Below are 530,510 nucleotides of genomic sequence, written 5' to 3'. Positions count from 1 at the left end.
CCACAGAGGGCAACGCGCAGCTAGTGCAGCAGATGATCCAACAGCGGCCTCGGGTTTCCGTTCGCCATGTTGCAGCTGCGGTCCAAATGACACCAACGTCCACGTATCGCCTCATGCACCAGAGTTTACACCTCTATGCATACAAAATTCAAACGCGGTAACCCCTCAGCGCCGCTACCATTGCTGCACGAGAGACATTCGCTAACGATATAGTGCACAGGATTGATGACGGCGATATGCATGTGGGCAGCATTTGGTTTACTGACGAAGCTTATTTTTACCTGGACGGCTTCGTCAATAAACAGAACTGGCGCATATGGGGAACCGAAAAGCCCCATGTTGCAGTCCCATCGTTCCTGCATCCTCAAAAAGTACTGGTCTGGGCCGCCATTTCTTCCAAAGGAATCATTGGCCCATTTTTCAGATCCGAAACGATTACTGCATCACGCTATCTGGACATTCTTCGTAAATTTGTGGCAGTACAAACTGCCTTAGACGACACTGCGAACACCTTGTGGTTTATGCAAGATGGTGCCCGGCCACATCGCACGGGCGACGTCTTTAATTTCCTGAATGAATATTTCGATGATCGCGTGATTGCTTTGGGCTATCTGAAACATACAGGAGGCGGCGTGGATTGGCCTCCCTATTCGCCAGACATGAACCCCTGTGACTTCTTTCTGTGGGGACACTTGAAAGACCAGGTGTACCGCCAGAATCCAGAAACAATTGAACAGCTGAAGCAGTACATCTCATCTGCATGTGAAGCCATTCCGCCAGACACGTTGTCAAAGGTTTCGGGTAATTTCATTCAGAGACTACGCCATATTATTGCTACGCATGGTGGATATGTGGAAAATATCGTACTATAGAGTTTCCCAGACCGCAGCACCATCTGTTGTTGAAAATTGTAACTACTGTAATTTCGAAAGTTAGTCTGCCTGAAAATGTACTGTTGTCCCAAGCATATTGCAACAAACGGTGTATTTCTATCGCTGCTCGTTTAGTTTTTATTGCCGTTTCAAATATACCGGTCATTTTTGAAACACCCTGTATAAAACTACTGGCAGCAACAAATCAACAACTCAACCAACTACTAAAGATAACAGAAGTATTCAGCAATGATATAAATATGGCTTTTGGAACAGACAAATGTAAGAAAAATAGCATAGTCAAGGGAAAACACACTAAACAAGAAGATTACATATTGGATAACCACAGTGGCTCCATAGAAGCGATGGAAAAAACAGATGCCTATAAATATCTAGGATACAGACAAAAAATAGGAATAGATAATACAAATGTTAAAGAAGAACTAAAAGAAAAATATAGACAAAGACTAACAAAAATACTGAAAACAGAGTTGACAGCAAGAAACAAGACAAAAGCTATAAATACTTATGCTATACCAATATTGACCTACTCATTTGGAGTAGTGAAATAGAGTAACACAGACCTAGAAGCACTCAATATACTTACATGATCACAATGCCACAAATATAGAATACATCACATACATTCAGCAACCCAAAGATTCACATTAAGCAGAAAGGAAGGAGGAAGGGGATTTATCCACATAAAAAACCTATATTATGGACACGTAGACAGTTTAAGAAAATTCTTTATAGAACGAGCAGAAACTAGCAAAATACACAAAGCAATCACTCATATAAATACATTGGCTACACCATTGCAATTTCATAACCACTTCTACAACCCTTTAGATCACATAACATCAACAGATACGAAGAAAGTAAATTGGAAAAAGAAAACACTACATGGCAAGCACCTGTCTCATCTAACACAGCCACACATCGATCAAGACACATCCAACACATGGCTAAGAAAAGGCAATATATACAGTGAGATGGAAGGATTCATGATTGCAATACAGGATCAAACAATAAACACCAGATATTACAGCAAGCATATTATTAAAGATCCCAGTACCACAACAGATAAATGCAGACTTTGCAAACAACAAATAGAAACAGTAGATCACATCACAAGTGGATGTACAATACTAGCAAACACAGAATACCCCAGAAGTTATGACAATGTAGCAAAAATAATACATCAACAACTTGCCATACAAAATAAACTAATAAAACAACACGTTCCCACATACACGTATGCACCACAAAATGTACTGGAGAATGATGAATACAAATTATACTGGAACAGAACCATTATAACAGATAAAACAACGCCACATAACAAACCTGACATCATACTCACCAATAAAAAGAAGAAATTAACGCAACTAATGGAAATATCCATACCCAATACAACAAATATACAGAAGAAAACAGGAGACAAAATTGAAAAACACATCCAACTGGTTGAGGAAGTCAAGGACATGTGGCATCAGGATAAAGTTGACATTATACAAATTATATTATCAACTACAGGAGTCATACCACACAATATCCACCAGTACATCAATGCAATACAGCTACATCCAAACGTATATATACAACTACAGAAATCTGTAATTATTGATACATGTTCAATTACCCGAAAGTTCCTAAATGCAATGTAACATATACCGTACAGTTAAAAGGAAGTCACGCTTGATCAAGGTCCGCGTCACTATCCATTTTTAACCAGACATAACGTCTGAGACAGGAAAGAGAATAATAATAATTATTATTATTGTTATTATTATTATTTGTGTCTCTCATTTTCATTCAATGTTGTCATTTTACATTTTAAATTCATGGTTTTTTCATATACTTGTATTTTGTAAATTGGAAATAATAAGTAACTCGTACAAAATCATTACAATAATGATAATCTGCAAAGATATGCTTAAAACACGACTTTTTTTACATCACACACATGAAGATGAATGAAACTACTTGATATAACACACACAATAGACAACACAATACAAAACAAAATTCAGCAGCATTCTCAAATTTTGGTGAATGATCCCCTAACTATCCTGATTTGTACAAGTCAATTTCAGCACGTTGGTAAACACAGACAAAGAGAATTGGTTATGTACTGGTGATTGCAGCATTATTATATTGTTTCTCAAGTGGAGAGTGCCATCATAGTCATTCAACAGAACTTGATCTAAAAATGTTCTCATAAAGTTCCTGTAACAATAAAAGCTAACAGCTGTACCCGTTCCATTGACTGTTTTGGGATCAGCAGATGGAAAAGTTCCTTGTCCTCAAGTGCAACACTCAGAAAAGTTCTTCCATTCTGAACATCCTAACAATCTTAACAGTAAGGCAGATTTTTCTCCCACACTGGAAATGAAAATTTCTGTCAAATATTTTTTGACATGGTCAGATGATATTTTATAAGATTTAATGTCATCACAAGAAAATTTGTGGCTTTAAAAAAGTTATCTGTCTAAACTTTCCATTTGTTTCTTTCAAAACAATAGAAATGGGGATTAAGCAATTTGCCAGCTGCAGATTCTGTAGGATGAATTGTGTCTGTGAGTAACTGATGACAATGACTGCACAATGGATACAATTTTCTTTGCCCCCTTTTGGAACAAAGTACGTCCAGAGCGCAATTTCCAGTTGAATCCTCTTAGATCAGAGTTGAACATATTTTCAGCTCCCAAAACTATGATATGCTCCTTAGTTTGCACTACAAATTGAAAAATAACCTTGTTGAGATCATTTTTATCGTTATAAATTTCATTATTTTCCAAGATACAATTCCATGTGTCTTTTTAAAAGTCAACAGTCACCTTAGGCTTGCTTAAATTACTTAACATTACTGCTCCTTTGTAATGCCCACTTTTGAAGGTCAGTATCAGGGATAATCAGTTGATGGGTCATACCCTCTAATACTTCTTGTAAACTCCAGCAGTGTATTACCTTCGTGTTCTCACATTTTGAGCCGTTGTGAAGAACATACTTTTCCCAGCGATACAGCTTTGACACTGAAGTAACTTTGTGATGTTTATGGTTCATGAATGAAAGCGACTGTTTTCCCTTCTTTCCACTTTTCCAAAATGCAACTGCAGATTTCTCATATTCAAAATTTGATGAGGTTTCTGAAGAAAATAACTTTGCTTGGGGTAAAGGACTCCTCATGAGTTTCTGATACTCAATCATCTTCAGTCATTGCTGCATCATGGAGCTCTGATCTGTCAAACCGCAGCCCATTACCATGTACCATAATAGTTACTGTCAAACCCACACTGTCATAAATTGATGCTCCAGTGGTGTCCTTCAGTTCCTCTTCCTGCAAATTAACATAACTCTTAAGGAATTCCGTAGTCCTGAAATCAACAATTAGCATTCAGTGAATATCAATTGTGTTAACACTTAGCATCTTTGCTGTTTGTAAACTGATGTATTTTATACACAGACTCAAGTCAGTAACAAGTTTATTCACCAACACAAGCACAGTGAATACTGGCAAGTACAGACAGTCTGAAGAATAATCCATAAAGAAGTCCACATTGAAGGCCAATTCCAGAAATCTGTGTGATGCATAGTAATCCAAACAGCATTCCATGTGTGTGAGAGAGAGAGAGATCCTGAAGAGCATAGCAAGGTGGAGATGTCAAGCGATGATGTACTGTTCCACAGTAGTGGCAAGCAGTGGATGAGACTTGTGCAGAGTTGGCAGCACTGGCTTGTATATTGGGAAGTCCCAATCAACAGATGCCAGCACATGCATCTCTTGCCAGCCTCACAGTGTAGACTATGGAGTTGCCACCTAGTGGTACAGTGCTGTACCCCAAGAACTGCTGTTGACAAACCTCAATGAACTGCTGGTCACAGTGTGCAACATTTCTTGGCTGCAGCTAGCAAGATGTGGTGTTGGACAGGGCTGGCTGTCAGAGGTAGTAACAAGACTTGTTACCACATGGTGCAATCCTTCTATGATCTTCAAATAACAGCCCTCATAAATAGCTATTACTATATGAAACAAGTCCTGAATTTGCCATTATCCCTTTGTGAAGAACTTGTTGTAAGTGACTGTTCTCGGCAGGTAGTGCACTGAACAGTCTGCAAGCATACGTATCGGCTCACTGCACTGATTTTAGCTGATGGTACATACACTGTCAATGTGCGAGATCCTCTTTGCAAGAGCCTACAGAGAGACATCACAAAGAGAACCTCAGTTACATGATTTAACCTATAGTCTCTGCAGTTGGGAAATTGCTCTTCTCCTTTTTGTAGTTTTGAAAGACACTAATAGCAAGCTTGGATCAATAATTCAAGAATCTCTTTTTGAAGCACTAAATGTTCTTATGATAGCACTGAAATCTGGTAAACTAAAATCTGACCACATCAAAAGATATTTGACAAAAGTTTCCTTTCCCAGTGTGACATTATATTCGTGGGATGGTCAGTGTGAAAGAACTGTTTTGAGTGTTGTACCTGAAGACAAGGAACTGATACATCAAGACACAAAGGAATTAATGACATCAGTTGATAGTGGGCATTGATTTAAATTGATGGGGGAAGTTAAAAATTTGTGCTGGACCAGGATTCAAAACCAGGCTTTCTGCTTACAAGGCAGATACGCTGACCACCATGGCATCTGGACACAGTGGTCCTCAGAACGGCACAGAATACCCTAGCACGTCTGCAATCATCCTGAAATTCTCAACTTATTCACACAACTGATGTAGTGCCCCTTATCCATTACTCTCGACATTTTGCCGGTTCCTGTAAGAGTTTGATCATCGTGTGCATTTGCACTGAAGTGATCAACTGGTCATCCTTGTCTTAATTATTTATGTCACACCTGTTCTTTTGGGCATGCCCAAAAGATCAGACCTTTTGATCCTGCAGCCACCATGAATCAAGACATGTCCGCAAGAACTAACACCACACATATAATTAGGGCAAGGACGACTAGTTGATCACTTCAGATCAGGTGCTAACCATGCTCAAGCTCTTATGGGAATTGGCAAACCGCTGCGAGTAATGAGGATAATGGGCAAGGGGCACTACATCAGTAGTGTGAGGACGAGTTGAGAATTTGAGTCTGATGGGAGGCATGCTAGTCAGTCTGTGCAGTTGCGATGACCAATGCATCTAAATGTTGCAGTGGTCAGTAAACAGGTGGCCCAGTTTCAAATACCAGTCCAGCACAAATTTTCAAACTTTCCCCATAGGTTTAATCAGTGCCCACTGGCAGCTGATGTCATTAATTCATTGGTGTCTTCTTCTTGAATTCCTTGACAGCCTGCTCAATGTACATATTGAATAACATTGAGGATAAGCTACAAATCTGTCTCAGTCTCTTCTCAGCTACAGCTTCCCTTTGATGTCCTTCGACACTTACAATTGCAATCTGGTTTCTGTGCAAGTGATAAAAATCCTTTCACTGCTTGTATTTTATCCTTGCTGTGTTAAAAATCCTCCAATGAATTATGGATGTTGCCTACATAGAGTGGTTTCTTTGCACCAGTGATAAAGGTAACCATACTACAATGGTGAGGTATCTACGGAAAGCCCAGATTAATCTAGTTCCTGAAGAGGGGCAGGAATGTTTCCAGTAGTTGCTGGGGCAACAGTCTGGATGATTGATTGAGCTGGTTTCCTTGTAACATCAATCAACATGGTTTCGCTGTGCTTGTGCTGTGAATAGCTGAACTGCATCCTTGATTTTTTTTTTCCTCGGGGCACACAGTTCTTCAATGTGGTTAAATGGCAATCGCATACTCCTGGCTAAAATCTAAAATACTCCAGAGGTAAAACAGTCTACTATTTGGATATGTGGACAATGTCTACTCAGCAGAATATCATTGTCAGGAAAAACAAAAGTGGCTTCCTATGAGCCAGAGTGTGGAATGCTGAATTTCTTAATCAGGTAAGTACAAAAGAGAATTTTAAAAGAGAAATTTCCAAGTTGAAGTTAGGTATAGTGGGAAATAGGGAAGTACAGCAGCAGGAACAAGGAAGAACATACATCTGGTCGAGTGCATACCGGATTATCATCACCCACTCAGATAGGAGTTATACAGGAGTAGTCAACTAATGAATAAGAAAATAGCAATGTGAATAAGTTACTGTGAACAGCATAGTATATGTATTGTTGCAGCCAAGATATACATGAAGCCAACATCCACCACACTAATAATCCATACTAATATCATAAATGTGAAAGTATGTTTGTTACTTTTTTACAACGAAAGTGTTGAACTGATTTTCGTGTAATTTGAAATGGAAATAATTTGAATGCTAATGAACAACATAGGCTATTTAAAATCTATGTAGTAGATGATATTTGTTGATTTAAAGAAAAATGTTTACTCTTTGAAGCAGCTATTTACTCTTTGACTTTTGAACTTTATTGTATTTGTGAAAACGCTTTTATCGGATGAAATGTGCTACATGATATGATTCAACATAGTTAATATAGTGCTTACACAATCCTCAATGTGTTTGTATTATAAGTATGAAAGTAACAGCATGAGTTATGCTTTCTCAACTAAATCGCTCAACCTATTTCAATGAAATTTGGTGCCATATTAAGATAGTTTGAAACATGAGGAAGCAGATTGGCTAATCTGAATGGGAAGAAAAAAAGTAATAAAGAAATTGGCTCCTAAGAAGATGAATTAGGGAATGGAAATCTCTTTTATATCAATGAACAGGAATTATGATAAAAAAGTCCGCCCCCAGTAGCTGAATGGTCAGTGCGACAGAATGTCAATCCTAAGGGCCCAGGTTCGATTCCCGGCTGGGTCTGAGATTTTCTCCACTCAGGGACTGGGTGTTGTGTTGTCCTAATCATCATCACTTCATCCCCATCGATGCGCAAGTCTTGAAATTGGCGTGAAATTGAAAGACTTGCGCGCAATGAGCAGTCTGCCTGATTGGAGGCCCTAGTCACATGACATTTATTTATGATAAAAAAATTATTAAATTTGCTGCATAATGTCCATGTTGTATAATGTATAGCTACTTCAACAGCACGATGTAAGATGGGCGCTCCTGCCAATGCCCTTCTGCATGCTCCACTTGGAAGCGATGCTGCACAAGCTGTGTCATCATGCACTGTGGCATATATTGATAGCTGACATATTTGCTTGTACAGTAGATTACTTACCATCATGCATCATAAAAAACTACCAATATGTTAATGCAGTTGCAGGTAATTGCTAGTATTTTATAAGCCAACAACTGCCGCAGTTGATGAATAAAACTGAAAGAATGTGTAATGAGATAAAAGAAATTATTCAGGTGGTTGAGGGTGCCAAAAACTTAATTGTGACAGGTGACTAGAATTTGGTAGCAGGAAAAAAAAAGAAGTAGGAGAACTTGGACTGGGAAAAAAAATCAAAGAGAAAGCTCTCTGGTAGAATTTTGTAAACAGCATAATTTAATCATCACTAAACTTCATTTGAGAGTTGTGAAAGAAGATTCTATACTTGGAAGATACCTAGGACACTGGAAGGTTTCAAATTGATTATATGGTGGTAAGACAGAGATTTCTGAGACCAGATTTTAAACTGTAAAACATTTCTGGGGGCAAATGTGGATTCTGATGACAATTTATTGGTTATGAACTGCAGATTAAAACTGAAGAAACAGCAAAAAGGTAGGAAATTAAGGAGATGGGATGTGGATAAATTGAAGGAACCAAACGTTATTGAGAGTTTCAGAGGGAGGACAGGGCAATATTGGACTGAAACAGGAGAAAGGAATATATTAGAAGATGAATGAGTAGTTTTGAGAGATGAAATAGGAAAGGCAGCAGAGGAACACATAGGTTAAAAGTCAAAGCCTAGTAGAAATCCGTGGATAACTGTAACTGTAACTGAAGGATGCAGTAAATGAAGCAGATGAAAGGTAATACAGGCATCTAAAATGCAAAATACAAATGGACAAAGTTTTTGAATGGCTACAGAACAAATGGAAGGCTGCAAAAAATGCACAATGTGGGGAAAGATAGATTCCGCCTACAGAAAACTTAAAAAGACCTTTGGAGAAAAGAGGAGCAGGTGTATGAATATGAAGAGCTCAGATGGCAAGCCACTACTAAGCAAAGAAGGGAAAGCTGAAAAGTGGAAGGAATGTTCAGAAGATGCATATAAGAGAAACAAATATGATGACAATGTTATTGAAAGAAAAGAGGAAGTAGGTGAAAACGAGATGGGAGATGCAATTCTGTGAAAAGAACTTGACAGAACACTGAAAGATACAAGTGGAAACAAGGATCCTGGAATAGAAGGCCTTTCCTCAGAATTATTGAGATCCTAACTGTGAAAACACTGTTCCACCTAGGGTGCAAGAGATATGAGACAAGTGAAATTCTCTCAGACTTCAGGAAGAATGAGATAATATCCATTCCAAAGAATGCAGGTGTTGACAGGTGTGAATACTACTCAACCATCAGTCATGGTTGCAAAATATTGACAACAATTGTGTACAGAAGAATGGGAAAACTAGTGTAAGTCAACGTTGGGGTAGTGTCATGAAAAAAGATTATAAGATGAACATCAAGAAAAGTCAAACATGGGTGGGAGTGTAATGGAATTAAACCAGTAATGCTGAGGGAATTAAATGAGGACAAGAGAAACTGAACGTAGAAGATCAATTTTTTTTTTTTATTTGGGCAGTAAAATAACTGACAATGTCTGAAGTAGAGAGCATATAAAATGCAGACTGGCAAAAGCAAGAAGAGCTCTTCTGACAGAGGAAATGGTTAATATCCAATATCAATTAAAGTATTATGAAGTAATTTCTGGAGGTATTTGTATGGAGTGTAGCCACAATCAGAAGTGAGATGTGGATGGAAAGCAATTCAGACTAGAATATAATTTAAGTTTTGATATGTGGTGCTACAGAAGAATGCTGATGATTAGGTGGGTAGACTGCATAACTACTGAGGAGGTACTTGATTCAACTGGGGAGAAAATAAATTTCTGGCATAACTTGACTAAAAGAAGGGATAGGTTGATATGGTACATTCTGAAGCATCAAGAAAGTGTCGGTTTGGTATTGGAGGGAAGAGTGGGGGTAAAAACTGTAGCAGACCAAGGTTTGAATACAGTAAGCAGGTTCAAATGGATGTAGGTTGTGGTAGGTATGCAGAGATGAAGAACTTGCAAAAGATGACTAGCATGGTGAGCTGTATCAAACCAGCCTTTGGAATGAAGACAACAACATTCAAAATCACACAGAGCATAGTCCAACCAATATTGTGAAAAGCTTTATCCAAACGTGTAAGTGCTATAAATGTATGTTTACCTTTCTTTGAACCATCTTCTAGAATAAGTCTTAAGGTCATTACTGCCTTGTGTGTTCTTATATTTTTCCAGAACACAAACTGATATTCCCTGAGGTTGACTTTTACCAATTTTTCCATTCTTCTGTAAATATTTTGTGTCAAAGTTTTGCAATGTTGAATTATTAAACTGATAGTTCAGTAGTATTCATACCTGTCAGCAGACCTCAATAATTTTGAGGAAATGTTGTCTGCTCCATGTCATAGGATGGGTATTACCTCTCATGTTCCTGAATTGTTCTAGGTCCAAACTGATCTTCCATGAGGCCAGCTTCTACCAGCTTTTCCATTCTTCTGTAAATAATTCATATCAAAATTTTGCAACATTGACTTATTAAAATGATGGTTCAGTAGTATTTGCACCTGTCAGCACCTGGCTTCTTTGGAGCTGGAATTATTATATTCTCCCTGGAGTCTGAAGGTATGTGCCCATCTCTTATACTTTGCACACCACACAGAATAATTTTGTTATGGCTGGCCATCCCAAGGATTTTAAGAATTCTGAGGGAATATCGTGTAATCCAGGGATGTACACTCCATATGGATCTTTCAGGGTTCTGTCAAATTCTTCTCACATTATTATGCCCACCATCTCATTTTCACCTACTTCCTCTTCTTTTTTTATATAATATTGTCCTCTACCTACTTCATCTTTTCTTTCTCCAACTTCAAGCTTTCCCTTCTTTGCTTAGCACTGGCTTGCACCTACACTCTTGATACTCATACAATTGTTTCTCTTTTCTACAAAGACCTTAAATTTTCCTGCAGGTGGAATTAGTCTTTCCCCTAGTTATTCATGCTTCTACAGCTTTGCATCTGTCCACTACAGATTCCTATTTACCAATTTTGTACTTTCTGTCAGTCATTTTTTTAGACATATATTCCATTTCACCTGCTTCAGTTGCTACATTTTTTCACCTTTCTCCTTTTGACTGTCATATTCAGCAACCTCTGTGTTATCCATGGATTTCTACTAGGCCTTGTATTTTTACCTACATGATGTTCTGCTGCCTTCCTTGTCTTATCTGTCATTGCATTCCTCTCACCCATTTCAGCAAACTTTCCCTGATACTCCCTCTGAAATCTCTGGTTCCTTCAATTTATCCAGATCAAATCTTCTTGATCTTCTACCTTTTTGCAACTTCTTCAATTTTAATTTGCTGTTCATAACCAATAAATTATGGTCAGAGTCCTGCTTCTGACCGAGCGAGGTGGCGCAGTGGTTAGACACTGGACTCGCATTCAGGAGGATGATGGTTCAATCCTGCATCCGGCCATCCTGATTTAGGTTTTCTGTGATTTACCTAAATCACTCCAGGCAAATGCTGGGATGGTTCCTCTGAAAGGGCACGGCCGACTTCCTTCCCTATCCTTCCCTAATCCGATGAGACCGATGACCTCGCTGTCTGGTCTCCTCTTACCATTGCACAATCAGTCTTAAACCTTCCATTATCCCCAAAAGCCTTTCACACATACAGCCTTCTTTCATGATTTTTGAACCAAGTAGTAGTGGTGATTAAATCACACTCTTTGCAAAATTTTTGACAAAAATCAGGTGACTGGATAGGTAAAAAAATATACTTACCAAGCAGTGGCAGAACACACACATAAAACAAGATTATAATTAGGCAAGCTTTTGGAGCCAGAGGCTCCTTCTTTAGGCAGAAGAGTTGAAGGGGAAGGAAGAGGGGTGAAGGAAAAGGACTGGAGAGGTCTACGAAAATGAGTAGATTTCGGGAAAGTCGCCCAGAACTGTGGGTCAAGGGGGACTTACGAGACGGCATGAGAGAGAAAAACTGATTGTTGGGGCTGCATCAGGTGAGATTTGAAAACAAGAGAGCTTAGAGGTGGAAGACATGGTAATATGCAAGACAGAGATTACTACTTAAGACTGAAAAGCTAAGTGTATTCAATGTAAGAGAAGTGGGAGGGGGCAGCAATAAATAGACAGGAAAGAAAATGAAAGACATATAAAACTAAAATGGAGTGAAGAAATGATTAGTTACTGTGAAGAAATGTTGAGGTGCAAGAAAAGTAATGTAAATTAAGGCCAGTTGGGTGGCAAGAACCAACGACATGTTGTAGGCTTGTTCCCACCTGCGGAGTTCTGAGAAACTGGTGTCTGGGGGAAGACTTCAGATGGTGTATGTGGTGAAACAGGCACTAAATTCATGACTGTCATGTTGTAGAGCATGCTCTGCAACAGGAAATTGCATGTTGCTAGTACACACCCTCTGCTATGCCCATTCATCCTAACTGATAATTTGCTGGCAGTGGGAATTAGTGCTACAACATGTCCTTGGTTCTTGCTACCCACCTGGCCTTAATTTACATTAATTTTCTTCTGCATCAGCAGTTCTTCACAGTAACTACTCCTTTCTTCAATCCATTTTAGTTTTTTACATCTTTCATTTTCTTACCTGTGTATTTTTTGCCACCTTCTTCCACCTCTGTTATATACAATGCACTTAGCTCTTCACTCTTATTGGCTCATACATGATGTTTAAGCAGTAATATTTGTCTTGCATATTACCATGTCTTCCACCTCTAAGCTCTCAGGTTTTCAAATCTCATCCGGTGCAGCAGTCCACAACAATCATTCTCTCCTTCTCATTATAATGATTCAGTCTTCCCCAAAATTCATATGAAATGTCTGATATCACCTTTTTTATATGCATCTGGATAGTTATCGGACAATTCAGTTCTTCCTAAGGCCTAGTATGTGTGTCTCTATATATCATTCTGTCCTATTTGAGAAAAAACTTGATATTCATTGCGAAGGCATGTGGAATGTTCTGGAAGGACGTGCGTTGTCATAATTATCGGTGGATTGTTCTCACTGATAAAATTATGTACATATACTAAATTAAGTAGCTAATCAAGAAATTGAAGTAATAAGTCCTTAGAAATAAATAATTAGAGACTGCAGAGATGTTAGCATGAAAAATAAATGCTTCTAATTAACAAAATGGTAATCTAAAATTCCAGTAACAGAAGACCTCACTATCTTGAGAAACAGTTTAAAAGTTATTACCAAGCGACATATTTTCATTTGTTATTTATTTTTATGTCTTCCTCTGTAATTAATATTCTTTGTAATTACATTTTTAATTAACTCTCCAATTGTTTACATGTCACAGTTTATCAGTTTCCAGAATTTGAGGCCTTATTTGTGCATATTATGTATGTAATCGGATAAAGCACGAGCTCTGTACCACCATTAAATGTTAGTAACCAAATCAAAACTGTAATTAATTATGTAACTAAAATTATACAGGACACATTATTGTAATTAAAGTCCAGAATGATTTTCTTATGGAAAACTAAAGATATTACTATACAAGATTGTCATTCAATGTTGTATTTTAAATCTTATTTGGCTGTAACATCAGTTTCTTTACGTTTTGTAAATTTTAATTATAACATCAAAACTGTACAAAATTAATAATGCTTTATTTTGGAAGCTATTGTTAAAATACTATATAAAGTGATGTTCCTTTTTCTTCTTCTTTACTTGGCAACTCCTGCATTACTATTATTTGATTTCCTGTTGATGATCCTGTGCTTACCTGACCAGAAGCATTGTTTTTTCTGCACAGTAGTTCACTAATTCCCACTATATCTAACTTTAATCTATCCATTTCCCTTTTATAATTCTCTAACCTACCTACTTGATTGAGGGATCTAAGCTTCTACATTCCAAACTGAAGAATGCCAGTTTTGTTTATCTCAGTGGTAGTATCCTCCTGAGTAGTCCTAGATGGAGTCTGAATGGGATTCTATTTTAACTCTGGAATAGTTTATGAAAGACAATGCCTTTGTCATTAAGCCATACAATAGAGCTGCATGCCCTGAAGAAAAAAATTACTGCTGTAGGTTTTCTTGCTTTCAGCTGTTCGCAGTACCAGCATAGCAGGGCCACGTTGTCTAGGGTTACAAGGCCAGATCAGTCAATTATCTAGACTTCTGTCCCTGCAACTACTGAAAAGGTTGCTGCCCTTCTTCAGGAACCAGGAGTTAGCTGTGTCTCACCACAGAAACTCCCTCATTGCAGTTCCACCTAAAGTATGCCTGTCTGTGTCATCAAGGAACACAAGCCATCCCACCTTGGCATAGTCCACAGTTCATAGTGGGGCTATACTATGTTTGTGCACAATGAGTAAAATTCCTTCATTTACTAGCCTTTCTGCTGTTGGAATTTTAATGGCTAGCTGTGTGCATTTTGCTTGCCTTCCTAGGGTGCAAGGTGGATCTCTTTAACTAGGTCCAAAAAATCTGGACAAGCTGTCCACTGACATAAAACTGGAAATTACATTCCTTCAATAAAGAGCACTCATTAATTACACATCTCCAGTAAATACTACTCTAATATCTTCCATCCTGTTAATTTATTATTTATTAAATTTGGTTACTGATGCTTGCTCATTTACATGGGTTGGCAGGTAAGAGGATACAAGATTTTCCACTATTTTATTGGCAATAATTTCAATTAAAAGAACCATTTGATTAAAAGGGGACTCCTATACTAGCTTCATGTATAATGAACAAGTGTACATAGTTGTGCTTTTAGGTAAAGTTGAATATCATACGTAACAGACCAATTTAGGAGGTTTACTGCACTGATCAATACCACAATTCTTACTTCTTATATCACATATAACCACCCAGATTCTAATAAACAGTACAATTATAATGTAGATATAGTGTTCATACAAGTAATCCCTACCTGTGAGATGTACATCACCTTGAAATAGCAATGTAATAGACCTAAAGAACTCGTTTAATTGGTAGGAACATCAGAAATCAGTGTATTCTGTTCTAAGTATTGAAATAATGAAATTGTACAATGCCGTGCTACTTGATTTTCATCTGTTGGTCAAAATACCTGATATTACATCTGAAATGCTACCATCAATCTGTAAAACAAATATGCATAACATAAGTCCATAATCCTTAAAGTAATTAGAATAATTTGTGAAACAATGCACCCTGAAATGTGTAAACAAATTACCAAACAGAACTTCAATATAAAAGAGCAGAGCTGTTGTGCATATTCAAGGCAGAAACATAGTAGGAACTTTGAATGTATTTTTGTCTCCATGTACTCATAATGAAGAAAACTAATAAGTTGATTGTTTGCTTTACATATTTGAGTATAATGCAAATTCCTGTGATAGCATTGTAATCTATCCGAACTGTATGTCTAAAACTGGTGAGAGTGTTTGAAATGATTATGTACCTGAATCACTTCAATTGTATGAAATTACTTTCAATTTTAATGCTGAAAATCTAAAATAGTAACAGCAAAATATTGTTTGGAATGATACATGAGTGAGAAGGCCAGTTTGGTGGTTGTCATTCTTGATCGGAGGTCTTGTGATGCATCATGTACATCTGTGTCTATACTCCACAAGCCACTGTGAAATGCATGGGAGAGGTTATATCTCATTGTACCAGTTATTAGGGCTCTTTTTCATTCATGTATGTTGTTTGGTAAAAACGATTGTTTAAATGACTCTGTGCATACTGTAATTAATCTAATCATATCCTCATGATTTCTATGAGATTGATACGTGGGTGGTTTGTGGTATATTCCTGGAGTTATCATTTCAGACTGATTCTTGAAACTTTGTTAGTAGACTTTCTTGGGATAGTTAATGTTTATCTTCAAGAGACTGCCAGTTCAGTTCCTTCCACATCTCGGTGACACTCTCCCTTGGGTCAAACTACCCCTCGCTAGTCCTATTTGGTACAGATCTCACACACTTGAGCAGTGTTATAGAATGGTAGACTGATTGCATTTCTAAAATATTCTACCACTAGGCCAAAGTCTGCTACCTGCTTTATCCATGACTGACCTATGTGATCATTCCACTTTTTCCATATTAAGTGTTACATCCAAGTATTTGTATGAGGATAAGTTTACAGATTCCAAATGTGACTCAGTAACATTGTATTCATAGGATACTATGTTTTGTTTTGTCCAGTGCACTATTCCTGAATATTTAAAGAAAGCTGCCAATAATAGCACCACTCTGAAATCTTATAAATATTTATACAGGTTGTAATTTGTTGTAGATTACTGAACCACCTGCAAAAAGTCTGATGCTGCTATTAATGTTTTCCACAAGATCATTAACATACAAAATGAACAGCTAGGGACCCAATATACTTCCCAGAGATACACCCAATGTTACTTTTACTCCTGTCAATGATCCTTCATCCAAAATAACATGCTACATCCTCCCTACCAAGGAATCCTCAATCCAGCCACACATCTTGTCTGATACCCCATATGATACTAATTTTGTTAATAAGCTACTGAATCAATGCTTTTTAGATATCAAGAAATACTGCATCTACCTGACTGCCTGGATCCATGGCTTCCAGGACATTGTGTGAGAAAAGTGAGAGTTGGATTTCATGTGATCTGTGTTTTCAAAATCCATGCTGGTTGGTATGGAGAAGATCATTCTGTTCAAGACACCTCATTAAATTTGAGCCCAGAATATATCTTAAAAAATCCTACAATAAATGAATGTCAACGAAATTGGACAGTAGTTTTGTGGATCACTTCTGCCACTCTTCTTGTAGACATATGTGACCTGTGTTTTCTTCCAACTACTGGACACAGTTTTTTGTTTGCAGTATCTATGATAGATTATAGTTAACAGATGGGTTAACACAGCCATGAAGTGGACATATAATCTGATAGACTTCCATTGGGCCCTGGGGCTTTGTTCAGTTTTAAATTTTTTAGCTGTTGCTCAATGCCACTGACACTAATGTCTATTTTGCTCATCTTTTCAGTGGTATGAGACTTAAGTTGGGTCAGTACTCCTCAGTTTTTCTTTGTAAAGGAACATTTGAAAATAGAGTTAAGCATTTCTGCTTTTGCTTTGCTATGCTCAATTTCAGTTACAGTCTCATCCAAGAGTGACTGGTAACTAACTTTGGTGCTACTAACAGCCCTCACATATGACCAGAATTTCTTTGTATTTCGTGAAATATCATTTGTCAATATTCTGGTAGTCACTGAAGGCTTCAAGCAGGCTCTCTTAGCTGCCAAACATGTACAGCCAGTCGGTTTTCTTTATAGCTATTATGCAATAGTTCCTGTTTGCTTAGAAGTATCTTTACAGTGACTGTAGACTGTATATCATTACGAACTGCCCTACAGGGTACATATCTGTCCAGTGCATGGTCAGCTATTCTTTTAATCTTGAGCCATATTGCTCTATGTATTCCTTCCTTCAGCTAAAAGTTACAAGTTCCTCATTGAGGCATGACACTGTTTTTTCTCTGTCTAGTTTGGTGAACATATAAATCTTTCTGCTTGTTTTAGTTACCCTTTGTGTTTTGGTATTCATAGTTGCTATAACTGCCTCATGGTCAATGATACTGGTTACAATGTGGACTTTCTCAAGGAGGTCATGTCTGTTTGTTGTCATTAGACGTTATATATTTCCATCATGAGTGGGATTCAGAGCTATGTGTTCTAGGTAGTTTTCAGAGAATGTTTCACAGGATATCTTGTCACACTGACCACTAACAGAACTATAATTACAACACTGCAGTGCCTGTGTTATTCTGCTTATAATGCAACATTCCTTTGGATATGCTGTCCAAAAGAACTTTGCATCATAATGAGAATAACACAGGCACTGCAATATTGTATTTATCTTCCGATACTGGGCAAGTGACTGTCAAGTACAACATCTAACCTGTATGGGAAGATACTTAATGGATGTTGATACATGGCTGATGACATATGTAAGTTTGGGTCTGGCCATGGGTCATGCATGGATAGCCAAATGGTAAGGTGACCACTTGCGATAAGTGGGAAATCCAGGTTTGAGTCTCAGTCTGGCACAAATTTTCATTATTGCAATTCCATTCTATAGCTGACAGTTGTCCTCATTCACAATTGCGAATTCATTTAATGTATTTCATAATGGCTGTAGTTGCTGCAGTTCCTGTTCCTTTGGATGTGCATGCATGTCCAAAGGAACTTTTTATTGTAATAAGAATAACACAGGCACTGCAATATCATATTTATCTGTTAATTTTGGGCAAGCAACTTTCAAGTACAACATCTGACCTGTAAGGGAATATGCATTGTGGATGTACACTCCTGGAAATGGAAAAAAGAACACATTGACACCGGTGTGTCAGACCCACCATACTTGCTCCGGACACTGCGAGAGGGCTGTACAAGCAATGATCACACGCACGGCACAGCGGACACACCAGGAACCGCGGTGTTGGCCGTCGAATGGCGCTAGCTGCGCAGCATTTGTGCACTGCCGCCGTCAGTGTCACCCAGTTTGCCGTGGCATACGGAGCTCCATCGCAGTCTTTAACACTGGTAGCATGCCGCGACAGCGTGGACGTGAACCGTATGTGCAGTTGACGGACTTTGAGCGAGGGCGTATAGTGGGCATGCGGGAGGCCGGGTGGACGTACCGCCGAATTGCTCAACACGTGGGGTGTGAGGTCTCCACAGTACATCGATGTTGTCGCCAGTGGTCGGCGGAAGGTGCACGTGCCCGTCGACCTGGGACCGGACCGCAGCGACGCACGGATGCACGCCAAGACCGTAGGATCCTACGCAGTGCCGTAGGGGACCGCACCGCCACTTCCCAGCAAATTAGGGACACTGTTGCTCCTGGGGTATCGGCGAGGACCATTCGCAACCGTCTCCATGAAGCTGGGCTACGGTCCCGCACACCGTTAGGCCGTCTTCCGCTCACGCCCCAACATCGTGCAGCCCGCCTCCAGTGGTGTCGCGACAGGCATGAATGGAGGGACGAATGGAGACGTGTCATCTTCAGCGATGAGAGTCGCTTCTGCCTTGGTGCCAATGATGGTCGTATGCGTGTTTGGCGCCGTGCAGGTGAGCGCCACAATCAGGACTGCATACGACCGAGGCACACAGGGCCAACACCCGGCATCATGGTGTGGGGAGCGATCTCCTACACTGGCCGTACACCACTGGTGATCGTCGAGGGGACACTGAATAGTGCACGGTACATCCAAACCGTCATCGAACCCATCGTTCTACCATTCCTAGACCGGCAAGGGAACTTGCTGTTCCAACAGGACAATGCACGTCCGCATGTATCCCGTACCACCCAACGTACTCTAGAAGGTGTAAGTCAACTACCCTGGCCAGCAAGATCTCCGGATCTGTCCCCCATTGAGCATGTTTGGGACTGGATGAAGCGTCGTCTCACGCGGTCTGCACGTCCAGCACGAACGCTGGTCCAACTGAGGCGCCAGATGGAAATGGCATGGCAAGCCGTTCCACAGGACTACATCCAGCATCTCTACAATCGTCTCCATGGGAGAATAGCAGCCTGCATTGCTGCGAAAGGTGGATATACACTGTACTAGTGCCGACATTGTGCATGCTCTGTTGCCTGTGTCTATGTGCCTGTGGTTCTGTCAGTGTGATCATGTGATGTATCTGACCCCAGGAATGTGTCAATAAAGTTTCCCCTTCCTGGGACAATGAATTCACGGTGTTCTTATTTCAGTTTCCAGGAGTGTATGAGAACAGGTCATAGATGCATAGTTGATGACACATGGAAGTTTGGGTATGGTTGTGGGTTGTGTACGCGTAGCCAAATGGTAAGATGACCACTTGCGATAAGTCCTGGTCTGGCACAAATTTTCATTGTTGTCATTCCATCCTACAGCTGATCATTATCCTCATTCACAATTAGCTGATCATTGTCCTCATTCACAATTGTGAATTCATTTAATGTAAAACTATAATTAGCCCAACTGATTGTTGGATGATTAAAATCTCCTCCAATGATTACAGTATCATTAGGAAACTTATGTACAATTGAACTGAGGTTTTCTCTAAATTTTTCAGTTACATTGGGAGGAGAATCTGGTGCTTGATAAAAGGACCCTACTATAATATTTTGCCCACCCTTGATACTGAGTCTTGCCTAAACAATTTGACATTCAGCTTCAATTTCTATCTTGCATTTGAGTTTCTTGTCTACTGTGAAAAATACACCACTTCCACTTCCCATTTCTGTATCCCTTAGGTATATACTTAAATTTTCCCCAAAGATCTCACTACTGTCAACTACAGATTTTAATGAGCCTTCTGTGCCTAATATTACATGAGCTTCAGTCCTTTTTAGGAATGCTTCAAACTCTGGCACTTTGTTGCAAATGCTTTGGCAGTTAAACACTAGGATTTTCATACTCTCATCTGTGGGATGCATTTCTTTGTGTCTTACACTGATACTTCTGGATTTCTTACAGCTATCGTTACCTGGATTTGTTGGAGAGTCACCTAATCTAAAAAATCTGTGTGCACACCATACACAGTCAGTTACTTGGGTAGCTGCCTCTGATGTGCAGTGCACACCTGACCTATGTAGGGGGGGCTCTACAATTCTCAACCCTATGGCTCAAGTCTAGGAAGTCACAGCCTAGCTAGTTGCAGAACTCACAAAGTCCCTGATTTGGAACTTCCACTTGACTCTGAACCAGGGGGCCACAATCTGTTCACAGGACAATATTGCAGGTTGTGAGCATTGTGGAAACTCCACAAGCAAGGATGGTATTCTCAATCATTTCTACTACACTCCTGGAAATGGAAAAAAGAACACATTGACACCGGTGTGTCAGACCCACCATACTTGCTCCGGACACTGCGAGAGGGCTGTACAAGCAATGATCACACGCACGGCACAGCGGACACACCAGGAACCGCGGTGTTGGCCATCGAATGGCGCTAGCTGCGCAGCATTTGTGCACCGCCGCCGTCAGTGTCAGCCAGTTTGCCGTGGCATACGGAGCTCCATCACAGTCTTTAACACTGGTAGCATGCCGCGACAGCGTGGACGTGAACCGTATGTGCAGTTGACGGACTTTGAGCGAGGGCATATAGTGGGCATGCGGGAGGCCGGGTGGACGTACCGCCGAATTGCTCAACACGTGGGGCGTGAGGTCTCCATAGTACATCGATGTTGTCACCAGTGGTCGGCGGAAGGTGCACGTGCCCGTCGACCTGGGACCGGACCGCAGCGACGCACGGATGCACGCCAAGACCGTAGGATCCTACGCAGTGCCGTAGGGGACCGCACCGCCACTTCCCAGCAAATTAGGGACACTGTTGCTCCTGGGGTATCGGCGAGGACCATTCGCAACCATCTCCATGAAGCTGGGCTACGGTCCCGCACACCGTTAGGCCATCTTCCGCTCACGCCCCAACATCGTGCAGCCCGCCTCCAGTGGTGTCGCGACAGGCGTGAATGGAGGGACGAATGGAGACGTGTCGTCTTCAGCGATGAGAGTTGCTTCTGCCTTGGTGCCAATGATGGTCGTATGCGTGTTTGGCGCCGTGCAGGTGAGCGCCACAATCAGGACTGCATACGACCGAGGTACACAGGGCCAACACCCGGCATCATGGTGTGGGGAGCGGTCTCCTACACTGGCCGTACACCACTGGTGATCGTCGAGGGGACACTGAATAGTGCACGGTACATCCAAACCGTCATCGAACCCATCGTTCTACCATTCCTAGACCGGCAAGGGAACTTGCTGTTCCAACAGGGCAATGCATGTCCGCATGTATCCCGTGCCACCCAACGTGCTCTAGAAGGTGTAAGTCAACTACCCTGGCCAGCAAGATCTCCGGATCTGTCCCCCATTGAGCATGTTTGGGACTGGATGAAGCGTCGTCTCACGTGGTCTGCACGTCCAGCACAAACGCTGGTCCAACAGAGGCGCCAGGTGGAAATGGCATGGCAAGCCGTTCCACAGGACTACATCCAGCATCTCTACGATCGTCTCCATGGGAGAATAGCAGCCTGCATTGCTGCAAAAGGTGGATATACACTGTACTAGTGCCGACATTGTGCATGCTCTGTTGCCTGTGTCTATGTGCCTGTGGTTCTGTCAGTGTGATCATGTGATGTATCTGACCCCAGGAATGTGTCAATAAAGTTTCCCCTTCCTGGGACAATGAATTCACGGTGTTCTTATTTCAATTTCCAGGAGTGTAGTCACTGGAATGATCCAAGTATGAACTTGATGCCTAGACAACAGGCATCATTTGTTTCAACATGTGCCACAGTTGGTTGCACCATGTTCCCTCAGTGGTTGCTGGAGCAGCCTCTACAACAGACCAAATCAGACCTACAGGTGTACACACTGAGTGTACCTGGTTTTCCTTCCAATTCCTTGTTACCATTTCCCGAAGGGGTACCATTATTCACCATATGTTCGAACTGTCAACTTCCACTTCTGTACTTGCCTCTTGACATGGGACGAAGCAGGTTTCCCCAAAAAAAAGATGAAGTGAGTCCCACTGGCTCAGTTTCAGATTCAGTGAAAGACAGCACCTCAAGCTTATTTGTCAGAGTTGTTCCTGTTCCATACCTACCCAGTACAAGATGCCTAGACCCAACATTGACATGTCACTCACAATCAAGTGGACAAATAATGATGGGGCTTTTACTTCTTGCAGGAGTGACAGTACCCACAGAAGAGGATAGTACCCAGTTCTCGGCAGGAATACCAGGGCAATGAGCAGATCTCAGATTAAGTATTTATGATACTGAGTTACACCACCCATACATACTGTTTATATGTCTCTAAGATAACTTTACATACATTTGTTTCATTTGAAGAAGAAGATATGTTGCAAAGTGATTTTGAATATTTAAGTGTTACCCAGAACCCTTGACTAAACAGAAACGTAACAATGTGGTGAAATGAGCTGGAATCTGAAGTAATATAGGAGAAAGTGCTAATGTTATTTGAAGTTTCCTATATGCTGAATATACAAAAACAAGAAAATAAACTAAAAAATGGGACTCACCAAACATAAATTGAGACTGAGGAACAAAATGTAGAAGCCAAATGAAACGGACAGAAATTGAATTTTTGGAACCAAAAATCAGATGTGTGAAGATCAACAACATTGACTTCAGAACAAACTCAAGACTATTTACGTTGCTGGTGTGGTGTGTTAAGGTCATGTGAAAAACTTTTTGTTTAGGTTTGTTCATTAGTAACTTACTGAAAATGAATAATCTTAATGAAGTTGTTGATCAGAAGCAGGAGGTAGATGAGAATGTACATTCAAAACAGGTCAATGGTAACATACAGGTTTTAGTGAACAATGACAATTTACGTGATGAAAGTCATGAAGAGGGAGAATTAGGCAGAGACTTAAGTAGTGAATGCTCTCCTTTTCATGGATTTCACCACCAGGAACAGTTTGGTAATAACAACAACCCACCTGTACAGCTCAAAAAATTCATAGAGGAATATTTTCTGCACATAGAAGAAAATTTTGAAAAACAGGTGTTCTTGGAGGGATAAGAAAGGATAAAAAGGAGTAAAAATCCAGTTAATCAGCACAAATATGAAAGTTGAAAATTTGGAGGAGTAACAGTGCAATTGTAAGTTTTCTGTAGAAACCAAGAATCAGGTGATTGACACACATATTGATTTAGTACAAAATAAGAAAAAGTGAAGTAGAGAATGAATGAATTAATGAAACTGAAAGAAATGACAAAAGTATGAAGATACTGCATACCATGATTTTAAATGAGAGGGAAATGTTAGTACAAAAGTTATTTAAAAGAGTCTGTTTTGCTAGGAAGCTGGCAGATGTAGTCAAAAGTCACAGGTTTAAGCAGAATGTTGATGCATGTCTGAGTGGTTCATCAGATGTTAGTGATATATTGTATCCATTATACGTAGATTTAATTACCAAGAGTTTTGGGAATAGTTGTGGCAATGTATGGGGAAATATAAATAGTATGAAAATTTTTCTAGGAGAAAACAAATAACACCATCTGGATCCTCCCCACTACCACCATCTTTTCTGAGCTGTGCAGATGGAAATAATCCTTACAGCAAATCCTTCATTCCTGTAACCTCCCTGGCCTAAACCTAAGGTAACTCACTGTCCCCCCAGACCCCACCCAGCAGTGTGTGTGTGTGTGTGTGTGTGTGTGTGTGTGTGTGTGTGTGTGTGTGTGTGTGTGTGTGTGTATGTGTGTATGTGTGTGTGTGTGTGTGTGTTCACACCATCCCCTGTCCCAGTACCCTGCCCCCATTTGTGTCTGTGCTGCTACCCCTTGCCCTAGTCTGTGAAACTGCCTACCCAGTCACCTGCCGCATGCCACCTGCTCTCTCTAGTTCACCCAGAGACGGCACCCATCTCTCCCATGAGAGTTTCCTCCCAACCCCTCCCTGCCTCCAACATCTCTCCATCCCTCACCTCATCCCACCCAGCACTCCCACCTCACCCCAGTACACTCACCGTGTGCCAGAAAAGAGGTGGCAGTCGACTGAGCACACTGTAGAGAGACAGGCGTGTGCATGTGTGTGTGTGTGTGTGTGTGTGTGTGTGTGTGTGTGTGTGTGTGTGTGTGTGTGTTTATGTTTTTTCTACGAGCTTGAAAATGGAAGTTCATTACAAAAGTTACAAAAATGACATACCTTTTGTTTGTGTACCTATTTATAATACAAGGCTTCCGCCTTTCAGTGAATCATCTTTTTTATTCCTAAATCATTCATAACTCTCAGCCAGAACTTTCAGTACATTATTGTGACTAGAACTAATAGGTTCAAAATCTTACAGCAGTAGTTCATGGAGTGACTATAGAGATTTTGTAGACTGCCACATTAATAAGGCAAATTATTTAGACAATTTAGTAAAAGAAGAACATCATTTACTGGAGGTAGTAATTAACAAATTACTATGAAGAGCAAGAGGAAAGCTAGTACAAAAGGATTGGGCAAAAGTTAACAATTTATAAGAATACTTTGAACAAATAGACATAGTGGAAAGACAATCAAATAGGTAACATTATCAACATAACATTAAGCACAGAGAATCTCGTGTACATGGTGAACACACTACAAATTTAGGAAACAGAGGACACAATTATCAGGGTCATATTTGATCTGGAAATAGATACATAAATCGAAATAATAACAGAAACTATCGTAACCCATAACAATCCATATCAAACCTACTAACCACCAGCAATACCTCCACTTTGACAGCTGCTACCCATTCCATACCGAGAAGTCCCTTCCAAACAGCCTAGCCACTCATGGTCATCACATCTGCAGTGATGAGCAGTCCCTCTCGAAATATACCGACGGTCTCACTAAAGTCTTCACAAACTATTATTCTCCCAACCTTGTACAAAAACAAATCTCCTATGTCTTATTTTCCAGTCTCCTACCACCTCACAAAGTCCCACCATCCAGCCACAGAGGAGCATCCCCCTTGTAAGTCAGTATCACCCAGGACTGGAGCAACTGAATTATATTCTCTGCCAGAATTTTGACTACCTTCCATCATGCCCTGAAATGAGAAATGGCCTGCCCACTGTCCTTCCACCCCTCCCACAGTCATATTCTGCTGTCCACTGAACCTACACAATATCACCCATCCCAACACAACCCCTGTTCCCAGCCCCTTACCTCATGGCTCATACCCTGTGATAGACCTAGATGCAAGACCTGTCCTATACAACCTCCCACCACCACCTACTCCAGTCTGGTCACAAATATCACCTATTCCATCAAAGGCAGGGCTACCTGTGAGACCAGTCATGTGATCTACAAGCTAAGCTGCAACCACTGTACTGCATTCTATGTGGGCATGACAACCAAACAGCTGTCTGTCCGCATGAATGGCCACTGACAATCTGTGGCCAAGCAACATGTGGGCCAAACTGTTGCTCAGCATGCTGCCAAACACAACATCCTTCATTTCAATGACTGCTTTACAGCCTGTGCCATATGGATCCTTCCAACCAGCACCAGGTTTTCTGAATTTCACAGGTGCTAATTTTCCCTGCTATATACTCTACGTTCTTGTAACCCTCCTTGCTTCAACGTTTGTTAGTCAGTGTCCTCTTCCATCCCCCCCCCCCCCCCCCCCCCTTCTCTGTTCCCATTATAGCACTACACAGCCATTATTCCTCCATCACACCCAGTCTTTTCTACTTCTCTCCTTTCCTTCTGTGCCTCCCCTCCCCGCCTCTCCACTCCCTTCATCTAATGTCCCGAATGAACATAGCTGCCGGACCCTCTGTCTACCTCATCCCTTTGGGCTCCCCAACAGCATGTCGCTGTCTGCCACCTCTACCCCACTATCCCTCCACCTTCCTGCCCCAGCCTCCTCCTCAGCCCCACCCAGTTGCCACTCCCATCATGCACTGATGCTGCTGCCCACAGTTTGGCCTTAGTTGTCTGAGACTGCAGTCATGTGTGTGAGAGTTGCATTTGCATGAATGTGTGTGTTAGTGTGTGCGTGTGTGTTCATATATATATGACAAGATTCTTATTTTCACAAAGAGACTAGACATAGGGCAAGTTGCATGTCACCTTCCCAAAGACTAAAACTGTATGAAAGAACTCCACACTATATAGGCATGAAATTTGTAAATAAAATCTGGAATGGGAAATGTGAACTAAATCTAAAAAATACTGAAGAAGACCTGGAAAAATATTTGAAAAGTAAATGCTATTATTGTGCAGAAAATTTCTTGAATGATGACCATATAATACAATGACAGAAAAAATCGCAACACCAAGAATGAGATCTGTAACATAAACTAAAGTTGGTAGGTGAGTTTCTACAGTTGAAAGATGGTGTTTATTTATATTTCATGGCAGACGCATAGGAGTAGAGCTAGTAGAGCCAGTATGAGGGTGCAAATCAGAGTTGCTTTAAATATATCCTGTAATGATCATGATGGGGAAAAAAAAAGTGGCTCTGAGCACTATGGGACTCAACTGCTGAGGTCATCAGTCCCCTAGAACTTAGAACTACTTAAACCTAACTAACCTAAGGACATCACACAAATCCATGGCCAAGGCAGGATTCGAACCTGCGACCGTAGCGGTCGCGCGGTTCCAGACTGTAGCGCCTATAACCGCTCGGCCACTCCGGCCGGCAGATCATGAGCATTAGTTAGCTTTGAGATTGGATATGGTCAGCCTAACATTAGTCAAGAATGCCTTTAAGGAATACCTTTAAGGCAGCAAATGCCTTTAACGCAGCAGAGACACCACGATCAACAACTCACTGAGTTTGTACTAGGTCGTGTAAAAGGGCTTTGAGAAGCTGGATTTTCCTTATGCAATACTGCAGGATGACTTGACAGGAATGTAGCCACTGCACATGATTGTTGGCAGTGATGGTCATGAGAATCTGCATCGCAAGAAGGCCAGGCTGTAGATGGCTACATGGCACTACTGAGAAGGAAGACCGTCACCTTCAGCATCGCACTGCAGCTACAGCTTTTCAGCAGCAAGTGGTATCACAGTGACACAACAAACTGTTACAAATTGTTTACTTCAAGGACAGCTTTGAGCCAGACACCCTGTAGCATGCATTCCACTGACCTCAAAACACCACAATTTGTGACTTTAATGCTGTCAAGTGAGAGTTCATTGGAGGGCAGGGTGGAGGTCCATTATGTTTTCTGATGAAAGCCAGTTCTGCCTCAGCGCCAGTGTTGGCCGTGTGTTGGTTAGAAGGAGGCCAGTTGAGGGCCTGCAACCAACCTGTCTGTGTGCTAGACATACTGGACCTACACCTGGAGCTATGGTCTGGATTGTGATTTCATATGACAGCAGGAGCACTCTCGTGGTTATCTTACACACCCTAACTGCAAATTTGTATGTCAGCCTGGTGATTCAGCCTGTTGTGTTGCCATTCATGAACAGCACACCAGCGGGTGTTTTGCAAGAAAATAGCACCTGCCCACATACTGCTGTTGTAATCCAACATGCTCTACAGTGTGTTGACATGTTGTCTTGGCCTGCTCAATCACCACATCTCTCTCCAATCGAGCACTTAGGGGATGTTATTGAACAACTCCAGTGTCATCCACAAACAACAATAACCATCCCTGTATTGGCTGATTAAGTGCAACAGACATGGAACTCCATCCCACAAAATGACATCTGGTACCTGCACAACACAACGCATTCACATTTGCATGCCTGCATTCAAGATTCTGGCAGTTACACTGGTTACTTATTTACAGCATTTCAAAACTGCAATGGCTTACTTCACGCTTACGTTAATCTGTGATCTTACAATGTTAATCAATTAAATATATTACCTAGACAAATGTATATCCAAAATTCCATTACTCTATAAATTAGTTTTTGGTGTTGTGATTTTTTTCTGTCTCTATATAGTGTCTATCTAAAAGAGTAAAACCATATAAATTTTAACAACAGATTATTATTTTTTAATGATAACCATGTAAAGAAATACCTGTCTGAAGAAGCAAGAACATGTATATTGTAAGCTTAGATTAAGTTTATTAGTCTGTTTGTAGTTTTAGAACTGATGAGTCACCCGTGTTACAATCTTTGATCAAAAATTATGAGTTAGTACAGCAACATCCTATTGCTGCTATTTAAAAAACAACCATAGATTGTACAATGTTGTTCATTAAGAATGACATGTTTCACCTGGATAGGACATCATCACGTTATCTGAAAATATAAGGGGAAGACAGCATTGCCATGTGGGATTAGCCAAGCGGTGTAGGGCGCTGCAGTCGTGGACTGTGCGGCTGGTTCCGGAGGAGGTTCGAGCCCTCCCTCGGGCATGGATGTGTGTGTTTGTCCTTAGGATAATTTAGGTTAAGTAGTGTGTAAGCTTAGGGACTGATGACCTTAGCAGTTAAGTCCCATAGGATTTCACACACATTTGAACATTTTGAAGACAACATTGCAATAAATCCAGCATGGTCCTACCTTGGAATATTATAAAAGCAAAATAAGTTTCAAACACTGACTTTATAAAACAACACAGAGAAATGTAATGTAACTCATGTTAAAAAATCAGAAATTTTCTACCAATAAGCATGCGTCACAGAATGTATGATACAAAATAAAATGTACCAAAAGGCAACCTATATGGAAAAAATATTAAAAACTTATAAATAATGGCACCTGTATCATGTATGAGTTGTGAACAAAGAAAAAAACTGAAAAATGCATATTACCTCTCAGAGGCAACAACAGACATAGCAGCGTACAACAGGACTTCATGTGCAAACTGTAAACACAGCCGTACCCTAGAACAGCACTAGAGGCTCATCCACATTCACTTAGTGCATACATATGAATGATAGGAGTCCATGCAAAATATTGGCCTAGTAGTAATGAAAGGTGCTATGTGGTGCTGCTGTTGGATGTACGGTGTTCTAATTATTCTTTTACACTGCTTTTGAATGTAAGGATTTTCTATGCCTCTGTACATAGCTTTCAATCTAGCATGTCTTGCACATTGTGTATATTCCCATATGCTCTATTATTATTTTATTTATTTCTCAAGTTATCCACTACCATTTAAATTTTATGCTTTTATCACATTGTACGTTCAATGGTAGTGCCACATGGTGCCTGTCATTACTACAAGGCCAATATTTTGCATGAGCTCTATCATTCATACACATGTATTATGTGAATATGAATAGATATCTGGCAATGATTTAGTGTATGGCTGTGCTTTGGCATCATTCTAGTGTATGGCTGGGCTTACAGTTTGTGCGCAAAGTCTTGTTCTGTGCTGCTGTGCCTGTTGTTGCATCCATGAGGTGATACGCATTTTTGAGTTTCTCATTCGTTCTGTACTTCTGCATGATCCTGATGCTTTTATCTATTAAATCTTAATATTTTTTTCTGTATATGATGCCTTTCATTAAATTTTATTTGGTATTATACCTTCTTGTGCAAATGCGTTTTGGTAGAAAATTTCTGATTTTTTAACATGAGTTACATTATGTTTCTCTACGTAGTTTTATTTGGTCAGTGTTCGAGGCTTATTTTGCTTTTATAGTAGTCCAGGATAGAACCATGCCAAATTTATTTTCATGTCATTCTCCCCATATATTTTTAGATAACCGATGATGCCCTATCTGGGTGAAATGCGTCGTTCTTAAGTTAATAGAGAACATTGTGCAACTTATGACTGTTTTCTAAATAGTAGCAATCTTTAATTCTATGAGGCATGTTATGTTGTTGTAAAAGATAGATTTGATTTGACTGATAATGAGGAATTCTATAGATCCTCATAAACTGTGGCACTCACTCAACAATGTGATAGGATGTTTATTTAGTCAAGGATTTATAGTCAGGCATGTTTCAAGCAATAAGGGTGTTAACAATGTTGGCATGTGGAGAATTCTTGAAATCCGTTATATTTATTTAAGTGAATTACAAAATTAATCACCCTGTTTGCCTAGTGGGAACTAAAATGTGGCTGTAGATAGACCCCTTATCTTAAAGGATATAATAAGTTATTTGCTGTCACAAATTGTAATGGGCTCTGAGTACACAGTGAAAGAAAGTGCTTTGAGTTGTAACAAAGTTTCGTTAATGTACATTGAATGTTTAGCAAGACTTTCTAGGGGAGGTTGGACTGGTGCTCAATCCCAATTTGTTAGAATAATAAGTTAACCCTGATGTACCTTCATTCATGACATGTGCGAATTCAGAAATCAGGCATCCATACTGTTCACAGACCCACTTGTAGAGGCCACCTGGGTTGGCCCTTTGGCACACTCTGGTGAGATGCCAAAGAAACATTATTATTTAAGTGATCACAAATGAGTGCTTGGCCTGTTCCATAACCTGTATTACTGTTGTCCATTCAATGAGTTCATTGGTCTGCACAACCTGTACTACTATGTATTTCATGCTGGCTCCATAGAGTCCTGTTGTTGTTGTTGTGGTCTTCAGTCTAGAGACTGGTTTGATGCAGCTCTCCATGCTACTCTATGCTGTGCAAGTCTCTTCATCTCCGAATAACTACTGCAACCTACAGCCTTCTGAATCTGCTTACTGTATTCATCTCTTGGTCTCCCTCTATGATTTTAACCCTCCACATTTCCCTCCAGTACTAAATTGGAGATCCCTTGATGCCTCAGAACGTGTCCTACTGTCTGATCCCTTCTTCTTGTGAAATTGTGCCACAAATTCTTCTTCTCTCCAATTCTATTCAGTACCTCCTAATTAGTTACATGATCTACCCATCTAATCTTCAGCATTTTTCTGTAGTGCCACATTTCGAAAGCTTCTGTTCTCTTCTTGTCTAAACTGTTTATTGTTCGTGTTTCACTTCCATACACGGCTACACTCCATACAAAACTTTCACAAAAGGCTTCCTGACACTTAAATCTACACTCTTCTTCAGAAATGTTTCCTTGCCATTGCCAGTCTATATTTTATATCCTTTCTACTTCGACTATCATCAGTTATTTTTCTCCCCAGAGAACAAAACTCATTTACTACTTCAAGTGTCCCATTCCCTAATCTAATTGCCTCAGAATCACCTGACTTCATTTGACTACATTCCATTATCCTCATTTTTTATATGTTCATCTTATATCATCCTTTCAAGACAGTGTCCATTCCATTCAGCTGCTCTTCCAGGTCCTTTGTTGTGTCTGACAGAATTACAATGTCGTCGGCAAACCTCAAAGTTTTAATTTCTTCTCTATGGATTTTAATTCCTACTCCAAATTTTTCATTTGTTTCCTTTAATGCTTGCTTGATATACAGATTGAATGACATTGCGGTAGACTACACCCCTGTCTCACTCCCTTCTCAACCACTGCTTCCCTTTCATGCCCCCTCAACTCTAATAATTGCCATCCGGTTTCTGTACAAATTGTAAGTAGCCTTTCACTCCCTGCATTAGCCGGCCGCTGGTGGCCAAGCGGTTCTGGCGCTACAGTCTGGAACCGCGCAACCGCTACGGTCGCAGGTTTGAATCCTGCCTCGGGCATGGATGTGTGTGTTGTCCTTAGGTTAGTTAGGTTTAAGTAGTTCTAAGTTCTAGGGGACTTATGACCTCAGCAGTTGAGTCTCATAGTGCTCAGAACCATTTGAACCATTTTGAACTCCCCGCATTTCCCACCTGCCACCTTCAGAATTTGAAAGAGAGTATTCCAGTCAACACTGTCAAAAGCTTTTTCTAAGTCTACAAATGCCAAAAACATTGGTTTGCCTTTCTTGAACTCATTGTCTAAGATAAGTCAAAGGGTCAGTATTGCCTCGCATGTTCCAACATTTCTACAGAATCCAAATTGATGTTCCCCGAGGTCAGCTTCTACCAGTTTTTCCATTCATTTGCAAAGAATTTGTGTTAGTATTTTGCAACCGTGACTTATCAAACAAATAGCTTGGCAATTTTCACACCTATCAACACCTGCTATCTAGGGGATTAGAATTATTATATTCTTCTTGAAGTCTGGAGGTATTCTTGTCATGGCTTGCCCTCCCAAGGTTATCAGTAGCTTTAATGGAATGTTGTCTACTCCCGGGACCTTGTTTTGACTTAGGTCTTTCAGTGTTCTGTCAAATTCTTCGCATAGTATCTCCCATTTAAACTTCATCTATGTCCTCTTCCATTTGCATAAGATCACCCTGAAGTTCATTGCCCTTGTATAGAACCTCTATGTACTCTTTCCACCTTTCTGCTTTTCCTTCTTTTCTTAGTATTGGTTTTCCATCTGAGCTCTTGATATTCATACAGGTGGTTCTCTTTTCTCCAAAGGTCTCATTAATTTTCCTGTAGGCAGTATCTATCTTAACACTAGTGATATATGCTTCTACATCCTTACTTCTGTCCTCTAGCCATCACTGCTTAGCCATTTTGCACTTCCTGTTGATCAAATTTTTGAGACATTTGTATTCACCTGCTTCATTTACTGTGTTTTGTATTTTCTCCTTTCATCAATTAAATTCAATATCTCTTCAGTTACTCAAGTATTTCTACCAGCCCTCACCTTTTTACCTACTTAATCCTCTGCTGCCTTCACTATTTCATCTCTCAAAGCTACCCATTCTTCTTCTACTGTATTTCTCGCCCCTGTTCTTGTCAACCATTCCCTAATGCTCTTTCTGAAACTCTTTCAGTTTATCCAGGTCCCATCTCCTTAAATTCCTACTTTTTTGCAATTTCTTCGGTTTATTCTACAGTTCACAACTGATAAATTGTGCTCAGAGACCACATCTGCCCATGGAAACGTCTTACAATTTAAAACCTAGTTCCTAAATCTCTGTCTTATCATTATATAATCTGTCTGAAAAGTTCCAGTGTCTCCAAGCCTCTTCCATGTATACAACCTTCTTTCATTATTCTTAAACCAAGTGATAGCTACGATTAAGTTATGCTCTGTGCAAAATTCTACCAGGCGGCTTCCTCTTTCATTCCTTACTCTCAGTCCATATTCACCTATACTTTTCCTCTCTTCCTTTTCCTACCATCAAATTCCAGTCCCCCTTGACTACTAAATTTTCATCTCCTTTAAATATTTGAACAATTGCTTTTATCGCATCATACATTTCTTCAATCTCTTCATCATCTGCAGAGCTAGTTGGTGTATAAACTTGTACTACTGTGGTAAGTGTGGGCTTCGTTTCTATCTTGGCTACAATAATGCATTCACTGTGCTGTTCATAGTAGCTTATCTGTGTTCCTATTTCTTTTATTCGTTATTAAACCACTCCCACATTACTGTTATTTTACTTTGTATTTATAACCCTGCATTCATCTCACCGGAAGTATTTTTCCTCCTGCCACTGAACTTCACTAATTCCCACTAAATCTAACATTAATCTATCCATATCCATTTCTAAATTTTCTAACCTACCTGCCCAATTAAGGGATCTGACATTCCATGCTCCGATCCATGGAAAAGCAGTTTTGTTTCTCCTGATGACTTCTTCCTGAGTAGTCCCCACTCGGAGATCTGAGTGGGGGACTATTTTACCTCCAGAGTATTTTACCCAAGAGGATGTCATTTAACCATACAGTAAGGCTGCATGCCCTTGGGAAAAATTACAGCTGTAGCTTCCCCTTGCTTTCAGCCATTTGCAGTCCCAGCACAGTGAGGCCATTTTGGTTGATGTTACAAGGCCAGATCAGTCAATTATCCAGACTGTTGCCCCTGCAACTATTGGAAAGGCTACTGCTTCTCTAGAGTACTACGTTCCATAAATCATATTTGTTCTTGCTATAATAAACTTGGCAATGAGTGAGGGTTACATTTTCTCTACATGTTAAGGTGCGCGTCATATATCTTGGCGGCCGAGTTTAGGTTCGTTCTGCGCATTTGACGTCACAAATCACAGTCAGCCAATGAACAGAGAACGACGTTGCCAGATCTCGACTGCAGTGCAGAGCACGGACGAGTGTCTTCAATTTTAGAAACGTTCAGTCATAAATGAAGTAATTGAACAAAAGCAATGTCTTGATAGCAGACTTTCTTTTATAGAAAGTTTGGAAAAAGCATTCTTTACACCAATTGCTTCATATTCTATTAATTAATTAAACCAAACAAACAATAAGCCTCCTAATTCAGGCGATAGCAAGGAATGGTGTTTGTATCAGTCCCACAAACCGCTTTTTCGCAATAAAGAACAGTGGTAATTGTTTATTTCCTATTGTACTTCGACGCAACGTAATTCATAGTCATCCCAACAGTGTTTGTCGGTATTTTGCAGACGTTTAGAGTGCGCCAGGAGTTGCGAGAAATGAGTAGCTGCCTTGGCGTAATGGCTAAGGTGTTGCGCTGCTAATCGGAAGATTCTGAGTTCAAGGCTTGTTGCAAACTAAATATTTTATTTATTTAAAAACAATAGCGAAGTGTCTTACTTAATGAATTTTATTCGTTTGAATGTAATGTTTTGAAATTTCCTGTGCTTCATTATAATCATAATAAGTTTTCAGTTTTTGTAATTTTCTCCTCCAATATTTCTTTTCACAGCAATTAAAAACAACGAAAAGGCACACATACAATATTCATGTTATCCGTTTTGTTTGTATATCGCCTCTTCCGCAGTCGCTGTTTTACTATGCATATTGAGATATATTCTATTGCGGCAGTATTAAAAGTATTATTTAGAGCAGAATTTCGGCTCGTACGTTGCCGAGCTATTTGATTGTCTGACGGAATTCTTTGCTTCGCTGCTTTGGCAACATCATATTCAATGGTTTCGTCGACTGATCTATGTTTTGGCAAGTATTTGCTGTCCGTTGTGACAAAAACAAAATGTTTGCGCACTGTGCCTCACTGGCAATATATTTTAGTTTTATGTTTTATTACGTCGAAAATTCAGTTTTGTGTACTTCGCCAACTTCGTTTTAATCAGAACGTTTTAGAAAAAAGCGAAATGACTCTGGTATAAAGAAAGTTTTGTTACATTTGCTAAAGATAGAATATTTCCCAATTTATAAACACTGTTTATGCTATAAAGGGTGTTCATTTTATGGGGACATTGAAATCTCTTGAAAACGACACACAGAGCCAAAAGAAATCCTAATGAAAATTAGTTCCTCCCGGAAGGGGACATCCAATTATAACAAATTTGACTACAAATTCGTCGAATTTGGTATCATTGGATGTCCCCCTCTGAGACAAAAAAAATTTAGTTATAAATTTGTTTGATCCGATGTGTAGATTTGCGGATATTTCAATGTCTCCAATTAAAATGAACACTCTGTATAGTTGGAACCATGAACGACTGCGGTCGATTTAAGGCTCGTTCTACGCACCTGACGTCACGCATCCGCTGACAGCCAATGAGTGTTCAGTAGTTTTCTGAACGGTCTGCTGGGAATGTCTTGGGGAGTGCGAGTGTTAAATGTGATTGTAGTTATTCTTTGGTGAATTTTTATCGCATTTGTTGCAAGTTGTCATGGCTGATAATGGTGGTAAGCGACAAACTCTCCATAAACAGGCGAGGGACATAATTTACCGGATTCACGCTTTTTTCAAGCGCGAAGCAGAAAACAGTGGACCTATCACGGATGTCGCCAGATCTCAGGAACGCACTGCAGAAGCGACAGGCGTTAGCTTGAGAACCGTTCAGCGGATTGCCAATGAAGGAAAGTTATCGGCACTTATGCAGTTTAGCAGGTACGGAAAAAATTTTTCATTCCAAATGTATCTGGCTTGGAGAGCTTTGTGGGTGAATATGTAAAGTTTGTTGGTGATTGTACTTTGTATTTTCATAAATAAAGTGATCTGTAGCGTAGCCCACTTGAGGTTAGGTTGGGAGTTTTCTTTTTTGGAATGCGGCCGCGGCAGCGGCCGCCTATGATTTGAAAATACTGATTAGTTAGTGTATTACGCAATGTTGCGTCATCGGCAGCGCCGCGCTTATCGGGCAGAGGGAAAATGAAAATGGATGTTATATTCGAAATCAGCGCATCAGAATTCACTATATCGACAAAATATTGAAAAATAAAAAAATTTAAAAAAAATTTAAAACAATTTTTTTGATGTAAATAATTGACTGGGGCGAAAATAAATATCGTATTCGTAATCAGCGTATCAAATTTGACTATAATCGATCAAATTTTGAAGAAAATTGATAAATTTTTTTCGTACCTGCTAAACTGCATAAGTGCCAAGTTATCTACGGAGACCTGTGGAAGCCCACTTTTCAGATCGCCAGGGAAATATCGCACTCGTGAGAGGACTGTAACTAATTTAGATAATTTCGACAAAGATGTTCTAAGACGAGAAGTGCTCAACATGTACAACACAGGCGAATTTCCTACTGTAAAAAAAATCACTGTGAAAATGCGTGAAACCATAAATTTTAAAGGTAGCATGACTTCAATGAATAGAATACTTAAAAACATTGGATTCAAATATGTACATACAAATGACGGAAGAAAGTTTTTAATGGAACGTAGTGATATCGCTGCTTCAAGGGCACAGTTTTTAAGACGTATTATTGAAGTAAGAAAATCCGGGAATAATAACATTTTTTTCTTGGACGAAACATGAGTGAACCAAAATCACACAAGGAAAGCGTGTTGGAAAATGAGTGATGGTTCGGGTGGGTTAAAAGTACCAGTTGGTAAAGGTGGACGAATAATTGTGCTTCATGCTGGTTCTGCTTCTGGATTCATTCCAGAAAGCAAATTAGTGTTCTGGGCAAAAAAGAGAAATTCAGGGGATTATCATTCCGAAATGAACTCTGAGACATTTAAATTGTGGTTTAGGAATCAGTTTCTCCCTTACTTGCCTGCAAACTCGGTGATTGTAATGGACAATGCGAGTTATCACTCTGTTGTTGTTGACAAGACACCCACAACAAGTACAAAAAAAGCCGATATCATGTTATGGCTTGCAAGTAAAAGTATTCCACATACTGCCAACCAAACTCGTGCTGAAATGTTGAATCTTGTAGTGCTTCATAAGCCTCGCACAAAAGTTTATGAAATCGATTGTATTGCACAGGAACATGGACACACAGTTTTGCGTTTGCCACCGTACCATTGCCAATACAATCCGATAGAGTTAATTTGGGCACAAGTGAAAGGGTATGTCGCAGAACGAAACGTGAGATTTAAAAACTTTACCTCTGCAAACTCTTCAAAATTTCGTGCAATGGTTTACTACATTTAATGCTGCAATATAACTGCGTTGAAAATCGAAACAAAATTAAGTCATTTATGGGGGGAAGGTATCAGTCAAGAAGATGTGTCAAAATCAAATTTTTGGGCCAAATAGTTTTTGTGAAATCGAATGATAAGTGTGTCAAAGCAGTCGGAACACTATGTGTCTGCACAGGCGAGCAGTGCAGTGGTTACAAAATCGCGCACGGCGTGGAATGCGGGGAGCATGTCTCTGTAGCAGCGAAAGGTTTAATGCGGCCGTGGTGGCTTTACTTCATAAACTGCGCACTCCACCCTAAACGTAAGTTTGAGAACTACACTGCTACGGCGCTGCTTCTCTTGGCGCGTACAACTGGCAATGCTGCAATCTCCAGCGTCTGGGCGGGCATGCGCGAGCCGCCAAGATAAATGAATTGAACTATAGCATCAGTTTTAAGTTACCTGATGAACATCTCAATGACAGAAATATTCCTATGTATCACTGCCCAGTAGAAAACTTCCACAGAATAACAGCAGACTCTCATCACTGCTCTCAACCAAGTGGTACCTTTATGTTCATGACTGGTTACTGTTTCGTCAATGCAACAGTCATCCTTTCTGTCATATGATGAACTGGCTGATGATTGGGACTCCTACGAGACACAGTTATGCCAACATTTCCAGGTTTTCTTTGCATGGGCAATGCAAAACTGTGTAGGGCTATCTTTCTTCCCTGGCTTTAGCCGTGCATATATCAGTTGTTGCGCCAACTTACACCTTCGCAAGAACTGGCCAGCTTATCATTTGATGAAATGTGCAAGCTTCTCTCAACCTGTTACTGTGACAACACATCGTTGTGATGTGTGGAGAATTTTGCTATTGTCAGAAACATCCAAAACAATCTTACAAAGCTTGGGCAACAGAATTACATGAGATGAGCCATCATTGTAAATTTGTCACTAGTACCCGTCATGAATTCTACACTGATCAGATGGTATGTGATGTTATTATTCGTATGGCCCTGAATTGGGAAGTCTGTGAAAAAGCACTTCAGTGTGAGAATCCATTGCTTAGCGATATGCTCAATATAGCATCATCCTTTGAAGTGTCACAGGCCACATATGATCAGATTGCTGCATAGGGGGAGGTACTGGAAGTTGGTCAGTCCTGTTGGACATGCTGCAAGTGTTAAGGATGATGGGGAACCCGTTGTCAGTGTCACATGGGGTAGTGCCAGTTATGACCACACCAGCGACAGGCTGCACCACAGCAGTGGCCATGTGCCATCCTTCCATCTACTTCAAACTGCTACATCTACATCTACATCTATACTCCGCGAGCCACCTTACGGTGTGTGGCGGAGGGTACTTATTGTACCACTATCTGATCCCCCCTTCCCTGTTCCATTCACGAATTGTGCGTGGGAAGAACGACTGCTTGTAAGTCTCCGTATTTGCTCTAATTTCTCGGATCTTTTCGTTGTGATCATTACGCGAGATATATGTGGGCGGTAGTAATATGTTGCCCATCTCTTCCCGGAATGTGCTCTCTCGTAATTTCGATAATAAACCTCTCCGTATTGCGTAACGCCTTTCTTGAAGTGTCCGCCACTGGAGCTTGTTCAGCATCTCCGTAACGCTCTCGCGCTGACTAAATGTCCCCATGACGAATCGCGCTGCTTTTCGCTGGATCATGTCTATCTCTTCTATTAATCCAACCTGGTAAGGGTCCCATACTGATGAGCAATACTCAAGAATCGGACGAACAAGCATTTTGTAAGCTACTTCTTTCGTCGATGAGTCACATTTTCTTAGAATTCTTCCTATGAATCTCAACCTGGCGCCTGATTTTCCCACTATTTGTTTTATGTGATCATTCCACTTCAGATCGCTCCGGATAGTAACTCCTAAGTATTTTACGGTCGTTACCGCTTCCAATGATTTACCACCTATGGCATAATCGTACTGGAATGGATTTCTGCCCCTATGTATGCGCATTATATTACATTTATCTACGTTTAGGGAAAGCTGCCAGCTGTCGCACCATGCATTAATCCTCTGCAGGTCCTCCTGGAGTACGTACCAGTCTTCTGATGTTGCTACTTTCTTGTAGACAACCGTGTCATCTGCAAATAGCCTCACGGAGCTACCGATGTTGTCAACTAAGTCATTTATGTATATTGTAAACAATAAAGGTCCTATCACGCTTCCCTGCGGTACTCCCGAAATTACCTCTACATCTGCAGATTTTGAACCGTTAAGAATGACATGTTGTGTTCTTTCTTCTAGGAAATCCTGAATCCAATCACAAACCTGGTCCGATATTCCGTAAGCTCGTATTTTTTTCGCTAAACGTAAGTGCGAAACCGTATCAAATGCCTTCCTGAAGTCCAGGAATACGGCATCAATCTGCTCGCCAGTGTCTACGGCACTGTGAATTTCTTGGGCAAATAGGGCGAGCTGAGTTTCACATGATCTCTGTTTGCGGAATCCATGTTGGTTATGATGAAGGAGATTTGTATTATCTAAGAACGTCATAATACGAGAACACAAAACATGTTCCATTATTCTACAACAGATTGACGTAAGCGAAATAGGCCTATAATTATTCGCATCTGATTTATGACCCTTCTTGCAAATGGGAACGACCTGCGCTTTCTTCCAGTCGCTAGGTACTTTACGTTCTTCCAGCGATCTATGATAAATTGCTGATAGAAAGGGGGCAAGTTCTTTAGCATAATCACTGTAGAATCTTAAGGGTATCTCGTCTGGTCCGGATGCTTTTCCGCTACTAAGTGATAGCAGTTGTTTTTCAATTCCGATATCGTTTATTTCAATATTTTCCATTTTGGCGTCCGTGCGACGGCTGAAGTCAGGGACCGTGTTACGATTTTCCGCAGTGATACAGTTTCAGAACACTGAATTCAGTATTTCTGCCTTTCTTCGGTCGTCCTCTGTTTCGGTGCCATCGTGGTCAACGAGTGACTGAATAGGGGATTTAGATCCGCTTACCGATTTTACATATGACCAAAACTTTTTAGGGTTCTTGTTTAGATTGTTTGCCAATGTTTTATGTTCGAATTCGTTGAATGCTTCTCTCATTGCTCTCTTTACGCTCTTTTTCGCTTCGTTCAGCTTTTCCTTATCAGCTATGATTTGACTACTCTTAAACCTATGATGAAGCTTTCTTTGTTTCCGTAGTACCTTTCGTACATGATTGTTATACCACGGTGGATCTTTCCCCTCGCTTTGGACCTTAGTCGGTACGAACTTATCTAAGGCGTACTGGACGATGTTCCTGAATTTTTTCCATTTTTGTTCCACATCCTCTTCCTCAGAAATGAACGTTTGATGGTGGTCACTCAGATATTCTGCGATTTGTGCCCTATCACTCTTGTTAAGCAAATATATTTTCCTTCCTTTCTTGGCATTTCTTATTACACTTGTAGTCATTGATGCAACCACTGACTTATGATCACTGATACCCTCTTCTACATTCACGGAGTCGAAAAGTTCCGGTCTATTTGTTGCTATGAGGTCTAAAACGTTAGCTTCACGAGTTGGTTCTCTAACTATCTGCTCGAAGTAATTCTCGGACAAGGCAGTCAGGATAATGTCACAAGAGTCTCTGTCCCTGGCTCCAGTTCTGATTGTGTGACTATCCCATTCTATACCTGGTAGATTGAAGTCTCCCCCTATTACAATAGTATGATCACGAAACTTCTTCACGACGTTCTGCAGGTTCTCTCTGAGGCGCTCAACTACTACGGTTGCTGATGCAGGTGGTCTATAGAAGCATCCGACTATCATATCTGACCCACCTTTGATACTTAACTTAACCCAGATTATTTCACATTCGCATTCGCTAATAACTTCACTGGATATTATTGAATTCTTTACTGCTATAAGTACTCCTCCACCATTGGCGTTTATCCTATCCTTGCGGTATATATTCCATTCTGTGTCTAGGATTTCGTTACTGTTCACTTCCGGTTTTAACCAACTTTCCGTTCCTAATACTATATGCGCACTATTTCCTTCAATAAGAGATACTAATTCAGGAACCTTGCCCTGGATACTCCTGCAGTTTACCAATATTACGTTAACTTTTCCTGTTTTTGGTCTCTGAGGACGGACGTTCTTTATCAACGATGATAATGTCCTCTCTGGTAAGCCGTCAGGTATTTTATCGTTTCGCCCAAGGGGGAGTCCCTCTAACCTAAAAAACCCCCGTGTGCACGCCACACGTACTCTGCTACCCTAGTAGCTGCTTCTGGTGTGTAGTGCACGCCTGACCTGTCTAGGGGGGCCCTACAGTTCTCCACCCAATAACGGAGGTCGATGAATTTGCAACCATTATAGACGCAGAGTCGTCTGAGCCTCTGGTTTAGACCCTCCACACGGCTCCAAACCAGAGGACCGCGATCGACTCTGGGCACTATGCTGCAGATATTAAGCTCAGCTTGCAGTCCGCGTGCGATGCTGGTTGTCTTCACCAAATCAGCCAGCCGCCGGAAGGAACCAAGGATAGCCTCAGAACCCAAGCGGCAGGCGTCATTCGTTCCGACATGTGCTACTATCTGCAGCCGGTCACACCCAGTGCGTTCAATAGCTGCCGGAAGGGCCTCCTCCACATTATGGACGAGACCCCCCGGCAAGCACACCGAGTGCACACTGGCATTCTTCCCCGACCTACCCGCTATTTTCCTAAGGGGCTCCATAACCCGCCTAACGTTGGAGCTCCCTATAACTAATAGGCCCGCCCTCTGTGACTGTCGGGACCTTGCCGGAGAATCGACCACTGGCCCAACAGGCGAGACATCCTGTGGTGGCTCGGAAACGATGTCATCACCACTAGGAAGCACCCTGTACCTGTTGGAAAGGGGTAAGGCAGCTGCCACGCGGCCAGATCCCACCTTCGCCTTTCGGCCAGGCACGCGCGAGCCCACCACTGTCCGCCATTCACCCTGGAGTGATGGCTGACCGGTAAGATGCTCACTGCCGGAAGACGCAGCGACATCAGGGGTTCCATGTGATTCCAAGGCCACCGAAGTAGGCATAGGTCTCACCGCAGTTGCCCCAACGCTACTACGAGCCGTCCAACACGAGTGTGCTATGCGTCCTAAGCATTGGGCAGTTTGCAACAAGTGTCAAAAGAAAGGCCACATTGCATTGGTGTGTAACTCCTCTTCAAATGTGGTGAATATGGTAGTAATGATGGATGTAAACTGTATCTCTATAATGACTATCTCCCAGAACAAATTGTTCATTGACTTACATGTGTTTAACAAACTGCTAAAAATTCATGTGGACACAGGAGCTGCAGTAACTTTAGTAAATGCACAAATGTACATGGGATTTGGGCTCCACTCCCCTCACACAGGTTTCACAGAAGTTGGCTAGCTACAATAAACAACAGATTCCAATCCTAGGTCAGTTATCTGCTCCAGTCTCTTTACAAATCCGTTGTTCACTTTCTCACCTTCCTAGTTGTGGATCATTCCCATACCACAGACCTATTCAGGTTAAACACATTTAATGTTTTTGGTTTCTCCATTGCCAATGTGGTAAATTTATTGTTTAATCAAGTTCTGTACCAGCTACTGGAGTCCCTCTGCTCTGAGTTTTCATCACTGTTTTCCCCTGGTCTCAGTTGTGCTGCCAGTTTTCAGGCCCACACTACCACGAAGGCGTCCACCCTCCCACATTTTTTGGGGGCACAGCAGGTGCCTGTTGAATTGCGCAACTCTGTCAAGGCCAAATAAGACCATATGACATCACTCAATATCATTTAGTCTATTTCTTCTACTGTTAAGAAGCTGACAGGTAACCTTCACCTCCGCGGGGACTTCATTGTCATGATCAAGGCACAGTCTATGATAGATACATACTCTTTACCCTGTCCAGATAAGTTGCTCGCAAAATTATCATGTGGCCACTACTTTTCCAAGATTGATTTGTCAGAAGCATACCTCCAGCTCCCCCTTGTTGTCACTACACCTTTTGGGTTATTCCAGTATCAACGCTTGCCTTTTGGCATTGCTAGCACACCCACAATTTTTCAACATTTCTTAGAACAGCTGTCAGCCTCTGTGACCGGCTGCATCAATTACCTAAACTATATCATTATTTGGGGTTCTTCCACTGAACACAAACTTAGAAATCTCTGATCATTGTTTTCAGACAGTTTGGTCCAGTTTTCAATTTTTCAGCCATCAACTGCTTACCAAGGTTTTGAGGTTTTTGCATGGGGTCAAGCCATAGCATCACTATGTTGATTCAATTACATCTAGGCTGCAGGAGACCTCCATTAAGGAACTGCAGGCGTTTCCAGGTAAAGTTGCATATTTTTATAAGTTTTGCCAGATGCATCCTCTGTTGCTCAGCCCCTGTACCCACTTTTGCGTAAAAATGTGTCTTTTTTTCTGGTCCCCAGCTTGTGACAGGAGTGTTCACTTTGCTTAAATCTAAGTGTCCATCTGTTTTGTGTCCAGCCACTTTTCAGTCAGGTCAGCATCTCCTGTTGACTACAGATGCCTCTTGGCATGGCACAGTGTTGCAGCAGAAATATGCAGTCGGGTCCAAACGACCCACTGTTTATGCTTCAAGGACTTTAACTCCCATTCAGCAGCGGTATTGTCAGACTGAAAAAGGAGGCTTTGGTGACTGATTTGCCCTCAAGAAATTTCACATGTTCTTGTATGGTTCTAAGTTCCATTTAGTCATGGATCACAAGCAGTTGGTTGCTCTTTTCAACCCTTTGGCTTCTGTGCCGAGCAAGGCAGTCCATCATTTTAGTGGTGGGCTCTCTTTCTCTTCCATTATCATTATCAGATGCATTACTGGCCAACAGTACAACATGCCAACACCAATGCCTTATCTTGACTTCTGATAGGGCCTGGCCTGGCTTTTGTTCTGGACAAGTTGCTTTGTTTCTATTTTAATACTGAGAACCAGAATGTGATCGATGGTTTTTCCATCACTAGTGCCATAGTAGCACTGACTGTCACCACAGGTCCTGTACTTAGTTATGTCCTCTCTTTCATGCAGCACAGGTGGCCGGAAACACCGCTGGGCCATGCTTCAGAGCCTTGCATAATTACTTTTCCCTCAAGCACCGTCTTTCTGTGTTTGATGGGGTTCTTTTTCTAGCTAAGGAGGATGCTGCTCTGCAGGCTGTGATTACCACTTCTTTATGCTATAGTGTATTTTGGCTTCTGCATGTCAGTCATTGGGGACCTCTCGCACTGAAGCTTTGGCCAGCAGGCGTGTGTATTGGCTGTGGATAGATGAGATATTATTCAGCTTGCACTCACTGTGTTCAGCAACAGGTGGCCCCATGGCCATTTTTTCCCCTTGGCCAATGCAGCAGCACCCATGGGAGCATCTACAGATTGATTTTGCTGTGCTCTTCCTAAACCAGTATTTGCTCACTGTAGCGGACATCCAGTCCAAGTTTCTGTATGTGATGCATTGTCAGTCGATGTCTGCAACATCCACTATTTCTGCCCTGTCTAAGATTTTTGAAATTGAGGGACTTCTGTATGTCATGGTTACTGACAATGCCCCCAAGTTTATTTCTCATGAGTCTGCATCTTTTTGTTGGACTAGTGTTGTTTGCCATCTCACAGCTCCCTCATTTCATCCTCAATCTAATGGTGAGGCCGAATGGAGGTTTGGATGTTTAAAACTCAGGTGCAGAAGTATGTATCCAGTAGGTCCCCTGAAGCTGCTTTAGACCATTTTATTAAGTTAGTACTATTTCACTTTGATGCATGACAAAAGCCCGGTAGAGCTGCCACATGGATTCCAACTACGGACCTTCCTTCTCCTGTTGCATCCGATACTGCGTCTTCCAGCGTCGCAGGCTCCATGATGGTTCTGACTCGGTGCACCTGCCTGGGCTCGTGGTTTTGACTGCCAGCTGAACTGGGGTCCTGCCATCATCAAGAATGGGTCTGGTACCTGCGTGCCATCTACACTCCTTATGAGCAGATGTCCCATGACTTTGACCAGCTGCAGCTGTGTGTGGTGGGATCTGTTCTGTAAAGTCCACCTCCACCCCTGCCTATGCCTGTTCCTGTGTCACAAACAGTTTGGTTTACACTGCAGTAGGGGTCACTGCCTGCTGGAACACTGTGTGAGGTCCCTGCTCGCAAAATTATCAGGTGGCCATTAATTTTCCAAGATTGATTTGTCAGAAGCATACCTCCAGTTCCCCTTGGATGAGGCCACTAGGTGCCTTCTTGTTGTCAATACACCTTTTGGGTTATTCCAGTATCAACGCTTGCCTTTTGGCACTGCTAGCACACCCCAATCCCTGAGTGCCATCGCTGCACCTGATGCCGCAGCTGCCCCACCTCCATTGCTGGGCTCTGTGCAGCCAGTCTCCAAAACCCCCGCTGATGCCTGTGGCGCCAACCACTGACCTTGTCACTATGGAGACTCCACCCACAGTCCTGCCCTAAGATGTTTTACAAGAGGGGGGACAGTACGCCACACTGCCACCTCACCACTTCCAACCCTACTCGACCGTGCCTGCCCACCACATGCTGCAGCAGCCGCCATCTTCGAGTGATGAAATGGGCATCAGTGCCGTCATTGGTGTTTTTTGTGACAAGTAATCTCGGTGCCTTGCAAGATCAGTGCTTTTTTTTGGTACCCATCATTTTTTGGGTACCTTGCATTTTTTTCATACGCTGAATTTTTTCTGTACCCTTCAATTTTTATTTACCATGTATTTTTCCCTCCCTAGTGTTTTTATGTATGTATGAGGTTTTCCCATCCCCTAGAAGGGAGGAGTGATGTCACTCATGAAGCATCCAAATTCAGGCAGAGATCAGTTGTCCATACACTCCACAGGGCTGCTTATAAAGACGACTTGCATTGGCCCCCTGATGTGCTACCAAAGAAACAGCATTATTTAAGTGATTGTGAATGAGTGCTCAGCCTGTTCTGTAACCTGTAATACTTTTGTCCATTCACTGTGTTCAGTGCTACACGCAATGTGTACTTCACTGTATCTTATGTTGGCTCCATAGGCCACTACGCTCCGTAAGTTTCCAGTTGCTAGACACTTGTTGTCATACTGTGGCTATCTTTACAGTTTACATAATTAGTGGGTCTTATTTCAAAAGAGGCTTTGCTGTCCTGATCATGTGATTGTGGAATTACTTCAAAGACTTTTTCCTCTAAAGCTGCACATTTTTGCTAAGTGTTATATTTGTTTCATTAATGAATCAATAATCTATGGCTGTAGAAGTTCATATATGTCTGCAAGTGCTGGTTCTCATAAATAAGTAATGTACTTTGATCAAAGAAATTGTTGCTACTGGAGGAATTTGTTACACTGTTACTATAGGGATGCTGCCTTGTATGTCTGTAGAACATATTATCATATCTGTATAGTGAAGATGTACAGTTTTCAAGAAAAAGTACGCAGTGGAATAAAAATTTTTACTGGTATTTGGAATTTTAGTGTGAACCTTTTTGCATCCTGCTATGATTTGAAATGAAATAGTTGATACCAAAATGAGGACTGAATGGAATGCAGTGGTTGTTGAGAACAGTAAATTGTTGCCAGATTTGTTCTTATTACAATATGTTTAATTTGTGTCTAAATTTATATAGTCAGTTCTACTGTGCAAGGAAAAAAACAGAAAGATCTTTGACCATTGTATCCACAATTTTTATTCAGTCTTTCTTCTGCTAAAAGTATGGTAAACATTAGGATGTGTGTTGGGCTTTACATTTGTAGGTTATCTTTCCAGTCATTCAGCCACAGTAACATGAATTTGAAAAATCAGTGTTGGTGAATGTGGGTCTAGGAAGCTATAGTGGATGTTTTCTTTAAATGTTTCTGTATGAGAAAAAAAGGATCACTTTTCAGATGTTGTAAGGCAGCTGAAATTATTACTTTTTGTATGATACAGATCCCACATTATTGTGAAATTAGTTTTATCATCAGTAATTCCTCCTTAAGGTTAAAAACAATCAATTTAAAAGTTTTTTTCATCTTCTTTCTTCCTGTCCTAGAGTCATGGCAAATAAAAACAATAATAGATCTGGAAATAGATAAACCCAAGAAACTTGAAGCGCTTTTGCAAAATTCTCACAATGTGACTGTCTATTCATCTATCGATTTATGATCCACTTTTTGGCAGAGAGCATACAGTATTCATAGCATCTGGTAGGTGTTAGCAATTTAGGCATCTACCTTGTGGATTCAATATATCCTCATCTGGATTTATATGCAGATTATAAAGCATTCTGTCTTATTCTCTCAAACAGCATGTGACAAGCTACATCAATGACTTGCCCATAGTGGAGAAATCTTGGAAGGGTCACAATAAATTTCTGAGTGCTACACTTCAAACTTTCAAAGAGCACAGAGTCCCAGTTAACATTGAAAACTCATGCTTTGGGACATCTAAAGTAAAATTTCTAGGGCATATCATCACAGCAGATAGAATATCCCCTAATCCAGACATGAATGAGGCCATTGCAGAATTTCTGATGCCCATTATGAAGAAACACTTGAGACAGTTTCTTGGGATGATTTATTTTTTAAAGATATTTATAAATCTAAGTGCTCTGTGAACACCCCAACTTTTCAAACTTACAACAAGACGACTTCATGGTCTAGGGATGTTGTGGCAGGACATGAGTTCCAATCTCTAAAGTTAGCATTAATAACAGTGCTGATTCTGTCACACATCACACGAGCTCTGTATGGCCAAAGAAAGTGCCTGTACTGGATTAGTTGTCGTGATTGTGCTATCATGTTTCGATTCCACCTCAGCACACATCAAAGTTGGCAATGGAATTGCAAGTTTCTGTCAGACACCGATAGCAATCATGCGGGATCTGGTGGACCCAATGGAGCACACCTGCTGAGCCATGCCTCCAGTGGCTCCATACCACGAGCTCCCTCTGCCACCACAATATAGGACAGCTGGTGACAGTCTCACAGCCAATTCATGCTCCCAGCCTGTTTGCTGTGTAACGCTACATGGATGTCGCGTAGTCACAGGTCTGACACCATCATTCGTCTCAATCTCATCTTTGTTGCTGTTGTATGAGCTGGTCTCTGTTTCTTGCTGCATTATTTATAATGACTCTTCATACACTTGGAGAAAGACAAGTTAAGTAAATCTTCTGTTTACTGTGTAAACCTGTTTGCTAATCATTTCCACTTCTGTCCAGCTTTCCTACGATGATAGTTGCTGCACCACTCTGTAGCTCACATCTCCTTACCATTGTGTATGAAGTAATAAAACAACAATAATATTTCAAGGATATGAAGAGGATGGGAATGTGGCATGTAAGAAACTGCCTTTGGTAGTAGAGTTTTAACAAAGTGTAAGAAGAACTATTCAGTCATCAAGTTGGAGGCTCTGGATGTAGTCTGTGGATTTCAGAAGTTTAGGTTTTCTTGTCTAATGTTTTTATGACAAGAATGTATGTAGTTGGATTGCAAACTTCTTACTTCTCTTACATGCGTGACTTACATGGTATGCACAGCCAATCTTCTTCTCTGGATAGCTGGCTATGTCAATATCCAAAAACGTCTTCTCTGAAGAATGATGCTAGTTAAAAGAATATATATGGCTCAGTCGTTCTCTACTCGTGAAATAAGTAGGTACCCAAAGAATACTTTTAGTTAACTGTCCGTGTATTTCAACTTCCATAAAGAACAAAATTATCATTTCTCACATAAATATGAGACTTCTTATAAGTCACACGTGTCATCTCACATGAGACACAAACTGAAATACATTTACCACATAGCTGATTGTACAACCACGGAAATCGTGAACAAATCTTGCCTCTAGCACATCTGTGTTAAAAGTTACAATTTTTTTTTTATACTCAACTGTTTTTTTTTGTCACTACAATAGTCAAAGTTATAAAACAGCACCGAATAACACAGAAGTTCCTTGGGGCTGCCATGTTCTTTCATTACATCTTCCTTGGCGTGACCGACAAGTACTTGTTGGCGCCTTTCGACCGCCTTGTCTACAGTCTTCTCACTACACACTTCGGACCTGCGCACACAGACAGGTGATGCACAGTAGATAGGCTCTCTCACATTTATATTTAAAATATCATGTGTTCAAGACAGCAGAAGGTCGAGTGGTTCTAGAGTTTATGTGGAAATTCTCAAAACACTACACTTGTTTGATAGAATGACTAGGATCTTCACGGACCATAAAGCACTGGAATCCTCTTAACAGAAAAGGTGATGCATAAGAAATTAGCTAAATGGGTATTTTACCTCTAACAATTCGACTTTACTATCATGTATGTACCAGACAAGACTACCACCATAGCAGATACACTATGTGATCAAAAATATCAGGACACACCCAAAAACATACGTTTTTCATATTAGGTTCATTGTTCTGCCACCTACTGCCAGGTACTCCATATCAGCGACCTCAGTAGTCATTAGACATCATGAGAGAGCAGAATGGGGCACTCCGTAGAACTCACAGACTTCGAACGTGGTCAGGTGATTGGGTGTCACATGTGTCATACATCTGTACGCAAGATTTCCACAATCCTAAACATCCCTAGGCACACTGTTTCCGATGTTATAGTGAAGTGGAAACGTGAAGGGACACATACAGCAGAAAAGATTACAGGCCGACCTCGTCTGTTGACTGACAGAGACGACCGACAGTTGATGAGGGTCATAATGTGTAATAGGCAGACATCTATCCAGACCATGACGCAGGAATTCCAAACTGCATCAGGATCCACTGCAAGTACCATGACAGTTAGGCAGGAGGTGAGAAAACTTGGATTTCATAGTCGAATGGCTGTTCATAAGCCACATATCACACCGGTAAATGCCAAACGATGCCTCGCTTGGTGTAGAGAGCGTAAACATTGGATGACTGAACAGTGGAAATACATTGTGTGGAGTGACAAATCATGGTACACAATGTGCTGATCTGATGGCAGGGTGTGGGTATGGCGAATGACCAGTGAATGTCATCTGCCAGCGTGTATAATGCCAACAGTAAAATCCAGAAGCGGTGTCATTAATGTTAGTGTCATGTTTTTCATGGAGGGGTCTTACATCCCTTGTTTTGCATTGCACTATCAATGCTTGCTTCCCACTGATGAAGAGCAGTTCAGGGATGGTGAATTCATCTTTCAACATAATCGAGTACCTGTTCATAATGCATGGCCTGTGGTGGAGTGGTTACACAACAATAACATCCCTGCATCAGATTGGCTTCCACAGAGTCCTGACTTGGATCCTGTAGAACACCTTTGGGATGTTTTGGAATGCTGACTTCATGCCAGGCCTTACCTACCGACATTGATACCTCTCCTCAGTCCAGCACTCCGTGAAGAATGGGCTGCCATTCACCAAGAAACCTTCCACCACCTGATCGAACATATGCCTGTGAGAGTGGAAGCTGTCATCAAGGCTAAGGGTGGGCCAAGGCGATATTGAATTCAAGCATTACTGATGGAGCGCTCCATGAACTTATAAGTCATTTTAAGCCAAGTGCCCAGATAGTTTGTTAAGCTCGTCTGTTGTATTGGTAGATGATGTAAATAAAGAACTCAAGGGAATTATTTCAGCCTATTTTACCTGCATAAAGTCACATTTGAAAATTATGTAACCTCAAATACGATAGGTATCAGGAGAGTGCAGGACAGGGATGCTCTGCTCTTAACCTTAAAACGAAAATGAAAAGACCAAAGGCAAACAGTCGTTATGATATTTTACCTATTGCACAAAGGAATTTTATTTCAATCATTTAACCTAATTTCAGTAGTTAACACTCCCACTAGAGAAACTAGTACTTGCGAAAGCCTAATTGATAATATATTCCTGGACAGATACAGAAGCATCAGTATTATTATAAGTCAAATTCTCAATTGTCTGTCAGATTATGATGGTCAACCACTTACAATAAATGATATCAACCTGTGTGATAAACCAAAACACTCCTTTATAGCTGTCAGGCCAGCCATAAATGATAACTTAGAAATCTTCAACTTTCTCTTGCAGCAGATCGACTGGACCCCTATATTTATGGAAAGGTATATTAACGAAAAATTTAATCTGTTCTCTAATGAGTTTGTGTCATTATTTGAAATGGTATTTCCAAAAATAATCTTGAGAAACAATCCTCAGGCCACCAAACCGAAACCCTGGATTACTAAAGGGATCAGAATTTCCTGTAGAACAAACAGAAATTTATATGAATCTCTAAGGTTATCTAATGATCCCATCAAAAAGAACTGTAAATTGTACTGTAATATTTTAAAAAGAATAACAAAAAATCCAAAAGTATGTACATAACATCTGAAATTGATAACTCAAACAACAAATCAAAAACCACGTGGCAAGGTATAAAAAGGGAGAATGGTAAAAAAGTAGAGTACATGACCGATATAGGATTAATTCAGGATGGAAATATTGTCATGTAGAAGAATATGTAATTAAATGAATGATGAACACTAACTTCACTTAACACAGGTTTATTCAGGACTTGCACATACAACAGCGCTGAGCCAATTGCCTCCGGCCAGAACACATACAGTACATATACAGTTACAGAACATTCCAGTACAATCTAGTGTATCACCAATTTGTGGAAGAGGGTAAACATCCTTTTTAGTTATCTTATTAAGCTTCCTGTAATCAACACAAAAGCACCAACTGCCATCCTTCTTCCTGACGAGGACCACTGGTGATGACCATGGGCTCTGCGAAGGCTGAATGATGTCATTCTTCATCATTTTCTCTACCTCATTGTGAATTATTTGATGTTCTGTTGCTGACACATGGTATGCTCTCTGGCTTATTTGTTGATGGTCTCCAGTGCTAATCCGGTGCTTCACCATCGATTTGTCTACTTTGCTCTTCACCTGTGGTTTGAAGCATTCAGAGAACTCTCGAAGAATGTCAAGTAGCTTCTTCTGTTGTTCCTTAGTGAGATCTGGTGATAGTCGAGCTAGAAGATCTTCTCATAGTGGTAGTGTTAATTTCGCCCACAGACTCAGCATGGGAGGTTTCTATGACGCTCAGCTGTCCTTCAATTAATGGCTCAGCATTTGCTCCGCTCATCCATCATGGGAGGATCTGCAGTTTTTGGCAACAGATAACTATCCACAGTTCACCGAATCCATTCTCAAACAAGATGGCAGAGGCTGGGATGACCAAGTTATTCTTCAGTGGTATGCTTTTCTTACATTCCCCTTCACGAGCCATGGGTTGAGGCATGGCATGACACATGAAGTTACGTTTCTAGCGCTGACTGCATGAGTGATCATTTCATCCAGCACACATAGTCTCCACACACTCTGATGCGCCTCTTCCTGTCCACAGTATCTCATCTCGTCTAGCATAATCTTCGAGTGAGCACAATCTATAATAAAGCTAACAAAAAGTCCCATGCGAGAATGATGTCATGACTACACTCTTGTAAGGGCTATGTGTGGCCACTTATACCCACAGGAATTGTACATCTTCCTGTAGGTTTTACATATTTCCCATTAGCCACCTTCAGCGGAGATGTTTTGTTGTCGTCGAATATAGTTTTCTGCAACTGGAGACAATACTTCTCCGAAATGACTGAATATGATGCTCCAGACTCCACAAGAGTTAGGACTGGTTGGCCATCCATGAGGATATCGATGTAGTTCCCTATCATTTTGTAGTGATTGACGGTGGAGGATTTTTCTCTTTGTCGGCCTTACCTCCAAGGAAGGTTGCACCCTTAAGTTTTCCAGGTTACGATGGCTAGGTGATGAGCTGGAGCTTCTGAACGATGATGGAGACCTCGATCGGCGTGTCATGGAGCATCCTCTCCAGTGGCTAGCTTGCGGCGATGGTGACCTACGTCGTCCTGCACCCACATCTTCTTGTTCATCTTCATTGTCCCGGAGTTGGCATAGGCTAAGATTGGTCTGTGGGCGTCATCAAATATCCGCCGCCTTTCTCAACAATAGCGCACCACATGTCCCAGTCATCCATAGTAGAAACATACTGGTTGGTCATCCTGGGTCCTCTAGACATCAGTCTTCCTTGGTGCCTCCTCATGTGGCATTGTAGGATCACAACTCCTCCTGGGTCCCGGCTTTTTCACCGTTTTAAAGGGAAATGATGGATGAGAGTTGGATTCAATGTCTGTTGCACTTCCTCCCTTATGACCTCTTGAAGCATCTCAGTTTTTTGCTCACCGTGCAATCCAGGTGCCTTCTGAACTTCCTCTCTCACTATCTGATGAAGAAAACTTGTGAAATCAGTTGCTTCTTGCATCACAGACACCGATACAACGTTTGGAAGCCATTCAAACTTATCACGTGTAATTCTTTTTTGATGCATTTTCTCAATATACTGTCACCATTTTATGAAGTCGTCTGCTTTGATAGCAGGAGTAGAGCTTTATACATGTCCTCAGCAACATCCTTCATGATATGGACAACCTTATCTTCCTCCTTCATTCTACGATCCACTATTTTACACAGCTCCAAGACAGCTTGAATGTAGGATGCTATAGTTTCTCCTGGACCCTGTGCCCTGCACTTTAATTTATCTTCAGCCTTGCACATCTGTCATTGTGTGTCGTCGAAATACTTGCGCAGTTCCGCATGGAATACTTCCCAGCTTGTAAACTTCTCCGCATTGCTCCAATTCCATTGCTCGGCAGTGCCCTCCAAGTAGAAAGATACATTAGCCAAACAGACAGTGTCATCCCATTTGTAAATATGGCTATACATTCATATACCTTCAGCCCCTTATTTGGATCTTGGCCAGCAAATGGGGTGAACTATCTCATTGATGTGATACAGTGTGGGAGGACATTTATAAATATAAGAAACAGTAAGGTTCCCAGCACCAAGCATTGAGGCACTCCAGTGTTGACTGTGTCCCAGTTGGATAAAGCTGGGATTCCACTACTGTCAGTAATTATTACCCTTTCTTTCCTATCTGTAAGGTAGGATTTACTCCATGTTCCCATTATTCCATTTAACCCATAGTAGTCTGCTTTATGTAACAGAATTTCATGGTTGACACAGTCAAAAGCTTTGGCTAGGTCACATAGGATTCCAATTGGTTCCAATTTTCTGTTAAGAGGCTTGAGAATTTTATCAATGAAAGAGAAAACAGCATCATCAATTGATAGGCCTTACTGGAAACCAAACTGACATTGAATGATAATGTTATGGCTGTTCAGGTGATCAACAATTCTCCTGTATACCAGTTTCTTGAGGACCTTTGAAAAACTTGTTAGCAGGGATATTGGGCGGTAGTTTGTTACACCAGTTTTTTCTCCTTTCTTCAAAAGAGGTTTCCCACATTTGTATTTTAATCTAGTTGGAACAATACCTCATTTTAGGGATTCATTAATCACATAACACAAGACTGCATTTATATAGCCATGACAGTGCCTGAGTATCTGAACTGAAATATTATCAACCTGACAAAAGTTTTTTGACTTCATCGCTCTGATTGTCTTATTGGTCTCACTAACTGTTATGGGGGTTATCTGCATATGGCAACATTGTCACTGTTAGCTGTATATAGAAGGGCTATTGCATCATCTACTACGAATTCACAGCTAATTTTTTCTGCAGCTGTTAAAAAACGTTTATTGGAGATATTAGCAACTTCCTCAGTATTTGTTACAATATTTCTATCCTGAATTAATTCTTTGTCAGACATGTACTCTACTTTTTTACCACTCTTCCATTTTATAGCTTGCCAAATGGTTTTTGATTTGTTGTTTGAGTTATCAATTTCAGATGTTATGTACACAATTTTCTATTTTTTTATTACTCTTTTTAAAATATTGCAGTACAATCACAGTCCTCCTTTTTGATTGAATGATTAGATACCCTTAGGGATTCATATAAATTTCTATTTGTTCTACAGGAAATTCTGATTCCTTTAGTAATCTGGGGTTTCAGTTTGGTGACCTGAGGATTGTTTCTTAAGATTATTTTTGGAAGTACCATTCCAAATAATGAGACAAACTCATTAGAGAATAGATTAAATTTTTCATGAATATTCCTCTCCATAAATACAGAGGTCCAGTCAATCTATTGTAAGAGAAGGTTGAATATTTCTAAGCTACCATTTGTGACTGGCCTGACAGTTTTAAAGGAGTGTTTAGGTTTATCACACAGCTTGATATCTTTTACTGTAAGCAGCTGACCATCATGATCTGACCGACAATTGAGAATTTGTCTTATAATAATACTGCTGCTTGTGTATCTGTCCAGGAATATATTATCAATTAGGCTCTTACAAGTACTAGTTACTCTACTGGGAAAGTTAATTACTGAAAGTAGGTTAAATGGTGGAAATAAAATTCGTTTGTGCAATAGGTAAAATATTGTAATGACTGTTTGCGTTTGGTCTTTTCATTTTCGTTTTTAGGTTAAGAGCAGAGCATCCCTGTCCTGCACTCTCCTGTTATCTATAGTATTTGAGGTTACATAATTTTCAAATGTGCCTTTATGCAGGTACAATAAGCAGAAATGATTCCCTGGAGTTCTTTATTTACATCATCTTCCAATATGACAGGCAAACACAAAAACATACACTATGTGATCATAAGTATCTGGGCACTTGGCTAAAAATGACTTATAAGTTCATGGCGCCTTCCATCGGTAATGCTTGAATTGAACATCGCCTTGGCCCACCCTTAGCCTTGATGATAGCTTCCGCTCTCACAGGCATATGTTCAGTCAGGTACTAGAAGATTTCTTGGTGAATGGCAACCCATTCTTCACGGAGTGCTGGACTGAAGAGAGTATCAATGTTGGTCAGTAATTCCTGGCACAAAGTCAGCGTTCAAAAACATCCCAAAGGTGTTCTATAGGATCCAAGTCAGGGCTCTGTGCAGGCCAGTCTGTTACAGTGATGTTATTGTTGTGTAACCACTCCACCACAAGCCATGCATTATGAACAGGTGCTCGATCATGTTGAAAAATGAAATCACCATCCCCAAATTGCTCTTCATCAGTAGGAACCAAGAAGGTGCTTCAAACATCAATGTAGGCCTGTGCTGCGATATTGTCATGCAAAACAACAAGGGGTGTAAGCCCCCTCCAAGAAAAACACGACCATACCATAACAACACCGCTCCTGGATTTTACTGCTGGCATTATACACGCTGGCAGATGACATTCACTGGTCATTCGCCATACCCACACCCTGCCATCGGATCAGCACATTTACATAGCCAGCTGCCCAGAGAAGAAGATTGGCTGTGCATATCATGTAAGTCCACACATGTAAGAGAAGTAAGAAGTTTGCAGTCGAACTACACACATTCCTGTCATCAAAACATTAGACAAGAAAACTTTAACTTTTGAAATCCACAGACTACATCCAGAGCCTCCAACTTGGTGACAGAGTAGTTCTTCTTGCACTTGCTAAAACTCTATTACCAAAGGCAGTTTCTTACAAACCACATTCCCATCCTCTTCATATCCTTGAAATATCATTGTTGTTTTATTACTTCATACACAATGGTAAGGAGATGTGAGCTACAGAGTGGTGCAGCAACTGTCATCGTAGCAAAGCTGGACAGGAGTGTAAATGATTAGCAAACAGGTTTACACAGTAAACAGAAGATTTACTTAACTTGTCTTTCTCCAAGTGTATGAAGAGTCATTATAAATAATGCAGCAAGAAACAGAGACCAGCTCATACAACAGCAACAAAGATGAGTTTGAGACGAATGATGGTGTCAGACCTGTGACTATGCGACATCCATGTAGCGTTACACAGCAAACAGGCTGGGAGCATGAATTGGCTGTGAGACTGTTGCCAGCTGTCCTATATTGTGGTGGCAGAGGGAGCTCGTGGTATGGAGCCACTGGAGGCATGGCTCAGCAGGTGTGCTCCATTGGGTCCACCAGATCCCGCATGATTGCTATCGGTGTCTGGCAGAAACTTGCAATTCCATTGCCAACTTTGATGTGTGCTGAGGTGGTATCGAAACATGATAGCACAATCACGACAACTAATCCAGTACAGGCACTTTCTTTGGCCATACAGAGCTCATGTGACATGTGACAGTATCAGCACTGTTATTAATTCTAAGTTTAGAGATTAGAACTCATGTCCTGCCACAACATCCCTAGACTATGAAGTCGTCTTGTTGTAAGTTTGCAAAGTTGGGGTGTTCACAGAGCATTTAGATTTATAAATATCTTTAAAAAATAAATCATCCCAAGGAACTGTCTCAAGTGTTTCTTCATAATGGGCATCAGAAATTCTGCAATGGCTTCATTCATGTCTGGATTAGGGGATATTCTATCTGCTGTGATGATATGCCCTAGAAATTTTACTTTAGATGTGCCAAAGCATGAGTTTTCAATGTTAACTGGGACTCTGTGCTCTTTGAAAGTTCAAAGTATAGCACTCAGAACTTTATTGTGACCCTTCCAAGATTTCTCCACTATGAGCATGTCATTGATGTTGTTGTGACTTGGCAAGACAGCTAAGTCACTATGAGAGGAAGCCGAAAGGCACGCGTTTAAGCTCACGCAGGCTGGCGTGAGGTCTGGAACAGTTAAAGGAGTTGAGTCTAGTAACAAAGTACGGAGCTTCTGGAATACTTAACTTTAATCCATAATTGGTGAACATCGGTCTGACGGTACATGCATCACAAGATAAATAGCAAATGATAATGGCGCCTTGCTAGGTCGTAGCAAATGACGTAGCTGAAGGCTATGCTAACTATCGTCTCGGCAAATGAGAACGTAATTTGTCAGTGAACCATCGCTAGCAAAGTCGGCTGTACAACTGGGGCGAGTGCTAGGAAGTCTCTCTAGACCTGCCATGTGGCGGCGCTCGGTCTGCAATCACTGACAGTGGCGGCACGCGGGTCCGACGTATACTAACGGACCGCGGCCGATTTAAAGGCTACCACCTAGCAAGTGTGGTGTCTGGCGGTGACACCACAGATGTAGCTCGTCACATGCTGTTTGAGAGAATAAGACAGAATGTTGTATAATCTGGATATAAATGCAGATGACGGTATATTTAAACAGAAGGTAGATGCCTAAATTGTTAACACCTACCGTACCAGATGCTAGGAATATTGTACGCTTTCTGCCAAAAAGTGAACCGTAAATCGATAGATGATTACACAATCACACTGTGATTATTTTGCAAAGCTCTTCAAGTTTCTTGGGTTTATCTATTTCTTGACCTATTATTGTTTTTATTTGCCATGACTTTAGGACGAGACAAATGGAACCATCCTTCTTCTCAACCAACCTGAGTTAGTACCGGATTATGCAGTGCGGGGCCCACAGAAAATTCTGGGAAGTGGCCCTTGGATTGTTTAGGTCGTATGGTTTATGATATAAAATAAAACAAGATTGTTACAAATAAACTTTTCTCTATTTAGTTTCGGCAAATTTAGAAATAATACATGTTAGATCAATGTCTCTGAGTAAATCGTATTCAATGCTCATTATACTGAGGTCATTTAGACGTTCCTGTCCCAGCGTATCCCTTAATTCATTTTTAATGTACTTTAACGTTGAAAAAGTACGTTCTCCACTGCAGCTGATGATCAGTAAAGAAAATTAAATGCGTAAGGCTATCTCTACATTTGGAAAACACGATCATAACGAATTTTCCATTAAAAATTTGTGGTTCCAAAGCTTCATTCTTTTCTCTGTCAGTGGCAGCAGTGATATCCATTTTCAGCAGCTCAGCGAACTGGACCGGTGCGTCACCTAGCGACTCTTCTAAATCATCTTGGTAAGCATTCACGATATTAGGTAGTTCTTTTCAAGATCTCTTCTGCTGTAAGAGATTTAAGGTCCCACGACATTCCAAAAACATTAGTCAGGCGATGGTATTTTTCCATGCTATTAGCTAATGCAGCCAGTTACATTGTCAATTATCACAGTAAACACCTGAAATTCAAAATGCTCTCCAGGATTTTCTACTTCATCGAGTGTAGCTGACCCACCACAATTGTCATATTTTTTTGTTATTTCTCTTGTGTTGTCTTGAAGTTTGTTGCTTATATTCTTCACAGCTAGTCAGGCATTTGGCTTTTGTCTCAGTTTCTGAAAATGTGAACCACATTGCCTGGATATATTCGTGTAAGGATTTATAAAGTGCATATCCGCTGCGCAGATCTTGATCAGACGACTGCAGCGAAACGCTAGTCGCTTGTAAGCGTTCTAGGATTCTGTTCCAATGCGACACACATTATTCCCGTTTCCAGCTTACTCATTTTCAAATCCAGTCCGTCAGTCTGATTGCGGCACTCTACCTTTTGATACGTGTTAATAGATACGTCATTCAAAACTGGTTTGATCGTATGAAAGCCAAATAAAAGCGCCTTTGTAGCATCAGCTCTGGTCGACCACCTACTGTCCTATAACCTTTTCAGGATCGGAATTTTAGTTCTATCATTTTTCAGTATTTTCAAGAGAAGGCCCTATCGATAGGTAGAATCGGAAAAAAAAATGTGTAGAGGCTCTCAAGGAAATCAAAGAAAATGGATGCTTCTGTACAACATTTAGCAGCACACTTGGCGACCAAATTTTGCGAATGTGAAAAACAGGGAATATATTCAGCGCACTTATTTATATCTTTAATTCGTGCTTCTAAGCCGATGTATCTGCCACTCATGTTGCTGGCATTGTCATAGCTTTGCCCACGACCATCTTTGATGTTAATACCATTCTCTGTTAAAAAAAAATAGAAAGCTTTGGGAGAGTTGTTCAGCATTATGACCTTCCATATCCAAAAACTTCACAAATCTTTCCGCTGATCTGGATGATAGTACACAGCGCACAATCAGAATCAGTTGATCTACGTGAGATATATCAGGAGTAGAATCCAATGAGACTGAATAGTATTTGAATCTCTTAATTTCGCAAATAATATGATCCAGTATGGCTGATGCAATCAGATGGGTATATTCCTTGCACGTTGTTTTTGACAAATATGGCGTATGTCCGTTTCCTTTATTTGCATGAATATGTATATCTTGGGCCAGAAACACATCAAATTTGGCTAGTAGTTCTAATAACCCTAAATAATTTCCATTGTGAGGTGAACCAACAATTTCATCACTATCTCAAAATGCTAGCCCTCACTCAGCTAAGAAACTTATAACTGCAATAATTCGTTCTAAGAGTGTCCTCCAATGCTTTTGTTTGCTCTCAATTTGGCTTACAAGTTGAGAATCGACACGTGCATCCTTGTTTTTTAGAACTAACAGGGAAATCATCGCTTTTCTATGCGAATTGCTTCCTTCATATCTCTTCAGCAAAATATTTTCATTCTTCCAGTCATCTAATCCGTCTTTCGTAAGCCATGGCGAGCCGTCAAAATCTGCCGCTCGGCAAACAAAATAGAACAGTCACCCTTTGCTTTCTGAATAGCACAACCAGTCTCTCATGTAAGTTTTATTCGTTAGTTTATGTTTATATGTGAAAAGCGGCTTTCTACAGAATCTTATTTTCTTTCTCAATGTTCAGGTGCTGAACTTCGCTACTTTCCTTCATGATCCAATAATTTCTGTCAAAGTTGTTTGGCCACTCACCAATATTAAAATACATTTTACTTTCACTTCGTGTTCCACTTGTACAAGATGCAGTAACATCAGAAGCCTTTAACATTTTTTCGACTTCTCTTTGTTTTGAAGACGAGGCCTCTGGGCTGGCAGGGCTTCCTATGCTTTTCAATTCAGTTTGGCTTGGAGACGATATGGCTGAACTGGGAGGACTTCTACATCTACATCTACAGCCATACTCCGCAAGCCACCTGACGGTGTGGCGGAGGGTACCTTGAGTACCTCTATCCATTCTCCCTTCTATTCCAGTCTCGTATTATTCGTGGAAAGGATTGTCGGTATGCTTCTGTGTGAGCTCTAATCTCTCTGATTTTATCCTCATGGTCTCTTCGCGAGATATACGTAGGAGGGAGCAATATACTGCTTGACTCTTCGGTGAAGGTATGTTCTCGAAACTTGAACAAAAGCCCGTACCGAGCTACTGAGCGTCTCTCCTGCAGAGTGTTCCACTAGAGTTTATCTATCATCTCCGTAACGCTTTCGCGATTACTAAATGATCCTGTAACGAAGCGCACTTCTCTCTGTTGGATCTTCTCTATCTCTTCTATCAAACCTATCTGGTATGGGTCCCACACTGCAGAGCAGTGGGCGAACAAGCGTACTGTAACCTACTTCCTTTGTTTTCGGATTGCATTTCCTTAGGATTCTTCCAATGAATCTCAGTCTGGCATCTGCTTCGCCGACGAACAACTTTATATGATCATTCCATTTTAAATCACTCCTAATGCGTACTCCCAGATAATTTATGGAATTAACTGCTTTCGCCGGCCAGGGTGGCCGAGCGGTTCTAGGCGCTACAGTCTGGAACCGCGCGACCGCTACGGTCGCATGTTCGAATACTGCCTCGGGCATGGATGTGTGTGATGTCCTTAGGTTAGTTAGGTTTAAGTCGTTCTAAGTTCTAGGGGACTGATGACCTTAGAAGTTAAGTCCCACAGTGCTCAGAGCCAATTAACTGCTTTCAGTTGCTGACTTGCTATTTTGTAGCTAAATGATAAGGGATCTATCTTTCTATGTATTCGCAGCACATTACACTTGTCTTCATTGAGATTCAATTGCCATTCCCTGCGCCATGCGTCAGTTCGCTGCAGATCCTCCTGCATTTCAGTACAACTTTCCATTGTTACAAGCTCTCGATACACCACAGCATCATCTGCAAAAAGCCTCAGTGAACTTCCGATGTCATCCACAAGGTCATTTATGTATATTGTGAATAGCAACGGTCCTATGACACTCCCCTGCGGCACACCTTAAATCACTCTTACTTCGGAAGACTTCTCTCCATTGAGAATGACATGCTGTCGGTTCAATCGCTGTATCACTTGTGGAAAACATGTAACTACATTGGAAAAAGTTGCATATTCTGATGAATCTTCTGTAGTGTAACTCTCATCCTTACAATCAACTACAGCTTTTATTGTGCTTCATTTTCTGTATATTCGGCAAAATCATTCTGAACATTAAAAAGCCAGACAGTTTACATAACAGCACATGTCTTTCTCTCATTTTCATCTCTTGCTTTACGCTTTGCACTTTCAGAGGCGTAGTGGCGTCCAGTATCTCTCTGACTGCTACTCATGGTGGTTAGCTCGATATGTGTGGAAAGGAAAATTAATTACAAAATAGAATGGAACACTACCATTTAATCGGACTGCGTAACGTGTAAGTATCATAAATAATATATGTCCATTTTCTATTGAAGCTCGTGCCAGTTGACTGCGCAAATACTAATATATATACAGGGTTATTACAAATGATTGAAGCGATTTCACAGCTCTACAATAACTTTATTATTTGAGATATTTTGACAATGCTTTGCACACACATACAAAAACTCAAAAAGTTTTTTTAGGCATTCACAAATGTTTGATATGTGCCCCTTTAGTGATTCGGCAGACATCAAGCCGATAATCAAGTTCCTCCCACACTCGGCGCAGCATATATACAGGGCTATTATAAATGATTGAAGCGATTTCATAAATTCACTGTAGCTCCATTCATTGACGTACGGTCACGACACACTACAGATACGTAGAAAAACACATAAAGTTTTGTTCGGTTGAAGCCGCACTTCAGGTTTCTGCCGCCAGAGCTCTCGAGAGCGCAGTGAGACAAAATGGCGACAGGAGCCGAGACAGCGTATGTCGTGCTTGAAATGCTCTCACATCAGTCAGTCGTAACAGTGCAACGACATTTCAGGACGAAGTTCAACAAAGATCCACCAACTGCTAACTCCATTCGGCGATTGTATGCGCAGTTTAAAGCTTCTGGATGCCTCTGTAAGCGGAAATCAACGGGTCGGCCTGCAGTGAGCGAAGAAACGGTTGAACAGGTGTATCTGGACATGCTGGAAAATTGGCTCGTGCCACAACTGGGGACCGACAGCACCGACTTCATCTTTCAACAGGATGGTGCTCCACCGCACTTCCATCATGATGTTCCGCATTTCTTAAACAGGAGATTGGAAAACCGATGGATCGGTCGTGGTGGAGATCATGATCAGCAATTCGTGTCATGGCCTCCACGCTCTCCCGACTTAACCCCATGCGATTTCTTTCTGTGGGGTTATGTGAAAGATTCAGTGTTTAAGCCTCCTCTACCAAGAAACGTGCCAGAACTGCGAGCTCGCATCAACGATGGTTTCGAAGTCATTGATGGGGACATGCTGCGCCGAGTGTGGGAGGAACTTGATTATCGGCTTGATGTCTGCCGAATCACTAAAGGGGCACATATCGAACATTTGTGAATGCCTAAAAAAACTTTTTGAGTTTTTGTATGTGAGTGCAAAGCATTGTCAAAATATCTCAAATAATAAAGTTATTGTAGAGCTGTGAAATCGCTTCAATCATTTGTAATAACTTTTTATATATAATATATATATATATATATATATATATATATATATATATATATACACACACATATATGAGCAGAATCCCCCTTCTTTTTACACGGCACGTATCATATATATATATATATATATATATATATATATATAGCTTTTGCTGTGTAAGCAGAAGCGAGAGTCTGCTCACTAGCAATATGCGACCCCGACAGTCGCCTTCCAAGAGTTCAGACCACTACAGCTTTCCGTCTATCGACATCTATTGAATCTCTGCCCATAAATATTATGCTGGAAGAAGAAGAAAACGAGTTGAGAGTGATCTCTCAGCTGTTATCTACCCATAAGGCACATCTTTAAATTATTCGTAATTAGCACTCTCAACAGAACATCATCCACTTGGCATCATGTTTTATATTTAATAAGGAAAGCACTTTGGTAAAATGTCGGCTCCCACAAACGACCTTGCTTGAGAATGTGGGCCATATAGCGAAAGAATGCAGTTAAGACCTCATTATACGCGTGAGCACTGGTTGTTCGTCACTCGCTCTTCCACACTACAGCCATTTTAAGCCTAAGCACGAAGTACGTACGTAACCTCGTCTAACCAGCTACCCACGAGCTACAGTGCGGCAGTTCCTAGATTTATTTATTTATTATGATACCAATGATCACATTTGTGATATAGGATTTGTCAGGATACATTTCAACAACTATATTATCCTTACACAATTTTTTTCTATACTGAATTCATATGAATCAATCTTATGTTTGAACGGAAAGACGGTCAAATTGAAACAGTTGAATGTAAAACAGCGAGATCTAGTAAAGACAGGACGGACTAAAATCATTATTCTCCAGCTATTTCACATGCAAATGGAAGTGAATGGGCTTTTCTTTGCGCTCTTATTTATACGTTTCAGTTTCGTTGCAAATATCATAGACAAGTTTCCGTATTAAGATGCAAATAATGGACTGACGTTCGATGGTTCTTTACAACCTCCAATGGTGGTAAGGACAATGGACACTAAAATGAGGAATTAAGTGATAATGAAGACTGTTCTGAAGATTTAAGGTCGTCAGAAATACCTGGAGATGACAGCAAAGGATTATACGAAATGGTATGTCAGTTTCTGAAAGACTAAAATGAAGAGAACTTTCAGGGCCGTTAATAAGTTTTTTAATTATTATAATAAAAACGATCTGTAAATTAACAGTAACAGTGCAAGCGTGTGCAAATGTTTTCAAAGGTCGAAATAATCGATCTACATAAATTTAATATCGTATGCTATAAAATCGTGACAGTACACGACGATGATGACTCTTTTACTTCTGACTTGCACTCTCGTGACAGAGCGTTCGTTCTTATGAACAAGCTCGCTCACGGGGGGTCCTACCTTGGCCGAGAAGACGATGAAGCGGTCATACTCGCCTTCTGTAATATTCGGAAGGCTGCTGCACTACCGCACACGAGGCAGTGAGAGTCTGGTGTGCCACCGAGAGCCTCGCCGGTCGCACTGCAAGAGTTTGCGGCGGCGGCCTCGGCGGATGTTGCGCCGCTGGACTCGACCGTTCAGAAGGTCGATGTGCCCCCAGTTGCCCCTCTGGCCCGAGAGACACAGGAAGAGCCCGTGGCTGCGGTAGTTGGTGCCCCGTCCTGCGCTAGCGGAAACCCCGCGGTCTGGACGGGGGCACAGTCAGCTGCAGATGCCACCGAGATGGAAGCCATCGATCTGCTGGACACAAATCTTGTTGAGGCGATTGCCGAGGCAGAGCGTCGCGACATCGACCCTGACGATGCCCGTGCGCCCAAAAAGCGCCGGGCTGTGACGCACGACGATTCCGACAACTCCTCCCTGACCTCTGACACCGCGAGGCCGCGGAAGAAGGCATCTAGGGCCTCCCGCGCCTTCACCACAGAGGCTGTGAAGATGGTCGTGGGCTCCTCCTGGAGCACCGCCAAGCCGAGACTGACAACGAAGACGCAGCGACCCCCTCGTTCGCCTGCTGCCTCCCAGCAGCCTGATGCGGACGGCTTTGTTGCCCCGCCCAGGCGGGAGCAAACGCAATCGCTGCCGACCGCCAACACGTCTGCGGGCGCCAGCGTAGACGCGCTGGAGGACGGCGACACGCCTCTGACGCCGCCCCAGGAGAAGCCGCCTCCGATCGTCGCCCAATGGGATGGCGTCTTCAAGGATTTCCAGCAGAAACTTGACCTCTACAAGGTCACAGTGACGTCCAATGAAGAGTACCACGCGGTGATGGACACTGTCTGCACGAATGGTCTCCCGTGCTACACGCACCCTTCCGAGCCGCTCAAACTTCTGAAGATGGTTTTCCGCCACGTTCCCCTCAAGTTGGCGCGGACTACCTCTGAGAGGAGCTCGAGGACATGGGATTTGGAATCCGGTCTACCAGCCTGATGAAGTCCCCTTGAGCTCACCGAGACATACCGCTGTACCAGCTTGTCCTCGTTGACAACCTGGAAAACCGGAACATTTTCCAGGTGCAGCAGGTCAGCCGTGTCAAGGTCGAGGTGGAACCGCTTTGGGGCAAAGGCAAGGGGGCCCAGTGCTTCCCATGCCAGAGGGGGGCCACGCCTCCCACTACTGCTCCATGCTGCCCCGCTGCGTAAAGTGCGCGGGACAGCACGAGAGCAAACCCTGCGGGCTCACCCGAGAAGAAAAATAGACGTGCTGCAACTGCGGCGGGCCGCACGTTGCCAGTTACAGAGGCTGTTCGGCCTTCAAACGGGGCCGAAACCAGCAACGGGGCAGGGCTGCTCCTTCTCGTAAAGTCCACCCGTCCACCAGCTTTGCTGCCGCCACCGAGGGCGGACCGTCTGCCTCCTCCACCCAGCGATCGGAGCAAGCGGCTGGCGAGAGGCAGCAGCCGACTGCGCCGTCCGCGGCTTCGCCTGGGCGCCAGCGCGCGGGCCGGGCCGCCCCTGCCGCTGCACAACCGACTGCCCCCGACCCTCCGCGGTCGGCAACTCCTGCTGCGCCGCCACTGTAACTAGCTGCCGATGTTCCACGGCAGTCGTCTTCTACGGAGCGGTTACAACAAGCCGCCGCCGCGGCCCCCACCGCCCCCTCGGATCCCGACGGAGCTGAACTCCGATCGCTTTTGCCGTCGTTGAGCCAGCTGCTCGAGCAACTCCCGGTGCTCGTCACCGCGGTCACGACGGCCCTCCAAGCCGGCTTTGCTACTTCTCCCCGCCATAGATAATCGCCACATCCACGGCCTCACCGTTTGCGCCTTCAACGCGAACAGGTTGGTCCCCCAGCAATGGGAATTCAGGGTGTTCTTGCGCGACGAGGCAATTGATATTTGCCTCATGTGTGAGACATTCCTGAAGCCAGGAATTCATGTCAAGGCAGCCACCGCACTGACAGGCTGACCCACGGTGGCGGGACAGCCATCTATGTCAAGGCGTCCCTCAAACATCACGGTCCAGCTACCGCCCCTCACCGCGGTGGAGGCCACTGGAGTGACTGTCACCACTACGGCGGGGGTTATCTCCTTCATTGCGGCATACAGGCCGCCGAGGGGACTGCTCCAGGAGGCTGATTTCGACGCCCCACTGGAGTTGCGCGGGAGGGTCTTCATTGCGGGCGACTTGAACGCCAAGCACAGGCAATGGAACTCCCACATCACCAACGCCAGCAACCGCCGCCTCCTTCGCACCACACAACGGCATGGCGCGATAGTACTGCGGCCCTACGATCACACCATCTTCCTCATCGCGGCCAGCCTAACGTGCTCGACGTCGCCATAATGAAAGCTGTCGGCCACTTCACATCTGCCGCCGTGTCGTCCGACCACCTTCTAGTGATATTCGACATGGACGTCACTGGTGCCCCTATGCCGACCGCCCGCCGCAACTTCCGCGGCTTAGATGAGGCCAGATTTCGTGCCGAGATCTTAGATCACCTCGAAGGCGCGCCCGACCCGCATGTACAAGGAGCCGACGCAGCATTGGCCTCCTTCACCCGGCAAACTCTCGGCGCAGTAGAGGCGGCCACTCCCAAGCGGCCGGGACGGCCGCGCGAAATGTCGCGCCAACTCCCACCGCACACCTTGGAAGCGATCACACACAAAAATCGACTCTTTCGAGAGTGGCAGCTCACGCGGCTGCCCGAGACGAAGCGCGGCCTCAACAGGGCGCGCCGCGAGATTCGGGCCCCCATAGATAATCACCGGAATCGTGACTGGGCACGCCTTGTGGCCACCCTAACGACGACAGATGGCAGTGCTTGGTGGACGGCCAGGCGCTTCCTCTGCCGTCACCAGCGAGTCCCGCCCCTCCACGTGGGTGCAACCATTGTCTGCGGTCCGTATGCGAAAGCCAGCATCCTCGCGGACACGTTCGCGAAAAATTTCCAGCCCGCCGATGGCGTGTTCGATGCCAGCCACGTCTGCCTAGTGGAGGACCGCCTCCCGGTTTTCCTCACTGCGCGTTAGGAGGGCGATAGACGAATTCACGGTGGCAGAAGTCAATCTGCAGCTCTGTCGCCTCAACCCCAAGAAGGCGGGTGGCACGGATGGTGTCACCAACTGCCTGTTGAGACTGCTACTGCCAGATGTACACCAGTCTCTGGCGGACATCTTCAACAGCATCCTCCGCTCTGGAACTTTCCCTTCCGTGTGGAAACACACAGAAGTGGTAGCCATCCCCAAGACCGGCAAGGACCCCCGCCAGGAAGCGAACTACCGGTCGATCAGCTTGCTCCCTTCCCTCTCAAAAGTCTTTGAGAGGTTGTACGTGGAGCGGCTGCTACGCCACGTGACGGAGCTGCAGCTCATCCCCGAGGAACAGTTCGGGTTCCAGAACGGCCACTCAACCACCCAGCAGCTGTTGCGCCTCGTGGAGTAGGCGATGCGAGCGCTGGAGACGCGGGAGTACCTAGGGGCGGTGCTTCTCGACATCTCCAAGGCCTTCGACTGCGTGTGGCATGACGGTCGCATGTAGAAACTTTTTGTACACGGGGTACCGACGTCGTACTTGGTCCACTGCGCTCGTATCTCTCGGGCCGCACATTCCACATCAGAACAGATGCTGGCACCTCCACCGACTGGGAGATTCGAGCGGGAGTGCCACAGGGGTCGGTTATCGCCCCCCGTACACCAAGGACGCACCGCGGGTGGCACGTGTGGAGTTACCGCTTTATGCTGACGACACTGCGTTGTTCACCCGCAGCATGAATGCGGCCGAGATGCGCCGCCGCCTCCAGCTCGGATGTGACGTCCTGGGCGCCTGGTCCACGAAATGGCGCCTTAAGTACAACGCTGCGAAGAGCCAGGCTGTCGTCTTCAGTAGGAAGAGGCTACATCCGGACCTGCCGTCGGTCACGATCATGGAGAGCCCCATGGACCGGCAAATACCTTGGGGTCACACTGGACAGGCGCCTGAAGTGGCTGCCCCACGTCCGTGACGTTAGAGGGCGAGCAGTGGGGAGACTACGTGCGCTGTACCCGCTGCTCAACCCTTTGTCTACACTACATCCAGGCCACGGCCTCTCCATGTACCTGGCCTCGGTACGGCCAGTTCTGGAATATGCGGCCATGGTATGGGGTGACGCAGCAGCGACGCACATTGCGACGCTGTAACGCGTCCAAAATAGGGCGCAGCGACTTGCGCCCCACAAGCCGCCTCGCTACCCCACGAGGCTGCACCCATGAGGAAGCAGGCATCCCTTTACTGCGGGATCGCTTCCGGCACATCGCCAGTGTGTTCTACAACAACGCAGAACACTCTGGCAGCCGTCTAATTAGTGGGCTGGGCCAACAGGTCCACCACAGGCCGACAACACGTTGGCCCGACCTACTGCGGGAGTAGTTCTCTTCCGCAGTCCCGATGAAGATACCAAGAGCGTCTCTATAGCCAGGGACGCTCGCTGAGGACAGCTCGTCAAGATAGGTCCCATCGCCAACACCATAGGTCAGCGCAGGAACAGCAGCTTCGCTGCTTACACTGCCTCTACACCTGGCATATGTCGCCAGTGTTTTACAGCGAGCGAGCGAACGGTACGCCACGTTAACATATTGAGCAATGGGACGTTACAGCCACAATACAAGTGGTCTCAATTTTGTAAAGTAATGTATTACGTGAGTGTATGTATTCAACTGATTTCTATTGTGGTGCGAAAGGTAACCCATCTTACTACAACAAAAGAACTAGATATCGTTACGAAACAGTTATATTTACTGTGTGTGAAGATCAACGACACTGTAGCTACTGCGCCTACGTGAGTTTTCGATAGACAGAATATGCATATGCGTATTTTGATTTTAGAAATCACATATGGTCCTCCTATCAAAAAGGGACGAAAGACGACACACTCGTGCAGTCTGTGCGTCAGTAATGCTATATACAGCTACACGACATGCCAACGGTATCTGCAGATCGACACATGCTGTCGCCTCGTTTCTAACTTTTAAAAGAAGCGACGTGCATTCTAGGGCCACGAGATGGGCAAAATTTGTTTTATGGGCATCATATTTTAGCAGACAAGTCATTCTATAGACAAGGAATACTGAAGGATGTCGCGGGAAGACGTGTTTTATAAAATCATACAAGATTACAGTACATTCATTCCGTAATGGTTCTCAGCTCACAAAACCTTGTCGATGAATGAAGAACGTAGAAGAGTCTACCGTTTCCGGAATGATGATAAAACCAGATGGAAGAAGATTGCCTACTGGTTTAAAGTTGTCACAAGTCTGTCTATCTCCGGATTAGTCTTCGCATTGACCGCAAACAAGGCTGTCCATCGCGGGGATGGACTGCCTGAGATAAGCCCGGTCTTGCTACTATTGTCGGAGAAATTAGAATGATTAAAAACAACAAGTTAATAAACATTCTTTGCTAAAAATTTACTAAATGGTGACGGTTGTGTGCGTAGTTTCGTTCTACGGACATTAAAAAACGCCAGTGCCAGGAACACTTAACGGCTCTCCTGTACACGTACTATTTTCGCCACTTCCCGCAAAATATAGTTTTGAGACTGTTCACGTGCTTTATTAGTCTGTTACTGGTGCCAGAGACATCTTTGCTTCGTGCGTTTTTATACTGCGACTGGCTTTTACTCGTCACTTCGTCCGCGCATAAGAGACGCTGGCGCAGGCGGCGGCTCACAAAACTTTGCTGTCCTGCCCGCACATTTGATTGTTTGCAGCAAGCGACAGTGTCCTACAGTGTGTAACAGCACGTTTTTATGGCAAAACTGCGGCAACTTTGATTCCACCCGGCGTGTCAAAATAAAGCTGTACACATTTTAAGTTAGATCGGCAAAAATGCAACTGAAAATCGGATCCATTTCCGTGCATTAGTTCTTGCGTGATGCGCATACAGACAAATACACAAAAATTCTAAAAATAATTTTTTTCGCTTCAATAGCTGTTATAAAAAAAAACACCCTCATTTTCAGTTTTCTTGAATATCTCCTACATACAGACATCCTCAAGCAACAATTTTATTATATGTGTAAATTCACAATGCAGTGGAAACCACTGAGCGTACCATTCAAAGAGTAACGGCTTAATGCAGCAAGGCTACGTCAAATACTGAATGATACTCGCTGGGTGAACGTCACTCCAGATCACCATCCTATGAAAAATTGTACCGTTAGGGGAACACTTCCTTTGAATTGTAAAGCTGACAATATTAATGTGAAGTACAGATTCAAGAGCCACACCATTCTTCAACGCTACGGATTTGAAAATTGAAAATTATTAGCCTGTTATTAAAATAATTGTTTAACCAATTAACTGTGTTCGTGCTTCACGCTTTACCATTAAGAGTATACAGTAGGGTGGGGTACTGAAACGCGCTAATGCTTAAAATGTACATCACAGATGGTCAAAGTTGCGCAATATCAAAATTATTACTCAAATTTTGTCACAAAATCGATTGCAAGGTTGTTATTTCACCAATGTTCTGTTTTCATCTTTAAAATATGACTTCAAGTCCGTGACGTTCCATTGTGATATTAAAAATTCTCAAGTATGCGCCAGTACTAAGGGTGAACCAATTCTGGGCGCTAAATAAATGTCTGCTGTATATCCGAAATCATCAAAATAAAAAGTACAGTGTTTTATGATGATATCAAACACAAATAGCTAATTGCTACATAGTTACATACCGAGAACCAAGATATATTTTTCTTGTTTAAACTTTGGGATTTAAAAGAACAAACAAGGACCTTACCTTATGCTTCAGTGGTTCCCTCTCTTCAGTCAGCAAATTTGGAATCACTGTATAAAATAGGTGTCACCCACTTAACAATCGTCTACTCTGTAAAAAAAAGTTGACGATTGGCCTCCAACCACCGATTGTTAGATCTCTGTACCTCTCGGGACTTGTTTCGACTGCGCTTTTTGAACCGCTGTTGCCAACGTCAACACTCGTGCACTTATATATTTGTACTTGTTGTGCTGTGTGGCGTTGGTTGCATGCAAGGGGTTTGTTGCATGAACTAAATGGAACTAACAAGCTATTGCTGGCCATCGAGGTTAGCTCCGACACACCGATTACCCTGTTCTTCATCGTGACGCCAGAAACATTATTAATCAGTTGGCAGAATGTTGCAAACTCAAGCAAAGGGTGAGATAATTCACATTTTTCACTAGTCTACTTGCAACAAATAAATGCTACACTTAAAATGACAGTCAAAGAAAAAAGAAAACAAACCTGTAACTCGACAAGTTTTCGCTCTGTTTAAAAAGAATAGCCCCATGTAGTCGTAGGGTCGAGCTGCATATGTCTGCTTTCAAGCCCTGTGTCTAATTCACTGCAAATAATAACCTATAACTGTGATTCTGCAATCAAGTATTCTATGTACCATTTTGACTAGGATTGCAAGTTAATAAAATACACACAAATACAAAATAAAAGTTAAATAAATAATTTAATAACAAGGGTTATATTATAAAGTCTGTAATTGATGCAGAAGAAGGAGAATTATGATGAATATTGTTTATTCAAGGAAGGACATTTCAAATAAATGAGAAATCGTCTTATGATATTCAGTTAAAGTACGGACAGAAGATACCCTTATCAAATGCAGCAAAGTTATGTTGAGAGCGTTATGAGAATGGTAGCAAACTCTCCAAACTAAATAGCCATCATAAATACGCCAAAACTAAGTCTGTTTCGAAATCACAACATACGAAATATTCACCAGCTCAAAACAATTCAGAGTCCAACGTTACGATTTGCAAATTAACACACACGAGGTGAGAGTAGAAACTCATACTCTGCCTATCCTCAATTCTGTAACACAAACGCAAAAAGTTAAAGAGTTCCACTCTGGAGCACATTCAGACCTCTTGAAGGATACTCACCACCCAGGGTTTATCACCCTGAATGTCATATGTTACCTTAGGCGGAACTGTCTTCCACCAGATCTCCAAGTAAAGTGTCCTCAAAAGTTAAAAGTCTCATAGTGGCCATTCGCCACCCAGAATCTATCACCTACTCGATAAATATCATCCAGTACTACATGCACTCAGGCAGGTTTGCCTTCTTCCAGCACGAACATTTAGTAATCCAGAATCGCTTCCTTGAGCTCACGACTCGAAAAGTCCCAGTCTCCACTTGACTCCCGTAGTGTTCCATTGCTGTCTGGTTTTCCATTGGCTGGCGTCAGTCCCCACCAAAAATACGTCGTTGTTAAGTTCTGTAGACACGATTTGACTCATCTTGACCACTTCCTGGACTAAACTACCATATTACAACAATATTTAAATAAATAAATGTTATAAATATTTAGTCACACTCAGACCACTCGCTATAATTACAAATAATTGTCTGTTCATAAATAAATATCCTAGTATTCTTGCACAAGTGTGCTCACGTTACATGACAACGAATTGTCATTAAATATTGTGTAAACAATTATTTATATTTTCTTGACAGAAGTGTCTTTTCGTTCTCTTTTCAGTTGGTTTATCCTCTGACACATGCAGCTGACCACTTGTAAATTAACGCATTTTTAATAACACTTGCAATCAATTTCTAAATAAACTTGCTGAGAAACCAGTGAACTGATCATTAAATAACTACCCAAGTATGTCAAGATATGAGGTACTCATGCTGCATTCATATTCTATGAAATGTGAAGAATAAAATGTTATGACAATTATTTGTACGATAAAAAAGATATAAAAGACGTCATTAAGTCAATAAATAAAATAGATACAGTTGAGTGACTTTCTGGGATGACAGCTATCGTGCAATGCTATCACGTAAGATATCGTTTGTTGCACTTGCATGAAGCCTTTTGAAAGTTGTAAATTCAGAGGATCATTGTTAAAAAATTTAGTCACTGTGAAATATTAACATCTGCAGTTTTAAGGATATGAAAATTATTATTGTATCATTGGATGTGCCTCGTTTTTCTGAGATTGCAAATGTATTCAGGTTTGCTTTCAGATGTTCAAATGTGTGTAAATTACTAAGGCACCAAACTGCTGAGGTCATCGGTCCCTAGACTTACACATTACTTAAACTAACTTCTGCTATGAACAATGCACACACGCATGCCCGAGGGAGGACTCGAACCTCCGGCAGGAGGGTCCGCGCAATCTGTGACATGGCGCCTCAAACCGCGTGGCGTTTGCTGTAATTGTGAATATTATAGATTCTCAAAGAACCGTAAGAAGTCATCTTTCAGCTTATCTTACACTCCGCCATTTTTATTGTATCTCCTCCACAAAGGTCATGTGAGCAACAGTCGTCCAGTTTTCCAGCTTTGGGATATACCCATTTCCAGTGACGCTGCTCGACTTTTGTCGTGGACTTGCCCATACTGGTCACTTAGGTGGACCTGTGCAGCGCGCTCTGAGCCCTGGATCCTCTAGCGTTCAGCTGTAAATAAATTCATCTTGTCTCATACCAATACTGGGTCGTCGATTACACCCCTCCACTTAATATGGAACATTAGCTTTCTAACTTCGCATGTTAAGTCGCACCAAATGGACATACTTACATAAACAATAAAAAAAATTCATTCCGTAATAAGTAGAATATCCTATATTTATATCAGAGAAATACAAGTAGTGCAAGTATCTTTGTGGTGTGTATGAAACAGCATGTTCCTCCTAGAATGTTCAAATGGTTCTAACCTTCGCTTGTTGTCATTTGTGCGTTCTCTTCAGGACCGAGAGTGCAAGAGCCTCTGCTTCCTCAGAATCTTCCGAATTTCATTATTAAACTTTGGTGAGTCTTTTCCGTCCTTTAGCCACTTACTAGGCAACTGTGGCAAAACGAATAGGACTCTTTAGGCATCGGAAGGAGGACATAACAAATTCTCTCTAACATTAGGGAGATACTACAAATTGAGATTCCTTCAGCCCTCGAGTGGACTGATACATTACCTTACTGCTCTTGGCCCGTATGCTACGTATGTGTAGAAAATCAAAAGGCAGATTAGTGGTAGCTGCACCAGCGACAATGTAGACACTGCATTGCGGAACTGTGCGCTCTATGAAGATGTAGCGGGTAATGGTCGTCAGGCATTATGGGAACTGGATCCCAGGGCAGCACTGAGGATCGAGACAGCTTGGGACATCTTGGACGATACTTCAGCCGCAGTGTCCAGGAGGGCGAAGGATGACTTCACAATGCACTCAACTGCTCGTCAATGCGCTGCCCTCCGGGCTAGACGAGATACGCTAATGACGGACTAAAGACTTGCTGAAGTACACCACTGGCCATTAACATTGATACACCAAGAAGAAATGCAGGTGATAAACGGGTATTCATTCGACAAATATATTATACTAGAACTGACATGTGGTTACATTTTCACGCAATTTTGGTGCATAGATCCTAAGAAATCAGTACCCAGAACAACCACCTCTGGCCGTAAAAACGGCCTTGATACGCCTGGGCATTGAGTCAAACAGAGCTTGGGTGGCGTGTGCAGATACAGCTGCCCATGCAGCTTCAACACGATACCACAGTTCATCAAGAGTAGTGACTGGCGTATTGTGACGAGCCAGTTGCTCGGCCACCATTGACCACAGATTGGTGAGAGATCTGGAGAATGTGCTGGCCAGGGCAGCAGTCGAATATTTTCTGTATCCAGGAAGGCCCATACAGGACCTGCAACATGCGGTCATGCATTATTCTGCTGAAATGTAGTTTTTCGCAGGGATCGAATGAAGGGTAGAGCCACGGGTCGTAACACATCTGAAATGTAACGTCCACTGTTCAAAGTGCCGTCAATGCGAACAAGAGGTGACCGAGACGTGTAACCGATGGCACCCCATACCATCACGCTGGGTGATACGCCAGTATGGCGATGACGAATACACGCTTCCAATGTGCGTTCACCGTGATGTAGGCAAACACGGATGAGACCATCGTGATGCTGTAAACAGAACCTGGATTCATCCGAAAAAATGACGTTTTGCCATTCGTGCACCCAGGTTCGCCGTTGAGTACACCATCACAGGCTCTACTCTCTGTGATGCAGTGTCAAGGGTAACCGCAGCCATGGTCTCCGAGCTGATAGTCCATGCTGCTGCAAACGTCGTCGAACTGTTCACGCAGATGGTTGTTGTCTTGCAAACCTCCCTATCTGTTGACTCAGGGATCAGGACGTTGCTGCACGATGCATTACAGCCATGAAGATAAGATGCCTGTCATCTTGACTGCTAGTCATACGAGGCCGTTGGTTCAAATAATTCAAATGACTCTGAGCACTATGGGACTTAACATCTGAGGTCATCATTCCCCTAGACTTAGAACTTCTTAAACCTAACTAACCTAAGGACACCACACACATCCATGCCCGAGGCAGGATTCGAACCTGCGACCACATCAGCAGCGCAGTTCCGGACTGAAGGGCCTAGAACCGCTCCGCTACAACGGCCGGCTCCTAGAATGTATCACAACATCTTTTGTAACCATAACATTAGTAAATCTAAGACAAATAATAACAATTAGGGCACATTAATGAAATTCCCAAACAGCCGCACAAATTTAAAGTAAGTTTCGAGTTAGACCTATCTTTTCAAAAGTCTTTAGCGCTCATTTGAGAGCACTTTCTTGCTTTGACCACAGTGTAGCACTTCAAATAACACAAACACAGCACCCGATTGGTATTCTGATGTCGAAGTGTGGTTTGTTCACAGTCTAGCCGCCTCTGCAGAAATTCATGATCCCCTTGCCCACATATTGCACTGAAAAATACGTAATCTCAGTCACAGTCAATGCTGAAGGACGATAGCGTCGAAATAGCACTGTGGCATAGTTAGCAGTAATCATACGACTTCCTGAATCCCCACAGGTCAGGTACTGAACGCCCTCTCCAGTGGAATCGATACATTCTCAAACACGATAGCAAGCAAAAACTGATTTATAGCAAAGGCAAAACATTTGATTCAGATCTACATTTCAGGCATTCTCTCCATGTTCCTACTAGAAAACACGTATTTTGCGCTATGAAATTTGTTCGCCATAAACCAACTAACATTTTTTCAGTCCTCTGCAGTTTACTGCACCTAATTGGAAAATTCGAAATTAATACTGCGTTCATCTTTAGTTCAGCAGATAGCTGGATGATAAATTCAGCTTATGTTCACTTTTATTTGCACTCAAATACGATTTATACCCAGACTTTATTCTCATAAACGCATTACGAACTTATCCCCAAATTTTACATGCATAAATCTATTTAAAAGCACTTCCAAAATAACATATTGTTCATTACACGATTAACCTACGTAATATACCCTCAAAAACTTAACTTGTACTTCACACATAACCTCATAGTCTAATCCCACAAACAATCAGAATTTTAATGAGGTCTAATGACCTCAAAGCATGATATTTTTGTGCGAACAATAATTACGATTACACTAAACATAGTACATGAGAAGCTCATTCAGATTACTACAAGTAGCACACTTATATAACCCTTTGAAATTTCCCCCACATCTTATGTACAGTACGATTTATATTTCTCACATAAATAGCGAGATTAATTACATTCTGCTGACTTCCATGCACCAAGAGTCATGCAGCTAATATTTACTCCTTACTTACACTAACTACCATACTTTATTACATAAATATTAAATTCACCAACTTTATCCTTTACACAAACAATATAGCTTCCCCAAATCCTTGAAAACTACACCTGAAAATACAGTCATTTACGCACCCATATTCTTTCACAAGGTGCATCTCTGCCACTGTTGCCTCATACATTTATCTCACCAGTGGAGTATCTTTTGAACCTCACTTTGTTGCATTTCTTCCTCTTCTCAGTTTCGAGCCCTCTTTCCACGTTCTCCAAAGGACTCTTTCGTTTACAGACAAAATTTGTGACAACCTCTGAAACCTCATTTTTAGTTTCGAGAAATGCACACTCTCTCTCTTCATCAACATCGTTCATTTCACTTACAGGCTGCACAACTTTAATTTCACCCCTCCCTAAACATTGCGTCCTCAAATGATCAGTTTCAACATCCCTTCATTTTTCCTCGATATCTATTGTGCACTTTAAAACATCAGACCAACCTCCAGTTTCGTTATCACCACCAAACAATTCATTAAAAGCTTCCTTCGCCGCAGTTTCATCTTTCCTCTCGTTACTTTACATTTCAAAAAATGATTCAAATGGCTCTAAGCACTATGGGACTTAACATCTGAGGTTATCAGTCCCCTAGACTTAGAACTACTTAAACCTAACTAACCCAACGACATCACACACAACCATACCAAAGGCAGGATTCAAACCTGCGACTGTAGCAGCAGCGTGGTTCCGGACTGAAGCGCCTAGAACGACTCGGCCGCAGCGGCCGGGCTTTACACCTTTGCTAGGAGATGACATCTCGCATATAAAAAATGTCTAACGCTACACTTTAGCAGCTACATTGATCTTTTTTATGCTGTAGGCATCGTTTTACTGTGGGAGAATGTAAAAGATGGGCAATGACCTTGTTTTGTAGTGTTTACAGACAACACATTGACTTGACTGTTGTTTACCCCATACACTCCAGCTGGTCCTCCAGTTCTGTTTTTTTTTTTTCATTCGCATAGCACATTAATCAGGCTTAGGGGGTTATTACTCCAATACACAAACTGCGGAAGATGACGCACAGATGGTTTTTTGTGTATGCAAAGAGTCTCCCCACTGTAATACTATGGCAGGCTGCTACACAGTACTTCCAAATTACTGTTACAAGTTATTATACCATCAGTTTTAAACTCTGCAAACAGTTGTTATGATGTTATTGTCAGAACTTTACTTGCAGCTCTTATGTATTGGGATGAAGCACCACAGCATTTGCAGTCCAAAAAACGGACACAATAGAATCTTATGGTTAGGAACAGGGTGGATCACGTGTTTTGATACTATGCGCAAGACTCTTTAAGTGTATTAAACATTATTTATGATGTGCTCCACTCTACTCCATTCCAGTTGTTTCTGTATGGTGTCAATTAACGAATAACTTATGGAACACTCACTATGTGGTCTTTAAAAATGTTTCTGCTGTTTGTTTACTGGTGTACAGATGGAACAATAACTGTATTTGTGAGCATATGACTCCAATAAATATGAGACAGAAGTGCTGCATAAAATATGGGGTAAACATTGTTTATTATGATACCATCAGCATCGTAGTTTGTCCCTCGTGATTTGGCACTTTGTCACACACAAATGCCAGAACTTGCCATTAAATTATTCTGTTACATTATTATACAGCGCCATTTTTTGCAGAATATGTTATGATGTCAATAATTTATACTCAGCACATGTGGTATTCATGTACTATCCTGCCTCACGAAACAACACTACAAAGCTGCATTCCCAGAATTTGCCTGCATTGATAGTTCTATGAAGTTTCCTGTGTGGACTGTAATGTTTGCATAGAGGTGACATGTCATATATACATCAATACCCCATGTTACACTATATAATAAGGCAGTTGGAGTTGACTATTTAACATGGATCACCTTCAGCTGTTTATGTCAAATCACAAGCCCAAGAGTGAACACAATTACTGACAACTGGCTTATACATTATATAAAGTGTCCATACATGTGACTATGGGATACTTTTATGTCTTCCTTGGCTAAAGAATATGCTATTACCAGGTTGGAAACCACTACAGAATGTACCATATGTTTAAGCCATATGCCAAATCGGGATTCGAACTTAGGATCACATGCTTACTAGGCAGCTCTGTTAACAACTGCACCACCTGGACATAGTGTTTATCACAAGTGTGTTGACTATCTTGGCATACCTCTTGGCTGACCCACACTCCCATCTATCACAACCTATCTGCAGATCCTGTACCATGTCCTCCATGCTCACTACCCAGATTTCTGCAGGAGGTGAGAAGTATATGAGCATGTGCACTGAAGAAAGTGGATTTGTTGCCCATTGAGGTGAATCAGTTATAGAATATGTGGTGTCTTTTCTTTCGAACATCTAAGTTTTAAAAATTAACAGCATAAAATGAAAGTTCTATTTATTATTTATGAAGGTTTTGAAAAATTACTTTTAAAAATCTGTAACTGTCGGCCTGATCGAGAAAAGTTATAAAAAATGAGATATTGAAATATGAACAAAGTCGTTTTTTTATTACATTAAATATATCTAGTTGTATATAGAGGACCAAACTGCCATAAAAATTTATTCAATATATGAAAAAGGAAGTTGAAGAAATTGGTAATTCTACTGTCAAATTGAAGAAATGAAACCATTAACATCTGAAGAACAGTCAAGACATAATCAGTTACAACCTGTTCATAATTTACATGTCATTATTCACAAAAACAAAAAAGTTCATCATCATTATCATTTATCTGGAAAATATACAAATCCATTATGTAGTAACTGTAATTTACAAGTAAAGGATTCACGTTTTGCACCTATTTTATACATAGCCTCTAAGGATATGATTCTCATTTTTATAAAAAAATTTGGATATTGTGAGAAAGAAACAGATTTAATAGCAAATAATGATGATAGATATAACAGTTTTGATAAAAAAACAGAAAATTTGATAATGAAATTCATTGATGCACTAGTTTTGATAAAAAAACAGAAAATTTAATAATGAAATTCATTGATGCATTATATGTATGGTTCCTTCATTTTATAAATTATCACCACAGATAAGACAGAATCAAACATCTGAGAATTTTTCCAGAAGGTTTAGTAAATTTTGCAATTAATCATCTAAACAAAAATTCTGTAATAAACTGCATGAATGTTATATTAATGTTGATGAGTATAAACATATGAAATTGGTTTGGAAAACATTTAAGATAAAAACTCTCGGTGTATATCATGCTTTACACCGCAAAATAGTTTTGTTGACAGCTGACGTTATTCAAAAATTTTAGAAAACTTTACACAAAAGTAGATGATTTAAATTCATCTTAGTATTTTACAACAGCTCATTTAGCATTTTATTCGATGTTAAAAATCTTTAAATTAAAATTAAAATTATTAGAACGTTATGACATGGTTATAATGATTGGAAACGGAATTAAAGGAGATATTGCTCAATATTGCAAGAGATATATCAAAGCAAATAACAAATATTTGAAAGATTATCTTTCAAATAAGAAATCAAATTATATTTAATAAATATAAACGCAAATAATTCATATGACTGGACTATGAGTCAATGTTTCCCATACAAGGCTTTGAATTGGATAATACAAATAATTTTGAGTCTAAAAAATTAGTTAAATTTTGGATACTTCTCAGTTTGGATATACATACAATTTAAGAAGAATTAGAATAGCGAGACAGTTTACATGATGACCATAAAGATTTACCATTATCTTCTGAAAATTATGTTGTGTCTGGGGTTAGAGGGAAAAAGGTGTTAATGACTTTATGATGTATATAATTATGTAATTCCTTACAGAAACCTTAAACAACATTTATCTCTTGGAATAAAGATAACAAACATATGTAAATTTTTTAAATGTAAACAGACTAACTGGTTTAAAGAGTATATAGATTTAGACACAGAAACGATAACTAAAGCAAAAAATTATGTTGAAAAATTTTTTCACGTTAATAAATATTTCAGTAGTTGGAAAAATGATGGGAAAATGCTAGAAACGGTGTGCATACAAAACTAGTTCCAGATGCAAAAAAGTGTGAAAACTTAAACCAAAACCAAATTTCAAGGGAAGAACAGAATTTAATGAAAATTTTGCTCTGACTCACATGAATAAAATTAAACTTACATTTAATAAACGAATTTATATTGAAATGAGCATGCTGAATTTGTCTACAAAATTAATCTATAATTTTCATTGTAGAGTTATGAAACTAAAGAACTTTGAAAAAAAAAACTTTGTTGTCAAGATTCTGGCAGTGACATTTATAATATAGAAACAGAATATTTTTATGAAGATATGAAGAGAATTACTGATAAAATAGATACAAATACACATGCCAAACATAATATATTCAACACTCCTCAATTAAATAGAAAAGTATTAGGTAAAATGAAAGACAAATGTAAAAGTAATGGAAGAATTTTGTGATTTGAGATCAATAGTGTATGTTTATAAAAGACCAAAAAGAGTTAAGAATATGTTGCAGAAAATAAAATAAGATTATAAGATTATGAAGATTGTTTGTTTAATAATTTTGAACAATACAGAACTCCAAATTTAATTCGAAGAAATAAACATATAATTTATTCTGTTGAGGTGATGATAAAAGAAATGCTATAGAAAACAAAGTACATACCTTAGCATATGAACATTATAAAATAATTATTTGATAAAATTTATATTCAATATATTTTTAATTGTATAACATACACATTTGATATATATTTTCCATTAAAGAAAGATCGTTATATATTCTTCGATTCCCAAACTATATTCCAACCATCATAAGCATGTTTTAAACTCATCATGTCAATAAAATTTGAAAAATTCTTGTATCATAATACTAAATATAGAATATGCATGATAATTAACTTTTCATATATTTATAAAATAACACCTTTGACGTTTCTTTTGAAATATAGTTAATGTTAAATATTTTAACTCTTACAAAAATTTTAAAAGGCCCAAGTGTGAAATAACAGTGAAGTCAGTTTGACATTTTTATTATTAAAATCTGAATTTTTAGAAAAGTCATGTTTTTTGATACATTTTCCTTGAAATTACAAGACTTTTTTGTGGTTTTCCAGTGATTTTAAAAAATTCCCAAATTATGGTAGAAACAGTAATATATATCTACTGACAAGCATGCTTATCTCTTACAAGCTTTTCAAAATATTGATGTAACTAAATTATGAAATCACTGACTGGTGTAACAGTTTCGACCTTACACAGTTGCCAATTTCGGAAAAAATTATATCATCTAATTTCAAATTTGTAAACGTTTTAGTAAACCCTTTACAACTAATCTTGGATGCTTCTGTTCAGGTATTATTCTGGGTGTTAATGTGATGATGACAATATACTCTTTCATAAGTACAGGGTGACACAAAAAAGGGAACATTTACACAGTCCAGTAAAACTAAGAGTGACGAAGGGAAGAAATTGCATTCATAGTAATTGAAACCTTACAGCTTTGCCATTTGCGAAACATTGATGGCATTTATCATTTTTTAAAAATTACATCCTTTAGATGGCGTTCTCCTGTACGAATACACTCGTGAAATCTGCTGTTGAGAGTCCTCATTAACTACTGCAACATCTTGGCTGGGATACTGTGAATTGCATCCCGAATTCTCTCTTTCAACTCATCCAGGCTTATTGGTCAAGTCATGTAGACTTTGCTCTTGAGGTAGCCCCACAAGAAAAAATCATAAAAGGATAAATCTGGTGATCTGGGGGACAAGGAATGTTACCGAATCATGAGATCACAAAGTTGCCAAACAGTTCTCGCACATATGCCATTGATTTCCATGCAGTGTGTGATGTTGCACTGCCCTGTTGAAACCAGACTTCTTGAAATCATAAAGTTGTTCAATGCAGGTGTCACGAAAGTTTGTAACATCTCCACATAACGATTGGCATCGACAGTTATTGTGTTTCCCTGTTCACTTGCGAAAAAATATGGCCGATAATCCCATATGAAGAAACACCACTCCATCCTGTCGCTTTACTGGCAAGTAAAGGGCGCTTATGAACCTGATTAGGATTTGTGTCTGCCCAGTATCGGTAGTTCAGTTTATTCACCTAACCTGTGAGATCAAAATGTACCTCATCTGACATCCACAACTTGTTTAGGAATTCATCATTATTGTTTACTTTTGTTATAATTTGTTGACATTATCCTAATTGCAACTGATAATCGTTGTCCTTTAATTGTTGCACCATCTACAGTTTGAACAGATGAAAGTTTAAATCAATGTGAAGAATTCTGGGAACACTCTCCAGGGACATTCCAACCACTGCTGTTTGCTTATGAATTCAACACCGTGGGCTCCGTAAGACAGACTCAGTGTTCGCTGGAGAATGCACAATTTTTTTGTCGTCTTGTTGGTTTCTTCTTGAGAGCAGACCCAGTCTCTTCAAAGATATTAATCCATCATTTTATCGTGTGTTTCGGCGGAACGGCATCAAGACATCCTAAATTATAAAAACGTCAAAACTCCCTTTGCGCCACTTCCAAACTGTCATTGTTTTTATAAAACATTTTTATGGCTAACACACACTGCTGTCCATTCCACTGATCCATGATTACTGAAATGGCGGACTGTTTACTCGCTAACTGTCACGGACCTGCAGTGCTGCCAGCTGCCCATGGCTGCCACTACACATTTCAAACATTCCCGTTATTCTCTCAGCCAGTAGTTGTGCAGCATTGTCTGCCTCTTGAAAAGTCTTGAAGCCAAGTTTTTTAAACCTGGCATCTAACGATGTTACAAGTGTGTTAACAGTTCATGTATTAAATGTTTTCAGTCCTTCATTGACTGATTTAATCGAAGAGTCTAGAACACTTGATGCTTCATTAGTTGTTAAGGTGTTTTCCAAGCCTGACAACCCTACAGAAATACCTCTTGAAGCAAGTCGTGGTGCTCCACATTTTAATGAGCAACATTGTACTTAGTTTCCACTTGAGTGACATCAGGTAGGCAAGAAAAGTGTATTAATTAATTATATATTTTGTGCATGACCTTTGTAGTAAAATGTTGTTTTTCTGTTTGTTTTATGTCTCATGGGGAAGGTGCTGGCAAAGTGACCAAAGAGTATTCTACTGACAGAGCAATTGGCATTGTGGGTCACGAAACAAAAGGGCGCTGATGGATAGCGAAAGTGAGAACATCATTCCATCATTGTCATATTGTCTGTGTGCATGCTTATTATTATATGGATTTTTCGAATCTACTTATACGTGATGACTTATTTCACGAGAGGTCTTGAACATGTAATGATCACAGTGTATTATAACATGTTATTATCAAAAACTATATTAATTTAAATGTGTGTTGACTACATATGTTGGGTAGTGCAGTGGTTGTACCAACAAGCAAGGAATAGATTTTTCAGTTTTACTGATTTTTGAGTAAGTGTGAAAAGGAAAATCTATAGCACGCAGTATGTAGGGTGTTCCAAATAAGTATGGACACTGACTACAGCTCCATCACAAAAGTAAAGAATGGCTTACCACAAGTATCAGTGCTTACACCACTGCTGTTTAGCCTCTATATTGCAGACCTGCCGGAAACACAATCAAGAAAGTTCTGGTATGCTGAAGATTGGGCCCTCGCTACAAGATGCAGCACAATTGAAGCATCTGAGGATATCCTAACGAAAGACCTGAAGATAATGGGTGAATATTTCCGTAAGTGGAGACTTCAACCAAATGCTTCCAAAACAGAGGTTAGTTGCTTCCATCTCAACAACAAACTCGCTGGAAAGGAACTCAACATTCGATCTGAAAACACTGTTCTCAGACATAATAAAACTCCGAAGTACTTGGGCATGACACTGGACAGAACACTATCTTTTAAAGAGCACCTAACAAAGACTGCCGAAAAATTAAAGACAAGAAACAATATTATTCAAAAGCTCTGTGGTACTACCTGGGGAGCAGCGGCCTCCACTTTCCGCACCTCTGCTTTAGCAGTTGTATTCTCGGCTGCCGAATACCGTGCTCCAATTTGGCTAAACAGTCCACATGTAAAAAAGGTGGATGTCCAGTTGCATAACACTCTGAGGATGCTTTCTAGAGTAATTAAACCCACTCCAACGCAATGGCTCCCAATATTACGCCACAGCCCGCCGCCACACCTGCGACGTATTGACGCCCTTGAACGTGAATACAAGAACATCATGGGAAATCGAAGCCTGCCAATCCACCCAGACATTGAGGCTGGAAACACTAATAGGCTTCGATCTAGGAACCCGCCAACAAGAACAGCAAGGAACTGTGTACAAGAAGGTTTCAGTATCACAAACACATGGTCTGAAAAATGGAACACATGGCAAAATCATAACATGCCTTGCATCACACAAAAGCCACCTGGTTTTGACCTAACACGAAAACCGTGGTCCACTCTAAACAGGATTAGAACTCGTCATGGCAGATGTGCTTACTCCCTGTATAAATGGGGTAAAATACCATCCCCTCAGTGTGACTGTGGAGGAAGTCAGACCATCAGCCACATTGTTGAGTAGTGCTCCAGAAGAGCCTATAATGGCAGCCCTGACGGCTTCCTGCTCGCAACTCCAGAGTCGATATATTATATTAATAGACTTGATGTTTGTTTGTAATCCGTAAACTTTGTTATATTAGTAATGTTGGTTTGCAGTTATTAACGTTTGTTATATTAGTGATTTGTCTGTTTGTTTCTTATGTGTCTGTTTTGCCATACGATAAATAAATAAATAATCAGAATAATGGATCAGAACATTATGATTATATGAACTTTGCTTCTCAATAACAATTTAAGATCCAACATGGGTTCGACATTTAACTGAACTAAATAACTTTGAAGAGTAACAGATTCTATATTTGTACCGAAAATATTAATTGACATTTTGTTAGAAAAGCAGTTTGAAGTGATATACATAAATATTATGTAACAGTACATGCAAATAGTATCTGTGGCCATTGTCGATTGAATGGTGTTTCGTTGCTTCGTGAACAGCTACAGCAGGTCTTGGATTATGGTGAAGATTCACACAAAGTTTGGCTTGGCAGACTTAATTACCTTGCTGGATATAAGAAGAGATACAATCCCTTCTCCATTAACAAGGACATAAAATAAATGTGATAAACTACTCATATGGGTTGTAGTTCACCAGTTAACATGGTCACTTATATCTATGAAAGAAGTTAGCTGACAGACATTAACTATTTTTTAATATGTATGATGAAAGAATAGCTAGCCAGTTTGGGCGAGCGGTTCTAGGTGCTTCAGTTTGGAACCGCGCGATCGCTATGGTCGCAGGTTTGAATTCTGCCTCAGGCATGGATGTGCGTGATGTCCTTAGGTTAGTTAGGTTTAAGTAGTTCTAAGTTCTAGGGGGCTGATGACCTCAGATGTGAGTCCCATAGTGCTCAGAGCCATTTGAACCATTTTTTTGATGAAAGAATACAGCAGCTGCTTATATCCAAGGGAAACCAGCTCACTTCATCGTTGTTTTCACAGTGGCGGGTACTCACTAATGTAAGATACATAAGATTATAAAGCATATAATTGGCCATGCTGTGCCAAGTAAGAAAATTCACAGTTGGTGTAGTATGTCATTGTGGCTTGTATCAGGCTGGGACATCTCATCATGGTGACCAACATGTACTGGACGTTGCCAGAAGAAAAGGGAATGGAAAGTATTAAGTGGTTGATCATTGGGGCAAGAGTGAGTTCGCTGGCAAGTCTGCGAAGGCGAGAAGTTTATCACTTCCTTAGCAATCTTAAACTTCTCCAGGTGCAGTTTAGCTGTCAATGTCTGCTGTCAACACGGAAGTACCCACGAGTTTGTCGATGAGGGCAGTAGGTGATTTGGAGTTGTCACTGACGGTCTGCAGCATCAGTCATGGGCAGCAGGTGAATATGAGACAATGTCTTTGGTCTTCGGCAGTTGACAAACTGCTGAGAGTCCTTCTAGTGGGTAGCAGCTGCACCAAGTCAGAGAAAGCAGTTATAGCAGTCATTGGCATTGCAGCATCAGCTCACTAGCAGTAGTAATATACAGTGGTGAGTCGTTTCCAAAATGGCTGTGACTTTTGCATAGATACTTTTCCTAGTGAAGTGCAAAGTGAGTTGGCTGAGCAAATGTCTAATGATAATCAGTCTCTTACTGTTCGAAGTTCCAATAATAATCAGGCCCTTACTGAGCAGATTGATAGTAAAAATCAGACTCTGAAAGTAGAGTCAACTGAGCAAATAACTACTCAGATCTTTGAGGAAATAACTAATGATAATTTATCTTTAATGTTAGAGACCTCTGAGCAGATATCTGAAGTTAGCACTTAACGCTAGATCTATACTGGAAATGAGCGTTTGGCGTCATTGGCCGGGAGGCCCCTCGCGGGGCAGGTCCGGCCGCCATATCGCAGGTCTTATTACATTCGGCGCCACATTGGGCGACCTGCACGCCGGATGGGGATGAAATGATGATGAACACAACACAACACCCAGTCCCTGAGCGGAGAAAATCTCCGACCCAGCCGGGAATCGAACCCGGGCCCAGAGGACGGCAATCCGTCACGCTGACCACTCAGCTACTGGGGCGGACAGATCTATACTGATTAATCTTGAGTGGAGGAGGGGCAAGTATACAATGAAATAACGAAATCCACAGAGAATTTTTTCAGTTTACGAAGTAAATATGGTAAGATCGTCACCATACTTAATTATCTCGAATAACTGGATATCTTAAACCAAACTTGAAACGACTAAAAATCTAGATTTTATTAAGATAATTTTTCGAAAGTTAATGAAGACTTTAGAAAAGAAGGGAAAATAAGAACTAAAGTAATGTCAACTTAAGCGATGTACAAAGAGTAATAAAAAAAAATAATGGGACGTTCTATAAACTATGGAGTAATACCTTTTCAGGGAATAATGAATGTCCTATTATTGAGCACATGGAAAACAACAGAGGTCTTTCGGTTGGAGTCACGCCAGGAGACGAATAAGAAGTAATCACAGGCTGAAATAGTTAGGGGTAATCAACTTAGAGGAAGAATGCTCATTACACTATGCTCGCTGGAAGAAAGATGATTCTAGTCTAATAGTTTCAAACGCATTGCTCTAGGAAAAGTACATGGAGAAATGGTTCACTTTATTGTCGATTCATGTGGCACTATAAGTGTTACAGATCAAGCCTTCCTGAAATGGCCCAAAGTTACATGTCAATCTAAATAGAAATCGAACTATTGTTGAACTTATTTGAAAAATAGTGCCAAGTAGAGACTTAAGAAATATAATGAAGGTCCTGTATTTCACAGAGAGGATAATGTTATATTTCAGAGTCATGTGACAAGTTCCAAACTTCATAAATAAATGGGAAAGGTTTTCTTCATTTCAGGTCCCTTGGGAAGTGATAAATATTCCATGCCCAAGAGCCTTATTTTTGTATGATCATGTGAGTCAGTCTATTGAAGAGCTATTTGGTGCACTACTTGCGTGGAAATATTGTGAGGCACTGTTTATAAGATTCATAGTTACAAAATGCTGCACAGAAAATAAAGAACAAAACATCACAGTAAAGTCATTTATTTTGTTATTTTTGTAGTGTCTTTACTGACCAGTACTACTAAGACAAAATATTTCTTTTCAAATGTTATTGTTGGTTTGACAAGGGAAACAATTGACCAATATCATTAGGGGATGTAGAAAAAACAGTGGAGAGTATGTAAGACCAGTCGAAGGTGAACAGGTTATTACAAAAAATCTAGAAATGTCTGAGATAATGTGGCAGAGAATGAGCACACAAGCTGACAACTCCAAACCACTATGAGAAATAGTATAGAAGAGATCCATAGTTTTCTATCACAGATTCAGAGGAACCTGAAGTAAGAATGATTATATTCTATGAGTTTTTGCCAGTGCTCAAGAGCTAATTATAATTAAATACCCATAGAAGGAAAATGGAAACAAATGATTAAACTGAAGTTCATAGTAATGAAGGTGAAAGTTCTATAACAGTAAAATAAAAATGGTTACAGGATATTAAAGTGAGTGCAGAGAAGTGAGGAGGTTAGCACCACCAGTTTCTGATGGTTAGGGAACTAATTGTGAGAGTATCAGTGTTACATGTAATAGAGTACGTGGTTCACTGAAAGAGAGTCTTTGTGTTCAATATCCCACTTAGGTAAATGGATTACCACTAACCTCTACTATGTTGTTCCTATTTCTCTTAGATGCAATATGCTGAGTATTGCACAGAAGCAATCTACACAATGACCATTACCTGGAGAGTACTGTTGGCGTGTTGACTGGAGCTGACCATTCGGGAAAGTGGCAGTGCTAATCAAGACAAGGGTCTGGGCTGTACATCAGGTTTAGTACAGCAACAATAATTCTCTAAGTGAATAATATTTTATCTCACTGATAAAATGAGGGTTCATATTGTAAATTATTTTCTCAGATGCATGCATGACAAGCACCTTTAAAGGTTTCTGAAACCAATCTTCATTATCAAGCCAATCATATAACATAAGTATAACAAAGGAACTACGAATCTAAACAGTAAGGTGAAGTTCTGGCACATACTACAGTAAGGTATACTTACTTGATATATATAATGTCAGGGAGATAAAGAAGTATTCTGAAAGTGAACTGACTAGAGTGTCCAGCACGAAATTAGAGTCCTCAAGGTCACGGCCGCTACATGCCGCCAGCAGTGACTGCAGGCTGTGATTCGCCCTCCTCTCGGCTTTGTTGCCATGTATGTACTGTTAGCGGTGCTGTAGGTCAGAGCAGCTGAAAGCTCAGTGTTACCACAGTCTAACATAACAGTCGCGACACTCACTACTGTAAAAGTTGTTGCCGTTTGACAGATGGAACGACACTAGCGCTCCAAGCGGCAGGTAAGGTGAACGTCAGACACGTCGTAAGCATAATGTTTGTTAGCATCCATTTCCTACGTAATTTCCGAATAATTCGAGTTAGTTTCTTGCCTCCAAGAGTTTATGTACTATCATAAGGCATATATGTTTCTAAAAATGATTCTAAAATAAGCGCAAGTGTGGACAAAAACCATGAATAGTGTGGCAAGCTACAACACATTCGTGAAGAAACACTTGTGACATTGGGCAGAATTGCAGCTTACCACGTTGATATCAAAAGAATATAAACACACAGATTCACATGTAAGAAGCACAGACATGCAAAAGCGATGGACAGCTCGTTTATCGTCCTGTAGGCCTACTGTGTTTGTCATTGTCGCCTGTTGCCACAAGTACGACCTTCATCTTTATATTATTCTAAGCAACTGACAAATAGTGGGAGAAATATGCTGAAAACATTATAATGAGCTGATTACATTACATTTCACGAAAAATCAAATATTTGAATAATTTTCAAACAATCTGTCTGTAGGCACTTTCCTTGTCCCATGACAGTTTCGCTCGAAGTCTAGCGATCTGCACATTCTGACACTTCACACGCTTTTGTAAGACACGAACAGCTGCACTTAATCTAACCACTTCATCGTCAAAGCAGGTCTGTGTTGACGATTCTCACGAATCTGGCACTAATACATGGAGAGTTGAACTGGCTGCTTCTGTGTCATAGGACTGTTTTACACCTTTAGATTGACTGTCGAATCTTTGTGGCAGTTTCCTCTTCATTGTCAGTTGAGGTGGCTTATTTGGAATGTCAAACAGTGTGGGTACTGCATTTCACGCGAGTTTGTTATTGTCTGCGACCATGAACTGGTTTTGTTCGAAATGTAGCGAACAAAACCTAATATTATTATACAGGTAAACCGGGTCTTTCTTCATAAGGTCTTCTCGTCTAGGTCTAGCCATATTTTTGCTCCTAAAACGAAACATTCATCATTTATACACATACATTTGCAAGTGAATCATGACGATACAGTTTAGTAACATGATGGTATATACCTCTCAGGATCCTTAGGAAACCTAAAAAAGACGGCTGTGGTGTCTTCTGCCTATTGCTGCTGCAATTTATTGCGCTACAAACGCTCCCGATCGTAAAAACCATTGTATAAATCAAAATAAACAATCACTATTCGCTTTCACGATCGCACCGAACTCACAGTTCAACCTACCAGCCGCTTGGAGCGCTGCTGGCGCTGAAGGCAACAAAATCGAGGCGAAGTGTCGCGACTGTTATGTTAGACTGTGGTGTTACCGTGCCATATCGAATGTTGATCTCAGTGTCTTATTGTCTTTAGAAAAGAGCTTTGACGTGTGTTCAGTGGTGAACAACAACACAAGAACAACGGCCTACTGTAGTACTCCTCCGATCGGTGTGCGTAAAGAGCGGGAAGACATTCGTAAACAATCGACAATTATCAATACGAATGTATTCAAGTTTTTTACCGATCTGGCCGACAATGAATAAGCGCGAAAAAACTTAAATTTTGCTCAAATTCATAGACATACTGCTAAAGTGTGAGGTGTCTCCAAGTCAACTGCAGGCCGTATTAGCAAATCTGTGTCATTGGCAGAATCTCCAGACATGAATGAGTGTTTCGATTCTCCAAGAAAGGGATACGAACGTGAACGGAAATCAACCGACTTTGACGACTTTAACCAAGAGCTCGTGCATAGGACTGTACTTGGATATTACGACAGAGGAGAGTATCTAACAGATAAAAAAATACAGGCTGATCGAAGTGTAATGACGGACGGAAATTCTTAAAGGAACGCAGAGATATTGCAGCAGCAAGAGCGAAGTTTTTGCGTAAATGCACTTCTTGTGTGTGGAAGACACCAGGCCTCAGTGTACTTGGATGAAACTTGGGTTTCACAGAACCACACCAGTAAGTACATATGGCACGACTCCAAAGGAAATGGCGGTTTGAAAGTGCCTACCGGTAGAGGCGGCCGATTAATCATCTCTCACGCTGGTTCATTAACCACAGGCTTCATACCAGAGGCCATACTTGTTTTTTGTGGTGGGAAAAGTTCTTGCCAATCCGATTACCATTCAGAAATGAATAGAGAAGTTATTAAGAATTGGTTATTCGACTGTTGTCTGCGCTGGAAGAAGGGTCAATTATTGTGATGGATAACGCCAGCTACGACTCCATTAAGATAGAAAAGCTGCCACGTTCAAATTGGCGCAAGGCTGATATTACGGAGTGGTTAAAGAGAAAGAATGTTTAATTTTAAGTCGATGAAACGAAGGCTGAACTCCTTTTAAGGAAGAAATCATAGGTGCCAAAAGACTTACGAATTAGATCAACTGGCAAACGAAATGGGACATCAAGTGGTGCCTCTACCACCGTATCGCTGCCATTATAATCCCACTGAATTTATATGGCCGGCCGGTATGGCCGAGCGGTTCTAGGCGCTTCAGTCTGGAACTGCGCGACCGCTATGGTCGCATGTTCGAATCCTGCCTCGGGCATGGATGTGTGTGATGTCATTAGGTTAGGTTTAAGTAGTTCTATGGACACCAAGAGATGAATACACTAAGCAGATTCGGAAGGATGTAGGCTGCAGTAGGTACTGGGAGATGAAGAAGCTTGCACAGGATAGAGTAGCATGGAGAGCTGCACCAAACCAGTCTCAGGACTGAAGACCACAACAACAACAAGTTCTAGGGGACTGATGACCTCAGCAGTTAAGTCCCATAGTGCTGAGAGCCATTTGAACCATTTTTTTTTAAAATTTGTATGGGCCCAAATAAAGCGAGAAGTAGTGAACGGAAATACTACTTTCAAACTCGCTAATGACGAGAAGCTAACACATGAAGCTCTTGACAATTTTACTCAGCGGGATTGGGAGAGGTGCGTAAAACATGCAGAAGCATTTCAAGAAACTGATTTCTTGAACCAGAGTTTAATAGACACCATCGTGGAATCTGTGATGATACACCTGGCTGAAACAAGAGACAGCGAATCTGAAGACACGGAACCAGAAGATCCTTCAGTTTACGTAAGTGCCGCCTATGTAAAAAGCTGCCTTGATTTAAATGTTTGTCTGTTCATTTCAGTTACAGATGGCATACTGTGAATGTTTTTCCCTTACAGTAGACGTCTGATAAATTTATCACAAGTGGTGGCAATTAGTTTACTCGACAGTAACTGTCAAGTAAAATAAGATTGTCAATTCTGCATTAATTAACAACAGTTTTTCCCTAAAACCTGTATCGAATGTCTTTACATTCGGATGTAATCTTAGTGCATTCAGTTTACTTGTACTTTCGAAATTTAACTCTTTTTTTTTTCAAAGAAGGATTTACTGGGTGTTCGTAGTAAGGGTAATGCAGTTCATAAAATGATAAAACGTTATGGTGCTGCTGTATCGACTGTATAAATAAACAGTGCAGTAACATCTGAACAGTCCCAGCACCCTTTCTGATTCTCCGAGAAGGGCATAGAAATCTATGATATTTAACGACTTTTACGAAAAGTTAGAAAATGGAATTGTGTTACTTTAGTATGACAGAGGATGGTATCCGATGGCTAGAGGAATACAGGTAGAAGTCTGCGCGGATGCGGGTATCCGCGGATATATCCGCGGATATCCGCAGTATTTGTTACTTGGCGGATAAGATCGCGACCGGCGCGGATATCCGCGGGTCATCTGCGGATAATGAGCAAGGCATGTGCCCAGTACGTATGTTGCAATGTTAGTTGAAAAGTTCAAGTCTGCTGACATTCTTGGAACCTTGCAGGGCCCTGGTAGAGCGGATATCTGTCGTCCTCAGCCCCTGGCTACGACCGACGTATTTGTACCCAAGAGACCTGCGCGTAATCCGTTTCCGCGACCGTGTCTTTTGTGTGGACCGTGAAGTGCTCTCTGGGTGGCAAACCTGTCCACTGTCTACCAGACAGGTGCCTGTTGCAATTTTCCGCTGCCTTCAGATAGCGCTTTGTAGTGACCGAGTGACAACGTGCATCGTAGCAAATATCAGTGAGAGTTCTTTCTTCAAATGAACACCATATCGATGGATACAATTTCGTGTAGGGTGAAAAAAATGATTTTACATTAGTGAAGGAAAACAAATTGAAATCGCCAATTCGGAAAAAAATTCGGTTACGTATTTAATGGCAACGAAAAGATAAAAGATATAGTGGCTTGTTTTGCATGTAAAGAAGTTTATTCCTATACTGGACACAAAAGTGGAACTTCAAATTTGCTAAAACATTCATGTGAGGCTGGAAAAAGTAGCATAATTACTTATTTAAATACCAAGAGAGACGTGAAAGTTCCTGAAGTTCCGCCAAATTTGAAGACAGCCGCGACAGAAAACTTATCAATCTTGCCAGCAAAGACATTTTACCATTCGAAGTTGCGTGTGGATCTGGGTTTCTCGAGACGGCACAGTTTCTTATTGATGTGGGGGCCAAGCACGGTGCAGTGAGTGCAAAGGAACTGCTACCTCATCCAACCATCATATCCAGAAATTTGAAGGAAATGGACGATCGTCTGCGTGAAACTGTCTCCGCAGAAGTGAAGAATACACTCCTGGAAATTGAAATAAGAACACCGTGAATTCATTGTCCCAGGAAGTGGAAACTTTATTGACACAATCCTGGGGTCAGATACATCACACGATCACACTGACAGAACCACAGGCACATAGACACAGGCAACAGAGCATGCACAATGTCAGCACTAGTACAGTGTATATCCACCTTTCGCAGCAATGCAGGCTGCTATTCTCCCATGGAGACGATCGTAGAGATGCTGGATGTAGTCCTGTGGAACGGCTTGCCATGCCATTTCCACCTGGCGCCTCAGTTGGACCAGCGTTCGTGCTGGACGTGCAGACCGCGTGAGACGACGCTTCATCCAGTCCCAAACATGCTCAATGGGGGACAGATCCGGAGATCTTGCTGGCCAGGGTAGTTGATTTACACCTTCTAGAGCACGTTGGGTGGCACGGGATACATGCGGACGTGCATTGTCCTGTTGGAACAGCAAGTTCCCTTGCCGGTCTAGGAATGGTAGAACGATGGGTTCGATGACGGTTTGGATGTACCGTGCACTATTCAGTGTCCCCTCGACGATCACCAGTGGTGTACGGCCAGTGTAGGAGATCGCTCCCCACACCATGATGCCGGGTGTTGGCCCTGTGTGCCTCGGTCGTATGCAGTCCTGATTGTGGCGCTCACCTGCACGGCGCCAAACACGCATACGACCATCATTGGCACCAAGGCAGAAGCGACTCTCATCGCTGAAGACGACACGTCTCCATTCGTCCCTCCATTCACGCCTGTCGCGACACCACTGGAGGCGGGCTGCATGATGTTGGGGCGTGAGCGGAAGACGGCCTAACGGTGTGCGGGACCGTAGCCCAGCTTCATGGAGACGGTTGCGTATGGTCCTCGCCGATACCCCAGGAGCAACAGTGTCCCTAATTTGCTGGGAAGTGGCGGTGCGGTCCCCTACGGCACTGCGTAGGATCCTACGGTCTTGGCGTGCATCTGTGCGTCGCTGCGGTCCGGTCCCAGGTCGACGGGCACGTGCACCTTCCGCCGACCACTGGCAACAACATCGATGTACTGTGGAGACCTCACGCCCCACGTGTTGAGCAATTCGGCGGTACGTCCACCCGGCCTCCCGCATGCCCACTATACGCCCTCGCTCAAAGTCCGTCAACTGCACATACGGTTCACGTCCACGCTGTCGCGGCATGCTACCAGTGTTAAAGACTGCGATGGAGCTCCGTATGCCACGGCAAACTGGCTGACACTGACGGCGGCGGTGCACAAATGCTGCGCAGCTAGCGCCATTCGACGGCCAACACCGCGGTTCCTGGTGTGTCCGCTGTGCCGTGCGTGTGATCATTGCTTGTACAGCCCTCTCGCAGTGTCCGGAGCAAGTATGGTGGGTCTGACACACCGGTGTCAATGTGTTCTTTTTTCCATTTCCAGGAGTGTATATTAAGAGATGCAGGTGGAGCACTAACTGTCGATTTATGGACTGATTCGTACCGTAAAATAAACTATATGGGAGTGACTGCACATTATGTTAATTATGAAGAGGTGAAACTTGAGGATCGAGTGTTGTGCACCAGAAATTTTGAGAGTGAGATTTAAAAAAAAACAGGAGAAAACATTAAACTTGAATTAATTAAAATACTACGGTCGTTCTATTTACTCAGTGCTGTGAATAACATCGTGTTCGTTACGGATAGAGGTCCAAATATTGTGGCAGCACTTCTCTAATAGCCGGCCGCGGTGGCTGAGCGGTTCTAGGCTCTTCAGTCCGGAACCCCGCGACTGCTACGGTCGCAGGTTCGAATCCTGCCTCGGGCATGGATGTGTGTGATGTCCTTAGGTTAGTTAGGTTTAAGTAGTTCTAAGTTCTAGGGGACTGATGACCTCAGATGTTAAGTCCCATAGTGCTAAAAGCCATTTGGACCATTTGGACTTCGCCAGTACAAGAGGCTCTCGTACTCAGCACGCATTCTTAATACTGTGCTGGAGCACACGACTCAAGGAGACGTGAATGATGAGAAGAGTGACGCGCAGCGACCAATAAATTTCTGTCGATTTATCACAACTTTCTTTAAAAGATCTGGTCTTCAGAATCGCATTCAGAAGTCACTGAAAGGAGATATAGACACACGATGGACAGTGAATTGGATATGTTTGAGTCTATTAATTCACAATGGTTGTTTGAAGTTCTGCCAATTTTGTCAGAGAAAAATCAAGATAATTTGATTGATTCTATAGACAAGAGGATGTTGGAAGATATAATAACCTTTCTGACACCATTTAAAATAGCTTCTTGTGATCTCTAAGCCTCCAAAACCCCTATGCTTTATTTATGTGTGTTGTGGAAGTTAAAACTTCTCTCCTTCCTTGAAATAAATGATGGCGACAGTCCAATTCTGATAGATTTAAAGAGTACAGCCAAATCTATTTTAATCAGCAAATGGGACATAACAGCAACCCATAAACTTGCAACGTTTTTTAATTCAAAATATAAAAACTTAAAATTTCTTAGCAGTGCCGAAAAAGATGAAGTTGTAAAGGAAGTGAAAAATTATGTTGCGAGAAATTGTCCACAGTTAAAAGATAAGGAGGAAACAACATCTGGAATTCCTGCAAAAAAATAGAAGTCTCACGTACTTTTTAATGAATTTGATGATTCCTCAGAAGATGAATCGACGAGAGATCTTGACTTTGCGTCAGACGAAATTCTCAGATATACGAACGATAAAGTCCAATTTTCGGAAGGCATCGACCTGTTAGCTTGGTGGCACGGAAGTGAAAACGTCTATCCGCCTATTTCCAAACTCGCATACTTCGTGCACTGCATTCCAGCGTCCAGCGCGCCATCTGAGAGAAGCTTCTCTACTGCGGGACAAATAATGCAGGACCGACGCACGTCTCGAGACATTTTGAACAGCTTCTCTTACTTCACTGTATTTTTTGGGCTTATTTGAATTAGTTACAATTTTTTTCATCTGATTCTTTCTTTTACAGAATTTGAATCAGAAGCAAGCAGAAGATGAAAATATTTAATCCGAAGCCTGTGAGTTTTTATTGTAATATTTATAGTAAAGAATTTCCTCGACATATTGTTAGTATTTTTACGATTACCAACAAGAACATGTAAGTAGCATTAGGTAAAAGAAGGAAATATTTAACAAGAAATTTGTTTTGTTGTAATTTTCATATTAAAGAGCTCAATTTTAAGTTTTTACTCTGCGCAACAAGAACATTCAACAGCTAACACTTCGATATTATTAAACTAGGTAATGATGATTTCATAAGCGCCTACCTAAATTTTAGCGCGCACTACAGTAACATTTGCAGCCACCGACCACTGTCGCTCTTTGTGAACAGTGAAACAGCCCGGCCGCAGCGGTGGTACGGCGGGCCTTGTAATTAATTACAAGTGGGACTTCAAACTACGACTCACGAACACCAACAAGCTGTGACTGCGATAGCCCATGAAAGATTATTCTGATCACATTGAAAACTTACAAAATATTTTTTTTCAGATCATCCAAAATAATAATGTGTCTTTTAATTTACCAGCCAATTAGTAAAGATAAGGGCTGAAATTCGTAACAAAATTGAACATTTTAACTGTAACTCGGTATTGCGTAACAGGGAACAGCACGTAACATTTGAAGTTATGGGACATTGGTTTTTATATAGACATCTTGAAATCATTTGCAGTTCCATGAAACTCTGAAAACAAATTATTTTTTAACATTGAAAGTATTAACTGCAGAATCCACTGCAAATTTTGTCTTAGTAATTTAGACCAGTGTTGAGGATGTTTTAAAGTGTGAAAAACGTTGTTTAGTTGAGAATGAAACAGGCATTTCATTTATCGCTAGGTCTTAATTCGATAAATCAGCCAAAAGGTAAGGTTCGAGATTTCAATCGTATTTTTAGCTAATGCTAAATGGACTCCTAATATCTATAACCACTGATTTTGTTGTCACTCTTCGGAAGACGAGTTATTTCTTCCAGACAACGTCAATTATTGCTGGCAGTTTAACTTTTTGACAGGTACGCCAGCGTTTTGCAGTGTAGGTCTAATACTGTAAATATTTTCACCTGTAAATGACAACGACTGAACGCGTAAGCTATAATATAATCATCAGCTGACATGAATGGCTTCAAAATTTGACACATCCAAGCAGTGAGTACAAAAACACTGTTGGTAAATGATGCAATGTGCTAGTAACAGTTTAAAACCATCGTCATTTTCAGCTGCCTTGGCACAAGAGCAGCGAAATATAATTGTTTCTATACACGTATTTTCATCATTTAATACTACTACATTGAATTTTATTTTTTTAAATAGCGTTTCCAATCTCACAAGATCCGAGCCGCTACTGTGTGTGCTCCGGAGCGCCAATGCTTTCCTGTTTGGAATGGTCTACTTTAGAGTAGGTATAGAGCATTTCCTATGATTTAAGAAGTGAAAAGTAGTTAAGCAGTCGCAGAAATGGCACCCTACCAATAACTATGGCATTACATACCATAATTCTTAATACTACTGTCTATTACTATTAATTACTCATTCAAAACTTAAATATATGTGGATGCGGATAAGGAACTTGCGGATGCGGATTAATTGCTGCGGATGCAGGTGCGGTTGTGGATTAGGACCTTGCGGATGCGGTGTGGATGCGGATTGCACTTTTCTTATCCGCGCAGACCTCTAAATACAGGGTAATGTCAGTGATAAAACTGATTATTCTGGCCAGTCACTTCAGTGCACTTTCTTCTCCACCCACTTGATTTTTGATTCAGAAACTGTAATGATGGTCGAAATTTATAGCACAAATTGCATTGCAGTGGTAAGAATGAGGTTTTTGTGTACCAAGCACGTATTGCGTCCTGAGAATAACAGACTGACAGAAATTTGGATAAAACCTTTCAAACAAATATTTTGCTCGACTTCAGTGAAAATATTGGCTTCAATATAACTACAATTACTTTTGCATAGCGTATATTGGCGTTTTGAGTGATGGATGCAATGACAAAGGATATGTATTAGCAGCCACTAAAATATATTTCAGGAAGTAGGGTGATACGATACAATAATGATGTCCGAGATGATACCAAAAATAATTTTGTAGTTTTCTTAACAACTTTCTAGTGGAAGTTTCTTCGCAGTCATAGAAAACGAAAATTCGTCAGCGACTACATTTTTCGCTAGGCAGTCGTCACTGTTTCGCACCTCTTATACGATTTTGTTTTTTATCTCAGAATAGTTTTATGTTTCCGAAATAAAAGATGCAGCATATGCATCTGTGAACTTTGAGGATGTTCATATTTTTTTAGTCCAGTTCCATTAGTGAATCTGTTACTACCACAGGTTGAGGTAAAAAACTATTTCCCTCCAAAATTTCATCTAACGTTGGTACTCATTTTCTTTCCTAGCAGCTAGTGAGAATTTTCTTTTGGAAAGTACTCTAGACTAAAAATAGAGTTGCCCAATTTTTTAAAATTTTTACGGACATTTCAAATTATCACTAAAAAACTGGCAATGCTATAAGACTGCGAGATGACATTGAAGTCCCATTTTCTTGCCAGCCACTATAGTGGGTATCCTTTGGAATACATATATAAGGTTTACCGTTCTCTTTAACTTGGAAATGTTGTAAAATCAAACCTGTGGTCACTCAGCTCAGAGTGAGGATATGTGGTGTTCCAGATGGGGCGTTTTAGTGATTTAGGAATTACTTTTTAGATAGGCTGACTGAAAGATTGTTCACACTGGCTGTCACATCACATCACGTCAAAACATTCGACAATAGGCGACATCTCAAATGACAGCAATCACACAATGTATCATTGTGTCATGTCAAGGTTTCTAGGGAAGAAAGTTTTGAAAGCGGCATCGTTTGCTAACATCAGAAGTACATATTTTCGTCTCTCTCACTGACACTACAGTAGTGTGTCTTCTTAATCTTTATTTTATTAATGCGCTTTGTTTTCCTGCAAATTTCAAATGTTTCATGGCAACTAAAATATTTCTTCCAATGAACGTTCTTCCACAAGCACAGTCAGATATCCGAAAACGAAAAATTATTTAGGTTGTACAGTAATAGAACAGAGCTGACGCCCATACTGTATATAAATAGGAACAATATTTGATGAAGCACTTTTTATTAAATAACATTTTAAGTGAAAATCACTTCTAGTTATTTATGTCGTTTTTATTTATGTAAAGAAGAAAATGTATGAACTAATTAGGCTCTACTTCTTTCTTTACAAATATTCAGTGATGGATTTGTACGTACATATTTTCGCAAGAAAACTAACGTCGATGTTTCGAAATGTTACCTCATTTTTCAGAACTTTACCACACAAACATTGATAAGCAACATGTGTTGGAAGTTTGCTTTGGCCATTAGTATACTTGATCGTTGTTAGTACCTCAATTTTCCTCATAAATAGGCAAAAGTTAAATTGCACTGTTTGCAGGATGAAGACACAAAGCTAGCTTCCACAATGAGTTCAAAGGAAGAAATTATTAAAGTGCTTTGTAGCGACAATGACACTTTAAAAGCAGAATTATCAGTGCTAAACAACGTTACTGTGCCCTGAATCAGGGAAAAAATGATTGTGAAAAAAAGCTGAGGCGGTAGACGAAAATAACATTAAAAATGGTCCAAATGATACAGCTCAAACATTGAGGCTGCTGCATCTCAGAAAGAAACTCGTGTGGAATCTCAAGAACTGGGAATAAATACAAGTGGACAAGTGTAACATACAGTAAAAAGATTTCGAAACGTCTCAGTGATAATAAACAGAGAGAATAAAAATGAATTCCTTAGGAGATTCTCTGCTGAAAAATGTGATAGTGCCAATTGCACAATAGACGTTTGTCCAGGAATCGAGAAGACTTACAAAGGAGCCTTCATCCACATAGGTAAAAATTCTCTTAGATGCAGCACTAAAGAGGAAATTGTAAGTGAAACAAGAAATTTAATTCGAACTGCCAGTAACCTCTACAAAACTTTCAGAATCATGGTGAGGGCTATTATCTACAGAAGCTCAGCCAGTGGTCTACACTTAGAGAGAATAAACCGTTATTTAAATGAAAACTGGAGCTGCAGCTGCATTCATAAATCCGAATAAGTTCTTAAGCAATAAATGTTTGAATAAATATGGTCTTTATTTAAAAAAGTAAGGATCCAAAATTCTTAGTAAAACATTCACTGATACATGTAAAATTCTGAAAAATAGGGGAAACTTTTAAGAAATGAAGGGGATGAGAAACACTGTTTGGTAACGAAAATGACAAGTCCGAAACGGTACCCAAGAAAGAGTACACTTGAGATCATAAATACGAAAGAATGCCCCTACTTGATGCTCTTGAATATAAGTGGTCCAAGTGCTTACTTTTCAAACAAAGGTCATTAAGTGGACAAACTCCAAATTGGTCTATCTGAATGTAGAAATATCAAAGTTATTTCCCTTGATGAACATTGGCTTACATCTGACAGTACTAAAATTCTTAATACAATTGAAATTTTCGAATTAGCCAAGAGCTTTCATAGACAAGAGAAATAACATGGAGGCCTCACATAGTTACTTATTCTCGCATAAAATATGAAAGAAGAATGGATTTTAATCATTTGGATAAAGACTGTATATTTGAAAGCTGCTGTATCGAGCAAAGGGACCTAAATGTCATATAGCACAAGAGAAAGAAACAACTAAACCTTTCTGGCGAGATTTCGTTGCCTACTTGAAAACCTCAGTAAAGAAAAATGGAAAAAGATAGAAAAAACAATTTAACCTTTCTGGTAAATTTCATTGCCTGCTTGAAAACCTCAGTAAAGAAAAATGGAAAAAGATAGCAATAGTTGCTGACTTCAGTATTAACATTATAGTTGAAAGCAATGATGTGCCCAAATTCACTGACTTAATAAAAAACTTTTGTTCCAAAATAAACTTCATGTGACCCACTAGAGTAAATACACAGTCAACTATCTATGCTGATAATATTCTAACAAATTATGTATTTCGAGGTGATTATAAATTTTGTATAGATTTAGAAATCTCAGACCATTCTGCATTATTCATTGAACTACCAAAAATTAACAAAAAAATTTCATGTAACAAAAGCCACATGAATAGGAACTTCAATGAACAAAATTCAGTTCCTTTTAGAAATAAGTTAAGAAAGGTTGAATGGCCTATAATTTTAACAATTTTTAAGCAGCTTTCTTGAAATATGTAATGAAACTTTAACACCTAGAACCACATGCAACAAAACAATTAATAAATTTAAATGGATTACTCACAGTACAAAATTTCTCTTGCCAGGAAGAGGAAACTTCACAATGGACTGAAATACAATAAAAACAGGCGTCTCACTGAGTATGTTCATTATTATAATCTATATTTTAAAAATCTGAAAAGGCGGACAAAGAAATTACAAACAATAAGTTGCTTGTGTGACATAAAAGTAAAACAAAAGCAGTGTGGTCCATTGTCAAATCAGAGTTAGGCATTTGAGTTAGTAGTAATGAAATATCTAGGATTACAGTAGGTGATAGCCATATTGTAAACCCAGCTCAAATATCAGAGTGTTTAAATGAACTGTTCATAAAGGTTGCAAAGTCAGATGTTGATGTAGCAGAGTATCAGAATAAAGAAATCCCTTTGGATCCCACCAAGAACATGTGTGTCTCACGGATTTTAAAAAGTCACAATAAAGGATGTGGAAAATGTTATATTATCATTAAAAAATAAAATAACTACTGGGTGGGATGCAATACCCACTAAGGTGAAACATGACTTGCTGTCAACAAATCAGACAAATACAAGATTAAGGACAATGCTCTAAATTGGCTCACATCATACTTACACAACAGATGCAGTGAATTATTATCCTAAATGGAGTACAGTATCACAAAGTATGCCTCAAGGCTTGAAACTGTACATTGCAAAAATCCATATGGTTCATTTCAAAAAGAAACATTCAATGTTTGTGGAACTTAAAATACAACATAACAATCAACTTATGAAAGAAGTTAATATGGTCAAAATCTGGGGCTAAATTTGTACAAGAACAAAGCTGGAATACACATATTGACTTCCTATCAAACAAACTATGCAGTTTCGCATTTGCGTTTCATGTACTAGCAAATTCTACTGATTTTTGTATGCAAAAAATTGCTTATGATAGTTATTTTGAATCAGTTATTAGATATGGTATAATTTTCTGGGAAGTTCAAGTTGTGTATCTGGAATACCAGAACTGGAAAAGAAAATTGTCAGATAGATGTTTACTACACAGTAAACAGAGTCTTGTCGACTATTATTTTGGAAACTACAAATCCTAACTGTTCCCTCCATATACACTTATGAAATTATAAATTTCCTACACAAGAGGCAAAAATTATTTGAGTAGAATCATTTTAACTACATATATAAAATGATACATAAAAATATTTTATGCAACCCACAAACCAGTTGGAATTATATGCACGGAATTCACTGTGTATTGGGATGACAATATATAACAAGTTAATAGGCAAAACATATTTAATGTGATGTCTGAAATTTTAAAAACGAGACTACAGCAGATTCTGTGTTGGACGTGTTATCATTCAATTGAAGAATTCATACAGAATGAAATGATCATTTGAGCAAGGGTTAACTAAGTGTTGAATTTTACTGTCTATGTATGTAACAAAATTGTATTATTATTATTATGAAATTTATTAACATTTGGTGTTCTTTATTTATGGTGGAGTTTTACTGCATTTTTGACGTGTTTCCTGTACCTGAATAAAATGGTTTAGATTATGTACATTATGAGACAAACAAACCACAATTCACAGTACTGAACACCAACATCTGGTATCATGGATGGTAGCTCACAACCTTATATTGAGTTCAGTACTGGGCTAAGTAAACTGATGTGAAGTAACAACCGAAATGAATGCACTCTGATGTGACAGTGCCGTTATGGCCAGTCTGAATTGGACTTAGACAAACCTGCTGTTTATAGGAAAAGATAGGAATCCGTTTTCGTTAAGAAGAACATAAAATAAATACAAAGAAATAGTCGTATGAGATTTAATCCAACCAAATAACATGGTCACTTACATCTATGAAAGAAGCTACTTGAAGGATATTAATTATTTACTAATAGATCCGATGGAAGAATACAGTGGCTACCTATATCCAGAAGAAACCAACGCACTTCTTCACCATCATGCAGTGACGGGAGCTCAGGTCTTTTGGAGACTAAAGATAGGAGAGAATATAATAATGCCAAGGAAGAGAGCACATAGCTGATGAAGTTCGCTTGTACAACTAAGTAATTTTCTCTTGTGAGGGATAGTGGTGCTTCTAAAATTCTTTTGACCATGTAGTATGAGATATTACATTCCAACAAATCAGTATGGGACACCTCAAGGTATACTTAAGAAATGTAGACTTTCACGGGCGAAAACATCATGTCCATTATAATTATCCGGGCTGTTATGCCGTGGTCGGTTGATGAATTTTGTGTCAAATCCCAACTTTCGTCCCCATCTGCGGGAGACATCTTCAAGGCGGTCTGCAGCTCGATGGATGGACGTCACGCGTTTCGAAAACGTCAGTGCAATTGGCCGCTGTCCGTTGCCGTCGATCGCCATTGCCATCACCCAGTAGTGGACAGGTAGTACAAATCTTCTTTAACACTGGCTTCCATATACCGTTTAATTTCACGCCCTCCTCCTTTCGATTGACATTATTAGGGTGTTTATTGATTTCGATTGCCTCCCTGTAGAGCCTTTCGTAATATCCGCTTGTGGCCATTAGTACTTGCGTCTCCTCAGAACGAATATGGTGGTTCCCTGACTGGAAAGCATCCTCCGCAACAGATGATCGTTCCGTTTCTCCTCTTCTACAATAGCCTTGTGCTCTTCCAAACGTTTTTAAACAGTTCTTTTAGTGGTACCCACATAAACATGTCCACAGCTGCATGGGATCCTATACACTCCAGCTTTCTCCAACGGTTTGCGCGCGTCCTTGGCAGGCTTAAGGTATTCCTGTATCTTCCTGGTGGGCTTGTAAATTACGGTAATATTCTGCTTCGTCAAGATCCTCCCTATTCTTTCGGTTACATTTTTAACAATCGGCAGGAAAACCTTAGATTTTGCAGTAGCCTGTACGTCACTATGATTTTTGCGTGCCTGTCTCAACGCACGTTTTATTTCGGCGGGCGTATATCCGTTCTTCGTTAGTGCATTGTGGAGATGTTCCATGGCAACGTCGAGCAACTCAGGTTCACAAATATTTCTAGCTCTGTCCGCTAACGTCTTCATAACGCCCTGCTTCTGTTGTGGGTGGTGTTTTGAATTCCAGTGCAAATAACGGTCCGTGTGCGTGGGTTTGCGGTATACTGAGTGACCCAAAGCACCATTTTCGTTTCTAAAAACAAGCACATCGAGGAAATGTAATTTGCCGTCTACCTCCTTCTCCATTGTAAACTGAATTCTCGAGTTTATACTATTCAGATGTTCGTGGAACTGGCTTAGTTCCTCTAATGAAGAACGAATATTCGTCCGCCGAAATAAAACGTGTTGAGACAGCCACGCAGAAATCATAGTGACGTACAGGCTACTGCAAAGTCTTAGGTTTTCCTGCCGTTTGTTAAAAATGTAACGGAAAGGATAGGGAGGATCTTGACGAAGCAGAATATTACCGTAATTTACAAGCCCACCAGGAAGATACATCGAGCTGCAGACCCCCCGCCCTCCCGCAGACGTGAACGGATCGTTGGGAATTGACACAAAATTCACAACCGACCACAGCATAACAGCCCGGATAATTATAATGGACATGATACTTAAGAAAGCAATGACGTATGACTCTTGAGATCATTGTTGATCCTACTTCAAATGGTTCAAGAAGACCTATTGTCACTTGTATAACTAGGTAATTATCTGTTGTTAGGGATGTTGGTGCTTTTGAAGTTTCATTGATCGCAATTGTAAGCTCAGTTCGCAGTTTCAAAATCCTTTTGTCCTTGTAGTATGTGCCAAAGTCTGACATTAACAGTCAACACTCACTGCTGTAAAAGTTGTTACCATTTGACAGCTGGAGCGACACTGGCGCTCCAAGCGGCGTGAAAGGGCAACATCAGATGCATAGTAAGCATAATGTTTGTTTTACATCCCTTTCTTATGTGATTTACGAAACATTTGAATTATTTTTTGCTTCCAAGAGTTTGTTTAATATCAGAAGACATAGATGTTTCTGAAAATGATTCTGAAATAAGTAGGCATAAAAACTATGAATCCAGTGGCAAGTTACAACTCATTCTTGAAGTAGCACTTGTGATGTTGGGTAGAACTGCAGCTTACCACGTTGATATCAGAAGAATATAAACACATAGATTCACACGTAAGAAACACAGACATGTATCTCTGTGTGCAAAAGCGATTGACATCCCATTTGTCGTTCCTAAGTTGTACTGTGTTTCAGTCAGTGTTGCATGTTGCCACAAGTAATGACCTTCATCTTTATATTATTCGAAGTGAGGCAAGCTGCTGCCAGATAGTGGGAGAAATATGCTATGCCTGTAAACCCCAAGTCCTCAAAGCCAGTAACGCTGGCAGAAGCGTTGTCATATGTTACATTTGCAATTAGAGACATTCCATCCAATGACATACTGACTAGTTTATCAGTATTGGAGACATGCTCAACCATTTGCTTTAAAAGGTGGAATATATTATCACTTGCAATTCTGTCATATGATGACATGGTTGGAGACTGTGGCTGTTATTTGAAGACAAATGTTGATATTGTTATCTAACATTTTATTTGTATGCTTCCACATACCTCTGTAATGTATGCACTGATGGAAGCACAAACCATTCTAACAGAACCTGTGTATGCCTGAGTGTTGTAACATAATAAATTTAGAGCAAACAGCTTATTTTCATCTTTCAGTCTTGCAGCATGTTTGTCCTGCAATGGCATGCTAATCTGGCTTAACAACCAGTCTAGAGCATCCTATTTTAAATATCAAGATCCTATAGCCTTAAAAATTTGTTTGTCCTTCACTTGTGCCTTCTGATAAAGTCTCTGTTGCTGTCTGTCTGTCTTTCCTTGTACCATAATACTTTTGTATGAAGTCTAGCGATCAGCACATTCTGACACTTCACACACTTTTGTAAGGCACGAATAACTGCAGCTCATCGTCAAAACATGTCTGTGTTGACGATTCAGATAAATCTGGCAATGACATATAGAGAATTGAACTGTCTGCTTCTGTGTCATAGAACTGTTATACAGCTTTAAACGAATTGTCGAACCTTTGTAGCAGTTTCCTCTTCATCGTCAGTTGAGGTGGCTTATTTGAGATCTCAAACAGTGTGAGTACTACATTCCACATGAGTTCATCCATGAACAGGTTCTGTTCGAAATATAGCTAACAAAACTTAACATTATTATGAAGGTAAACAGGATCTTTTTTTTATAAGACCTTCTCATCTGGTATTCACTGGCCAATTTCTGCTCATTGAACGAAACATTAATCATTAATACACATGTAGTTTGCAAGCGAATCCTGACAATACAGTTTAGTAAGAATGGTCTATACCTCTCAGGATCCATAGGAAACCTAAAATAAGACAGGTGTGGTGTCTTCTTCTTCTTCTTGTTGCTGCAATTTATTGCGCTACAGACACTCCAGTTTGTAAAAACCCATGCACAAACCAAAATAAAGAACTACTATTTGCTTTCGCTTTCACGATCGCACCAAACTCAACAGTTTTACTTACTGGCCGCTTGGCGCGCTGCTGGCGCAGTAGGCTATAAAATCGAGGCGAAGTGTCGTGACTGCTATGTAAGATTGTGATGTAAACTATGAAAAAACACACTACATGCAGTTCAGAACTTGTAAGGGGGGCACCGCCAGTATATGCATAACGTGTAGTGACTAGCAGATGGAAGAAGTGGACAGTGTTAACTTCTTAGCATTACAGCTTGATAATAAATTCAACTGGGCGGAGCACACCACAGAACAGCTGAAGTGTCTAAAGAAATCTCTATTTGCAATGACTATTCTGTCAGACATAGGGGATATAAAATGAATAATCTGGCATACTATTCTTACTTTCACTCCATGATGTCATATGGGATTATTTTTGGGGTAATTCATCAAGCCTACAATACATAATGTTAGCGACAGCCCTGGACATGGAACAAGTCCTGCCCATTCAACCCCCTCCACACCTATCTATATGCTATGCTCTGCCCATGGTTTACCACAGGTTCCTACATCAAATTTCTTAGTATCACAGATATGCCAGTCATGAAAACATGGGGGAAAAATCAGTAATTAGTACGAATTTGTTTTTCTGGTACTACTGTGAAAAGAGCATATTATTAAACAAATAAAAATACCAGTACTGAATATGTGAGTCGAAAACACCAATAAAAAACAAAAATAAAATTGTGATCCATAATGTATTTCTTTTTTCATGAGCTTTCTTCAGCATGTATCTTAACAATCTGATATTTGCTAATTCCAGTGAGCACCAGTCTCTATCAACTCACTACAAGTATAAGGAATTCTATTGGGGACTATCTATTGGTAGTGTTGTCAAGGACACAGCTCGATTGCATAAAGTCAGTGTTGTGCATAAACAAGCCCAATCTTTTCTTGATTTGTCTCTGATTATCTCATCAAAATTAAAGAATACGGGTGTGAGGTAATCTAAAAATGTTTAATGAAAACTGTCAGTCGTACTTTACTAGTATTTCCACCCGTAATGGGCAAATTTTTGCTTGTGAACTCTTGTGATTGCTTGCGTGGTGCAGACACGGGATTATTTTACTTTGAGTTCACCTTTAGTGTTTGAAAGATTTGTAGCTTCTGCCATGTGATAAATTGGTGTCATAGAAGCTGTTATAAGGTTCTTGCAAACGCCTTTGTAAACTGATCTGTTGATTTTCTTAGTCTTTTGTTAAACATTTGTACATAATTCCGTCAGTGTAACTCCAACCCATCTTACCATATGCTAATGTCTGTTAGAGTTCAGTTTTGTCATCATTTGATCACAACAATCAATATTAGGTATTTTATGTAAGGTAAGTTTATTAAAAGTACATACCTATGTTTCATTCTGACAATATAGCAATTCTGCAAATACTAGCAGCTCCTGTTTACTGTAGCACATTCACGTATTTGACAACATTCTGACATATGGCCAGGATAGTAAGTATCATATTCAGATGATTTGTTTTTATGTTATACTTTCTGACTTGTTCTACCCCCCTGAGAATCATCTCATTTTTGGCTCTATGGAATGAAAACTGAATCTAATCTAATCTTGGGATGTAGCTATAAGAAACATACTAGCAGAATGGGATGGTATGAAAGAAATAATACATGGCGTTTCTTTTTATGCCTACAGCCAATGTCCTTGATGCATTGCTAAATTCTTTTTCCATTCTTAAAATTTTGCAGCAAAACTTAATATTATTTGAATAATATGCACAGGAAGTTTTGGTCACACCAGTACAGTGATTTGGTTTCTCTGCAGAACTACAACCAAAATTTGTATTTTGTCACACATATTTTCTGAATTTTGAAACTTACCTCTCAGCTATTGTGTTACTCTGTTTCCTCTAAGTTCTTCCTGTTATTCTTTTTCTGATTGTGCTACAGAAATATGCCCCAACATTGAGGTTGCAATTTTCAGCTTTTGCTTTTCCTCACAAAGAAGTCTACTTCTTCCTAATGTATTCATCTAAATACTGAGTACTTGTGTTTAAAGAATCTGGTGTAAGTTCAGCTGCTGTCATCTTCACCTACATTTTCTGTAGAAGTGGGTGTCACAGCTGAGACCAAGTCAGCAACTGTTGGGTTTTGTAATATTTGTCTTCCAACTTGGTTGAAAAGCAAAGAATACTTACATAATACTCACACCTGTAAGTCATTAAATTATTCTGTACTCTTGCATGGCCTTTATACCTATCATCTCTATAATACAAGTGTAAATTTTGTAACCTACCCTCGTCTGATGTATGTGGTATATTTGAGCCACTTAGTTTCATTGTATTACAATGACAAATCCTATATCATTATAAGATGATCCCTGGAGGAATAAATAAACATTTCAACCATATGGATGGTTTCATGCATTTCAAAAAAATAATTTCATGTGGACATATGTACCGTGCAGCTGCAACTGGAAGCAGCAGATATACATATTTTCATACTATTCTATGAAAGTTACCAGAGGACAGCACAATGATATTAACAAAGATTTCTCTGTGTCCCAGGCCACCTTGACTGCTGTCCGGTAACAGCTGAAGTGGGGAGGGAAAGGGAGTAGCTGTAGGAAATGTCACGTTCCTAATAATGCAAAGGTCTTGTAATTTATTTTCCAATGACAGAATTTATATTGCTGCACATGGACTAGAACCACAATTTAGTACTTTGTCTTGAGAGATATGCCCTCATAGAAGCTACCACCCTCTTACCACCGATCCAAATAAAAATGTTCCCCTCTCTTACAGATTTTTTTGCAAAACAAAACCAGAAGGCCATTACATTACTCACTAGTAACCATTTGCATCCATGAGAGCTCTTTCTCACAAAAATGTCAAACACATGTCCACATTTGTGTAACTTTATAATGTACACTAAGTTTCGTTTGTGCTGTCAGAAGATTCATAATATAATTCCTCATTTCAATATAAATATGTTACCACAAGGACAGCAAGTTGAAGTTTCAGTTTTGACAGATTCTCTATGTAAAGTAAAAAGGTAGATTGCTCTTTCTTCAGACATCTGCACATAGCTAAATTGGATTATACAAAAATTGTACAAATGTGTTTCTTTCATGTGTATACTCTCTCACAAGAGTACTTTTCTGTTGATTCTTTTGTTTCCACTCAGCTCACACTTTCATTTCCCTCTTGTACTTGTATCCTTGCAATTTTTTTGTCCAATTGTCTTGTCTCCAGACGAAATCATCTGCCCTGCAGCCGTTTTTCGAACATTAATGGAAGACTGAAGTATCCCGACTGGCATGTGTACTGCTCTAGATAATCAGGTAGCTGCATTGAACTCCTGGCCAGCTCACAATTTTGATCTTTGTTAATTTTTCAAATAAAAATCTAAGAACGGAAAGTCAACAATATTATAAAGGGGAAGATTGCTACTCTCTGTAAAGATACTTTTAGTTGCAGGCAAACATGATGAAGAGACTGTTGCATATAAGCTTTCAGCCAATTCCGCTTCAGGAAAGAGAAACGCACACACATTCACACAAGCTAGAACACACACACACACACACACACACACACACACACACACACACACACACACACACACACACACACCTGCTACTTCCAGCCAGATTGCAACAGAAACATGTTGAACATGAGCAACAGTCCAGAGCAGGGCAGGGAAGGGAGAAGGATAGTGAGATATGGGTGAGGGAATAGGAATTGGCCCTACATGGCAGAGCACACTGTGACTAAAGGTGGCAGGATAGGGCTGACAAATGCAGCATCGGGAGGATGTGGAAGAGGGAGAAGATGGGGAAAAACAGGGAGCAGAAAGGAGAGAAGTAGAGAAGGAAGAAAGACAAGTGGATGGAATGGCAGAGAACAGCACATAATGAGGGTGAGGGGAAGCGAATTGTGAGGTGACAGGACAGAGGGAGCTGGAAGCAGTTGGATGGATGATGTGGGGTCAGTAGGTTAGCGTAGGTTGAGGATGGGATGATTTTGGAGTGGATAATACATTATAAGGATGTCTCCCATTGGTGCAGTTTAAAAAAAGCTGGTGGTGAAGGGGATGATCCAGGTGGCTTAGGTTGTGAATCAGCTATTGAAATCAAGTATTTTGCGTAAGCTGTAAGTTATGCCACAAGATGGTCTACTTCGTTCTTGGCCAAAGTTTGGTGGTAGCCATTTATCTATGCAGACAGCTGGCAGGTAGTCATACCAATATACATAGCTGAACAATGACTGCCGCATAGCTGTTATATATAACTGCTGCTTTCAAAGGTGGCCTGATCTATTTGATGGGGTAGGACAAGCCTGTGACAGGACTGGAATAGAAAGTGCTGAGTGAGTGGATTAGGCAAGACTTGCACATGGATCTTCCACAAGGGTGGTGTCTGTCTGTGAAGGCCTTTGTGAAGCCTTTTGCATAGAGTGATTTGTTTTTGTGTGTGGACAGTCTTTTCACCATACCTGACTGCAGCGCAGTGTGTCTTGCAATCTATCCTTTTATTGTGAAATAAAACTCTTGTTTATAGATCTTAGAGTTCCCTAAAAACTGAAGAAATGAGACAAAACAGAAGCTGCATACGCAGTTCATTATGTTTTGTCCTTCAACAAAACCTGGAATATATTTATCATGCCCACAATAAAAGTAGTAAGTCACCCAGAGAAAACATCACAATCATAAAAATACATAACGCAATGTACCTTGAGAAAACAGTTTACTTCACTGTGTTAATGATTCAGTGGCTCTGCAGATTGTGAATGGAATTTTAAGCAGAATCAGTATTCACGGGAAAGCACTTTACCTACTTCATAATGCAAGGCGCACCCTCTCATGCAAAGAATCTTTTAGTTTTGTTTCATGACTGTTTAATAATCATTGAAAATCAGGTTCACTGTAACGGCTTATTGTTCCCAAGTCTTGTGTGAAAACACCAGCTGATGACAAATGGAGATGGAAACTATTCTACGAGTTTTCACATGTCTCCATGAGACTTTCCATTTTACAAATTGATTGATGCATGGGGTCTAGGGATCTGAAACTTTAATTTTGAATTACAGCTCACTACATGTAGGAGATATTGAGTGACAGACAGACACAACAAAAAGACTGCTACACATGTGAACTTTTAGCCAAAAAGCCTTGTTTATGGTCAGACATAGTCCTCATTTGCGAGAGAGTTGTGATTGCATGAATGTTTGTGTGTATTTTCTATGTTAGAAGAAGGCCTTTCAGCCGCAAACTCACAAGTACAGCAGTATTTTTGTTGTACCTTTCAGTAACTCAACAGTTCATCTGTATGTTACCAATCTATCCTTTTCTTAACACCATTGTTACTCATTCTTGTATTTTCCATTGTTTGATTTCAATTTCGAAAGTATTTTCACAGAATGGTGCATGTTTGACTAACAGAAAGAATCCTTGTGAGGAAATCATCTTAGCTGTTCAGTGTAGAACTACACATTAAAACTATGTACAGTAGAGATATAATGAGATATCACTGAAAGTTGTCAACAGTAGTTCACAACTAAGGCAACCACAGGAACTGTGAAGCATATGGGCAGCACATTATAACACAGTCAGATTTTCATGATGCGTGGCAGCTGGGACCGTGCATTGTACTTATACTGAGAAGCAATGCAGCATCGTTTGTAAGGTGTACATCACTATATAAAATTGCTAGGATGACAGTTACACTAACAAATACTTGTCAACTTTCAAAAGTGATGAGCTTTCAATAGTACCCCTTCATATTTCCAATTGGTAGTTATTTATTATATAAAGTGGGCAAAGTTTCAACAAGATACAAATTCTGTAAGAGTATGCCTTTATTGACTCAGTAATATTCTCATAACTACTACAGACATCTGAATAAAACAAATATGGGAATATGTTGTACGTGTATACTATTGGATATCTGTAGTTCAAAATAGTCAATCAACTGGCTTTGGTACTGTGATACACTCAACAATTTATTAAAGACAAACTTTAATGGTTATGAATGATTTCAATCCTGACTATCGTAGAGGATTAAAAGTGCTTACTAAAAAGAAATATTAAATTCTGAACACTTCAAGAAAACAAAAACATTTTTCCCACTGCATCTAAAATTCAGATCTTCTCATAAGCTTTAGAACAAATAAGACAATTCGGTGCGATTACTCTTTAAGGAAGCCAAGTATTTTAATTGGTGAAACACTGATAATAGTGTGGTTGAAACAAATTATAATACCCATGACTACAATTATCTAAAAATCAGTATTTGCTTAGTAAAGGTCGCCCAAAACAACAAAATATCAAGCAAAGGCAAAAAATAAAAAAAGAATGTACTGTGTACATTAAATTACACTCTGTGTTAAGTGTCAAAGTGTAATAAATTAGGATAGAGATATGACATCACATGGACATTATGTAAATCAAGTCAAAAAATTGGGCATCGAAAATATAGTAAATTGGGAACACTCATAGTATCTGCAAATACCATCGATCAAAATAAGAAATGAGTTATCACATTAACATTCATTCGGTTACACTGGAACACATACGTTACAAGCTCTAAGCTCTCACTGCGATTGGAGTAGATATATCATTTTAGTTCCATATATATACATATACAGTGAGGTGTACCTCATAGATGTAGACTACTGCAGAGAACAAACACATAATACATAGATGATTTCTTTTGGATTCTTACAACAGCCTCAATAAATCTGAAGGAGAACATTATTCCTCCAGGTTGTATTTCAAATTGCATTGAGGAATAGCGCAACTACCATAAATTTACTTCAATTTAACAGTATCTGCTCTTCAGTCCACAGAAAATAATGCACAACAGCAACGCTAATATTTTAATAGTCCTAAGCTACTTCCAGTGTGGCTACTCAAACTTGGAAAAAATCCCTGAGAATTACAGTAGTGAGATTGATAATTGTGTCAGTATGCTGCAGATAAAGTAATGGTAAGAGGGGAAGGAGGGACGGAATATCACAATAATGGCTTTTCATCTACCTCAGTTGAACTATATACCAACCATAAGCAGTAGTTTAACCAGTTTTTAATCAACGGTAATTTGTATGGAATAATATTCATAATATAATTAACACACTTTGAAATGTTAAGTATTTTAAAATTTTCAGTTTATAAAATTCAATTTTAATGCTAAACTAAAATGCAGAGTTCTGTTGCAGTTTATAAAATTCCTGAAATTCCTTAAGATTTTCCAGGTGAAATGTAATTCCCTGAGAATCACCACCCCGTATTTCTTCGCAGTTGTTTGTAAAGGTATTTAAAATGAGTGCTTCTAAATGTGGAATTTGTGGAAACTAGTACAATTACCGCAAGACTCTAGAGCATAATATTTCCAAAGTGCACCCACAGCATAACTCATGTTAAAAATAATGAATCTCCATGTTCCTACCAGTGATACATATTTGACAAGAATTTTACTTGTGAATGAAATTAAAACGCCATCAACAAAAGACTCATGACATAATGCAACAAAAAATATTGAACTGTATGATATGTACATTTGAAGCTGATTCTGAATTTTTTTTGAATTGATCATGAGTTGAAAGAGGAAATGGAATATGCTATATAACCCAAATTCGTCAAACACCATGCCACTTAATTTGTTGACGATTGCTCAACTTGTAAGTATGTTTGCCTTTGTTCAGGTCAATTTATCTCCAAAGGAGAAGGGAAAGACAACTAAAAATGGTAGGAAGCAACAAAATCAATGGAAAGTATCCTGCAGAGATGACAGTCCTCTATAAGGAAGGAAAGTGCCTTGTAAATTTTTGGTCGACTCATGATCTTGACTTACATATCTAAATCTGACACACAAGAACTGGAGAGCTTTGCTGCACATGTTGCTCTAGGACTCGAGTTTCACAAAAATGTTTGACAAAATTTGATCTACAATGCAGGATTCAAATTCGGAGAGATCACATCTCACAATGATGCAGGGCTTGCATAATGTTGCAGCTTCTTATAATTTGGCTTCATAGTCAGTCACACATGAATGATGCAATCACCATTGAAGCTTAGGTACACAAAGTTAAGCAAAGCGACAATCCATGTGTAGCACTTTTATATGCCATAGTAACCTGTACCTGGAATTAAGAAGCAACGGTTTCGTGTTACCTTCATCTGGAATTAAGAAGCGAAGAGTTCATGTTAGTAATAATTAATAATGCACATGGTGAATTATTAGCAAAATACGGAAATGATTATATTTGTGTTGATGGGACACTCAGTCTAAATGGCTATGATTTTGAATTTACCTTGATACTAGTATTGAATGACACGAGGCAAGAATTTTCATGCACTTTCCTCATTCCTGACAGAAATAACAGTGATGTGTTGACTGTATATTTCAACTACATAAAGTCACAGGTTGGACAGTTTTGCCCCAGGATATTCATGTCAGATCTGTTGGAGTCCTACGGTATTGCTTGGAACAGAATAACAGGGGCTCCTGAAATGAGACTTTTCTGCTCCTGGCATGTGGATAGAGCATGGAGGAACAACATCAAGAGTAAAATTCCGCCCAAGGACAGCAGAAATTAGATGTACAAGCTTGTTAAGATATTAATGCCGGTGAGGGGGGTTTACTATGTTTGAAGAATCACTGCAAAAAGCACTCCAGAAGCTCTGTAGTGATCCAGATATATCCGAATTTGGTCATTATTCCAAGACTTACTTTGAAAAAAATGTGAAGTGTTGGACATATTGTCACAGGATCCAAGCTGCACTCAACACAAACATGCACCTGGAGAGTATGCACAAGACTTTGAAATAAGTATATGGTAATACACAGCAAGCGAAATGACTGGTCAAAGGTATATCTGCATTGATGTTTGTAACAGTGATGCCATTTGGTATGCTTATTGTGATCTTGATAGGAATGCTAAGTGGTAAAATAAAAGACGTTCGCACTAGGCTCAAGTCTGTGTTAATGGACGACAGTGGTTGGGAAGTACCTGCTTCAAAATCATCTGCAGTTTATCTTGTGAAAGACAATAATGTCTACTGTAAGTGTAAATTAGTGTGCAGTAAATACGAAGTATGCATCCAGTGGTATTCTTGCACATGCATTGATTACAGTTTTAAATATGTGTGGCCACATTCATCTTGTTTGCCAAATGGAAAAGAAGAGCAGATGTGATAGTCCCTTATAAAATTATGAATTATGAGATGCAGTTGTTACTGATGCTGGAGATGTGTCTCTGATTAGTGGGAGGGATGCAATTATAGACCACGTAACTGTAAATGATAATTCCAGTACACAAGAAGCACTATCTGTTCGGTTGTTACATTTGACTGAGTCTCTGGACAGTGCTGTCCTCTCTGGAGGTATCTGTACATGAGGGACGGTGGTAGTGGGCCACGCCTGCAAGAGCACCTAAAGGTACATTCGCCACGGCAAGGGAGAGATTTGGCAGTGGTGAGTGGGCTGTCGGTCGATCCGCTGTCCTTAGTTCGTGGCTACGTGCCATTTAAACGGCAAAGATGTCTATTTTGGTTGTTAACTTACCTATGAATAATAAGTCATTATCTCAACTCTCGTTTTTCATTACAATCTGAATGGATTCGAACCATTATACAGTCCTCTTCATTTCATGGTCCTCCAGTACGTTTACGTTTTCGTCTGCGGACGCCAACATTTTGGTCCTCCAGGCTGGATTGTGATGGATTCGACGAAGTAACATGCAGTATCAGCCATCCATCGGTGGAACGGCAGCCACGAGTGTCGACGGAGCAACACGGAGATGCAGCTTGCAGCGTCGAGACGACGCATCTGAAAGTTAAGTACCTGGTCTGGCTATCCTGCTTCCTGTAATTCCGACTCTTTGTAACTGCTGATTCTGCTGTTGCCTGCCACCTCTAATTTTTCGTGATGGACGAAGTGTTAAGAAAGAAACTTGTAACCAATGCTCAGTGACGAAAGCAAGCCTCACTTGGTTGTTAAATTTTGCAAACGAATTCGATGTAACAGGCACCACAAAGTCATGGCACAGCAGTTAATAAACATCAGAATGTGCCCAACACCAAGCAATTTGGGCATTTGAAACAGACATACGTTGCTACAGGTACTGCATGTGTCACGTGCTACCTACCAGCCTCATGTGCTGCGCAGATGCTGCAAATTCAAACAAGCCACGTGTAGTGATTGCAAGACTGTTGTGATGCACAACAACTTCTGCTACAACTGTCTGAAGAATGATCACAGGGCTTCTTAATGCAACTCTATTACCTGTCATCCCTGTAGTAAACGACACCACGCGTTATTACGTGTCACAAAGGACAGAAATGCACAAAGGAAGGAGTGTACAGGGGACATGCAACACGAACACAAAGACAGACATCAGTCAACTACATCTAGCTACTGTTCACTGAAGATCAGTCCACGCAAACGAGTACTCCTTGCTACAGCGAGAATAAGGCTGCAGAGATATCAATGGAAAATGAGAGACTTGTTGTGGTCTATTAGATTCTGGGTCGCAGTCACGCTTCATATCGGAAACATATGCCCAACGCCTCAGACTTCAAAGGTGGCACAGCAGAGTACCGATTCAAGGAATAGGTGCAACGCGCTCAGAAACAAAACACCGCGTCTCTTTACTAGTGGGCTCCTGTGTAAGCAACTATATGTCATCTGTCGAATGCTTAGTTTTGCCAAAGATAACTGACACCTTGCCCGAACAAATAATCGATCCCAGTACGTGGCCAAATGTAAAACTCGCTGATCCAGAGTTTTGGTCACCTGGAAAGATCGACGTGTTGCTAGGAACAGAATTTTGTCCATACATTCATAAATCAAGAAATATCTCCATAGGAACTGATCATCCTGTGCTTCAAGAGACGGAACTAGGTAGCGCACAACATTTCGTCACGGCGGCCAGTCGTATCGTGCTTTGTAGAAACGAACACTGGTGCTCAAACACTCTTGAAGAAATTCTGGGAGAAAGAAGAGTTAAACCGTGATGTAATGACGAAAGAAGAGGAACAATGTGAAGCACACTTTGTGCAACACACAAAGAAAGATTCCATAGGCATATTCGTTATCCATCCTCCGTTTCGCGAAGAGCCAAGTAAATTAGACGAATCTTTCTACGCTGCAGCAAGACGCTTCTCTCTGGTTGAACAGAAACTGGCGAGACACCCGAAGCTTAAAGAGAGCTGCACACAATTTATGAGGGAATATGAAGACTTCGGACATATGGAACCAGTAGCGGCACCTGCTGCCATTTCATACTATATGCCACACCATGCTGTTCTTAAGGAAGCCAGCTTGACTACTAAAACACGAGTAGTTTGTGATTGCTTTGCCAAAACGAGCTCTAATTTGTCGCTGAACAGTTTGTTGGTAGTCTGACCAACGATTCAACAAGATTGTGCCCCATAATATTACGCTTCTGCATGCATCGCATTGCCTTCACAGCTGACATAGAGAAGATGTATCGTCAAGTTCTGATAGCGAATGAAGATCGCGCCTACCAACGAATACTGTGGAGGAGTGACAGATCTGCACCACTCCTGGAATATCAATTAAAGACAGTCACATACGTAATGGCCTGTGCACCTTTTCCTGTGGTCCAATATCTGTTACAATTAGCTCTTGAAGAATGCAGATGTAACAAGGCAACAATCATTCTTGCCAACGACTTCTATGTGGACGATTTATCTCAGATTGCGATACAGCAGAGGCTGCAATCAAAGTCCAGCAAGATCTCACGAAGCTTTTGAAGAAAGGTCGTTTCTCATTACAGAAGTGGTCCAGTAAAAGTGTGGAATTTCTGAAAAATATCCCCTCAGATTTAAGAGAGACACAAGTACCCTTATGGCTTGATAACGAGGAGGATATTAAAACTTTATGTTTACTCTGGTACCCAGCTGCTGATCAGTTCCAAATTGTGAATAATGTCAAACCAGCACATAAGATCTACAGCTTCACAAAACGCCTTAGACCGGCTGTCACGTCATCCATTATTGATCCTCTGGAATTAATCAGTCCCAGTGTTATCACATTCAAAATCTTTTTACAACGTCTGTGGCAGCTTCAGTTAACATGGGACGAGCTCTTGCCTCAAGAGTTGATTTGAATGTGGCAGACATTATACAGACAGGTTCGTATGATAGATAATATTGGTGTTGATCATAGAGTCGTTACAGAAGGAAAATTTGTCAGCATTCAACTGCACGGATTCTGCTATGCTTCAGAGGAAACTTGTAGCTGTTGTATACACGTCGATCAACTAATCATCATGGAGTCACATATGTTAAATTATTAAGATCCAAAGCACGAGTATCTCCATTGAAAAAGTTGTTCTTACCTCACCTGGAACTCTTTGGTGCTCTCTTGCTGTCGCGACAACTACATCACATTGTTTGCTCACTGGGTATAGACATGGAACGAACTTACTTGTGGGCTGACTCATCCATCGCACTAGCATGGCTCACATCTCCATCCACGTGGCGGAAGACATTTGAGGGAAACTGTGAGTAGTGGGGCAAGGTTCGTGCCAGTGCACGTTGCATTGTTGCCAAATTTATTCAAGATGGCGGCGATGACGTCATCCAAGATGGTGGCATGTAGACTTGGTAACATCGCATGATGTCATCCAAGATGGCCGATTTTGGCGGGAGAATAGTTCAATTGTGCTACGTCCACTAACCTAAACTTCAGAAAAATGGTGGGAAGTTTGAATTTTGGCGGGAAAATAGTCCAATTGTGCTATGTCCACTAACCTAAGCCTCCAGAATTCAAACAGGATAATGCATGCAAAGACCATACTTGTCTTTTTATTACTATTGATTATCATTCATTAACATTCATTATTATCTATTATTATTTATTATTATTTATTATCATTTATTATTCTTTATTGTTATTGACCTGCCACCACTAGAAAATTTCCTCCAAATTCAAATTCCAACACGATAATGGCTGCAAAACATTACTTTTGTTTATTATTATTCATTATTATTTATTAACATTCATTATCATTGATTGTCATTTATTATCATTCATTATCATTTATTATTATAGGCCTACCTCCGGTAGAAACTTACGCCAAATTCAAATTCCAACACGATATTCTCTCGAAAACTGTACTTCTATATATTATTATCATTTATTATTTATTCAAGATGTCCGATTTTCTCGGTGAGAAAGCCATTCTCCTTACATCCATAACAAAAATCTATCACAAGTTCAGATCCCCAACACCATAATTGATCACATGTACGAGCTTTCTCCATCACTTATCTTTTTCCACTGGTAGCCTATCATAATCGCGTCAAATAATAAACTGCACTTATAGTAACGTAATTCACGTCCTTTGATTTTGCAGGGGGGAAGGGATTGAAGACTTTATTTCAAGCTGTACAGTCATCACTTGTTCTCCAACACAGTCAGCACACACATCTTTGATATCGCAGTGCAGTCACCACGACGTCTGCGCTCCAACTGAATTAGTTAAAATCCTTGCCACCCTCTGGCCAGCACGCGGAGACACTGCCTACGCCTGTCACATGAGGTGGCCGGCCACAGGCGCGGGGGGCAAGCCCAGCGATCGCTCCCACGTCGTAAACATGTTTTCACTGGATACGGTGGAACTTCTCGAGTTTGACGTCACAGCGGCCCCTTGTCCGCTCACCACGTGCATTCGTCGCCTCCACACGTTTCCCGCCAAAATTGTCTGCCTCGGAGCTGAATCACACAACGGTCGGCCGTTTCCCTGCAACACTTTCGGCGCCACGTTCAAACCTGTCGATGCAGACCGCTCACCGTCCACCACGTGTCCCTGTGCGAGCGAGAACGCAGTGTTACACTTTTGGCGGCAAAGTTTGCTCGACAGTGGAATCCGCCATGACTATATAACAGCACGTTTGGACCGCACTAGAATGCCCGCTAGTTGACTCGCTCTCGCGCGTGCGTAATAACTGTATAATCGCTGCGCCGCCGCCCCACTTACGTCACACACCCTCCATACACGCGACGGACATACCCTTCTGTAAATACCTGGAAAATGACTCTTTATTTCAGACATTACGGTCATGCAGGTGTGTCCCAACTGACTTCTCCATGCTCACACAGCCAAACTCCAGAGTGCAACTGACGTACGCGCGGCCGGCTGAGCCCGCTCCATCGGCAGCTCCCTGGACGGCTGACGCCAAGGGACCAGCGGTGCCCGCACACCCCCACGGCCAGCGCACCAGGTAGGCGGTGAGCGGCGCCTCAGAGTCCGACTACGTAAACATCTATCGGCGCCTGCGAGCACTTAACGCTGGACATGATGGAACCTGTCGACCGCATGCCGGACAAAGGGTACATTTGGCGCTAGAGTTTGACCGACAGAGAATCCACCATGACCGTATAACAGCGCGTTTGCTCGTCGCGAGAACGCTCGCTAATTCACTCTCACCACCCCACTATATTAAATAACTGAATTTACAATTTCATATACGTATGCAAACGTGTTCAACTCCCTAATTTCAACTACTTTTCGAGGACCAGACCGCCACCTCCTCCTCCTAGGAACCAGTGCCAAGTTTGAAATCTGCTAGTAAACAAAGCTAACTTGCGCTTCAGCCACCAACCTAAGAAAATTGTTTCAAACTAAGCCACCAGCACTCAACGTCTTCCTACACGTTTCTGGTAAACGGACTCACCCTGCACTAGGTCCATGGACCGAGGAACGAATTTACTTTATTTAGGAATGGAATATATGTATCACACTGACATGTCCCACATCATACAGACCTGCAAAACACTCCTACATAACTCATTTACAATGTTCTAGACACACGCTTGCTAATTGTAAACAGTTAAAAATAACTCATAGCACAGCCTACAGATATGCGAACCGCTCGTAAATAATGCAAAACATTTACCTCCAAATAGCCAAACAACTGCTAATTTTCGGGAATAATTTCAGTGCATAGGCTGATGGAAGGAAGAACGAGTGTACTTTATTTATTTGCTACACATCTTTTTGAAACTTTTACTTCTCATAGGTTTCGATGTGTAAGGCTGACATAAGGCAGTCTCTGAACTCCAGTAGTGCACTACACTTGGCAACACAACCACACCCATCAAGATATTCATTCCAATCCAGACCTGTAACTCCTCTACAGATAAATTTGGCCAGTTATTTGTCTACTCACTCACATTCTGACCAGATTGCCGTTATTGCGCAAAAACAGCTCAGGCTGCGCTGTCCTACTCGGGGAAGTAAGGAAGGGCTGCACTATATTTATTTGGAGCTCTTTTATTTAGTTATGGAGTATATTTGTCACAAAACACCCGCACTGATCCGACTGTGGTCATCTGACACAGGCCACAAACACGTAAACAACTCCTAATTTCACCACACAATAGCAAACAGCTCTTAAATAATGCAGTACACAATATCAGCAGACGAGCTCTGCACTCTTTAACTCTCGAAATAAACCACCGCACAGTGCACAGACATGCTCGCAAAATAGTGCAACAGACGCGCACAAACACCACCAGCTGCCAAACCGACCAAAAGTCTCTGCTCGGCCTCCCCCAAACATGATCTCAACACAGTCGCATTCGCACCTATCACCGGAGAAATTGATATCGCCTATGCGCCTTAGATTACGCTCCAAGGTAAGCCGCGCGCGCGTGCGGTCGGCGGGGAAGGGGATTCCGAAGTCTCCAGCCAAGTTCAGCTTCCGAGCGCTCGTGACAGCCGACACATGTGAAAGCTGCATTGTTCTTCTCATGTATACCGCCGGCGTCTCAGGTCTGGACCTACCTTCACGTCTATTCTCAGAATAGCTCATAGCTCGTTGACACACTCGATTAACGCGGCCGGGAAAACATTTACTACTCGCATGCAACCGAGATGGTGACGGAAAATCAAATCACTCTGATCTGCGCTGCAGGCGCGTGTAATCATTGAGAACACCCTATTTATTTTTTTCGAACAACTTATTTAACCAAACAGTGCATCTATCACGCTATCACAAAACACCAATCCCAGATGTGCCCTGGGCCATGTTGCACAGCCCACAGACACGCACCCAATCATAATTTCAGCACACACTATAGCAAACTGCTACTAAATAATACATCACACATATGTGTAGATACGCTCAGTACTCGCAAACTATCCTAATAACGCATAGCAGAGCCTGCAGATCCGCTCGCAAAATAACTCAGCAAACTTGCGCAGGTACCCCCACTCTGCACCCTGCACACAGGATCGTAAAGTCACCAATCCGTCTGATTTCAGACCTCGCACAGCCCCTGCTCGGCTTCCGCATGCGTGAGTTGGTGCGGTCAACGCGCTCGTCAGTGGTCAAAGCACACACATACGTCCGTCCAGGACCGCGATCCCGAGCCGCGACCACTGAACGCGAGTGAAAGTCAACTTTATATCAACGTAGCATAATTCCAAAGCACAGCCTCCATACGCTAGACACATCATATCAGCACATGTCTTTACCTCCTATGACACTGTAGCACACTGCACATTGCTCTTCAAAACACATTACACAGTCCTTTAACTAAACATAACTACACATCCCTGCTCTCGCCTCGTCGTGTGACCAGCCATCTAAAAACCTTCTCAATATTATTCTTACTTTACAACATTTAAAAAAAAAAAAAGATCTAATTTACACCTCCCACTGCACCTAACCTCACACACGTCCCACCATCAACATACGCAAACGTCCTCAACCCTATCTTAACACTCATATATCACCCCACAAACCATGCTCATCAATCAATTTACCATTCTCATCCCCTCTTTTCGAATTACAAACGTAGCCTCTATCTAAACACCAATCAACTCATCTTTCTCGCACTTTCGACAGTAAAATTAATTTTACACACACCCAGAAATACCAAACGCAATTAAAGAGTCAAACTCTTATACAGAGCATCAAGCACATACGACAATATTCAAAGCCAGGTCCATATTCACCACCTCCACCTTCAATTAAATATTATTACCATTGCCGCAACATTCTGCCAGCTCTCGATTTGTAACTGTTGTCACTAGCGGTCGAATATCACTATCTATAGATTGCATAAATTTCCACTTAAAAAAAAAATCTCGCCCCGCCGTTTAGAGGCTCCTATATCCGAACACATAGCATCATTCAACTATCACTTGCTCTTATCTAATAACTCATCCATCAGGTCTGGGGGCAAGGTCATCCCTTTCTTTCTTTCTTTCTTTCTTTCAGCAGCAGACAGCTATTTTTTTTTTACAGTGGTAGCTAAACTGCGCCATCAACTTAACATCACCATTCGCGAAACATATCTTCAAATACGTAAACACACTTACTCAATTACACAGCGGTCCCGCTGAGGACATGACCTTCAATATTACAGTTCTTAATCCCAATAACCACCGAAACAAGTACTAAATGCTCAAACTAATCCCATAGCGCCTTACAAAGCGAGTGTCCGAGTGCCGCCGGCGGCATGTCAAAGCCACATAGCTGTCCATCTAAACAGCCGTCCACTCAGCCCCAGCACCAGAATGCTGAAGTGGGCTCTCCCTATACCTGCTCTCCAGCTATTGTCTAACGACATACAGTGCACAAAACCCATCTGATCTCTGCAATTTAAGTCGGAGAAAGACATATCTATCACCTTCTGCAACCTGTCTATAAACAGAACGATCTCAGTTACTACAACAGGACCTTGTTTTGACCATTCGCCGGAAATGTGCGCAATGTTGTGCACCTCAAACTAGGTACAAGTACAACAGATCCTCAACACCCTATCATCTTTATCCTCTACCATCAAACAGTGAAAAAGTCACGAAGGCACCAATGCGATCCACCTCCAGTGCGGACAAACGGAGTTCACAATACTCCCCCCAAATAACTCAGAGTCCAACCATCCAAGAATTTCTAGCAGCTCACCAAATCTAACACCTCAAACTACAAATGCCTATATGAACGAGATCATATTAAATATACACACAGGCTGCAGAGACTCCTTTAAAGTTTGATCACCTATACTCTAAGCGAATGAGAAGCTGCCTCTGGCCCTTGTTCAACAGTGTTTTCTAACACGCTTTTGCACACTGCAGAGCATTTCGTCTTTCTGCCCTGACTTCGAAGCCATTGTCTGATTCTAAACAGACATTAACACGGACTGATGCACGGTCTCTCACAGGAAACTATACCTTGCACCTTATAAATCATATTCTTACAGTCGATAGCATAACATTTAATGATTTTAAATAAAGGACACCCACAACACAAGGAAAATAGAAGAGCCTGCTGGCGTTGTAGCTACTTCCCTCGAAAGTGATTGACCACCTCTGCATTTAAACGCATATGTCGCAGTGACTGAATAGTTTATAACTCTGCATTCAATTTCTAGTGATTAGTCATTTTTGCACACAAGTACAGGATCACCATTTTCGGTGCTAGCAAGCCTGGAAGTTGCTCCATCAACCAAAATTTCTCCCCCAACTCAAGCAAGTATTGTCAGTCAATCATTATGTCGTACCCAATGCATAGATGCGATGGATAAGACACCACCGATCTACTGTAATATTATCCATCACAGCTGATATCGGGAAACATTTTACAGTAAGTCCAACACTGGCCAATCATGTGACAGCTTGGTTTCTTAATTTCAGTATCATAGCTAAACCATACATCCTCTACTTTGCAAGTATCATTGCGGCCATTCATAGATGACTGCTCAGCACATCCATTCACACTTAATTCTCGAACACATAAAGACGATCAAATTATACCAGACAACGCTATACATATTTCTAAGACCTCGTGCATAGTACTCAATCAATCTCTCTGCATATGGCAGTCACAGAGCTATCTAGTCCTCTTACGTTAAAAGACCATCCTCACCTCGGCATTGACCTACCTACCCCGCAACATCGTTACCCAATTATTCTTCAACCGAGCAGACGAATACAGCTACACTCCACCTCTCTTGACTAAATAGAGCTTTCCTAGTCCTAATCCATCCAAGTGTACCACATTTCTCGAAATGTAACCAAGTCTTGGAGCTTAGCACACCATATCGATCTGTAGTAACAGATCTCAAAGTGCCTTAATTTAATAGCATACAGTTAAGAAGAACAAGAACTGAGCGTTAATTATATACAACGTAGTTCGATAGATTTTTAAGCAAATCATCCCATCTATCATGTGTAAAGTACTGTTCTCGAGTCCATGATCGGTGCATCGAAGGTTCCGGTAGGAGAGAGAGAGAGAGAGAGAGAGAGAACATAAACACACACACACTCCTAAGACTAGAACGTTCAGCACTTAAAAACGGGCAATAACCTTAGATCGCTTACTTTTCCGTCCTGTCAGACATACATCTTTCTCCCCGGTCATCTTATGCTGAGCTATCTCTATCCCAATCGTAAAACTTTTCCTTTCTATGATACGAGCCCAATATAGCCCTGCGAACATGTCTAGTGCCCAATGATCACACCAGATCACGAGTCAGAAATAATACTATTACTCCATCAGGTCCATATAAAAAAAGATAGTTATTAGCAGCCGATACATCCTACAAGCAAACACATACGTATAACAGCAGCGTCCAACATGTGAAAATTAAAAGTCATCCCGTCACCGACTCTGTAAACACCCGTCTGTCGGGTAAGTGTGTACACAATGATTATAACCCCTCACAAATACCCGCAGCTAACTTAGTTATGACGCTGAAGTCTCGATTTTACACCAAGCGTGCAACAGGATGGGGATCGCGTAAATCGAAGTGCATTTAGAGGAGGGGTCAACCTTCATCACACATGAGATGGCTCTGATGACCGACGGGTTCACCGTTAACGATCGCAAGTTGTTGTTGTTGTTGTGGTCTTCAGTCCTGAGACTGGTTTGATGCAGCTCTCCATGCTACTCTATCCTGTGCAAGCTTCTTCATCTCCCAGTACCTACTGCAACCTACATCCTTCTGAATCTGTTTAGTGTATTCATCTCTCGGTCTCCCTCTACGATTTTTACCCTCCACGCTGCCCTCCAATACTAAATTGGTGATCCCTTGAGGCCTCAGAACATGTCCTACCAACCGATCCCTTCTTCTAGTCAAGTTGTGCCACAAACTTCTCTTCTCCCCAATCCTATTCAATACCTCCTCATTAGTTACGTGATCTACCCACCTTATCTTCAGCATTCTTCTGTAGCACCACATTTCGAAAGCTTCTATTCTCTTCTTGTCCAAACTAGTTATCGTCCATGTTTCACTTCCATACATGGCTACACTCCATACAAATGCTTTCAGAAACGACTTCCTGACACTTAAATCTATACTCGATGTTAACAAATTTCTCTTCTTCAGAAACGATTTCCTTGCCATTGCCAGTCTACATTTTATATCCTCTCTACTTCGACCATCATCAGTTATTTTACTCCCTAAATAGCAAAACTCCTTTACTACTTTAAGTGTCTCATTTCCTAATCTAATTCCCTCAGCATCACCCGATTTAATTTGACTACATTCCATTATCCTCGTTTTACTTTTGTTGATGTTCATCTTATATCCTCCTTTCAAGACACTGTCCATTCCGCTCAACTGCTCTTCCGAGTCCTTTGCTGTCTCTGACAGAATTACAATGTCATCGGCGAACCTCAAAGTTTTTACTTCTTCTCCATGAATTTTAATACCTATTCCAAATTTTTCTTTTGTTTCCTTTACTGCTTGCTCAATATACAGATTGAATAACATCGGGGAGAGGCTACAACCCTGTCTCACTCCTTTCCCAACCACTGCTTCCCTTTCATGTCCCTCGACTCTTATAACTGCCATCTGATTTCTGTACAAATTGTAAATAGCCTTTCGCTCCCTGTATTTTATACCTGTCACCTTCAGAATTTGAAAGAGAGTATTCCAGTTAACATTGTCAAAAGCTTTCTCTAAGTCTACAAATGCTAGAAACGTAGGTTTGCCTTTTCTTAATCTTTCTTCTAAGATAAGTCGTAAGGTTAGTATTGCCTCACGTGTTCCAACATTTCTACGGAATCCAAACTGATCTTCCCCGAGGTCCGCTTCTACCAGTTTTTCCATTCGTCTGTAAAGAATTCGCGTTAGTATGTTGCAGCTGTGACTTATTAAACTGATAGTTCGGTAGACAGCGCTTTAAACCACATACCGAACACGTAGCCGCATACGACTAGAACACTGGCTATATCACGTGACTAAAGCATCCAAATAGAATACCGGCGAAAAAAATCTACCTTGAGCAACTTGTCCTTCTCTAGAATAAATGAGTCAACGTTTGAATGGTACCTAGTTGCAGCTCTGTCTCAATCGATCATCCCGTACACCCTCTGTTATGATTTAACACAGATGTGAGTAAGTTAAGACGTGAATGATTCTCTGTCCTCCTGAAAAGCATCAAATACAGTATTCAACTGGCGTGTATCACTGCTACCTCAGTAGACATACACTACAATACGAACTCAACGAGACAAAATTGACTGCCTTCCTTATTTGGCTTGCTTCGAAGTCATCGTTGTCCTGCATTCCTCTTGTTACCGCATACCTGACTCCATGTACAAATTCCCCCCTGCGAACCAGAAGATAAGCAAGTATCGTTCTCATTTTCACCGCACTTCGGTGTATATTAGGTTAGTTTATATCTATGCGCTAATCAGTTTTCGTATTTCTTTCGATTTTATGTCAGATCCATCCATGCGACCGTGACATAAGTTATCGTTCTGTGTTCTAAAAAGTGGGGGAGGGATGCGCGGGACTTTTTCAATGTCCGGGGCTGTCGCTAACCTTTTCTCTTCATCTTCAACGTGATGTGGTAACTTCTGTGAACTACGATACGTCCCGTGTTTCCCCGTCCCTAAGGTCCCGTAGACTTGTAGTATAAGCTGTTCCGTTCCAACGAGTCGATTACTCTCGTTTCAGTTTCAGCACTAATGAAAGATGATTATATTATAAACGACATGACTATCGTAAACAAAGGCGGACTACCGTTAGTGTCGATAGTGCAGACATTGTCGATTAATCGATAGGTTATCGATCTTTCAATAACACTTGATTTTCTTTTGTTCGCGGAACGCGACATTCGAATTATGGAGGGATGAGGGATGGATAGAATGGACATGACATGTGGGAATTGCGTGGTGGTTTGTGAATGCTCCGATGCAGCTGTATATTAGTTTCTCTGGTAAGTCCCTTATTTTGTAGTCGTTATTTGTCCATGCATTGACTCGAAAGTTAACCTGCTGTATTCAGCCCCTCGCATATTACACAAAACTTATACTGCGTAAGTAAGTTCAGCAACGTATCCAGACGATACACAGAAGGCACAGTTCAAAACGGCTAAAATTCGTTTTCGAGTTTCTACGGAATTATCAGAGGATGCGCAAACCATTTCAGAGCTAATAACAAGTATTGTCTGTTAAAAATCGTTTAATTTTTAGACAAAAACGTCGTTTTATACTAATATTTTGCCATAAATCGTGTTGGCGGAAATACCGTTACCAAAATGCTAAGGTTCTATTAATTTAAGACGCACACATGTCGGCCAGAAGCGTAAGAACTGTGCTTGGATGATTTCCAAGTAGGCTACATTCCAAATCATACCAATGTGTTCGCTTGCTCGAAATTTTGAAGTGTAAGTGCCTTAAGTTTCGTGTAACAGCTGGCACGTCTGTAGCAGCAAACAAGCTGTAGCAAGCAGTGGGGTCAGTGAAACGATGTTGAGGCAAGTGCAGACTTCAATAGCTCAGGGATTCCTTAGTGTATGTATACATCAAGCTCCTGGCTAATTGGTTGCTGATGTTGGTCATCAAATACAAATATAAGTCCATTAGTTGTTTTGCAGACAGCAATAGGGCCTCTTAAACAACTACTTTTCTGTATTTGTGGATTGTAAGTGGAATGAGATGCTATGACCACAGTGTCTGTAAACATTTCATTGTGATTCTCACCACCCCACACTCACCTCTATACTTTCTGAAATGTTTCATTATTTTATATTCTTATGTAATCCTATTAATTCATAGTGTGGGTGCTACTAAAGGTGGTATAACCTAATTCTTTGTTAGGCATATCTCCTCTGGTTCTTCTACTCTGTTCCTGATCAAAGTGATATTATGACATAGATAAGTATAATAGTAAAGGATTGTGGAGTGAGAGACTATGTGGAGCAAACTGTATGGTAAGCACTGTTGTTTCCCTGTGATGATACTGTTCTCCATTAATGCATATTGCACAAAATAGTATGGTCTTAGAAGACTTAGTTTTACTGCATTTAGATTGTAAGAGTGCTATAGGGCATCTTTTTTACAGATGGTTCCAATGCTATAACTGCTCATCTGGATAATGAAACATCACGCCGACACAGTCATCACCCCCTCTACAACAGCTACTACTATGAAGTGCTCATCTGTGCAGTAAGTGCTTGCTCAGGTATACCTGACACAAATTTTGGCTTCAGGACATCTGCTGCATGTGGTACGAATTTCAAGAGATTACCAATATGGGTGATTACAAGTTAAGTAGTTTAGTTTTAGAGATGGTCCCCACTCAGCCATCTCAGAGTTTCTTCAGATTTGGTTCACAGGTTTGCTAAATGACCAAAGGATAACTTACAGGTTTCTCATTCCCAGATATTAATACAGTACTTTGTGAGCAGGGGCATGTTAAATGAAGGAGCACAATTGCCGTGACAACATTTCAAAATTTTTATCTATGTTTAAGTATTGTAACTCAGTGGATGACTGTGGTAAAGTTGCAGAACTTGGCAGGATATCGGAACTATTTACACTGTGCACATTCTAAATTTTATGTCATCTGGCTCTCTCAAGGTGGCACATCTTTGTCAGTAAATTTTATTGCTACAGTTTCTCCCAAGTTGAAGTAGCTTCTTATCTTCATGTAGGCTAGTTGGTTTAGAAACCTCTCCTTTCGTGACCGTATTCCCTTAATGGCTTGATCATAAAATATCTAACAAAGTTTTATCACTTTTGGCTTGTAGGTTTTTAAACAGATGTGGATGAAACTGCCTCAAAACAAATTCACTGCGAAATTAGAAAAGTAATTTGTGAACTCTTGTATTTTGAAGTTGTGCCTGATCTGTATTTGTATTAACTACCGTTAGAAAGAGTATATTTTGTTCTACAAACAATCAATTTTCCATTGATGGTTTTTTTCCTTGAAGTTTATAGTTGTCAAGTAAAGTTTTTTGTGAAAATCAGTATTTTGGGGTACGGACCAGAAAATGCAGGATTGTTTAAAGGTAGTTGTTAGTACAGTACAGTCAAAGATTTGTATTGCTCCATGATTGCTTTCGGGGAAATCAGCAGTGTTTATGATGCCTTATTTATTTATTTATTCTTTTATTTATTTTCCATGGACAAATACAAGGATTTGTTTCAGATAGTTTGCATATTGAGCATTTGCCCTTATAACATTGTGGGAAACAATTATGTACAATAGTCCTACAGATAAAAAATTATGGAAATACAGAAGCGCCCGATTCCACCCATCTTCTTTGACCCACGGCGTCCCAAATATGGTGGAAATGAGCATACACTAAGACTCCCATATGGCACCTATGATGTCATTATGTAAACGTGATAACAAACACGAAAATACATAAAAAAAACCACACACACATGTCCCACACACACAAAAAAACCCTAATGAGACTAATGGGACGAGTGTGGGAAATTGGGGTTTTTTGGGTGGGGACAAATTAAATATAAACAAATTTAGACACACACACCCATACCAAACCACAAAAAAAAAAAAAAAAAAAAAAACCTACAACACAAAACTCGCCAAATTCCACTAAACACAATGGCCACTTCCCTTGGCCTACATAGCTCAACAGCAGCTCCTGATCCCACAAATTGGAATCTAACACTTCCCTTGACCTGTATAGCTCAACAGCAACTCCCGATACCGGAACACCAGCAGCCACAACCACACAAGGCCCCGTCTCATAATTTTTAAACTCTAAACTATGTTTAACAACTAAATGATTGTACCCCCTCTCACCCAACCCCCTATAAGAAGAAGCATCTGAAACTACAGTGGAACCCAGTTCTATAAACTCCTCAATTAACCCCACTAATTCCACTGTAGATCGCCCTTCCACAATCCTGAAAACACATTCCTAACACCCCCCCCCCCACCCCACCCCCTGTACAACAGACCCCCCCACCTAGGGATTAACCACAGACACACCCCTGCCATACTGCCTTTTTCCCAAACTGTGACTCATCCACCACAACCTCAGGCCCATCCAACTTACCCCTGTACTTAATAAACTCAGAACATACTCCATGACAAAATGAAAACCAGTCAAGCACACTCCTCTCACTCAAGCCAGTCTCGTGCACGCAAAAACTATGTGAGGATCTATAACAAAAGTAATATATCATCAATACAATCTGGGGCCTGCCCAACCTAGACTTCTCGAACCAGGCATCGCGACGTATCGAGCCATCCTTACAGCAATGCCACATGTAACCGTCCCTGGTCCGAGACGCCGGAACTTTGCCCAATCTCATTTCATGCCCACAAATAGAGCACTTGACCACCTCCACTGCAAAAATTTAATGAACTCCAATGGAGACGCACCCATCATTGCATTCTAGTGAATACAATTGATTTTTATCCTTCATATCCATGCCTAACAAAAACAACAACAAATTAATTTACTCAACACATGACCTACAGTGAACAGCACTACAATAACTTTCACAGAAAACCACTAAATCGTTAACTCACTGAAACCGTTTCCGCTCGAAACACAGCCAAAATGTGAACAAACCACTAGAATCAGTAAGACCAAACTGAACCCATTACACCACATAACACGAAACCCCTAAACGCACCACTAAAGGGCACCACGATCTGCAACACGACGATACCTACAAACATGCCACACTCACAAACCAAACTCCGCGCCGTCATGATGTCACACAGCACAACAGCCTTACGTCATGGGTCAAAGCCGACAGGTGGGATTGGACTCTTCGGCCGACCCAAAATTATGTTACTTTTTTTTTTTTTTTGTTTTTTAAGCCTATAAATACTATGTATACAAATGAAAGAATTCTACTCCTGATAGGAATTTCTTAATACTATAAAAACACTTGTTGCTGAGGAACTCCTTCAAGGCAGTTTCAAAGCAGCTTCCACTTAAGCTTTTTAATTATTTTGGAAGTTTGTTATAAAATTTGATCCCCATGTAATAGGGGCTCTTGTCTGCACTTTTTGTATTATTTCTTTCAAGGTGATAATAATTGTCCCTCCTATTACTGTACATGTGCACTTCTCTATTTAGATGATTTTACTGCTTGTATTTTAGCATCAGCTGAACAGTTTTATAAATATATTGTGATGGGAGTGTTAGTAGTTTCTTAATTTTGAAAGTTGCTTTGCAAGACTCATATCTAAGCTTACACATGATCCTAAGTGCATTTTTTTGAAGGATGAATACCTTATTTACATGCTTGGCAGCAGCACATCCCCATACTTCAATTCCATATGTGAGGTATGGATACACTAAAGCATAGTAGATTATACTCATTTGTCCATATTTAAGAAATTGTGACATTGTCCTTATTGCATAAATAGATTTGCTTAGTTTGGCATAAGAAAGAGAGATGATGCTCCCAAGAGAAATGGTGGTCTAACATTACACCAAGAAAGGAAGTTTTATCTTTCAATTTTATTTCTCAACCATCATCAGACACAACACTCCTTTGCATTTCATCTGGTTTGTGGTGTACCGTCATTTGAGGTCACTTTGCTCCACTTTTTACTGTTTTTTTAAGAAAATAGTTTAAAAACAGGGGTTCCTTAATGTTTTTGTTTCTCAAAATGATTTGATTAGTTACAAAAGTCTTTTGCAAAGTAATCTGTGTTTATATCTCTTAAAATAAACTTTTATTTCTATTTTTTTATTGTTTTTTTTAAAAAAAGGTGGTGCGAAGTTTCCTTGCCCTGGGGATACCTTGCATCGGATGCCTAAATTTAATTAAAAATGAGGATTACAGAAGTCAGGAGTAATGTTTGACCATAAGAATGAAAGGGAATAAAGCAGTTACTTAAGAAATAAGGACTACATTGTACTGGAGCAATGATTGACCATCAGAATTAAGAAAAAATAACAATCTCGTTAGCAGAAACAAATTTTATGACCAAAATAGTTTAACAAATTAAAGATTTAACACAAAATGTAGCCTATATTGTGAGTTAATTGGTCCAATATCCTTCAAGCTGTGGTATGGAGAATAAGCCACATTTGCTTACCTGTTTTGGAGGCTGAATCGTGCAACTTATTTCATTGAAGTCATATTTCATTTCATCTTTCGGCATTGGCCACTTCCATGATTTCTTAGACTTTTGCATTGAACTTATTGTAGCTCCATTATTGTTTACATCAGTAATTAATCCAGGAAAATATTCCCCCTCATATTTGAAGATCACATACTGGTCCACAGTGTGCACAACTTCACCAAATTCTGGACTTTCCTTCTTCGGCCTGGTTAGTAACTGGGTTTCATCCACTTCAAACTCTACAGGTGATGGTGACCTGACTTGAGATCTCAGAGAATCCTCATCTTCAGAAGAATCTCTGAGAGAGATGGCATCAGAATCTTCTCCTGAACTACTATCTTGATTTTTGTGACTTCTTCTGTATTTCTTCAAAACCTTTTTCTGCATTACTGTCACACTTTTACTAGGTGTGACTGAAAGCTTCTTTCTTCCTCTGTTGCTGGCAACACCAGTAGTCCATTCAGTTCTCTTATTCTCAAGGGCTTCAAAGAAAGAGTCTTGTACCTCATCTTTGTCACAAGTTTGTGATGGAAGATGGCAAAGAATTTCATCAACATTGATTGGATAAATGCTGCACTTTTGGAAACTTGCCATTAGGTTCTTTGCTGAGTTCTTGCCAACTATATCCATTAATCTCTTTAACAGAAATGGGAAATGCTGTTTCTGCAAGACAGTATCTTTGAAATCTTGCTTGCTACTTTTCCACTCTGTAAGGACCTGTCTCCATGCCACTTTCATGGGTCCGAAGAAAGAAGCGTCCAAAGGCTGTGTAATGTGAGTACTTTTTGCTGGTAGACAGATGAACGAAGTGTTATTCTCACCACAGAGCTCTAGAACATAAGTGTCAAATGCGAAGACAAATTGTCACAGATTACTAATTTCTTTCCTTCGAGATTTTTCAGTCTTGGTAGCATCAACTTGGTGAACCACTCGCTAAATGTATTACTGTCAAACCATCCACTAGGACTATGTGTGTAAAGGCAACCAGTGGGCCCATTTTCTGTCCATGTAGACCATAGATGTGCTGATTTGTAAACAACAAATGAAGGAAAAACTTCTCCCTCAACACTGCCAGCAAACATTACAGATATGCTGCTCTTGGAGGAATTAGATGTTTTCTGAATATTTTGAACCTCTTTTTGTGAGTACTTTCTTTTCCCCTGGATAGTTTGTTAGGTTGGTTTCATCAAAATTCCATATATTACTAGCTGACACATCTTTCAGTTCAAGTACCACCGGCGGACAAGGGTTTCACGACCGTGGTACTTGATTGTCGGGAGTATGTGGCTGAGGGACTGCGTCAGCTTTCAGACAACACTACATACAAAGTTTGCCAAGGTAATCCCATTTCTGATGTCCAGGCGGAGCTTCAAGGAATCCTCAGAACCTTAGGCCCCCTACAAAACCTTTCACCTGACTCTGTCAACCTCCTGACCCCACCGACATCCCGCACCCCTACCTTCTATCTACTTTCTAAATTCACAAACCCAATCATCCCGGCCGCCCCATTGTAGCTGGTTACCAAGCCCCCACAGAACGTATCTCTGTCTAAGTAGATCAACACCTTCAACCCATTACATGCAGTCTCCCATCCTTCATCAAAGATACCAACCACTTTCTCGAACACCTGGAATCCTTACCCAGTCTGTTACCCCCAGAAACCATCCTTGTAACCATTGTTGTACACAAATATCCCGCAAGTCCAGGGCCTCGCTGCGATGGAGCACTTCCTTTCACACCGATCACCTGCCACCCTACCTAAAACCTCTTTCCTCATTACCTTAGCCAGCTTCATCCTAACTCATAACTTCTTCACTTTCGAAGGCCAGACATACCAACAATTAAAGGGAACAGTCATGGGTACCAGGATGGCCCCCTCGTATGCCAACCTATTTATGGGTTACCCAGGCCTGCCAACCCAAAGTTTGGTACAGATTTATTGATGACATCTTCATGATCTGGACTCACAGTGAAGAATAACTCCAGAATTTCCTCTCCAACCTCAACTCCTTTGGTTCCATCAGATTCACCTGGCCCTACTCCAAATCCCATGCCACTTTCCTCGACGTTGACCTCCATCTGTCCAATGGCCAGTTTCACCCATCCGTCCACATCAAACCCACCAACAAGCAACAGTACCTCCATTATGACAGCTGCCACCGATTCCATATCAAACGGTCCCTTCCCTACAGCCTAGGTCTTCGTGGCAAACGAATCTGCTCCAGTCCTGAATCCCTGAACCATTACACCAACGACCTGAAAACAGCTTTCGCATCCCGCAGCTACCCTCCCGACCTGGTACAGAAGCAAATTACCAGAGCCACTTCCTCATCCCCCCAAACCCAGAACCTCCCACAGAAGAACCCCAAAAGTGCCCCACTTGTGACAGGATACTTTCCGGGACTGGATCAGACTCTGAATGTGGCTCTCCAGCAGGGATACGACTTCCTCAAATCCTGCCCTGAAATGAGATCCATCCTTCATGAAATCCTCCCCACTCCACCAAGAGTGTCTTTCCGCCGTCCACCTAACCTTCGTAACCTCTTGGTTCATCCCTATAAAATCCCCAAACCACCTTCCCTACCCTCTGGCTCCTACCCTTGCAACTGCCCCTGGTGTAAAACCTGTCCCATGCACCCTCCCACCCCCACCTACTCCAGTCCTGTAACCCGGAAGGTGTACACGATCAAAGGCAGAGTCATGTGTGAAAGCACCCACGTGATTTACCAACTGACCTGCCTACACTGTGAAGCTTTCTATGTGGGAATGACCAGCAACAAACTGTCCATTCGCATGAACGGACACAGGCAGACAGTGTTTGTTGGTAATGAGGATCACCCTGTGGCTAAACATGCCTTGGTGCATGGCCAGCATATCTTGGCACAGTGTTACTGTCTGGGTTATCTAGATACTTTCCACTGACACCAACCTATCAGAACTCCGGAGATGGGAACTTGCCCTTCAATATATCCTCTCTTCCCATTACCCACCAGACCACAACCCCCGCTAATTTCAAGTTGCCGCCACTCATACCTCACCTGCTATTCAATAACATCTTTGCCTCTGTACTTCTGCCTCGACTGACATCTCTGCCCAAACTCTTTGCCTTTACATATGTTTGCTTGTGTCTGTATATGTGCGGATGGATGTGTGTCTGTGTGTGTGCGTGAGTGTATACCTGTCCCTTCCCCAACCCCCCCCCCCCCCCCCCCCCCCCCCCCACACCAAAGGTAAGTCTTTCTGCTCCCGGTATTGGAATGACTTCTTACCCTATCCCTTAAAACCCACATCCTTTCGTCTTTCCCTCTCCTTCCCTCTTTCCTGATGAAGCAACCGTGGGTTGCGAAAGCTTGAAATTTGTGTTTGTTATTGCCTCTATCAACGTACCAACGCTTTCGTTTGGTAAGTTACAGAATCTTTGTTTTTAGGTATGTTAAATAATTTAGTTAGATGTGAATGTGTTGAGGTGAACTTCTTTAGCCAGAAATTTGCTATTTTATCTTTTCCAGGTGCTTTCCAGTTGTGCGTAGAATTAATTGCTCGGGTGACTTCATGTTGCAAAATTATCACTTCAGGCATTTGTGGTATCATCTTGTATGTGTTTGTTTCTGCTTGTATCCACTGTGCATGTCTGTTATGTTGTACTGGGTTTGACCATATGTTGCTCCAGAAGTGTTCCATGTCCATTATGTTTGGTGGATTGTCTATTTTAATGTGTGTGCTATGTATTGTCTGGTAAAATTTCTTTTGGTTCGTGTTGAATGTTTGGTTTTGTTTCCTTCTATTTTCACTTTTTTTTTGTATATTCTAAGTCGTTTGGCCAATGCTTGTAATTTCTGCTTCTTTTCATTTAACTACTCTATCGCTTCTTGTTGTGAGATTTTACCTAACCTTTTTCGTTTTTTGTCTGATATTTCATTTCTTATAAATTGTGTTAGCTGTTTGATGTCTTTTCTCAGTTTTTCTATTCTGATCTGTAGCCTGTGTTGCCATGCTGGTTTTGTGGGTTTCTTCTGTGTGTTGGTTGGTTCTGATCTCTGCCTAGTGTGTATATTTAGTGTAGTGAGTGCTCCTATATAAACCAGTTGTTGTAACTCTTCCATAGTTGTTTTCATTTATTTTGTTGTGTATGATTGTGTTGATAGTTGTTATTGTTGTTTCGACTTGTGGGTTATTTGGTGGTCTATGCAAGAATGGTCTAATGTCTGTATTTGTGCCTTTGTATGCTATGTATGTCAGCTGAAATTTTTCTTCTGTATCTAACATGTGTGTCACTTTGTGTTCTATTTGTGCTTGTTCTGGTGGCTGTCTTAAGATTTCGTTTTCCTCTGATTCTTTAATTGATGCGTGTTTTTCTTTTTTTGTTTGCTCTGGGATGTTTGAGTCCATTACTGTATTTTCTTCTTCTTCTGATTGCACATTATTTTGTTCCAGTATTTGTTGTACTTGTTGTTTGATGTTTTCTAATTCTGACTGGGGTATCCTGTTATTTTTGATTATTAGACTGATGTGATCAGCTAGTCGTTGTTCTGTTAAAAATTTTAATTCTGGGTATCTGATAATAAATGTTGTGTATACTTGTGATGTGTATCCAGTTGTGTTGGTTACTAAGTTTGTTGCTTGGTAATAACAGAACATGAGGTGTAGGTTAACTTCATGTGACCATCTCATCCTCTGTCTTTGTTTTCCTTCTAGAGTGGTTGCAGGAAGCATATCCTGCAAAACACCTCTATTTGGATTCAAATAATTTTCCGTGGGGCTAGCAATGTCGTTACAATTGTGGACGGGCCTAGGGTTCAAGCGTCGTCCCCGACCATGACAGCACTTGTCCGAGGCTTCAGTAGTTCTGTCCTGAACCAACTAATCACACTAAAAGGGGGTTGGCCCTATTAGTGGTTTGTTCTTTTCGTCGCCTTTTACGACTGGCAGAACATACAGGAGGCCTTTTCTTTTCCCGGGCCTTCGCGGGGTTTATTACTATTATTATTTAGTGTTAGTGACTACACCGGAGACGTCGCATTGTTCTGCTCAGTCTGAGATCCGGCACATATGTCACGATATACCTGTCAGGTAAATCTTCACAGCTAAACCGGAAATGTATCCTTGTGCAGGCTAGAGCACACTTGTGCTACGGTATACATCTCGATTTTGACTCGGTCCAGAAATGGCGAGCAAACAAGTAGGTGACGTGTTTGCTTTAGTCGGTTTACTGTCCATGAAGTGTAAAAAGAAGCGAAAACGCCAAACCTGGTGTAAAGATTGGCTTACGAACAGAAATGAATACACTCATATAATATTATTAAAAGAGTTAAGTTCAAATTACCGTAATTATTTGTGGATGAATTAAGCCATCTGCCAAAAGCTGTTGCACTTGTATCTTGTGCAATACAAAAGAAACACACAATTATGAGAACTTCCACTTCTCCTCATGACAGACTGACAGTTACTTTGAAGTTTCTTGCAACAGGCCGGTCTTATGAATGCCTCAAGTATTCTTCTATAATATTATTCAAGCTCTTTGCAAAATAATTCTGGATACATGTGACGCCATCTACAATGTGTTAAAAGACATGTATCTTCAGATAAGTACCAGGTGATCAAAAAATCAGTATAAATTTGAAAAAAAATAAATCACAGAATAATGTAGATTGAGAGGTACAAATTGACACACATGCTTGGTATGACTGGGGTTTTATTAGAACCAAAAAAATATAAACATTCAAAAAATGTCCGACAGATGGCGCTTCATCTGATCAGAATAGCAATAATTAGCAAAACAAAGTAAGACAAAAAAAAAGATGATGATCTTTACAGGAAATGCTCAATATGTCCACCGTCATTCCTCAACAATAGCTGTAGTCGAGGAATAATGTTGTGAACAGCCCTGTAAAGCATGTCCAGAGTTACGGTAAGGCATTGGCGTCGGATGTTGTCTTTCAGCATCCCTAGAGATGTCGGTCAATAACGATACGCTTGCAATTTCAGGTAACTCCAAAGCCAGTAACCGCACGGACTGAGGTCTAGGGACCTGGGAGGCCAAGCATGACAAAAGTGGCGGCTTAGCACACGATCATCACCAAATGATTCGCGCAAGAGATCTTTCACACGTCAAGCAATACTTTTTTTTTTCCCCCTACTAAAACTCCATGTCATTCCAAGCATGTGTGTCAATTTTTACCTCTCTCTCTATTATTCCGTGGTTTATTAAGTTTTCAAATTTATACTGACTTTTTGATCAGTCGGTATAATAAATACACATAGTTTAAGAAAAACTTTGTATTCGTAATAATTATTTTTACCATTAAAGGAGAAAATATTAACTGAGGCATCATAGCGTAAAATAATTGAAATTAGAAAAATAATTGGAAATTTGGTAGTATTGGTCAATTAAAAGCACAGAAAAATTAAAAATGCCCCCAAAATCAAATATTATTGAAGTTAGCTAAGTAAGTAGCCATTAAGTGTGGAAGTGGAAGTTCTTCATTGGTTACAAATCCTACAATTACTGTTTGTTGTGTAAATTGATCATGTGAAGCAGCTACAGGAGGACTAGGTGAGCTCCCACTTGAGCTGGGACTGCTCAGACATTCGGAACTGTATGAACTTGTTGGCATTTTAAGCATTCCCATTGCAGCTTCATTGATTCTTTTCTCAACAATCAAACGCTGACATTTTTCCTAATGTCCTAATTCTCATTGCAATAGATTTTCCCATGAAATCATGCTAGCTATCTTCGGTGTCTTCAAACTGCTGCCTCCACATCAGGCGGCAGTCCAACATCACGCCCAGTTACTTTTCTGTGTTTCCCCATGGCACTGCCTCGCCTATGATGTGAATTTCGGGCAGTGCTTGCGGGGAACGGCCTCCTCTAGATTTCCAGTACCTGGGTTTTGCTGACATTTAAGGTGAGGTGCCACTTGGCTGCCCAGTCGGTGAGATCATCACAGGCTATTTGTAGGTGGTGGTGCAGTTGGATGACACTTCTTCTGTGGCTGTAAAGCGTCGTGTCTGCCTACAGCACCAGATGGACTCAAGCTGTTCTTGGAATGTCAGATGCAAACAGTTTGTACAGTATGGGTCCGAGGACTAACCCCTGTGGTATGCCTGCAGCTATGCTTCTCTTGGTGGAGATACCCTTGTACAGGGTTATTACAAATGATTGAAGTGATTTCACAGCTGTACAATAACTTCATTATTTGAGATATTTTCACAATGCTTTGCACACACATACAAAAACTAAAAAAGTTTTTTTAGGCATTCACAAATGTTCGATATGTGCCTCTTTAGTGATTCGGCAGACATCAAGCCGATAATAAAGTTCCTCCCACACTCGGCGCAGCATGTCCCCATCAGAGTTCGAAAGCATCGTTGATGTGAGCTCACAGTTCTGGCACGTTTCTTGGTAGAGGAGGTTTAAACACTGAATCTTTCACATAACCCCACAGATAGAAATCGCATGGGGTTAAGTCGGGAGAGCGTGGAGGCCATGACATGAATTGCTGATCATGATCTCCACCACGACCGATCCATCGGTTTTCCAATCTCCTGTTTAAGAAATGCCGAACATCGTGATGGAAGTGCGGTGGAGCACCATCCTGTTGAAAGATGAAGTAGGCGCTGTCAGTCTCCAGTTGTGGCATGAGCCAATTTTCCAGCATGTCCAGATACACGTGTCCTGTAACGTTTTGTTTGCAGAAGAAAAAGGGACCGTAAACTTTAAACCGTGAGATTGCACAAAACACGTTAACTTTTGGTGAATTGCGAATTTGCTGCACGAATGCGTGAGGATTCTCTACCGCCCAGATTCGCACATTGTGTCTGTTCACTTCACCATTAAGAAAGAATGTTGCTTCATCACTGAAAACAAGTTTCGCACTGAACGCATTCTCTTCCATGAGCTGTTGCAACCGCGCCGAAAATTCAAAGCGTTTGACTTTGTCATTGGGTGTCAGGGCTTGTAGCAATTGTAAACAGTAAGGCTTCTGCTTTAGCCTTTTCCGTAAGATTTTCCAAACCGTCAGCTGTGATACGCTTAGCTCCCTGCTTGCTTTATTCGTCGACTTCCGTGGGCTACGCGTGAAACTTGCCCGCACGCGTTCAACCGTTTCTTCACTCACTGCAGACCAACCCGTTGATTTCCCCTTACAGAGGCATCCAGAAGCTTTAAACTGCGCATACCATCGCCAAATGGAGTTAGCAGTTGGTGGATCTTTGTTGAACTTCGTCCTGAAGTGTCATTGCACTGTTATGACTGACTGACTGATGTGAGTGCATTTCAAGCACGACATACGCTTTCTCGGCTCCTGTCGCCATTTTGTCTCATTGCGCACTCATGCGCTCTGGCGGCAGAAACCTGAAGTGCGGCTTCAGCCGAACAAAACTTTGAGTTTTTCTATGTATCTGTAGTGTGTCGTTACCGTACGTCAATGAATGGAGCTACAGTGAATTTATGAAATCGCTTCAATCATTTGTAATAGCCCTGTATATTTGAGCATGGAATGTTTGTTCTTCGAGGTATGATTTCAGCAGGTGGACCTGTGACATGGGGATCCCAAGGTCTAGGTGTTTGTAGAGGAGCCCCTCGTGCCACAAGGAATCGAATGTTAAGGAGACATCCATGAAAACAGTTCCAAATTATTCTGTATGTTCAACCACACACATGGCTTCTTCCACAAGTCGGAGCAGCTGGTGGGTCTTTGCGTGTCCTCTCCTGAATCCAAATTGTTTGTTGAGTAGAAGACCTTCCCTTTCGACAAGCGTCATAAGGTGGTGAAGGTACAGCCTCTCAAATACCTTCAATAATTGGTATCAGACTTATTGGTCTGTAGTTTGAGGGTACCCATGTGTTTTTGCCTGCCTTTGGTATTGCTACGACCTCCGCATGTTTCCATGCCATGGGATGTTTTCTAGTGCGCAGCACCTTGTTGAATATTCCTGTTATATGGTTTGAGGCCACAGGTGGGACTTGTTTCATAATCTGGTTTGTTAAGAGATCGGGTCCGCCGACTTCCCTGCTGTTGAGATTACTTAGCTGTTCTGCTACCACCTCTTTGGTTATAGGAGTGATATCTCCCTGCTCTTGTAGGAATGTTGGGAGACGGTCTTCTACTTCTTGGATCTCGGCAGGGTCTATAGGGTTCATTTGCTCTAAAATTTTCGGCAAACACGATGGCAAGTGCGTTAGCATTTGCATCTGGTTCTGCTATTACTGCTCCACCAACTTGCAATGGAGATATGCTCTGTGGCTTCCTTAGCGTTCAGCTCTCGGTGTGGGCATTCTGTCTGTGTCTGCGGCGGAGGATGTTGGCGGGCACGCTCCTGATGGATTGCCGGTATCACAGGGTTCCACACTGCGCGTAGTTGCTATCCTTCATCCCTGTTGACCAGGTTGTCGTGAATCCTTATTTCTAGGAATTCTTTGATAATACTTTCCCAGAAGACAGATACTCGGCACAGCACCTTCGTGGTTTAGAAGTTGAAGGTGTGTTCTTCCTTTATGCTGTGTTCTGCTATGACTGATTTTTCTGTGTGTCTTAGTCGCATACATCTCATGTGTTCTTCACGGCGTTTAGTTATACAGCACTGTGTTTTATCCAATGTACTGTTTCCCACGTTCACATCGGATGCTGTATATTCCTGGCCTGTTAAGCTTCAGCGGGTCTTTGGCAGAACCTAGGAGCTCCCTCATCTTCGGTGGTGGGTGGAGAATGGTTTTGATATTGTGTTTGCCCAGAAGTCGTGCAATTTTAGCCGAGAGTGGACCGATGTATGGAAGGAACGTTGATCATTCTTCTTCTTCCTGTGGAGTTGTCACTGTTTCTTTCCTCCTTTTTAGCACCCTCTTGATCTGTGTTTCGCTGTAGCGATATTGGCGGAAGACCTCCCAGGTGTTGCAGCTTGGATGGTAGAATAGAATAGAATCTTTATTTGCCTTTCAGTATGTTTTCCATACAATTGGCAACGTCGGTGTGTTCAATACATTTTTTAAAATTACAATAATTATTATTGTACATAATTGTGCTTGTGCAGGGCAAGCCGATATGCATGCTATAGTAATATTGATAATACAACAATTATTCATTCACAACAGTAATAATAATAATAATAATAATTAAATAAACAATAGTGTAAAGATATATTTATGGTACATCTTATGTATCCATGTAAAAAGTCTTTGTTGGTACATTACTGTCACAAACATATAGGTATAATTCATATGGCAGTTTTTTGTTTCATGTAGCATATCTCTTTTGTGTCTCTGTTTAGAAGCTCATCAAGTGAGTAATATGGTATACATTTGAGCCACACTTCTATTGTTTGCTTAAAGTTATTCATCGGTAGTAGGCTGTCTGTCGCAGAAGGCGTGCCTCCTATGTACCAGGGTGGTCAGCACTGTCTGTCTTTGTGCTGAATGGTGGCAGCTTGTTGCATGAAGGTATAGGTCCGTGTGTGTCTTCTTCCTATGTACTGTATGGCCTACTGAACTATCTTCCTTCCTCTTGATTAATATGATGTGGAGGGGAGACATCGATTTTCCTCCATTTCCATTGTAAATTTTATATTTGTATGGATGCTGTTGAGGTGCTCCAAAAAGTCATCTAGAGCCTGTCTGCCATGCCACCACATGACAAAAGTGTCCTTGACATAGCGGAAGAAGTGCTTTGGTTTCTGTCTAGTGGTTTGAAGGGCCGCCTCCTTGAAATGTGCCATAAAGAGGTTTGCAATTGCCGGAGCCAGTGGGGAACCCACAGCCACACCATCGATCTGCTCAAAGAATTCCCCGTAGCACTGAAAGTAGGTGATTGTCAGTGCATGTTCGAAAAGACTGACTGTTAGTGGTTCAAAGTACTGAGCTAAAAGTACGAAGTAGTCTTGAAGGGATACTTTCATGAAGAGTGACATCACGTTGAAGCTCACAAGTAGGTCTTCCCTTTTAGTCGCATGTCCCTAGTACTTTTACAAATGTGGTTGAGTTTCTCACATGGTGGCTGCAGTGTCCCACAGGGGCTTTGAGCAGTGTCGTTTGGTGTTTTTCTAGTCCATACCTGTGAGAGTTGATGGTGTGTCAAATCGGTCTGAGGCACCCCTTCCTTATGGATTTTGGAGAGTCCATAAAGGCATGGTATCGCTGGCACTCTGAGGTGCAGCTACTTCTTCATTGGCTCAGGTAAGTTAGATTTCTTCAGCAGCGCTATCGCCCTTCTGGTCATTGTCGGGATTGGGTCCCCCTTTCAGCCTCGTGTAGGCTTCGTCTTGTAGCAGCAGGTTTATTTTGTACCGGTACTCGTCGGTGCTTAGTAGCACTGTTGCGTTCCATTTATCCGCTAGTAGGATCATTATATCAGGGTCATCTCTAAGGGAACAGAGAGCTGCTTGTTCTTCTGCAGTTATGTTATTTTTAGGTAATCGAGATCCATTGATTATTCTGCAGGTTTCCCATGTGACCTCCTCTACTTCCTCCTCTGGAAGCTATCGTACTGCTTCTTCCACGCCGCTGATAATGTTCCATTTCGGGGTCACTCTAGGGGTGAGGGTGAACTTCAAGTATTATCAAAGAATCCCTAGAAATAAGGATTCTCAACAACCTGGCAACAGGGATGAGACACCAAATAAGTGCAGCGTGGAATCCTGTGATAGTGGCGACTCGTCAGGAGTGCACCCGCCATTGTCCTGCGCCACAGACACAGACTGAATGCCGGGATGGTTCCTCTGAAAGGGCACGGCCGACTTCCTTCCCCATCCTTCCCTAATCCGATGAGACCGATGACCACGCTGTCTGGTCTCCTTCCCCAAACAAACAACCAACCAACCAACCAACCAACAGACTGAATGCCCACACCGAGAGCTGAATGTGGCTGCCGACGGTGGCTGTTATTCCCACCACTACGTCCCCGCGCCCGAACCACCGCAGTCTCCCAAGGATTAGTGGAGGGGGGAGACTGTGCATATAAATAGCCCACTCTCCGCAGATCTCGACACTTCGCAAGAAGGTGGTTAGTATGACTCTTCCCGAAACGTTCCGATATATCAACGCTGCAACCTAGCTGGAGGCCCGAGAAACCTTCATCAGCAGTATACACTGGGAAAGCATAGAATCTCAAAAATCACTCATTGTTTGTCCTTTCCTGTCTTTGTTTCAAGAGCAGAAAGCACATCGTCGATGCCTTCCTTTTGCACTTGATTTTTCATGGATGGACTCGTCACAGCCAAGTCTTCAGAGTACCTTTGGCATTCTTTTACACAACCACATTTTCATTAAATCTTCAAACAAACAGGATGCACGACTTTTCAGAAATCCACTTCTCTTTCTGGTACCCAAAAATACGTTTGATCTTTGCCCAGACTTGGGAAGGTGATGTATGGCACCCAATGGTTGAGACGCATCTCTCCCAACACTCCTGCTTCCGTTGTTTGATAAGTTGGCGAATGCGAGCATGGAGCCATTTAAGGGCTATGAGGTGCTCCAGGGAAGGATTCCACTTATGCCACTGTAGAACTCGCTGATGCTCCTTAAATGCTTCAGCGACTTCCGGCGACCACCAAGGGACTGCCTTTCGAGAGGCACCCTAAAGAGGGAGGGATCGCACTGTCTGCCGCAGAAATGATTGTTGTAGACACCTGCTCAACCGACACCCCCGGAATGACAAGGCCGTCCAGCAGTGTTACTGACGTCACACTAAGCGGCCCATAGCCAACGCAGCAGTCCACGGACACCTCCGTATAGACGCGCCTGATGCTAACGATCTTCTGTCCGTCATACAGAAAGGAGCAAACTAATCGGTAATTCGAATGAAAGACCAATTTATATATATTCTTGTAAACAGCATAAAGATTCATAACAAAATATCGATTACATATACGGGCAGGAATAACTTTAATCAGCTGAGGAACTTTGCCACTATTTTATAATTGTCAGAACCCTATTTAGCTTTAAAATTCGCGTACAGGTGGTGACAAATGCTAACTGACAGCAGACTTAACATTTTCAAGCCAGTACACTGCAAGGAAATTATTTTAAACACTGTCATACGTAGCAAAACCCTCACAACTTTCGTTTACAATAAGGTAACAAGAGTTTGCTGTATCTCATAAAACACCTGACTATAGTGAATTTACTCATATGTTCATGGTGACAGCTCTTTTCAAGAATTTTTACAAGTGTATCCCCAGTATTAAAGAATGGAAACAAAGGATAGACATCAAATATTCTCCTTTTAACATAGACATCACTGAACACAAGATTCTGTCTTGCACTATGATACTGAGGGACTGATCTTTCCTTTAAGAAAAGCTTGACAATTTGAAGTTCACTCTGCTATTGAAGATACACTTCTAGAACCAATATCAAAAAAGTTATGAAAGGTAAGATTTGTAGGAAATGAAAATCAACAAAGTGCATTATGAGGTGCGGCTAGAAAAAAACAGGACTGATCCTGGAAAAAACATTTATTTACAATTATTTACAATTTCATGTTATCTCCTTCAATGTACTCTCATCCTCGGTCTCTACACCGCTCCATACGAATTTTCCACTGTTCATAGCAATGCTGCAGATCATTTTCGGTAAGTCCATTCATTACTTCCGTCGCTTTTTCTTTTACTGCTTCAACAGTCTCAAATCTAGTTCCTTTCAAAGCTGACTTGACTTTAGGGAAAAGAAAAAAGTCACAGGGGGCCAAATCAGGTGAGTAGGGTGGATGATCTAAGATGGTAATGTTGTGTTTTGCCAAAAATGTCTTCACGGACAATGCACTGTGAGCTGGGGCATTGTCTTGGTGAAGGATCCATGACTTTTTTCTCCACAAATCGTTCCGTTTTCTCTGTACTCGCTCACGTAGGGTAGCCAGGACGCTAATGTAGTAATGCTGATTCACTGTTTGCCCCTCTGGTACCCAATCAATGTGCACAATCCCTTTGATGTCAAAAAAAACAATCATCATTGCCTTGAATTTCGATTTTGACATTCGTGCTTTTTTTTGTCGTGGAGAACCAGGAGTTTTCCAATGCATCGATTGGCGTTTAGTTTCAGGATCGTAAGTAAAAAACCACGATTCATCGCAAGTAATAACATTTTGTAAGAAGGTGGGATCACTTTCAATGATTTCCAGGATGTCAGAACAAATCATTCTTCGGCGTTCCTTCTGTTCAATTGTGAGACACTTTGGAACCATTTTTGAACACACTTTGTTCATGTTGAAACTTTCATGAAGAATCTGCCTAACACTTTCCTTGTCAACTCCTGTTAACTCAGACACTGCTCTGATTGTTAAACGGCGATCTTGTCGAACAAGTTTACAGATTTTTTCAATGTTTGCATCAGTTTTTGCTGACAATGGTCTGCCAGTGCGAGTGTCATCACTGGTGTCTTCGCGGCCATCTTTAAATCGTTTAAACCACTCACACTTGTGTTCGTGATAAACAATCATCGCCGTACACTTGTTGTAACATTACAAACGTTTCACTTGCAGATTTTCCTAGTTTGAAACAAAATTTGATGTTAACACGCTGTTATTTCTGTACACTCAATATTTTCCGACGCACAGACAAAACGTCAACTACTTAAAACAGACGCCACGGGCAGACTGAGTGCAGGAGGCAGATGAAACTCGAGCAGTAGGCGGAGCGAGAGTCACGTGACAGGCCACGCGACTTTCAGCCTTATTGCATTCGTTTTATTGTTTCACCAGTACTAGTCCGGTTTTTTTCTAGCCACACCTTGTACGTGTAAGAATGTGAGCAAAAGGCTGAGGCTCTCTTTTCTTACCATTTTCAATCTCTCTACTGGTTACTTCCTTTGTCACATAGAAATCGCCAACTACAAGTCTCATTATTGCTGTCTGGTACTAACAAAGTGATTTTCTATTTAGAAAACATGACAATTTGATGTTTATTCTGGTACTGAAGATAAACACTTTTCAAAGGATTTCTAGAAGTAGGCACCACATATAGTAAGAAATGTTGAACAACCAAGGCCACCTGATGTGTTACTAAACTATTAAGCCTTTCTTTGCCTTACATAGCAATGTACTGAAGTAGCAAAACATTGGATGTCAGAATATGACATCTGAGCACTCTAAACAATGGAGTTTTCTTAGCAATCAGTGACAACAGAAACCAGCAATGTATGTTAAAACTGGGAGTTCAGATTCAACATTTTTTAAATCATCTTCACTGACATTGACATTAAAGGTATATTCACTATCATTCACACTGTTCTCAGTACTTTCATCACAACTACGCATCTCTACAATTCTCAGCTTCTCTTGTGGGTAAACATTGAGTTTTAAAACAGTCATGAGTCTTAACTTCTTTTCAGTTTCTAACAACTGCCTAAGTGAGATATGATACTGACATCCTGATAACTGTCTATATATACCAAACCTTGCTTCCAGAGAATCAGTCTGGAACTTACCTGGCAGAATATATGACCTGTTTAGTTCCTTGCAACAGTATTCAGTTACTTGCATTAAGCCATATGTTGTGAGTCAAAGTGCTGTGTGTGTTTCCACAGACAATTTACCATTCCCTGACTCTAAACTTCTCCATTCATCTAACTAAGTAAGAAATTTATCAAGAAAACTGTAACATATGTCTCATGCTTCATTGGTCAGAGGCTTCTGCATTTCTTCCTTATGGTGAAGTCCCTTTAGGGGTGCTTTAACATTGACAATCCCCCACCAAGTCCTAATAAGATTTATAAATGTAGCAGTACCTTCCCAGTTTTCTACATCATGAACTGGCCCCAACTCAACCATGCTACTTTCTACATAATCACTGAATATTTGAGTCACCAGCTTAACATTTTGCCTTTCTAAAGATGAAGCCCACAGGGCTTTCACAGACAACCCGTAACCGTATTTTAACAGTTTTTGGCTTTCTAAGTCATGTACTTCTCTAACTGCAGCAAAAGATGCATACCTAACAATATCAGAATTATCAAAATATGGATAACTAAATGTTTGCCTGTGGTTCTTCAGATTTATCCAGTTGTTCCTTATGCACATAAAAATATGGACAGTGTCATGCAGAAAAAACATTGGTCTTTCACCATCTGTGGGAGATGGGTATACAAAACTGGCATGTGGTGGATTTGCAAAGTATGTAACACATTTTCTGTTAATGGCATTATTATCTGTAACAAGTGAAACAACCTGAAAGCCAGCTGCTTCTATACCTACTACTAAAGTTCTTACTACATTAAACAAGCTATCTGCATTCAGTTTTTTCACAGGCAATACATGTACAACAGTTTTGAAAGGAGAAAGAATTCTCTGAATCATGAATACACGTGCACTGGTTGCTATTTCAGCAGTATCCAAAGTCATTCCAGTAATATTCCCCCCTTTATAATCTACATATGGTTTGATGTGGATCTCATCTAGCATAAAGGTAACAAACTGTTCATGTGGTTCCAAACATGATGCTTCATCTTTCAAATGACTTAAAAAATTTGGATTACTTGGGTTCATGTTTATATTACAACTAAGCTTTCTTAATGTGTTTGGCTGTGGTAGAATGACAAAACCAGATGATTGCAAAAACTTGTAAGCATGTGGAGAAATTGTAAACAACCAGAACAAAGAATCAAAAGCTCTGGATCAAATTTATGGTGTGCCTTGGATTGAAGACATAATGCACATTGTGACCTCAAGAATGAAACAACCTTCCTCTTACCTTCTTTCACTGCTAATGCTTCAAGAAGGGAGTGAATAACTGACATGTGTAAATCACTTTCCGTGCCACTAATATAGTCTGTACACAGCTTAATCACATTTTCTACTTCAGTTACACTGCAAACTTTCTCTGGAAGTGTGCTGGCAATAGTCTCAACACCATTTACATACAATTTAACACCGAGGTTTCTGCCAACTGTTAAATACACACTATCATGTGGAGTTTTCCCAAAGTTAAGGTAGAGGAACAATATACAATCTTCTTTCACAACTTTACTCCACTGTTGATTTAATGTAACATTCTCACTTTTTTTCAAAAATTCACTATAATCTTGAAACAGTCATTTTCCCTTTGTGCAGAAACTGCTTCTATACTTTCAGATATGGCTTTACTTAAGGCATCTGCTGCGAGCCGTTGTCTTCTTTGACAGCCATTGTCTTCTTTGACTTCGGGGGCTCTTGTTGAACATCTTGTCTTGGCTTAAATAACTGGGACAGTTTGGCAGGAAACATGGCACTGCATTTTCTTTCAGTCTTGGTTTTTCTAGAGACAATGTCAAAGTTCTCCCTGTTTTCCAGTCAACTGCTGTGCTTTGAAGAATCAGGTCACTCTGACTGAAGTGTTCTTGACAAACCTGGAAAGGAAATGAAAAGATAATTGTTCCAAAATAATTTCAAAATTAATTAATTGTACTTAAAATATAAAGATTTCACATTAGTAAAAGTATGCCGCACATCTTTGATACAATGTGAGATAAGTACTTAACACTACCTTAAAATGTTTTGTTGTTTGTAATGCAAAAATGCTACTTATCAAACGAAAAAACTGTAGAGCCAGGGCATTTGGTAGCCTGACTTGCATTTGTATATACAGCCTAAATCAAATATACTGCTTACATTGTTATCTATAATTTTACGTTAACTTACACACTTTACAGTTAATACATACTGAAACATTCTAAATCTGAACAATAAAAATCGTTTAAACAATACTTTCAATGAAAGTAAACAGTGGAGTCTTTGTAGTTTTAATTTATTCTTACAAAATTAGCTACTTTTTTTTTTGTTAATAGTGTAACTTGTTACTACTTACCACTGAATGAATGTTCAGAGGGAGTGAAGTTCTGCCGTGGAATAGCATGTGTCCACTTCTTACTCAGTTCAGTGTCCTTTGGAAATCTGAACACAGATATCTTTTTCACGGTCCGGTAGTTGCCAGTACAGCCCGGTACACAGCACGTATTCACCATAGTGTAACAGACAAGTACTGTGCGGTGGTGAAAGAGATGTATCAAAATAACAACAGTTTCAGCAACTCACAGCTCGACACTCTAAAGCAATCCACTCACAGCAATATACTATCGCCATATTGGGCCGCTTGTCGTGACGTCACGGTGACTTAGCAGCCCCTGTTGGTTGGCCTTGTTTCCTCGGAGGTGTTGGCTCAACCATCACATCGATGTTACCATGTGGGGGAGATTCAACGGTGACAGCAGAGATGAAAGTTTCCCAGTCTGTCTTGTCTAACACCCATCTGGGCAGGCGTCCATGGGCCTGATGCCGGGGCCGTGACAGGAAGATAGGGAGGTATCACTACCACACAGGTCGTCGTGTGCACTCCAGCGGACAGATGGGAGAAGTTCTGGGCTGCAGAGTGATAAATCAGTGGCTGAGTAACTGCCGTGAGCCACACTGAAGTGTGTGGCGGCCCCAGTGTTTAAAGAGGCAGTGATCGAACTGAGACAGTAAAGTTTAGACATCTCTGCCTCGGGTAGTAAGCATGGTGCCACCCCTCAAGGGGTTATGAGAGTTAAAATCTCCCAAAAGTAGGAAGGGTTTAGGGAGTTGAGCAATCAGTACAGCCAATGCGTTCAGGGTTACTGCACCATCTGGAGGAAGATATATGTTGCAGTCAGTCATCCCTATCCTGACAGCCACAGCTTCAAGAGGTGTTTGAAGGGGCACCGTTTCACTACAGACTGAGTTTAGGACATAAACACAAACTCCACCTGACACTCGATTATAGCTGCTACATTTCCTGTAATATCCCTTATAGCTGCAGTGGGCAGGGGTCCGATTTGCTGGGAACTAGGTTTCCTGGAGGGCAATGCAGAAAGTGGGTGTAAAGCTTAACAGTTGCTGTAGCTCAGCCAGGCGGTCGATAAAACCACCGCATATCCACTGGAGGATAAAACGTTACTATGAATAAATTTGATTTAAGGTCGTGTACTCATCGTTGCAGAAAATCTGTTGCAGCTGATGTCCTGGATAACAGCCACTGTAAAATTTAATTAGCAAGTTAAATGAATATTTAATCATGTATTATGTTTCAGCAGAGTATTTATTGCGTTCTCAAAAGAAAATAAGCCTCTTTATAAAACTCAAATAAGTAGTAACATACTTACAATAATGAAATGAATCTTACTCAACAAGCTACATGCTCTGTCCAAATACTCACAAAGTACTGACTCACTATAAAAAACAAAGATGCTGTTAACTTACCAAACAAGAAAGCGATGGTATGTTGATACACAATGAAAAACACACAAATTTCAAGCTTTCACAACCCAAGGTTGCTTCATCAGGAAAGAGGGAAGGAGAGGGAAAGATGAAAGGATGTGGGTTTTAAGGGAGAGGGTAAGGAGTCATTCCAATCCCGGGAGCAGAAAGACTTACCTTAGGGGGGGAAAAGTACAGGTATACACTTGCGTGCACACACACACACACACACACACACACACACACACACACACACACACACACACATCCATCCGCACATATACAGACACAGGCCTGTTTTTATTATTCGATTAACTTTCAATTTGTTCGTGGGAGGTAGCAATATTGAATTAACACTTTGTTCTCCTGGGATTGATGTTCTGCTAATCCTAGAACAATTTTTACTCAGATTGATTGGACTATTTATGAAGTAGTCATTAATGTAACTTGCTAAAGTAAGATTTCTGAGTAGCACACCTTGATCATCTTTTAAAACAGTCTTCTAGATTTCTAACATTTTTGCTTGGGCCTATTTCTTTTTTTACTACATTTCATATAGCTTTCGATTTGTTTGCTGACCCAGGAATTACACTGTCATTGTGCATTGTCTTGGCTTTTTTTATCACCTTCCTGTAAATTTTCTTATGAGCCAGATGCTTTTTCATTTCTGAGCAGACTGTAGAGGTTTCATTTTTATATACATCGTTAGAGCCACCAAACAAAGCTACAAAGTCTTTTGAAGTCAACTTGATAATTTCATCAGTGTAAACATTCTTAATTACCTCCAAAAGGGAAGCCCCAGGCTTGACATAACTCGTGGATTTCACAACTGATGCCTCATTAACAAGAGACTATTCCGCGTCTGTGGCTATCAGCTAACATGTGCAGTTTTCCCATGTGATTGTGTATTTTTTGCTGTGACCTAGGCATATGTTGACATGGATTGTGCGTAGGCCAATTCAGGGGTGCAGCAACATCTGAAACATGTACCTGCGTATTTTCAAAAATATTTTCTGAAGCACTATCATCACTTATTTTGCTTAGCACTTCGTACCTGTTTTGTAGTTGGATAGGTGGGTTTAGTCTGACCCTGTAGACATTGGTATCATATTTCCATTCTGACGATTTTTCGTGTGTTTTCGGCGACGGATCAACTTTTGCACACCAAGAACGGAACTTTGTTTTGCATACGCCATTACTGCCTACTCTCCCGTACTTTTTACACATGTTATGTCTTGTATTTTTGCTACTATAGTGTATGATTCCTGAGTGAAGTTCATATATTGTTTGTGTAATCCATCTTATTACGTTTTTGCACAGGTTCATCGTCTCTGCTACATTTTGCGCGGGACCATATCTTACGTTTAGGATCTACGTTAACACGTGAATAGTGAAACACAGTTTTACATATCGTGCACATTACACCTTTAACCGCACGTTTTTTGCAGTGGCAGGGATCCGAACCTAATGTTACACTTCTTTCCCCGAAAGATGATGTAGATGCTCAACATGTGTAATTCTCCTTATTACTATTTGTGGTTCCAGTTTTTTTCTGTGACTCTTTTATTATGTAGCATGGCATGCACAAGTTTTCACATTACACATTGACTATATTGCACGATAAACACTTTTTTTCGGACTTTACACACTCGAGATCCTCACTCGGCGCCATTTTATTTTCAATAAGATTTGCTGCCATCCTTAGTCTGGAATTCCTCATATGGTGTGGCAAGGGAGGGGCACGATTTGGGGTTGTACTTCTGTGCGTTGAATTGAGCCCATGAACGCTTAGAGATCGCTGGTGTTTGACCACCAGCAAGAGATGATGTACTACGCTTCATCCACCCTGATGCACCCACTCTGACAAGGGGCCCTACCCATAGGTGCCACCCATCCGCAGCAAAGGCCACCTGGTAGGATGGCCTTTGCCAGGAGTCCTGATGCCCAAGGGAGATGGGCATCTACCCCTTAGCATACATGGGGAGTTAAGGGCCCAGGTGTCAGCAGAGTGATCCCTGTGTGGTCAGGGGGATACAACCAGCAGGGTACATGACGGCCCCACCACAACAGACTGGCTATAGTGCTGGATATGAGATGCAAAGAAATCCATGGTCATTGTCAGCACAGAAAGCGACACTGCATAGTGCATGGTGGAAAACGCACCAAGGAAGGTGTCCTTGCCCAAGAGATGGAGAATGAACGGGACTGCAATGCGACGACAAGAAAATGGGCTAAAGATCTCAATGCACAATGGACACAATGCACCATGTAATGCGCCCTTGTCCAGTTGGCTCAGTCTTTGGGAAAATTTTGAAGAATGGAGGTCAAACCCTGCAGGGGACCATCACGTAAAAGCCGAAACGTGTGTGACTCCTTTTAGTCGCCTCTTACGACAGGCAGGAGTACCTCGGGCCTAGTCTTACCCCCAGACCCGCAGGGGGGCCACCATGTTGTATACCTTCACATATGTAAATTTTGGAGTCTCACATGTTTCCTACTTTGATGCCATATGTAACTGACTGACTTGGCATGAACATTTTATGTAGAATAATTTATATTGCTGCAGTCACTTTTTACTAATATTTTACTAGCACAATGCATTTCGGAGCATCCTGCCATTATCAGGTGCATAATACCGTTACTTATACATCAGCTGATATGTTATGTACGTTAGCTGCGTGTGCCAGTGGAGCTAAGAATCGAAAAATAAACCTGTGTGGAAGGATAAAACTGTTAATGTGTGTACATTATGTGAGTAGTGTGATTAGGTAATATATTAATACGTTTACTTACATTTCTGTTGGCGATTTCATTTTCTGGTACACAGAGCACAGTAACTTGTAAATCACAATGTTTTCACAAATATCTGTTTACATCTTTCCAGAGAGTTACAAAGATCTAAGCTAAACTACATGCAGTTTCAAACACAGTAATACATACCTTTAGTGAAGATGAGGACTTTTATCTAGATGTATTGGCAGTATGGAGAATGTTACATGGATACTTAATGAAAACTATTCTGTCAATGAAATAAACATCTCCATGTGGTGTGCCATGAATGAAGATTTCAATTTCTTCATATAAGTCCATTTGGTGTCCCTTATTCTTTTTATGTAATATATGATCATTCGCAGTGTCATGGAATGGGTGGCCTGTGTCTTTTATGTGGGTGGCTATTGCTGATCTATTGTAATTGTTAGTGTGGTGAGCATATGTGTGTTCATTATATCTTGTTTGGAAGTCTCTCCCAGTTTAGCCTATATAGAAGGATCTGTAGGTATTACATAATATTTTGTAGATGCCTGATTGTGAGTATATATCCGTCTGTGTGTATATATTGTCTCAGTGTGTGTTGCAGGATGTTGTGTATTGTAAAGGCAATGTTAATGTCATGTGGCCTGAATGTTTGCTATTTTGTAGGAGAGTTTGTCTGTGAAAGGTATGCAAGTGATGGGTTTCTTTTTCATTTCATGTATGGGAGGTGGTTTATTATTGTTTTTCCTTATTTGTGTAAGGTTATCAGTCAATACTTCATCATAGCCATTTGCTGAAGCTATTTGTTTTATTATCAAGATGTGCATATTTATCCATTGGTATATTGTTGGCTCTTTTAACTAGTGCTCTGTATGCAACAAGTTTGTGTGTTGTGGGGTGGCAGGATGAGCTGTGTATGGTGGTATCTGTTGCTGTTGCCTTCCTGTAAATTTTGATTATGTGCGAGTTGTTTTCTTTACTGATGTTTAGATCAAGGAAATTGATGCTACAATTGCTCTTATATTCCAGTGTGTATTCAGTATTTCTATCTTGTTTATTGAGTGTATCGGGTATGTTGTTAATATCATTTGCATCACCATCTACCAGAAGTAATGTATCACCAACATAATGTTTATAGTAAATGAATTTGTCCCTAGAGCTTGATTTTTTAGCAAGAGTTTTTTTGCTCAAGGCGGTTAATATATATGTTGGCAGTTGTACCAGCTATGCTTGAGCCCATTGCAAGACCTCTTATGTTGCTTGTAGATTTTATTATTAAATGTAAAATAGGTGTTGTTTAGTACTAGTTCAAGCAGGTCCATGAATTCAGTTATTTTGGGCAATGATAGTTTTTCATGCAATTTTGTTATATGATGACATAGTTGGAGACTGTTCCTGTTATTTGAAGACAAATGTTGATGGTGTCGAGACAGCAACCAGCCACAAATTTATTTTCAGTTCCTTTATTCAAAAGGTACCGTTACCGGTTTCGAATCATTAAGATTCATCATCAGATGGTTTTCATGCTTTCATTACAATATGCGGTGCGGTTTTTACAGATTAATTGTCCTAAAATGTAAATAATACAAAATTATAAGCACACCACACAGATCATTGCATTACAGTTTTGTATTGGATGCGACTTACGTGAAATGTCGGTTTGCAGTGTTTGTTTTAATAGTTTTCGTCCAAAAGATGTGAATACATTCCCACTGCATTCTTATCGTTGCACACGTAAATTCTTCTCACTGAACACTTTACATTTGTCGCAGAATAGATTTCTAACATGCACCGCATGTTTTGAGGCACACAAAGTGCTCACAAACATATGATTGTCAAAGATGCTGTGATATATCGTATCATTATAAAGCTGTCCCATGTTTGGAAAAAGATCATATATTCACTTATGCAACTGAAACACTTGTACAGAGAGACATTGATTTTGTGAGTTTTAGAGTGAATACTATTACATTAATTGTAAAGTTGTTCCATTGTTTTAAAAGTACTGTGTAGGTAAGACAGTACATTATTTGTAAAACAATAAACTGGTAGCCAAGATCATAGGAATTCTTTTTATTCCGTGGTTATTGGTTTCAGCGAAACTAAAGCCGCCATCATCAGATCTAGGGAAGACAGAAAACACTATAAAAGTGGGCTTGGATTCCACTTATATAACATGTATACATATAAATTTAGTTACGTACCTTAGGACACATACAGGTTACAACATCAAGGCAAACAATGGTGATATTAGTAGTTGCCTATAACATGCAGGACTTACAAAATTGTCGTAAGTAGCACATAGATGTCCAAGAGTGATGACATTATAAATGTTAAGTGTCTCCATCACATACAAGTGCAAGCTAGGTACTACCCAACTCTGGCTCTGTTCTTACACTATCGGCCGCATCGCGAGATGGTGCTAGCAGAAGAGGTGCCAATGAATGTCACAGCTCGCATCATAACAGGCTCTGCATGTGTGGTAACACTACGTCATTAGGGCTTGTACATAATTCTAGAGATTACTCTATCACGTAAACATATACAAAACCTACCGTATTTACTCGAATCTAAGCCGCACTCGAATCTAAGCCGCACCTGAAAAATGATACTCTAAATAAAGGAAAAAAAAAAATTCCCGAATCTAAGCCGCACCTGAAATTTGAGACTCGAAATTCAAGGGGAGTGAAAAGTTTTAGGCCGCACGTCCAAATCGAATCAAAGTTGGTCCATTGTAATATGAGACACAATTTAGGTCGAATGAATGACGATACAGCTACAGTAGTTTGGTTCGAGTCGTAAGCTTAGCATGCGGGGAAGACGCATGCTTAGCATGCGTCAGGCGCTCCGTCCGTATTTATACGGGTACCCTTCCTTTTTCACGTGCTTCGTCTGGTTTGAATCTATTGGTTATTTTGCTTCGATCTGATAAGTGCCGTTTTCTTTGTTATAGGTGTTTACGTCACTCTAAGCTGAAAATGCATTACTGTACTGTGTCATGCATTGTTTGTCGCATTCTGATAGTGCGTGTTTACGGACTGTCGCCGCTCGCGGCGTGGCTTGCTTTTGTGCGCGCTAGTGCCGCTAACAATAAAAAAAGAGAGGAATCTTCTCATTAGCGAAACAATGGCAAGAGACTGCTATTTGTTGTTACTTACACTGCTGCTTTCTTTGACAATGATCAACAAGAACCAAATAATAGACTGCGTATGATAGAACATGTTCTGAACGAGAGTTAGGCGAAAATTTTTCTCCGTTTGAAAATCTTTGCGTTCGCTTCTTTAGTACATCAAATTCTGCACAGAAATTAGTCATCATAGATTTGAAAATCTAGTCAGTTGCCGTGCTTCATTTCTGACTGTGTCACTTAATACGAATATAAACATGATACGTATATTCTTCCGCGTTTGCTGTTGTCTCACTCTAGTTTCGTAGTTTATTAGGCAGGCAGGATTTAAATAAGATAGCAGCAAACACGAAAGAAAACATGGCAAAATGTTTATATTCATATTATTCTTATGGTGAAGAGAATACTGCATGTGATTCACAATTGATAAAAGTTCCTATTAGCAACCATCTCTTGTCACAGGTAGGAAAAATTTCAGAACGTAGAGTTGGCCATTTTGACAAACATCCCAAACAGTCTTGCCAGTCGGATTTTCGTAGTACATTGAAATTCTGCTATATTCGAAGATGAACAATACGGAGTTTGTATTTACTTTGTTGGATAATGTGTGAAAATGCAGTGGTCGAAAGTCGGGCCGGAGAAAAAAAAGCTCATCTTCCCCCCTTTAAAAAAAAAAAAAAAATTTACTGACGCAGAGGTTTTGGCGCCAGTATTTATCTTTGTGCCTACAAACCATGCCTGTGTAGCGCTGCATATATTCGACGGCAGAAGTTAGTTGTGGCAGGCGGCGGCACCTACCGACATTTTTCAGAACTTCACTTGCTTTGCACTCGATTCTAAGCCGCAGACTGTTTTTTGGATTACAAAAACCGGAAAAAAAGTGCGGCTTAGATTCGAGTAAATACGGTATGAAAGCTGCAGACCTACACAACTGCACATCTGCCGGGTCACATATATGGCATATCGAAAAGCAAATGCAAATTTCATGAGAACTGTGGAGTTACAAAAATGTTCATCTGTCTGGTCCTGTGCATAATAAGATATGATCATACATAGATATTTTATGGGATCTGCAGGGCTATACACAACACATCAGTCTGGTGATATATGAAATCTACCGAGAGTATATACAAATTTTAAGAACATTACAGGGTTACACAGTGCATACCCATCTGGTCACATATCAAAATACCAATAAAACACACCTTGCGTATGAGTGCAGATTTTTCCGGTCATATCAAATGCACATCTGCCTGGTCACGTATAAAATATACTGAAAAGAGATGCAAATTTTCTGGGACTGCCGAGTTACACAAGTGCACATCTGTCTGGTCATATATAAAACCTACCAAAAGTCGTATACAAATGCATATCCATCTGGTCTTATATTAAAAACCATACCGATAAAATACACATTGTGTATGAGCCTATGGGTTTTGGTCTTAACAGAACCACTTAATATAAGAATTAAAACTATGTGGCAGCCTCATGTAAATGAACCACAGTCATCAAACAAAACCAATATCAAAATGTTATGCCATCTGATGTCAACTATATACTTATGTAGTTGTAAAAGACCCTGTTCTGTGGTGTACACAGCAATCACCAGACCAAAACCAAGAAAACGTAAAACTGGGGGGGGGTTATTGTTTTACAAGCATCTAGATTGCTCCCACAAGAGCACAATGTGCTTCCTACAAAGTACATTATTTATTTACCTTTAGCATTGTGAGAATTGTAGTAATATATAAATTTGCTACTTGATCTGCAGATAGGCATAGGAATATTGTTTGCTTTGGGGAAAATAATTTTTGGAAATTTTTCAGGAAAGGGGTGTTAGCTAACTTGGTTTGTTCATTAAGGATATAGTCTGTGGGGTGCTGTTTTTGTGTGTATTTCTATTTTTTCTGATATACCATAATTTCCTACAACTACATACCACTTTTGACATATTTTAATGTGTAACTTTATTGTATAATCCCTGAAATCCCTGAAATTCACAAAACTTTTTATACAGATACTAGGTTATGTAAGGCATTAGGTTACTATGAGAGTTGGACTCAACACTGTCAATGTGTTGGTGAAACATTATACCAAAATGTGGTACATTGTTGTACATAAAGTGCACAACTATAGACCACTATGTATTTTATACACTGGATCAGTGATGCCGTTACTTTAAACCATTTATTTTACTCCTTTTTACATGTGTGAGGATGTAGAAGTATTTTAATACAGATATAAATCACAATACAAAGGAAAGACCTTCTCAAATGTTTCTAAGCACAGCTGTAAGAAATCAACAATCTACTCCTTTATACCCCACTTGTCTTTTAGGTATGGGATACTGTACAAATCCCTTTTTAAAGAGACGTTCACTGGCACACAAATTTTACTTACAATATCTGACATTTTGTATTTTAAAATGTCTTTTACAGTTGACCATTTCCAAAAATTCCCTCTTCTTTCCATACAGCTGGCTGTGATGTCTGATTTATGCACATTCAGTACAACACCAGGTCAGTGTTCCCCCTCATACTGAAATTTCACATTATCACCCACTTGAGGCACATATGCTACCGTCACATCAGCAGACTTCATTAGACCATCATCACTTTCTTCTGATGTCCTCAAGTCAAAGGTGTCATCATCATCTGATACAAATGATGTTGTATCCTCATCACTACTAGCGCTCACAGTCTTCTCAGGAATCTGAAAATTAAAACGTACTGTAATATGAACCTCATTGCCTTAATGCAAATAATAAAAATAAAGGAGAATAACGTAGGTACCGGTACATGACATACACTTACTGTAAATTTTTTTTTGCTTCTTTGAAATTACTGAAGGTTCAGGTATATCTTCTTGGCCACAGTTGGCTGAATGATCAGCAAGATCTGTAGCACATACACTCTTCCCTGGCTCAACATTGACGTTTCTTCTCCTTCTCCGAGTACCAGAGTTTGTACATGTTTCTTGTGCCCTCACTGATTCAAGATGATCTATGAATGAAGCACTCACTAATGGTAGTGAGGAATCGAGTTCATTATTCGGTAACCTATTTGAAACTTCATTTCTGTTGATAGGGTACAGGCCTGATTTTCTGAATCCAGCTTTCAGATTACAAGGTCCATTGGCCTCCAACCTATCCACCAACATCTTTAACAGCAAAGGGAAAATGTCTTTTGGGATTGTTGGGTATTTTCTGACGCCAATAGATTTTCGTATGGCGAAAATACGACAAGTCCAGTAGTTGGGTCAGATTTGGTGTGTTTGGTGGTAAGGCAATGAATGAAATATCATTGTCTTCACACATATTAATAACCTTCGCGCTGATGTGGCTGCTTAGGTTGTCCCCTATAATGACCTTCTTTCCTTCTTTCTTCTTCAGCTCAGGTAAGAGTAAACGTGTATCCACAGGACATGTGGCCTGTAATTGAAGAAGTGTCATGATGATCTCTCCATTGGCAAAAGATTCCGGAATAGTCCCCCATTCGGATCTCCGGGAGGGGACTGCCAAGGGGGAGGTTACCATGAGAAAAAGATTGAATAATCAACGAAAGGATAACGTTCTAAGAGTCGGGGTGTGGAATGTCAGAAGCTTGAACGTGGTAGGGAAACTAGAAAATCTGAAAAGGGAAATGCAAAGGCTCTATCTAGATATAGTAGGGGTCAGTGAAGTGAAGTCGAAGGAAGACATGGATTTCTGGTCAGATGAGTATCGGGTAATATCAACAGCAGCAGAAAATGGTATAACAGGTGTAGGATTCATTATGAATAGGAAGGTAGGGCAGGGGGTGTGTTACTGTGAACAGTTCAGTGACCGGGTTGTTCTAATCAGAATCGACAGCAGACCAACACCGACACTGATAGTTCAGGTATACATGCCGACGTCGCAAGCTGAAGATGAACAGATAGAGAAAGTGTATGAGGATATTGAAAGGGTAATGCAGTATGTAAAGGGGGACGAAAATCTAATAGTCATGGGCGACTGGAATGCAGTTGTAGGGGAAGGAGTAGAAGAAAAGGTTACAGGGGAATATGGGCTTGGGACAAGGAATGAAAGAGGAGAAAGACTAATTGAGTTCTGTAACAAGTTTCAGCTAGTAATAGCGAATACCCTGTTCTAGAATCACAAGAGGAGGAGGTATACTTGGAAAAGGCCGGGAGATATGGGAAGATTTCAATTAGATTACATCATGGTCAGAGAGAGATTCCGAAATCAGATACTGGATTGTAAGGCGTACGCAGGAGCGGATATAGACTCAGATCACAATATAGTAGTGATGAAGAGTAGGCTGAAGTTAGACATTAGTCAGGAAGAATCAATACGCAAAGAAGTGGGATACGGAAGTACTAAGGAATGACGAGATATGTTTGAAGTTCTCTAACACTATAGATACAGCAATAAGGAATAGCGCAGTAGGCAGTACAGTTAAAGAGGAATGGACATCTGTAAAAAGGGCCATCACAGAAGTTGGGAAGGAAAACGTAGGTACAAAGAAGGTAGCTGCGAAGACACCATGGGTAACGGAAGAAATACTTCAGTTGATTGATGAAAGGAGGAAACACAAACATGTTCCGGGAAAATCAGGAATACAGAAATACAAGTCGCTGAGGATTGAAATAAATAGGAAGTGCAGGGAAGCTGAGACGAAATGGCTGCAGGAAAAATGTGAAGACATCGAAAAAGATATGATTGTCGGAAGGACAGACTCAGCTTACAGGAAAGTCAAAACAACCTTTGGTGACATTAAAAGCAATGGTGGTAACATTAAGAGTGCAACGGGAATTCCACTGTTAAATGCAGAGGAGAGAGCAGATAGGTGGAAAGAATACATTGAAAGCCTCTATGAGGGTGAAGATTTGTCTGATGTGAAAGAAGAAGAAACAGGAGTCGATTTAGAAGAGATAGGGGATCCAGTATTAGAATCGGAATTTAAAAGAGCTTTGGAGGACTTACGGTCAAATAAGGCAGAAGGGATAGATAACATTCCATCAGAATTTCTAAAATCATTGGGGGAAGTGGCAACAAAACGACTATTCACGTTGGTGTGTAGAATATATGAGTCTGGCGATATACCATCTGAGTTTCGGAAAAGCATCATCCACACAATTCCGAAGACGGCAAGAGCTGACAAGTGCGAGAATTATCGCACAATCAGCTTAACAGCTCATGCATCGAAGCTGCTTACAAGAATAATATACAGAAGAATGGAAAAGAAAATTGAGAATGCGCTAGGTGACGATCGGTTTGGCTTTAGGAAAAGTAAAGGGATGAGAGAGGCAATTCTGACGTTACGGCTAATAATGGAATCAAGGCTAAAGAAAAATCAAGACACTTTCATAGGATTTGTCGACCTGGAAAAAGCGTTCGACAATATAAAATGGTGCAAGCTGTTTGAGATTCTGAAAAAAGTAGAGGTAAGCTATAGGGAGAGACGGGTCATATACAATATGTACAACAACCAAGAGGGAATAATAAGAGTGGACGATCAAGAACGAAGTGCTCGTATTAAGAAGGGTGTAAGACAAGGCTGTAGCCTTTCGCCCTTACTCTTCAATCTGTACATTGAGGAAATAACAGAAAGGTTCAGGAGTGAAATTAAAATACAAGGTGAAAGGATATCAATGATAAGATTCGCTTATGACATTGCTATCCTGAGTGAAAGTGAAGAAGAATTAAATGATCTGCTGAACGGAATGAACAGTCTAATGAGTACACAGTATGGTTTGAGAGTAAATCGGAGAAAGACGAAGGTAATGAGAAGTAGTAGAAATGAGAACAGCGAGAAACTTAACATCAGGATTGGTGGTCACGAAGTCAATGAAGTTAAGGAATTCTGCTACCTAGTCAGTAAAGTAACCAATGACGGATGGAGCAAGAAGGACATCAAAAGCAGACTTGCTATGGCAAAAAAGGCATTTCTGGCCAAGAGAAGTCTACTAATATCAAATACCGACCTTAATTTGAGAAAGAAATTTCTGAGGATGTACGTCTGGAGTACAGCATTGTATGGTAGTGAAACATGGACTGTGGGAAAACCAGAACAGAAGAGAATCGAAGCATTTGAGATGTGGTGCTTTAGACGAATGTTGAAAATTAGGTGGACTGATAAGGTAAGGAATGAGGAGGTTCTATGCAGAATCGGAGAGGAAAGGAATATGTGGAAAACGCTGATAAGGAGAAGGGACAGGATTATAGGACATCTGCTAAGACATGAGGGAATGACTTCCATGGTACTAGAGGGAGCCGTAGAGGCCAAAACTGTAGAGGAAGACAGAGATTGGAATACGTCAAGCAAATAATTGAGGACGTAGGTTGCAAGTGCTACTCTGAGATGAAGAGGTTAGCACAGGAAAGGAATTCGTGGCGGGCCGCATCAAACCAGTCAGTAGACTGATGACAAAAAAAAAAAAAAGTAAAGTCATGAACCAGTCCCCAAAACTGGTTCTGTCAAACCAACCACTTTTTGTGAGGTTATATCTGGCTCCTAGAGGTCCACCCTCTGTCCAAGTATCCCACATTTTCTCAGCCTTATAATTGATATATGGTGGTAAGATCTCACCAGCCACATTGCCACACATCGTGATTGAGACCGACGCTTTGCTTGAATTAATTATGACTTCGGGATATTTACAACCCTGTTTAGATAAGACCCTTTTCTTCCCTGGGTCATCAACCAGGTTTGTCTCATCGTAATTGTAAATATTTTCAGGGGCAATACCTTGCAGTTTCTTATCAGTGTTATTGAAGTATACATTTGTGATGTCTCTGGTCACAGCAGCTCTACTCCTCTTAATATTGCTTCCAAATCTCTGTGATCATCGGTCATAGTGTCTCTGTACAAATGATTCAGCCCAACGTTTTCCAGGAAAATTGTTGGTGAACCTTATTTCTTTACAGCCACATGAATCTAGATACACTTTTACAATGCAGCAAAGGTCAATTGTGGAAATAGAAAATCCGAACTCACTCAATTTGATAGTGTGCTGTACAAATGATTCCTCCTCTTGTGAAGTAAACACACAGCTTCGTCCAGGTGGTGCCACATTGTTTTCCCGTATAGCTTTCATTTTAAGAATTATAGAACTGCGTGGAATTCCATAGACAACTGCAGCCTTGCGAGAGGATAGTCTTTTTGTCTTGATATCTTCCAAACACTGTTGCATCACAGCTTCAGAATGTTTGTATGAGCGACCCCCAATCTTCCTCCTTGAACTCGTACGATCATTCATTGCTGTCTGTAAGTTCCCTTAAAAAAAAAAAAACAATAATGCCTTATTGCTCATAATTAGTATTAATGCTATTAATTATATGCCAAGAAATCTATTTTTAACAGTCAGGAACATGGAACCCAACTACGGTCCCTCCTAAAAAGTGGACTATAGATGAGCTCAAAGTTACTCATTTTACTGTTACTGCACATTTCTCACATATAACGTCAGCAGATAAGCACCAAACTAAAAATAATGTATGACAAACATATTAAAAGGTAAACAAAAAAAATTCAAATGAGATAATTGTTGCCTTGCTCTCTGTATAGAGGAAATTCGAACGACCAAGTTGGAAGTGCGACTCTTCATGTTTATGCAATGGCGACGCTATTCTTCACTGCGCGCGACATTGCAGTTTCTTAGCCTGCCAATAGAGGGCAGACCACTTCAGCATTTCCAGAGCGATGGCAGCACTCCGCTGTTACTGAATGGTAGTAGGTGAAGTCTTCATAACCAATTGGGCCATAGTTAAGCTTAAGGACCATAGTTAGGGGAATTTATGGTATTCATAGTGGCTCCTTTTATGCTAGATGTAAAATTTTTAAGTTGTTCTCAATGTTTCTCGCTGAATGGTTTTCTTCAGCAATATGGGCTGAAAATGCAGATAAGTTGCCAAGCCTTAAGGCATCAATGTGTTCTTTGTATCTAACTTCAAAACTTCTGCCTGTCTGTCCAATGTAGGGACTCATGGAGGTACTTACATCATGGATTACTTTATGTTGTAATTTATTATTTGTGGAAAAGCTGATAGTGATATTTTTCTTTTTAAATAAATTTGCTATTTGGTATGATAGTGGGCCTATGTATGGGAGAGTAGCATATTTAGGTTTGGCTTCTGTGGCACACTGATTTGACCGGAGTGCATGTTGTGTGGATTGCTGTGAAGTGGATCTGTGGTTTTTGTTTGCATTTTGTTGTGGAGTTTTTCTGTTATTATGGGTTTATATCCATTTTTATGAACAACTGTTTTAGTTCAATCACAACATGTAAGCTTTCATGGCCGGCATCTTCATTAATTAAAACTTCCGGGCTGAATTGCCGTGGTCCATATATAAAACCAACTGCTTCTCCTTCCTGATGTTTCGTTGCCTACTGCGGGCAACATCTTCTGAGGTGATTCGGCGACTGGCTGTTAGGCAAAAATAAAACAGAGGATGGGGCCCCTCCATGCCCACACCAACGTGGTGACCAAACCAATAGTTCTACTGTCACCTCCGTATAGCATGTTAGTTTTTGAATCAGGAGTCACAGGATGCGGGCTGTGGTGTTATCCATGCATCTGGGTAAGATTACTCGCTAACATGGTCCATATGGAGATAGAAAGTGGACGAAAGCGATCCAAGGGTAGCAGTTGTAAGGGCAGGGGAAAGAAAGTGCCAAGGCAAGCGCCAAGGGAAAAAAACCTCTGCGACAGTAGAACGGGTAGTAAGGGCTGTAGCGGCTTGCTATCTGCGACAGTGCATGCAAGGTGTGGTTATGTTAGAGCGAGGTATCGTGCATAATTACCTTTGTCGTTGCTGGAGCTCGTTGCAGGGCTTGCTGCAGTTGCTGTGTCCCTGCAACAATTCAAGGTCATTGTACATTAGTGGGCAATTGGTCATAGATCGGCTCACAGACAGTGGGGGGGGGGGGGGGGTTGGTTTGCGTGCTGTGTGCAGTACTGTTTCCCTGTTTTTTGGCTGGTCGAACATCTGGGGTTACCAGTAGTAGCTGTGTTGCAGGGGCTCGCCAGTACTGTCACGTCAGCGTGCTATGGGCCAGATGTTTAGTTCCTAGCCAATAGTGTCTTTGGTCTGTTATGCTTCCATCTATGGTTGTGGTTGTAGTTACCCAGAGAAAGGATAAACGGGTTGCGCGAGTGTCTCGTGTTATTGTACAGTCGTGTGGAGAGTTTTTGGAATACCTGCAAGATGGTATCTAGCCGGTATTCCTGGTGAAGGTCCGCGATGCGTGTGTAGCGTGGAGCGTTGCTTATGATTTTGAGTACTTTGTTCTGTATGAGCTGCAGACGGTGCAGGCGAGTGGGTGCAGCACATCCCCAGACAGGGACTGCGTACGTCATCAGGGGTCGAATAAGTGTCATGTAGGTGGACCTAGACACCCACCTATTCAGTGTGCTACGCCTGTTAAGCATAGGGTAGAGTTGTTTGAGCCTCGCGTTTGCTTTGTTGGTCATGTGTTGAATGTGGTCCCCCCAGAGTAGTTTCCTGTCCATCCAGACACCAATGCATTTGGCCTTCTCACGGAAATGTATTGGGCGTGTGTGTAGTGTTGTTGGGTTGCAGTGCTGATGTTTGCGCAGTTGCTTCGGTCTTCTAGTGAACAGAATGGCTTCGCACTTGTCGACGTTTACTCTAACATGCCATTTCACCAGCCAAGGCTTCGCCTTTCTGAGTGCAGTCTGTAGTCGTGAGTTAATGTTAGACGGCTTCCAATCTTGCGCAAGGATGGCAGTGTCATCCGCGTAGATTGCCACCGTGGTGTTGTGTGTAGCTGGGAGGTCGTTAATGTATAGGTTAAACAGTAAGGGCCCTAGGATGCTTCCTTGGAGTACTCCTGCCTGGATACCATGTCGTGTCGATTGTTTGCCCTGCACGTTGATGTTGAAACTCCTGTCCGTGAGATATGAGTGTATCAGACGTACGAGCCCATCAGGGAAACCTGCGTCGCTGAGTTTGCATATTAGGCCATTGTGCCTTAGACGATCGAAAGCTTTTTCGATGTCCAGGAACACTGCCCCAGTTGCTTTGTGTTGTATCCATGTGTTATGTATTCAACGACGTGAAGGAGTTGTTGTGTTGTTGAGTGGTGATTCCTGAAACCGAATTGGTCTGGTCTCTGGGTGTCGTTTGTGATACAGTGCCTGGTGAGTCGTTTTAATATTACCTTCTGAACGATCATGCTGAGCGCACTCAGCAGACTGATGGGTCGGTAATTTTGTGGGAGGGAGTGGTCTTTCCCCGGCTTCTTGAACATCAGGACCTGGGCCGTCTTCAAAAAGGCGGGGAGGTGTTGGTGCTTGAGTATGGCATTCGTGATGTGTGTTAGGTAGTCTACAGCTTTGTCCGTAAACTCCTGGAGGACATGGTTTTGAATGCAATTGTGACCAGGGGCCTTCCTAGCGGTGGTATGCATGATGGCCCATTTGACTTCAGCTGTACTAGCTGCGAGCTGGTTGGGCCTGGATGCGTGTTACCTCCTGGTCCGTAGCAAGTGTGAACGCTGGGTCTGAGGGATCCAGGTTCGGTGTGAATGACGCAGCGAGTGTGAGTGCCATCAGTTCCGCTTTTTCTTCCGCAGAATATGCTGGTCCGTGGGCCCTTGTAGCGTGGGGGTGTACAGTTTCTCCCTGGTGAAGTGTCGGGCCAGCTGCCACACGTCAGGTCGCGTGGTGTCCAGCCCTTAGAGTTTCTGGTCCCGTGTTGTGTCTTAAATGTTTGTAATTTGTCCCGGATTATACCCTGGAGCCTGTTCATGTGCTGTTTGAAGTGCTGGCGCCTGGTACGCTGCCAATGTCTCCTGAGGAGGTTCCTCATTGAGATACGGCCCAGGATCTCCTGGGGCAGGGCAGCACTGTGTTGTTGTTGTGTGCGGATCGGTATGGTGTCGGTTATTGCGTCTTGGACGGCGCTGGTGAGGGTTTAAACTGCCTCATCAATTTGAGCTGTCTCGTTAATCGTGTGGGTGGGTGGGATGCGACTGTCAAGCAGTTTCCTTGAACTGCGTCCAATTTGCGCGCCTGTAGTTTAACATCCTGCGTTGTTCCATGTGCTGCAGTGTTTCTTCAATGTACAGTATAACGGGTTGGTGATTTGAAGGCAGATCGTTTTCAACGGCAACGTTGAGTGTCGTTGTTATGCCCTTGATGAGGGCCATGTCTAACACGTCTGGCCTGTGTCCCCTCCGGTAGGGAATGTGCGTCAGTTCGGTCGGCGCTAGTGTGATGTAGTTTCGTCCTAGTGCGTGTTCGTATAGTTTCTTGCCGTTGGAGTTTCGTATTCGTGAGTTCCAGTCCGGGTGTTTTGCGTTAAGATCTCCAGTGGCGATTACGTGCGGTGATATGTTGAGCTGGTGCTGATGTTGCGTGTTCTGATTTTATTTAGGGCTGTTGTATACTGACACCAGTGTAGTGTAGGCTTCGTTGAACATGACCCTGACGGCGGTTGCCTCCAGTTTTTCAAGTTCAGGGAGCACTATGTTTGTGTGTTCTATGTCTTTGTGTATGATGATGGCTGTTTCTCCATGAGTGGAGCCGTCCGGTCGGTTGGTACGATAGACGCAGTAGCCGGTGAAGTTTAGTTGGTTGCGTGGTTTGAGCTTAGTTTCGCTCAGTAGTGCAATAAGGATATCCTTACGCTCCATGAGCACGGCAAATTCCGCCCTTTTGTTGTTGATCCCGTCTGCATTCCAGAACAGGATCTGTGTCAGTGTCTGGTTGTTTGCGATGGGGGCCGGGTGTAGCGTGTTATCCTATGTATGGGTGTGAACAGTGTGGTGAGCGCTGTTTGTATGGCGGCCCAGTACTGCCCAGGTTGAGCAGTCATGAGCCGTGTGATGACTGTGTTGATGGCCGCCGCGAACTTGTTAAAGATCTGAGTGGTTGTGTGATGGGGGAATATTGTTGCCAATAAACCCTCAAGTGTTATGTTGGTGCTGTGTGTGTCGGCCTGTGGCTCGGTTGTAGTGTTGGCGGTCGCTGGTGCATGTGTTGGCGTTACGTGTGTGCTGGCGCTTGTGTTGTTGTGTGGTGCATTTTGAAGTGCCTGTGTTTCAGTTGTGGTGAGGGGTGGAGTTGTGTGTGTGTGTGTGTGTGTGTGTGTGTGTGTGTGTGTGTGTGTGTGTGTGTGTGTGTGCGTGTGCGTGCGTGCTGGCTTGCTGACTGTGTGCCTGCATTTCAGTGTTCTGTTGTTGTTGGGTACTTTGTTGTGGTGTACGTGTGTTCCCACTCCTGTTACCTCGTGGTCGCCTACGCCTTCTCTGGGTTCTTGGTTCTGGGGGTCCTTGTGTAGGTGTGTCTTCCTGTGTGTCATGTGTGGATTCGCAGGCTGTGGCTTCAGGGGGTGGGGTTGTGTTGTTTTTGGGGACTGGTGTTGGCACCGGTGTGGTTGTAGTGTTGCATGTTGGCCGAGACTTTTGTGTTGTTGTCGCAGCGGTTGTGTTAGGTGCGTGTGCTGGGCGCAGAGGTTCCGCGGCCTGCTCCGCTCCTCCAGGGCCGTGTAGCCATGGCGAACGATACTCCTTTCCTAATAGGGTTTGGTGCGGGCCTTGGACATGTTATGGCGTTGGGTGGGTTCGATTTTTGAGTTTTGCGCCTCTGCGTACACGTCGCAACCCTTGCAGTTGGCCGCATGGTCTTGGCCACAATTGGCGCAACGGCGTATGTTTTGGTGGATTAGTGTGCAGGCGTTGGATGCGTGTTTACCAGCGCATCCGCGGCAACAGGGTGCCAGGCCGCAGCGGAGGGCCGAATGACCGAACCGCTGGCAGTTGTTACATTGTTGGGGAACCTGTGGCGGTTCTTATATCTCTACCCTTACATCCATCCGCAGAAGGCTCTTTATCTGTAGAAGGCCGCGGGAGGCGGCCGTGTCGGCCATCTCGACCAGGTAGTGTGGTAGACGATGGTGGGAGCGGAAGCCCGTCATCCTGGAAGCACTTTTACAGTCGAATCCTAGGAAGTTGAGCGCCGCTTGTACTGTAGTGTTTGGGGTATTGGGGTCCACTCCCTTTACCATGTACTGCTGTGTTCGCTCTTCAGCAGTTCTGTACGTATAATGTTCGATCCCCTTTTCTTTGAGGAAGATAAGGAGATCTTTGTATTGGTTGTTAGTTGACACGTACACTGAGGCCCTATCCCCAGAGTACTTCGCGTGGAGCATGCAAGGTGTGTGTCTTTCCGCTAATGTTGTGTTGAGGACACTAACGTCCCCGTAGTTTTTTATTACGACTGGGGGAAAAATCAGTCTTCTGTTGTGCGGGTGTAGCTGCGGTTGGTGTTCCTGTGGTGTTGCTGACCGCAGGTCGGGTCGTGTTTGTTACTGTGGTAGTGTTCCTAACCGGAAGTGTGGGTTTCGGTGTAGGCAGCAGCGCCTTTCGGCTACCTAGCGAGTGTGGTTGCTCGCTTGTTTGCGAACTGTTTTTGGGTTCGCGTCGTGGGCCCTCCACCTGCCAGGGCCAAGAGTAGTGGTGTTCTGGGTCCGCATCTGCAGCCACTGGTTCCACCGTTGGAGTCAGCTGCCGCAGTGGGACAGTTGTGCATGAGTCACCAGTTGCAGGTGAATGTAGTGTAATGTGGAGGGTACTTGACCGCGTGGGGGAATCACTTGCGCCGCAGATGTCGGTTATTAATCGACGCTGGTTGAGCAGTTGCTGTGCTTGCGCAGCGATCTGCCGATCCTTGTCGGCTAACACCTCCTCAACGGCGGCAAGCGGGAAGTTGAGGTCGACGGGAACAGCCGACTCACACGCCTCTTTCGCTGCAGCCTTGCTGCGGGTTAGGGCGGGGGAAACACCGGCGGAATCTGCCATCTTTGTGTTGCCAGGAGCTTTATTAGGTGTGGGTGGCCACGACAATTTTGCTTTTTCTGAAAAGAAAGAGCTAACAAATAGGTCCTACGGAAGAGGGGGAATGCCCTACGGCCTAGCGTGCGCCGTTGGTGCAGTGGCGCGGCACCTAAAGGACGTGCAGTGGAAGAAAAGTGGCCTACAGTACGCGGGGTGGTCCGACGTGAACGGGCCCCTGGCACTGGTCAACCCTAACACAGAACGAGAGAGTCTCGCTGGGGGAGTTTGTAACTGAAGTTACGGCTGCTGCGAGTCAGTGACTCTTGCGACAGTTAAGCTTGTCCGCGAGCTACGCGGCTTTTCGACGAAAGGGAGCAAAGCTCAACCTTCCGCCGATCCACCGAGCGCTACTGACACTTCGAAAGGAGACACTCTGTAGAGCAGAGCGGTCAGCGAGGCCTAAACCCCAATAGCTACCGTTGCACCGGCCATCACCGGCTGAGAGCTCCTTCCGCTACGACGGCAGGAGCGCGTCTGCGAGCTGCTACGCTGACGCTGGAATGACGAGCCTTGGCTCGTGATGGTGCAGTTTAGACAAAAGTTTGTCATTCCTGCGGTTCCTGTAAGAGAGAGATACCACTCTTGTTGATTGGTCCTAGCTGGTGTAACCTGAAAAAGAGACACACTCTGTTGAGGGATTAGTAAAACTTAATCCCTCAGCAGGTCAGGCCAATGCGTGGTTGGCCTGTGATGAGGTTGTTGGCCCAGTCCACGGATGAGCCGGTTGCGGGAGCGTCCCATCTTCTCGTAGAACTTCCTGGCGATGGCGCAAAACCTGTCTCGGAGAGGCAGGATCCCGTTGTCCTCATGGAGTTGGCGCATCGAGAAGTGCCTCGGAAGATGCATAGCAGTCTTCAGGGTGCGGTTCTGTATCCGCTGCAGAGTCACAATGTGAGCATCTGCGGCTTTCCCCCAGACGACGGCCGCATACTCTAACAGTGGGCGAACCAATGTTAGGTAAAGCGTGATGCCGTGTTGCGGTGGCAATGACGACTGCGGGTTTAGCAGCGGATACAGGGCACGAAGGCGTCCTATTGCTCTCCCTTTCACATCACGGATGTGATGATTCCAGGTGAGCCTGCGGTCTAGGGTAACCCCTAGGTATTTCGCCGTCCCACTTCATGGGGTAGGTTCTCCCAGGATTTCGACCGGCGTAAGCCCTGGCGGCAGAAGTTTTCGCCTGGCTCTTTGTGCCGTTGAATTTCAGCCGCCACTTTGTTGCCCATGAGCCCAAGGCGTCGCACCCGCGTTGGAGGCAGTTTCTCAGCACTTGGGCGTTCATGCTGCGAATGAACAGGGCTGTATCATGAGCGTACAGCGCCAGTTCGACTCCTACCACTTTCGGCGCGTCGGCAGTGTACAGGGATTACTGCGAGGGGCCGAGGACTGACCCCTGCGGCACCCCTGCACGTATCTGCCGGTCTGTGGACGTACCGTCGTCAGCCCTCACGTGGAAGGTTCGTTCAGACAGGTATGACCGCAGCAGCGTCATGTGGGGCGTCGGTATCCCTTGTTCAAAAAGTTTGAACTCGAGACCGTCGTGCCACACAGAGTCAAACGCTCGGGAGACGTCGAGGAACACTGCCCCAAAGAATTCCCTTGTTTCCAGTGCATTTGCTACGATGTTTTTGGTTCTTGCTGCTGGCTTCACCACGCTGCTTACTTGGATTTTATTGTTTACACTTTGCAGGGTTTCCGCTAACTTTCTTCCGTGGCTATCAGCAAGCAAGAGAATATTGCACTTAAATTTGGATTTCGGAGTGAATTTACAGTTGTCATCGCGCAGTTTATTGGGCTTGTTTATCTTGTTAACTGTCTTCTTTCCCCATGTCTGAACCGTTTCACTACTGTTAGTTACAGGGCTTCGATTTATGTACTGTCTGCCATAATTTCTACGACGTTTACATTTTTCCAATTGCTGATATTTCTCCTATTTTTTCTGCCTTCAGGTTCTTTAGCAGGCTATGCTTCAGGAGACCTTTCACATTCATCAGCATCCTAAGCCAAATAAAGTATTCAGAATGAGAAAGACCAAAGCCACTTCAACACAAATACCAGACGTTAATATATTATACAAATAGGCTTATAATACGTAAATTATTACCAGTAATGCAGTAATTAATAGAAGTAAAATTTGTTCACGATTCACATGTACATATTTTAATTAGCGAGTATATAACAGTTATAATAACGCAATAGTATTTCACTGTGATACAGACCTAAGCCTCAATGTTTTAAATGTTTTAAAAAAGTAAGTATTTTAGACTTACCATGTCATTTTCAGATGAAAATTCATCAGAGGAACAATAACTGCTGCCACTGGACGAAAAATAGTCTTCAGAACTAGCCATTTCTGTATCTGAATCTTCATTTTCATTTATGCAAGGAAGTAGCTTCTTCTTTGGAAGCGCCATTGTACTGTGGCTTTGGGTTGTTCCTACCTCTTTGATTGTTTCAGACGCGAAAAAGACTGCTTCCTCACAGTATGAGAACAAGAAGTGTGAACTGCTCTGCCATCTAGTGAGGGAAAGTTAAAATATTTACGCATTAGATTCCTCTGTTGAGTAGAAGTTGAACTAACACAAAAAACGTAATTTGAGAAAAGTGTGGCTTTGGACTATATCATTCTCGCCCCTTCATATACCTTCTATTATTAAACATTTTTTATGAGATAAGTTATAACTTGGCATTCTTCAGTCGTTATTAAGTATTACAAATTTTTAACAGTACAGAAAACGCAACAATCATAAGAGCTTTCAGTTTCTAAAAGCAATTTTTTCGTCACAATCGGTAATAGTGTATAACCGTTTTTTCGTGCAGATATTAAGTAGAAAGGAAACACTATAATTCCATTTACTTGTCATTTCTACGTTTGATGATTTTGAAGCTTCAGTATTAATCACCTTACTTCAACAATTTAACAACAAATTAAATACCTTAATCTGATCTGGAATGAACTGCAGAAGCTCTCCATGTGTGTCATCCTTTCTGCAGCTGTTTAGCCTTCATTGTCTTTGCCGATGTGTTGAGGTGCCTTATCCGGATGAAGGAACAGTAATGTTCTTAGTGTATATTGGGAAGACCTCTTGAAAAAGTTTGAAGCTTCCGAGTAAGGGTATACAGAACGCCCTATGCTTACAATGTTAAATTGAGCTAAAAGTTAGGAACATTTTCTCATTTCTTATTTGGACGATACTCTTGATTTTTTCACAGAACGCAGAGATATGTTCTGCTTTTATGCTGAATTATTAATTTTGAAAAAATAATATATAGTTTTTCAGATATTTTATTTTTTGTAAATGTTAAAAAAAGTTATACATTTTAACAAGTATTTTAAAATTACATCCATTAATACAAAATAATTCCACATATCTTTTAATTCAGATATATTAGGAGGTCTTAAGGAACATCTACAGAAAATTTCATCTTTCTACTATAAATAGGCCCTGAGAAAATGTACTTATACACAAAAAACTAAAGTTACGGGAAATTAGCTTCAAAGTTTTTACTTCAGTACAAGCCTGCTCCATAGCTTGTATCATCAGAATCGTCCAACAGCTTCCTCTTGATGGCTCTGCTATGCTGTGTAGCCATCTTTGAATATACTTTTCTGGCATTATCTGAAGACCTGAGCCGTTCCTTGTCCAAACAAAGCATAGCTGCGGCAATTCGTAGTCCTACACAGAGCCCCAACTTCTACAGAACTTTGCGCTTTGTTATATTGGCCTGATTGAATGATGAAACAACATCATAAACATCAAAGTGAAGTGTGTGTTTACCCACAAACACAGTTTTAGGTAGTCTATTCCATATCACATGGTTCACACACTCATTTGGATTTTGAGTCCGGCCATGAAGACATTTCTTTAGTAGACTAATATCTGCAAGGTCTCGGAATATTGGTTTTATTTCATCCATTATGGCAGGTGGCAAGTGATGATGGTGATTGTATTGTTTCTTAGTTACCTTGCCTCTGTTCTACTTGCACCAACTATCGTCTCCTTTTGGACATAGCCCATGTCGGAGATTCTCATTGTTTGAAGCTGTATGAAAAAACAGAGCCCAGACTGCTCTTCTCATTAATTCTGCATCTGCTGTATTCTGTCTTATTGCTAGACCATAGCACTTCTGAATATGATCTATTGTAGCATCTGTCAGTCTATTTTTCCCATCTAAAGTTTTTCCATCACTCAATTTCTTGCCTTTCATGCTAGCCTTGAGCCGTCGAAGTCTTGATCCCATCCTTTTCTGAACATGGCCAACACACTCCAGTTTGGAAATTTTCACATCGTTACCATAGGGTCTCAGTTCCTCAATTTCTTTGAAAGCCTTTGAGTCACCATCTCCAAGATAATTTATGTATCTAACGTTGTACCATTTTACTGAGCATTGATAAATACTTCTTACACCAGCAACTTCCATACCACCACTTGACCCATAGTAATTTGCCATGCACTCCTCTTATTTTTCATTTTCTCCTTGCATCTGCAATGCTTAGAAAGTATTGCCACATCAACTACCTTACCAGTGTCCACACTTGTAGCTGTTACTACACCATTCAGAGATGTGTGGCCTCTCTTCTGCCAGCTTCCATCAAAAGCTATGGACAAGTCTCTCCTATTATTATTTTCAACAACTGCTTCCTCAACAGCATCTTTCATGTTTTCCTGTGCCACATCTTCTACAGCAGAGCCTATTGCAATTATGTGTTTGTTAAATTTTGAAGGTGGAGGAGGGAGGTTCATCACACCACACACCATGGCACCTGCAGCCCTGCCCTTTCCTATACACCGTAATCCATAAACCAGTCTAATGTTTATATCGTATAGTTTACCTGTATCTGCAGTAACATGTGAGGAATTGAAGAAAGTAACACTGTGTTTGCAATAACTGCACATCAACTCTAATTCACAAGCAAGTCCTACATGTAAGTTTGTTTTCAATGAAACACCACATTTTCCACATTGTTTGCAGCACCCATTGTTCTCCAAAACGTCTGATAATAAAGAGACGTTAATTCCCTCATATTTTGTAGTCCCAGCATTTAGTTTCTCGTATTCTTCTTCAATTCCAGCTAGTTTTCTTCTTGAAGCACTTTCCGGTGTAGTGGCAGCAGCATCACTCAATGTATCACTACCAGTGTTGAGGTTAGTCGCTACTGGGACATCAGATACTGATGAAGGTGAATCAGACGAATTTTTAGTACACTTTACTTTCTTGCACCAATGTACACGCTTTCTAAATACCTTCAGACTAAGTCTTGGCATGTTGAAGGAAAGAAAACTCAATGACTTCTCCACATACGACTTTCACAACAATGACATGGATATACTCACAAAGGAAACAATACAAATGGTACAGAATCTATTGTCAACTGTCTAGCAGTGTAGCCAACAGAAAAGCTAACTCTCTTGTGCTCAATTATATCTCTGGCAAGGCTGTCTATATCAGGTATATTTCGCGTCTCATATACAAGGTGCGGAACATCGTGTGTCAAAATTATTTAAAATAGTTCTATTCACGTCATCCAAATATTGTATACATGGTATTAAATGGGAGAGTCTAAATTTTTCGAAAATGCATTTACCCAAAAATCGATTTTTTCATCGAAAAACTCATTCCGTATACCCTTAAGTTTTGTCAGGTTTTTATTCACATTTACTTCTTTAGACAGAGAGCTGCGTGCTTTTTTGGAAAACTTTTGTGTACTTTAGTTGTCAGCACTGTGTCGATCCTCAATGCTTTGCATTACTTCCTCTATTTGCTTAATGCGTGAAACAGTAATAGCTGTTAACAGTATCCTGAGAACTAAAAGCAAATTAAACGTTGAATGTTTTTTCTCCCACTGGTTGGAAGGGGTTTATTTCAATAAATGATGTGGGATCCTAGGCGGGTCCGCCAAATGTCGGGTTTTTTTGACAAGAATGCTTTTACTTGTTCACTTTCCGTACTGGATCGGGTCGTTGGCTCTGGCCGAAGGCCTGTTATGAGACCCAACCTGTTAATTAAAACTGCCTCTTTACTAATTTTGATTAATATTTAATAACTAAATAGTGTTCAGGGAACTGATCACTACTAAACAAACAAGGATAACATTGAACACATTTATTGAACAGTAATCTTCGTAACACCAAACTGAACAATAACATACATTTATAAGTGATAAAATCATGCTAGTAATGGCAGTGGCCCTTAAATTCCAAAACTGACTCTTAATGTCGGATAATGCATCTGTACTTATCATTTTCTACTCTCTCCTCTTGTCAGACGGCATAAAATACGTCAGACACACCTACTTCAATTTCCAAATTCTCAATAAGAGCGTGGCTGGAAAACTGAGCTCTGGTAATCACAGGCGTGCGTAATACCGGATTAAGTGCCGAAGCTGAGCATCACGTTACCAAATGTAGCGTCGTGGACAGGTCAGCAAGCTGCCGATGGCGTCTGCGTCGTCGAGGAGCCTCAATTGTAACAAAAATGAATTTATTTTCGCGAACAGGCTTCCTGTTCGTAAACTCCTATTCAAAAGCTAATTGTGCTTTCTTTCCAATCGCCTCGCACTCGTTAAGATGGGACTCACCAGCCCAAAGGCGGAATCCAGTAACGTCTTTAATAAAGTTTGGCTCAAGGAATTCCTCTGCTTCTGTCTGCTTTCTGTGGGACAGTATTCCCAACCGTAATTGGCGGAATCAGCCTGTCTCTAACAGTAAAACACGACAGTTCCCCTAACTGAATACTAGTTTCAGTTGCAGCTGGGAGACTTATTCAAAGTCCTGCACAGCACACTGGAAAGAATTTACTTTCCTACAGCAGAGCCGAAAGCACGACGTCCGCTCGCTACAGGAGCTAAGACGCTTCTCCCAGATAACAGCTCCAAAAGCTTCCCTTTGCAAAAATCAGCACTCCTACGCTATTTTTCGAACTGGCCAATCCCGTGGCTCTAGACCAGCAGTTCGCTCCCACTATTATTTGCTGGCTTCTTCCAGCCAATCAAAACATTCCGCTCTTTACTGCGCCTAGAATGTTCTGGAAGAAACTGAAACTCCGTTCAAAATTGAACCCACCAATCGTCTCTCTCTGTTCGCCCTCACGCGGGAAAAGGTCATTGCACTAGCTTAACCGCGTTTCTTAGAAAGCCCCAGAAAACGTTAAGACTCGTGGGAAGGCTCCCTTAAGGTCGGAACATACGCGTCTGGGCCGTGTCAGGGCCGAGCGTCGGGCGAATGACGGCCGTGCTGCGGTCCGTTCCTGCAGGGGCCACACATGATGGGAGCACGTCCGTGTCTTTGTTGTTCCTTGTAGTGACTCGGACTCGGTGATATGTGTTTCTGTTTGTGAAAGCTATAAAACATGTTCACTAATTTTCGTAATAGTGAATTAAGACTTACAGCACTTGCTTTAGACGAAGAGGAAAAAAGAACGAAGGCAAACAAGAAGAAAAAAATTATGGATTCACAGTGCCTGGGAAACAAGACCAGTACAGGGAGAGTTTCGAACATTATTTTCTCATCTCATAGATGATGAGACTAAGTTTTATGAATAATTTAGGATGACTCAGTACACCTTCTGTGAGCTTTTAAAGAAACTACAACCAAGAGTGAGAAAAAACGATACTTTCTGGAGAGTATCAGTTTCACCCAAAAAACGATTGGCTGTTTTTTTTAAGGTAGGTTAAAGAAAAAGTACACAGAACACAAATAAATAAGAAGTTTTAAGGACAGCATTTTTTATTACTTTAGTAATTGAAAGATAAATACTTAAGTTAGTAAATAATACAGTTAAATTTCTACTACCCGAAGAAAAACAAATGAGGACTATTCAGGGAATTCGTTTCTGAAGCTGATGAGGATGCAGGGAAACTTGGAGGATGATGGCTTTGGTTATTTACATACGAATTGTGGGAATCCCTTTGCAGATCCAAAAGCTGCTGTGCAGGTTCTGTTGACTCGATTTCCACAGGTGTAGGATATGGTGTTGAAACAGATTTTGCTGAGGAATTGGGGGATGATGGAGTGAATTGTGATGGACTGATACGTCATTCATGAGTTGCTTGAGTTCAAAGTCTTGTACAATTGAAAAAATCCTGCTTTTAGCTTGATGAAAAAGTAGTGGATGCAACGATTTTAGGGCTGGTGCTATACCAGCCAAAAAAGCATCAACTGGGTTTTGTATTTTTGTTTTTCAGCTTTTTTTCTGCCAAAATGTAATTTGATTCTTGTTTATGCTCATTATTGTCTTGCGTGTAAGCAACATTGGAAACCGTTTCTCGTTCTACCGTGTAAGGTAGCAGGAACTTAAAGAGATTTTCATACTTATATTTATGTTGCTGAACAGCAGCTTGTCCTGAAACATTTCCCTTTGCTGCAGGGTTTTCCTTAGTTGGTCACGAACCTTTTTTTTTTTTTTTCGGTCCTCTGTTCCACCTGTAGCAAAAATATTTTATATCGCATGTTTTTTCCATTGTGCTTCTTGCTCTGATTGACCCATGTTATAATTTTATTGTAATAGACGTGGGACCGTACGGAAAAAACTATGATGGAAGCATTCTAGTAAATTCAAACCTTGGAAAGTCATTGGAAAGCAAGACGCTTAGCGTCCCAAAGAGTAAAACTATACCCGGAACTGATGTTGAGCTTACAGTGGTAATTGTAGGCGATGAAGCTTTTCCTCTCAAAACATACTTGATGCGACCATATCCTGGCAGGTACTTAAGAAATGGCAAGGCTATATTTAATTATCGTTTGAGTCAGGCAAGAATAATATCCGAAAATGCATTCGGTATATTGGAACAGAAATTTCGAATATTTAGAAGAATCGTTCAGGGAGATCCTAATAACCTTACGATTGTGACGGCTGCGTGTGTTCTGTACAACTTTATTCGAAAAATGGAAGGTTATAGGGTGCCCAAACAGAGGGTGGATCGAAAGGAAACTGCTGAGGGATCCGGAAGATCATCAAATCTTCGAATTCGTGGGAGATCAACAGATGCTGCATTTGCTGTACGAGAACAACTCAAATTCCTGAATTCTTCACAAGCGACTGTGGAATGGCCAGAACATGTCGCCTTGGCGATATAACGATGACATAAACCAAACATCTGTTTGTAAAATAAAAAGTAAATAAATATCTTTCAGGTATTAAAACTTACCATGCTAAGCCCTTAACTGCATACCACTCCCTATGTGCTGGCTGATTTTTTTTTCTATTTTCAACAGACTTTAAATAGCTGTAAAGGACGTTTAGTTAAAGATACATAAAAACTACAGATATGGTTTAAAACTTTAAGGTTTCAACTTTACATGGGTTAACAGTCATGTGTATGGGGCATATACTTTTTCCAAGAAGTGGTGCGGATTTCTCCTCGATTTTGCGAAAATAAATTTTTGTCAAAAATTTATTTTACTACTTTATTCAATTTAAAGAAGAATAAATTTTGGAAAGTGATCATTTGACGCTGAAAAGACATTTGTTATACCATTTGCACATAAAGCATAGCTACATACACACAAGCTATTTTGCATAGTGAACCACTATGTGATAAAGCTTGAAGCACGGGGTGACACACAAACCTACATTACTCACTGCACTCATAAGAAGTATCTTTCTTCCCAGTAATGTTCTTTCGTTTTCCACTACACACTACACAACGTCTTTGTGCTTCTTCCCTTTTGCCATTTCCACACGGTTCGTAAAATGTTTCTGCGACAATTGAGCAACCGTTGCAGATCCATGAGAATCCTCAATTCTCTCTCATCTCTGTTACACCAACGCAGTGAAGACCTTCTGTATAAACTTAGGAGTGCTCAGTTTCTTCTCATTGATGCAAAATACAACCATTGGAAACTGCCATAATTATACAGTGGAAGGCAAGCTTTCTCCACCACTTCACTGTTTTGTGATCAAGTGCTCCTGAGGTCATTAGCGCCCAGTCACAATTGTTAGAAGACATAGAATCTAGTAAAACTCAAGGGGGGGGGGGGGGGGGAGGACACCAGAAAGTTCTTACAAAGATGCAGATAAAGTAAGTGAAGGAGTTAGATGTCTTTGGACAAGCCAGTCAAAGTAATGAAACGAAGGACACGAGCAGCTGCTCGAGCATCATCAGCTAAGATATCCTGTAAAGTAGATGGCAGAGACAGGACAACACGAGATTGACTAAAACGGGGACACTACAATAAAACATGGCGCACTGTTAATGCATGACCACAAGGGCACTGCGGGCTGGGTCACCGGAGAGCAGGTAGCGGTGGCTAAACCGGCAATGCCCAATCTGCAACCTGGTCAGAAGGACCTCTTCTCGCCGAGATGGTCGGGAGGAGGATGTCCAAGTAGTTGGGAACGGTTTTACTGCCCGGAGCTTGTTTCCTTGAAGTGATGACCAAGTATCTCACCACAAAGACACAAGCCTCTTACAAGCAACCCCACTAATGTCAGAGGACGGGACACAATGGGAGGCCGGCCGAGGCAGGAGGACTGCAGCCTTGGCTGCATCAGCAGCAGCCTCATTCCGAGGCACTCCTACATGGCCGGAAACCCACAGAAAGCTGACAGGAGAGCCATCAGCAGCAGAAGAATGGAGGGACTGCTGGATCCGTTGCACCAAGGGATGGACCGGATATGGAGCTCCAAGGCTCTGAAGAGCACTGAGTGAATCAGAGCAGAGTACATACGATGAATGGCAGTGGCGGCGGGCATACTGAATGGCCTGATGGAGAGCAAAAAGCTCGGTCGTAAAGCTGGAACACTGGTCGAGGAGCCGGTATTTAAAGGTGCCGGCCCTGACGACAAAGGCACAGCTGACACCATCGTCAGTTTTGGAGCCATCAGTGTAAATAAAGGTGTGACTGGAAAGTCTCGCACGAAGTTCGACAAACCGTGAGCAATACACTGCAGCCGGAGTACCCTCCTTCGGGAGCGAGCTGAGGTCGAGATAGATACGAACCGGAGCCTGGAGCCACGGTGGTGTTGGGCTCTCATCCTCTCTGAAGGTGGTAGGGAGGGCAAAATCCAATTGTCGAAGCAGGCGACGAAAGCGGACTCCAGGGGGCAGCAGGGCAGACACATACAACCCATACTGACGGTCGAGAGAATCGGCGAAGGAGGACTGATAAGAGGGATGGTCGGGCACTGACAACAGCTGGCAGGCATACCGACAAAGCAGCACGTTGCGCTGGTAGGTCAATGGTAATTTGGCAGCTTCAGCATAAAGACTCTCGACAGGACTAGTGTAGAATGCTCCGGTCGCAAGACGTAACCCCCAATGGTGTATGGAGTTGAGACGGCGTAAGAGGGATGGCCAAGCAGACGAGTAGACGAGGCTCCCATAATCCAGCTTTGATCGGACTATGGACCGATACAAGCAAAGCAGGACAGTGCGATCCGCTCCCCAAGATGAACCACTAAGAACTCTGAGGACATTAAGGGAACGTGTACAACGGGCAGCCAAATAAGAGACGTGCGGAGACCAACAAAGTTTCCTGTCCAGCGTGAGACCTAGGAACTTAGTTGTTTCCATGAATGGGAGGACAACGGGACCGAGATGTAAGGATGGTGGAAGGAACGCTTTATATCGCCAAAAGTTGATGCAAACCGTCTTCTCTTCAGAGAACCGGAAGCCATTTGCCACACTCCATGAGTATATGCTGTCTAGACAAGCTGAAGGCAGCGCTCCAGGAGGCATGTTCTCTGGGCACTGCAGTAGATCGCGAAGTCATCGACAAAAAGAGAGCCTGAGACATTAGGTGGAATGCAATCCATAATTGGATTGATCGCTATGGCAAAAAGGGCTACGCTCAAGACGGAGCCCTGAGGCACTCCGTTCTCCTGGAGGAAGACGTCGGACAATACGGAACCCGCACGTACCCTAAACTTTCGATCTGTTAAAAAGAAATCAATGAAAAGGGGCAGGTGACCACGTAGACCCCACCTGTGCATAGTGTGGAGGATACCTCCTCTCCAACAGGTATCATAAGCCTTCTCCAAATTGAAGAACACGGCTACCGTTTGACGCTTTCGCAAAAAGTTGTTCATGATGAATGTCGACAAGGTCACAAGGTGGTCAACAGCGGAGTGGCGATGACGAAAGCTGCATTGAACATTGGTAAGTAGCCGTCGAGATTCAAGAATCCAAACTAACCGAGTGTTAACCATGCGCTTGTAAGAGAAATGGGGCAGTAACTAGAAGGAAGGTGTCTATCCTTCCCAGGTTTGGGTATAGGAACAATGACAGCGTCACGCCAACGCATGGGGACTTGACCTTCGGTCCAGACGCGATTGTAGGTGCGAAGAAGGAAGCTTTTGCCTGCCGGAGAAAGGTGGGCCGGCATCTGAACGTGAATGGCATCTGGCCCAAGAGCAGAGGACCGGGACAGTGCAACTGCACGTTCGAGTTCCCGTATAGTAAAGGGGGCATTATAATTTTCCAGATTCAGCGAGTGGAAGGAAGGTCGCTGAGCCTCTTCTGCCTCTTTCCTGGGAAGGAAGGCAGGGTGGTAATGGGCGGAGCTTGAAACCTCTGCGAAAAAGCGGCCGAAGGCATTGGAGACATCCACAGGATCAACAAGGACCTCAGTACCTGAAGTCAGGCCAGGTACCGAGGAGTGGGCCTTAATGCCCGACAGCCGGCACAGGCCACCCCAGACGACAGAAGAGGGAGTAAAACTGTTGAAGGAGCTGGTGAAAGAGGCCCAATAACCTTTTTCCTGTCTTTGATGACTCTACGGCATTGCGCTCGGAGTCGTTTGTATCCAATACAATTCGCCAATGTAGGATGGCGGCGAAAGGTGCGTAAAGCACGTCGTCGAGCACGGATAGCGTCTCTACAAGCCTTGTTCCACCAGGGGACGGAAACGCGACGTGAAGAAGACGTAGTACAAGGAATGGAACGTCGGCAGCATTGATGATAACAGCCGTGAGGTATTCGACCTGACTGTCACAACTGAGAAAATCGTAGTCCGGAAAGGTTGCCAGGGAGGAGTAAAGTCCCCAGTCAGCTTTCGGTATGTTCCAGCTCGAAGGACGTGGGGATGGCGTGTGGTGCAGGAGACGAATGACACAGGGGAAGTGGTCGCTCGAATAGGTGTCAGAAAGGACATACCACTCAAACTGACGGGCAAGAGTGGTAGAACAGGTCGAGAGGTCCAAGTGGGAGTAGGTATGAGTAGAGTCTGAGAGGAAAGTCGGGGCGCCAGTATTGAGGCAGACAAGACTGAGATGGTTGAAGACATCCGCCAAGAAGGAGCCTCCCTGACAGGATGCAGGAGAGCACCAAAGGGGATGATGGGCATTGAAGTCGCCAAACAATAAAAAGGCGGAGGAAACTGAACAAGCAGGTGCATCATGTCAGCCGGACTAACTGCGGATGACGATGGAGCGTAGACGGTACAAACGGAAAAAGTAAAGGCAGAAAGAGTAATACGGACAGCTATTGCTTGGAGTGGGGTGGTCAATGGGATGGGATGGTAATAGACATCGTCCCGAACGAGCAACATGACCCCGCCATGAGCTGGAATACCGTCCACAGGGGTAAGGTCGGACCGCTCCGAGGTATAGTGGGGAAAAGCAATACGGTCAGTTGGGCGCAACTTGGTTTCCTGGAGACCAAGGACGAGCGGACAGTGCAGGCAGAGGAGCAGTTGTAATTCCTCCCGATTAGATCGAATACCTCTTATGTTCCAATGTAACAAAGCCATCACTAGTCAGAAAAAAGGGGGAACAAAACGGGTGAAGAGCTGGTCACCTCGACGGCCGCGGAGGGCCAGGTTTTGAGGGAACAATGCTACAACCGGCGGGAGGTGGATCCTGTTCCATCGAGTTGTCGCCAGCTGCGGCCGTTTTCCCGGGTTGCGTAGGAGGGGCAGCATCATTCGCTGACGAGAGGCCAGCTGAGCGCCTGGCAGCAGCGCGTCCCGGCGAAACGGAGGACGGCCGGGAGCAGCGACTCATCGATGGAGCGTCAGACGAAACGCGCCAGGGTGGAGAGGGGGATAAAGACTTCTTCTTGGAGGCCTTCTGGGAAGTCCGATGAGGCACGGGGATGGTGGGCTGGACCCGAAGAAGGTCCTCACGCGCGGAGTCCGTTTTGGAACGCCGGACCTCGGAAGCCAGGGTCCGGAACGTTTCCCCGAGAAGAGGATCGCTTCTCAGGCGGTGGAGGGGGAGGAGGAGCAAGGGTGGCCCCTGGGGCAGGGGCCGCGAGGGAGGAGGATTTGGAAGGGAGGGATTTGGGAGGCGGAGGCATAGGGCCCGGATGGGGTGAGGAGGTGGAGGGGGGACAGGATAGGGGTGAGGATACTGTGGAAGGAGTGGACACGTCAACGTCACGGGATGGAGGCGGTCATACTTCTTCCTGGCCTCAGAATAAGGGAGGCGATCCAAAGTTTTTAATTCTTGAATTTTCTTCTCCATCTGATACGCAGGGCAGTCTAAAGATCTAGGTGAGTGGATGCCATGACAATTGACGCACCGAGGTGGTGGGGTGCATGTATGTTCCTCACGAAGAGGACGTCCACAATCGCCACAAAGGGGCTCAGCCTCACACCGTGACGACATGTGCCCAAAGCGCAAACACCGAAAGCAGGGCATAGGAACCGGGACGTAAGGTCGCACCAGTAGCACATCACCTTTACCTTCTCCGGGAGAACACAGGCGGTGGCTCACCTTCATCTGACGACAAATCTGTCTCTGAAATAATACAGAACGTAACAGAACAAATCGCAACATGAACCGTCTTGCTCTGCATCGATTTAGTAAGATGTTAGACTTACCTGGACTATCGTTATTTTCCGGCATTTCGTACTCACTGTCACTATCGAAATCCGAAAAATCATCATCAGTAGGTTCAGCAAGTACTTCAATCATTTTTCGAAGTTGTGCATCCTCATCACTCGCCATTGTGAGTAAAAAGAAGATAAACAAGCTAAAACCAAAATACTAGCGCCAAAATCAACGGTAAACAAACGACAGGACACCACAGAACACGTAACATACGCGTGAAAAACACACGTGAATTCGTTCGGAAATATAATATACGGATATATAGCATTACCTCACTAGGTGCTGCGATCTAGCGTTAATATGATGAACTGCAAGCATTACAGGACCTACAGGTTGCAGCGGGAACGCTAACAATGCGTTTGAAACACTAAAACAATGTGGAATGCCACGGGACGTAATATTACGGCGGTCGCATTTTCTTCGTTTCTGCCCGCGACGTAATATTACAGCAGCCACACGGTAAGTGTTAAAACTTGTATAGTTTTTATCTTACCTTTGGCTTGTAGATCTGTTGCAATTGTCTTCGAAACTCTGTCTTTGTACTCCATATTCCTATAGTTTTCACTTCCCTGATCGTAAAGAACAGGAAACTTACTAACTTCTGATTGTAGAATGAAGACTTTCACGACCGGGTGACGTGGCTATTGATATAGTTTCCGGGATGTGAGGTCGTGGTCCAAGAACTTTTCTGCTCCTTACGTTTCGTCCAGGACTGCGCTGGACTTCCTCAGAGGCACTGCTCCGCTGAGTCTTGCCGACTGACTGGTCGGGTGTGTGAGAGCGACTTATATATTGTGAGAAAGGGGGGCGTGGTTCAGGTGACACGTGATGAGCAGTGATAATCCATAGCAAAGATAAGGTTGACTATCGATTACCACCTTGTCAAAGATAAAAATTGTTAGCAATTTTGTAGGGCCACTGTCCATAAATCGCTAAGTTTCATAGCGTCCTCTTTCCTATTAAAATTATCGTGATGTTTATAAATTTCAATAGCTTCTCTATATAGCCGTGGATAGTAATATAACGTTGTAGATAAAACTTCGGTATTCGAAAACTTCACTTGGTGGTTGCTGGTTGAAAAGCATGTTCCGCTACAGCTGATTTTTCTATTTTTCCAAGTCGACAAAGACTTTTATGCTCTTTCAGTCGCGTGTTTACGCTTCTTTTGGTAGTACCAATATAAACTTTACCACAGGTACATGGAATTTTATACACACCACATGTCGACAGGGGAGGGCGTTTATCCTTCACAGATCGTAGTACTTGACTTATTTTCTTTGTTGGTTTAAAGACAGGTTTCATGTCATGTTTTCGTAAAATCGTACCGATCCGATCTGTTACTTTTTTAATAAAAGGGAGAACTACTGTGTTTTTCTGTCGTTGTGGTTCATTCTTATCTTTTGGTCTTCTATCCCTTGGACTCAAAATTCTATTTATCTCTTTTCTTGAGTAGCCGTTTTTTTCAAAAGCCTGCTGCAGATGTTTCACTTTTGCATCCAAATGTTCAGGTGTACATATTCGTTCCGCTCGATCGATAAGACTTTTTATGACACCCCTTTTTTGTTGTGGATGATGATGATTAGAATTTTTATGTAAATATCTGTCCGTATGTGTTGCCTTCCGAAAAACTTTATATTCCAAGCTTCTATCGGACCGTCTCATAACTAAGACATCCAAGAAAGATATTCTGTTATCCTTTTCTATTTCCATGGTAAACTGTATTTTTGGGTGAATTTTATTTAGATGATCAAAGAAATCGTCCAAGGCCTTTCTGCCATGGGACCAAACCACAAATGTGTCATCTACATATCGATACCAACGAGATGGTTTGTTATTAGCTTTGTCTAGGGCTGATTGATCAAAATTCTCCATGTAAAGATTGGCAATCGCAGGGCCTAATGGATTACCCATTGCTACTCCATCAAGTTGTTCATAAAATTCATTATCCCACTGGAACTGACTTGATGTAAGACAATGTCTGGAAAGAATAATCAAATCTTCTGGAAAAATATCCGCTATGAAAATCATAACTTAGTTAACAGGAATCATTGTGCATAAGGACACAATGTCCAAACTTACAAGAATATCTTCAGGGGCCAGAGTTAGTCCCTCTAGTTTTTCAATAAAATGGCGCGAGTCTTTTATATATGAGTCCGTTTTTCCAATAAATGGTTCTAAACAAGTTGTTAAATATCTTGCTATTTCATAAGTGGGAGAATTGATGGCACTGACTATGGGTCTTAAAGGAAAATCTATTTTATGAATTTTAGGTACACCATACAATCGAGGACACATAGCTTCACTTTTCAACAAAGTTCTTTTATCTTCTTTTCGGATAGAGGTAGATGACTTAATCAAATTATTTGTTTTCCTAAGTACACTGGCTGTAGGATCCCTCGCAAGTTTTTTATACTGTCCTGACGTTAAAAGGTTCAAAATTTTCCTTCGGTAATCTTCTGTATTCGTAACAACAGTAGCGTTCCCTTTATCTGCAGGAAGAACCACTATTTCTTCATCTGCATTCAAATCCGTAAGAGCCTTCCTCTCACCTTTTGTTAAATTACTTTCTAGAGGTCTGCTGTGGCTTAAAACTCTAGTGGTTTCAATTCGAATTGCATTCGCGGTTGCCTTAGGGATATTTCGTATACCTGCTTCTATATTCGCGATAATATCTTGAAGTGGTACTTTCACAGGTGTTATAGCGTAATTTCCTCCTTTTGCAAGGACGGAAATCTCGTCTTGAGAACACTTTCTTTGACTTGTTTATAACAGTATCACTCATCATCGTATTACTTGTAGTTGTTACATTAGCTTGTGACTTTCCGAACTTTTTCTTATGTCTACTAGTAGTCATGTCTATCGTAGCTACCATAGTTGTAAACGTAAGATAATCAGTTTTATTCCACAGGTCCATCTGTATCTGACAAGCTAAGAATAAATGAAGCTTCAGTAGCTCACAGTCAACAGAATCCATTTGTCGTCTTACTAACTTCTTTTATTGGTCGTTCCACATCCATGTTTTGTTCACAGTCTTGCGCAATTGCACAGCTCACAAGACAATTCTACCGTCAGGCAGTGTGTGTCACGTGAAAAATTAAACACGGCGAATCCAGTCCGGCCCGGCCCCGGCCCGTTGACTTTCCTCGTGCACGGCCCGGTCAAGTGGGGCCCGCAACATTTGTTTTAATGATGTATTTTGTTGTCTGGGTGACGGCTGATAATCGGACGTGTCTCGGCACGGACACGGTCCGGACATGCGTGTCCCGACCTTTAGGCGCCAGCTCGTCTCGACATAGTGGCGTCGGCGTAACGCCCAGCGCCAGCGAGGCGGCGTCCCTCGAAGGCCTGCCTCTGTTGTCCATGCAATGGGTGCCTACATGCACCGGCGGCGCGTCTCCCCCAGTGGGACGCTTTGGCTTGCCGACTCGTAATGGTCGGTTGTTAACTTCCGCACCCCTCTGCCTTGCCTTTGAGCAGTGCGGCTCGTCCGCTCCAGCCAAACACCTTGAAAATATCACCTGAACCCCGACTTAATGCAATATGCGAATTTCCTAAAGTTAATACGCGTCTTATGCCGTCTGATACTCCCTATATTAATTTTAATAGGCTGACTTCCTGATAAATAACATAATAACCAATATCTAACTCGTTTTTGCAGCAATTATTATATTACAGTAAGGTGCAAAATACTGCTACTTTACATGGTGATAATTATTCATGAAGTTTTTTTTCATTTCGTCCTCGATAAGACGTTTCTCTGATTCTATGCTTTGATCTACGTTTTCTAGCATGTAAAGTGCACGTTTAAGCGTCCGATCCCACCCGTCTGCTTTGACCCATGACGTCACAAAATGGCGGAAACGACCATAAACCACGATTCCAATATGGCGCTTATAAAGTCGTTATGTACACATTATAAAGACGAAAATACATTGAAAAGCAAACACACACACGTTCCACAAAAAGGCTAATGACACTAACGGGACAAGCGCGGGAAACTGGGTGTTTTTGGGTGGAGACAAACTAAATATCAACAAATTTAGACACCCACCTCCATACAAAACCACGCAAAAGGTCGAAAAAAACCGACAACACAAAATTCCCCAAATTCCACTAAACACTATATCATCTGGAATCGGACACTTCCATTGACCTATATAGCTCAACAGCAGCTCCCGATCCCATAAATTAGGACCAAACATATATAGCTCAAAAAACATCTCCCGATACCAATACTTCCACAGCCACACATTGCAATAAAACACTTCCCTCGACCCCAACATACAACACATACACTAAAAACAAAAAAATAAAAAATAAAAACTTACCACAAAAAAGTTCCGGCGCCACAAACTAGGTTGGCCACCACAATCACATACAGGCACACCCCCCCCCCCCCCCCCACACACACACAAACCAACAAAAATATACTCAACCAAAAGAAAGACCCGAACCCAACCCCCCCCCCCCCCAAAAATAAAAAAAAACCGAAAAACAAAAGCCAATTGCAACATAACAAATTCTCAATCACCCACTACAAATCAACAAACTCCCCCCCCCCCCCCCCCCCCCCCCCCACAAACACTCTTAACACGAAATAAACCACCCACCCCACCCTGATCCGCAGCCACCCACCCAGCCACCCAAACTAACCACTTTTGGCCTATACATTTCACTAACAGACCTTAAAAAAAAAAAACGAAAAACACAATAGCCCTCAGGGACACTCTTCCGCCAACAGTACTCACCTAAATGGGACTGAAGGTTGGAAGAGCGTCTAATCCCCCTACCAAGAACTGACTTAACAGACCCCCACATCCCCTCTATTGTATTTGTGCAAGCCCCTGTCTCAAAATTTTTCAACTCTAGCGACTAAATGATTGAATCCCCTCTCACCCAACCCCTTATATGAAGAAAATGCATCTGAAACTACTGTTGACCCCAGTTCTATGTACTCCGCAATTAACCCCACTAATTCCGCCTTAGACTTCCCTTCCACAACCCGAAAAACACATTCAAAACAGCCCCCCCACACCCAGTCACCAACCACAGACTTACCCCTCCCATACTTCCTAGAGAATACTCAGAATTGTAGAACACTCAGTATAATGTCGTTTATTGAAACTGAACTACACTTCTCGAACAATCACTATATACACACAAAAACAAATAACTTGTAGACGACCATTCATCAAGAGGGTCGGTGAAGTCGGTCGGAGCTGGTCCTAACTCAAAGAGGAACTGGCTGTAATGCTGCTGTGCTGGCCTTATAAAGCCGGCGGAGTACTCCAACTTTCCCTGTATCTGTGGAGAACTCTGCAGAAAAAGGTTCGCATTAGTCCCCAGCAAGTTCTGTTTGTTTTGAAGAATTGTTTCCTCTTGGTTGTTGCACCTGCAAGTGCTTGTGTATGTTATATGGTACACAGGGGTGTCTTGAGTGTAGTCTGCCTGGCAGGGGCCGTCTGTGGCAGACTTCCTTTTCCCAAACTGTGACTCGTCCACCTCCACAACAACCCCATGCCCCCCCCCCCCCCCCACTTACCTCTGTACCTAATAAAATCAGAACACACTTCACAGCAAAAAGAAAACCAATCAAGCACACTCCTCACATCAGTCTCATGCGCGCAAAAAGTGTGTGGGGATCTATAACAAAAATAATAAGTCACCAGTACAATCTCGCGCATGCTCAACCTTGACTTCTCGAACCAGGAACCACGCCGTACAGAATGCCAAATGTCATCCTTTAGACAGCGCCACATGTAACCGTCTCTGGTCCTAGACGCCGGAACTTTAGCCAACTTCATTTCTTGCCCACAAATGGAGCACTTCACGATCTTGGCAATTAACCCAAACAGCTGTAATAACTTTATCAGCTCCAAAGCGGTGTTTCCCATCATTTCACACCGACGCGCGCTATTAATTTTATCCTTCATATCCATTCCTGAACAAAAACAACAACCGATTAATTTACTAAAATTACCACACGACCTACAGCGAACAGCATTAAATTAACCTTCACACAAAACCACTAAATTGTTAGCTCACTGAAACGATTTCCACTACAAACACAGCCATAATTGAACAATTTTGTATATTGAGCAAGACCAAACTGAGCCCATTATACCACACAAACGAAAGCCCTAAACATGCCACCAGAGGGCACAACAAACAACAACACAACTACTACAAACACGCCACACTCACAAACAAAACTCCGCGCCGTTGTGACGTCACACACAACACCCTTAAGTCACCGGTCAAAGCTGACGGGTGGGATTGGACTCTTGTGTCGACCTGCTTATAGAATTTGCAGTCGGCTTTAAGACCATTTTTGGTTGAAGTGTCATTAATTCAGCTTGTAGATACCGTAAATAATCGTCCTCTCTAAAGTGTACACTACAGGCAGTAGTGTTTTTAATGTTAATGCAGTCACTACTGCTACAGAGCTGAGCCCACCGAGCAAATGTTTCAGAAATTTTAAAGAACTCATGACAGGTAATACTACTGTCTTTTAGAAAAACGCTAGAAACTGAAATCCATTTATAACATGTTATCCATAGATATAAAATTTTTTTGCGCCCGATACATCATGGGAGGAAAAATCGAAGCTTCCACGAAAAACCCATCAGATCCAAACAAAATCATGTGATGGATACAGTACTAGATATAACTGTTCTCGTGAAAAGTATAGGAAATTAATAGTTAACAGACGTGTTACACAAACACAGCGGTTCATAAAAGGCAAACAGCAGATAGAAAATAAACACAGTAAAATATAGTACATAGTAAGGTAAAATTAAACTTTAGCTTTGCAATAACAAGGTTATGGTCTGAATTTATTTATTTACTCTGCGAAGTTTGGGTGCTTTTGAGTCTTTTGCTGGATACATGTCCTTTTGAAATCCAAAGTATCTCCTTCCGCAGCCGTACTTTACAAAGCATTTCTAAGATATGTTTTCGATGCATTGAGCATGGATCAAGCTGAAGCCATTGAGGATACAAACGTTGTGTCCTTCATCATTGAATTCACAAGGCTTTAGTTTACGCCAAACTGGTAATGGTCATTTTTGGACACGTCGTTGAACACTTTTAAATTGGATCTAACTACGGCAGTCAGATTTTCTGAAAGGGCTCTTAATTAGCCTAAGTCCTCAGCGGACGTTTCACCCGCACTTTCCAGAGTCTTGTTGCCTTTAAGCAGTTCCGACACACAAACGTCACAATTGAATTTTTCGACGCATATATGTGCCAGGTAGCGCACTGCAGTCATCAACAGACGCTGGCTGACTCCGCGACTCTAATTCAGCCAACGCCACCTAGGAAAACATAGACTGTGCCCTTAGTTTTTTTACAGTTTCAAAAACTTGTCTTAGAGACGTGGTAATTTCCCCCACATAGCTGGCGGTATTTTTCGGACCTGTCTTCTAAACTGCTGTCTGTACTCTTCCTAACAGCAAATATGATCTGTTTTTCTCAGAAAGCCAGTAGTCACTCAAGTCGATCAAAGCAGCAGCTTGTGTTTCAAAGCGCTATGTGTGTCTCGAGTAAGTTTTCTTTCATCACTACAATCTTCCCAAGAACATAACCATGAGATGAAGCACTGTAGGAATTCTTGTATGTGATGGGAATTACTAGTCACAGGTACTTGGAAAATATATCTTAACCTCTGCCCCTTGAGTAATGTTTTTACAATATCTCACCAACGTGTTATTGTTTTTATGAATGTTGCAGTACTTTCCCAGTTGCTAATTGCTTTCTTTGAACCAAATGTGTCCAAAGCAACAACTGTCGTATCATTGAAAATACGCAACACTAACGTGACATTTTGGCGCGCAATTGAGTTAGGAAATAGAGACTTCAAAGTCGAGGAACTGCCATATTGCAGTAGTTCATCTTTTTCTATCAAGTGCAATTCTTTCAGTGCTCCAACAGATGACAAACCTTCCTTCAAACTGTCACTGAAGTCAGGAAAACACAAGATCTGCTCCTGTTGGTTAAACCAGTTATTGCGGATACACTTCAAAATATGGACAGTGTCCACAAAATAATACAATGGGCGATTTGGAGAAGACTATACAGGGTGATCATACTTTATTTTCACATCTGGATGAGTAGAAAACTTACACTGATTTCTTATTAATTGCATTATTGTATGCTACTATACCAACCACCTCAAATCCAACTGCTTCTAATTTAAGAACGACTGCTTTAATGTAAGAGAACTGAACATCATCCTGAATAGTATGAACTGGCAGAACAGATACCACATCCTTGTAAGGTGATTCCATGCTTTGAACCATAAAAACATGGGTACTGGTTGCACACAAAAATTTGTCAGTGTTAAAGGGACATAATACAACATTTCCAGCTTTGTAATCAAGCTGAGACTTCAGATGAATTTCATCCATCAACAGGAGCACAGTTTTATCATCTGAGGATAAAGTACCTACTTTATTTGTGATGTAGATCATAAACTGATCACCTTGTTGCTCAATGACAGGATTTGTTGAGAGTTTACTACAAAGCCTTGAAAGGGTGTTAGGACTAGGCATAGAAAAACTATCAGTGTTTCTCAAAAATTTGTAAGCATGTGGGCTAATAGAATGTACTAGTGACCACATTATCATAGAGTTACTATCATACCTAAATTGAGTTGAACTTCTGCACTTCAAAAATGAAATCTGTTCCTTCAAAAATGTAATTTTAGTTTCGTTTCCTGGCAACTTTTGTAATAAATTTTGCAATAACTGGTTAATTAAAGACAAAATGTTATCTACAGGAGCCTCAGAACTATTATACAGAAGATAAATGTTCTTAAGAACATCACTTACCACCTGTATGTTGTTTACTTTCATGGGAAATTTCATGTTTCCAATACATTTCACTTCAGTATCATTATTGAAGATACTGAGTAATAAATCAATGCTTATAACTACGTGGCAAAAGATTGTTGGGTAAGGATTATGCTTTAGTAACACTAGGCTCACACTGTCAGATTTGCTTATCACTACCCAGTCACTGTGCTTTTCACATTCACTCAACTTTGTTTTCAGTTGTTCTAAACTATCGAACGATATCGCATCAATCATTTTCGCATGTGTGTCCACACTTTCTTGGATAGCAATTTGAAGAGCACGATTTTCTAAACGCCCCCTACAATTTCTGGGTCCTCTTGTACTGCAGTTTGATGACTCGACAAGTAAGATGGGCATCCAGGCAACTTCGATGGGATAGCATCTGAAAAATTAATAACGAAGTCTGAAACCGAACTCACAGCAAATAAGTGAAATAAAGGTAGTTCTTATGCCGCTGTACTTTACTAAGAGCGTGTTTCGTAACTCACCTTTTCTCAAGCGTCGACGATCGAACGGTGCTGACAAGAGTGTACCAGTTTTCGGGTCATACATGCTGGTACTGCTTAAAATATCGTCCTTGTTAAAATGCAGTTCACATATCTAAAAACAAGCATACAGTTCTCTTGAAAACATATAACGAAAATTAATGAGGTATGAGATTATAAATACATTCTTCTGTTTACTGTATTTTGTTCAGCTGGACTACATTTCAAGTAACTATGACACACCAGATAGCACAGTAAGCCAGTTTCAAACTTGTTTCCAGATGTAAAGTTCAAGTATATAAGCTTGATCAAAGCTGGAATATTCAGGCCTGTTAGCTGGATTCAAGCTTGAAACAAACATCAAAGTTGGCAGAGTTCAAGCTATATTTCAAGCTTGACTTATCAAGTTTGGCTCCAGCTGTATTTACACACGTGGAATACAGCCTGATATTTACAGCTTGTTTTAAGCTATATAATTATTAATCTGAATTTATTGAACCTAATTAATTAAATAAATATCAGAATGGAAATGGTGTGAAAAAAATTATCAAGACACGTATGTTTAAAATTTTTTATTTTCAAAGTTTTTAAAATTGTTTTATTTTAAAATTTAATTATTCTGAAGCCCCTCCGGCCCCAGCACACAGACCAGAGCAGGATCAAATATCACTGACTTCTGCCGGTATAATGATCCTGTAACAGGTAAAAGAAAATTTTAGCCATACCTAAAGATAAAAAATGTAAAAAGTTGAAACTGATCAACCTAAATATAATTTATGCCCCAGATTAGCAAAATAACTTCAAACTCACTGATGTAGTAAGAATCATTAACTAGTTTAAACGTCACTGAGTAAGCAGCTGCTTCTGGTGACTTCATTCCAAAGATTTTTAAAGTAATTTGAAATAACTTTTTGTTTGAAATTTTTAAAGTAAAGATGACATATGGGTAATTTTGCGATGACTTCATGAAGAAGCCACACATCACTATTTCTAACAGTTTCAGGGCCATTCAATCTGAATTTGAATTATAAAGAAACAATTACTTGAAGTCATATACACCTCATACTGTAAGCTTATAAGGAAACTACCCACAATTATTTTTTGGCGAGTGAAACGGAATCAAAATGAAATAAAAGATGAAATCGAAATGAATTTCAGAAATTACCAGTTCAGTGGAACTGAAATGTAAAAGAACAAAAAAAAGGCGACATTTTAAAAAGGTAAAATAACATTAAGTTTTAATTTATTGGTGCCACGTACTAGAGAGCTAGTTTAAAATGATCTCTTTTTGCTGAATATCTTGTAATATGTATTCTTAGCTGGTAATCCATTTCACTTTCATCCAGGCTCAATTTTTCTACGTAAAAGAATATGATATTTCTTTACATTACGTAATAATATTTAACATTTCTAATATTAACGTACCACCAGAGAAAAATGCACCAACGTACCTGTAATACACTATATATCCTCTTCAGACCCGGTGTAGCTGTAAGGCAGGAGACGCCACACACTTACCGAACTATTTTCCAGTATAAAACAAACTTCACAACAGTCAACAACCATTAACGCCCGTCACAAAGGTAAAATGGCCGTAAACCTAGCACAGTCAGTGCAAGGCTTATAAACGCGTGTGGCGCTTCCTGTGGACATCTATGGAAGCTATGCTGTGCCCGCATCTGTAGTACAGCCTTCCAGGGAAATTACAGTTTATTTCAAGCTTGGGAAAATTATTTTAATTCAAGCTAAATTTTTACAGATTGATGTAAACTGTGTAACAGGCTGATTTTTCAATCTTGAATTTTCAACTGAACCTAAACTCAATATCCACCTTGAAATAAGCTTGAGTGCTAACTGGGCACTAACCAAACAAACACACTGATACTTACAATAGAGTGCTTACTCGGTGTCCAGTCTTGTCTGTGAACAGCCGATAACCATTTTCGTTTTAAATTCTCGTCAAATGGAAAACAAAATATACTGGCTTCAGGTTCATTATCGTAATCGCCCCTGCAATTCGGCATACAACAGCTTCGGGGCATTGTAACTGAGTATAGATCAAATAACCACTCACGATCAGCACAAAGTACAATATGGAATAGCTTCGAATCACGTGTCGGTACCTAGCTTCTCAGACCCCTACCCGTGACGTCACAGGCTCCTTAGTCACTATGTGGGGCCTTGTTCCTGGGTGGCGTTGATTCGGCACCGTGCACAAGCTCGGGTGCTTCATGTGCAGCTTCTTTCGAAACATGTTTTTCGCAGTCTCAATTTGTGCTAACGTTAATTGCCGAAGAGGTAACACAATCGTTGCCTTCCAGCGCAGAATAGTACTCATCGGGCTCACAGTTTGCCGAATCAACAGGTTTCATTAGTGATGCTACCACGATGTGCTGCTAGTTTCTGCGGAATTCCTGGCCGCTGAGATTCCTGTTGAAACCTGATCGTTGGCGGATTACTGAAAATACATTTTCTATGGGATCTTGGTTCACCCGCAATGTAAAGAACAACTCGTAGCCACCGCTCTTCATGTCATTCCACAGCGTTAAGAAAGCACGAATTGTACAGTACTAGATAAAACATGGAGGAATCTCACAATTTTTTGGGGGAGGGTTAACGGCCCTTCATGTTTTTAACCAATCCAGGGAGTCTTCTAGACAATCCTCTAACCACCGTTTTTTGAGTGCTTAGAACACAGGCGAATGGTTTCGAATCATAGAGGGTCTTGCTATTTATTGCGTCTTACAAATTGTTCAGGCTTCCCAGAAAGGAAGCCGCATTCAGTGCAGTTTTTCTCTGAAGTTCCGATGTAGAATACGCTGATAGAATAGTGGCCGAGACGAAATGACTGAACACTTATGTTGCAAGTCGAACACTCATTTTTTCAAAATTATTCGGACTGATGTGTTTGTGACTGAGAGAGCAGCGCATTCTTGCCTTGCCGCCCTCCCTATGTAGTTGATACATTTTGACAATGCCTTGCGAAGACAATATCATTCGAATCAGTTTGGATATCTCTCTCCAGCAAACGGTGTCAAACGCTTGTCAGGAGATGACACGCATCGTACATAACGTATAAAACATTGTTGCGATAGTGAAAGAAAGGTTTTTCAGTTGTAACACCGAGATCATGCACTAATGGACGGTTATTGGACCTTGGTCACAAACAGTGGAACGAACCTTTGAACCAACATTAAAAAGTTTCTCTAATACAACGAAGAGCAACTGTTTCATTATACCAGATTTGGTCTGTTTACAAGACGTAAAATAGGCCACAGGTAATTTCAATTTTTGTCGCAGCTTACGAACAGCGTATTGCCACCTTAGACGTACGTCCGATGCTACCAAAATCTTCATAGCCCTCAATGAAATCATACTTAGCGCAGTAGCTGAGACACTTCCTCACACTCATTTCGTCGAAGACCAATACACAATCTCCATTGTCTTCACTTTTTCTACAAGTTGTTCGAATAGTTTAGTTTCTCTGCCCGCTATAATATCCATTTCACTGACCCACCTCAATAATTTTTTTTAAGGTAGTTTCATTGCAACTTCTCTTCATAAGTGGTCATATGCGGCAGGACTTTTAAAAAATAAACTCGACAGCCGTCTTTCCGCCTCTGTCCAAGGAGTGAAAGGCCTGGAAACAATAAATGCGACCGTTTAATTCAGTTATTAAGAAAGTTGACGCTACTTAATGTATTTGACGTCATCGGAGGGCGTTACTTGTGTAGATGCTGCATATCAAATAATGTTCCACATTTTGGAGACATATGCTTAACAGCCTCTGTTGCTACAGCTTTTAGATCAGGCTTCTTCGTGGCAAGATATCGCATTCTCCACAGTTTTTTTCCTCTGCTTTGCCAATGTTAACTTTTGCTCATTAATTCTCCGTGTCAGCTTTCGTTTTCTTGGTGTTACATCTGTTGGCACCGACGTATCCGGCGAACTATGGACCGGCTTACGGGCAGGTGGCGAACAGCTTCCTTCTTGGTGCATTTCGTAATCGCTGTGTTGTCTACTGTTGTCTTCGTTTTCTACTTCTGCAGGCTCTTACAGAGATTCTGGATTTGCCACAGCGTTAAATACTAGTTTTGTTTTCAACTCATTCATAAAAGAATTGTCAGTGAACTGCAGATCACATAGGAATTTATCACGCAGCTGATGCCGCTGCAAGTCAAGCAATGAATAGTTTCCACTGTGCAAAATCCACTCTTGCTATCTGTAATGTAAGAGTGAATTAGTAAGGCGAAATCTCATCTGGGTAACTAAATGGAACTGAGACATTAATAGATGAAAGTGCTTGGAAATTATGGTGTCTAGATATGTGGTTATTCATCAGCACCTTAGTAACAACACTTCGCTTTTTAATGCTTTGTAAGAGAAAGAGCAGGTGCATCGATGTTTTAAAGAACATCGCTTTGCTGTAAGCAAGGAAAATATTTTTCGAAATAGGGGACTGAAATAGAGTTCCCTTCGGATAGTAAGCACAGAAACTGTTAAACGCCGGGACAGTATGTTAGTGAATGGACGTGAAAACAATTAAATGAAGTTGAACGATAATTGAAAGATATATGGCTCTCGAATGACACATTATCATACAGCACCCACGAGGAATGTGCATAAAAGGAAGAAGCATGAAATGCTAAACGTTTCGCTAAATTTATAAATGCTGTTTACTGTGTCTAACTGGGCCGGGAATTAGACGTACAATACAAAATAATACTTAGTAACGACAATTACAGGACGAGTAAACGGAATTATGCAAGTTTTGTTGGGGTTATTGATAATGGGAGGCATTGGTTAGTTGATAGCATTCAAAACACTGCAGCTTCTCTGCAAAACAAAGAATTTTCAGAACTTTTATGAAACATTACTCTATCGACAAAATTGCTTAAATACTCTACAAATCACTTAATTGATGTGCACACGAAACTCTTGCTACTACCATTATGGTTACCTTCCATTCGATTAAGAAGTAGTGCGGGGGAAGCGCGACTGTTTACATGGCATTCTATGTATTGGGAGTAACGTAATTATATCCTCACGATCCCTACGCGAAAGATATGGAGACAGCAAAAGATATTGATTACTGAAAATTGAGAGAGATCTAACCGAGATTATAGTGAGTATCCGAACCATTTTCTTCTGGTTACATGACTGACGAGGGTGGTTTGGTAACTCGGAACAGATAGGCTTATAATATGTAAATTATTACCAATAATCCAGTAATTAATAGAAGTAAAATTTGTTCATGATTGACATGTACTTATTTTAATTAGCGAGTATATAACACTTACAATTACGTAATAATATTTCACTTTGATACGGACCTAAGCCATAATGTTTTAAATGTTTAAAAAAAAGTAAGTATTTTAGACTTACCGTGTCATTTTCAGATGAAAATTCATAAGAGGGACAATAACTGCTGCCACTGGACGAAAAATAGTCTTCAGAACTAGCCATTTCTGTATCTGAATCTTCTTTTTCACTTATGCATGGAAGTATCTTCTTCTTTGGAAGCGCCATTGTACTGTGGCTTTGGGTTGTTTCTACCTCTTTGATTGTTTCAGACGCGAAAAAGACTGCTTCCTCACAGTATGAGAACAACAAGTGTGAACTGCTCTGCCATCTAGTGAGGGAAAGTTAAAATATTTACGCATTAGCTTCCTCTGTTGAGTAGAAGTTGAACTTACACAAAAAACGTAATTTGAGAAAAGTGTGGCTATATCATTCTCGCCCCTTCATATACCTTCTATTATTCAACATTTTTTATGAGATAAGTTATAACTTGGCATTCTTCAGTCGTTATTAAGTATTGCAAATTTTCAATAATGCAGAAAACGCTACAATCATAAGAGCTTTCAGTTTCTAAACGCAATTTTTTCGTCACAATCGGTAATAGTGTATAACATTTTTTTCGTGCAGATAGTAAGTAGAAAGGAAACACTATAATTCCATTTACTTGTCATTTCTACAGTTGATGATTTTGAAGCTTCAGTATTAATCGCCTTACTTCAACAATTTAACAACAAATTAAATACCTTAATCTGATCTGGAATGAACTGCAGAAGCTCTCCATGTGTGTTATCCTTTCTGCAGCTGTTTAGCCTTCATTGTCTTTGCCGATGTGTTGAGGTGCCTTATCCGGATGAAGGTACAGTAATGATCTTATTGTAAATTGCGAAGACCTCTTGAAAAATAGTTTGAAGCTTCCGATTAAAAGTTTTGTCAGGTTTTTATTCACATTTACTTCTTTAAACAGAGAGCTGCGTGCTTTTTTGCAAAACTTTCGTGCACTTTAGTCGTCAGTACTGTGTCGATACTCAATGCTTTGCATTACTTCCTCTGTTTGCTTAACGCGTGAAACAGTAATAGCTGTTAACAGTATCCTGAGAACTAAAAGCAAATTAAACGTTGAATGTTTTTTCTCCCACTGGTTGGAAGGCGTTTATTTCAATAAATGATGAGGGATCCTAGCCAGGTCCGCCAAATGTCGTGGGGTTTTAACAAGAATGCTTTTACTTGTTCACTTTCCCTACTGGATCGGGTCGTTGGCTCTGGCTGATGGCCTGTTATGAGACCCAACCTGTTAACTAAAACTGCCCCTTTACTAATTTTGATTAATATTTAATAACTAAATAGTGTCAAGGGAACTGATCACAACTAAACAAACAAAGATATTATTGAACACATTTATTGAACAATAATCTTCCTAACATCAAACTGAACAATGACATACATTTATAAATGATAAAATCAGGCTAGTAATGACAATGGCCCTTAAATTCCAAAACTAACTCTTAAGGTCGGATAACGCATCTGTACTTATTGTTTTCTACTCTCTCCCGTTGTCAGACGGCATAAAATACGTCAGACACACCTACTTCAATTACCAAATTCTCAATAAGAGCGTGGCTGGAAAACTGAGCTCTGGTAATCACAGGCGTGCGTAATATCGGATTAAGTGCCGAAGCTGAGCATCACGTTACCAAATGCAGCGTCGTGGACAGGTCAGCAAGCTGCCGATGGCGTCTGCGTCGTCGAGGAGCCTCAATTGTAACCAAAATGAATTTATTTTCGCGAACGGGCTTCCTGTTCGTAAACTCCTATTCAGAAGCTAATTGTGCTTTCATTCAAATCGCCTCGCACTCGTTAAGATGGGACTCACCAGCCCAAAGGCGGAATCCAGTAACGTCTGTAATAAAGTTTGGCTCAAGGACATTGCTCGCTCCTGTCTGCTTTCTGTGGGACAGTATTCCAAACCGTAATTGGCGGAATCAGCCTGTCTCTAACAGTAAAATACGACAGTTCCCCTAACTGAATACTAGTTTCAGTTGCAGCTGGGAGACTTATTCAAAGTCCTGCACAGCACACTGAAAAGAATTTACTCTCCTACAGCAGAGCCGAAAGCACGACGTCCGCTCGCTACAGGAGCTAAGACGCGTCTCCCAGATAACAGCTCCAAAAAGTTTCCCCTCTGCAAAAATTAGCACCCCCACGCTATTTTTCGAGCTGGCCAATCCCGTGGCTCTAGACCAGCACAGTTCGCTCCCACAATTATTTCCTGGGTTCTTCCAGCCAATCAAAACATTCCGCGCCTTACTGAGGCTAGAATGTTCTGGAACAAACTGAAACTCCGTTCAAAATTGAACCCACCAATCGTGTCTCTCTGCTAGTCCTCGCGTGGGAAAAATCATTGCACTAGCTTAACCGCGTTTCTTAGAAAGTCCCAAAAAACGTTAAGACTCGTGGGAAGGCTCCCTTAGGCGCCAGCTCGTCTCGACATAGTGGCGTCGGCGTAACGGCCAGCGCCAACGAGGCGTCGTCCCTCGAAGGCCTGCCTCTGTTGTCCACGCAATGGGTGGCTTTCGCATGCAGACTCGTAATGGTCGGTTGTAAACTTCCGCACCCCTCTGCCCAGCCTTTGAGCAGTGCGGCTCGTCCGCTCCAGCCAAACTCCGTGAAAATATCACCTTAACCCCGACTTCATGCAACATGCGAATTTCCTAAAGTTAATACGCGTCTTATGCCGTCTGATACTCCCTATTATTATTTTTTTTTTTTCCTTCGAATAACCCATTTGGAGGGTACGATGAATCAACTTTGGCTACTCTTCATTGTATTAGATTTCTTCAGTTTCCAAATTTCCTTCATCCTTTTAGAGTGTTGTTCCCTTTCTTCTTGAGTCCACTTTCGTCTAGTTATTTTCTTTCTCTCCTGAAATTCTGCCTTTTGAACTGCCTTTCTGAAATGTATTCTGTTTTCTATTGTGTCTGTTGTAACTCCAGCATTTTCAATGTCCTTTTCAGTCTCTATGAACCATGCTGGCTTGGATTTGTAGCTATTGAGTAATGTGAATATCCGCTTGGTTAGTCTGTTGTTATCCATTCTGAATATATGTCCAAAAAACTGTAGTCTCCTCTTCCTCATTACATCAGTTAGTTTCTCAGTTTTCAGATATAGCTCTCTGTTTGGTCTTAACCTGTATTCAGCATTATCGTTTCTTTTAGCTCCCAGTATTTTCCTTAAAATTCTTCTTTCGATCTTCTCTAGTTTCTCAAGATCTCCATTTCTTGTTAGTTTAATTGAACTTGGATCTTTTTAAGGCCTTTGAAGCTTGCTTCCGGGCTTCTTTTAGGGAGTTCCTATTTTTATAATTTTTGTTGGCATTCCAAATGTTCCAAGCTCGTTGTCTTGTTAGGATTAGTTCGTCACACTCATCATTCCACCAGGCATGTTTCCATTCTTTGGTAAGGAGAATGGTTTCTTCTGCTGTCTGTACTATATCTTTTTGAAGTTGTTCCCATGTTTTAGGTGTTTTCTTTTCCAAAAGTGTCCTGAAATTGTGTTCCTTGGTTAATTTCTGAGTGTCAAACTTTTTAGGTTGATATTCGCTCTTTCTTTTATATATTGGTCTAATTTTGAATTTAACGACAGATAGATAGTGATCTGAATCTAAACTTGCACTCTTAGCAACTTTTACATTGAGTATCTCTGATGCAGACAGTCTGCTTATAGCAACATGGTCAAGTTGTTTCTCCCCACAGACTGGATTCGGGGATACCCATGTAGTTTGTTTTCTAGGGAGTTTTTTGAAATATGTAGACTTTGGAACTATGTCATGTTCTCTGCATAAACTAATAAGTCTTTCTCCATTTGCATTGGTTCTTTTATGTGCCTACTATGCCTTGGTGATGGATTGGTGATGACGTTATTTGCCGATTTGAGCATTAAAGTCTCCCAACAATATTATTGTGTTTTTGGATGAAATCTGGTCTAAGGTGTTTGACAGTTCCTGCCAAAAAATTTCTGTTTGTTCTTTTTGTGTTCTGTTTTTCTCATTTGTTGGTGCATGTGAGTTTACAATGGTATACAGTTTGTTTACTGATTTGAAGGTTAATGTTGAAAGCCTTTCATTGACAGATTTAAATTCTACTATCGAGTTTAATATATTTTGGTTTACAATGAATCCTGTTCCAAATTGGGATACATTCTTCATAACTCTTTTTCCTGGCTTCCCTTGAAGGTTCTGAATCCCTCTGAATCAAATGAATGTTCATCAGTATATCTTGTTTCTTGGAGTGCAGTTATCATTATATTTTCCTGTTATATAAAATTTATTAACGTTTTAAGTTTTCCTGTTTTTAGAAGTGAGCTTACGTTGAACGTTGCCAAGTAGTTTATATTTTTGTGTTTAATTTTATTTGTTGCTTGCTTAAGTCAGGTTTCAGGATGCTCCGACTCATCCTTCGCACATTGCTGTAGGCCCCCAGAATCCGAATGCCTACTTTTAATTACTCCCTGGGGTAAAATCTCTTACAAGGTGCGTATCCATTGTTGATTGTTGGGTTAGGGGAACAAGTCCCCTAAGGATTCTACTCGAGGTTATTAGCTCCGAGGAATGGTATTCAGCCGCACCACTGGTGGACAGACGCTGACCATTCAGCCGCTTGTTTCAAGACAGACGCCAAGTGGATATTAATTTCAGTAAGCAATATCTAAATCGTCTTGGCAACAATTATTAGATTACAGTAAGGTGCAAAATACTGCTACCTTACAAACAAGTTGGTCTTGGTGAACTGTACCGCTGTTGTGTTGATAAATGCAGAAAATCTTATTAAAAGGTTCATTATGCAAAAACGGGTAGAGACGATGGGAAATAAGTCGTACATTTATCGATCGTTAGTTTGTTTTGTGCGAAAAACGTATCACAGGGTTGCATGAAAAACGAAATGCAGATTCCGATTAAAAAGAAAACGGGTTCGTGTTGGTACAAAGACATTTCAAAAACGATAATGGAATTAGTCACAAAACGGATTAATGAGTGGATAACTCAAGTAAAATTTGAGGTAGGTCACATTGAAGATGATTTTGTTTTTGCATAAAAAAAATTTTAACGTCAGAAATGAACAGTTGAACAAACTGGAAGACAGGAAGATCACCAAATGTGAAGAAAGAAGTTCTGAGTACAAATAACGGAAGGATATCAGAGTGTGCAACGTATATAGCTTCAGCGGATAATTATAATAACTACTATGGCATAAAAGCGGTCTTTTTTTATGGGGTACTATAGTATCAGTGTCTCACTTACCATGTCGTACCTTGCGGGGCACAATTATACAAATGTAAATGTAGAAAGAAAACATTTAAAAAACAGATTGTGGTATTTGCACACGCTAGTCTTTTCTCTTCTACATAACTTTGCTTAAAATAAACATTTTAAAAAATTCTCACCACGTCAGTAACAATTTCTGCAGTTTCCGGGAAGCGGGATGCTGATGGTAGTAGTAAGCTGCTGCCGTGTGAATGAATGTCTTCTCACTGTGCTCAGCTTCGGAATTAGGGTGGCCCTGATGCAGGGACTGTGCTACCTGGAATTTCCAGGACTCCAGACAAACCATTCCTTTGAGGTTGAATCCACCCATTGGTGGCAATATTGTCCCCATGCTGGCTCTTCTCTGCTGTATTCCCCTCGCGCACTACGCCTCGCTGGCATAGCCGCAGTTTGAAGATGTGGTAGCTTTGAAATAAAGATTACATTACAATCGATTTTAAAGTCAATTCTCACGTTTTTTTTAAACTTAGTCAAGCTTTCGATGGGTGGGGTGGGGGTGGTGGTGGGGGGGTTGAGCCCCATACCCCCCCCCCCCCCCCCCCCCCCACACACACACACACTGGCTATGCCTATGATTGTGGCACACTGTGTCAAACGCCTCTGATAAATCAAGAATCTTCACACTCTTAGTGCTTCAAAATAATTTGTTATGTAACTCTTGATAGCACCACATGCTGATAATTTTTTCGTATACTGTAAGTGGCTATTTGAAGAGAAGAAGCTCGTTGGCGAGCCTCTCTGATTCCTTTCTTTTAATATGTCCATAGAAGGACAGTCTTCTTTTTCTTCATTGTGGTGGTTAAAAAACACAGGCCACTACTTTCACCACATCAAGTGGATTTAGTGCTCACGTACTCACACTGAGACGTGAACACTTCCCAGTTTATCAATGGGGGATAATTGAAAATTATTATTACTGTTATCGGTACCATGCGTGCAATGGTCGTGCGAGGCGTGCAATATTGAATCTTTATCCTATCATTAAAGGCGCGAGACCTGCACGACCTTATAGCAACTGTGGTTCTTGAGTTTCTCCCGGCGTATTTGATAATCAAAATATCCACGGGTATGCTGCCGGTCTATAGTGTCCAACGGGCTCAATATTTCGGCGATCATACATGTCGCCATCATCAGGTGAACTGACGGACTGAGCTGTGAACGTGCCTGCACGGAGATCCGTACGCTATGGCAGCTCAGAGGGAACTGTGTTCGGTCTTTTTTTGGCACATTTCGTTCCCTCCCTTATGGGGAGGGCGGGCCTTTTTAGAGTTTGCTATTTGCTCTTTTTCGGCCGTTGGTGTTCAATACAATTTCTGCTTTTTAGAGTTACATTTGCTTGCAATTGTGCCAAGCATTATTATTCTGGTATAATATGGAGTTTACATTGTTGTTTATGAGCAGTACAGGGTTTATACTATTTTGATCTTCAGGAGACATTTATGAAGTTCTTTTAGGAGACATATAGTTAAGTGTATTAAAAAGAGATAAATGAATAAATTAGGGTATGAGAAACAAATATATATATATATAAGTATAAGTTTAACAAAAAGAAAGAAAGCGTAATGAGGGAGATATAGGTTTAACAAAAACATAATAAGTTTAACAAAAACATATAAGTTGAAGAAAAATAATATATCATATAGGTTGAGGAAAAACAATAAAACATATAAGTTGAAGAAAAACATATAAATTATAAGTAGCATAGATTTATAAAAATAACATGTAAATTTGAGAAGTTTATATGACTATGAGAGTCATGTAATTAAGGAGATGACATATATTTAAGAGGGAAGTGTATCTATTCAGATTTTCGTTTTATTGCTGTTGCTTGTTTGTGTATGTGATTGTTTTGTTGCGGTGTGTGTGCGCGCATGTGTGACTGTGTGTGTGTGTGTGTGTGTGTGTGTGTGTGTGTGTGTGTGTAGGGCCGTTGCCTACATCCTGGCGTCGAGATGGGGGGGGACAGTGAGTGCCGCTTACGAGTGGGATCAAGGTGGGAGCAAGGTCGGGAAAATGGGAGGTCGTATTTTGTGCCACTGTACGCGCTGGTTGGGTGTATTTGAACTTAGGGCGCCTCCTTTCCCAGATTTCAGAGGTCAGTAGGTCTTCCATGTCTGGTCGTTTCGTCAGCATGTGCTTGCCGTAGTTGGCGCGTAGTTTCGTAAGTCGAGTTTGTAAAGGTTCTATGTTTGTGATGTCGTACACGTCGTTGCTCGGCGTCTGGGGGGGGGGGGGGGGGGGTTTGGTGATGCTGCGAAGTAGTCTTCTTTCGGTTCTGTAGAGCCTGTCCGTTTGGCTCTTCGCCAGACCAGCCAGGGGTGCGGCTGCATACTCCATGACCGGCCTGACGAAGGTCTTGTGTGTGTGCAGGGCCGTCTCCAGGCGGCAGCCGTGGAGGCGTCCCTGCACCTGTCGTATGAGTCCTTGTCTTTTTCTTGTTCTGTTGAGGAGGTAGTTGATGTGCGTCTGCCAGTTTAGATGCTTGTCTAGGAACACACCTAAGTATTTCGCGGTGTTAGTGAGCGTCAGTGGCGTGTTCCATAGGGTCAGTTGTAAGTCGCCAGTGTCTTGGTTTCTGTTCTTGGTTCGGTGTCTGTGTTGGAAGAATATGGTCTGTGTCTTGGTCGGGTTGGGTCGAATTCGCCACTGCGTCATCCAGGTCTGAAGTTTTTGTAGGTAGTCTGTCGTTTTCCGTTGTATGGTCCTGGTGTTTGGTGCAGTGCACCAGTATGCAGTGTCGTCTGCATATAGTGCGACTGTCTCGTTTGGTGTCGCCGTGGTGGGGATGTCTGCTGTATACAGCGCGTACAGGGTCGGTGATAGGATGCCTCCTTGCGGGACGGCTGCCTGTGGCGTGAACGGGTCGGATTGTTGGTCCCCTACATGTATCCTGCATATCCTGTTACTAAGGTAGGCTTGTATGATCTTAATGAATTTGGTGGGGATTCCTAGTCGGCTTAGTTTAAGGAGGAGCCCTTGATGCCACAACTTGTCGAATGCACGCTCGATGTCAAGGAATACTGCGAGCGTGCATCGTCCCTCGTTGAATCCCTTAGTGATGCTGTTGGTGAGTTTAAAGAGAGGGTCGTTCGTCGAGTGATTGGGTCTGAAGCCTGCCTGGATTGTCGGGGGTAGTCCTTTGTCTTCTGTGAATTTTCTAAGTCTGTTCGCAAATATGCGTTCGTAGGTCTTTCCTATAACGTCCAGCAGAGAGATTGGTCTGTGTGAGCGGGGGTCAGTCTTCGGTTTGTCAGGCTTGAGGATCATTATCGTCTTACTCGTCTTCCAGCTGGTCGGTAGCGTTTCGTAGGTGAGGCAGTAATTGAAGATAATGGGGATGAGGATGGGGGGGGGGGGGGGGGGCTTTCTGTAGGTGCAGTCGTCGGATTTCGTTTTGTCCAGGAGCAGAGTTACGTCCTGTGTGGATGGCTTCGGCTATTTCCGTGTTGGTTATTTCCTTGGTCAAGTTGTGGTCGTTCTCTGTGTCCACTGTAGCTGTTGTGAGTAGTCGATTCAGTTGTAGTTCAACTGTACGTCTGTGTACTTCGTCAAAGAGATTGTCGTTGGGAAAGGAGTAGACCTCCTGCAGTACCTGTTTGAAGATGGAGGCCTGTTCACGTTTGTCTGTTGTCGGTTCGTTGTTTGTTATTAAGGCGAATTCAGTAGTTCGTCGTTGTCCCGTTAGTGTTCTGAATTTTTTCCAGAATTTGCCTCCACTCCTGTAGTCTAGTTGTTGGCAGGTGTCGTCCCACTGTGTTTGTCTATGTGTGGATATTATGTTTCTGACTCTGTTGTTTAGTCTGTTCCAAAGTCGTCTTAGATCTGGGTTATTTGTACGTCTTATCTCTCTGCGTAGTCGCTTCTTTTGTTGTATTAGCTGTAGTGCCTCACGGGGGATAGTTGGTCTCCAGTTATTTATGATTTTCGTCGGGATTGCTTCGTCGGTGGCTTGTTTGATTGCGTTTTCCAGGCGTCTGGTCACTAGCAGTAAGTCATTGTCGTCAGTGATGCTAACTGGGAAGTTTAGTTGGTCTGTAATGACTTCGCCATATCGTTCCCAATTAGCATTTGCGTAGTTGCGGATGGTACGTCTAGTGGGAGGAGGGTCTGGAGGGTTGAGTGCCTCTGTGGAGAAGGTGAGTGGTAGGTGGTCGCTCGTTATGGGATTGCCAATCTTTGGGGAGGTGATGGTGTCTGTCAGTGTGGGGCTAAACAGGATGTGGTCAGGGGCAGACTGTCCGTTGTGCCCTATGAAGGTGTATTCGTAGATGGGAAGGCGGTCTATTGGTTGCGTTGCTAGTACGTCAAAGAGTGTGCGTCCGTTTTGGTTATCTGTCCAGTCTCCGAGTTGGGGGTGTCTGGCGTTGAGGTCGGACAAGAGAATGAATTTGTCCAGGGTTTGTAGGTGTTGTAGGAACTGGAGTGGGAGGGGACTGTCGGGGGGTTGTATAGGCATGCCACTGTGATTGTACGTCTGTTGGTTCCCCTGATTTTCACCATTATCGCCTCTAGGTTTTGTAGTGCTGGGGGGAGGGGGATTTCGGTGGCGGGTATCGAGTTTAGGACGTACACAGCTACGCCTCCCCTACCGTCAGCCCTATCTTTACGGAAGCAATTGAATTTAGGGATATGGAAGTCCCTTCCCTCTTTCAGCCAGGTTTCGGCCACGCCCGCTACATGTATGTGGTCATTTATGAGAGTGTGCATTAGCAGTGTTCGTCTGTTTACTATCCCCCTCGCATTTACGAAGAGGAAGTTTGTGTGGGTGTGAGCAGTGTTATCCATGTCCATGTATTAGTCTTGGAAGAAGTGTTGTCCTGTTTTAACTTAACTTCTGGTAGGTGGGCGGGGTGTGTGGTGAGTGTTGGCGGGGGACCCGTTTTGAGTGTTTTCTGTTGGTTCGTTTAGAGTGTCATCATGTGCGGTGAGGAGTCTAGTTTGTGGGTGCCACTGATCTTTTATGGTGATATGCAGTCTGCATCCTGTTTGGGTGGCTTTTATTGATTTTTCCAGGGTTTGGAAAGCGACCTGGTTGATAGTTTTAATGATGTCCTCCTTCCTGTCCTGAAACAGGTTAATCAGGGTGCCGGCTAGGACCCTCAGGAAGTCCGCCTTCAGCACCACCTCCTGCTGGATGTCCTCCACTGCGATCTGTGCTGGCTCGTCTATTAGCTTGATTGGGGCTTGAAGCTCTGGTTTCGGAGCCTCCTTGGGGCGCAGTGGGCAGCGGTAGGAGAGTGCTGAATGGGGGCCTTCGCAGTTGGCGCATTTTTCAGCGCCAAGGCTGTTGCATTGGGAGAGGGAGTGGTCTCCACTGCACTGAGGGCACTTTGGCTTACTTACGCATTTTGTAGTTTGGTGTTCAAACGATAGACATAGTCCACACTGGGCAGGTTGTGGTGGGGGGAAATTGGAGGGCTCTGTCTCTTTCCGTGAGTAGTCTATGACGACTCCTTGCGTTAGTATTCTGTCGAGGGTCTCCTGATCCCTCGTTATTACACGGATCATCTTTGTGGGGGCGTTCCTGGCGCGAGATTTGATTCGCCACGCCCGCTCAATGGTGAGGCCTTGATTTTGAAGTTGTTTCCTCACTTCTTGGTCTTCGACATCGTGGGGGACCTTCTTGATCACTGCCGATAGGGGGGGCCTGCCTTGATCACGCCTGTGCTGTCTTTCTTTAGGTTCGCGAGGACAGAGTTGTCTCACTACAATTTTGTGGTGTAAATGGAGTCTAAATAGTTTTTGTAGGTGGGTTTCTTCTCCCGGCTTGGCAATTTTGATGAAGGCGATGCCATCTCGTCTGACCTTTAGGTCCTTGATGGCATCCCTCATTTCCTGTTTGAAAAATTGGTTAATGAAGATAGATAGTTTCCTCTCTGTAGCTGAGTCGTCCGGAAGGAATTGTATCTCGTACGTGACCTTTCTTAGGTCTTCGAGTTGCAGTCGCTTGCCCCTGTCCTCGGACGGTGGCCCTGGTTGCGAAGACCTGGTAGTAGAGGAGGGTATAGGTGGTTGCTGTAGGTTGGGTGAAGTGGGCATTCTCGCCTTGTCTGAGTACATGGTGGTCGCTTGTGGGGGTCCGACTCAGGAGCGCTTAGTTGGCAGCCTATTCTGTCATACGCGGGTTACTGGGCAATGCCACAGGCCCTGGTATGTGTATACCCTATACTTAGGGGGGAGACAGTCTGACTGCCAGCGACACTGTATTGTGGGCACAACACTTTTGCTTTTCTTCACCACTTCTGGAGTGGCAGGTGAGGCAACACGACAAAATTGCGTGGGTGGCACGGCGTGATTGCGTAACCTCCCGTTGGGTCTGCACGTCCGCTCGCTGCGCCGTCCGCGCGGCGACTGAGGTCTCTCTGCGGCGCCCGCTGCAGCTCAGGCCCACCGGCAGGCGGGATGGACGGTGGAGGGGGACTGGTGCGAGGGTGGGGAGCGCTCCGCTCTCTTGGCGGCTGCTCGCTCGCTGTCAGCTGCACGCTGTACCTCCCACGTCCGCTCCTGACGGCACCCGATTCTCGTGTGTGGTGTTCGGTTGCCGTTGCCGTTAACATGGTGGGCAGTTGCCCATGTAATTTTTGAAGGGTCAGTGGACTTTCCCATTATGCCTTCTGTCTGAGCTAGGGTGTTTTGAAATGTTGTTGTTAGTCCTTGTGTTATGTTGTGTGTGCTGTGTATCTGTTATTGTGTGCATGTTCTTATACTCGAAAATGGCGAGTTAGTGTGTTCTTGGGATGTTTGTAATTTTCATGTAGCGGGTCAGAGCCCAGGGTAGAAATGAGTAGGTTGGGCGAGGTTTCAGAAGAAGCGTAGAATGTTTGTGTTTTTTGTTGTATGCATTGTGTTATGGTGGGCATGTTGGTATTGCGGTGGATGACTCTGTTGGAGGCGAACCATGGAGCGGCGGTGATAATCCTGAGAGCCTTGTTCTGCAGGATCTGGATCTTTTTTAAGTGGGTGTCTGCTGCCATACCCCAGACCTCACAACCATACAGTAGTGATGGAAGAACCACCATCTTCCGTATAAGTAGTTTAGTTTTGGTGGTTAATCCATTACCCTTTAGTAATGGGTATAAGTTATAGATACTACCCGAACCTCGATTACACACATCTGTGGTGTGAGCGTTCCACAGCAGTTTTGGATCATATTTTAGGCCGAGGTACTTTACATCGTTACACCAGGGAAGATTTCTCCCATCTATGGAGACTTGGCGATTTGGTGGTCTCCTTCTGGTTGTAAACATGATTGCATTACATTTATCCGCATTTACTTTAATTTTCCAAATGTTGCACCATTGAGTAATCACCTCTAGGTGCCTATTTAGATTTATTGTTATGTAATTGAGGTTCGGGTGAGTAGAGTAGACGGCAGTGTCGTCTGCAAATAGAGCTATTTGAGTGTTGGGACGTTTAGGGATGTCATTTGTATATATACTATAGAGGATTGGTCCCAACACTGAGCCTTGGGGGACACCTGCTTCTATAGTCTTAAGCCTACTTTTACATTTTGCTAAACTTACGTAGAATTTTCTATTTGCTAGGAAAGAGGCTATGATTTTAGTAATGTGAAGTGGGCATTCATATTGGTGGAGCTTATAGATGAGCCCATTATGCCAGACTCGGTCAAAGGCTTTTTCAATATCCAGGAACACTGCTCCCATGCTGTTTCCATCTGCCCTTGCCTTACAGACCTGCTCAATTACTCGGGTGGCTTGGGATATTGTGCCATGCCCAGCACGAAACCGAATTGCTCTGGAACGGTAATGTTTTTGTCAGTGAGGAAGGATTGGAGTGATTTTAGGATTAGGCGTTCAAGAATTTTAGCTTGGAAACTTAGGAGTGAGATAGGACGATAGTTTTGAGGAAAGAGGGGATTTTTGTTTGGTTTAGGGATGGTGATTACTTTAGCTGTTTTCCAGCAGGATGGGAAGTACATCAGTTTCAGGCAGGAGTTGAATATCGTTGTGAGGTAGAGGAGAGCTGGGGGAGGTAAGTTTTTGAGCTGCAGGGGCTTTACGCCGTCGGGGCCGGGTGATTTAGCATTGCCGAGCCCTTTTATGACTGAGCAGACTGTTTGGCAAGTGACAGGTGCGAAAGACGTCGTCGGCACTCTCCGCAGTATCCTTGGGACCTCCCTCTCATCTATATCTTCCTAGTTGTCAGCCTCTTCGTCGTCGACGATGTGTTCCTGGAATTGAAGTTCCAGTGAGTTGGCCATGGCCTCCGTCTTATCTTGCGTGTCGTATACGAGGCCATTTTCTCCGTGGAGTGGTTGCAAACTCCTCGGTTTCTCTCTTCTTGATTTGACAATCCGCCAGAATTTCTGGGGATTGCCTTTTGTGTCTCTTAGCGTGCTTTCCCAGCGGGTACTTCTGTACTCCGCTAGTTTCACTCTTAGCTCTTCAGCTAGGCTGTGCATTATTCGTCGATCGATCGGATCGCGATAGTCCTGCCAGCGCTTCCTGTATCTCCTTTTTGTACTTATAAGTACACGGAGTTCCTCTGGCAGGTCCTGTCGCCTCCTCTCGTGACGAGTTTTTGTTGTGGTCTGCTTACAACATTCGTTGATTATGTTGGAAAAGTGAGTTACCGCCTCATCAACTTGGCGTTTTGTGTGTAGCTGCGGAACTACTTCTGTGTGCAGACCAACAAGTTCTGTATACCTCTCCCAGTCGGTATCATAGGTGTAGTAGGATCCACTGTCTCCATCATACCCAGCCCCAGCTAGTTCAGCTGTTACTGGATTGTGGTCGGAGTCGAGCTGGTTTATAACTGTGGGATTGTATAGCCAGGGGAAGTTCTTGACTAGGAAGATGTCCAAGATGTCTGGCCTATGTTGTGCTACCCTGGGAAAGTGGGTTGGCTCTTCTGGTGCTACTACTGTGACATCTTCTCTTCTCAGGAGGTAGTTCCTCAGGAATCTCCCACTGGCATTTATAGTTCTGCAACCCCATGATCTGTCTTTCGAATTTAAGTCTCCACCAATGACGAACCTTTCACCTAATCCTAGTATTATGTCTTAAGTCCCCTTCTGGGATGTTCCTGCCAGGAGGATTATAGGTAGCGACTAGAACTAGTGGGTGTTGTCCTACTTTCAGCTCTATGGCTGTTGCTTCTACTCTTTCTAGTGGAGGGATTACTATTTGCCTATGTACTATCCTATTTTTGACTAAAACTAGTGTTCCGCCCCCTTGGCGATTTAACCTATCGTTCCTATATACTACATAGTTTCTAATGTTAAGGTTGTCCCGTGGGGATAGATGTGTCTCGTTAATGAGGGCAACATCTATGCCACAGTCATCTAGGAATAGTTCTACAGTTTGTTTTTGGTTCAGAATACCATCGGCATTCCAGATTGATATAGTTAAACTTCTTTGGGCACTACGGTCCATTGAAGTATGACATGACACCCTGAGCTATTACCATGATTTTACTGAAATTGTCGGGGGCATTTGCCAGTTGCTCTAGGGTAGATTTTACCGTTTGGAATAGTCTGGACACGTCACAGTTTCCTAGGAGACTCATGATTTGTGCGAGCATGTCCATTTGATTGGTTTGTGGAGGTGTAGGGATGTTCCAAGCTGACCTGCGTGGCGGTGCAGGTGCAGCGCGCCCGACAGTCTTGGGAGTGGTGGTAGAAGTGGTGGTAGGGGCAGCAGCTGGCTGTTGTGCAGCCTGGGCCTGCTGACGATGGTTCTGACGTAGAATTGGGAATTGGTTTGGTGTGAGATCTGGGGTTGGTTTAGGTGCTACTGTGTTTGCTTTTCGAGTGGTGTTAGCACTCATTTGCTGCATCATGGATAGCCAAGCTGTGCATTTTCTGTAGTTGGCTGGGTGCGCCCCCTGGCAGTGGACGCACTTTGCCGGTGTCGTTCGCGGTTTAGTGCACAGATTGCTGAAGTGGTCACCGCCACACTTGACGGAGCGGGGGTTTGCGCGACAATTCCTTGACCCATGGTTGAATCTCTGGCACCTAAAACACTGGGTAGGGCCATCTGATTTTTTGAATGATTCAATCCTACACTTAAAGTCGAGGAGGCGTTTGATCTTATAAATGGAGTCCCAGTTTGGACTCCTGGAGATGGTGACGCAGAAGATTGGCATTCTGCCGATCTGCCGCGTTCCATCGACTTCCTCTATCTTCTTGTATGCCACAATGTTGTGGACTTCATAGTCTAGCTCCTGTATCGCGTCCTTGACCTGGACTTCTTCAGCTTCGATCGGGAGGTCTCTTACGATAACTTTCACGAACTGTTTAGGGTCCAGGTCGTACTTGTGGTATTGGATGTTTCTAATCTTTAGGCATTTTTCTACGTATTGGTAGTCATCATTATTGTCTAGTTGAATTTTTATGCTATCCTTCCTGTATGCACACAGGATTTTGCTTTTTAGTCCAGGTTTGAGTTCAGTTACTAGGTCTAAGTACCCCCTCGTCATGTAGCAGATGAGTGGGGGTACTTTGTATTTCCTTTCCACTGTTTTTGAGGTGCTGGGGCGGGGAGCATCTTCCGCATCGCGGGTAAGTGTTTCGTATCGATTAGCGGTAGGAACAGTGACCTCCATGTTTAGATCCTCACAGTCTTGAGGTAGGGGTGTTTCAGCAGCTGCTGTTAGGTCCTCTGTGGCCTGACGTTTAGCCTGGCTGTCAGGACCATCACCTGGCTCATTTAGTGGTCGCGCCTGTTTACGCGGGTTTTTCTGTGTAGTCGACATGTCCTGGCTGTGGTAGCCCAGTGGGCTGCCACAGCGGAGTGTGTTTGTGTCCTGCCCAGGGGTGGTTTGCTCAGACGTTTGGCCTTGGGAGAGTCCACCAGCCTCCACGCGGGGTATGTCAGTTACACCTTGGTTAACACCGCAAGGTTGCCGGTGCAGTGCTGACCCTAGCATACACAAGCGCGGGACACCGGGCAACGCCACGGGCCCTGACTTGGAGTAGTCCCTATACTCGGTGGATGCAGAGTGGGAGCTCTGCTGCGTGTTATACTGGTGGCAGGAGTAACACGACAACTTTGCGAGCTAGCCAGGGGCCAGCATCATGAACAGCCTCGCGAACACTGATAATTTTGCTTTCTGCTTCACGCACGTATACGAGCGCGCAGCAGAACACCTAGCTAAAGTCGCAGTGTCCGTCCGTCCTTGTTCGAGACCGCAGTCCGAACAAAGGCAGCGAGCGGACAAAGGCGGCGGCAAGCACACGCGCGCCAGGCAGCAGGAAGCTCCGTTCAGCGCGGAGTGGGGCTGGCGGCACTGGCCTGGTGTTCGGTCGCTTTTTTTTTTGCACTTTTCATTCCCACCCCTGATGGGGATGGGCGGGCTGTTTGAGGGCTTGCATTGCCCTTTTCAGCCATTTGCTGTACATAACTCGTACATTCATTCATTTATTTATTAGTTCAATATTTCTTGCAAAGTGCATTTGATCATATTGAGTATACAAAGATATAGCATATATAAAAATGCAGAAATATAAAATAATACAATAATACAAAATAAAACAAAATATAAAGTAGGTACAAGGATATTAGATAGGTACAAAAATATTACATAAAATGAGGTTAGTGGTTGAGGTTTAAGTATTAAAGATTTTAAGTCATGTTGTGATATAGTGTTTCTTTATAAATTATACCGTATTTTCCGTTATGATTGTTTTCTTTGTTTTCTTGGAGTACTTTGGTGTGTATTGAGGTTGTAGCATATGATAGTAGTACCGTAGTTTGGTGTGTATGCTACTTTTAATGTTTAATTTGTTATTTCTATGCTACTTTTTAGATGTAGCTTAGGTCTACAGTTCTTGTGTATGTTTTGTGTGTGTGCGTGTGCGCGCAGGCGCGTTTGTGTGTATATTCTGGGGTCAGTTTCTGTGTCTTTGGGTGAGGTGTGGGGGAAGTTGGATGCCTTGTGTTAGTGGTTCCATGGTGGGGGCGAGGTCTGGGTATTCTTGGCTGGTGTTTTGTGCTACTGTACACGCTGGTTTTCTTTTTTTTTTTTTTTTTTTTTTTTTTTTTTTTTTTTATTAAGCATTACAATCCATGAAGGCTTTTTGCTGCAGAATGGACAATGTTGAACCACTTTGCTCTGTCTTTACAAGTAATTTGCCACTGTCTGTCATGTCCTAGTTTTCTGAGATCGTCTTGAATATTGTCCAAGTATCTCATGCGTGGGTGTCCAAGAGGTCGTCTTCCGGTGGGAATCTCTTCAGTCACTTTCTTGATGGTCCTGTTTGGTGGTGCTCTGATGACATGCCCTATCCATTTCAGTCTTTTGGCTTTAATTTTGGCCACTATATCGGAGTCTTTATATAATTTGTAAATTTCATTGTTATTTAGCAATCTCCATTCATCACTGATCCTATCTCTTATGGGTCCAAATATTTTTCTCAAAATTTTTCGTTCAAATACTCTTAATCTGTTTTCCTCTTTTTTTGTGAGAGTCCAGGTTTCAGATCCATAGGTGAGTACTGGTATAATCAATGATTTGTATACTTGTAGTTTGGTGTTCCTAGAAATTAACTTGCTTTTGAAAACTGTCAAGAGACTATAGTAGCATTTGTTAGCCTTCTGAATTCGTGATTCTATTTCAATTTTTATGGAGTTGTCAGAGGTTACTATTGTACCAAGGTAATTAAATTCATTTGTCTTTGTGAAAGCTGTGTTATTAATTTGCAGTACATTATTATTTGATGGATAGCGGGATAAGATAAAGTACATTGTTTTGTCTGTATTCAGCTGGAGGCCTGTGCCATTTGTGGCTTTAATTAATTGTGCTGTAAGAAGCTTCAAATCATTCTCACTGTCAGATAATAATGCAATGTCATCAGCGTATGCTACAATGTTAATTTTGCTTTCCAGTTGTGCTCCAATTTGTAGTAGCTTTACTTTTTGGATTATTCTATTGATTACTATGTTAAAAAGAACTGGTGAGAGTGAATCCCCTTGTTTGACTCCAGTTTTAACCTCAAAGTCTTCAGAAAGTTTGCTAGCTACTTTTATTTTGTATTTTGAGTTTAAAGTGCAAGATTTTATTAAATTTATCAATTTGTTAGGGATGCCAATCTGCCTCATGCACTTCCATAAATATTCCCTGTTGATACTGTCAAAAGCTTTTTTAAAATCAATGAAAAGCATATGTACATTTTGATTGAATTCATATTTCTTTTCACCCAACATCCTTAGGACATATATATTGTCAATAGTCGATCTGTTAGGTCTAAATCCACATTGGGCATCATCTAGGGAGTCTTCAACGTAAGGGCTTATCCTTGCTAACAGTATATTTGTCAGAATTTTATATGTTGTGTTTAGTAACGCAATTCCTCTGTAGTTTGAACAATTTGTTGGGTCCCCCTTCTTGTATATAGGGCACACAACTACTTCTTTCCAATCATGTGGGACCTGTTCCTGCTTCCAGATGTTGGTGATGATTTTGTGTAAGCAGTTTACAAAAGGAAATTTACTGAGCTTCCATATATCTGTGTCTATACCATCACTTCCAGGAGCTTTATGTCTCTTCAGCTTCTTGATGCTTTCTTTAATTTCTGCTAAGCTGGGCTCTTCGTCCGATGGGTCAGCAGTAAGATATTCATTGTCATCTTCCTGAGAGACGCTTATAGTTGGAGCATTTAGTAACTCATTAAAATATTCCTTCCATCTGTTAGCAATATCACTTCTTTCTGTTAGCAAGGAGCCATCTGGGTCTGTTATGAACTGTCCATAATTTTTTATATTCCCACTTTTAAACATATTTATGCTCTTGAAAAATCCTCTGGAGTCTGTGGTACGGTCATTCTCAGCTCTTTTTAATTTGTAATTCATAAAATCCCTTTTCTTTTTCCTAATGAGTTTCCTGGCAAGTTTCTGTTTCTCTTCAAAAATAAGTTTGTTTTGTGTTATTGGTTTTTGTAGGAATTTTTCCCTTGCTAATTTTCTATCTTCGATAGCGTTCGAGCACTCGGCATCAAACCAGGGGTTCTTAGTTGTAGTAAAATGTCCCAAAACTGAGGTAGTTGCTCGTGTGATATTTTCTTTCAGAGCGTTCCAGGCTTGATTAGTATCATCATTGTTAATTTTACTTTCCACTTCAGGTTTGTGTGTTTCTAATTCTCTAATGTACTGGTTGAGAATGTTTGGGTTTTTCAGTTTCATTGTATTAAACCTAGGAACACCATTTAATTTAGACCATTTATGTCTTGAGAGTGAGATCTTGAACTTGGCTTTTACAAGAAAGTGATCCGAATCACAGTCTGCTCCCCTTTGACTTCTGATATCATGTATGCATTTATGATGTTGTTTTTCGATTAATACATGATCAATTTGATTTTTTGTGATGCCATCTCTTGAAGCCCATGTTTGTTTATGTATATCTTTATGTGCAAAATATGTACTTTTGATCAACATGTTTTTGGAAGTGGCAAAGCTAATAAGTTTTGTTCTGTTTTCATTACTCTGCTGATGTAGACTATGAGGTCCAATTGTAGGTTTATAATGATTTTCATGTCCTAACTTGGCATTGAAATCTCCTAGAATTATTTTAATTGAATTTTTCGAGAATGTATCATATACCTGTTCCAATTTGTTGTAAAATTCTTCTTTAATATTGTCCTCTTTATCCTCTGTTGGAGCATGGCAATTTATAACATTTAAAGTCTTATATTTGCATTGAATCGTAATGTGAGATATCCTTTCATTCACTGCCTCAAATTTCCTAATAAAAGGTAACAATTTGTTGTTTATTATAAATCCTGTCCCTAGTGCGTGTATTTGTGTATCATTTCCCCCATACATTATTGTATACTTATTTTTGTTTATACTTCCATTACCCGTCCATCTGGTTTCTTGTACTGCAACTAAATCCATTTTATACCTTTCAAGTTCCTGTATGACATTTATCAGTGATCCTGATCTATAGAGACTTAATACATTCCATGTTCCCATATTCATAACCTTTAAATTTTGCAAGTTCGTCATCAAGTTTGGTGGCCCAGCATTCTTGTCATTCTGATTCGTAGCAATCCATTTTCTCCTACAGGATCCTGTGATAGGGTCGCTGGCCCTAAGCACAACCCCCAACCTGGAGGACCAGGGTCTTGATTTCGGGGATGCCTACCCCTAGAGCAGTTGCTTTCACTTCAGCTAACGAACTTGCTCTGCCCGGCCTGTTGGTCCGCGGGAGGTATTTGATTTCCCTCCTACCACCCATATCTGGGAGGCGTTCCCCGATCCGCCACCTGGGGACGCGCCCTCTAGGAGTTACAGGCTCTCCCGAGGGGTACACGCTGGTTGGGTATACTTAAATTTTGGTCGTCTGTTCATTCGCGGTCTTGTTGTCAAAATGTCTTCCATGTCTGGGCGTTTCGTTAATATGTGTCTACCGTAGTTCGCTCTGAGTTTGGTCAGTCTGTTTTGTAGCGGCTCCACGCCTGTGATGTCATATACGTCGTCTCTGGGCGTGAGCCTTGGCAGTCTACAGATGCTGCGTAAAAGTCGTCTTTCGGTCGAGTAGAGTTGTTCGGCTACCGGATTGTGCAAGCCTCCTAGGGGGGCTGCTGCATATTCTATCACTGGTCTGATGTACGTCTTGTAGGTGTGTATCGCCGTGTGGTCGTCACATCCATGGAAACGTCCTTGTACTTGTCTGATTAGGCGTTGTCTTTTCCTCGTCTTGTTTAGCAGATAAGTGAGATGTGTCTTCCAGTTTAAGTACTTGTCTAGGTACACTCCTAGGTACCTGGCAGTGTCATTAAGTCTTAGTGGTGTGTCCCACAGCGTCAGTTGTATGTCATTTGTGTTTTGTTGTCGTTTTTTCGTCAGGTGTCTGTGTCTAAATAAAACCATTTGGGTTTTGGTTGGGTTTGGTCGGATTCTCCATGTCGTCATCCAGTTTTCTAATCTTTGTAGGTAGGTCTGTGTTTTTTGTTGTATGGTTGCCGTCCTCAAGTCTGTGCACCAGTAGGCGGTGTCGTCAGCATACAGTCCTACCGTTTCTTTGGGGGTTGTTGTCGTTGGTACGTCAGCCGTGTAAAGCGCGGGGATAGGATACCTCCTTGTGGCACTCCTGCTTGGGGTGTGAATTGTTGGGAGTAGGCTCCGCCGACATGTACCTTGCACTTCCTGTTTGTGATGTACGTCCGTATTAGTCGCATAACCTTGGTCGGGAGGCCCAATTTGCTCAGTTTGTAGAGCAGTCCTGTATGCCAGAGCTTGTCGAAGGCACGCTCTATGTCTAAGAAGACTGCAAGCGTGCAGTGTCCTATGTTGAAGCCTTGTGTTATTCCGTTGGTCAGTCTGATTAACGGGTCGTTAGTGGAGTGATTTTGTCGGAAGCCTGATTGTGTCAGAGGGAGGATGTCGTTGCGTTCTACATACGTTTTTATGCGGTCAGTTAGTATCCTTTCGTAAGTTTTCCCTATGACGTCGAGTAGAGATATCGGTCTGTAAGATCTTGGGTCAGTCCTTGGTTTGTCAGGTTTTGGTATCATTATTGTTTTGCTAGTCTTCCAAGTGGCGGGTAGCGTTTCATTTGTGAGACAATAGTTGTAGATGAGGTAGAGGATGGGTGTCAGGAGGTGGGCTGGGGCTTTCTGAAGGTGTATACGTCTTATGTCATTTTGTCCTGGAGCTGTGTTACGTCCTGAGTATATGGCATTGATTATTTCTGCGTTAGTGATTTCTGCTGTCAGCGTGTTTTCGTCTTCTGTTGCTGTCGTTGGGGTGTTTAGGATTATAGTCAGCTGTTGCTCGGCGTGTTGTCTGAAGTTGTCGTCAAATTTTGCGTCTTGTGGGAAGGAGTAAACTTGCTGCAGTACTTGTCGAAATGCATCTGCTTGTTCTGCTTTGTCTGTTGTCGGTTCATTATCCACTAGTAATGTAGTGTTTGTTGTCTGTCGTTGTCCCGTGAGCGTTTTAAAGCGTTGCCAGAATTTCCCCCCTTCCCTGTAGTTAAGTCTTCTGCATGTGTCGTCCCATTGTCTTTGTCGGTGTTCGCATATGATTCTTTTAACTCTGGCATTCAATCTATTCCATTGTCTTTTTAGGTCTGGGTTGTTGTCGCGTCTGATTTGTCTATAAAGTTGTTTTTTGTGTTGTATTAGGTTGAGGGCTTCCTGGGGTATGGCTTGTTTCCAATTTTCGACTACTATAGTGGGTATGGCTTCATGTATTGCTTGATGTATGGCAGTCTCTATTCTATTTGTGGTGTGTTGGAGGTCGTCGTCGTCTGTTATCGTCAGTGGTATTGCTAGTTGTTCCGTGAGTACTTCTTTATATTTGCCCCAATCCGCATTTGCGTATTTGCGGATTGTTCGTCTTGTGGGTATATGGTCTGGGGGCAGGGTGGCGCTGATCGAAAAAAGGATAGGCAGGTGGTCGCTAGTTATCGAGGTGCCCACGACAGCATCTGACATTGTGTCGCTAATGTTGTGTCCATATAGTACGTGATCTGGTGTCGAGTGGCCTCGGTGTCCTATGAAAGTCGGTTGGTTAACTGGTAACCGTTCCATTGGTTCTGTTGTCAGGAAGTCGAATAGACTTCGTCCGTTTCCATTATCGGCTGTGTCCCCTAGCATATGGTGTCGTGCATTAAAGTCTCCTAGTATTATGTATCTATTGTAAGTCGTCATATGTCGTAGGAAGTGCAGTGGCAGGGGCGTTCCAGATGGGTTGTACAGGCATGCTATCGTAAGAGTGCGTCTGTTTTTGTCTCTTATCTGTACTATGACTGCTTCTAGGTTATTGAGTGGTGCCGGAAGAGGGATCTCCTTTGCTGCAATCGTGTTCTGCACGAGTATAGCTACTCCTCCTCTTCCGTCCTGCCTGTCTTTTCTGAATGTATTGAACCTGGGGATGTTAAAGGCGTGTGTGTTCCTTAGCCATGTTTCGGTGATGCCTGCAACATGGACACCTTCCTGTTGTATGGTGTGCGTTAGTATTGGGCGTTTCGGTTTGACGCCTTGGGCGTTTACCGATAGGAGACGTAGAGTGTTGTCCATCGCGGAGGTGCCTGGGAGGGAGGGGGTTGGAGTTAGGGTGTGGGTGTCTGTTTAATTCGTGTCCTGTTGTGTGTGTTGCGGTGTGTGCTGCGGTGTGTGTTGTGGTGTGTGTCTGAAGCGTGTTTCTGGGTGCCAGTGGTCACTTATTGTGATATGTATTTTGCTTCCTGTTTGTGTAACCTCAAAGTCTTTTTCTAGAATCTGTTTAGTAGCTTGTTTCAGTGATTTTTTGATGGCTTCCGTGCGATCCTGGAACAAGTCCAGCAGAGTTGCAGCAAGGACTCGCAGCAGGTCTTCCTTCAGCACGAGCTCTTGTTTGAGGTCGTCGTTGTTGTTTGGAAGTGGCGCTGGTTCGTCGATGATTTTTATTGGCGCGCGCGTTTCCTCACTTGTTGCCTCCTTGGGACGCATGGGACACCTGTACGAGAGCGCGGAGTGGTCACCCTTGCAGTTTGCGCACATCTCTTTCTCTTTTATGTTACAGCGTGAGAGATCGTGCGGTCCACTGCATCTTGGGCACTTTGTTTCTCTAGTGCAGTTCGCTGTGGCATGCTCAAAGGTTAAGCACCTGCCACATTGTGCCGGTTGTGGGGGAGGGTCACGTGGGGGCTCTGCGTGTCTTATGGTGAAATCTATTTTTGCTCCCTCAGTCAGGAGTGTGTCAACAGTTTGTTGGCAGTACGTAATTACTCTGAATTTTTGGGTAAACGCGTTGCGCTTCCTGTCCTTTATTCGCCATGCTTTTACCACATCGAAACCCTGTTGGCGAAGTTGTTCTGTCACAGTTTCGTCCATTGTTCCGTGTGGGATTTGTTTCAATATGACACTCATTGAGGGGTTCTTCCTGTGTCTCCCTATGGATCCTCGCGGTTCCCTTGTTTGTCTGGAGTTGACGGTGACCTCAGGGTACCCACATCTCCTAAGTTTGTACATGATTTCCCCCTCGGCGCCACCCATCTGACTCCAGATGTATGCCGCCGTCCCTTCGCGGTTCGTTTTAAAGTCTGTTATGCTCCTCAGAAAGTCTTGTTTTAAAAATTTCCTCATGTCTGAGGCTAACGCAGGTTGCTTGGTGCCTCTGGGGAGGTTTTTAAGCTCGTACTTTGTAGGCCAAGGGTCGCTGACTTCTTGCCTGTCTCCCTGGGAGGATGTTTCGCTCGGTGTCCTGCTCCTGTTTTGGTGATGGGGAGGGGCTTGGGCTGGCTGGGGGGCTCGCTGCCTTGTTGGCGTAGGTCGGTGGTGGGGGACGTCCTTGGTCACTGTCGCTGCTCATGTTGCTGGGTCAGTGAGTGCCTTGCTGTGAGTGTGGTCGTGGTTTGGGGTGCCGATTACACGCTTAGTTGGCACCTTGCGTTGGCTACTGCCTCTGCCTGAAGGCACTAGAACTGACCAATGCCCCTTTCTCCACTATCCACCCGCGTAGGGCGGTTGGCGCCTACGAGCGAAAAACGGGTGCGCTGCTAAACTGAGCAATCAGAGGGCCGGAATCTCACAGGGAGGCGATCTCGCGACGTTAAAATCGAGCAGAAATATCAGTTACAAGGTTGGTAAGGCAGGTTGGGGAACTGAGAACAGGAGAAACTTTGGTCACTACTGGACATCCAAACGACACCACATGCTACCCTCGTGGTCGGAGAAAGGGTGGGAAACAGGAAGCCATCATGGTTGCCAGGAAGACTGCTGCCATCGCCCATAAATGACGAAAATTCCTAACGCCAAGCTCCTCTCACAGATTAGTGAGAGACAAACTGTAACCATCGACAAAAAATTAGGCAACCCATAGAAATTATTAACAGGGCCTGAATTATTACATTACCGAATACTAGAATGCTGGGATTAGAAATACGAAATACGAGCACTGGCTGGTGAATGAAATGCACGTCTTTCATGGTGATATTTTCAAATCGTTGATAAAGTTCTTGATTTGATCTTAGGTGGAACGTAAATTCTTTAGATATTTTTCTGGGCCCAAGAATCTTCCTGAAAGTCCCTTCCTGGCTATTGTCTCAGATGCATATAAACATGCAGGTTTGACGACTGTGCTGCAGTGTTGTAATTTGGTCTGGTATGAGAGCGGTTTAGATTTGTATGTGTTCTGACACAATCTGAATGCTATTTCCATTTTTCTTGGCCGTTCTTCAATTGCTGCCTTTTCATTGTTTTTTGTAGTCAAAATCTCTCCTAGGTACTTGAAATTCTGAACTCTTTTGATGTCGCCATACTTGGTTCTCATTGTCCAGACTGGATCAGTGGCATTTATGTTCATATATTGTCTCTTCTCAAAAGGTATTTGCAATCCTGCCTTCACTGCTGTTTCCTTGAGCGCTTCAATCTGTGTAGTTGCAATTTGCAGATTCTCTTCAAAAAACAGTATATCATCTGCAAATGGGAGGCATTCAAATGTAAGCCCAGACTGTTTGCGGCCTAGCATGATTCCATTTGGAAAGTTGAACTGACTCATTTCTTTTCGCCGTTCCCTGATAACTTTTTCTAAAACACAGTTGAACAAGATCAGAGAGAGACTGTCTACTTGTCTCAAACCTGTTTTGATTTCAAAGGGCTCTGACAGTTCTCCTAAACATTTAATTTGTGATTTGTTAGTGTTTGCTGAATAAGCTTTGTTGTCTCATCATCTGTTCCAAATTATTTCAGAATTTCTATTAACGTGTCTCTACCTACAGAGTCGTACGCCTTTTTAAAGTCCACAGATGTCATGGTTGCTTTCTTATCAGCTGCTAGTGTCTTTGTTTTGATTAAGGTTTTGATGGTAAAGATCTGCTCTGCACACGATCTTCTTGTCCGAAAGCCTGCTTGATATTCATTCTTCAGTAACCTTTTTCAATAACCTTAGACAAAATTGGTAAAAGAGAAACTAGCCTGTGGCTGCTAGCCACATCATTGTCACTTTTTTTGAGAGTTAGGATTATTTTATTTACTTTCTGTTCCTCATGAAAACAGCATTCATCAAAGCACAGCACTAGACAGTGAACCTCTACCACATTATAACTACGAAGTTTTAGAATTATAGAGTTTATATATTACATGTATATTAGATTTTTTTTTTAGATAAGATTTACTTCATTCCAATTGATCCGTAGTGAGGAGGTCCTCCAGGATGTGGAACACGTCAGAAAAACAACAATACATGACAAATATTTACAACTAAAACAAATAAGCTAATGTACCATTCCACGGGTCCTAAGTGGAATGATTGTCGTTTTACATATACTAATGCACTGAATTTAAAATAAAAAAGCTTTCGTTTGGTAAGTCACATCATCTTTGTTTTTAGATATATTTTTCCCACGTGGAATGTGTCTCTCTCTCTCTCTCTCTCTCTCTCTCTCTCTCTCTATATATATATATATATATATATATATATATATAAAAAATCAGTTGGTTTTACTGAGAAATTCTTCAATAGAGTAGGAGAAGTTGGCCACCAGTAAATCCTTTAGGCTTCTCTTAAACTGAATTTCATTGGTTGTTAAGCTTTTTATGGCTGCTGGCAAGTTATTGAAAATGTGTGTTCCTGAATAATGCACACCTTTTTGTACAAGACTAAGTGACTTTATATCCTTGTGAAAATTATTCTTATTTCTAGTATTGATTCCACGAATTGAGCTGTTGGGTTGAAAAAGTGATATATTTTTAATGACAAATTTCATTAAGGAATAAATATATTGGGGAAGCAGTAGTTAGTATACCTAGTTCCCCAAACAGGCTTCTGCAGGATGTTCTTGAGTTCACACACAGAAATCTTACTGCACGTTTTTGTGCCCGGAAAACTTTAGCTTGGCTTGATGAATTACCCCAAAAAATAATCCCATATGACATTATGGAATGAAAGTAAGCGTAGTATGCCAGCTTTTTCATTTTTATATCCCCTATGTCTGACAAAATTCGCATTGCAAACAGAGATTTGTTAAGACGCTTCAGCAGTTCTGTAGTGTGCTCCTCCCAGTTGAATTTATTATCAAGCTGTAATCGCAAGAATTTAACACATTCCACTTCTTCTATCTTCTTGTCATCGTATGTTAGACATATACTAGTGGGACACCCCTTACATGTTCTGAACTGCATGTAGTGTGTTTTTTTTTTCAAAGTTTAGTGACAAAGAATTGGCTAGGAGCCAGTGATTAATGTCCACAAATATTTTATTTGCTGATCTTTCTAAGACTACACTTGATTTGCTATTTATTGCAATGTTTGTATCATCGACAAACAAAACGAACTTGGCATCTGGTAATGTTACTGATGAAAGGTCATTGATATACACAAGAAAAAGTAAGGGCCCCAAAGTGGGTGACCATTGCTGAAAGAGAGAATGGCAGTGTGCAAACTGTGGGGGCGGCGAGTAAGTTACTTCACTGGTTTAAAGTTTTGATGCCGTCTTTAATCACGTGAGCCTGGCAATTAATTTAGTGGTCAGCGAGAAAGCGAAGGGAAACATACTGACCTTAGTTTCCAGTCTGCACGGCCACATTCCGGCCCAGCCCACTGAAAGAAAAGTGTCTATTTCCCATTTCTTTGCGGGATCAGGACTATGACTTCAGTAAAAGTTTAAAGTTCCAATCAAGATTAAATTTAATTAAAATTTCTCACAAAATAACACTTAAAATTGCGTTATGTTCAATTGAAAACAAGTCTTTCCAATCTAACAGCACCTTTAGCAGTTCAGAGGCGACCTCTACGGTAACTTCCTACCAGATTGTTTTTCGCCCTGACTAACATCACTCAATTGAAAGTTCGCAATAAATGTTTAAAAATTAATGCGCGCCATAAAAGTGGAAATAAATTCACCACTTGCCACGCGGAATTGACTTTCACAAAGACGGCACACTAACAGTTATTTTACCGAATTCTAAACGATCCAGGACGGTGTACAGTAAAGACGGCACACTAACAGTTATTTTACCGAATTCTAAACGATCCAGGACGGTGTACAGTCCTTCCGAGTTCACTATCCGTTTTCACTGCCAAATACGCGTTTGTCACAGCTCGGCTCTGACGTCATCCGAGGCTGAGCGCGACCAGACGTTTAACTGGCGTGGGCCTCAGTGTCTGAGAGCGAAGTGAACCTTCCTACTGCTGCTGCTGCTGCTGCCTAACAGGGACAGATGAGCCCATGTGGGTCGGTGAAGTCTAAGCAGGAAGGCTGTTCCTCCAAACTGACTGAGCGTGTGATGTGTCCTTACTTCTTGGTTGATGTCCTGTCAGTCTGCTGGGACGGTATTCTAGACATGCTGGCAACTCAGTGGTCGCGAAGCGGGTGGGGCCATCTGGTTGCATTAAGACGCTGTACCCGGAGGCCCAGTGCTCGAAGGAGCGAATTTTCAGACCGCGCGTTCTTCTCGTAAAAGAGCCGCGCAGCCTGACGAAACCTGTCGCGAACAGTTGGGATGTTGGAGACCCGGTTAAGGTCGTTCGACGGGAAGTCCCGAAGGAGGTGCAGTGCCAGACGTAGAATCCGGTTCTGAAGTCTCTGGAGTTGGTCGACGTGGGTCGCTGCAGCATTGCCCAAAACCACAGCGGCGCAGTCGATGAGCGGGCGTATGAGCATAAGATAAAGTGCAACACCCAGTTCTGGTGGGAGCGCAGGTTTCGGATTTAGAAGGGGCAGAGTTGAGTCATTCTACCCCTGACCTTTTTGACGATGTCGTCGATATGGTGCCTCCATGTGAGCCCTCTATCCAGCATCACACCCAGGTACTTGGCTGTATTGCCCCAAGGTATGGCTGTTCCCCTGATGGTGATCTGCGGTTAGGTCGGCTGGGATATGTTTCTTGGTGATGAGGAGGGTTTGCGTCTTAGCCCCACTGAAACTGAGGCGCCACCTCCTAACCCACTGTGTCAGCTGCTGCCTGCATGCGTCTTTGGAGCAGAGCTGGATTCGTGCTTCACGTGTACATCGCCATATCATCTGCGTAGAGGGTGAGGTGGACCCTGTCCACTCGCGGCATGTCTGCGGTGTACAGGATGTACAGTATGGGGCCGAGGACAGAGCCTTGGGGAACTCCAGTGGCGCATTAACAGGTCCTGCGTGCGTACATGAAAGCTTATGTCAGCGAGGTAAGATTTTAAGGGACGGATATGCGGCAGGGGCACACCGAGGTCCGGGAACTTGAAGAGAAGCCCCTCATGCCATACAGAATCGAACGCCCGTGAAACATCCAGGAAGATGGCTCCGAAATACACCCGCCGTTCGATGGCATCAAGGGCCTCTTCGAGTCGGAGCAGTTGGTGCATTGTTGCTTCTCCAGAGCGAAAACCACATTGTTCGTCCGGTAGGAGACGTTGTTCCCTGATGTGACGCAGTAGGCGGCAGAGATACAGCCTTTCAAAGACTTTGCTGACTGCTGGTAGCAAACTGATGGGCCTGTAGCTGCTCAGGAGACGAGGGTCCTTCCCAGGCTTGCGGATGGGGGAGACCTCAGCGTGTTTCCAGTCCTGAGGATAGCAGCCAGTGCGGAGGATGCTGTTGAAAAGGTGAGCCAGGTGTTCAGTGGCTGTCGGTGGCATCCGTCGCAGCATTTCATTCGTAAGCTGGTCAGGGCCTCCCGCCTTGCATTTGTTGAGCCGCTGAAGTTGATCGGAGACTTCAGCAGCATCCACCTCTTCTATAAGTTCGTCACCTGCAGGGGCATCAAGGAACACCGGGAGATGTTGAGCAACGAGTCGAATGTGATCCGGATCCATGGGGTCCATGATGAGTTGGAAATTTTGTTGGGAAACATCAGCAATGGCGTTGGCTTTGTCCACTGGGCTGCTGACGATGTTCTGACCAGCATGTAACGGCGGAATCTTCTGACGTCGGCGGAGGAAGAGCTGTGGGGCTTTCCAGGTGGTACCATCATCAACCCAAAGGGTGGCCAGGCGGTTGGACCATTCCTGATGGCGGTGGTTTGCAACAGCAACTTTTATGTCCCTCCTCATCCTGTTGAGAGCCCTCTTCATCGCTGCGTTGTGCGTCAGCTGCCATTCCCGAAAGAGGCGGTTTTTGGCAGTTATCGCCTCCAGGAGATGTGGTGGTAGTTGCTGGGATCAGTCAGGTGGGTCTGATCGTGGCTGCTGTGTGGCCCTGAGCACCGCTTGTAGAGCACAGTCTTTGAGTAATCAGGCACAGCCATCAATCCCATCATCATCTGCGTCAGGTGTGTCACGGAGACCCTGATCCAACAGCTCTTGATACCGGTTCCAGTTGGTGTCCCTGGTAGGGATTCCTCTCCGCTTCACTGGTTGGGCATCGTCACCGATGTCAAGTATAAGTGGGACATGGTCCGAAGATAAGGCATTGCGGGTGCTGGCGGTTATAACATAGGGCACCCCCTTGGCCACCGCAATGTCAAGCACGTCCGGAGGTCCACCGTTGTTGGGAAAGTGGGTGGGTTCATGAGGTCCAAGGATGATGGCGTTCCATCACTGGGCTGCTCGGAGAAGTATGCGTCCGTGGTTGTTGGTGACATGGGAATGCCATTTGGTGTGCTTTGCATTAAAGTCACCACCAGCAAAGGCCTTTCCAGGTAACGCCAGCAATGCTTCAACGTCGTGGAGGGGTAACTGTCGGCCAGGCGGACGGTAGACAGCAACAAACATGATGCATCCATGCGAAGTGTCGACAGCTACAGCAGTGGCCTCCATCGCTTGTAGCGGCGGAAGTGGAACTTGATGGTGCACCAGTGAAGTCCGGACGTAGACCGCTGTGCCACCGCCATGAGTCGGTCTGTCGGTACGGTAACACACTTAGTTGGCAGCTCGGACATGGACACCAGGCTTAAGAAAAGTCTCGGAAACCAGGCAAATTTCAGTGGCCTCATCCCGCAGCAGCTGTCGAAATTCGCCACCTTGGGTGAGGATGCCCTGGGCATTCCACACGCAGACTGTGACGCCTCGTTGACTACGAGCTATGCTGGGAGGCCAACGGTCCAGTGGAGATAGCCTGAATGGCCGCACTGACAGCGGCAATGAGTTGCCGTGGGATGTCTTTGAGAAGCTCCTGAAGTTCTTGCAGGAGGAGCTTCATTTCGTCCATGCTGGAATCGGCCGCCTGGGATGGTACAGTTGCAGCCCGTGAGTGTTGAGCCGGGCTTGCCACGACGTCAGCCTGTCGACCCTGTTGGGAGTGGTCGTGTTGCCCCTGGCCTTCAATCCGCTGCTGTTCAGAGCGCCGCGCTGGTAGTCGCGCTGCGGCCCGTGGACGGCAGTCCATCTCGGTGTTGGTAGCTGTTGCAACAGTGGCCGGTGTTGACGCAGGTACGGAGGCCTGCAGTGAGGAGCCAGAGGTAGTAGCAGCAGCAAATCTGACGCCAGGTTTGACTGCTGCAGGTCACTTTACGGAGCCAGGTCGGTGACCACGGCTCCGTGCCGCAACCCGTCGGAAGCTGGAACAGCTGCGGTAGGAGGCCACATGTTCCCCACCACATCCAGCGCATTTGGATGGTCCATCTGTCCGCTGCCGTGTGCAGTCTCGACTGGCGTGCTCCCCTGCACACTTAACACTGCGTGGGGGAAGTATGCAGAACCGCGCTACATGCCCAACCATTTGACGGTTGTAGCATTGTGGTTCGCCCCTCTTCGAGCGCAGTTTTTTGGTAGTGACAGGTGTCGCCGCGATCTTCGTGACCTGCCATAGCCCGCGGTTGTGTGGGATATCACAGGTGACCACAAGGACCAGCGGAGTCTCCTTTCGGGCTCGTTGAGAGGGTAGGCGGGTTATCGACCTGAGACCAAATCCATAGCCCAAATCCTCCAGTTGCCGTCGGACGTGATCCAGGCTGTAGTTTGGAGGGAGCCCTTGAAAGACGATCTTGAGTGTCTTTTCCGTTGCAGAGGGGTAAGTGTAGAATGGCTTCTCTTGTTCCGCGAACGTAGCCGTAACTTTTCTGTAATCTTCTGCCGTTTTTAAGGTGATCTTATATAGGTTGGCGCCAGCCGGCTTGATAATGACGTTATCTTGGCTGACAAGGAGCAGCATGATAGAGGCCGTCATAGTCCTCCTTGTGTTGGACCACAACGGGCGGCGGTTTGGGTTCTCTCTTCGGAGCAGGCATCTCCACACCTTCAGCGAGCTCCTCGTAGGCGTTTGTCGTCTGAACTGGCGGTGCTGAGGAGAGTTGAGCCTTCCTGGCTGGCCGTTTGACGAGTTGAAAGCCTTAGTCATCAACGACAACATCTGCCTGTTTCGCCTTTTTGCCCTTAGGGGGGGCGCGGGTGGTTCCTGTGGCAGTGGTCGCTCCCCTTTTCGTCGTCCTGGCGGCGGCGGGAACGTCATTTCTTGCCGTCAACTCGTCGTCCGAATTGGGCAGCGGAACTTGCAGTGCGTCCGAAACGTATTCCATTTCCGTATCCAGTCGTTGCCGCGGTCATCGTAGGTGGGGGGCCGGATGGGGCCGCCGGCAAAGTGGGCTTTGCCGGACGGCGATCCGTCACACCCTTCGCTGTATGGACATCCTCTCGCTCCAACATCTCAACGCTAACTAGTAGGTGTGTGCGTAACCTTCCTACTGCTTCAGGGGCTGTATTTGTAAGGTACCGGTGCGGACTGCCGAGAAAACATCTGTTGTCTCTGTCTATTTGCATACGGCGGTAGTCTACAAACGACCGCTATCTCGGGCACATAATCTTTAATAATATAGTTACCTATTACTTCAGAAACTTCTTAATTTTTGCTTGTATGCAGATAAGCTGTTTGAAAGCACGTAGAAAGTTTCAGCTCGCTAGAATGAAAACTTTGTTTAATAGAATTTATTTAGTGGAACTAACGGTAGATTGTTACCTCTGAACCATACCTTTGCTAAGACTTATATCAGTTGCTATTTATGTTAAAAGTCTTAAACTTGGTGTAGCTTAATTTTTTCATATATTTGATCCTCTGGTTTAACCAACATACTCTATCATTAAAATTTCAAGTACTTAATCTACAACACTTGGGTACATTTTAGTTACAAAATTAGTTTTTATTTAATTACTAAAAAACTAGAAGAGATAGATTAACGTGGACTCTCTGTTATTATTTTTGGGGTGTACTGAAGCATAAAACAAATTTTCAAGTTTCTAAGTCCATTATTTAGCACCTCTGATTTTTCCGAAAAATGTGGATTCTGGCGTTAATTTTTGTTTTATGGTTTTGGAAACCAGCATCACTTATTGATAACTTCTAACTGCACCTTCAGCAAATTCTGGCTTCCTAGCGTCATTATTTAGCGCGTCTGATTTCTCTCTTGAAACGGCATTTTTCCGTAAACTATTAAGTTTAGAACATCAAGACTTGGTATTTGGAACATTATTACACTAAACTATAATTTAACAAAGTTTTAAACATAGATTTTGATTTTTAATTTCATACTAAATTGTGGTGCAATACTGTGCGCAGCATGCAGACGCGTTAAGGTGTCGTGGGGCTACTAACAGTGAACTGGGGTAAGTCTCACACATGATACAGCACTTGGTTTGCTTCAGCACCTTCTGCAAAAGCGTGTTTAGTAGTAATAGATTCTGTGTGTAGTGTTTCGGTTTTTGTAGGTTATATTTGAATAGTAGCTTAGTTCATATTTATTACTAGGTATATTATCAACTTCATAGCTACACTGGTTACAAAATACTAGAACTGTTGCTGCTGACATTGGATCATCAATAATTTACCTTAATTCTTTTCGTTTATGAAGAGCTTGTGGAGCGATTTTATATTATTCCATACTGTGAAATTTTTCACTTGTAATTTGTTATAAATTTTCAGTCATGTACTATGGAGTAGTGTTTTAATCTATGAGATGGTAGCCTGAAATTGTGCTTGTTTCTTGTATCATACATGTGTTCAAAAAGGTTCTTACAAATAATTCTGGATCATTAACAGTTCATAAATTTAAATACATAGTTAAAATATTTAGATCATTGAATGGTGGTTTGAATGAACTCTTTGGCTTAATGTTACAAATATTTACAATAAATGTTTTGGCTGGGATTTGACAGAATCTGATTCCTCAGTTCCCAGTTTTAATGGAAATTGGGAAGTTATTACATTTGTATTCTTTAGTTTCAAATAGTATTAATTGGGTCTTTGTCATGTTTAATTTTTGTACATTTGCAACATGCAGATGTTTAAAGATGTTCAGGAGAATGTGTTCTGTGGTCTCGCAAATAACAGTGAGTGAGATGTTATGTTAAGAAGTGAATCAATTATCTGAAATAAAAGCAAGATTGTGCCTAAAATGGAACTTTGAGGGACTTCATGTTAAACAATTTTCTGATCTGGGAATCAATTTCTGTATTCAACTGTGCTGCAGTTTTGAGTCCCTCAGCATAACAGAAAAAAACTTACTAAAAACTGTTTCTTTTCTGATAGTATAAAGGTGTTTTAAAAAATGAATATCAGGTGATGTTGCGTGTAACATCCAGAATTCTTAATGTCATTATTTGATGGATATACACATCAACTGATGCAGCAAATGTTTTGTGTTTTGTTGTTTCTCATTTTGTTTACTTGAACTTGATTATGCCACAGTCTGCTAAAGTGTAAATGCCACTTTGTTGAGAGATTATGATATGATAAGACAAGAACTTCTGTGCTAATTGTCTGTATACTCTGTGCTTCTCAGATCATCACCATGTTTTAAAATACAAAAATAGAGATGTGAAACTACAGGTGTATTCTGTAGACATAAAACACTGAGAAAGGGCATATGAATAGGTCCTAAGTGCCCAAAGTCTATGTTTGTTGTTGTTTTTTGTGTTCTTTTAATGCTCCTAAGATTATTTCTTAATATTTTTCAAAGTTTCTGTATGATTTTAATCATAAGCATTTCAGTTGTGCACTCCTATCACACCAGTAACTTGGGATGAAGTTCCATTGCATTTATTGCTTAAACTGTACCCTATATAATTTATAGAACACCTGGAAACATTATAGATGAAAAGGCTTTGACATTGCATATTTCTGTGTGAATAATGCTGCAAAATTGAGATAACATGTTCTGATACAGTATAGTATTTTGTTTTGTTTGAAAGAGTGAGAATGGATTAATTTGGAAGTACTTAGGAAAGGTTACTTTCTCTTCACTGTACCATGTGCAATTACACATATTATCTAGTCTTCTTTAGACTTTTGCAAGGTTAATTCTAAGAGCAGAATATGAATAATGTGGCAAGGGAAGGTCATCAGGATGTACTACAAATTAACAATTTTAGCATGAGAAGATTTATGTAAATGTCATTATTTTCCAAAAATTTAGTGTTCTTTAAATATTTAGTGTTCCTTAAATATTTAATAATTTTTAACAGCAAATTCAGTGTATCATGAGAGCAGCCCATAATGCGTGTGATGAAGCAGTTTTCTCTCTCTCTCTCTCTCTCTCTCTCTCTCTCTCTCTCTCTCTCTCTCTCTCTCTCTCTCTCTCTGTCTCTCTCTCTCTCTCTCTCTCTCTCTCTCTCTCTCTCTCTCTCTCTCTCTCGCTAGTTACATTTATTGATACTCATTACTTGTAGTTTGTTGTTTTACATAGTTTGCGGCCATTGTACAGTGCTTTCTGTTTATTCATTTACTTTAAAAATGCTTATTTGTTTCATAGTCATAATCCATTTACCACAGAACATGCCTGTTTGGCAACAATAAGTTTATAATATGGTGAGGTTAGGGAATTTGCTGTATTCATTCTTCTTTGACTGGCTATAGCAGTGTAGTAAGCGAGATATTGACAAGTATTTGTTAACATAGATTTAAATATCAGTTTAAAAAAAGGAAAATGATTGGCTCTAATGAACAGTATTTATTAATGATGTAGCTTAAGTTCAGAGTTACTATTGTGATAACTGAATGGAGTCAGTATGGCAGAGTAGAGTCAAAATATATTAAATGAGTGCATTGAAAATGCAGTTCCACTAGTCATGTAAATGATAATGTGCATCTGTTGGTGGTCTGCTGCTTGGCAAGAGACTGGTAGATATTTTAAAGCATAATGTGTTGACTAAACTGAAAACCTGTAACACACAGGCAGAGATCAATTACAACACAATAAAGACATACAGACTGCACGTAAACCATACTCATCCACTGAGAATGTAGTGACAGAGGTGCAGTAGATCTGTACATAGTTTTGAGCAGAAGCAAAATCTGAAAAAATCCAGATGAATGTGGGTTTTTCTCGTGTCTCCCAAGCACTGGTTCACAAGCCAACTGTGTCTCTTACTCTGGAAAGGGCAATAGGTAACTGTAGCTTTGTATTCAGTGATGAAGCTTTGTAAATACAGATTTTTTTCCCTTGTTTGTAAATGTTTACAAGGTAGACTGTTGTATCTTCTTAAAATAAGCAATGTTCAGAGGAAATATTGGTGATACAGGCACTTTGGTCTAGTTGCAGTAAAGCAGTTTGTAGATATGTGTTCCTTTTTGGTAAATATGTTGAATTGGAAACTAACAAACTTGCAAACAGTGTGCTCTAAGTATTTGGCACAAAATTCCATTAAATCAATAATAGTGCAGCTAATCTTTAAGTAGATGATTTCTTTACTGTGTATTTATTGCGTTTGTATACATTTTTGAAGGTGCTGAAAACATTATACAGCCTCACCAGATGTATAAGTTATTTAACTTTTGCCATTTGTGTTTATTTTTATTTGTATGCTAAAAATACTTTGTGATTCTGTCTTTCCACCAAAAGACAAGTAATGGAAATGCCCACTTTTCTGAGAGTTGCATAAAGGACAAAGAAGTTGGACATTGTTACCTCTCATTCCAGCAGAACACAAAGCTATGACATTAGATCAGTAATTTCATTTGGAATCCTCAGGCAGCCCAACACCAATCAATATGACACATGCCCTGACGCCAATGTTTTGAGTGAAGCTATTTCTTGGTACAATCGTCCACACAGTTGGAGCCACCCCACCAACAGTGAACATTGAATCTGAAGTAGGCTGAATGAGAGGCATCCCTCACATGCCTTGGGTGTAAGGAAAGGGTTCTGACCATTGTTGTGTGGTGCATATGAAGGAGAAGCTGCTGCTACTTCCCCATGAGGTTTCCACATAAGATTTCATTGGCAAAAGATTACTGGGGATGTTGGAAACAGATGAACTCTCCATCACAGCCAATACTACCAACTACCTGAACCATCCAGCAGAGACATACACCATACAACAAACTTGACTGCTTCCTAGCAGCAAGTCTGGGAGTGGTAATTACCATGAAATGCAGCTGGAACAGACAATGACAGCAAAAAGCTTATGCGTCACAGCTCTAAATGCCATCAAGCCCCTTTGTCAACAGTATGTTTTTGATGCCATCAGAACTTTTCCTGTTGTGGGCATGCTGGAAAATGCTGAAACCAGAAAGACACAAATGCCACACCGATCATCACATACTGCAACACCAACACCTACCATGTGCAGAATATGAACAGAATAAATATGACTCCTCTCTAGGATATACACTAAAAACTAGATGGACTAAAATACTCCAGGGTCTTCAACTTCGCTTAACCAAGAGATGTCCTGCAAGAAACACCACAGTGAAGATGGAAATGTCATTTTATAGCTGAGAGTTACAGCATTATCAGTGTGGAACTTTGTGAAAGTTACAGCATTGCCAACCTTGAACAACCAGCACATCATCCACATTCTCAGAGCACTTGATGGCGAATTGCAAGTAGTGTTTTGCAAGTGTGTCAGTCTTCGTACCTACATTTCTGTGGGAAGCATCATCATGTAACATTTTGTGGTGTTAAGGTGTCTCTGCAATTACTGGTTTGATCCTTTCGTAAGTTTGACAAGTGGACCTCTGTCAGTCTTATGTACATGCAGCCAACTTGAAACAAATAAAGTTGAGTAACTGTGTTGATTTCTCACCATGAGTAGAATTTTCCATTTGATATTTACGAAGCACGTCAGCTATGTGCAGCTTGGCTTCAAGATATATCTTCTACATATTTAGTTGAACACATGGTTGACATAAGTGTCCGGTTGCTTCTTCAGTGACTATTTCTGTTCAAAGTTTTGTGTAACCAAATTTTGTGCAAAGTGTGTTGTGAACTATGACATGGGAGGGATTGTCTTTGACTTGCGAGGCCATGTTGCTGGTCAATAAGTATTTCATGACCATTTGAGCCTAAAATTGTGTTGACTAAGTTAACAAGGGAAGCTGTGAGTATCTACCCCTGTTACCCATTGTAATCTTTGAGAGCTCATAATTGTGTTTTCAAAGTACTCATCAATGTTTATTGTGATGCCAACAGGCAAATCATTTATGTACTGAAGTGTGCTAGGATATTTGATAACTCAACAGTGATGGGAGACAGCAGGGAATCCAGTATATGCCATTAGTGAACTGAGAATTTTATAGACAAAAGAATGGAACAGTTTTCCCCTTTGGAATTTTTTTTAATGTTGTATCTAGTCTAATTTGAAGTTGTACACCTGTTGTGACTACACTGAGTATTTTTGTATGTATATTACGGTACATTAACTAAAAATAATGTATTATGAATATGTGGTTCAAATCGTATTCTTCTTTCCTCTTAAATTGCTTCTGTATAGGAGGATTCAAATAACCAAGTATTATATTTTCAGACCAGTGAGTATATATTTTGAATAAGATCTGTTATATCATAGCTCCAGTCTGTGTAAGATCTTAGATGAAATGTGTTTGTTGTATATATTTTGAGATTAAGAGATGGCTACAAAATGAAGATGAATTACTGTGTGCTGAATAAAATTTTGTTTATATTTTTACAACACTTCTAACTTAGCATGTTCTTTCTTTAAATGTGTATTTTATGATTTCACTAATTTTTCAAGCAACAGAGCATCTGATTATGGTATTGGTATCTGTCCAATGAAAAACAAAGAAAAATAGTGTGTTATGCATTAGTTTTCTGTGACGTAACATAAACATGTGAATTCATAAAAAGTAATTTAAAATGAAAAAGTCATTGATAGTAAATTGTAAAACTTCTTGGATTTTCTGTATAATCACTTTTAAGCAGTTACATGATCTTTCACAGGTTCACTGTTGTATTTTAAAGTGATATATTGTACAGAATCTGAATAACATTTGAAAAGACAGTGGGCACCATTAAGGCAGATTACTGAGTAATTGATTCACACATTGTAAGTATTTTGATCATTCTGTTCTCAAAGGAAACAATAGTTTAGAAGCTACACAGTTGTCATTACTTCTAATGTGCTTTTTCACTGCTCATGGTCCCATCTTTTGGTGTATTATTGAATGTTACATAATCCATTTGTTAGTAACTGCCATCAGTACTGTGTTATTAGTGAAGCACTTCTGAACTATTTTTATTTTTTGGGAACTGATAAGCATCACCCTGTTGCTAGCTTTAAAATTGTATTTAATTTCAATTTCTAATGCTGTAATTGTCTTTATAGTATCTTTGTTCAAAGCTATATATGTTGGTGACTGCTGCTGCCTTGACTCACTACCTTGTTAGTGGGGTAAGGTATTGTAATTTTTGTTGTTGCTGTTTACTTTGTGTGTCCATGTCTTTCTGAGTTTTGTTAAAACTGTTTGTTTTGAAAAAAGTCTGTAAAATGGCAGTTATTGCCCAACAAGCCTTTGGTAATGAAATAAAATAATGTAAAATATCCAAAGCTGTGTATTTTAATTGCTGACTCACAAATAACTATTATAAAAAAGCTGTAACACTACAGAGTGGTAACCACTCCTGGTGTAGTTGAGGTTTCAAGCAGTTAAGACATGTACTCAAGATTTAAAATGAATGTGAACCTTCAGACAATTCATTTCTTCAGAAGTAACACAGTGCACATAATTGGGCAGCTTGGTTAGAAGATTTGAAAAGGGAAATGGGTAGGTTAAATTTAGATGTAGTAGGACTTCGTGAAATTTGGTGCCAGGAAGAACAGGAACTTCTAGTCAGGTGAATATAGTGTTATAAATACAATGTCAGATATGGGTAATGCAGGAGCAGGTTTAATAACAAATAAGAAAACAGGAATGCGGGTAAGCAACTATGACCAGCATAGTGAATGCATTATTGTAGTCAAGATAGACAAGACGCCCACACCTACCACAGTAGTATAAATTTAAATGTCAACGAGGTCCACAGACTGAAGAAATGTACGAAGGGATAAAAGAAATTATCCAGATATTTAAAGAAGACAAAAACTTAAATGTGATGGGTGATTGGAATTCGATAGTAGGAAAATGAAGACGTGTAGAAATAGTAGGTGAATATGGACTGGGGGAAAGCAATGAAAGAGGAAGCTTCCGGGTAAAATTTTGCATAGCATAATTTAATCATAGCTAACACTTGGGTTAAGAATCATAAAAGAAGGCTGTATATGTGGAAGATACCTCTGGACACCAGAAGGTTTCAGATTGATTGTATAATAGTTGGACAGAGATTTAGACACCAGATTTTAAATTGTAAGACATTTCCAGTGGCAGATGTGGACTGTGACAACAATTCATTGATTATAAACTGCAGATTAAAACTGAAGATATTGGAAAAAGATAGGAAATTAAGGAAATGGGATCTGGATAAGTTGAAAGAACCACAGGTTGTTGAGAGTTTCAGGGGGAGCATTAGGCAATGGATGACTAGACCAAGTGAAAGAAATACATGAGAAGACCAATGGATAGCTTCCTGAGGTGAAATAGTAAAGGCAACAAGGATCAAATTGGTAAAAAGGCATTACCTAGTAGAAGTCCTTAGATAACACAAGAGGTACTGAATTTAATTGATGAAAGGAGAAATTTACAAACACATAGCAAATGAAGCAGGTGAAAGGGAATACAAACGTTTAAAAAATGAGACTGACACAAAGTGCAAAATTACTGACCAAGAATGGTTAGAGAACAAATGATGTTGATGGTGTTGTTGTTGTTGTTATTGTTGTGGTATTAAGTCCTGAGACTGGTTTGATGCAGCTCTCCATGCTACTCTATCCTGTGCAAGCTCCTTCCTCTCCCAGTACCTACTGCAACCTACATCCTTCTGAATCTGTTTAGTGTAGTCATCTCTTGGTCTCCCTCTATGATTTTTACCCTCCACGCTGGCCTCCAGTACTAAACTAGTGATCCCTTGATGCCTCAGAATATGTCCTACCAACCGATCCCTTCTTCTAGTCAAGTTGTGCCACAAACTTCTCTTTTCCCCAATCCTATTCAATACTTCCTCATTAGCTATGTGATCTACCCATCTAATCTTCAGCATTCTTCTGTAGCACCACATTTCGAAAGCTTCTATTCTCTTCTTGTCCAAACTATTTATCGTCCATGTTTCACTTCCATACATGGCTACACTCCATACAAATACTTTCAGAAACGACTTCCTGACACTTAAATCTATACTCGATGGTAACAAATTTCTCTTCTTCAGAAAGGCTTTCATTGCCATTGCCAGTCTGCATTTTATATCATCTGTACTTCGACCATCATCAGTTATTTTGCTCCCCAAATAGCAAAACTCCTTTACTGCTTTAAGTGTCTCATTTCCTAATCTAATTCCCTCAGCATCACCCGACTTACTTCGACTACATTCCATTATCCTCGTTTTGCTTTTGTTGATGTTCATCTTATATCCTCCTTTCAAGACCCTGTCCATTCCGTTCAACTGCTCTTCCAAGTCCTTTGCTGTCTCTGACAGAATTACAATGTCATCGGCAAACCTCAAAGTTTTTATTTCTTCTCCATGGATTTTAATACCTATTCCGAATTTTTCTTTTGTTTCCTTCACTGCTTGCTCAATATACAGATTGAATAACATCGGGGATAGGCTACAACCCTGTCTCACTCCCTTCCCAACCACTGCTTCCCTTTGATGTCCCTCGACTCTTATAACTGCCATCTGGTTTCTGCACAAATTATAAATAGCCTTTCGCTCCCTGTATTTTACCCCTGCCACCTTCAGAATTTGAAAGAGAGTATTCCAGTCAACATTGTCAAAAGCTTTCTCTAAGTCTTCAAATGCTAGAAATGTAGGTTTGCCTTTCCTTAATCTATTCTCTAAGATGAGTCACAGGGTCAGTATTGGCTTACGTGTTCCGATATTTCTACGGAATCCAAACAGATCTTCCCTTGAAGTCGGCTTCTACTAGTTTTTCCATTCGTCTGTAAAGAATTCACGTTAGTATTTTGCAGCCGTGACTTATTAAACTGATAGTTCAGTAATTTTCACATCTGTCAACACCTGCTTTCTTTGGAATTATTATATTCTTCTTGAAGTCTGAGGATATTTCGCCTGTCTCATCCATCTTGCTCACCAGATAATAGAGTTTTGTCAGGGATGGCTCTCCCAAGGCTGTCAGTAGTTCTAATGGAATGTTGTCTACTCCTGGGGCTTTGTTTCGACTCAGGTCTTTCAGTGCTCTGTCAAACTCTTCACACAGTATCATATCTCCCATTTCATCTTCATCTACATCCTCTTCCATTTCCAAAATATTGTCCTCAAGTACATCGCCCTTGTATAGACCCTCTATATACTCCTTCCACCTTTTTGCTTTCCCTTCTTTGCTTAGAATTGGGTTTCCATCTGAGATCTTGATATTCATGCAAGTGGTTCTCTTTTCTCCAAAGGTCTCTTTAATTTTCTTGTAGGCAGTATCTATCTTACCCCTAGTGAGATAAGCCTCTACATCCTTACATTTATCCTCTAGCCATGCCTGCTTAGCCATTTTGCACTTCCTGTCGATCTCATTTTTGAGACGTTTGTATTCCTTGTTGCCTGCTTCATTTACTGCATTTTTATATTTTCTCCTTTCATCAATTAAATTCAATATTTCTTCTGTTACCCAAGGATTTCTGCTAGCCCTTGTCTTTTTACCTACTTGATCCTCTGCTGCCTTCACTACTTCATCCCTCAGAGCTACCTATTCTTCTTCTACTGTATTTCTTTCCCCCATTCTTGTCAATTGTTCCCTTATGCTCCCCCTGAAACTCTCTACATCCTCTGGTTCTTTCAGTTTATCCAGGTGCCATCTCCTCAAATTCCCACCTTTTGCAGTTTCTTCAGTTTTAATCTACAGTTCATAACCACTAGATTGTGGTCCCTTGAAATGTCTAACAATTTAAAACCTGGTTCCTAAATCTTTGTCTTACCATTATATAATCTCCAGGCTTCTTCCATGTATTCAATCTTCCTTTATGATTCTTGAACCAAGTGTTAGCTATGATTAAGTTGTGCTCTGTGCAAAATTCTACCAGGTGGCTTCCTCTTTCGTTTCTTACCCCCAATCCATATTCACCTACTACGTTTCCTTCTCACCCTTTTCCTACTGACAAATTCCAGTCACCCATGACTATTAAATTTTCATCTCCCTTCACTATCTGAATAATTTCCTTTATTTCATCATACATTTCTTCAATTTCTTCATCATCTGCAGAGCTGGTTGGCATATAAACTTGTACTACTGTGGTAGGCGTTGGCTTCGCATCTATCTTGGCCACAATAATGCGTTCAGTATGCTGTTTGTAGTAGCTTACCTGCATTCCTATTTTCCTATTCATTATTAAACCTACTCCTGCAGTACCCCTATTTGATTTTGTGTTTATAACCCTGTAGTCACCTGACCAGAAGGCTTGTTGCTCCTGCCACCGAACTTCACTAATTTCCACTATATATAACTTTAACCTATCCATTTCCCTTTTTAAATTTTCTAACCTACCTGCCCGATTAAGGGATCTGACATTCCACACTCCGATCCATAGAAAACCAGTTTTCTTTCTCCCGGAGATCCGAATGGGGGACTATTTTACCTCCGGAATATTTTACCCAAGAGGACGCCATCATCATTTAACCATACAGTAAAGCTGCATGCCCTCGGGAAAAATTATGGCTGTAGTTTCCCCTTGCTTTCAGCCGTTCGCAGTACCAGCACAGCAAGGCCGTTTTGGTTAGGGTTACAAGGCCAGATCAGTCAATCATCCACACTGTTGCCCCTGCAACTACTGAAAAGGCTGCTGCTCTTCTTCAGGAACCACACGTTTGTCAGGCCTCTCAACAGATACCCCTCAGTTGTGGTTGCACCTACGGTTCGGCTATCTGTATCGCTGAGGCACACAAGCCTCCCCATCAACGGCAAGGTCCATGGTTCATGTGGGGGAGAACAAATGTAAGGATTTAGAATCATATTTCACCAAGGGAAAGATAGAAACTGTTTACAGGAAAATTAAAGACAGCTTTGTAGAAAAGGGAACTGTCTGTCTGAATATCAAGATATCAGATGGAAAACCGGTTCTAAGCTAAGAAGGGAAAGCAGAAAGGTGGAAGGAGTGCATAGAGGGTCTATACAAGGGAAATTTACTTGAGGGCAATATTGTGGAAATGGAAGATGATTTAGATGATGAGGTGGGAGATATGATACTGCACAAAGAATATGACAACACTGAAAGATTTAAGTTGAAGCAAGGCCCCAGGAGTAGACAACATTGCATTAGAACTACTAATAGCCTTGGAAGAACCAGCCATGACAGAACTCTTCCATCTGGTGAGCAAGATGTATGAGACAGGCAAAATACCCTCAGACCTGAAGAAGAATATAATAATTCCAATTCCAAAGAAAGCAGGTGCTGACTGGTGTGAAAATTAGTGAACTGGCAATTTAATAAGGCACGATTGCAAAATACTAACACGAATCCTTCACAGAAGAATGGAAAAACTGGTAGAAGCCAACCTTGGGGAAGATCAGTTTGGGTTCTGTAGAAATTTAGGAACATGTTAGCCAGTACTGACCCTATGAATTATCTTAGGGGAATAGCCTTTTGGGGTAAAATATAGGGATCAAAAGGCTATTTACAATTTGTACAGAAACCAAATGGCATTTATAAGAGTCGAGGGGCATGAAAGGGAAGCAGTGGTTGAGAAGGGAGTAAGACAGGGTTGTTGCCTATCCCTGACATTGTTCAGTCTGTATAGTGAGCAGAAGTAAAGGAAGAAGTAAAGAAGTAAAGAAAAATTTAGAGTAGGAATTAAAATGCAAAGAGAAGAAATAAAAACTGTGAGGTTTGCCAGTGACATTGTAATTCTGTCAGAGAAAAGGACTTGGAAGAGCAGTTGAATGGAATGGGCAGTATCTTGAAAGGAGGATATAAAATGAACATCAACAAAAGGAAAGTGAGGATAATGGAATGTAGTCGAATTAAATCAGGTGACACTGAGAAAAGTAGATTAGGAAATGAAACACTGAAAGTAGTAGATGAGTTTTGGTAATTACGCAGCAAAATAACTGATGATGGCTGAAGTAGAAAGGAAATAAAATGTAGACTAGCAATGGCAAGAAAAGCAGTTCTGAAGATGACTTTCTTTTAACGTTGAATATAGATTTAAGTGTTAGGGGGTCTTTTCTGAAAGTATTTGCCTGCAATGTAGCCACATGTTGAAATGAAACATGAACAATAAACCGTTATTAAAAAAGAAAATTGAAGCTTTTGAAATGTGGTGCTACACAAGAATGTTGAAGATTCGACAGGTGGATCATTTATCTACTGAGGAGTTAGTGAATAGAAACGTGGAGACATGAAATTTGTGGCACAACTTGACTAGAAGGGATCGGGTGGTAGGACACTTTCTGAGGCATTAAGGCCTCAACAATTTAGTACTGGAGGGAAGTGTGGAGGGTAAAAATTGTTGAGGGAGACCAAAAAATGAATACAGTAAGCAGATTGAGAAGGATGTTAGTTGCATAGTTACTCAGAAATGAAGAGGCTTGCACAGGATAGACTAGCATGGGGAGCTGCATCAAACCAGTCTTTGGACTGAAGACGACAATAACACCACCACACTGCAGTTCGAGGACAATGTAGCCATGCATGTGAAACTGTTTTGTACTAGTTAGCTCCGTCTGAAAGCTGAGTATGATCTTCAGTCTTGTTTATGGACCTGTTGACCAGCTGAGTGGTTACCTCCTTCTACTACTTATATTCTGCCCTGGACTTGACATTGAAGTATAGCAACATGACTTCCACACAAAGGGAAATTTGTGCATTTTTTCTTGTACACACACACATATTTAAATGCTGTACTCAGGTGGTATATTGTGAACATTTGGATGTACAGAAATAACAATAGAAACAACAGCATCAGAGGGTGTGTTGATAAGGCAGTCAGGTATGTGGCAAGCCATAAGTTGGTGAAAAATGTATATGCAGTGTTGCTGTCCAGTCTAGTGCTTATAGTTCTATGGGTTGCAAGCAGTCTTACATTTATCCTTCTAAAGTAGCTGTTGTTTTAATTTAAGGATATTAGGATGTTTTCCAGTCAGTGTTTCTTAGTTGACAATAATACTATGTCATGAAACAAATACTGGTGGTGTGTATGAATACGTAATATGGTGCAGAAACTCAGCAAAATGGTGGTGTGTGTACCTGTGACATGTTTGATGACTACCACATTATATGAGAACAGCTACACAGACTCTAAATTGTGAATTCCATAACAAAGAATTAATTACTTCCGACTCATTCATTGGTCAGTTTAGTGTTAGAAAGACGTAGTGTTCAAAGTTTGTTTTCACTTAGAGCATATAACTCCGTTCTGAGCTCTAGATGAGAGACAGTCTATATGAAAATTATTTTTCCATCTTGAATTGTGGCTGTGTAAATCACAGTTCAATGGAAACTTATTTTTACTATCAGTAAAATACTATTAAGGAGTAAGAATTGCAAGTTTCTTCAAAATACTTCGGTGAGATAGATGATCACCTGCTTTACATGGTATTCGTACTGCTCACTTTTGCTGAACAAACATTTTCTTTACTTTCAATGTACTGTCCTAGAAGATATTTTTGTGAAGTATCATGCAGTGAAAATATACAAAATAAGAACTTTCAGCAGTGTGGAAGAAGTCAAGACATACATAAAAAAAATACAAGTAACTGTTAAAAATTTAATCTGCAGACAATATTAACGATTAAGTCACCAGCATTTTCAAGCCAAGGCTGGGATAAATGTGAACATTTTCTTCAACTAATTAACTCATGTCCTGGAAAGAGTCTAAACCCCCAAAACTAACATAATAATATGGGGAAACAAGTGTATCAACACACATGTTGAGAGTGAAATTAGTATAACTCCCCAAACACTCTGGGAAAGCACAGATGGTGAACACTGCTGCTGAGCTGTTAAAAAGTCCAGGATCAGCCTCAGACTATATACTTATAGATACTGCCAGGGAAAATTGTAAAATATTTATAAGAGATTTTGTCCTCCCTCATCATTACTGTCAGATAATAAAGCTACTGACATGCTTGATTAACCCTGCAAAAATGCAGACCTCCAAATAGATCTTCTCAGAATACAAATTACATACTTTTTCTTGGTATTGACAAAACAAACCTGAGATGACGTGCATGTGAAAAACAATGTGGATGCTAAGTTTTCCAAATTCTGCACACTGTTTAAATTCATTTTTGAGGAGGTATTTCCAAAAGTAGTAATTTCAGCAGCAAAAGCTAAGGAAAATAGATGGATAACTACAGGTATCAGAAAGTTCTATCAGACACTTAAATCTCTCAGTTCATTACAAAAGCCCTACATTACACTAATCTTCAGTTCCTAAATTTGTATCACAGACACAAGAAGATATACAGGAGACTACTACTTGCTACAAAATAATCATTCAGTGACAAAATAATATATAATGCAGAAAATAAAAGCAAAGTACAGTAAGTACACGGGATGCCATAAAGCATGAAACTGGACAAGATAGACACAACTGTAATAATATACAAATCAAAGGTGGGAGTAGGGTAATAAAGTCTTCAGAAATTGCCAAATTCTGTAAATGACTATTTGCAGATATGTTGCAACAAAATCTTCCTAAAAATACAAGTAGCTCTCACAATGACTTACACAACAAGCAGAATGTGATTTCCACAAGAAAATTTGAAGTCCGGAAGACAATATAGAAATTAAAAAATAAGAAGTCATCAGGCATAGACAAGGTCCAATCTCTGCTCTGAAAGTATGCATAGACAACATACAAGCCCCATTAACAAACATAATAAATGTGTACTTTAGTTCAGGTATTTTCCCACAGTGCCTAAAGCAGGCATAAGCTGCGCCTTTACTAAAGAAAAGTAACATGGAGAGTGTTGAAAACTACAGGCTAGTATCACTCCTTTCTGCAATCTAAAATAATTGAATTAATCAGAAAGATAGCCAGAGGTACATGAATAAATGCAATCTTTTTAACGAAGCACAATTTGTCAAAAGTGGGAGAAGGACAACACAGGTCATAGCAGGGTTCACAAAAGTGGTACTTAAGGCTGCTGGTAAGGGTGACTGTGTTATAGGCATATTGTCACTCTTGTCCAAGAGTTGCAGCACTGTTGGCCATAAAATATCACTAAAAAAGCTAGAATCATAAGATGCTGACAAGAACAGAAAATGAATGGTTCCAGTTTTACCTGGAAAGCAGGGTGCAAAAGGAAGAGAGTGTTAACATGTCTGCTGCTGAACATTTTTAGAAACTCACATACATAGGTGTGGCTCAGGGTTGTGCATGTCGATAAAACACCAGAATTGTTATTAGAGAAAATAAATGAAACATCCAAGAATGTTTATAATTTGGGCAGTATCTAATAAATTAACATGCAGAAAACAAACAGTAAGCAATTTAGCATAAAAAGGGAAAACAATTCTGTAAAATTAAAAATAGGTGATAAATCTAACAAACACAATTTTTTTAGGGATAAGTATTGACTGTCAGCTAACATAGAATGAATACACAAAGATACTGACAAAAGGAAACTAACCAGGATCCGTAAGAGTAATAACAAAAATTGGTAGTTGGACTCGTTTTAAGAAGTATTTTTTAAAACTGGACGTCTCTAAGGCACCAGATGAGTACATCTATCAATCTGTTGTGGCTTATAGTGGGAAAAAAGTATTTCACTAACAGCTCTATCCGTAATCATAGAACAAGATCTAGTATGGACTTGCATTTTCCATGGAAAAATGAACAAAAACTAAAAACATTTTCCACCAGGGAATAAAATTGCACAATAAATTGCTCAAGGAGATGAAAAAGATTACTCAGTTACATGTATTTAAAAAGGCAGCTGAAATATTCATAAGTAATGCATTCCACTCATTGAAAGATTAGAGAACTCAGAGTAGAGGTTAGTAATGAAAGGGGACAAATTTGACACTGTCGGATTACAATACATAATTACAATGTAATACTTTCACAAGCAAATGTGCCCAGTTTGACAGTGCATAATAGTGACATGACTTCTTGTTATTCCCCTGAGCTCAATATTTCACTCATTAGAGGAGATGCTGACTCAGTTTTCAGATGTTCTGACAGAGGGATATACAGATACGCAGTTCATGGTCCTGGAGTCATCAGTGGGTGTCCATAGTGTGGGCTGTGATGCTGTGCAAAACAATGTTTTTATTGTGAGGTATTTGGTGTAAGCTGTGTATGATCAAGAGTACATTGTAAAATAGGGACCAACCAAATGAAGCAGCAGTTTTTTAAGATACTGATTTCATATTTGGAAGAATGGAGTTTGCTCTGCCTGGCCATCCTAAATATGGGGTTATTTATTTTCACTCTACTGTGGGAGGCCTGCCCAATCGCTGCTCCAGCTGCACACCTGCCCAGTGCTCCAAGTGCTATGGCAATGGTGCAGAGCATCCAGAAGGAAATGTAAATGAAGGCTGCGGTCAAACGTCACTACAACAAAGCAGTTACCTTTTCAGACACCTTGCGGTGTTAGATTACCAATTATACTATGGCATCTGCACACTTGTCCAAAAAAGAAAAGCAGAGAAGCCAAAGTGCTGAATGGAAATTTCCTTACTTTTCATATCATTTAATGGGCACATAAAGTGGTTAATATGCCATCGCACTATAAATGATCTGGAAAATCACAAATTGAAATGTCATTACAACACGAAACACAAAGGCGATATGATGCACTAGTCGTCTGATGAACACCAGTGAATGCTGTCTGAACTGAAAACTGATACAAGGGTCGGCAGAGTGCTAAGGAGATCTTTTATGGTCGACATCACCAATTATTTGAATTCGTTAAGTGTCTTCATGCAAGGTGAGAATCATTTGGTATTAGATATGGCAGACAAGATGATGCTATAAAATGAAAAGTAATGCTATGGAAATATCAACTTCAACATGGAACATTTCCTGTAACTCGAGGCAGTTATTTGTGGACCAGACATGACAGAGTGCATTTCAGTAATTGAAATATTTTGTTATGATTCCAGGACACTGCGTGCCTGAAGACTCTTTTGATTTATTTTGTCAGACCATTCTTGTATCTGGCTGCTAATACACCTTGCTTCCAGCTTTAGCTGATAGACATACAGTGTGGAATTCAGCTCAGTGACCTCTGTGTCCAGTCCAGGAATTTTCAAGAGTTTTGTGAAATGTCACTCCAGGAGCCTTGACTGCATAGACAAGCCACTGAAGTTATTTCAATGTTGTTTTTCTTTTCTGTTATGAAACTAACAGTCTCACCAATGTTTGGGTTTAAGAGATTTTGATCTGCATAACTTCAGATGTTTGACTATCACAAACAATAGTTTCAGGTATATTACATATACTAAAATTGAAATGTATATAAATTTATAAATATGACAGCATAATATTAAATGTGTGCATGTAAAGTTACTGCTTTGAAAGAAAAATAAAAAGTTGAATATAAACACTTGATAAAAGTATGCCACAGTGTTCACCTCATAGTAGTAGTTGCACTGTGTTGCAAGCACATCTTCCTAAGTTTCCCACGTATGCAGCCTTCTGCATATAGCCATCTCATTCACGCACCTGCTCAGAATAGCATAGTGACTGGGGAAGCCAGAGCACTGAGCAGAGTCAGCTGTGAGATAATCCTTGGATGAATGAATAAATCTGTGACTTGGTTCTAAAAAGGCCAACGCCAAGAATCTTAGTTTTAAGTTATAAGTTTCTGAATATTTTCTGTCATTTTTCTGACAACTATTAACAGTATATTTGAGGATATTTGTTACTGTCATTACAGTAAATTATCTTAACTAAAGCTTATTTTTAAATAATAAATTTCTATAATTTTCAACTTCAAAATTAAAAGACTTAAGAGGACATTGGCCCTTTTTAAAATCACGAACTCTCTTGAATTATTTGACATTGGCCCTTTGGCCATCAGGATCAGGTACACTGAATAACCAGAAACAGGTAATTTTAAGATAAATATGTCCTTGTACTCATTAATTAAATCACTTTATTCATTCCTCTATATTTTAATAACTGATAGCAACTGTTACATGTTCCAAAAATGACATTTTATCACTGTAAATCATGAAAACACTGTTTGATCTCGTAATCAGGGGGGAAACTTTATTCACAATTCTTGATATCATACAAATAATTTGCATACACTATGGTTGATACTGTGTAAAGGGAGAGAAAAAATATATCACTCTTTTCCGTCAACATCACCATCCTCATCACCGAGCGAGGTGGCGCAGTGGTTAGACACTGGACTCGCATTCGGGAGGACGATGGTTCAATCCCGCGTCCGGCCATTCTGATTTAGGTTTTCCGTGATTTCCCTAAATCACTCCAGGCAAATGCCAGGATGGTTCCTCTGAAAGGGCACGGCCGACTTCCTTCCCCATCCTTCCCTAATCCGATGAGACCGATGACCACGCTGTCTGGTCTCCTTCCCCAAACAACCAACCAACCAACCAACCATCCTCATCCTCCCCTTCGTAATATATCTGTTTCTCTCTTTCATCTGACTGTATTGGCTCTCAGATGATTGATGAACTGCATGTAGAATGGATGACTGCTTACATTGATGTATGGAAGGAGATCCCTTAAGTCCTTTCTCTTCTGAAATGGGTATGGTGGCATCAGAAATAGGTGCAAGTTTTGGTGCATAGACAAGCATCGAGTTTTCTTTCTGTTCATATCTGTCATCTTGAATGGTTCTTCTGAGGAATTACTGTGTGTGTAGGAGACAATTCCTGGCATACCTGAGTGATACTTCACCATTTTATCTTGTTCCAAACAATAGGATTCCCTTCTGTGTTAATTTTCTTTTGCAGATAATGACTTCTCATCAGGTCTTTAAAGCTGTAGAAGTCCTTTTGTTCCAGCTCTGTTGCAGTTATGGGTGGCTTTCGGGGAACCATGCACATGAATTTGGCCCAGTCTCTTGGCAGTTCTACTTCAACAGTTGTTTTCTTTGTCTTCTCAATGGCTGCGTGAATTGAGTCAGCTTCCAAGCGCGTATGTCCAACTTCAAGAAACTTATGGTTGATTTCCAAATGTCTTCTCTGACTCATGAATTCTTCTACTACTCTGAGAAACATGATGGCAATAAAAACATTTCTGCTTTGTCCGGTACACAAATTACTTTACAGGTGTACCTCAACGATTTCATTGGCCAGTTTCATCAAGTAATCATATAGACAAGAAACTATTTCTTGGCCACCTCTTCCTGCTATTGTTTCATTCCAAATGTAACATACTGGAGAACACTCTTTATATCTCTTTACATAGATGGTCAAGTTGAAGGTCCAAAGTTGTCTTTTGTAAAATGCCACACCACAGTGTAGAAAAGGAGTGGGTAGACATTTATGCAGATCAAAGGCCAGGGTTACTATATTGGAATTCTGCTCAGCTTTCTTTTTATCGCTGTCTTTTTGATCATAAACAGCCTGGGCTAAATCCAAATGTTGCTGTTGTTCCACTTCAACCTTACAACATTCCGCATCATGACGTATTTGTCACATTTTGCACAATCATTTTGTGGAAGCTAAGATTGAAACAGGTCACAAAAACTCTTCGATAACACGCTTCACTTCTTGGCTTCATACCCTTGGTTTGGTAAAATTCTTGATAGAGCTGGTACATTGCTGAAATACTCAAGTCTGGAGATAAATATTTTTTAGAAGAATGAGGTTGAGAATAATGGCTTTCATAGGAAGGAAACATGTTAATGTGTTCCATTATTAAATCAATGTCATCAGATGGAACTTCAAGATGATTAGAATGTTTACCATGTCCATCTTCACAACACAATCCTCCTTCAGAGCTCCGTCTTTTCTCCACAATTATTCTTGCCTTCTTTTGTGTTAAAGAAAATGTACTAAGGAACGTATTCTGACATACTTCTATCTTAGTCTGCAAAGGAGGACTGAAAGTACTTCCTGGAATATTTTCGCCTGCTTGCATTTCCTTCAAGTTTATTGCTTAAATGTTCCACATGTTTCTTTTTGTCAGACTCATGATTAACAATGAACTGAATTTGACCTTCTCGGGACAGTTTGTAATATTCTATGAACATTTTCTCTCTCTCATCGTTATTTACTTTTCCTCCGCAATTTTTCCTGCACTTGCACAATGATTTATGAACTTTAGCAGGTATAACTTTGCCTTCGACATCACATATTCCTTTCCTGCAGTTTTCAATTCTTTCATCCAATTTTTCCCCCATAATTTTTCGTTTTGCTTTCTTTTTCTGGATGAATCCTGTGGATCACATTTCTTCCTCCCCCTTCCACTGAACTTTGTTATTTCATTGCCAGGCTGCTGTTGAATTAGATCAATTTCTTCAATCCTTGAAGATTTTTTAACTGTCTTTTGTGCAGCTATATTCCCTCCATCATTGCTTTCATCACTACTTTCACCACCACATGGAACATATTCATCAGAATCTTCAAATACATCTTCATCGGAACTTGAAATCACATCTGCCAATAATGACGAACATGCATTTCCTTCTATACTGGTACTGGGATGACCTTAAAAAAATAAAAATGAAATAAATTTAAAAGGTGGTTGATAATATTTTAGATTGGCATTAAATAAGAGATACCAGTCAATTTATGGTCCTGTGTTCGAAAAATGAGTGTTAAATGCTGCTGACAGCAGTTTATTTTAGTAAACTTACCTTCAAAGCAAAGTGATGACTTTAGTGGTGATATTTCAGGTGCAGTTTGTTCCTCAAGCTCTTCCTTGTCGCCTCTGTGAAACATGTTTGTGCCCACCAAGACTCCTCACTAACAATGTGCCAAATGGTAAGGGGAATTGTTAAAGGAGCAACTCTTATTATTGTGCATTCATGCCAGATTTAAGTCCAATATCACAGCACAGTTTCAGTTGTTGAAACCATTTGTCAGCAAAAAAGGCCAATGTCAAGATTGGCCCTTTTATGCCGATTGGAAACTTGATAAAACACTTTGGGGCTTAAAACCCAAGTACATCTCATCCTATATGGCTTGGACATTGGTCATTTTAACATTATGAAGAGCATGTGAAACTATATGGCGTACACCAATAAAACCAGTTTTGACAAATATTGACATTGACCCTATAAGAACCAAGCCACAGAAATAAGTAAACTGTGAGTATCCTGCTTAACTCTATTTGTCATTACCCTAAGCTAAATTAAATTGAGTGCTGCTACTGGGACTAAAGCTATTGTTTAGTATCTAATTGTAGTTTAATATTTCATCTGTCTGTAGATAGATCTTAGATATATGCGTACAAATCTCAGCCCATGAGTAGGGAATGTGGTGTAAAAATATTGGTACCATGCACTATCGCAAGTTTGGGGGGGGGGGGGGGGGGGTGCAGATCGACTGTTTGCACAGGCTCTCCACAGCTAGTTCTTTGTTTAACAGAATGAAGACAGATACCAAACTTTAACTTGCTCTGTGCATTCTTTATCAACCACTGCCTCAAAGACTCCATTGGGTTCATCAAATTAGCCCAAAAAATACCCGTTCAGTAATTTTCAGCTATTGTTTGAAGAACTAAGGAGCAACAAGGACAAGTTTTTTAACTTCTCTCATGTACTTTGTGTTTCTGTGAGCTGCATTGCGGACTGCGGGAGCATATATGATTGCAAAATTCAAAGGTGAGAAATTCTTTTCAGCCTGCTGAAATGCTGGCAGTTAAAATAAGGTAAGTAATAATGCCAAGAAAGCTCTTACATTTAAAGAATGATGGCTTTCAGTGAAAAATTAAAAGTTTGCAAAGTACTATGATATGTCAAAAGCATAACTGCTGATTTGGTTTAACTGGCAAGTGTTTTTGCATTTTGATTTTCTGCATTAAATTCTGTACTTTCATTTGAAAACTGGTGAAATCTCTTATTGTAGGCTCAATGCTTCTGAAAAATCATATGCGGAGATCCTCATCTAATTCCTTCCACAGATATTCTAGGCCTATGCGGTAAACCTATACATAATAAATTCCTATATTCAAGGAATATCTAAGGCACATAATTTTCCCCTACCTCCTTTCATTCCTCACGTAATACTTAACTAAGCAATTCAAAAATTATTTATGTTGAAAATGTATATACTACAGTCTGACAAATGTAGAATAATTTCTGCTTTCAGGAGACTTAGTATTGAGTCTACATGAACTAAACACAGCAGACAAAAGGGCTTAAAAAAATTAGCTGCCAGTGAGCATTGTTTTAAATCAAGGTGGGAAATTGAAAATTTGTGCTGAACCAGGATTTGTACCCAGGTCTTCTGCTCACTAGGCATATGTGCTGACTACTACGCCCTGCAGACACAGTGGTCATCCCAACCACAGTGCTCATCCCAACTGCATGGACTACTGTAGCACACCTACCATCAGACCCAAACTCTCAACTTACTCACATACCACTGACATAGTGCTCCTGCTCATTGTCCTAATTACTTGCAGCATCATACCAATGTGTGTAAGAGTTTGAGCTTCGTTTGCAGCTGCACTAAATTAGGCGTGTGTGTGTGTGTGTGTGTGTGTGTGTGTGTGTGTGTTTTCTTTCAGACATGTCCAAAAGAACAGACATCACATATAAATACAGCTGAGCTGCAAGTGGCACACAGAAGCCAATGAGCAGACAGTGCAATTCACATGTGACTGCTCAATGCATAACTTTTGTTCAGGGGCATAAATTCTTTGTTAAGTGCTGTATACTTTTCTCTCCAGGCATTCACTCCAGCAGTGCAAGCTTTGTACTGTATATCATTTAAAAGGAAATTAAAAGAATTTCTGAGTGGCAACTCCTTCTACTCATTAGATGAATTTTCGGATATAATAAGTGGGTAATTTCCCCACCTCCCACCCAAAAAAAATTGTCATGTAATATTTTGTGTAACATAATATCTTGTATAGACACCTTTTATTAACCTGAGACATTCCACATCATTACAAAGTGTTGTATTCATGATCTATGGAACAAGTACTAATTTAATCTAATCTGTCCCATGGTATAGATCTTTCATGTTGGAAATAAATAAGTTAATTTCCCCGTGTTGAGTTTAACATAAATTTCCCCATAAAAGCACTATACACACCACGAAGAACAAAGGTGTTAGTGCAGTGTGTTAAATGACTACAACTAAGCAACTTCAGGTAGACACAGCAGTGCTACCATACTCTGGCCTGCCTCTGCTGTGGTGAGGATGACAGCAGTAACTACTGATCCGTGACCTTATGTCCTAGTTACTTGCTGATGAAAATCTGATGATTTGCCATATGGTGCTAAATCATAATGTGAAGCAACTTCCCCCCCACCCCCCCCCCCCTCTCCCTCTCTCTCTCTCTCTCTCTCTCTCACACACACACACACACACACACACATTTTTTTCTCACTGGAAAAAAAAAATGTTGATGGTGTGTTACTGGAGTATTGGCTGTGATCAATCCAGCAGTAAGAAGAAGCTTTCATCTAACAGTTCCTAAACTTTACTAAACAGGAAGCTACACTGCTTTCTTTGTATATGATCTGTTGTTTGCACTGCTGTTGAGAGTTTTCAATCCTTCCATAGTAGTCCTTTGTCAGATGCTACCACCACTAAAAAAAAAAACCCTGCTACAGTCCTTCAGTTTTTGCTTGGATGTTAAACTGAACGTATTAATATCTGGTAAATTGAAATTAGGCAGCAGTGTTTTTGTAGACTTCACAGATTTCAGATTTCAATATTCTGTGTGAGGAATCGTGATTCAGTTTAAATAGAAAATCATTAATTTTAAGATATGTCTATACAGACTGAAGTGACAATAGTTTCACTTTATTAATATTAGGTTCCTGTGTTGAAGAAATCACATTCATGATTGGTGATCTACTCATACAAGCTGAGACGATGTTCAGTACATACTTTAGATTCTGTTGTATCTGCTGGCAGGAAAACCTCACCCAATCATTTACTTCATTCTTTTTGCTTCGTGATTTCTTGCCATTCTCGGGTAAGTAGGAATAGTAGAGTCTAATTGTTGGCTATGACCAGTGACGTAGGAAACATGCGGCAAATATCATAAACAATGTGGTGACTGTAACTTGATATCAGTGGTTATTTTTCAAATGGGCTAAGCTACAGGTCAGTCTGTCTCCACAACCAACTTTTTTGCTTTCACTTCCATTAGATCCACCAACTAACAACCCCACTCTGAAAGTATACACCAAAAGGTCACATCAAAAGGTTACATCATGGGTCAAAGCTGTGACTAGTATCAAATATTCGTCTTGATTCTGACTCTTCCTGCCCACCATTCACATTTTTCTATGATTCAGTACAAACGATGTCTTTTCATTTTGATGTGAATAGATGTTCATTCATTGATCGAACTTTGTTGTGTGACAAAATACTGTCAGATTTCAGTCACTAATTACTGTGAGACAAATAATGAATGCATAAACAGTGGTTGAGCCCACAACACACAGATCGTGTCTTTACAGGTTTTCTGGGCAGCATTGGCTTCACATATGATTTCATCGTACCAGTGTAGGTCCAGGTGCCTGACTGTAATGAATTAGTTTTGTGTAAAGTTGTAAATCAATGTAGCATGGAAATGTGATTATCGAGGATGTCAATTCAGCAAGGACACAAAGTGAGACAAATATATTTACTGGAATATAACTGAAAATCAGCGTTAAGTTTAAAACCACAGAATAATGAAACATGTCATCTTACATGACTCATAAATGTGCTTGGAATTATAGAAAATCCAAGCAGAAGAAAGGTTGCATTGAATACAATCCAAAAACTCTAAAAAGGCCAATGCCTAGCGAATATGAGATCTACGGCAGCATCAAAAGGAAATGATAAAATCGTTCAATACTATTACATAACTGGCCCATCGGACATACGGCAGCCAGCAGCAGTCCAGACTTGGGATTTATCTGTTCTGTAACCAATATTCTATTCTGTGTTAAATAACTTATTTATATGAAACACTTTTTATCCTGACATTTCATAAAAAATCTACGGAGTGGTCCTGAACTGCACTGGTGCCCTCATCTTAATGTTGAGGGCATACTTTAGCTTTTACACGTAGTTCTCTAATATGACCTAAATTCATGAACAGTTTTGTTTGTTCATGTTAAGGGAGGGAAAAACCAAGGCTACGTACTTTACACCAATAAACAAAAACCCTCATTTACTAATTCTGTTAAAATGGGCTTTGTGGTGATGATAACTTGTTCTTCAACTGTCTGGAGCATGTAGTTCCGGATGGCAAAGCAAATCATCCAGATTTTCACAATCTCATTTATGTCTGATGCCATCATACTGGCATTATTTTCATTGAGTTTCCTTGTGTTATATAGTTTGGATGAGTGAGAGCCCACAGTAAAAATAATGTAAGCAGGTACTATGCTATTGATGCTTTCTAAGATATGAGGAACATCATACCCAAAATCATTACCACTATTCCTAAAATGGTAGTCTGCCTCCCTTCCAATCTATGCAATATCCTGGCTCATCCCTATGCTACACCCACTCCCAAATCCTGACCACATGGGTCAGATTCCAGTGCTAGACCCCGGTGCAAGACTTGTCCAATTCATCTACCCAGCACATCCTACTCCAGTACCATCACTGGCTTATCCTATCCCCAGAGCAGGGCCACCTGAGAAAGCAGCCATGTCGTACACTATCTTTGCTCCATTTTCTGCATGGCATTTTATGTGGGCATGATCACCAAACAACTTCCCACTTGAATGAAAGGTCAAGAGCAGAAATGACAACCCAGTGTAGGAACAAATTGCTGAGCATGACATGATTGAATTCAGTTGCTGCTTCACAACCGTTCCCTTCTGGATCCTTTTTCCTCAGCATCAGCATTTCTGAACAACACAGATGAGAGTTATCCTTGCAACATCTCTGTTAACCCTTTGCTCCACACCCTCCTCCACCCTGCCCGAAGTCTGCAGCTCATGGTCTAGTGGCTAGCATTGCTGCCTTTGGATCATGGGGTCCTGAGTTAGATTCCTGGTCGGGTTAGGGATTTTCTCTGCCCAGGGACTGGGTGTTTGTGTTGCCCTTATCATTTCATCATCATCATCATCATCATTAGTATTCATGACAGTGGCAAGATTGGACTGTGTAAAAAATTGGACTGTGTAAAAATTGGGACTTTGTACGGGCACTGATGACCATGCAGCTGTGCGCCCCAAAAAACAAACTAAACCACCCAACATGATGACCCTGCCCCAAGACCCTAACTTCATGCATTTGCATCCACACCCTTTTCCCAGTCTTACTTTCCTCTGTTGTGCCACCCCTTCCCAATTGACTCCTCCTCGTCATCATCTTTGCGCACTCCACAAACTCACTGGTGCCATTGTATTGCATTGGTATCACGTGGACCTTGCAATGTAACAAACTGAGAATCATCTCTTGTAATATACCGTACACCTTTCTACAAAACAACACAATACACAATGCTCTTTCTTCTTCTTTAGTTATATATTTATGATCATGGCTTAACTTCTAACTTACAAAAATCATTATGGATTAATAGTTGAAATAATTCACAGTTTTAGAATAAAATTTGGATCATAGAGGACCACAACCTGCACAATGTACACTGCTGGGCTTATTGCCATGGCTTAAATAATGGCATAAACACAAATATGCATATTGAGTGAATATATCACACAATTAAATGCTTTTATTTCAAAGGGGAAAGTGTACAATGCCTAGACAAAGCACTATTTCCTTTGATGTCATTTGTCAAGCACAAACTAGGATTTATTGTCCTCATAAAAGAAAAGCCCACCCATGAACTGAAAAACATCTTCCACAGGCACAAATTAAATGAGAAAGTTAAGACACACATCACTGTTATCAAGACAGGTGGTAGGTGGAAAATACCTGCTCTTGAAATGTGGCAGAAATGTATTTTATGAGGGGATTATAAAGTGGACTGTAACCGCAGCCTAAGGTGTGAACGATGCAACAGCTACGTACGCAAGTCATCCTGATCACTTGTCAGTTCGAGCATAGTGGAATCTCTCTCTCTCTCTCTCTCTCTCTCTCTCTCTCTCTCTCACACACACACACACACACACACACACATTTGTTTGTCATACTTCTGTAAAGTATGGTAGGAGACGAGGTACTGGCAGAAGTAAAGCTGTGAGGATGGGGCGTGAGTCGTGCTTGGGTAGCTCAGTTGGTAGAGCACTTGCCCGCGAAAGGCAAAGGTCCCGAGTTCGAGTCTCGATCCGGCACACAGTTTTAATCTGCCAGGAAGTTTAATATCAGCGCACACTGCGCTGCAGAGTGAAAATCTCGTTTGATGTAAATGAAAGGCAAGAAATACTGGGTGAGGTCAGCAGAAAGCAGACATCTAGTGATCATTCCTCCTTGTCGCATCAGGACATATTCACATATGAGATTTTTCAAGTCTCTAGAAACAGGGAACTTAATCTCCTTGAAAACTATGTAACTGACTTTGAAAGTACTTTAACTGCAGTCTGAAATTACATCCACAATATATTTGTGCCCAGAAGTGAGAGAACTAGTTGTACGAGAAAAATTTGTGACATTCGCCTACTTTATTTCTTTGTTGATGATCCTCAGTGTCGATGTACTGCTGTACTGCGTTGTTATACCGGCTGAAAAATAGGGGGGGGGGGGGGGGGGGGGAGTTCGACACTGACAACTTTAAATGGTGTAGCCGACAGGTGCACATTCGCATTACACAGTGATTTACTTTCAGTGTTCATCCCCCCCACCTCCCTCCCAATAATACACATTAATATGGCCAGTTAACTTTTGGCAAATTCTGATAAGCCTCATTAACTGTTTGCAGGCATATGTCAGCATACTGCTACAATAGTTTACCATTGAACATCTATGAGCAGTAAAAACCTAACCACACAGTTGACAGTATAATATGTACATACTGAACAGACACTGTCATTGTTTTAACACACAGCCTATTTGTCTTACACTTATTTCACAGTTAAGTTAATGCATTGTTGTTGATCTAACCAGCACGGGATTCTCGTCTGAAAATCGGCCATGGACTGACTGTCTCGGGACCAAAAATCAGGCCTTTATATATCATCACAATAACAGGCACTGAAACTATACATTGTGTGATGTTTAAGTTACAGAAATTACAAGTGAAACATACTTCATTCAATTAACTGAATATATAGAAAAATTCCATCTTTTTAACATTTTCTTCTACTACAAGGGCTAAGCTGTAGTATTTGTTTAAATCATGAAATTAACAGATATAGTTATGCAAACAATACTTTTGACAAAACTGATAATTACTTTGGAATTAGTTAAGGGCTGACTTTGCTAATGTTATTGTTGTGGTCTTCAATCCAGGTTTGATGCAGCTCTCCATGCTACTCTATCCTGTGCAAGCTTCTCCATCTCCCAGTACCTACTGCAACTTACATCCTTCTGAATCTGTTTAGTGTATTAATCTCTTGGTCTCCCTCTACGTTTTTTACCCTCCATGCTGACCTCCAATACTAAATTGGTGATCCCTTGATGCCTTAGAATATGTCCTACCAACCGATCCCTTCTTCTAGTCACGTTGTTTCACAAATTTCTCTTCTCCCCAATTCTATTCAGTACCCCATTACTAGTTATGTGATCTAACCATCTAATCTTCAGCATTCTTTTGTAACACCACATCTCGAAAGCTTCGATTCTCTTTTTGTCTAAACTAATTATCGTCCATGTTTCACTTCCATACATGGCTATACTCCATACAAATATTTTCAGAAAAGACTTCCTGACACTTAAATCTCTACTAGATGTTAACAAGTTTCTCTTCTTCAGAAACACTGTCCTTGCCATTGTCAGTCTGCACTTTATATCGTCTCTACTTCGACCATCATCAGTTATTTTGCTCCCCAAATAGCAAAACTCATTTACTACTTTAAGCATCTCATTTCTTAATCTAATACCCTCAGCCTCCCCCAATTTAATTCGACTACTTTCCATTATCCTCATTTTGCTTTTGTTGATGTTCATCTTATATCCTCCTTTCAAGACACTGTCCATTCCGTTCAGCTGCTCTTCCAGGTCCTTTGCTGTCTCTGACAGAATTACAGTGTCATTGGCAAACCTCAAAGTTTTTATTTCTTCTCCATGGATTTTAACTCCTACTCCGAATTTTTCTTTTGTTTCCTTTACTGCTTGCTCAATATACACATTGAATAACATCGGGGATAGGCTATAACCCTGTCTCACTCCTTTCCCAACCACCGCTTCCCTTTCATGCCCCTCGACTCTTATAACTGCCATCTGATTTCTGTACAAATTGTAAATAGCCTTTTGCTCCCTGTATTTTACCGCTGCCACCTTCAGAGTTTGAAAGAGAGTATTCCAGTCAACATTGTCAAAAGCTTTCTCTAAGTCTTCAAATGCTAGAAATGTAGGTTTGCCTTTCCTTAATCTATTCTCTAAGATGAGTCGTAGGGTCAGTATTGCCTGACGTGTTCCAACATTTATACGGAATCCAAACTGATCTTCCCCGAGGTCAACTTCTACCAGTTCTTCCATTCGTCTGTAAAGAACTCATGTTAGTATTTTGCAGCCGTGGCTTATTAAACTGGTAGTTCAGTAATTTTCAAATCTGTCAACCTCTGCTTTCTTTGGGATTGGAATTATTATATTCTTCTTGAAGTCTGAGGGTATTTCGCCTGTCTCATACATCTGGCTCACCAGATAATAGAGTTTTGTCAGGGATGGCTCTCCCAAGGCTATCAGTAGTTCTAGTGGAATGTTGTCTACTCCCGGGGCCTTGTTTCGACTTAGGTCTTTCAGTGCTAACACTTCTATTAAACCACAATTAAAATGAAGACCTAGTATGCAAGATGGTTTTTACTGCATATTGCCCCTGCTCCTGAACTCATGAGCTGATTTTTTCTTCAGATGTTAATTATAGTTTTCTTTAGATAATCTGCACCTTCTCCTTCACATATGCTGACATGTTTCATTTTCTGTTCACCTTGCCTATTTGTTTGACAGAAATTCTTTAACTGTGACACCAATTTACTTTCTTCCATCCTCTTATGATTCCATTACTTATAACTAACACAACAATATACAGGGTGTGCATAAAGTGTGAGAACACTTTCAATTATTTATTGCACAAGAACCAAACATTGTACAGATGTCGTACATATGTCATTTTGGAGAGAAAACCTGAAAGTCCTTTTTCATGTACATCGTCACAGCATAGTTTTGTAATTTGCCAATAGTCAGTGCTAATCACACACATGGCGAGTCCAGGTGCAGAGCGATCTTTCTGTGTGTTGGAGTTTGACAAAAACAAGTGTGCTACAGCTGTTCAACAAATGCTTAGAACCAAGTATGGTAAGAAGCCACCAACAAGGAAGGCCATTTACCATTGGCACAACAAATTTTTTACGATGGGATGCTTGTGCCGGGAAAAGAGAAGTGGACATCCCAGTGTGAGTGAAGTGAATGTGGAAATGTGTATCTGTGTGTTGGAGTTTGACAAAAACAAGTGTGCTACAGCTGTTCAACAGATGCTTAGAACCAAGTATGATAAGAAGCCACCAACAAGGAAGGCCATTTACCATTGGCACAACAAATTTTTTATGATGGGTTGCTTGTGCCGGGAAAAGAGTAGTGGATGTCCCAGTGTGAGTGAAGTGAATGTGGAGTGTGTATGAGAGATATTCGTAAAGAGTCCAAAGAAATTGGTGCATCATGCATCCCATGAACTTGAAATGGCTCCAATGACAGTGTGGACAGTCCTGTGACAGAAGCTGTCTGTGAAACCATTTAAATTAGAGCTACTGCAGAAGCTCAATGATGACGACAAAAACAAGTATTTTGAGTTTTGTTCGCAGTTGCAACAACTGAATGAAGTGGGAAAGTGAACAGGCACAATTGTCAAATCTGGCGTACAAAGTGTCCACACAACTGCTTTGAATTTGTGTGTGATTCACCAAAGGTAAAAGTTTTTTGTGCCTTGTCACATCAAACATTGTATGGGCCACTCTTCTTCACTAAGAGCACTGTCACTGGATATTCCTACTTGGACATGTTGCAGCAATGGCTGACACTTCAAATGCAATCAGACTCTCCGTTCATCTTTCTGTAGGATGGGCCTCCACTCCATTTTCATCGTGAAGTTCGTGGGTACCTCAACACAGAGCTGCCACATCGATGGATCGGCCGTGCTACAGAAGGGGACAGCTGTTTCATGAAATGGCCTCCCCGATCACCAGATCTCACTTCATGTGACTTTTTTCTGTGGGGACACATTAAAGATCTGGTGTATGTACTGCTTCTACCACGTGATGTAGCAGAGCTCCGGGAGAGAGTATGGGAAGTGACTGTCACAGTCGATGATGCCATGTTGGCAAGAATTCGATTACTGTATTGATGTCTGCTGCATTACGCATGGTTCGCATATTGAATGTTTGTAAAAAAATAAAAAAAAATAAATAAATAAAAAAAACACTTTCAGAGTTTCTCTTCAAAATGCAATATGTATGACATCTGTACAATGTTTAGTTCTTGTGCAATAAATAATTGAAAGTGTTCCTGGACTTTATGTACACCCTGTATATATAGATACACTGGAGAAACCTTTTCTGAAATATTCCTATTCTAAAGTATCCTACTGTACAAAATCACATGAAAGTCAAAGTAGAATGTTTCTGATTCACTTATAAACTACAGATAGGATAGGAAATACGAAAATTGAGGCAGACAGCTAAGGTAAGCATTATCACCACAGAATGAATCCAACACAGAATATTGAACCCCCTACTTGCTTGTAGGTCATACTTCTGGTTCAATGCACATTATAGTAAGTTACTGCTCTCCTTTTATGGGATAAACATTCTACTCACACCATCATTCAACATCTCACTAGACTTAGAAATTACACTCATCTTACTACTATCATTTACATTACCTTTACCTGTGATCACAGCACATTTATACACATGTGGCTCTAGTGTGAGCCAAAACTGGAGCATTACTTTGTTTAAATGGTTTGATCCAGAATTAAAATTAACTCCTCCATTTCTTTTACTCGAATTTCTCCTACCATTTCCGTGCCCATTCTGGTTATCCTCCACCCAACCATTCCTTTAATTTCTATTATAATTAGTCCTGCTCATCCTATTTACCTGCAGTTCTCTCCCTGATTGATTATTGTCATCAAAATTCCTCCTACGCTCTTCCACTGAGGCCTTCACCCTCTCCACTTTATCAACATAATTCAAGAAATCACTAATATTACCCCTAGGGGCAGGTACAAGCAATTCTCTAACTTTCTGAGGCAACTTAGTTTCTAATTATTGATTCCTTATCAAAATATTTCAGTTTGTTTATCCAAAGCTGACAGAAACCTTTCACAGTACCCTTCCTAGAGTCAAATCTCTCTCCTCCCCAAAATTCTCTGCTGTTTTTCTTTGGACCAATATTCATCTAAAAATGTTTTCTCAAAGCTTTTTCATGAAGTACAGCTATCAGCTACCTGAGCTGCTCTTCCATAAGCATCCCCTTTCAAAAAACCTCTCACAGATGACATTTTCTCTTTGTCATTCCATGTTTCAGGCAGATCATTAAATTCCCTAATGAAATCCAGTGGATGCACTTCCCCATTTGGTTCAAAATTATTAAATTTCTTACAACTGACAAATGAATTACTGTTTGGGACACTACATACTTTATGCTTTTGATTTTGTACCTCTTCCATCTTTTTCTCCATTTCAGCCAATTTTGAATCTACATTTTCAATTGCTTTTACCAGTTTTTCCTCTACTACTACTGCACACTTGGTTTCTGCCTCCGTTTCTAAATCATTTTTAATCTGATCCATTTGGTTCTCAAGTTTAACCCTGTTTTCAGCACAAAGTTTCCTAGCAGCATTGACTTCATCTTTACACTGTTTTTCGAAAGCTTCTACCACCCTACTATAGCCATCACAAACTTTCTTTCTCTCTTATACATATTTACGACTCATTAATGTTAATTTCTCATTAGTATTATGCTCTACTTTATTTATCTTTTCATCACAATCTTTAATTACCTCCTCAACCTTCTTATTTAATTCTGAAAGATTAGAGGACTACCTTAATCTCCTTCTTAATTACTTTCTTCAGTTCATCCTTCAAGCTAACTGTGTCAGTTCTAATGCTATCAGTTTTCTTTTCCGCCCTGCTAATGTCTTTTTTTCATATTAATAATGTCTTCTTTACTCAAACTACTCATTATTTGCATTAACAATGCTTCCACTATTCCATCTGTCATAAACTTTTGCCCTTGCTGATTTTCACTGCTAGGTTCCTCCCCCTTAACCTTAATGATTCCATCCACTTCAGTAATGTTTTCATCCATTTTGCTGACATCACCATACAATGTAGATGACACTTTTATCATTTCATCTACAGTTGGATTTTTCTCCGTATCATTCGCAGTTACATTCACGTCTGATTTATAACCACTATCATCTACAGAACCAGTCCCCTGTTGTCCCTTCTCTTCCATCACACAGTCTTGTTGGTTAAGGCCTCTCATTATGTATCACATAATATAAAACAGCTTTTGCTATGAAATTACCTTATTCTTATTCACTCAGCTGCTGCTTCTGCTACAATTGTCATCTCAATTTGTTGTCTGCCCAGCTGCTGCAAGTTGTAATTCTCCAGGCAAGGCATCTTGTTTGGCTGTGCCCATCTGCATGCTGATTGGCTGCTCCTGTACTCAATGGCTGCTTCCCTAGAACCTTCTCGCTGATTGGCTGCTGTCATGCTGTGGCCATGAAACCCAAGTGCTGATTAGCTGCTGCATCACTGCACTGTAAACTGCTCTTGAGTTCATTGTTCAGTGTTCGCAAGTCCTAATTTATTGTACCCACATGCAATAATACTCACCCAGGGTACCATATGTGATGTTTGCCTGCTTTATTTCTTTGTTGATTGTCCTCGGTGTTGATGTACTGTGTTGTTATACTGGCTAAAAAATAAGGGAGTGGAAGTTTAACACTGACTACTTTAAATGATGTAGCTGACAAGTGCACGTTTGCTGTTCACAGTTCTTTACTTTCACTGTTCACCCTCCCCTTCCCCCCCTCCCCCCTCTACCAGTAATACACACAGTTAAATGGCCAGTTAACTTTAGGCAAATTTTGATAAGCCTCATTAACTGTTTGTAGGCATATGTCAGCATACTGCTACATACAATAGTTTACCGTTGAACATATATGAGCAGTAGAAACCTAACCACACAGTTCACAGTTCTTGCAGAATAATCTGTATGTATTGAATGGACACTGTCATTGTTCTAACACACGGCCTATTTTCTTACACTTATTTCACAGTTAATTTGATACATTGTTGTTGACCTGACCAGTACAGGTTTCTCATCTGAAAATTGGCCATGGACTGACTGTCTCGGGACCAAAAATCAGGCCTTTATATATCATCACAATAATAGGCACTGAAACTATACATTGTGTGATGCTTAAGTTACAGAAATTACAATTGAAACATACTTCATTCAATTACCTGAATATATAGAAAAATTCTGTCTTTTTTAACATTTTCTTCTAATACAAGGGTTAAACCATATTATTTGTTTAAATCATGAAATTAACAGATACAGTTATGCAAACAATACTTTTGACAATTTTTGGAATTAATTAAGGGCTGGCTTTGCTAATATGTTTTCAAATAGAGCCAAATAAATACTTAAAGAATGACAGTGTTTCGTCTTCCAAATGTTTATAATTAGTACAGAATTTATATTTGGTTATAAGTCAACAACAGAATATAAGTTACAAAACAATTACTGATTTAACCCTGTAACAAAAGTATTAACTAGGAATAGTTGAAATAAATTAGAAAATCAATTACATACATAAAACTAAGCACAAAATTAGATCTGGTGGTATATTATTTAAGACTGAAGGCCAACCTTTCTCTTTTATGGAAATGCAGATTATACCCATGTATGTTAACAGTAATTAGTCAAAAGTGAAAAAAATGATTTTTAGGGAGGCAGATGGCAAAACAAGACGGGAAGTAAAAATGTTCCAGCTTGCTTTATCACAAATTGTTTCCCAGAGGATGCTGCTTTCAACAAAAAAAGAAAAATACTCCTCAACATATTCCTCTAGAAAAACCTGAAACAGCTAAACTGCAGAAATTATCAGTCACATAGATACAAAATTGGGAAAGGCCACTAGTATCTGATGTGTCAGAAAATGGAAAAATGAGCCAAAGTGACATATTAATTATTAATGTGCCTCCATAGATACTGAAAATGACAGTGAGTCTCATTACAGGGTGTCCATCATTAAAATTCCAGTTTCAAAACACTGTATAACAAGAACCACTGCTCAGGATGACATCAAATTTCCAACATAAGGATTGTTCTCCATGCCCTGCATGTTTGCACACCATTGCTCAACTCCTCCTACAGTGCTGTGGCCACATCTTCAACACAAGTCAGATCAACTGCTTTCCTCCCTCTGCCACATTGGACTTCAAAAGAACCTGTTCTTTCAAATTTTGTGAACATCATCTCCAGACCCTTAGGAGACATCAGGCTAATGCCCTTTTTCATACCCCTGAGTGTCCAAAGCTTCTGCAGGGCTACTGGCGCACCATCACTGTTATTGTAAGGAGCTTTACCAGCTGCGCGTGATCCTTCAGGGAGGCAGTCATGTTGGGACTTATGAACAAAAACTGAGGAGCAGCTGTGTGCCATGCATCTGATGAAGTGTGCATTCTAACAGTGCTGTCTATTGGTCAAATGTGTCAATAATATGCTGTTTAAATTTGACATCATTATGAACAGTGGTTCTCTTTCAATAGCATTTTGAAACCTGAACTTTAGTTACAGACACACTGTACTTTATGAGAATGAAAGAATATTTTAATGGATGTGTACATATTACTGTATTTATATAGTCAATTTTTTGTAGACTGGAGTGAGATTTCAAGTTTTCATGAATTACACAAACACCAAAGTCCTGATGGTATGCCCTTTAGAGGCCAAGTATCAGTGTAACTCAACGACGACTGCTGATGGCTCCATGTAGTGTTGGAGTCGGAGATCCGGACAGGTAGACTAGCATTGGATGACAGGATGTAGAATGATACAATAAGAGATTCTGACTGACAGAAATCAGTGTAAAGCCCTGAGTGCTTGTCCATTGAGAACTGTTTGGCCATAGAAACTTGCTGGCTTAAATACTGTTGTGGTTACAGGATATTGTGAGGCCTATTTGTGAGCACATTATCCTACAGAAGTGAATAGTTCTGTGTTGACTGCAGCCTTTTGGAGTGATGCCACTTGTTGGGAAGACATGCACTTGGAACTGCAGCGGCAGTGTTCACTGTTGTAGCTCTTGTGGCGTTTGGCATAGACCACTTGTGGTGCAGTGCTGTTCTGCTGGAGGGCTATGAGCCTGAACATAGCAGACCTCCCTGCTTTAGAAGAGATATAATGACACATCTTGATGTCGTAGAAGGTGGTGGTGCTGTCAGCATCATGGGAATGAACTCCTGGCCCACTGGAAGACTGGTGTCCTCAGATCCTGTGGCCTGTGGGTCATGTGGTAGAGGCAGCCACTGGTCATGGTCAACACTCCTGGCCATTGAGGGGACTAACTCTGAAACAGAAAAGTGTGGAAATTCTGTCTGGGGGAGATGACACCCTGTGAGGGTGCACTAGTTGATATGCTTTCTGCTGTGGGAGCCATCTGGCAGTTAGAGCTTGATCATTACTCTGCTCAAAAGGTGTGAGACATGAGCCTGTACCCACTATTGGCAGTCCCTGGGAAGGGGGGGTGGGGGGGGGGGAACAATGCTCAGGCGTGATCCTGAAGTGTATAGTGATGATGAAGCAGACGCCAAGTGGGAAGTGGGAGAGTTGTTGGATGGTAATGGATATGGCTGGTTCAAATGGCTCTGAGCACTATGCGACTTAACTTCTGAGGTCATCAGTCATCTAGAACTTAGAACTAATTAAAACTAACTAACCTAAGGACATCACACACATCCATGCCCGAGGCAGGATTCGAATCTGCGACCGTAGCGGTCACGAGGTTCCACACTCAAGCGCTTAGAACCACACGGGCACACCGGCCGGCGGTTGATGGATAGTTGTGATTGATGTGGTCAACAGTGGAGTTTTTCAGCCAGGTTGGTTGGTTCGTTGGGTGTAGAAGGGACCAGACTACGTGGTCATCAGTCCCTCCGACCTTGGATTGACTAAAACCGGTAAAATCTCACATTAAAAGAGGGAACGACAATGTCCATAAAATGATAAACTATTGACAGGGAAGGAAGGAAAAGGGCGGAAGAAAAGATGAGGAAAGAAAGTGACTAATGACAGGGGCATGAAGAAGAAGCACAGAAGACAAGAGAGACGCTCAAGACATAACAGACCCCATAAGGAAAGGACTGGGAAGGCAGAGGGCCGGGGTGAACCACCAAAACCAGTTGAAGTCAATCCAGTTGGGACAAAGGATGGAGGGGGGCGCCAGCCCCTCCACTCACCGATAAGGTGGAAGGTCCTTCTCTTAAATGAAGTGATAAGAACCCTCATCATGAATATAATGTAAAATGAGATCCGCCACTGAGGCATTGTTAGCCAACACCACGGGTAGTGAGTCTGGAAGGCTAAAAGTCCATTGCAGGGTGATTAAGTTGGGGCAGTCCAATAAGATGTGAGCCACAGTCAACATCGTTCCACAACAACAGAGAGGGGGGTCCTCATGACGGAGGAGATAACCGCGAGTCAGCCAAATATGGCCGATGCGGAACCAGCATAGGATGACAGAGGCCATACGAGAGGCCTGGAAGGAGGACTGCCATGCAGTTGTACAATCCTTAATCACCCTGAGCTTGTCCAGCGAAGAAAGAGTGTGCCATTCTGCATCCCAAAGGCCCAAAACCTGATGACATAATGCCGAGCAAAGGTCTATTTCCAGAATGCCAATAGCAAGAGATGGCCTGGTAGTAGCTAATTTAGCCAGTCGATCAGCAAGTTCATTGCCAGGAATCCCAACATGGCCTGGGGTCCAAATGAAAACCACCAAGCATCCACATTGAGCAAGGAGAGAAAGGTAGTCCTGGATAGTGATGACTGATGGGTGACAGGGGAAGCACTGGCCGATAACGTGCAAACTGCTCAATGAGTCACTGCATATAGTGAAGGATAGTATTGAGCAGGAGCAGATATGGCCTAGTGCATGCAAGATGGCTACCAACTCTGCAGTAAAGACACTACAGCCATCTGGCAAGGAACAAAATTCTGTGCAATGTGCTTAGGTTTAAGCAAAACCAGTGTGATCAGCAACCATGGAGCCATCAGTATAGATCACTTCTGAACCCTGAAAAGAACTGAGGAGACAGTGGAACTGGTGGTGAACATCCATCAGAGGGACGGAATTCTTTGAATTGATTGAGAGATCAAGACAGAGCTGCGGCTGAGAGATGCACCACGGAGGGGTACGTGTGTGAGCGGAGAAAAGAGGCGGTAAAGAGGATGGCTGGAGCTCAGAAAAGAGCAACTGAATGCGGACAGCCATGGTAAGCCCACATCGTGGCTGCCGCTGAGGCAGGGTGATCTTAATGTCTGGATAAAGGCGACCACAATTATGGTGCATTGAGGTGAAGCAAATGCAGAGCTCATAAGATATCAGCTGTTGTTGGCTCAAAACTCACAGTGGTGGAATCCCCACCTCTGCGAGAAGGCTAAGAATGGGGCTAGTCTGGAAGGCATCAGTTGCAAGTCGGACCCCACAGTGGTGGATGGGGGTCTAGTGTCTGCAACGTTGAAGGTGACACAGAACCACAGACTGGACATCCATAGTCTAAACAAGACTGGACCAATGCTTGATACAATCGCAGGAGAACAGAGCGGTCGTCACCCCAGGTGGTATTGCACAGACACCTAAGAATGTTGAGATGGGACCAGCATGTCCTCTTCAGCTGGTGAAGATGAGGAAGCAATGTCAACCGGTCATCAAAGACCAGATCCAAGAAGTGATGGGTGTCCACCACCTCAAGGGGCTGGCCATCAAGGATCAGTTCCGGATGGGGATGGATTGTATGTCGATGGCAGAAATGCATGACACACGACTTGGCCACTGAAAACTGAAAGGCATGGGAGAGAGCCCATGAGTGCTCTTGGCAGATTGCCCACTGTAGACAGCGTTCTGCAGTGTTCATTACAGAGGAAGTGACGTAGATACAGAAATCATCAGCATACAAAGAGGGGGAGACTGTCAGCCCAACAGCTGTCACCAGACCATTAATGGCTATGAGGAAGAGAGGGACACTCAGCACGGAACCCTGTGGAACCCCATTTTCTTGCCGATGGGGAGTGCTGAAGGAGAAACCAACTTGGACCTGAAAAGAGCGACAAGAAAGGAAGTTATGGATAAAATGGACAGAGCCCCATTCGTGAAGGGTGGTGAGGATGTGGTGGTGCCAGGTGGTATCATATGCTTTACACAAATCAAAGAAGATGGCAAGGAGGTGTTGCTGATGAGCAAAAGCCAACCGGATAGCAGACTCCACATGGACGAAGTTATCCACTGTAGAGCGGCCATAGCGAAAACCACTTTGAGTCAATGACAAAAGGTCACGGGATTCGAGGATCCAAAACAGCCGCTGACTCACCATGCATTCAAGGAGCTTGCAGAGGGTGTTAGTAAGGCTAATTGGACGACAGCTATCCAACTGAAGATGTGGCTTACCTGGCTTCAACACTGGAACAACAATGCTTTCCTGCCACTGGGTAGAAAAGACTCCCTCACTCCACAGACAGTTGAAGAGAGTCAGTATATGATGGTGGCCAGCCACCGATAAGTGTTGGAGCATTTGGTTATGTATCTGATCCGGTCCAGGAGCCATGTCAGGACAAAGGGCGAGGGTGCTGGCAAATTCCCACTTGCTGAATGGGGCATTATATGGCTCCGGATACTGAGCCAATGCCAAAGCTTGAGCAAAGTGTTGAGTGAAATTTTCTGCTACAAAGTCCGGATTGGTAAGGACAACACCATGCACAGAAATTCCTGCAACCCCAGTGGGAGGGCAGTGGCCAAAGTCCTAGACTTGTGAAGAGGGGGTGTGTGGTCCTATGGCAGTTAGATATCATTCCCAGCAACTCCGTTTCTGAAATTTGATTAGGTAGCAGGCCCGGACATGGAGTCGTTTAAAGACCAGAAGAAGAGCAGTAGAATGGTGCTGCTTGAAGTGCTGAAGAGCATGGCAGCAGTCTTTTATGGCTGCACCAATTTCTGGAGTCCACCAAGGGACCTTCTTCCGGAGGAGGGAACCTGAGGAAGAAGGGATTGCTGAAACAGGTGCTGAAAGGATGGCAGCAGTCAAAGTCTGTGTAGATTCATCAACACTGTCGTGGGGCAATACAGGGGGGATGGGAGCAAAGGAGAAGGCACCCCAATCAGCCTTAGAGATAGCCCACCTGGGAGCGTGACAAAATGAGAGACACTGAAGGAAGGTCAAAACAATTGGGTAATGGTCACTGTCACATAAGTCGTGTTGGTCACCCCACTGAGTGGAGGGAAGAAGGCTGGGACTGCAGATGGAGAGGTCAATGGTAGAGAAAGTGCTGTGTGCCACACTAAAGTGCGTGGGAGCACCTGTAAACAGAGGTCAAGCCCTGCCAGAACAGTTTCAACTGTCCTGTCCAGGGCAGTAGTCATACGACTACCCCAAAGTGGATTGTGAGCATTAGAGTCCCCTAGTAGCAGGAAGGGAGATTGTGATTGGAGTGACCAGATGGACCCTGACAGCAATGGCTTCCAGAGTGGTATGGACGGGAACACATTCACTAACAATGTCCTTGCGGACCAAGATGCGAACACCACCAGAAGCCCGCAATGGGCCAATTTGGTTCCAACAGAAACCATGGAAACCACGAAGGGCGGGTGAGAAAGAATTGACAAAATTGGTCTCCTGGAGCGCAATACAGTCGGCAGAGTAGAAGGAAAGAAGGGGCTGTAACTCTGGAAGTTGACGCAAATAGCCATTACAATTCCACTGGAGGGTTCTCAAGCCAGAGTTCAAATGGGAAGCAAATGGACCGGAGTTGGTCACGCTGCTGAGTCACCATCTGTCACCAATGAGGATGGTGTAATATCCATGTAGGTGCAGTCAGACTCTGTTGGTTCATTGACTGGAGGAGGGGAAGGCTGCACCTCAGGGGGTACCAGAGGGGCCTTGCCCTTGTTCTTGCATTTCTGCTTCTTCTCTTGGGAAGGAAGAGAAGGACAGACGTCCAGACTTCAGCGAGGGTGGGCATGGAATTACACCCAGCAATCTTGGAGCCCACCGGCCGCAGATCGCACTGCCAATGTGGAGCAGCAGATAGTCTTTCAGGGTGATGTCAGGAAGAGGAGTTCCAGAAGGGAGCCCCAGTACCGGCGACTGTCCAAGGAGGGGAGCACTTCTCTGGCGAGGGATGGAGCAGCACCAGAAGGGGTGGGTATGGGTTCTGACGGGGAGGAGGATGGGGAGTGGGAGAGGGAGGACGAGGTTGAAGGCATGGGGCAAATGGGGTGGGGCTGGGAAGAGAAAGGGGTAGGAGGTGGAATGGATGTAACTGAAGCAAAAGTACAAGTCACAGACATGGGATGGAGCCGGTCATATTTTGTCAAGCCTCAGTGTAGGTGAGCCGATCTAAGGTTTTGTACTCTAGAATCCTTCTTTCTTTCACAAGCACCGGGAATGCAGGCGAACATGGAGAATGCTGTCCATGACAATTTGCACAAACTGGTGGGGAAGCACAGGCATTCCCCTCATGGAGAGGGCGGCCATAGTCACCGCAGAGGGGATCAGTGGTGCAGTGGGAAGACGTGTCCAAACCGTAAGCATTTAAAGCATCTCATTGGTGGTGGAATATAAGGTTTTACATCACACCGATACACCATGACCTTGACCTTCTCTGGAAGGACATCACCCTCGAAGGCCAGGATAAAGGCGCCCATAGCGGTGTGATTGTTTGGAGGGCCTCGCTGCACACAGTGGATAAAATGAACCCCTCGCCAATTGAGGTTAGCATGGAGCTCCTCATCAGCTTGGAGAAGATTATGTCAGTGGAAAATAATGCCCTGTACTGAGTTCAAAGATTGGTGGGGCTTGACGGAGACAGGGACATCACCAAGATGGTCACAAGCGTGCAGGGCATCAGATTGGCAGCAGAAGATGTTTTTATGAGCAAAGCACCGGACCGCACTTTATTCATCGATTCCACTTTGCCATACTTATCTTCAATCGTCTCTATGAAAAACAAAGGCTTGGTCATGGCAAACTGACAGCAACTGAATAAAACACAATTTTAGTGCCATACGCGTTTCGCCTTTATTTTCTGCAAGGCATCATCAGTGGCCTGGAATATGTACATATGTTAGCTATTTTATTTACATTTTTGTCACTGTGCCTATAGGTTATAAACAGTTCTGGTGGTTGGTATTTCCTATTAAGTAGCAATGTTTTGAACTGTACTTACAGGTTGCGTAGACAGTTTCTTACATATTACGCTCCTGTTGCATTTTTGGTGTTGTTCTTCTTCCTATGAGCGCCAATTTGCTGTTTTTTCCACATTCCACAGCACTATGCACTGAACGCTTGTTTTACTGCAATGTTTTGGTTTCTGTTGCCGACTGTCAAATGTTTTTGACAAAGATCGAATATTACTGCCAAACTTATAAGTGTAACTATTGAAGTATCTGTGGTCTGTTCGTGTATTTTTTTGTGGTGGGGGGGTCTGTGTATGTGTGTGTGTGTGTGTGTGTGGTTGTATTTTGGTGTTGTATATATATATATATATATATATATATATATATATATATATATATATATATATATATATATATATATATATATATATACACTCCTGGAAATTGAAATAAGAACACCGTGAATTCATTGTCCCAGGAAGGGGAAACTTTATTGACACATTCCTGGGGTCAGATACATCACATGATCACACTGACAGAACCACAGGCACATAGACACAGGCAACAGAGCATGCACAATGTCGGCACTAGTACAGTGTATATCCACCTTTCGCAGCAATGCAGGCTGCTATTCTCCCATGGAGACGATCGTAGAGATGCTGGATGTAGTCCTGTGGAACGGCTTGCCATGCCATTTCCACCTGGCGCCTCAGTTGGACCAGCGTTCGTGCTGGACGTGCAGATCGTGTGAGACGACGCTTCATCCAGTCCCAAACATGCTCAATGGGGGACAGATCCGGAGATCTTGCTGGCCAGGGTAGTTGACTTACACCTTCTAGAGCACGTTGGGTGGCACGGGATACATGCGGACGTGCATTGTCCTGTTGGAACAGCAAGTTCCCTTGCCGGTCTAGGAATGGTAGAACGATGGGTTCGATGACGGTTTGGATGTACCGTGCACTATTCAGCGTCCCCTCGACGATCACCAGTGGTGTACGGCCAGTGTAGGAGATCGCTCCCCACACCATGATGCCGGGTGTTGGCCCTGTGTGCCTCGGTCGTATGCAGTCCTGATTATGGCGCTCACCTGCACGGCGCCAAACACGCATATGACCATCATTGGCACCAAGGCAGAAGCGACTCTCATCGCTGAAGACGACACGTCTCCATTCGTCCCTCCATTCACGCCTGTCGCGACACCACTGGAGGCGGGCTGCACGATGTTGGGGCGTGAGCGGAAGACGGCCTAACGGTGTGCGGGACCGTAGCCCAGCTTCATGGAGACGGTTGCGAATGGTCCTCGCCGATACCCCAGGAGCAACAGTGTCCCTAATTTGCTGGGAAGTGGCGGTGCGGTCCCCTACGGCACTGCGTAGGATCCTACGGTCTTGGCGTGCATCCGTGCGTCGCTGCGGTCCGGTCCCAGGTCGACGGGCACGTGCACCTTCCGCCGACCACTGGCGACAACATCGATGTACTGTGGAGACCTCACGCCCCACGTGTTGAGCAATTCGGCGGTACGTCCACCCGGCCTCCTGCATGCCCACTATACGCCCTCGCTCAAAGTCCGTCAACTGCACATACGGTTCACGTCCACGCTGTCGCGGCATGCTACCAATGTTAAAGACTGCGATGGAGCTCCGTATGCCACGGCAAACTGGCTGACACTGACGGCGGCGGTGCACAAATGCTGCGCAGCTAGCGCCATTCGACGGCCAACACCACGGTTCCTGGTGTGTCCGCTGTGCCGTGCGTGTGATCATTGCTTGTACAGCCCTCTCGCAGTGTCCGGAGCAAGTATGGTGGGTCTGACACACCGGTGTCAATGTGTTCTTTTTTCCATTTCCAGGAGTGTGTGTGTGTGTGTGTGTGTGTGTGTATATATATATATATATATCAATATAATGGAAGGAAACATTCCACGTGGGAAAAATTATATATAAAAACAAAGATGAGGTGACTTACCGAACAAAAGCGCTGGCAGGTCGATAGACACACAAACAAACACAAACACACACACAAAATTCAAGCTTTCGCAACAAACTGTTGCCTCATCAGGAAAGAGGGAAGGAGAGGGGAAGACGAAAGGAAGTGGGTTTTAAGGGAGAGGGTAAGGAGTCATTCCAATCCCGGGAGCGGAAAGACTTACCTTAGGGGGAAAAAAGGACAGGTATACACTCGCACACACGCACATATCCATCCACACATACCGACACAAGCAGACATATTTATATGTCTGCTTGTGTCGGTATGTGTGGATGGATATGTGCGTGTGTGCGAGTCTATACCTGTCCTTTTTTCCCCCTAAGGTAAGTCTTTCCGCTCCCGGGATTGGAATGACTCCTTACCCTCTCCCTTAAAACCCACTTCCTTTCGTCTTCCCCTCTCCTTCCCTCTTTCCTGATGAGGCAACAGTTTGTTGCGAAAGCTTGAATTTTGTGTGTGTGTTTGTGTTTGTTTGTGTGTCTATCGACCTGCCAGCGCTTTTGTTCGGTAAGTCACCTCATCTTTGTTTTTATATATATGTATATATATATATATATATATATATATATATATATATATATATATATATATATATATTTCATGTTATCATTTCCTTTATTAAGTGTAGTAGGGAACCTGTGCTGATGTGTGTTTGTTCATTTATCACATGTTTGTTTTCTGGTATGGCTTTCTGGATGTGGAAGTTTTCTTGCATTTGTATAAGATGTTTGTCATGGTTGCTTATTCTCATTATTTTCATTTCTTGTTCCATGTTTGTAGGATGATGGTTGTAGTGTTTTAAATGCTCTGCAAATGTGGAATGGTTTGTTTCATACTTCCAACATCTGCTATGTTCTTTGTATCTTGTTTCAAAATTCCTGCATGTCATGCCTCTGTATACTGCATCACAACTTTGACATTCAAGTTTATATATTCCTGATTGTTGGAATTTGTCCCTCTTGGTAGCTGGCTGGCTTAGGTGTGATTGAAGGGTTTGCCCAGGCTTATATGCTATTTTGAAGCCCTGTCTCTTTAGGATGTTTGCAACTCTGTGTGTTAGTTTATGTGTGTAGGTCATGGTGTACCATCTGGTTCTTTTCTGTGTGGTGTTGTCATTGTGTGTGTTTGTTGAGTGTGTTTGTAAGTTTTCAGCTTGTGAGTTCTTTTGTATTGTGGAAATGTTGTGTTTGTTTTTTATTTGTGTTTTTATTTTTTGATTGAGCCTGTGTACCACATGTGTGTCATACCCGTTGTTCCTAGCTATTTGTATTATCTACAAACTGATGGACTGCCCATGGGATCCCCAATATCAGGAACACTAGCAAACATTTTCATCAGTCACCTTGAAAATCAGATATTTGATAAGATAACCACAAATGAAAGTTTCAAAATCATATATTGGTACAGATACGTGGATGACATTATTTGTCTGGTAGACGAGCCAAGTGAAAAAATAGATGAACTCCATTCAGAAATAAACAAAGCTCATAAGAACATAAAATTCACACTTGAAAAAGAAAAAGAAAATCAAATAAATTTTCTTGACATTACAATTAGAAAAGAAAATGGAAAACATACATTTAACATCTTTAGAAAACCAACAGCCACGGACACAATAATACATTCCACATCCAACCACCCCTGAAGCCAGAAACTTGCAGCACTAAGACACATGTTACATAGATTAAACAGAATCCCACTCAGCAAGAGAAACTATGAACAAGAAATGAACACGATCATACAAATAGCTAGGAACAACGGGTATGACACACATGTGGTACACAGGCTCAATCAAAAAATAAAAACACAAATAAAAAACAAACACAACATTTCCACAATACAAAAGAACTCACAAGCTGAAAACTTACAAACACACTCAACAAACACACACAATGACAACACCACACAGAAAAGAACCAGATGGTACACCATGACCTACACACATAAACTAGCACACAGAGTTGCAAACATCCTAAAGAGACAGGGCTTCAAAATAGCATATAAGCCTGGGCAAACCCTTCAATCACACCTAAGCCAGCCAGCTACCAAGAGGGACAAATTCCAACAATCAGGAATATATAAACTTGAATGTCAAAGTTGTGATGCAGTATACAGAGGCATGACATGCAGGAATTTTGAAACAAGATACAAAGAACATAGCAGATGTTGGAAGTATGAAACAAACCATTCCACATTTGCAGAGCATTTAAAACACTACAACCATCATCCTACAAACATGGAACAAGAAATGAAAATAATGAGAATAAGCAACCATGATAAACATCTTATACAAATGCAAGAAAACTTCCACATCCAGAAAGCCATAGCAGAAAACAAACATGTGATAAATGAACAAACACACATCAGCACAGGTTCCCTACTACACTTAATAAAGGAAATGATTTTTATATATATATATATATATATATATATATATATTCGATCTTTGGCAAAAACATTTGACAGTCGGCAACAGAAACCAAAACATTGCAGTAAAACAAGCGTTCAGTGCATAGTGCTGTGGAATGTGGAAAAAACAGCAAATTGGCGCTCATAGGAAGAAGAACAACACCAAAAATGCAACAGGAGCGTAATATGTAAGAAACTGTCTACGCAACCTGTAAGTACAGTTCAAAACATTGCTACTTAATAGGAAATACCAACCACCAGAACTGTTTATAACCTATAGGCACAGTGACAAAAATGTAAATAAAATAGCTAACATATGTACATATTCCAGGCCACTGATGATGCCTTGCAGAAAATAAAGGCGAAACGCGTATGGCACTAAAATTGTGTTTTATTCAGTTGCTGTCAGACGGTCCATAAGTGAAACTTATCAATATACCGTAGTATTACGCGCAAATGAGGAGGACAGGACCACAAAAGTTGAAGATGACAAAGGAGTAAGGATAGGGAGGGAGAGGAACAGGGATGGTAACGCAGCCTGGAAAGGAAAGGAGACTGAAATAGCTTGGGGCCCCATGCGTGCCACACACATACCCACAAAAGGACTGTGGGCCCCCTGGGAGGAGGCTGAGTCTGTCCCATCAAGAGAAATGGTTGGTAGTAGTAAATAAATACAGTGCTCCATGAAGTTCATGATGTAGGTGCAACTTTGCCAGTTAAGTTTTATAGGTGAGCACGAATCTCTCTAGCTGTCCATTGGAAACAGGACGTAATGGCAACATACACACTAATGCTATGCTGTTCTCTGCACAAAAACTGCCAAATTCTGCTGATGTGAATTGAGGGCTGTTGTACACCACAGTGGCTTCTGGGAGCCCTCCAGTTGGGTGCATGTGAGGTAAGGCCTGCATGGTTTCTGTTGATGACATTGAGGGCATCCGTGAAACATATGGAAAATTGCTGGCACCATATATCATGGTCAACCAAGTGTAGCCTAGAAAGGACCCTGTGAAATCTAGATGAATGTGAGACTATGAGGTTGTTGCATCAGATGAAGGAAAATTTTGATGAGCTGGTGCTGCCTGGTTGCTTTGACATGTCATGGATGCCACAACCATGTGTTCTTGATTTTTGTCAATGCCTCTCCAGATGACATGATGGTGGGCCAACTATTTTGTGAGGTGCTATAACCCTGTGTGACCTGATTGGATACATGCCATAGGTGTGGCCACCGGTGCACTCCATGCAAAGACTCTGCTATTGGCACCTACACAGGCTGGCCACCAGAGGCTGCCCGTGACTTGTGCACATGGCACTGCACTCACTGCGCGGTCTACTGGTGCTCTTCTCTATATAAGGACAGTGTGGCCGGTGTTCGGTCTCAGGTGTGTTCTACTACTGATTGTACTGTTTCAGTGCATGTGTGTACCTGAATGTGGATAAATAAACTCTTGTTCTTTATGGCTGCACTATTACTTGTGTCTTATATTAATACATGAGTACCATATCGCAGTGACCTTTGTGAAGTAATCTTGGGATGCGGCATTAGTGTGCTTGCGGAATGACTATTCTAGTGTAGCCATTGTTCTTTGGAGCAAAGGGATGCGACTGTGAGTGGACAACTCATGTTAATGGTGCCGACAGGTCTGGGTGTCCAAATGTTCAAGAATTTTGAGATTTGCTGGCCAACCAGTCTTCAGTAATCACATGACAGATGACTGGGTCCTCTGACATTGATGGGTAAACTGGTCACCATTGCCTCGGCTTCTGCATCAGTACAAACGCAGGCTTCAGGAGTACCATCAAACTAGGGTCTTGTCCCACTGGGACACATGATAACATGTCTGCATTGCCATGTTGCCCTGTGGACCAATAATGAATGTCTTATTGATACCTCAAGAGGAACATTGCTCATCTCTTAAGGTATTTGGCACTTCTGGTTGACATATTAGCATGGGTGTTTAACAGTGGTAACAGATGCTTATAATTCATAAACAGGATAAATTACTATCTGTATACATAATTGTGAATGTGTTTCAGTGCAAAAAGTCTTCCTTTTCATTTTACCTGTAACTTCACTCTGTCTGTGGTAAGTATATGGAAAAAAATGCAATCGGGCATTCAACTCTGCTGACTGTAACACAGTACAGCTCCGAATCCATAGTTCAATGCATCTGCTGTCACAGTCAGGGGCTTGAAAGGGTCATATGCTGTAAGGTTACAGATATGTTCGTTAATATTTCAGGGGTTTTGTGAAACACCTGTACCCTTAGCAATTAGCATATTTGAGTAATCATTCACAATTAGCATTCAGCTAAGTTTAAGCACCATTATTGTTGTTAGTTAAAAGATTTAGGTGATTCTGGGTTTGTTGTGATTGGATTTTTATCTTTGAGTGGGCATTGTGCAGCAGTGAAAGATATCCTTTTGATGAGTTTCAGGCATGGAAAACAATTGCTCAGAGTGTGCAGCGCAGTACTTCACGCCATGGAGCTCCTCCCTGGCGAAGTTCCATGATGCTTGTCAACACAGATCCAAGAGTGTAGAATAAAGAAAAGAGAAGAATCTGATGACAGAAACCTGTCAGGCGAGATGTTCTTTTGAAACGAATTAAGTTGTAAACTGAGTCTGAGACATAATCTGCCCAATAAACCAGATTATGTCCAGAGTACATATCCTGTTCTTCTTCATAACAAAGGTAGCTTTATGGGAAGAACAGTTGGAAGAAGTGAAGGTACTGTCCAGTACCTATAAGGGTAAAGCATACTTTAAGATGGTGGAAACCCTCACAAGTGGCGACCATAGTTTTGGAAAATGCAAAGCACTGTATTAGAGAACTCCAAATATGGAAACCAAGTTCCAAGCTGCATGACACATTGAGATGAGAGCACTATGAGTAGAAAAAACAAGAGGATCACATGGTGGCAGCCATCCAAGAGGCGACAAAGTTGGTGAAGAAACAGTGCAGATAATGATGATGAAAATGAACAAAATTATGAGCAGAAGATAATAGACATACAACCAAGTACAATGATGGTGCATTGATAACTGTGGTGCAGTGTCAGCAATTGTGCAACATAAACCCGCAAAATTAAGACAGCTGTGTCTAATAAATAGCAGCGTGCTTTATTAACAAAAAGAGTGAGTTGAAGTTGACCAGGTGAAATCAATTTAACACCAAATATGAACTATTGACCTTGGCAACAGTAATAAACATGTGGTTTCAAGGCAAATAAATAAGTATAAATAAGACTTCACAACAACGTATTGAATAGATTTCATTAAAAATAACTGCCCTGATGAGACCAAGACATCTTTCAGATCATAATTAGTCAAATTCAACCTACATTTTCAAGTCAACATTAAGAGTGATTTCTATCAAGAAGAGCTGATAGCTAGAGGTACATCAGCGCGTTGCCACCACATGCAGTTATCTCAGCAGTTGGTAGCATTCATTGAGAGACATCCCTCCATAGTGCAGCGCTACATTACAGCGCTCTGCTCCAACAACCGAGACACAGCCATGAACAGTAGCAGCAGCCACCACCAAACATACCCAGCTATCTGGTGGATCACACAGAGTTATACTGTGAGCAGTTGCAAACACTAATTAAATTTCCCATCAGTCACTTCAGTATAACTTGTGCAGAAACAAATCACAAAATATATACTAATCCATTAGTGACTAAGGAGTTTTGAGTAAATGTTTTGGTACTCATGGTAATTAATAACACATGATACTTAAACTTTTTCAAACAGTTCATCGTATTTGGTGCTGCGGTTACTAACAAGAGAAATAATATAGATCTGTTTTGAGATATCACATAAAACAAATATGGCTCTTTGGATAATCAGTTAACACTTGAAGTGTTCACGGAAAATATGATACAAGTTCTAATACAGAAACCAGACTCAATCACACAGATACCAGATTCCACCAAAAACATGAAACAATGTCTCAAAATGAGGGAAGGATGGATAGATTACAACATAGATTAGACATGGGATTCAGACATGTTTAAGAAATTGATAATTGACTAGCAACAGTAGATGACAAACTAGGTGCCAAACTGGAACATAAGCATGCTCTTAAATCAGCACAAGATCAGTTGCTTAAAAGTATTAATATTTTAGAAAGGGAGGTATTAGAAACAAAAACTAATTTAGAGAAAGTGACAAACACAAATATAGATGAAAAATCAGGGACGTAGAGCCCAGAATACAAAGGTTAGAAAATGAAAAGACATCGTGGGAGAATAAGGTACAGGCTCATAATAAGTCTTTATTGAGAGAGAATCCTGTTTCATCATTCACTACCATTAGCAGCAACTTCAATCAGAGAGTATGGAACATACTTTATTAATAATAGACAAGTACTCACCATAAGTAACAGTGCACTAAGTGTAGGCTAAACAGGTCATAATGAAAGAGACAGACAAGAGGAAGAATCAACTAAAATCAAATTAAATTATAGTTCAAACTAAGATTTTACAGCTGCATTTAGCAAAGCTATAAATCATAAGTTCCATAAGTTCCATAAATTCACACATTTGGTGATTTACACCCTGATTTATTCTTGAAAGCATTTAATGATATGTTGCCAGGCAACTGGGCTGACCATCATAAAATTGGATTTGTAGTGCATCATCTAACAGGGAAGGAGCACAATGGGGCATGTTAAAATTGGATGACTTTGAAATGTACCACAATTTTGACGTCACATTTAAATCAAAATATTGGAGAGAAGGAGCACAGAAAAAACTTCGTTTGGAGTTAAGTGGGAGCAAAACCTTACAACAGCAAAGATTAGAAAGGTTATAGGGATTATGTCAAGCACCAGCTGAACAAACCTAAGTATATAGATGACCCAATTTGAGAGGAATATCTCTTAAAGATAATTATATGCCATCCACCATGGAGAGTATGGGATAAACTAGTAGGAGTGGACTACATAAAAATAAATTAGCTATTAGAATACCTTGATCACATAGAGACAATAGATCACCAGTGGGACAGGCAGAATACAAACTATAATGTAATGCACAATAACAACGTGAATGGAAATACAGGACCAAGAAATACCAGAGGTGATAACAATGACCATTGAGGTAATAGGGTAAAACAAATGTGGAATGGTAATGGCACCAGTAGAGGCCAATACAATAGGACTTTTGACAATAATACTAATACCACAGAGATGGCAAACTAATGAGCTTCCAGTGAAGGGTTCAGTCCCCTGAAGCAAATGAAAATGAGCTACAGCAGATAAAATCACATCTATTTAAGGTGTAACAATGGGATTATTATGGCAGATGACTTGTTAGAGGAAACCAAACAGTCAATTAGGAAATATATAGGATCAAAACTAAAAAGCACAATAGAAAATGTACCAGTAAACATTATTTTAGATTTAGGTAGTGAAGCGTGCATAGCAGACCAAAACTTTCTAGAACAGAGTAACATGCTGTAGCATTTTCAGCATTTCCAGTATGTGGAGTCTAGATGACAGAGCTCACAGCAACCTATGCAAGCCACAACAATCAGAAGTGGTTGTAAGATTTAGTCTTGATAATTATACATTTGAATACATCATGTTACTTATTTTAGGAGTAGACAGTGTCGTAGCCTGTCCCTTATGTTATTCAGTGTGTACACTGAACAACAGGATGTGTAAAATGGATACGCAGGACTGGCTAGAAGACAAATGTAAGGGTTTAGAAGCATGTTTCACTAGGGGAAAGATAGATACTACCTACAGGAAAATTAAAGAAGCCTTTGGGGAAAAGAGAAGCAGCTGCATGAATATCAAGCACTCAGATGGAAAACCAGTCTTAAACAAAAAGGGGGAAGTTGAAAGGTTGAAGGAGTACATAGAGGGTCTGCACAAGGGAGATGAACTTGAAGGCAATATTATAGAAAGGGAAGTGGACGTAGATGAAGATAAGATGGCAGATATGACACTGCAAGAAGACTTTGACATAGCTCTGAAGGATCTAAGTTGGAACAAGGCCCTGGGGGAGGGGGGGTTAGATGATAATCCGTCATAATTATGCCAGCCATGACAAAACTGTTCCACCTGGTGTACAAGATGTATGAGACAGGCAAAATACCCTCAAACTTCAAGAAGAATGTAATAATTCCAATTTCAAAGAAAGCAGTTGCTGATAGGTTTGAAAATTACCAAACTATCAGTTTAATAACTCATGGTTGCAAAATACTAAAATGAATTCTTCACGGAAGAATGGAAAAATTGGTAGAGGTCAACCTTGGGGAAGATCAATTTGGATTCCCTAGAAATGTAGGAGCATGTGAGGCAATGGAATGAGATTTTCACTCTGCAGTGGAGTGTGCGCTGTTATGAAACTTCCCTGGCAGATTGAAACTTTGTGCCGGACCGAGACTGAAACTCAGGACCCAAGTTCGAGTCTCGGCCCGGTACACAGTTTTAATCTGCCAGGAAAGTTTCATGTGTGGCAATACTGGCCCTACAACTTATCTTAGAAGGTAGCTTAAGGAAAAGCAAACTTACTGGAACACTCTCTTTCAAACTCTAAAGATGGCAGGGTAAGATACAGGGAGCGAAAGGCTATTTACAATTTGTACAGAAACCAAATGGCGTTTATAAGAGTTGAAGGGCATGAAAGGAAAGGAGTGGCTGAGAAGGGAGTAAGACAGGGTTGTAGCCTATCCCTGGCATTGTTCAATCTGTATAGTGAGCGGCAGTAAAGGAAAAAAAAAGAAAAATTTAGAGTAGGAATTAAAATCCAGAGAGAAGAAATAAAAACCATGATGTTTGACAATGACATTGTAATTCTGTCAGAGGCAAAGACTTGGAAGAGCAGTTGAATGGAATGGGCAGTATCTTGAAAGGAGGATATAAGATGAACACCAACAAAAGCAAAATGAGGATAATGGAATGTAGTTGAATTAAATCAGGTGATAATGAGGGAACTATATTAGGAAATGAGACATTTAAAGTAGTGGAAGAATTTTGCTAATTGGGCAGCAAAATAACTGATAATGGCTGAAGTAGAGAGGAAATAAAATGTAGACTGACAATGGCAAGAAAAGCATTTCTGGAGAAGAGACTTTTTTTAAACATCAAATATAGTTTTAAGTGTTAGGAAGCCTTTTCTGAAAGTATTTGTCTGCAATGTAACCACACGTGGAAGTGAAACATGGATGATAAACAGTTTAGACAAAAAGTAAATTGAAGCTTTTGAAATGTGGTGCTGCAGAAGAATATTGAAGGTTCGACAGGTCAATCATGTAGCTACTGAGGAGTTACTGGATAGGAATGAGTAGTCAAGAAATTTATGGCATGACTTCACCAAAAGAAGGGATCAGCTGATGGGACACATTCTGACACATCAAGGGGTCACCAATTTAGTATTGGAGGGAAGTGCGGGGGTTAAAATCATAGAGGTAGACCAAGAAATGAATGCAGTAAGCAGATTTAGAAGGATGTAGGTTGCAGTAGTTATTCCAAAATGAAGAGGTTTGCACAGGATAGAGGCCATTCCCCCCCTCCCCCCCTTCCCCCCTTGTGTCTTGTTGGACACCTTTATCCAAGAGAATGGTGTGCCTCAGGGTTCCGTCCTGCAGTTGATCATCTCGTCACGTTCTCCACCCATGTCGTGAATGTTTTTAGGAGAAAATCCCAGACTGTGGCCATGTTTTTCAATTTGGTGAAAGCCTACAACACCTGATGGAGGACTAGAATCCTCTATGCTCTCTATCATCATTAACCCTATAATGGTCTATCTCCCATGGGGCATGTCCAGCTCTCTTTTCATTAACGATTTTGCCATCTTGGTCCTGTCTCATTGAGCAGTGTCTTCAGTGATGTATCGATCACCTTTCCTCATGGAACTTTGACAATTTCTTTCATTTTTCCACTGACAAAACCTTTTGTATGAATTTCTGGTGGCACAATTGGTTTCTTCCCCCATCTTTACATCTTGGACCTGTTGCTCTTCCATTCGTTGAAACTAAGAAATTCGTGGGACTCATGTTCAATAGATAACCTTCTTGGTCATCCCATGTGTCTTACCTGGGAGCCCACTGTATGCGGTCCCTCAATCTGCTTCGTGCCCTCAATGGTACTTCATGGGTAGCAGATTGAACCACCCTTCTCCGTTTCTACTGTCCCCTTGTCCATTTGAAATTAGACTATGGGTGTTTTGTTTATGCATCTGCACATCTTTCCTTCTTTTGTCACCTCAATACTATCCACCATCGTGGCATTCATTTGGCCAGTGGCACCTTTTACACTAACCCAGTTGAGAGTCTGTAAGCAGAAGCCTGCAAACAACTGCTCCTTACTGCTGTGACTTTTTCCTCAGATATGCATGCCGTTTGTCTGCCATGTGTGACCACCCATCCTGTGCCTACTTCTTCAATGACTCCTTAGATTGGCAGTATGGAGCGCATCCCTCTTCTCTGTTACCTATTGGCATTCACTTTTGGCTCTTGCCCGGCAGCTTTCCCAGTGGGTGTGAACCCTTCACCATCTTGGCTTTGTGTGGCGGCCCATGTTCACCTTGGCCTTCATTCACTTCCTAAGGACACTGCTCCAGCCTCACTCTATCACCTTCAGTTTCACTACCTTCACATGCAACTTCATGATACACTGATGACTCTTGGACTGACCATGGTGTCAGGTGTGCCTTCGTCAGTGGTGTCGACGTTTTTCAGTGTCAGCTTCTGGAACACTTCTCAGTATTTACAGCAGAGCTCTTCACCCTGTATAAGACCATGCAGTACATCCAGCATCACAGGCTTTTCAATTGTCTGTCTCAGTGCCCTTCAAAGCATCTGTGCACTATACCCTGTCTATCCCTTAGTGCAATGGGTCCAGGTAAGCTGTCACTTGCTCACTCATGGTGGAGCCACTGTGATGTTTATGTGGGTTTCTGGTCACATTGCTCTGACAGGAAACAAGGCTGCTGATGCTGCTTCCAAGGCTGCAGTCCTCATACCTCAGTCCACTAGTTCTTATACTCCCTCTGATGATCTCTGTGCTGCCATCTGTCAGCAGGCAGTGTCATTTTAGCATCACCACTTTATGTGAACAAGCTTCAGGTTATTAAGCCTCTCCCAGAAGCTTTGATGACCTCCACTTGGCCCTTTCACTGTAAGGAGATAATTTTAACTAGGCTGCGTATTGGACACTGTCTTTTTAGCTATTCTCATTTATTACATAGTGCACACCCACAGTTTTTGGACAATGCACTCAACTTTTGATGGTCCACCATTTCCTGATGGAGTGTTCTTTTTTTAACCACATATGACCCAAGTTGTTTCTGCGCCCTAAAACAAAATAAAACAGGATAGACTAGCATGGAGAGCTGCACTGAACCAGCCTGTTGACTGAAGACCACAACAACAACAAGTCCCCATAATTCTAGGTATGGACTGATCGTCTGAACAAGGAGCTGTATTAGATTTCAGGAAAGGGTTTATAAAATTTGCATACGGAAAAGAAGTGGAATTAATGACACTCCCTTTTGAAACTTTTACATCACGGAAATCTAAAATAACACTTATAACAGAAACAACTTTAGATACTGTTATAAAGGCCATATATATGATTGCATTAAGCAGATAAGTAAAGAGGACATAGTAGCTAATATCAGCAAATCCTCAGGACTTGAAGTCAAACAGAAGGCATATATGACAACCTTGCTAAATAAGCACAAAGACATTTTCTCCATGAGACCAGAACTCATTAAAGATTTTGTGTATATACTAAAGCTACATCCTCACAAACGATATTCTGCTGAACCTTACCCAACATGGTTAGCAACAAAAGAATCTGTATGACAAGAGATAACTAGGATGATTTCTTGGAAACTTTGAACACCTGTTACAACAGTCACTGGTAGTCATTAAAAAACCTGAGGGGTCAGTGCGGTTACTACTTGATGCAAGGACCATTAATGAGATAATCAAACTAGAAAGGGACAGACACCCTCTCCATCCCCCCCCCCCCCCCCCAAAAAAAAAAAACATTGCATTTCTGTTTGAAGGTAGATCATATGATTGCAAAGTATTACCACTTGGTCTAAATGTTCATCAGAGCTGTAGCCAAAGCAATAGGCAATAACTTATGACAAAAGGTTTTAATATGCATTGAAAATATAGTAGTCATATCTAAAGACTGGAGAGAACATCTTCAAATGAAACCTGCATTCAAAGCAATCACCATGCACTGAGCATCGGCACAGCACACGCTTTTCCAGAACAACATCCAACCGTATAACTTCTAGTCTTCCTTTCCAATTAAAGTCCCACTGACTTAATAATATTGTTTTAAGAAAACTCTTAGTGCATCTCACCTCAGCTAGGCCACCTGAGTCTACAGACTCCGAATTCCACACTATTGCCTTACCTGCTGCTATCCACTGTGAATGCTGAAGATTCAATGTTTCACTGCCTGAACCCCATTTAAGTAAACTCAACAGTCACTAGTATCTCTTTACCTCAACCTTGATGTATATGTTCTCTAATACATTTGCTTACTTTAAATTTTGATGTAAAATGTTTACTTAGGATTGGTTCATTATGAATGGCCAAAAGCCCTCTGTAGTGTGCATGCTCTTAACTTTCCTTGATACAGGATCAATTAAAACTGTTGTTTTTGGGTGTGGCATCTTTGTAATCACTGAAGGTCATTCATACAAGTGATGGAACTCGCTTATTAACTTTTCATCCTTTGAATCCCATTTGTGGTTCTTAACTATGACCAGATCTCCTATTCTATATTGTAATGGGGTACTTTTTCCCTTCTCTGATTAATGATCCTTTGATATTAGTCTGTGATACTGGTGGGGTATGTTAATTTTCCATGGGTCATTCAATACATTTTAGTAATGGTTTCTCTTCTATTGGTGCTCCTATTACTTCTACTGAGGAATGGGATAGTTCATTTATCACTTTCTCAAAATCTGCTAACATTTCTACCCATTTAGAATGCTTGTTCACACAAAAGGTCCAACACAGCCCTCCTAATTCACACATAACTCTTTTAGCTGGGTTGCCCTACAGGTGGTATTTGGATATTAATATCTGGTCGACATTCTCTCAGGCCAGGAACTCCTTAAATTGATTGGCAGTAAATTGTGTGCCATTACTGGAAAGCAGGTTCTTAGGCCTTCCTACATATCACAAGTAATCATCTCTCAATCTGAATGTCATATTATTAGTTATAGCTCATTTTAAAGAGTACAGTCAAACTAACTTCTACTGGCACTCTAAAACTACAATCATGTATGCCATACCTCCCCTCCCTCTGGACAGTGGACAATAGAAGTCCATGGCTATTAAATCCTGGTATTATCAAGTACAGTCTTGTCTACATCTTTGAAGTTTGTGATTTTCTCTCTGGCACATGTCACACCACCTCAATATCCTTTTAACCACTTTTCAAATAATAAAACTTTGTCATATACAATTTGCACTTGTTTGCTCTGATACGTGTGTACCCTAAGTATAGATACTATAATAACAGGTTGATAATTGTTTGAGGAATGCATGATAACCATCTGTTTATTCAAATATTTTTATGAAATCAAAGTCCTTTGTGAATTTTCCATTGGATGTTATGGTCCTGCCGATTTTTTTCCAATTGTTGTTTTTACATTTTTAGTATATAATCTTGTCTTTGCTGAGTTTCTAAATTTTGACAAAGCACTATAATGTCCTTTTTGTATCTATTTACTCTTAGGAAATATATCGCAAAAGTAGCTCTATCTTTAACATCCTGGTTTGAGTGTAAACCATTAGTAGTCAAGATAATGCAACTGGCACTAAGTTTTTATTCCCCTTCACACTGTGTATTGTAAACTTAAAGTCCTGTAGGACCATGGCCCACTGTGTTAGTCTCCTACGCAAGAGGTTATTCTTTAGCAGAAATGTTAATGCACTATGCTTGCTGCGTACTATTGTTTCATGTCCAGCTAATAAATATTCAAATTTTTAAATGTCCACACAATGGCTAATGTCTCTTTTTTGGTGATTGCATAATTTCTTTCATGTTGTGTTAGCATTTGGCTTACGAATGCTGTGGGGCAATGTTCTATTCCTTGGTATGAATGGTTCTCTTGATACAAATGAGCTCCTAAACTGTAGTCTGATGTGCCTGCTGCCACATGGAAAAGTAGGCCAAAGTCCGGGTATATTAACAATGATATTGATCCTTCTAAACTCATTATATGACCCAAAAACTTGACTTCACTCCTGCCAAACTGTAATTTTTAAAGTTTTATTGTTATTCCCTTCGACTGTAATCTATTAAAAAGCTGATCTAATACCTGAAGATGGTCACTCCAGTTTTTAGATATGATTACTATATCTTTGTCCGCAGCTCGTGGTCTTGCGGTAGCGTTCTCGCTTCCCGCGCACAGGGTCCCAGGTTTGATTCCCAGTGGGGTCAGGGATTTTTCCTGCCTCATGATGACTGGGTGTTACTGTGTCATCATCATCATCATCATTCATCCTCATTACGGTCAGAGGAAGGTAATGGAAAACCACCTCCACTAGGACCTTGCCTAGTAGAGCGGTGCGGGTCTTCCTCATCGTCCCCTACGCTCCTCAGAGTACAGGACATCATCATCATCATCATCATCACTATACTTCAACATATATTAAAACCTTTTCTCATAAGTTATCATCTATTGCTTTGTCTAAATCTCTTATGAATATTTAGACAGAATGGTAATACTTTGAAGTGATATTATCTACCTTCAGTGCAATGTACTTTTTTGAATCAGTGTGTTATGGTATTTGCCAGTAACCATCTGTCAAGTTCATCGTACTGATATATTTCATGCCTATAAATTTTGTCAATAATTCCTCAATGATAGAGAGGTTCTGTCTCTTCCTAGTTTGATTATCATATTAATGTCCTTTCACAAAGTACTAACTGCACTGATCACTCAGGTTTTTTAACGAGTACCAGCAACTGTTATAACAGATGTTAGAAGTTTCCATGCAATCATCCCATTTATTTCTTGTCTTACTGATTCCTTTGTTGCTACCAGTATTAGATAAGGTTTTGCAGAAAATGGTTCGCAAGGTTGTATCTCTAGTATACACACTAAATCTTCTGGTTGAAACTGGACATTGAAGGTGATATTTTAAGAGATAATTATTGGGACTGATGGCCTCCTGAGATGTGAGGTTTGTATATGATCATATGCTATGAATAATTTTGTACAGGACTGGAGCATTTTAATGTTTGGGTTAAGACAACAGTACCAAGGATGAGCGATAAGGTTCTTTCATGGGGTAAAGGATTTTTATTTGTTGCAGAATTTTAGCTTCTGGGTTGAGTTTATACAGTTTTCTAAGGAATGGTAGTTGCATTAGTTAAAAACTTATATTATTCACAATGATAAATGGAGAATAAGTGACGGACATGTGACCTTCTGGAAGCATTGTAATCTGGACAAATAAGTTAAGGGGGTGACGTAAGCAAAATTGTCCAAAAATAATAAAAAAAAATTTGCCACCAGATAGTTCTGTAGCATGTTAGAAATACTGTCTCCAGTTTTCACAGATTAATTCGAACTACAAATGATAAAAAAGCTGTCTTGATTCAATCGCTGTTCAGTGCCATGCCCACTTTTCTAGACAACACTCTTCTTGTTTGCAATGTTTTATTAGTTCCTGCTGTCATAAAAGCATTGTAAGAGTATAGAACACTGTGGACCAGTTTATGTCATGTTATACTTGCTTTCCACTAGCTATCTTTGGCAGCTGTTATTGCCTGTGGTGCAGAATATAAATATTTCAGTTCTGCTGTTAGTGTGAGAATTACATCTGTGTTCAAGCTTTTGTATGATTTACCGCCAGTCGGTTCTAGGTGCTTCAGTCTGGAACCACGCGGCTGCTACGGTCACAAGTTTGAATCCTGCCTCAGGCATGGATGTGTGTGATGTCCTTAGGTTAGTTAGGTTTCGAATTGATGCAGCTGGAAAACCAAGAATGTTTTATTCATGTATGCCGTCGCAAAAAACTCCGAGGACACATAGGTTTAAGTAGTTCTAAGTTTCGGGGACTGATGACCGCAAATGTTAAGTCCCATAGTGCTTAGAGCCATTTGAACCATTTGTATGATTTACCATTTAAAACGCCAAGATGCAGTGGGAAAGTGTTTAAGAAAGCAGCTAAAGCTTGCCATTTACATGTGAATAAACAGTTTCTACAAGTGAGTCAACATAACTCAGTGGAAGATAATTGTGAACCTAAGATGACAAGCAGTTCACAGAAGAAACTTGGAACTCATGTAGAGTTTCGGTCCACTAAAGATGAGATGAATAGTGGTTTTAGGATAATTGATTTAGAAATTATGTGTACTATTATTAGAAATTCGTGTGCATGTGGTAACTGTGGCAATAAATCTTTAAGATTATAGGACAGCAATGAAAGACATGGTATTGTGTGTAATATGCACTTGTTTTATGACAGCTGTCAAACTGACATTCAGTTCAAAACATCAGCTGCTAAGAATTAGGTGTATGAAGCCAATATAAGGTTCTGCTATGAAATGAGATGTGTTGGTGTTGGAAGGGAAGGTAGCAATTTGTTTTGTGTAATAATGAATATCCCACCTCCATCTGCCCTTGTACTCAACACAAAACAATCATCTTCTGAACACCTTGGAACCAGAATGCAGTAGCAGCTTGTTAGCAGCAGCAAAAGAGGCAGTTTTATTTAACAAAGACATACAGACAGAAGTAAAATACCCTTTTCCATCTACAGATCTGTGTTTCATGTGATGGATGAAAAGGGGCCACACCTCCCTGCATGGTGTTTCATCAGTTATAAGTGTTGACACAGGAAAAGTTTTGGATTTGCAGGTGATGTCCAAATATTGCTCTATTTGTGCACAGAGGAAGACATTAGACTATATTTTGCAGCAAAAATTATGATGGTTCTAGTGGTGGCATGGAGCCAGCAGGAATGAAATTAATATTTCATTGGAGCAAAATGAGGCATGGAGTTAGATATGCGAAATATCTTGGTGATGGAGATTCTACTGTTCTAGTAGAAAAGCAAGCCATATGGAAATGGATGCAACATTGAAAAGCTAGAGTGTGTGGGGCACATTCAGAAGAGCATGGGTGGGAGACTTCCGAAACTGAAACGAGAACAAAAGGGTGTAAAACTCAAAGATGCAAAGCCACTGCGTGGGCCACAATGCCTGACTGACAAAGAGATCCACAATTTGCAAATATGTTAGGGCAAAGCAATAAGGCAGAACACTGGAGATTTGAAGGCAATGCAGAAGGCGGTATGGGCAATATTTTTTTTACAAGTTGTTGATGAGAAGCCAGTACATAATTTTTGTGATATATCTTGGTGCAAATATAAGCAGGCAAAAGTCTTTCAAGTTGACACCATGTTGGTGACTTGCGTGTCAATGGGGATGAAATGATGACGATAAGGACAACACAACACCCAGTCCCTGAGAAGAGAAAATCTCTGACCTAGCCGGGAATTGAACCCGGGTCGTTAGGTATGACATTCCATTGTGCTGACCACTCAGCTACCAGGGGCGGACAATTCATAACTTAATATACTATAACTCAGTCAGAAGCCCACAAAATAAGTTTACTGTCAGTACAACTTTAACGTAATAGTGCTGTATCTTTCAGATTGCAGCATCTATGTTACATTGAACAGCACTCAAAGAAAAATAACCAATAAGTGTGCAAGGTGTTGAAAGTTAGGGGTATGTGCTTTTGTGCCCTTATACAGCAGCTGACACTGATCAGCATAGATTTTTTCCAAGCCAAATATACAAAAATGATGTTATGTTTTCTGCAACAAAACTTTTAAAAAATTACAATGAGCTGTGGCACATGCCATGTAGCATACTGGTTAGCATCACTGGCTGGTGTGCTGCGGGTTGCAATTACGTATCGGACCACAAGCAATTATTTGTTATTTAGTATTTATCGTTTCTGGAAGGTTGCTACTTACCATATAGAAGAGATGCTGAGTCACAGATAGGCACAACAAAAAGACTTTCACAATTAAAGCTTTTTGGCCATTGGCCTTCATCATCAATAGACACACACACACACACACACACACACACACACACACACACACACGCAACAGGAGGGGAAAATTGCCACCCTTCAGGCTGAGTTAGACAAGGTCAGTGGAGATCTTGACAGGTTAAGGAGGGAGATGGGTGAAGAGAGGTGGAAAGTGGCAACAGGCAACAGGAGGAACAGGCCTAGAACTTTGTCTGACAGCTTCGTGGTGAGTATGAAAAATAGATTTTACTTGTTGCTTCAGTTAGAAGCTGGTGAGCCTCAAGCAGTTGCAGGTGTAGACAGGGCACAACAAACTTTCAGCAATAAACTGAAAAGTAAGATTGTAGGGAAATCAGTAAAGAAAAAGAAAGTGTTGTTGTTAGGTAGTTCCCATGGAAGAGGTGTTGGCCAACTTTTGCGGGATGAACTAGGATCAGAATACCAGGTCACCAATTTTTTTAAACCTAGTGCTGGTCTGGAGCAGGTGACAGAGGATTAACGATCACTTTGCTAAGATTTCACTAAGGAAGACACCATGGCTATAGCGGGTGGGCCAGGTAATAGTATTGACAGAGATCCTGGGTACAGTATAGAGTGTGACCTGGAAAACATTGCATCAGCATCGAAGCATACTAGTGTTGAGTTTGTATTTGTTCTTGGCCACCATGACCAACCTCATTTGAACTCTTCTGTCAAGAGAGTTAATTTGGAGTTGGAACAGCTGCTTATGTCGGGTGCAGGGTCACACGTTGGTGTGGTTCCTGTTGATTCTCTCAATAGGTGGGATTATACTAGGCATGAATTCACCTCAACAGGAAAGGGAAGGGTAAACTGGCTGGGAAAATAGCAGGAAAGTTAAAGGGGGGAGTCACTGTCATGAGTGATAAAATACCAGTGGTTATAGGGTACAGAAAAGACCCTTTTTTAGGGTAGGGAGGACAGAAAGCAACCAAGTTTCAAGAGAGGTTAGGATTGAGACAATCCTTCAGTTTGAGAAAGAAACCAAAAAACATAATTCTAGCTTATTACATCAGCATAAACAGCTATTGATTAAGAATTTTCAACAATCAGCAGAAATTTCAACTCTACCAAATTTTAACTCAGTCAGTGTGAAATGTCAGCTGTCTTTGTTGCATCAAAATATTCAAGGACTGAGAAATAAAATTAATGAATTAATTATCTGCATAGATGAATTAGAGTCCTCAAACCCAGATGTCATCATCTGCCTCTCTGAACATCATGTGACCACTGGTGTAGAACTTTTAAGTGTTACAGGGGAGCAATAAAGAGGGAGAGGTAGTAGAGTCAGACTGGAGCACTGTACTCCATGGAGTACCCCAGGGATCCGTCCTTGGTCCATTGCTGTTTCTGATATACGTAAATGACCTACCTTTTTCATGCAATACATGCAAGTTCACCATGTTTGCTGATGACACCCGCATTTTGATTAGTAACAAACAGCTCACTGATATAGAGGTTGATGCCAACAAATTACTTACAGTACTATTAACCTGGTTCCAAGTGAACTCGCTCACAGTAAACCTGAGCAAAACAAATTATATCCAATTCAGCCTTGACCACAAACCCCCCCTCCCCCCCCCCCCCCAGGAGATTACTGTTTTAAATAACAATAATCAGATAGAAAGGGTACACTGCACCAAATTCTTAGGCCTCCACATAGACAGTAGGCTCAACTGGGGCCACCATGTCCTCAAGACTGTAAAAAGGCTGTCGTCAGCAATTTTTGCCGTTAGGACAATCTCACAATTTGGAGACATAAATGTCACTAAGTCCACATACTTTGCATACTTCCACTCCATTATGTGTTATGGCATCATCTTCTGGGGCAATTCACCCTCATCTAAAAAAATCTTCCTCATGCAGAAAAAAGTAGTCCGTATAATGTGCATAGTACCCCCGAGAACCTCCTGCCATACACTCTTTAAAAAACTTGGAATACTTTCCACAACCTGCCAGTGTATTTTTTTCCCTAATGAGTTTCTTGGTTGAAAATCCTGTCCACTATGAAACCAATGAAAGCTTCCATTATCACAATACAAGAAAGAAGGCTGACCTCCACTTTGAACTAAAAAGTTTAACTCAGGTACAGAAAGGAGTGCATTACTCCAGTGTCAAAATATTTAACTTATTGCCAAGCTAGATAAAAAGTCTACGTAGTAACAGTGCATCATTCAAAAACAATCTAAAGACATATTTAATCGAGAAAACATTTTACTCACTTGATGAATACTTCAACAGAGAAAAGTAGTCTTTGTATGTATGTATATTTACTGTTGTTTGTTTATGTTCCTTTTGTTCCTATTTGTAACCATATACTTACTGTGACAAATAGGCTTTTGCGATGTGATAAACTTTGCATAATGTATTATTCCTACGACTTTATTTTAGTTCATTATTATTTTTGGAAGTCTTATGTAATTTATGTCTAGTTCTGCTCTTGTAAACTTATTGATACCATGGTCTGTGAACATATATTACTCACGTTGTTCTACATCCCAGCATCATACGCATAACAGGATCAATGGAATTTGTAGATAAATAAATAAATAGGTTAGCATCTCATTTTTGTAGAGCAGAAATTGATAAAGGAGGAGTTGTCACATTCATCTGGAACTGTCATAAATTTAAGAACATAGACATTCATAAATTTTGCCTAGAACATCATATGGAAGCATGTGTAACAGAAGTAGAATTTCACAAAAATCCTTCATAATATTAAGTGTATATCAAGCACCTGCAGGTAACTTTAATCTTTCGTAAACCACCTTGAAGCTGTACTGGCTCATTTAACAACCAAAACCAAAGATTAGATTAGATTAGATTAGATTAATACTAGTTCCATGGATCATGAATACGATATTTCGTAATGATGTGGAACGAGTCAAATTTTCCAATACATGACATAATTAAGTTAATTTAACAACATAATTAAGTTAATATAACAACTTTTTTGTTTTTTTATTTTTTTTTATTTTTTGTAATTTTTTTTCTTTATTTATATCTAAAAATTCCTCTATGGAGTAGAAGGAGTTGTCATTCAGAAATTCTTTTAATTTCTTCTTAAATACTTGTTGGTTATCTGTCAGACTTTTGATACTATTTGGTAAGTGACCAAAGACTTTAGTGGCAGTATAATTCACCCCTTTCTGTGCCAAAGTTAGATTTAATCTTGAGTAGTGAAGATCATCCTTTCTCATAGTATTGTAGTTATGCACACTTCTATTACTTTTGAATTGGGTTTGGTTGTTAATAACAAATCTCATAAGAGAGTATATATACTAAGAACCTACTGTGAATAACCCTAGATCCTTAAATAAATGTCTGCATGATGATCTTGGGTGGAATCCAGCTATTATTCTGATTACATGCTTTTATGTGATAAATACTTTATTCCTTAGTGATGAATTACCGCAAAATATGATGCCATATGCAAGCAATGAGTCAAAAGAGGCATAGTAAGCTAATTTAATAAGATGTTTATCACCAAAATTTGCAATGGCCCTTATTGCATAAGTAGCTGAACTCAAACGTTTCAGCAGATCATCAATGTGTTTCTTCCAATTTAATCTCTCATCAATGGGCATACCTAAAAATTTTGAATATTCTGCCTTAGCTATATGCTTCTGATTAAGGTCTATATTTATTAATGGCATCATACCATTTACTGTACGGAACTGTATGTACTGTGTCTTAGCAAAATTCAGTGGGAGTCCGTTTACAAGGAATCACTTAGTTATTTTCTGAAAGACATTATTGACAATTTCATCAGTTAATTCTTGTGTGTCAGGTGTGATTACTATACTTGTATCATCAGCAAAGAGAACTAACTTTGCCTCTTCATGAATATAGAGTGGCAAGTCATTAATATATATTAAGAACAACAAAGGACCCAAGACCGACCCTTGTGGAACCCCATTCTTGATAGTTCCCCAGTTTGAGGAATGTGCCGATCTTTGCATATTATGAGAACTGCTTATTTCAACTTTCTGCACTCTTCCAGTTAGGTACGAATTAAACCATTTGTGCACTGTCCCACTCATGCCACAATACTTGAGCTTGTCTAGCAGAATTTCATGATTTACACAATCAAAAGCCTTTGAGAGATCACAAAAAATCCCAATGGGTGGTGTTTGGTTATCCAGATCATTCACAATTTGATTGGTGAAAGCATATATGGCATTTTCTGTTGAAAAACCTTTCTGGAAACCAAACTGATATTTTGCTAGTACTTCATTTTTACAGATATGTGAAGCTACTCTTGAATACATTACTTTCTCAAAAATTTTGGATAAAGCTGTTAGAGGCGAGATTGGATGGTAATTGTTGACATCAGATCTATCCCCTTTTTTATGTAAAGTTATAACAATAGCATATATTAAAGAAATAGTGGTTGCTGGTGACTTCAATGTAGATTTCCTTAAAGACTCTCCCAATAAGAACTTAACTGAGTTAGTAACACTATCATTCAACTTAATTAAAGTTCCTCACTAGGGTAGCCAATTGCTCACAAACAGCCATTGATAATATCTTTATAGAAAAGTCCAATGAACAAAATTATATCACAAAACCAATAGTCAATGGCCCCTTAGTCCTTGACATGCAGTTCCTTCTGTTAAATGTTAATACTGAACAGGATATAAAAATCTGTTAAATTTGAGCTCAAAAAGTGGAGTGATGTTTACAGTGCTCATTGCATGAATGAAAAATATAACACTTTTGCTAATAAAGTGCTTACCTTATTTGAACACTGTTTCCCCCCAAAACTAACGAAGGTTAGAGTAAAATCTACAAAGAAGCCATGGATTACTCAAGGAATAGAGGCATCTTGTAAAACAAAAAGAAAACTCTATCTGTCAATCCGAAACAGTTCTGATATTGATGCTATAGCACATTACAAGAAATACTGCAAAATATTGAAGACTGTAATATGACATCAAAGCAAATATATTACAAGGAAAAGACAGTCATATCAGATAACAAAATAAAGACATAAAGTGTAAATGATACATTGGTGACAGATGTGTATAGTGTTGCAGAGCTTTTTAACAAACATTTTATACCTGTTACTGAAAAGATGGGGTTGTTAGGTTCTGGAGATGCTGCTATGGAATACCTCAGACCAGAAATTTCAAGTAACTTCCATAATATGAATTTGACTCTCACTACAAACATTTTATAACTGTTACTGAAAAGATGGGGTTGTTAGGTTCTGGAGATGCTGCTATGGAATACCTCAGACCAGAAATTTCAAGTAACTTCCATAATATGAATTTGACTCTCACTACAAACATTTTATAACTGTTACTGAAAAGATGGGGTTGTTAGGTTCTGGAGATGCTGCTATGGAATACCTCAGACCAGAAATTTCAAGTAACTTCCATAATATGAATTTGACTATCTCTACCACAGCAGAAGTAATGTCCATCATAAAATCTTTAAAATCAAAAACATCCAGTGGGTATGATGAAATATCAACAAAGTTATTTAAAGAATGTTATTCTGAGTTAAGTAACATATAAAGCTATCTGTGTAACCAGTCGTTTATCAGTGGAATATTTCCAGAATGGTTGAAATATGCTGACGTCAAGCCACTGTTTAAGAAGGGAGATAAATAAATAGCATCATATTTCCATCCAATTTCACTTTTGCCAGCATTCTCAAAAATGTTAGAAAAGGCAATGGACAATCAGCTTTATTATCATCTTATCACAAATAACATACTGTCAAAGTCGCAGTTTGGACTTCTAAAGAGTTCTGATAGTGAGAAGGCTATCTATACTTACAGTGAAAATGTACTTAATTCATTAGACAAAAAATTTCAGGCAACTGGTATATTTTGTGGTCTGTCAAAGGCATTTGACTGTGTAAATCACAATATCCTTTTAAGTAAATTCGAATATTATGGTGTAACAGGAAATGCTGCAAAATGGTTCAAATCTTATATCTCTGGCAGGAAACAAAGGGGCGTTATTAGGAAAGAGACATGTATTAAGCTACCAGGCATCATCCAACTGGGAACTAATAACATGTGGGGTTCCACAAGGTTTCATCTTAGGGCCCTTACTTTTTCTTGTGTATGTCAATGACCTTTCATCAGTAACATTACCAGATAATGAGTTTGTTTTGTTTGTCGATGATATAAACATTGCAATAAATAGCAAATCAAGTGTGGTCTTAGAAAGATCGGCTAATAAAATATTTGTGGACACTTCATTCATCAGTTGTGATGCACAATTAATCTGTGAAGCTTCTGCCTGTTGCAAAAAGCTACAGAGGCTCACAAAAGAAATCTGCCTGCCAGTGATGATCATAAGCATTCCAGTGATGATCATAAGTGTTGTGAGTGGTCCAGAAGAATTTTGGATCAGTAATATTCATGAGTAGCTGCAACTCAACGTTAAAGATATGTGCATAGGGGCAGCTGAACAAGTCCAGACTGGGCACCTCAGTGTCATCTATGAAGAGTTGTGCTCCACAACCACTACAGACAAGTCAGAGGATGAAGCTACTATTAAATTGCCAGTATGATCTGGCCAGACCGAGGAACAACATCTGGGAGTAGAAGCCATTCTGTGTCAATTGTTGGATGCTTACAAATCCAGAGTGGAGAAAAGACACACCAAGTAGCCTACGATAAAACACAATTCAACACTTGAGATCATCCACTAACTAGCCAGCACTCTATAGAGTGTCACTGGCTGAATTACGGATAATCCAGGCAAAATTGGAGAATATGCAGACTTTCTGCATCCACTATCAATGAATGAACAAAATCACAAAGAAAGGTGTCTTTCTGTTGCTGTGCATTACCTATATTCTGGAATGTCTGAAAGGAGTAAAGTATTGCATAACTATGGACATGAAGACAAGCTACTGGGAAACTGAGGTTGATGCGACTGATGGGTAAAAGACTGTCTTGATAATCCCTGATGGCCTCTATGAGTTCAGAGTTGTCCTGTTTGGTCTATGTAACATTCAGCCATCTTTGCATGTGAGATGGTCAATCTGTTTTGACATCTTCAATGGACAATGTGCCTTTGCTATCTGGATGACACTGTCATTTTTTAAAGACATTTGAAGAACATATAAGCTGACAGACAACTGTGATGAAGTGTGTTCAGGTCTCCACCTCAATCTGAAAAAGTGTCTCTTCGTCACTAAAGAAATAGTTTTATGGCATCTAATGAAAGGCAATGGAGTGCTTCCCAATCCAGAGAAAATAACAACAGTCACATTTTTTTCCAGCTTCTTGGCACATTGATGTGAGAAGTTTTCTTGGAATGTGCTCGTATACCAGCAATCCATAAAGAACTTCTGTACCAAGGCACATCCCTTGCAAGAACTTCTATAGGGAGACAACATATTTTCCTCAAATAAAATGTGAGAAAGAGCTTTCTTTGTCCTTAAGGAGACACTAATGTCTGCTTCAGTTTCAGCATTGTATGACGAGAATATCGAGACAGGACTTCACGCAATCATTAAGAGTTTCAGAATAGGGGCAGTTCTAGTAAAAACTCAGTAAGGCAGTGGAAAGGTGATGCCTTATATTTACAGTGTATTCTCCAAGACCGAGAGGAACTACTCTACAACCAACGAAGAGTGCCTTGCAGTCATTCAGCCATCAACAATTTGAGATGGTATTTACATGACAAACCATTCTCCACTGTGATGGGTCACCATTCTTTAGGCTGACTGATAAGCCTGAAGGATTCATTGGGTCAACTGGTGAGATGAGCACTGACTGCCTTTCAGTGAATCCTTTGGCCAAAAATAGCAGTGTGGACGAAATTTCAGTCATTACTGCATAAAATGATATTGGTTTTTAACATAGGGAAGATCCAGCATTGCTGAAAACTATAGAAGATTTGAAGAATGGGGAATCAAATGAAGGAGGATTCCATTTAATAGACAGAACACTAAAAGAGGATGGAGTGAAAATGGTGACTCATCATCCCAGCTCATCTGCGGCCATGATCTTGAAGTATTTTCATGAAGCTCCAACATTTGGTCACCTTGGATTCGTGAAAATACCAGACTGAATCAGACTCAGGTATCACTGGCCAGGTATTTAGTGATTTGTTGGGTGCCATTTGAGCCACTGTAAGGAATGCCAACAGCAGAAGCATGTGCCACAATTTTCTCTGGGGCATCTGGTACCAATACCACCTACAGTACCAGCATGCAGAAGACGACTGACGAGATTTAGATCCAAGGTGCATTAACTGGTTCCAGTGACAGTGACAACTTCCAAAAGGGCAGGTCACTATTTCTCTAAGAGAGGGAGCAATGCCATGAGGCATGGTGCAAGCAGTGAAGTGTAGTGGTTAGTGTTGCTGGCTTATATGCTGTGGCTCGCCATTTCAAGCATGACCACTGCAAATTATTTGTTAGTTAGTATTTATCATTTCTGGAAGATTCTTGAAATACCTTAAGGTCCGTGATGTTTTTAAATTCTGGAATATTTGACTTTTCTATAAGTAGCTGCACTCTCTGTCCAGGAGATCAGATCTGCTGGGCTGTGCACTGGTATTAGTAGTGTGCTTACAGTTCTAATTATGTGCTGTACTTCATTTACAACTCTGCCTTCGAATTTGAACTTGGTGATGGTTTCAATGTGACTGGAGCACTGTACTCCATGGAGTACCCCAGGGATCCGTCCTTGGTCCATTGCTGTTTCTGATATACGTAAATGACCTACCTTTTTCATGCAATACATGCAAGTTCACCATGTTTGCTGATGACACCCGCATTTTGATTAGTAACAAACAGCTCACTGATATAGAGGTTGATGCCAACAAATTACTTACAGTACTATTAACCTGGTTCCAAGTGAACTCGCTCACAGTAAACCTGAGCATAACAAATTATATTCAATTCAGCCTTGACCACAAACCCCCCCCCCCCCAGGAGATTACTGTTTTAAATAACAATAATCAGATAGAAAGGGTACACTGCACCAAATTCTTAGGCCTCCACATAGACAGTAGGCTCAACTGGGGCCACCATGTCCTCAAGACTGTAAAAAGGCTGTCGTCAGCAATTTTTGCCGTTAGGACAATCTCACAATTTGGAGACATAAATGTCACTAAGTCCACATACTTTGCATACTTCCACTCCATTATGTGTTATGGCATCATCTTCTGGGGCAATTCACCCTCATCTAAAAAAATCTTCCTCATGCAGAAAAAAGTAGTCCGTATAATGTGCATAGTACCCCCGAGAACCTCCTGCCATACACTCTTTAAAAAACTTGGAATACTTTCCACAACCTGCCAGTGTATTTTTTTTCCCTAATGAGTTTCTTGGTTGAAAATCCTGTCCACTATGAAACCAATGAAAGCTTCCATTATCACAATACAAGAAAGAAGGCTGACCTCCACTTTGAACTAAAAAGTTTAACTCAGGTACAGAAATGAGTGCATTACTCCAGTGTCAAAATATTTAACTTATTACCAAGCTAGATAAAAAGTCTACGTAGTAACAGTGCATCATTCAAAAACAATCTAAAGACATATTTAATCGAGAAAACATTTTACTCACTTGATGAATACTTCAACAGAGAAAAGTAGTCTTTGTATGTATGTATATTTACTGTTGTTTGTTTATGTTCCTTTTGTTCCTATTTGTAACCATATACTTACTGTGACAAATAGGCTTTTGCGATGTGATAAACTTTGCATAATGTATTATTCCTACGACTTTATTTTAGTTCATTATTATTTTTGGAAGTCTTATGTAATTTATGTCTAGTTCTGCTCTTGTAAACTTATTGATACCATGGTCTGTGAACATATATTACTCACGTTGTTCTACATCCCAGCATCATACGCATAACAGGATCAATGGAATTTGTAGATAAATAAATAAATAGGTTAGCATCTCATTTTTGTAGAGCAGAAATTGATAAAGGAGGAGTTGTCACATTCATCTGGAACTGTCATAAATTTAAGAACATAGACATTCATAAATTTTGCCTAGAACATCATATGGAAGCATGTGTAACAGAAGTAGAATTTCACAAAAATCCTTCATAATATTAAGTGTATATCAAGCACCTGCAGGTAACTTTAATCTTTCGTAAACCACCTTGAAGCTGTACTGGCTCATTTAACAACCAAAACCAAAGATTAGATTAGATTAGATTAGATTAATACTAGTTCCATGGATCATGAATACGATATTTCGTAATGATGTGGAACGAGTCAAATTTTCCAATACATGACATAATTAAGTTAATTTAACAACATAATTAAGTTAATATAACAACTTTTTTGTTTTTTTATTTTTTTTTATTTTTTGTAATTTTTTTTCTTTATTTATATCTAAAAATTCCTCTATGGAGTAGAAGGAGTTGTCATTCAGAAATTCTTTTAATTTCTTCTTAAATACTTGTTGGTTATCTGTCAGACTTTTGATACTATTTGGTAAGTGACCAAAGACTTTAGTGGCAGTATAATTCACCCCTTTCTGTGCCAAAGTTAGATTTAATCTTGAGTAGTGAAGATCATCCTTTCTCATAGTATTGTAGTTATGCACACTGCTATTACTTTTGAATTGGGTTTGGTTGTTAATAACAAATCTCATAAGAGAGTATATATACTAAGAAGCTACTGTGAATAACCCTAGATCCTTCAATAAATGTCTGCATGATGATCTTGGGTGGAATCCAGCTATTATTCTGATTACACGCTTTTATGTGATAAATACTTTATTCCTTAGTGATGAATTACCGCAAAATATGATGCCATATGCAAGCAATGAGTCAAAAGATGCGTAGTAAGCTAATTTAATAAGATGTTTATCACCAAAATTTGCAATGGCCCTTATTGCATAAGTAGCTGAACTCAAACGTTTCAGCAGATCATCAATGTGTTTCTTCCAATTTAATCTCTCATCAATGGGCATACCTAAAAATTTTGAATATTCTGCCTTAGCTATATGCTTCTGATTAAGGTCTATATTTATTAATGGCATCATACCATTTACTGTACGGAACTGTATGTACTGTGTCTTAGCAAAATTCAGTGGGAGTCCGTTTACAAGGAATCACTTAGTTATTTTCTGAAAGACATTATTGACAATTTCATCAGTTAATTCTTGTGTGTCAGGTGTGATTACTATACTTGTATCATCAGCAAAGAGAACTAACTTTGCCTCTTCATGAATATAGAGTGGCAAGTCATTAATATATATTAAGAACAACAAAGGACCCAAGACCGACCCTTGTGGAACCCCATTCTTGATAGTTCCCCAGTTTGAGGAATGTGCCGATCTTTGCATATTATGAGAACTGCTTATTTCAACTTTCTGCACTCTTCCAGTTAGGTACGAATTAAACCATTTGTGCACTGTCCCACTCATGCCACAATACTTGAGCTTGTCTAGCAGAATTTCATGATTTACACAATCAAAAGCCTTTGAGAGATCACAAAAAATCCCAATGGGTGGTGTTTGGTTATCCAGATCATTCACAATTTGATTGGTGAAAGCATATATGGCATTTTCTGTTGAAAAACCTTTCTGGAAACCAAACTGATATTTTGCTAGTACTTCATTTTTACAGATATGTGAAGCTACTCTTGAATACATTACTTTCTCAAAAATTTTGGATAAAGCTGTTAGAGGCGAGATTGGATGGTAATTGTTGACATCAGATCTATCCCCTTTTTTATGTAAAGTTATAACAATAGCATATATTAAAGAAATAGTGGTTGCTGGTGACTTCAATGTAGATTTCCTTAAAGACTCTCCCAATAAGAACTTAACTGAGTTAGTAACACTATCATTCAACTTAATTAAAGTTCCTCACTAGGGTAGCCAATTGCTCACAAACAGCCATTGATAATATCTTTATAGAAAAGTCCAATGAACAAAATTATATCACAAAACCAATAGTCAATGGCCCCTTAGTCCTTGACATGCAGTTCCTTCTGTTAAATGTTAATACTGAACAGGATATAAAAATCTGTTAAATTTGAGCTCAAAAAGTGGAGTGATGTTTACAGTGCTCATTGCATGAATGAAAAATATAACACTTTTGCTAATAAAGTGCTTACCTTATTTGAACACTGTTTCCCCCCAAAACTAACGAAGGTTAGAGTAAAATCTACAAAGAAGCCATGGATTACTCAAGGAATAGAGGCATCTTGTAAAACAAAAAGAAAACTCTATCTGTCAATCCGAAACAGTTCTGATATTGATGCTATAGCACATTACAAGAAATACTGCAAAATATTGAAGACTGTAATATGACATCAAAGCAAATATATTACAAGGAAAAGACAGTCATATCAGATAACAAAATAAAGACATAAAGTGTAAATGATACATTGGTGACAGATGTGTATAGTGTTGCAGAACTTTTTAACAAACATTTTATACCTGTTACTGAAAAGATGGGGTTGTTAGGTTCTGGAGATGCTGCTATGGAATACCTCAGACCAGAAATTTCAAGTAACTTCCATAATATGAATTTGACTCTCACTACAAACATTTTATAACTGTTACTGAAAAGATGGGGTTGTTAGGTTCTGGAGATGCTGCTATGGAATACCTCAGACCAGAAATTTCAAGTAACTTCCATAATATGAATTTGACTATCTCTACCACAGCAGAAGTAATGTCCATCATAAAATCTTTAAAATCAAAAACATCCAGTGGGTATGATGAAATATCAACAAAGTTATTTAAAGAATGTTATTCTGAGTTAAGTAACATATAAAGCTATCTGTGTAACCAGTCGTTTATCAGTGGAATATTTCCAGAATGGTTGAAATATGCTGACGTTAAGCCACTGTTTAAGAAGGGAGATAAATAAATAGCATCATATTTCCATCCAATTTCACTTTTGCCAGCATTCTCAAAAATGTTAGAAAAGGCAATGGACAATCAGCTTTATTATCATCTTATCACAAATAACATACTGTCAAAGTCGCAGTTTGGACTTCTAAAGAGTTCTGATAGTGAGAAGGCTATCTATACTTACAGTGAAAATGTACTTAATTCATTAGACAAAAAATTTCAGGCAACTGGTATATTTTGTGGTCTGTCAAAGGCATTTGACTGTGTAAATCACAATATCCTTTTAAGTAAATTCGAATATTATGGTGTAACAGGAAATGCTGCAAAATGGTTCAAATCTTATATCTCTGGCAGGAAACAAAGGGGCGTTATTAGGAAAGAGACATGTATTAAGCTACCAGGCATCATCCAACTGGGAACTAATAACATGTGGGGTTCCACAAGGTTTCATCTTAGGGCCCTTACTTTTTCTTGTGTATGTCAATGACCTTTCATCAGTAACATTACCAGATAATGAGTTTGTTTTGTTTGTCGATGATATAAACATTGCAATAAATAGCAAATCAAGTGTGGTCTTAGAAAGATCGGCTAATAAAATATTTGTGGACACTTCATTCATCAGTTGTGATGCACAATTAATCTGTGAAGCTTCTGCCTGTTGCAAAAAGCTACAGAGGCTCACAAAAGAAATCTGCCTGCCAGTGATGATCATAAGCATTCCAGTGATGATCATAAGTGTTGTGAGTGGTCCAGAAGAATTTTGGATCAGTAATATTCATGAGTAGCTGCAACTCAACGTTAAAGATATGTGCATAGGGGCAGCTGAACAAGTCCAGACTGGGCACCTCAGTGTCATCTATGAAGAGTTGTGCTCCACTACCACTACAGACAAGTCAGAGGATGAAGCTACTATTAAATTGCCAGTATGATCTGGCCAGACCGAGGAACAACATCTGGGAGTAGAAGCCATTCTGTGTCAATTGTTGGATGCTTACAAATCCAGAGTGGAGAAAAGACACACCAAGTAGCCTACGATAAAACACAATTCAACACTTGAGATCATCCACTAACTAGCCAGCACTCTATAGAGTGTCACTGGCTGAATTACGGATAATCCAGGCAAAATTGGAGAATATGCAGACTTTCTGCATCCACTATCAATGAATGAACAAAATCACAAAGAAAGGTGTCTTTCTGTTGCTGTGCATTACCTATATTCTGGAATGTCTGAAAGGAGTAAAGTATTGCATAACTATGGACATGAAGACAAGCTACTGGGAAACTGAGGTTGATGCGACTGATGGGTAAAAGACTGTCTTGATAATCCCTGATGGCCTCTATGAGTTCAGAGTTGTCCTGTTTGGTCTATGTAACATTCAGCCATCTTTGCATGTGAGATGGTCAATCTGTTTTGACATCTTCAATGGACAATGTGCCTTTGCTATCTGGATGACACTGTCATTTTTTAAAGACATTTGAAGAACATATAAGCTGACAGACAACTGTGATGAAGTGTGTTCAGGTCTCCACCTCAATCTGAAAAAGTGTCTCTTCGTCACTAAAGAAATAGTTTTATGGCATCTAATGAAAGGCAATGGAGTGCTTCCCAATCCAGAGAAAATAACAACAGTCACATTTTTTTCCAGCTTCTTGGCACATTGATGTGAGAAGTTTTCTTGGAATGTGCTCGTATACCAGCAATCCATAAAGAACTTCTGTACCAAGGCACATCCCTTGCAAGAACTTCTATAGGGAGACAACATATTTTCCTCAAATAAAATGTGAGAAAGAGCTTTCTTTGTCCTTAAGGAGACACTAATGTCTGCTTCAGTTTCAGCATTGTATGACGAGAATATCGAGACAGGACTTCACGCAATCATTAAGAGTTTCAGAATAGGGGCAGTTCTAGTAAAAACTCAGTAAGGCAGTGGAAAGGTGATGCCTTATATTTACAGTGTATTCTCCAAGACCGAGAGGAACTACTCTACAACCAACGAAGAGTGCCTTGCAGTCATTCAGCCATCAACAATTTGAGATGGTATTTACATGACAAACCATTCTCCACTGTGATGGGTCACCATTCTTTAGGCTGACTGATAAGCCTGAAGGATTCATTGGGTCAACTGGTGAGATGAGCACTGACTGCCTTTCAGTGAATCCTTTGGCCAAAAATAGCAGTGTGGACGAAATTTCAGTCATTACTGCATAAAATGATATTGGTTTTTAACATAGGGAAGATCCAGCATTGCTGAAAACTATAGAAGATTTGAAGAATGGGGAATCAAATGAAGGAGGATTCCATTTAATAGACAGAACACTAAAAGAGGATGGAGTGAAAATGGTGACTCATCATCCCAGCTCATCTGCGGCCATGATCTTGAAGTATTTTCATGAAGCTCCAACATTTGGTCACCTTGGATTCGTGAAAATACCAGACTGAATCAGACTCAGGTATCACTGGCCAGGTATTTAGTGATTTGTTGGGTGCCATTTGAGCCACTGTAAGGAATGCCAACAGCAGAAGCATGTGCCACAATTTTCTCTGGGGCATCTGGTACCAATACCACCTACAGTACCAGCATGCAGAAGACGACTGACGAGATTTAGACCCAAGGTGCATTAACTGGTTCCAGTGACAGTGACAACTTCCAAAAGGGCAGGTCACTATTTCTCTAAGAGAGGGAGCAATGCCATGAGGCATGGTGCAAGCAGTGAAGTGTAGTGGTTAGTGTTGCTGGCTTATATGCTGTGGCTCGCCATTTCAAGCATGACCACTGCAAATTATTTGTTAGTTAGTATTTATCATTTCTGGAAGATTCTTGAAATACCTTAAGGTCCGTGATGTTTTTAAATTCTGGAATATTTGACTTTTCTATAAGTAGCTGCACTCTCTGTCCAGGAGATCAGATCTGCTGGGCTGTGCACTGGTATTAGTAGTGTGCTTACAGTTCTAATTATGTGCTGTACTTCATTTACAACTCTGCCTTCGAATTTGAACTTGGTGATGGTTTCAATGTGACAGCTTTACAATAAGCTAGTTATGTCAGTGGTGGCAATATATGAGCCTTGTGTATATTTTTTAAAACTGTTATAGAATGGTCAAGTTATGATGGTAGTGGTACGTGTTTATACTCGATTTGCAATCAGAAAGACATCTGCAGTTATAATTGTGTATTATAATAAGCAACCTGCAAATGTTTTATACTGAAATCTTTACATATTCTGATAAATAATTGTATTCTGGAATAAAGGTCATATTTTTGAGAGTGTGAATTTAACTCTCTCTGTGGAAATGTGTTCTATCATTTTGTTTGACTGTGTTGCAGGAAGCTATATTTATGTATAACAAAAATAACCAGTTTAAGTGAAATAATGCATTAAAGATCCCATTGTACCATATCATTTTTGGATATAATTTTTTTGTGCTAAAGCCTCAAAAAATGTTGGTTTCTTTGAACTCTGTCTTGTGAAAAACACTATTTATTTATTTTTATTCACCCAGATGTGTTTTGACACCTAGGAGCCAACTTCTGTGCATCAAATTATTACTGTAAAGTATTACCATATTTTACAGACTATAAGATGCTATGGACTATAAGATACACTTTAATTTTCAAGCAATTAAAAAAAAGAAAAAAAACAGTTTTACCATTTTCATTATTAGATTGCAAAGCCAGATTACAAAAATACTTGGTTTATAAAACCAAAATGACCTTTAGAATCCCTGAGGCTAGACAGTGTTCTGGGTTTGTGAAGGTGGGGTGGGAGTTAGCAAGCTCACATTCATCACACGTATAGGTTGAATCCAATCTTGCCAGATAGAGATGGGTTTTCCATGGCATTGAATATATGGTCATTTTTAAGACTGGTGGAATTTTAAATCAAACGCTGGACATTTTTATATTAATTTCGAGTATAAAATGAACCTGAACTTTGGAGGCAATTTTTGGAAGAATAAAGTGCTGTTATAGTCCATAAAATACGACATACTTTATTTCTTTTCATACACCCACACATGTTTCCACACCTATTTGTCATCTTCTGTGAGTCAAATTCATTTCTGTACTGTAAATATTTCTATGAAGTATAATACTGTAACAAAATAAATTTGACCCTCAGAAGATGACGTATAGGTGTCAAAATATGTGTAGGCGAATAAAAAGAAATACGTAGTGTTATGCATAAAGTGGAGTTAAAAAAAAGTAAGGAAAAAAGTCTTCCCAAGTCACTATACATGCACATAACACTTCAGTTGTAGACAGATCACTTTCCTGTTGGTCTGCTTGTTATTTAAATATTTCACACTTCAAAAATATTCAATCACTTTGTCTCCAATGTCTTTAAGATGATTGGTATAACAGTTTCACAGATTATCTTGCCTAATTTCTGAGCATTATCTTAAGTCTCACATGAGTCACACTGTAAAACTTTGGACATGTTCAAAACAATGAGAACTGACATCATTAAAATTATCTGAGCATGACTACTGACAAATTTGGCAACTTCACACACAAAATCCCTACAATGTTTACCAACCACACCAATAATTCATCAGGATAAAATAAAACATTATACTCATCTTGTTTAAAAATGATGTCCATTAATGGAGAAATACATTCATCTTGTTGAATTAGGCTTGGGTGTGATTCAAAAGTAACTCCTTTCCTAATTTCCTTCGTAGCAAAACCACAAAGAAAAGCAAGCGAGGCAAGTTTAATGGATGTTACCTACAGACCTGCGATAGAATAGATTCACTTTGTAGTCACAATATTATTATTTATATAATCAAACAACAACCAGTAAATAAATGTTTTGTAGAGGCCATACATACCTTGGGGCCCATTAAATGTCTGCAGAATTTTTGCTATTTTTTCTGGAATCTTATGTATGACTCGGATGAAACTGACTTGTCACAGCTGATAACATTCATCTCACAAAAATGCTGATTTTGTTATTGCAAAGGGATTCCTATCTTCATCATTCTGTTAAGGGCAAGTACTACAGCTCTTGAATCCAGCATTGCATTGTTGCCTGAGATTCTCCTTAAAGTGCTAAAGGGCATTTCTGTAGAATCACCATTAAATATTCTTGTTACTACAAAATGAATGCACAACAACAATAAATATTGAACACAGAGTACTGCAGAATGTGCAGCCTACCAAACTGCCTCTTAAGTCTTGTTGCTAAGGAAAACCACTCCTTGCTTGTGGTATAATTTTTTCACATCCTCATTTTCTGGCCAATGAAACCTGCCATCATCTGCATTGAAAATACGGATTATGTCAGGGCAAAACTTAGTGTTATTATAACTGTTAATATAGTGGATATTGAACCATTTCTGAATCATTTTATGAAATATATAGTTGTTGTGCATTCTTGGAACAAATGGGCTCTTGGATGTTGAGATTGTCTTTGGAGATATTACAGAGCTGTTATTATTGGTAGATATTCCTCGCTTGCTTCACATTCATTTTTTATATGTAGTTAGGGCTTACGTGTTTTCACACAATCACTCAGACACTACTCATGCACACACAACCGCCATCTCCAGCTGCTGCGTCTACAATCCCTGAGAATCAGATCCAAACAAACAACTCCCTGCCTCTCATTGGCAGCTGCTAGGCTAGTGGCAAGAAGTGGTGGCAGCACTGACTTCAAGCTGAGGGAAGTGGTAGGAAGGGGAGAAGCAGTAAGAATGAGGGAGTAGGGAAACATTGCACATACTCAGCTGCACCCAGCCAGCAATGATGCATGACAACTCAGTAAACAAACCATTTCATCTACTGAGACAAAAACAAGATTTTTCCAGTGTTTTTTTTTTCATACTCCCCTAATGTGTTTGAAATTCCCTGATTTCCAGAACCTGTGGCAACCCTGTCATTGCTACTTGTTTCACTCACAGAAATTTCATCCATTGTTTTTCAAAATGAACTCATAAAATTGAAGGTACTCATCACTGAGAGAGAACTCTCTTATACATAAATACCAACTAAATAACATCCAATATTGCACAACATGCTCCTGTTACATGGATAAGAAAGAGTCAGATGAACCTGTTTTGAACCCCCTTTCTTCCGCTCCACATCGTCACACCTTCCACAAATGACCAGGGGGAAACTTAAGACATTGCATTAAAACAATCCATACATCATTTTTACAGATGATACATGCTTTTGTATCTTTTACAGATGATACATAATTAATTGACAATTATAACAAATTGCAGCTATAGCGATACTTCTTCATTACGCCCTTGTCTTAAAATGGCATCTTGTCATAATATGCAAGTTATAATACGGAAACAACCAAAAATGATAAATCCAGTATGGTGGCTCAAAAAAACAAGTGAGGGACGTCACATGACCATTTTCCAATTTCAGTTGTGCACCAGAACCCTAACACAGAAGAGAGAGCTCTCTGGAATATATTTTGTTCTTTTCATTACGTCACATATCTTTACCCTTATATTTCTTTGATAAAAGAAATCTGATCAGATATTCATCAAATTTCTTTTACAAATATCTTTGATGTGGTGCTAAAAAGGAGTATTACACTGTTGTCTTAGGCTTACTGTAACACTGTGATTTCTTGCTACAGGAGAGAGCTACTATAGTTTACAGTACAGATCTCGAATACTATATGGCACATTAACCAACATAATTCCAGAAACGTGAAAAGCGCTTTATAAATGGAGCAGGAATATCTGAAGGAATATCTGAAGCTAATGAATGTTTACTATCCTATACGGATATCAAGAACTATTTTATTTTTGAGTAATTTAATTAATGCAATTAATGTTCCAACAAGTACAAAATTAGTAGAAATGTATGAAACAGATAAAGCACTTAACTTATGGCATCCAGCAATCAAAAATAGACCAAGGTAGAATGAAGAGCTAACAAAAATGTTTTTATTTGAAACTGTGTCCTCTGCCTCCATTCTGGATTGTTGAAAAGCTGCCTGGATGTATCCACATGTAGAGGTGTATGGCTGTGATTGTGGATTTGAAGTATCCTGCAGCACTTCCCACCTGCCAATTAGCACATGATTAATCGCATGTATTGTGCCCCTTGAAAAAGCTGGCGAAACATTGCACTTGACAGTTCATGTTACGTCAAGTTAGGTTGGCTACACAGCAACAGTTACATTGCATCAGCAGCTGCTGCACACACAACATACATCACAGATTTCTGTTCAACCTTGTAAATGTAAGTTACTGAGCAATAACAACATATATAAGAATTTGTTTTTGAGCAGCAAATAAAAAACTGCATAATACTGTACATATAGTATAGCAAAGCACATGCTTTCGATGATGGGACAAAGAAGTACAGGAAATAAGCATTTGACGATGACTGGTATTTTGAAAAGAATACAGTACGTAGTTCACAAAACAATAGAGATAGTAACTTCTTGCCCTAAGTTTTACTATGACAGTGATAGAATAAATATTCATAGCCTTTCACTCACCAATTTACGGCGACAATGATGCAACTCCATCCAACTCCACATAGTCACTGTTGTCGGAATCAACACCAAAACCATCTCCATCATTGTCATCACCATGGCAAATTAGCTGTTCGTGGTCACTAATCATACCTTCCATAGTCCAAGTTTTCCAATGTGGTCGACCTTTTTCATCCACGACGCTGCATCCACAGTAGCAAGAGCTTTGCATAAAAGCCTTGCATCTCTTTTATTGCAAATTATTTGTTATTGTTCCCCATACTAACTCAATAAAGAGTGACATAGTGGCAGTCTTATTTCACGGCGATTTCATCTACTACATAAGCAGGTGCCATAGGCTTAATCTCTTTAACTACCGAATGTAACAAAAGCTTCATCATGCTCATATCAGCAGCACTATTTCGTACCCATAACCATTACACCACAACTTATTTGCAGTCGTTTGTGGTTGGGGCTTTGTTCAGTATCACTGAATGATACGGAGCACTGTCCAAATTACAATTGTTGTAGGGGCAGAAAAGTGTTATTCAGCAAATTGTGTGTGGTCCATGTCTTCATGGTAATCACCCATCATTGAAAAACTAGAAGTGGATCTGGGACAAAACCACTGGGTGAACCTGCATGGACCACTTTATAATCTTCCTCCTCTTCCTGTCGTCTGATCACCACTACTGCTTCGAGTGTCATCAGTCCAGCATTTACTGACAGCTTCCCTGGCATTAACCCACATTTCGTTTAGTCATATTATAGAATCAATGTCCTCGCCCACAAGTTTGTGCGAGAATATGCTTCAAGCCATTACAATATGTGCCTTTTCTAAAAGGACTTTGTGTCACAGTTTTTAGTGACATTTTCCCACTTTTAATGACACTAGCAACTATGATACAGTAGGGTATTGTTTCGTCTAGTCATATTATTGAATCAATGTCCTCACCCACAAGTTTGTGCAAGAATATGCTTCGAGCCATTACAATATGTGCCTTTTCTAAAAGGACTTTGTGTCACAGTTTTTAGTGACATTTTCCCACTTTTAATGACACTAGCAACTATGATACAGTAGGGTATTGTTTCGTCTAGTCATATTATTGAATCAATGTCCTCGCCCACAAGTTTGTGCAAGAATATGCTTCGAGCCATTACAATATGTGCCTTTTCTAAAAGGACTTTGGGTCACAGTTTTTAGTGACATTTTCCCACTTTTAATGACACTAGCAACTATGGTACAGTAGGGTATTGTTTCGTCTGCATTCCACTACTTTATTGGCAGAAACTGATGGCTGCCCGTGAATACTCACGTATTGTATCATATGTTAACCTGGGGCCTAGAAACGACGGAGAGGCTCCATCCCCGCCACAGCCACAGTGGTCCACAACCCCAAGATGACTACCACAGTGCACTTCACCCCTCTGCCGCCCAACACCAAACCACTCTTTCAGGGTTATTGTGCAGTTTGGGCACCGGTGGACCTCCGCCCAGGGAATGTCTCACATCAGACGAGTGTAACTCATATGTTCGTGTGGTAGAGTAAAGGTGGTGTATGCATATGTGGAGCACTTGTTTGCACAGCAATCGCCGACATAGTGTAGCTGAGGTGGAATAAGCGGAACCAGCCCACATTCGCCGAGGCAGATGGAAAACTGCCTAAAAACCATTCACAGACTGGGCAGCTCGACACAAGTCCGCCGGGCAGATTCATGCCAGGGACCAGGCGCTCCTGCCCAATCTGGAAAGCCGTGCATTAGACCGCACGGCTACCTGGTTGGTCATACTTATGTATTCTTACTCCTGCTCGTAAATCTCGCGAGTTCTCCATAGTAACTCCAGTGCTTGGCTGGTTAGCGGCACATCTCGATGCAAGGTATTGTCACTCAGCGAACGAACTCTCTTCCCGTGGCATTTATCACTCATCGCAATTTTCTAAACCATAGAACAATGCAAACACACGTTACAAACTAATCACAATGCACATTATGTAAAGTGTACACTGAAAACAAAGGCGGCAACACTGGAGCTTTGATGTCATGACCGAAAGCGACTACTTCGCAGGGATTGGTTCGTACGGCACGCCTGACACCTCGCGCTTCTCATTATTCACTGAGTGCTGGTATCGGAGCGATTGTTTCAGAGGCGGGGGTTTCGCGCCATTTCATTCGGAGCCTCCGGCTTTCTCTGGTTGGACAGGTCCAATCGAGCAGACGGCATATTGGAGATGAATCATGCCATATTTGTTTGATTTTGCAGTGGAGTTTTGCGTAGCACGAAAACATGCTGTTTCCAGGCATAAATTCTATGAACACAAACCACCATCGAAGTTTTCTAATAGGAGTTTGTCATAATGAAACGTTGTGAAACGCTAAATTTATTGATAAACATTTTATAATAGTCTTATACGAACAATGAAGTACAAATATTGAAACATGATCACGTGACTTAAGCAGTGTTTAGTAGCTGAGTTGGAGGTCCTTGGTTCGATTTCACGCAACAGCAAATATTTTAATTCTCCATAAATGTACAAAATTTGTTTCTCTTTCACAGTTCTGCTACGAAAGCGTGTTTTCTTTTTTTTTTCCTAGTAGGTAATGAATTTGTGAAGCTTTATTCAACACGCCATATACCTTTTATCAAGGGCTGCCCTTACAGCTTTCTGTTATAAACTGCCGAGTTAACGTCCACACAGTGTCCCATCTTCATATAAATTTTTCACATGTTTTGTGAAATCAATTTGAAGATAGGGAACAAAGACGTAGTAGCAGTCCTGTGTGAAGAAAGTCTAACTGGAGACAAGCGTCGCTCCATCACAACATTAAAACCGAAAGTATCAAATTCCAAGCTAATTTCGACCTTCTGTTACGTTCTGATTAGCCTGTCCACAGCAGTGATTCCAAAAACTGTATGTAAGCGGGAAACAAGGGGGTTTTGTTGGTGTTCTGTTTCCTCATCGCTTCTTGTCGCTCTGTTAGTACTATTTACATCGAACAGTTTCTAAGGAAAGCATTGCAGCTACCCCAGCATGTAATTTTATTTTTTCCTCTATCCAGACTTATCAATCATTATCAAGAAGTGGAGAGTGGAGTGAAGGGAGGCAGCAACGGAAATTGAGAACAACGAAGGAAAAATAATTTTATTATATATAATTTTATTGTATATAACAGTAACTACATTAAATAATAAGGTTTAATTGATTAAACTCTACATAAGTTATAAATACTTCTTGTATCAACTCAGAAAAATAAATTTTCTAGCTGCTTCTGGGTAAGCGAATTACGCCTGTCAGAAATCATTAGTCCAGCTTTTGAAAATATTCTTTCGGCTGGTACAGATGAGCCTGAAATGCTCAAGTACCACTTGGCGAGGTCGCTTAGCCCTGTCGCACGATTTTCCCGGCACCAGTATTCAACAGGATTTGTCGTCTGAAGTAATACATTGATTCTCAACATACTGGTGCACACAAATTGTTGCATCAACTGCAGTTGATGATGGCCTCTGCGTTTCTAATTTCTCTGCCATAAAATCTAGTGAGCCTGCACCCCAGGGACTAAAACCAGCAACTGGTTGCACCGTTTGTACAACTTTCTCTTCCTGCTTCTCGTTTCTTCAGCACGCTGGGAACTTCTTGAAGAGTGGATCAAAAAAAGTGGCTAACTTTGTGACAGTGCGTGTTTTATAGGGAAACGGGCACTTCTCAATTGATTCTTTAATAGATGTTAAATTCAGTTTAGCAGTGTTGGTGGTCAGCTTGTCATTCGCGTCCATGAGTGTAGTGTGACGTCACATGTCTGGGGTGGGGGACGCTGCGCCCTTCCGGTGGGTCATGGCCTAGAAAGACTCAATAGACACCGTGAACTAGTGGAATAATTTGGGAGGCAGTCACATATTCTTCACCTGATAGAACAGTAATCACTGTATTTAATGGGCGTCGGCCGAAGTGGCCGTGCAGTTAAAGGCGCTGCAGTCTGGAACCGCAAGACCGCTACGGTCGCAGGTTCGAATCCTGCCCCGGGCATGGATGTTTGTGATGTCCTTAGGTTAGTTAGGTTTAACTAGTTCTAAGTTCTAGGGGACTAATGACCTCAGCAGTTGAGTCCCATAGTGCTCAGAGCCATTTGAACCATTTAACGGGCTACTAATTAAACTCACTTCCTGAAGAAACTGTCCAATCCTCCACTGAAATAAAAGTAACGAGATTCAATTAAATAGATGGTAAGTGGAAAAAGTTATATGTATTATAACTGCTCATGTATAGAGACCTGTAAGAAACCGAGGAGTGTTTGCCAGATGCGACGGAGCGAGGACAAGTTCGTCTTTCACTTCTAGCAAACGCGCGATCATAGCTAATCTGCTATTCCATCTTGTTGCAACATATTGCACTAGACGTAATTGCTGTTTCCCTGCGATATCTTGCATATTTGATAATTCTGCGTTAGCAATATTGCTTTGCCTGAAACGAATTTAAAAAATCATTGTTACACAGACGCGTTACAGGTGTTAGTGATGGAAATAAATAATCTGACTTACTTGAAATAAGTGACGACATCAGCACAATGATCTAACAGCACAGCCAGTGTGGGAGTGTTTTTTATACTGTCCGCCAAAACTAAATTTATTGTGTGTGCCACGCATGGTATATGGCGGATGGACAGGTGTTTTATAGCTGCGACCATATTTTGTCATTATCTGTGACAATGGCAGTTACTGTGGCAGAAATACACCACGTCTCCATTATTTTTTTAAGTTTATCAGCGACATTATCTGCCGTGTGGTTTTCTTTAAAAATGGAGCAATTAAGACATGCCGAAGTCAGTGTTGCATCTTTTATGAAATGCACCGTCACTGCTATGTAGTGACTCAGTGGTCAGCGTCACTGTTTTAACATTAGATAAATCCGTGAATACTGCATATTTTATGGCCACATATTTTTCCTGTAAAATATCCTGTGGACGTAATTAGTAATTGCAAGTTAATGTCACGAACGGTGCTATGTTTCTTACGCAAATAGTTACAATACAAAGTGAATTATATTTTAGAATTGTATGTTAGCTGATATAACTAGTGCCTCTGATGTTTCTCGCAACACAGCTACAGAAATACATTAATTATCATTAACTCACATTTGAAAGAGCATGCCTTCCGGGTAGCGCATAGCGAGGATTCAGAGCTTCCACAAACTTTTGGAATGCACTGTCGTCCACAATTACGAATGGTTGCAATGTGGGAATAATGAAATGTGTTAAAGTATTGTCTAGTTACTTTTCTTTCTACGCTTTCCTTTCCATACTTTACGACTTCCATGTTGTTTTGCACTTCATTATTATAGGAGACTTTATGAAATCTTTTTAAATGATCGTGAAGATTACATGTTCCTCCACCTGCGGCATATAGTCGTCTACACAACCTACACGTAACCTTTTAGCATCGTTCATCCTCTATCCCCAAGAAGCGCCACACATCCGATCTACGTTTTGACATACCTAGAAAGGAATTATTTTACGATTAAAAATATAGTGGTTACCCAGATAAAGTCTAATCACACTTACAAGAAAATTTTCGAACGTTAAATAACTTCAAAATATCTACTTCCATGTGGGATACAAAAATACAACAAATACATGTTCCCGTCGGTTCAAAACAACCGCCTCATTTGTTTCGCCTCCTGTGCTAGTACCAGAAACGCCCGGGTGGAGCGCACTCGTCGGAAGCTCCGTTTGACCAGCGATATTCCTACGCGCCCTCCGTTTCCTCCGGCCAGCTTCCTCCGATAATACCGGATTACCGGATGTGGCGCACTAGTTGCAGACCAACTGAAACGCATACGTCAATTGCAAAGTTTCAGCGGGTGCGGTGAACCTGTTTGGACGCAGCATAGCTTGCTACCCGAGAGGAGAAAAAAAAAAAAAAAAGTGCACTCATCAGGGCCGGCCGGAGTGGACGTGCGGTTCTAGGCGCTACAATCTGGAACCGCGAGACCGCTACGGTCGCAGGTTCGAATCCTACCTCGGGCATGGATGTGTGTGATGTCCTTAGGTTAGTTAGGTTTAAGAAGTTCTAGGGGACTGATGACCTGAGAAGTTGAGTCCCATAGTGCTCAAAGCCATATGAACCATTTGAACCACTCATCAGGAAACAGTGTCCGCAGTAATTGGAAACTGTACTTGAGTCACAAGGCACTTAGAACCTATACCAATAGAACCTACAGTTTGCCAAGCTGCCTCTGAAAGTCCAATACATGGGAGAGCAGTTAGAGAAAACTTTAAAACTTTTTACAAAGGTGCTGGAACAATGCTCTGGCAAAACAATCACATTTCCACAACTAAATGTAAAAAACTATATTTACCACAAAAATTTCTTCGAAGGTGGGTGTTCAACGTTCATTGTCACGTTTAACATCCTCTACATTGGGTACACTTTCATCAGTCGCTGTTCTCTGATCCATAAACTTTAAGAGAGAACCACTACACCAGTGGAATGTAAGCAGCATGTGAACTGGGTCTACGTTTGCTTGTGCTTTACGCATCTGCAATAAACAAAAGTATCTAAAATACTTGTATACTATGTAAATATTATTGTACCCTGCAAGCATCTACAATGAACAAAAAAATGGTTCAAATGGCTCTGAGCACTATGGGACTTAACATCTATGGTCATCAGTCCCCTAGAACTTAGAACTACTTAAACCTAACTAACCTAAGGACATCACACAACACCCAGAGTATGTATTCCAGATGCCTCGTGTGGTTCCGATGGCTCTGAGCACTGTGGGACTTAACTGCTGAGGTCATCAGTCCCCTAGAACTTAGAACTACTTAAACCTAACTAACCTAAGGACATCACACACATTCATGCCCGAGGCAGGATTCGAACCTGAGACCGTAACGGTCTCGCGGTTCCAGACTGTAGGGCCTAGAACCGCTCGGCCACTCCGGCCAGCATGCCTTATGTGATAGAGCGCCTAATCTCTTCACGCATTTCTATTATTTTTGTAGTCGAAGGAACACACCAACTAAATTAGGCAGCGATATTTACAAACACACGAAAGACGTCAAATAGCGCAGCGATTCTAGCGCTCCAAGTGTTTACATTTCACATTGCTGATTGCAGTCATGAGTGAACAGAAGACGAACGACTTTTATGATCAAATATACGGCCAGAGCCTATATTTGATCATATTTCTTTGAAGAAAGGCGAGATTTGACAAAATTGCGTATTACACTGTCAAACTTTTTGACATATGTATTTAATTATCAACTTTGATGGAGAAATATGGTAGCTTAATACCTGCCTAACGGATTGACAGTTGTTTACAAACAGATCGTTGATTGTTTTGGTGTTCATATGGTTGAGTGAATGATGTGATGCGAAAGGGTAGTGTAGTGTATTGCTGATTCTGAAGACGAAACACGAAGGTTGGTTTTAAAGGCGCTCTCAACAGTTTTTAACACATTTGTGTAGAATATATAAGCAATTCTTTGTGTTATTTTTATTAATAAATGACTTCAATTTTCCGCGTAGTAATGAAAAACTATGGTGCACAGGTACACGAGGATGTGTTTCGCTTGCTTGTTTTAATGGTCAGGATTTTGATATTATTCAGCAACAACTAGATCTTCCCTCCTTTGAGTCATTTCGATTAGCTGCTGTGCTGCATAATATTTTAATGTGACGCGATGTGTTTTAACATGTCATTAACAGATGCTGAGTAAGTTACTGTGAAACCTACACAAACAATGTTTGTCAGCTTCAGGTCTACGTGAGAAGTTTGACATTATGAGAAGTTGTTTCCAGTAACTTTCTTACATTTATGTTGCATATGTTCACCAACACTCTTTAAACCCTGGAAAAATTCCAATTTTCAGAAAATGGGGAGAGGTATTGAAAATCAGAACCCGGTTTTGGATGTCATTATGGATGATTTGCCAAATCACCCTCAGTGCCCACATGGTATGTATTTTCATTACATTTTTCAGTGGTTACTTAAATTAGTGTTGCCTTATGTAGCCATGTGCACTTGGATTGTAATTCTAACCTAGTATATTCTACTACCAATTACATGGTACATTTTAATGTAATTTAGTGTATTTTTTAAGACTTATTACATATTTACAAGTAGTTAAAAGATTCCTGAGAAAATATTGCCTAGGCATAAAATTCTGTGCTTTACTGATTCACAGTACATGGTGTATTTGCACATATTACCTGAACAGTTTGGTATGCAAGCCTATAATAACTTTACATTACATTAATACTTGTTTCATAGATCATGAATACGACATTCCGTAATGATGTGGAACATGTCAGTTTAACCTAAGTTTCCATTACTCAATATAACTTACTTTTTTTGAAGTTACTATTCTGTATCAAAAAATTCATCTATTGAGTAGGAGGAGTTGTCATTCAGAAATTTCTTTTAATTTGTGTTTAAATGTTGTTGGCACTTGCCAGACTTTTAATGCTACATGGCAAATGACCAGAGATTTTTGTGGCAGCACAGTTCACCCTTTTTTGTGCCAAAGTCAGATTTAACCCAGAACAGATAATAAGCATATGTTAGCTCTTCATATAAATATCCTACAAAAAATTGTATTTCTTTCTTGTAAAGGGGTAAAATTGACTGTGTTTTCCAATCCTATCAAGCTTTTATTTTGTTCATGAGTAACTACGTTAGATTGATATCTTAGCACAATAAAAAGTGTCACAGTAGAATTTCCAGTTTTTCAACTGTAAGTTCTGTCAAATGAGTTTATGTTACAGTTTGTACTTACACATCTGAGTTTGTCATCAGTAAAGTGATGATTTTGTTGTTCATGAATAATTGTCCTTTCCATAATTATACATCGAAGTGTGACATTTACTGTGGACTACGCAAAGGACTTATCTCGTTGATGAGTTTGAGAAACAGACCTTCTGAGAGACTGATTTGTAGATAGACAGATACACAACTTACTTTCTAAATTATTTAAAGATGTTGTCAGAGCAGAATGTTACAATTAACTTTGTGAGAGTTTCCTGTCTTTGTCAGTCTATACTGTTGATAGCCATTTTGCCTCTAGTCTCAGTTTAGTGTATATTTTCTCTAGTGTCAAAATCTTTTACATTGTTCTTAATATAGACAATATTAAGAAAAGGCTAGATCCTGTTCACTTTAAAGATGACACATTTAGTTGCAGACAGGCACAACAAAAAGCCACAGCCCTCTTCAGAAAAGAAAAGAGAACACACACATTCACAAAAGCAACCACATCTCATGCACATGACGGCTATCTCTGGCAGTTCCGGCAGGAGCTGCCAGAGGTAAGTCATATGTGCATGAGGTTTGGTTGCTTGTGTGAATGTGTGTACTATTGCTAGAAAAAGAGCTAGTTCTTGGAAGATGGTGTGAATGCTGTGCCATGCTCAACCCCTACTTATTTAACATGGTATCATTCATATGTTTGCCAAAGTATCTTGGGCACTTTTTAATACTAGAAGATAACCTTTATGTTGTAGCAGACTTTGGGGAATGAATCACTCCACACAGTGTGACAACAGGAAGAAAGAAAGAAAGTCAGTGCTATGAGAGTGATAGGAGAGTGAAATACAGCTAGATGGTGTGGCTCCACTTACTCTGATACCATTCCTATACTTCAGTTAGTTTTTGGTGTTTTGATGCATCAAGTTATTGGGGCCATTCGATAGCCAATCATAGTTCTTTTTTGAGCACCACATGCTTACTGTGTTGCCTATTTGCTAAGTATATGCAGAGCTTTGATTTACATGGCTGGTTGCACACTGGCAACGCTGTGCCCCCGCCACTGCAATCTGTCAGTCACATAGTTATTTTATTCAAGGAATAATTTAAGTACTATTTTTTACTCCTTTTTTAACTTACCTGTTAGATATACATGAAATATCCAACTTCATTTTCAAGTTGTATTTTCCTAAAGCCTGTTAGTCAGAGTGTAATTTACGTGTATCTGACAACAACTGTACAAACGTTCTATATATAAACGTTATATTTAATGAAATGTTCAAAGTTTAAAATTTGGGATGACCACATTCAGTTGAAAATTCACCTTGGTTCTGTGGTTTAAGATTTATCCATCTCATTTGAAAGTCCAATTTCTCTACTGTGTAAGGAACTTCTTGTCCTTTTTTCTAAATTTTCTAGTTAAGGAAAGATTACAACTCAATGCTCTTGCATAGTTATTCAAATTTTAGAATGCAAGCCGCTCAAAAAATCTAATGTTACTGGTACTTTGTCGTAGACTGACATTCTGAGCCCTTGACCACGTACAAAAAAGATATAGTTTCACTCTTGCATAGAAGATAACAGCAACCAGCCGCTTTCTATAATCCTATTTCTTTATTTAAATAGTACTGTTACTGGTTTCGAACCGACAGATTCATCTTCAGATGGCTAGTTCACACTAAGATACATTTTACATTAGCTTTTGTCTTTTATTTACCCAATTGATGAAATTTCCTTGGGGTGGTGGTGCCCTACAACCAAAACAAGATGTGAGACAATGTCTTTTTAACTGTAATTGTGTCTGACAATGATTAATAATTTGTTTACATCACTTATAAAGGGAAGATGTTTCAGTTACTTATGATCAAAAATCCGCACCATTACTTTCCATTGCAGACTGCTTGTGATCTTGCAGCAGCGAAAACTGTAAGATGCATTTATTTTAGATGTATATGTTTGCACGTAATCTAAAGCACCATTCACACACTAAGAAGTTTCACCACATGGAGGTATGTATACAAAGAAGGCAATATTGCAACCACAACAGTGCCAGAGACTTCCACTCTCAGAGATATTTCATTAGATACATGTATGTGACAGTAGGAATTAACAAATTACCAATGTTACGTTACTTACTATTTACATTAAAAGAGAACTGATCAAAATGGTGGCAAACAAATAAAGCAGTTAGTTTGTTATAAAGTGTTACTGTAGTGATATTACGTAAATATTATGGTACACATTGAAACTAAAGTAAATGATAAGAGCCAGAAGTACATAAATAAATATTACAACTATGGCTGTATTATGTAAATATTATGGCATACATTGGAAATACAGTAAATTAATTGGGATGGATGTACATATAAAAATATTACAAAAGTGGGCATTTCATTGTGTGTGTGTGTGGGGGGGGGGGGGGGGTTCTGTAATTGGAGAGCAATTGAATGAAATTTTGAAGTTGCTAACTCGGTCTGTTCATTGAGGAGATTTTGTGGTGATTTGCTTTTATGTACATATATTTCAGTCTCCTCAAACAAATTCATAAAGCTACCTTTCTCAGCATGTTGCAGTACCTGTACATGGTCTTCAGTCCTCTTTATTTCATGATTGTTAGTAGTTACATGCATGGGAAATGTGGATTTTGAAATGTAGTATAAATGTATGGCATATGCTCTTTGAACCGAGCCTCAATACTTCTCCCAGTTTGTCCTGTATAGTGAAAGGGGCAACTTTGACAGCTAAGCTTGTGTCTGCCAGAAGGGGGGAGGGGGTCTTATTCTTTAAGTTGTGAACTGCTCTCTGCTGGAGTGTGTTGTTTGTGTGGAAGCTTATTTTAATGTTTGTGTTTTTAAATAGTTTGCTTATTTTATAGGATATGCTTCCTAAGAAAGGTAGTGCAATATGTTTTCTTCTGTTTTCTACTGTTTTTTTTTTTTGTGTTAGCTGCATGGTTGTCTGGTATGCAGCTTTGTTGGCTGATGATTTTTGGATTTTTTGTGACAGTTTGTCTATCATGAGAGGGCTGTATCTATTGTTTGAGGCTATGGTTTTAATGATATTGATTTCTTTTTGAACTGGTTTAAGTGGAATTTTATGCAGGCAAATCAATATGGATCTAAAATATGCCATCTTATGCTGGTTTGGATGACAACATGAGCTGTTGACACGCACATCAATAGATGTTGGTTTCCTATAAATCTCAAAATGATGTTTATGGTTTTTATTGGTGATTTTTACATCTAAGAAATTGATGCTGTTGTTGGTCTCATGTTCAGTGGCGAATTTGATGTTTTTGTGAATTCTGCTCAGATTTGTTGCTAATGTGTCTATTTCCTCGTTGGTGCCATCAAAGAGTATAATTGTATCATCAACATAGCTTTTGCAGTAGATGATTTTGCTGTTGGTGTGCTATTAGCTTAAAAAATTCTGCTTTAAGTGACTTACATAAATATCTGCTAACATCCCAGCTAGGCTGCTGCCAATCCATCTTCCTGTTTGTGTATTTTTTGTTAAAGCTGAAGTGATTGTATGGCAGTATCAAGGAGAGTAACTCAATGAACTCCTCTGCAAGATCATAAACAGTTTGAAATGGAATGTAATGGTGCAGAGTTTTCATCATAAATAACTGAAACATCTTCCCTTTAATGATTTGTTTACATCACTTAAAATTGTTGTGAGGCACATTTACAGTTAAAAAGACATTGTCTCACATCTTGTTTTGGTTGTAGGGCACCACCACCCCAAGGAAATTTCATCAATAGGGGAAACAAAAGGCGAAAGCTAACGTAAAATGTATCTTAATGTGAACTAGCCATCTGAAGATAAACATGTCAGTTTGAAGTGGGTAACAACACTATTTAAATAAAGGAGTAGCACTGTAAAAAGCAGCTAGTTGCTGTTATCTTCTATGCAAGAGTCAATCTGTTCTAGTGTTGCTGTTGAAAATTGCACACTTTTATTAGAAAAACACTTTAGTCTTCAAGATATGAGTTATGATTCTAGAAAATTATTTGCAGGTCTATTACCAAACACTTGGCAAAAAAAGTAACCTAAAATCTGCTCATGAAACGGAACACGGTATTAATGCCATTCTAAGGGTATTGTCATGTAGAAGAAGGTGTAATTAGATGAATGATGAACACTAACTTCACTTAACGAAGGTTTATTCAGCACGGCCAGAACACATACGGTATATATACAGCTACTACAGAACATTCCAGTACAATGATTCTTGCCATTTGTGGATACTTCTAGAATGTACTCGAACCAAATATAGAAATTAAAATTTTACAGTTCAGGTGAGTTTTGAACTCACGACCCTCGATGCAACAGGCTAGTCCCATACTATGGTGACAGTGCTTCTCAGCTTCTTCTGCGACATTGCTCCCTCCTTAAGAGAACAGCGTCTCAGTGTTATGTCCTCCTAGTCCGGGAACGAGTCATTGGTCCTGCATACTCCAACTCCTGATGACTGATGTTCGCCCTGGCAGTGATCTTCTTGGAACTTCTTTTGCCGCTAAGCTCTTCGTCACCTTTCTGCTTGTTGCCTGTCGCTGGAGCTTCGAATTTACCCTGGGTTGCAGGGTCCTTATAGGGCTTCATTCGAAGGACGTGGAGCGTATCTCTGATCTTTCGTTGTCTTGTGTCGGGGTCGAAATCTTCAACTTCATAAGTAACATCAGGCAACTCTCTTACAACCTTACAAGGACCAAAGTAGCGCCTGAGGAGCTTGTCAGAGAGACAAACTTTCCAAACAGGAGTGAAGATCCAGACGAGGTCACCAGGCTGATAGACAGCCATGCTGTGGCTCGCATCATACCTTCGGCAATCGTTTTTTTTAGCCTGCAGCATGCGGAGTCGAGCTAACTGCTGAGCTTCCTCAGCTCTGGTTAACACCTGGCTGATGTAGTCATTGTCCATGTCATCAGGGTGTAACGTCACGAAAGGTAGCACCTCATCCCAGTTGCTCTGCTCAACATTGATGAACATTCATAGCATGTCGGTCAAGGTCTTATTAAGGCGTTCAGTAAGCTCGTTAGTTTGCGGATGGTAGGCAGTCGTCTTGTGATGAGTAATGTTGCACCGACGGTTTATCTCTGTCGCAAGATTCAATGGAAAAATTTTCCCGTGATCCGTAATTAACGACCTTGGGGCACCGTGTTTTAATACAATGTCTTCTATGATGGATTTGGCTACCTCGAATGCTTCGGCTGTTTTCACTGCTTTTGTAATGGCACAGTGTGTCAGATAATCAGTGCAAACAATAATCCATCTATTGGTGCTAGCAGACATTGGAAATCATCCGAGGAGGTCAATTCCAACATGCTGGAAAGCCATTTCGGCTGGTGGAATTGGTATGAGTCGGCCAGGTGGTTTCTGAGGAACTGCCTTTCTCCTCTGGCACTCTCGACAGTGCAACACATAGTGACGGACACTCCTAAAAAAACCGGGCCAGAAAAATCTCTTGCAGACCCTATCGTATGTTTTAATTAGATACTAAATGTCCGGCCTCAGGTGTGTCATGGAATTTTTGTAGAACATCTAATTGCATGTGTTTAGGAATCACTGGTAGCCACCTTTTTCCAAACAGATCAAAGTTTTTCTTGCATAGTAATCCATTAACTACCATAAACTGTCCATTCACATCTTCTGACCGATTTAAGGTTATCTTGGCGTCCTCCTCCTGCTCAGCAGAGTGATCCTGGAGTGCAGCGAAACAGTCACCATCTTCATCAACGTCTTGATGGTCTTGCACAGGGTTTCTTGAGAGACAGTTGGCATCTTGGTGTTTTCTTCCACTTTTGTACACTATGGTAATGCCATACTCTTGGAGACATAGTGCCCACGTGGTGAGTTGTCCTGTTGGGTCTTTAAGTTCTGTCAACCAAAAATGTGAATGATGGTCTGTAACAACTGTGAATGGCCTTCCATAGAGATACTGTCAAATTTTGCACATGTCCCAGATCACAGCAAGACATTATCTTTCTGTAGTTGAGTAGTTTCTCTCAGTTTTTGTAAGTGTGCTAGAAGCATAGTCTTTAACCTTCTCTTTTCCATCTGAAATTTGCACTAGAACAGCACCAATCCCATACCCACTGGCATCTGTGTGTAGTTCTGTAGGTGCTCTCTCATCATACAGACCAATTACAGGGTCAGTCATCAGAGTTTCTCGCAGCACATTGAAAGAATCTTGTTGAGCACCACCCCAGATAAATTTAGCATTGACTTTTAACAACTCTAGGAGTGACCTGGCTTTGATACAAAAGTCTTTGATAAAACGGCGGTAATAAGAACATAATCTGAAGAAGCTTCTCACACCTATAATACTTTTAGGAACAGGAAATTCTGTTATAGATCTCACCTTTTCTGGGTCTGGCCGCACACCTTCGTTTGACACAAGGTGTCCAAGTTTCAGTCCACCTTGTTGGAGACACTTACGAATGGCCCTCAGTCTTTTTGTGTGTTCATCAAATGTCTGAGAACACTATAATGTAATCTAAATAACAAAAACACATCGTCCACTTCAGGTGCCTTAGAAGATTATCCATCATCTACTCAAAAGTTGCTGGTGCATTACACAAACCAAACGGCATTACCTTAAACTCAGAGGTGATGAATGCAGTTTTCTCATGATCAGCATCATCTACTTAGATTTGCCAGTATCCCGAGTACATGTCCATGGTTGAGAAAAACTTAGCCCCCTTCAGATAACCTAGTGTATCATCAATTCGTGGAAGAGGGTAAACGTCCTTTTTAGTTATCTTATTAAGCTTCCTGTAATCAACACAAAAGCGCCAACAGCCATACTTCTTCCTGACGAGAACCACTGGTGACAACCATGGGCTCTCCGAAGGCTGAACGATGTCATTCATCTTCATTTTCTCTACATCGGTGAGAATTATCCGATGTTCCGTTGCTGACACACGGTATGCTCACTGGCTTATTGGTTGATGGTCTCCAGTGCTAACCCGGTGCTTCACCGTCAGTTTGTCTAATTTGCTCTCCACCTGTGGATTGAAGTATTCAGAGAACTCTTGAAGAACGGCAAGTAGATTTTTCTGTTGTTCCTTAGTGAGATCTGGTGATGGTCGAGCTAGAAGATCTTGTCTCGTAGTGGTAGCGCTAATTTCACCCACAGACTCGGGATGGGAGGCCCACAGACTCGGGATGGGAGGTTTCTATGACACTCAGCTGTTCTACAATTAACGGCTCAGCAGTTGCTACACACATGCGTCTTGGAAGAAACTGTGGTTCTCGGTGACAGTTAACTATCCACAATCCACCGAATCCGTTCTAAAACGAGACGACAGAGGCTGGGATGACCAAGTTGTTCTTCAGTGGTATGCTTCTCTTACATTCCACTACGAGATCCATGGGTTGATGCATGGCATGACGCATGACAGTTACCTTTTTAGCGCTGACTGCAGGAATGATCACTTCTTCCAGCACACATAGTCTCCACACACTTGGATACGCATCTTCCTGTCCACAGTATTTCATCTTGTCTAGCATAATCTTTGAGCGACCACAATCTATAATTGCCTGAGAAGCTTTCAAAAAGTCCCATCCAAGAATGACGTCATGACTACAGTCTTGTAAGATGATGAATTCTAAGAGCTGTTTATGGCGACTTATACCCACATGAATGACACATCTTCCTGTAGGTTTTACGTATTTCCCGTTATCCACCTTCAGTAGAGATGTTTTGTTGTTGAGGAATATGGTTTTCTGCAACTGCCGACTGTACTTCTCTGAAATGACTGAATATGATGCTCCAGAGTCCACAAGAGCTTGGGCTGGTCAGCCATCCATGAAAATACCCTTCACGATATGGGCAACCTTATCTTCCTCCTTCATTCTAGGATTCACTATTTTATACAGCTCCAAGATATCCTGAATTTAGGATGCTGTCATTTCTCCTGGACTAATGCTCTGCACTTTAATTTATCTTCAGCCTTGCACTTCTGTCGTCTGTCGCCGAAGTACGTGCGCAGTTCTGCCTGGAATACTTCCCAGCTTGTGAACTTCTCCTCTTTGTTCTCATACCATTGCTTGGCAGTGCCCTCCAAGTAGAAAATTACATTAGCCAAACACACGGTGTCATCCCCTTTGTTAAATTTGGCTATACGCTCTTATACCTTCAGTCACTTGTTTGGATCTTGACCATCGCCACCAGAGAATAACGTCCTCTTCTTCTATCTCCGATAGATTGCGATCTGCTGAATATGGCTCGAACTCGGATTTCTCGCCACGTAAACGGCAGCTCTGTCGTGGCCTGATGGGAGCCGCTGTGTTGTTGATAATGTGCAGTATCGCAAGTTCCAATACCCAGCGCCTCCACCACAATAATGTCATCTAGAAGAAGGTGTAATTAGATGAATGATGAACACTACCTGCACTTAATAAAGCACTTGCACATACAAGAGCATGGAGCGAACTGCCTCTGGCCAGAACACGTACGGTATTTATATCGCTACAGAACATTCCAGTACATTTGTGGATACTTCCAGAATGTACTCGAACTGAGTATAGAAATTAAAATTTTACAGTTCAGATGAGTTTTGAACTCGCGACCCTCGGTGCAACAGTCTAGTATCATAACCACTACACTACGGCGGCTGTGCTTCTCAGCTTCTTCTGCAACAGTATATAGTCAACAGTTAAAGGAATTAACTAATTTGCCAGTTGTGTATCTTTTATATTATTATTTAATCCATAACTGATCTGTATTTCAATATTTTGTGAAAACTTTCTTACTCAAGTCTTTAAATAGGCACCAAGAACTGTATTGAGTCAGTCAGCACTGAGCCACACTGTGGGTAATTGATCCTTAGAGTCTCTTTTTAGCCAGCAATATGTGACATTCTATAAAGTAGTTTTGCATTCCATGACTTCCGTTCCATGTGGTGTTATAAATTGCACCTCACATAATTGGTTTAGACTCCTTGAGAGCTTTATGGATTGCTAACCTACTTTGTAATAACCAGTAAGCCATCGATTCTTTAAAATGTCAAACTCTGGTGTATGAAACAGCTTCAAACATCTGATTACTTTACAAATGACTTAATATGTTAAGTATTTGATGTTAAGCATGTCAGCAAGAAAAAGTTTAGAAAATGTTTGAAATTGTGCCTAAAGTTTATTAGAAGTCGCTAAATGCTCTCATTATGAAACAGTGGATGAACATAGTTTGGGTAATTTTCCTCCACTTTAAGCAAAAGGTAGTTTTTCGCACATCTCGGCATTTTTGATGTCATATCTCCTAAACTACACTATGTGATCAAAATTATCCAGACACCCCCAAAAACATATGTTTTTCATATTAGGTGCATTGTGCTGCCACCTACTGCCAGGTACTCCATATCAGCAACTTCAGTAGTCATTAAACATCGTGAGAGAGCAGAATGGGGCACTCTGCGGAACTCACGGACTTCGAATGTGGTCAGGTGATTGGGTGTTGCTTGTGTCATATGTCTATGTGTGAGATTTCCACACTTTTAAACATCCTTAGGTCCACTTTTTCCAATGTGATAGTGAAGTGGAAATGTGAAGGAACGCATACAGCACAAAAGCGTACAGGCCGACATCCTCTGTTGACTGACAGAGACTGCCACCAATTGAAGAGGGTCATAATGTGTAATAGGCAGACCTCTATCCAGACAATCACACAGGAATTCCAAACTGCTTCAGGATCCACAGCAGGTACTGTGACAGTTAGGTTGGATTTCACAGACAAGTGGCTGCTAGTAAGCCACACATTTCACCGGTAAATGCCAAATGACGCCTTGCCTCGTGTAAGGAGCATAAACATTGGACGATTGAATACTGGAAAAACATTGTGTGAATTGACGAATCACGGTACACAATGTGGTGATCCCATGGCAGGGCTTGGGTATGGCGAATGCCCGGTGAACATCATCTGCCAGCATGTGTAGTGCCAACAGCAAAATTTGGTGGCAGTGGTGCTATGGTGTGGACGTGCTTTTCATGGAGGGGGCTTACACCCCTTATTGTTTTGCATGGCACTATCACAGCACAGGCCTACATTGATTTTTTAAGCATCTTCTTGCTTCCCACTGTTGAAGAGCAATTTGGAGATGGCGATTGCGTCTTTCAACATGATTGAGCACCTGTTCATAATGCACGGCATGTGGCGGAGTGGTTATCCCTGTAATGGATGGGCCTGCACAGAGCCCTGACTGAATCCTATAGAACACCATCGGGATGTTTTGGAATGACAACTACATCCCAGGCCTCACCGACAGACATAGGTATCTCTCCTCAGTGCAGCACTTCCTGAAGAATGGGCTGCCATTCCCCAAGAAACCTTCCAGCACCTGATTGAATGTAAGCCTGTGTGAGTGGAAGCTGTCATCAAGGCTAAGGATGAGCCAACACCATATTGCATTTCAGCATTACCGATGGAGGGCACCACGAACTTGTAAGTCATTTTCAGCCAGGTGTCTGGATACTTCGGATTACATAGTGTATGTGTTGTACAGTGATACAGTTTTGCAGATACGTTTAGTGCTGAATAGAGTTAGTGGTAAAGAAACAGTAAATTAAAACATCATGTGTGATGCTGAAGTTAAACTGCATGAACAGCGAAAATGTAGTAAGTGATGAACTTCTTCCCTTTCATCATTTTGTAGGGGTGTCAGTGAGGAAAAGTTTCATTAAAGTTTGAAATAATTTGTAAAGTTGTTGGAAGTGCTCTCATTCACAAATACTGGATGAATACAGTGTGGCTATTTGGGCTCCACCAGTTGACCTGTTTCAAGAAAAGCTCACAGTTTCTAACAGTAATACTTGTCTTATTGTGTCAAACTTTTAACATAACATTATACCTCTTAATGAGTAGATTATAACAGAAATGTAAATTTGTAAATTCAGTCAATAATCATGCAGAAAATTGAAAATCAAATTTTTGCTATCTCTGGAAGCAATTAGGTAGTGGTTTAGTAATGCAGATAATGAAACTTCTTATCAGAATTCTGATGACCATTAAAGTGTTCTGTGACAGTAAATGTGTGTTGACTGAAACTGAATGTCTTCAGAGTCATCTTGGATATTTTAAATTGTTCTAAGCACCTATATGTACATCTGCTTTACGAGAAATTAAAACCTCAGTAACTCCAATTAAGGTTAGTTACCTGACGGGGGGATTCTTCTTCTTTATCCTAACAAGGGAACCTCCCCATCGCAACCCCCTCAGATTTAGTTATATGTTGGCACAGTGGATAGGCCTTGAAAAACTGAACACAGATCAATCGAGAAAACAGGAAGAAGTTGTGGGAACTATGAAAAAAAAAAAGAAGCAAAATATACAAACTGAGTAGTCCATGTGCATGATGGGCAACATCATGGATACTGTGAGCTCAGGAGCGCCGTGGTCTCGTGGTTAGCGTGAGCACATGCGGAACGAAAGGACCTTGGTGCGATGGGGAGGTTCCCTTGTAAGTGCTTCCTCATTTTGAGTGATGGAGTTTTGTAAAATATTATCAAAATAATATTTAATGGCGAACTGCTCAGCGGTTTATAATCTCTCTCTCTCTCTCTCTCTCTCTCTCTCTCTCTCTCTCTCTCTCTCTCTCTCTCTCTCCCCCCTCCTTCCCCCCCCCCCCCCCCTCCCCCCCCGCTTCATGACAAGATTATTTCTCTCTTTCAGTTTGTTATGTTCACTTAACATTTTATCTACAGTTAGTTGCTCCACAGCCTGTGGTCTCGTGGCTAGTGTTGCTGCCTCTGGATCATGGGGTCCCGGGTTTGATTCCCTGTCAAGCGTGGGGCTGGGTGTTTGTGTTGTCCTCATCATTTGTGACAGTGACTAGATTGGACTATGTGAAAAAATTGGGTTGTGTAAAAATTGGGACTTGGTTTGGGTGCTGATGACTGCGCAGTTGAGCGCCCCACAAACCAAACATCAATATACAATTAGTTGGAAGAGCTATGTACCATATGTCAGTTGTGAAAGGTGTATTACTTCCAACTAATATCAGAAGAGTTGATGGTAGACATTTATATGTTCTTAGCATTTTCAGGATTATTCTATGAAACCAGTACTGCTTATGTTTCCTTTTCAGGTCCAATGCTGCTATTTGCACAAAAGAACAGGAAGTTCTATGCTTGTTCTGCATGCAGAGATAGAAAGTTGTGCCCGTATTTCATTCAGCATGGGACTGAAGTTAGTGCAGCACATCTTTTATCTTGTGCTGCTGAACGAGAGAAATTGGAACCTGCAAGCAATATTGATAGTTTGCGCCAGAAAGTTGTTAAATTGCTAAAGAAGAAAAAGAAAGTGGATTACTGTCATTCTTGTGAATGTTTTGTACTTGGTACTGAGGAACAGGGTCACAGTCATCATGAAGTTACGGCCAACATAACCTTTCACCATTTTACACACCCATCTGAGGTGGGTCATCAACAGAACTTGTATCTTCACCATAAAGGTAATTTATGGTTTCTGCTGAAGTAAGTGTTGTCCTTGAACGATTTGTTGTTACTTAAACTAAAGATGTGTTGTTTTGAATTCATTCATCAGCAATGACTGATAATGTGGAGTATGGGCAGAGACAACAATTTTACATGGTTACATAATTGTCATTAATTTCCATTATCTGTGATAAGTCGAGTGTTTGCTCACAGATGTGATGACAGAAACATTTCATTAGTATCTAATGGGGCAGAGGGAAAGAAATGTGTTAGAGACAAGAATATGGCACCATACACATAGTGTAAAGAGCATGCTCAGAATCAGTCCATGTGATTCACAGATTGGAAGTAGTAATCTTACAAGAAGCAAAAGCAAAACTTAAGAGCTGTAATAAGAGACCTAAACTGTTAACCATTTTAGTATTGCTGTGTTTATGCAATCATATTTGCATAAAAATGTACCGGCAACATTAGTTTTATGGATTGTTATGAATTTGTTGACACCACTACCTTTGTTATCTCTCAGGTTTTTGCAACACAGTGTTTTGGTCCTGTGCTTCTGGGTGTTCTGCTGAGTAGTTTGCATTCATGTGCAATATTTTGACTACCAACACAGCTTTCTCCTATAGGTTCTGTGAGTTTTGCTGTTATGTGTACTTGCGCCTTGGACTCCAGTCAGGTTGTGAACTATTGTTGGTCTTGCACTGCTATTTGTAGCCGACTTCAATTCCTGATGCTCATTACGCCCTTTAATGTTCTTTTGGTTTTTGGAGCTCACACAAATATTCCATGAAATTCAAATTTTCTCAGCATTGTTCAGCTCTGGTGGATGTGATGGCTGGCAGTAGTTTAATAAATTGACTGCCGGACCCCAAGCATTATTTGAATTGAAAGCCCATCTGTGTTTATAATGTTTTCTGTTTCATAGACTCCTTAATTATGCTATCCCAAAAACTTGGCTTTTGTGCCACAATACTGGTATCATTGTATTTCATTTCATGATTATATACGAGGTGGTGCCCGGTGAAATCTGATTTGTTGACTGCTTTAGTCAGGTACGTCACTGAGTTTTTTTCCCTTCTCTCCTCGACTGTTACACTAGTCTTCCCCATGTAAGATGTGGCATATTCACATGGCTTTTGGAGACCTGGACTATCTTTAACATTACAAAGAATACCTTTTATCTTAGTTGAAGGAATGGAATACAATGGATACCATATTTCCAGATATTGGGCCAGCACAAGGTAGTAAGTGATATGTGGCTTGTCTTCCTTTATCTCAGTCTCAACCTCTTCTGCAGGCATTCTTGGTTTTCCCTGCATTGTCAGTTCAATTTAATGTTCTGAGTACCCATTCCTTCAGAACACTATTCATAGGTGGTGTATTTCTTTCATGAGGCTATCGTTGTCTGAAAGTGTTTGACCTCAATGGACCAGAGTCTGTTGCATGAAATATTTTTTGTGCTGGATGGTGACGGCTCGAGGCATGGAGATAGAGATCAGTGTGTGTATGATTTCTGTGTACGTTGTGATGTAGGGATCCATCAATTCTTCTCTTTATTAATACTGAGGAAAGGTAGTTTTTCATCTTTATCAAGTTCCATTGTGAAATTTATGTTATGATGGATAGAGTTTAAATGTTGCAGGAACTCTCAAGCTTTCCTGCTCCATGTTGCCATACTACAAATGTGTTGTCTGCATACCAATAGAAACATGTTGGTTTCAACTTGGTGGAGTGTAGTGCCTATGCTTCAAAGTGTTCCACGTGTATATTAACCATGACAGGCAGCAGTGTACTATATATGTGGTTTCACACTTTTCCACAGATTCCTTGAGAACGTGTTGCAGATATTTTGAGAGCTGGTATGTAGGTGCACCAGTATTACTAACTTTTTGTCTTAAAGGAGTTTCTTCTTTGTGTACCTTAGAAAGGCCACTTAGTTGTGGTGGCATTGTTGCTCGTGTATAACACTGCCAACTTTGTACTACACTTCAGCCAATTACAACTCCAGGATATGAATATTATCGTCACTTTCAGTGTGGCCTCATTGGAAATAAATGCAGAAAAGTTTGAAGATTGTTTCATGCAGCTTTTTATTCACATCCTGACATTAACTTATTTCCTGTTCGTTGGAAAGTATTGTGAAAAATGAAATGGTGCAGCGATGGGTAGTTCTTTATTGCCTGTCAAGATGAAGCTACATATGGAAAACTTTGAAGTAAAGCCCCTAGAATCCGTCAAGTTGAAACCAACATGTTTCTATCAGTACATGGACAACACATTTGTAGTATGACCATAAGGAGTGAAAAAGTGTCAATTGTAGTATAGCCATAAGGAATGGAAAAGTTTCAAGAGTTACTGGAATGTTTAAACTCTACTCATCATAATATAAAATTCACATTGGACTGCCATAAAACGGACCAACTACCTTTTCTGGTGTTAATAAAAGGAAGAATGGACGGATCCCTGAGTCATGATGTAGTCAGGAAACCTATCCACCACTGATCTCCCCCCAAGGTGTTCACAACTTTTTAGTGAGTTTGTGCTTGGCTACCCTGGGGCCACAGCCTTTACAGCACCCTTTCCCTTTCCGTGCTGCTTCTCTATCCTCCAGCTATTCCGGGATGTTTTTGGGAATGTATTCTGAAGTTTTAATAGCCCGATATCAGAACAGTCCCTCAGCGGTCCCCCCCCCCTCCATTTTGGCATTTGAGTTTCCCCTTCATTTCTCCTTCCATCCTGTGTACTCCTGAAGGGCGGCCCATGAGTTTGACATGTAACAGGTGACTGGGTAATGCATAATTCCCAGTCCTGGCTCGACAGGTAAGGTTAGTAAGTACTCTCTGGTACAGGCCTGGCTCAGGGATGGGTGATTGCCTGAGATGTTACCTTGCCGAACTGCCAATGTCCCTTTATCAGGAGTTCGGGAGGTGTGACCTGATGTGTGAACAGTCACCTAAGGTGGGTGAGCTCCTCTCTGATGGGGGGGGGGGGGGGGGGGGGAGCAGTTGGAAGGAGCGCACCATTGGAGACTCTGGCAATTGTGGGGATTTTCTTGCAATGAGCTAATTACCATCTCAGTCTACATCTACTAAACATTAACAGAATGAGGCTAAAGATTCCTCGTGGTATCACGTACTGAAGGAGGTCAGTCTTTTGCTACTATTAATCCATTTATTACTCAGAAAGTTGAAGGCCTTGTGAAATCCTGCTCTGGTTTACATAACGGAACTTTGGTTTTGGAGACCAATGGTGAATTTCAAGGCCAACAACTGCTGGCAACTTCAGTCATCCACAGCTACACTGTTTGTGTCGAGGCTCATCAAATGCTGAATTCTTGGCGTGGTGTTATTTACACTAGGCTACTTGATGGTCTGACTGAGGGAGAAATCCAGACTTACCTCTCTGATCAGGGTGTCACTGCCCATTGGCTAATGAAAAAAGTTGATGCAACATTTATGCCTACACACACTCTTTTTCTCAAGCTTGATCAAGTAGTGCTTCCATTGAAGATCAAAGCAGGCTGTGAAGTCATCACAGTCCGACTGTACATTCCAAACCTGATGTGTTGCTATAAATGTTACTGAAAACTTGGCTGCAAGCTGATGAAGTCCGCGTTATCCTTCCTCGCGTTAGCTTTTCTCTTTGCAATGCCTGCATTCCTCCGTCATTTGTTGTTAACTGGGCAGACTTCCTCCAGCTTATTGATCAACTCCCTCACCCCTTTTTCCTGCTCGGTGACTTAAATGCACACCATCCCCTTTGGGGATCTTCCAGAACCTGTCTGAGATGTCCCCTCTTGGCTGATCCGCTCAATCAACTCAACCTCACTGGAACACCCATGTTACTTTCAGACTCCACACACACCTATTCCAATTAGGACCTCTTGTTCCGCACTGCCCAGCTCCCTCATTGTCTCAAGTGGTTCATTCTGTCTCAAGCGACCACTTCCTGTGTGCTCTCATCTTCTGACTCCTACCCTACTTATGTGTAAACCCAATTGGCAGCTTTCTGAGGCCAGCTGGAGGCTTTATTCCTCCCTGGCGACCTTTGATGAACATTTCCCCAGTTGTGATGACCAGGTAGAGTGACTCTTGAAAGTCATTTTTATTGCCACAGAACGTTCCATACCTCATCCTTCATCTTTATTGTACCATGTCCTGGTCCCCTGGTGGACTGAGGCGTGCTGCGACACAATTCACACGTGAAGATGTGCTCTCTGCATTTGTAACTGCATCCTACGATGGCACACCGTATTCGACATAAACAGTTGCGTGCATATAGCATCATCACATTCTTTTCGATAGAAAAAAAGCTAGCTGAATTTTATTCACTTCCGTGGTGTGGGGAAACCTCTGTCAACGTTCTGCGACCAAGGTCTGTTCCCCAGTTTCCAGCCTGACAGTAGAAGGTGACATCATTGTGGACCCTCTAGATATCTCCAGTGCCTTGGGCTGTTATTTTGCAGAGATTTTGAGCTCCATCCATTGTCACCCTTCCTTTCTTCCTTGTAAACAAATGGAGGAGACTCGGATGATAACCTACAATACCGCTTTTACTATGAGGGAGCTAGGTCATACTCTCAATTCATCCTGATCCTTCACCCCAGGGCCAGGCGATGGTACGTTTCCCAGACACTGGCATGAAGCCACTGTCATACCCATACCTAAGCCCATTATGGACAAACAGCTTCCTTCTAGCTACCACCCCATTTCTCTCACCAGCTGTGTTTCCAAGGTGATGGAGCTATGATTCATGGTCGCTCGGTATGGTGTCTCGAGTCTCACATCCACTAACTGCTGCACAATGTGGATTTTGGTGTACCTGTAGCGGTTCACCTGCTCTGTTTATCTCTTCGTTTGATTTCCTCGGTGTCGACGTACTGGCCGAAGAAATAGGGGGTGGACATGTACTACTGTCTACTGTAAATGATGTAGCCGACAGATGCACATTTGCGTTTCAGTCTTTTACTTTCACTTTTCACAATCCCCAATGTTACACAGTCATATGTGGCCAGTGATGAGCAGTAAAAACCTAACCACAAAGTTCGCAGTTCTTGAAGAGTAGAAAGGTACGTATGGAGCAGACACTGTCATTGTTTTTACACACGGCCTAATTGTTTAACACTTATTCCACAGTTAAATTGAAGGATTGTTGTTGTTGTTCTAACCGACACTGGTTTCTCGTCTGGAACTCGGCCGTGGACTGACTGTCTTGTGATCAAAAATCAGGCCCATGTATATCATCACAATAATAAGTACTGAAACTACACATTTTTCGAAGTTAAATCTACAGAAATTACAATTAAAACTTACTTCATTCAGTTAACTGAATACATTGAAAAAATTGTGTCTTTTTAACAGTTTCTTCTACTGCAATAGTTAGGCCAAATTATTTGTTTAAATCATGAAATTAACATATATAGTTACGCAAACAATACTTTTGACAAAGCTGTTAATTACTTTGGGATTAATTAAGGGCTGGCTTTGCTTACATGTTTTTGAATATAGCTAAATAGATACTTTAAGATTAATAGTATTTCGTCTTCCAAATGTTTGTAATTAGTACAGAAATTTTATTTGTTTATATGTCAAGAATAGAATTTAAGTTATGAAACAATTAATGGTTGCATCCTGTAATAAAAGATACTAACCAGGAATACTTAAAATAAATTAGAAAATCAGTTACATACATAAAACTAAGCACAAAATTAGATCTGGTGTTATATTCTGTAAAACTGAGGGCCAGTCTTTCTCTTTTATGAAAATGGAGATTAAATTCATGTATGTTAATGGTAAATAGTTAAAAGTAAAAAGAATGAATTTAAGGAGGCAGATGGTAAAACAAGAGGGGAAGTAAAAATATCCCAGCTTGCTTTGTCACATCACCCACTCATTGGGTTGACCAGATAGATATTGCAAATGGCTAACTGGGCAATTCATGATCACAAGTGACTCTAGAAATTGGGTTTAAAATTTACACCCAAAAAAATATTACATAAGAAATCTTATCAAAACTACAGTACATATGTTTTTTTTTTCAAATTTTTACTTATGTGAACTGGTCATATGAAAATCCACATATAAAATAACTTCATACAGTATATTGTACATTTACATAAAATATCCACAAGCTATACTTTTAACAAAAATTCGGCTTCTTCATCATAAGTGATGTCCTTTCTGGGTAAGCGAAGATTACATTTAAAGATACATATCATTTGATACAAGTCCTGTCTTGCTTCAAATAATAAATCCTCATGGGTTGCAATAGACAGAAAATTTCACTTGTATCAGTATTTTCCACAAGAACTTCCACACTTTTAATGAGCTTTTTCACACTTTCTCACCAAGTTGCCCATGCAGTTAGCAAGCAAATGCACTGCTATCAGTTCCCTTGGAGGTGGTTCTCCTCCACCACAGTACATGAAAAAAATCAGACAAAATACCCTACTTTAGTACACTTACTTTTTCTTCTGACTGAAGTCTAAGACAAAAAATGTTTAATGCTAATGGCAAATGATAGTCATTACAATATAAATAAATACATTAGATAGTTCTCATAACATTACAATAATTAGCACTAAATTTGACTATAGTACGAAAGATGTGCGCTGAAAAAGTTTAAAATCAAGTGCCCATTACACTTCAAAACATTACTATAAGTCATAACTTTGAAACTGGTTAAACTTGAAAGATTGGGTCACATGCCATTCTGCTGTTGACCATCTCATCACTTTGTCATGAATGGTTTTCTGCAGAAATACCAGACTGTGACTGACTTTTTATCTGGAGAAAGTGTACAACACGTGCTGGAGGACTGGCCCCTCCATACCCTATACATGTGGGGCTTCCAAGGCCAACTGTTCTGTTTCCTCCAGGAGTTTTTAAAGGACTGGGATTTTGAGGTGTGAGTGGGTTTGGCTTTGTCGAACACCTTCTTCCAGGGGAACGGGGTACCTCAAGGTTCTGTCCTGAGCAGCATCCTCTTTGCTATAGCCATTAACCCTATTATGGCCTGTTTCCTCACCAGGCACCTGCGGCTCCCTTTTCATGGATGACTTTGTGATCTATTGCAGTTCTTGATGGACTTGTCTCCTCGAGCAGCATCTTCAGCGATGTCTTGATCATCTTTACCAGTGGAGTATCGACAATGCCTTTAACTTTTCTACTGACAAAACAATTTGAATGAATTTCTGGCAGTGCAATCGGTTTCTTCCACCTTCTTTACATCTTGGTCCTGTTGTTATTCTGTTCACTGAAACTATGAAATTCCTGACACTCATGCTTGATGGAAAACTTTCTTGATCCTCCTATGTGTCTTACCTGGCAACACACTATCCAGTCTCCCAGTGTCCTATGTGTTCTAAGTTGTGCTTTTGGGGAGCGGATTGGACCACTCTCCTTCATTTGTACTGATGCCTTGTCCATTCGAAACTTAGACTATGGGTGTTTTGTTTATTCATCTGCATGTCCGTCCATCTTATGTCATCTTAATACAATCCACCATTGTGAAATCCGTTTGGTCATTGGTGCCTTTTACACTAGCCTGGTGGAGAATCTCTTTGCAGAAGCTGCCAAACTGCCACAGTCATACCGGCATGATGTTCTCCTCAGCAGATATGCATGCTGTTTGTCTGCCATGCCTAGCCACCCATCCTATGCCTCCTTTTTTTGATGACTCCCTTGACTACCAGTATGGGGCATTCCCTCTTCTCTGTTACCTCATGAAGTTTGCTTTCGGCTCCTACTCCAGCAGTTTTACTTCATGCTATCTCCCACGTTCCCAATGGGTGTGAACCCTTCACCACCTTAGCTTCGGGCAGCGGCCTGTGTTCATTCACTAGGAAACTACTATGGGTCGATCTATTGCAGTAAGGTTCTTGATCTTTGCACGCAACAAAGTGACAGCACCTTCATGCAGAATGATGGCTCTAAGACTGACCATAGTGTCGCGTGTGCCTTCATCATTGGCACCAACCATTTTTGGTATTGGCTCAAAGAACTTTCCTCAATATTTACAGTGGAGCTCTTTGCCCTTGATCAGGCCACCCAATACATCCGGCGACACTGGCTTTTTAATTGTGTCATATGCTCCTGTTCTCCAAGCGCCCTTCAGAGCCTCTGTATGCAGTCCACAGTCCATCCCTTAACGCAACACATCCAAGAAACCTTCCATTTGCTCACTGTTTAGGGGCCACTGTGAGGTTCATGTGGATTCCTGGTCATGTTGGTCTGATGGGAAATGAGGCTGCTGACGCTACTTCCAAGGCTGCTCTCCTACCTCTGTCCACTAGCTCTTCAATCCTTTTGGATGGTCTCCATGTTGCCATCTTTTGGCAGGTGATGTTATTTTGGCATCACCACTGGTATTCTCTTCATGGGGACAAGCTCTGGAGAATTAAACCTGTCCCAGCAGCTTGGCCGACCTCATCTTGGCCTACTTGCCGCAATATCGTTACAGCTAGGATGAGTATTGGGCATTGTCGATTTAGCCATCACCATTTGTTAAGTGGTGAGTGCCCACACTTTGTGCCCGTTGTCGTCAACCTTTAACACCTCCCCATTTCCTGACCGAATGCCCTTTTTTAACCACTTATGTTCTCATATATGTTTGCTGTCTGCATTGTTGGATGTTTTGGCAAACAAAGCACAGGCTGTCGACTGCATTTTACTTTTTATCTGTCATAGTAATATGGTGAATGACATTTAATATTTGATTCGCGACCTCAGCTGTCTCTACTTCTTATTTTGTGGACCTTTCTGCATGAGGAAGTCCTTGTTCTTACTTCGCTTTCCTTCCGTTGATTGGGCTTAATATATAGTCACTTTTCAGTTCTTTTACTTCTTGATGGCCTAAGCTTATGACATGGGCTCTCATTAACTGAATTGTTTTTGTGTCCTAAACCAAACAAAACACAACAAATACCACTGATCTGTGTGTCTGTGCCTCGAGCCATCACCATACATCACAAAGAAATTCAATGCCGAAAGCTCTGTTCCATAGAGTACGAAGACTTTCAGACTAGGAGAGCCTCACTGAAGAATTACTACATCTACATTTAGTGTTCTGGAGGAACAGGTACTCTGGTCATGAGTTTGAATGGTTCATGCAGTCAAATCAAGAACACCTGAAAAACAGGTTGAGACTGAAAGCGAGGAAGAGAAGGCAAAACTCACTTATATATGTTATGCTGGCCCACCACCCGGAAAGATTGGTAAACTCATATGGGAACATGGTGTTTCACTCCCTTCAACTATTTTTCATCTCACTCTTTGTAAAGTTAAAGACAGTCTTGTCTCCAAAAGCAAGATGTGTATTACATTCCATGTGAAGGTGGCATATCTTACATGGGGCAGACTATCAGAACAATTGAGGAGAGATACAAGGGACATCAGCGTCACATCCAACCTAAACAGTCAAGCAAATCAGCTGTCACCAGGCACTGCATCGAATAAAACCATGAAATGAAATATGATGAGGCCAGTATTATGGTCCAAATGCCAAGTTTCTGGAACAGAATTATTGGAGACTCTATCAAAATAAAGATGTCTGAAAACCTGCACATAACAACTGAACTCAGAACTCACAGCACCTGAAGAAGACAGATGGATTGGTTGTGAAAATATTTTGCAGAAAATGGGAAGAACAACTCAGCAGAACATGTGGAAGCGCACCATTAACCATGGATACCTACTGAGACTGCCAGCAGTAATAATGTGATTCATGATTCATATTGAAGTACTATATTACCTGAGAAGGAAGTGCTGCATCTTCTACATAATATATCTGAGTTCTTCCTCTGAAGAAATAAATAAATAAATAAGTAAATAAATTTGTACTAAATCATGCAAACCCAGAATTAATTTCAAACACTGTCTGGGGTGCACATTATTATATAAAACTCAATATTTCAATGTTCATAATAACCCTTGGACTACTGCTCTCGCAGATTCCATAGATAATGAAATTGATCCCTGCACTAATTCCCTTCTTCTCATGTAAACATTAATACTAAATGTGTCTTAATTTCCTAATGTAAGATATCTGGCTAAAATAGCAATGGCATTCGATGGCAGCAATTTTGTGTCTCCTGCATGATAAAAACACTTATGGAGGAATAGTATGTCACTGTACAAGCCGAAATAGGAATTATCTGCTTGCAAAAGTGCACCTGTACCAACATCAAGAGGTTTCAATGTATTTTGGGGAAAAAAAGAGCATACTGCCTGCTGCTCTGTTCTGTTTTTGTGTCCTAGAGAAATTATTTTATTTATAATTTGCTTCATATTGCTCTCTTCTCAACAATCTCCTTCCTTCTACCTACCTCCTTACTATTGCTTACCAGGAAAATCTTCCATCTTCACGTTCACACATGTAATTCTCTCCTTTATTTTGTAAGAATTCATGCCATATTTACTGTCTTAAACACCAAACTTGGGAATGGGGTGGTCCCCACAGTGAATAAATCTGAATTAATAACATGACAGTAAACCTGATCACCCTCAGAATTCAGTCTGGGAATCTGCACAAGCTGGCAGCACTGTAAGTTATGGCTGGTTGAGGGATTGGATACAAAATCAGTAGTTATTTCACTTTCTGACATGTCAGTGTTACCATAAAAATTTGTGAAATAGTTCTCAGCTGGCTGTGAAACTTTGTGTTTGGGAGTGTGCCATTGACACAGTAGGTTCTGGCAACTACATGTTTGCTCCCTTTCAGTTGCAAAGAGCTGTACTCCACAGTATCTACTATTATTCTTATTTTTGAAAATATAAATTTATATATTCTTTTTATGCAAGTTTTCAAGGGATGAGACTTTGTCAATTGACCAGACATTGAAAATGCTTCCAATTGAACTAGCTTCACTTCTGTTGAAATTTGTGCATAAAGTACCTAAGAGGGCCATATAAACTTCTGGCAAATTTGAGCTCAATCTGTTACTTGGTGCAGATATTAGAGCTGTTTCCACAAGGTCCAATTGCTTTGGAACTGGAAGAAAATGAAGTGGAACAAGTTGCTGTTCATGACCTAACAGAGCTCCAATCTTGCTACTTGCCATCCTGAGACAATTTTTTGTGCAGAATACAGAAATAACATAAATGAAGTTAAGAAAGCAGTAGCTATGGCACTGTCTTTCTTTAACCTTGCCAAAAAAAAAGGTATTACAACCAATTTTCCCCACATTTTAATGAGGAATAGGTAATGTGTGATGTGAAGTCAAATTTTCAAAGTTTTGTAAATTACATCCAAAGTGGCGTGGTACTGTAGGTGCAGCAGGTCTACACTTTGTGTGTGTAAAATACATCCCAAGCAGATAATGGAGAATCCACCATAAACTAACATGTATATTTACATAATTATTATTTATTTATCACAAATGCAATCCACATTTCTGCATGTCATTTGAAACAACACCAAAATGAAAATAACTGTTTTTTAGAGGCTTAAATGCACCTTTTTAAGTGGTTGTAACAATTATAAAGTCAGAGGTGTCACTTGTAAGATACTTTTGGTAATTTTAGAGATTGATATCATAGTGGACTATTTTGTAGGAAAGTTCATCATTAATTGTTTTTTTGACAGACAGATAGACAGTGCACTGACAAATGGTAATGATTCTAGTGCCATTTACTATCTATCTACTACTTTTTAAAAGAGGGGGAAAATTTTCCAGCAAGTGTGAAGACAGATTGTATCACAAGTATTGCTGTCTGACCATCATTTATGTTTTTTCTGTATGCAGCACAAAGAGTTCTGTTAGGATGACAAGTATCAGGATCATAGTTTTATTAGGCCTGGAACAATTGTTTACCAAACTTGAGAAGTTCTGAAGAAATGGAGCTGAAATGTGTTAGAAGTTTATATAGGTCTTTTAGCTGCATTCTATACAAATTTCAGGAAAATTGGAGATGGCAGAGCTGGCCGCTGTGGCCGAGTGGTTCTAGGCGCTTCAGTCCGGAACCGCGCTGCTGCTACGGTCACAGGTTCGAATCCTGCCTCGGGTGTGGATGTGTGTGATGTACTTTAGTTAGGTTTAAGTATTTCTAAGTCTAGGGGACTGATGACCTCAGATGTTTAGTTCCATAGTGCCTAGAGCCACTTGAACCATCTGAGATGGTAGAGCTCAGACCCCCTACATGACATGGTATGATGACCCCATAGAAAATTTGTGTAATAAACTGAGTGAATACCATGTGATGCTCTTTCAGACAAGTTGTCCGATTTTGACTTTCATGGCTGGATTCATGAAGGACTTAGGCCTAAACTGATCGAAAGTGTCACAATAGGTTTTCTAATAGGTTCATGTTTCTGAAGTTACGTAGTGCAGAAGGTTTTGTAATAGATTCGTATTTCTGAAGCTATCTAGTGCGGAAGGGAGCAAGAACTTAATGACTGCAAACAATAGTGCCAGAAACTTTTGACTTGCCAAAAATGCCATGGACCAGTAAGATGATAAACACATTCAATATCGTAACAGACTATTTATATATGTAGTATTATGTCATAGACAAGTAGAATTTCAGAACTGCCATGAATATGTAGAAATATGGTGGTCAGAGTGGACATGTGGAAAAGCTCTGTTAACAGATTACTTGATTTCACACAGAAGTGTACTTCATGGAGTATTCAGAGGGAAAATGCAGGTAGGAAGAAGTGTGCATTCAACAATTTAATACATTTTCATTTTCTTAACTATCACAGAGGAATGGTGGTGCCAGTTACTTAGTAATTTTTCTCATGTTGATTGATCCTCAGTTGATGAAAAATACCTGAACCCATACTATCAAAGATCTTTTGAATCTGATACCACATACTTAGCAAGGATTCTAAGGAAGCTCACTAAGCAGAGTTTTTTTGCGGGGGGACTGCATAATAGTGTGTTGTTCTGGTTGTCTGAAGCTCTGTTGAAGAAGCAAAGGGAAAAAAACTGGTAAAATACTCTGTTTCTCCACTAAGAATTAAACCAACAGCTAAGGTAACTATCACTTCAGAAGACCAGCATTACCATTGTTTCATTTCACAGTGAAATAGGATTTGTCATCATCATACGATTTGACATCATCATACAATGAATAATAAATAGGTCAAATATATGTATACATAAAATATATAGGGATATTTTTATGAGGATGGACAATTGTTATCCTTGATGTTGCTGAAGGAGCCATCCTGGCTTTTGTCTGAAATGGTTTAGGAAAACAACGGAAAACCTAAATCAGGATGACTGAACTGTGCAAACTCTATCCTCCGGAATATGAGGTCAGTATCTTAGTGACTCCACTGCCTCATTTGGTTGGTCCTTGTGGTTCCATGAATCTTATACAGTTTGCACTATATAAATTACACTGGGTGATTCAAAAAGGAAAAAAATGAAATTGTTTATTACAGACAAACAATGGCAGATAGAAACAAATTATGCATGTCACTGGATAGAGGAAGGTTCAAGTTTCGACATAGCTGCACTGTTGTGTGTTTGTAGCAACATGGCGAATACACCACAAGAGAAATAATTTTGTGTATTGAAATTTGCACAAAGTCAATTCATTGCTTAAGTGCAACATGCATTATGCTGTCGATTTAGCAAGAACCTCTGCACAAGAAGATTTATGACTGGCACACAAAATTCTTGAAGTTGATTGCATATGAAAAGAGAAGAAAACTGATCAGCCACACAACTCTGATGAAAATTTTGAGCCTATCTGAGATGAATTCACATGGTGCCCTCAGAAGCCCATAAGGTGGGCAGGCCAGGAACTTCAACTTCCTCAAACAACAGAGTAGCATGTTCTGAAACGACCCCTGCATACGAAGCCTTACTAGTTGCAGTTACTGTAGCAATTGTGTCCTGGTGACTATAACATTAGGTACCAATTTTGTGCTTCAGTCCTCCACGTTATGGCAGAGGACACTTTTTTTGAAGGACTCATATTTTTGGATGACTTGATGTTTCAACTGTTGGGTGAAGTAAACTGCCATAATATAAGAATTTAGAGGTTACAAAAGCCTGCCATCATTGTCGAACATAAGAGACTCATAAAAACTGAATGTGTTTTTTTGTGCCATTTCTGTTCACAAAGTTTATGGGCCCTTTTTTTTTTTAGAAGAAACTGTGACAGGGATGTCGTATGTAGGCATGCTGCAAGATTGGTTGCTTCCTCAATTTCGCGGCAAGTCCAGTGATTTCATTTTTATGTAGAGTGGTGCCCCACCTAACATTCACCTTATTATCGTAACACTACCATATCACAATGTTCAGTTAGAAGAGGTGGATGACAAGGTCTTGTTCATTGCTTTGGGCCTCCCAGATCACCAGACACCTCACACCTTACAATTTCTTCCGTGGGCATTCTTAAAAGACGGGATCTTTGTCTCGCTTATGGCAGCCACCCTTCAAGAATTGAGAAATCTAATTATTGAAGCTGTCAATTCAGTAAAAAGGGATCTGTTGATTTACGTGTGGAATGAAATTGACAATGATTTTGATGTTTCTTGAGCGACACATGGTGGTCATGTTGAATGTATGGTATAGTTTCTGTGGAAACATAACTCTTTGAACCTCCCTATATTAAGTAACATGCACAAACTGTTTATATGTTTCATAGTTTGTCTGTAATACACAGTTGAAATCTGTTCTTTCTTTTTGAATCATCCTATATTATAAAACAGAGTTTTTCACTGCATCCACACTATGGACTAAGCTGTAAAGATGGTACTGTAGTAATTACTCTCATTAGGATGGTGGGTTGATTGCAGAGTGAAATATGAGAAAATTTGTAATAGCTGCGTGGGAGTAGCTTCCTTTATTCAAAACGTAAAGTTTACCCACCTTTTGTCACATTTTAAGTGAGAATTATTCAGCTCATTTCATCAAGATGCCAAGAAAGATAAATATTTCCCACAATATTGCAAAGTTTCAGCTACACTAATTATACAAATAATTTGTTTGCATAACTAGTCTCCTGCTTAAGGTGGTCTGGACCTCTTTTGCTGCTAGAGAGACTGTTGGCTGTCATTCAAAGACACAGTGTGGTTGGGCAAAAAGAGAGAAAGGTCAGCAAACACCCCAATTGACTTTTATTCACATATAAGTAGTTATGGTCAGGGGCTAAAGCCAAACCATAGTTAGGAATAATGTTAAGGTGTATTGATGCCAACCTAAATCATAAATTTAAGTGCAGGAGTGTTATTTGCTTGTGTCTACTTTGCCCAGCTATTATAATAGTTTTGTCTGAAGCACAGTGGATATTAGAGAGTTCATTCACCCGAAGAGGTTTGCATTGTTAGACAAAATGACCTTGAACAGTGGACTTTACATAACACTTTGTGTTCTTTAACGCTAAACCATTTGCAAGTACAGCACAGGACAGCTCGAGAAGAAGAGAACTTTTCCTGTACAAACTGCTGCAGGCTACAGTGTTACCACCTTTTACAGATAACTGGTCTTAGAATTGTGAGTGTGATCAAGTTTTCTGTGAAATCAGTCAGCTCAGACTAACAAGGGGACCCTCCATACTGTAAATCATGGAATTTGATGCACTTCAAATATGTTGTAGAGGCACTTACCCTGAGTACCTGGCTATCCAGTTTTTTAGTGACGGCCCTTAGTTTTTGAGAAAATCGATGTTGAAGTTCATTGCACACTTTTTATATCCATAATATTACATATATTCCGAGTACGTCAGTGTAACGCAGTGGTAAAGGTTCACGGCTACCATGTTCGAATCTTGCTCATGTACTTTTTTTTTTCCAAAATCAACCGAATTTTTCAATTTTATTTAAAAGAATATCAACAAACAGTGTAAGGTGTGCGACATTATAAAGATATATTCATTTATTAATTTTTTCAAATATTCATTCCATTTGTGGTTCGCAGTAGGAGTTCCAAATGTTCGTACAACGGTCGCTTCTTGCATTACCTGAAATTGATCTCCGCCCATTATCGTCCCCTCTCCCGTGAGTACCGTTAGCCATAACGGGAACCTCAGCTCCTAGTTCCGGCCAACGAGGATGGTAGTTGCTTTCCTTTATGTTCGCATCTAACTACAGTGCCAGTTGCTCACAAAGCGTCTCAAGTTCCGCGTGTTAGAAAAATTCTGTGAAATGGAAGAACCAAGTGTTTCTGGAGTAGTGCAGCCAGAAGAAGATCCACAAGTAGAGGAGTTGAATGAAGAATCAAAAGGCAAAATCACAAATGCCATTAAACAGGCCAAAAATCTACTCCACGATTTGAATCTCGTAACGAATACACTGCCTAACATGATCTCTGCCAATTCCATTGCAATTGGCGATGAGATATGTATCGCAATACAGGATCTCTTGGCTGAAAGACAGATCATTATTGATTATGAATTGATAGATTTCAACGAAGAAGATGAATTAGGAGAATATGATGCAGTAAGTTTTACTTTTTTATGAATATTTTCACTTTCGGATGAATGACAATAAAAATAAAACTCTTCACTTTGCAGTGTAGGGGGATAGAGGAAGATCGGGATTACTTTCCCGAAGAGTATGCGCCAGAACTGACAGATTGTGTGCCTCTGTCCTACAAGGAAAAAGCAGTTGCTCTTGGTGCAGCGCATCCTAAGTGGAGCTTGAAAAGTCTGCAATCTGATCGAGTTTCTTGATTGAAAATGTTGTGTCTAGACAAGACAGCCTAGACACAATGAGAGGAAGCCGAAAGGCACGCGCTTAAACTCACGCAGGCTGGCATGAGGTCTGAAACAGGATACGTAATGAATGCTATAAAGAAGACTACGTAGCTTCTGGAATACTTAACTTTAATCCACAATTGGTGAACATTGGTCTTGTTGATACAGTATTATCATCTCAATATAACTTGGTGATGGCGCCTTGCTAGGTCGTAGCAATGGACTTAGCTGAAGGCTATGCTAGCTATCTTCTCGGCAAATGAGAGAGTCTTCGTCAGTCCGCTGTACAACTGGGGTCGAGTGCTAGTACGTATCTCTAGACCTGCCGTGTGGTGGCGCTCGGTCTGCTATCACTGACAGTGGCGACACGCGGGTCCGGCGTATACTAATGGACCGCGGCCGATTTAAAGGCTATCACCTAGCAAGTGTGGTGTCTGGTGGTGACACCACAGAAACATAAGTCGATACTGTATCGAAGAAAAGAGGATGTAAAGCGAAGTGGAACTCGCCTCAATAAATGGAGAACCATTGATTGTGAGACTTATGAAAGGTTCGTCGAAGTGAGGCAGAATTTGGAACAGGTAAATCATATTGACATGAAATATATGTTGAGTATATCATAAAAAAGAGAATGGCTTGTGAAAATAATAAAAATTATTTCTGAGCTCAGGTGACAACAAGAACTCTACAGCAGTGGGCGATGAATGCTGGTCTTCCCTTTTTATTGGAAAGCTTCAATTTCATGGCCAGCCATGCTTGGGTTGAGCAGTTCAAGAAAAAAACATAAGATTCGGCAAAGAAAAATTACAAAGTTCATCAGCTCTAAAGAATTTGCAATGATAGACGAAGTTTCAGCAGCTGCCGAACTATTCCACATACAAACTAGAATACTCGTGGAGAATTTTGACTGTGACTTCGTAATCGACACTGATCAAACTGGCTGCCAGTATCAGGCAACATATAATAGATCACTTTTGAAAAAAGGAACGAAAACCGTTCTCGTCTGAGAAAAAAGCTATTCATTCTTATACGGCCCAGGAAAGGTGATCCCATGTTTTTTTACTTATGCAAGAACCGTCCAGAAAATTTGGTCCTAACATTCAAAAATGAGTAGATGAATTAACTGGGAAATACAGAAATGTAGTTTGTGTCCTGCACGAAATCCAGGAGGTTCTCGAAACTGGTGTACAAAGAATTTTTGCGTTCTGTAATTCTTCCGCACGTGGGACAAAAACATTTTTTGTACATTATCGATTTGTGGGGAGGGCAAACCAATTCAACTTTATATGATCATCTATCCACTGGAGTAAGGAAAGCGAGCACCTGCAACCTAAAAGTGGTCCCACCAAAATGCACGCCTTATTGCCAGCCCTAGATGTTTGTTTTTACCCACAGGTGAAAATCTTCACGAAAATTATTCAGAATGCTCCCGACTTGATGAAAGACAATAGAGAGATTGCTTCTAGGGAAGATTAGATAAAATTACATTCGCTAATCTTACATCAATTCAGCGCACCTAATTTTGAAAGCATGATTAGATACGCATGGTTCGCATTGAAACTAGTGGATGAAAGAGAAATCTTTTTGCATGCAAAAGAATTGCATTTCACGGTATTGCTCATGAAGTAACCTTGCGCCTGCAAGATGGCTGCTTTCATAAAATACGCGTGGTGCTGCGAAAATTTGTGCTTCAGTTGTTTCTATGGTAAGTATTACCCACAATATTGTTCTGACACATCAAGCAATGTGGATGATGAAAAATAAGATTTTGTAATATTGTATGACAGAAGAAATTAATAACTGAATATATCTTTATAATTTCGCACACCTTACACTGTTTGTTGATATTCTTTGAAATAAAATTGAAAAATTTGGTCGATTTTGGGGGGGGGGGGAAAAAAAAAAAAAAAAAAAAAAGGTACACTAGCAGGATTTGAACACGGTACCTCCAGCGCGGTAGCTGTGAACCTTTACCGCTGCGCTACACTGACTTGTTCAGAATGTATGTAATGTTACAGGGGTACAAAGTGTGCAATGAAATTCAAAATTGATTTTCTCAAAAACCAAGGCCCATCGCTAAAATACTGGATAACCAGGTACTCAGGGTAAGTGCCTCTACAACATATTTGAAGCGCATCAAGATCCGTGATTTACAATATGGAGGGTCCCCTTGTAAGTCACTGAGGTGGGTGTCTGTTGATCAGGTTTACCTTAGAGTGTATATCTCACTTTCCCAGTGAGGAACTATGGGTAAAAATACAGGATCCATGATCAGTAATAATTTGGTTAGATATGCACAATGATTTGAACAGGTATCTTCTTAAACTGAAACATAGCTCAGAAATGAATGTCAGCAGTTTTAAACTTCATATTCTTTCTATTTCTGTCCATTTTTGTAAATCTAGCTCTAGATATTCCTGTTGTGGTGGACCCCCTTCTACCAACTTAGCAAAAATATATCTTAATTTATTTCCGGTGTTTACCTTGAAATTTCCATACCAATGATGCTTATATCACTTTTCCTTTTGCAGCTACTGAAACCTTCAGAGAGGGACAAAAAAGAGGCTCAGTACCTGTTTTCCTCCAGTGCAGTATCAGTAATACTGAACTTAGCACAGAAAAATAATTTGAGGAAGCTGCTCTGTATTGGGTCACCACGGGTACATGAGTACGTAAACAGTTCTGATTACCAGAACATGCACAGTCTGCTTCTTGACATAGACACTAGATATGTAAGTATTTCAGCTTAAGGAGATATACTTGATTTTCATTCTCACATAGAACTTGTCATCTAAGCTTAATAGTTTGAGTGTTGTGTGATAAATAAATGGCTGGTTACATAATACTAGCTGAGAAACCTGGCTTTGCCCAGGGTCTGTTTCTATCTGTCAACGAGACTTTGCATGCATGGAATTTATTTTTACAAAGCTTCTTTCTGTACACCATTTGAAGTAGTATGGTTTGGGACATGGATGAAGAGCTCGTGTGCTTCAGTAACACGAGAGAGAGCCATGTAGAACTGGCCATGGAAAAAGGAACGGATACTAAGGTCCACAACCGCAACATGCAGCACCTGTCCATGTGCTTTATCTGTGGTAGTAATATAGCGTAAGCTCCCCAGGAATTGTAAACATTTAAGTAAAATGGTAAATTGTTAGGAATAAACAGGAGTTGGGGTATAAACATCTCTCACCTACCCCACTTCCCATCAAAATTTGTATGATGTTACTTTGGAGATAAGTAACTTTAAGCCTGTGTGAAGCAGGGGGAGATAATGCATGACACTCTTGATCAAATTATGTTGCTCCTCACTTGTGGAAGGAGTTTCCAAAGACCGAGTTAAAGCTTGATGTTCTCGAGTCACAATAACTCTCACTTCATGGTCTTTGGGTTCTTGAGACAGTACAGTCCTCACAGTCTTTTAGACGTTCTGGTTTGTGAAGGAAAATTCGACAATTTTGTGGGCATTTTTATTTGTAAACAAACCAAAATTAAAATGTAATGAATAGGCACCAAAATCATAAAGCAGACTTAATAAATTCATTTTTCCTTGCAAAGAATATAAATAAAACCTATTGAAAGAAGCAAAGCAATGGTATTCAGTTTTTAATACACAAAATGAAATCCGTGCATCCAAATACGTTCGTTCTTTGTTTCTATTCATAAAGACAAGATTGTGGGACTTAATTCTGTTGCTGACTCAAACTTCTGAAAATACACGTCAATGAATTAAGAAAACGAAACTGATAACACCATTTATTGTTTCTTTGGTGTATTACAGAACTAACAGCACTATCTGTTAGTTATTTGGTGTAGTATGCCATGATGATTAAATATCTGAACTACTAAACTGAGCAGATGATTTTAGATAAAAGTTTGATTAATGATATCTTTTTTCTACGATATCATTTTTGATGAGATAAGAGGCTTCCATGTAGCCACGAGCTACGCTCACGTTGCCTGTGAAAATCTTATGAGATTTTGTCAGAGATTAGCATGTGAAGAATAGAATCTTCATATATTTGATTGTAAGGTATTACTTTATTTTAAAATGTATCGTGGGCATTAAATGTTTATTTTATTAATAGTTTATTTATGAATTTCAGCATAGCTTTCACAGTCGAGATAAATTCTGCTGGTACAATTAATTTAACAACTACTTCTTTGACTCCTCTTGCTTGGAAGAAGTACTGAAGCCTTTCTTACTAACGGACGCCAATGATGGCATTTTATTGGTACTTGACCCACCTTTTGGTGGCAGAATGGAGCCTTTGGCGTACTCTATCAATGAGATGCGCAAACTGCATCAGGAAGTTAATGAGCACCTGCAAAACCCTATGTTTAAAGGTAAATTTCATTCCTTTTGATTTGTCTTGTTATTTCAAAGGCACTTTATTATAGGTTATAATGTTATGATATAACATATTTTTTCTGTCTGTAGATATATATCCTCCAATTCATTATGTACTTCAAAGTGCTTATGCAGTATATTTCAACCATTATGTGAAGCAAAGAAACAGAAAATAGGAATGTGGGTGAAATGGTGAACCTCTGTCCATTTCACAATGATTTTTAGTGTCAGCTCACTGTTAATTAAAATATTTAGATACTGAACTGATATTTGGAAGAGATAGATTGCTACTCACCATATAGTGGAGATCTTGAGTTGCAGACAGGCACAACAAAAAGACTGCTAGACAAGTAAGCTTTCAGGCAAAAGGCCTTCTACTGATGTAGACAAAACACACACGCACACACACACACACACACACACACACACACACACACACACAGTGACAATTATTGAACTATGTGAAAAAACAGCAAATTAGAAATTAGTTACGAAGTACGGTGTACACTTTATTCAACATGAAAATGTCACTACAGATATTCAGATTTAGGTTATGACATGTCTGATATGTCTGCCCTCATTGACGATGATGTGGCACAGACGAATAGCAAAATTCTGCATGGCCTACCGAAGTGTCGGAACATCAATGCTGCCGATGACTTCCTGAATAACTGTTTTCAGCTCGGCAAGGGTTTTGGCGCTATTTCTGTACATCTTGTCTTTAATACAGCCCCCCAAAAAGGAGTCGCATGTGTTCAGATCCGGAGAATATGGCAACCAGTCGTACCCCATGGCAGTGGCCTCTTGGTACCTCAGAGCCAGAACTGTAGTGTAACGACGTAAGTTTTGTATAAATGATTTTCTTTTGACATATGACCATGTGCAGACTTTGTCACCTACATCAGTTACAACACACTTCAAAATTATTTAAACTCTTTTTAAATTGTCTCTGAATGGTTCTTGAACGAAACTGTAATTAAAACATCATCATTTGAGTCGTATGCGCAGAATTACGTCACTCAGTCCAATTGGTTTGCGCAAACTTTTTCAATTTAGATGTCGTTTGTTTCTCCTCAGAAATTATATTAATGCAAGTTATCTGCTTTAATAGATATTAGAACCACATTGAATAAAGTTTTGAGATTCAAACTCGCGACGAACGTTGTCAAAATTAATAATCTTGTCAAATAAATTACTTAAGATAATTCTTCATAAATAAATTCTTGGAACACGTATTTAAACTTCAGTAGCATCCACTAGTTTATTATCTTTGTACATATAGACGTGAACCTGAGCCTTGACAAGATAGAACTGAACATTTACAACATGATTAAACTTTCTATGACGTCATTGTTGTAGAAACATTACAAATTCTTAATTTTCAATTTTTAGAAGTACGTCGCAACAACTCGGTTTCAGGATCTTCTGTTGCTCTTTGGCTGTCGACCCGCGACGTATAGTGGCCAGCAATTTTCTCTCTGGTACCGGCAGTGAAGATGCTGTCTCCGTTCGTTGTGCCGCCCTCTCCGTACATGAAACATAAAAAATAAATACAAACTTTAGACAATTCACAACCATTACAAATATTACAAAAAATACATAAACAAAACTAAATTAAACTTATATTCACCTGCAATCTGGGCTGACACTGGTGGATGAGTGACGCTTCAATTTCGTGTCCAACTCCAGAACGTGTTCCCCAAAGTGCTCCTCCAGGGCATCAAATTTACTCCTACGAAGATGGGGTCGACCTCCGTCTTGCATGAACCACATCTTTTCAAAATAAGGATCACTTTGGGTAATGGGGGTGAAATCATCTTCCAAAACCTTCATGTACTATTTGGTAGTCACCCTGCCATCAAGGAATATCGCACCAATTATTCTGTCATAACTTCTGACAATTTTATTTCAAATAGTTCAATAATTGTCACACATAACTCCCACAAAAATGACCACTGCCTGGTTGCCAAGGCCATACCTCTGTCTGGCCTTGGGTTGTGTGTGGGAGTTGTGTTTTTTCGTAAATATGTGTGTGTGCGTGTGTGTGTTTTGTGTGTGTGTGTGTGTGTGTGTGTGTGTGTGTGTGTGTGTGTTTTGTGTGCGTGTGTGTGTTTTGTGTGCGAGTGTGTGTTTTGTGTGCGTGTGTGTGTGTTTTGTGTGCGTGTGTGTGTGTGTTTTGTGTGCGTGTGTGTGTGTTTTGTGTGCGTGTGTGCTTTTTGCCAAGAGCTTATTTGTTTATTAGTCTTTTTGTCGTGCCTCTCTGCTACTCAACATTTCCACCATATGGTGAGTAGCAATGTGTCCTTTTCATTAATTTAAAACTGAGGACTATGTGAAGAAATATGAGGGGTGTTTGAAAAGTCCGTGTCAAGTCCGAGAGACGGCACCACTGGCACATATCGAGGTCATGTTTAGTTAGTTGCATCTTTGGAAAGAATGCACACCAAGTTTCAACTATATTGGTCTATTTCTTTGTGTTTGGCATTCGTGTGAATCAAGAAAGTCGAGTGATTGTCAAAAAATGTACGAAAAAGAATTTCATGTGGTGATTAAACATTACTTTATGAAAGGCAAACGCCTCAGGAGACTAAAGAGAAGCTTGATAAACATTATGGTGACTCTGTATCTTCGATTAGAATAGTTTATAAGTGGTTTCAATATTTTCGGAGTGGCCATATGGGCACAAGTGATGCTGAACGATCTGGAGGTATGTGATACAAGATGTCCGCACGCGAGTCACAGGTCAAACAGTTCCCATGAATTACTGGTTGAGGATTTGTGGGGATGGAGCTGATGCCCGATAGCATCCAGATGTGTTCAGATCATGTGTGAGTTCAGATCATGTGAATTTAGTGGCCAAGAGATCAAAATGAATTCACTTCATGATTCTTAAACCACTGTAACTAGCTTTTGGCCTTGTAAAGTGGACAGTTATCCTGCTGGAATGTGCCATTGTCATCAAAGCTCAGGTGAATTTCCCCATAGCATACCCCCACCATCCTGCATTCATGGTGCCGTATGTGTTTCGAGCAGCTGTTTCCCTGGGTGATGGCATATTCAGATGTTAACATGAAGTTAGTGTAAGAAAAAATGGGATTCACACAACAAGTCAACATTTTTCCATGATCCACACTCTAGTCTCAATAGCCCCGTGCAGATGTCGGGTCAACATGGGAACACATAGGTGTCACCCGGTATGGAGCCCCGTGTTCAAGAAAGTGCCCTGAACAGTGTGCTCCGAAACACTTGTGCCTGGACCAGCATTCTACTGTGTCATCAGATCTGCTGCAGGTTACCGGCTACAGAGTGAGCAAGTCTCCGACATCCGTATTTCAACACATGGTCATCTACTCGTGGTTTCATCGTCCTTCAACCACTTTCAGTAGATGCTCATGAAAGTAGCTCACAGACAACCAACCAGCTTTGCCATTTTCTTATATGCTCATTTCCAGGTTCCAGACCATATCAATCTGAACTTTGCCACAGTCACTTATCCCAAAAGATTTCCACATTCCTTTATTGTCAGTAGAATGATACCCTATTTATCTCTGCTCCACTTATAAACTTTTCGTACAACATGACATGCCTGTAACACTGTCAGGTGGCATTCAGTCTTGCAGTATGCAAGTATGATATAGTGCATACTGAGTGAACTCCCCAAGGGCTCACAGTTCTTTCGTGTGTTTATGCATGGCACCAACACAGTCCACAGCTGTTGCAGCCTCTTCTTCCTTCCCGGGCTGCATTTCCTCCCCGTGCCCTTCACTCCCCATCCTCACTCCTTCTGCGCTGCGCCTCCTCCCCCTTCCTCGGTCTTCTTAAGTATGTTGATGTGGCTGTCCACCTTGTTTCCTATATTCCTTGTGGTTTCGTTTGCCTTGCCTTTTCTCTTTCATCCTCTTTGGCATTTTTGGTCCTCTTTGGGGTTTGACCTTCACTTCTAAATTTTCTGTCTGTAGTGTGAGCCATGTGGGGAAGAACTCCCTCCCTAGCATCTATGGCATGAATTGCTCTACTCCCTTCCTTCACCTCTTTCTTCTCTGCTATAGCCACCCACTATGTCATCAACATGTGTAGCCAATCCGTATGGTGGGGCTGTTATGTACCCATCTGGCTCATCGCCCTGACAACACAGGGATCGCACTTCTGATACCTGAGCTGTTGCCTCCACCTGTAAGTCTAGGACTGGTTATTTGTCATTCCAGATCATTGCAACTTTCAGCAATGGCCACGGTGAAAGACAGCCCTTGCTGTGGCTGGGTGGGACCCATGTGAAGAGCCCCTGATCAGAGTGGGTGGTATCAGGGCAGATGCTTTTTGCGTGCAGTGTATCAAGCTCCAAAAATTTGGCCACAGCTCCTAAGGCCATCTCTTCAAGGTAACGGATTGAATGCTGCTTCTTATGACCCTTTGGCCTTCCCTCTCCTTGCTACATTCTGGGACAAGTGCAAGGCTCGCCAGCTTGACGTGAAACACTTGCCCCGCTACCTGGTCTGTACTAGGATGGATGGGGACACATTCATCTCCACAAAACCACTATTTTTTGTGGAAAATATCAAAGAAAAGTTTGGCAGTGTGGAGAGTCTCAGATACAGTTGGGTTCCCTGTTGATAAAAGCTTGTTATGCTACCCAATCTGTAGCTCTTTCTGATTGTAATCATCTTGGTGATATCAGTCTCTGAATGTGGTCCAAGGGATCATTTTTCATTGGGACCTCATTTTTCAAACTGATCAGGAACTTTGGGCTGATCTGGAACAATGGGGTGTTCATGTTGTTCAACATGTGGAGGAAGGTTGTAAGGACAACTATACCAATACTGGTGCCTTTATTCTGGCTTTCAAGGGACATACCCTCCCAGAGGAAATGAAGGTTATGTGGTACCAGTGTGATGTGAAGCCACATGTGCTGCCACCCATGAGGTGCTTTTGGTGCTTACATTTTGGACATGTCTGTACTATATATGGTGGCCCCTCTATGTGGTGACTGTGGACACCCGCACCATGAGGGGAGCCCCTGTGTTACACCACCTGTGTTTGTAACTTGTCATGACCATCACTCTCCATGCTCACCAGATTGGCTGGCTTACAAGAAAGAAAAGAAGATACGAGAGTATAAGTCCCTGGATTGTCTATTTACTCTAAGACTTGTCAAAAATATGACTAACTCCACCCTGTGTCAATGACTTCTACTTTTACCTCCGTTATGTCCTTTCCCCTCCTCCCTCTTCCTCATCCCACTCTCCTCCCTCATCCTCATCCCAATCCTGTCCCCCTCTCCTCTCCCCCTCCCCTGCTGTTCCCACACCCTCCCCTCCAGGTATCAAAGAAGTGCCTCCCTTCTGTGGCACCTGTTGGTGATGGGGCTCTCTTCCGGGACCCCTGCCTCCGGCGTCTATCAGGCTGGAGGCCTTTTACCACAACTCAGCCACAGGACTCAAAGTGGCCACGGGACTCACAGTCTGTTTGCCCCAAGGTTGCCTACTCTCTTTTGGTTCTGGATCTCACAGAAGCCTGCTCTCCTCCTGTATCCTGCCCTCCTCTGCCTGTGAAAGGGAAGAAGAAGAAGAAGAAGAAGAAGAAGAAATAAGAGTACCAGTTCAGGGCTACTCCAGTGCCTCCAGAGGTGTCATCTCTCCCTTGCAACTTGAGTTTGACATTTATAAATGTCATCCCGTCATCGTTGGTGACAGTTCGTGACCCGTGATGTGTGATTGGCTCCAGCCCCTTTGCTTCCCACTTAAATACCTGCTCTGTGATTATTCAATGGAACTGTAATGGATACTACTATCACCCCCCCCCCCCCACAGTTGCAATGCCTTATTGCCTTTTACTTGGCAGCTTGTGTCATCCTTCAGGAATCTCATTTTACTGATGCTCACTCACTGACCCTTTGTGGGTTCCATGCTTTGTCGGAACCAGGTCGGCCCTTTGAGGGCCTTTGGTGGTGTCTGCATGTTAGTCTGTATGCGTATTGTTGTTTATGGATTCCACTTCCTACCACATTGGAAGTCGTTGCTATTTGGGTCCACTTGGACTCTGCCATCACAGTTTGCAGTCTGTCTCCTTCCTGACACACCATTTACATATGCTGCCGTAACTGTCCTCCTTCAGCAATGTCCACCTCCCTTCCTCTTCCTTGGGGATTTCGTTGTCCATCACCCTTTGTGGGGCAGTGCTTCTTCATCTAGTCGGTGGTTCCTCATTGACCAATTGCTTGTGCACCACGACTTGTGCCTTCTTAATAATGGTTCGCCAACTCATTTTAGTGCTGCACATGGCACTTCCTCTTCCATTGATCTTTCGCTCTCTTCCCCTCCCCTTCTGCTTCTCTTACACTGGTTGCCACTTGATGACCTCTGTGATAGTGTCCACTTCCCGTCAGAACACCATCTCTTGCCTGCCACGTGTGCGGTGTTTTCTGAGGAACTGATGGCCATCCGTTGGGCCCTCCATTTTTTTAAAGGTCCTCTCTTACCTGAGTTTTGTTATGTACGGGCTCAGTGAGTGGCCTTCAGGCTATCACTCGGTGTTTTTTTTCCTACTACGCCTTGGAATCTGACATCCAAGACCTTCTCACTGGTCTAGCTGATGTAGCTTGTTTGGTTGATTTCCTTTGGGTTCCTAGCCATGTAGACATACCGGCTAATGATCTTGGTGATCATCTGGTTGGGGGAGGGGGAGGGGGGGAGGGAGGGTGAGTAGCTACCCTTCGTTCTCCTGGACCCTTTCCGGGGGTGGATTTGTGACTTTACATCAGATCCCTTTTTGCTCAATCATGGGCTGACTCTGGAGAGGCTACCCCTCTGTCTAATAAACTTCTTGCTGTCAACATGACTCCCAGCATGTGGTGTTCTTCCCTCTGCTGCTTCTGGAGGGTATCTACCATGCTCTGCCATCTTCATATTGGCCATACTATGTTGATCTATGCTTTTTTACTCCACAGTTGGCCCCACCCCTCCCCTCCTTTGTGGTTGCGGGGTTCCGCTCACTGTGAACCAAATTTTGCTGGATTGCTCCCGCCTTTTGGCCCTTTGCACTAAATGTGCCCTCCCCCCTTCCTTGTCGCAGGTATTAGGGAATGGCCCTGACATGGTTATGTCTGTCCTTGATTTCTTTGTGAAAGTGGGTTGTACTGTCAGGTATGCGTTCCTTGGTTAGTGTAGGTGTTGGTTATGAAGGCCTTGACATCGCCTCCACACTGACCAGGTTCTCCCCACCTTTATCCTAACTTTTTGTCTGATCTGTTGTGATATTTTGTTTCCTTTTTTCTTGTGTCTTCTTCCCGTGGTGTTGTCCCCTTTGTATCATGATAATGTTATGATGTGGATGTTGGAACAGGTCAGTGACAGTGTTGGTGTCCCACCTTGCATGGTGTTTCTGGGGCACACTTGCTGTCCTCATTCGCACCCACCCTCTCTTGTTCTGTCCTCTTTCTGCTGTGCTGACATCCATTTTCCTTCTTTGTTTGTGCATTACCCCTTTCCTTCACTGGACTGTGCTGTTTGTGTTGTTCCTCCCTTGATTTCTGACATCCTCGATCATGGGGCCAATGACCTCACTGTTTGGTCCCCTCCCCCAAATCAACTAATCATCCTATACAAAGTGCATCACCTAAATCTTTCACCGCAAACATTGCAGAAATGGAAAGTGCTATTGATGTGCGGATTTCACAGAATGGATTGATAGTCAGCGACTTGTATTGTTAGCCAACCAACATATTGTAATGATACTTAGAAAGTGTATTTTTTGTGCAAACAAACACTTTTTTTTAAAAATGGAACAAACCAAAAATAGGGTAAATTAGAAAGTAAGAGGTGTTTTTTCCATGATAGTGCTGGTTGTTTACAATTTCATATTTTGAAAAGTTGCCACACCAACACTTTTACAGTCGGACCCACATTACTGTTATCAGAGTGAAACAAATGAGGAAGAAAAGCACTTCTGACAGTGCATCTGTGCTGTAACTCATAATTCATATACAAGTATTCCTCAAGCATTTTCTGTTTATTTACGTGTTGTAATTTGGTGCTGAATGCTTTTGTATTAATAAATTTCTGCCAAGAGATATTAAAATGAGCATTTCCCAAAATTTCTGTTTGATGTCTTTGAGACATTCATCTTGTGTAGACTTAAATTTTGTTTTTCAGTTGTCTGGGTATGTCCATATTTCATGGAACCATACATACTTGATGCCTGTCCAAAGTTGCGCATGTTGGACTACAAAGTTTATTATGAGAACCATCCTCTGTTCTCTCAAGGTAATCTTAGGTACATAATTAGTTGCATATGTTATATGTACTACTGGCTATTAAAACAACAACACCAGAAAGAATTCCAAATAACAATATTTTACTAATTGTGCTTATAAAGTAAAGTAGGAAGGATTCATGACTGAATGTGTAGGTTATATATGATTTTACAGTCTTTAACATTTAGAACACAGAGCTGCTGTCTCTGACAGCAACAATGGCTATAGGACATCAGGACATTGGGTCAGAGTGAGCTTGTATGACATGTACAAGTACATCGTTCCATGCTGCTTCATCTCTGAGCTAGAGTTCATCAACCATAGTGTCTGTCAGATGGTGGTGAACCATGACCAAATATTTTCATTGGGTGAGAGATCTGTACACACTGGCCAAGGCAACGGTCAAACACCTTCTGTATCGAGCTAGGTCAGGACAGCACAAACAACATGCAGTCTTGCATTGTGCTATTGAAAGAGAACGTCACAGGGATCTCAAAAAATGGGGCTTATACATTTCAGAAATCTAACAGCTGCTGTTCAAATTACTGTCTATTTGTGTCAAAGGTGATAGTTTCATGTACCCAGTTGTACCAAATACTATCAAAGTGTTGGGTCCATATGACGATGGCTAATGCAATCTGACCACCTTTTTCTCGGAGCCTCCACAATGGAGCATCCAGTTTAATGCTGTATGCATAATGAAGACTTGCCTGAAAAAATGCCGTGGTGTCATTCTTGTGTCCACTGTAGTCATTGGCTGCATCACTGTCAGCATGCCTCTCTGCTACTGCTCAAGGGAAACAGTGACAGTGGTCACCATGCTGAAAGTTCATGCTGCTTCACATGTCATTGCGCCATTAAACACAGAGTGATAAAAGTCAGTTGCTATAGGCCATGATACTGCTACTGTCGAATTCCGACACGTGCAAATAGACATTTCTCCTTCTTACACGAGACATGATATGATCTTCTTGGAAGCAGCCAACATTCAGATATGATTTCTGGCTGAGAATCTCACGCTTTTTGAATACAGAATGTTTGAGAGGCCCTCAAATGAAAACTGAAAACCCACCACAGTGGGACCATGGTACAGTTCCATTCAAAAGCAGTAACAACACATGTTATGTTTTTTAGTCAGATGAACCATTCCTGTTTCATAGAATGTGGTTGTGCCACTCACAAATCCACAAAGCACCCACTCTGGCACTTCCTCATCCATCTGAAACCAACGTCCACGCTCATCTGTCTTAAGGTTTGCCAAATATGTGAAAATTACATCCGGCTGTACGGAGGATGTTCCAGTGTCCCAAACAAATCACTTTGTCACATTTGCAGTGAGGGGTTGGGTGTTGTTGTGTAAGTAGATGATTCCATCCGACAGCCCAAGGGCTAACAGCAAAGCCAACAGTGGAAGTGTCCCACATCTTCCCAGCCAAAGAAATCCACAGCTGTTCACACAAATTCCAGTAAGGCCATGTTGACTTCCTTCTTTGACTCCAGAGGGTCTCTGCTCATGGAGTTCCTCGAGCATGGAACCACAATCAGCGTGCAGCACTATGAAGATGCCTTGAACAAACTGCGATGTGGCATGAAGTAAAAACACCCAGGAATGTTGTCAAATGGAACTGTCTTGTTGCTTGATAGTGCCCACCCTCACACTGCTAATTGGCTACTCTTGAGCTTTTTGGTTGGGAAATGCTGCAACAGCCCCCATACAGCCGGGATCTTTCACTGTGTAATATTCACGTCTTAAGCGACCTCAAGAAAGATGTGTGAATGTCGGTTTCAGTCAGACAAGGAAGTGCAAGAGTGGGTGTGATTGTGGATCCATCAGCAGCTAACCACATTCTGTGAAACAGAAGTTCATCATCTTGTCTCCCAGAGGGATAAATGTCTTAACCTGTGTGGTGATTCATTTAAAATCAAATCATTTTATGTCCCATTGTGGCAAGCATTTGGTTATCATTTGCTTGTTCCTTATAGATAGTGTTACTACCACCCACTTTGTGCAGTTGTGCTAAAATGCTAATCATTTGTGTGTCCAAGCATGCTAATTTGACATTTGCTCCGTGCTTCCTTCATGATGTTGCAATTTTAATTGATAACATTGCATTATATGTGGTAACTGTTCTTTTTATAAGTCTGAAGCAGTTGAGCAGTTGTGAATATTGTATGTGTCATACCTTTCTTTACGAAGTACTTAATCAATGCTCGAATATCAATTCCCCCCCATCTTTGCAAATCACTGCATGGGAACAACAGAGCCACGTCACTGCCACAACTCTCTTTCAAGAGCACTGACGTCGCATGTGTTTACAGGCAACAGTCCAATGAATATCATGTGAACAACTCGTTGCACTAGCAACTTGTGGTGATTTTGAGAACTTTTCAAACCACCCTCAGACATTGGAGCAAATGGAAGTGAACACAAGCAAATGAGTATTCACAGACAATTCGATAGTGATCCGTACCATTTGCTTCTATCTGTGAACAAGCAATTACATCAGAGGGAATGGAAGACAACACAAGATATGAACAGTTGAACTCTGTATTATTGTTTTTTTGGTGCTAATAGGCAGCATTATAACACTGTATAGTTGGAGCCAGAGTTCAGAACTTTGATAGTCACACAGGATTACTTTGTATGGCAAGTGTACTGTTTTTGATAAAGTCATCAAAATGTCGTTGGAAAAGAAAAATTAGTTGTCTCAATTTGTACTTAAACACAAAATCCTTGGAGGTAACACCCTTAACACTGAATTGCAGCTCCAGCTTTCCTTAGCAATATTTCAAAACTTTGCGCATATTTCAGTTTACGCTTTGTGCTAGCTTCTCATTACATTTGAACAGGAAATTTAAAAGCAGTTCACTAATTACTGATGACCAACATAACCTGAAAAAAGGGTAGCGTTAACACACTCGTTATTGGCAGCTGTGGATATTTATGGTACTGTAGAGATTGTTTTCTGTTTCAGTATCTGCTAAATCACAGATAGTGTCTTATGTATGCAGTGTCGTATGCAATGCACATCAAGAATAAAATATGATTAATCAAATGGAAACATACACAGATGTTTCACAAAGGCTACTTCATAAAATCTGCTTCATAGTTTATTAGAGGGTAGATAGTATTACCCCAAGTAAATTATTTTTGCTTTTCTTCAGATTTCTCTGAACATGGACAGTGACACATTGGTAATGTAATTATAGCTCCCACGAATGTAAGTGATGAGAGTAATCAGGACTTTTTGTATATTTTTAATTTTAATCAGCCTAATAGACACATTTTTGCACTTGTTTACTTTCAAGGAAATTTGTGGTCCTTGTTCTTTTTAACAAAAAGGAATACAGAGTTTGTGTTAATTCAGTCCATTTCCCAGTGTTGTAAGCATCTAATGAATTTATTGACTTTCTCACCCCCCCCTCCCCAGTATGACCACTGAGTGCTTCTGCAGTATTCTATCAATCCTCTCTGGTTCCCAGAAGCACATATATGTATATTTTTCTATCAGCAACATTGAACTCTCTTCGAACCACTCCATCGCTCTTGCAAGTCATATCAGCAACAGGAAGTAGACAGGTTAGCAGATGAAATAATCCTGTACTACTGGCACCGAAGTGGAGTGAATGCATGCTTCCTTCGAAAGTTCCCTAAAACGACGAAACCACCAGAACATAAGTAAACACTAGTGAATGAAAGCAAACACGACCAGATGCAGTTCACTTGCACATTAGAGAGAATTCTTGTTTGATGATTCTTGTTTGCTTGTATCTGCTCTGGTGTAAAACAGATTTTAGGGTAGAAGTCCGCAGTGAGACCAACACGTGCTCCCATTGCATGCCACGTGTTGGTCTCACAGCGGACTTCTAGACTGAGCCACACACAATTGATTTCATCAAAGTGTACGGGCCTGAAGATGGCATTGACGCAACATCGAAACTACTAGCGAAGTAAATATAAAATGTTAAGTACAGTTGGAGGAATTTCATTTTTAATAAAAATTATACCAGCTGTGTCCCAACTTCATCCTGTTTAAATACGGATGTATGAAGATGCTAAATAATAATTGTGAAGCCCATCAGTTGTGTACATAGCAGCAATGCCGGGAGTCCTCAGTTATAATTGCAAACTCGTGTACTCACCCTACTTCCTGTGCCATTGTAGTCCACTCGTGTGCAACAACAGACTCAAGTAGTGAGTGTTCAGTTAAAAGGGTAGAAGTGGAGACTGTCGAGACAAGTGTCCAAGCAAACAGAGCCTGCTTTTTCAGAGATGTAATAGAAGCCTCCAGTGGGCCAAGTATAAATGCCTTGTTTGTGACCTCTAATATGAAGTCCTCAGAAGGACAGATGAAAATTAGATGGGGGCCAAGATGGGACTGTTTGGAGGATGACTGATGACAGTGAATCCAAGACATTGGACTGTTGCAGATGTTGCAGCACTCATGTGTGATTTGGCATTGTCATGCTGAAGGAGATGGTGCTCCATGTGTGGACAAACTCTTCAAATTTGAAACAGAATTATAGCACATTATTTTCCGTGTACCAACATAGTTCTGTTACACATGACTGTTGTAATGCCGACCGGAACGGTCGCGGGGTAGTAGTGACGGAAACGCGGCGGGACCCGCAGAGTGGCCCGTGAACAACAACACAACAGGAGAGGATGTACACGGCCAATGGAGGACGTTACGACACAACAAGAACAGACAACAGAGTAATGAACCAAACAAGACAACCACGTCCACTGGAATAAAAATACGAAAGTCAATACGCTGTCTGAGGCGATATGTCCTGAGATGCACGTGATGTTAGACTGCTGGCTGAGCACGAGGCAGGTGCTTAAGTATGCAATCGGGGCACCGCTATTGGCCGCTGGGACCATGTGTTCCACGGTGGCGTCCTCACACTAAAAGCGGACCAGGAGGCGTGCGCCGCCACATCTTACGGCGCGATGGTGCTGAGACCTCTATGGGTCTTCGACGTCCATGGCATCTGGTGCGGATTTAAATTCCGCGGCGCGCGGTACCAGGATGACCATGTTACACGCTATAATTCGGAGCTTTGTAGTGGCAGAGGGCTGCAAATACATAGACATGAAGAGTAAAGGTGTAGAATATTAGCAACACTTGTTTTATTTAAAATGCTGTAAGAGTTTTCACATAAAAAATTCAGAGGCATTACTTTTCAGTACACCCTTGTATCAGCTTGTTTTTAAGCATGTTTTAAGCATGCATCAACCACAATGAGAACCATGTTGGGTGTGCTTCACAATAAGAAACATCCCATGTGAGGGCAACTTAAGCAAAGACTTTACCGATAGTGGCCTTGCTTTAAGTGTGATGTTAAACTATAGGAAAGTGAAGTATAAGTTATTGTATGTAGCAGTGTACTCAATCAAAAATCTTCCTTTTGAGGAAAAAGTGTTAGAGAAGTGTTAATTGAAACATATACACTCCTGGAAATTGAAATAAGAACACCGTGAATTCATTGTCCCAGGAAGGGGAAACTTTATTGACACATTCCTGGGGTCAGATACATCACATGATCACACTGACAGACCCACAGGCACATAGACACAGGCAACAGAGCATGCACAATGTCGGCACTAGTACAGTGTATATCCATCTTTCGCAGCAATGCAGGCTGCTATTCTCCCATGGAGACGATCGTAGAGATGCTGGATGTAGTCCTGTGGAACGGCTTGCCATGCCATTTCCACCTGGCGCCTCAGTTGGACCAGCGTTCGTGCTGGACGTGCAGACCGCGTGAGACGACGCTTCATCCAGTCCCAAACATGCTCAATGGGGACAGATCCGGAGATCTTGCTGGCCAGGGTAGTTGACTTACACCTTCTAGAGCACGTTGGGTGGCACGGGATACATGCGGACGTGCATTGTCCTGTTGGAACAGCAAGTTCCCTTGCCGGTCTAGGAATGGTAGAACGATGGGTTCGATGACGGTTTGGATGTACCGTGCACTATTCAATGTCCCCTCGACGATCACCAGTGGTGTACAGCCAGTGTAGGAGATCGCTCCCCACACCATGATGCCGGGTGTTGGCCCTGTGTGCCTCGGTCGTATGCAGTCCTGATTGTGGCGCTCACCTGCACGGCGCCAAACACGCATACGACCATCATTGGCACCAAGGCAGAAGCGACTCTCATCGCTGAAGACGACACGTCTCCATTCATCCCTCCATTCACGCCTGTCGCGACACCACTGGAGGCAGGCTGCACGATGATGGGGCGTTAGCGGAAGACAGCCTAACGGTGTGCGGGACCGTAGCCCAGCTTCATGGAGACGGTTGCGAATGGTCCTTGCCGATACCCCAGCAGCAACAGTGTCCCTAATTTGCTGGGAAGTGGCGGTGCGGTCCCCTACGGCACTGCGTAGGATCCTACGGTCTTGGCGTGCATCCGTGCGTCGCTGCGGTCCGGTCCCAGGTCGACGGGCACGTGCACCTTCCGCCGACCACTGGCGACAACATCGATGTACTGTGGAGACCTCACGCCCCACGTGTTGAGCAATTCGGCGGTACGTCCACCCGGCCTCCTGCATGCCCACTATACGCCCTCGCTCAAAGTCCGTCAACTGCACATACGGTTCACGTCCACGCTGTCGTGGCATGCTACCAGTGTTAAATACTGCAATGGAGCTCCGTATGCCACGGCAAACTGGCTGACACTGACGGCGGCGGTGCACAAATGCTGCGCAGCTAGCGCCATTCGACGGCCAACACCGCGGTTCCTGGTGTGTCCACTGTGCCGTGCGTGTGATCATTGCTTGTGCAGCCCTCTCGCAGTGTCCGGAGCAAGTATGGTGGGTCTGACACACCGGTGTCAATGTGTTCTTTTTTCCATTTCCAGGAGTGTATATATATTTAACAGCTTACTTTGTATCTAACCATAAAATAAATTTAATGGTGGAAAATCCAGAATGGAATGTAACAGTATGGTGAAAAGGGTAGTTGTTACTTACCATACGTCGGAGATGCTGAGTCACAGAGAGGCACATCAAAAAGGCTGTCGGAAAGTTAGCTTTTGGCCAGTGAGGTCTTTGTCGAAAAAAGACAACCCCCCCTGCCCCCCCCCCCCCCCCCCCCCACACACACATATACACATACACGCGCACAACACACACACACGACCACAGTCTGTGGCAGCTGGAGCCAGACTGTGAGCAGCAACACATTATGGGAGAGGGAAATGGGTGGGGATAAGCAGGAGACTGGGGCAGAGAGGGGGAGGGATAGCCAGGTAGGGGTGGAGGACAGTAAAGTGCTGCTGGGAGTGTGTAGGGATAAGGTAGAGAGTAGGGCAGCTAGGTGCAATCGGGAGGTTAGATGGAGGGCAGGAGGGGGGGGGGGGAGGGGTTAGTGGAAAAGGAGATAAGTAAAAAGACTGTGTGTGTCAATGGAATAGAGGACTTTGTAGTGCTGGAATGGGAACAGGGAAGAGGCTTGACAGGTAAGGACAATGGCCAACAGAGGTTGAGTCTAGGAGTGATACGGGAATGTAGGATATATTGCAGGAAGAGATCCCACCTGGCAATTCAGAAAAGCTGGTGTTGGCGGGAAGGATTCAGATGGCACAGGCTGTGAAGCAGTCATTGAAATGAAGAATGTCGTGTCAGGGCAGTGTGCTCAGCAACAGGATGGTCCAGCTGTTTCTTGGTCACAGTTTGTCAGTGGCAATTTATTTGGACAGACAGCTTGTTGATTGCCATGCCCACTTAGAATGCAGCACAGTAGTTGCAGCTTAGCTTGTAGATCACATGACTGGTTTCATAGGTAGCCCTGCCTTTGATGGGCTAGGTGATGTTTGTGACTGGACGGGAGTAGGTGGTGGTGGGAGGATGTATGGGACAGGTCTTGCATCTACGGCTATTACAAGGTTATAAGCCATGAGGCAAGGGGTCAGAGCAGGGGGTGTGTAGGGATGGAAAAGGATATTGTGTAGATTTGGTGTGCAGCGGAATACCACTGTGGGAGGGGTGGGAAAGATCGTGGGTAGTACATTTCTCATTTCAGGGCACTACAAAAGGTAGCTGAAGCACTGACGGAGAATGTTATTCAGTTGCTCCGGTCCTGTGTGGTACTGAGTCACAAGGTGAATGCTCCTCTGTGGCCAGATGGTGGAACTTTGGGAAGTATTGGGTGACTGAAAAGATAAGACACAGGAGATCTGTTTTTGTTCAAGATTGGGAGGGTAGTTACAAACTGTAAAAGCCTGAGTTAGACCCTTGGTATATTTTGAGAGGGAGTGCTCGTCACCGCATATGCAATGGTTGCTGGTGGGTAGGCTTTATGGAAGGGACTCCATTGTATGAAATGGGTGACAGCTGTAGAAGTGGAGGGGGTGTTCCTGGTGGTTGGTAGGTTTGATGGACAGAGGTACTGATGTAGTCTTATTTGAGGTGGAGGTCAACATTGACAAAGTGCGCTTGATGGGAGGAGTAGGACCCGCTGAAGTAAATAGGAGAGAAAGTGTTGAGGTTCTGGAGGAATGTGGGTAGGGTGTCCTCACCCTTGATCCAGATCACAAAGATGTCATCCAACTTACTTCCTACATAAAATATACCAACCATTTTTTTATTGACTCTACACATTTCCTGTTCCTTTATCACACAGTGTCCTGCTCATCACTATCGATGACACCTCCCCCTTACACTAACATCCGTAATACCCATGGCCTTGTTGTTGCGTGGTCTTCAGTCCTGAGACTGGTTTGATGCAGCTCTCCATGCTACTCTATCCTGTGCAAGCTTCTTCATCTCCCAGTACCTACTGCAACCTACATCCTTCTGAATCTGCTTAGTGTATTGATCTCTTGGTCTCCCTCTACGATTTTTACCCTCCACGCTGCCCTCCAATGCTAAATTTGTGATCCCTTGATGCCTCAAAACATGTCCTACCAACCGATCCCTTCTTCTAGTCAAGTTGTGCCACAGACTTCGCTTCTCCCCAATCCTATTCAATATCTCCTCATTAGTTACGTGATCTACCCACCTTATCTTCAGCATTCTTCTGTAGCACCACATTTCGAAAGCTTCTATTCTCTTCTTGTCCAAACTGGTTATCGTCAATGTTTCACTTCCATACATGGCTACACTCCATACAAATACTTTCAGAAACGACTTCCTGACACTTAAATCTATACTCGATGTTAACAAATTTCTCTTCTTCAGAAACGATTTCCTTGCCATTGCCAGTCTACATTTTATATCCTCTCTACTTCGACCATCATCAGTTATTTTACTCCCTAAATAGCAAACTCCTTTACTACTTTAAGTGTCTCATTTCCTAATCTAATCCCCTCAGCATCACCCGGTTTAATTTGACCACATTCCATTATCCTCGTTTTGCTTTTGTTGATGTTCATCTTATATCCTCCTTTCAAGACACTGTCCATTCCGTTCAACTGCTCTTCCAAGTCCTTTGCTGTCTCTGACAGAATTACAATGTCATTGGCGAACCTCAAAGTTTTTACTTCTTCTCCATGAATTTTAATACCTACTCCGAATTTTTCTTTTGTTTCGTTCACTGCTTGTTCAATATACAGATTGAATAACATCGGGGAGAGGCTACAACCCTGTCTCACTCCTTTCCCAACCACTGCTTCCCTTTCATGCCCCTCGACTCTTATAACTGCCATCTGGTTTCTGTACAAATTGTAAATAGCCTTTCGCTCCCTGTATTTTACCCCTGCCACCTTCAGAATTTGAAAGAGAGTATTCCAGTTAACGTTGTCAAAAGCTTTCTCTAAGTCTACAAATGCTAGAAACGTAGGTTTGCCTTTTCTTAATCTTTCTTCTAAGATAAGTCGTAAGGTTAGTATTGCGTCACGTGTTCCAACATTTCTACGGAATCCAAACTGATCTTCCCCAAGGTCCGCTTCTACCAGTTTTTCCATTCATCTGTAAAGAATTCGTGTTAGTATTTTGCAGCTGTGACTTATTAAACTGATAGTTCGGTAATTTTCACATCTGTCAACACCTGCTTTCTTTGGGATTGGAATGATTATATTCTTCTTGAAGTCTGTGGGTATTTCGCCTGTCTCATACATCTTGCTCACCAGATGGTAGAGTTTTGTCATGTCTGGCTCTCCCAAGGCCATCAGTAGTTCTAATGGAATGTTGTCTACTCCTGGGGCCTTGTTTCGACTCAGGTCTTTCAGTGCTCTGTCAAACTCTTCACGTAGTATCTTATCTCCCATTTCATCTTCATCTACATCCTCTTCCATTTCCATAATATTGTCCTCAAGTACATCGCCCTTGTATAAACCTTCATATACTCCTTCCACCTTTCTGCCTTCCCTTCTTTGCTTAGAACTGGGTTGTCATGGCCTTACTGCTATTGAACATTCTCAATATCCATTGGATTCCAAACCAACCTCTACCTTCCTAATCGCCATTACCAATTATATCCTCACCCACAATTACCTCTCCTTTGAAGGCATTACCTACAAATAAATCCAGGATACAGCTATAGGCACTATCTTGTACCAACCTATGTATGGGCCATCTGGAGCAGTCATTCCTAAACACCCAGAATCCCAAACACCTCACCTTTATATGACAATGTCTTCATGATTTGAATTAAATGCAAAGACATGCTATCCACTTTCCTCCATTACCTCAGCACTTTCTCTCCCATTTGCTTCAGCTGATCCTACTCAGACCATCAAGCCACTTTCCTTGATTTTGACCTCTACCTCAAAGATGGCTATATCAGTAATTCTGGCACATGAAATATAACAACCACCAGCAATACCTCCACTTTAACAGCTGCCACCCATTCTGTACCAAGAAGTCGTTTCCATACAGCCTAGTCAACCAAGCACTTGTCTTCTTTCCAGTCCCCCAATATCTCCCTAGTCCCACCGTCCGGCCACAGAGGGCCATTCACCTTGTGACTCAGTACCACTGAGGACTGAGCAACTGAATTACATTCTCCACCAGAGTTTCGACTACCTCTCGTCGTGCCCTGAAATGAGAAATGTACTACCCACTGTCCTTTCCACCCCTCCCGCGGTGGTATTCCACTACCCATGGAACCTACACAATTTCCTTGTCCATCCCTATACAGCCCCCGTTCCCAACCCCTTGCCTCATGGCTTGGATCACTGTAACAGACCTAGATGCCAGACCTGCCCCATACAGTATCCCACCACCACCACCACCACCACCACCACCACCACCTACTCTCCTGCTGGTCACAAACATCACCTATCCCATCAAAGGCAGGGCTACCTGTGAAACCAGTCATGTGATCTACAAGCTAAGCTACAACTACTGTGCTGAATTCTAAGTGGGCATGGCAATCAACAATCTGGCTGTCCAAACAAATTGCCACTGACAAACTGTGACCAAGAAACAACTGGACCACCATGTTGCTGAGCTCGCCATCTGACACGACATTCCTCATTTTGATGATTGCTTCACAGCCTGTGCCATCTGGATCCTTCCCACCACCACCACCTTTCTAAATTGTCAGGTGGGACCTCTTCCTGCAATATATCTCAGTTCCCATAATCCTGCTGGCCTCAACCTCTGTTGGCCATTGTCCTTACCCATCTAGCCCTTTCCCTGTTCCCATTCCAGCACTACACAGCCCTCTATTCCACCAACACACCCAGTCTTTATACTTCTCTCCTTTTCCGCAACCCCCCCCCCCCCCCCTCTGCCCCCTCCCTCGCCCTTTGCCTAACCTCCCGATTGCACCAAGCTGCCTTACCCTCCACTTTGTCCCCTGCACACTCCCAGCAGCTCTTTACTGTCCCCCACCCCTACCTGGCTATCCCTCCCCCTCCCTGTCCCAGCCTCCTCCTTACCCCCACCTGTTCGTCTCTCCCATAATGTGCTGTTGCTCGCAGTCAGGCTCCAGCTGCCACAGACTGTGGTCGTGTATGTGAGGTGCATTTGCGTGTGTGTGCGTGTGCGGTGTCTATTTTTGACAAAGGCTTTGTTGGCTGAAAACTATCTTTCTGACAGTGTTTTGTTGTGCTTTTCTGCGACTCAATATCTCTGCTATGTGGTGAGTAACAACTATCATGTATTTCATCTCAGACAACATTGATCAAATGTAGCAATAAGTACAACTGCTTTTTGTAAATTAACTTAAATGATGGATTTTTTAAGTCATTGAAAGTTTATTGTAACCAGATGATGTGAAGTTCCCAATACTGTGCTGGATCATTCTGAAACCTTGGTTACCGGACATAGATTCAATAATGCATTTTTTTCAACAAATGCATTATTTATTTCCTTTCAATTACAGTATTTTACTTTTTCTGCAGATCTCATTATCTTGCTGCTAGTAAGACTGACTATGGACTTGAATCGACTAAGATATGTACCAAAGGTGACATAATAGACAAAGATAAATAATTCAAAGATATAAAATGAATATGATTAAGCTGTTGGATTTTACTCAGTCGATTTACTTGCGAATTTTAATTAATTATTTCAGGTCTTCAGATTTATGTAAATGATTTTATAAAATAAAATAATTTTTTAACTTAACATTTTACAGTATGATGATAAACAATTGTTTCATAGCTGACTTGAATGTCACAATCAAGGTGAAGTGTCGGTCATTATTTACTCAAACATTACTTCAAAAAAAGACTCTAAGATAATTAGTGTGAACCCCATGTCTTGAAGATGACAAAATGAATCAACAAGTACAGAGTTGTAACAGTAAGTGAAGAGCGCGACACCCAATGAAACGGAGTCCAGTTTCTGTAAAACTGTTACGGGTGGCACTTACTGTTTTTTGGAATTGTGTGTGTGTGTGTGTGTGTGTGTGTGTGTGTGTGTGTGTGTGTGTGTTCATTTCACTGTTACCATAAAGTCTTTGTGTTAATTAATTTAAATGTGTTTAGTTATGATATTTGGTTCACTTCTCATGACAAAATTTTAGGTTCTAAAATTATGAAGAAGGGATCACCTGTACGGATTTTCACTGACATCCCACTAGAGAAATGTGAATTACCAGCAGAAGAAGGATACCGGTTCTGCCCCGTATGTAGACAGTGGTCTAGTCAGGAGAACAAGCACTGCACTTATTGCAACAAGTGTACTTCAAAGGTAATGTGTGCAGTAATAGGATTAGAAATTATTCATATGTTAAAAATGAAAGGGGTATCAGAGTTTAATGTCTTTTATGTGAAGTTTGTACTTAATACGCATTTAGGACACATCATACAGAAAATGTTACCATAGAAATATTCTATTCATTATGTGCCTCATTAGGTGCCACTCTCTGTCTGCTTTCTAATTTACAGCCCTTGTGCACCTGTTCTTCACTTGATAAATCTCAGTGAAAAAAATACTGTTTAGCATATAGGAGAAAAACCTATCTTTGTGGCTTTTCCTTCCTTTGAAATAACTACTGAAGTTTCGTAATTTAATGGGACTGTGTGTATCGTCCCTGTTAGTGTAGAATTTATGTTCATGCTCAGCATTTAATTATGTTAAAAGAGAATCTCCTGTTTGTCATTTTGAGCACAATGATTTTTACATTTGTTTCAAAAGGAACTTGACCCCTCAAATCAAGGTCATTGGCAGTTCATTTCTGATTTTTTTTTATGTGTAGTGGTGTCGCAAAGTTCATCTGATATTCCGTACGCTTACGTTGTGTTTGTTGGGCAAGAGTACAGAATAGTATTGAGTGACTTCTGGAAGTCGAGGAACACAGCATCGACCTGAGCATCAGTATTTGCTGCCGTCTGTGCTTCATGGATGAACAGAGCAAGTTGGATTTCACGTGATTGCTGTTTGCAGAACCCATTTCAATTCATATGGAGGAAATTTTCAGCAGTCAGTCAGGTCATAGTACATGAGCATAAACCATGTTCCAAAATTCTGTGACAGACGGACTTCAGCAATATCGTTGTATGCCCTTGTTTGCCACCCTTTCATCAAAACGAGAATGACCCCTGGATTTTCCATTAATTTGGAATGCTTCATTCTTCTGGTGATGTATGGCAGGCTATTGCTAGAATAGGAGTGAGTTCCTTCACATTGTGTATCTAGAATTTTGTAGGTATCCAGTCAGGTGCAGTCTCCTTTCCTTTGTTGCTGTAATTTAGTTGATTTTCTATTATACAGTTGCTTATTTCGATGTTTATCATTTTATTTTTTTTGTATGACAATTGAAAGAAGGTACCACAGTACAGTCTTCCTCAGTGGGATAGTTTTAGAGAAAGAGGGTTTAGTACTGTGACCTTCTCTCTGTCATCCTCTGTTTCTTTACAGTTGATCAGTGGCTTTAATCTGTTTATGGATTTAACCAAGCAACAGAATTTCTTAGAATTTTCCTTAAACCGGTAGATAGAATATTACTTTTGAATTTGTTGAGTGCTTCATGCATGGCTGTCCTTACACTAATTTCAACTTAACTTAGATTTTGCCAGCACCCCCCTCCCCCCCCCCCCCCCCCCCCCCCAATCTCACCTCCTCTACCCCATGAAGCTTTGGCTATGCTTAAACCTGCAATGAAGCTCTCTTTGGTTTTGAAGCTTTCGCGCACACCACAACTTTGTTTATGATGTGTTGTGCAGTAATCTTGAAATTGTCCATTTATAATCATCATTGTCAATCTCAGAGATGTGTTTTATATTGGCTGCTCTACTCAAGTAATCAGAAATCTCTCTCTCTCTCTCTCTCTCTCTCTCTCTCTCTCTCTCTCCTCTGGTGTGTGTGTGTGTGTGTGTGTGTGTGTGTGTGTGTGTAACCGCAAGAAATTATTCTCATGTAATGAGGGACACGATCACAGTAGTATATATGAATTGATGATTTTTGTAGTTGTTCAGTTAACAACCTATAACAGATCACAGTGCCATATGTACTAACATGGTGGCTAAATGTGTAGTACATTGCCTAGCTTTCAGAATTAATAGTCCTTTCTTCTGAGAATCTGTAGGCGCTGCCCTTCATTTTTTACCTTCCCCAACCTACTCCTCTCTCTTCCCCCAAAAAAGAAGTTGTTAGTTTTGAAAGCTAGGAAATGTATGAATTTTTCTTTTTATGTGTGCAAATCAACAGTACTACATGCTTTTGCTCCTTAAGGTAAGTATTCGTCAGCAATTGTATCTTATAATTTATCATCTGAATTTTCCTGTGGTGCATACGTATTAACACAAATTTATGAAAGTAAGCAAAATTGTCTCATACTTTTCAAAATAGTTTGAAAGCTACATTATCCAGATGATATTGTAAGGCCCAGAGCTGTATATGGAATCACATTTGAGCCTCAGTATTCCACACACTGTTCTTATACACACAGAACGTCAAAATCAACTTCAAAGAGAGATTATATAGTGAGGTGACAAGTCATGAGATACCTCCTAATATCATGTTGGACCTCCTTTTTCATGCTGTATTGCAGCAACTTGATGTGGCATGGACTCTGCAAGTCATTCGAAGTCCCTTGCAGAAATATTGACTGCTGTCCATAATTGCGAAAATGTTGCCGGTGCAGGATTTCGTGCACAAGCTGACCTCTTGATTAAGTCCCATAAATGTTCAATCAGGTCCGTGTTGATCTGGGTGGCCAAATCATTCACTTGGATTGTTCAGAATGTTCTTCAAACCAATCATGAACAACTGTGGTCTGGTGACATGTTTGGGAACATGTACCGTATTTACTCGAATCCAAGCCGCACTTTTTTTCCGGTTTTTGTAATCCAAAAAACCGCCTGCGGCTTAGAATAGAGTTCAAAGTATGCGGAAGTTCTGAAAAATGTTGGTAGGTGCCGCCACAACTAACTTCTGTCGTCAAATATATGTAGCGCTACGCAGGCATGCTTCGCAGGCACAAAGACAAATACTGGCACCAGAACCTCTGCGTCAGTAAATAAAAAAAAGAGGTGGAAGACGAGCTTTTTTTTTCTCCGTCCCAAGTTTCGACCACTGCATTTTCATACATTACTCCGTATTGTTCCTCTTCAAACGTAGCAGCATTTCAATGTTCTACGAGAATCCAACTGGCAAGACTGTTTGGGATATTTGTCAATATGGCCAACTCTGCTTTCTGAATTTTTTCCTAACTGTGAGAAGAAATGGTTGCTAATAGGAACTTTTATGAATTGTGAATCACATGCAGTATTCTCTTCACCATAAGAATAATACGAATATAAACATTTTGCCATGTATTCTTTCATGTTTGCTGCTATCTCATTTAAATCCTGTCCGCCTAATAAATTACGAAACTAGAGTGAGACAACAGCAGATGCGGAAGAATATACATACCATGTCATGTTTATATTCGTATTATTCTTATGCCTAATAGTGATACAGTCAGAAATGAAGCACGGCAATTGACTAGATTTTTAAATCTAAGATGACTCTAATTTCTGTGCATAATGTAATGTATTAAAGAGGCGTCTGCAAAGATTTTCAAACGGAAAATTTTTTCGCTAAATTCTCGTTCAGAACATCTTCTATCATACGCAGTCTATTATTTGGTTCTTGTTGATCATTATCAAAGAAAGCATCAGTGTAAGTAGCAACGAATAGCAGTCTCTTGCCATTGTTTCGCTAATGAGACGATTCCTCTCTTTGTTTTTTTTTTAATTGTAAGCGGCGGTAGCGTGCACAAAAGCAAGCCATGCCACGAGCGGCGACAGGCCATAAACCTTCATTTTCAGAATGCGACAAACAATGCATGACACAGTACAGTAATGCATTTTCAGCTTTGAGTGACGGAAACACCTATAACAAAGAGAACTGCACTTGTCAGATCAAAGAAAAATAAACAATCAATTCAAACCAGACGAAGCACGTGAAAAAGGAAGGGTACCCGTATAAATACGGACAGAGCACCTGACGCATAACAACGGCTACCTGGTAAAGCTTAACTGCTAAGCTTACGACTCGAACCAAACTACTACAGCTGTATCATCATTCATTCAACCTAAATTGTGTCTCATATTACAATGGACCAACTTTGTTTCGATTTGGAAGTGCGGCCTAAAACTTTTCTCCCCCCTTGAATTTCGAGTCTCAGATTTCAGGTGCGGCTTAGATTTGGGAAAATTTGTTTTCCTTGATTTCGAGTCTCATTTTTCAGGTGCGGCTTAGATTTGAGTGCGGCTTAAATTCGAGTAAATACGGTAGTCTATGAATGGCTGCAAATTGTTCCAAAGTACCCAGACATCCAGAGGACACAGTCCATTCCATGTATACACAGCACACACCAATTGACAGTTTGTGTCCATGACTTTGTGGGGTCTGCACTACATTAGAGTCCTACCATCAGCTCTTACCAGCTGAACTCGGGACACATCAGACCAGACCACAGTTCTACAGTCATCTAGGGCAACCAATATGGTAAAGACCCCAGGAGAGGTGCTGCAGGTGATCTGCTGTTAGCAAAGGCACTTGTGTTAGCCATCTGCTGCCATTAGGCCATTAACGCCAAATTTCACCATACTCTCCCAAAGGATGTGTTCGTTGAACATTCCACATTGGTTTCTGCTGTTGTTTCACACAGTGTTGCTTGTCTGTTAGGATTGATAACTCTACACAAATTCCACTGGTTTTTTTCATGAAGTGAAGGTTGTCAGCCACTGCATTGTCAGTGGTGAGAGGTAATGCCTTACATGTGGTATTCTTGGTATACACTTGACACTGTATATCTTGGAATATTGAGTTTGCTAAAGATTTCTGAAATGGAATGTCCCTTCCGTCTAGTTTGAATTTCCATTCTGCATTCAAAGTCTGTTAATTCTCATTGTGTGGTCATTATCACATCAGAATCCTTTACATGTGAGTCACCTGAGTACAAATGACAGCTCTGCTAATGCAGTGCCCTTCTATACCTTGTGTATGTGATACTATCCCCGTTTGTATATGTGCATATTGTTTTTCCATGACTTTTGTCAGCTCAGTGTGTACAACCAGTTGTCAGTGTATAACATATATGCTCTCTCTTTCTTCTCCAAATACCTTAAAAAACAGTATGTTATGAGAATACTGGAAAACACAAAAAAATACAGTCGGCACCAAGAATTGTTGAAGTATGTAGGAACCCATGCTAATTGTTATTTTTTGTTGTTCACTATAAAGTTCATTTAACCTAAAATGATGTTATATAGATTTTGCAACAGCTTGGACACTGCCTCAGTTAGCATTGGCTTTCTGTCTCAACTAAATTTTGCATTAGATCAAAATCAGCAACTTTTTCAATTTCTGAGAAACTATTGTGTTGTAGGCCTCAAGACTTTTGACCTTGATGTTTTAAAAAATGGGAAACTAGTGATCTAAACCTATTGAAAGGAGTTACTTTATATGGCTCCCTGACTAGTGTGTCAAAGCTCAATGGAATTAGTGGATTGCGGTATGTGGCCTGTCATTGTGACACATATTGAAGTATTTCTCTGAGTCTTTTACTATGAAATGGCAGTGAATGCTATTGAAGGAATTCTTTATGTTGGTACATACTAGACCTGAACTGACTGAATTATTTTTACTATCACATTATCACACATTTTTTATTGTTCTGTTACAGAATGGGACAACTTATGAGCATTGCTTTAAGTGCAACAGATGTGTGAAACCTTCTTGGAAGCACTGTGACACATGTGGACGCTGTTGCCTAACTAATCACAAATGTGGAACTTTTGTTCCTTCTGGTGTTTGTTTCCACTGTGGTGGTGAAGGACACAGGAAAGGCAACTGTCCACAGAAAGAGGTATGCATTGGGTTTAAATTGAATTCATGAGGATAATACATAACAGAAAAACTCTTTTACAGAATTAAGAAGCTCTTGTTATGTCAGTTTTTTTATTTGTTGTTACTATGCCTTGTGTCTATCTGCTCAGTAACAATAGAATTTTGTACTACTTGCTTAATTGTAATTTTTATTTTCTAATATTCCTGTTACGAGTGTTAGAATGTTCTACACTCATTGACACTGTGGTTAAGGCAGACTTCCCCCTGACTCCATCTCATGGTTTCTGTAAATCACTTAAGGTAAATGCTAGAACAGTTCCATATTAAACACCATGCTGTGACAGTCTTAATGAGTCTAATCTTATAATCTTGTGCTCTGTCACTACTTCTGTCATTGTTAAGAGCACATTAATCCCTGATCTTCTTTCTTTGTTCATACAGTCACAGACATCTGCTTTGTTAGCTCTGGATGATTTATGATCACTTGGTAATGACTAGGATCTGGAAAAATGTAGCTCTATCTTTGATTAAATTCATATTTATTTTTACCAAACTTTGCATATTTTGTCAGAATTCACATCTAACCTTTTTGCTTGCAAATTTAAAAAGATGTCAAGCGACATAAATGAAGAGAAAGCCTTAGTGCTGTGTGTTCAGGCCCGACATCTAGCAGAATTTGATGTGAACACAGTTCAAAATTCCCACCATCAAAAATTGCCACAGTAAAAGTGGTGAACTTTGGCTAACAAACATGTGCAACCACCTACTATTTTTTGTTATACATTGCGACAACAGCACTCAAAGCAGTGGATAAGCTATGGTCCTGAATACAATATTCATTGAATGTAAACACTATATGAATCTTCATCCTTATATTTATTTATTTATCTGTTTATTTATTTATGTATTTATTTATTCATGTAATTATTTATTTTTGAGGTTGGAACAAACTTGTACTGCCTTTCAGTTGATAAGAGCTGTCTTAATCGGTGGTACTATATTGCATTATGTGGTGTGTAACTTACACAGATCATTCACCTGCTCACAACTGGCATGGCACCAGAGCATTGAGTGCACTGATATGCTATTGAATTCATGCATTTTTTGTTTTGCAAACACATTCTGACACACACTATCTTTTCAAATTGGAATTTGCCAGATGATGTGTAATACCAGTAACCAAAAACTGGTTTCAGTATTTATGTAAAGAAAATAAAGCTATTTCAGACAATCTCTGATAAAATAGTTCATCTTTGATACAGTTCGCTGTTTCACGGTGTGTTAGGTAATTTCGCGTTTTCGTATTTTGTGACAGAAATCAAATCTGTATTTGCATTAATCGCAAAACTCAAACATTTTCTGATGCTGGTAATGACATTGCTCTACAGCATCACATTTTTGACCTTGCGTACTCTTGTTTTTATGATTTAATGCAAAGTGCTGTAACAAAAAATAATAAAAACTGTTATATTCCAAGTCATTTGTTGATCTAGATAAGGCTTATTGTATTGCTGTAAGATTTTTTCTCCTGTTTTCTTTTTTCTTTTTGAATGTTCGGTCTATAATTATTATATGCCTTTGTATTGCTAGGCATAGAAACTGCTGAACTCTGTGAGTAATGCATATTCAGCAAAGTAATTGGAAAACAAAAGGTTGGTGAAAGCAGTGTTCGAAATATGACATGTTGTTAGTCTGTCATTAGTTGTCAGCATCCATTTGTGATAGCACCATTTTGTACTCTGGAAAACCAAAACCATACATGATAAGGTGGTCCGAGAACCGTAACAGATTTGCATATTATTGAGCAGAAGCAGTTTGCAAATATTTTGTATTATTAGAACATGTAATTCTGACATTTTGACACTGTGTTAACACTTGAATTTGCTGTGCAGTCACAATTTGAATGTGCTGAGTATCTGCAAGTCATATGCTGAACCAAATCTGTATTGGTCCTGTTATATATGTTGCGGATAATGAGCATTGCTAGTTTCCTGATGGGCTATAGATGTCAGTGGCACATCCTAACAAATTCCTCTGCTTTCAGTATTCATTATTCTGTTTTCAGTGTTAATTACATTTCAGACACCATCAGTTGTAATTTGAATGAGTCTAGCCCTCAGGGGATCAGGATTCATTTACCAGGTACAGGCTTTGTGACAACAGTTTTCTGAGCTGGGGACTGGTAAGTGCTGCCAGTCCATTGTCACTGTGGGCCCGAGATGGAACCTTCAATATTTCCTCTTTTTTTCTCTCAGTGGAATGGGTAGGCAGGTCATAGGTATAAACACCCAATATAACAAGAGGGCTCATGTAGCCAATCTTCCTAATTTAGGAATTATTTAGGGTGCTGCCATTTATAGAAACAGAATGCTTGCTGCTCTGTCAAACTGTAAAAGGGCAGTTTTAAGAAAGTTTCACCTTTCTGTATCCAGAAAGATTTAGAGGGAATCTATGGCACTTTAAAATGTGTCAAGTGCTTGTGAAATGGGACACTGTTGAAAGATACGTATAGTTGTGAATTTTAAAATTTTCCCGGCGAATTGACTGTTCAAACAAATTTCGGGCTTGCAGCCGGTCGTTCGGGTAGTCTGTGATGGCTCACCTGAAGATGACTGGCAGGTGCCCAGTTGAAATATCGTGCGAAGTATTGAACGACGACCGGCTGCAAGCCCGAAATTTGTTTGAACAGATACGTATAGTTGTCATCAAGTAAAGAGCCTCCACAAAGCTCAATGCCTCGGGGAGTATGCGACCGAAACTGAACTGTGCAACACCATCAACTACAGCAAAGGTGTTGTGCCATGCAGAGATCTGGTCAATATTCCCAAAGATTGAACTGAAAGCTGATTGACCAAAGAAGGCATTGTTGACATGCAAAACATCATGGAAAAGGGTGGATGGCAGTCTGATGAAATCAAACTCTTCTATACTTAACAGTTAACACCATGAAACTTCCAGTGTGTGTCAAAGCAGGTTTACTTCTTCTAAGCATGTGACATGACCCAGTGCAGTGGTTTAAGTGTGTATGCTTTGGACACACTACTGTTAAGTTGTAAGGGAGAAGCCACTTCTGGCAAATGTGGTAAGGCTACCCATGAAGGAGTTGGTTGTTCATCTCCTCTGAAGTGTGTCAGCTGCTCTGGAGATCATCCTGTCTGGAGTAGAGCCTGCAGTGTCTTTCTTGAAGAAAGGAAGATCCAGGAGATAAAAATGACAAGGGCATCCTACATGGTGAAACCAAAAATATCTAAAAGACTATGCAACTACTCACATTTGCTGCCTCTTTTGCTCCCATTCTCAAACAGCCAGTCCCAAAAACTCATACCAGTATTCAAAAGGACGTTCCTAGTGTCTGTAGTAGTATCTGTGTTTCTCAAAGCACTTGCACTGCTGCAGCTATTTCGAAGCCTACATCCCCCCCCTCCCCCCCGAACATCAGAAAAGGCTATGGTTGCCATTGTTGCAGAGCTCCCTGCCCCCTCCAAAAGTTCAGTTCACTGTCCAGCATTGCCACTACCATAGCTGTGGTTGTGGTGGCTGCAATGCCTACCTAGGGCAAAGGCAAAGAATCAGCCACTGATGGAGATGGAAAGTAAGCAGTCTGATGAGGTTGATGTCACTCTGTGATCTCTCTCATAATTCGTCTTCAGAGCTGATGGACCTTTGTGTCAGCCTATGGCAGTCATCTCGCCCCATGACTGAGCCTCCACCCATTATGGGCTCTCCTTCCTGGTAGGAAGACAAGATGAAAGTGCAACCTCCACGACAAATGGCTTCCATACTGCAGTGGAACATCAATGGATTCATAGCACAGGGGAAGGAACTGAAACTACTATCATAGAAATGTCCCCTGTGCTTGTATTTGTGGGAAACACATTTTAAAACATCTGATGCCTCTGTACTAGGGGGCTGTACCCTTCATTGCAAGGATGACCTGTCTGTGGAACAGGCCAATGGAGGGCTTGCTGTGTTTGTCAATAACACATACCTCTCCTCTGCTCTCTCCTTAGTTACTGACCAACGTGCCATAGCTGTTGCAGTTCATGTGGGTCAGATCATTACTATCTGCTCACTGTACCTACTTCCACAGGATGCGATAGACACCGAGGCTCTAACAGACATAGAACAACTCTCCTACCCATTTCTCCTAGTAAATGATTTCAGTGTGTGTAATGTATTGTAGGGCTCAAATTGTACTTGCTATGGGGGTTGAGTGTTGGAGAACATCATATTGTCTCAGGAGCTGTGCATCCTCAACACAGATGGACCCACTCATTTCTCACCTGCTACTGGGTCATCTTCAGCCATCAGTCTCTCTTTCTGCAGACCCTGCTCGGTATGAAGCAACTGATATTCTTCATTCCAGTGACCACCTCCCAATGTGGATCATCAATATACTAAAATAAGCATTACTTAACAGAAGCCACTGAAATGGATTGTCAGCAAGGCTAACTGGACAGTGTTCAGGCTGCTGGTTGTGTTCAGACATCGCGACAGCATACAGGAATGGGTGGATAACATCACAACATTGATCCATCTTGCTGCTGACTTATCTATCCCAAAGTCCTCAGGTTACCTTAAGAAACAGTCTGTACCTTAGTGGACCTATGAGTGCTGCTCAGCAACCTGGGACAGGCATTCAGCTCTTCGACAATTTAAATATCGCCCAACAACAGATAATCTCACAGCCTTTTGAGTCACAAAAGCCGAGGCTCGAGGTATAATTAAGGAGAGTAAGAGAAAGCCACGGCAAGTTTTCCTGGCTTCCATAAACCATTCCACTTGTTCCACGAAAGTATGGAAAGCCATCAGGAGGGTGTCTAGCAAACACAATCATTTCCCAATAGCAGCAGTGCTGAAACAGGTGCATTTCCAAATAATGCACCAAGACATCGCTCAGACATTTAGAACAACTGCTGCCAAAGCCAGCCAGGATCCGTCCTTCCCCGTCTACCTTGCAGCTGTAGAGAGGGGGCAGGATGGACTTCAGATCCAACAATTCTGATTTTTGCAGCTGCCCTTTCTCCTTGTGGGAGTTGAATTCAGCACTGACTGAGACTTGTGATTCTGCACATGGTCACGACCAAATCTGGTACTGCATGCTTCGACATTTGCCAACAGCTTCAAAGGAAATCCTCCTTAAATATTTTAATTTGATATGGCAGACAGGTCACTTTCCCAACTCATGGAGAGAGGCAATTTTGATACTTGTCCTCAAACCGGGAAAGGACTGCACATGTCCCAGTAGTTACCATATTGTCACCTTAACGAACTGTATAGGAAAGGCCCTGGGGTGAGTGATTAACAGTCATTTGGTCTGGTTGTTAGAGATCATGCAATGACTTAGCCGTGCTCAATGTGGATTCCTGAGATTTCAGTCCTGTGTTGACAACCTGACCCTGCTAGAGGTAGCTGTTCAGCAGGCTTTTCTATGTAAATACCACTGTTTCAGTATATTCTTTGAAATCTGTACAGCATTCAATACTACTTGGAGTCATAATATTCTCATACAACTCCATCAATGGGGCTTTTGTGGCCACCTCCCAATCTTCATACGGTGTTTCCTGTCTAAGCAGTTTAAGTGTTGAGCTGGTGACACACAGGTGGATCGTTTTGAGGAGGAGAATGGTGTTCCTAAGGGCAGTGTTCTTAGCATTACCCTCTTTGCCATAGCCATAAACAGTATCATGTCTGGAGTAAAGAGTCCTGTAAAATGCTCCTTATTTGTGGATGATTTTGCAAGTTTCTCCTCCAATGTTACAACAGCAATTTGTCAGTTGCAACTTACAATGCAGAGTTTAGGAGAGTGGGCTGCAAAGACAAGTTTTCAGTTTCCTGCAGATAAATGTATGTGTGTTCATTTTAATCATTCTTGTCATATTTTTAATTTACTTGACTTGCAAGTGAGTTACTCCATTCTACATTTTAAAAATTAGGTGAGTGCTCTAGGCCACATTTTTGACTCCAGATTGTCATGGTTACCACACCTGAGAGACTTGAAAGCCAGAACCCAGAAGACACTGAATATTGTGCTTTCTTAGCCACAGATCATGGGAGCAGACAGAGCACATCAACTCCATTTGTATAGGGCTTTTGTGTGATTGCAGCTAGACTATGGGTGCACACTATATGGATCGGCGAGGTCCTCTTTTACATCTGCATCCATACTCAATAACATGCTATGAGGTACATGGCAGAGGGTATGTCTCATTATACCACTTACTGTATTTACTTGAATCTAAGCCACACCTGAAAAATGAGACTCGAAATCAAGGGAAAAAAAATTCCCGAATCTAAGCCGCACCTGAAATTTGAGACTCAAAGTTCAAGGAGAGAGAAAAGTTTTAGATCGCACCTCCAAATCAAAACAAAGTTGGTCCATTTTAACATGAGACACAATTTAGGTCAAATGGATGAAGATACAGCTACAGTAGTTTGGTTTGAGTCGTAAGCTTAGCAGTTAAGCTTTACCAGGTAGCCATTGCTAAGCGTCAGGTGCTCTGTCCGTATTTATGTGGGCACTCTTTCTTTTCCATGTGCAGTAAAGGAAACCAAAGAAAAATTAGGAGTAGGGATTGAATTTCAGGGAGAAGAAATAAAAACCTTCAGATGTGCAGATGACATTTTAATTCTGTCAGGCCCAGGAAAGGATGTGGAAGAGCAGTTGAATGAAATGGATGATGTGTTGAAAGGAGGATATAAGATGAACATCAACAAAAGCAAAACAAGGAAAATGGAATGTAGTAGAATTAAATCAGGTGGTGCTAAGGGAATCAGATTAGGAAATGAGACACTTAAAGTAGTGGATTTTTGCTATTTGCTATTTGGCCAGCAAAACAACTGATGATGGCCGAAACAGAGAGGATACGAAATGTAGACTGACAATAACAAGAAAAGTGTTTCTGAAGAAGAGACATTTGTTAACATCAAATACAAATTTCTGTGTTAGGAAATCTTTTCTGAAAGTATTTGTCTGGAGTGTAACCATGTATGTAGGTGAAACATTGACGATAAACAGTTTAGACAAAAAGAGAATATAAGCTTTGGAAATGTGGTTCTACAGAAGAATGTTGAAGGTTAGATGGGTGGATCATGTAACTAAGAGTAGGTACTAAACAGAATTGGGGAGACAAGAAAGTTGTGGCAAAACTTGATCAAAAGAAGGGATTGGTTGATATGGAAGGGAGTGAGAGGGGTGGGGGGTAAAAATCATAGAGGGAGACGAGGAGATGAATAAGCAGTTTCAGAAGGATATAGATTGCAGTAGGTGTTTGGAGATGATGAGGCTCACACAAAATACAGTATCTTGAAGCACTGCATCAAACCACTCAGACCACAATAATAATAATAATAATAATAATAATAATACTAACAACAACAAAAATGATCTGGAGGACAGGGTGGGCAGCAATCTATGGTTGTTTCCTGATGATGCTCTGGTATATGGTAAGGTGTTGAAGTTGAGTGACTCTAGGAGGATACAAGATGGCTTAGAGAAAATTTGTAGTTGGTATGATGAATGGCAATTGACTTTAAGTGTTGAAAAATGTAAGATAATGTGGATGAGTATGAAAATCAAACCTGTAATTTTCAGATACATTATTAGTAGGGTACTGCTTGAGAAAATCATGTTGTTTAAATATCAGGGGCATAATGTTGCAAACCTCTCCCCATGAACCATAGACCTTAGGTGCAACCAAACGTATGGTTCCTGAAGAGGGGCAGCAGCCTTTCCAATAGTTGCAGGGGAAACAGTCTGGATGATTGACTGATCTGGCCTTGTAACACTAACCAAAATGGCCTTGAAACTTCCTGGCAGATTAAAACTGTGTGCCCGACCGCGACTCGAACTCGGGACCTTTGCCTTTCGCGGGCAAGTGCTCCACCATCTGAGCTACCGAAGCACGACTCTCACCCGGTCGTCACAGCTTTACTTCTGCCAGTACCTCGTCTCCTGCCTTCCAAACTTTACAGAAGCTCTCCTCATTCTGGAAACATCCCCCAGGCTGTGGCTAAGCCATGTCTCTGCAATATCCTTTCTTTCAGGGGTGCTTGTTCTGCAATGTTCGCAGGAGAGCTTGCAAAATGGCTAAGCAGGGATGGCTAGAGGACAAACGTAAGGATGTAGAGGCTATCTCACTAGGGGTAAGATAGATACTGCCTACAGGAAAATTAAAGAGACCTTTGGAGAAAAGAGAACCACTTGTATGAATATCAAGAGCTCTGATGGAAACCAAGTTCTAAGCAAAGAAGGGGAAGCACAAAGGTGGATGGAGTACATAGAGGATCTGTAGAAGGGCGATGTACTTGAGGACAATATTATGGAAATGGAAGAGGATGTAGATGAAAATGAAATGGGAGATACGATACTGCGTGAAGAGTTTGACAGAGCACTGAAAGACCTAAGTCGAAACAAGGCCCCGGGAGTAGACAACATTCCATTAGAACTGCTGACAGCCTTGGGAGAGCCAGTCCTGACAAGACTCTACCATCTGGTGAGCAAGATGTATGAGACAGGCGAAATACCCTCAGCCTTCAAGAAGAATATAATAATTCCAATCCCAAAGAAAGCAGGTGTTGCCAGATGTGAAAATTACCAAACTATCAGTTCAACAAGTCACAGCTGCAAAATACTAACGTGAATTCTTCACAGACGAAGGGAAATACTGGTAGAAGCCGACCTCGGGGAAGATCAGTTTGGATTCCGTAGAAATGTTGGAACACGTGAGGCAATACTGACCCTACGACTTATCTTAGAAAATAGATTAAGAAAAGGCAAACCTACATTTGTAGCACTTGTAGACTTGGAGAAAGCTTTTGAAAATGTTGACTGGAATACTCTCTTTCAAATTCTGAAGGTGGCAGGGGTAAAATACAGGGAGCAAAAAGCTATTTATAATTTGTGCAGAAACCAGATGGTAGTTATGAGTCAAGGGACATGAAAGGGAAGCAGTGGTTGGGAAGGGAGTGAGACAGGGTTGCACCCTCTCCCCGCTGTTATTCAATCTGTATATTGAGCAAGCAATAAAGGAAGCAAAAGAAAAATTCGGAGTAGGTATTAAACTCCATGGAGAAGAAATAAAAACTTTAAGGTTTGCTGTTGATGTAATTCTGTCAGACGGAAAAAGGACTTGGAATAGCAGTTGAATGGAATGGATAGTGTCTTGAAGGGAGGATATAAGATGCACATCAACAAAAGCAAAACGAGGATTATGGAATGTAGTTGAATTAAATCGGGTGATGCTGAGGGAATTAGATTAGGAAATGAGACACTTAAAGTAGTAAAGGAGTTTTGCTATTTGGGGAGCAAAATAACTGATGATGGTCGAAGTAGAGAGGATATAAAATGCAGACTGACAATGGCAAGGAAATCGTTTCTGAAGAAGAGAAATTTGTTAACATCGAGTATAGAGTTAAGTGTCAGGAAGTCGTTTCTGAAAGTATTTGTATGGAGTGTAGCCACGTATGGAAGTGAAACATGGATGATAAATAGTTTGGACAAGAAGAGAATAGAAGTTTTCAAGATGTGTTGCTACAGAAGAATGCTGAAGATTAGATGGGTAGATCACACAAGGTGGTATTGCATAGGATTGGGGAGAAGAGGAGTTTGTGGCACAACTTGACTAGAAGAAGGGATCGGTTGGTAGGACACGTTCTGAGGCATCAAGGGATCACCAATTTAGTATTGGAGGGCAGCGCGGAGGGTCAAAATCGTAGAGGGAGACCAAGAGATGAATACACTAAGCAGATTGAGAAGGATGTAGGCTGCAGTACGCACTGGGAGATGATGAAGCTTGCACAGGGTAGAGTAGCATGGAGAGCTGCATCAAACCAGTCTCAGGACTGAAGACCACAACAACAACAACAACAACAATGTTGCAAAGAAATATGAAATGGAATGAGGATGTGAGAATTGTGGTAGGAAAGGTGATTGGTCGACTTTGGTTTATTTTTTGAGAATTCTAGTAAAGTGTGGTTCAGCTGCAGAGGAGACAGCATATGGGATGCTAGTGCGACCTATTCTTGAGTATTGCTCGAGTGTTTGGTATCCGTACCAGCTGGGATTAAAGGAAGACTTCGAAGCAGTTCAGAGGAAGGCTGCTAGACTTGTTACTGTTGGGTTCAAAAACATCAAGTGGTGGCTTCAAAAACGTGCACGTGTTACAGAGATGCTTTGAGAACTCAAATGGGAATCGTTGGAGGGTAGGGAACATTCTTTTCAAGGAGCAGTATTGAGAAAAGTTAGAGCACTGGCATTTGAAGGTCACTGCAGTGTGGTGTCACCGCCAGACACCACACTTGCTAGGTGGTAGCCTTTAAATCGGCCGTGGTCCGTTAGTATACGTCGGACCCGCGTGTCGCCACTATCAGTGATTGCAGACCGAGCACCACCACACAGCAGGTCTAGAGAGATTTCCTAGCACTCGCCCCAGTTGTACAACTGACTATGCTAGCGATGGTTCACTGACAAAATACGCTCTCATTTGCCGAGACGATAGTTAGCATAGCCTTCAGCTACGTCATTTGCTACGACCTAGCAAGGCGCCATTACCAGTTACTATTGATGCTGTAAAACATGTACCGTCAAGAGCGATGTTCACCAGTTATGGATTAAAGTTAAGTATTCCAGCAGCTACGTACGTTTTTTGTTAGTCTCATTTCCTTGACCTGTTCCAGACCTCACGCCAGCCTGCGTGAGCTAAAACGCGTGCCTTTCGGCTTCCCCTCATAGTGGGTTGGCTGTATTGCCAAACCACAACATGCAGAATGATTTTGGTGCCTCTAACATACATTGTGCATAAGGACCAAGAAGATAAGATACGAGAAAGTGGGCCTCATACGCAGACATTCAGACAGTGGTTTTCCCCTCGTTCTGTTTATGAGTGGAACAGGAAGGGAAACAACTAGTAGTGGTATGATGTACCCTCTGCCACGTGTCATGAGGCGGATTGCAGAATATCGATACAGATGTAGATGAACAGTGTTAATATGTTTCATGTCTTCCAGGAGAAGAAATGTCCGCCCCCGGTAACTGAGTGGTCAGCGCGACAGAATGTCAATCCTAAGGGCCTGGCTTTGATTTTCAGTTGTGTCGGAGATTTTCTCCACTCAGGGACTGGGTGTTGTGTTGTCCTAATCATCATCATCATTTCATCCCCATCGACGCGCAAGTGACCAAAGTGAAGTTAAATCGAAAGACTTGCACCCGGCGGACGGTCTACCACACGGGAGGCCCTAGTCACACGACATTTACATTTTTAGCAGAAGAAATAGAAGTTCTTTTTACATAAAGGTTTTATGTTATATGATATTAATGACATTGTTTTCTTACAGTCTCTCTCTTGTGACAGATTTTAAACAGAATTTATTATTAAATATATTTATGTTACTTGATGAGTTACTTTGTATTGTTTCAGAAACTTGCTACAAAAAGGAAAAAAAGAAAAATGAAGCATAATCCAAAGGACACACCTGAAGTTAGTGGAAATACAAGTGAAAAGAAAACTAAAGTACAAAATAAAAGGAAAAGATTGTAACATTTCTTTACTGTATTTCAATTTAATTTGTAAATAAAGAGCTTTGTACATCTATCTGTTATTTTTGAAATAACTTTTTTAACTTTCAGAAAGCTGTTCAGAACTACTTTGTTATAGAGTGAGTCAGCCTGGTACAGGACATGGTGTTGTAATAATATTACAGCTCACCACAGAAGAAATGTGTGTTAAAGTCTTTATTTTGTAATACACCCATAGCCCACAACGGTGGAAGAATAAGGAATGTTCAACAGTATGAGGATAAAGAAGATAATTGAAATAACTGCATTAAGGAAATGTAGTTTCTGAAGGGCATTATGACAATCTGTCCACTGGCAAAAGACTCCAGATCAGTGCTCCAGTCAGGTCTCAAGAAGGGACTGACAAGGTAGAAGTGAAAATGAGAAAAAGGTTAAAAACATAACAAAAGGCTAATATTGTACAAGGTAGGTTGTGGAATGTCAAAAGTGTGAATGTGGTAGGGAAACTAGAACATGTGAGAAGGGAAAGGCACAGACTGAAACTAGTTATGGCAGGGGCACTGAAGTGAAATAGGAATAAGATGTAAATGTGTGGTCAGACAAATATAAGGTAATATAAACAGCTGCAGAATATGATAAAATGGGAATAATATTCATAATGTATAGGAATATGGCACAGAATGAGTTGCTATGAACAGTCCATCAACACGATTATTCTCATCAGAATCAATGCCAAACCAAAGCCAACAATTACAGTTCAGATAAACAAGGCAGTATCACTAGCAGAACATGACGATGCAAAGAGTTAAATTGCGGGAATTGAATGGGTACCTTGGTATGTATAGAGAGATAAAAATCAGATAGTCAAAGGGGACTGGAATGAAAGTAGTAGTGGCACAGTTACAGAGAAATGTAGACTAGACCACAGGAATGAGAGAGAGAGAGAGAGAGAGAGAGAGAGAGAGAGAGAGAGAGAGAGGGAGAGGGAGGGGGGGGGGAGGTATTCTACAATAAGTTAGTAGCAAATTCATTGTTCAGAAAAGACACTAGCTGGATTATATCAATCTGAAATTATATATCGGATAGTGAGGTGTACACAGGAGTACATACAGACTTGGCTCACAGTTTAGTACTGATGAAGAGTTGGCTGAAATTTAAGAGAATCATCAGTGTACAGGTGGGGTACAGAATTATTGAGGAATGATGGCATTCGTTAAAATTCCTCTGAGGCTGCAGGTACTGTGATAATACCACAGGTTACTCAGATGACTGGGCATCTCTTAAAAGGGTAATCTTATATGTAGCCACATGGCCGTAGGTATAAAAAGGGTGACAGCAAAAAAATTGTGGGTAATAAATGAAATATTTCAGCTGATTGATGAAACAAGGAAATACAGGAAGATAAAAGACTCTCCACAATAAGTCAGTTTAAAATAAAATCAGTAGGAAGTGTAAGGAAATTAATATGAAACTGTTGCGGGGGGAAAAAAATCTGGAGGATAGAAGCTTTAAGGAAAGTCAAAATAACTTGCAAAGTCCTCGATATTTGAGATTGCGCAAGAAAGCCCATTTTAAATGTATAGGAGAGCTCAAATAGGTTAAAGAGTACATTGAGAGCCTTGAGAAGTGGAGCAAATGTCTGCTAATGTGATAGAAGAATTCAATGATGGAAATACCTAGACAAGAGGGATAAATATGAGGGCGTGCAGAAAAGTAATGCCTCCGAATTTTTTATTCTTTCTGAATATCGGTTGAGATAATTCATGTCAGGCACAATACTCAGTCATCTTCCTGTTTTACTGACAGTAGTTGCAACCTTCTGCTGCTAGAGGATTCTGAATAGTAGTGTATAACGTGGTGGTGTGTAACGTAACTATGTTGGTGCGTGAGAAATAGTGTGCTGTAATCGAGTTTCTAACCACAGAAAATTTGCCTCAATTGAAAACCATAGAAGAATGAAAGCCATATATGGTGGTGATTGTATCGACATCAGTAATGTGTGGTGTTGAGTTGTTCATGTCTGTAATGAAGAAATGATGGTGTTAACCTAAGGGTGTGTGACAGAGCTCAGAATGGATGACCACGTACAGCAGCCAACGAGACTCATTGGAATTGAATTGATGAACTCATAAGATTAAATCATCAAAGCATATCTCATGTAAATGCGGCACATCACAAGAGCATGCACAGCCATCATTGTAGAACTGTGGTACAGAAAAGTGTGTGTGTGGTGGGTGCCTTGAATGCTCAATGTGACATGAAACAGAGGAGACTGGACATCTGACAAAAATCTCATTTGCATTTTAAGTGTGAGACAGATCGATCCCGTAACAACATTGTGACGTGATGAATGTTAGCTTCACCATTCTGCCCCAAAAAAGGAGTAGAAGTTGAGCTCTGAAACAGAGGATCACTGATGCCAAAAAGTTTCAAGGTCATTCCATCAGCAGGCAGAGTTGTGCTACGTTCACAGTGCTCCGGGATGTTCAGGGTGTGGCGCATTTCGAATTCATGCTTAAAAGGCTCCACCATAAACTCTGCAAGGGACTATGAGGGTCTCAGAAAACTGAAGAGTTTGTCGACAAGTGATGCCAGACACACACAAGCACTGTGACATCTGAAACTATCCAATGCCTAGGGCTCACGGTTATTGATCATCCTCCATACAGTCCTGTCTTGACTCTATCCAGTTTTTGTCTGTTTTCAAAACTTAAAGATTATATTTGAGGATTTCACTTTGAGAGTGCTTGAAACAGTGGGAGCAGAGGTGAAGTAGTGGCTTCCAGAATTTTTAAAACCATTGCTGGAAGCAGAAACCAAAGAATTATTTAAACATATTGGGGAAACACTATTTACAGCAACTCAGCTAAGTTAATGTTTTTGATATTGTGTTCAACTGACTGTATTTATTTTTTGATAATTTTATTTTTGTGATTCAGGACCAAAAACGGTGGTGGTATGTATATTTCCCAGAGCCATGTTATGACCTGTTAAACTATGGTGGTAAATGTGTTTCTCACTTCAGTTTTGTAGCAGACTACCGTAGTGATTTCACGAGAAACAGAAACTGACTGTCCTAGCAGTTATTATGCACCATGTACAGCTTACTACCATAAGATGTCAGGCACATCTAGAAGTGGTAAGATATATTCCAGCGAACATAGTAAAAATATTAAGTTATTGGTAAGTGTGCTACCAAAAGTCCACGAAAGAAACATCAGTTCTGTGCTAAGTATACTTCCCATGCTCCATGGAGACACTACTTCAGTGGTTTGTCTGCTCTTACTTCCCAAACACCTTTAAAACAACGTTATTTGGCTGGCTGTTGCTTCTCAGGGCCCTAAAAGCTATACACTGACATGACAAAAGTCATGGGATAGTGATGTGCACAAATACACATGGCGGTAGTGTTGCGTTCCCAAGCTATAAAAGAGCACTGCATTGATGGAGCTGTCATTTGTACTCAGTTGGTTCATGTGATAAGGTTTCCAACATAATTGTCTGCGCAATGGGAATTAACAGAATTTGAATGTGCAGTGGTAGTTCAAACTAGACGCAGGGACACTCCATTTTGGAAATCGTTAAGAGGATTCAATAATCTGATTCACAGTGTCAAGAGTGTGCTGAAAATACTGCATTTCAGGCATTGCCTTGCACCACGGACAAAACAGTGGCCAACAGCCTTCACTTAACGACTGAAAGCAGCAGTATTTGCATAGAGTTGTCAGTGCTAACAGACTAGCAGCTCTGTGTGAAATAACCACAGAAATCAATGTCCATTGTGTGGTAACTGCGACCAGAACGGTTGCGGGGTTGACACAACGGAAAGTGTGGCGTGACCCATGGAGTGGCCCGCGAACCACAACACAAACAGGAGAGGATGGACACATCCAATGAAGGACCTTACGACAACAACAAGATCGAAATAACAGAGTCACAAGAAAACCTAACTAGACAATCACGTCCACTCGTAAACAGAACACAAAAGTAAATACGCTGTCTAAGGCGAGGCGATATGTGCAGAGACGTACGCAAAATTAGACTGATTGGCTGAGTGAGAGGCAGGCGCTTAAATACATGATCGAGGGCGCCGCTATTGGCCGCTGGGACCATGTGTTCCACTGTGGCGCCCTCACACTAAATACAGGCGAGCCGTCACGGCTTGCGGCGCGATGGTGCAGAGACCTCTAGGGGTCTTAGACGTCCATATCGTCTGGCGCGGATTGAAGTTTTGCAGTGCGCGGTACCAGAGATTGTCTGATGAATGTATCTGTTACGACAGTGTGGTGGTATTAATGGGCTATGTCAGTAGACATGAGTGAATGCCTGTGCTAAAAGCATGTTATCGCTTGCGGCACTCTCCAGGGCTCATGACCATATTAGTTGCCCAAGATGACTGGAAAACCATGGTCTGGTCAGTTGCGTCCAGATTTCAGCTGGTAAGAACTGGTGATAGAGTTTGAGTGTGGGGAAGACTTCACAAAACTATGAACCCAAGTTGTTAGCAAGGCACTGTGAAAGCTGACAATGGCTCCGTAATGGTGTGGGCTGCGTCTTCATGGAATGGTCTGGGAGCTCTTGATGTATGGCTGTTTGGATACTATTTGCAGCCGTTCATGGACTTCATGTTCCCAAAAACAATGGAATTTTAATGGATGACAATATGCCATGTGACCAGTTCACAATGATTTACAATTGGTTTGAAGAATATTCTGGACAATTCGAGCAAATGGTTTGGTTACCCAGATTGCTGGATATGAATCCCATAGAATATTTCAAACGTAATAGAGAGGTCAGTTCATACACAAAATCCTGGACTGGCAACGCTGGGAATTATGAAAGGCTGTAGAGGCAGCATGGCTCAATATTTGTGCCAGAGACTTCTAACGACTTGAGTCCATGCCACATCGAGCTGCTGCACTACACTGGGCAAAAGGAGGTCCAACATGACTTTTGTCACTTCGGTGAATTTTGCAACAAACAGAAATTACAGCTGTTGCAGCAGACTCACTAGATGCCAGGAGTGTACAGAAGACTTCCAAAGTTTAAACAAGAAAAAAAAAATGTTGACAAGTATACTTCCGATGCCCTGTGAAACGGTTAAAGTTGCTGACTACATACTGTACAAAAGATGATTTAGATTATCAGTTTGCTTTGGAAAAAGTAAAGATACCAAAGAAACACTTCTGATGTTATGCTTGATAATAAGTACAAGACTTCTGAAAAATCAATACACTTTCATAGGACCAGAATAAACTTTTGAATTCCTATAAAAATGCAGAAATAGGACAAAAATATTGCAACAGAATGAAAGTCATGACCAGAACAATGTTGTGTGTGTTGTGAATGCATTATGTTGGAGCTAAGAGAAGTAGAACATGTACAAGTTGTTGCTGCTCATATTGTGGGTGCTTCTGTAATCAAGGTAGCTGAAATCTTTAATGTTGTAAGAGGCAACATATTGATGATTTATACCACATACAGGGAAAGTGGAGAAACATCACCTGCTAAATCACAATGTGGAAAAAGTGTGTGTTGAGTGATCATGACAGAATGTCATCAAAGAGGATGGTGACAAAAAATAAGGGGACTGCAAAACTGGATGCCACTTCACAAATCCTGTTTCAAAAGAACAATTAGGAAATTCCATAAGTACGGAATTGTAGCGTGTGCTGGAATCTCAAAACCACTCATTAGTGATGCAAATGGCCCATAACTGGAAAACTTGGTACCGAAGCCATATATCCTTGACTATGGAGCTGTGTAAAAAGTCACTTCATCAAAAAAGTCTTGTTTTACCCTGTTTCCAACTTCTGGTTGAACTGATATCACAAGAGTCAAACATGGAGAGGGTTCGATGATGGTTTGAGCAGCCAGATCACAGTATTCTGTGAGCCGCAATGTTGTGTTACTGTCAAGGACTGTATGACCATTTTGACTGAACAGGTCTAGCCCATGGTACAACGCTTGTTCCCCAAAGGTGATACTGTGTTCCAAAATGACAGGGCCCCTGTTCACACAGCTTGCATTGTCAAGGACAAGTTTATGAGCATGAGGATGAGTTATCACATGTCCCCGGGACACTGCAGCCACCAGATGTTAATAATATTGAGGCTTTGTGGTCTGCTTTGAAGAGAAGGATGTGTGTTTGCTATCCACTTCCATAACATTACCTAATCTTTCCACTATTTTGCTTTAAGAATGCTATAAGTTCCTTTGAAAACAATACGGGACCTATATTTATCCATTTTGAGACTTATGGAAGCTGCTTTGAATGCCATGTTGGGCATGGTAATGTGTTTTTTTGAGTTTTCACGTTCTTGTCCATCCTCTGTAGGTATATGGTACAGGGAAAGACAATACATAAAATAATAAAAAAACAATGGAAGTGCTTGGGTTGAAAAAGAGTGAAAATAAAGGATACAGTTTGTCTCCTTGTACTGCCCGAGCCTGCTTATCAAGGAAGCAGTAAAGGAAATAAAATAGGTATCTGGAAGTGGAGTTAAACTGTGTATAGAAAGGGTAATCATGCTGAGCTTCACTGATGGCACTGCTGTCTTTTGCGAAAGTGACAGATGAACAGTCTACTGAGCACAGAATATGGATTGAGAGTAATGCAAAGAAAGGCAAAAAGAACTGAAAAGCATTACAAGTGAGAGTAGCAACAATATTTATTATCAAATCTTTAAAAATGGTGGATCAAGCAGTAGATGAAGTGAAGAAATTCTGCTGCCTTAAAAGCAAAGTATTGCATTATGGATGGAGATGCGAAATGTTGTGTTGGTAGTGGATGTGGCCAACAAACAGAACCAGACATATACAGTGTGTGTGTGTGTGTGTGTGTGTGTGTGTGTGTGTGTGGTTTGAGGTTTTCGGGCGCTAAACAGCATGGTCATCAGTGCCCCAAACGCATAGGAACAGGAACACATGCGGTGAAGAGACAAAGACGGACAGCAAAAAGATTTTTTTTTTTTACAATAGATAGAGTTAATAATTGAGATATACGTAACTTTGATGTGCTATAGGTTCTTTTGTGGGGCACCGTTATAAGCAAAGAGAATAAAGTTCTTGATTGTGGCAAATAGTCTTGAATGCCGATGCATTTATGTAAATATTAAAGGACATCTAGTATAGACCATGAGCTGCACTAGAAATGGTTTATTTGCCAAATCAGTTTTAGAGTTTATAAACCATCTTCAGCGGCATGTCATGTACTCCTGTAGCAATGATATGCTTGTCAGTTAATACGATAGGATCTGAAATATGTCATACACTGAAGAGATAAAGAAACTGGTACACATGCCTATATCATGGAGGGCCCCTACGAGCATGCAGAAGTGCCACAACATGACATGTCATGAACTTGACTAATGTCTGAAGTAGTGCTGGAGGAACTTGACACCATGAATCCTGCAGGGTTGTCCATAAATACATAAGAGTACGAGGGGGTGGAGATCTCTTCGAACAGCATGTTGCAAGGCATCCCAGATATGCTCAATAATGCTCATGTCTGAGCACTCTGGTGGCCAGCGGAAGAATTTAAACTCAGAAGGGTGTTCCTGGAGCCACCTGAGCAAATTCTGGAAGTGTAGGGTGTCGCGTTGTCCTGCTGGAATTGCCTAAGACCGTCAGAATGCACAATGGGCACCAATGGATGCAAGTGATCAGACAGGATGCTTGCTTCTGTGTCACCTGCCAGAATAGTATCTAGACATATCAAGGATCCCATATCATTCCAGCTGCACACCCCCCACACCATTACAGAGCCTCTACCAGCTTGAACGTTCCCCTGCTGACATGCAGGGTCCATGGATTCATGAGGTTGTCTCCATATCTGTAAACGTCCATCTGCTTGATACAATTTGAAATGAGAATTGTCTGACCAGGCAACATGTTTCCAGTCATCAACATTCCAATGTCAGTATTGACACATGCATATACCAGTTTCTTTGGTGCTTCAGTGTAAAACGTAGTACACAGTGTTTCGTGTATGTTATTGCTGTCAGATCTTAGGCAGTGACAATAGTTGGTAACGTTTGACACATCTGTCATGTCAGTAAACAGGTTACTCTATTGACAACTGTGTAGTGAAAGTGTGAAGGAATCAGTCACATAAGCTCATCAATACGTGGAAATGACAAGGATGAGCTTTGTGTCGTTCAGTCATCGACAGTACACGAGTGGGCCTCCGACTTTGAACGCCTATATTGATGATGTTTTGTTGAATGTTTCGCATGCTGACACTTGTTGATGGCCCAGCACTGAAATCTGCAGTAATTTGCGGAAGGGCTGCACTTCTGTCACACTAAACGATTCTCTTCAGTTGCCATTGGTCCCGTTCTTGCAGGATTGTTTTCCAACTGCAGCAATGTCAGAGATTTGAGTTCTACTGAATTTCTGGTATTTATGGTACACTTGTGAAATGGCCGTATGGGAAAATACCCACTTCATCGCTACCTTGGAGATGCTGTGTCCCATCGCTCGTGCACCGACTTAACACCACGTTCATACTCACTTAAACTTTGATTACCTGCTATTGTAGCAGCAGTAACCAACCTAACAACTGTGCGAGACACTTGTTGTCTTATATAGGCATTGCTGAATGCAGTGCCATAGTCTGCCTGTTTACATATCTCTGTATTTGAATATGCATGTATATACCAGTTTCTTTGGTGCTTCAGTGTAAAACAAAGTACACAGTGTTTCATGTATGTTATTGCTGTCAGATCTTAGACAGTGACAATAGTTGGTAACGTTTGACACATCTCTCATGTCCAGTAAACATGTTACTCTATATGACAGCTGTGTAGTGAAAGTGGGAAGGAATCAAACACATAAGCTCATCAATATTTGGAAATGAGAAGGAAACCATCACTGTTATTAGTGTTAATTGTACCTTCAAAGTTGGCAAGAATTCTGACCTTCCTTTTCATGTGATCACAAGAGGAGATGATTATTAACTTGCAGAAATGGGTTTCATAACTAATTTGTTGAGTTTAGAAGCACTGCAGTATTGTACGAGAATGTTAAAAGTTTGGTTTTTCAGTGTCACATGTGAAAATTGTTACATGTCCCAGTGTGCCATTGAACAAATGTCCTTATTTTTCATACAACTGATGAATACTGACGGGAAAAGTTATGTATCAGTAGCATGTACACAACTGAATATCTAAACCAAATAAATCAAAAGCATCCATGCGAAAAAATATTGGGATTAGAATGAGAGTGAGCTATTGTGAAAGCCACTGATGCAAGAGTATGAGTGGTTGTATTCCTTTACATTGATTGCATTGCACATGTTCCTTGAACGGAGATACTTTTGCCATTGTATGCCATGAGATGCAGGTATGATTTGTTTAGTTGGGGTTGCTCCAGTTGCTCAAAAATATTTTGATTAATTTTCATGACTGAAGCACCTGTATCTAATTGAAATGGTACAGATTGAGTGCAAATCTGCAAAGACATAAACAGTTTGTGGTTTGTCCTCTGCATATGACAATCAGTTCAGACTTGTGGAAGACTGTCTTTGAGCTGTGATTGACGAAGCATTTAGCTGTACGCCTATAGAGGAGAGCTGCTTAGGAGAACCCAAGTTCTGCACCATGTGTTTTGCTGTACGAATGCATCGCTTTCGTCCATGGTGCCAGTGTGGATAGCCAGGAGTAGTTCAAACACTCAGATTGAGATATCATATTTATTTACTGTTTCATAAAAATCGTGACTTGTTTGGAACAGAATTTACTTTTATTTCTTTTTCATGCACATCATCTCTTTTGTGTCATGAGTTGTGGCAGCGTGGGCAGTACTCATGGCAGAGAAAGTAGTTCTTATGGTCATGGGTTACATAAAATGTTACGCATGATGGTGGAATGTTTGAGCAAGCTGAAGAAGTGGCTGAGCATACCGCATTGTGTGTTTACTCAGTTGCCTGTGGCAGCAGTTACTATATGCCTGTGAAACTGGGGCAGTTTTGAGCTACCTGTGGTTAGAGTTGCAACGACAGGCACATTAACACTTTCGCTGCCATGTTGGTGCAAGTAACCTCAGAAGTGGGTTTCTCACAGGCCATGAGGTCGCTGCGTCCCTCAGCTTTAATTGCATTCAACTGACTCTCGAACAGGCTGGTCTTGCAGGAAACCCATACCTGCCATTTCTGTGGCCTTATGAAGCAATATTGTAATAGTACATGCAGTGGCCACTAGTTCGCAGCACTGATATGAGAGCGCCGGCAACCTTAGATGTGGGTTTGTCATAGGCTGCGAGGATGCTGGCTCCATCAACTTTAGTTGCATACGATCTACTCTGAAACAGGTTGGGCTAGCAGAAAATTCAATTCTGTCTTTTCAATGGCCTTACAGGTAACATTGTAATAGTATGTGCAGTTAGATTACAGATTAATTTTCTTGTGAAACCCTGCCTTCTGTGTGACGTGGTTCTGATACATCGTTTTCGTAGTTTAGTTTTAATTGTTTAGAAATACTCTTGTGTAACCATGTGGCAGAGTGACTGTAAGTGTATAAGAAACTGAAGAATATGTCGGGTAACTATTTGGCACATTATGAATTATTCTGCAATGACTTGCTAAACACCAAATGTATTTTGGTACTGTTACTTTGCGCTCTGTTGTACAGTAAATGGCGCAGTATAACGAGAGGCCATCGAAGAAGTGTGGCGGAGATACAAACCTCTACCGGTGAACAGAGGCGGAAAGAAAAGTCTGATATCTTGACAGAGGAAGAGCTGTTAGAAATTCTCAATGCTCGTGATGGGGAGTTATGTTTGTGATTTGAGTGACGAAAATGATGGTGATTATGCACGAAACGAAACTTCCTCACCCAAGCAACAACTGGAATCTGAGAATGAAAGTGACAAGGAATTGGAAGAAGGTAATGAGCCACTCATTACATGACCTATTTCACCTCAATTTCTAGAAATAAGTGAAAACGGAAACTAGGCCGAAGTGGACTGTAGCACCCTGAGGAACGTACAATACAGAAGTGTGGAAACCTTTGAATACAATGACCCACATTACCTCGAGAATCAGAAGGATCTGAAACCAGTACTAATCTTCCGAACTTTCATTGAGGTAAGTATTGTAGCGTTAATTGTTACTGAAACAAACAGAAATGCCGTATAATTGCTGTCTACTGCTCAGCTCCATGGTAAAGGAAGAGCCACAGCTTGGAAGGAGACAAACGCCAGTTCTTTGGCATGATTATGCACATGCGGCTTGTTCACTACCCACATATTACCAACTCTTGGAGTACAGGTGTTCATTAAGGAATAACCCAGTCGCTAGAACTGTGTCTTGCAATCGATTTCAACTGCTGTTGAGATTCGTCCACTTCGAGGGCAATGCGTCTGCAGATAACAGTGATGGTATATTCAAGATCTGAAAACTTAATATGATCCAAAGTAAATTTTGCTCGCAATATGAACTGGCAGAGATGTTAGCAGTGGATGAGTGGATGGTGTCCTTTCACGGATGACTCTTATTTCGTCATTACATCCCCAGCAAGAACCATAGATATGGAATCTAGGTATTCAAACATTGTAACCAAGCTGGTTATACGCTGAGAATGATTGTTTACACAGGAGGGCTGTACAATGTGAGTAAAAATCTTGCAGAAAAAGTAGTTTTAGACTTAATGAAAAAATATGTAGATAAGGGATGCGCCGTTGTTACTGACAATTATTACACAAGCGTGTTATTAGTTAGGCATTTGCTGCTTAGCAATACCAACCTTGTAGGTACACTGAAGGAAAAAAAGAAAGCATTTGCCCCCCGCCCCCTCCCACCACCACAATGTCACAAATAAGAAAAGACCAACTGACTGGAAGAAAGTCTAATGGAATAATAGTAGCAAAATGGCAAGACAAAAAAGGTGTGATGTTTCTCCCTACTAAGCATGACATCGAAATGCGAACCACTGGGAAGAAAAGCAAGAAAATTGGAGAGAAAATATTTAAGCCTGCTGCCATTTTGGATTATAATGCGGCAAAGCAAGGACTCAATGTGTCAGACAAGATGTCAAATTTTTCACCACTTGAGGCGTGGTAAAAATTGCTGTTTTGAAGAGCGCGCCGCAGCGCGTAGTGTGAGGCAGTCGTCCTCCGTTTCTGGCGGCGGCGCCGCTGGTGCCTCCCTCTGGTGGGAAAGGGGAAAGGTTGCCTGTTCACCTGCATTTAAGGGGCGCTATGAGCTTGCCAGTCGGTCAGTCTGGGTCAGTATCTCGTCTGCATTTGTGAGGCAGTTAGTGTCTGTCTGTCATTCGGATCAACCTTTAAAGCCGGCAAAATGAGAGTTTTTTCACTCCGCCAGTAAGAGAACTCAGCGAGTGGTCGCCCGCTTGGGCCTTAGTTCCTGGATCTGAGTCTGCGTGTTAGGCCGCCAGTCTGCTCGAGTTTGCTCAGGCAATGGTCATTGGCGGTTGGATCGATCGGTTGGTCGGTCGTGCACTGAGACATAAGATGACTTGTCCGTCTTGAGCGTCGGGACATGTGAGATCGCCACGTGAGTCCAGTGGGCCGCGGCGTATAGCGAGGGGTAGTGACTTCGCGGTCGACGCGAGAGCAACAGGAATCAACCCACATCAGTCTGACTGGTGCGAGTTGTGACGCCGTGAGACGGGAGATCGGCGCGCCTTCCTGCTTCCGTTGAAGCAGCTGGCAGCGGACGGGTCGGGAGAGCGGTTCGGGGGTGCTGCGACAGGTCTTCCCGAGAAATCGCAGCTTATTAGAAGTTAAGTGATTGCTGATATGTTGTTTGATTTACTCTTGTTAAATTCTACTTGTTTTCTTGATGAGGTCACCAGCCGTTTTGCTTTGGGGTCGTCCCACCATTCTTCTCTGTTTGCCCACGTGCGAGAAGGTGGTTGTTTATAAATCGGGTGGTCTGTTTTTCCATTGTGGAGTAGGGGCAGGTTAGAGCAACCTGCGGTTCGGGTTGTTCGGTAATCTCCCTGTCAATCTACCGTACGTTAGTAGCTGCCTCTGTAATGTTTGTCAGATTTGGTGTGTTAACGAATTTATTGCTTGGAGTGTAACAGCCTAATACCTGGAATATGTTTTGATCTTTGGAAACTTTGATATTATTGCCTATGATCTTGAGAGGCAGTATCTGTGAACCGTAGAGCATCTTAACTATTATATGGCCAACCTTGTAGAATTTTATATATGATTGCATTTCATGGGCTTTTATTTAAATGATCATTTTAGTATGTAAAGTTGCCACCGTTTCACAGTTAAAATCGAGTTGCAAGGTTAATATTTTAATTGTTAGTGTTTTGTACAATTTCCATCCCTCCTGTGCGGGGGGGGGGGGGGGGGGGGGGGTGCACTGTTTGTGTTCTTATGTAAATTGTTGAAACCCTTAGTTTAAAGTTATCTGGTGTGTTGCAGATTTTTACCAGTGTAGTCTTTCAGAGGCTGTTGTGAGCAGTCATAATTACGGCCGTGTCAAGAGGGAGCGGGAAGGTTCTCTGCCTGAAAACTCATACAGTTAAAACTTGTTTCTTTCTGCCTCTGAATAAATTGTAACTTTGATATTTAGAGGGTGCTTTCTGGTTATAATTTTAAGTCTGTTTCTTTTAAAAAATGCTTTTAGCACTATTAAAGTGAATAAAATTCCTATTTGTTAAAAGGAATTTGGTTATGATTTCATCAGTTACTCCCTGGCAACTATTTCCATGCTTACATAGTATGATTAAATGTGTTAATGTTCTTGATGAATCGCTAGTAAATAAAATAAATTCTTAAGAATATTCTTTGAAAATAAATCACGGTTCACCACTGAGGAAAACAACAAGATAGTACCGTAAAGTGGCGTTTGAAATTCTGTTCAACGCAGCAGTAGCAAATGCTCACATTTTGTAAGAAATATTTACCGAGACAAATATTCATATAAAGAATTTTAGGGAGGAAATACTCGTGAGCTTCTCGGAGAAGAACATCAATACACCGACTCCAAATCAACCTTCTAAAAGTTTCAAGAGCCATACCCTAATAGAGAGCATGCAGAGACACAAGCGAAATATAAAAATCTGGAAGAGGTGCAGAAGTTGCCACTTAAAGATTTGAAGAGGTAATTGAAGAAATGAAGTGCAGAAACTTGTAGCAAAAACAACCACAGTCTGTAAAGAATGTCATGAATTTGTTTGCATTTCCTGTTCTTCAAAAATACGCAAATTGTAAGAAAAACAATTGTTGTTCCTATGTTTGTTTACTGTTTATTACATAACCTAATAAATAACAGTCAATTGGATGCATTTTTATATAAATTATATCCTGTTTCTTAATCACATCCTGTAAGAGATAGACCATAATTCTTCTATTCTCAGCAAGGTTTCGAGTGGTGGCAACACAAATGATTTCTTTTTGAACTGAAACTCCACAAGTGCAGATACATTTACAGTTCCTAGTCATAATCTTGAGTTCAGCAATCCATTTCTTGTAACAGTGAGATTTACGACAACGCCCATGAAAAAAGTTGTAACGAGCAGCAGCTTCATGAATCTGAGCTTCGAAGTAGTCGTCTAATGCTCGTATAATGTCTTTGTATGCTAGTGTTTAAAGTTCTGAGGGAACAGATTTCTACAACACTGGAAAATATGCGCTCCTATCCAAGAAAAAAAGAAAAAGCGTTGTGATTCACCTGATACATTGTAGGCTTGAAACTGCTTTTCTAGTTGATGGCAATATTCTGTCCAAAAAAAAAAAAAAAAAAAAGTGTTCAAATGTGTGTGAAATCTTATGGGACTTAACTGCTAAGGTCATCAGCCCCTAAGCTTACACACCACTTAACCTAAATTATCCTAAGGACAAACGCACACACACCCATGCACGAAGGAGGACTCGAACCTCTGCTGGGACCAGCCGCACAGTCCATGACCGCAGCGCCTCAGACCGCTCGGCTAATCCCGCACGGCTATTCTGCCCATTTTTCTTGTGCAACAAAAGAGCCAAAGAGTGTAGGAGTCTGTGTACCTGTGGCCACTGGCATTTTGTGCTTGAGTCGTCGTGCTTTGCTGAGGTTTTTGTGCTTCCATGAATGTGCCAAGAGTAGTGAGCAACGAGATAATTTCTTGGATCTGACATCGAATAAGTGCAGTGAGGAAGTGCTGCCAAGAAGTTTCCATTGCATACACAAATTAAAAACATTTGAAACATAGATGAGTTCCATACAGGATGAAAAAAAAGTTACTGTATGCTCGTCACTGTTACAGCAAAAACAGACTCATCACCAGTTGAAGGAAAAAAAATCACGCTTGTCGCCAGTTGATTGATGTGTTGGTAGTTGAGGTGGCCAATAAACACAATCAGACATACAGAAAAGTTAACACATTGATAAGTTTATTTGTAATAGATATACTTAATAATTGAAATATACATAACTTTGAAGTATTATAAGGTCTTTTGTTGTTTGGAGTTACATGCAAAGAGAGTAAGGTCCTTGAGTGTAACAAACAGTCTTGAATGCTGAACCACGTATATTTTGAGGTAACAAAAGTGATGGGATAGTGATACACATACAGACGGTGATAGTATATTGTACACAACATATAAAAGGGAAGTGCATTACTGGAGCTGTCATTTGTATTCAGGTGATACAAGTGAAAAGTATTCTGGTGTAATTATGGCCGTGGGATGGGAATTAATGGTTTTTAAATGTGGAATGGTAGTTAGGGAATTCAGTATTCGAAGATCCACAGTGTCAAGAATGTGCTGAGAATATCAAATTTCTGCATTGCCTCTCTCTATCGACAACGCAGTGTTCGATGTCATACACTTAACAATCGACAGCAGCAGCGTTTGCATAGAGTTGACACTGCTAACAGACAAACAACACTGCTTGAAATAAGCACATAAATCAGTGCGAGCTATACGACGAACGTGTCTGTTAGGAGAGTGCACCGAAATTTGGAGCCTATGGTAGCAGATGACCAATGTGAGAGCCTTTGCCCACAGCACCTCTCCTGTGCTTGTGACCATATTGGTTTGACCCTACATGACTGGAAAACCCTGGCGTGGTGAGATCAGTCCTGATTTCAGCTGGTAAGAACTGAAAGCACGGTTCGAGAATGACACAAACCCCTCGAAACCATGATCACAAGTTGTCAGCAAGGCGCTGTGCAAGCTGGTGGTGGCTCCATAATGGTGTGAGCTGTGTCTACACGGAATGGACTGGACCCTCTGGTCTAGCAGAACTTGTCATTGACTGGAAATGTTTATGTACGACTATCTGAAGACCATTTGCAGCCATTCATGGACTTCATGTTACAAAACAATGCTTGAATTTTTGTAGCCGACAATGCACCGTGTCACTGGGCCACAGTTGTTCACAACTGGTTTGAAGAACATTTTGGACAGTTTGGGCGAATGATTTGGCCATCGACGTCACCTGACATGAATTCTGTCGAACATATATGGGACATAATCGAGGGGTCATAATTATGGACAGCTGCAGACGTATATGGCTCAATATTTCTGCAGGGGACGTAAAGCGATTTGGTGAGTCCACCCCAAGTCGAGTTACTGCACTACACCAGGCAATAGGGGGCCTGACACGATATTAGTAGATATCCCATGACTTTTGCTACCTCAGTGTATAACTCACTGAAAGGTTTGTAGCGTCATGCTATGTCAGTGTACTGCCCTCACTGCAGTATTCTACATCAATGTTACGTCTGTAGATACACAGTATCTGGGTAAGCAGGGGCAAAGCTCTGAGTGTGATTGCTTGAAAAGTCGTGCCAGCCAATCGGAGTTGAAGGCCGTGAGGTCCTGTCAACTCAGCGTCCTCTGGTGACATGTTTGTTAGGCACCACCGCTCGGAGAATGGTGAGTGAAGGAAGAGCAAACTTGTCCAGTGGCATGCTGGTGGGAGTTTAAAAGTGCTGCCTCTCGTGTAACTGGGCAAGGCACGCTGGGTGCGGTCGACCAAGATGCTGTCTACACCGCACAAGGCAGAGTACTGCAGGTAAATAGACTATACCTCACCAAAGGAAGTGTGCTAGTGTCAAATCTAGGCCTTAATTTGTGGAAGAAATTTTTGAGATTATGTGTCTGTTACAACTCGGGTTTGAATCATGGGCCGCGAGGAAAGCAAAAAAGAAACAGGGATTTTGAAATTGGACAGACAAAATTTCAAGCTAGCCAATGGTGGCGGCAGTTCTCCATCTGCCAAACGACTAAAAAGCCGTAACCATCCAAGAGGTGATACATTTATGAACAGCGCAAGGAAATATGACATTCGTTAAATAGTGGCCCCTGTGTGGATCACCCCTGACATGACTAACTTGACATAAAATTAATTCCTCCAAACCTGCAACAAAATAAATGACATGATAGGGAATGAGAATGGGTGTCGTTGAAAAATTGTTAACAAGGACCTATGGTGTCACAAAGAGATTTATTAACTAATATCAAGGTCAAGAGAGAACAAACATATAAACAGAAACTTCAACTGTATAACATTTCATTAACACGAACTCAGGTTGGCTAGCAATAGACTTGGGGAACCTAACTGGAATTTACGTGTAGATGAGACTGGCTTCTGTGAGTGGAAGAATGCCAATCTAGTCAAGCACACTCTTCTGTATCGTTCCACTGATTGTTCTCTCGCATCAGATTATAATTAAGCATGCAATGGACACCGGGAGTGACTACCACGAGTACAAGGCCGCTATAAAAAAGAGATGGCCGCGAAAACGATTAATAAGCTGCTGAATTTACAGAAGCTGCGCAACATTACCGATGTGGCCGGTGAAAGACGAGATGCTGTCGTCTGCGTGCGTGCGCTGCCGAAGCTGCTAGGTTCGGTGGCGCGTTGTAGCGTGGGAGATGACACCACGTCCGCCGGTGATTGTCTCACGTCCGCGAAAATATAAAGTTTCGCCCGGGTGTCCGGACATGTTTGCAACTAACTGCTCTCTCCGTAGAAACGGAAGAGCTCTAGCGACTCTACTCCTCGCCTCTACCGTTGCTCAAAACCTTCCGAAAAACAGCCATCCCCCCCCCCCCCCCCCCCACTCCCCGTCGCTGTTCTTGAACAAACCTATCCTGGCCCGGCAGCGGTTACTATTCCAATCATATTTTCTAGCAAGGAGACCCGGTCTTCCTCAACCAATCACTGCAGTGCAGTACACATTGTGTTCTCCAAAAAACAGCACACAATGCCTGGAGGTCCTGCAGCCAAACCCCTGGCGCCATCCACAAGATGAGGGAAGCTTCCTAGTGAAAACAAGCTCCATTTTGTCCACAAAACGATTTAGAGGGCGGCGTTTTGGCGAGGCGTGGCATCTAAGAAACACGACAACCGGAGAAATTCGTCGTCCAGTGTCACAGGGTACGCTGTTCTTGTAATAACCACATTAGCCGGGCGCCAGCCCGACGCCGCTTGACCTGGATCCACACATGAGATAAGGAGACCAGACTCCCACATCACGTCCACTTTCTAATAAAGCGGGTAAGCCGGCGCCAAGATGCCTGACGCCGCCGGTGTTCCGACCCTCTTGCTTCGGCCGACCACGGAACAAGCCCAACCTCCCGAATGGCAGCCCATAAACTACTGCCCTGCAGGGTGAACGGCCAGTTTTGGTGACTACAAAGGGAGGCGGACTCGCTTCCTGCTAGACGAAAGTTTTAAAGCTGTCCCTAATGCAATGGTCTCCTGCAGCGTCCAAAAATCTGTCTCTAACGCCAAATTTAATTGTACTAATGCTACTCAAGTCATGGAAGTACTGTGAGATCAATCAGTGGTTTACCCTAACCCGAACAGTCCGTCAGATTAATATCAATCAGGGAAAATTTAGATACGCCAAAGGCGAATGACGCTGTATGATAATCACCGAAACAAAATGAAAGGGGAAGTGCGTGATGGGTATCACCATGACAGTGGCCTGCCTAAAAGGCACCACCGTCTTCCAAAAATAAGGAATGAAGAGGTTCTGTGCAGAGGCTGAGGAGAGGAATATGTGGACAACACTAGCTTGAAAAATTGACACAATTACAAACCAGTGTTAACAGCCATGACATAGGCTCTACGGACATAGAGGGGAAAGATTCCGGGGGAAGATAGATTAGGATTATTATTGTTGTTATTATATACAGCAGTAAACACTGTATGTCCCACTCTGAGGCGAAGATAATGCCACAGGAGAGGAAATTGTAGTGAGCCACATAAATCCAATCAGACAAATGGTGACCCGTTTTCACTCCCTCTCCCACCCCAAAAGAAACTAAATTATCTTGAGTTGAGGAACAAATAGTGAAAAGTTTATACTTCAGACATTACGAAATGATGAATGTATCATGTGTCATGAATGTATCTGGTGTGTGGGGTTCATGTTTGTAAACTGCTTTAGTTCTTATAACAAACAGCTGCTGTGAAGTTTTTACAGCGGAGTTTTTATTTGTCAAAGAGTTGAGATATTATACACGTTATGTGTATTAATGTTTTGCGAAACACACTACTGGCCAATAAAATTGCTACACCACGAAGATGACGTGCTACAGACGCGAAATTTAACCGACAGGAAGAAGATGCTGTGATATGCAAATGATTAGCATTCGCACAAGGTTGACGCCGGTGGCGACACCTACAACGTGCTGACATGAAGAAACTTTCCAACCGATTACTCATACACAAACAGCAGTTGACCGGCGTTGCCTGGTGAAACGTTGTTGCGATGCCTCGTGTAAGGAGGAGAAATATGTACCATCACGTTTCCGACTTTGATAAAGGTCGGATTGTAGCCTATCGCGATTGCGGTTTATCGTCACACAGCCTGGTCGTATGTGAAGTATGTTAGCGGCAAGAAACAATAAATGCCTTCTCTGCACGATAGCAATGGAGATATGGAGATACTATCGAAGACAGTGCTGCCAAAGCAGAGTTACTAAACACAACCTTTCCGAAATGCCTTCACAAAAGAAGACGAAGTAAATATTCCAGAATTCGAATCGAAAACATCTGCCAACATGAGTAACGTAGAAGTAAATATCCTCGGAGTAGTGAAGCAAGTCTTCTGGTCCAGACTGTATACCAATTAGGTTCCATTCGGAGTATGCTGATGCATTAGCTCCATAATTAACAATCATATACAACCGTTCGCTCGACGAAAGATCCGTACCCAAGGACTGGAAAGTTGCACAGGTCACACCAATATTCAAGAAAGGTAGTCGGAGTAATCCACTAAATTGCAGGCCCATATCATTAACATCGATATGGAGCAGAATTTTAGAACATATTTTGTGTTCGAACATAATGAATTACCTCGAAGAAAACGATCTATTGACACACACTCAACATGGGTTTAGAAAACATAGCTCTTGTGGAACACAACTAGCTCTTTATTCACATGAAGTTCTGAGCGCTATTGACAAGGGATTTCAGATCGATTCCGTATTTCTGGATTTCCGGCAGGCTTTTGACACTGTACGCCGCGCGGGATTAACCGAGCGGTCTCAGGCGCTGCAGTCATGGACTGTGCGGCTGGTTCCGGCGGAGGTTCGAGTCCTCCCTCGGGCATGGGTGTGTGTTTTTGTCTTTAGGATAATTTAGGTTAAGTAGTGTGTAAGCTTAGGGGCTGATGACTTTAGCAGTTAAGTCCCATAAGATTTCACACACATTTGAACATTTTTTGACACTGTACCACACAAGCGGCTTGTAGTGAAATTGCGTGCTTACGGAATATCGTCTCTGTTATGTGATTGGATCTGTGATTTCCGGTCACGGAGGTCACAGTTCGTAGTATTCGACGGAAAGTCAGCGAGTAAAACAGAAGTGATTTCAGGCGTTCCCCAAGGTAGTGTTATAGGCACTTCGCTGTTCCTTATCTATATAAACGATTTGGGAGACAATCTGAACAACCGTCTTCGGTTGTTTGCAGATGACGCTGTCATTTGTCGACTAATAAAGTCATCAGAAGATCAAAACAAACTGCAAAACGATTTAGAAGAAATATCGGAATAGTGCGAAAAGTGGCAGTTGACCTTAAATAACGAAAAGTGTGAGGTCATCCACATGAGTGCTAAAAGGAACTCGTTAAACTTCGGTTACACAATAAATCAGTCTACTCTAAAAGCCGTAAATTCAACTAAATACCTAGGTATTACAATTAGGAACAACTTAAATTGGAAGGAACACATAGAAAAGGTTGTGGGGAAGGGTAACCAAAGACTGCGTTTTATTGGAGGAGGAGGAGGAGGAGGAGATTAGTGTTTAACGTCCCATCGACAACGAGGTCATTAGAGACGGAGCACAAGCTCGGATTAGGGAAGGATGGGGAAGGAAATCGGCCGTGCCCTTTCTAAGGAACCATCCCGGCATTTGCCTGAAGCAATTTAGGGAAATCACGGAAAACCTAAATCAGGATGGCCGGACGCGGGATTGAACCGTCGTCCTTCCGTGCGTTTTATTGGCAAGACACTTAGAAAATGAAACAGACCTACTAAGGAGACTGCACTACGCTTGTTCTACACTCCTGGAAATGGAAAAAAGAACACATTGACACCGGTGTGTCAGACCCACCATACTTGCTCCAGACACTGCGAGAGGGCTGTACAAGCAATGATCACACGCACGGCACAGCGGACACACCAGGAACCGCGGTGTTGGCCGTCGAATGGCGCTAGCTGCGCAGCATTTGTGCACCGCCGCCGTCAGTGTCAGCCAGTTTGCCGTGGCATACGGAGCTCCATCGCAGTCTTTAACACTGGTAGCATGCCGCGACAGCGTGGACGTGAACCGTTGTGCAGTTGACGGACTTTGAGCGAGGGCGTATAGTGGGCATGCGGGAGGCCGGGTGGACGTACCGCCGAATTGCTCAACACGTGGGGCGTGAGGTCTCCACAGTACATCGATGTTGTCGCCAGTGGTCGGCGGAAGGTGCACGTGCCCGTCGACCTGGGACCGGACCGCAGCGACGCACGGATGCACGCCAAGACCGTAGGATCCTACGCAGTGCCGTAGGGGACCGCACCGCCACTTCCCAGCAAATTAGGGACACTGTTGCTCCTGGGGTATCGGCGAGGACCATTCGCAACCGTCTCCATGAAGCTGGGCTACGGTCCCGCACACCGTTAGGCCGTCTTCCGCTCACGCCCCAACATCGTGCAGCCCGCCTCCAGTGGTGTCGCGACAGGCGTGAATGGAGGGACGAATGGAGACGTGTCGTCTTCAGCGATGAGAGTCGCTTCTGCCTTGGTGCCAATGATGGTCGTATGCGTGTTTGGCGCCGTGCAGGTGAGCGCCACAATCAGGACTGCATACGACCGAGGCACACAGGGCCAACACCCGGCATCATGGTGTGGGGAGCGATCTCCTACACTGGCCGTACACCACTGGTGATCGTCGAGGGGACACTGAATAGTGCACGGTACATCCAAACCGTCATCGAACCCATCGTTCTACCATTCCTAGGCCGGCAAGGGAACTTGCTGTTCCAACAGGACAATGCACGTCCGCATGTATCCCGTGCCACCCAACGTGCTCTAGAAGGTGTAAGTCAACTACCCTGGCCAGCAAGATCTCCGGATCTGTCCCCCATTGAGCATGTTTGGGACTGGATGAAGCGTCGTCTCACGCGGTCTGCACGTCCAGCACGAACGCTGGTCCAACTGAGGCGCCAGGTGGAAATGGCATGGCAAGCCGTTCCACAGGACTACATCCAGCATCTCTACGATCGTCTCCATGGGAGAATAGCAGCCTGCATTGCTGCGAAAGGTGGATATACACTGTACTAGTGCCGACATTGTGCATGCTCTGTTGCCTGTGTCTATGTGCCTGTGGTTCTGTCAGTGTGATCATGTGATGTATCTGACCCCAGGAATGTGTCAATAAAGTTTCCCCTTCCTGGGACAATGAATTCACGGTGTTCTTATTTCAGTTTCCAGGAGTGTATTTTAGAATGCCCGCCGCGGTTCTAGGCGCTGTAGTCCGGAACCGCGGGACTGCTACGGTCGCAGGTTCGAATCCTGCCTCGGGCATGGCTGTGTGTGATGTCCTTAGGTTAGTTCGGTTTAAGTAGTTCTAGTTCTAGGGGACTGATGACCTAAGATGTTAAGTCCCATAGTCCTCAGAGCCATTTGAACCATTTTATTTTAGAATACTGCTTCGTGGTGTGGGATCCTTACCAGATAGGACTGACAGAGTACATCGAAAAAGTTCAAAGGCAGGACGTTTTGTATTATCGCGAAATATGCGAGAGAGTGTCACAGAAATGATACATGATTTGGGATGGATATCATTAAAAGAAAGGCGTTTTTCGTTGCGATTGAATCTTCTCATGAAATTCCAATCACCAACTTTCTCCTCCGAATGCGAAAATGTTTTGTTGACACCGACCGACATAGGGAGGAACAATCACCACGATAAAATCAGGGAAATCAGAGCTCGTACGGAAAGATACAGGTGTTGATTCTTTCAGCGCGCTATACGAGATTGGAATAATAGAGGCACTTAAATGTGATTTGCAGAATATCCATGTAGATGTAGATGTAGATGTCTACATACCTGTTCTCCTTTGTCACTAGAGGGCTCTGAGTAGCAGAGTGCAACACGGCGGTGCGTGAGAGACAGCCAGCTGTAATCGAATTTCGAACTGGAGGAGTTCGTACACAGCATAACAACGCCAGACGACACAGGAGCGCTGTAACAGTCCTAAGGTTTGGGTTCACTGTCATCGCTTATCCTCCATACAGTCCCGACTTGGCCCTATCAGATTTTCATCTGTTCCCAAAATTTAAAGTACAGGTTAGAGGACTTCGCTTTGATAATGACGAAACCGAACAAGCTGAGGTGAGGTTGTGGATTCGTCAACAAAGTCAGAGATTCTACAATGGCGGTATCAACGAATAGCTCTCTCGTTGGGTGAAATGTGTTCGTCGCCAGGGGGGCTATATTGAGAAATAAATACGTAGACGTGACGGATAAATACGTAGAATGTTAAGAACATTGGTCTTACTTAAAACGCTTTATAAGTTTTTACATAAAAGTTTTTGAGGCATTACTTCTTAGCATGCCCTCGTAGTTAACCAAGAGACTCAAAAGACTTGCATAGTAGATTTTATGTTCGCTGATACTTCAATTCCTTATTGTAGGGAAAGAAAGATACAAATAGGTAAACAACGATCATACGTATGACTAGATATTAAACCGGTTCTGCTGTTGAGGATAAATGTCAACACACGCACGCAAGTCATCAAGGAAAGTATCCAAGTGATCAATTACCCCTCGTTTTTACATCGAACTTCTTTCCAGAGAGACCAAGGTAAGACTAAGCCACACCACTTATTTGTGAGCAAGTTAAGTATAGATAACCTCATGATGTGCAAAAACACGGCGTTGAGTTTTGTCACCACTTACCTTTGTCACTCCTAGCGGCATCTAATTCCGAATGTATCAAACTGAATAAATCAGGCTGGCCAGTATAGCCTGGTCCTTTTCAGGAACTTTGTAACTGTATTGGGTGCATCTTTGTGTTGCATCCGGTCACTTTGATAGGGGCGAGCAAATGCACCTCTGCCAGGCAGGCGCCGTAGTGAGCGGGCGGGCGAAGTAGCGTGAAGACTGAAGCTAACAGTCCGCAGCTCGTGGTCGTGCGGTAGCGTTCTCGCTTCCCGCGCTCAGGTTCCCGGGTTCGATTCCCGGCGGTGTCAGGGATTTTCTCTGCCTCGTGATGACTGGGTGTTGTGTGATGTCCTTAGGTTAGTTAGGGTTAAGTAGTTCTAAGCTCTAGGGGACTGATGACCATAGATGTTAAGTCCCACAGTACTCAGAGCCATTTGAACCATTTTTTTTGAAGCTAACAGGTGTGCGTCTCGACCAGCCAAGGGCTGAGACTCGCGGGCGCCTTGCGCTCGTTGTAAAGTATTACAGAATGAGCGTATTTTTATGTAACAGGTCTCAACGCTAGAGTGGAAATAAGGAAAGGGCAATGAGTCTTCTTGCACTGAACATTCATAAGATATAACTGTACCGATGCAGGACCAGATGCCTGCAAGTGAATTGCGTAAACTTTTGCCCCTCCTGTCTAGATATAGCGAACACGCGGAACAGTTAAGTTCGCGCTTGTTTGTTTCTTGTGGTATTTATCAACATATATTAGCTGCGAGAATAAGCACATGTGAGCTGTACTTGTTTTCGGCTCCGTCTTTACACAGAGATGACGAAAGTCATGGGATACCTCCTAGGACCGTGTTGAGTGCAACAACTTGACATGGCAGGGACTCAACAAGTCGTTGGAAGTGCCTAGCGGAAATATGCTGCTGCCTCTATAGCCGTTCGTAATTGCGAAAGAGTTGTCGGTGAAGGATTTTGTGCACGAACTGACCTCTCGATTATGTCCCATAAATGTTCGATGGGGTTCATGTTGGATGATCTAGGTGGCGAAATCATTAGCTCGAATCGTCTAGAATGTTCTTCAAACTAATCACGAACAGACGGAATAAATCTCGGGCGAACAGCCTGGTATGAGTGTGCATAGGACACAATATTTCGGCAATCTACCACGTTGCCATCACCAGGTGCGCTGATGTACTGGCAGGCGGTGGGCCGGCGCCATGTATATATAGGACAATCCCCCTCCCGCTCCTCCATCAGGCGCTTCCTATGAGTCGTCGCGGTCCAGGTGCAGCGTCCGTTCTCCCGCCGTCTGGGCGCTGCGTCCTACGTCTTCTCGTTCAGGAGGGTCTGCCGACACCGCTCTCGCTATCCTTCCCTCCTCCCCCGAAGTCGGTACACTCTGGGGAATATCCTTTTTCTTCTGTACCGGGCGATCGCGGGTTTCCACGCCTTGCTAAGGATGTAACCGCTGTCACGATTTAGCGGTTACATCCTTAGCAAGACGTGGGAACCCGCCATCACCCAGATTATTTATCACTACAGTTGATAAATATATTGTCTCTATTGAGGTCGAAAATGAGAGAGACAGTGAAGTTATCTGGTCGCATATAACAGGTCTAGGTGAAAAGAAGTTGCTTGTTGGATGCTTTTACCAGCCAGCTTATTCAAATGTGACAGTTTTAGAACCATTCAAAGAAAGTCTACGATCAGCTCTGTGTAAGGTAAAGTACCCAAATGTGGCGCATTACCTAAATATGGCCATGCTATCTAAACTCTTTGGCAAGTGGTGCACTCATGCAGAGGCTGCTGGTGAGTGCTTGACAGAAGAAGACCTGAATCTTGTGTTTCCTTTTCAGAAAAAAGTGAGTTTTTGGTACATTCTAGCTAGAGAACGTACTAGGAGACCAGTTTTTTAATAACAGAAAGTCAGCATTCTTTGCTTTATATTCATTTGTTGTGTGTATTTTACATCAATCGTGGCTTTGGAAATCACGTGCCATTTGCAATTCAGGTCATTCTCCTAATATAGTCCCCAGGCTGGATCTAATTATGTTCTCATATACATTCTATGACGTACTAAATACCTCAGAGCTTTCTAATTTGGGTTTCAGCCAGCTCTCAGTCCCAAGAATAATTGAGCGCCATGTGGCCATAAATTCGGGATGTTTGTTACGAATACTTCGGCAGTTTACTGATAAAATTTTGGCAGTTGAAGTATCCTTACTGTGAAGACGATCTAATTTCACTATATGCGTATCGACTGGCGAGTGTTCATCAAAGTATTTCAAACTAGAGCCTGGCCTGAAAATCCATGTGCACACCCCGCAAGTACTCTGCTACCGAGTAATTGCCTCCTTCGTATAGTGCACCCCTAACCTATCAAGGGGAGTCCTCCCATCCTCCATCCAATAATGCAGGTTCAGAAATCCGCACCCAAGATTGTCACAGATTTGGTGAAACTTTTGGTTGAGATCCTCAACTCGGCTCCAAACCAAAGGATCCTTGTCAACTCTGGGAACAATCCTGCAAATTGCGAGGTCTGGTAGCAGTCGATACACGAGGCCAGCAACCTTCAACACTTCTGCCAGCCACCTTTATGAACTGAGGATGGCCTCACAACGCATTCAACAGGCCTCATTGGCGCCGAAATGAGGCAGAGCTTGCAGATGACTACATCCTCCATGCTCAACAGCCGCAGGCAAGGCCGCCTGCACATCTCGAATGGGGAACCCCAGCAGACATACCGAGTGCACATCGGCTTTCTTTCCACCAGCCCTGAATGGTATCTTCGTAAGATGCTCCATAATGTTCCTAATGTTGGAGCTCCTGGTAACTAGAAAAGCCCTGCTAGACGGCCAGGCTCCACATTGGCCCTCCACCTCGAGTGACGCGAACGTCTTGCCACCTGTCACTCACTCTGCTGCGAGTACTAGTACTCTCTAGCAGTTACACTGGATAGTTACGGATCTCGCCGCGTCCTTATGTGTAATACATTACATTCATTCACACTGAAAGCCAATTGTCAGTCGTAGCATTAAGGATCGATTATGTGCAGGTAGTCCTGCATTTCTCTACAGTTTTCTGGCATTGCGACTCTCCTATTTAAAGGCTCATAAAAGTTTTCCATCAACTGCATATCTACAAACATGTTTGCACGAAAATGTACATCTGTGAAATCATGAATTTACTGGTGGGTAATATTCAGTACCATGTTCCTCGTCTTGTGCATTGTAGCGTGTTTCGATCCTCTTGGCATACTGTTCACAAGTAGTGATGGGAAATGGGAACAACCAAATGAGAACAATCGATTCCATGGGTTGTGGGAAAACAATCGACTCATTTTGTTGTAATTTTATGTATCGATTGAATTATTCACCCATTCTTTGAGTGAATCCAGTCTGTGGGAGCAACCATACGGAAATTATTGATTCAGCAGGTTGTAGTTCTTCCTATATGTAGGCTTATTATTCATTCATTTCTTTCAAGTGAAATCAGTCTGTGAGAACAAGCCACATTGTCCCATTAACGATTGAAGATACACTCCTGGAAATTGAAATAAGAACACCGTGAATTCATTGTCCCAGGAAGGGGAAACTGTATTGACACATTCCTGGGGTCAGATACATCACATGATCACACTGACAGAACCACAGGCACATAGCCACAGGCAACAGAGCATGCACAATGTCGGCACTAGTACAGTGTATATCCACCTTTCGCAGCAATGCAGGCTGCTATTCTCCCATGGAGACGATCGTAGAGATGCTGGATGTAGTCCTGTGGAACGGCTTGCCATGCCATTTCCACCTGGCGCCTCAGTTGGACCAGCGTTCGTGCTGGACGTGCAGACCGCGTGAGACGACGCTTCATCCAGTCCCAAACATGCTCAATGGGGGACAGATCCGGAGATCTTGCTGGCCAGGGTAGTTGACTTTACACCTTCTAGAGCACGTTGGGTGGCACGGGATACATGCGGACGTGCGTTGTCCTGTTGGAACAGCAAGTTCCCTTGCCCGTCTAGGAATGGTAAAACGATGGGTTCGATGACGGTTTGGATGTACCGTGCACTATTCAGTGTCCCCTCGACGATCACCAGTGGTGTACGGCCAGTGTAGGAGATCGCTCCCCACACCATGATGCCGGGTGTTGGCCCTGTGTGCCTCGGTCGTATGCAGTCCTGATTGTGGCGCTCACCTGCACGGCGCCAAACACGCATACGACCATCATTGGCACCAAGGCAGAAGCGACTCTCATTGCTGAAGACGACACGTCTCCATTCGTCCCTCCATTCACGCCTGTCGCGACACCACTGGAGGCGGGCTGCACGATGTTGGGGCGTGAGCGGAAGACGGCCTAACGGTGTGCGGGACCGTAGCCCAGCTTCATGGAGACGGTTGCGAACGGTCCTCGCCGATACCCCAGGAGCAACAGTGTCCCTAATTTGCTGGGAAGTGGCGGTGCGGTCCCCTACGGCACTGCGTAGGATCCTACGGTCTTGGCGTGCATCCGTGCGTCGCTGCGGTCCAGTCCCAGGTCGACGGGCACGTGCACCTTCCGCCGACCACTGGCGACAACATCGATGTACTGTGGAGACCTCACGCCCCACGTGTTGAGCAATTCGGCGGTACGTCCACCCGGCCTCCCGCATGCCCACTATACGCCCTCGCTCAAAGTCCGTCAACTGCACATACGGTTCACGTCCACGCTGTCGCGGCATGCTACCAGTGTTAAAGACTGCGATGGAGCTCCGTATGCCACGGCAAACTGGCTGACACTGACGGCGGCGGTGCACAAATGCTGCGCAGCTAGCGCCATTCGACGGCCAGCACCGCGGTTCCTGGTGTGTCCGCTGTGCCGTGCGTGTGATCATTGCTTGTACAGCCCTCTCGCAGTGTCCGGAGCAAGTATGGTGGGTCTGACACACCGGTGTCAATGTGTTCTTTTTTCCATTTCCAGGAGTGTACATCGTGCTCTGGTCAACTGCTTTGAGTATGCAGACTTATTTTTGCCTCCAGCACACCGATGGTTTTACAAAGCGGTTTGCAGACAAAAGCGTGTTGAGAAAGGGGTTTCTAATAAAAAGACTCTCATAAACCTAGCAAGCAATGAGGCTGGTGCAAACAGCTTTTTGAACTTGATCTGCAAACAGCCTGACAGTGCTTTAGACGATATCTGCCACATTACACAAGAGCTGTCCCGAAAGTAAGGTCTCCTATCTTTTTTAGGGATGTAGAGAAACTGTTAATTCCATTGTTGTTCACACCATTGTGGGCAGTCCCGCCTCTGCTCCCAAATACGAACGTACGCGCTCTCAGTCTTGACTTGGCAGCCATTCGAAATGGTGCTCCTGTTGAACGCTACTGCCATGGTTATTCGATTTTTGAGCCAAAAGGCATTAAACCAGTTGAAATTCATCACGTGTTTGATACTCGTGCATGGATATTAAGAGAAAAATCGCAGGTGATGTAGAAAGTTTACAGCCAGTCGTATTGAACTTCACGACGAAGAAAAGGGCGGTTGGCCATCACTTTCTGACGAGACAGTCAAGAAGGTTGAGGATATCACGTTTAAAGATCGGATGACCACTCAGGATCCCCTCTGCAATTTGGTTCCTGAGGTTTTCCGAAGTACCATCTACAAGATTTTAACAGAAAAGACGCTGTCTTGGAATGTATGTGCAATATGGGTACTTTGTATGGTGGACAGAAGACGACAAACGGCAATAAGGTGAGTAGTAGGGAGATGGGGGTGCTGGCGCAATTTTGATATAAAATTTTTATCAAATTGATATGTAAATTAATTAAATTGAGCAATTAATTATCCACCAAGCACAACCACCCCACACCCACCACCACCTCCAGATGACGTTCTGTGTTTTCCTCAGCCTGCACGTGGGTTTCCCCGCCATTTCCCTTCCCTAGCCCTCCCCCTCCCCTGCCCCACCTATCCCATTAATGGAAATTTCGAATTTTGGCCGGAATTTCGAATTTCGGCGGCAATTTCGAATTTTTGCTGTACAACTAAATTGTCAACTCGGAGGATGTAATATTAACGGAAATTTTTGAAGGAAATTGTTTATAAAAAGGAAATCTATCTATATCCGAATCCTGCTCCAGCTACTGCCGGGTCTGGGTGCTGATGAGTCCTCTCCATTTGGCTCGGCCCTCCCACCACTTTTCTTCCTCCACTTGCTGCCAGGTCACACCTCTCCTTTCAACAGATATTCTCACTCCCATTTTCCATTGTGTTCTTGGGCGCCCTCTAGGTCTTTTCCCATCCATCTTTAGTTCTTCCATAGTTTTGGGGAGTCTCTGCCCATGCATCCTCTTAACATGCCCATACCATCTTAATCTCTTTCTTTCAATTTCTTCTCTCATACTTTTTTGTTGGAGGTCCTTTCTAATCTCTACATTCCTTACTCTGTCCATTCTTGTTTTTCCCTTAACTGCTCTGAGAAATTTCATTTCCCCTGCTTGCAGTCTGCTCCAGTCCCTTTCTGTAATTTTCCATGTTTCTCCACCATAGGTGACAATAGGGATGTAATAATTCTTATTCATAAGGAGTTTTGCTCTTTCTGAAACTTCATTATTCCAAATCAAATGTTTTATTGTTTGGTAGAAATTGCCTCCCTTCTGTAACCTCCTATTAATTTCGTTAGTTATTCTTCCATCCCTAGATATTTCACTCCCTAAATAAGTGAAACTTTCTACCACTTTGAGGGGTTCTCCATTCAAGGTAATATTTCCGTTGATTCCTTTCTCCCTTCCAAAATACCATTACTTCACTCTTATCTTTATTTATTTTTAATCCATACCTTTTCATTATTTCCTTCCACGCATCAAGCTGTAACTGTACATCTACCTCTTTATCACCCCATATTACCATATCATCTGCAAAAATCATCTTTTTATCTTTTTCTTTTACTATATCTTTAACTGCCCTATTCATTCCCTCCATCACAACATTAAAAAGAGCAGGAGATAGAATACTTCCTTGCTTAAGTCCTTGTCTTATTTCGAAGTATTCAGAGTTCCCCAATGGTGTTCTAATTCTACAATTGTGGCCTCTGTACATTGTCTTCATAACATTAATGTATCCATCTTCTAAATCTATCTTCTTCAGTTCGTCCCAGAGTCTTTCCCTGTTAACTGAGTCATATGCCTTTTCTATGTCTATAAAAACCATCATCACCCTTTTGTTATACTCCCAACTTTTTTCCATCAGTTGACGGATGGAAAATATCAGGTCGATCGTGCTCCTTCCTTTCCTAAACCCATGCTGTTCTTCACTCAGCTCCTTTTCTATCTTTTCACTTATTCGATTTAGTAAAATTCATTCAAAAGTCTTGGCTGTATGGCTCATGAGGGTTATTCCTCTTTAGTATTTACAAAGTCTTTTATTGCCTTTCTTGAAGATGGGAACAATGTCTCCTGTTCTCCAGTCGTCAGGTATTTTACTATTTCTCCACACGCTTGATAGTACTCTATACAGCCACTGCATTCCCATTGGACCTGCTGCTCTTATCATGTCCACTGATACTTCATCAGGTCCTGGGGATTTCCCCCCATTCATCTTCTTCACAGCTTTTTCCATTTCTTCCCGTGTAATTTGTCCTAATTCTGCTTCCCAACTTCTCTCAATTTCTTCATTATTTGTTGTTTCCTCATGTACCTGCTCCTCAGCGTTTAACAGCTTCTTAAAATGTTCTTTCCAGAGATCTTTTATATTCCCTGGATCTTCAATAGTGGTACCGTCCTCTGTTTCCATCTTTACTGGTACTTCAGAAGCCTTCCTTTTATTTTTCATCATTTTATAGAACATTTTCTTATTGCTCTTCACATCATCTTCAAGTTTTTTTGTAAACTCTTCCCATGCCTTTTTCTTTGCTGTTTCCACTATTTCTTTGCACTTCTTCTTTTCCTCTATATATCTTTTATGGTCTTCGTCATTTTTAGTTTTCCACCATTTTCTCCATACTCCATTTTTTTCTTCTAACTGCATAACGTTCAAAAAGGAAATAGGTGGTAGAAATCGAAAAAGAAAATTCAGAGGACGGGAAATCGCTGAATTATGCCTAGAGAAGGACATAATTTGCGTTTTGTAGGACAGGGATGCCCTTGTTTAACTTCCAATCACTTCATCGTTTAGTATAGTGCGTTCACAAAGTCATTAAGACATTCCTCAGTGTGCCGCCAGGCACGAACGCACTGCTGGTGTGCCTGGCTCTGACCCTCCCCCCCCCCCCCTGCCTCCCTGCATCACATAACCTTGAGGGGCTCAGTCCATCCCCCCCCCCTCCCCCCGTAGATTGCTGCAGCTGCCTCGCATCGCATGACGTTAAGGGACCTGCCTACCCCCGCCCTGCTCGGAAGGCTTGAGATGAAAGGGCACCACACCACGCACGTTCATAACTCTCCACAGGCTTTAGATGACACAATCTGCGCCATTGCATTGGTTTGCTTGGTGTGCTTGGTGTCCGGCGATCTGCAGGATGACCACCCACACTTACAGCCCCTTGGCTCCCATGTGACAGGGAGCGGCAGCCAGCAGTTGGAGATTGGCAGAAGACTGTAATGTACAATGTCGTTGTTGTTGGACACTTACCACTAACAGTAGATTTGCTTGTAAAGGTTAGGGCCTTTCCCCGCAGCTCTGTCCTAACAACAACAAATATTTCGAGGGATGCAGCTGGCATTGGGTGTCTCAGAATGACCAAAAAGATAGCAGATGCTTCCAATTTTCCTTCCACTTGGTGGCAAACAAAGGATGTTTTCAGAAGGAGCACCTGTTTCACAGCGTCCTGTCCCCACAGCTATAGCCTGACTATCAACATGTACTTCGAGGGATGCAACTGACATCAGGAGTATCTCAAGCTATCTGTTTGCCTCAGAATGAACAAAGAGTGTTTTTCTAATGCTTGCATCTGCGTCCAATTTTACAGTCACTTGCCAGCAAATAAAGGATGTTTGTTGCAGATTTTTTTAAATTCACAGCTGCAATCTGTACCTCAAACACCTGCCCCAAGCCTGATTGAAGGAAAAAAAGAAAGCAAGTTATAACTTGCTGGTATGGCACTCTGAGTTCCTATTTGTCCTCTGCAAAATAAAGGAGGGGGGGGGGGTCTGAACGTATATAAAGCCCACCTCCCACCACAATCATCATCAGTTTTTGACAGTGCCTTGTTGTGTCAGTGTGATTCCTACAATATGAAACGGTCAGTCAGCAGTGATGCCAGCTGTAGTGGTGGTGGGAAACGGCCAAACTTGAGTCAATTGCCATATAAGTGATTATAAAAAAGTTATGAGTTCAAATTGCGATAGCTACAAAATTTCGTAGCGGGTGGTATATTTTCGTAACAAGTGGTTGTTAAAGTTCTTTCTTCTTGCTATTGCAGCATCCATTCCCGAAATTCTGGCAGAACTAGAACGCCAGCTGGAAGCTGAAAGTCGCCAGCAAGCTGAAGAGGTTGTGTTACCATCATGTAAGTACATCTCCAAATTCTGTGTGACAGTTTACATGTTGAGGAAACGGCTCTTGACGTATTCAGATCGTAACGAGTGTTTATAAAATTTTTGTCCTCGCTGTTGCATCATTAGAGCAGCAGCTGACTGACATTGAGCTGCTGCTGGAGTTCGAAATGCAGGCTAGAATGTAAGTACATTTGTAATGTATTTCCATTAGACTTTTTTTCATCATATACAGTTGTGTGATGCATATATTGTCCATTATTGTAGATGCTGCTAAAGAACAAGAGGATAATGATATTCTAATAGGGGTATTTAGATTAGATTAGATTAATTATTCATTCCATAGACCCATAAATAGGGAATCCTCCTGGGTGTGGAACATGTCAGACAAACACATTACAAAAATGTAATTAGAAAAACTTGTGTTTCATTAATTTTAATGATCCTCAGTCAATAAACAGTAAAATTATGTACATGAATTAAATTTAAACTACTAATATTTACAGGTTTAATACTTACACCTGCTTTCATGAAACCCATCATTCAGACATTTGCTAGTTTCTTGGCTATTACAATCAAGTATTGTCAAAAATTAAAGTAAATTATTCATTTCAGTGATCCTCAGTTAAGAACAGTCAGATTATGTACAAGATTTAAAATTAAACTTGCACTATTTACAGACTTAAGACTTACATCTGCTTTCCATACATCCATCATTCACACAGTAGGTATTTATTTGACTGTTACAACCAAGTATTGTCAAAACTTAAAGTACAATAAATTTTCATTAAAATGGTCTACTGCACTTGTTGAGAAACTCATGGATGGAATAGAAGGAGTTGGCCACCAAAAATTCTTTTAAATTATATTCAAATTGTGCTTTGTCTGAAACTAAACTCTTAATGGTTGCTGGTAACTTATTGAAAATACGCGTTGCTGAACATTGGACTCCTTTCTGGGCAAGAGCAAGTGATTTTAAATCTTTATGTATATTGTTCTTATTCCAAGTATTGACACTGTGTACTAAGCAGTTATTTGGAAAAAGAGATGTATTATTTGCAACAAACTTCATTAAGGAATAAATATACTGAGAAGCTGTGGTTAATGTGCCCAATTCTTTGAATAGGTTTTGACATGATATGCTTGCATTTACACTACTCATTACTCTTATTATACACTTCTGTACTCTAAAAATTTTTTCACTGTTTGGGGAGTTACCCCAAAATATGATACCATGTGACATAATGGAGTGAAAATTAGCAAAATATGCCTGTTTTTTTTATATTTATCTCTACCTTGTCTGACATCATTTGCATTGCAAACACAGACTTGTTTAGGCGCTGTAGCAGTTCGTTAATATGTTGCTCCCAACTGAATTTATCATCAAGTTGTAATCCCAAGAATTTTACACTATCAACTTCTCCTATTTCCATGTCATCATATTTTATACACACACCAGAATCTCTTGGAAGTTCTGAACTGCATATAGTGGGTCTTTTCAAAGTTTAATGACAGTGAATTGGCTATGAACAACTAATTAATGTCAGTAAAAATTTGATTAGCTGCCCTTTCTAAATTTATAATTGATTTACTATTTACTGCAATGTTTGTATCATCTGCAAATAAGACAAACTTGGCATCTGGTAATGTAACAGATGACAGGTCATTAATATACAAAATAAACAGTAGTGGACCTAGTATGGAACCTTCGGGAAAACCACATGTAATTTCTTCCCAGTCAGATGATGTCAAGTATGATGATCAGGCGTCATCACTTCCATCTGGTATGAAATTCTTACTTATTTATTTTTTCGTAATTATGTGTAATCAGTATCTCGCTGTAGGCAAATTCAGTGCAAATTTGTTGTTGTTTCTTCTAATCAATATCTTGTTGTAGACGACTTCATGTGAGATGGATCGGTGGCCCCACAACAACAACAATTCCGGCGAGGGTGAAATACTGGAGTGGGAGCGTAAAATGGTGGCTGCTGAAAGGCAATGTGATCTCTCCCTTCTGGAATAGGAGATGGAGTTATTTGACTGGATGGAAGAACTAGCAGAAAGATAGACTGAGCTGCTCAATCCTGAGAACCAAAGTGTAAAAGGTGATCAGCATATAATTACTATTCTGGAATGCTGATGTACTTAATCGTTGTTATTTGTTTAAAGCATGTACAGGGTGGTCCACTGATCGTGACCGGGCCAAATATCTCACGAAATAAGCGTCAAACGAAAAAACTACAAACAACGAAACTTGTCTAGCTTGAAGGGGGAAATCAGATGGCGCTACCGTTGGCCCGCTACATGGCGCTGCCATAGGTGAAACGAATATCAACTGCGTTTTTTAAAAATCGAAACCCCCATTTTTTATTACATAGTCGTGTAGTACGTAAATAAATATGAATGTTTTAGTTGGACCACTTTTTTAGCTTTGTGATAGATGGTACTGTAATAGTCACAAACATATGGCTCACAATTTTAGACAAACAGTTGGTAACAGGCAGGTTTTTTAAATTAAAATACAGAATGTAGGTACGTTTGAACATTCTATTTCGGTTGTTCCAATGTGATACATGTACCTTTGTGAACTTATCATGTCTGAGAACGCATGCTGTTACAGCGTGATTACCTGTAAATACCACATTAATGCAATAAATGCTCAAAATGATGTCCGTCAACCTCAATGCATTTGGCAATATGTGTAACGACATTCCTCTCAACAGCGAGTAGTTCGCCTTGCGTAATGTTCGGACATACATTGACAATACGCTGACGCATGTCGTCAGTCGTTGTCAGTGGATCACGATGGCAAATATCCTTCAACTTTTCCCACAGAAAGGAATCCGGCGGCGTCAGATCCGGTGAACGTGAGGGCCATGGTGTGGTACTTCGACGACCAATCCTCCCTTCATGAAGTATGCTATTCAATACCGCTTCAACCGCAAGCGAGCTTTGTGCCGGACATCCATCATGTTGGAAGTACATCGCCATTCTGTCACGCAGTGAAACATCTTGTAGTAACATCGGTAGAACATTACGTAGGAAATCAGCATTTAGATTGCCATCGATAAAATGGGGGCCAATTGTACTTCCTCCCATAACGCCGCACCTTACATTAACCCGCCAAGGTCGCTGATGTTCCACTTGTCGCAGCCATCGTGGATTTTCCATTGCCCAATAGTGCATATTATGCCAGTTTACGTTACCGCTGTTGGTGAATGACGCTTCGTCACTAAACAGAACGCGTGCAAAAAATCTGTCATCGTCCCGTAATTTCTCTTGTGCCCAGTGGCAGAATTGTACAAGACGTTCAAAGTCGTCGCCTTGGAATTCCTGGTGCATAGAAATATGGTATGGGTGCAATCGATGTTGATGTAGCACTCTCAACACAGACGTTTTTGAGATTCCAGATTCTCGCGCAATTTGTCTGCTACTGATGTGCGGATTAGCCGCGACAGCAGCTAAAACACCTACTTGGGCATCATCATTTGTTGCAGGTCGTGGTTGATGTTTCACATGTGGCTGAACACTTCCTGTTTCCTTAAATAACATAACTATCAGGCGAACGGTCCGGACACTTGTATGATGTCGTCCAGGATACCGAGCAGCATACATAGCACACGCCCGTTGGGCATTTTGATCACAATAGCCTACACCAACACGATATCGACCTTTTCCGCAATTGGTCCATTTTAACACGGGTAATGTATGACGAAGCAAATACCGTCCACACTGGCGGAATGTTACGTGATACCACGAACTTATACGTTTGTGACTATTACTGCGCCATGTATCACAAAGCGAAAAAAGTGGTCCAACTAAAACATTCATATTTCTTTACGTATGACACGAATATGTAATAAAAATGGGGGTTCCTGTTTTAAAAAACGTAGTTGATATCCGTTTGACCTATGGCAGCGCCATCTAGCGGGCCAACCATAGCACCATCTGGTTTCCCCCTTCAAGCTAGACGATTTTCGTTCTTTGTAGTTTTTTCGTTTGATGCTTATTTCGTGAGATATTTGGCCCGGTCACTATCAATGGACCACCCCGTATTTAAAGGATCTTGAGCATTGTACTTAATTTTTTTCCATTATTCGTATGTTACAGAGGTGCCACCAGCACCGTCACAGAGACAGCTTGCTGTGGCACATGCACCAACAGCGGTGTTTGTGAGGGCAGGTATGTAAACACTCAGCCGAACGACATGCACTGCTCTGCAAAGCGCTGCTCATTGTCATGCCAGAGTCCACCACGGCTACTGCAGTGTCGGCCCCTGCTCAATTGTATACCCTCTGGCGTCTGTGGGCGGTTGAGCCAGAGCAACGATCTCCCACCGCCTCCGGCTGGCGATGGTGATGCAGCAGCATCAACGAGCGCCTTCTCCACAGCCTCGGTGCTCCCACCGGTGCTCGCCACTGCTACATCCTCCTACTCTGGCTCTGGCAGTCCGCCCTCACCGGCTACAAAAGGTATGTATGCCGGGGCGCATATCCCTCCGCCCTGAAGGTGTCTCCTCACCAGCGTCCTTATTCCCCAGTTGGACACAGTCGTCTCCCAGGCGTAGTATTAATGATAATGAACCTGTGGCTAGCGGTAGTGCTCTATCCCATCCTGATACTGAAGGACATCACATTAGCGGCGTCATGACCCCTCCAGAATACTTGGTGGTTCTAGGGCCTTTGAGGGGCGTATCTCCTTTACCAGAATTGAGAATCCTGGTGAGGTTTCTAGAAGTGTGTCTCCCAGTGCTGGAGGCAGAGCTCCTCAAAGCCACTGACAATCCGAGATATAATGCCATTAAACGTAACAAGATACTCTGCTGTGAGTTGACTCGCCCTCCCAAACAGCAGGGTGCTGCGGAAGAGAAAAGCCTTCACTCCATCTTGGATGATAATGGCGTTGTATCTCGGAGTACATCAATTGCTGAGTGGTATCGTGAATCCACCGTTGGTGCTATACTGGTCCAGTTTCCTGAGGTGGAAGTGAGAGTGTCAGCTAAACACTATGCCAAATACCACACCTCTACATCCATATTCATGTCTATGACCCGTTAAATGGAGAGTCCAGTTACATCAAACTCCCTAAGGATATATCTGATACGAAGGCATGATTTGTCGTTCAAAATGAGCAGGATAAAGCTTGTTTTGCATGTCAATCTTGGCTTGCGAAAGAAAAGCTGAACAGAATCCAGAGTGCACATCTCGATACAGAATAGGTCTTAACATTTGTGGATGTTATAACTTTGACGGTATCAAGTTCCCCGCAAAGGTTCAGGACATATCAAAATTTGAGGCACAAAATCCTGGAATATCAGTTCACGTTTATGGCCTAAGCAGAAGCAGAAAAGGAAGCCAGATAAGCACAAGAAGGATATTGTAATTGGACTACTCGATTTTTCGAAATATTCAGGTGAGTGTCATCTTCATGTAAACAAGCTGCTCTTCTTTGACGGTGTAATCAGCATTACGTATGGATCAAAGACATGTCCCACCTCCTTGACAGGCAATAAACATAAATATAAGAAACATATTTGCTTTATGTGTCTAAATACCTTTTCAGAAGAAAAGTATTTACTTACGGCATGTGGAGGACTGTGACTCCAAGGAACTGGTACGTGTTGTTACGTCTACAGAAGAAAACAAGTTCATTAAATTCAAGAATGCCCACCATCAGGAATGATGTCCACTTGTTGTATGGGCAAACTTCGAATGTCTTCTTGCCCCTATCACCTGCTGTGTAGGGAACCCCTTAGCCTCACATACCACCTTCACAAAAAAGTACCATATGTGGTAGTATACCAAACTGCATGTTCATACGTTTCACGTCTTAACTGCTATGAATCTTATGTCGTGGGTAATCCTACAGTTTGGTTGCTCACTGAGCTTGAAAAACTCTCATAGGATGTTGATAGGTTTTACAGCACCAACATCCCCATTACCGAATCGGAGGAGGATAAAAAATTACACAATGATGTGAGTAATTGCCATATTTGTGAGATGCCGTTAGACAGAAAAGCTGAAGCTCCTCTAGAGATCATTATCATCTTACAGGGAAGTTCCACAGTCCAGCTCACAACACATGCAATTTGACGTATCAGTTACCACGACACATTTACCATAGTTTAAATGGATATGACGCTCACTTTATTGTTGAGCAATTGATTAATTTCGGTTGGGACAAAAATCAGTCAGTGTCCTGCCTCAGAGTGTTGAAAAGTATATTTCATTCTCCAAAGGAATGACGCCAAAAATTACACTGCACTTCCTTGACTCGCTACATTTTATGCAGGCGCCACTTCAGAAACTCTTTGAAACTCTACCTCAGGAGGATATGCGTATCACCCAATCTGCATACCCCGATGAGGAAAAGTTTCAGCTTGTGACTTGGAAAGGAATGTTCCCTTATGAGTATCTGGATAGTAAGGCGAAACTCGACTAAACAAGGCTACCCGACATATCTGCATTTATTAGTTCCCTCACAGGCGGCGCCATAACTAGCGCAGACAACTAGCATGCCGTGAATGTCTGCCGGGAATTCAACATTACAAATGTAGGTGAATACGCAAGATTGTACATGGACTGCGCCGTGCGCTTGCTTGCGAATGTTTTTGAAAAGTTTCATAGGGTATGCATAGCCACATACTCTCTGGACCCCGCCTTTTATTACACGGCACCTGAGTGGTCCTGGGACGCAGTGCTCAAGGAAACGAGGCACAGCATCGAATATTTGACTGATGCTGATATGCTTATTATTTTTGAACGCCTGATCCGTAGAGGACTTTGCCAGTGTGTCTATAGACAAATAGTCCACGTAAAGGTGCGCGGTTCAACACATCTCTCGATTCTCAAGTTATATTCTGTATTTGGATGTGAATAACTTATACGAGCACGCCATAATGCAGCCATTGCCAATTTGTGGGTTTCAGTGCGTGCCCGAATACGAATTAGAGGGTTTAGGTGGAAAAACATTGGGTCTGGCGGCTGATTCTGATGTTGGGTATGTGGTGGAGGCAGACTCCATATACCCTGTCAGTTTGCGTGAAATGATAGGCGACTCGCCGTTGTGTCTAGAGCAGGGCTTAACAACTGGCCGGTTTTGAGCGCGAGTACTCGCGTCTGCTCAGGCACGTGCTCGCGAGCAGGTGCAAGGTCGCGGAGTAGGGAGGGAGGGGAGGGAGGGGAAATGCGCGCGCACGTTTGAATAGGGCCGTAGCGTGCCTATTGAATTCGCGCCGACTGTGTAACGTTTAAAGTACTACGATCAGCTCGTAACAGTCACTTCGCTGGTTAAGAATCATGTGAAGTCGCCGTTGTGTAAACCCAACCATGCTTTCGCAGTTCAACCCACATTGGGAGGAATTGTATCTGTTTACTGAAAAAGATGGTGTTGCAAAATGTTTAGTATGTCACAAAACGCTGAATTCTTTTACGAAATTTAATTTGCAGCGACATTATATGTCGTACCACGCGAAAGACTACGGACGTGGAAAATGTGATTGACCAGATCGTGCACAGGAAGTTATTAAACTTAAAAGGAAGTTATCCGAAGAAGATCTGGACGACGAAGAAAAATCAACTGAGGCAGCTCTCAGAGTGGGTTACAAAATTGCTTTGCTTTTAGCAAAATCCCTGCGCCCCTTAACTGATGGCGATTTAATAAAAGAATGTTTGGTAGTTGCAGCGGAACATTTGTGTCCATCTCAAGTTGAACAGTTTCCGATTGTGCCATTATCTAACATGACCATTATGCGTCGCATACAGGACATCGCAGACGACTTCCAGAGCCAGCTTGCAAATATCTGTAAAGATTTTATGGCGTATTCTCTAGCTCTGGACGAAAGTGTTGATATCACTGGAACAGCGCAGCTTGCCATATTTATTAGAGGTGTTAACAGAGATCTTCAGGTGAGGGAGGAGCTCCTCCATGTAGTAGCCATGAAGAACACTACAACCGGAGGTGATATTTTAAGTAGTGTTGAAGAAAGTGTTGAAAATATAGAATTGTCGTGGAATTCTTTAGTTTCAGTGTCTACAGATGGTAGAGGCATACACTAAGCTAATAAAATTATGTGACAAGTGTACATCCTCCTTTATTTGTTTCATGTCGCAGTAATAATTCGTGAGTGATATCCCTGCAGGTGGCCGCGGATTTACATCGACTGGCGGCAGCTGTTGTGTACCCCACGTGACTCTCCCCACTCTCCGCTCTGGTCCGGTAGTGGGGGTAGCGTGCTCGCACTGCTCCGTGCTCGCGCCTTGCTGCTCACAGCTTGCTCCGCGAGCACGTATATTGTGAAGCCCTGGTCTAGAGCAACGAGTTCCGCAAGGAAGTACTATCCCCAAACTGACGACCACTGTTAGATACAAGCAGAGGTATGTAATTCATTACTGTAATCTCCAGCAGTGTCTCAGCTTAGGGTTGGAGCTAGGTAGACTCACCTGCTACCAGCTAGGTAGAATCACTCCTTCAATCAGTCCCCATGGTTGAAAGAGTATATATCAAATTAAATACCGAAAAGAGGGCGGGCGCGACTAGCGATTTCGAAAAAGATTTTTACAAATTGATGAATAATTCCATTTTCGGTAAAACAATGCAGAATGTAAGAAACGAATGCGATATTTTGATTATGAGCAAATGCGATGGGCCGTGGGCCGTAAGAAAGTGCAATGCCAGACCAAATTTTAAGTGGGTCACTATTTTCAATGAGAACTTTGCTGCTGTGGAGATGTCGAAGGTTTCAGTAGAGTTTACAAAACCAATCTATGGTATTTGGGTATGTGTATATTAGTCATCTACAAACTACACTATGTTGTTGTTGTTGTTGTGGTCTTCAGTCCTGAGACTGGTTTGATGCAGCTCTCCATGCTACTCTGCAAGCTTCTTCATCTCCCAGTACGTACTGCAGCCTACATCCTTCTGAATCTGTTTAGTGTATTCATCTCTTGGTCTCCCTCTACGATTTTTACCCTCCACCCTGCCCTCCAATACTAAATTGGTGATCCCTTGATGCCTCAGAACATGTCCTACCAACCGATCCCTTCTTCTAGTCAAGTTGTGCCACAAACTCCTCTTCTCCCCAATTCTACACTCCTGGAAATTGAAATAAGAACACCGTGAATTCATTGTCCCAGGAAGGGGAAACTTTATTGACACATTCCTGGGGTCAGATACATCACATGATCACACTGACAGAACCACAGGCACATAGACACAGGCAACAGAGCATGCACAATGTCGGCACTAGTACAGTGTATATCCACCTTTCGCAGCAATGCAGGCTGCTATTCACCCATGGAGACGATCGTAGAGATGCTGGATGTACTCCTGTGGAACGGCTTGCCATGCCATTTCCACCTGGCGCCTCAGTTGGACCAGCGTTCGTGCTGGACGTGCAGACCGCGTGAGACGACGCTTCATCCAGTCCCAAACATGCTCAATGGGGGACAGATCCGAAGATCTTGCTGGCCAGGGTAGTTGACTTACACCTTCTAGAGCACGTTGGGTGGCACGGGATACATGCGGACGTGCATTGTCCTGTTGGAACAGCAAGTTCCCTTGCCGGTCTAGGAATGGTAGAACGATGGGTTCGATGACGGTTTGGATGTACCGTGCACTATTCAGTGTCCCCTCGACGATCACCAGTGGTGTACGGCCAGTGTAGGAGATCGCTCCCCACACCATGATGCCGGGTGTTGGCCCTGTGTGCCTCGGTCGTATGCAGTCCTGATTGTGGCGCTCACCTGCACGGCGCCAAACACGCATACGACCATCATTGGCACCAAGGCAGAAGCGACTCTCATCGCTGAAGACGACACGTCTCCATTCGTCCCTCCATTCACGCCTGTCGCGACACCACTGGAGGCGGGCTGCACGATGTTGGGGCGTGAGCGGAAGACGGCCTAACGGTGTGCGGGACCGTAGCCCAGCTTCATGGAGACGGTTGCGAATGGTCTTCGCGGATACCCCAGGAGCAACAGTGTTCTTAATTTGCTGGGAAGTGGCGGTGCGGTCCCCTACGGCACTGCGTAGGATCCTACGGTCTTGGCGTGCATCCGTGCGTCGCTGCGATCCGGTCCCAGGTCGACGGGCACGTGCACCTTCCGCCGACCACTGGCGACAACATCGATGTACTGTGGAGACCTCACGCCCCACGTGTTGAGCAATTCGGCGGTTTGTCCACCCGGCCTCCCGCATGTCCACTATACGCCCTCGCTCAAAGTCCGTCAACTGCACATACGGTTCACGTCCACGCTGTCGCGGCATGCTACCAGTGTTAAAGACTGCGATGGAGCTCCGTATGCCACGGCAAACTGGCTGACACTGACGGCGGCGGTGCACAAATGCTGCGCAGCTAGCGCCATTCGACGGCCAACACCGCGGTTCCTGGTGTGTCCGCTGTGCCGTGCGTGTGATCATTGCTTTTACAGCCCTCTCGCAGTGTCCGGAGCAAGTATGGTGGGTCTGACACACCGGTGTCAATGTGTTCTTTTTTCCATTTCCAGGAGTGTATATCCTCTCTACTTCGACCATCATCAGTTATTTTGCTCTCCAAATAACAAAACTCCTTTACTACTTTAAGTGTCTCATTTCCCAATCTAATTCCCTCAGCATCACCCGACTTAATTCGACTACATTCCATTATCCTCGTTTTGCTTTTGTTGATGTTCATCTTATATCCTCCTTTCAAGACACTGGCCATTCCGTTCAACTGCTCTTCCAAGTCCTTTGCTGTCTCTGACAGAATTACAATGTCATCGGCGAACCTTAAAGTTTTTGTTTCTTTTCCATGGATTTTAATACCTACTCCGAATATTTCTTTTGTTTCCTTTACTGCTTGCTCAATATACAGATTGAACAACATCGGGGAGAAGCTACAACCCTGTCTCACTCCCTTCCCAACCACTGCTTCCCTTTCATGTCCCTCGACTCTTATAACTGCCATCTGGTTTCTGTACAAATTGTAAATAGCCTTTCACTCCCTGTATTTTACACCTGCCACCTTCAGAATTTGAAAGAGAGTATTCCAGTCAACATTGGCAAAAGCTTTCTCTAAGTCTACAAATGCTAGAAACGTAGGTTTGCCTTTTCTTAATCTAGCTTCTAAAATAAGTCGTAAGGTCAGTATTGCCTCACGTGTTCCCATATTTCTACGGAATCCAAAGTGATCTTCCCCGAGGTCGGCTTCTACCAGTTTTTTCATACGTCCGTAAAGAATTCGCGTTAGTATTTTGCAGCCGTGACTTATTAAACTAACAGTTCGGTAATTTTCACATCTGTCAACGCCTGCTTTCTTTGGGATTGGAATTATTATATTCTTCTTGAAGTCTGAGTGTATTTCGCCTGTCTCATACATTTTGCTCGCCATATGGTAGAGTTTTGTCAGGACTGGCTCTCCTAAGGCTGTCAGTAGTTCTAATGGAATGAGTTTGCTAAAAGTCATTTCGTGGAACTTTATGTGGATACAGATAGCTTCGTCTATTGGGTGAAGAACTGTGATCCATATGAAATAATCAGGTGTCACGGTAGTGAATTCGACACATCGGGATATGCATCTGATAATCCTTACGGTATTGTTCCTCAGAACACGAAGGTTATCGGCTTAATGAAAGATGAGGCGCAGAGACTGCCAATTGTGGAGTTTGTGGATCTAAGATCCATAATGTATACATATCGCCCAACAGATAGAGCCACCGAGAGATGGGATAAGGGTGTACGACATGCAGCATCACGCGTCCTCACAGTCGAAGACTACTTGCAGTGCTGTACGGTTGTGTTCGCTCCAACCTCTGAATTTGGTACACCAAACTAGTATTCGATCGTGAGGTCACGAGGTGTACATTGCGCTGCAATCTAAAGTCGGATTGTCACGTCATGATGATAAAAGAGCCATTTGTGATGACAATATCGAAACCCTCCTGTACTCACACTATTTACTTGAAGCGTGAGACGGAGTAGGGGACTCCGACGGAGAGAATGAGAGGGAATGAGTGAGTGACTGGCTGAGTGTGAGCTTGTACCTAACAATATGTCTCTTTTATCACAGTTTAAATATTCTATGTGTGATGTATGGCGTGCCTGCATGTGTGAGTGCTTATGTGTGTCTGTGTGTATGCTTGTGAGTGCGTTTGAGTGTGGATGTCTGTGTAAATATGTGTGCCTGTGTGTAAATATATTCTGTTTTTTGTTTTCCTTCTGAGTAAGTAGCATAATATCTAGGTATGAATATAGAAGCAGTATGTGTCGGAAAAAAATTATAAAAATTATTAAAAAAGTTAGTGTAATAAATATGAAAGATTTAAAAAATTAAACTAAATTATTAAAAAAGTTAAAAAATTGTCAATTAAGGAAAGAAATAGTTTACCGTAGTTCTCGGTTTTGTACTTCATGTGAGTGTGGGTGTATGAGTGCATGAGAAAATAGATTAGTTTTTAAGTTTCAGCTGTCGCTAGCTGTCCAAGTCATACTAGTTTTAAGTGTGATTTCCACCCAGTTCATTTTAGTGCAGCTGTTTGGGATGAACATTTTAGGCCCATCCGCTTCACTGTCTCGATAAATTATTTTAGCCGCTTGAGATGGAAAACGTTTAGAGTCACCCAGTTCAAAGTATAAATTAACTCTTCTGTTTGGGTGGAATTTCTCTAGTAATAGTATTAGTGTAAGAGGAACTGTACCTCTGCAATAGTTGTAAACAATATTGTAATGTAAAGTAATTTTTTTCAGTCAGTACTATTATTTTTTAAAAACGAGAACTGTAAATAATAATTACAAACAGTAGAAAGAACTGTGAATATAAAAGCAGTAGTACTTCGTGTATTGTAAACAACAAGATTTGTGGATGTAAAGCTGTATTACTGCTGTGAGTATTCATGTCTGAATAAAAAATTGTTATTCTGTACCATACGTCTTTGTTGTTACTTCATAATCCCCTACCCTTACAAATGTATGTAAAGGCTGTGCAAGATGCGCAAGATATGAGTTTAAAGTATGAGGGAGGTGACGTTTAAGACGGAGGAAAATAAAATATATGTAATGATTGCGTGGGATTTCGTCTATCGTGCTGCACGTATAGGTTTCTGAGAACAGGCGGCGCGTGTTCGTGTCCGCTTCCAAAGAAATACAGCAAACATGGATGAAATTATATCTCCTACGCTTGAACAAAGCCACAGCCATAGGACCTGGGCAAAGCTGCATACTATATAAGGAGGAGCTAGGTAAAAAGATAAACACAGGCGAGGTAAAAAATTCATTATTTTCATTAATCCAACTTAAAAGTAATTTTATATTTTCATAAGCAGACACAACACTATTTTCACACATCTTCTTCTTCTTTAACTTATGGATAGCAGGACATCCATAGAATACCAGCTCTTGAATATATGCAAACTTGAAGATTCAGTTCATCCATGTGATCTTTTCCTCGCCTTTGACGTAGATGATAGCCCCAGAATGAGCAAATATTCGAAGTGACGTCATAATTTCTTTATGAGATATACCGGGATCGTCCCAATGGAGTCCATGAAAGAAATATGCTAGCCACGTTGCACTCCTCCATGTTTTGGCACAATTCACATCCTAGAAAAGCCTCGGTGATGCAATTCTTGCCGAGAACATCTCTATTCTACCAGCATCTCCTGTATATGCTATGAGTGCAACATCTTTAAATATGAATGGTCTGCAATCATCATCATAGAAACCTTGAATGTCGGCAAAAATGTTCACACTGCAAGTTGTCATTGTCAAATGCTCTGGGTATGCCACAGCACTTGGTCATTGATACAGCACGATGCACAACACTAGTAATTGGGCAATAGTTAATCACACGGTCTGTAGGACTAGAGCATACGCTACAGCGTGTTCGGGGAAATTTGACGAGGATTCAAATTCGATTCGTACATCTATTGGTCCCTATTTAATAATCTCATTCTGCTTAAAACAGTCTGTTTCGATAATGGGTGCATGCTACTTGAATTTCCGTGAACTGAGTAGACATCGTTCCTCTTCAATACCTTCATAGTAAGAAGCACGGAACCTTGCATACATGTCAAATGCTACACTGTATACATTCTGATCCCACTGTAGCAGTAAATTCTCACACGGATAGGGTTCTAAATTGAAATAGACTCTGGCATTAGTTAAATTACAGTTGTCAAATACGGTGGGATCGCTTGCTAAATTCCCCGTTCTATTGGTGTGAAATGGAAATATGATGAATCTCGGTGTTTTCAGCTCACGGATGTTTTAATAGCCCATGTTGGTCTGCTCGCTGTCAGTAGCACCGGGTACTCAAAAAACCTGGTAGTTTGTCGAGAATACCACCTTCTCCTCTAATGCGTCTTCTCCCACGCAGGTTATGCTAGTGCGTTAGTTGTGGTCTGCCCGCCCTGTTATATAGTAAATCGTCAGCGTCGATCCAGCTGTTTTGTGATGCGGGATAACCAAGCCATTTAACTAAGATTCTATGCCCTCGACGGCATATGACACTCTCTACGAGATACACATCTAGTTCCGAACTCTTCTGTAACTCTTCTATGTAAAAGCATCCTGCAATTTCAGTGCCACTGCTGTCCTTTAAGAGGCAGGTTATAGGACTCGTTCTCTGCACTTTGAAAACTGTGAATATCTCGGGTGACGAGTTTGGTATGTATGACTTCTCAAATGCTGTCTTATGTTTTGAAATACGTACAAAATGACCAACATTAAATAGCTGTCTGCTAGGATCTTACATTTTAATACAATTGTATACTTTATCTACAAGTCTATTATCACGAAAATTGATTGGTCTCTTTTTTTATTGCGCGATGTTTAGTTCGCTTATACTGTGCAGTTATTTGCTGGAGGATATCGGTCCATTTGTGTGAGCCACGAAAATTGAATCGCATCCACATTTGGGTTTTCACTGTTCTGTTCAGATGTTCCATGATATTCGCCTTTAGGTGGGTGAACGTCGAGTATTAATGTATTTCACACCACTCCATCACAGTTTTGAAGTATCTATTGTAAAACACGCCGTGATTTGTTTGAAAGTTGTCTGGGCTTCGATTCGTGCCCGTCTGCAGCAACCTGTCAACGCATGTCCCTTACCTATTTTCGTCTTCACGGGTAATGCCCAGGCATATTTAGAATAAGTATCAATGACCATTAAAATATTTCTGACTCCGCGATTCACACGTGAATATTCCGTCATGTCGACAAGATCCGCAAGTCGTTCAAATAATTGATACACCTTCTTTAAATAGCGGAACGGCGAGAGTAGCTATTCCTATGACATGATATTCCAAGAAAACGATTTTAGAATGAAGTATGTATTCAAAAAGACAGCGTAAAATTTCGCGTGATCTTCACTCTACGTGTTTCTGTATGGAATCGGGCCCAAATTTACCTCCCACTCTATAAAAAGTCTATGTATTACCAAAACTATGTACCCACAAACTGTTACCCAAAGCCAACTCGTATACTAACCTTTGACTGAACTATAACTGCTTTGAATACAACTTGTCTTTATATTAAATGTGCAGATAAGTCAAACAGTTATCTGTCCATAATCAAAATTTCCACTTACCTCACGTCTTGACTACATTGCTGCAGATTTCTCGAAAGAGCAACAGCAAACAGCAAGCAGGCAATAGCTAAGTTAGATTTCTATTTTTAAGTAAAATTTCCAAACAGTATTCAAACTGTTGCGTACCCTATGGTGCAATGTGGTTATGCGTAATGATACACCTTCTTTAAATAGTGGAACGGCGGGAGTAGCTATTCCTATGACATGATATTCCAAGAAAACGATTTTAGAATGAAGTATGTATTCAAAAAGACAGCGTAAAATTTCGCGTGATCTTCACTCTTAACATTGGTATGAATAATACTATGCTTAAGAAAGCGAACAATGATTTTTAAAAAAGGTACAATGTTAACAGAGAATTTCTGTAAAAACCAAACAGCTTAATCAGTTGATGTCATATTGCATGACACAGGGAAGTGGGGTTGTTTTTCTCTCAGCTCTGAGCAAGTTAACTAACTGACGATAATCATTCTGATAAACTCGTCAAAAAATAATAGCATTATTCTAAATATATGCACCCATGCTCATAAATTAAGGATAATTGAAGAATGTGGTGCCACACAACGTGGCACTACACAAAACTGGCGCTAATAGCATAGGCACATATGGAACACACACGACACAGATCTGTAAGTCCACGGTATTGGTGATAAGTTGAGAAAACCGTCTCGAAACACATGTGCTACAAAACGCCACTGTTTCCTGCGCATGTACCTCGACATCAATATGGGATATGATCACCATGCACACATACACAGGCCGCACAACGGGTTGGCATACTCTGGATCAGGTGGTCGAGCCGCTGCTTGGGTATAGCCTCCAAATTCTTGCACCAGTGCCCGTCGGAGCTCCTGAAGTGTCGTACGGGTTTGAAGACGGGCAGCGATATGTCGACCGAGAGCATTCCAGACGTGCTCGATGGGGTTTAGGTCTGGAGAACAGGCAGGCCACTCCATTCGCCTGATATCTTCTGTTTCAAGATACTCCTCCACGATGGCTGCTCGTTGGGGCCGTGCGTTATCATCTGTCAGGGGGAAGGTGGGACCCGCTGCACCCCTGAAAAGGCGGACATACTGGTGCAAAATGACGTCCCGATACACCTGACCTGTTACAGCTCCTCTGTCAAAGACATGCAGGGGTGTACGTGTACCAATCATAAACCCACCCTACACTATCAAACCACGACTTCCATACAGGTCCCTTTCAAGGACATTACGAGGTTGGTATTTGGTTCCTGATTCATGCCAGATGAAAACCCGGCGAGAATCACTGTTCAGACTATACCTGGACTCGTCCATGATCATAATCTGGGATCACTGTTCCAAGGACCATGCAATGTGTTCTTGACACGAGGCTTTATGGGCTCTCCTGCGACCAGGGGTCAGTGGAATGCACCTTGCAGGTCTCCGGGCAAATAAACCATGTCTGTTCAGTCGTCTGTAGACTGTGTGTATGGAGACAACTGTTCCCAACTGTTCCAGTGGCTGCGGTAAGATCCCGTGCAAGGCTACTTGCAGTACTCCGTGGCCGTCTGCAGGCACTGATTGTGAGATGTCGGATGTCCCGTACTGCAGCGCCTGGACACGTTTCCTGTCTGCTGGAATCGTTACCATAATCTTGAGATCACACTTTGTGGCACACGGTAAGCCCGTGCTACGGCCTGCTGTGTTTGACCAGCCTCCAGTCGCTCTAGTATTCTACCCTCATAATATGTGTTCTTTGAGCCATTTTAAACACACAGTCACCATTAGCACGTCAGAAAACGTCTGCATACTTAGTCGCTGCACCGTACTCTGACATGCACCAACACACCTCTGCATATGTGGACTGCTGCAAGCGCCACCGTGCGACGACCGCAGGTCAAATGCACCGCATGGTCATACCCCGTGGTGATTTAAACCCGCGAACCGCCCATCACAGCGTTGTTTCACCATGTTTCAGCGTTATTCTTAATTTATGAGCATGAGTGTATATATCTTTTCACCTTCCAATATATACATCATATTCATCTTTGCTATCCTTCGCAATGAATTTTTCTTCTTCTAATAGATACAATGGCAAGTCAACACGCTTACCAAATTTCAAATAAGAATGTATCAGACTCCGGAGAGGTAAAGCCTGCGCCACAACGAGACCAAAAACTGTTTAACAGTAACATTTCGTCTCTCTCTAACGTGCACATCGATAAAAACAAAAAACATGGTCAACAGCGCAATTTTTGTGTCTTTTTACAGCCACAAAACCATTTGTAGGAGGAGTATCAAGATTCCTGAAAATGTCTGACGTAATTATAGTTACTGTATTTAAATGTGGAAGATTTGATGTAGGCCTTCTTTAAGACTTGGCGTAAGTCGTCCCTGTTTGATCAGGCCATTTACCCCTCAAAACTAAGTCCTCAAAATGGATTTTTCCACCGACTTTCCAGCACACATTTACAACCTGGTATGTTTGTATCGTTGGAGGAGCCTGCTACTTAGTCCATATTGCTTCAACAATCCAACTTCACCCTTACGCAGAAACTAATTCAAAATAATAAAAAAATATACTTGTTCATTAATACTATAATGAATGAATAAGGATATGTACTAAAACACTACGGAACACTAAAATATACACCCTGATTTATATCTGAACACTTTCAGCACTGTAGCGTGCAAAAGAATAGCTCTCGTCTCTTCAAAAGAACTAGAGAATCGTAGGCGCTAGCACGATTATCAACTGCCTTTTACAGATGCACAGCTCTATCAGAAGGAAGAGGGGAGATGAACCTTTCAGAGGGATGCGCGCGCACCGTTAATGGCTGTTGCTGAGAAGTTAACAGGAGTGTAGCGTGTAGCTGACCAGTCCCTGTGGCTTCCGAATTGGCGCCCGCCACACTGCCGGCCGCAAATGTCTTAAATGCTCCGGATTAACAGTGCGTTTTGTAACGATGAAGTATGTCCGCAACTGAAATTGTAGAAAAAGAATAATATCAAAAATGTTTAAATGTGAAAAATGCGTCTTATCTGTAACTGTAATTGGCGATTACAGAAGTTACTAGCACGCCTCGCCCTTGGTTTGCGGAGTTTCAAAATATGTTCTTGACACATAATTTTGAAGAGAAATATTTAAATAAAAATTACTCTGTCCCCAAAATTAGACATTAAGAAGAAAGAAAGGTAGGTTAAGGTTCAACATCCCATCGATCATAACTTCACTAGTTTTTGTATATCTGAACCACAGATACGGACTGAACAAGTAATATGCTGGAAACTGGTCATAGCATTTTTGAAGGAACCAGCCCGTTATTCGCTTGAAGTAATCTAGATAAATCCAGGACAATGTAAAGCTGGATACCGGGAGCAAAATTTGAACCTCGCCGCCCTAAGTACGGTCTCAGTACCTGACTACGACTCCCAACTCCAGAAACAAAATTTTTAATCCTATCAGCTGTTATTTTGTTAACTAAAGGTCATGCACATCGCAGTAACCAGAAAATTTATGTTAATCAGCTCAGTGTAAAATAATGTATTAATAACTATGGATGTATATAGTATGGAGCTTGTTTAAAAACTTGCAAAAGATTCAAAATGTCAAGCACTGAACAATGACATAATTATATCATTCCATGACGGGGCTAATGTCTAACAAATTCGTCTTTACCTATTTCTTTTGCTTTAGCCAACAGTTTCTTGTCATTCTTAACAATTTAAAAAGGTCCTGATAACTGTAAGTGTAAGTTACAACTTATTCATTTCACCTTGAGCAAATTATTATTAATATGTGGTAGGACTAGATACGTATTTTTCTCAATTTTCTAAGCGTTTAAGTATCTTAGGAGGTGAATCGTTCATTATTATTTCAATATTAATCGTATTCTTACAACAAATAACTAATATCGAATGTTGACTGCTGACGATTGACATTTTGTCAAGGCATAATTGCCATTGTTTCTGAGCGGCAATTTGTCTTGGCTTGTTGAAATAAACTATCGTTCATTGCTGTCGCAACTGTTCAAAGTATTGTTTAGTAAGTCAGATTGTATTATTTACGTTACTTTGGCAACTGATATAGGCAAGAGCCTACACAAGGCAAATTCAAACTTAAATGCATTGTGTAGTAATAAACAAATAATTTGATGTACCATGCCACGATTCCGAAAAATGTGTTAAAAGTCAAATTCATGCTTCAGTATCTCGACCAGCGACTTATACGCCAAACATTTATGTAATTTTGACAAATGAGGTTCATGAATAAGTTAAATCAGCGGAAAAATATTAAATACGGGATTTAAGCGTCCCAACAAGTCGGTAAGGGATAATTTATTGAAACCTCAAATACGGAAATACTATACGAGACGGTTGACAACACTAGGCTCAACCAGTTCATTATGCCCTTGTTCATAAAGAATAGTGCGTGGTCATTATTCTTGTATGTTCCTACAATAACGACTAGAGTAGTTCATATTAACTTGATAAGGTAGGTAGTTACTAGCGCCTGATAACCGTTGCCACTAACTCAGCCTGTTTTCAAAATATCAGTTACCTTCTAAATGAGACAATGAGTTTCAAATAAAATCGTGGAATACAAACTGACCTACACAGCTAGATCAGACTGCTTTAGAACTGTCATAGTATTTAGCTAACAAAACTAATGCTGTCAGACAATGTTGTCCTTCTCGCTACGATAGTGAAAAGTTAGAATACTTGTTGAAAGGAATAGGATTCACAGTACATATTGTGGATTAAGTATAAACAAACCAAAGACGAAAGTAATGAGGAGTAGTTGAAAGGGAGACAACAACTCGTTTAGCACCAAAAAGTGGGAACGACACAGTAGTGAGGAAGTGAATGAATTATGATTTTTAAGAAGCAAGGATGGCTGAAGCAAGGAAGATGTGAGATGCAGTCTAACACAGTTGAGGAAAGCTTTCTTGATAAAAAAAGGGCTCTCTGCCAGTGTGAGAGACTGATGTGGAAACGATGAAGTTCCTGAAACTGTAGGAAAGTGAAATATAAATCCAGGGAAGAAAAAAAGGAACGACTGGAAATGTGGTACTATCGAAGAGTGTTAAAAATTAAATGGACAGATAAAATATGAAATGAATATGTACTAAAAGCAAGAGGTGAGAAAAAAAGGCTACGCAAGGCCTTTACACATGTGTTACGACTTCCAGTGACATTTAAAGCGGCTCTGAGAGGAGCAATAGAGGGGGAAACTAGTAGGAGTAGACAAAGGTGATACTGTGTAAAACGAATTATGGAGGATGTTGGGTGCAACAGTTGGTTAACTAGTTACGTTTTCACAGATCAGTTTCATGGTAAACGGTGTGATATGGTACATGTCTGTGGAACAAACACAGAACACATTTTAAAAAAAAGGAGAACAAAAATATTTATATCGCTACATGCTGGCCATTTACAGGTCTTCACTGTATAAACGACTAATTATTTCTATCTAAGTACAGGGCGATTCAAAACGAAAACCACAACTTCGAAGATCTGAGTTTAATCATAGAAACGTGATGGAACCTTGGGTAATTAATCAACTTGAAGAGTACTTAACAAAGATTTTTTTCATTGGACAACAAGTTCATAAATGTTCAACACGACCGCCTCCAGACACTCGGGCGACATCAACGCGATACTCGACCTCGATCCACGCTCTCTGTAGCATCTCCAGCGAAGCTGTTAGGATATCTGCAGGTATTCCGTCTGTTAGTTCCTCAATATTAGCTTGAAAGTTTGACGTTTATGATTCTGCTGTGTGCGTACACAAACTCTGAGATATCATTGTGGCGAGTAGTAGCGAGCGAGCGGTTGTCGAGGGGAGTGGTCGGGCGCAAGGTGCGGTTGAGAGAAGCCGCGCGACACGAGAGGTCGCAGCCTGTCGTGATCGTGCTAGTGGCGCCGGGAGAGACTTTGGAATTAATTGAGGATTTTTTGGCAATTTGCCTTTTCGCTGCACGTACTAGTTGGTTGTTTGCGCACTGGACGGATTTTGACAGATTTGTACACTACTGGCCAATACAATTGCTACACAAAGAAGAAATGCAGATGATAAACGGTTGGACAAATATATTACACTAGAACTGACATGTGATTACATTCTCACGCAATTTGGGTGCATAGATCCTGAGAAATCAGTACACAGAACAACCACCTCTGGCCGTAATAACGACCTTGATACGCCTGGGCATTGAGTCAAACAGAGCTTGGATGGCGTGTACAGGTACAGCTGCCCATGCAGCTTCAACACCATAACACGGTTCATCAAGAGTAGCGACTGGCGTATTGTGACCAGCCAGTTGCTCGGCCACCATTGACCAGACGTTTTCAATTGGTGAGACATCTGGAGAATGTGCTGGCCAGGGCAGCAGTCGGACATTTTCTGTATCCAGAAAGGCCCGTACAGGACCTGCAACATGCGGTCGTGGGTTATCCTGCTGAAATGTAGGGTTTCGCGGGGATCGAATGAAGGGTAGAGCCACGGGTCGTAACACTTCTGATATGTAACGTGCACTGTTCAAAGTGCCGTCAATGCGAACAAGATGTGACCGAGACGTGTCACCAATGGCACCCCATACCATCACGCCGGGTGATACTCCAATATGGCGATGACGAATACACGCTTCCAATGTGCGTTCACCGCGATGTCGCCAAACACGGATACGACCATCATGATGTTGTAAACACAACCTGGATTCATCCGAAAAAATGACGTTTTGCCATTCGTGCACAGGCGCCCCTGTCTATGATGCATCGTCAAGGGTAACCGCAGCTACGGTCGACGAGCTGATAGTCCATGCTGCTGCAAACGTCTTCGAACTGTTCGTGCAAATGGTTGTGTCTTGCAAATGTCCCCATCTGTTGACTCAGGGATCGAAACGTGGCTGCACGATCCGTTACAGCCATGCGGATAAGATACCTGTCATCTCGACTGCTAGTGATAAGAGGCCGTTGGGATCCAGCACGGCGTTCCGTATTACCCTCCTGAATCCACCGATTCCATATTCTGCTAACAGTCATTGGATCTCGACCAACGCGAGCAGCAGTGTCGCTATACGATAAACCGCAATCGCGATAGGCTACAATCCGAAGTCGGAAACGTGATGGTACGCATTTCTCCTTCTTACACGAGGCATCACAACAACGATTCACCAGGCAACGGCGGTCAACTGCTGTTTGTGTATGAGAAATCGGTTGGAAACTTTCCTCATGTCAGCACGTTGTAGGTGTCGTCACCGGCGCCAACCTTGTGTGAATGCTCGGAACAGCTAATCATTTGCATATCACAGCATCTTCTTCCTGTCGGTTAAATTTCGCGTCTGTGGCACGTCATCTTCGTGACGTGGCAATTTTAATGGCCAATAGTGTATATGGATACATTGAAAGTAATATTCGTATCTTTGTTGTGGTCATAAATATGTTTATTGAGTATAGACAATGTGTAATAATTAAAAGCCTGTGAAAAGTTTGTCAGCTTTTAAATCGTCAATTTTCTGAATATAGTACATTAAAAGTTGTTATTGGTTTCTTTTATTTTTCTCTTAGATCGTTTAAGGTTAGTTGACCAAACCCCTCTTGATCATTCAATTTATATGTATGAAACTGTGCCAATAATTGTTGCAACTAGTCCATGCATAGCACTCTGCATGGATCGCTATTCTGGTTTTTAAAATATTTTAGCATTTTTCTGATCACGCAGTTGCAGCGACAAGACGAGGTAAGTTGTTTGTTGCGTACAGGAGCATTGCAGAACAGCTATTAATACATGTTAGGGGATATTTTTAAAACTCGCAGTCAGATGGTTGTGAATTGATTTCTTTGTAATTCGTGGAAGGAGTAATTAATTTTCTGTTCCTGTTTCTCTTTGTTCTCAGTCAGAATTCAATTACTGTCAGAGACGGAACGTCACATGCACATTTCCTTACATACCTTTTAAAATAATAATACAACTCGTTTGAAGCTGGTGGAGGTGGTCGAAACATCATGTCTTTAACGTACCCGCACAGAAAAAAATAAATAAATCACAATGGCTCTAGTCAGTGCTTTTTGGCGGCCTGTGATGAAGTGCTCTGTCCCATGCTGTTGGTACCTTTCATTCCAATAGGCACGGACAGATAAGTGCCAGTAGGTTGGCCCCATCCTGCTGGAATATCAGTTGATGTGCTTCTTCTTCGAGTTAAGGGGACAGCCAGTTCCATAAAATTTCCAGATAAGTTATCGTAGTTACAGTTGCACCTCCGAAGAAAAAAGAACCAAAAACTTTATTGCCTGAAATGGCACAGAAACGTCCATGTTGAATTGTTTCCCGCGGATTCTCAGCTACCCGTAATAGGACATTGTGTCGATTCCCTGTTGTGTGAAATGTTGCTTCATCGTTAAACACTAGCTTCGAAATGAAACGGTCAACTGTTTCCATTTACTCAGGGACAAACTCGCAGAACTTCATTCTTTTCACCTTATCCCTACGGAAAGGGCTTGCACCAATTGTAGACGACAAGCTTTTATTCCCCTCATGAACCATGGACCTTGCCGTTCGTGGGGAGGCCTGCGCGCCTCAGCGATGCAGATAGCCGTACCGTAGGTGCAACCACAACGGAACGGTATCTGTGGAGAGGCCAGACAAACGTGTGGTTCCTGAAGAGGGGCAGCAGCCTTTTCAGTAGTTGCAGGGGCAACAGTCTGGATGATTGACTGATCTGGCCTTGTAACATTAACCAAAACGGCCTTGCTGTGCTAGTACTGCGAACGGCTGAAAGCAAGGGGAAACTACAGCCGTAATTTTTCCCGAGGTCATGCAGCTTTACTGTATGTTTGAGTAGCATGGAGAGCTGCATCAAACCAGTCTCTGGACTGAAGACCACAACAACAGCAAGCTTTCATTACTAACCTTTTCCTTAGAACTCTCCAAATGGTCGGTTGCGGAATTTGCAGCCGTGCTATCACTGGGGGTTTATTTTCCTGTACTGCGAGCTAATGCTTTCTGAATGGGGCCAACACTTTCTTCACTAGTGCACGGCCGTCCGAAACTTTTCCCTCTGCACAAACACCCCTCCTTTGTGAATTGTTTATACCAACTTACGATACACCACTTATCAGGAGGCAGAACACCATACTTGGTTCGAAATGCACGCTGAACAACTGTCGGCGATTCACTTCTGCTGTACTCGATAACACAAAAAGCTTTTTGTTGAGCAGCCACCATCTTTGCACTGACAACAGAAATGAAGGTTACGTGGCCAACAGCGCTCCTAGCGACCAAATGAGCAAACTTCAGGGCTTCCTTCAATCGACGGCGAAACAGCGTAGCTCTCCTTTCCTTCTATGCAGAGTTCTCGATTTTCAGATTTGTGGTATTGTTGTTGAATCACCCTGTATTCCCCTATGGTATAGGAGGAGTCGGTAAGAAGAAATATTATAATACCACATTTGAAAATAGCGCAGACGTCTATGAGGTATCTTAGTTCCACGCGTGGATTGTCAAAGAGCATATTCCACCCATTTCTGTTCCATATTTAGAGTCATTAAAGTGTAACGCGAATCATTTTTCCTTTTAGTGTTGTACTTGAGAATGTCTTCGTTAGTCTCAAACACCGTTAGACTGGTGATAACAAATTTCATAAGTGAATAAACGTGCTGATAGGGTGCGGTTAATATTCCGAAATGTTTAAACAGATGTTTGCTAGAGGTATGTGTGTGAGCCTCACACCTAATTTCAGTTGCGATACTGTTCTCGGGTTTGCACCGGGTCAAGTTAAGTTGACACCATATTTCGACGGCCCGACTGGCCGTCATCTTCCTGTGACACGCTGCTGTTCCCGAGTCTCGTCGAACTCGTCTCGTCGAGGTACTCGGCAGTTGCAACTGAAGATGCTGGGCTAGTGGACAGCCGAAATATTGTGTCAACTTATCTTGAAGCTCCGGTTTCAAACCTGAGAAGAGTAGCACAAGTTATTCCACCGAGAAAACTTATCAAATCGCATAATTCTGATTACTTTCTTCTGTGTACTGGATACTTTCTACCTGAGGAGTTACCCTAAAATATAAGGGGCGTTCAAAAAGAAACGACCAGAGCGTGGAAGTTCACAGCCCGTTGCTAGGGCGCGCGCGTGCGCTTCGCGTGACTATAAGAGCTTGCAGCAACATGCATCAATCGTAAAACGCTGTCAATCGCATTGCAAACAGTGACATGGAGGCGTCAAAAGAAGAGCAAAGAAGTGTTGTTCGTTTTCTGACAGCGGAAGGAGTAGGAGGAACGGACATTCATTGACGAATGTCATAGGTGTACGGCAAGCACTGCGTGTCCCTTGCAAGGGTCAAGGCATGCCGCAAGCCCTTTGGGAAGGACGGGTGTCGCTAGCCAATGATGCACGGTCTGGAGCACCACACTGCATTACCTATGACATCGTCCAGCTGGTGGAGGCCATCGTTACCCAGGACTGCTCAGTCGGAAGTGTTCACACCATCATGAAGGAACGACTGCACAAGCGCAAAGTGTGTGCCCACAGTCTTCAACCACACCAGGAAGAATGTCGAATGGTCCACTGTCTTGCTCATCTGCAGCGCTATGCTCGGGAAGGGAATACATTCCTGACACGAGTGGTGGCTGGAGATGTGTCATGGTGTCATTACTTCGAATTAGAATCAAAACGAAAAAGTCTCCAGTGGAAGCATCTATGGTCACCACCATGGTCAGCGTGACAGACTGTCAATCCTAAAGGCCCGGGTTCGATTCCCGGCTGGGTCGGAAATTTTCTCCGCTCAGGGACTGGGTGTTGTGTTGTCCTAATCATCATCATTTCATCCCCATCGACACGCAGGTCGCCGAAGTGGCGTCAAATCGAAAGACCTGCACCAGGCGAACGGTCTACCCGACGGGAGGCCCTAGCCACACGACATTTCCATTTACCACCAAAAAAAGCCAAGGCGATCCACATGAGTGCAGGAAAGGTTATGCTGACGTTCTTCTTTGAACAAGATGACCCCCTTCCGATTCACTTGCTGCAGAACGGGACAACTGTGAATGCCCAGCGTTACTCGCAAACCTTGACTACCCTTCGCCAAGCGATGAAATCAAAACGACCAGGCAATCTCACTCGTGGGGTCATTCATTCTGCTCCACTACAATGCAAGGCCTCATATGGCCAAGACAGTCGCGGCACTCGTGCAGAAATTCAAATGGGAGGTTGTCGGCCACCCTACGTACAGTCCGTACCTCTCTCCCTTTCGGTCCCCTTAAAAAGGTTCTGAGGGGCAAACGATTAATCTCGGACGACACACGTGCGGAACTGGTTGACACGGCAGCCCTGGGAATTTTATGAGACAGCGATTCATCGCCTTGTGTCACAGTGGGACAAGTGTTTCATCAGCCAGGGTCGATGCTTCTAACGTACAGGTACTGGTTTCTGTAATTATGCCTCCGACACCTTTCTTTTTGAACGCCCCTTGTATAAGGAGACTGTCAAAAAAGTTTTCTTTCGAAGACCGTACGGTCCAGAACCGGTATGCCAATAAGGCAAAATCGGCCTGAGCATTGAGGCAATCGTCCCAGCGATGAAACACGTTACAGGAACCCATCTGGTAAATGGCTGCCTTTCTCGTCCCACAGGAATCGTCCACCCTTCAAAGCCTTTTTTCAAGGGACCGAAGGTGTGATATTGCATGGGGAGAGATCGGGTGCTGCATATACGCTGCAGAGACGCACTCAAATGGAAACTTTTTGATCGCCCCTTATATAATTCCATTAGACATCACCGAGTAAAAATAGGCAAAATATAGTGTTAAATAGTATTAAGTCAGTCAATAGTATGTGTGTTGGTGAAAGATACACGCACACACTCACACACCCTTATATAATTCCATTAGACATCACCGAGTAAAATAGGCAAAATGTAGTGTTAATACTATTTAACACTATATTTTGCCTATTTTTTATAGTATGTGTGTTGGTGAAAGATACACACACACACACACACACACACACACACACACACACACACACACAGAAAGAGAGAGAGAGAGAGAGAGAGAAAGAGCGAGAGAGAGAGAGAGAGAGAGAGAGAAGCTGTAGTGTTTTGTTTATTCAGCTAGTATAATGTTAAATCTCAGAACATGGCCTATGAAAATTGCGACTAGTAAAGGAATTACATATTACGTATTTAGGAAACTATCTATCATCAGGTTACCTTCCATTCGGAATAAAATTTTAAAAAGGCGACTGATCACTGAAATCTATGATTTACAAAAGTGTATCTATGGTTTCTTCTCAGAAACGAGCACCTCTCGAATTGTTTGTAAGAAGCTTTTTGCTTCGGAACATACGTTTCCCGTGCTGAAGTTTCTGCCTGTAATTCAGTTGCCAGAAAGTGAACTGCGCTGCCCTGGCCCTATAGTGTCAGCAGTGCTGTAACTGCCGTCGCATTACATCGACCTGAAGCTTCCCAGCTGGCGAGGAGCAACGCTTTTCCAATAATTCGATACCGACTGCATTTCCTCAGCAGAAGCACCAAACTGAATTTGATTTACTGAATTAGTAGAAAGGTTTGAATCGGGGCAGAATCGAAATTCTTGAGTCGTTATAACTGATACAGTGACTTTGTTTATAATAAGCCACTTTCATTTTCTATGTCCAGCTGTCGCCCAAACCCCCCACCACTCCCACCCACTTCTACCGCCAAAAAGAAATAACACACTGAACAGCAGCAGTGGGAATTTCTTCTTGCCCTGAAATACTGCAACTGAATAATAGAGATTTTGCTCACAAATAAATAGCACGGATTAAGGAGAAAGCTCTGGGAGGAAACACGATCATAGATGTAAATGAAATCACAAGTGAACACATAACTTCTATATTTCCAGAATTTCGAATGATACTTTACTGTATCATGGACTACCAACCAATATGCGATCATACGAAGTATCTTCAGTCATAAGTTACGCGACTAGCAAGATGAAATATTGGCCAATAGAACCCAGTAAATTACACCACTGGACATTAAAATGGCTACATCACGAAGATGGCGTGCTACAGACGCGACATTTAACCGACAGGAAGAAGATGCTGTGATATGCAAATGATTAGCTTTTCAGAGCATTCACACAAGGTTGGCGCCGGTGGCGACACCAACAACGTGCTGACATGCGTAAAGTTTCCAACCGATTTCTCATACACAAACAGCAGTTGACCGGCGTTGCCTGGTGAAACGTTGTTGTGATTCCTCGTGTAAGGAGGAGAAATGCGTACCATCAGGTTTCCGACTTTGATAAAGGTCGGATTGTAGCCTATCGCGATTGCGGTTTATCGTATCGCGACATTGCTGCTCGCGTTGGTCGAGATCCACTGACTGTTAGCAGAATATGGAATCGGTGGGTTCAGGAGGGTAATACGGAACGCCTTGCTGGATCCCAACGGCCTCGTATCACTACCAGTAGAGAAGATAGACATCTTATCCGCATGGCTGTAACGGATCGTGCAGCCACGTCTTAATCCCTGAGTCAACAGATCATGGACTATCAGCTCGGAGACCATCTCTGCGATTACTTTTGACGCTGCATCATAGACAGGAGCGCCTGTACTCAACGACGAACCAGGGTGCACGAATGCAAAACGTCATTTTTTCGGATGAATCCAGGTTCTGTTTCCAGCATCATGATGGTCGCATCCGTGTCTGGTCACATCGCGGTGAACGCACATTGGAAGCGTGTATTTGTTATCGCCATACTGACGTAACACCCGGCGTGATTGCATGGGGTGCCATTGGTTACACGTCTCGGTCACCTCTTGTTCGCATTGACGGCACTTTTAACAGTGGCCGTTACACTTCAGATGTGTTACGACCCTTGGCTTTACCCTTCATTCTATTCCTGCGAAACTCTACATTTCAGCAGGATAATGCACGACCGCATGTTAAAGGTCCTGTACGGGACTTTCTGGATACAGAAAATGCTCGACTGTTACCCTGGCCAGCACATTCTCCAGATCTCTCACCAATTGAAAACGTCTGGTCAATGGTGGCCGAGCAACTGGCTCGTCACAGTACGTCAGTCACTACTTTTGATGAACTGTGGTATCGTGTTGAAGCTGCACACGCCATCCAAGCTCTGTTTGACTCAATACCCAGGCGTATCAAAGCCGTTATTACGGCCAGAGGTGGTTGTTCTGTGTACTGATTTCTCAGGATATATGCACCCAAATTGCGTGAAAATGTTATCACATGTCAGTTCTAGTATAATATACACTCCTGGAAATGGAAAAAAGAACACATTGACACCGGTGTGTCAGACCCACCATACTTGCTCCGGACACTGCGAGAGGGCTGTACAAGCAATGATCACACGCACGGCACAGCGGACACACCAGGAACCGCGGTGTTGGCCGTCGAATGGCGCTAGCTGCGCAGCATTTGTGCACCGCCGCCGTCAGTGTCAGCCAGTTTGCCGTGGCATACGGAGCTCCATCGCAGTCTTTAACACTGGTAGCATGCCGCGACAGCGTGGACGTAAACCGTATGTGCAGTTGACGGACTTTGAGCGAGGGCGTATAGTGGGCATGCGGGAGGCCGGGTGGACGTACCGCCGAATTGCTCAACACGTGGGGCGTGAGGTCTCCACAGTACATCGATGTTGTCGCCAGTGGTCGGCGGAAGGTGCACGTGCCCGTCGACCTGGGACCGGACCGCAGCGACGCACGGATGCACGCCAAGATCGTAGGATCCTACGCAGTGCCGTAGGGGACCGCACCGCCACTTCCCAGCAAATTAGGGACACTGTTGCTCCTGGGGTATCAGCGAGGACCATTCGCAACCGTCTCCATGAAGCTGGGCTACGGTCCCGCACACCGTTAGGCCGTCTTCCGCTCACGCCCCAACATCGTGCAGCCCGCCTCCAGTGGTGTCGCGACAGGCGTGAATGGAGGGACGAATGGAGACGTGTCGTCTTCAGCGATGAGAGTCGCTTCTGCCTTGGTGCCAATGATGGTCGTATGCGTGTTTGGCGCCGTGCAGGTGAGCGCCACAATCAGGACTGCATACGACCGAGGCACACAGGGCCAACACCCGGCATCATGGTGTGGGGAGCTATCTCCTACACTGGCCGTACACCACTGGTGATCGTCGAGGGGACACTGAATAGTGCACGGTACATCCAAACCGTCATCGAACCCATCGTTCTACCATTCCTAGACCGGCAAGGGAACTTGCTGTTCCAACAGGACAATGCACGTCCGCATGTATCCCGTGCCACCCAACGTGCTCTAGAAGGTGTAAGTCAACTGCCCTGGCCAGCAAGATCTCCGGATCTGTCCCCCATTGAGCATGTTTGGGAGTGGATGAAGCGTCGTCTCACGCGGTCTGCACGTCCAGCACGAACGCTGGTCCAACTGAGGCGCCAGGTGGAAATGGCATGGCAAGCCGTTCCGCAGGACTACATCCAGCATCTCTACGATCGTCTCCATGGGGGAATAGCAGCCTGCATTGCTGCGAAAGGGTGATATACACTGTACTAGTGCCGACATTGTGCATGCTCTGTTGCCTGTGTCTATGTGCCTGTGGTTCTGTCAGTGTGATCATGTGATGTATCTGACTCCAGGAATGTGTCAATAAAGTTTCCCCTTCCTGGGACAATGAATTCACGGTGTTCTTATTTCAATTTCCAGGAGTGTATTTGTCCAATGAATACCCGTTTATCATCTGCGTTTCTTCTTGGTGTAGCAATTTTAATGGCCAGGAGTGCACAATGGACGGCAAATGTACAGAAATGTGAGCAACGTCGGAAGTGCTCCAAACAAGCGTAATAGGACCGATAATGTTCTCAATATACACTGAGTTGACAAAAGTCGTGGAATTCCTCCTAATGTCGTGTCCAACCTCCTTCTGCCCGGCGTAGTGCAACAACTCGGCGCCGGTCGGAGTGGCCGTGCGGCTCTAGACGCTACAGTCTGGAGCCGAGCGACCGCTAGCGGTCGCGCGGTTCCAGACTGTAGCGCCTAGAACCGCTCGGCCACTCCGGCCGGCAGCTGACCATCATTTTCTAGGAAAATGCTCTAGCACGTACAGTGCAAGCTGTTATTTGTCTGACTGATGGGACTGCTAAGTGCTATACCGCCTGCTGCACTCTCCTGACTTAAGCCCTCGTAAGTTCAAATCGATTTCTAAATTGAAGGAAACACTTCACGGCATTCGCTTCAGAACTGCTACAAATTTGTCGAGCAGTAGACCGTGTCGCTCAAACTGTCAACACAACTGGCAATGCTAAGAGTATCCTACGACTTCCACATCGCTGGCAACGGCTTATACACAATGCTGGTGACTAAATTGAAGGTCAATAGAACTGTGAAGCACGTATCTATTTTGTACGAGCTGTAAATAAATAGTTGCCACTATTAAAGTTCCGGCCCTCGTATTTATTGCTTCGTTACCAGTAGCGAGATTTGCACATGTTTGGTTAGTTGTAACGCAACGAATAGTTCTGTGCTGCCTGGGTATCCAATCCCGCGCACATCGTCGTTGTTGACACCACACAAAGAGGTGTCAACTATCAAATTCTCTTTCACTAGTAGATGGGATCGCGCCGTTAGTAGAGACCTGGAGGAGTTTGCCGTCGTAAGGAAACAACGAAATGCTGGAACAGTATCATCTAGAAGGATTCAAATCCACAAAAAAACTGGAATCGGAGCTCGAATACATGCCCAGAGCCAACTTTTTCAAAATCTCACCGTCACCTAAAATAAGAATTGAAGGCCCTATTACCTTACATAACGACTGGTTCATGATCTTAAATAAAATTACTAGGGTAAGAAAACGTACTAGAGACAGTGTTTCTGCAAGCAGCGTCATCCACCTCTGACAGCTCAGTCAGTAGCGAATGGACATGTTTATTGCTGATCTGGAACGACGGCACAGACTTGTGTTCTTTACTTGGCGGTACTAGAGGTGAAGAGATATCCTCTTCACCTCCAGTTTGTGGCTGTTAAAAACTGGTACCTCCAGCGGGAATCGAACCGACACCTCAGCCATTACAAGCTAGATTCAGTCCAACCAACCATCGAATTTCACATGTGTTAGCTTCATGGTTTTGTCATAATGGTGTACGCAGCACACGATACGAAAAGTGTTGATTTCCACTTCAGCTGTAGCTGTGGATAACCTATTCTTGGTCTAGTAGTCAATGTCATGCAGTGTGTACGCAAAGCTTTGATATCAAACCCTTCCTTTCCTGTATAAGCTGTATTCCGTCTATCTGCTAAGAGTATCAGTCAGAGACAACTACGTTCGTTTTCTAACCAGCCAGTGTCAGAGAAACCTTGCTGAAACATGTTTGTGAAAGATCTCATTGATGCCCGTCGCTGTAAGACCAGTTTCAGCGCCATCAGTCAGCGGTCGCTTGATACAGACTGGCGTCCGGCCAGGTGATGACGACTCATTGGGCATCGAACCTATGATCTCCAGCGAACCTTTTGTTATATCCTAGCCAGTAATGCCACCCGAGCCCGCTGCCAAAAGGTTGGCAGCATCAAAGTCCGGACGCCGTCCGCATAAGCAGCGCCAGCGAGACAGGAAATCGCCGCAAGTCTGCGCGCGCCACCCCTGGCTTCTGGTTTCTTAAGCGCTGGAGTCGCGAGCGCTAGGACAGTTGTGTATTCGCCGCTCAGTTGTATACTCGCCACAGAATTGTGTACTTGCTAGTCAGTTGTGTGTTCATCGCAGCAGAGTTGTTGTTTGTCGTCAGCCGACGCTGACCTAGCCGCTCCGACTCGAACTAGACAGATTTCTGTAGACACGGAGTTCACTACTGTGTTTCTGTATCTTCGTTAATAAAGATAAGTACCGACTTTTATTTAATCAGAGTGTTTGGGTTTTCATCTTTCTGTTCACTGTTCCAGCGGACCGGTCGGCCCGCTATTAAAAGTGTGGCGGTGACTTCGTAAGCCGTTTCTACAGCGAATTGTTTGTCGCTACGAACGCCGCCACAAAACTGGCGACGAGGACTTCCGAACTCGTGTGCAGGGCTGGTTCAACTTGTTTCTGGTTATACTAATATAGCGATAAAATTTTGGGGGCTGGTTTAATTTGTGTTCACTATGTCTGCCGAATTACAACAGTTGATCTTGTTACAGAGTCAGCAAATACAAAGTCTGGTGGAAGCAATCGCCAAACAAGCGGCTAATCCTCCAACACAAAAGGAACAAGCACAGGCAGCACCACCTTTCCGTGCTTTTGATGCATCAAGAGAAGAATGGCGAGAATATTTCGCGCAGTTGCAGGCGCACATGACAGTCTACAAAATCACAGGTACTGAGCGGCATCTTTATTTAATTTCCACTGCAGGCGTGGAAGTCTATCGACTACTTTGTAAGTTGTTCCCGGAATCCAAGCCCGAAGCTTTAGACTATGACGTTGTTGCTAACAAGCTTGCTGAGTATTTCGAGTCGCGAGTTCATGTGGCAGCAGCCAGATTCAAGTTCTTCAGATTAAAGAAACTGCCACATCAATCTAATAAACAGTGATTAACAGATTTACGGGGCCTCACCCGTCAGTGCCGATTTAATTGTGTGTGTGGAGCTTCCTACAGTGATGTCATGTTACGAGACGCTATTACTCAAAACATTGCAGATTCTCGTATTCGTGCTGCTATCTTAAAGTTGCCTGACCCGTCATTAGAGACTGTGATGAACATCATTGAAGCCCAAGATACTTTTGACTATGCTGAGTGTGAGTTAGATCAGCCATGTATTTCTCAAATTGCCTGTGCTAAGCAAGTTATGTCACGCCCGCGGCCCCACCGGTAGAGTCAGACTGTAAACACTAGCCGGCCGCGTCATGTTAAACACATTCGTCAGCCGCGTGTGCAAAATGATAGAGTTAAGTCTTGCCCTAAGTGTGTTCTTGCTCATCCTCGTGAACGTTGCCCGTTACGAAACGCGGTTTGTCACTTTTGTCAAAGGAAAGGTCATATCCAGACTGTTTGTTTGCGTAAACGCAAGAACAATTCTAGTGCTGCCCAGCCCATGGATATTCATGTTCTTCAAAGCCAGCCCGCCCAGAAGGTCGCGTTTAAAGACTCTTCCACGGTTCGTGTGGGTAATAAACTTGTTCGCAATAAGCCACCCACCCAGCCCTCTGCTATGCGACCCAAGCGTAATTCAAACGCTGTAAAAAGTAATGTACAGACTGCAAGTGAAGCGGGAGTTGTTGTTCCACCCGCCCAACCCACGAGTTGTCGTAAGCAGCGAACACGCGCTAAACGCGCTGATTTTGTGTCTTCCGCCTCCACTGCACCGATCCAGAGACAGTGTAATAAACTATTTGTGAAGCTACGCATCCAGGATAAGACCTTCAATTTTCAATTAGACACTGGTGCGTCTGTGACTCTCATAAATAGTGCTACGTATGCGGCTATCGGCCGCCCGAAACTTTCAGCGGCAAAACATTCTTTGGCTACTTATAGTGGAGAAGAACTTCCTGTGTTAGGTGTATGTAGCGTGCCAGCCACATTCCGTGGCAATACAAAAACAGTTTCATTCACAGTGCTCCGCGCTACAGACGGTGTAAACATTTTCGGATTAGACTGTTTTGACTTGTTTGGCCTGTCTATCCACGACAATGTGTTGCAAATTAATTCTGTTGTTGTTCCTCAAGACAGCATAACCGATTTGTGTAAACGATACAGTGACATATTTAAAGACGAACTAGGTTGTGCTGCGAACTTTGCCGCTCATATTACGTTAAAAGATAATGCTCAGCCTCGATTTTGTCGTGCTCGTCCAGTGCCTCACGCCCTCCGGGCACCTGTAGAAGATGAACTTCGTCGTTGGCAAAACAACGGTGTTATTCAACCCGTTTCAGCGAGCCAGTGGGCTTCTCCCTTAGTTATTATAAAGAAACCGTCTGGCAAGTTACGTTTGTGTGCTGATTTTAAGTCGACAGTTAATCCTCAGACTGTCATTGATTCTTTTCCTTTGCCTAGACCGGACGAGCTGATGGATAAGTTAGGGGAAGCTCGTTTCTTTTCCAAAATTGATCTCCGTGAAGCATATTTGCAATTGCCCCTCGACGAGCAATCACAACAGTATTTTGTCATAAACACGTCGTTGGGGTTGTTCCGTTTTCTGCGTTTGCCTTTTGGTTGTGCGTCAGCTCCAGCTGTTTTTCAGCGTTTTTTGTCACAACTTCTGGCTAATGTGCCATCGTGTTGCAACTATTTAGACGATATTGTTGTGTCCGGTCGGACGCCTGCTGAACATTTCCGTAATTTGGAGTGTTTGTTTCAAGTGTTGTCTCAGGCAGGCCTACGTTGCAACATCGATAAATGTTCATTTTTCCTTACGGAGTTGGAGTATCTGGGACATGTTATTAATGCTCAAGGCATTCATCCCTCCCAGTCACATTTAGCAGCTATTCGTGATTTGCCCGCCCCTCGCAATCTGCATGAATTGCAAGCAGTTCTTGGCAAATTGACATATTACATTAGGTTTATACCTAATGCATCACAGATTGCTACACCGTTGCATCGTCTCCGCCGTAAGAATGTTCCGTTTGTGTGGTCAGCTGATTGCCAATCAGCCTTTCAGCAGCTTAAAGAGGCTTTATTGAATGATCGTTGTCTGGTCCATTACGACCCTAACAAGCCTCTGGTGTTAGCTTGTGATGCCTCTTCTTTCGGCCTCGGTGCTGTGTTGTCTCACCGAGTCGGTAACTCCGAACGTCCTATTGCGTTCGCATCTAAATTGCTAAACAAAGCTCAGTGTAATCATAGCCAATTGGACAAGGAAGCGTTGGCTATTGTGTTCGGTGTCACAAAATTCCATCACTACCTCTATGGTAGACCATTCTATTTAGTAACAGATCACAAGCCCCTGACTTCACTGTTTCATCCGTCTAAACCAGTTCCTCAGCGGACAGCTCAGAGACTACAACGTTGGGCTCTTTTGTTATCACAATACCAGTATGAGATACTGTATCGCCCTACAGCTCAGCATGCAAACGCTGACGCGCTTTCTAGATTGCCGATTGCTGCGGATGATGTCTTCGATTCCTCTGACGACTCTTGCCATCAGATTGACGCCGATGAGCATCAATCCCTCCGGGATTTTCCGATTGATTATCGTCAGGTGGCACGTGAGACAGCTACGGATCCTCATCTGAGTTTACTATTACGTTTTGTTCAACGTGGTTGGCCGTCCAAGGCAAAGGACATATCGGATCCTGTGGTTCGTCGCTATTATTCGCAACGTCATCTGTTGTCTGTTTCGCACGGAGTTTTGCTGTTACGCACCGAGAATGACCAGCTTCGTGTAGTGGTTCCCCAAGTGCTCCAATCCAAGGTCCTCGACTTGTTGCATCAAGGTCATTGGGGAGTGGTCCGCACCAAGCAGCTTGCCCGCCGTCATTGTACATGGATCGGCATTGATAAGCAGATTACGCAGATGTCTACAGATTGTTCGACGTGTGCCGAACACCAAGCTGCTCCGCCTCAATGCTATTTTGAGTGGGCACGCCCTGCCGGTCCCTGGCAGCGAGTACATATTGATTTCGCTGGTCCATATTGGAATTCTCGTTGGCTCATCGTGATAGATGCATTTAGTAATTTTCCGTTTGTTGTGCCCACGCAGTCTACAACGTCTGCACAAACTATACAGGCGTTGACTTCAATTTTTTGTATTGAGGGTCTTCCAGAAGTTTTAGTGTCTGACAATGGTCCACAATTTACCTCTGCTGAATTTGAAAGTTTTTGTTCTGCCAATGGTATTCGCCATGTTCTTACTCCGCCGTTCCACCCTCAATCGAATGGTGCAGCGGAACGTTTTGTACGCACATTCAAGGATCATATGGACCGCCTTCGTGCTACGCGCTCTCGTCAGCAGGCCCTCATCACGTTCCTGTCGTCGTACCGGACCACGCCACGCGACGGCCCTTCGCCTGCGGAGCTTCTCCACGGCCGTCGTCATCGCACCCTACTACGGTTGTTGCACCCCCCGGATCGACCTGCCGCTTCTGAGCATCGCACGCATTTTCAGCGCAACGACGCCGTTTTTTTCAGAGTTTATCACGGTCGCCGTCGTTGGGAACGTGGTACCGTGATAAGTGTCCAGGGTCGCGGTTTTTATACTGTTCAAGGTGCTACTGGGGTGCACAGGAGGCATCAGAACCAGTTGCGCCGCGCTGGCCGCCCGGATTCTGCCGCTCGTTCTTTGTCCACAGATTTGGTCCGCGGCGGGTTCCAGCCGCGCCTTCCGACTTCGCTGCCGCCCCCAGGGCAGCAGCAGCAGCCGTCGCCGCTACCACGCCGACAGCCCGTCCCGTTGATGCCTCCCGCGCAGCTTCATCCGGGAGCGACCCAGGTGGTCGCTCCGGCGCCTGCGGTCCCTCTTCAGTCGCCACCGCCTTCGGAGCTGATGGACGTCGACCCCTCAGCCGGGCCGCCTTCCCAAGCGGTGGCTGTGCCGCCTGTCCTGCAGCCGCTTTCCTTGGGCACCCCCAAGGAGTCTGACACCGCAGCGCCTTGTCCGGCGCCCACTCAGCAGCCGTCGACGCAGCGTCAGGAGACGCTGCCTCTCTTCGTGGGTCCCGACGCCCCGTCGCGTCCAGTACCAGAAGCTGCGCCCGTGGTCACAGGCGTGCACCCTGACCTCGGTTTTCAGTCGGTGTTTCCCGAGGCCCCGCGCAGCCAATGCTGGGGTGTGGACCGGGGACTGCCACCGACAACAGTCCCCGCCCCGGTCTCTTCTGCTACGCCTGCGGCCAGACCCCTCCCCCGCCGTCGACGCTCGCCACGTCATTATTCATCGACGATGCGGCGATTTGGGGGGGAGGAGTGTTATATCCTAGCCAGTAATGCCACCCGAGCCCGCTGCCAAAAGGTTGGCAGCATCAAAGTCCGGACGCCGTCCGCATAAGCAGCGCCAGCGAGACAAGAAATCGCCGCAAGTCTGCGCGCGCCACCGCTGGCTTCTGGTTTCTTAAGCGCTGGAGTCGCGAGCGCTAGGACAGTTCTGTATTCACCGCTCAGTTGTATACTCGCCACCGAATTGTGTACTTGCTAGTCAGTTGTGTGTTCATCGCAGCAGAGTTGTTGTTTGTCGTCAGCCGACGCTGACCTAGCCGCTCCGACTCGAACTAGAGAATTTCTGTAGACACGGAGTTCACTACTGTGTTTCTGTATCTTCGTTAATAAAGATAAGTACCGACTTTTATTTAATCAGAGTGTTTGGGTTTTCATCTTTCTGTTCACTGTTCCAGCGGACCGGTCGGCCCGCTATTAAAAGTGTGGCGGTGACTTCGTAAGCCGTTTCTACAGCGAATTGTTTGTCGCTACGAACGCCGCCACAAAACCTTTCACTCTCGAATTAGCAACTATTGCGTTATGTAACGTTGCGTATCATGTAATACTATGCTTCCGCGCACTCCGTGGCGATTTTGTGTGACATATTGCTATAATCGGTTTTAACTATGGTCCTATTTTGTTCAAGTTTGTAGTATATCTCGTCCCTTGACAACTTGAATACTTCTCATTTTTGACGTTATGAGGAGCGTCGTTTACACATGTGTGGGCCTAAAACGGAGTAAAGTTTAAAAATTGCTACACTGTGTTCTGATTTTGTCTAATAAAAGGGTGAGGCAATACGAAACACATGTGCCCTGTATGGAGTGAGTGCTATCGAGAAAGTAAAGCTGTATCATTTCAAGTACGATCGTTTTGAGATAAATTAATCACACGAGTTGGAAAGAAAACATGGTTACAAGGAAGGTTCAAAAATGGTTCAAATGGCTCCGAGTACTATGGGACTTAACATCTGTGGTCATCAGTCCCCGAGAACTTAGAACCACTTAAACCTAACTAACCTAAGGACATCACACACATCCATGCCCGAGGCAGGATTCGAACCTGCGACCGTAGCAGTCGCGCGGTTCCGGACTGAGCGCCTAGAACCGCGAGACCACCGCGGCCGGCTACAAGGAAGGTAACAGCGAAGAAACCATGGGTACCAGAGGAAATACTTCAGTTGATCGATGAAAGAAGGAAATACAAAAATGTTCAGAGAAATTCAGGAATACAGAAATACAGGTCGCTGAGGAATGAAGTGCAGGGAAGCTAAGGCGAAATGGCTGGATGAAAAATGTGAAGAACTAGAAAAAGAAATGATTGCCGGAAGGACTGACTCGGCATATAGGAAAATCGGAACACGCTTCGGTGAAATTAAAAGAAAGAGCAGTAAAATTAAGAGTGCAACGGGAATTCCACCGTTAGGTGCAGAACAGAGAGCGCATAGGTGGAAAGAGTACATTAAAGGCCTCTACAAGGGGGAAGATTTGTCTGATGTGATAGAAGAAGAAACAGGAACAGATTTAGAAGACAGATGGGATCCAGTATTAGAATTAGAATTTAAAAGACCTTTGGAGGACTTAAGATCAAATAAGGCAGAAGGGATAGACAACCTCCGACAGAATTTCTAAAATCATTAGGAGAAGTGGCAACAGAACGATTATTCACGTTGGTGTGTAGAATGTATGAGTCTGGCGACGTACCATCTGACTTTCGGAAAAATATCATACACAAAATTCCGAAGACTGCAAGAGCCAACAAGTGCGAGAATTATAGCACAATCAGCTTAACATCTCATACATCCAAGTTATCGACAAGAATAATATACGGAAAAATGGAAAAAAATTGAGGATGTGCTAGATGACGATCACTTTGGCTCCAGGACATGTAAAGGGACCAAAGAGGCAATTCTGACGTTGCGGTTGAGAATGGAAGCAAGACTAAAATAAATAAAAAAAATGACACGTTCATGGGATCTGTCGACATGGAAAAAGCGTTCGACAGTGTCAAATGGTGAATGGTGTTCGAAGCTCTGAGAAAAATAGGGGTAAACTATAGGGAGAGACGGGTAATATACAATAAGCACAAGAGCCAAGAGGGAATAATAAGAGTGGACGACCAAGAACGAAGCGTTCGGATTTAAAAGGATGTAAGACAGGGATGTAACCTTTCACCCCTACTGTTGAATGTGTACATCAAAGCAGCAGGGATGGCAATAAAAGAAAGGTTCAGGAGTGGAATTAAAATTCAAGGTGAAAGGATACCAGTGATAAGATTCGCCGATAATGAGAAGTAGCAGAAATGAGATCAGCGGGAAACTTAACATCAGGATTGATGGTCACGAAGTAGATTAAGTTATGGAATTCTACTAAGTAGGTAGCAAAATAACCAATGACGGACGGAGCAGGGAGGACGTCAGAAGCAGACGAGCACTGGCGAAAAAGACATTCCTGGCCAAGAGAAGTCTACTAGTATTAAACATTGGCCTTAATTTGAGGAAGAAATTGCTGAGAATGTTCTTTTGGAGCACGGCATTGTATGGTAGTCAAACATGGACCGTGAGAAAACCGGAACGGAAGAGAATCGAAGCATTTGAGATGTGGTGCTACAGACGAATGTTGAAAATTAGGTGGACTGATAAGGAATCTGTGGAAAACACTGACAAGGAGAAAGGACGGGATAATAGGACATCTGTTAAGACATCAGGGAATGATTTCCATGGTACCGGAGGGAGCTGCAGAGGACAAAAACTGTAGAGGAAGGCAGATATTGGAATACATCCAGCAGATAACTGAGGATGTGGGTTGCAAGTGCTACTCTGAGATAATGTGGTGGGCCGCATCAAACCAGTTAGAAGACTAAAGAAAAAAAAATCGCCACATTCAGAAAGGCAACCAACAGGCCCTGATGAAGGTCAATAACAGGGTATGCGATAAGTGGCAAGTATAGCTATGTCACACAGCATGAAAAACGTTACTGTCGCGCCAGTTTGGAACTGAGAGCAACTGACTCTTTACAGTACGTCGACAATTTCATGAAGCAAGCGACCAACTGCTGCGTTAACCGCTCCCTCTTTGCCGTTATGATGACTGATGCAGATAATTCGCAATGTAGACAACGAGATTAGTTTACGGTACAAAATGTGACAATTGACCCTGAACAATAAAATGTGTGGGCTTCTCCACATGAACACCAAAACAATTCCGTTAAAGTTCACTTACACGATAAACCAGTCGCATTTAATGATTGTTGATTCAGGTAAATATCTAGCAGCTACGCTCACGAACAACTTCAGCTGGAACCGTCATAAAGAAAATATTGTGGGGAAGGAAACCCAAAGACCGCGTTTTATTGGTAGGATACGTAGAAGGCGCAACAAATCAATTAGTGAGACCGCCTACAACACTTGTGCGTCCTCTTCCTACCCAGTATTGGATCCCTACGAGGTAGGACTGACGGAAGACATCGAAAAAGTTCAAAGAATGGCTGATCGTTTTGTATTATCACGAAATAAGGCCGACTGTGTCATGGATATGGTAAATGAATTAGGATGGAAATCATTGAAACGTAGGCGTATTACATTGTGGCGAGACGTTTTCACTAAATTCCAATCGCCAGCCTCCTTCACTGAATGCCACGGCATTTTGTACGTAGGGGACCTGACCACTGTGGTAAGAGACATCAGCGCTTGCAGGGTAAGGTTTGAAAGTTCATTATTCCCACGAGGTTTTTGCGAGTGGAAGGGTAGAGAAATAATGTCACAGTGTGCTAACCTCTTAATTCTGAACTGCAGAGTATTCATATAGATGTGGATGCAGATGTCAAGCGAGGGGTAGTAGGAAGGATGGGGGGAGATCTAGGAATGGATAAGAGTGCAGAAGTGCAAAATAGAAGAATTGAAAGCTTGCAAAGTGTTCCTTACTGAGGCGTACGCCACAGTTCATTTTATATTACGGCAGAGAGAAAGGAAGGAATGTTTTCCGAAATGTTTGGTCTCCCGCCGCAAATACTTCGCGTTCAGAAAGGGATTTTCTGTGCTTTTAAACCCTAGCTCCCTGTGCTCCTGCTGTGAGCTGACTCTCTTCCTGCCTGAGCTACGAGTTCTGCTGGTTGTGCCTCTTTCGAGGTAGTTCCACCACCACCTTGTTGCAGTGGTATGTGGCACGCCAGACCCTCTGCTAGGTTCTCTGATGGAACATCCACCTCCTTGAATAAGAGTGATTATCTCGAGAAGATCTCTCCCAGTGAGTCATTGCAACAGATGGCCTGTTGGGTATTTCTGCTTGCCTCTCTTATCTACACCTACATCTACATCCAGACTCCGCAAGCCACCTGACGGTGTGTGGCGGAGGGTACTTTGAGTACAGTAATGCCGGAAATGCATATCCTGCTATTTCCATCTATTGTACTATACATTTTTTCCTTATTTTGTTACCTGAAGATATGACATTTCTGTGTCTTTATATATTGTAATTGTTTTACCATTTGTATATATATATTTATGCATTTATTACGATGTATAACTGGTTTGTTTCCTAAATATTATTTGTATTTTTACGCTGGGTCTTGCCTAGGGAAAATTATGCTATCGAACGATTACATCGATAGGTCGTGTGGAGAACCAAAGTGTTTAGGATCTTTGGTAGTGTAAACTCTGCCGCGTGGAGAGCGGGCAGAGCGGAGTCTGGCTGGAGGGGGCGGTGGAGCAGGTGTGTTGAGTGACGCTCCTGCTAGTTGCCGCGCTTTCAGGGTTTGGCAGCATGTAATTGCGCTCGACTTGCTATGATAGTTTCTGGCACGGTTCTGCAGACGGGAAACATTAGTTGGCACACATCAAGAGCCCGTTACGCCTGGTGACCATGTCGAGAAGAAGGCGCTCCAACATCCAGCTTCTGCAACAGCGACGGCCGACAATAAGTGACTGTCGCCACCTCCACGATCGACGACTTCAAACCTTCAATCAACCAACAAGGAAGACCGAAAGCACGTAAAGTCTTAGAACTATGTGGCAGACCTCAGCTTTTCAAACTGTTCCACTTGCATAATAAAAATACAGCATCTTAGCATGAACCTTTGTTGCTCATTGTCCCAATTGCATTACGAAGCAGGGTCCCTTCCTTTTTCGGAATGAAGCCAACTGTCGTTGAAATTCAAACGCCAGCATTAAAGTAATATCATTCCATTTCACTGCTTTAATTTCAAAGTTCAGTTAAAGTATTCATAGCTGGCTACCATAACCAAACAGAATTATATTTAGATTACACAAGCACAAATTAAGAGTGCGTGTTTTGTTACCATATTTTAGCTTACCTGTGACTGCAGTTCAGCTTGGTACGTACTAAATTTTACTATTGTTAATTGTTCAAAATCATTTAATTCAAGTTCAAAGTTAAATCTCTTATTTATAAACTGCGTAGATTCAAGTTGCTTTTGAGATGATTGTTGAGGTAGCCCAAGACTAACCTTATTTTATTTAATTTCGTAGTGCTTCAGAAACAAAGTTAACTTTCAATTTTCCGGTTTTATTAATTCTTCTGTTAAATTTATTACTTCTGACAAACATTCAGTTTTCACACAACACATGTCAACCTTCAGTTGCCACGCTTTTAGCTCTAATTATGTGTGCATTAACCTTTCTTTTTCAGTTATTATAGCAGTTGTCCATAGGACTGACGACCGTAATTTTCCCCAGATCTCAAATATTTAATTAACGCCAGTTAATTGTTAACGTAACGACCGCACATTTATTTCTTTATTAACTTTACCCTTTTTCAAAATGAATTTCCACCAGTTTCATTTGCAATTTTCCTTTCATTTAGATGTAATCCTTTCCTCCCTCTATACCGACAGATTAACTTCAGTGACGATTGTTTTTCCCAAATTTCCATTAGGTACACGCAGTTTAATTTTTCACTGTCATTAAGGTCGATAAGTGAGCGGAAGGTTACAGTACCTCTATCGGTTCTCCTTTCCCTGATGTTAGGAAAGGAAGTAACATATTTACATGAAAACGAGCGACAGAGGCAGAACTATGCGCTGCCGGCTGTTGGCCCGCCACCGCCACCGCCAGCCCGATTGCTGCGGTCTCAGTATTAGGCTGTAACCGGCTGGCCAGCCCCACAGCTATCCAAGCCCGACTGGCCCGTAGTTCGTGAGTCGCGGCCAGTACAGGCCCAGACCGCAAAGCCACGCACATTCCTTGAAGGAACAAACGTTTCATCTACCCTACCCAAGTCTGTAGCATAAACTGACGCAGCGAGAGCTACATTGAAGAGCCAAAGAAACTGACACACCTGCCTAATATCGTGTAGGCCACCCGCGAGCACGGACAAATGCCGCAACATGACGTGGCATGGACTCGACTGATGTCTGAAGTAGTGCTGGAGGGGACTGACACCACGAATCCTACAGGGCTCTCTATAAATCCTTAAGAGTACGACGGGGTGGAGATGTCTTCGGAACAGCACATTGCAAGGCATCCCAGATATCTACATCTACATCTACATCCATACTCCGCAAGCCACCTGACGGTGTGTGGCGGAGGGTACTTTGAGTACCTCTATCGGTTCTCCCTTCTATTCCAGTCTCGTATTGTTCGTGGAAAGAAAGATTGTCGGTATGCCTATGTGTGGGCTCTAATCTCTCTGATTTTATCCTCATGGTCTCTTCGCGAGATATACGTAGGAGGGAGCAATATACTGCTTGACTCCTTGGTGAAGGTATGTTCCCGTACCGCGTTACTGAGCGTCTCTCCTGCAGGGTCTTCCACTGGAGTTTACCTATCATCTCCGTAACGCTTTCACGATTACTAAATGATCCTGTAACGAAGCGCGCTGCTCTCCGTTGGATCTCTTTTATCAACCCTATCTGGTACGGATCCCACACTGGTGAGCAATATTCAAGCAGTGGGCGAACAAGTGTACTGTAACCTACTTCCTTTGTTTTCGGATTGCATTTCCTTAGGTTTCTTCCAATGAACCTCAGTTTGGCATCTGCTTTACCGACGATTAATTTTATAAGGTCATTCCATTTTTAATCACTCCTAATGCCTATTCCCAGATAATTTATGGAATTAACTGCTTCCAGTTGCTGACCTGCTACATTGTAGCCAAATGATGAAGGATCTTTCTTTCTATGTATTGGCAGCACATTACACTTGTCTACATTGAGATTCAATTGGCATTCCCTGCACCATGCGTCAATTCGTTGCAGATACTCCTGCATTTCAGTACAATTTTCCATTGTTACAACCTCTCGATATACTACAGCATCATCCGCAAAAGCCTCAGTGAACTTCCGATGTTATCCACAAGGTCATTTATGTATATCGTAAACAGCAACGGTCCCATGACACTCGCCTGCGGCACACCTGAAATCACTCTTACTTCGGAAGACTTCTCTGCATTGAGAATGACATGCTGCGTTCAATAATGCTCAAGTCTGGGGAGTTTGGTGGCCAGCGGAAGTGTTCAAAATCAGAAGAATAATCCTGGCGCCACTCTGTAGCAATTCTGAACGTGTAGGGTGTCGCATTGTCGTGTTGAAATTGACCAAGTCCTTCGGAATGCACAACGGACATGAATGGTTGCACGTGGTCAGACATACGTTTCTCCTATCCTAGTCGTATCTAGACGTATCAGGGGTCCTACATTACCTCAACTACACTCCATTACATAGCCTCCACCAGCTTGAACATTCCTCTGTTGACATGCAGGGTCCACGAAGTCATGAGGTTGCATGAAGTTGTCTCCATATCCATACACGCCCATCCGCTCGATACTCTTTGAAACGAGACCCGTCCGACCACGCATCATGTTTCCAGTCATAACAGTCCAATGTCGGTGTTGACGCCCAGGCGACGCGTAAAGCCTTGTGTAGTGCAGTCATCAAGGGTACAGGATCGATGTTGTTTCGTTGAATGGTTCGCATGCTGACACTTGTTGATGACCCAGCACCGAAATCTACAGCAATTTGCGGAAAGGTTGCACTTGCGTCACGTTGAACGATTCTCTTCAGTAGTCGTTGGTCCCATTCTTGCAGGATCTTTTTCCGGCCGCAGCGTTGCCGGAGATTTCTTGTCTTATATATACTCGCCGACCTCAACGCCGTATTCTGCCTGTTTACATATCTCTGTATTTGAATACGGATGCCTATACCAGTTTCTTTGGCGCTTCAGTGTATTTTACTACAACATAAGCAGGCAAATGTACTTTTGATGTTTCACTGAAATATTTAAAGAAAAATAAGTTAAAGAATGCACTCGTGATAAACGTAGCTACCATAACGAGCGATAAATTGCATGGCGCAGAAACTATTCTTTCTTGCTTGCGCTCTCCATTAGATTTCACCTTAAGAAAGTATGTATTCTACCAAGATAACTAAGTGGATTTTGAAAGTGGACAGTTTTGGTGGCAATCTTCCCAAATAATGGTGAATACATAGTATATCATTCACATTTTGAGCACTTATAAAGTGTACTTATTGTCTCAGAAACAATAAGTGCAGCACGACGGAAATTACATTCTGCTGGGGCACTTCATTTGCATCGCAATGATACATAGTTACTCTACAATTCGCACTTAAGTGTTTCGTAAAAGGTTCACAGAATCACTTAAATTTATCGACCTCTCCACTCACGTACGAAACTCGAGAAAAACGAACACCAAAATCTTTATGTGCGAGTTCTAATTTCTCTTATGCTATTACAGTTATGCTAACATCCTTCGTACGGTAATGGCAACAAAAACTGTTTGCATTCGGAGGAGAAAGACGGTGGTCGAAATATTGTGGAAAGCGTTTATTTTAATATTGCGTCCTCAATTCCTCCCGCTGCCCCAACCAAAACGCGACACACTCTCCACTAATACTATACTACAAAATCAGATGCCTTTTGACAATGTTTTCCGTCAGTCATGTCACGTAACCATGTGGCATCTGATTGTGCTAACAGTTCATACACACTATGTGATCAAAAGTACCCGGAAACCTGCTTGAAAATGACTTACAAGTTCGTAGCGCCCTCCATCGGTAATGCTGGAATTCAGTATGGTGTTGGCTCACCCATAGCCTTGATTCGGCTTCCACTCTCGCAGGTATACGATCAGTCAGGTGCTGGAAGGTTTCTTGGCGAATGACAGCCCATTCTGCACGGAGTGCTGCACTGAGGAGAGGTATCGACGTCGGTCGGTGAGGCCGGGCACGAAGTCGGCTTTCCAAAACATCCCAAAGGTCTTCTATAGGGTTTAGCTCAGGAGTCTGTGTAGACCAGTCCGTTACAGGGATGTTATTGTCGTGTAACCACTCCGGCACAGGCCGTGAATTATCAACAGGTGCTCCATCATGGTAAAAGACGCAATCTCCATCCCCGAATTGCTCTTCAGCAGTGGGAAGGAAGAAGTTGCTTAAAACATCAATGTGGGCCTGTGTTGTGGTAATGCCACGCAAAACAACTTGGGGTGCAAGCCCCCTCCATGAAAAAATCACGACCTCACCATAACAGCACAGGCTCCGAATTTTACTGTCGGTACTGTACACGCTGGCAGATGACGTTCAGCGGGCATTCGCCATACCCACACCCTGCCATCGGATCGCTACATTGTGTACCGTGATTCGTCACTTCACACAACGTTTTTCCACCGTTCAATCGTCCAATGTTTACTCTCTTCACACCAAGCGAGGCGTCGTTTGGCATTTACCGGCGTGATGTGTGGCGTATGAGCAGCCTCTAGACCATGAAATCCAAGTTTTCTCATCTCCCGCCTAACTGTCACAGTACTTGTAGTGGATCCTGATGCCGTTTAGAATTCCTGTGTGATGGTCTGGATAGATGCCTGCCTGTTACATATTACGACCGTCTTCAACTGTCGCTAGTCTCTGTCAGTCAACAGACGAGGTCAAAAAATTGTTCAAATGACTCTATGCACTATGGGACTTAATATCTGAGGTCATCCCTTGTGTTACGTTGAATAATTCTCTTCAGTCGTCGTTGGCCCCGTTCTTGCAGGATCTCTTTCCGCCGTGTCCCGGGATACTGGCGCAGCCAACGTGCTCGGCTGTCACTTAGATATGGCGTGAATAGGAGTGCTACGTCTGCAATGCGGCGCGGCCAGATACCGATCCAGCAGATTTCGGCATTGTCACTGGCCCTGACTCACGCACGTACGCCACGCGGCGCCATCGCTGGTATCAGCGGAAGGCCCGCTGTATACCTTTGATGCAGTAATGTCAATGACACACTTGCCGGTGTTTCCCTGCGCGGTTCCGAGTGAGTCACCCCTCTCTCCCAAATTGTACCTCTCAATCGTTGTGACATATTACAACAGCTGAGCTCAGGGGGTTGTAACATCATTGTTGATTTCAGATTTTAGTAATGCTATTACTAGTCTTAAATGAAAATGGTCAAATAAGAGTGCAGGGGGTCCTGTGTAGAAAACTGTGAGAATATATAACGACTGGGAATACTAGAAAGGTTCACTCCAAAATTTGTGTTTGAATAATTTTGAACTCCCCCCCGTTTTCGAGCCATATGCACTGAAGATTCAAAGAAACTGTTACACCTGCTTAATATCGTGTGGGACCCCCGCGAGCACACAGAAGTGCCGCAACACGACGTGGCATGGACTCAAATCACGTCTGAAGTAGTGCTGGAGGGAACTGACACCATGAACACTGCAGGGATGTCCATAAATCCGTAAGAATACGAGGAGGTGGTGATCTCTTCTGAAAAGCACGTTACAAGGTATCTCAGACATGCTCAATAATGTTCATGTCTGGGGAGTTTGGTAGCCAGCGGAAGTGTTTAAATTCAGAAGGGTCTTCCTGGAGCCGTTCTGTAGCAATTCTGGACGTGTGGGGTGTCGCATCGTCCTGCTGGAATTGCCCAAGTCCGTCGGAATGCACAACGGACATGAATGTATGCAGATGATCAGACAGGATGACTGCGTACGTGTTACCCGTCAGAGTCGTATCTAGACGTATCAGAGGTCACATATCACTCCAACTGCACACGTCCCACACCATTACAGAGTCTCTACCAGCTTGAAAAGTGACCTGCTGACATGCGGGGTCCATGTATTCTTGAGGTTGTCTCCATACCTGTGCATGTCCATCCATTCGATATAATTTGAAATGATGCTCGTCCGACCAGGCAACATGTTTCCAGTCATCAACAGTCCAATGTCGGTGTTTATCGGACCAGACGAGGCGTAAAGCTTTGTGTCGTGCAGTCATCAACGGTACACGAGTGGGTCTTCGGCTCCGAAAGCCCATATCGATGATGTTTCATTGAATGGTTCGCACGCTGACTGTTGCTGATGGCCCAGCATTGAAATCTGCAGCAATTTGCGGAAGGGTTTCACTTCTGTCACGTTGGACGATTCTCTTCAGTCGCCGTTGGTCCCGCTCTTGCAGGGTTTTTTTCCAGCCACAGTGATGTCGGAGATTTCATGTTTTACCGGATTCCTGATATTCACGGTACACTCGTGAAATGATCTTCGGTGTCCGTTCAAGAACTGCGTGTAGGCCTTTGTTCAGGTGTGTCGGAATTCTAACTCTGCTGTTATTGAATAAAAAATGATGCACGTTTGGATAACACTTTCAAATGGTTCAAATGGCTCTGAGCATTATGGGACTTAACATCTGAGGTCATCAGTCCCCTAGATCTTAGAACTACTTAAACCTAACCAACCTAAGGACATCACACACATCCATGCACGAGGTAGGATTCGAACTTGCGACCGTAGCGGTCGCGCGGTTCCAGACTGAAGAAGCGCCTAGAACCGCTCGGCCACACAGGCCGGCTCTGTTTTCCGATGAAGCGTCTTCACGATAACTGTGGACAGCAAGGTTTTGCTGGACTAAAAATAGTGGGCAAGGGTGAAAAAAAAACCCACCCGGAATAAGATTTCCGAGAATGGAGCTTGCCTAGTACGCTAGAAGTGTGTATAGCAATTCATTGCCAGTTCAGTGCAGCCTGTGTTGGCGACCTGGCTTGTTCCGTTCATCTGCAGTGATTGTTTTAGTGCTGTTTTGTTCTTATTTCATTTTTTACGATGTCAAGTTTAAATGAACAACATGCAGCTGCGAAATTTTGTTTTCTACTCGCTAAAAATGCTGCTGAAACAGTGTTAATGGTATCGAATTGTGCTGTGTGCACTTTATTGCTGACACTCGCAAATAATACGGTAGGCGTAACCTTCTAGAGAAGGGCACTAAGTGCACGAAAATAGTCAAGAAATTAAATTTCTTATATGGAAATGGTTGCTTATTATTTCATTACAAATAATAACCTAATTAGAAAGGTAGGTACCCACGTTTTGGGTCTTCTTAGATACACGGCAATACATTCACTGTTTAAGTTCACCTAACACTCCACGGCAAAAATTTAGAAAAAGAAATTCTCTGTTGTTGAAGATCTATTATTTATTTTTCGCGCCGAAGCTGCCATAGAGCAGGTGGGGTGCACCCCGTAAGGCGCTGACTATAACTACATTAAGATTTATGTGACATTGGGGTATTCAGCAGGAAAAACTTTACGAAAAGTTTTTCTACGGTTAGTTCCTGCGTGTCGAGTATAGATGAATATAGTTTTGATCTTGATGTTTACAGTTAGTAAAAACCGTTACTTAAATCTACAGGGTGACTTCCCTACTGTCTGGACTGTCACAAACCGACTAGCAAGTTTCAATGCCGTCAAGGAACTCACCCACTGCAAGCAAATATAACACGCATCGTACCTACCACTTAATCAGGTTGAATAGGCCAAAATAGCGTTGGTATGGAAGCTTGTCAAAATACGATATCTCGTAAACGAGTCGCACTAGAATCCTGCCACAAACACCACTGGATTTCTAATGTACCCTACTTTTAGTTTTTGAATGTCAATAGGCATTGTTCCATTTAAAAAACGTATATTTGCACAAAAATACACTTACTAAGTATTATTACAATCTGTTTATTGGTTAACAATAAGAGCTCCAGACGACCAATCCATTCTGTGAAAACCGCACCTTAGTGGCACTTTCCATTTTCGCATTATTTGCGGTGTAACTTTTAAATGGTTCAAGCTGAATATGACTCTAGTTCATCTAGTTGTGAAGAAATGTTGAGAACAAAGAAGTTAACGTAACCCAGGCCAGGTGAGTGGCGAGAACCAAGGACTGTTCAAATGTGTGTGAAATCTTATGGGACTTAACTGCTAAGGTCATCAGTCCCTAAGCTTACACACTACTTAACCTAAATTATCCTAAGGACAAACACACACATCCATGCCCGAGGGAGGACTCGAACCTCCGCTGGGACCAGCCGCACAGTCCATGAGAACCAAAGACTTATTGTAACGTCTAGTTTGAATTTCATATTCACAAAATATCCTATATAATAACTACGTATAAACTTTTAAAAATTTTTAGAACCTAATACTTCAGTAAATACTAAATCACTTGTAAGCTCTTCACTGCACTTGCGCACTTATTATTAATCTGTTCTTGTAGTACACTTGTGTAGATGGCATAGGTATCAAAAAGCGTCTGACGTAGAGTAATTGCGTCTAGCAGACAACATCATTCTATAGCTTCTATGTTGTATGCAACTTTTTACAAAAATTCTAAAATATCTGAACGCACCTGTTGACAGATTCCATGGTCTGCTAACAGGTAAGTAGATACCTACGCTTATGTTTTGCATATGTTTGACGCTCGAACTCCAAACTGTCTCTTATTCACTGAACATATATTGGCCACTTTTGGGATTTGATTAACAATGGTCTGGTACTATGGAAGAGGGGCCTCCAAACCTCTAGGGCCGCGAGATATGGAAGTCCCTGAGGACTAGAGGCCCGGGATTGGCCGCGCCTGCCCCGCCCGCTCCCCCTCTTTTGTCTGTCGCTGCTCCACATCTGACTCCCCAACCAGCCCTGGAAGTATTCCTGTAACACTCTCTCCATCATCAGTTACAAGTCATCAATGAAGTCATAAATCCGCCTTACGAAAAATAGAGACTGTCTAGTGGTTGTCGAGCATTGATTGCCTCTGCTTTCTCCAGATACTCCATGCAGACACTCGTATGAAGGCGATGGCATGTCGCCACATCTGCTGGCTTGAATCAATAGAGAGTCGAGCGCACGTCTGCAGCGCGCCAGTCCAATCCACCACAGCGCTACAAAGCGTGGTTCATGCCACAATCACTGGGGAACCGCATTTACGTGAATATCTGCTAGACCTCTTCTTGGTGACATGTGGATGACTGTAGTTGACGCTCTATCAAAACTGCCATATGTTTGCAATCTTCTACTACTCCCGCTACCAATTTGACCCTCAAAGTAATTTTTTTTTCTCTTGAATCGGTGCTTCGGACTTTTGTATCAGATGATGGTCCGTTATTTGCCTCTCTTGAATACTCTTCTTTTTGCCAGTCTTTTTCGATCACATATTCGTACCCATGCTGCCCCGCTTCAAAGTGCGAAAACGACTTTAGAAAACAGTGCCTACATACTGCTACAAAAATGGAATGTCCTGGTGGGATTCCTCTCGTCGTATCCAACATATCCAATTTTAGGTGGTTCATGACCTAGATACACAGTTGGCACTGCCAACGAATCTTGCTAGACCTCTTAGAAGCCACGACACATCCTCACCACAGCCTACTCGCCTACACTACTGTTTGGACTCCACAGTGCTGGCCCGCCCATATAGTGGAGGCGAACTTGCGATGCCATGAAAATCATTATCGTCCTGGCAATATGCCCTATCCTCCAAACTGGGATGCGTCTCCTACACCACTTTCATGGACTAACTGCCAGCCATCCTGTGGAGCATCTGCACTACGAACCTCCACCACTCCCATTGTGCTTCTGTAGGCATTGAAGCATCCAAGGCGGCGGGCCTCTGCTAACGCTGATCGACGTTCCTGAACTGCAGGACAGCTTCCCTACGGAGCTGGCCGCACTCGCGAACAGCAGAACGCGGAAGCTGGCGTCCCTGAGGACTCATTTCGGTCGAGATGGGTCCATCCCTGCAATCGGAGAATTTGACCTTGCTATCGATCCCCAACTCCCCCTTTCCGCTGCGTTGCTGCAGCCACTGGTAGGACATTTTCGGCCGTACTGGCCTAACATATGGGAGATATTGATCCACGCTCTGACTCGGCGCTCACAAGACAAAGTGACTGGTGCCGCAGAACGCTCGCAGTATAGTGGTTTCCTCAATTATGGCGAGTGGCAGGTTTTTAGGGAACAATATCGGCCGTGCCACTCATCCACTTGTATCGTCTAGCAGCTTGTTAGGTTGCCTGTCTCACTGAGAAGACCTGCGTTCTATTGGACTCGGATTCTATGGGATTGCTACTTTGGAAGTCTTTGGTAGTTGCGTAACAAAATTTCGCTGTGGATTCCTGGATTTCCTGCTTAAACTGTCTTCTTCGGTTTTGTCTCTAGTGGATTTTGACTCGACGTAGACAGTTCACGGTCTGTTTCAATTATTGTACCTTTGTTTCCGTTGAGAGGTACTCGCCATATCATTGTAGAATACCCGAATGAAGCCCATGCTTCAAAGAAACTTACGATGTACACTCCTGGAAATTGAAATAAGAACACCGTGAATTCATTGTCCCAGGAAGGGGAAACTTTATTGACACATTCCTGGGGTCAGATATAGCACATGATCACACTGACAGAACCACAGGCACATAGACACAGGCAACAGAGCATGCACAATGTCGGCACTAGTACAGTGTATATCCACCTTTCACAGCAATGCATGCTGCTATTCTCCCATGGAGACGATCGTAGAGATGCTGGATGTAGTCCTGTGGAACGGCTTGCCATGCCATTTCCACCTGGCGCCTCAGTTGGACCAGCGTTCGTGCTGGACGTGCAGACCGCGTGAGACGACGCTTCATCCAGTCCCAAACATCCTCAATGGGGGACAGATCCGGAGATCTTGCTGGCCAGGGTAGTTGACTTACACCTTCTAGAGCACGTTGGGTGGCACGGGATACATGCGGACGTGCATTGTCCTGTTGGAACAGCAAGTTCCGTTGCCGGTCTAGGAATGGTAGAACGATGGGTTCGATGACGGTTTGGATGTACAGTGCACTATTCAGCGTCCCCTCGACGATCACCAGTGGTGTACGGCCAGTGTAGGAGATCGCTCCCCACACCATGATGCCGGGTGTTGGCCCTGTCTGCCTCGGTCGTATGCAGTCCTGATTGTGGCGCTCACCTGCACGGCGCCAAACACGCATACGACCATCATTGGCACCAAGGCAGAAGCGACTCTCATCGCTGAAGACGACACGTCTCCATTCGTCCCTCCATTCACGCCTGTCGCGACACCACTGGAGGCGGGCTGCACGATGTTGGGGCGTGAGCGGAAGACGGCCTAACGGTGTGCGGGACCGTAGCCCAGCTTCATGGAGACGGTTGCGAGTGGTCCTCGCCGATACCCCAGGAGCAACAGTGTCCCTAATTTGCTGGGAAGTGGCGGTGCGGTCCCCTACGGCACTGCGTAGGATCCTACGGTCTTGGCGTGCATCCGTGCGTCGCTGCGGTCCGGTCCCAGGTCGACGGGCACGTGCACCTTCCGCCGACCACTGGCGACAACATCGATGTACTGTGGAGACCTCACGCCCCACGTGTTGAGCAATTCGGCGGTACGTCCACCCAGCCTCCCGCATGCCCACTATACGCCCTCGCTCAAAGTCCGTCAACTGCACATACGGTTCACGTCCACGCTGTCGCGGCATGCTACCAGTGTTAAAGACTGCGATGGAGCTCCGTATGCCACGGCAAACTGGCTGACACTGACGGTGGCGGTGCACAAATGCTGCGCAGCTAGCGCCATTCGACGGCCAACACCGCGGTTCCTGGTGTGTCCGCTGTGCCGTGCGTGTGATCATTGCTTGTACAGCCCTCTCGCAGTGTCCGGAGCAAGTATGGTGGGTCTGACACACCGGTGTCAATGTGTTCTTTTTTCCATTTCCAGGAGTGTATATACAACTACAATGAGGTGGCCAAAGTCTTGGAAAAGCGATGTGCCCTTTTAAAGACAGCAGTAGTATCACGTGCACAAGATATTAAGGGGCAATGCATTGGCAGAGTTGTCATTTACACTCAGGTGACTCATGTGAAAAGGTTTCCTATGTGATTCTGGCCGCACGACGGGAATTAACAGATTCTGAACGCGGAATAGTAATTGGAGCTAGACGCAAGGGACATTCCACTTCGGAAATCGTCAGGACATTCAGTATATCGAGATTCATAGTGTTAAGTGTGTGTCAAAGAATACCAAATTTCAGGCATTACCCCTCAGCAGGAGCAACAGAGTGCCTGACGGCCTTAATGACCGAGAGCAGCGTCTTTTGCGTAGAGTTGTCAGTGCTAATAGACATGCAACACTGCGTGAAGCAGCGGCAGAAATCAATATGGGACGTGCGACGAACGTATCCGTTAGGACAGTGGGGCGAAATTTGGCGTTAATGGACTATGGCAGTAGACGGCGGCGCGAGTGCCTTTGCTAATAGCACAATGTTGCCTGCAGGGCCTCTCCTAGGCTCGTGACCATATCGGTTGGACAATACTGGAAAACCGTTGTCTGGTCAGATGTGTCCCGATTCCGGTAGGTGGTAGCTGATGGCAGGGTTGGAGTGTGGCACGAACCCCATGAAACCATGGACCCAAGCTGTTAGCAAGCCACTGTGCAAGCTGGTGGGGGCTCCTCAATAGCGTAGAGTGTGTTTACGTGGAATGGACTGGGTCCTCTGGTCCAACTAAACCGATCATTGACTGGAAATACACTATTGGCCATTAAAATTGCTAAACCACGATGACGACGTGCTACAGACGCGAAATTTAACCCACAGGAAGAAGATGCTGTGATATGTAAATGATTAGCTTTTCAGAGCATTCACACAAGGTTGGCGCCGGTGGCGACACCTAGAACGTGCTGACATGAGGAAAGTTTCCAACCGATTACTCATACACAAACAGCAGTTGACCGGCGTTGCCTGGTGAAACGTTGTTGTGATGCCTCGTGTAAGGAGGAGTAATGCGTACCATCACGTTTCCGACTTTCATAAAGGTCGGATTGTAGCCTATCGCGATTCCGGTTTATCGTATGGCGACATTGCTGCTCGCGTTGGTCAAGATCCAATGACTGTTAGCAGAAAATGGAATCGGTGGGTTCAGGAAGGTAATACGGAACGCCGTGCTGGATCCCAACGGCCTCGTATCACTTGCAGTCGAAATGACAGGCATCTTATCCGCATGGCTGTAACGGATCGTGCATCCAAGTCTCGATCCCTAAGTCAACAAATGGGGACGTTTTCAAGACAACAACCATCTGCACGAACAGTTCGACGACGTTTACAGCAGCATGGACTATCAGCTCGGAGACCACGCGGTTACCCTTGACGCTGCATCACAGACAGGAGCGCCTGCGATGGTGTACTCAACGAGCAACCTGGGTGCACGAGTGGCAAAACGTCATTTTTTCGGACGAATCCAAGTTCTGTTTACAGCATAATGATGGTCGCATCCGTGTTTGGCGACATCGTGGTGAACGCTCTTTGGAAGCGTGTATTCGTCATCGCCATACAGAGTATCACCTGGCGTGATGGTATGGGGTGCCATTGGTTACACGTCTCGGTCACCTCTTTGACGGCACTTTGAACAGTAGGCGTTACATTTAAGATGTGTTACGACCCGTGACTCTACCCTTCATTCGATCGCTGCCAAACCCTAAATATTAGCAGGATGATGTACGGCTGCATGTTGCAGATGCTGTACGGGCCTTTCTGGATACAGAAAATGTTCGACTGCTGCCCTGGCCAGCACATTCTCCAGATCTCTCGCCAATTGAAAACGTCTGGTCAATGGTGGCCGAGCAACTGGCTCGTCACAATTCGCCAGTCACTACTCTTGATGAACTGTCGTATCGTGTGGAAGCTGCGTGGGCAGCTGTACCTGTACATGCAATGCAAGCTGTGTTTGACGCAATGCCCAGGCGTATCAAGGCCGTTATTATGGCCAGAGGTGGTTGTTCTGGGTACTGATTTCTCAGGATCTATGCAGCCAAATTGCGTGAAAATGTAATCACGTGTCAGTTATAGTATAATATATTTGTCCAATGAATACCCGTTTATCATCTGCATTTCTTCTTGGTGTAGAAATTTTAATGGCCAGTAGTGTAGTTGTGTTCTCTTACTTAGAGAGCATTTGCAGCCATTCATGGACTTCATGTTCCGATCAACGACGGAATTTTTACGGATGACAATGCGCCATGTTACAAAGCCTCAGTTGTTCGCGATTGGTTTGAAGAACATTCTGGACAATTGGCCACCCAGATCGCCCGACATGAATCCCACCGAATATTAACGGGGCTTAATGGAGAGGTCAATTCGTGCACAAAATCCTGCAGCGTCGTCGTTTTCGCAATTGTGGACGGCTATAGAGGCAGCGTGGCTCGATATTTCTGCAGGGTCTTCCAGTGACTCTTTGAGTCCACGACACGTCGAGCTGCTGCATGAATCCCATAGAACGGAACATGATGAGAGGCCAGTTTTTACACGAAATGCTGCAGCGGCAACACTTTCGCAATTATGGACAGCTATAGAAGCAGCATGGTTCAGTATTTCTGCAGGGGCTTCCAATGGCTTGCAGTGTCCACGACACGTAGGGTTGCTGCAGTACACCGGGCAGAAGGAGGTCCGACACGGTATTAGGAGGTGTCCTATGACTTTTGTCACCTCATTGTGCTGGTTGCTCGGAATTGCACTTGGACGATATCACACTGGTGTAGACGTTAGCTGACTCCTGAGTAAGTGCAAGCAACGAGTTACAGGAGGTCATGTGACCGGCATGCGGGTAACAGCGTTCGACTGCCGAATTCTTTTCTCGTCTTTAACAACCATTTAGATTCCGCGCTACAGTTTGTGTATTGTATCAAATTATTTTGATTCACCAATAGCTGAACGTACAAAGATCGTTATGACTGGAATGTTCTCGGTGGCGAGAATTTTAAAATTTTGCCGTTGCCTTAAGTATCTGGGCTGTGGACGAATGAGTTGATGAAACTGTTGATGCCTGTCTGGCAGTCAAATGATGCTTCCTTCTGGCGATTTTAATGTATCATTTGCTAACGATCTGCCTCGTGGTACTTGCTGCCGTATCATTTAGACCAAGGCTAGGCGTACGTAACAATGAGTGTTATCCTCGCAATCTCATTTTGCGTATCTATCATTTATGGCATCTGGTTGGTACAGAGTGCGGCACTTTGCACTGATACTCCGATCATCGACGGAGAGAGTGGCAAGGTATAAATTTGTTTTTATGTCAGTTCTTTCCTGGCTGCAATGCTGTGTGGGATCTGTTATTTCAACGTGCTGGTACTAAAATTCAAATTGTATTACGATAACCTCAAAAAATTCTAATGTAGTATCCTCAATTTCTTGGAAGAATGTACTTAAAACAGTTAAAGGTTTTGTTAACCCGGAGATGTAACAGGTACAAGCTCCTGTTGGGGTAGGCCTGCCCATGTCTTCCTTGAACTGAGTTCCACAGCCTATAACACACTGCCTGACGAAAGAAGTTAAGCACCCAGAAGAGACAGTCGGATGCCAATATAGCTTTGTGTGCACGCACACATCTTCGACGGGTGTGTGAATGATTAGAGTTGCAATTGTTTGTGACGGGTAGAACGGCCACGAAATAGCACTAGTGCTGTTCATGTTTAATGTTGTTGCCAGGCCTGGTAGGGTGTACAAGGGGCGTGAACAGTGTTAGGTGCTAAAGTGAACACTGTGAAGGACACAGAGATTTCGTGTACTCATGTGAGACAACGTAATCAGCACCTGACACACTTTGAAAGAGGCCTCATTGTGGGTCTCCATTTATCCGGCTAGTCGAGTCGTGAAATATGCAGATTTGTGTTGCATTAAGATGTGACCGTGACCAGATGCTGGACTGCGTGGGAACTTGAGAGCAGTTATGTTCGTCACCAGGGACTTAGTCGACCATATCTGAGCACCACAAGGGAGGATCGCACTACTGTGCACCAAGCAAATCGTAACCCCTTCAGATCAACGATTGCTATCCGAGAACAAGTAATGAACTCTCTGCGAAATTCTGTGTCATCTCGCACGCTGCGTTTGGAGTTATCTACATCTACATCTACATCTACATTGATACTCCGCAAGCCATCCAACGGTGTGTGGCGGAGGGCACTTTACGTGCCACTGTCATTACCTCCCTTTCCTGTTCCAGTCGCGTATGGTTCGCGGGAAGAACGACTGTCTGAAAGCCTCTGTGCGCGCTCTAATCTCTCTAATTTTACATTCGTGATCTCCTCGGGAGGTATAAGTAGGGGGAAGCAATATATTCGATACCTCATCCAGAAACGCACCCTCTCGAATCCTGGCGAGCAAGCTACACCGCGATGCAGAGCGCCTCTCTTGCAGAGTCTGCCACTTGAGTTTATTAAACATCTCCGTAACGCTATCACGGTTACCAAATAACCCTGTGACGAAACGCGCCGCTCTTCTTTGGATCTTCTCTATCTCCTCCGTCAGACCGATCTGGTACAGATCCCACACTGATGAGCAATACTCAAGTATAGGTCGAACGAGTGTTTTGTAAGCCACCTCCTTTGTTGATGGACTACATTTTCTAAGCACTCTCCCAATGAATCTCAACCTGGTACCCGCCTTACCAACAATTAATTTTATATGATCATTCCACTTCAAATCGTTCCGCACGCATACTCCCAGATAATTTACAGAAGTAACTGCTACCACTGTTTGTTCCGCTATCATATAATCATACAATAAAGGATCCTTCTTTCTATGTATTCGCAATACATTACATTTGTCTATGTTAAGGGACAGTTGCCACTCCCTGCACCAAGTGCCTATCCGCTGCAGATCTTCCTGCATTTCGCTACAATTTTCTAATGCTGCAACTTCTCTGTATACTACAGCATCATCCGCGAAAAGCCGCATGGAACTTCCGACACTATCTACTAGGTCATTTATATATATTGTGAAAAGCAATGGTCCCATAACACTCCCCTGTGGCACGCCAGTTATGGAGCAGTGTTGCTGATTTGTGGTGTCGCATTGTGTTCAGCGATGAGTAGTGGTTCCGTAAGCCCCCGGATAACCATCTTCAGTGAGTATGGTAGCTACCTAGGGAAAGCTGCACTCCTCCAATGGTTTAGAGAGGAACAGCGGAGTTACTCTTGACGTCATGGTGCGGGGAGCCATCGATTACGTCTTCATGTCACGACTGGTGATGATTGACGGAACTCTGCTGAATAAAATTACGTGAAGGATTTCCTGCGTCCTCTTGTAGCATGCTTCTATGCGACAGTATCGTGGTGACGTTTTTCAAGAGGACAATGCTCGTAGACATATGTCACGTGGTGTGTGTGTGATCCTGAAGTGCTCCGATGGCCAGCAAGACCACAGATCTCCCCCGATAGAACATGTCTGGGACCAGCTTCGATGTTAACTCCGTCCCATTTAACAGTATCCGGGATATTAAAGACCAGTTACAATAGTCGAGGGCTAGCTTACCGCATGAGAGGGTACACCTTTATGACACCATATCCAACGGAATCAATGCATGTATTCAGGCCAGAGGACTTTCAGCGTCGTACTGCAAGTGGGCTCATACTGCCAAGTTCTTTATGGAATTGACTGGAATTTGAAATCAGTGCAGTAACGTCACATATCATTTCGTATCCACCTTCCCTTCAGGATGTTTCAGTTTGCTTGTCAGGCAGCGTAAACGGTTCTATGGTTTAACGTGAACTCATAACCATAAAGCAATTTGGCATTTTCTGCATACACAAATGACTTCTCCAGATCAAAGAAACGATAAGTGACTAAATAAAGCTTGAGTCCTTGACCATTGGACTTGTAGCGCGACACTTACCTGCTTAACACGTAAGCCTCACAGAATACGTCTCGTGTTAATGATAAGGAAAGTACTGTTTGCACTTAACAGTAACTCCTGTTTTTGTTGATGCACTTTTGCAGAATTACTGAAGAAATGTTCCATTCTGTATGCTTCCACTCGGTTTTGTTTTATCTTTTCAATTTTTCCGTGGCGAAACGGGTGTCTTGCTGACTACAGTTTATAACTTTTTATGGTACTCTTAAAGATCTGCTTTTAGAAGAGCATTGGAGGACAGTTTAATTTCCTTCTGTTAGATGATGACTGTAAAGGCAGTGAGACAGGGCTGTAGCCTGTGTCACATGTTACTCAATTTGTGCATTGAGCTAGCAAATAAAGGAAACAAAGTAGAAACTGTGGAAGTTCAGGATGAAGAAATGAAAACTTCTAGGTTTCGTGATAACACTGAATTCTGACGCACACGACAAAGGACCTGGAAAAGCAGTTGGACGGAATAGACAGCCTCTGTATGTCTATCTTTTCGTAGATGATTGCAGGCCTCGGCTGTTCAGTATAGAATGTCAAGTGAAACACCTTTCACCCATCTAATTTTCAAACTGTTATTTTATTGGGCTACCAGTTTCGGCGATATATTACGCCATCTTCAACCCCTTGATCGACGTGTAGGAACATCCCAACCCCGGTTCCGGTCAAAATAGGGGCCACCATTCAAAGACTGTTATCTGCAGATTTCTGTTTGATACAGCGATCACTTCCAAATAGTGTTTTGAAAAGGAGATTGTAAGATGAACATCAATAGAAATGAAACAAGGGTAATGGAATGTAGCCGAAATAAGGCAGGTGACGCTGTGGAAACTGAATAAGGAAATGAGACAATAAAAGTAGTGCCGATAAATGAATTTCGTTATCTGGGCTGCGAAGAACGCTGATAGCGGCTGAAGTAGAGAGGATATAAAATGCATACTTGGAATAGCTAGACGATCATTTCTGAGAAAGAGGAATTTCTTCATTTAAGTGTTAGGAAGTCTTTTTTGAAGGTGTTTGTCTGGAGTCTAGCCTTGTAGGCAAGTGAAACGTGGACAATAAGCAGTTGTGGCATGAAGAGAATAGAAGCTTCAGAAACGTGGTTGCTGCAGAAAAATTCTGAAAATTAGATGGGCAGATTGAATAACTGACGAGGAGGTACTGAATCGAAATGGGGAGAAAGGAAATTTATGGCACAAGCTGACTAAAATGAGAGACCGATTTATAGGACACTTCTCGAAGCATCAAGGAATTGCCGGTTTGGTACTAGTGCAATATGTGTGTTTGTGGGGTCGGGAGGGGGGGGGGGGGGGGGGAAGAAACAGTGATAAAGAGAGAATAAGGCATGAATACAGTTGGCAACTTGCGCCGTTGCGCAACCGGAAGTGAGTTTGCCAGCAACACGGGCCTAGTAATACTAGGGCCCGCGTTGTCCGGCTGCCTCGCTCAGCGGCTAAGTCCCACTGAAGGTCACGCGCCTTAGACAGCAGTATACAGTATATGCACACAGCCATAGAAAACAAGATATATTTTGCCGTTCTCGTCAACTGTAATATTTTTATACTACTATCTTTAAGATCTTGCACGGATCTGGTACATTACATATTGATGCAGACGCTTTCGCAACCTCTTTGCTAAGTCACTGCAGCTGTGTTAAGTCTTTGGCGAGTCGGTTGGATCTTAGCCAGTAGCGTTCGTTGGCGGTTTTGCAAGCCATATAGATTCCTTCTTCAAAGGAAGTTTGCCATTATACTACAGTACACTGAAGTGCTACATCTAGTCTGGTTCGAGTCTTATTCTTAGTGCGTGAACGCCCTAGGCTTTTGAAATAAAACATGCGCTATTAAGATTGTACATATTTTTTCTTCATGTCTGCAGAAGTATTTTTCAACATTTTCACACTGGCGACGCGCACGTTTCTGCCAACGAGAGACCAGTTTCTTGGTATCGTCATTGTAGAATGTTTGACTTTATAAACGGAGTCACAACCTCAACTCTTCTTGCAACACTTTAGCACTATCAAATTGAAGCCCTCGAAGGTGTTCTTTAAGTTTTGGAAGCAGATGAAAATCGAATGGGGCCAAGTCGGTACCGTTTGGAGGATGACAAGGAACCCAAGGTGTCGGATTCTTGATGATGTCGCAGCGCTCGTGTTTGTTCTGTCAATGCCACGCTGAAGAAGAGGGTGCGTCATGTGTGGACTAACTCTTCGACTTCGAAAGTCGATTACAGCACGTCGTCTCTCACGCTTCGATATACACTCCTGGAAATTGAAATAAGAACACCGTGAATTCATTGTCCCAGGAAGGGGAAACTTTATTGACACATTCCTGGGGTCAGATACATCACATGATCACACTGACAGAACCACAGGCACATAGACACAGGCAACAGAGCATGCACAATGTCGGCACTAGTACAGTGTATATCCACCTTTCGCAGCAATGCAGGCCGCTATTCTCCCATGGAGACGATCGTAGAGATGCTGGATGTAGTCCTGTGGAACGGCTTGCCATGCCATTTCCACCTGGCGCCTCAGTTGGACCAGCGTTCGTGCTGGACGTCAGACCGCGTGAGACGACGCTTCATCCAGTCCCAAACATGCTCAATGGGGGACAGATCCGGAGATCTTGCTGGCCAGGGTAGTTGACTTACACCTTCTAGAGCACGTTGGGTGGCACGGGATACATGCGGACGTGCATTGTCCTGTTGGAACAGCAAGTTCCCTTGCCGGTCTAGGAATGGTAGAACGATGGGTTCGATGACGGTTTGGATGTACCGTGCACTATTCAGTGTCCCCTCGACGATCACCAGTGGTGTACGGCCAGTGTAGGAGATCGCTCCCCACACCATGATGCCGGGTGTTGGCCCTGTGTGCCTCGGTCGTATGCAGTCCTGATTGTGGCGCTCACCTGCACGGCGCCAAACACGCATACGACCATCATTGGCACCAAGGCAGAAGCGACTCTCATCGCTGAAGACGACACGTCTCCATTCGTCCCTCCATTCACGCCTGTCGCGACACCACTGGAGGCGGGCTGCACGATGTTGGGGCGTGAGCGGAAGACGGCCTAACGGTGTGCGGGACCGTAGCCCAGCTTCATGGAGACGGTTGCGAATGGTCCTCGCCGATACCCCAGGAGCAACAGTGTCCCTAATTTGCTGGGAAGTGGCGGTGCGGTCCCCTACGGCACTGCGTAGGATCCTACGGTCTTGGCGTGCATCCGTGCGTCGCTGCGGTCCTGTCCCAGGTCGACGGGCACGTGCACCTTCCGCCGACCACTGGCGACAACATCGATGTACTGTGGAGACCTCACGCCCCACGTGTTGAGCAATTCGGCGGTACGTCCACCCGGCCTCCCGCATGCCCACTATACGCCCTCGCTCAAAGTCCGTCAACTGCACATACGGTTCACGTCCACGCTGTCGCGGCATGCTACCAGTGTTAAAGACTGCGATGGAGCTCCGTATGCCACGGCAAACTGGCTGACACTGACGGCGGCGGTGCACAAATGCTGCGCAGCTAGCGCCATTCGACGGCCAACACCGCGGTTCCTAGTGTGTCCGCTGTGCCGTGCGTGATTGCTTGTACAGCCCTCTCGCAGTGTCCGGAGCAAGTATGGTGGGTCTGACACACCGGTGTCAATGTGTTCTTTTTTCCATTTCCAGGAGTGTAGTTAAGTTACACACTGCCATGTTACACGTTAGAATCCGGAGCCCTCTAGCGGCAGTGAGCCGCAAATATGTAGGCACGAAGGATAAATATGCAAAATTTTAAAAACGTTTGTTTCATTTAAAGAAAACTTCTAGAATTTTCATACAAAAATTCGGAAGCATTACTTTTCAGGACGCCCTCTTACTTTCGATGTCAGATGCCGGTCTGATGAAGTCACCTTTCTTTGATGGAGAGTTGTGTTGTTGAACAACCTTCAGTAAGTGTAAGATGTCTGGAAAGATCAATTCATACAATCTGTGCTGAAGTATAGTTTTTGCTGGTTTTGTTTGCTGGTATTGCACCGCGCACTACTTTTGGTTGCCTGCAGTGGAAAAGGTCAGAAGAGACTGCAAATTTGTAATTACAAGGGAACTGGTTATTGCAGCATTGATAACTTCGTTCCATTCCGTATGTCGTTAAGTTCTTCAATGTTAACTGTTCATGGAGTGTTACGATTACATTTTATACTGACGATATTGGATTAAGTTTCCGAAGAGATTGTTTTGGTTTGTATTGATAAGTTGTGGGTCGTATTATCCCTACGAGGTATTAAACTATGTCAGTTGCCTTTAAGTCAATATACACGACTGAATGAAATCAAGTGTTGCGAGCTTATTAAGCAAAAATGTATTATCCTGCATACTTGCTTTGTATAAATGTGCCATAACAGTGAGCTGCCATCTTGTCTTGCTGTGCAACTCAAGTATTTGGTTCGCAGTCATTTTTATGAATCGCCACTCAGCGCAGAATGGATGCTGATTATTATCTTGAACAAAATGCAGAAGCTCTATGCTTGCTAGTTAGTTTTCAGGCATTACGTGTCCGCCCCCGGTAGCTGAGTGGTCAGCGTGACAATCCTAAGGGCCCGGGTTCGATTCCCGGCTGGGTCGGAGATTTTCTCCGCTCAGGGACTGGGTGTTGTGTTGTCCTAATCATCATCATTTCATCCCCATCGACGCGCAGGTCGCCGAAGTGGCGTCAAATCGAAAGACCTGCACCAGGCGAACGGTCTACCCGACGGGAGGCCCTAGCCACACGACATTTCATTTCATTTCAGGCATTACGTAAGGCGAGGCTACATAGGGTGCTGTGTTACTGGACGCTGGTGTGAGACATGTCATGGCACTGCTTCACTGAACTGCTACAAATAATTCGTCTACAGGAACTGAGGTTTCGGATAAATGATATTTCAGCTAGTTAAATGCTTATTGCAACCTCAATTTACGTGCACACAACCAAGGAGGCTGCTCCATAGCGCGGCAGGACGCTATTAGCATAAAATTAACTCATATATTCCAAGTAATCTGTTGCTTCTATGAAACTGTTTATTCCTGTAACACATACGATAATTCGATATGCAGGTTCATTCTTTCCGTTGCGCTGACTTCATGTTGGTATGTTATGTGTGAATATTTTTCATACATGTTCGAGTTAGATGGCGTTACTTTGGTTTCTTGCGATTACGTATTTCTATTCCGACTATCATTTAAATATGTGGGCTTATTTCACTATCTGTGAGAGTAGTTCACGGTATTCAAACAGAAAGCTTATGAGATGTACCGTCCCCAGTAGAAATATTACAAAAACTTGAAAGTGGTATTTGAAAAAAAAAAATATTGGATTATACGTGAACATTAACCGCTCAGGCGATATGTAATTTTCTCTCGTGTGTATTATCATATACAATTCTGTGCGTCATTTTCGAGTGCAAAGAATAAAACAGATGCACTCTGACAATAATGGACCACATAGATGGAAAATGAACCATCTTTTGTCATTTTTTATCCGTCATCACTCTCTCTCTTGTCTTCGATGCGAGTAGTCGGACATCTTGGCAATTGCTCTTGAATGTAAGCATTATTGTACTTGTAATCAGATAATATATTAGTTTAATGCTATTATTTACTTTTAATTGTAAGAGGTGAGCCCTATCTCATGTCCGCTTCCTTTGAATATCAGAAATTCGAGTTATTTTCAGCGCAACAATTCCAGCCGTCGTTGCAGCCACAGCCGCCATTACGTGGCAATTTTAATTTATGAAAGTAGCGGAAGCGAATTATTCGCCCGCTTCCATTACAGTACACACTTTCTTCACAGCCGCCAGCGGCTGCAACGGAAGACATAGCAGGAAGATTTTTATTTTCGATTTAAAGGCCGAGATCCAGAGCCACAACTCAGACTACAATGTATTACGAAAGAAAATGGCAAGAAATTATTCTCTCGCGCGTGTGTGGGCAATTGCAAATAATATTCAGAGATCTCGCGGGTGAGCAGAAACGTTTAGCCGAGGCAAGAACCTAAAAAAGTTTATTTCATTTTTCAACTTATACACTCCTGGAAATGGAAAAAAGAACACATTGACACCGGTGTGTCAGACCCACCATACTTGCTCCGGACACTGCGAGAGGGCTGTACAAGCAATGATCACACGCACGGCACAGCGGACACACCAGGAACCGCCGTGTTGGCCGTCGAATGGCGCTAGCTGCGCAGCATTTGTGCACCGCCGCCTTCAGTGTCAGCCAGTTTGCCGTGGCATACGGAGCTCCATCGCAGTCTATAACACTGGTAGCATGCCGCGACAGCGTGGACGTGAACCGTATGTGCAGTTGACGGACTTTGAGCGAGGGCGTATAGTGGGCATGCGGGAGGCCGGGTGGACGTACCCCCGAATTGCTCAACACGTGGGGCGTGAGGTCTCCACAGTACATCGATGTTGTCGCCAGTGGTCGGCGGAAGGTGCACGTGCCCGTCGACCAGGGACCGGACCGCAGCGACGCACGGATGCACGCCAAGACCGTAGGATCCTACGCAGTGCCGTAGGGGACCGCACCGCCACTTCCCAGCAAATTAGGGACACTGTTGCTCCTGGGGTATCGGCGAGGACCATTCGCAACCGTCCCCATGAAGCTGGGCTACGGTCCCGCACACCGTTAGGCCGTCTTCCGCTCACGCCCCAACATCGTGCAGCCCGCCTCCAGTGGTGTCGCGACAGGCGTGAATGGAGGGACGAATGGAGACGTGTCGTCTTCAGCGATGAGAGTCGCTTCTGCCTTGGTGCCAATGATGGTCGTAAGCGTGTTTGGCGCCGTGCAGGTGAGCGCCACAATCAGGACTGCATACGACCGAGGCACACAGGGCCAACACCCGGCATCATGGCGTGGGGAGCAATCTCCTACACTGGCCGTACACCACTGGTGATCGTCGAGGGGACACTGAATAGTGCACGGTACATCCAAACCGTCATCGAACCCATCGTTCTACCATTCCTAGACCGGCAAGGGAACTTGCTGTTCCAACAGGACAATGCACGTCCGCATGTATCCCGTGCCACCCAACGTGCTCTAGAAGGTGTAAGTCAACTACCCTGGCCAGCAAGATCTCCGGATCTGTCCCCCATTGAGCATGTTTGGGACTGGATGGAGCGTCGTCTCACGCGGTCTGCACGTCCAGCACGAACGCTGGTCCAACTGAGGCGCCAGGTGGAAATGGCATGGCAAGCCGTTCCACAGGACTACATCCAGCATCTCTACGATCGTCTCCATGGGAGAATAGCAGCCTGCATTGCTGCGAAAGGTGGATATACACTGTACTAGTGCCGACATTGTGCATGCTCTGTTGCCTGTGTCTATGTGCCTGTGGTTCTGTCAGTGTGATCATGTGATGTATCTGACCCCAGGAATGTGTCAATAAAGTTTCCCCTTCCTGGGACAATGAATTCACGGTGTTCTTATTTCAATTTCCAGGAGTGTATGTAACGCGTTACAAGATCAGTGTGCCTTACAAGTATTAACCTTACAAGTATTAATCTTACAAGTATTAACCTTTGCTATGGATTAACTTTCATTGAACAAACCGTCTTACAAAAAGCAATTTAATTCAAATCAAAGAAAAATTCAAAATTAAGCTAATAACCAAATTAGCAATCAGTTTTGAGAAAATCCCACCACGTAATAACGACATTCATATAAAAAGAAAGAGAAAAATATTTTATGTTATCATAAATCACGCAAGAAAGATTAAAAAGGATGTAGCTATGTAGAAATGAACAGACTAGCATGGAGAGCTGCATCAAATCAGTCATCGAACTCTGTACCAGAGTAGCAACAACAACAAGAACGTTCAATTTTCTGAGAAGTTTGGTAGGCAATTAGGAAATCCGAAATACTATATTCGTTTGTGCAATGAACGATCGAAATGTGGGTAGAAGCAGGTTGAATACTCGTCAGCACGCTCTTACAATGAGGGCAGGGATAAAACACAATACTGCATCAAGTCTGCACGTTGCGAGCAAAATATCTCACACATCTCCTTATTTTAAGATTATTATGCCGACGAGACTGACCGCGCACAGGCTGCGGTAAGCTATTGTTGTACGTAAGGGGAAGAACGCCACGCGCTAAAGGTGACACTTCTCTTGAAGACCCAATGACCTACTTCGCTGGTACAAGGACTTAAACAGGATAAGACGCATGAGTAAGCGTGTAGTGAGGAGGGATCGGAGAAAAAATATCCACGAAGCCAAACAACAAAGGAATGCTTACGTAAACTGGCTGAAAAATGCTTTGCTCACGGCAGTGCCGTGTGAAGCGCCTAGGCAGTTTCCCTGAAAGGGTCACTATTAGTTTGCTTCACACTCCTGTCCAGCTGGTGTAGCATATACATCTATATTTACACCCCGGAATGTGCGTGGCGGAGGGTACTTCCGGCATCGCTAGCAGTTCCCCCTTTTCCCTATTCCATTCGCGAATAGCGTGTGGGAAGAATGAGTGAGCCGTAATTTTTGTGATTTTCTCGTCACGACCATATCGCGAGACGTGCGTAGCAGCAAATTGTATGTTTCCCGAATCTGATTAGAAATTCAATAGGAAACCTTCCTTTGGTGCACCATGCCTCTCTTGTGACGTCTGACGGTGGAGTTTTGTTCCTTTTCCGTCACGTCCTCCTGCTTGCTAAACATTTCCTTGACGAAAAGTGCCATTCTTCGTTGGGTCTTTTCTGTCGCTTGTATTAATCGAATCTGATAACGGTTCAAGAGTGATGAGCAATACTCAAGAATCGGTCGAACTACTGTCAGTACACCAATTCTTTCGTGGATGAATTACATTCCTTCCAAAGAATCTCAGCCAGTCATGTGTTTTTCCTAGTTTCACGTGGTCATTCAACTTCAGGTCGCTCTGGGCAGTTACTCCTAGGCGTTTTCTTGTTATATTTTGTAAACAGAACGTTGTGCCGCACGGCTCGTATATAATTTTAAAAAGAAATCTCATAGTCCACTGCCAAGAGCTGCTAATAAATACGTCTTCACTACAAACAGTTTCAAACCTCACATCATGATGAGGTATCATAAGATATAAAACCCACGGCAGTAGACAACATAAAACGTCTCATAAGTTACTCTTGTCAAGTAACAAGATGTCTGACACTGCTGATAATAAAACGTATCGAACACTGTTTGTCATGGTTCTATATTAGACAAGATGAGTCATCTCGCAGTAAAATAAAATGTGTGGGTGAAAATACGGAAAAAACTTAAACGCAAATATTAAAAAGATTTAATATAGACGAGAGTTTTTATCTCGAGGCGAAATATTATATTGAGTACAATACTGGCCGCACAGGCGGCATAATTTTTCTCATTTGTATTATTATTAGCCCCTATATAAAATGTTAATTTCAATGTTTGAGTGCAAACATTACTAATTATGCACATTATGATCTATGTAAGTTTAATGTGTAGAAGACCAGCGGTCAGTTGTTCTTCTACTTTTTTTTTCTTTTGTCTGATGCGGTAGAGGTCGGACATGTTTGTTAATTGCTGACGAATGTAATCTCATTTGTGTAATGAATTCAATAATATAATAGTTTAAAGTTATTGTTCATCTTTATTTGTAGAAGGTGAGCCCTGTGTCATGTCTGTTTCCATTTAAAATCAGTATTCTGAGTAATTTTCAGCTCAACAGTTGCAACCGCTGCTGCAGCAACAGACGCCATTACGTGGCATTTTTAATTCACGAATTTAGCGGAAGCGAAGACATGGCCCGTTCAAAATATAACAAATATTTTTTCCAGAGCCTCCTGACGCAATGGAAGAAAACGTAGTTTTTAAGGTTTTTATTTTTAGTTACTCGCCGAGATCCAGAGCCATGAATCGGACATCAACTATTTGTTAACGGCGGTAAGAACAATTCTCTCGCATGTGTGGGCAGTTACAAATTATGACAAAGAAGGCATGCTTGTTAAAAATATTAGCCGAGGCAAATACAAAAATATTATTTCAGTTTTCAATTTACATGCAATGTGTTTCTAGACTGGCTCATATTAAAGTAACTTTAACGTGAATAAAAAATTTACTCGTCTTAATCTTTATTAATCAGCCAGTTATTAAAAGCACAAACTCAAAAATATAAATAAACTCTCAAAAATAACTCCAGTTCAGTTCAAAATCACATCCAAATTACAATGATTAAAAAGTCTCACACCCACACATTTTATTTTACCGCGAGATGGCTCATCATGTATAATATAGAAACATGACAGTGTTTGATAGGTTTCATTATTGGCAGTGTCAGACATCTTGTTACTTGACAAGAGTAACTTATGAGGCGTTTTATGCTGAATGATGCCATGGGTTTTATATCGCCATGCAAGCTATTTCAATAGTAAACCTCCCTGTGATGCACCATGCCTCTCTTGTGACGTCTGCCGCTGGAGTTTTGTTCCTTTTCCTTGCCGAAAAGTGCCGTTCTTCGTTGGGTCTTTTCTGTCTCTTATATTAATCGAATCTGATAACGATCCCAGGGTGATGAGCAATACTCAAGAATCGGTCGAATTACTGTCAGTAGACCGATTCTTTCGTGGATGAATTACATTCCTTCCAAAGAATCTCAGCCAGTCATGTGTTTTTCCTAGTTTCACCTGGTCATTCCACTTCAGGTCGCTCTGGGCAGTTACTCCTAGGCGTTTTCTTGTTATATTTTGTAAACAGAACGCTGTGCCCCACGGCTCGTATATAATTTTAAAAAGAAATCTCATAGTCCACTGCCAAGAGCTGCTAATACGGGTACGCCTTCACTAGAACCGGTTTCAAACCTCATATCATGATGAGGTATCTTAAGAGATTTAAAACAGATTGCATGGCGATATAAAACCCATGGCATCAGACAGCTTAAAACGCCTCATAAGTTACACTTGTTAAGTAACAAGATGTCTAACACTGCCAATAATAAAACGTATCAAACACTGCTTGTCATCTACATTATACAGGACGAGCCATCTCGCGGTAAAATAAAATGTGTGGGCGCGAGACTTTTTAGTGATTGTAATTTGGATTACTCTTTGAACTGAATTGAAATTATTTTTGAGATTTTATTTTAACTTTTAAGTTTATGCGCTTAATAACTGGATGATTAATAAAGATTAAGATGAGCAAACTTTTTGTTCACGTTAAAGTTACTTTAATATGAGCCAATCTAGAAACACATTGCATTTAAATTGAAAACTGAAATAATATTTCTGTATTTGCGTCGGCTTTAACAAGCATGAGTTCTTTGTTATAATTTGTAACTGCCCACACACGCGAGTCGTGGCTCTGGATCTAGGCGAGTAACTAAAAGTAAAAATCTTAAAAACTACGTTTTCTTCCGTTGCGTCAGGCAGCTGTGGAAAAAAATATTTGTTATGATTTGAGCGGGCGATCTCTTCGCTTCCGCTAAATTCGGGAATTAAAAATGCCACGTAATGGCATCTGTTTCTGCAGCGGCGGCTGCAACTGTTGAGCTGAAAATTACTCAGAATACTGATATTAACTGGAAACGGGCATGACACAGGGCTCACCTTCTAAAAATAAAGGTGAAGAATAACTATAAACATATTATTGAATTAATATCACAAATGAACTTACATTCGTCAGCAATTAACAAACATTTCCGACCTCTACCACATCAGACAAGAGAAAAAAAGTAGAAGAACAAGTGACCGCTTTTCTTCTTTGCATTAAACTTACATAGATTGTATTGTGCATAATTAGTAATCATTGCACTCAAATATCGAAATTAACGTTTTACATAATAACAATAGAAATGAGAAAAATTATGCCGCCTGTGCGGCCAATATTGCACTCAATATAATATTTAGCATCGAGATAAAAGCTCTCGTCCATATGAAATATTTTTAATATTGGCGTTTAAGTTTTTTCAATATTTTCACTGGGGACGGCACAGCCAGAAGATATTGAACCATAATTGTAAAAAAAAAAAAAAAGTTTTTTAATGTACTTAGAGTGTGTATACCAAAAATATACATTTTCTTATAATATATGTTGCAAATGTCCTCCATGTGCTGCAACATGCTCCTCAACACGTTTCTTCATGTTTTCGGGTGGTCGCTACTCTCATGCGTGATTTCATCTGCAGTGTGTGCCTCAGTTGATCGATTGTGTGAGTTCTGTTCTTATAGACGTCGTCGTTCAGATGTCCCCAAAGAGAAGTGTCACGGTACCTAGTTAGCCGCGTGAAATGATGGGTTCCTCAAAGAACTCACGCAACAGCATCATAGTGCTATTCGGCGCGTGCGCAGTTCTGGTAACATTCAGCTGTTATTGTTTCGAGAGAAAACAGGGCCTACAGTTCATTTGCCTGTGTGAAACGCATGTTTGTTCACACTCATACCTAACGCAACTCTGACATCAAAAGACGCGAAACTGATTAGATATCGCGTGCCATGAGTCTCCCTTAAGATCAGTGATTGCCAACGCAAATATTCCCGCCGGAAAGAAACCATACGACATTTCTGAATTTGGGGTTGTGTAACTTCTACCATACCTATATTCATAGAACGATGATAAACACTACTTGATACAACTTGTTGTTGGCAGTATAAGACACAACAGTACTTATGGTAGATTTTACACTGTTTGAGACCACGGGTTTTACACTGAAGTGCCAAAGAAACTGGTGTAGGGAGACGTATTCAAATACAGAGATACGTAATCAGGCAGAATACGCCGCTGCGGTAGGTAACGCCTATGCCAGACAAGAAGTGACTGGCGCAGTTGTTAGATCGGTTACTGCTGCTACAATGACAGGCTACCAAGATGTGAGTTTGAACGTGGTGCTATAGTCGGCCCACGAGCGATGGGACACAGTGTCTCCGAGCGATGAAGAGATTTTTCCTTACGGCCATTTCACGAGTGTACCGTGAATATCAGGAATCGGTAAAACATCAAATATCCGACTTCGCTGCGGCCGGAAAAAGCTCATGCAAGAACGGGACCAACGACGACTGAAGAGAATCGTTCAACGGGACAGAAGTGCAACCTCTCCGCAGATTGCTAAAGATTTGCCATCAAGGAGTATCAGCGTGCGAACTATTCAACGATACATCATCGATATGGGCTTTCGGAGCGGAAGGCCCACTCGTGTACCCTTGATGACTGCACGACACAAAGTTTTCCTCCTCGCCTGGGCCCGTCAACACCGACGTTAGACTCTTGGTGACTGGAAACATGTCGCCTGGTCGGACGAGTCTCGTTTCACATTGCATCGAGCGGATGAACGTGTACGGGTATGGAGACAACCTCATGAATCCACTGACACTGCATGTCAGCAGGGGACTGTTCAATCTGGTGGATGCTCTGTAATGGTGTGGGGCGTGTGTAGTTGAAGTGACATGAGACCCCTGATACGTCTAGAAAAGACTCTGACAGGTGACACACACGTGAGCATCCTGTCTGGTCGCTTGCATAAATTTATGTCCATTGCGCATTCCGACCGACTTGGCAATTCCAGCAGGACAATGCGACACGTCACACGTACGGAATTGCTTCAGAGTGTCTGCAGGAACACTCTCCTGAGTTTAAACTCTTCCGCTGGCCACCTGACCCCCAGACATGAGCATTATTGTGCGTATCGAGGATGCCATGCAACGTGCTGATCATCAGAGATCTCCACCCTCTCGTACTCTTACGGATTTATGGACAACCCTGCAGGATTCACGGTGTCAGTTCCCTCCTGCACTACTTCAGACATTAGTCGAGTCCATGCCACGATGTGTTGCGACACTTCTACGTTCTTGCGGGGGCCCTTCACGATATTAGGCAGGTGTACCAGTTTCTTTGGCTCTTCAGTGTACATCGTCATGTAATCTGTTTTAACTGTCTTAATATAACTGGTGATGGTATGAAGACTGAAAACCGGTTATAATAAAGAAGTGTTCATTACTATCTCTTGCCTGAGATCTATGATGTTTTTTAATATTTTATTGTTGTAACTCTTTACGGGAACTGATTTTCAAAAGCGTAATCGATTAGTAATGGATCTCTTGGCCTATTTATATGCAAAATGTCACATTTGTATACTTACAGGGTGAAATGTATGTTCCTTCACCAATCGCCGACGCTCTGCAGACGTCTGGCATTGAAATCTACCTACAGAGAATTGCAGCGCCGACGAACAGCTCTTGGAGGTCCTCAACTTAGTCGCTTTTCCAAGCGTGTCTCCCGTCTAGTACAGGCATCGCGTTTTGAGGATTTTTTATTTTGTTATCTAATTTTGTGGTTCAAATGACTCTGAGCACTATGCCACTTAACTTCTGAGGTCATCAGTCGCCTAGAACTTAGAACTAATTAAACCTAAGGACATCACACACAGCCATGCCGGAGGCAGGATTCGAACCTGCGTCCGTAGCGGTCGCTCGGTTCCAGACTGTAGCGCCTAGAACCGCACGGCCACTCCGGCCGGCTCTAATTTTGTGACCGGATGTCATGGGGGTAACCTGAGGGAGACGACTATTGTGCGCCATCTGTCTGTGAATGGTGTGAGCTCTCATTTGTCTGTTATTGCATTGTAACTGTACGTGCGCGTAGTATTCTCTGAGGTGGAAGTCGGGGACTAGCCCAGAATTTACCTAACGAGCGTGGAAAACCGCCTAAAAACCAGACACCTGCTTCCGGTATTCCAGACCATGGTCGTTAATTCGTCGATGGGATTCATACGGGTCTGACTCACGTCCGTGTCTTGCAAGACAGCGCACCAGGAAGCTTCTGAAGTTACTTACTAGATAATTTAACAATTACGGGCCTAGCACATGGGGCTCCAGCGAAATTACTTTTAATTTGTCAATAATGTAATGTTACGAACGCTGTATTGAGTTCTTTCTCCTTCAGAGTTCAGAACCCAGTTACAGACCAGGTGCGATAGTCAGATTGCTCGTCTTTTGTTCAAGAAATGACGGCGTGGACTTGTAGCCAGTGCCTTCCGGAAGTCAAAGAATTCAACATGAACCTGGGTGCCATTGTAGGAGTGAAGGGGGTAACATGTAAATGTCATGGAAAAGGAAAGACATTAGTGTGGCCTCCATAGTTCGTGAGGCTGATTGTCGACTGTCCTTATGGGATTCAATGCGTACGGTGGTGGATGATTGTAGGAAGGGGTGACGTGTAAATCATAATTATGGAACAATAAACTAAGTTTGTTTTTATACTACGAGACAAATTCCACACTATTTCCTGTCTAATATAACACTGAAGTAAGTAAGTAACTGGGCAGCACAGGGCAATCTGCTGAAGTTAACATATATTCTGTGCGTATAGCAGTATATGTGCTCAAGTAGTATCTAACTGCGTCTCAAAGCACCAAATGCCTAGGCAGCCGGACTGCCCGAGCGGTTCTAGGCGCTACATTCTCGAACCATGCTACCGCTACGATCGCAGGTTCCAATCCTGCTTCGGGCATGGCTGTGTGTGATGTCCTTAGGTTAGTTAGATTTAAATAGTTCTAGGGGACTGATGACCTCAGAAGTTAAGTCCCATAGTGCTCAGTGCCATTTTTGAACCAAATGCCTTTGTTGTTTGCTGTGTAATGACTGTAAAGAATTTATGATTGCTTTTGTAAATGCTTTGCGTGTTTCAATAGTTTTATTTATCTTGTGAAACAGCGGACCGTATACATATTATTTTGAATTGCCGGCAACCGCAACCAAATGTCCATATTTTTAAGACGACAAAAAATGCCGCTCTAGCGGTAGAAAGTTTTTTTTTTTTTTTAAATTAAAACCACGACCGAATTCATTCCAAATTAGGTGGGCCCTCGGGTGATTTACACGAGAGTTAGAAAATAAGTGTTTTACACCGGTTTAGTAAATATTGTTATATGGAGTAGAATAGTCCTGTATATTAGGTACTTACATAAATTGTGTCTACAAAATTGTTTTACGCTGTCCTGGAGGCTCTACTAATTGTGTGTGAATTTCTACTGGACCAAACTGCTGAGGTCATCGGTCCCTACAGGAGGCTCTCCCCATCTTTCAAGTTACTGATACATTAAAAAACCACTTGGAAGCGTTTGTCAAATTTATAAAAAGGAGGGCGCCCCTAATACAAAATTAAACGAGTATTTGGTGAGGAGAGAATAAAATAAGCCCAGCAAAGAGTGCGAAAATGCATAGTGTCCCATTTATCTTGACCACCCTAAATAACTGTTTGTCCAGATACCAATTACAAAATGTTTCAAGCAAATGTTCTTTAGCCGCCAGCGGGACATCAATGAGTACGATTGGTTTCGTTGTAGCTTTGTCTTTTACAAAGATATGAACAGCAGTATGACTTTTTTAAATGGCACCCTGTATTTTTTATTCGGTAATTCATTTCCTCTCCTAAAGACCTATTCAAAAATGCATCAAAGTGTACCATTCACTGATACCTAACGTTATTATTTACATAACACAACATTGACTTTCAGCCCGGGATTAGAAACTCGTCCACTTGCTGGAGTTGTCAGAAAACAAATGAAAATCAAGTAAAAACATAAAACAAAATTGACTGACTCTCCCGTACCACTGCCCAGGAGTAGAACAATCACAGGTGCTCAAAGTGGTGACCCTGGACACCGATACACTGGCGCACTCGTTGAATGAAAGAATTATTTACTGCTTCCAGTGTTGTTTGCTGAAGAGAATTACAAGCAAGCACGATACATTCCTGCATGTCCTCAGGAGTTGTTGGAATATCGCGAGAGACAACGTCTTTAATGCCTCCCCATAGAAAAAAAGTCCAGAGGATTTAAATCAGGAGACTTAGCAGGCCAAGTAACTCTGTTCCTTGACCAATCCATCTGGTAGGATACCTTCCGTTCAGAACACGACGTGCGCGCACGGCATTATGTGCTGGACATCCATCATGTTGATAACACATAATCATTCCGGTTCTTAGCGGCACTTCATCCAGAAGAGGAGGAAGAATTCGTTTGAGGAAGTTGGCAAACGCTGTGCCGTTTTGATTACCGTTGATGGTTCAAATGGTTCAAATGGCTCTGAGCACTATGGGACTTAACATCTACGGTCATGAGTCCCCTAGAACTTAGAACTACTTAAACCTAACTAACCTAAGGACATCACACAACACCCAGTCATCACGAGGCAGAGAAAATCCCTGACCCCGCCGGGAATCGAACCCGGGAACCCGGGCGCGGGAAGCGAGAACGCTACCACACCACCACGAGCTGCGGACTACCGTTGATGAAATAAGAGCTAATAATTGTTGTACCAGGCACCCCACACCAGATATTAACTCTGCATTGACACTGATGTCCCACCTGTCTAAGCCATCGTGGGCTTTCGCTGGGCCAATAATGCATGTTCCTTGTATTTACCTATCCTTTGCTTCAGAAGGAACATTCATTGGTAAATAGAACATTGGAGAAGAAGTTCGGGTTGGCGACGATTTGCTGCTGTGCCCACTGACAGAACTGTACACGATTCTGGAAATCATTCCCATGCAATTCTTGTTGTAGGTGTACATGTTAAGGGTGGAACCGGTGACGTGTAAGGATACGATGTTCATTGGTTTTAGGAATGCCAATCTCGTGTCCAAGCTGCCGTGTGCTCACATGCGGATTCATAGCAACGGAAGCGAGAAAAGCAACTTCGGCAGCGTCGTCTGTGCGATGCCACGACGATTGCGTTGTCGTGGGTTGAAACTTCCCGTTTCCTGAAGCATCACAACAAGACGAGAAACCATCCATCGGGAAGGTAGATTCTCGTCAGGATATCGCTCTCTGTCCAGTTTCACTGCCTGCGTAGCATTGGGCCTGCCTTCAACAACAACAACAACAACAATAAAAGAAACGTTATGTCGATGCAGTTTGTAGGAAGGACAGCCTTTACTATATGCCCTCTCCACGACAGTATTTAAAAGGACTAAACTACTGCACTAAATGTACCCGTACTTAAGAAAACAGTATTGCAATTACTGTTCTGCTAATTTACGTTCCCCATAGACGAGTAGCATTTCTCTTTGTTGTTGTACCTTCTACTCACACAGCTCTTCAACTGACAATGGTTGACGGAATGACAGGTGTGCATTCTTGTTATGTTAACATTTGTCCTCTGTCAATTTCAGCATTTGGATGTGTTCCATTACCCCGGGTACCTGCACCAAGCGCTGGGAGCGTCAACGTCAATGTAGTTTTATGTAATTAATAACGTTGTGTTTCAGTGAATGGTACACTGTGATAGTTTTTGAATAGGTATTTAGGAGAGGAAATGAATTACCGAATAAAAAGTACGGGGTGTCACTTAAAAAAGTCATACCATCGTACATATCTTTGTAAAAAACAAAGCTACAACGAAGGCAATCATGCTGATTGATGTCCCCCTGACGGCTAAAGAACATTTGCTTGTAACATTTTGTAATTTGCATCTGGGCAAACAGTTATTTAGGGTGGTCAAGATAAATGGGACACCCTATATAAGCACCCATAAAAGCATACCGTATTATCTGCTGCAGGCCTTTCAGGGACGGCCATGAGGAACACTAAACTAGCTAGAGCCTTGCGCAAATAGCCATGAGGAAAACTGCATTCGCTGTGGTACCCGAAAACCCAGCGAGGTGGCGCTTTAGAGAGTGGGGATAGCGCACAGAACGGCGAAACATGAAAGAGGGGCAGGTGCTGTACATAAAAATAAAATACAGTTTAAGTCAGCAAGAAAACATGGACGATGCGGACTATTTAATATTTGTAGTAGATATTATTCCAGGCAGTCTGAAAATCGATGGATAATTTATAAACAGTAAATGATTTCACACGCATCAAAATATGTTGTCGAAAAATGAGAACAATAGGCTGGCTGATTAGGTAGTCAAAATTTCCTAAAATATTACTGTGTCTTCGTTCTATCTGGGTATTTTGGGTGAGCTCAGAAGATTTTTGTAAGCTTGGAAAATCGCTATCTCTTTTAAAATATTGAGGTTTTTACCCTTTGAGACGTGGGACTTAGGGAAAGCAGAAAAAGGTGTGGATGGGGCCTAATCAGTTACCGTTGGTTGCACAGTAAACACACACACTGTATTTAAGGAAATAATTTTTTAAAAACAATCATTTAAAAAAAATGTCTCTGAGACAAGCTACACTGACGGCTGAATGCGTTATAAAGAGAGAATTCAAAAGAATTTGTCAGCTGAAGGCCACAAGCAATACTTCAGAACAATTAACGGGTGAAGGCCTGAATTACAAATGAGGAAGACCATTACACATTAAAATACCAGATTAATTTTTTAAACAATCTTTTTAAAAAAATTACCGTAACACAAGTTACACTGACGGCTGAAGGCCTTATTAAGAAAGAATTCAAAATTATTTGTAGGCTGAAGGCCACAAGCAATACTTCAGAACAATTAGCGGCTGAATCATTAAAAAAATTGACTGTAACACAAGCTACACTGACAGCTGAAGGCCTTACTAAGAAGAATTCAAGTTATTTGTCGGCTGAAGGCCACAAGCAATAGGATAACTTAAACAAAATATTAGTTTTAAACAACTGATACAATCAGAACAAATAAAAAAGAGGAGTGATCCACAGACAGCACTCCAAGGATCGACCTGAGGAAAGTCTCTACAGCTGCATAAGTGGTGAGACAGGCAGCCAAGTGTTATGCTCACCTAACAGGATGGCAACTCGAACTAGGAACAGTTTAAACGTCGACCAATCCTCATACCAAATCCACCTAACGTGTGATAACCAGTACAACGATGAAATAATTCAAGTGAGGGTGAAGTGACAGACAGCACTGCGTCTTCAGAATCCGGTGTTTAAAACATCGAAAGGCAGAAGGAACCACTACAACCAAGATAGACAAAAGAAACCAGTCCACACCGCAATCAAGGAGGCTGTCTAACTACACGTCATGCCAGACAACATCGGCAAGACAAGGAAAAGTACCCTGACGAAAAAATACGCAAACCTCCAGGGCAGGTAAGTGGGGCGTTAGCGGCTACTAGGCAGTGAAATACCGCTGGTTGCACTTCATCAAATAATAACACAAACTTCAAAACTAATAACAGGCAGCAGAAGACAGCTAATAGATTCCACCAATTCAACATGTTCCAATTGCTGTTGTTTGTCTCACGGCGACCCTCGAGCAGCGACGAATGAACAAATGGCGTGTTCACAAAAATAGAGGTTTCACTACTGGATTAATGTTCACTCAACGTGCTGGGTCCGATAGACAACGAGGTTGTGGCCCTCGCAGCTACAGCCCCTCAATCTGGCAATGCCTGCGTGCCACCAGTGGTCCCGAGATGTCCACGCACCGCTGGACCTTTCTGCTGCTCCGTCCCAACCAAACTCGCGACACCCGACCCGGAAAACATTTCACGCCCGTCCAAAGATAGTATGGGTACTAGATATCTATAAATGCTGCTGCTGCCACTTGTGGGCAGACAAAGCTAGCAAACGTAGTGGCGCCAGTAAAAAGAAAATGAAAACGAGACGCCACTATCCCTATTACGTGATGCCAACCTACGGATGGCGCCAATGCGAGCCACACACGGCTCACCCTTATTCTCCAAATATACACTAGAGGCCATTAAAATTGCTGCACCAAGAAGAAATGCAAATGATAAACGGGTATTCATTGGACAAATATATTATACTAGAACTGACATGTGACTACATTTTCATGCAATTTGGGCGCATAGATCCTGAGAAATCAATACCCAGAACAACCACCTCTGGCCGTAATAACGGCCTTGATACGCCTGGGCATTGAGTCAAACAGAACTTGGATGGCGTGTACAGGTATAGCTGCCCATGGAGTTTCAACACGATACCATAGTTCATCAAGAGTAGTGACTGGCGTATTGTGACGAGCCAGTTGCTCGGCCACCATTGACCAGACGTTTTCAATTGGTAAGAGATCTAGAGAATATGATGGCCAGGGCAGCAGTCGAACATTTTCTGTATCCAGAAAGGCCCGTAGAGGATCTGCAACATGCAGTCGTGCATTATCCTGCTGAAATGTAGTGTTTCACATGGATCGAATGAAGGGTAGAGCCACGGGTCGTAACACTTCTGAAATGTAACGTACACTGTTCAAAGTGCCGTCAATGCGAACAAGAGGTGACCGAGACGTGTCACCAATGGCACCCCATACCATCACGCCGGGTGATACGCCAATATGGCGATGACGAATACACGCTTCCAATGTGCGTTCACCGCGATGTCGCCAAACACGGATGCGACCATCATGATGTTGTAAACACAACCTGGATTCATCCGAAAAAATGACGTTTTGCCACTCGTGCACCCAGGTTCGTCTTTGAGTACACCATCGCAGGCGCTCCTGTCTGTGATGCAACGTCAAGGGTAACCGCAGCCACGGTCTCCGAGCTGATAGTCCATGCTGCTGTAAACGTCTTCGAACTGTTCGTGCAAATGGTTGTGTCTTGCAAACGTCCCCATCTGTTGACTCAGGGATCGAAACGTGGCTGCACGATCCGTTACAGCCATGCGGATAAGTTGCCTGTCATTCGACTGCTAGTGATACGAGGCCGTTGGCATCCAGCACGGCGTTCCGTATTAACCTCCTGAACTCACCGATTCCATATTCTGCTAACAATCATTGGATCTCGACCAACGCGACCAGAAATGTGATACGATAAACCGCAATAGCGATAGGCTACAATTCGACCTTTATCAAAGTCGGAAACGTGATGGTACGCTTTTCTCCTCCTTACACGAGGCATCACAACAACGTTTCACCAGGCAACGCCGGTCAACTGCTGTTTGTGTATGAGAAATCGGTTGGAAACTTTCCTCATGTCAGCACGTTGTAGGTGTCGCCACCGGCGCCAACCTTGTGTGAATGCTCTGAAAAGCTAATCACTTGCATATCACAGCATCTACTTTCTGTCGATTAAATTTCGCGTCTGTAGCACGTCATCTTCGTGGTGTAGCAATTTTAATGGCAAGTAGTATAAGTTCAATACACTTGGCATTACTTCGTTTTGCGAAGTTGTTGGTTGGACATTGAAAGAGGAAGGAACACATTAGTTCTGTTATCGCACCTAATTTAGCAAATGAGATCCTACTAGAGATGATTATGGGTAGGGAAGAGCGAAATTTAATAGTGAGTGTCAAACGGGAGGAGTAGATGTACAGAAAACGCTATACACGTCGGCACATTTAAGAGAGTGAGAGAATATCGTAATACATAGGAGCACACTGTAATTACACGCGACAAACTATATCGTTGAGTAATTTAACTCTTCGTGGTACACCTGTTGTTCGGACGTACGGTGTTCCGTTCAATTAAACAAGGTACACTTCAAAAATACAAAGGGAAAAAAAGAGAACAAACAGACTTATTTTTGTTTTCACTGTTCTTGATTTTTCTCGGGTGTAGAATAGGGGTAGGGCAGGGGAGGAGCAGAGGGCGATGACCGAGGCGTCGGGGTGTTTTTTTGCGGTGGGAGGGAGGACGAGGGGCAATGGTTACTTGGTGTGGGAGACGCCCTTCATGGTGGTGTCCAGGGCAGAAAGTTTTTGGTCTGCCGGTAATCCTTATTCCACATAGTTTTCTTACTTTATTCCCACATGTCCGTAAGGTAGTCTATTTTCTCTTTCTATTTGGTGGTGATAGCGTGTGCCGTCATTCTGAGGATCCACATCGACGCAATTCGTTTTGCACACGGGAACGTTTTGGGATCACGCACGATGAGAGCGGTATATTAGAAGGTATTCTGTCTTTTATGCTTATACGGGGTAGCATTTTTTTTAGCACGTGTGCCATATTTAGAAGAATTCTCTGCAATGTGTTCAGGGGTCTTCTTAACGTTGGTACAACTGTCTGACCGTCCGTAATCATCCGCTATCGATGTACAGTAGCACCATTTCACTCGGGTTTGTTTTGGAACCTGGGGAGTTTTTCAAGGTTTTCACGATGGGCTCAATTTTATCAATGTCTTCCGAGATTTTGATAAAAATGACCATTCCGTCAACATACACCATGCACGATGCGCTTGACGCTCCTGTTGTGATGTCTTTGAGGGTGCTTGTCAGTTTTCGTAGCAGTTGGTCCATTGCTGTTGCGAATAAGGCCGTGCACAACGTGCAACATTGTCTCACTTGACTGCCCCAGTTTTATTCCTTTTGACGTCCATATCCTCGCTGACCAATTTTAAAGTGGCGTTGATCAGGGTATTTCTTATTAGGTGGGTAAATATGTGTGCAGCCCTGAGCATTCCGAGCGTTTTTAACAGATTTCGGTGAGTGATCCTGTCAAAAGCCTAGCAGAAGTTTACAGATATAATCGCGATGGTCAGTTTGCTGGTGGCTGCATGGGCTATGATCTGTCTGCACGTGCCGAAGATGTCCTGTACATGTCTACCATACGATGACGACCTCACTCATTGCCACTGCTCTCCGTCGGCGTTTAGCAATATTATGCGTCTAAAGTCTCCTATTTAGTGAACTACCTGCTATTTTACGATTACAATCACCTTCCTCTCCAAGACGGTAGATGGCGTGTCTGCCCGCTTCAATATTTCGTTTAGTATCTTGGTGAACGGACCACCTATTCGTCCTAGATCTGGCGGTCTACCCGTTGCGCTACTTTTGAGGCTGGATCTAACTTCGTCATCTGCAAAGAGCTCTGTCAGTAGGGCTAGCTCAGCGCTTCATTCGAGTTTTGTGCAGAATTCTTGCTGTTTCGGCGTCGTTTGTTTCTTTGCATCAGCTGATGTCAGTGAAATGCTCTACAAAGTCGTTCACGATTTGATGTTTTATCGTAAGCCTTTTTCCATGATTGCTGCGAAGCTCTCTGATGGTTTTCCAGTTTTTCCTTTCTCTCCCTATAGTCAGGTGGTACGGTGTGGACAGGTTCATCTTTTACAAGCAAAGCGAACGTTCTATCACCTGAGATACAATAAACTGTGTATATAATAAAATTAAACGTTAAATAGGACTCATGTCATTTTCTTCGAAGTATTTAAAATTAGGAAGAGACAGAGAGAGAGAGATAGAGAGAGATAGAGAGTGAGAGAGAGGGGAGTAAGAGAAAGAAAGAGAGAGAGAGAGAGAGAGAGAGAGAGAGAGAGAGAGAGAGAGAGGGAGGGAGGGAGAGAGAGAGAGAAAGAGAGAGAGAGAGAGAGAGAGCGAGAGAGAGCGAGAGAGAGATTTGAGAGTCGCCGTGGAACGTGAGCACACACTTGTCCGCGTGTGACGCTCGCGATAGATTAACAACTGCAAATGATGATGAAGATTTCTCATTCAATCTAGTAGCACAATCACTTCATGGAACTAGACAGTTCGGATATCTTATAAAATTACAAAGGAAACTGACATAAAATGAAAACTGTTATGAGATTAAATACAGAATGCAATAGAGAGTAAAATACTGTTTGGTGTAACATTTTTATAGAAACAATTCGAGGCGTGCACTGTATTCCACGTCATAATTTTATCATGTAAACAGTTCAATTAACGAAAATCTGGAAAAATCTCTTTCATCTGTAACACATCGGAACAAATCATTTATACCGCTAATATGAACGTCAAGTGTTCAATTATTTGTAATACACATGAATTTCTTATTTTAGGCTAACATATTTTTCCGTCACAGAATATTTCATCTTCGTATATCCATAATTGAAATGGACGATTTGGGACGTCAGCTAGTGTTAAGGTGTTGTTTTTATTGACGACTAGTTTCGATGTTGTTACAACATCATCTTCATGCCCATACTTGTTGACAGCAAGTATATGTGTCTAACATTAGTCGTCAGTGGTGAGATAGGCATGTTCCATGCGGAAGGCAGAGTAAGTTACTACCTGCCTTCCGCATGGAACACGCCTATCTCACCACTGACTACTAGTGTTAGACATATGTAGTTGCTGTCAACAAGTATGGGCCTGAAGATGATGTTGTAACAACATCGATACTAGTCGCCAATAAAACCAACACCTTAGTACAGCTGGAGGAATTTCGTCATTTTTTAACATACAGAATATTTCGGTGTACATGCCTATATTTTTTAAAGTTCTGCCTAGTGGGCTCAGAGCCGAGGAGACAAGCTCGAGGCCGGTGCCCCAATCCGAATGTTAAAACTGCGTAACGCTGATGTTGTGGAAGACTGGGCATCAGGCGGGCGCTGCCGCGTAGCCTCCGAGCGAGAGGGGCAAAAGAAAAAACTGGTTCACATGGCTCTCAGCACTATGGGACTTAACTTCTGAGGTCTTCAGTCCCCTAGAACTTAGAACTACTTAAACCTAACCAGCCTAAGGACACCACACACATACATGCCCGAGGCAGGATTCGAACCTGCGCCGTAGCGGTCGCGCGGATCCAGACTGTAGCGCCTAGAACCACTCGGCCTCCCCGGCCGGCAGGGAAAAGCACAAAAGCTGCAGTGCTACATAACAGGGCAGTACGAAGTAACACTCCGAAACTTCAAGCGTCGGAGCGCCATTGCAGAAGTCAACTGGTGCAGAAAGACCCGAGCTCTGTGAACCTGAATTATTACTGACCCGCCACAGTGAAGCAAGGAGCGCTGACAAGACCAACAAACGAGGGAAAATTCGATCATGCACCCAGAGCCAGTGAATCATAGGTGCAAGCTCGGCTGTCTAAATGATGAGACATTTGGAGCTCAAAGAAACACCCAGTCACACTGCCATTCTTTCCGCGTCACTAGAATCAGAATGACAGTCTATTGAGTTTCAGTGCAACCACAAGCTGATCGAAGATGGTCCCACTGTTACCCAATTGCTGTACTCAACACTGAGGTGCAGTCGACCTGATGCAAACCACAGCCGTGTTCTGCCGTTACTGTCTAACTGGGACTTTGCGGATAAGGAGAAGATTGCTGAATAGCCAGCTCTCCTCCACTGAGGGGTACTCGAAGGTGATCTGCAAAGCTGCCATCTCCCCACCGTCCTGACATGGTGTGATAGTGCTGTGCCTTGGTCGTCTCGTGAACATCAGCGGCAGTCTTCGGTTGACGCATGGTGCATCACCGCGGCCTACTCTTCACGTCATCTGAAATCCTGTATCACACAGTCGGCTATCCTCACCTAACCACACAACTGTCTGCGAGAGTTCTGAGGTGTTAGAGCCGCACTGTACCGCAGGTATGTTCAGTGCGAGCGGCGCCTGCCCATATCGACACGGCCACCTGCACAACACACGGCTGCCGCTCACTCACTCGCCGCTACGATGCGTTTTGGATCAGAAACCTGAGATTAGATTAGTATTTGTTCCATAGATCAGAAGTGACACTTCGTAATTACGTGGAACGTGTAAGGTTAATAAAAGGTGCCTATACAAGATATTACATTACACAAAATATTACATGACAATATTTCTTTTTTTGGGTGGGGGTGGGGAAATTACCCACTTACTACATCCAAAAATTCATCTAATGAGTAGAAGGAGTTGCCATTCAGAAATTCTTTTAATTTCCTTTTAAATGCTGAAAAGGTGACCATAAATGAAAAAAAAAAAAAAAACAAGTAAGAGGTTCAAATGGTTCAAATGGGTCTGAGCACTATGGGACTTAACTTCTGAGGTCATCAGTCCCCTAGAACTTAGAACTACTTAAACCTAACTAACCTAAGGACATCACACACATCCATGCCCGAGGCAGGATTCGAACCTGCGACCGTAGCGGTCGCGCGGTTCCAAAATGACGCGCTTAGAACCGCACGGCCACACCGGCCGGCGTAGTAAGTGACTAAATGTTTTTGTGCTTGCAATGCTTTGGTATTTTTCATGGTTACTTAAAGCTAAAAGTGTTTTTTTTTTCTTCTACCCCTCCCCAGAGCCCCCTTTTTCCTCTCCCCTCCTTCTCCCAGAGCGGATTTTCCTCCTTCCCCCCCCCCCCCCCCTGAGACCCTGCACCCCATCCTTGCCTCTTTCCTTCCCACATCCCTCCCTACCTGGCCCTCTCCAGTGCGCCCCCCGCCCATCTCCCCCATCTCTTCCCCTCCCTCCCACCCTTCTTCCGGTCTCACTCATCTTCTTGCACCTGGCAGATCCTCCGTTTTGATCATCGTCAGTGTGCCATGTCAGTGTTGTGCATAGTGTTGTTTCTCCTGTGCGTCGAGAGGTGTGATTTTAATTGTGTGCTGGCCTTGTACTTAGTGTCACTGTCAGTGTTTGTTATGTGCTACGCCATGCGTCGATACTTTTATGCTCCGGTCATACTGTGCCTTGTGTTCCTCTAATTGTCCCAGTGTGTGGTTTTTTGTGTGCGCTACTTTTTTACGGTTTTTATCTCCATTTTACAGTCGCCTCTTTTTTTGTCTATTGTCTTCCATGATGTTCTATGTTCACCATGTTTTCTCCTTTGTATATTTTTAAATGTTTTCTATTGTTTGTTCTATGTCTTTCGGCTGAAGAGCAGCGCATATGCTGCTGCCAGCCTGCCCCGATGGGAATTGAAATACAATAAAGGAAAAAAAAAGTTTCTATCTCAGTTATGTTCCTAAGTTTTTTGCTAATGAAGATGTCTTCCTGTTCAGGCGTATTTTTGCTTCTGATGAAGGTATATTTAGATATACCGAAACTGTGGTCAAGAATTTCAATAAACCTTTATTCTGCAACTGTTTGGCTGTTATCATTTATCGTGAGGAAGACTCTTTATAAAATAATTATGTTGTTTTACATCCATAAGCTTTTATTCGATAAATTTAATTTTCTTAAATTATATATTTTGCTGTTACATATTTCGTCTACGAGTATGTGGAAACCATCTCTCACGAAAGAGACAACTTTCTCATTGGAAGCTGTTGCCCTCTTGGTACCTGCTGCAGAGGATTACGAGCAATGAGATGCTGTGGATGATAAAGAGAGCAGAAATGTCGGCGAGGAGAAAGATGGATAAGGAAATGAAGATTAAGAACAAGAAGCACAAGAAGAAGAAGATTAAGAAGACTTATAAAACTTTCAGTTTTTGTTACTAACATACATTTTCTGTTATAAAGACAATAAAGAGACAATTTTGTAATGAAGTTTACCATTAAAATTACAAATGTTCACTGAAAACATATTTTATTCACTACATTGATTTTTCTAGATTCTTTTTGTCTATTGGATCCGCCATATTGAGTTTTTCAATTTTGATATAAAAATCGTTATCAGAAGGGTCATAAGCCCCATTGTACCCATTTTTGACCATACTGGAGCAGATTTTGCAGTTTTAACCAGGTTTTATGGATTATGGCCCACAGTGTGACGTCATGACTCACTGACGGGTGGCGTCGGCACTTTTCGCAGCTCTCTCTGATGCCCGGCTGCTGTCTGACACAATACGACACTTTGTAACTTTGTAAAATCAACCTGAGAAATAAATGTCATTGCACATACAGCTGTTTCGCTAACGCCTCCAGGCGTACTCCACACTACTCTCCCGCACTCAATGTTCGGTCTCCTGGACACAGAGCGATCCCATCTCCCTGTGTTATACTGTGGCAATAGTTAACAGTTCTGCTTGTACTGAGATGCTTGACGGGCTTTTCAGCAACTTATCTGTGTGATGATCCTTTTCTACTTTCCTTTTTTGCAAAAATATGTACGTGAACGGACTGATTGTAGATAGTGATTTGAACTCTTTCTTTAGCCCATTACAGTAGTGTCACCTATTAAGAGTAAGTTAATGGCTGTATTCACAGTGACTGTAACTTGCGATATACACTCACTGACCTCATTCAAGTTACAATTAGTATCATCACTCTGTATTTAGCGTCAAGGATCTTAAGCTTGAGCGTTTTGGCGATGAACTGGCAGTAGAACCCAGTGATTCGTCTTTTATACCAAAACCAAAAATAACATAAAATATTTTTTTAAAAAAGTTGCGTACCCTGCTGTAAATAACATACGTTAACAGTGATCGATAAATAATTCACCCAATTGTGAAAGAACCATCAATAGGTAAAGATGTCGAGACACATAGTAACAGACCCTGCTGTAAAACAGTGTAAGTATTAATGCTGCTGGTGATGATTCATAGGACAAAAAACACTTACCCTTAAATAAATTTTTATTTTCTTGTAGGCAAGATGTAATCATCGCAGCAGCCACCTGACGCAGAAATTAACGTTAGTTCTAGTCTGAAGAACAGCAGCTGTAAACACATCAGTGTTGGCGTGATACCAGAACAGGAGTTGTATCCGGTGGATGAATTCTAAAATCCTCAATTTAGTACTCGAAGATGAAAGGGTTCGACTGTGTGATACGCCAATGCAGATTTCTGCTTTGTTCCAGAAAAAAATCTACTCTCTGTTAGTATTAGTTGGAGATCATATGACCACAGCAGGTGATTCCCTGGAATGTTTAAAATATTAGCAACAAAGCGTGCCCACATCTACAGGAACACACGTCTAAAAGTCTAAGGTACATCAGTTACACGATACATGCTCTAGAGTGTCAACTAAGGTGCAGTCGCATGTCCACCAATCTAAGAGACATTGTGCCTTTATATCGAGAATCTGTTGGATTTAGCTCCTCAAATTCATCGCCCATCCGAAGAAACCATCGCTCAGCTCTACAATTCGTGCTGCGCATCTATAGAGGCAGAAATGTATGGGCCAAATGTAACAGATGTAGGCACAGGACTGTCATCTTATTTAAGAATGTTCGTGAACCATGATTATAGAACATGTTTTAGAACTATATGGGTATGTGTTCTGTATGTGTATGTACTCTGTAAGCTAATGTGAGCACATAGTTGTCGTCATGACCGAAATGACGAAACACCCCGTCATACGCGTTTGTAGTAAACGACTGGTCCTACAATGATACTGGATACCAGGAAAAGCGAATGGATCATTATTTCCCAACAATAGGTGTGATTTAATTGTAGGAACCCTCAGGCTGTGAGAAGACTAATCTAGTTACATCACTATTAACACATCCTCAGGGAATTCGCTTCAATCATCTACACACATTTTCAAAAACCTTATTTCAGCCCAAATATCAGCTATTGCACGAGATTTTTCACGGTATCAACGAAGTAACCTGACAGACACTCAGTGAAAGCAGCGGTATTCCACTATCTGAAAAATATAAAGCCGAACAGCGTATTCATCAGGATCGGGTAGTCATATATTTTTATTTTGGCCTTCATACGAAAGAAAGATGCCTTCTACTTGAGCCAGATATACTCCAAGATTCCGAAATAGTTGGTGACGGATAATGTCAATATTGGTTTTAAACAGAATAATATCAATCTGAAGCGTATTTAGCAAGCGCATATAGGAACCAACGTACCATTAAACGAATTTATTATCACATAACGATGATTACTGGAATAACAAGCAGTAAGGGTTTCTGGTTATTGATAAAACAAGGAAACTGAATGATAATCGATACAGACGACAGTTTCAGGAAATTATTCTTTAAAGGTAGTGTACAGATACGTAACTGTGACAGTATATTGCAGGCTGTCGACAAATTCGCTTTCACGCAACGCGGTTCTTTGCACTGTGCTGAAGTACAACCCAAACATACGTCTATACGTCGACAGAAATTCGAGGCTACAAATGCAAATACCCTGAAACATCATACTACTGAAATCCAAGCGTTGGGAGATTGTGTGAAAATGAGATCTGTAAAGGTTCACAAAACTGAGAAAAAAATTACAAGGTTAAAAAAATCCTCCTGTAAATATTGCGGAAAGGAAAGCTCAGGAAAAAGGCAATGAAACTCTTCTGAGGTTAATCAAGGCAGCAAATTAAAAGTTGATGTGACTGAAAAAGTTTTAAACATACGAGGAGCAAGGCCTGCATAGGAGTATATAGGGTGTGTACCATCTCTCAGTTGGTTTAGTATGCAGCAACATGTCGGACAAAACGTAAAGTTATCAAGAAGTGAAATGTTATTCATAGGAAATTATGACTGTTAAAATTAGGACAGTTGGAGCAGGAACCGCCTCTGTCTGAAACGTTTAAGCCACTAACGGAAAGTACTAAATAGCTATCATTAATGTCAGATGGAGGCAGGAGAAGAAGAGAGGATGAAGAAGAAGAAGAAGAAGCAGAAGAAAAAGAAGGAGAAAAAGGATATACTACCACTGTCTTCATCAAACCACAGTACTAGCGAATTAGTTGCGACATCAACCGTATATGCCGGAAAAGCACCCTATATACTTAACGAAGTGTTGGAGAAAAGAAGTTTGAGTGAACACCTGTGTTAGTCGAACTAATATTCCTAGAAATTTGGAAGCCCAAATATATTTGCCGAGAGGGATAAGATCGTGTGCTACAATATTAGGTGGGACTAATGCATATAGGTGAGACGACACCCAAATGAACAATTAAAAAGCGAGAGGAAAGAAATACATTATCAGACCAACGTTAACCGATGTACACAGCAAAGGCAAAGGCGTTAACATTCAGGATAAAAAACTGATCACACTGCCTCTGGAGTGCATACATTCCGGTGACCAGAACAAAAAGCATAGCGTGACTACGACTACTCACAGCATCAGCATCTGTAGGGAATACAGCTCACGCGAATCAAATAATATCATTCATTTCAGAGCTTTGAGAAAGATGGATTATAGAGCAGTTGTGGAGATGGTCATCCGTCGACTCCCCAGGCCTGCGCATAAAACATTCTCACATTGATATGTCATCATACGACATTTGGATGATTTAAGGCAGGTCGTTCCTTTAGATATGCAGCAGCTGTTCAGCTGCTGTTCAGCTTTGATCAATTTGAACAGACTTTTCTTGTGAAGTGTTGCTCAGAGCGTCTACAAGCTAGCTTACAAGGTGACGTGTTCAGTCCAGACACATACAGCCCGAAACAGGTCAGCCTCAGAAAATATTTGAAGAAGTATTTAGGAAAAACGCGCTACTTGAACAACCCGATTGCACACAAAAATGTCATAGGAATACCGAAGGGAAAACTGCCGATCAGAATTCGCGAAAAATTGATTCATTCACCGGAAGAAACAACAGAAGTCTTTTTGTCGTTAGCAGATTCAAGAGGATGCCTAGCACATTGACGCGGCAACACAGCATTCCGCAAAACACAGCAACACTGGTCAGAATGACGTCGTTTTGCAGCAAAAGCACACCATCTACAGCTGGGCCTAGATATGAATACGGTCTTAATCAGATGCAAAATGGTACAGGGTTTTCGAGGAGAAAAAAAATCAGCATTGATGCCATCCTGGATATCAGACGCATAGGGGTATACCAATTCAGGGGTACTGGGCTTCACCGAATAACGTAGTCCAATGACAACCGAATTTTCGCACACTACCACCTACACAGGATGAAAACGCTAACCTCAATAGGACAGTATATTATTCTGAACCACCTCGTGGTTGGCCACAGCAACATTCTGAACCTATAAGAGTGGTTGAGGTCACTGAAGACCGGCGCCCAACCTCCAATCAGTGGACAAATCAGAGGCAGCCTTATCCTGCTCCTGGCTATCGATCGCAGAATGGTATGGCGGCGCACTTCACAATGAAGCAACATGTATGTTATGTTAGAATGACAGGAAAGGTACACACGACGAATGATGTCATGATCCCCTGTCATGTACAGAACAGTTTGAGACCAAGTACAAACTGCAGTTCGCGCTACTGTGGGTGGAATACCACGGCAGTTATACACACAGGAGCAAAAATGAGTGTTTTGGTGAGTGATTCTTTTCAAAAGGATCCGTGAGACCGTTAAAATCCTGACATTGCCATTGCAACATTTTATTGACATTTTATTGTATGGGGGGCTAATCGCACCTATATGAAGAAGGGAAGAAGGTAGACAAGCAGACAGGGTTATCTGGCTGACTTGGCATGGAATTTCTACAATTCCTATGACTGGGGGGGGGGGGGGGGGGGGGTATGCAAGATTCGACCTCTGATCTGGAACTTGCGTGTTAGAATCTTAGGTTAAAAACAGTAGCCAGTAAGGGACAGTGGGTACACGTTGACATTATGGACTAAAGATGTGATGAGCGTGTGTCAACGAATGTAGAAAGTGATTTCCCTGATACCAATAAGATTTATGCCAAGGCACAAGAATTTGGATACCTTAGCGAACATCAGAAGACTGAACTGGC

At 41.9% G+C, this 530,510-nt stretch overlaps 3 protein-coding genes across 4 annotated transcripts; 1 reads left to right on the top strand and 2 right to left on the bottom strand.

The window, feature by feature from the left end:
• The first annotated feature begins 131,461 nt into the window (after positions 1-131,461).
• LOC126473522 (rRNA N6-adenosine-methyltransferase ZCCHC4) lies at positions 131,462-402,411 on the top strand. The gene is given in 10 exon segments (XM_050100624.1): positions 131,462-131,581; positions 132,709-132,812; positions 329,579-329,663; positions 342,537-342,865; positions 362,072-362,272; positions 363,647-363,887; positions 372,039-372,149; positions 385,065-385,231; positions 390,657-390,839; positions 402,238-402,411. Coding segments are annotated over 10 exon segments (1,566 nt in total). The 5' UTR covers positions 131,462-131,556; the 3' UTR covers positions 402,358-402,411.
• LOC126473523 (uncharacterized) lies at positions 153,844-178,593 on the bottom strand. Of its 2 annotated transcripts, none has more exons than XM_050100625.1 (5): positions 178,545-178,593; positions 177,879-178,125; positions 170,551-170,600; positions 168,744-169,022; positions 153,844-154,021 (listed from the first exon to the last, which is right to left on the bottom strand). In XM_050100625.1, the coding sequence occupies exons 2-5, from the start codon at positions 177,983-177,985 to the stop codon at positions 153,993-153,995; spliced, it is 465 nt and encodes a 154-aa protein (XP_049956582.1). In that variant the 5' UTR covers positions 177,986-178,125; positions 178,545-178,593; the 3' UTR covers positions 153,844-153,992. The 2 variants fall into 2 exon arrangements, with proteins under 2 accessions (XP_049956582.1, XP_049956583.1); XM_050100626.1 differs by lacking the exon at positions 153,844-154,021 and adding an exon at positions 163,971-164,478.
• LOC126473524 (E3 SUMO-protein ligase ZBED1-like) lies at positions 325,810-326,483 on the bottom strand. The gene is made up of 3 exons (XM_050100627.1): positions 326,244-326,483; positions 325,976-326,166; positions 325,810-325,892 (listed from the first exon to the last, which is right to left on the bottom strand). The coding sequence occupies exons 1-3, from the start codon at positions 326,387-326,389 to the stop codon at positions 325,852-325,854; spliced, it is 378 nt and encodes a 125-aa protein (XP_049956584.1). The 5' UTR covers positions 326,390-326,483; the 3' UTR covers positions 325,810-325,851.
• Positions 402,412-530,510: the final 128,099 nt, after the last annotated feature.

Source organism: Schistocerca serialis, chromosome 4, assembly GCF_023864345.2.
Source record: "Schistocerca serialis cubense isolate TAMUIC-IGC-003099 chromosome 4, iqSchSeri2.2, whole genome shotgun sequence".
NCBI lineage: Eukaryota > Metazoa > Arthropoda > Insecta > Orthoptera > Acrididae > Schistocerca > Schistocerca serialis.
Note: the sequence above shows the minus strand (reverse complement) of the source record. Positions and strands in the feature narration are given on the sequence as shown.

Bases quoted from the DNA above. Each gene is read 5' to 3' on its own strand.
- LOC126473523 (XM_050100625.1), bottom strand. From the start codon at position 177,985: ATGAAAATGAAGATTCAGATACAGAAATGGCTAGTTCTGAAGACTATT. The intron at 170,601-177,878 runs GTAAGTCTAAAA...GAATTGTTGCAG, and splicing joins TTTCATCTGAAAATGACATG to GGACACAGCAACTGCAGCAA. The intron at 154,022-168,743 runs GTGAGTTCGGAT...TTTCCTTTCCAG, and splicing joins ACAGCACACTATCAAATTGA to GTTTGTCAAGAACACTTCAG.
- LOC126473524 (XM_050100627.1), bottom strand. From the start codon at position 326,389: ATGGTCGCAGCTATAAAACACCTGTCCATCCGCCATATACCATGCGTG. The intron at 326,167-326,243 runs GTAAGTCAGATT...AATTCGTTTCAG, and splicing joins GATGTCGTCACTTATTTCAA to GCAAAGCAATATTGCTAACG. The intron at 325,893-325,975 runs GTCTCTATACAT...CTTTTATTTCAG, and splicing joins CACTCCTCGGTTTCTTACAG to TGGAGGATTGGACAGTTTCT.